Source organism: Schistocerca nitens, chromosome 2 (genome assembly GCF_023898315.1).
Source record: "Schistocerca nitens isolate TAMUIC-IGC-003100 chromosome 2, iqSchNite1.1, whole genome shotgun sequence".
NCBI classification, from domain to species: domain Eukaryota; kingdom Metazoa; phylum Arthropoda; class Insecta; order Orthoptera; family Acrididae; genus Schistocerca; species Schistocerca nitens.
In genome coordinates this window covers 66863934-67440649 of record NC_064615.1, presented here as the reverse complement: position 1 = coordinate 67440649, position 576716 = coordinate 66863934, and the positions used below count along the sequence as shown (strand labels likewise).

Below are 576716 nucleotides of genomic sequence, written 5' to 3'. Positions count from 1 at the left end.
CCAGACTTATAAAAGTAGACTAATTAGATGAGGACAAATCTGAGGGAGAGACATGTGACATTTGTAACGATGTCAACGTGCGTCTAGCAACAACCTCCACTCCAAACACAAACAAAGACAACATAACACATACAGTCAGTCCCATACAATTCACCACCATCGCCGACACCACGCCAGCAAGCACCACCAACATCAGTGAAAAACGTGTGAAGGCAAACAGCATTGAAGAGGCGTGTGACAAAACAAAAAGCAACCGTGTGACATCGCAAAGAGGTCTTAAAATGTCCCCCAATCAGCGGCCAACACCAAGCCACGATCCGTCCAGTACCACCTCAGAGACCGCAACAGAAACCAGCACCAACAGCAAGCCAGCTGCACCTAATTATGATAATTTAGAACTTAACTTACTTTTAAGTAGGCTAGAGAAAAAAGAGATACTGCAGACAGCGCAGCGGATGCTACTTAGATTGTGCCATCCAAAGGGAGATTCTCTGTGTTTTCCAGTAACTGAGCAAACAGACAGAATCATCCTAAAGATAGAAAATATTCCTACATCAGCAGAGCCGCTGCTCGATCTCATGCTCCAGGTCTGCCTGCGCAGGTCAGAATCTTTCGACTTGGACAAAATATATATAGATCATGTAAGAGCACACGGACGAACATATTTTGATTACTCACAGACTGGCAGTAAATGTTTTGTACACGTAAAACACCCAGAACACATAGACAAAAAATGAATATCTTACAACATAATACAAAAAAACAGTACGACAGTCAGCGCAGAAATCCCTAAAATAGCACTAGACCTGCAGGCAGACATCATGTGCTTACAAGAACCCTATAACAGAAACGGGCAACTGATATGTCTACCAAAACATGCTACCACAATAACAGGGAACAATGACTGTAAGGCTGCAATAGTAATTCTAAATAGAACTTATAACATAGTTAAGGTAACACAGTTATGCAATCAACACTTGGTTACCATAGAGATAACTAACGGGAACGTTACATGGGTTATTGCATCCATGTACGCCCAATACAGCCATCAAATACAGCCGTATGCAGACTACATCAGAGACCTAGTAATGTATGCCAGAGGCAAAAAATTAGTGATAAGTGCTGACATTAATTCCAGATCGACCCTCTGGAACTCAGACAGAACAGATGACAGAGGACGCATAATCACCGACCTAATACAAGAAACACAATTACATGTAATGAATACGGAAGGACTCATACCAACATATGCAGGGTTCGATGGTACGAGCAGTAATATCGACTTCACGCTAGCAAATAATGCAGCAATGGCATACGTAACAAACTGGACTGTACACGACAACATAACCAGTAGTGATCATAATGTCATAACATACACACTAACTCACACTCAGAACACAATGACCAAATCACACACCAGACACTTGCTGTTGCACAAAGCAGACTGGAACAAATTAACGGAAATTATCCAGCGACACGATCTACAAAACATCGATGGAAGTATCGATTATAGAGCACACAAGTTAACACAGGTGATACAACATGCACAAAACACATCAATACCGACAGCAAAGAACACAAATTGCTCACCAGTACCATGGACCAACGAACTTACGAGACTCAAACAAGACGCAAGACGCAAACGAAAATTATATCAAAGGGCGATAGCAGATAGGGACCGACGAATAAGACTTGAAGCATATAGGCATGCACAAGACTTATACAGACAGACCCTATACAACACGCGTAGACAACAATGGGAGCTATTTGTAACAACACAAACAGAGCAAAATATATGGGGGGAACCATACAAAATACTGACAGAGAAGATAAAAACCCCACTAGTTCTGGGAACGCTAAGGCAGGATGACGGCACGATGACGAGGGGATGGAGGAATACAGCGGAGTTTCTGCTGTATAGACTGCTCCCTGACGACGTTATCGATACAGACACACAATATCATGCAACACTAAGAGAAAACCTACACACACCATACAACACTGCAACTGTCACCTGTCCTTTCGCGCAAGAAGAGGTTGCGCTAGCAATCTCAGAGCTCAAAAACAAAAAAGCACCTGGGCCAGATGGTATCCACTCGGAAACACTGAAAAAACTAGCACCGCAGATCACCCCGTTCCTAACAACGTTACTGAACGATGCCTTACGGCTGGGCAGGGTACCTACAGTATGGAAAACCTCCAAAGCAGTCATTATTAAAAAATCAGCGGACAGGGATCCTTCAGATCCAAAGACTTACAGGCCAATATGCCTAATAAACATCCTAGCAAAGATTCAGGAGAAGCTACTGTGTAAGCGCCTGCAAACACACAGAGCTCTCAGGGGTATGAGCCAACACCAGTTCGGCTTCAGATCTGGCAGATCAATAGATGATGCCATCAACCAGGCCCTGCACATAGTTAACACCACAAAACAGAAATACGCCATGGCAATAATGATTGACATTGCCGGAGCATTTGATAATCTTTGGTGGCCAGCACTGTTTCAGAGGCTAAGACATCTGGAGGTACCGCAGTCACTGTACAACAGTTTTCTGGACTACTGTAAAGACCGAGTAGTCGAATGGCAGATGGACAGCCGGAAAGTAATTAAAAGAATTACCAAAGGCTGTCCTCAAGGGTCGATCTGCGGCCCCATCTTCTGGGACATAACAATCGATCCCCTCCTACAACTTCTGGATGGGGATGACAGGTCAGACGGGATTGTCTCCTACGCAGATGACCTATTAGTTGTAGTCACTGCAAACAACAGAGCCCAGTTAGAAGAGAAAGCCAGTGGATTACTACAAACAATTACTCAGTGGTGTCACAACAACAAACTCAGGATAGCCGAAACCAAAACAACATACACTTTACTGAAAGGATCACTCCAAAGCAATCCTTCGGTTAAAATTGGGGACACAAACATCAAACGAGCACGCATTACGCGCTATCTTGGGGTACACATAGATGAAAAATTGAATTTCCACGAACACATAAGGCTAACAACAGACAAAGCAGAAAAAATACTCCACAAACTGGTGAGGCTAAATTCAAAACAGTACAGACTACCTCTACCAGTCATACGTACATACCACTGTGCGCTCTTCGAATCAGTACTCAGCTTTGCAGCTAGCACGTGGGCACATAGACTGAACGTGGTCACCAACAAAGCATCCGACAGACGAGGGCAGAGAAGTGTCCTACTTAGGCTATCTGGAGCCTTGGGTACCACCTCAGCGGATGCACTGTGTGTGGTGCTCGGAATATGCCCCATAGATATCACGATCAAATACAGAGCTGCAAGGTACTGGTTAAAGGTGGGGAGACTAGATAAGGTACACACAATAACCGGTGTGCCCATAGAGACGATACGTCACCTTAAAAGTGGGCGTCTGGATACATGGCAAGGTGAGTGGGATGTAAGTGATAAGGGACGTAGACTGCACGACTTCCTCCCTGACATAAGGGAGCGGTTGAGAATGAGACATATCGATCCCAGCCGCGGTATGGTACATTTCTTAACCGGGCACGGACCTTATCCCACGCACTTAAACCGCGTGAGTCTGAGGCAGACACCTACATGCACATGCGGGGAAGAAGGTTCCCCAGAACACACTGTCTTTTTCTGCGGGCAATACGCGAACAATAGACATACACTACACTTAGATTACACAGATACAGACATAGATATATACACAGCAATAAGAGACGAAGAACACTGGGCACAATTAAACGCACTGACAAACAGTATTTCAAAAACAACACATGAAGAGTATATGCGGACACGACATCACAGACATGCCTATGTGCAGCGTAACAGCAATCTCCAGAGGATGGACAGCGATACCCACAGTGACAGTGAAAATAGTGACAATGAGGAGGAACAGGAGGAGGAAGCCGAGATGTGAATGTAAATAAGGAAATTGCTGGCAATCTAGCCAAGAAAACACCAGATGCTGTACATGGATGCGCACCTAATGTAGTTAATACATAGGATTAGTAACAAATAGGATAAGAAACATTATTTCTCTACTAATAACCATTTGTGTGTCTGTGTGACTTGCGGTCAACGGCTCGATGAAACCATTCCGAGGTATTCACCGCCAGTCACACTCGGTGATGGTACTAACAAATGTCTATCTATCCTATCTTCTTTTTAAATTCTTCTTAAAAACAACAAAATTTTATTTATATTTCAACCTCAAATTATTGTTATTTCGAATCATTCTTTGTAAATGTTGTAGATAAAACAAAAGGAAAGAAAACTGTAAAAAGATGAAAAACCAAAATTGTAAGATGTACGACCTGTTTTAAACATCAGGTAACAGGTCTATAATTTGGCAATAAATAAATAAATAAATAGCACCCCACACCATAAGGCCTTGAACTGGCGCTGTATCTCTTGTGCGAATGCAGTCACTGTGATGCCGATTTCCCTGTTTGTTCAAATGGTTCAAATGGCTCTGAGCACTATGGGACTTAACTTCTAAGGTCATCAGTCCCCTAGAACTTTAGAGCTAATTAAACCTAACTAACCTACGGACATCACACACATCCATGCCCAAGGCAGGATTCGAACCTGCGACCGTAGCGGTCACGCGGTTCCAGACTGTAGCGCCTAGAACCGCACGGCAACTTCGGCCGGCTTCCCTGTTTGTGGCGAACCAAAATGCGGCCATCATTTTCAGCAAACAGAACCTGGATTCGTCCACAAGCAGTATTTGGTTCCATTCCTGTCTCCAGCGACGTCGTTCCGTACATCACTGCCATCTAGCATGTTTCTGCACTTTCATCAAAGGTAGGTGGAGAAGTGGACGACGTTCATGTAACCCATTCTGTACTAAACAGCGACGGACTGTCACACCCGATAGTGTGCGATGTGGTACACTGTTCCAGTGTGGTACCACAGCCAGGAGGACGCAAATGTGTTCTGCAGTGCCATTCGTATGAGGTGTCATTTTTCTCAGGGGATGGTCTGGGTGGTGCGATTTGACTCATCTCGGCGTGTTCTGAGGCTTTCTGTGAACCATTCTGCACACACCAGTTGCACTGCCGAAATAGTTCATCCCACACGTGCATCAATTTTCCGGATGGGAGTATCACATTCTCTCATGCCAAATAATGCGCTCCCTTTCAGACTCACTGATTTAACGGTGCGATTTGCGCATACGTCTGTGAAGTATCCTGCATGTCTGCTCAAGTCGGTTTATAGCGACAACGAGAACTGCAGAGACAATTTGCCGATAGGCGGTGCTGCGCCGTGGTATCAATGGTGATCTCGAACCCGCGGCGCGACTTGGTTCAAATACTAGTCATTTCTTCAGAATATACTAATGTACATGTGCTGTGAATATGAACGTCCTATCTCTAGTCGTTCAAAGTGTTCTGTTTTTCTGAACATGTAAATCATTGTAAATTAAAACGGAATAGAACACTTTTGTATTGTCTATTGCCTTTCTTAATGTTGGTCGCAGATACAGATACTTGCTGCAGCAGGGAACCTGTACATCATGTAGAAAATTCTTGTAGAAAACTCTGTAAACTTGTTTGCCAACAAAGCTGTCACGTAATGGACGGGCAATCTCACAAGTTCTTCTGCACTGATGAGTGATGAGCGAGAACATTCGGACGATTGCACACCGCGACGATGCATGTCGCTTGGTGGCGTTGCGGGCAAGTGACGCAGTAGCAGAAGTATGTAAGCGGAGCGTATTCGGAGGGGAGATCGCCCTAGCTAAGATATGGCCTGAGAATGGAGAAATCCATTGAGATAAGCGACTTTGACAAATGGCAGATAATTATTCCGCAGAGCCTGTGAACGGTTACGTCGAAAACGGCGAAGCTGGTCGAATGCTCACGAGCTACTGCCGTGAGCATCTAGGGAAAGAGGCAGAAAGTGAAACTACCGCTAGGCGCTAAATGGTTGGACGTCCACAACTCTTCACAGAACGTGGGATTCGGATGCTAGCCTGTTCTGTAAAGTAGGATAGATGGTGATCTGTGGCATCTATGTCGAAAGAGCACAACGCTAGACCTCGCACTAGTGTTCCGGAGCACACCGTTCATTCTACATTGTTGAACATGGAGCTCCGCAGCAGACCACCCCTGTGTGTTCACATGTTGACCCAACGACGTGCTCGATTACGACTGCAGAGGGCAAGAGACTATCGGGATTCGACTGTCGATCAAGGGAAACCTGTCGGCCTTTCCGAAGAATCATATTTTTGCTACACTTCGCGACGGACGTCTACGCAAATGCAGTCATCGTGGTGAACGGTGGCTTGAAACATGGAGCGCGCCACGGACGCAGGCTGGTGGGAGCAGTATTATGCTTTGGGAGACATTCTCCTGCGTTTGCCTGGGACTTGTGGTAGCAATCGAATACACGCTGACAGCGGCGAGCCACGTGCATCCCTTTATCCTTAATGTCTACCCTCACAGTGATGTTGTGGTGTCACCGCCAGACACCACACTTTCTAGGTGGTAGCCTTTAAATCGGCCGCGGTCCGGTAGTATACGCCGGACCCGCGTGTCGCCACTGTCAGTGATCGCAGACCGAGCGCCACCACACGACAGGTCTAGAGAGACGTCCTGGCACTCGCCCCAGTTGTACAGCCGACGTAGCTAGCTACAGTTCACTGACAAATACGCTCTCATTTGCCGAGACGATAGTTAGCATAGCCTTCAGCTACTTTTGCTACGACCTAGCAAGGCGCCGTATTCAATTGATAATTAATATTGAAGCATGTATCCTCAAGAGCGATGTTCTACAAATGTGGATTAAAGTTAAGTATTTCAGAAGCTACGTACTTTTCTTTATAGCATTCATTACGTATCCTGTTTCAGACCTCACGCCAGCCTGCGTGAGTTTAAGCGCGTGCCTTTCGGCTTCCTCTCATTGTGTCTAGGGTGTCTTGTCTAGACACAACAGATGTCATCTTACAGAAGTACAATTGTCCGTGTCTCGGATCCAGATCGGTGCTACAATGGTTTAAGAAGCATTATAGTGAGCTGACATTGATGTCTCAGTGACCTGATGTAAATCCTATGGAATTAGTCTGAGCCGTTATAGGGCGCCATCACCGAATACGTAAATCAGCGGCCCGTTATTTACGCGAATTACATAGCCTGTGGGTAGACATCTAATGCCACATACCTCGACAAATCTACGAACAAACTGTCGGACCCTTGATACGTAGAATCAGTGTTTCATTTCATTCCGAAGATGGACAAACAAGATATAAAGCAGGTGGTCATGATGTTTTGTCTCATCAGCTTATAAGGATTTCAGTACTTCCTTATAGTTTGGAGCACCAAAAGAATAGGTGATCGGCGTCCCTTTTTTGTCCACAAATATGGGAAGATGTCTCTACGCTACGCGAGGTACGATGATGTTACGGAAATATCCGTGGTTTAATTTGAGTTCTGCTATTAGGAGGTAGGGTGTCCAGACATTGAACGTGTATGGGAAGTCGTAGAAAAGGGGAAACTACGGTTCAGTTATCTTGCAGTTCTGCTCTTTCCTCTCATTCCCTTTACGAGTCTTCTGTCATGCCTCAGTGTAGCACACATCGGTAACCGGTACTGGGAACTGCGGTTCAGCTAGTGCGTCCTGTCACAACAGCTCCTTTGGCTGAGTGATCGACAGCCTCGTTGCCAGTGACCTCAGAATTGTATTTCACCCAAGCGAAGTTAGTGGTGTGTCCTCCTTCACATATCGATAAGACCACTCCGATACACACAATCCCATTTTCAGTCAATCAAGTGCTAAAACTTCCAAGTACTGTTAGAGCCGATAATGAGTCACTGAATAGGAAATACAGAATTGCTGTCAACCGCGAGTAGAAACGTAATGCTCCTGTTGTTGTTGTTGTTGTGGTCTTCAGTCCTGAGACTGGTTTGATGCAGCTCTCCATGCTACTCTATCCTGTGCCAGCTTCTTCATCTCCCAGTACCTACTGCAACCTACATCCTTCTGAATCTGCTTAGTGTATTGATCTCTTGGTCTCCCTCTACGATTTTTACCCTCCACGCTGCCCTCCAATGCTAAATTTGTGATCCCTTGATGCCTCAAAACATGTCCTACCAACCGATCCCTTCTTCTAGTCAAGTTGTGCCACAAACTTCTCTTCTCCCCAATCCTATTCAATACCTCCTCATTAGTTACGTGATCTACCCACCTTATCTTCAGCATTCTTCTGTAGCACCACATTTCGAAAGCTTCTATTCTCTTCTTGTCCAAACTGGTTATCGTCCATGTTTCACTTCCATACATGGCTACACTCCATACAAACACTTTCAGAAACGACTTCCTGACACTTAAATCTATACTCGATGTTAACAAATTTCTCTTCTTCAGAAACGATTTCCTTGCCATTGCCAGTCTACATTTTATATCCTCTCTACTTCGACCATCATCAGTTATTTTACTCCCTAAATAGCAAAACTCCTTTACTACTTTAAGTGTCTCATTTCCTAATCTAATTCCCTCAGCATCACCCGATTTAATTTGACTACATTCCATTATCCTCGTTTTGCTTTTGTTGATGTTCATCTTATATCCTCCTTTTAAGACACATTACAATGTCATCGGCGAACCCCAAAGTTTTTACTTCTTCTCCATGAATTTTAATACCTACTCCGAATTTTTCTTTTGTTTCCTTTACTGCTTGCTCAATATACAGATTGAATAACATCGGGGAGAGGCTACAACCCTGTCTCACTCCTTTCCCAACCACTGCTTCCCTTTCATGCCCCTCGACTCTTATAATTGCCATCTGGTTTCTGTACAAATTGTAAATAGCCTTTCGCTCCCTGTATTTTACCTCTGCCACCTTCAGAATTTGAAAGAGTTAACGTCGTCAAAAGCTTTCTCTATGTCTACAAATGCTAGAAACGTAGGTTTGCCTTTTCTTAATCTTTCTTCTAAGATAAGTCGTAAGGTTAGTATTGCCTCACGTGTTCCAACATTTCTACGGAATCCAAACTGATCTTCCCCGAGATCCGCTTCTACCAGTCTTTCCATTCGTCTGTAAAGAATTCGCGTTAGTATTTTGCAGCTGTGACTTATTAAACTGATAGTTCGGTAATTTTCACATCTGTAAACACCTGCTTTCTTTGGTATTGGAATTATTATATTCTTCTTGAAGTCTGTGGGTATTTCGCCTGTCTCATACATCTTGCTCACCAGATGGTAGAGTTTTGTCATGACTGGCTCTCCCAAGGCCATCAGTAGTTCTAATGGAATGTTGTCTACTCCCGGGGCCTTGTTTCGACTCAGGTCTTTCAGTGCTCTGTCAAACTCTTCACGCAGTATCTTATCTCCCATTTCATCTTCATCTACATCCTCTTCCATTTCCATAATATTGTCCTCAAGTACATCGCCCTTGTATAAACGCTCTATATACTCCTTCCACCTTTCTGCCTTCCCTTCTTTGCTTAGAACTGGGTTGCTATCTGAGCTCTTGATATTCATACAAGTGGTTCTCTTCTCTCCAAAGATCTCTTTAATTTTCCTGTAGGCAGTATCTATCTTACCCCTAGTGAGACAAGCCTCTAAATCCTTACATTTGTCCTCTAGCCATCCCTGCTTAGCCATTTTGCACTTTCTGTCGATCTCATTTTTGAGACGTTTGTATTCCCTTTTGCCTGCTTCATTTACTGAATGTTTATATTTTCTCCTTTCATCAGTTAAATTCAATATTTCTTCTGTTACCCAAGGATTTCTATTAGCCCTCGTCTTTTTACCTACTTGATCCTCTGCTGCCTTCACTACTTCATCCCTCAGAGCTACCCATTCTTCTTCTACTGTATTTCTTTCCCCCATTCCTGTCAATTGTTCCCTTATGCTCTCCCTGAAACTCTCTACAACCTCTGGTTCTTTCAGTTTATTCAGGTCCCATCTCCTTAAATTCCCACCTTTTTGCAGTTTCTTCAGTTTCAATCTGCAGTTCATAACCAATAGATTGTGGTCAGAATCCACATCTGCCCCTGGAAATGTCTTACAATTTAAAACCTGGTTCCTAAATCTCTGTCTTACAATTATATAATCTATCTGATACCTTTCAGTATCTCCAGGATTCTTCCAGGTATACAACCTTCTTTTATGATTCTTGAACCAGGTGTTAGCTATGATTAAGTCATGCTCTGTGCAAAATTCTACAAAGCGGCTTCCTCTTTCATTTCTTCCCCCCAATCCATATTCACCTACTATGTTTCCTTCTCTCCCTTTTCCTACAGACGAATTCCAGTCACCCATGACTATTAAATTTTCGTCTCCCTTCACTACCTGAATAATTTCTTTTATCTCGTCATACATTTCATCAATTTCTTCATCATCTGCAGAGCTAGTTGGGATATAAACTTGTACTACTGTAGTAGGCATGGGCTTTGTGTCTATCTTGGCCACAATAATGCGTTCACTATGCTGTTTGTAGTAGCTAACCCGCACTCCTATTTTTTTATTCATTATTAAACCTACTCCTGCATTACCCCTATTTGATTTTGTATTTATAACCCTGTAATCACCTGACCAAAAGTCTTGTTCCTCCTGCCACCGAACTTCACTAATTCCCACTATATTTAACTTTAACCTATCCATTTCCCTTTTTAAATTTTCTAACCTACCTGCCCGATTAAGGGATCTGACATTCCACGCTCCGATCCGTAGAATGCCAGTTTTCTTTCTCCTGATAACGACGTCCTCTTGAGTAGTCCCCGCCCGGAGATCCGAATGGGGGACTATTTTACCTCCGGAATATTTTACCCAAGAGGACGCCATCATCATTTAATCATACAGTAAAGCTGCATGTCCTCGGGAAAAATTACGGCCGTAGTTTCCCCTTGCTTTCAGCCGTTCGCAGTACCAGCACAGCAAGGCCGTTAATGTTACAAGGCCAGATCAGTCAATCATCCAGACTGTTGCCCCTGCAACTACTGAAAAGGCTGCTGCCCCTCTTCAGGAACCACATGTTTGTCTGGCCTCTCAACAGATACCCCTCCGTTGTGGTTGCACCTACGGTACGGCCATCTGTATCGCTGAGGCCCGCAAGCCTCCCCACCAACGGCAAGGTCCATGGTTCATGGTGGAAGGTAATGCTCCTAGTTTATCTTTTTGGTCTGCAGCTCTTGTCTTTATTCCCGTGTTTGTAGTCGAATTATTGAATATAGTTCCACTTTTTATGCTAAAACACTGTTTTTTATTGTTAGCCAAAGATGATTTAGCACTCTGTGCCATCATCAGTTGGTTATGTTCATTGAAAACTGTAAAAAGTGAACATATTTTAGGTTGTAACTGAACTAACAATGTGAAGCTAACCATATAACGCAAAATCACAGTAAGAAGAAAAACGAACAAAAACTTTCTTTAGGCCTCACTTTGTTAGATCAGTTACAACCTAAAATATGTTCACTTTTCACTATTTTCAATAAACAAAACCAAATGAAGATGGAACAGCTGTACAGAAACATGTTTGGGTAACAATAAAACAATGTTTTTACATAAAAGGCGGACCTATATCCAATGATAGTACTTCCAGTATCACAGCAAGTTCCACTGTCTACTTGCCTGTGTTGGTAATATGAATAGCCGACACTTTGGTAAGCCCGTTGTGTAGTTCGCGCCTATGGATAGAGATACATGTTTCTCCGGACGGTGTTGTACAAAATTGGGCCAAAGCTTTGTTATTGGGGTGGACCTCAACTCAAAGGGAAACAACAACACAAACAGATCTTTTTGGTACAGTCCATTCTGAACAATACTACGAAATCTGACATTAAATTTTGGGACGACCTCTTTGACGTCTTTTTCCATTGCCACAGAAAAAAAGTATAAAGTTTAACTTACAGAACAACAAATCGGCATCATAATTTTGCAACTATAAACTTTCAAACTTACTTTAGTAAGTCAGAAAATTCTCCACATTGTACGCTGTATCTTATGACGTGGACTCGTTCAGGATGAATTTGGAGTGGCCTTCCTGCACTGCCTCACCTGCTCACAGATGTACGTACGGAGTCTGACGTAGAATGTCTGTCTGCGTTCACCTAAAGACATACCATCTCGTGCATAAATGACTCATTATTCTAAAGAATCATTCACTGAACTCTGACTGGCGACAAAGATTTACAACGTACCGAAAGAAATCTGCAGTGAAAGAAATAAAGCCATAATTCATTCTAGACTGGGAAACCAAGTCAGTGTACTGACTATAACGGTACGTTTTCACAAATTAAGCATAGGCCTAACTGTAAAATAGGTAATACATAAACAGTAAGAACATTTTTAAAGAGAATTAGCTTTGTACTTTAACCGAATAATATCTCAATTCCTGAACTCATCCCATAAACTGTCCATCAATAAAATATTATATATCAGATGAGAGCAAAGTATCCTGTTTCTGATCTCAACATTATCCTGCGTGTGAGCTCAAAATTTCACTCATTATGAAGAGTTGTTGATTCAGTTTTTCAGACAAGCAAATTGAGAGCTGCGGTGCACAAAATGAAAACCAAACATCGTCACCATGATCCTGATGCCATGTTATAGTGTGTGTCTAGTCTTATATTATATAATAAAGTGTATTTAGTGTATGTGATGATCGGTCCTGAGAAATAAATTAGCAATGTAACACTAGTCTTTTACATTTTAAAATTAAGTCTTTGCAAAATAGTATTGTACACTAGCAACAAACCGAATGAAGTTACGCTGTTTTAAACAGTCTGGTTTTGGCCAGTTGTTTGGGAACATGGAGAATACAATCTCCATCTAGCCATCCAGATTTACGTTTTCCGTGCTCGCCTGTAATTGCTTCAAGCAACTACCGTAATAGCCTACTTTAAGTACCCAATATAAGTATATATGATTCAATTTTCCGTCGTTCTTAAACCGTAATACCATGACAAGTCAAATATCTATGTAAAAATGATCGATGGATGAATAAAACTCTTCCTCCTCCTCCTCCTCCTCCTCCTCCTCATTATTCTTCTTCTTCTCTAGGTAGGTGGCTCAAATAAGACCAAGTTCTTAACTAGGCCAATGGCCGTCTGTGGAAACAGCAGGGTAAAGAACTTTTAGAAGATTATGAAGTAACTCTGGCCACTCCTGTTCCCTTAAACAGATTCCAGTGTCGCCATATGCTGCTTTGGGGGTTTGGTGTGCAGTGCGTTGTACGGGTAATTTGTGTAGCATTTTTTTTTTTTTTTTTGGTAAGGCACAGGTACAAGTTGTCATACTTAAATTGTTTATACATGCTATTTTGGTATTTAACTGTATAATGTATTAACATTTGGGCATTTGCACATGACTCAGTGATACCAATAAGTTCAAACATAGCGTTATCAGATACTCTGATGGCCTTATTTATTTTATCTCGAACTAACTGTCTTTAGAAAGTCAATTACTGGGTTATGTGGATGAATTACACTGTTCTGTTCTAATATCTCCTGGGCCTTTGTCAGTGGCCCCCTGTTAGATTCTCTACAGTTAGATTCCAGTCTCAGTACTGTTTTTGTAAAGGATATAGATTGACCTTGATTAATGGCATATAATATAAGAGTTCAGTAAAGAATTTTTTTGTATTTTCTAGCGCTTGGAATAGATCCATGACTGCTGTGAACTAGGCATCTGGATTCAAAGCCACAGGGATCCATATAATGCACACATTATTACTGAACTTTGTTTGAGACCCCGCCGAACATTTCTGAGAATAATTCTCCGGAATTGAAACCTGTTGCGCCGACACGTGAATTGCCGAATGCTTCTAATACTTCCTATCGTTTTCTAAATGCAATCCTGACGACGCCTAAAATGAGGCAGCAAAAGACATCCAGACGTCAAGCCTTGAATTCCAGGAGCCTGGTAGTTGTGAAGTCACTATTCAGAAACAACAGTAGCAAAAAGACATTGGTAGCAATCACGTCTACAAACAAATCTATGACGAGGAAAACATAGTATCTCCAACAACCTCTCAACCAAGCAACAGAATTCATTTGTGAGCTGGTATTGTTTAGTTTATGTAGAGTATCGAGTATCTGATATGCGATATGGTCTCATAAGCGCCTATACCATGGCACCTGCTGCTACACGGCCGCAGGTCTCCATGTCACATGTCGTACAGCGCAAGGCAAGCTATTCCCAGCCCATGTGCAGCGCCGCCCAGCTTTCTCCGCGGTAGCACAGTAATGTCCGGCCGGAGTGCCCACGTCAAATAGCTGCACGTCAGTGCTACAACAACCCGTGGTGCCTCACCGTCGTAGGCCTACCGACAGCGAGCATATCCCTAGGCCGCCGGGGTTTTATAAGCACACACGGCAGCTCCCGTGGGCAGTCTCGCCTTGCCCTTCACCGTTGCTGATACCTCGACGCCAAGACATTCGGTTCATCTTAATCTAACTACCGACTACCCATGGAACTGGGGGATTCAGGGACTACCACTACTCGGAACTCAAGCCATCGGATTCATCCATGGACTTTACAGATCGCCGTCCCAGTGGCGGTGCTAGCTGAGTTACTGCCGTGTTGTATATGATTCACGTTCTTTGTGATCACTTGCAGAGGAACACACCTCGTTGATTATTCACACCTTCTGTTACTGTTGTTTCATCATTCACGGATTAAACATGTATTCAGAGCAACAGTTACGTTCATGAAGAATGTGCTAGACTTACAAAAAACGATTCGGACTGCTTACCCAAAGTATGAAAACTAATTTATTTTCAAATCGCAATTTGATATTAGCAGATAAATGTGCCATTCAGTATCATAAGTACTATATCAATACATCATATAGTGGGTTGGGTTGTTTTGGGGGAGGAGACCAGTCAGCGAGGTCATCGGTCTCATCGAATTTGGGTAGGGCGAGAAAGGAAATCGGCCGTGCCCTTTCAAAGGAACCATCCCGGAATTTGCCTGGAGCGATTTAGGGAAATCACGGAACACCTAAATCAGGATGGCCGGACGCGGGATTGAACCGTCGTCTTCCCGAATGCGAGTCCAGTGTGCTAACCACTGCGCCACCTCGCTCGGTCATCGTGTAGTTCTCATGGAGTTTTAAATGAACTAAACAACCTCCAAATCGTTACAGGTAAATGATTATTTGAGGAACATGATATGGCATTACAGGATGCTCATTACCCCTAATATAGACTATGTGATCAAAAGTATTCGGACACACCCAAAAACATACGTTTTTCATATTAGGTGCACTGTGCTGCCGCCTACTGCCAGGTACTCAATATCAGTGACCTCAGTAGTTATTAGACATCGTGAAAGAGCGGAATAGGGGTCTTCTCGGGACTCACGGACTTCGAACGTGGTCAGGAGATTGGGTGTCACTTGTGTCACACGTCTATAGGCGAGATTTCAACTCTCACAAACATCCCTAGGTCCACTGTTTCCGATGTGATAGTGAAGTGGAAACGTGAAGGGATACGTACAGCACAAAAGCATACAGGCGGACCTCGTCTGCTGACTGACAGAGACCGCCGACAGTTGAAGAGGGTCGTAATTTGTAGGCAGACATCTATCCAGCCCGTCACACAGGAATTCCAAACTGCATCACGATCCACGGCAAGTAGTGTGACAGATAGGCGGGAGGTGAGAAAACTAGGATTTCGTGGTCAAACGGATTCTCATAAGCCACACATCACGCCGGTAAATGCCAAACGACGCCTCGCTTGGTGTAAGGAGCGTAAAAATTGGACGCCTGAACAGTGGAAAAACGCTTGCTTGCAAACCTTGTTGTTTCGCGTGGCATTATCACAGCACAAGCCTTCCCTGATGTTTTAAGCGCCTTCTTGCTTCCCACTGTCGAAGAGCAATTCGGTGATGGCTATTGCATCTTTCAACACTATCACGCACCTGTTCATAATGCACGGCCTGTGGCGAAGTGGTTACACGACAATAACTTCCCTTTGATGAGCTGGCCTGCACAGAGTCCTGATGTGAAACCTATAGAAGACGTTTGGGATGTTTTGGAACGCCGACTTCGTTCCAGGTCTCACCGACCGACATCGATACCTCTCCTCAGTGCAGCACTCTGTGAAGAATGGTCTGGCATTCCCCAAGAAACCTTCCAGCACGTAATCGAACGTCTGCCTGCGAAAGTGGAAGCTGTCATCAGGGCTAATGGTAGGTCAACACCATACTGAATTCTAGCATTACCGATGGAGGGCGCCATGGACTTGTAAGTCATTTTCAGTCAGGTGTCCGGATTCTTTTGATCAAATAGTGTACATAGTTGACATCACATCAAAATTACGTTATCTTTCCGCATAGGTTATGAGCCGTGGCGTTCGTTACTGGCGCGCCAGTCTCTTGGATGTCCATTATCGATCCTTCGATGTTTCTTACCTTTGCTTGCCTTGTTGTTTTCCACATTCGCGCGGCGAGTGGCAGTAGACGTTTTGCTCGGGCTACCTGCTGAGACGCCGCGAGGTACGAAGTGGAAGCAACCACGCATATGTGGAGTCGGTTGTACGCGGTCTGCCGGTTCAGCATGGAGGATATGTGTTAGCTGTTTGCCTGCGTGCTCTCCTGATTTTGCTCGCCGTGTCTTGCGACCGCCTAGCTTGGGTTGCTGCCTCGTGTATCCTGCACGAGCCATACCGGACGTCCAGCAGAAGCCAGCAGAAGTTAAGCAGCCTTGTGTTTCTTTGAAGAAAAGGAGCAAATGTATAAGACTCTTTGTAAACAATTTTCGTGGCCTCTTAAGTGTGGCCTTCGCGTTTACACTTCCTCTGGGGAGAGCTAATTCTTTTAAATTTAAATAGTTGGGGTTCCCTGTCCTTTATAATCTTTTGGGGTTTTATTTGAATTTTCTCTTTAGGGTTCCTTCCTTGTGCTTGGTTAAATTCTTACTTGCATAGCGGGAAGTGACTCCTGGTTAAAACTCGGAGAAGGTGTTTGATGTTACTGCCGCTTCCGGCATTTGTCTTTTCAATTAAGTGTTGTCATCTCTTCGAGCGACCTGGTGTCACTCCTCGTTAATTAATGCTGGTATATGTGCACCTAATTTTGAATTGGCCATTTGAATTAGTATTTTGGAGCGCAGTATAGCACTAAGGCAACCTCATTGTATACGACCCTGTGCCCCGGTCTAGTACCTTAGTTTGCAGTGGCACGAGTTAGCTCCACTACCGGTTTTACTGATGTGCTCCCTTCAAAACCTTGTCTTGTATAAGTTTGCCCCATGTGTGTCTGGGAACACAGAGATGAGCCTTAGTGTGACTTCAGTGCTAGTCAATTAATGGAATCTTCATTTTGGCTTGGCTTCCACTGCAGAATTTGAGTGGAGCATATTATGTTTGATTTGTAATTCATTTTATTACTGTATGCTTGTTTGTTTAATGGGGAGCAAGACATTTAAAGACTGTTGGTATTAACTCCCCTAGTTGCGGGGTGTTGCTAATTTGTTCCAAATGGCCTACTACTTATTCAATGGCAATGCTGTTGATTAGTTGGTTACTGTGACAACAAATTCACGCTATTTATTTGTTGCCGAAATTGTTGAAGTGTCTGTGTCGTGATTCAATCACTAGCTACGTGTATGAGCTAAATGGATATAAAACTTACGTTGCCTCCTTAAAACTTGTTGCCAGCAGAAACCCGTAAGACAACTAAGTTTTGTCACTGCTTATGTTAACCTTTACTGGGAGCAATATTTCATGTAGTTAAATTTTGTCTTAAAATGTGTATTTCTCTGATGTAATAAATGGGTGATAAAAGAAAAAAGCAAAAGGGCCTGGTCCTTCCCATTGTGTCCGGTTTGTAACACGTATCAGGTCAATTGTATGTTCAATGATTTAGTAATGAAAATCCACGTTGTAATATGAAACACTTACAGATATGTCCTCTAAAAGTAGTTGCAAACCCTACTAAGGCCTTACTTGGGCCATCTACCTTACTGTTACCATTTCGTTTCTGGAAATGGGGTAAGGTACCTTGTGTGTCCTTATCTAAAACATTTGACCCTGCAAGCAGAAAGGTACACATTCAAACAATACGTCAAAGAACGACCGGCGGATGGTGCTATTCAGCGGTAATGGCCGTCCAAGAAATGAGGCTGGAGCGCTATCAATGCTGCGTAGGCCGAGCCTGCTCTGCGGTCACTGGCGCCAGGGCCCGGCAGCAAGCCGCTTGGCGTCGCCTGGCTGGACTGACGTGCTGAGAGCGTTCCAATGGGCCTGCCGGTACTGTCACTAGCAGTCTCAAGGCTGCACCGACGACACTGTGTACAAGTGCTCACCCAGCCAGTGGGTCTTGGCCCACCATGTATCCGGGATCTCGAACCACTTGCTGTTTACCTTACGACTGACCTACACCACACCTACACCTACATCTGTACTACGCCCACTACCGCAATGTGTACAGCCGAGGGGGTCCCATGTACCACTTTCACATCCGTACATTCCTATAGCACTGGGGAATAGTGTAGGGAAAGAAAGTCTGCTGGTAAGTCACCGTGTGAACTCTCATCTCTCTAATTGTACCGTCGTGGTTCTTTCCAGAGATGTAGGTAAGATGAAGCAGTTTACTAGCTGAATCTTTTAACAATTTACTGTCTCGATTTTAAAAGTACATGACACCGTGGTAGCGTCTGATACTGGAGTTTAGTGAACATCTGCTTTCGCTTTTCCGCTTACTAAACAGACTCGTGATGAAACGCGCTTCTCTTCCTCGGGTCGTCCATTACACCTACCTGGTAGAAACCCACACTACCGAGCTAAAAGTACAGTTTTCATTCTGCATGTGTGAAAGTTGTACAGCGTGACTGGCACCGTCACAGCATGTCTTCAAGATGGTTGCTACTCTTGACGTTCGTCAGAAGCAACGTGCTGTCGTAGAATTCCTGTGCTGTGAAAACGAGACAGTGGGAAACATCCACAGGAGGTTCAAAGAGGTGTATGGAGATGCTGCTGTCGATCACAGTACAGTTAGTCGGTGGGCAAGGAGGTAACGTGATGAAAGCGGGCACGGCAATATTGAGGATTGTTCTCGCAGCGGCAGGCCTCGTACTGCACACTGGCAAGTGGAACCACAATAAATTCTAATGCATATGTAACGACACTGATAAAACGTCAAGCTTGACTAAGTCGTGTTCGACCACATCGGCAAATGCAGGTTGTTTTGCTGTTGCACGACAATGCACGGCCACATGTCAGTCAAAAAACCATGGAAGCTATCACAAAACTCGGATGGACAACACTGAAACACCCGCCTTACAGTCCTGACCTGGTTCCATGTGACTATTATCTCTTTGGGAACTGAAAGACCCTCTTCATGAACAAGGTTTGAAGATAATGACTCCCTTGTGCACGCTGCCAAACAGTGGCTCCAACAGGTTGGTCCAGAATTTTACCGTGCGGGTATATAGGCGCTGGTTCTAATACGGTATAAGGCAGTCCAGAGGGATGGATATTATGTGGAGAAATGAAAATATTGTTCCTAAAGGATGTATCTACACACTGTAAGACTTTCAAACATGTGAAATAAAAGATGGATTAAAAAAAAACAGTGTGCGTTTCTTTTGGAGTGACCCTCGTATTATTTTGTCCAAGCTATCGATCGCTGCGCCTCTGCTCGGCTATTGGAGAAACGAATACATAGTCTAGTTTATATTAATAGCCATTAGATGCCAGTTGTCCTCTGTTTTGCTTGGTAACTGTCGCATGTTTGAAATGGCTACTCCGCAGCAGAAATCATTTTGCGTTGTCGAATTTGTGAAGTACAATTCCGTGATTACAGTGCAAAGACGGTTCAGTTTGAAGTTCAAATTGATCCTCCGAATTAGTGGAACACCCGCAGATGGTATCTACAGTTTCCAGATACAGGACGTGTATGTAGAGGAAAGAGTCATGGCCGCCCTCGTGTTCCTGAAGAAAATGATGCACGATTTCAAACTGCTTTCCAACGTAGTCCTTCAAAATCAACTCCTCGTGCCAGTCGGGAGTTACAACAGCCTACAATAACAAGTTGGCGTGTTTCGAGACGTCGGTTGGTTATGAAGCCGTACAAGTTACAGCTGTTACAAGCTCTGCGTCCTGATGACAAACGCAAAAGTGTGGCATTTTGTAACGCGATTCTTGTTGATATTGACAATGATAGCACTTTCGTACAACGCATCGTGTTCAGTGATGAAGTGACTTTCCATGTTAGTGGTCAAGTAAACAAACACAGTGTTCGAATTTGGGGCCTACAGAACCACCATGCAGCCATTGAACATGTACGAGATTCGACCAAAGTGTTTCGGGCGATATCCCGATCATCTGTTTACGGCCCATTCTTCTTTGATGGAAACACGGTTAACGGTCAGCAATATCTCGCTGTGTTACAAAACTGGTTGTTTCCGAGGCTGTACGAAGACCATTTTTCAATAAGACGTGGCTACCCCTCACTGAGTCGCCAAGTGCGTGAATATCTGAATGAAACACTACGGAAACGTTGGACTAGTCGTCAAGGAGCTGGCGACTTAGCATGTCTCAGCTTGGCTCCACGGTCACCGGATTTGATACCCTCTGAATTCTTTCGTTAAAGACAACGTTTATGTACCACCAACCCCACAGAACCTGGGAGAGTTGAAGAACCGGATCCGAACTGCCGTAACATCAGTGACGAAGGACATGCTTGCCCGAGTATGGGAGGAATTTGAGTATCGATGCGATATTGTTCGTGTCGCAGATGGAGGACATATTGAACATCCGTAATCTGAACTTGAGAGGTTCGTAAATATGTGTGTAAAGTTTTATATTCGTTTGTCTTAAAGTTTAATAAATATATGCATTCGAAATATGTATATCCTTTTTGAAACACGCTGTACTTTTAGCGCTAATCAAATGGAATCTGCCTTTCCTAGTGTCATTTGTTCGTTCCACTTTAAATGCCTCCGTACTCATAACCAAGATATTTAACGGATGACAGTAACGACATTCAGCAACACTTGTTCAGCTTCCATTCACAATTCAGCAGATAGCTGGGAGAGGGAGAGAAGGGGGACGCTGGTAACCTCTTTCTAGTTGCTTTTGCAGTATTAATCTGCGCTTCATAACCAATAAATTGTGGTCAGAGTCCACATCTGGCGCTGGAAATATCTTACAATTTAGAATCTGGTCTCTAAATCTCTGTCTTATTATTAAACACGGTCCAGTCACATTAATATGCCCACCGCCTGCTTTCGACGTCAGTGTGCTATAACCAGTCAGCGACAGCAGGTAGTAGCAGCAGCAGTGGAGCGTGTAGAAAGCGTGGCGCGGGGACGCGGACAACAGTACAGTTGTTGCTGTAATGGCGAAACGAAGCGATTTACGTGATATCGAAAAGCTCATGACCATTGTGTAACACCGGAAATGCATATCCTCCTATTTCCATCTATTGTACTATAAACTTTTTCCTTATTTCGTTACCTGAAGATATGACATTTCTGTGTCTTTATTTATAGCAATTGTTTCACAATTTGTATATTATTTGTTTATTTATGTTGTTGTATAATTGGTTTGTTTTGTAAATATTATTTGTATTTTTACGCTGGACCTTGCCTTGGGAAAGCTATGCTATCGAACGATTACATCGATAGGTCGTGTGGGGAACCAAAGTGTTTAGGATCTTTGGTAGTGTTAGCTCTGCCGCGTGGAGCGCAGGCAGAGCGGGGTCTGGCTGGGGTAGGGCGGTGGAGCAGGTGTGTTGTGTGACGCTCCCGTGAGTTGCCGCGCTTTCGGGGTTTGGCAGCATGTAATTGCGCTCGACTTGCTACGATAGTCTCCGGCACGGTGTCGCGGACGGAAAACAATTAGCTGGCACACATCAAGAGCCCGATTCGCCTGGTGACCGTGTCGAGAAGAACGCCTTCAGCGCAGCATACTTTTATTCTAAAGGAGGTATTTAATCTGATGCAAACACCAATAAAATACTGAACTCAACTTGATTATGCTTCTGTACTATTATTCAATATTGATAGCTTGGTGTGCAGCATTTCAGCGTTTCATAATAAGATTCAGAATTTCGAAAGTTGTAATTTTCTGATATCATTAATTCATTTACAAAATAAATTTGTGAAGGTAAGTGTTAGTGTGATGCGACGTCTCTGTACTGTCGTATTCCAGGAAATTCCACTATAGTAATCTCAGTACGGTGTATCGTATTAAAAATGTTCTCCCATAATTATTGAGCTGAATGACTCGGATCTGACGAATTCTGGAGTCGTAGGTAATATCTGCATCATCAGGACTATAAAAAATAAGGTAACCGAGTTGTAGACGCAATCGTAGATTACTTTCGCCAGTGCTGCAAACGAAAGATTTTCAGTGAAAGTTGTTCGGCTGGACTAGTGACTGCAAAATTTTGAAATTATCGAAAATCATTTCAAGCACCTAAGTTATTCAGCCAGTGCAAATACGTATTTCAGTGTAGGGTCAGTACCAACTTTACTAAAAAATGGTTCAAATGGCTCTGAGCACTATGGGACTCAACTGCTGAGGTCATTAGTCCCCTAGAACTTAGAACTAGTTAAACCTAACTAACCTAAGGACATCACACACATCCATGCCCGAGGCAGGATTCGAACCTGCGACCGTAGCGGTCTCGCGGTTCAACTTTACTACTTTTGTTTGTTAGTATGCATATAAAAAAAAATGTTGCACCTGGATGAATTTTCGCTGTGTTTGAGCACGACCCGAACTGTTCGTACAGCTTACGTCACAGTTCGGGGAACCTCGGGTTCTGTTAAATCTTTTGATCGGCCCGCCATACAGTGACTTCTGTTGTTACTACGTCCACGACCTGTCTTAGGGTTTGTATGGCTCTGTGGATTTTAACAACAGAAATAGCTGTGAAATAAGGACTAAAATATCTTCTAGGCTATATGTAACACGTAATAGCGGTAACTAGTCAATGAATAAGCGTTTTCAATCATGTTTCTGTCAAATTCTCGAGCTCTCGCTTTGCTCGCGGTGTAGTGACGTCTGATGTTACTATGTCCAAGAGGGGTATAGCCGTTGTAATTTATTCTCCCGGTAGGAATTACAATCATATACTTCGTTTATTAGACTATTAATTTTTCATTAGTTTTCTTCATGGGAACTTTGAAGTAATCTGTCAAGTACGTTTCGAGATCTTTGGCAACAAAGTTTCTCCATTGAACACTAGCTGTCTTGTCTGGCGTAATGAGATCTGGTAAAGTTTCTAAAAGAACATAAATATGTGTGTAGATACTCCGGATGATGGTACAATGCACAACATATTTCGAAAACATAGGAAGACTGAATCTATCCGTTCATCTGCATATATTCAGTAGGCTCCTGTAACTGAATGACAGCAGGTGAGTTGGACACCCCATGTAACAAAACCGAGTGACCTGCGCTGTCTCACCGTCATACGGAAGTATAAGCTACTCAGAATATTTCTGCATACGAGCACAAGTATGGGTTAATTTCTCAGTGTAATATTGTATTGTCGTCTTCATTATCGTCATTCATCCCCATTACGGTCGGAGGAAGGCAATGGCAAACCATCTCCGCTAAGACGTTGCCTAGTCGGCGGTGCGGGTCTCCCGCATCGTCCGCGTCGTCCCCCTACACTCCCCGGAGTATGGGACCTCATTATCATCATCATCATCGTCATCATCATCACTACATGGAAAATATGTCTGTTGTGCCGACTATGTATATTCAACATCTTTTACCCTAAAATTAAACACGATGTTGATCAGAAACCTGTGTGTGCAATCGTAATCGGATCTAATTATACATAAGGATTGACAGCGTAGTATCTGTGACTGTCTCATTGCATTGTATGATACACTGTGGGAAATAGGTGCTGATGTCGACATCACATGTGGGGAAATGCTTTTTCTAATGGTCGAAAATACACTCCTGGAAATGGAAAAAAGAACACATTGACACCGGTGTGTCAGACCCACCATACTTGCTCCGGACACTGCGAGAGGGCTGTACAAGCAATGATCACACGCACGGCACAGCGGACACACCAGGAACCGCGGAGTTGGCCGTCGAATGGCGCTAGCTGCGCAGCTTTTGTGCACCGCCGCCGTCAGTGTCAGCCAGTTTGCCGTGGCATACGGAGCTCCATCGCAGTCTTTAACACTGGTAGCATGCCGCGACAGCGTGGACGTGAACCGTACGTGCAGTTGACGGACTTTGAGCGAGGGCGTATAGTGGGCATGCGGGAGGCCGGGTGGACGTACCGCCGAATTGCTCAACACGTGGGGCGTGAGGTCTCCACAGTACATCGATGTTGTCGCCAGTGGTCGGCGGAAGGTGCACGTTCCCGTCTACCTGGGACCGGACCGCAGCGACGCACGGATGCACGCCAAGACCGTAGGATCCTACGCAGTGCCGTAGGGGACCGCACCGCCACTTCCCAGCAAATTAGGGACACTGTTGCTCCTGGGGTATCGGCGAGGACCATTCGCAACCGTCTCCATGAAGCTGGGCTACGGTCCCGCACACCGTTAGGCCGTCTTCCGCTCACGCCCCAACATCGTGCAGCCCGCCTCCAGTGGTGTCGCGACAGGCGTGAATGGAGGGACGAATGGAGACGTGTCGTCTTCAGCGATGAGAGTCGCTTCTGCCTTGGTGCCAATGATGGCCGTATGCGTGTTTGGCGCCGTGCAGGTGAGCGCCACAATCAGGACTGCATACGACCGAGGCACACAGGGCCAACACCCGGCATCATGGTGTGGGGAGCGATCTCCTACACTGGCCGTACACCACTGGTGATCGTCGAGGGGACACTGAATAGTGCACGGTACATCCAAACCGTCATCGAACCCATCGTTCTAACATTCCTAGACCGGCAAGGGAACGTGCTGTTCCAACAGGACAATGCACGTCCGCATGTATCCCGTGCCACCCAACGTGCTCTAGAAGGTGTAAGTCAACTACCCTGGCCAGCAAGATCTCCGGATCTGTCCCCCATTGAGCATGTTTGGGACTGGATGAAGCGTCGTCTCACGCGGTCTGCACGTCCAGCACGAACGCTGGTCCAACTGAGGCGCCAGGTGGAAATGGCATGGCAAGCCGTTCCACAGGACTACATCCAGCATCTCTACGATCGTCTCCATGGGAGAATAGCAGCCTGCATTGCTGCGAAAGGTGGATATACACTGTACTAGTGCCGACATTGTGCATGCTCTGTTGCCTGTGTCTATGTGCCTGTGGTTCTGTCAGTGTGATCATGTGATGTATCTGACCCCAGGAATGTGTCAATCAAGTTTCCCCTTCCTGGGACAATGAATTCACGGTGTTCTTATTTCAATTTCCAGGAGTGTATATCTTCCGAAAATCTGGGTTTCTAAGTCTTTCCAAATATCGATAAACAACATTTTGTTGATTTCCGGCCATTAACAGCAGTTTGTCGTAGCTCTACGCAGAACAAGAAAAGGTTATATCAGTCATTATGTAAATAAGTCTATTGTATATTCACTTCCATTATAATTTATTTTAGTATGGTGTTCCCTTATAAATTATATTCCACAGAAACGGAATGTAACATTTCTGTAGCAGTTCTAAGAATTCAGTTGGAGACAAGCGCTTTCAATATTTTACATCAAGTACTGTATGTGTTTCCTAAAATTACTAGCACTCACCGACTTTTTCCAGCAACGATTCAGCGTAAGAAGCTACGGAATCGCACTTTAAATTGTTTCTAGATGTCACTGAAGATATTCCCATTTGCTATGTAGATGAAGAGATTGCAGAAATACTTTTAAAATTAAATTCCTTTCTACGACGTGAAACTGTTCTATAAGTTATGTGTATTCTTCTACAACGCAAGCTCTCAATGTCATTCCAGGAAGATGAAGCAATGCCTTAATTTTAGAAGTAAATGTTTGTAGCTGCTTCCAAGCGCTAATTTCTTGTTGTATCAGGTTTCTTTTTTTTGTCCTTGTTTTCTTTCGTGTCTAACGCCTCGTGAAACGCCGTATAATTTCTTAACAGTTCCAAACAGAAGGATGTTATCATACGAACCTACCACGTCTGTACCAACCCATTTGCTAAGATGAATGCAGATTATGTACAATTGAAAGTAATGTATTCACAAGAGCCTCTGAATGTGTTTAAAGTCTTAATTTAATTAATAAAGCTGCAAATAACAAGATACATGGTTGGATTTCTGATTAGTCCCAGATTTATATCTCAGTAATGGCAATGACCTCCAGCTGTAGAAGTGAAGGGTGCCCAGAAATGTTTACGCTGATTTCAAAGATTACATGTTAATTATGTTTATTATGGTAACATTTATTTCTTTGTCGTAGGTGTACAAGAGAACGCCTGAAATTTCTGTACAGCTGTGTCTCATTCAACACTTTCGCCACAAGGTGCGCTGTGCGAGATATGTTGTAAGAATGTCTTCCCTCGAGGAGAAAGCTCAGTGTTTTGTCTGATCAGCAGAATCCAAATTACCGATTACTGTGCAGTGAAAGTTTTTCCCCATTATGGACAGAATGCACCTGCTGTCGCGTTAATGGGAAGATGGATGCAAACTTTATTAGCAACTGGGTCAGTTCAGAAACAGACAAGCAGCGGCACACCATGTGTTTTCGGAGACTGTTCACGCAGTTCCAATTGCTTTCACGAGGTCGCCATAGAAGTCGATTAGAGAAGCTTCGCGGGAGCTTCGAGTGCCAGAGAGTGCAGTGCATAAAGTGGTTCGCAAAAGTTTTAAATTGTACTTGTACAAGGTCCAAATTATTCAGGCATTACAACCAGATGATCGCCCAAAAGTCGAATAATTTGCAGTGCACATGCCGAACCGTGTGGATAAAGAGCTCTATTTCATGTAGCGTGTGTGTTTTCCCAAAAAGGTTATATTCCATGTCTGTGACTCAGTTAACAACCATAATTTACGGATCTTAAGATCAGAAAATCTTCATGTCGTAACGAACACATTCGGACAGTCCAAAAGTTAGTCTATTAAGAGTGAAGAAATTCCTCCAGATGTATTTAAGGTGTCAATTTTATTTTGGGGCTACAGTCTGGAACCGCGAGACCGCTACGGTCGCAGGTTCGAATTCTGCCTCGGGCGTGGATGTGTGTGATGTCCTTAGGTTAGTTAGGTTTAAGTAGTTCTAAGTTATAGGGGACTGATGAGCTCAGAAGTTAAGTCCCATAGTGCTCAGAGCCATTTGAACCATTCTGTATTTTGGCAACTAGTTTCAACGTTGTAACAACGTCATCTTCAGACCCGTACACTTGTTAACGTCAACTGCGTGCGGCTGATACTAGAAGTCAGTGGTGAGATATAGACGTGCTCCGCACGCAGTTGACGTCAACAAGTGTATGGGCCTGAAGATGACGTTGTTACAACGTTGAAACTAGTTGCCAAAATAAAATCGACACCTTAAATACAGCTGGAGCAATTTCTTCATTCTTAATATAAATTTATACCAGCTGACGTCCCACTGTCCTCCATTTCAACTATGGATGTACGAAGATCAAAAGCTAATGTGTGGTCGAGATAGAGTGACTAGCCCGCTTTTCATCCTTGAAAGCAATGTAAGTGGATATGTTTGCCTAGACATAATGGTGACATATGCCGTACCCCCCCCCCCACCCCCGGTGCAGGATATGCAAGACACTATCATCTTACAGAAAGATGGCGTTTCCCTGATTTGTCTCTAGAACTCCGCGATTTTCTCAATGAAACCGTTCCCAACAGACGGATAGACATAGATGGCCCAATTCAGTGGCCCTCTAGATCACTTGCCATTACCCCTCACATTTCTTTCTTTTCGGGGTATGTGAAACATACTGCGTAGAAAACATTAGTTCCCAATACTGTGATATTGCAACAACGCATCAGAGGAGTCACTGGCACAATCACCCCAGACGTGTTACAGAACGTGTGGCAAGATACCGAATAACGGGTTAATATTTTGAGTATTACCAGGAGTGCAGTTGGCAATGTGGTTTTAATGTCTACGTAAGGTTCAAAACTTAATGAATAGAGGCATGTGTGGTATCATGCACGTTTCATTAACTGTATCCAATAAAGAGTTACAGTGTTTTGTTACCTGGGTAACCATTTATGGACACCCAGTACTAATTTTGGAAATTTGGCAGTACCACCGTATTTAAGGTTCTACTCTCTAATTTCTGTTGTTTGTTGACTGTATGGAAGCGTAATGGTGAATTACCTCTGCATGGCCATACTCAGTAAGACATTGTGCTGTTCGAAGAATTCTCAAGTTTTATGACAGTTTTACATTTTTCATCTTGCTTGAAGTACAATTCTTTTAGTAACAAAACACAGTAAATAATTGTATGGCTATTAATTATTGATCTGATATTTACCGAATTAACTGTTCTCATATTTCTTCTGGAGTTCCCAGTTTAAGCTTCTGTTTTCTCACAGTATGAGGTTCATTTTGTTATATTATATGGTGTACTACCATTTCCCTCTCCTGTTCTAGCTGCTCCTGTCTTCCTGAAACACGTATCGATTACGCCCCTGCGTAATGCGCTGCCTCGCTATTTGCATGTGAACTGATCTCATATGCAACAGAAAGGCAAGTCCAACGCTCCGTGCATACAGCTGCGATGGTACCAATGAACTGGTAATTCAAACAATGTAGCGCAAATGTAGCTACATTTCTGAAAGCACTCAGGTGTAACATCAGTAGAGAGAATGCTTAGTGCGATTGATTTATTCGTACCCAGTGAAATGAGAATGTATATAAAAAGAAACAATAGTAGGCTAAATAGTAATGTTGAAATTAGGTATCACGATTTCACCAATGAATACCTCCAAAATTACCATAATAAACACGTAACGGCCTCGCCTAGGTATGATCTATATATAACAACATTTCGAATGGAATAGTTTTGATTCTTCTTAAAGATTTTTCATTCTTTTAGAGAAAAAAAAGTTCAGCTAATGTTGCAGAACAAATTATCATAGAAGTATTTGTTTGGTTTCATATTTTCCCATATTATTTACAGGGTGACTACAATGTCGTCTGTGACGGAGTCCTTGCACAAACAGTTCTCGACCAGTTTGCGACATCAAATTCGGAAACACCAAGTTTTCGATGGCTGCCTCCATCGCCCTCGTCAGAAGTTACGTGTGACTGTCGTGAAGCTGGTAAGCTTTCACTTTTTATGCTCAGTAGACGGTACTTGATTGGTCACATTACGTCGTGACGACATCACGGAGATTGTACACGTTTAGATGTCAGCCTCTGTGTCGATAGATAAGTTTGTGCTTGCAAGGCCACCACTGAAATGAGGCGGTAAACTATATGAAACCTTACTCTGTGATCTTTCTTCATCAAGTGCCAAGTGCACCCATTCATGCATTGCTATGCACTGTCGGTGTCTCTATTGGAAGTGTTTTTACATTTTCACTTAGTGCAAATCAGATTATGTGATACCAGCTTCAACGGAGACACCGAATATGCACCTGGCAATGTGAGGAACTGTGCTATTGGCAAAGAAACATCACAGAAGAAGATTTCACAGGGCTTACCGCGTGATACCAACGATGGCGCTGCAAGCGACGACGACCGCGAGCACAAACGTATCAACGGACTTAGAGGGTGCCACCTCAGCATGCAGAACCTCCATGATGTCATAAAATAATGTAGCCAATCAGATGCCGTCATCTGAGCATTGAAGTGCACGGCATTGCCAGCCTCACGACAGTCAAACTAAGCTCCTGCCTCAGTCATCAAGAGCTCGGAATTTTATCCGAATTTGGGGTGGCGATTTAACAGAGAACTTTTTATCCTCAATTATAGGTTGTTTCAAGGGTTTCGTTGGATTTAACTACTCAGTGTATTAAAACTGACCCTAGTTTCCACCTTCATCCAAGTAAAATATATAGTCTTGTTGTAACGCCGGAAAAGCATATCCTCCTATTTCCATCTATTGTACTATAATTTTTTTCCTTTATTTGTTACCTGAAGATATGACATTTCTGTGTCTTTATGTATATTTATGTCGATGTATAATTGGTTCGTTTTGTAAATATTATTTGTATTTTTACGCTGGGTCTGGCCCAGGGAAAACTATGCTATCGAACGACTACATCGATAAGTCGTGTGGAGAACCAAAACGTTTAGGATCTTTGGTAGTGTTAACTCTGCCGTGTGGAGCGCAGGCAGAGGGAGTCTGGCTGGAGTAGGGCGGTGGAGCAGATGTGTTCTGTGGCGCTCCCGCGAGTTGCCGCGCTTTCGGGGTTTGGCAGCATGTAATTGCGCTCGACTTGCTATGGTAGTTTCTGACACGGTGTCGCGGAATGGAAGCATCAGCTGGCGCACATCAAGAGCCAGTTTCGCCTGGTGGCCGTGTCGAGAGGAAGGCGCGCCGACATCCAGCTTCTGCAACAGCGACAGCCGACAATGAGTGACTGTCGCCACCTCCTCGATCGACGACTTCAAACCTTCAATCAACCAACAAGGAAGACTGGAAGCACGTAAAGTTTTAGAACTGTATGGCAGACCTCAGCTTTTCAAACAGTTTCAAAATTACAGCAACGTAGCATGAACCTTTGTTGCTCGTTGTCCCAATTGCATTATCAAGCGGGGTCCCTTCCATTCCCAGAATGAACCCGAGTGTCATTGAAATTCAAAAGCCAGCATTAAAGTAATATCATTCCATTTCACTGCTTTAATTTCAAAATTCAGTTAAAGTATTCATAGCTGGCTACAATATTTAGATTACACAAGCACAAATTAAGAGTGCGAGTTTTGTTACCATATTTTAGCTTACCTGTAACTGCAGCCCAACTTGGTACGTACTAAATTTTACTATTGTTAATTGTTCAGAATAGTTTAATTCAAGTTCAAAGTTAAATCTCCTATTTATAAATTGCGTAGATTCAAGTAGCTTTTGAAATGATTGTTGAGGTAGCCCAAGATTAACCTTATTTTATTGAATTTCGTAGTGCTTCAGAAACAAAGTTCACTATTAATTTCAGTCACTAAATAAACCTTCAGTTTTCCGGTTTTATTAATTCTCTTGCTAAATTAAGTCAGAGTGTAGCGAAATTTATTACTTCTGACAAACATTCAGTTTTCACACAACACGTGTCAACCTTCAGTTGCCACGCTTTTAGTGCTAATTATAAGTGCATTAATCTTTCATTTTCCGTTATTATAGCAGTTGTCCATAGGACTGGCGACCGTAAGTTTCCCCAAATTCCAAATATCTAATTAACGCCAATTAATTGTTAACGTAACGACCACACATTTACTTTCTTTATTAATTTTACCCATTTCTCAAAATTAATTTTCACCAATTTCATTTGCATTTTTCCTTTCATTTAGATGTAACCCTTTCCTCCCTCTTTACCGACAAATTAACTTCGGTGACGATTGCTTTTCCCACATTTCCATTAGGTGCACGCGGTTTAATTTTTACTGTCATTAAGGTCGATAAGTGAGGGGGAGGTTACATTGTGATATCGGATGAATCATTCAGAAAAACCCTATGTTGGCTACAGTTGTGTCAGCACGAATCAGTAAGCATGACGTATTCGTTGCGTGTCGCTGGTATGCTGGTATACATATCTAAAGAGTAGTCTGTTAAGACAATGGTCTTCTATCATAACCGGAAACTGAACTGATTCCCTCGTCAGCCTGCATACAAGGTGGAAGATAGAGACACACTGCCACTTACCGCAAGCTGTTGTTGTTGTCAGAAACAACAACAACAATACCATCTACAAATTACGAGGATGTCCTGCAGCTACGCGTCACGCACTTGTCCTCCGCCCTCATATTGAAGTTCATTTTTTTCGGCTATGTCAGTCAGTAGCAGACCTGCAGCTGGCGAACATATTACGTCCCAAATTATAGCTACCAACTACGGTAGTACTGAGAATGTTGACTGTTGCACTGCCCACGAGATGCCACCGCTACCCTCTCTGGAAAATCATGCATCTCGAGAAAGTTGCTCACGTCGAACGAACTACACTGTAGTGCCAAAGGAACTGCTACACCTGCCTAATATCGTGTAGGGCCACGCGAACACGCAGAAGTGCCGCAAAACGACGTGACATGGGCTCGACTAATGTCTGAAGTAATGCTGGAGGGAATTGACGCTATCAATCCTGCAAGGCTGTCCATAAATCTGTAGGAGTACGGAGCGGTGGAGATCTCTTCTTAACAGCACGTTGCAAGGATCCCAGATATGCTCAATCATGTTCATGTCTGCCGAGTTTGGTGGTCAGCGGAAGTGTTTAAAGTAAGAAGAGTGTTCCTGGAGCTAGTATGTTACAATTCTGGGCGTGTGGGGTATCGCAATGTCCACCTCGAATTGCCAAAGTCCGTAGGAATCCACAATGGACATGAAAGGATACAGGTGATCAGACATGATGCTTACGTACGTATCAGCTCTAAGAGCCGTATCTAGACGTATCAGGGGCCTCATATCACCCCATCTGCACACGCCCGACACCGGTACAGAGCCTCCACCAGCTTGAACGGTCCCCTGCTGACATACTGGGTCAATGGATGGATTCATGAGGTTGTCTCCATACCCGTATACGTCCAGTCGCTCTATACAATTTGAAACGAGACTCGTCCGACTAGGCAACGTGTTTCCAGCCATCAACAGTCCAATGTCGATACTGACGGCCCGGGTGTCGTGCAGCCATCGAGAGTACACGAGTGGGCATTCGACTCCGAAAGCCCATATCGATTATGTTTTGTTGAATGGTTCGCATGCTGACACTTGTTGATGGCACAGCATTGAAATGTGCATCAGTTGCGGAAGGGTTGCACCTCTGTCGCGTTCAACGATTCCCTTCAGTCGTAGTTGGTCCCGTTCTTGCAGGATCTTTTTCCGGCTGCAATGATGTCGGAGATTTGAAATTTTGCCGGATTCCTGATATTCGCGGTACACTCGTGAAATGGTCGTATGGTCGTTCAAGCTGTTGGAGGCTCTGTAACGGTGTGGGGAGCGTGAAGGTGGAGTGATATGAGTCCACTGACACGTCTAGATTCGACTCTGAGAGGTGACTCGTACGTAAGCGTCCCGTCTGATCACTTGCATCCATTCATGTCCATTGTGGATTCCTACGGACCTGGACAATTCCGCTACCTCAAAGATGCTTTGTCCCATCGCTCGTGCACCGACTATGACACCACGTGCTGTGTCCCATCGCTCGTGCGCCGACTATAATACCAATTTCAAACTCACTTGAATCTTGATAACCCTCACTGTAGCAACAGTAACAGATCTAACAACTGCGCGAGACCCTTTTTGTCTTACATTGGCGTTGCCGACCTCAGCGCTGTTTACTACCCATTTACATATCTCTGTATTTGAATACGCAAGTCTATACAAGTTTCTTTGGCGCTCCATTGTATAAGGCGTACTAAGGCCGCTTGTGGTAACTATCCATCGACTGCAGTGGCCACTTTCTGAATTTCTGCACTTCTCCTGGTGCTATTAACTTGGCGTTAAGCACAACTTCTCGTAGGTTTCTATTGTCACTGCGCTACAAGTCATCTGCTCGACATTGGGATTGCGTTATGATTGTGCTTATACCCTGGGTTAAACCTGCAATAAATTTCACTGTGACATTAGCAAAGATTCATTCGTTTAAACCTCCTAGGCTTAATCTGTCCTTCAGAAGAAATGCAGAAACTAAATTAAATGCTTCGTGCTTGACATACTGTAATGAACTATCCTCCGCTGAAGACAGCACGTTCTAGCTATTAGGCAAATGTAGGCACTGGATCTGAAAGGAGCACAGATGCACATACACCGAGTACGTAATTTTCCACAATTTGTTCCCAAATACAGGTTACAATACACGCACGCGCGCGGCGCCACCTGTCTGTACCGCCTGTTCCTTTCTTTCTTTCTTTCTTTCAGTCATCAGTCTTCTGAATGGTTTGATGTGACCGGCCAGGAATTCCTCTCCTGTGCCAACCTCTTCGTCTCAGAGTAGCACTTGCAACCTACGTCGTCAGTCATTTGCTGGATGTATTCTAGTTTCTGGCTTTCCCCTCTACAGTTTAACGTTCCACAAATCCTTCTAATAGCATGGAAGTTATTTCGTGATGTCTCAACAGATGTTCTATCACCCTGTCCTTTATTCTTGTCTGTGTTTTCCACATATTCCTTTCCCCCTCGATTGTCCGGAGAGCATCCTCATCCCTTACCTGATCAGTCCACCTAATTTTCGATATTATTCTGTAGCACAACATCTCAAATGCTTCGATTCCCTTCTTTTCCGACTTTCCCACAGTCCATGCTTCACTACCATACAATGATGCGCACCAAACGTAGATTCTCAAAGACTTCTTTTTTTCAAATGAAGGTCCATATTTGATACTAGTAGGCTTCTCGCGTCTAGGAATGCTCTTTTTGACAGTGCTAGTCTGCTTTTTATGTCCTCCTTGCTTCTTCCGTCAAAGTTTATTTTACTGCCTACGTTCTTGACTTCTTCTAATTCGTGACACCCGATTCTGGTGTTAAGCTTCTCTCTGTTATTATTTGCCGGCCGGGGTGGCCGAGCGGTTCTAGGCGTTTCAGTGCGGAACCGCGTGCCTGCTAAGGTCACAGGTTCGAATCCTGCCTCGGGCATGTATGTGTGTGATGTCCTTAGGTTAGTTAGGTTCAAGTAGTTTCTAAGTCTAGGGGACTGATGGCCTCAGACGTTAAGTCCCATTGTGCTTAGAGCCATTTGAACCATTTTTACTGATGGTTCCTTGGGGCCATTAAAAAGAGCTTTATCGAAACTATACATAATTTCGGAGAGTAGCTACAACTGAACGGATTTAACATTTCATCTAGTAGCATAATTATACTTACGGCAAAGGTTCCAAACTATTGAAGCGACACAAGAATATCCTGCAGAGGCCTGTTTAGGGAACTAGGGATACTAACTACTTCTTCCCTATATATTTATTCCTTAATGAAATTTGTCATGAAAAATACATCACTTTTTCAAACTAACTGTTCAGTTCTTCGCACCGATACTAGAAATAAGAATAATCTTCACAAGGATTTACAGTCACTTGTTCAAAAAGGTGTGCATTATTCAGGATCACACATTTTCAATAACTTGCCAGCAGCCATAAAAAGCTCAACAACCCATGAAATTCAATTTAAGAGAAGTCTTAAGGATTTATTGGTGGCCAGTTCCTTCTCATTCATTGATGAATTTCTCATGTGTTCATTATAAATAAATATATTAGTACTTCTATTATGTGTTACTATCTTATAAGTAAAAAAAACCTTTTTTTAAATTTTAAATTCAGTTCGTTAATGCGATCTTAGAAAATGAGTGTTGTAAAATGATCCTTTCATATAGTGTTCATTAAAAAAAAAGGGACGATCATTCCACTTGGGACCTGTGGAAGGTACATTAGCTTAATTGTCTTAGTTGTAAATATTTGTCATATATTATTGTTTTTCTGACATGTTTTACATCCTGGAGGACCTCCTCACTACAGTTCAATTGGAATGAAAGTAAATCTAATCTAATTTAACGCCAAAGGAAGTTGTTACCTGTCGTGCCTAATCACTACTGTTGTATCAGAATCGCATAAAACCGATATAGAGGTATCATCTGTTCGTAACAAGAACGTAGTGGAATTCTGGAGATTGAGTAAGCTGACCACTTTGCTAATGACACAACGAAGAATGGCATACATGAGCGACGCACTGCAGCGGCTGACCTCATTGCAGTAGTTAAGACATGGCCAAAAGCGAATGGAACTAGGCGTGGTGGAGGGATGATTCGCATAAGGACCTTGGTGCAAAAATATTCATCAACATATACCGAAGGCCCGGTGGTATGCTGAAAAATGGGCTCTAAAATGCAACTCAACTGGCATAGGGAACGAGAGAGAGAGAGTTTGTAAAGACCACTGAAATGCAACCAAGGCTGCTACCGTCAACAACTCAACAGACTCCACATTGTATTATCGCCATATTTCGGGTGTGAGATCCAAGACGTCAAGCACTTCTATCTCGACTGCCCTCGACACAAGAGAATCGGGCTGCCTACTAACGGAGCTGTGTTCACACTACATCATCATAGACATATGGAAAAGTCTTGTGAAATTCGTGATATAAGTTGGAATTAAATTGTAACCGTTAAATCTGCAGGCGTGCGGTGTGTGTGTGTGTGTATGTGTGTGTGTGTGTGTGTGTGTGTGTGAGAGAGAGAGAGAGAGAGAGAGAGAGAGAGAGCTTATTTCGTTTTATTAGTAATCTGTTTGCTAATCTAAGAGGCCACTGTATTAATTTATGTGTTTTTTACCTTGTCATTGAAATTTATATTAAGTTTCCTATACTTTGGAGCAACGGCAGACGGATGTTTTGAGAGGATAGGCAGGGGTGTGTAAGTTTGGAGTTACTGTGCTAATGTGCCCAAGGGTCAAAAAACGATAAAAAAACAATGGTTTGGAGAAAGACAATGTAAGTCATTGCACGACACCTGCGACAGGTTATACTGTATTTGTGTGCATTTTGTTTGTGCAGCAGTCGCTTAACATAGCATGCGAGAAACAAATACCTGTCCCTGTTTTGAGGCACGTTTCTAAGATTTTAAGCCGCGTAGGATTAGCCGAGCGGTCTAGGGCGCTGCTAACATGGACTGTGCGGGTGTCCCGGTAGAGGTTCGATTCCTCCCTCGGGCATGGGTGTGTGTGTTTGTCCTTAGGATGCCATTTGAGCCATTTGAACCATTTTTTTGTCCTTAGGATAATTTAGGTTAAGTAGTGTATAAGCTTAGGGACTGATTACCTTAGCAGTTGAGTCCCATAGGATTTCACACACATTTGAACATTTTTTTAAAGATTTTAAAAGTCGAATGATGCACTGTTAACGACAGTATGGAAAATAGAAATAGGTGGGCGTAGTTTAAGGTAAGAGGCACTTAACGACTGTGGACTGAGATATCGATAGGGCTCTTAAGTAGATGCTCCGTAAAATTTTCTGTGACATGATCTCTAACTATTTATTTAGCCCAGGTCCATAGACACTACAAATCTTATCAACAGCAGTCACACTAGAGATAATTGTTGCCTGTAGATCTTGCCTATTTGCTACTGCAGCAATGTGTTTCATATCGCATTAAAAAAAAGCAAAAAATATATGCTTACAAAACGTACGAGACGGAATATATAAAGATGATATCTGCTTTGCTCCGATTTTCTTTGAAATTTTTTTGACGTATTCATGGCTGGAAAAAAGTTTTACTGTACACGGTTTTCAAAAAGAGGACGAGGATTGGGGCATAACATCCTTCGGAGACGAGGGATTACAGTCGGCGCAGAAGCAAGGACTTCGATATGCTCTGGGGAATTTGGCAGATTATTTTCGTAAGGAACCTTCTCCCCATTTATCTCAAATGATTTAGGGAAGCTGTGACAACTTGAAACTGTATAGATAGACACAGACTTGAAGTATCGGTCGTCTTAAAGTCCACTAGCTTAGCAATAGACGCACCTAGTTTGGTAAATTAACTACAATGTGCGCACTCCAGATATGCCAAGGAGACTTCGAAGTTTGTGTGCCAAGCATTCGCCTCAAAAGCAACCCACAGGCGACCGAAAAAGCTGAACTAAGCAGAATCGAGAAGAAATTGAAGCTGTGTTATTGTGCGAGAGTGTAAATGGTTCCCAACAGGCCCCTTCACTTTCCCTGACAGCGCGCTGTTGCCTCCTTTCTCCCTGTATTTTAAATCGAAGCCCGGCAAACTCAAACATTAGTCTGTTTCGCCGAAGGTTCAAGTTTCACGGCACGGCACGGCTCAGAGGTTTAAGATAAAGAAGAGGGTACACCGGGAGGCTTCCGAAAGATTGGAGGCACCTGCTTTGGGTAATGTGTCTCGGAGCGACTGCTCGCGACGCGGATCGCCGGAGTTTGACGAAGTCGCGCGGCGGGACCAAAGTTGGCAGCGGGCTGGCGCTGAGGGATGCGGCCGGGTCACGTCTGGAGGTCACCCCCACCCCTGCTTCCACTCCCACCCCTACCCACACCACCAGCCACAGCTACAGCGCTCTTATTATGCGAAGTTGGCAGGCCTGCGCCGTGGCACACGTGCTGCTCGCCTGCGCCGCCCCACCGACCGCTATTGGCAGTCCTGGCCTCAAACTCGCCGCACGGGGAACAAACTCCGATTTCTCAATACTTCTGCAGTCTGCCCTGCCCCTTAGTTTATTTTTTTCTTTTTTCTTCTGCTGCCCGACCCTCTTCTCTAGAAGGAACAACAGTTCCTGTCCAGGAGCCGAAAGTACATTTAACTTTAAATATTTTCAACATTTCGCGGCCCTATCAGCTCCTGTATAAATATTAATTTTAATTACCAACAGCCTCATTTGCAATGTTTACCTAGATTACCTATGTTTATGTCGAGATAACCCAACCTTCTTCAGAGTAAAAGTAACTACCGTTTGTCCATAGTGGACATCGTCAAGCTGAAACTACACATCTATAAATTATCGTCAGGGTGTAAAACCTTACCTGAAACAGCCACGGCCACACTTCGCGACCGCGATGCGGCAGCCACGAGTGCTGTACTGGAACTGGGCGTAGCGTCATGAGGCCCGCTTAGGTGGACACAATACCTTGCGCCTGCGCATAAACTGTGTGATAGTTACTTGTTGGGACGAGACGCGAACCTAACTCCTGACCTTGAATTTACTAGTAAAGTGAAATAAAAGGTACAGCTCAGGAAGGGGGCATATAAGTTATCCTGTGCAGAACGTACTTAGATCGACTGTCTTAACATCTATGACGGATTCGTTGGTCATGATATGAGGAAGACATCACGTGCTTACAAGGTACGGCCTGTCTAGGAAAATTTTGTGCTTAAGCACGAAGTTTAGTCACCTAAAATGAACTTAGGAGTGGGAAGGATAATATAAAGCCAACATCGTCATTATTATGACTACGTCTAAAATTTTTTGAGACGTAAGTGTTAAGCACTTGTTTAGCTATGGTTACAACGCATTGGTTTTTTATTCCTCATCCACATCCTACAGCCCCGACCTCACACCTTCCTACTTCCATCTGATTCACACAGTGAAGGATGCAGTACGTGAATGAGGGGGAGGCAACTGATGCAGCAACACGTTGGTTCCGACGTCGACCAGCAGAGTGGTACCATGCAGGCATAAAAGCCCTCCCAGTAAGGGCCGACGTGCTGGACAGCGGTTATGTTGAAAAATAGAGTTTTGTACCAAAGAGCGTGGAGAATAGTATGATGTGTTGGCATCTTGAATATAACGACCTGCTTTCAGAAAAACTATATTCCATTAGTTATTGAAGACTCCTCGTACAAAATAGAATTTAATAGCATTACATGGTGAGTGAGTAATTGATATTTGTAAGAACTGTGATCTTCTTTTAAAATCCACAGCCTTCAAGCGTCTACCTCGAAAAGCCAAAACTTGGAAACACCCTAACGCAATGTTTGGACAATTCCAACTGGACCAGGTAGCTATTTCTAAAAAAATCCACCAGGGAAATTTTCAATGTTAAAGTTTTGAGGAATGCAAACATTAATTCTGATCATTACTTGTCTCTGGTAAAAATGAATATCATCTCAGATAGCCGAAAGACCCTTTCCAATATTTCAAGAAAAAACAGACCTCCAAAATTTGATATAAGTGAACTGAAAGATGTCAGTAACAAATTTACTGAAACTCTACACAGCAAACCAAATAAGAGACTGGAACAGAATTAAAGAAGCTGTGGTACAATCAGCCACTAGAAACTATACTGACCAATAAAAAAAATAAACACCCTTGGTGGAACGAAGATTGTAATGAAGCAATTCAAAAGCGAAGACAGGCTTGGATAAAATGGAATAGCAAGAGAACCTCCGAAAATCACGAAAACTTCTTGAAGGTCAGGAAAGATACATCGAAATTATTGAGAACAACTAAGAGACTCTTCAACGAAAACCAGATCGATGAAATAGAAGCGAATTTTAGAAGACATCACACTCGGGAATTTTAGAATGCCTTCAAATCACAATTATCGAAGTTTAAACCTCCTACGTTACATATATGAGGACTCGTTGGAAAACTAAATTTGATTGACAAATCATGTGTTGCAGCTTTTGGAAATTACTTTTCATCCCTTCTGAATGCTGAAAATCAAAATGAAAAGCTTGATTTCTATCCTACTGTTCCTCCTGGAGGTAGCCCCCTGCCACATTAGATGAAATCATGAAAACTATACAAGGCTTGAAAAATATTAAGTTTGAGGTGAGGATCGCATCTTGGCTGAAATGTGGAAATACGCAGATCATGATACAATAAAACATATCTATGATATTATAATGAAGATTTGGGAAACTAAAACTCTACCTCCAGATTGGACCGTACCAAGTATTCACCCACTTCATAAAAAAGGCGATAAGAGTGATCTGAACAATTACCGAGGAATCTCTTTGCGATCAACGAAGTACAAGTTCAGAGCCGAACTATCAGAACCATTTGAAATCTGTACAGGGGTGAGACAAGGTGACCTGCTCTCTCCATTGCTTTTCAACTGTGTCCTGGAATAGATAGAGAGTGGAAAACGACCTTACCGCCAGGTTATGGGATTCAAATTGGCCTCAGTGGAAACTGTTTGGCTTTTGCTGATGATCTGGCACTCATTGCAAATAATATTGACGAAGTTAAGGTTCAGGTGTCCAGCCTACAATCAATTGCTGCTAAGACTGGCCTAAAAATAGCATTTAACAAAACTGAATTCATCACAAACATAAAACACGCTCCTCCTCTTACTGAAATACAAGAAGAGAAAATCAAGCAGTCGAAGAAATTTAAATATCTTGGAGAAATAATTACACCTGACGGTTCAGAAAATGCAGCTGTAGAAAGTAGGTGTTCCAAACTAGAGGATGCTTTTCAACTGTGCAAAGACTTATACAAAAGCAAAAGCCTGTCTTTAAACCTAAAACTTTGACATTATAACACCGTAATTAGACCGTCAGCTTTGTATGCATCACAATATTTAAACATGAAGATAGGACCACAACGAAAACTTGAAATAAAAGACCGGAAAATTTTGAGGAAAATTTTGGCCATATCAAAAAAAAAAAAAAAAAAAAAAAAAACGGAGAATTCCTACGAAGAGACAACTGTGAATTATACGAACATACAGAAGACATTGTTAGCAGCATGAAGAAGCGGAGAATGATTTTTTTGGTCATCTGGAAAGAATGAACCCGCAAAGACTTACTCACCGCAAAGATTCATCAACTTCAAAAACAAAATCGTATTCAAAATGGGCAAGCCAAGTTAAAAAGGATTTACAGGAAGGTGAAATTTCATTTGTTGACATTCAGAATCGAGAAGTGTTCAGAGAAAATGTGAAAATAACGAAAAACCTTCTTTCGCTTACTACGCCAGTTCCACGGCCTGCAAATGGTCAAAACAGAGTTAAGAAGCAGAGTCAGCCAAAATGAAAAGCTACTGGCAAAAGAGGAAGACACAATCAGGGGAGAGAGAAAAATCTGCGTGATCCATATCAGGCCGAAACGACAGCAAAGAAACTTAGTTTATCACGATGGGTTATAACAACCGTGCTGCCGTTATCAGGTGCACATCTATCAGTTAAACAGCATATTGCGTTGTTTATCAAATTCACAAGACAGGCGCAGAGACAACCAGATCCACGTAACGTGGCACGATTAGGGCGAAATTACACAAAACAGCAAGTGTCATCGGCAAATGTCGCCCAGTGAATTCAAACATTACTTCCCAGAATATAGCAAAACACACTAAACATAACCAAAAACTGTTCCTCAACCACTTAACACTAATTGTAAAGACGTTACAGAAGAAACCCAGGAAGAGCTCACTGAATTCCGAAATGACAAACTGTAAGGACGCATTTGATTCTAATTCTTCTAAGCAGTATTGGTGAAAAAATAAATTTCATGTTCTCAACTTCGAGGAATTTTATGCTGATAATTAAGAACAAATGCAGTAACTAGTAGAAGTAAGTGGTGATGTGTGTGTTGCTTTGAACTTGTACAGAAGATGTAAGGTCAAAAATCACAGCAACGTAAACCGAATTTAATTTTCTGCTAGAAATGTTCCGTTTTCTATTATAATAGTACTGTTAATGCATGTTACGTTTGATTTTGACGAATATGTTAGACGTTTTGATTAAATTTGTTTTTTACAGTGGGACACTTTTCTTGAATTTTATCGTCCGTGTTAACACAAAGAAAACGGAATTGTCCCTCGTCAAGAGAAAGGTTGCGAACCATTACGGTAAGCAGTGGCTGTGAGCTACCTCAACACCCAGTACTTAGTAGGCGGAGGCACTAGACAAGTGTTTCGTAAATCAGAATGAATTTTTCGCTACGTAGCGGAGTTTACGCTGATATGAAACTAGCTTCCTGGCAGATTAAAACTGTGTACCGGATCGGCAATCGAACCGAGCGCCTTTGCTTTTCGTTGGAAAGTGCTTCACCGAGCTGTGGCCAATACATCTCTTCGCAATACCATTTCTTCTAGGAGTTCTAGTCCTGTAAGTCCTGGAGGATAATTTCTATGAAGTGTGGAAGGCAGGATATGAGGTACTAGCGGAAGTAAAGCTATGAGGACGCATTGTGAGCTGTATTTGAGAATTTCATTCGGTAGACCAATTGATCGCGAAAAAACAGATATCCTGGGTTCGAGTTTCAAAAAACTGCTTTAATTTGATTCTTAAAGAAACACGTTAGCTCTCTGAATGTATCACGAGAAACTACCGATAAGTACATGTCTGTGCGTAGCAGATTCTTCCATAAGTAGAAATTTGATATTGCACGAACAGTAACATTGCTCAAATTATGTGAAAGAGGAAACATTGCAGATTACGACAGCCCCAAATCACTTCAAAAAATTAAGAGGTAATGAAGTTGTAAAATGTAGAATATAAGTAAATATTAAGATCGAAAGGAACGAACAATTCAGGCAGCAGAGCAGGAATTTGAATTATAGTAATTTGTTCAAGCCGTAGGAAAGTTTTGCATATTATACGAGGGTAGTTCGCGAAGTAAGTTCCGTTTGGTAATAAAAAAGGAATGGCGTACAGATAAGGAAAAAAATTTATTTCACAAAAATCTATAACACTTACACTGCTTTTCAGCATGGCCCTCATAATTTTCCAGGAATTTCTCACAGCGTGGTATAAGTTGATGCATTCCTTCACAACAGAATTTTGCCGCCTGTTTTTTCAACCATGTGGTGGCATGTTCTTTTACCTCTTCATCGTTGTTGAAGGACTTACCACCAGGAACGACTTCAGATGTCGATAGAAATGGCATAGGGGACTGAACGGAGGATGGATGAAAACGTCACAGCCACAGAAAGAGTTGTTTCGTCACATACGCAGGGTGTAATCGAGCATTGTCGTGAATGGAAACCACACCTTTTGAGAGCATTCCTCTGCGCTTGTTCTGTATTGTGTGGCAAAATTTCTTAAACATCCTTAATGGTTGTTTCACCTCGTGGTAAAACATCAGTCAGTAAAATGCCTTGTCTGTCGCAAAACATTGTGCACACAACTTTTCGTGGTGTCAAGTATTGCTTGGATTTAATCTTTCCTGGGAAAGAAGTGTGCCTGTATTCCATCGATTGCCGTTTCGTTTCAGGGGCGTTATAGGCAACCCAAGTTTCATCCCCCGTGACAATCAGGGATAAAAACTTCTCGCCATCGTCACTGTAACGTGTCAAAACATCAAGTGCGCTGCCAATTCGTTGGTGTTTGTGTTATTCACTAAGACGTTTAGGCACCCAACGTCACCAAAGTTTATTTCAGTAACAAGCTCGTAAATTACCCTTCGTGAAATTTGTGGAAGTTGGCGAGCAATAGCATCAACCGTAAACCTACAGTTTTTTTTTATTATTTTTTCGACTGCTGAAACCAATTAATCAGAAGCGACAGACGGACGTCCACTTCATTCTTCGTCATACACTTGATCACGCGGTTCGTTACACCGTCGGACCCATCTCCTCACCATTGAAACACTAATTGCATTTTCTCCGTAAACCTCGCACATTTGTCGATGAATGTCACTTGATTTAACCTTATTAGCATTCATAAAACGAAACACGGATCTCAATTCACACGATGCGGAATTTTCGAGCAACGATGTCATTACAAACAATCACCAACAATCACAATGAACGACTCACAGCACAGAGCGAGTTCGAAATGGCGTCATTTAGATCAGCTTGAACCAGAGATACTGCTGAGCCGCTGGGAAAAATGGAAACGGAACTTATTTTCCGAACTATCCTCGTATTAAGAAACAAGTTCTGGATCTCGGAAAATGATTACTGTATGGTCATAGAGGAAAGGAATTGTGATACAATGAAGATTTCTGCAAACAACAGTAATTTTGTGTGTGTGACGTGGTTAAAGGAAATAAAATATATCCATTAAATAGAAGAGGAGAGTTTCAGAATAAATGATATCAGGACCATATTAGAATATGTTTAACAGAAAAACGAATTGGCGGGATATATGAAAACATAGTGAAAATATGATAAAACAAACAACTGGAATATGATCGAAAGGGGAAGTCATGCTGACAATCTTCCACATCTTATGTGGTTAGCTACCACATACTGATGACCGATAAAATTTTACAAGATGCTTTGATATTCTTATAGTTCACAGGATGAATCAGGAACAATAATATTTAATACTGTAGATATAATGACTCTGCAGAGGTAATGCCAGATGAGCCTTGTGAAGTCATTAAATTTATTAAGAAAGAAAAGGAGCAACAAGGTTGAGTTGTATAATAAATGATTTAAACAAAATATAAAATAATACAAAAGAAATTTGTAAAACAATTTGCAGAAAGTCTACAATTAATGTTCGAACTTCGTCTAGATTTGATAGATTTTGGAAAGAAATAAGAGCACGTATGAATCAGTTTCATTTATGTGTCTTTTAACTGTCACGCGATCTGTATATTGTATACAAAAGCATATTTGCATCAACGCTGTAGCGACCAGTCTTTACTGGAATGGCTACAAATTCTTAAATGGAAGAAATCATCAACATATAATGGATTTAAGTAGAGCAAACTTGAAACCAAGCGTGGAAGTAAAGTAGATAAACATAAGAGAAAAAATAATAATGGCAATCTTTAGGTATGTAAACATAATTTGGTAAATAAAGCTTCTGATGTATATGAAAAGGAAAGTTTACATACAAACAATGGAGACTGTAGGTAGGAATATCTACAATGTAGGTAAAGACAGAATGCTACTTACTGTAAAGAAGATACAACAAGTAGCAGGCAGGCACAATTAAAAGACACTTACATAAATCTTTCCTACATCGTTGAAATTTACGTGAAGTTACGCTAATGCATGGGGAGGGGGCTGTATGTGTGATACATTGTATGTAAACTGAAGGTGGAGGGGGGAGAAAGGAAAGGGGAGGGAGGGAGCAGTGATGTCAGCTGCATCGAGGCTCGATGTGTAATCAGCGGTGAAGAGTGAAAATGTTTTGTCGAGCAGGACTCGAACGTGGGATCTCCTGCTTACTTGGCAGTTGCGTTAACCAAAGCGCCACCCGGATCACAGTGTGTATCGCATCTGCGCGGAGTATCTCGACACGTCGCTCGGTCGACACACTCTCTCTCCTAGCACGACCTATCGGCCATTCCTGACCGTGTCCTCCGTGCTCGCTACACACACAACGCATTCTTATAATTGTTTCGCCTATATGGGCAACGCATCCACCTGCTTCAGTGCGGATGCGCAGCTACGCCCGCGCAGATTCGGTAAACACTGTGTTCCGAGTAGTGCAGGCAACTGCCTAGTAATCAGAAGATCCCGGGTTCAAGACCTGGTTTGGTACACGTTTTCACTCGACGCCGCCGATTCCGCATCGACTGTCGAGGCAGCTAACATCGGTGGTCCCTTCCTTCCCTTTCCTTTTCCGGCCTCTCCACCTTCAGTTTACATTTATGTAAAGTGTCTGTTACCAGTTTTGACTTACGATAGTGAGATATGGGAGAACCGTCCAAAAGTTGACGCTTGCTCAGAGAACAGCTGACAGACGTATGTTCAGACGTATGTTTTCTAGAGACAAGAAATCTACTTTGTAGGAATCAGCATGGGTTTAGAAAAAGACGATCGCGTGAAACACAGCTCGCGCTATTCGTCCATAGACATGGGTTCCCAGGTAGATACCGTGTTTCTTGACTTCCGCAAGGTGTCTGATACAGTTCCCCACAGTCGTTTAATGAACAAAGTAAGAGCATATGGACTATCAGCCCAATTATGTGATTGGATTGAAGAGTTCATAGATACCAGAACGCAGCATTTCACTCTCAATGGATAGAAGTATTCAAAAGTAAGAGTGATTTCAGGTGTGCCGCAGGGGACTGTCGTAGGACAGTTGCTATTCACGATATATATAGAAATGACCTTGTCGGTAACATCGGAAGTTCACTGAGACTTTTCGCGGATGATGCTGTAGTATATCGAGAGGTTATAACAATGGAAAATTGTACTGAAATGCTGGAGGATCTGCAACGAATTGACGCATGGTGCAGGGAATGGAAATTGAAGCTCATTGTAAAGAAGTGTAATGTGCTGCGAATACATAGAAAGAAAGATCCCATATCATTTAGCTACAATATAGCAGGACAGCAACTGGAAGCAGTTAATTCCATAAATTATCTACGAGTAAGCATTGTTGTTGTTGTGGTCTTCAGTCCTGAGAGTGGTTTGATGAAGCTCCCCATGCTACTCAATCCTTTGCAACCTTCTTCATCTGCCAGTACCTACTACAGCCCACATCCTTCTGAATCTGCTTAGTGTATTCATCTCTTGGTCTCCCTCTACGATTTTTACCCTCCACGCTGCCCTACAATACTAAATTGGTGATCCCTCGATGTCTCAGAACATGTCCTACCAACCGATCCCTTCTTATAGTCAAGTTGTGCCACAAGCTCCTCTTCTCCCCAATTATATTCAATACCTCCTCATTAGTTATGTGATCTACCCATCTAATCTTCAGCATTCTTCTGTAGCACCACATTTCCAAATCTTCTATTCTCTTCTTGTCTAAACTATTTATCGTCCACGTTTCACTTCCAAACATGGCTACACTCCATACAAATACTTTCAGAAACGTCTTCCTGACATTTAAATCTATACTCCATATTAACAAATTTTTCTTCATCAGAAACGCTTTCCTTGCCATTGCCAGTCTACATTTTATATCTTCTCTACTTCGATCATCATCAGTTATTTTGCTCCCCAAATAGCAAAACTCCTTTACTACTTTAAGTGTCTCATTTCCTACTCTAATTCCCTCAGAATCACCCGAATTAATTCGACTACATTCCATTATCCTCGTTTTGCTTTTGTTGATGTTCATATTATACCATCCTTTCAAGACACTGTCAATACCGTTCAACTGCTCCTCCAAGTCCTTTGCTGTCTCTGACAGAATTATAATGTCATCGGCGAACCTCAAAGTTTTTATTTCTTCTCCATGGATTTTAATACCTACTCCGAACTTTTCTTTTGTTTTCTTTATTGCTTGCTCAATATACAGATTGAATAACATCGGGGATAGGCTACAACCCTGTCTCACTCCCTTCCAAACCTCTTCTTCCCTTTCATACCCCTCGACTCTTATAACTGCCATCTGCTTTATGTACAAATTGTTAATAGCCTTTCGCTCCCTGTATTTTACCCCTGCCACCTTCAGAATTTGAAAGAGTAAGCATTAGAGTGATTTAAAATGGAATGACCATATAAAATTAATCGTCGGTAAAGCAGATGCCAGACTGAGATTCATTGGAAGTAAGCAAATGCAGTCCGAAAACAAAGGAAGTAGGTTACAGTACACTTGTTCGCCCACTGCTTGAATACTTCTCACCGGTGTGGGATCCCTACCACATAGGGTTGATAGAAGAGATAGAGAAGATTCAACGTAGAGCAACGCGCTTCGTTACAGGATCATTTAGTAATCGCGAAAGCGTTACGGAGATGATAGATGAACTCCAGTGGAAGACTCTGCAGGAGAGACGCTCAGTAGCTCGGTACGGGCTTTTGTTGAAGTTTCGAGAACACACCTTCACCGAGGAGTCAGGCAGTATATTGCTCCCTACTATGTATATGTCGCGAAGGAACCATGAGGATAAAATCAGAGAGATTAGAGTCCACACAGAGGCATACCGACAATCTTTCATTCCACGAACAATACAAGACTGGAATAGAAGGGAGAACTGATAAAGTTGCTCAAGGTACCCTCCGCCACACACCGTCAGGTGGCTTGCGGAGTATGGATGTAGATGTAGAATGTAAAGAAATTCAGGAAACCGACTGTACTTGGATGACCAGTTGCGTACCTGTAATTGTAATCAAAACGCAATTTAGGTAGGCAGGACTTACAGCTAGGTCAATAAATTAAAGCTAGACCAACGAGTTTACATGGTAGATTCCAAAAGATAAGATCGATACGACGACTTAGGGGAAGGTCGTCAGACGACATCAAACATCGATCAGAAGTAACACTGATGCCTTCAGCAGAAATCCAGATGTGTCCGGAGGCGGCGTTTATCGAGTAGTAAATGTCAATTTCCGCGAGATGACGACGACAACAACAACATGAAAGTATACTCAAAAGCTGATAAATATTCATAAGAACACAAGTGTTTAGAAATCTTACACCAGTGCAGTAGTTTCATTTGGTAACGCGAGAAACTAAGAAAGCCAAATAAACAACATTTGCGGACTAGAGAATATTATAAATTAATTTAGGTGAGCAGCTCAAAAGTGGTTCAAGTGGCTCTAAGCACTATGGCACTTAACATCTGAGGTCATCAGTCCCCTAGACTTAGGACTATATAAACCTAACTAAGCTATGGGCATCACACACATCCATGACCGAGGCAGGATTCGAAGCTGCGACCGGAGCAGCCGCGTGGTTCCGGACTGAAGCGCCTAGAACCGCTCGGCCACAATGGCCGGCAGGTGAGCAGCGCATTGGCAACTTCTTACAGCTGTATCTGAGATTAAAAATACTCCTAGCAATGAGAATTACTTTCAATTTGTACCTGCCACCTGCCGTAGCTCTTATCTTCGCGCAACTACCCACATGAATGAGTTGGATCCATCACCGTTACTCATAAGACGACGCTATATTTCTTAAATATTATTAACTATATTTCTACCGGTAGTAGATAGCACTGTAAATTATTGAATAAATTTGATAAAAAGATAAACGATTACCTGGGAAAATATTTGCAAAAATAGTTCCGTTTTAGTCGAAAAAGAAATAAATAACCTTAAATTTTTTCCAATAGTTTTTCCGAGACCTGCGAACACACAAGAATGTCAGTTTGAAAGGGTGCCAATGAGAAGTAGCTAGCACGGAATGGTGCCTCCACACAAAATTCCGATACAGCGAATGACACAGCACTTGCTTTTATTACAGCCTCTTTTTTTCCTACAGATCCGCTTCCAAAGCGAAAAACACGAGAGAGGGGCCGGTGGCTGCGCCAACGCCAATAATTTGTTAATTAAATTGCCCGAATGCTTCAATCGAGCGTAATTACAGCGATAAAAAAAAGAAACGAGGAGAAGATCAAATAAACTGCGTCCCTCACAAGAAGAGTCGGAAACGAATGGCTGAAATGTTGGGTGGCTGGGGGTAGGGGGGTCGTAGCGTGAAGCAGACGGGGCAACGGATATCAAGCGATAAATCAAGGGCGCAGGGGAGGCGTCTGTCATGCTGCGGCTCCGATAAAGGCGCAAAAAATGTAGTTGCAGGTCCACAATTGCTTCTAACAGGACTATTTTGCGTTCGTTACATTAACGTTGCTTTTTGTACTCATCCACTAGCAACAGCATCGTCGTAGTCACCGTTACAATTGGAAAACTCACTCGCTCGATTGGGCTGGGCCTGTTTTAAATAGTCTAAGAAACAAAGATGGGTTACCTCTTTGGTACGACCATTTTTCTGTTCCATTTCCTCGATTTGCTGACACCACTTGATCAATTCTCCTGTTGTTGTCACATCCTCTACCGGAAGAACTTAGTCCATTTCTTGTGCCACCCTTTCATCAGGTGTGAGATTTTGTCAGCTTTTGTCTTATGCGGATTCACAATGTGGCATAGGGCTAAAACGTTACGTACGACTGTGTCTTTTTCCCATGACGTCCGGAAAGGTTGTTTAATTGTTCTTCCTCTAAGTGTTCTTGCAGCTAATTGTCACCAAACGTTTTCTTCAGTTCAGCTTGTAATTTGTCCAAGCTGCTGAGCGTCTCTTCGTCGTTCTCGACCGACTGCTGGGGTTGTTATGCCGTCCAAGACAATGTACACATTTTCCAAAGTCGTCATGTCAGCTGTTGTATTTCGCGATTCGGCCGAATTGTTTCATCAATTTTGTCGGGTCCTTGCCAGCATGTCAGCAGAACACTGATCGATGTCAGATATACAGCTGACTTACTGCTTTTTTGGAACCTGTCCACTGAATACACGTATCTTAGGAACGATGTGATGCTTGTTTTCGTATTCCTGTCAGCACAGGCGATGGGTTTTACGTTGCCTAATTAGAGCCACGATGATGTAAATCTTTTGAAGTACCCGGCGTCTCCACCAAAGAATTTCACGTCGTAACAACACTCAAGTTTATTACGAACACCTACATACAGCCAGAACGGAGCCGATCTCGACAGTATATATATATATATATATATATATATATATATATATATATATATATATATATAAACATCGAATACTTCAGAATGGTAGTACTTAAACATACGTCAAATATTTCAGAATATACAAAAATTACAAACGTAAGATAAAGAACTTTCCAGAAATGATAAACGTTAATTACGAAATAACTCTTGATGGTGGAGTTTGATCTGGTGACCCACCCCGCCCCCCCCCCCCCCCCCTCCAGAAGAACTTGAGAAACCTGTGAAACTAAACGATGTACCACACTGCATGCACCCAAGCTCATCGCAATATTCTGTACATGCTATCAGCGAATGCAAGGAATCTTAAAAGTGCTTCTATCCAATCTGCCTTGTTCTTAATGCGGCGTCTCACCTTCCTCAGGGAAAGTAACCACAAGGCTTGTATATGTATGCATCAGAGTTAAATATTCAATACTTGACCATTGTTAAAGCTACGTGTTCTTCAAATATTGACTGACCAACGTCAAGTCAGTTGGGATAGTTCCCTGATCAGTGTCATCAGGTCTGAACTTTAGCACTCTAAAGATGAAATTATAATGAATACAGAAATGATTATTACATAGCGATATTAGTATGTAGTGAACAATATACAAAAGGATTTTTCTTAATAGTATAAAAAGAAGATCCTTGGTTTTGCTCCTGTTCGAAAACAAGAAAGTGATTTAACAGCTCTACTAAAAGAATACGAAAAAGACGCTTAAAAGTGATACACTATCTTTTATAGGTATTTTGTCCAATTTATAGTTACTAGCGTTGCTAACTATGTTGCGTCCAGCATTGGTTTGGTCCATTTCTTCTGTTATCAAGTGTTAAACTATGATGTGTGGTACCGAAACATTGGAGACTCAACAGCTTATGTGTTATTGTGAAGTAGTGAATTTGATTTTAAAGTATCGCAGTGTTCTTAAACTTCTAATATTGACCGTCTGTGGAATATCCTATGTGCTTCTGTCTAGTAACAACAGTAAAAACTTGAAAGGTCCATGATCAATGCAAAGATAATTGTATTTATCAAGTACTTTTGAGGAAAGGAATGATAAAAGTAAATAAATGTCCTAATAGTACTGGCGACTGTTCTTACGTTAGTCACAATTAAGTATGGGATGTGTTCCTCGAGAGTAAAGTCACAAAGAAATCGCACTCTGTTGCACTTTATGATATTGAAGCTTCGTAATTACTATTTAATGCGTTCGTGGTTCATAGATAGCGTCTTTGAATAAAGTCATCAGCAATAGCAGCCGAAGACCGCCGGCATAAGACGTCACCTTCACTCTGCCAATGGTCTTGGCAAAGAGAGCGAAGGAGTGGACAGAGGTTCAGGACACTCGTCTGCCCTTGGGGTGGGAAACTTCCCCTAAAGGTGGAAGAATCACCAATGACAAACGACATGAGGCTGTAGAAGGCGATGGAAACTACTGCATTAAAGACATATCATGTGATCCATAGGAGATGTGGCCTGTAAATAAAAAAGTGTCACGATGAACTCTCCCTTGCTAGTAAATTTCGGACTAATTCGCCATTCGGATTTCCGGGAGGGCACTGCCAAGTGTGAAGTTATCATGAGAAACAGAACTGAATAACCAGCGACAGGGAAACATTCTAAGAGTCAGGGAGTGGAATTTCGGAATTTTTGAACTTGGTAGGGAAGCTAGAAAGTACGAAAAGGGAAATATTAATTGCTCAATAGATACTGTGGGTGTCAGTGATACGAAAAAAAAAACGGGGAGGAGGGGTTGATTTGGGGGGGGGGGGGGGGGCAAGAGACCAAACAGCGAGGTAATCGGTCTCATCGGATTAGGGAAGGATGGAGAGGAAGTCGGCCGTGCCCTGTCAGAGGAACCATCCCGGCATTTGCCTGAAACCATTTATGGAAATCACGAACAACCTAAATCAGGATGGTCGGACGCGGGGTTGAATCGTTATCATCCCGAATACGAGTCCAGTGTGCTAACCACTGCGCCACTTCGTTCAGCAGGAAACAAGGACTTCTGTTCTCAGATGAGTACAAGGTAGTATAAACAAACTTCCTGGCAGATTAAAACTGTGTACCCGACCGAGACTCGAACTCGGGACCTTTGCCTTTCGCGGGCAAGTGCTCTACCAACTAAGCTACCGATGCACGACTCACGCCCGGTACTCACAGCTTTACTTCTGCCAGTATCTCGTCTCCTACCTTCCAGGAAGTTTCATATCAGCGCACACTCCGCTGCAGAGTGAAAATCTCATTCTAGTATAAACAGCTGCAGAAAATGGTATAACGAAAGTAGGATTCGTTATGAATAGGCAGGTAGGGAAGAGAGTGAGTTGCTATAAACAGTTCAGTGATAGCGTTGTTCTCATGAGAATCGACAGCAAACCTACACCGCCAATTATAGTTCAGGTATACATGCCAACGTCGCAAGACGAGAGATGATAAGAGAACTTGTATGAGGATACTGAACGGGTAGTTCAATACGTAAAGGGAGAGGACAAGTTAATAGTCGTGGGGGAATGTGATGCGGCTGTAAGGCAAGGAGTAGAAGAAAACATAGACTTGGTACTATGAGAAAGGGAGAAAGGACAAGGACTAACTGAGTTCTACAATTGATTTCACCTAGTAATAGCCAATACGCTGTTCAAGAACCACAAGAAGAGGAGATATACTTGGAAAGGACCTGGAGATTTGGGTAGATTTCATTAGATTACATCGTGGTGAGTCACAGATTCCGAAATCAGCTACGGGTTTTAAGGCATTACAATTTAGTCGTGCTGAAGAGTAGACTGAAATTCCAGAGACTAGTCAAGAAGAATTAATGCACAAACAAGTTCGATACAGACGTAGGGAAGAATGAAGAGATACACTTCTCTGGAAATATAGATACTGCGATAAGGTATAGCTCCGTAGAGAGCTCAGTTAAAGAGGAATGAACATCTCTAAAGAAGACAATCACAGAAGCTCGAAGGAAAAAGCATAGGCATAAAGAAGGTGGCACCTATGAAACCGTGGATAACAGAAGACATACTTCAGTTGATCTACGAACGAATTAGAATTTAAAAGAACTTGTAAAGACTTAAGATCTAGCAAGGCAGTAGGAACAGATAACATTCCATAAGTATTTCTAAAATCAGTGTCTGCAGCTCGTGGTCGTGCGGTAGCGTTCTCGCTTCCCACGCCCGGGTTCCCGGGTTCGATTCCCGGCGGGGTCAGGGATTTTCTCTGCCTCGTGATGACTGGGTGTTGTGTGATGTCCTTAGGTTAGTTAGGTTTAAGTAGTTGTAAGTTCTAGGGGACTGATGACTACAGATGCTGTCCCATAGTGCTCAGAGCCATTTGAACCATTTTTTTGCAGGAGTTGACAAGTACGAGAATTATCGCACAATCAGCAAAAGAGCTCATACATCCAAGTTGATGGCAAGAATAATGTACATAAGAATGGAAAAGAAAACTGAGGATGTGTTAGATGACGATGAGTTTGGCCTCAGGAACGGGAAAGGCACCAGAGAGGCAATTCTGACGGTGCGGTTGATAATGGGAGCAAGACTAAAGAAAAATCCAGAAACGTTCACAGAATTTGTAGACCTGCAAAACGCGTTGGACAGTGTCAAATGGTGCAAGACGTTCGAAGTTTGAGAGCAACTGGTACAAGCTGCAGGGAAAGACGGGTAATATACAAAATGTAAAAGAACCAAGAGGGAACAACAAGAGTGGATGATCATGAAGGAAGTTCTCGGATTAAAAACAGTGTAAGTCAGGGATATACTCTTTCGCCCAATTGTTCAGTCTGTGCATCTAAGCAATAAATAAGGAACTAAAAGGAAGATTCAAGAGTGGAATTAAAATTCAAGGTGAAAGGATATCAATGATAAGATTCGCTGGTGACATTGCTACCCTCAGAGCAAGTGAAGAAGAATTACAGGATCTGCTGAATGGAACGAACATTCTAAAGATTACAGAATATGGATTGAGAATAAATCGAAGAAAGACGAAACCAATGACAAGTAGCGAAACTGAGAACAATGAGAAACTTAACAGGATTAGTGATCACGAAGTAGATGATATTAAGGCATTTTGTTGCCTATAAACCAATACGGACGGAGAAGACTAGCACTGGCACAAAGGACATTCCTGGCTAAGAGAAGTCTAATCAAGCATAGGCCTAAATTTGAGGAAGCAATTTCTGAGAATGTACGTTTAGACCACAGTATTGTGTGGTAGTGAAACGTGGACTATAGTTAAAACAGAAAGAAAGAGAATTGAAGCATCTGAGATGTCGTGCTACAGAAGAATGTGGAAAACGAGGTTGAGTCATAAGGTAAGAAATGAGAGGTTCTCCGGGGATTTTGACTAGGGAAAGAGTACATGGAAAACAATGACAGGATGGTAGGACATCTGTTAAAATGTCAAGAAATAACTTCTATGGTATTAGAGGGAGCTGTAGAGTGTAAAAAACGTAGAGGGAAACAGAGACTGGAATGTATATAGCAAATAATTGAGGACATAGTTTCCCAGTGCTACTCTGAGATGAAGAGGTTGGCATATGAGAGGAATTCGTGATGGGCCACCTAAAGCCATTCAGACGACCGATGACTCAAAAGAAAAAAAAATTACTATTAAAAGACTGAGAAATGTGGATCTGAATCACCATCATAATTGTCTGGCTTTTCTTATCCAAAATTCAAGGCAACACACAAGTCCTCGCAAACATTTTTAAATTTCGTAGATACAATGAATACGGTCATGGAATGATACAATGTGGTTAGTTCCAGGTTCTTTTTCCAATAATGATGTCAACAAAAAATAATTTCGCTGTCAGTATATATATATATATATATATATATATATATATATATATATATATATATATATATATATATATATATATAATTACAGCGAAATTTGACGTAAAAGTAATGAGAGTTTATTATACGCAAGTATTCCACGCTGACGTACCAACAACGAATTAAGTTTCAGTCATTTCAAAAACTAGCGTGATCTATTTAGTGTTTTATTGGGTAGGAAACTTAAAGCTATACAAACAAGAAGGATTGTGCCTCTCGCCAGCAGCTCTCAAAAGGAAACATATCCCCGTGACGAAAGGCTTCCGCATCGAAGCACCACAGCCGAGAAAAGAAGCAAGTGCAGCAACTACCTTTCCCGTCCAAAATATATAACAGAACATAAGAGAGCAAAACAAAGCTAACCCCGAAAGAGGAAGAGAAACCTTAGGAAGCCTGGAAAATATTCACAGAATTAATAAAGAGATTATTATGTAAATTGAAGATGGAGGACGGAAAATGGAAAGGAAAGGGAGGGAACTACTGACGTCAGCTGCATCGTGACTTTATGCGGAATCAGCGACAACGAGTGAAAATATGTGCCGGACAGGGATCCGAATCCGAGATGTCCAGCTTAATAGGCAGTTTCATTAACCACTGTGCCATCCGGACACAGTGTTGTCGCATGTGCTCGGATATGCGTTACGTATCCACAGCTCCCGTCTGTGTCCTCCTTGCTCGCTAATTTTAGATTCGCGCTGGAGGTCGGACGAAATTGTGCATCCGTACTGAAGGTTGTAAATTCATTGCGAAGCGATGCGGATCAATACCACGCATTCATATTAAAGAGATTATTGTTGATTGTTTTCCTCAGCTTCGATAAATCTTAGAAATGACGTACCGTAACACGTGAAACTGCTGTACGATTTATTTTCAATTGTACGACCAGATTCGCTCACAGACCATTTTTCAGTTACTGTTGTACAACGCTGTGGGTAGAGGACAAATAGCATGCAAAAAGCTTTGATAAATTATCCTAAAATAAAACAGTAATTACATTTTTCTAGTAGAAGGTGTGATAAATACAGGGTACATCATCAAACAAATCCCAAAATATAATATTTATGAATAATATTTTGCTGTGCGAAGGTAGATGCAGGGAGTGTCAATTACACAATATCCAAAGAATAAATTAAAATAAAACGACAAGCAGTTGTCATCATGACTGGTGTTATCATAGTAATGAAATACTACGAAAACGTTTCAGTATATTTTCGTTTTTCAAATGAATTAGTTCATTCAAAATTAAATTAGGATCTTTGGCATTATGTGAAAATATGAAATCTATAGTGTAAGTAGGAGAGCACTATCCTCCATAAATGAAGAGAAAAACCAGAGGCCAAATTATGTAGGTTTTCCATACATCGGATTCATATCTGACAAAAATAGCTACATATTTCGTAAAACAGAAATAATAACTGGTTTCAGAACTGGTTATGCTAGACAGCCCAATAGAGAACATAAATCTGACCCAACATCCTAATACCACCTATAAGCCATATTCAAAATACAGTGCAAAAACTGCAATAAATTTTTGCACTGGACAAGCCGGTGCAAAAATTCATTCACCACATTAAGAACATTGTACTCCTGGCTAAAGCAACCCATCGATATGTGGTACACTTTTAAGGAAGGAAAAGGGCACAGTGCACAAAACTCAAAAATAAGGTCATTATTCTACAAAAACATGAGAAAGGTAGATATGTGGAGCTCATGGAAGAGAGAGACATCTTTCCACATTATGCTTAATGATTAAAATTTCATTTCGGATGAAGATCTTGAACTGAACTAAAAAAAAAAGCGTTGACATTTTTCGTGGTACTTTATTACGAAGATAATGCAGGTCGTGAGGGCAACCCTTTGTCGTTTTGTTTTACATATTCTTTGGATAATTGTCTAATTGACAAATACATTGGCGTAGCAAAATATTTATCCAAAGTGACAATTATTTAACTGTATGGAATAAAACCGTCATAATTTCTGAACGGCTTGCGTTATGCCGTTCAAACTGCACGGTTGTCTGCGGGGCATGATGGGAATTAGTATACACATGCCTACGCGACTTGTTTTTGTCGGCCATTTGCACGTAAAAATGTAACGGTACGGCGTGTCTGAGCGTATAACGCTTGTGAAGTTCCACTGTGCGAGCAATAACAGCCCAACTGCGGCTCAAAGGAAGTTTTCGACCTAGTTAAAGCTGAAAACAGCTGGTTCAGGTGTGTTAACAATCAAGAATTTTATTCGCAATTTTCAGAGAACGAGTAGTGTTCGTGATGACAGTGTTCGGAATGTCGGTCGTCCAAAAAGGGTGAAAACGCATCGAAACATCGAGAAGACGCGCTCTGTGTTTCAAACCAGCCCCAGGAAATTGATCAGACTAGCTGCACAACAGGTGTAAATTAACCGAAAGACTGTGCGACAAATTGTTGTTGAAGACCTGCATCTCTTCTCATACAAGATTCAAACCCGCCAGTCATTAAGCCCTAGATTAATGGAACAGCGGTTGTGTTTCGCAAGCACCATTGTCCACAGAATTGATGAACAGGACTTTGATGTGAATATGGTTTGGTTTAGCGAAGAAGCCCACTTTCATTTGGATGGGTCTGTCAATTATCAAAATTGGCGTATTTGGGGGACTGAGAAAACGTATTTCGCGATCGAGAAGTCTCTTCACCCTCAAAGGGTGACTGTGTGGTATGCAATGTCCAGTCACAGAATAATCGGTTCGATATTCCTTGATGGCACGGCGACTGCCGAACGGTGCGTGAAGGATTTGGAAGGTGATTTCATCCGTATTGTCAAAAGTGACCCTGATTTCGACAAGATGTGGTTCATCAAGACGGAGATCGTCGCCGTCAAAGCAGGAGAGTGTTTGATGTCCTGGAGGAGCCCTTTGGGGACCGCATTCTGACTCTGGTATATCCATAGGCCACTGGCATGGGCTTAAAAAATGGTTCAAATGGCTCTGAGCACTATGGGACTTAACATCTGAGGTCATCAGTCCCCTAGAACTTAGAGCTACTTAAACCTAACTAACCTAAGGACATGACACACATCCATGCCCGACGCAGGATTCGAACCTGTGACCGTAGCGGTCGCGCGGTTCCAGACTGTAGCGCCTAGAACCGCTCGGTCACTCCGGCCCGCGGTGGTCTAGCGGTTCTGGCGCTGCAGTCCGGAACCGCGTGACTGCTACGGTCGCAGGTTCGAATCCTGCCTCGGGCATGGGTGTGTGTGATGTCCTTAGGTTAGTTAGGTTTAAGTAGTTCTAAGTTGTAGGGGACTTATGACCTAAGATGTTGAGTCCCATAGTGCTCAGAGCCATTTGAACCATTTTGAACTCCGGCCGGCGGCAAGGACCTCGATTCGCCGCTTTATTATCCGGATGGAAACACATGTAACTCATTTTTGCGAGGCTATAGTAAAGACAAAGCGTTCAGGAATGGAGAATCTGATGAAGAAATGCCTAAAGAGAAGAAAAGTCCACGAAATTAAGGAACGAAGAAAATAAAGATGCTGTACAAACGGAAACGAGATATATCATTCCCCGATTCGTCCAGAGGAGTGGCGCTAGAAAACACTTACTTCAAGGTATTTACGAAAATATTCACCAATGTCTCAACGTATGATGCAGTCGAAGGAAACATCCTGGAACGGGTATTTGGCTTTATGAGCGGGCAGTGAAATACTTAACGGACCATATAAAAGAGACAATGAGACGTCAAAGAGGGATGCTCTACGCTATCTTCGTAGATCTCCAAAACATTCGACTCAGGAAATAGAGGAAAACTAATTGGGGAAGTGAAAGAATTGACCGGAGAGGCAGACTCGCAAGTGAGGGCAGTCGAGGTCTGCCTTCAACGAAATCTGATACAAATATATACCAGCGTTGGAATCTCAAGAAATTATACAGATGAATTTAGTTCTCCAAGGAGACCTTATGAGTCCAAAACTTTTCGGCATCTATACGCAAGATGTGACAAACGTAGCACAGAAAAAATGAAAAAGAGAAGTAACTCTTCACGCAGATGACATGCTGATAGGACGAGCAATAAGAGGGGAGGTACAACATGTATTACGTAGACAAGAAACTTGGGCAAATGAAAATGACATAAAAGTAAAAAAAAAATGTGAAGATAGTTCAAATATTATTCAGGAAGGGAGGGAAAACATCACCCAAAGACAGTATACACTATTTTGTAATCAGATACTATTGGGTATTTTTTCTTCTTTGTTCCGGCGTAACGACAAGCACCGGCATGAAGATCAAGAACGGTACAGCAGAAAGGGCTGTGACACGACGTCAGCCAATAACACGCTGACTAGGTCGTGACCACTATAGGGGCGGCCTCTACACGGAGACAATAAAAGCGCCGCGCCTCCTAGCCTCGGCCGCACCAGAAGACAGGACTAGAAGAGTCGCAATAGAAGAGCCGCACTTGTGATCCATATCCATTACTTGCATACACTACTGGCCATTAAAATTGCTACACCACGAAGATGACGCGCTACAGACGCAAAATTTAACCGACAGCAAGAAGATGCTGTGATATGCAAATGATTAGCTTTTCAGAGCATTCACACAAGGTTGGCGCCGGTGGTGACATCTACAACGTGCTGACATGACGAAAGTTTCCAACCGATTTCTCATACACAAACAGCAGTTGACCGGCGTTGCCTGGTGAAACGTTGTTGTGATGCCACGTATAAGGAGGAGAAATGCGTACCATCACGTTTGAGACTTTGATAAAGGTCGGATTGTAGCCTATGGCGATTGCGGTTTATCGTATCACGACACTGCTGCTCGCGTTGGTCGAGAACCAATGACTGTTAGCAGAATATGGAATCGGTGGGTTCAGGAGGGTAATACGGAACGCCGTGCAGGATCCCAACGGCCTCGTATCACTAGCAATCGAGATGACAGCATCTTATCCGCATGCCTGTAACGGATCGTGCAGCCACGTCTCGATCCCTGAGTCAACAGATGGGGATGTTTGCAAGACAACAACCATCTGCACGAACAGTGCGACGACGTTTGCAGCAGCATGGACTATCAGCTTGGAGACCATGGCTGCGGTTACCCTTGACGCTGCATCACAGACAGGAGCGCCTGCGATGGTGTGCTCAACGACGAACCTGTGTGCACGAATGGGAAAACGTCATTTTTTTCGGATGAATCCAGTTCTGTTTACAGCATTATGATAGTCACATACGTGTCTGGCGACATCGCGGTGAACGCACATTGGAAGCGTGTATTCGTCATCGCCATACTGGCGTATCACCCGGCGTGATGGTATGGGGTGCCATTGGTCACACGTCTCGGTCACCTCCTGTACGCATTGACGGCACTTTGAACAGTGGACGTTACATTTCAATTGTCTTACGACCCGTGCCTCTACCCTTCATTCGATCCCTGCGAAACCTTACATTTCAGCCGGATAATACATGACCTCATGTTGCAGGTCCTGTACGGGCCTTTCTGGATGCAGAAAATGTTCTACTGCTGCCCTGGCCAGTACATTCTCCAGATCTCTCACCAATTGAAAATGTCTGGTCAATGGTGGCCGAGCAACCGGCTCGTCACAATACGCCAGTCACTACCCTTGATGAACTGTGGTATCGTGTTGAAGCTGCATGGGCAGCTGTACCTGTACACTCCATCCAAGCTCTGTTTGACTCAATGCCCAGGCGTATCGAGTCCGTTATTACAGCCAGAGGTGGTTGTTCTGGGTACTGATTTCTCAGGATCTATGCACCCAAATTCCGTGAAAATGTAATCACATGTCAGTTCTAGTATAATATATTAGTCCAATGAATACGCGTTTATCATCTGCATTTCGTCTTGGTGTAGCAATTTTAATGGGCAGTAGTGTGTTTCGAAGGACACTGGACATTTGCATTTCGCCAATTGCTTGCGACATCACCTTGTAGATACACAAGTTAAGTATTTTCAATTTAATTACTGTAATAATCTCCATTAATATGATTTGCTTGTATATAATATAGGTATCCTCAGAAAACAGCTTCCTATGCACCCTGTAAGAGGGGAGTGGTCAGGATACCACATTATTTATCGCCATTATATGTACATACACTTTAAGACACCAGCCGTTAATTACATCAAGTGCAAATAGTTCCTTACTGCCATCCAATGACGATACGTTCCTCTACACACCGGCATCGTCAGTGGAACATTCTGCAAGCATACTTCAGTGGACAAGCCCAGGACTTCATAAATTGAACGGTGTCGTATCATATGAAGTACACAATTGACTTATATGTATGGTATGTTTTACTGTTTCTCAGCTTACAGTCGTTTCTGAATAAAACGGCCATTGGCATTGATACGGTCGTAGGACCGTTGCTATTCACAATATACATAAATGACCTTGTGGATGACATCGGAAGTTCACTGAGGCTTTTTGCGGATGATGCTGTGGTATATCGAGAGGTTGTAACAATGGAAAATTGTACTTAAATGCAGGAGGATCTGCAGAGAATTGACGTATGGTGCAGGGATTAGCAATTGAATCTCAACGTAGACAGGTGTAATGTACTGCGAATACGTAGAAAGAAAGATCCCTTATCATTTAGCTACAATATAGAAGGTCAGCAACTGGAAGCAGTTAATTCAAAAAATGGTTCAAATGGCTCTGAGCACTATGGGACTTCACTGCTGAGGTCATCAGTCCCTTAGAACGTAGAACTACTTAGACCTAACTAACCTAAGGACATCACACACGACCATGCCCGAGGCAGGATTCGAAGCTGCGATCGTAGCGGTCGTGCGGTTCCAGACTGTAGCACCTAGAACCGCTCGGCCACTCAAGCCGGCGCAGTTAATTCCATAAATTATCTGGGAGTAGGCATTAGGAGTGATTTAAAATGGAATGATCATACAAACTTGATCGTCGGTAAAGCGGATGCCAGACTGAGATTCATTGGAAGGATCGTGGGGAAGTGCAATCCGAAAACAAAGGAAGTAGGTTACAGTACACTTGTTCGCCCACTGCTTGAATATTGCTCACCAATGTGGGATCCGTACCAGATAGGGTTGATAGAAGAGATGGAGAAGATCCAACGGAGAGCAGCGCGCTTCGTTACAGGATCATTTAGTAATTGCGAAAGCGTTACGGAGGTGATAGATAAACTCCAGTGGAAGTTTCTACAGGAGAGACGCTCAGTAGCTCGGAACGGGCTTTTGTTGAAGTTTCGACAACATACCTTTACCGAGGAGTCAAACAGTATGTATATCTCGCGAAGAGACCATGAGGATAAGATCAGAGAGATTAGAGCCCACTCAGAGGCATACCGACAATCTTTCTTTCCACGAAGAATACTAGACTGGAATAGAAGGGAGAACCGATAGAGGTACTCAAGGTACCCTCCGCCACACTTGCGGAGTATGGATGTAGATGTATGTACTTCAGAGATTAATAAATACCGAATTCACGCATCGTGCGGAAATAACTCTACTGCATTAGATTTCAGCATGAGATTTGATCCCACGAGGCCCAGATTACTGCTCTCTGAAGAGGCGGAATAGCGCGTTGCGGAGCACTTCCACCTGTGGCACGAAATTACGGCAGGAGTGCCGTCCGACTTTGTCTCTGGAGAGCTAAGTGCCGCGAGATAAAGTCGTACTTCGCAATTAAACATCTCTCCTGCAATACTTCGCTACATAAAGTAGGAGACCTGCATAATTTATTCTCGGGCATTAACATCAAAGTGGTATGAGTGCACAGAACTTGATACCAGCGTAATTAAGCCCGAATTAACGCTTATCTCAAGCACTTTGTGCAACATAAATCTCTTTCGCTCCTAAAAATATGGCGGTTCCGAAAGTTATTCTTGCATTTGTTTGAAATACGAAAGAAACGAATACTTCACGGCAATGAGATGCTATGAAATGTGTTTCAGTACAAAGCAATGAGCAAACATCAACAGTGTAAGTCAACCAATTACCAAAGAACGCAGATACATAGCAAAAATAAAATTTTGCTTTTTTCTATCTTTATGAATTTCGTAAAGTAAGTGACCAAGGGCCTCGTTACCAGCAAGAATATTGAAAACATGGACCATATCATAAATACACCGCCGGAAAAAAATAATTCCACCCTTTGAGTGGTCTCCAATCCCTCAAGATTTATTGTTGCAACACTGCATATGGAGTGGATGAAACAATTACACTACTGGCCATGAAAATTTGCTACACCACGAAGGTGACGTACCACAGACGCGAAATTCAACCGACAGGAAGAAGATGCTGCGATAAGCAAATGATTAGCTTTTCAGAGCATTCACACAAGGTTGGCAACGGTGGCGACACCTACAACGTGCTGAAATGAGGAAAGTTTCCAACCCATTTATCACACACAAACAGCAGTTGACCAGCGTTGCGTGGTGAAACGTTGTTGTGATGCCTCGTGTAAGGAGGAGAAATGTGTACCATCACGTTTCCGACTTTGTTAATGGTCGGATTGTATCCTATCGCGATTGCGGTTTATCGTAACGCGACATTGCTGCTCGCGTTGGTCGAGATCCAATGACTGTTAGCAGAATATGGAATCGGTGGGTACAGGAGGGTAATACGGAACGCCGTGCAGGATCCCAGCGGCCTCGTATCACTAGCAGTCGAGATGACAGCATCTGATCCGCATGGCTGTAACGGATCGTGCAGCCACGTCTCGATCCCTGAGTCAACAGATGGGACGTTTGAAGACAACAACCATCTGCACGAACAGTTCGACGACGTTCGCAGCAGCATGGACTATCAGCTCGGAGACCATGGCTGCAGTTACCCTTGACGCTGCATCACAGACAGGAGCGCCTGCGATGGTGTACTCAACGACGAACCTGGATGCACGAGTGGCAAAACGTCATTTTTTTCGGATGAATCCAGGTTCTGTTTACAGCATCATGATGGTCGCATCCGTGTTTGGAGACATTGCGGTGAACGCACATTGGAAGCTTGTATTCGTCATCGCCATACTGGCGTATCACACAGCGTGATGGTATGGGGTGCCATTGGTTACACGTCTCAGTCACCTCTTGTTCACATTGACGGCACCTTGAACAGTGGACGTTACATTTCAGATGTGTTATGATCCGTGGCTCTACCCATCATTCAATCCCTGCGACACCCCACATTTCAGCAGGATAATACACGACAGCATGTTGCAGGTCCTGTACAGGCCTTTCTGGATACAGAAAATGTTCGACTGCTGCCCTGGCTAGCACATTCTCCAGATCTCTCACCAATTGAAAACGTCTGGTCAATGGTGGCCGAGCAACCGGCTCGTCACAATACGTCAGTCACTATTCTTGACGAACTGTGGTATCGTGTTGAAGCTGCATGGGCAGCTATAACTGTACACGCCATTCAGGCTCTGTTTGACTCAATGCCCAGGCGTGTCAAGTCCGTTATTACGGCCAGAAGTGGTTGTTCTGGGTACTGATTTCCCAGGATCTATGCACCCAAATTGCGTGAAAATGTAATCACATGTCAGCTCTAGTATAATATATTTGTCCAATGAATACGCGTTTATCATCTGCATCTCTTCTTGATGTAGGAATTTTAATGGCCAGTAGTGTACATTTACAGATCAGTAGCAAAAGCGTTTCGGAGGTATCAGGTATCGTCCCATGGTGAAACAACGATACTAGTACGTGGTATAGTCTCCACAAGCGGCAGAGCAGGCGGTGACTCTGATGTTGAGACTATCGTACAGATGGTGAATTCTGTCTCGGGATACGTTACTCCACGCCTTCTCCACTTGTTCACGTAGTTCTGTAAGAGTTGTTGGTTGATAAGTAGCACGAGTAACTTTTCGTCTCATCATATCCTGCACTTTCTCGGTTGGAGACACATATGGAGGTCGTGTTGGCCAGGGAAGTTGCTGCACATCTTGCCGAGCATTATGAGGTTCACGGGCACTTTGTGGATGGGTTTATCCTGTTCGTACAAAAGATCACATTCCTTTTGCAAGAAGCCCAAAAGAATGGGTCTAACAACATTCTGGACGTACCGATTGCTGGTCAGCGTCCCCTGCAGAAACACAAATGGTGTACGAGAGTTGCAGCCTATCGCATCACAGACCACATTGCGTTGTGTGGGACCAGTGTGTGGCGGACTAATGCAGTCTAGGAGACAGCGCTCATCAGGTGTACTTCGTAAGCTCAAACGACCATCGCTGGATCAGGCAGAGTCTGTTTTCATCGCCGAAGGCAACGGCGCGCCATTCCATCTTCCAAGTTATGCTCTCACGGTATCAGTGGATCCGTGCACGTCGATGCTGTGGCTTGAGTGAAAGACGGGCTAGAGGTGTGCCTGGCTGTAGTCCCGCTACTAATACGAGGGTTGAATGAAAGGTAATGCCTCCACCTTCGTTAATTGTGTTTGGATGGGGATATTTTAATAAATCAAACGCAGACGTAATCCTGAGAACGTGATCTTTAATAACCAATACTCATTTTTTCACATAATCACCAGCCAATTGGATACATTTCTGCCAACGATGAACAAGTTTTCTGAAGCTGTCACGGAAGAAGTCGACTCTCTGTTTCCGCAAGCACAGTTCTCTCAACGTCTTGATCAGAAGCATAATGATGTCCCATCAGGTCGTCTTTCATTATAGGGAACAGATGGAAGTCGGACGGTGCTAAATCTGGACTCTATGGAGGATGCCGCACTGTTATGAGATCCAGTCTCTGAGGTTCTGCTGTGACGGCATCCGGGGTACCCATCGTGTACTGATCTTCCGATAGCCAAGCAAAGCAATAATGTGACCTACACGTTCTTGTGAAATGCCGGTTGTGCTTGCAGTTTCTCTCTGAGCGATACGTCGATCGTCCTGAATCAATCTGTCAACATTTTGCTCGTGAAACTCGGTGGTTGCTCTCACGGGCCGTCCAAATATTTGTTTGTCACGCATGTCAGATGTCCCCGCCTAAACATCTTTAAACTTAATCGCCCAACGACGTACAGTACTCACACCAACACAGTCACCATAAACTGTTTTCATTCTCTGATGAATCTCCTTTGGAGTGATACCTTCTGCTAGAATGACTGCACGTGGCTTAAGTCGCATTGAACGACCGTCTGCGCAGGGTTCCATGCTCTACACTGTAACAACACAACCGTTCAATGCTAAGGCTTCCCGCCAACTGCAGCTATAGAGAAGAGGCTACGGAACAAGCCAGTACCTACCGCATACAAGTGCTGCCAACTGTTGAAGAGTTACAAAGGTAGGGGCATTACTTTTGAGTCAAACCCCGTCATCGGTTCGCAACAGTTCGTGTTGACACGCCTGGGCTCACACGCTCTCTTATGTGTGCTGTGGTAGCTGTACGATCTGCCACCGTTGCCCTTACACTACGACGATGCTCGCTGGCGTCTGTGCTGCGTGGACGTTCAGAAACTCGTCTACGGGTGTGAGAATTTTCACGCCACCACTAATAGCAGCATCGTTGCACAACTCATGCAGCTCGTCATACTTGTGGCATTTGTCCGAAAGGACCATCCCGCCTCTCGGATGGCCACAATTTGACCCCTTTCGAAAGGGCTCACTTGGCTGTACGAAGCAAGAGTGCATATCCGGCTCATGGTTGCCTGTTCGCTTCACACGTTTGCACCACACTGCACCTTCTGGCCGCTGCTGCTGGTGTAAAACACGGGCGACATCTGCCAGGTGTGGGGGCAGTGTAAGGAGCGTAGCTGCTGTTCCTGCTTTGAAAAAAAAAAAAAAAAAAAAAAAAAAAAAGAATGGTTCAAATGGCTCTGAGCACTATGGGACATCTAAGGTCATCAGTCCCCTAGAACTTAGAACTTTAAACCTAACTAACCTAAGAACATCACACACATCCATGCCCGAGGCAGGATTCGAACCTACGACCGTAGCGGTCACGCGGTTCCAGACTGAAGCGCCTAGAACCGCACGGCCACTGGAGCCGGCTTCCTGCTTTGACCTCAGGGTTGAACTGAGTTGCCTATCGGGTTGAGCTACCCTCATGGAGCGTCTCTGACTATGGAGACGCTCTGAGTGGCGTGATCGATACCGCGAGGGTCTGGCTACTCCCGCAGGAGGTCGGGCCAACGTGTTGTCGGCCTGTGGTGGACCTGGCGGACCAGCCCACGAATCAGGTGGCTGCCAGAGTGTTCTGCAGTGTTGTAGAACACCCTGGAGACGTGCCGGAAGCGATCCTGCAGTAGCGGGACGCCTGCTTCCTCGTGAAGCAGCCTCGTTGGGTAGCGAGGCGGCTTGTGGAGGGCAAGGCGCAGCGCCCTGTTTTGGACGTGCTGGAGCGTTGCGATGTGCGTGTCGGCAGCGTTGCCTCACACCACGTGAGCGTACTCTAGTATCGGCCGAACCAGGGCTAGGTACAGATTGAGGCCGTGGCGTGGAGGGAGTGTGGAGGAAGGGTTAAGGAGTGTGTACAGCGCACTAAGGCGCCCCACTCATCGCCCTCTGACGTCACGGACGTGAGGCAGCCACGTCAGGTGCCGATCGAGCATCACCCCGAGGTATTTGCCAGTCCGCAACCGTGGGATGGGGCCTCCCATGATCGTGACCGGCTGTAGGTCCGGAAACAGCCTCTTTCTGTTGAAGGCGATGGCCTGGCTCTTCGCAGCGTTAAATTTTAAACGCCATTTAGTGGACCAGGCACCCAGGACGTCATACTTGGAGCGACGGCGCATCTCAGCCGCTTTCATGCTACGGGTGAACAACGCCGTGTCGTCAGCATAAAGTGCTAACTCCACGCGTGCCACCCGCGGAGCGTCGGCTGTGTAGAGGGAGTACAGCAGGGGGCCGAGAACCGACCCCTGCGGCACTCCTGCGTGGATCTGCCGATCGGTGGAGATGCCTCCGTCTTCTCGGACGTGGAGTGTTCGTCCTGAGAGATAGGAGCGCAGCAGGACCACGTGTGACGTCGGTACCCCGTGTACAAAAAGTTTGTACACGAGTCCGTCATGCCACACGCAGTCGAAGGCCTTCGAGACGTCGAGAGGCAACGCCCCTAGGTACTCCCGCGTCTCCAGCGCTCGCATCGCCTGCTCCACTAGGCGCAACAGCTGCTGGCTGGTCGAATGGCCGCTCTGGAACCCGAACTGCTCCTTAGGGATGAGCTGCTGGTCCGTGACGTGGCGTAGCAGCCGCCCCACGTAGCAGCCACGCCCACCTTTGAGAGGGACGGGAGCAAGCTGATCGGCCGGTAAATCGCTGCCTGGCGTGGGTCATTCCCGCTCTCAGGAATGGAAACCACTTCCGCGTGTTTCCACGCGGAAGGGAAGAGCCTTCTGGCTCTGAGCATTGCCTATTAAAGGCTAGATGCAGTTGGCGCACTGGTTGCTGTGCCACTACGCTACCTGTTGGCGGCCGATGTTGAAACCATTACCAGTACATTTCCTTTACCCAAGGCGGCACGTGCCCTCATCGGATCAAAATCGACGTCGACTTTCCTGGTGTACTGTTTTTTCGACAGTGTACGATCTGCGATTCCAATAGTAACTCGAGGTCTCATCTTCATTCACTAGGCCGTCTTCCATAGAAAGACTCTTTCTAAGGCTACAAGCTACAAGGACGGGAATATATAGTATCTTTCCTCATCGATAACGAATTTCTAAGCTTCAAGTTTGGAAATAACACTGTATTATTTTTGTCGTTATTCTTGTAACTGCTTTAATATGGCCAAACGCAACTTCCCCTCCTGTCCCAACTTCTTCATCTCAAAGCATGCTTACAGGCAGAGTCCTACTTATAGGATATTATCCAATTTCTGTCATCCCTTACAACTGTTGCCCCTTAGAGCTTCTTTTTGTACCACGGAAGCTGTTCACTGATAATTGTTAAATTCAAAATTGGAACGTCATCTATCTTGTATCGTAATAAAATGAAAAAGGACCAGTCCAGACCACAACCATTGTATTTTTATAGTATGGTAAATCGGTTTCAGTCGTACATAGTCCATGATCAGACTAGTAGTATATCCATTAATGAAGCACGGTGTCTATGCACGGAAGCGTTGTAATGCGAGAAGTAGCAAGTATTGATAGATGATGACAGATGGTACATGGACTTACAACGGCTTCTCGCATCGACTCCACCATCACCAGTGGAGAAATTACTGGTACGATGATGGTCTATGTGCAACTGAAACAGATTACCACATCATAAAAATAAACAGCATTTATACTCTGGACTGACTGTTTTCTGTTATATTCACTGATACCTGAATAGATGTCATATCATCCTTTACTTCCTTCTATTTAGCGTTTTCCGAGGACCTCTTCATTTTTTATCTCATCACTTCGATTAATTTTCAGAAGTCTTGTTAACGCCGCATCACAAACGCTTTGAGCCCTATTTTTTCAGTTTTCTTACGGCCTATGATTCATTTCCAAATAGTTCTCTACTTAGGACGTACAGTATCAGAAATTCATTCCTCACATTTATTCCTGTGTTCGTTAACAGTATATTTTTGTTAGAGTGGAATACTCTCTTTGCTTTATTTTCTTCCTCTGTTATGCGTTAGTTTCTTTCCATGGCACCAGAATTCCTTCTATGTCTAATACATGTTCCGCAGGTATCGATATCTTGTTACTGCTTCATTTATGGCATTCCTCTTATTTTGATTTACCCTCATTTACACTCTCTGAGTAAGACTCTCAATTCCTTTCAAAGAGTCACGTAATTCTTCCTCACTTTCACTAAGAACAACGATATCAGAAAATGTTACCATTAAAAAATTTCACCCAGAATTTTAGCCCCACTCTTGAAATTATCTTTTCTTTTCGCCTTACGGGTTCAGCAGTAATGGAGACAGAATGCATCCTTACTTTATACCTTTTTGATAGAGTACTTCTTTTTTGGTGTTTCACTCTTGTCGTTCCGTTTTCGTTCTTGTGTATATTGTATACTATCTGTACTATCAAGCCGACTCGTCTAATATAGGGTGCCTAAGAAGCTGTTTTCTCGGATCGCTAGACCAAAATCCAAGCAAATAGTATTAATGGAGTTTATTACAGTAAGTTAAATTGACAATACTTAACTTTGCGTATTCACAAAGGTGTGCCGCAAGCAAATGGTGCCAGGCACATAATCATTGTCCTTCAGTATATAATATTTCAATGCAAGCGAAACAAAACAGTTTCTTAAGTAGCAGCTACAGCGTTTGTATGACGGCTCTTCTTCCACTGCCCCTGAGGTTACGCGGCGCGGCGCGGCGCGGCGCGGCGCTTCTATTCTCTCCGTATAGATGCCGCTCCTGTCTTGGTGTCATCCTAGTCAGCGTGCTATTAGCTAAAGGTGTCTCACAGCCCTCTCTGTTGTCCCGTTTTTCCTTATCATGCCGGCGCTTGTTGTTACGCCGGAACGCTATCTGTCTGTCCGTATCGCATGAACCCATTTTTCAGAGATTTTCGAACAGTTTAAAGCATTTTATAATTTCGAAAGCTTTTTTATGTCATCTAATCCGCTGAAACTGGCCTCATTCTTCCAAGTCTTGTCTACATTATCAGATGAAATATCAGAACTGCACTTCCAGCACCTTTAATTTTCCTAATACTAAATTGCTTCTCATGTAACAGGTTATAGCTTTAACTTTCCTTGCCCATTCGTCTGAATGTTATCCGTCCCAGTAAACTATAGGGCATCCCCTACAGCTCGTTCAGTATATATATGTAGGGCCAGCAGAGCTTTCTCTTGTGTCTAAAGGCGAATTATGTGCATGAAAGCGTGTCCAAACCAAGCGAAACCATCGACCTCTCGAAAAAGATTTTTTTGTAGTGTGGCATTTGGTCTCATACACGGCGTATTGTTACGATATTTCTGCATGTGATAAAGCAGTAGTCGGAAATAAATCATGCGTGATGACAAATGGGTGTGATGAAAATAAGGAATTGCAAAATGCACTGCGCAGGAACCACAAGTACTTTGGACTGCAATGGACATGAGTACACTTCCAGAGTAATGCTGAAGAGTAAAATAGTATTCTGGACCAGTGCCGCTTCACTATTGCCTAAACGCATTTTAGAGTCTAACATGCGGCTGCGCTATTCTCTGAAACTGTCTAGTGGCAATGCAGCAAAACGAGTTGTAGGGAGACAGGTGCTGTTGCTACACACTAGTGAAATCAAGGACGCAGTAAAACTTCTGCTCACACACACCTTTGTTCTCACACGTCCATTTTACACTTACAGTTGAAATATATCCGCTGCAGAGGGCAGCACAGTGTACAGACTTAACAGAACACCAACAGATGGCGTAGGAGTCTTCATTCCCCGACATCCTCCCCACCCTGGTCCATCTCGAGGCGGATGACCAGCTGGACCGGTCGACAGATCTTCATACCATCTGGCTGGCGGAGGATGATGCACCGTATTTTACTGTCTCTGCCATGCCGCACTTCTTCTGCCACAGCCCTCTTCCACAAGTGCCGTGGTTTGCTGTCTTCTTGGAGCAGAACAACCTCTCCAATTCTCGGTTTCCTCTGCGAAGGGTATCCCTTCACCTCATGATACTGTCTTAGCAGCAGGAGGTATTCTGTCTTCCACCTGCGCCAGATGTCGTCAATGACCTTTTGTCTGAGTCGGAACTCCTTGGCAAGGTCCTTTCTAGTTGCTGGCTCTGGCCCACATGGAATTGTTACTAATTTCCCAGCATTTAGAAAATGGGCTGGCGTCAGTGCAGTGTCACTCTCTCCTTGAGTGATGGGTCGTGAGTTTCTTGCGGCTTCTATGCTGATCAAGGTGGTGTTTAAGCTCTCTTCATCCACCTGGGAGCGACCAAGAACTTTCCTCAGGCAGCGCTTGACTGAGCCTATCATGTGTTCCCACCAGCCTCCCCACCAAGCCGCACGTGGTGGTATGAATTTCCAAGTGATTCCATGGTGGGCACAGTAGAGCTGTACGTCAGTATGCTGCATGTTTTTGAAAAGCTCTGACAGTTCTGAGTTGGCTGCATGGAATGTTGTAGCATTGTCTGAGTAGACAGTGACTGGTAGGCTCCTACGTCCTGCAAAGCGTTGCACGGCCATCAAAAATCTGTCAGTGGACATGTCAGTTGCAAGTTCAATATGAATGGCCCGTGTTGTTGCACATGTGAATAGGACCATGTAGGACTTTTTTGTTTGATGTCCAGATTTGACATATAATGGTCCGGCAAAATCGATGCCTGTTACTGCAAATGGTCTTGAAGGCTGAACTCTGTCCAGTGGTAGTGGGGCCTCCATCTCTTCATACCGGCGACTGTGTATTATCTTGCATGGTAGGCAAGAGTGAAGAACTCTCCGAACAGCTTGTCGTCCTCGCAGAATCCAAAATTCTTCTAGCAGTTCCCCTAACACAATCCGCACACCGAGATGATGCAGTCTTACACGTGTGTGTCTGATGAGAAGCTCAGTGAAATGGTGACGTCCATCCAATATAACTGGATGCTTCTCTGAGTGTGACAGTGCAGCACATTGCAGCTTACCACCAAGACGATGGATGCCATCCGATATAAAGGGATTGTATCGAGCAATCTTTGATTCCTTGGGCAATTGTTCTCCCTTACGCAATGCAGACAGTTCACTAGTGAATGGTTCCTCTTGAACTCTTCTGATCCAGTAGGTGCGGGCATTTTGTAATTCCAAAGCACAAAGACTGTCGGAAACTGTATTTTTGTTTCTTATTGTGCTGATAAATCGAAATACAGAGGCAGTTATATACAGTACTCGCCAATATGAACTAAACCTTGCAATGTCCAGTAGTGGTTCAGTAACGCTGATCAGAGTGACATTTGCTCTCGTTTTGGCTTCTGGCATTGATGGAAGTGGGGATAAGATTTCCAGGGGCCAGAACTGCTTGTTTTCTGAAAGCCGTGGTGGACCACCCCACCAGATATCAAGAGTGGCTAGCAGATTTGCTTCTAGTCCCCGCGTGAGATGATCTGCAGGATTTTGGCTTCCCGGACAATGCCTCCATTGGCTGGGTGTGGTGTATGTCAATATCTCTGTCACGCGATTACAGATAAATGTTTTCCATTTGTTTGTATCACTCCGTACCCATTCCAAAGTGACTGTTGAGTCGCTCCACAAGGTAGCTCTGATGGCATCAAACCCTGTTTCCTGGAAAAAGTAATGAAGGAGTCGTGATCTGACCAATGCAGCAAGTAACTCCAACCTGGGTAGAGTTACCTTCTTGATAGGGGCCAGTCTGTTCTTGCTACAGACAAGGTGCACAGTGTATCCAGTTTCAGTAGATGTCCTTATATACAAAACAGCGCCGTAGGCTCTTTCAGATGCATCACAGAATACATGCACCTCCGCAGAGCCACCTGTGCCCAGCGTCCCTATCCATCTAGGAATATGTAGTGATGACAAGTGAAGAAGCTTTGAGACCCATGAGTGCCAACGACATGCAAGATCTGTGGGCAAAACTTCCTCCCTTGTAAGACCCCTCAGCCATGTGTCTTGGAAAATTATCTTTGAAACGAGCCCAACAGGAGTGAACACACCCAGGGGGCCATAATACTGAGCAGCTTCTCGAAGAACATTTCTCTTGGTAGCCAGTTTGTCCATTAGATTTTCACCTATCTTCTCGTAGTCACTGCAGATAGAGTCATCTTCTGTGTTCCAATTAATTCCTAAAACTTGGGTTGTGGTCTTTGTTTCAAGGCCTTTGACATACCATATTGCCTTCAGATCATTCGAATTAGTCGCCCATTTGGACAATGGAAGACTTATCTGCTGGAAAAGTTCTGTCAGTTCATGGTAAACAGTTGCAGTGGTGTCGCTGTCTCTAACACTCGCTACGAAATCGTCCATGAACACTGACTTGTTTACAAGTCCTGAAGATAGTGGATATTGTTCACTATTTAGTGCTGCTAGCTCCCTTACTGCAGCTGACAACAGGATGGGCTTGGTGCAAGTCCAAATGGCAAACGTTTGAAGCGATATGTAATCACGTCATTTGTGGTCATGTAGGCACCACTTCCAGCTTGCTCAACACGATACCAAAGGAACCCCGTGAGGTCTCTGTCTTCTTCTTTCAACGTTAACTGCAGGAAAGCTTGGTCCACATCACACACTAATCCCACTGGAAGTGTGCGGAATCGTAGTAAGATTGCTAGAATATCCGGAAGTAAATTTGGTTCCTTTTCGAGGGCATCATTCAGCGATAGAGACTCTGGCTCATGTGAGGATGCATCGAAGACTATTCTGTACTTCACACGTCCACTGATGCATTTCTTCACAATGTGGTGTGGCAGGTAGAATGTGTTTCCAGCAGTACAGTCCTCAGGTGCTACCTCTACCTGGTTCTTCTCAATATATTTCGACATGGTCTCGTGGTAAATGACCTTCAGCTCTTCATTCCCTCGCAACTTGTTTTGTAAGGAGCGAAGACGCGCTTCAGCAGTTGTGCGGTTGCAGGAGAGAGGCATATCCTTCTTTCGAGGCAGAGATACAGCTCTGCGGCCATATTCCACACAGTATGATTCTCGGAATTCCTGATAAATAGGGTGGTCCGTGGGTTTTAATGCTCGCTCTTGATGTCCTGTTATCCCGATTGTCTCCAGGTCCCCAAATCGGCGCACTGACTCATCAGATACATCACTGCAGCTGCCCAGAATAAAGTTGACAGTTGCTCTGTTGACGGTGGTGCTAGACCTGTTTCCACTGAGAACATATCCAAAGATTGTTGGGAGAAGAACCAATGATGGTGATACCTTGATTGGTTGTTCCAAAGTCACGATTCTCCAGTAATAATCAGCTCCAATCAGGATCTCAATAGGTAGATCTTCAGTGTCTCCTTTAGGATCTGCGAGTGGTGTACCAACCCTCAAGGCCATATCTCCTACATCTTTTGGCACTGTTGGTTGCTGTGAACAATTATTTGTGCTTGCAAAGGCTGTTACTGATATGTGGGAATTAGTGGAGCACCCCATCATATTAAACTGCACCTTCTTCCGTGAGAGTGATGAACTGTAACTGGATTCGAAAGTAGTTATCTCGGGAGTAGTGCTTCCAATGACACTTAGTTGGAGAGATTCGATCAGTGAATGGTGAATGAAACTCGATTGACTCCCTGTGTCCAGGATGGCACGCGTCTGTTTGCTCTTACCAGTGGGTCCTGTAATACTCACACGAGCAGTCTGCAGGTATATGAAGTTAGAAGTCATAGTTTCAATTTTATTTACTGTTGTGGTATGGCTACTACAGATAGAAATGTGATGCTCCCCCTTACATTTCGCACAGGACGCCTTTCCCCGTTTGAAACACTGACTTCTGTTGTGGCCACGTCTCAGGCACAGAAAGCAACGGTTCATTGTCTTGAGGGCGTCGATTCTTGCCTGGAAGCTTGCAATCTTTTGGCAGTCTTGGACCCAGTGCCCTCTTTCGCCGCAATACACACAGAAGGGCTCTGAATTCTGTTGTTTCTTCTTGTCCCACTTCGTTTTAACCTTTACATGGAAGGCAGATGCTGTTGGTACGTAATTTTCGTGTGGTACAGTATCTCCACGAATTTTGCGTGTGTTGATAGCTCCTTCCACCTCTTCATTTAAGAACTCCATAAGGTTGGTGAGGTTCCCTTCTTCAATCTTTTGCATTTGGGTATGAACAAGCCAATTTTTGCAAATTTCTTCAGGAAAGGCTCGAAGAAGTTTGGGTGCAAGCACTCTCCCATAAGAGTCCACATTTTCTCCTAGTGCTCGTAGTGCTTGGATGCGCTTATGGCACTCAATGTAGGTGGAATTGAGAGCCTCTGGACTGCCTGAAGTCGAAGTGTTAAGATTCTCCAAGAAATCCAGGTGACTTTGGATAATTCTGTTCCTATCCCCATATTTGGATTTCAAAATTTGCTTAGTCTGCTCATATGTATCGGCTGTAACAGCAATTCCATCGACCAAGTCCTTAGGTTCCCCATCAAGGTAACCATGGAGGAATACATGCTTGTTCGCCGTTGACACCATCGGATTCTCGTCTATGGAAGCTGTGAATTTCTCCCAAAATCGAGGCCAAGCTTCTTTATTCCCGGAGAATGCGTGCAGTTTGATAGTAGGCTATTTTATGTCCATACAGGCGTGTTGTTGAGCCGCTGACGTCGCGTTTCTGTCTCCTGAGCGCGCTCCTCCTAGAAGGCCTTTCGCCTTTCGGAGGGCGCGTTTGCATTTATCAGTATATTCCTCACAAGCTTCCGTGTCGGCTTCGTATTCAGAGTCATCCAGCAAGTCCTGTATTGTATCGTTGAGTCGGGTCAACTCTTCTAATGTTTCCTGTAGGCGTTCCTGGAAGTGTTCTACTTCTTCCGCAGCTGTAGAACCATCGAAGGCGTTTATTTGGCTGACTAAACGCGTCGCATTCTATCGCAAGGTCGTCCGCTTCCGGCGCAGCCTCCCCAAGTTCGTAGCTACTGTTTCTGCCATGGTGAGTTGGTGGTTTTGCTTTCTGTCGCGAGAGTGCGTTCAAGGTCAAGACACCCCGTCAGTTGGATGCTATCGCTAAGGGATGGCGCTGTCCTGGAGTGTGAACCGTTAGCAGCCCCTAGTGATGTTTGTAGTTCTCAAGAGATGGCGCGACCGTGCAGTTTTCAACTTCCGCGACCTTTAGTAGTGGTCGCTGTTGCTAACAGATGGCGCTGCAGTCTACCAATACTTTATCAAGTCCACTTTGTGCTTTGCAAATAATACACCAACTGCCCTCTATTGCTCTGCCACCAACAAACATGCACCAAGTAACATCACATACAAATCAATCGCCCCGTAGTGTCCTTTGCTACGGTTTCAGAGCAATGCTGCAACTTATCTGTGTGAGCTGAACGTGGCGTGACGTGACCGGATTTTGAGATTGAAGTCGCTCAAAACCTTCTCCGCCGGCGTCGAGTCCTCTTTAATGTGTAGTAGCACTCTATCTCTTCATGTTCTCCCGGGTTTCGGCACCAAAATGTTGCTACACACTAGTGAAATCAAGGACATAAAACTTCTGCTCACACACACCTTTATTCTCACACGTCCATTTTACAGTTACAGTTGAAATACATCCGCTGCAGAGGGCAGCACAATGTACAGACTTAACAGAACACCAACAGATGGCGTAGGAGTCTTCATTCCCCGACAGGTGCCGCTACTGTGATGACCATACAATATGAAATAATAAGACGTATTATAAAATAATTGCCTCTGGGTAATTCCTGCTTCATGGATTAGCTTTTATTTAAAAACTGGTTGTGTTCATAACTAAACTATTTTAATTAAAAATATTATTCATGCTGCCTAGCTATGACGTTATCTTCTAAAGCCCTGGTCTAAGCGTAACGAAAATCCAGACGTGATTACAATATTATGGATGTGTTGAACTGTTTACTGTTATGGCTGAATCATGTCCGCATCCTTCATTCGCGTCATCCTTCTTCCTATAATATTATATGTTACAAGTACTACTACTGCTGCTTCTAAGCCTGTTACTCAACGAGCGAGGTGGCGTAGTAGTTAGCACACTGGACTCGCATTCGGGAGGACGACGGTTCAATCCCGCGTCCGGCCATCCTGATTTAGGTTTTCCGTGATTTCCCTAAATCGCTTCAGGCAAATGTCGGGATGGTTCCTTTGAAAGGGCACTGCCGACTTCCTTCCCCATCCTTCCCTAATCCGATGAGACCGATGACCTCACAGTTTGGTCCCCTCCCCCCAAATCAACCAACCAACCTGTTACTCACAGTAGCTAATATAAAATATTTTTACGTTCTCTGGCTTGACACCACGGTGGTCTGCGTTGCGTCCTTCAAACTGAAAATGTCGAACAAGTGTCTTATCTCTGTATTGTGGATATGGACTATCGAGGTACGCCATATTTTTTTAAAGTGGAAATCTACCCAGCGTATCTGAAGTGTGAAGTTGGCCTCTCGTACTACAGCTCTGGCCAGACTCCTTCCGGAGCTGACTGAACAAGAAAAGCAGAATGAATTATGTCATCCACCTGATGACGACACCCAGCTGTTTTCTTTTCTTTGGTGGGAGCGCTGCTGTCGGATAAGTTATGGCCGGTATACTCTCGTACCTGTCTCAGATTCAGACTCTCACTCTCTGATTCACTCAGTTGTTGTCAGACGCTCACCAACGTTCTCTGTAGGCAACCGTATCGAGATGCATACGTGACACCAACCACTGCTGTCTCCATCAGCTGCCGACTTCGAAGCGGAGGCTACTGCAGTACCAGGTGAAGTATCCATTCATCTTCCAATGAGTTCGCCTCCAGTAGCAGTACACAAAAGTCTGTGCTGGAGATTTCACCCTTGTTGTGCTGGGTCTGTCTCTGAGTGATTACCTCTCGTTGATGGACACGTATCCAGTTGAGAACCAATTTGAGGCCTGGATTGGACCATGACGATCTCTCTGTCGCTGTGCTCCGATTCTTGAAGGCTTCCATGCATGTTGATTATCGCCAGAGCAGACATCGATCATGCTGGGGACTACAGTTTGAGTAACGACTTTCCCTGTGCTGTCTTCCTCGGCGTGAGGCAGGCCGGCAGACTGGACGTGATTATCATACGTGGTCTGCGGGGTGCGTTATCTGTTGGTGGCCTGCTACTGCACGCCACTGCCCGGGCATACCTGCTGACGACAGCTCGCTGAGCTCTGTGGCTCACTACATCATCCTGGTATCGAGGGATCTCTTCCAACGGCGACCACACCTCTGTCGTTAACATGAATAAAGGTCTAATTCTCTCAGGGACTTCTGATTAACAATCCTTCGCTAGCTTTCAGTTACCACTACCGCTCAGTAACTGTCGAAGGTGTCGACCACTTCAACAGGAACTACGATCCAGCATACCACATTGTTGAGGGATATAATGAACAAAAACCAGTCGTCAGGGGATGGGGTTCGATTCGATACACTCTGAGATCTTCATTGTTATGTACTGAGGGTAATCTGAACAACGGCTACTTTATGAAAGACATTTAAAAGCTGAGGCATGCTCCACTCAAGATATTTCACTCATCATGTTTGGTAGGACACAGCTTAACCACGTTCGGTGAGAAGTGTCCAAATATTCATAAAAGAACAGAGGGCGTCTCAGCTTCGAAGGCCTACATATTGACTTGAAACAATGGCGAATGGTTGGTCATCTATCAGATGTGGAAGTATGAAACCGGAATTTCCCTATAGATGGTGCTAGCTGTCAGTGTACGGTCCCTGAGACCGCGACTGCAGCTACCCAGGTTCCATACACGTGTTTTGTGCCTACGGACTACCATTTGCGGACAGCATTGGTTTTGAAACTTCCTGGCAGATTAAAACTGTGCGCCGGACCGAGACTCGAAATCGGGACCTCTGCCTTTCGCGGCAAGTGCGGAAGGTTCTCCGAAATGTGTCACTCCTCCCCCTTCCCTCCCCTTTTGTTGCCGAAAGCTAGTTCACATGGTTCAGTATTCTTTCCCCGAAGAGTCCCCAGTTAAACTTGTGTACTTATAGGTGAGTGTTGTTTCTATACGTCATTGTCTGAACATCTCTCTGTCAGTGGAGGCTGCTCTCGGTCAAGTGTACGTTGTTCTGTGCTAATTTCAGAATACATCTCTTTGCGTTAGTTTCTAAATGTTTTATTTTTGTTGCTATTTCCACCACCTTTCTCGCAGTATCCATTCAGATCAGTGGTTCCCTGCAAGTTGGGTCGTAGTCCAAGCCTACCCACGGTCTAATACAGCGTAGAATAACAGCCTAAGATCCTGATGGTCTATCGATATTTATCTCGCACGCTAACTGGGGCAAGATGGTTAACGCTGAAACAATCGGTTTGCTGTTATATCGGTATTTTTCAACGTCGGTTTAACCGCGCTGTTAAAACTGTTCATAATAACTGGTTTCTGGAAGTACTGATTTTCGGCTTTTTATTCCCGTTATTTCTTATAAATTAATTATAGTAGAAATGGAACAATGATTGAAAAATTTTGATTCACGGTTTCAAGATACACAGAATCAAAATATTAAATTTCATATTCAAGTTAAATAGACAGTTTCCTCGAAAAGTGAGAAATGGCTGCCTACTACAAAAAAATCACCACTACTCTCCTATTGATTATAATTTTTTGTAACTCTAATCAAAAATTATGTTGTTAGCGGGAGCCACAAAAGTATTTGGACTTTTCGAATAGAGTCAAGGGCTAAAGACTGAGGACAAGGAAATCTATTTTTCGTGTCACTTTGTCCGTTTTCAAGCGCTACAAGCAGATAAGGGAATGTTATGTAGACACAGGCAGCAGGTAAGCGCCCTTTTTTTTTTAAATTGCAACTATAAATGAACTTTGGTTACGTCACAAGGTTCTTCTGGCATCTCTCATTTTTAATCTTTTAAAGCAAATGGAGCATTGTACTTCATTGATATGGCACTTCGTTAAATACTTCAAGTCTATGGATCGTGCCTCTCTGTAATACAACTGATGTACAAAGACAATGATGAACTACTATACAGGGTGGTCCATTGATCCTGACTGGGCCAAATATCTCACAAAATAAGCGTCAAAAGCAGAAACTACGAAGTACGAAACTTGTCTAGCTTCAAGGGGGAAACCAAATGACGCTATGGTTGGCCGATAGATCGTGCTGCCATAGATAAAACGGATATCAACTGCGTTTTTTTAAATAGGAACCCCCATTTTTATTACATATTCGTGTAGTAAGTCAAGAAATATGAATGTTTTAGTTGGACCACTTTATTCGCTTTGTCATAGATGGCGCTGTAGTAGTCACAAACATATGGTTCACAATTTCAGACGAACAGTTGGTAAGTGGTAGGTTTTTTAAATTAAAATACAGAGCGTAGGTACATTTCAACATTTTATTTCGGTTGTTCCAATATGATACATGTACCCTTGTGAACTTATCATTTCTGAGAACGCATGCTGTTACAGCGTGATTACCTGTAAATACCACATTACTGCAATAAATGCCCAAAATGATGTCCGTCAGCCTCAATGCATTTGGCAATACGTGTGACGACATTCCTCTCAACAGCGAGTAGTTCGCCTTCCGTAACGTCCGCACATGCACTGACAATGCGCTGACGCATGTTGTCAGGGGTTGTCGGTGGATCACGATAGCAAATATCCTTCAACTTTCCCCACAGAAAGAAATTCTGTGAACGTGCGGGCCATGATAGGGTGCTTAGACGACCAATCCACCTGTCATGAAATATGCTATTTAATACCGCTTCAACAGCACGCGAGCTATGTGCCGGACATCCATCATGTTGAAAGTACATCGCCATTCTGTCATGCTGTGAAACATCTTGTAGTAACATCGGTAGAACATTACGTAGGAAATCAGCATACATACATTGCACCATTTAGATTGCCATCGATATAATGGGGGCCAATTATCCTTCCTCCCATCATGCTGCATCATACATTAACCAGCCAAGGTCGGTGATGTTGCACTTGTCGTGGATTTTCCGTTGCCCAATAGTGCTTATTATGCCAATTTACGTTACCGCTATTGACGCTTCGTTGCTAAATAGAACGCGTGCAAAAAATCTGTCATCGTCCCGTATTTTCCCTTGTGCCCAGTGGCAGAACTGTACACGACGTTCAAAGTCGTCGCCATGCAATTCCAGGTGCATAGAAATATGGTACGGGTGCAATCGATGTTGATGTATCATTATCAACACCGACGTTTTTGAGATCCCGATTCTCGCGCAATTTGTCTGCTACTGATGTGCGCATTAACCGCGAAAGCAGCTAAAACACCTACTTGGGCATCATCGTTTGTTGCAAGTCGTGGTTGACGTTTCACATGTGGCTGAACACTTCCTGTTTCCTTAAATAACGCAACTATCCGGCGAACGGTCTGTACACTTGGATGATGTCGTCCAGGATACCGAGCAGCATACAATAACCATACATCAACACGATACCGACCTTTTCCGCAATTGGTAAACGGTCCATTTTAACACGGGTAACGTATCACGAAGTAAATACCGTCCGCACTGGCGGAATGTTACGTGATACCTCGTACTTATTCGTTTGTGACTATTACAGCACCATCTAACACAAAGCGAAAAAAAGTGGTCCAACTAAAACATTCATATTTCTGTACGTACTAGACGAATATGTAATAATAAATGGGGGTTCCTCTTAAAAAACGCAGTTGATATCCGTTTGAGCTATGGTAACGCCATCTAGCGGGCCAACCATAGCGCCATCTGGTTTACCCCTTCAAGCTAGACGAGTTTCGTTCTTTGCATTTTTTTTGTTTGATGCGTATTTCGTGAGATATTTGGCCCGGTTGCTATCAATGGACCACCCTGTATACAGCAGATGGCAAGTTTGGCACATTGCATATACATCCGTACCATTGAACAGGTCAGGAATATTATTGTCCCAGCAATGCTATACCAGTTCTTATGCGATGCGCATGTTGCTCGTGTCTGTTGGCATTGTTATTAAAATGGCGCTGATCACATATCCCATTTTGTGTAATAACGCAATACTTCAAAGAAATACAAATGTATGAATAAAAATTACTCGTTCTCTAAAAATGTTCCTTTCGAAGCGACAAAACTTAGCACAGATGCTATAGCTAATTTATAGTTCGGTTCTTTTTCCCTGGTTTTTAGTAAAAAACAAACACACGTGTAATAACCTTGGCCAAATAAATACCAAAAAAATACCGGTTATTCAGAACTAAAATACCTATATCTTTTCTAACCGGTCGGATTCTCCCATCCCTGGGGCGAGATGTTCTCATTCAGGCCGCTTGGGCTACGTAAACTGTGGCACAGTTTAGGTGAGATAGCGCTTAGGGATAAGAACTACTGAATGGAGTATATTTGAGTTTCGGTTAAGTAATGAGCGAAGGAAAAATTGGATGCTTGCCCTCTAAAATGAAACTGACGAGATGGACAGAGGCGGGAAAGAAATGAATCTTCGCTTCCATATTTTGATTGCGCAGAGGGGCTTGCTGATTGCGATAGAGAGACCGTGAGCGTTTTCATTTGAGCCATTCAGCTGCTAGAGCAACTTTTCATCTGCTGATTTCCCGCAGCGATGTAAATGAAGGCGGTCCTCGTGCCGCAAGTGGTGCAGCGGCGCGCACGCTGCACGCTGCACGCCACGGCTCTCCCGCGCTGAATGGCAGCCGGCAGCTGCCGTCTGCCGACTGCAGCCACGCGGCGGCCAATACCACCCCCGCCGCCTCCGCCGCCGCCGCCGCCCCCGCGCCAGTGGCGACTAATGAGGCCCTACCGGACTGTTTTTGATGAACGGCCGACCGGAGGCCACGCCGCGCCGTAAATCGACGCCAAATGTCATTCGTCAGAGTGATTTGCACGGACCCGTAATTTTCTCCACTCGTGATTTGCCGCGGCGCGATCGCTCGTATTTATCAGCAAATGGCCGACCCTCCAAACGTTACTAGCACTCGAAACGCTTTAGCCATCGGCTTTCCGCGCACTACCGAAACATTCGTAATTAATCGAATAACAATTAATGGGCATCATATTATGGTCTAGAGCTGTAGTGAAAAACAGTGTAAAGAAAACAGTGTTTTATGTTGTTTCCTTTTTTATTTCAAAATACGTAAATACTGCGTGTTGCTATTCGATTTTCCAATGAAAGCTCTGAAAGGCAACAAGTCCATTTTCCAGTAAAATAATGGTACATCAACTTTTAGTAGTATGCAGTCCAATTTCTTTTCCATTTTAATCTACTTTTTGATTAAAGAGTAAATTTATGTCCTGTAGGCATAATGTAGTATCGCTGTCTATCGAGTATGCGGATATCGATAGTCGCGTCTCTGGCAAGCGCAGAGCAGGGGTCGTGGCTTCCCTTCCGAGATGTGCGTGCGTGTGTATTACGCAGTGCCGGTGCCCCGGCTGCAGAACGCTACTTACAGTTCGTTGTCCAAGAAATTAATATTTCATGCCATGGAACTTGTGCGTTTCATATGAGTACCTTCTCATGGTTGGGATTCACAGTCATATAATATTTCTTAAAAGACCCCATAGTCGCCATTGACTGTCTAAAATATTTATTATTACGATTGCTGTTTCGGCCTGATGGCCAACTAACACAGCAAAAATTACATTCTGTGAGAATATACGACTATCTTACATGACGTCATGTCGTCGTCAAAATGCAGCCTTTTGACTGTGAGAGTCCCATAAGATCCGATGAGTACGACACGTATTACATCGTAATATGTTCTTAAACTTTTGCAGTGTTATTTGAAAATGGCCATAAGGGCGAAATTGCAATCGTAATAATAAATATTTTAGACAGTCAACGGCGACTATGACGTCTTTTAAGAAATTTCATATGAGTGTTGGCGATTCACGATTGGTGATTTATTTGAGAACGACATTCACGAAATAGCGTTTCGTGTCGTGGAAACAACAGTCAATTTGATCACCAGACTATATTCGGATCCAGTGAGATAAACTTGGCTCTTTTTGTGTGTCTTCCCAAACTGTTACATAACTGTTACATACACTACTGGCCATTAAAATTGCTACACCACGAAGATGAGGTGCTACAGACTCGAAATTTAACCGACAGGAAGAAGATGCTGTGACATGGAAATGATTAGCGTTTCAGAGCATTCACACAAGGTTAGCGCCAGTGGCGACACCTACAACGTGCTGACACGAGGAATGTTTCCAACCGATTTCTCATACACAAACAGCAGTTGACCAGCGTTGCCTGGTGAAACGTTGTTGTGATGCCTCGTGTAATGAGGAGAAATGCATACCATCACATTTCCGACTTTGATAAAGGTCAGATTGTAGCCTATCGCGATTGCGGTTTATCGTATCACGACACTGCTGCTCGCGTTGGTCGAGATGTGTGTGTGTGAAATCTTATGGGACTTAACTGCTAAGTTCATGAGTCCCTAAGCTTACACACTACTTAACATAAATTATCCTAAGGACAAACACACACATCCATGCCCGAGGGAGGACTCGAACCTCCGCCGGGACCAGCCGCACAGTCCATGACTGCAGCGCCTTAGACTGCTCGGCTAGTCCCAAGCGGCTTGGTCGAAATCCAATGACTGTTAGCAGAATATGGAATCGGTGGGTTCAGGAGGGCAATACGGTACGCCGTGCTGGATACCAACGGCTTCGTATCACTAACAGTCGAGATGACAGGCATCTTATCCGCATGGCTGTAACGGATCGTGCAGCCACGTCAACAGATGGGGACGTTTTCAAGACAACAACCATCTGCACGAAAAGTTCGACGACGTTTGCAGCAGCATGTACTATCAGCTCGGCGACCGTGACTGCGGTTACCCTTGACGATGCATCACAGACAGGAGAACCTGCGATGGTGTACTCAACGACAAACCTGGGTGCACGAATGGCAAAACGTCATTTTTTCGGATGAATCCAGATTCTGTTTACGGCATCATGATGGTCGCATCTGTGTATGGAGACATCGCGGTTATCGCACATTGAAAGCGTGTATTCGTTATCGCCATACTGGCGATGGTATGGGGTGCCATTGGTTACACGTCTCGATCTCCTCTTGTTCGCATTGACGGCACTTTGTACAGTGGGCGTTACATTTCAGATGTGTTACGACCCGTGGCTCTACCCTTTATCCGATCCCTTCGCAACCCTACATTTCAGCAGGATAATGCACGACCGCTTGTTGCAGGTCCTGTGCGGGCCTTTCTGGATACAGAAAATGTTCGACTGCTGCCCTGGCCAGCACATTCTCCAGATCTCTCACCAATTGAAAACGTCTGGTCATTGGTAGCCGAGCAACTGGCTCGTAAACAATACGCCAGTCACTACTCTTGATGAACTGTGGTATCGTGTTGAAGCTGCATGGGCAGCTGTACCTGTACACGCCATCCAAGCTCTGTTTGACTCAATGCCCAGGCGTATCAAGGCAGTTATTAGGGGCAGAGGTGGTTGTTCTGGGTACTGATTTCTCAGGATCTATGCACCCAAATTTCGTGAAAATGTCATCACATGTCAGTTCTAGTATAATATATTTGTCCAATGAATACCCGTTTATCAACTGAATTTCTTCTTGGTGTAGCAATTTTAATGGTCAGTAGTATATTAAACGATACGGTATTTCGCTTCCAGCTGATGGTGGTAGAAGCAAGAATGCAGCCTCAGGGAAACCAGGCACGCTGTCGTTAAATATCCAGCCCCCATACACGTGTTTATGTGACTTGTCTAATGTACGAATTTAGAAATACCAGTACTTTTAACGTTGTTTTACCAGCGGACGTCTCACATGTTGTTTGAAAAAATTCCTGATCTGAAATGAGGAGCCAAGGCTGTATGTAAACGACACATTTTTAGGAAGCAAGGCAAAAGTGGTAGATTAATGAAACATTTAAGTACCTGTATGTTGTTGTTGTTGTGGTCTTCAGTCCTGAGACTGGTTTGATGCAGCTCTCCATGCTACTCTATCCTGTGCAAGCTTCTTCATCTCCCAGTACTTACTGCAACCTACATCCTTCTGAATCTGCTTAGTGTATTGATCTCTTGGTCTCCCTCTACGATTTTTACCCTCCACGCTGCCCTCCAATGCTAAATTTGTGATCCCTTGATGCCTGAAAACATGTCCTACCAACCGATCCCTTCTTCTAGTCAAGTTGTGCCACAAACTTCTCTTCTCCCCAATCCTATTCAATACCTCCTCATTAGTTACGTGATCTACCCACCTTATCTTCAGCATTCTTCTGTAGCACCACATTTCGAAAGCTTCTATTCTCTTCTTGTCCAAACTGGTTATCGTCCATGCTTCACTTCCATACATGGCTACACTCCATACAAATACTTTCAGAAACGACTTCCTGACACTTAAATCTATACTCGATGTTAACAAATTTCTCTTCTTCAGAAACGATTTCCTTACCATTGCCAGTCTACATTTTATATCCTCTCTACTTCGACCATCATCAGTTATTTTACTCCCTAAATAGCAAAACTCCTTTACTACTTTAAGTGTCTCATTTCCTAATCTAATCCCCTCAGCATCACCCGATTTAATTTGACTACATTCCATTATCCTCGTTTTGCTTTTGTTGATGTTCATCTTATATCCTCCTTTCAAGACACTGTCCATACCGTTCAACTGCTCTTCCAAGTCCTTTGCTGTCTCTGACAGAATTACAATGTCATCGGCGAACCTCAAAGTTTTTACTTCTTGTCCATGAATTTTAATACCTACTCCGAATTTTTCTTTTGTTTCGTTTACTGCTTGCTCAATATACAGATTGAATAACATCGGGGAGAGGCTACAACCCTGTCTTACTCCCTTCCCAACCACTGCTTCCCTTTCACGTCCCTCGACTCTTATAACTGCCATCTGGTTTCTGTACAAATTGTAAATAGCCTTTCGCTCCCTGTATTTTACCCCTGCCACCTTCAGAATTTGAAAGAGAGTATTCCAGTTAACATTGTCAAAAGCTTTCTCTAAGTCTACAAATGCTAGAAACGTAGGTTTGCCTTTTCTTAATCTTTCTTCTAAGATAAGTCGTAAGGTTAGTATTGCCTCACGTGTTCCAACATTTCTACGGAATCCAAACTGATCTTCCCCGAGGTCCGCTTCTACCAGTTTTTCCATTCGTCTGTAAAGAATTCGCGTTAGTATTTTGCAGCTGTGACTTATTAAACTGATAGTTCGGTAATTTTCACATCTGTCAACACCTGCTTTCTTTGGTATTGGAATTATTATATTCTTCTTGAAGTCTGTGGGTATTTCCCCTGTCTCATACATCTTGCTCACCAGATGGTAGAGTTTTGTCATGACTGGCTCTCCCAAGGCCATCAGTAGTTCTAATGGAATGTTGTCTACTCCCGGGGCCTTGTTTCGACTCAGGTCTTTCAGTGCTCTGTCAAACTCTTCACGCAGTATCTTATCTCCCATTTCATCTTCATCTACATCCTCTTCCATTTCCATAATATTGTCCTCAAGTACATCGCCCTTGTATAAACCCTCTATATACTCCTTCCACCTTTCTGCCTTCCCTTCTTTGCTTAGAACTGGGTTGCCATCTGAGCTCTTGATATTCATACAAGTGGTTCTCTTCTCTCCAAAGGTCTCTTTAATTTTCCTGTAGGCAGTATCTATCTTACCCCTAGTGAGACAAGCCTCTACGTCCTTACATTTGTCTTCTAGCCATCCCTGCTTAGCCATTTTGCACTTTCTGTCGATCTCATTTTTGAGACGTTTGTATTCCCTTTTGCCTGCTTCAATTACTGCATTTTTATATTTTCTCCTTTCATCAATTAAATTCAATATTTCTTCTGTTACCCAAGGATTTCTATTAGCCCTCGTCTTTTTACCTACTTGATCCTCTGCTGCCTTCACTACTTCATCCCTCAGAGCTACCCATTCTTCTTCTACTGTATTTCTTTCCCCCATTCCTGTCAATTGTTCCCTTATGCTCTCCCTGAAACTCTCTACAACCTCTGGTTCTTTCAGTTTATCCAGGTCCCATCTCCTTAAATTCCCACCTTTTTGCAGTTTCTTCAGTTTCAATCTGCAGTTCATAACCAATAGATTGTGGTCAGAATCCACATCTGCCCCTGGAAATGTCTTACAATTTAAAACCTGGTTCCTAAATCTCTGTCTTACCATTATATAATCTATCTGATACCTATTAGTATCTCCAGGATTCTTCCAGGTATACAACCTTCTTTTATGATTCTTGAACCAAGTGTTAGCTATGATTAAGTTATGCTCTGTGCAAAATTCTACAAGGCGGCTTCCTCTTTCATTTCTTCCCCCCAATCCATATTCACCTACATGTTTCCTTCTCTCCCTTTTCCTACTGACGAATTCCAGTCACCCATGACTATTAAATTTTCGTCTCCCTTCACTACCTGAATAATTTCTTTTATCTCGTCATACATTTCATCAATTTCTTCATCATCTGCAGAGCTAGTTGGCATATAAACTTGTACTACTGTAGTAGGCATGGGCTTTGTGTCTATCTTGGCAACAATAATGCGTTTACTATGCTGTTTGTAGTAGCTAACCCGCACTCCTATTTTTTTTATTCATTATTAAACCTACTCCTGCATTACCCCTATTTGATTTTGTTTTTATAACCCTGTAATCACGTGACCAAAAGTCTTGTTCCTCCTGCCACCGAACTTCACTAATTCCCACTATATCTAACTTTAACCTATCCATTTCCCTTTTTAAATTTTCTAACCTACCTGCCCGATTAAGGTATCTGACATTCCACGCTCCGATCCGTAGAATGCCAGTTTTCTTTCTCCTGATAACGACGTCCTCTTGAGTAGTCCCCGCCCGGAGATCCGAATGGGGGACTATTTTACCTCCGGAATATTTTACCCAAGAGGACGCCATCATCATTTAATCATACAGTAAAGCTGCATGTCCTCGGGAAAAATTACGGCTGTAGTTTCCCCTTGCTTTCAGCCGTTCGCAGTACCAGCAGAGCAAGGCCGTTTTGGTTAATGTTACAAGGCCAGATCAGTCAATCATCCAGACTGTTGCCCCTGCAACTACTGAAAAGGCTGCTGCCCCTCTTCAGGAACCACATGTTTGTCTGGCCTCTCAACAGATACCCCTCCGTTGTGGTTGCACCTACGGTACGGCCATCTGTATCGCTGAGGCACGCAAGCCTCCCCACCAACGGCAAGGTCCATGGTTCATGGGGGAAGAGTACCTGTATAGTGTCAACAAAATGAAGCGTACAGACTTACCTTTGGAAATTTAGGCTAAGGGGGCAGCCTAGTCTCTAAATACAAAGTCTGCAGCTCGTAGTCTATTGGTTAGCGGTTCTTTTTCTGGATCGTTGGGTCCCGGAATTGATTCGAGACCTGGTCGGGGACTGGGCGTTTGTGTTGTCTACATTTCTATGCGTACTCCGCAAAGCACTACACGATGCATGGCGGAGGGTACCTTGTACCAATATCAGTCATTTCCTCTACTATTCTTCTTGCAAATACAGCGAGGAGAAAACGATTGCCTAAACGGCTACGGAAGAGCCCAGTTTCCCGCATCTTGTCTTCGTGGTCCTTACGCGAAATGTATGTTGGCGGCTGCAGAATCGTTCTCCAGTCGGCCTCAAATGCCGGTTCTCTAAATTTGCGCAGCAGCGCCTTGTGCAAAGAGCATCGTCATCCCTCCAAGGATTCACATTTGAGTTCACCAAGCATCGCCGTAATACTTGCGTGCTGATCGAACCTACCAGTAAAAAACCTAGCAGTCCGGCTCTGAATTGCTTCGTTGTGTGCCTTGAATTCGACCTGGTGGGGATCACAAACAGTCGAACGGCACTCAAGAATGAGTCTCAGTAGCATTTTATAGGTGATCCGCTTTACACACCAGCCACGCTTCCCAGTAAACAGAAGTCGACAGTTTGCCTTCCCAGCTACAGTCCTTACATGCTCATTCCACTTCTTATTACTTTGCAACATTCCGCCTAGATATTTAATCGACGTGGCTGTGTCAAGCATCACAACTGTTAATACTGTATTGGAACATCAGGGGATTGTTTTTCCTACTCATCTGCATCAACTCAAATTTGTCTACATTTAGTGCAAGGTGCCGCTCATCACATCAACTAGAAATTTTGCATATTCATGCCGTCAATCAACGACGTCAGCTTCCCAAAAAGCACAGCATCAACCTGTCCGTCTGATCATTTATGTATATAGAGAATAAAAGCGATACTCTCACATTTCCCTGGAACACTCCTGACAATATACTTGACCTTGATGAGCTCCCGCCGTCGAAAATCACATACTTCGTATTCTATTACTTAAGAGGTCTTTGATCCACTCACATATCTGCGAACTTATATCGTATGCTCGGACCTCTCTCAACAATCTGGAGCACCGTGTCAAAGGCATTCGGAAATCTCGAAACATAAAATCTCCTTTTGTCCATCATCCATTTTTCGCAATACACCACGTGGGAAAAGGCCAAACTGAGTTTCGCCCAAGGGATGCCTTCCGAAGAAGTGCTGATTTGTGGACGGAAGCCTCTCTTTTTCAAGCACATCTATAATTTTCGAACTCAGAAAGTGTTCATGAATTCTGAAGAAAATCGATTTTAAAGATACTGGTCTGTAATTACGCGTGACAGTTCTTGTACTTTTCTTATGTACAGGAATCACATACGCTTTCTTCCGTTCGCTTCGGACTTTTCGCTGGGCGAGAGACTCGCGATAGATGCAGGCTAAGTAAGGGGCCAATGCCGCAGAGTAGTCTCTGTAACACCAAATTGGGATTCCAGCTGGACCTGGTGACTTATTTGTCTTGCTTCTCTAAGCCACGGATACCAATCTGTATGTCTTCCAAGCGGGAGTCTGTACGACAGTCAAACGAAGGTAGAATCCTCTTGCGTAAATGGTTTCTTAAACGTGAAAATTAAACTTCAGTTTTCCCTTTTCTGTCTTCTACTGCCATCCCAGACTGGTCGACGAGTGACGGCACAGAAGCCTTCGACCTGCTTAGTGAGTTTACACAAGACAATAATTTTGACGGGTCCCTGGCATGGTTTTTCGCGAAAGTATGACAGTGTAAGTTCTCATATGGTTTGCACATTGCTCTTCTACAGAATCGCGAATTTCTACTAACGTTTGCCTATCAACAATTGCGTGCTCTTTCTTGAACCGAGAGTGCGACAATCTCTGTTTCCTCACATTTTCAGAATTTTATTATTAAAGCACTTTCCTTAATGCATTTACTTGGCACATAGGTCTCATGACCGCAATTTACAATCAACTCGAACCTTGTCCATAATCCCTCTACGTCAGTCATATTGAAGCTACGTGATGTCCATTCGTTGTGTAAATGGACTGTTAACGAGAGCTTATCTGCTTTTTCTAGCATGAACTCTCTCCTTGCCTTTTTGACAGATTTATTAATTTCAGTAATTATCACAGCTATAATGACACCATGCTCGCTATTCCCTGTTTCTTTACTCACACTGTCGATAAGGTCACCCTCATTTGTTGCTACAAGGTCTAAAATACTTCCACTGCGTTACTCGTAGTTGTTCAAGGTAATTTTCGGTAAACGTGTTCAGCAATGCTGCACTAGACTGTCTTCCCTTAGCACCTGCAGAGAATTCATAGATGTTGCAGTCTATACTCGGTCTGTTAAAGTCACCTCCAACTAATATTGGGTGATTTGGGTGTTCCCGCGATACTGAACGTAGACTTTCCTTGAAAGTCCTCATCATTTCGTCTCATCTTCATTATGCACTGGTCTCTGAAATAGCGTCAAATAAAAGGACTTGCACTAGACTGCAGAAGAACCTGAGACGCGGTCTCCCGGCCAATAATACCATACGGTCATCTCATTCAGTGAATTCAAAAACGTAGAGAAACTAAAAAATGTTTACGCAGATAGTTACAGTCGGCGTAGTCTTATCAAAACCTTTGGCTCTGTCCTGTATTACTTGTCCATCGTCAGTGTGGAACGCTCCTACTTCCGTATCATACGACGTATCTGTCCCTGGCAGATTAAAATGTGTGCCGGACCGAAACTCGAGCTCGGGACCTTTGCCTTTCGCGGTCATCTGAGCTACCCAAGCGCGACACGCGGCCCGTCCTCACAGCTCCAATTCCGCCAGAACCTCGTCTCCTATCTTCCAAACTTCACAGGAGCTCTCCTGCACACCTTGCAGAACTAAGCCATGTCTCCGCAATATCCTTTCTTCCCGGAGCGCTAGTTCTGCTAGGTCGTGATGCAGAACTAAGCCATGTTTCCGCAATATCCTTTCTTCCCGGAACGCAAGTTCTGCTAGGTCTACAGGAGAGCTCCTTTGAAGTTTGGAATGTAGGACGCTAGGTACTGCCGGAATTGGAGATGGTAGAGCACTTGTCCGCAAAAGGCAATGGTCCCGAGTTTGAGTCTCGGTCCGGTACACAGTTTCACTCTGCCACAAAGTTTCGTATCAGCGCACACTCAGCTGCAGAGTGAAAATTTCGTTCTGGAAACATCCCCCACGCTGTTCTAAATGGTTCAAATGGCTCTGAGCTTTATGGGCCTTAACATCTGAGGTCGTCAGTCCCCTAGAACTTAGAACTACTTAAACCTAACTAACCTAAGGACATCACACACATCCATGCCCTAGGCAGGATTTGAACCTGCAACCGTAGCGATCTCGCGGTTCCAGACTGTAGCGCCTAGAACCGCACGGCCACTCTGGTCGGCCCCCACGCTGTGGCCAAGCCGTGTCTCCGCTATATCCTTTCTTCCAGGAGTGCTAGTTCTGCAAGGTCTGCAAGAGAGCACTTTATCTATCCGTGATGTTCCACGCTATATAGGAGAGTATGTTTCCCCCTGCAAATGATTATAAAGATATGTTAATTGTTCAGGGCATCAGTGTTTGAGCAAGAAAGTGAGGAAAATTCCAAGGCAATATGGCCTGGCCCCAATATGTATGCGGTACAGCTTACGACTTTCGAGAGTAACAGGGATTCGGATGACATTACTGTGAATGTCTTAACTGAAAATTACTTCGAGAAGATAGAGAGCCATCTCGTGAGGACAACGTCTTGCATCTCCTAGCAACAAACACAAATGAACCTTACGATTAAGTTAATGCAGACAAGTGCATCAGTGATCGTAATTTGATGATAACATCAATAACGGTGGTCAATACAACGAATTTTGATACGGTTGGGAAGATATCTTTTGCCAGGTAAGAGTTACAGAACACAAACTGCAGAATATCTGAGCCGTCAGCACGAAATATTCAGTTCTTAGGGCGAGGACGTGAAGCACAAATGGATGAAATTGAATAGCATCGTTCTTAAACAAGTGCGTTCGGAGCAAGGTTTTGACGGATCCACCGTAGTTTAATTACCGTGTTAAAAAGTTATTGAGAAGGCAAAGAAGGTTAATCACAAATTTAAGCGTAGCCAACTCCTAATTGACGAGCCAAAGCTCAACCAAAGGAAAATGAGCGTAAGGAGAGCGAAGAGAGAAGTGTTAAATGAGTTTGGAATTAATGACTTCAGGAAGGCATGTGAAACAGTTCAGCACTGCCGTTCGATGAACAGAATATGAGCGTACCGAGTCGACATAATGATTGCATGTTGTAGAGTCTGCTCATGTTTATTACCACTGCGACATGTAACTATAATGTCGACTGCTTACTTGACGTTCCAGGAAATCCGATGGTGGCAAACGCCGAAACGCGTAATATAGGGTTAGTAAAGACATTCTCCATTCAGTCAATGACTTTTTCATCAACGACTTACCCAGTATCTCGAAAACTACACATGTTTTTCAACATGGTCGCATACCTCGCTATGAGAGGCAAAGGTGATTTCTGGATTATCTTGCCGAAGGACCGGAACGTTCACAATATATATTCATAACAGTTACTTTTCATCAATTGTAATATATATTTCAGAATAAAATTCAGTTGTCAGTTGACAGGTTTTTATTTTCCTTTTACCGGTTTCGACCAATGAATTGGTCATCTTCAGAAGACTATAAAATTAGGGATATTATAAATCGTTAGACCTTGACCATGCATTTATGTAAAGTAGAAGAAATGTATTACAGAAACATGCTGAGCATTGTTTTAGCAGATATCAATATCTTCTTCAGAGAATCATTATGCCATGATATGTGCATAGATTAGATTAATTTACTGTAACTTATGAATCTGCCAATCTCTGCTTACAGTAATCACATACAGTTGTGCGTATTTGTATGTATCATGGCATTATGATTTTGTGAAGAAGATACTGACCTGCTGAACCAGTACTAATTTTTTGTTAGGCCTACTTTACATAAACGTATGGCCAAGGTTTAATGATTTATAACATCCCTAATTTTGTAGGCTTCTGAAGATGACAAATTAATTTCTCAGCAAAAGTAAAGAGAAATAAAAATATCTGCGAAACTGACTACTGAATTTCATTATATATATATATATATATATATATATATATATATATATATATATATATATATATATATATATATTCCTGGAAATTGAAATAAGAACACCGTGAATTCATTGTCCCAGGAATGGGAAACTTTATTAACACATTCCTGGGGTCAGATACATCACATGATCACACTGACAGAACCACAGGCACATAGACACAGGCAACAGAGCATGCACAATGTCGGCACTAGTACAGTGTATATCCACCTTTCGCAGCAATGCAGGCTGCTATTCTCCCATGGAGACGATCGTAGAGATGCTGGATGTAGTCCTGTGGAACGGCTTGCCATGCCATTTCCACCTGGCGCCTCAGTTGGACCAGCGTTCGTGCTGGACGTGCAGACCGCGTGAGACAACGCTTCATCCAGTCCCAAACATGCTCAATGGGGGACAGATCCGGAGATCTTGCTGGCCAGGGTAGTTGACTTACACCTTCTAGAGCACGTTGGGTGGCACGGGATACATGCGGACGTGCATTGTCCTGTTGGAACAGCAGGTGCCCTTGCCGGTCTAGGAATGGTAGAACGATGGGTTCGATGACGGTTTGGATGTACCGTGCACTATTCAGTGTCCCCTCGACGATCACCAGTGGTGTACGGCCAGTGTAGGAGATCGCTCCCCACACCATGATGCCGGGTGTTGGCCCTGTGTGCCTCGGTCGTATGCAGTCCTGATTGTGGCGCTCACCTGCACGGCGCCAAACACGCATACGACCATCATTGGCACCAAGGCAGAAGCGACTCTCATCGCTGAAGACGACACGTCTCCATTCGTCCCTCCATTCACGCCTGTCGCGACACCACTGGAGGCGGGCTGCACGATGTTGGGGCGTGAGCGGAAGACGGCCTAACGGTGTGCGGGACCGTAGCCCAGCTTCATGGAGACGGTTGCGAATGGTCCTCGCCGATACCCCAGGAGCAACAGTGTCCCTAATTTGCTGGGAAGTGGCGGTGCGGTCCCCTACGGCACTGCGTAGGATCCTACGGTCTTGGCGTGCATCCGTGCGTCGCTGCGGTCCGGTCCCAGGTCGACGGGCACGTGCACCTTCCGCCGACCACTGGCGACAACATCGATGTACTGTGGAGACCTCACGCCCCACGTGTTGAGCAATTCGGCGGTACGTCCACCCGGCCTTCCGCATGCCCACTATACGCCCTCGCTCAAAGTCCGTCAACTGCACATACGGTTCACGTCCACGCTGTCGCGGCATGCTACCAGTGTTAAAGACGGCGATGGAGCTCCGTATGCCACGGCAAACTGGCTGACACTGACGGCGGCGGTGCACAAATGCTGCGCAGCTAGCGCCATTCGACGGCCAACACCGCGGTTCCTGGTGTGTCCGCTGTGCCGTGCGTGTGATCATTGCTTGTACAGCCCTCTCGCAGTGTCCGGAGCAAGTATGGTGGGTCTAACACACCGGTGTCAATGTGTTCTTTTTTCCATTTCCAGGAGTATATATGTAACTAACACGTACAGGTATCTGTAGGTGCGTAAGCCGTTTTTTTTTCTCTCTGTGCCGAACAGTCTTCCCACAAACACGTCACAAACTTTACTACCTGATGTTTCCTGGACGGTAGCAACTTCATCACAAAGTGGAATACGCCTGTCAGTATAAACTAACCGTTTTTCATCCACACGACAAGTCGGCATCTGACCTGCTGCCCAGGGGGAAATAAGCATTAATGGTTCGCTCTTAACACACGTACTTGGAGGATCTAACCAAACTAAATACGTAATACTACTAGTAGCTGTAATTACCGTTGTCCCTGCGAACAATTCGCAACTGGAAGAGGACAATGGGGAAACGGCAGTGTTACACAAAACACTCTCCACCAAACGTTGGCCAAAAACGAGTTAATATTGCATGTAGCTCAGTTCTGAACTATGTTTAAAATTTCAAGTGTCTAGCTTTTCGTGGAGTAACTTTAAAATCAACTGAAAATTTTTTACCGAACAGACAGGCAGACAAGAAAGCTGCCAAATAAAAACCTGGTCAAGCAATTAAGTTAACCTGATTAAGACAATAAAATTTCTCTTTTAGATGAATTCCATTTGAGAAACTGTATGCATTGCGGTTTGTTCTGTGAAAGCCATGTGGCGATATTACTGACTAGCGTATTGTCTACACGATTTATATTAAGTTTCATGTCTTTGACGGTACCAGTTGTGTCGCCGGTAAGGACAACAACGTTTGTCATCTGTTACGTTTAGTGACAGACCATGGATATGTACCAAGAAAAGAAATGAATTAGAACAGAACCTTGCGGCACCCTCCACTTTACATGAAGCTAATCACATCAAATGTATTTCCTGATTGTTGACACTGGAGAATATTCTTGATTCTTACATGACACACATGATGTGAACCATTTTTAAAATCTCTACCTCATCGGGAAACGCCAGTAGTAAGTACTCCATACCACACCCCACAGTAGAATATCGGCCTCGATATCTGAGTGGTCAGCACAACGGAATGCTATGCCAAGGGGCCCGGGTTCGATTCTCGGCTGAGTCGGAGTTTTTCTCCGCTCAGGGACTGGGTGTTGTCTTCATCATCGTCATTTCATCCTCATCGACGCACAAGACTCCGAAGTGGCGTCACCTAAAAAGACTTGCACCAGGCGACCTGTCTACCCGAATGGGAGACCGTAGCCCCACGGCCACAAAAGAATGCGAGTTAGTAATGATGGTCATCCAGTTCTGAGCAATGTTGAAAGTTTTAATTGTTCAATTCCTCACAGGGAATTTAAAATCAGTTGCAGTATTTGTACCGAACAGCCAAACAGCCAAACAAGACAGCGAGGAATTTGACACGTCGTAAAATGAGTGACTTACGTACCAGATTTGCTCGAAATTACTCCAGGCGTCTCTTAGTTGTGGTTTGATATCACACAGCTTTAAGGGTGTGCGGCATTGAGTTTCAACTGATATGTGTGCACAATTCGGTAGAAATTTCTTCAACCGTTGCAAATGTGTACATGGATTAGTGGCCGAGCGGTTCTAGGCGCTACAGTCTGGAATCGCGCGACCACTACGGTCACAAGTTCGAATCCTGCCTCGGGCATGTATGTGTGTTATGTCGTTAGGTTCGTTAGGTTTAAGTAGTTCTAAGTTCTAGGGGTCTGATGACCTCAGAAGTTAAGTCCCATAGTGCTCAGAGCCATTTGAACCATTATGTAAATGGAATGAGTTATAACAGAGTTTTTAAATCAGGCAATTTACGGACATTGCACCTGCAGGGGTGTGACGCAATCTGCTAAGCACAGGCGTCGTGCAGGGACTACAGGTGGACAGGCAGTGGTCCGTGTCGTGCTCCATTTGTCATGACATTCAAACCCCCAGCCCCGTCAGTGTTGCAGGAACGAGGTTTTCACCCCATACTACAGCACTGTCACCCAGTTCTCAGCAATGTATAAAATTTCAAGTCTCTAGTTCATTGGAAAGTTCGTTTAAAATCAACTGAGAGATCTATACTCAACAGACAAACAAGAAAGTGACCTAATAAAAACGTGTTAAAAGGTACTGTCTCCGGATCCGATCAAGGTTTTCGGGATGTTTCCTTCGGTCGCTAGGCAAACACCGGAAACAGAAGACCCTCCCAACTATTCCCAACTGGAAGCCCCCTCTGCCCACTCACAGCCTACTCGGACGGTACATTGGAAACTACAAAGTTCTACAACAGCCCACCCAACTCTCAGGAGGAATACACAAAGTTTGTCCATTCTGGGAATGGAGAATCTCTAGCATTTTGCCTGTTATTGACGTTGATACTGGTATGATATCAGTCTCACGGATTCCAAGATTTTCGAGACTGTTTTAATTTCAGTAATTTACGTGTGAAAAAGTAATACAGGAGGCAGGCCATCATTATTTTAATAATCAGTAGTTCCCCATTGACGCTGACTGTGTCACAAAGGTAAAATTCAAAGATCAAGTAAGACATGACTTAATTGCTCCTATGAGGTGTTTCGGAATTTGTCAGATATTCAGGAGCGATTACTGCTCTTACATACGGCATTTCAAGTTGTATGTGACACAAAAATTCTACTTGCTGTAATCGCTCATGGATGTCTGATGATGGGTAAGTGACAAAACACGTCATATGAGCAACAAAGTCATTCCTTGCCTGATGTTTGACTTTTACCATTGCGTCTCAGTCAGCTGAATACAAAACAATTGCCGCGCGGGATTAGCCGAGCGGTCTAGGACGCAGCAGTCATGTACTGTGCGGCTGGTCCCGGCGGAGGTGCGAGTCCTCCCTCGGGCATGGGTGTGTGTGTTTGTCCTTAGGATAAGTTAGGTTAAGTAGAGTGAAAGCTTATGGACTTATGACCTTAGCATTTAAGTTCCATAAGATTTCACACACATTTGAACATTTTTACAAAACAATTGACTGTTTTAATTTCAATTTTGACGTGGGATAACTGATCACAAATGAAATATTTTTTCCGTGTGATATAATTACAGACTATCAACTTTCTGAATTTTCCTTTATTTGTACTATGACACCTTGCTCCTTGCAAAATTTCATGATCCTAGGTCAATGGGAAGTAATCTATGTTTTGAGGAGTGAGTTTGCGAGTATCAAAATATGTTACTCAAGTGACCGTATTGTTTGGTGTTATTGACTTAGAAGCTTACATTTATTATACCCCCAAGGAATCACAGACATGAATTTCATCGTGATACCCATTCCTGAGAAAAAGGTTTTTAACTGTCAGAGAGAGAGACAGACGGTCAACAACATGAACCCTAAGGGTTCCGTTTTTATCGACAGAGATACGGTACCTTAAAAAAGAGATATAAGCAAGGATATAAGTATCAGCTGTGAAACCTTGCGTCATAGATTTTCGGCCTGAATTTTGACTCATGGTATGTGGTGGTATTTCAAGTAATTTGTCCATTATGAGGAAGGCTAAGCCAACGAGTACTGTGATAAGACCTGGATGTACGAGACTCTAGAGAACTGACTTCTGCTCTTCTGGTGGATTAGCGAACTGCGTAGGCGCTGTTTCACCAGTTTAATCCTGACGAGAACGAGACCTCAAACAATACACGGCTACAGAAGTACCGCCACGTGTTATACGTCAGCTCTTCCTCCGACAGGGAGCCGGTGATAATCGGCTCAGTGATACATCGCGTGGGATTCGGGCGCTGGAGCGAGGAATTATCGGGGTTTTCGCTGTTTATTCGGCGGCAGCCGGGAGCCGTGTGGGAGCCTCCTCGAGGAGCTGGCTGTGAGCGCAGGAAGGTAATTAGACGGCGCGGCGGCGTGTCGCAGACAGTCCCAGAACAAGCCCGGGAATTAGGCGCTCTGCAGGCAGTAACGGGCTATCAGCGGAGCCGCCGACTGTGGCAGCGGGGCGGGCAAATTACGCCCCGTCTGCAGCGCTCATCTGCGCCCCTAATTCTGCCGTTTAGGAGGCGACGGCGGCCTCCCGTCCGCGCCTAATAGGATTTCGCGTTGTTGTGGCGGCGCGGAGGCGTCTCCAGACTCTGGGGGAGGCGGCTGCCGCACCTTCTGCTCAGCGAATTCTTCGGCGCCACTGGGCGCCGCTGCTAACCTGTCCATGTATTCCAGTAGTCACGGCTACATGCTACAACATTATATTCGTGAGCGTTCTTTCCTTGGAAGATCAGTTGAATGCAGTTTACAGTTTGAAACTATGTTATAAGGTCAGTAAATAACATCGAACAAGAGTAATAGAGATCAGTCGAATTTTATCAGGAGATGCTGAGGAAATGATTATTTTACTGAAACTTCCTGGTAGATTAAAACAGTGTGCCGGACCGAGCCTCGAACTCAGGTCCTTTGCCTTTCGCGGGCAAGTTCTCTACCAACTGAGCTACCCAAGCATGACTCACGCCCCGTCCTCACAGCTTTACTTCTGCCAGTACATCGTCTCCTACGTTCCAAAATTTACAGCTCTCCTGCGAACCTAGCTTAACTAGCACTCCTGAAAGAAAGGATATTGCGGAGACATGGCTTACCCACAGCCTGGGGGATGTTTCCAGAATGAGATTTTCACTCTGCAGCGGAGTTCCGCTGATAAGAGTTCGAGTCTCGGTCCGGCACACAGTTTTAATCTGCCAGGAAGTTTCATATCAGCGCACACTCTGCTGCAGAGTGAAAATCTCATTCTGGATTATTTTACTGTATAAGTACGTATCGTTTCCTTGTTTTCTTTTTTTTTGCGTGTAGTCCGGTTGCTGTTGTGTTATTCATCGATTGTCATTTTTTATTTGTAGTTCACTGTTGCTATTTGATACTACATATTGTCATTTTGTCATTTGGAGATAGTGTGTGGAGCTGTGGACTCTAGAAAATGCAGTGCCAAGTGGAGAAATAGAATTAATTTCCACGTTTTCTTCTGTCTGAGTTGAACAGAGGGATAACAACAACACAGGCATTGCCACTTTGTATGGGGATAAGGCCATTGGGTAGAGCACGGTGAGAAAATTGTTTTCTGGTTTTAAGAAGGATCGTTTTGACATTAACGATTTTCCACGTTCTGGAAGACCTTCAGAGTCTGAAGTTCGTTTAAGGAGGAAAGGCCGTCAAAAATTTTTAAAAAAATTAGATTTTTCAAAAATATGTCTATTTTTAGAGCACATCTTCCTCTATAGTTTGCTGTATAAAACATATACATTTGAGAGATTATAAGGCACGTTATTTTGGCTTAAATGTACGAAGATGCAGCGCCACACCGTTTTGCACAGCATTTTCGAGTGGTACGTAAGTGAAGAATTTCATCACAGGAATTCGCCACTAACTGCTGTAATGGAAGCCATCAAAACTATATTCAGGGGCCTTGCAAATGAGAACTTATTGAAGAGATGACTTCATGGTGGTACCCAATACCGAAATGAAAGTTTTAACCAATGTGGTTCAAATGGCTCTGAGCACTATGGGACTTAACATCTGAGGTCATCAGTCCCCTAGAACATAGAACTACTTAAACCTAACTAACCTTAAGGACATCATGCCCGAGGCAGGATTCGAACCTGCGACCGTAGCAGTCCCGCGGTTCCGGACTGAAGCGCCTAGAACCGCTCGGCCACCAGCAGCCGGCTTAACCAATGTGTATGGGAAAGATTGCCAAAAACCATTTGTGTGGGAAGAAATGCACTTGCTATTGGTGTTTATGATGCAGATTCATGTTTTACTGATAGTGTGCAAAGCAGGAAATATTTTTTAGATAGAATGGGAATTAAGCCCGGAGGGAAGTGCGTCAAAGCTTTGTATGCGATAGACAGACACCGTGTAGTGGAAGCAGATAAATCATTTTTGGAAAAATGGTTCAAATGGCTCTGAGCACTATGGGACTCAACTGCTGTGGTCATAAGTCCCCTAGAACTTAGAACTACTTAAACCTAACTAACCTAAGGACAGCACACAACACCCAGCCATCACGAGGCAGAGAAAATCCCTGACCCCGCCGGGAATCGAACCCGGGAACATTTTTGGAGGTGATAAAATCAAGAAGAGTGCATCATAGGAATGTGAAAAGGAAGAGGACTCATGTAGAAAATGGAAAAGAACCTGCTTATGGTGCTGGAAACTTCTAAAAGAATACCAAATAGAAGCGGAAATTTTAACGGCTATTTTCCACAGAACACAAATTTCTGTAACACCCAAAATAAATATCCTATTAGTTTCAAACATGGTATCCTTATGAGGCACAAACTCCTTAATGCAAAACCCTAGCATTTTCCAAATCTATAAAAATCTATGGTAAAAATTGAGATGATTAACTATAAAATTTGAGATTTTTCTAAACATTAAGTTTGAAATGTAACACCTCATTCATTTTTTCATTTATTAAATAAGTTCTGGAGTTTCATTCAGCTGTGAGTATGGTTTTCATGCTGTGCATCGAAGAATCTCTCTTACTTATGAAGAAAAGTGTACCTACAGCAACAAATGGAGCCAATAGTAAGTGAAAAAATGATGAAATTTCACATGTAAGAAACTTTATTTTGTTATGGTTTTGAACTTGCACTGCGATCAGTGTTGATCCTGAATCCTTCCTGGTCGTGGTGACAAAGTTTTATGAATTTATTTGTAGAAGTATAGACAGTGGAAATTAAAATGATCTGTGGTGCCTCTCCTGCTCCAAGTCACCCAGTTTGACGTACTATAACCGTTAAAGCATTAATCCACGATTATCCACGTCTCCGGCCGGGTTGGCCGAGCACTTCTAGGCGCTACAGTCTGGAACCGCGCGACCGCTAGAGTCGCAGGTTCGAATCCTGCCTCGGGCATGGGTGTGTGTGATGTCCTTAGGTTAATTAGGTTTCAGTAGTTCTATGTTCTGGGAGACTGATGACCTCAGAAGTTAAGTCCCATAGTGCTCAGAGCCATTTGAACCATTTTTGATCCACGTCAGTGTACTTGAGAATTGGTAAATGTGATGAACTGTGATAATTCCACGTAGTGATGGAGATAAAAAAATGGGGTGTTTGGCTATAGCATGCACAGTTTGTAGCGTCATAGATACCGAAACGGTACTCCACTTCTCGCGACATGTTTATAAGGACAAAGTTTAGTTTTCTAAACAATTTTCTTCATAAACTCCCTTGCATTGAAGTCCAGCAGAGGCAGACGAAGAGAACGAGACGACCAAGCAATGGGACCTCCTCTCTTCTATTCGGTGCAACGCTCAGGTTCCTGTCCTTGATAGAGGGGTGGGGTGGCATGCTGCTGAAAAATGACGTCGGGAGGCATCCTTGCAACTGCACAGTCCTCCAAAATGTCGAGAAATGTATGCTCTGTCACAGTGGACTCCGTAAAAATGGACTAACCACATCACGTTTATGTAATCCCAGCCGCACGTTAAATTTGGGGTTGTCCCTTTCGTAGTCAGTTACCTCTACTGTAGTCTCACTTCCCCATATTTGACAGCTGCATCGCTTGGCTTTGCCACAAACGTGGAAGGTACATTCATCACTGTACACCAGTGTCATTTTTTTCGTCTGTATGATGCAACATTTCAACAGCAAAATCACATCGTCAGAGGTGATCCTCGGGCTTAATCTGATGAGAAAGTTGTAATTTGTAAGCACAAAACAGGAGACGTTGGTGTGCAGCGTCATGCACCGCCGAACGGAGGACAGCTGGTTTCGTACTAGCTTGTCTAATGGATGTAAGTGGGCTACTATCGAATGGTTAGCGCACACGTACGGCGGTCTCTTCATTCAAATGCGTTTTAAGATGTTTTCCAGCACTTAAAATGAAACTTCGCCTTTCTCGAAGATTCTGTCACACTTATAAATGGATTTACTTATGGGGAGATCGACGTTCCAATCTCTTCTAGCACGCTGCTGAACAAGTGTTACAGATTTTAACTCTACTATCTGTAACATACATTCCTCTTTCCGTCGTAGCGTCCACAAGTTGACTGTCAGGAGTACATCTGCCTACTGCATGCGCCATTCGACTCAGCGCTGTTTATGAAATGGTAAAGATCACATGTTGGAGAATGTTTGTATCGATGGCTTATTCACGCAACATAAAATGTCGAGTCCTTTCGTTATAAGCATACAGGCCATACGGTGTATTCTTTTCTTGTCTGGACTGTTTGTTTCCCTTCTGTGAAAGGATTCGCTCCAGGAACCTTTGAGAAAAGACTTCCTAAGATTTAAATTTAAGATCGACGTGAACAAATGCATATTATTCAATTTTTTTGTAGCGTTCTGTTTCCGGTCTCCAATTTAAATCATTTCTACTACAGCCAACGGCACTTATTTTAACGGTGAAATAACGAAACACGTCTACTACTTTCAGTACCACATTGAGTAATTTATTGGACTGAAAGCAAGTTTTTTGAAGGTCGTTCGACAGAGAGACGAAATTATGAAACTCTGAGGACACAAGATCAGGTGAATAAGGTGGCTACGGAATGAATTCCCAACATGAGTCCTCTATAGTGTTTTTTGGTCAATCAAGCTGAATGCGGGAGGGCGTTGTTGTGGAGAAGTATCACTTCATTCAGTCTTCCTGGTCGTTGTTCTTGGACTGCGTCTGCAAGACGTCTCAGTTCCTGACAACAAATGTCAGCAGTGATGTTTGCATGTGACGGGAGCAATCCGTAGTACAACACGCCGTCACTGTTCCATCAGATGCGTAACATTTGCAACTCCCCGGTCTTTGACCGGGGAGTTGCTTATTTTTTTTGGGTTCAACAATTCCTTTCTTTTACTTATGTTACCATAAAGACACCAGGAAAGGAATGGTCGGCGTTGTTCATGAGTCAGTTGATGACGAGCAAGCAGAGCTGCACGTATTAAGACCACCCGGAACACACGGACGGCAGTTCTTATGAATTTCAACGCAAACAAGACTGGACTTCCAGAGCTAGAGGCGGTGGTACTGACTGAGTCATTTACCACAAGATAAGTCTCTCACGATGTATCAGCAGACACCGAAGTATTTCCCACGGATCGTGATAGCGAAGTGTTCCTCATGAAGCAAAGTATCATACGCTAGGGGGACCTCTCCTGTGATTTCTGCGGGTGATTTCGTATATCTTACGGACCAGTTTGAGTTCTTCATTGCGCCTATGAATTATTTGATATTTTTTTTTGTTACTTCGCAACGCCCCCTTTTTCCAACGCTATTAGGTACATTCATTCGTCAGGAAAGTTCCTCTCTCAAAACATTTCTGTAATATTAGATTTCCAGTATATGTACGAGACCTGTATGTGTTCCTTTGTCAATTTATATCAAGAAACTTTTATTACTATGAAAATATAAATTCCGCTGCACCCCAACTACACCGGATGGTTGGCCGGCCGAAGTGGCCGTGCGGTTAAAGGCGCTGCAGTCTGGAACCGCAAGACCGCTACGGTCGCGGGTTCGAATCCTGCCTCGGGCATGGTTGTTTGTGATGTCCTTAGGTTAGTTAGGTTTAACTAGTTCTAAGTTCTAGGGGACTAATGACCTCAGCAGTTGAGTCCCATAGTGCTCAGAGCCATTTGAACACCGGATGGTTGCTGTCTGGACATAAAACAGAGCTAGGGAACCCTGTGTGTGTCCTGGCGAAGGTTGCTGAAACATTACTACTTGGTTCCCACAGGTATGGCGTCAGGCCCTTTCTGTAATTACCTTCAGTTTGTTTCTTCAGTCTGAAGCTTGCGGAGGCTAATGTCGTTCACATATTTTTGGAAATTCCAATCTTACTAATTACTGTAACTTTTCTGAAGACTGAAACGTCAATAGAGATTTTTCCAAGTGGATGAAAATAAAACGAAGTCAGTACTTAAAGAAAGTGCTAATATTCCTTTGCAAAGTATTAGCCTGAATAAGCAGGACGAAGCGTGTGAATGGTCTACGGAAGATAATTTGTTTAGTTTACACAAATGGCTGGTAGTCAGTAGTATGCTTACAATCCTGATACGTACCAAGGACTTTCCGTCTGCAGATGACAGATTATCCGAGACCAGAATAAGTACAGGCCAAGTATAAATATGTTTTTTTTAAATAATCAATCGCTGTATTTTCGTAGACGCTATGTCTAAAATTATACGCAGTGACGATTCGAACAACTAGAGTACAGTTCTGGACTACGTTATTTTTCTTTTTTCGTTCGGACTTTGCTACGAGGCAGAAGACGTGAAACGGTAACTTACTAACTTAGAATCTCAGGGGCATGGAAACTATTCGAAAGTTATGAATTTTTTGCATCCTGAAATAAGCAATGATTTTAGTTTTTTACTTTCTTGGTATGTTGCAGAAGAAGTCCTTCCTGAGGCGAGAGCCCCACGGCTCCTCGTGTTATGACCGCGTGACCGCTATGGTCGCAGGTTAGAATCCTGCCACGGGCGTGGACGTATGTGATGTCCTTAGGTTAGTTAGGTTTCAGTAGTTCTAAGTTCTAGGGGACTGATGATCACAGATGTTAAGTCCCATAGTGCTCAGAGCCATTTGAACCTCGTGTTACGTTTTATTTGTGGTGTGAAACAATTGAGGAATGCAAGGGACGATGTTAGTATTTATAAAGATGCAATTTAAATTTCACGTAATAAAGAGGAGCTACTTTAATCAAGTTTCGTAACAGGGCGTGTCCTTACAACAAATTTCGAAGTCTTGACTCTTGGGTTGGGAATCGAACTTCTATGAGCGAAGACCGTGACTTTGCAATTCAACCACTGATTATTAATCGGTTGATATATATTTCATCGAATGAATATTCTTTCTGAATAAGTATAAAGGAAAATTATTTACAAAGCTCTGTTTCGTGCCTTATTGACCTTTTTTAATATAATTCCACATCATTGCTTCGATAACAGAAGAGACGAATTCAGATAGTAAGTCTGACGTATGCGGAAATACTATTCCAAGGCGAGCAATTTTTCCAAGTAATTGAACATCAGCCACAAGCCAGAGGAAATAAATATTAAACTACTAATATGGAATTAAGAGCTATTTTTAAAACTCCAAATCACTGGCTTTGTATCCATGTCAAAGTATAAGGTCATTTCGTTCCTCCCCCCCCCCCCCCCCCCCATCGAATTGACCTTTTATACTCGTATATAAAGCAATAACAACAACAGCCAGATAATACAGATTACTTCCCAGCATGAGAAACAAAAGGAGTCTCTTCTCCCATGAGGAAGTCTTGACTAGAGTGGGAATTGGGACTTACGACATCAGTTCTAGGTAATCATAACTATTCAGCACACTTTAGCTTTGGCGACATAGATGCTTTGTTAAGTCATTTCTCTGGTGAACAAGCAATAATGAGCAAAGTTTATAAGGAACCGAAATACATTAAGTCCTTTGTATTATTGTGATTTATACGAAAACTTACGGAGTATATTTTACCAGTAATTTAATAACACTCATCATATTGGGCTGCAATAAATTTCATCAATAGGAGATGGACACAAGACATGTTATGATTTACAGTACGCTGCGCAATATAACTAAAGGTCACTCTTTGAGACCCCGCTATTTTCGCCCATTGCGGCTCAGAAGTTTGAAATTTGTCTCAAAGGTCGCTCCAACATTCCTCTGTAACGATGCAAAACCATGGAGCACTGCAACCCACCCTCGGGATCGGCAACGTTTCGAACATTAAGGTGTCGACACATGCGACAAAATGGATAGAGCTCAGAAGTTGATTTGAGGCGTAAGAAGAGGTAATGACGTCACATTGACACCAAATTTCACCACACTTCTGGGCAACGCCATATAGCGCTAATGTGATACAATGGGAAACTCGTCCGCCCCGCCTCCCCCTTCCTCATAATTCACCCCCTCTCTTGACGCCTCTGCCATGGAGGTCAGAACTGCAACACCCTGCTTTGAAATCACGCTGTTTTCTTACGGGTGGCAGAGGAAAACGTTTTACACACACCGCCGCTCAGTATTGACACCAAAAAGCTTAATTTTCACACATTTTGTGGTCGAAAACGACAGTTTGCCATGCGACGTGCAATATCTACATCTACGTGATTACTCTGCTATTCACAATAAAGTGCCTGGAAGAGGGTTCAATGAACCACCTTCAAGCTGTCTCTCTACCGTTCTACTCTCGAACAGCGCGCGGGGAAATACTAGCACTTAAATTTTTCTGAGTGAGCCCTGATTTCTCTTATTTTATCGTGATGATCGTTTCTCCTTGTGTAAGTGGGTGCCAACAGAATGTTTTCGCAATCGGAGGACAAAACTGGTGACTGAAATTTCATGAGAAGATCCCGTCGCAACAATAAACGCCTTTGTTTTAATGATTGCCTCTCCAATTCACGTATCATGTCTGTGGCACTATCTCTCCTTATTTCGCGATAATACAAAACGAGCTGCCCTTCTTTGTAATTTTTCCATGTCATCCGTCAGTCCCATCTGATGCGGATCCCACACCGCACAGCAATACTCCAGAATAGGGCGGACAAGCGTGGTGTTGCACCTTGTAAGTGTTCGGCCAATGAAACGCAATCTTTGGTTACCTCTACCCACAACATTATCTATGGGAGCGTTCCAATTTAGGGTATTTGTAACTGTAATCCCTAAGTATTTAGCTGAATTTACAGCCTTCAGATTTGCGTGACCTATCACGTAATCGAAATTTAGCGGATTCCTTTTAGTACTCATGTGAATAACTTCAGATTTTTCTTTATTCAGGGTCACTTGCCTCTTCTCGCACCATACAGATGTCTTATCTACATCATTTTTCAATTCGTTTTGGTCATCTGATGTCTTTACAAGACGGTAAATGACAGTATCATCTGAAAACAATCTAAGACGTCTAGTGTGCTCTTCTCCTATGTCGTTAATAGAGGTCAGGAACAATAGAGGGCCCATAACACTTCGTGGGGAACGCCGGTTATTAGGTCTGTTTTACTCGATGACTTTCCGTCTATTGCGACGAACTATGACGTTTCTGACAGGAAATCACGAATCCAGTCGCACAACTGAGGCGATATTTCATAGGCACACGGTGTGGTTAGAAGGCGCTTGTGAGGAACGGTGTCATTTTCCAGTCTTTAGGTACGAGCGGTTGTATATAATGGCTAATTATGGAGCTCGTACGACGTTCTTGATCACCTCTGATACTGGTGACACGCCCCACACGACAGAATCTTTCTCTAAGGACATCGTGGGGCCACAACCGCACTGAACGTCATCTGATCCGTTTGCAGGGTAGTGCGACCGCACGTTTTGCTCCCGTATACCATGTGGGACTGAGAGGGACAGTCCAAAACAATTCGACGGAATTTGTACCTAATCTGAAGCCGCAAAGGGTGTTTACAAATTTTCGTCATTTTTTGAAGTTCTCGAGAAAGGTGCGCTGGCGGCATGACGGGGTGTTGTTTTATTCATGAACATAAGGGTGCGAAGCAGGAAGGCAGAAAAAGTATTAACACACTTTATTGCTTCGATCATATTCAAATTTATTCAACTGGTTTTCAACAGTCCCTCGTGGTTCCATCTTAGGAGAGCAAATATTGTGGTCGCGCTACGCTGTAAATGGGTGAGGACACGTTCAAGACAGCTGCAGCCTTACGATGCCCTCAGAGAATGTTGAATCGTTTGGAGGGGGAAAGCGGGAGTGTCAGTAGTTGTCAAGAACGTTATTCTGTTGCATATCACACAGTCGAATTATGTATAAATGAAGGCCCCAAAGGAAGGGATGATTTCATCGACGATCCTTATGCCAAGCCCTGAGGCCTTTCCGTGTCGACTTTTAGCGGCGGTGTATCTGAAATGTTTTGCTCGGCCACCAATTAGATTTCATTTCTAGGTTCTGATCTCCATCGCTGTGGTATCAGGAGAATTGGTGAGGTGTGTTTAAAGGAGAGTGTGACGACCTCGCCATTGAGGGGCACGTTCACCTGTAGCTTTAGACAGAATTATGTTGAAGTTTGTTGTCAAAGTGACTTCATTGAGCCATCTTTCACCCCACATCGACTTATGAGCTCTTCAGCTTCGCCGGCCGGCGTGGCCGAGCGGTTCTAGGCGCTTCAGTCTGGAACCGCGTGACCGCTACGGTCGCAGGTTCGAATCCTGCCTCGGGCATGGATGTGTATGATGTCCTTAGGTTAGTTAGGTTTAAGTAGTTCTAAGTTCTAGGGGACTGATGACCTCAGCTGTTAAGTCCCATAGTGCTCAGAGCCATTTGAACCATTTTTGAACTCTTGAGCTTCCCTCATGTGTTGACACCTTGCTGTTCGAAGCGTCGTCGAACCCGAGGTTGAAGTCGCGGGGCGCCATGCATTTGGACCATTACAGAGGAAGTTTGTACGCACCTGATCCGAATTTCGCATTTCTGCATCCCAATGAGGAAGATGGCGGTGTTTGACTGGTTTAGTCTTGAGACATTAGGTGACACATCCTTCCAAACTTGGTACTGTCAAGATTGAAAGCAAGGGGGCATTGCAGTCGTTATCATTTTCGAGAACCTGCAGCTCTACAAGATTGTTAAATGAAGCTATCACCCTATTTGATAAAATATTTTGGAGGTAAATAGTCTCGTGTTCTGATCCCCACGTAGGGAATTGTCAGGAGGAAGTTGTCCTGAGAAAATAGTGTTGGAAGTATGATGCAAAAGCTGTACAATTTCGCCATATTGCTTGTTGTACCTGCTGTGCCAAATTATGAGCAAGAGTTAAAACTCTGGTTCCATATATGCTTAGCATATAAGGAGTGCAGGTCGCAGCTACCCGCTACAGTCCCATGAGATCTACTTCGGAAACCAAGAGTCTTTGTTGAAAATCCTGGAAATCAACAAACAGCTTAATACTTCTTGTCAGCAACATTTAGTTCTCCTCGTTTATCCATTGGTCATACACCGTTTCTTCCATTCCTAGCATCCATGTCACCCATTATTTATTTTGTTTTGACAGTCAGAAAACTCCATATTGCTAAATATTCTGTCGATTTGTATTCTAGTGCACCTGTACGGAACTTACATTAATGTGATCGTGGTTATAAACAGGTGGTCGAGCTGTCATTACCTAACGGTTTCATCCAACCCACAAACTGTTAGTTCTACGGAAAAAATGAACAGGACCTCTTTGTAGGAAATTTAACATAGTTAAAATTTGTATTGGGATACGGGTTCGCTTGAGTCCGTAGTTTTCGAATTATTCAGGACAAACGTACAAAAGTAACCTTCAAACGGGTTTTTCTTGCATTACTCTAAAACCGCGACCTCCAGCGAAAACGAATCCCAATACATAATTTGGATACATTAAAAATCCTACAAAAAGGTCCATTTATTTTGTAGGACCAATACTCGTAGTTGGCACGTAGCAAACGAGAGAATATAGCAAACGAGAGAATATTGATATCTAGGACTTGATTTTTTGAAGGCGTTGTGGGTTGCGTAAGACCCATTGATAGTGCCAGCTGAAACACCTTGTATATACAGAATTTCTATATATTTTGTAGTTAACATTATAACATTAATATTGTCGCTCCTTACTCGCTCCCTCCCATTATTGCCCCTCCCCCAGTCCCACACACACATGCTTGCACGTACACACACATGTGTGAGAGCACAGTGCTTTCAGCGTTTAGTCTTAGCGTTTTTGCAAAGCTCTTATATTTATTTTTTGTTTAGATTACACAGTTCAATTTCAACATAATTAGAACATCAAATATAACGGTTACTCTATTTTACATTACTCAACTCTAACATCAGAGATGTTCACGAGTGGTTCAAATCCTGCCTCGGGCATGGATGTGTGTGATGTCCTTAGGTTAGTTAGGTTTAAGTAGTTCTAAGTTCTAGGGGACTTATGACCTAAGATGTTGAGTCCCATAGTGCTCAGAGCCATTTGTTCACGAGTGTTGTAACCTCTACAATGACAGTCATAGTCTTAAGACGGTCTCGGAAGCTGAAAACCAATTCAAAACATAAACCCGGATGTAGACTATGAATGTTGGGTTGCCTATCTTTAGGTACATGATATACGAGGCCTATTCGGAAAGTAACGTCCGATAGGCCGCAAAATGACAACCACAGTGAAAATCAAAAATGTTTTATTTGCAACAGTTAGCTATACCTTCCAGCTACTTCTCCACATAGTCGCCGCTCCAATTTAGACATCTGTCGTAGCGTTAGAACATTGTCCTCACAGCCAGCGGTTGAAGTGAGCATAGGTGAAACTCAGGGCGAGTCAATTACGGGGTCTACTGTGGGTGAACAAACCCATCGAAAACGCTGCAGGAGCTTCTTCATTGCCCCTGCAGAGCGCGGCCGAGAATTGTCGTGCAGAAGGAAACGCATGGCATCAGCCGAAATCTCACATCAGGCCCTCATACTTGCCGGGAGACTCTATCGCTGTAAGCATCTTTAAGTGCACACTGTGTGCTCACAACTGAAAAGAGCGACGTGACGCTATCGACAGGCGTACCAGAGGCACTGCCCAACGCATCTGTGCAAATCTTCATCAGATTTTCCCTGTGGTTTCCATTTCGCACCCCGCCGGACCTTACTTTCCGAATAGAGCTCGTATTTTCCTGGCCTGTTTTACAACGTGCAACACAATTAAATGATGATATTATCGAACTCAGTAATTATTGCACAGACGTCACCCTTGGGGTCGGCGAAGCTTAAAACTACAAGCTGTCGACACATGCGAGAAAGAGACCAGAGTCCGCATCTCGTGGTCGTGCGGTAGCGTTCTCGCTTCCCACGCCCGGGTTCCCGGGTTCGATTCCCGGCGGGGTCAGGGATTTTCTCTGCCTCGTGATGACTGGGTGTTGTGTGCTGTCCTTAGGTTAGTTAGGTTTAAGTAGTTCTAAGTTCTAGGGGACTGATGACCATAGATGTTAAGTCCCATAGTGCTCAGAGCCATTTGAACCATTTGAAAGAGGCCAGAGCTCAGTTCACGTGAGGTGTATGGTGGGTTAATAACGTTACATTGGCACCAAATTACACCAGAGTTCTGTCGAACGCCGCCGTGAACTTTTTACACCATGGTAAGAACGTCTCACCCACTCTGACCCACATTTAACCCCTTCTTTTAAAGTCTTCGCATGGAGGTTAGAACGGCGATGCCCAGAGATGAAATCACCCTGTTTTCTTATGCGTTCCCGGAAAACACATTTCAGAAACACCGCCTCCCAGAATAGACACGAAAAGGCGTCAGGGAGTGGCATGAAGGGAGTCAATGAAACCACGCCTACCCCTGAAGCGTTCAGTTCAACGCATTTTTTCGTCAGTAACAAGAGTTAGTTGTGCGATGGGCAACAGGTCGACGGTCTCGACAATCTTTGACATAGCCGACCTTCCAAAGGCGATTAAACCCTTCTCTAAGGACATTTTGTGGCTACATGCCCACTGAAGGTGACTACACAATTTAGGAGTGTAGTGCGATCGCAGCTGTTGTTCTCGTGTGTAGGGTGCAACCATTATGGACTGTCCAAACCATCTGACGGAATTTGACACCCAACTTCGGTAATACTGTCAGTGTCACCCGCCTTCGTTTTGTTGAACACTTTAAAAACATACCTGCATGGAGCAAACCTATGACAGAGTCCTGGCCGCCTGCTAACACGCATGCCGGAATGGAGAGTTTTCAAGTAGTTGCCTACCTGCAGGCACCTAGAACTTTCGTCGCAGGTTTTCTCTGTAAATGTACATTTTTAAAGTGCTTAACAAATGTGGACGGGTGGCACTGACTGCTTCGCCAAACTAGGATGAAGCGGACGGCTTAGGACCATTTGCTCTTTTATTCAGGCTTGTGTCAATGTCGCACCCTTCCGTCATCACGCCACAGGAGGGCGAATAATAAGTATCCATTGCTGCTTCGGACCGTCTTCAATTTTCTTCTAATGGTTTCAAACAGTTCCCTCGTGGTTCCACACTGTACATCAGCGCAATAACTGCGGTCGCACTGCACTCCACAGGGGTGTGATCAGGTTCAATGTGAATACTGGAGCTCGATGTCTTTAGAAAAGTATTGAGCGTACGTGGGATGTTAGTAGTGTCCAAGATTGTCAAGAATGTCGTAATGTTGCTCATTGCACAGCGAACTATCGTTTCCGACCGCAAAGCGTGCGGAACGCCTCAAGGAAAAGGGTGCCTCCCCCTAAGGAATTCTTGTCTCGATTCTGAGAGGCACTTTGTCTGAAATGTTTTCCTCGGCAAGACATATGAACACCACCTCATTTCAATGCTGGGCGTCGAGTTCTAACCTCCATTGAGGAGGCTTTAAAAGAAGGCGTGAAACGTGGGTGAGAGTGGGTGAGACGACATTCACACCGCGTGACAGGTCCACAGTGGCGATGGGCAGAATTATTGTGAAATTTGATGGCAGTCATCATTATCTACCTTTATCCTCATATGAACGTCTGAGCTCTGGCTTTTTTATTCATGTGTCGACATCTTGCTCTTCGAAGCGAAGCCGAGCCCGAAGGTGACGTTGCAAAGCGTCTCGCTTAAATATATCATTATACAGGAAGTCTGAAGACACTGTTAAGCCAAATTACAAACTTTTAAGTCGCAATGGAAAATAATTACGGGGTTTCGAGAACGCGTATTTTGCCCACTCTGTATAAATACGAAACTGTTCTACAAAGCAGCGACGGGAGAATCATTCAGTATGATAGGATACAGCAAACAGTCATAACAGGTGGGACTGGGGGTCGGGGTGGTGGAATATCAGCAAACAGCTTCGCAGACTCCGCCACTGCCACAGTAGCGCCACATTCATGCTCGGTATGCACGGCTGCTGTCGGTCCTTTAGCAAACGCAGCGAATCAGAGCCGCTTTCACGGCCTCCCCTATCGTTGGCCAGCTGCCAAAGACAATTCGTGATGTTTCCACTGCTCGCCGGCAATAACTCAGTGGATATCCCGCCTATTCTCTGGACAACGGCAGTCTGTGCCCGGCTGCAAACAGGCTGATTACGCTGGGTCAGATGTTGCAACTTGGCAAGAGAACGACAAACAATTAAGAAGAATAAAATGAATACAGAAAACGTTTGAAACACAGTTTCTGACCTTATGATACTCTTTACCCGAAAAATTGGGTATTTCGTCATTGCTGAAAAGCTAGTAAAATTAATATCGAAGTTTTCACATTTTATTTTACTACAAATTGTTAGTTGTCATATCCAAGTAAGCAACGATTCAAGATGCTTTGTGCATCGTGCATAAATTGTAGGGGTTTGTAGCTCTCCACGGTCCTTGCGGTCGTAAACAACCTGCTGCATTGCCTTGCCAATATGTGCTGAACGATTCGGTTAAGTTGAAGACAGAGATACACTGGAGCGTCTCCGCTGCGGTGTTGACTAAATATTACTGATATCGCAGTGGTTAGCCCTCTGGACTCGCATTCGGGTGGACGACGGTTCAAACCCGCATCATGGCCATTCAGATATAGGTTTTCCTTTATTTTCCTGAATCGCTCAGGCCAATCCCGGGATGGTTCCTTTCAAAGAGCACGTCCGATTTCCTTCCCCTTCCTTGATACAATTCGAGCTTGTGCTCGGTCTCTAATGACCTAGATGTCGACGGGACCTCGATGTCGACGGGACGCTTGACGCAATCTTCCCTCCCCTCTAGCGCTGATGATGTTATTAAGTTTTGTATATAGATTCAAATTACAAAAGAGCAATCATCAATAGTCCCATTAGACAAATATTTGGGTAAACAGCTACCGAAAACCACCAAAGATTATACATAACCCTCGATCTTGTATTTTAGTGTCAAAACTAGTAGAATAGCTATGAAACATTTATCCGCCGCTTGTTCTTTCTGAGCTAAATGTGTTGATACATGACGATGACTTCTAATTATCGTGGTAACAAAACATTTACTATAGCCCAAGTACCAAAATAATTTTTCTTTTGTACGACCTAGAACAAGAGTACCTAACCTTTTTTTAATACACAATATTATGAGAAAAGATTTTATTACTGCAGAAAGGCATGGTAGGAGGAAAGATTATGTAACCACAGCAGAATTTAAGGTTCAAAATCTAAGCCATGCAAATTAAAATACACTAATGAAGATATCATAAACCTGGAATATTAAATTCGTTAGCTTCGTGATATATAAGATGCGTCTGATTATTTAGTATCGGATTATACGTGGCTACTAAAGATTGTCAACTTGCTACAGTCTTTAGCTTCAGTTAATTTACGGAAAATGCATGTGTTATTTGTCCCTTAACACGAGATATGCAATGACTACACGCTTAGTACAGTACCTACTAATCCCCCTGTGTTGCGTATGCAGAACCACAACCTTTACAGGTGATCACGAATGTAGTAGTTTTATTCGTGAGACACTCGGCAAGTGCAGTTTATCTCTGTCCACTAGGACGATCCCGTTGTATCTCAGAGTTAAAGTGGGGACACGTGTACACTATTCTATTTACTTTGCAACGCAACCTGGATCCCTACACCGCCAAAAATTTTACCACCGCTTCTAATTACTAGAATTCCGTTAACTCCGCGTCCCCTTCCATATCCGCATTCCCTCATCTACACATATCCTCCATAGTTTGATAAAATTCCCCCCTTTACTCAAATTCGTCGATGCTCTTCACAAACCGTGTAGATACCACGAACTCGACGATAAGAACTCGACTGTCTACAGTGTAGCTTCCGCTAATATACACACATGAAGAAATGTTTTACATCACCCTGGTTCCAAGAACTCCTGAAGATAGACGTTGGCTGTGGATATTGTATCACAGACACAGTCCCTTTGACTGTTCAGAGATCTCACTTAACGCGCCCTAAGGTGTAAACAGCCGTGCATGAACAGTACCTATTACACGGTGAGGGTCCGACAGCCCATCAGTTCCAGACCTTCCACCAGGTAGGAGGTACACGGCTGGTGTCTGTAGTTCAGCCATGCCTAGACGGTCGATACCGTGGTTCGATCGCGTCCGCATTGTTGCTTTATGTCAAGAAGGGCTGTCAACAGGGCAAGTGTACAGGCGTCTCGGAGTGAACCAAATCAAAATTGCTCGGACATGAAGAAGATACAGAGAGAGACAGAAACTGTCGACGACAAGCCTCGCTCAGGCCGCCCAAGGGCTACTACTGCAGTGGGTGACCGCTACCTATGGATTGTGGCTCGGAGGAACCCTGACAGCATCGGCACCATGTTGAATAATGCTTTTTGTGCAGCCACAGGACGTCGTGTTACGACTCAAACTGAGCGCAATAGGCTACATGATGCGCAACTTCACTCTTGACGTCCATGGCGAGGTCCATCTTTGCAACCACGACACCATGCAGCGTGGTACAGATGGGCCGAACAACATGCCGAATAGACCGCTCAGGATTGGTATCACGTTCTCTTCACCGATGACTTTCGCATATGCCTTCAACCAGACAATCGTCGGGGACTTGTTTGGAGGCAACCCGGCCAGGCTGAACGCCTTAGACACACTGTCCAACGAGTGCAGGAAGGTGAAGTTTCCCTGCTGTTTTGGGGTGGTATTATGTGGGGCCAACGTACGCTTCTGGTGGTCATGGAAGGCACCGTAACGGCTGTACGATACGTTAATGCCATCCCCCGACCAATAGTACAACCACATCAGCAGCATACTGGCGCTGTATTCATCTTCGTGGACGACAACTCGCACCCCCCCTCGTGCACATCTTGTGAATGACTTGCTTCAGGATAACGACATCGCTCGACTAGAGTGGACAGCAAGTTCTCCAGACATGAACCCTATCCAACATGCCTGGGATAGATTGAAAAGGGCGGTTTATGGGTGACGTGACGCACCAACCACTCTGACGGATCTACGCCGAATCGACTTGTATGAGTGGGAGAATCTGTACCAACAGTGCCTTGATAAACTTACGGATAGTGTGCCACGACGAATACAGGCATGCATAAATGCAAGAGGACATGCTACTGGGTATTAGAGGTACCGGTGTGCACAGCAATCTGGACCGCCACCTCTGAAGGTCTCGCTGTATGGTGGTACAACATGCAATGTGTTGTTTTCATGAGCAATAGAAAGGCCGGAAATGAAGTTTATGTTGATCTCTATTCCAAATTTCTGTACAGGTTCCGGAACTCGCGGAACCGAGTTGATGCATAACTGTTTTTGATGTGTGTATCAACATGTGCCAGCTTCCTACTACCTCCACACAAGGCCCGATTCGAAGACAACTTCAACAGGATCCCTCATGGTGACACAGAATGCGTCGTACTGGCTGAAGCACTAGTTTCAATCAAACACATTATTTCCCACGTCAACATTCCTTTTCCTCAACACATGTTAATCGTACACGGATAAATGAGGTCTCACTATAAATATTTATTTAACAGGCTTCTGACACTGCGCAGCAATTTTGCGCTAAAACTTACCCTTAGCGGGAAATGTTAACATACAAGAGACTTTTAAATATCATAGGTGAAAGGGTTTCATGGATGCCTTCATGCATGTCAAGCTTCATATTTACATTGTACGAAACTGATTTCTTAATGACTAATAGGGACTCCCTTTTCATAATATCTTTTACAAGTACCGTTTTATTCGTTTTAAAATACTTATTAACTGGCTAATTTGTACACAGCGTTGTCATAGATAATAACCACGACCGCTGCGGTAGTCCATTAATTCTACCCATCGTAAAAGTTGACTTTTCTAAACTAATCCGAAACGACAAACATAGTTTTCATTGAGGCCTTGAATTGCTATTTACCTGTTGCTTACGTTCGTACTGTAATTGAAACTGTTTGTGGATTGAAGGTTATTGGTCATGTGTCCATACTGACAGTCCCTGATCCCTGCAGTCGTACGAGACGGGACAAACATTCCGAATACATAATATATTTTTGGACACATGGACATGTATGTGCAAGGATGTGTCAGAAATTCTTGATTACTATTTCACGTCATTCGGTTCTTTTTTGAACATGTTTTCTCTTCCTTCCCACCACGATCCTTATCGCAAAGACTACCCTTGTTCGCAATACCGTCGTTATTCAAAAATATAAATGTGCGGAAGTATCGCACGAATCCCCTGGTCTCCTATATGTAGACTAGGACTGCAGTACTTCTCCTATCTTTTTGACGCACTCTCTCACTCATCCCTCATTTTAAACATCCCATTCCCTACCATGATTTAGTCCCCCAAATCACAGACATTGCTAGCCATTTTCCTGTATTGCCCTACATCTCTACATCCTCTATTCCTTCCTGCCGGCACAGAACCTTCTCGGATGTGCCGAACGTGTCATCATCATCATCATCGTTACTGTCACCATCAATGTCGTCATCTCGGTACAAGCCATACTGTCTCCATCTCTGTTTTATACAATGTCACCAAATGAAATCATTTTTTTACTTTTTACCGCAGTGTGGCTGAAGACCGGCAACATGGTTGCAGATCGCCTCCCCACCCCCATCTCTACCCCGCCCCCCCTTTCATATCACAGGAATGAGATAATCAACAGAGAAATGCAAGACTTCGACAGAAGGCGCCGCGGGGTACTCACTGGTCATGGCGATCAGCTGAGGTAGGTACTTCTTCCAGAAGGCACACTGCTTGAGGCGCGGCCCGCGCCCCGTCTCGCTGGAGTTGATGGCCAGCGTGAGGAACTCGCGGCCGTACGCCGTGTGCACCGGCCAGTAGGTGGCCGTCCACGTGCCGTCCTCCGACTTGCTGGGGTTCCTGCGGGCACAAGCAGGCGCACCTCAGTCCCCGCGCCAACACGAGTCTCTTCAGCGGGTGAATCAAACGTAATAACAAGTGACCATTTATAGGCCAAAACTGTATTTGTGTGGATACTGATAACTCAAAAAACTTTACAGGACGCCATAAACTAAGAAAGAACTGCATCTCATATAATCGTTGACTGACGTTTCCGTAATAGTACTCCTCTTAAGCCGAATCGGGCCATCTTAACCTCGCCACATTATTTTAAGGAACATTTTCTCTTATACCACATGCGCTACACTGAAGGATCAAAGTATATATATATATATATATATATATATATATATATATATATATATATATATAAAGGTTTATTACAAATGATTGAAGCGATTTCACAGCTCTTCAATAACTTTATTATTTGAGATATTTTCACAATGCTTTGCACACACATACAAAAACTCAAAAAAATTTTTTAGGCATTCACAAATGTTCGATATGTGCCCCTTTAGTGATTCGGCAGACATCAAGCCGATAATCAAGTTCCTCCCACACTCGGCGCAGCATGTCCCCATCAATGAGTTCGAAAGCATCGTTGATGCGAGCTCGCAGTTCTGGCACGTTTCTTGGTAGAGGAGGTTTAAACACTGAATCTTTCACATAACCCCACAGAAAGAAATCGCATGGGGTTATGTCGGGAGAGCGTGGAGGCCATGACATGAATTGCTGATCATGATCTCCACCACGACCGATCCATCGGTTTTCCAATCTCCTGTTTAAGAAATGCCGAACATCATGATGGAAGTGCGGTGGAGCACCATCCTGTTGAAAGATGAAGTCGGCGCTGTCGGTCTCCAGTTGTGGCATGAGCCAATTTTCCAGCATGTCCAGATACACGTGTCCTGTAACGTTTTTTTCGCAGAAGAAAAAGGGGCCGTAAACTTTAAACCGTGAGATTGCACAAAACACGTTAACTTTTGGTGAATTGCGAATTTGCTGCACGAATGCGTGAGGATTCTCTACCGCCCAGATTCGCACATTGTGTCTGTTCACTTCACCATTAAGAAAAAATGTTGCTTCATCACTGAAAACAAGTTTCGCACTGAACGCATCCTCTTCCATGAGCTGTTGCAACCGCGCCGAAAATTCAAAGCGTTTGACTTTGTCATCGGTTGTCAGGGCTTGCAGCAATTGTAAACGGTAAGGCTTCTGCTTTAGCCTTTTCCGTAAGATTTTCCAAACCGTCGGCTGTGGTACGTTTAGCTCCCTGCTTGCTTTATTCGTCGACTTCCGCGGGCTACGCGTGAAACTTTCCCGCACGCGTTCAACCGTTTCTTCGCTCACTGCAGGCCGACCCGTTGATTTCCCCTTACAGAGGCATCCAAAAGCTTTAAACTGCGCATACCATCGCCGAATGGAGTTAGCAGTTGGTGGATCTTTGTTGAACTTCGTCCTGAAGTGTCGTTGCACTGTTATGACTGACTGACATGAGTGCATTTCAAGCGCGACATATGCTTTCTCGGCTCCTGTCGCCATTTTGTCTCACTGCACTCTCGAGCGCTCTGGCGGCAGAAACCTGAAGTGCGGCTTCAGCCGAACAAAACTTTATGAGTTTTTCTACGTATCTGTAGTGTGTCGTGACCATATGTCAATGAATGGAGCTACAGTGAACTTATGAAATCGCTTCAATCATTTGTAATAGCCTTGTATATATATGTTGGTACAAAAAGGTACGGCCAAACTTTCAGGAAACATTCCTCACACACAAAGAAAGAAAATATGTTATGTGGACATGTGTCCGGAAACGCTTACTTTCCATGTTAGAGCTCTTTTTATTACTTCTCTTCAAATCACGTTAATCATGGAATGGAAACACAGAACAACAGAACGTACCAGCGTGACTTCAAACTCTTTGTTACAGGAAATGTTCAAAATGTCCTCCGTTAGCGAGGATACATGCATCCACCCTCCGTCGTATGGAATCCCTGATGCGCTGATGCAGCCCTGGAGAATGGTGTATTGTATCACAGCCGTCCACAATACGAGCACGAAGATTCTCTACATTTGGTACCGGGGTTGCGTTGACAAGAGCTTTCAAATGCCCCCATAAATGAAAGTCAAGAGGGTTGAGGTCAGGAGAACGTAGAGGCCATGGCATTGGTCCGCCTCTACCAATCCATCGGTCACCGAATCTGTTGTTGAGAAGCGTACAAACACTTCGACTGAAATGTGCAGGGGCTCCATTGTGCATGAACCACATGTTGTGTCGTACTTGTAAAGGCACATGTTCTAGCAGCACAGGTAGATTATCCCGTATGAAATCATGATAACGTTCTCCACTGAGCGTAGGTGGACGAAACTAAAATGAGCTCTAACAAGGAAATTAAGCGTTTCCGCACACATGTCCACATAACATATTTTATTTATTTGTGTGTGAGGAATGTTTCCTGAAAGTTCGGCCGTACCTTTTTGTAACACCCTATATATATATATATATATATATATATATATATATATATATATATATTATATATATATAGTATAACCTCGTTGCGGTTAACGAAAAAAAAATATTGGTCTCACCAGGAATACATTAGTTCTTATGGTATGTTTTATCGGTTAAGACGAATTTCGGTTAAGGCGAATTACGAACTTTGGTTCAGTTCCTAGCGTGATTAAATTTCACTGTAACACAAACTTCCGACGCTAAAGTATTCTAAAGCGTAATTTTTCTCCGAAATGAATGTAGGAAAGGTAGCTACAGAGCTAATTATACTTATTGTTGACTCGTTTTTAACGTATTGTAGGTCGGTAGCCGCGATTATCACGTCAACAATCAGCTTATTGTAACACATTCAATAATGTGTGCAGCAGCATTTAGGAACGTACTCAGTGCCAATTTTGACAAGTGTTCTGTTAGTCGTAGCCGTATGGAGTTGGAATGCTGAATAAAAACTACAGTGACAGCCGGTACCGTAGCACGGGAAAATGGCAAAGAAGAAACAGACAGCTCTAAACGTACAGTTAAAGCTTAAGATTCTAGATGAAGTGGACCGTGGTACCAAGAAAACAGCAATTGCAGAGCAGTTTGGAATACCTAAATCTACTTTATCTATGATTATTAAGAATCGAGAAAAATTATTAATGCTGCGGCATCAGGTTCTGGAAACAAATCTAAACGACTTCGTACCGCCAAGTATGAAGACATCGAGACGGTACTGCTAGAATGGTTCAATAATATGCGTGCATTTAACATATCTTTAATTGGCCCTGTGATTCAGTCAAAAGCAAATGATATTGATAAAGATATGGGCATCGAAGACTTCCGCTGTTGTGCTGGTTGGTTGTATCGTTTCCAAAAAGAGACATTCAGTTTCATCTGTACAAATTTGTGGTGAAGCAAATAACGTTGATGAAGAAAGTGCGAACAGCTGTTTGCATGAATTCAACCGAGGGAGGGAAAAGTATGCTTCGTGTGATGTGTTTAACATGGATGAAACTGGTGTTTTCTACAATCTTTTTCCAAATAACACCCTGGGAATAAACGGTGATAAGTGTCACGGTGGAGCACGAAGCAAACAACGTGTGACTATTGTACTGTGCTGTAATGCTGACGGCAGTGAGAAATTTCGTTCCTGGGTTATCGGTAAATCCGAGAAACCACGTTGTTTTAAAAACATAAATATGGACACTTTACCTTGCATCTACTTTCACCACAAGAAAGCATGGATCAATGGCACATCATTTCGCAAGTGGCTTCTTCGTTTCAACAATCGAATGGTTGCTCAAAATATACATGTTCTTCTTACATTGGACATATGTACTGCCCATAACGTTCATGATCTGAACCTATCCAACATAAAGGTTCAGTTTTTTTTCCACCCAACGCCACAAGCAGCCTTCAGCCTTTGGACCAAGGCATAATCTCTCACATAAAGAGAGCTTATAGTAAGCGACCTGCTGAAAATAATACTGAAACGCCAAATTGGAATCTGCTTGACGCAATAGAAGCCATCGCAGCAGCCTGGAACTCAGTATCGCCACATCATATCATCATCATCAGTTATCTGCTATATTAGCAGGTCCTTTCCATCATGTCGTCCAGTATCTGGAATCTCTTGCTTCCTCGCTTCCTTTTCCCTTCTACATAACCTTCTAAAACTGTTTTTATCAGTCCATCATTCTTTCTTAATATATGCCCAATCCAATTTCTTTTTCTTCTCTTTATTACATCTAGTAACTGTCTTTTCTCTCCCACTCTTCTCAGTATTTCTTCAGTTTTTACTCTGTCCCTCCAACATATTCTTTCCATCTTCCGCCATGTCCAGATCTCAAAAGCCTCGAGCCTTTCTCTGTCTTTTTTCCTCATAGTCCATGTTTCAGCGCCATATAGAAGAACACTCCATACAAGACATTTTATGAGTCTCTTTCTGAGTTCTCTGTCCAGACCGCTGCAGAAGATTCTCCTTTTCTTATAAAATGCCTCTTTTTCCATTGCTATCCTTGTTTTAATTTCTGTGGTGCACTTCCAGTCGGTGTCCATCCTGCTTCCAAGATACTTACAATTTTGCACCTGTTCTAGTGTTTCTCCATTCAGCATAATTTTTATTTTATTATTTCCTCCTAGTGCCAATACTTTTGTTTTATTTGTGTTAATTTTCATTCCATATTTTTTTTCCGTTAGTTGCAATGGTGTCCACCAAATCCTGTAATTCTTTTTCCCCTGTGGCTAGAAGGACAATGTCATCAGCAAATCTGAAACACCCTACTCTTCTTCCTCCAATTTCTACTCCTTTTTCATCTAATGAGCATTGGTCAATCATATTTTCCAAGTAGAGGTTGAAAAGAGTAGGTGATACACAACATCCTTGTCTTACTCCTGTTCCTAGTTTGATCTAGTTTGTACTTTCTCCTCTCACTTTAACATAAACTTTTTGATTAAGATATAATGAGTTTATAAGTCTTCTGGTTTTCCAGTCCACTCTCTTTTCCCTCATAGTCGCTAGATTGTCCCAAACCACATTGTCAAATGCCTTTTCTAAATCGATGAAGCACATATATAGGTCTCTTCCTTTTTCAATAAACCTTTCTCCCAAGATTCAGAGGACGATGTTGCCGTATGTGCCTCTGTGGAGTCGGATGTGCGAAAAGCTGTGAACGAGGTGCAAGAAGGGCCATCAGAAGAAAGTGAAGAGGAAGAGAATACAGATACCATTCCACCTACCCGTCAGGAGATGTTTACAGCCTTGGACTGTTTAGAACGGTTCGCTTCTAGATCCGACGTCACTGCTGGGTTTACGGACGCTGTCATTACAATTGGTTGTGAAATTACAAAATATTATCGTTCCCATGAACGTCAGCGAACCATGACCGAATTTTTTGCAAGAAAGTAATGTACATAATTTGTACTTGCAATTTTACAATCACTTTATAGCGTTATAAGTCTACAATAACGTCATTGATAATGTAATGTATTACAGGTTAGTGTACTGGTGGACATGTATACTTATTAAAATCTGTGTTTTTCACGGACTGCTGATTTTTCGGTACCTTCGGATTCGTGTTAACGAAGTTTTTATATTTTATTTTTGAATTTGGCCAGCTATGGACCGCATACAACTTGAGACTTATGGTGTTTCTTTTTCTTCCGTTCTTCGCAGTATTTCTTCATTTTCTCGCCAACTGCTCGTCTCTGCTCATCTGTCCACACTCTCTTGGGTCGAGGTTTTGACTCATCTTCTTCATAGTTTGCGTTTTCTATAAGTAGCCTAAAGTTATTCCTGTCACGTATTATTTCTTCTGTAACGCCTATTTTGTTGGCGTCTTTCTTTACTGCTTCTATCCATCCTACAGTTTTTTCAGCTTACTAACGTAATTAAAAATTTTCTTTGTAATCCGTGTTTCTTCCATTCTTTTTAAATGTCCATAAAATTTTAGCCGTCTCTTCCTCATTCTATATGTGATCTTTTCTGTATTTTTGTATAGGTCTTCATTTCTCCTTTTAATCCCCCTATTTTCCTTGTTTTTCTCAGGACCTAGAATTTTTCTTAATATTTTTCTCTCTCTTTTTTCTAGTTCTCTTAATTCGCCTTTCTTATTCAATGTTAGGCACTCTGATCCATATGTTGCTTGTGTCCTAATAACTGAATTATAATGTTTAATCTTTGCTTGTATGGATATTGATTTCTTATTGTAGTAGTTTTGTGTTAATTTATATGTAAATTCCAACTTTTTAATTCTTTCTTTATTATATATACATACATATATATATATATATATATATATATATATATATATATATATATATATATATATATGATAGTATACACATGGTATAAAAGATCATTGCATTAGCGGAGCTGTCATTTGTACTCAGGTGATTATGGCCATATGCGTAATGCTAATTGGAGGCAGACGTATGGGATATTACATTTCGTAGTATTCTGCGATCGACAGTGTCAAGTGTGTGCCGAGAATACCAAAGTAAGGCATTACCTCTCACGACGGACAACGCAGTGGTCGAAAGCCTTCACTTAATGATCGAGAGCAGCGGTGTTAATGTAGAGTTGTTTGTTTGTTTGGTCGGTTGGTTGGTTTGGGGGGGGGGGGGGGGGGGGAAGGGACCAAACAGCGAGGTCATCGGTCCCATCGGGTCAGGGAAGAATGGGGAAGAAAATCAGCATTGCCATTTCAAAGAAACCATCCAGGCATTTTGCTGAAGCGATTTGGGGAAATCACGGCAAACCCAACTCATAATGGGCGGACGCGGTTTGAACCGCCGTCCTGCGATATGCGAGTCCAGTGTGCTAACCACTTAGCCAACGCGCTCGTTACAGTTGCCAGTGTTAGCAGACAAGCAGGACTGCGTGAAATAACAGCAGAAATCAATGTGGGACGTACAAAAAACGTATCCCTTAGGAGAGTGCGGCGAAATTTGGCGTCAATGGGCTATGGCAGCAGACGACCGACGCGAATGCCTTTGCTAACAGCACGACATCACCTGTCGCGCCTCTCCTCGGCTTGTGACCATATCGATTGGACCCTAGACGAGTGGAACACCGTGGCCTTGTCAGACGAGTCCCGATTTTAGTTGGAAAGAGCTGATGGTAGGGTTCGAGTGAGGTGCAGACCCCACGAAGCCTTCGGCTCAAATTGTCTACAAGGCACACTGCAAGCTGGTGGTGGCTCCATAATGGTGTGGACTGTGTTTACATGGGCTGGACTGGGTCCTCTGATCCAACTGAACGGGTCATTGACTGTAAAGATTAAGTTCGGCTACCTGGAGGCCATTTGCAGCCATTCATGGACTTTGTTTTCTCGAACAACGATGGTATTTTTATGGATGGCATTGCGCCATGTCACCGAACAATTGTCCGCGATTGGTTTGAAGAACACTGTGGACAGTTCGAGAGAATTATTTTGGCCACGTAGATCGCTCGACATGCATCCCATAGAACATATATGGGACGTAGTCTGGAGGTCATTTCGGGCACAAACTCCTGTACCGGGAACACTTTCGCAATTATGGACAGCTGTAGACGCAGTACGGCTCATTATTTCTGAATGAGACCTCCAACGACTTGTTGGGTCCATGTCACATCACGTTGGTCCAGTATACTGAGGAAACGAAAGTCCGACACGATATCAGGAGGTAGGCCATGACTTTCGTTACTTCAGAGTATATTTTCTTTAATTAGTATGGATGGTGTGTGTGGCTCTTGGATGGCTGCTAACTTATTTTTGGTATTCAATGAAAGTGTTGTGAGCTCCGTTTTTATTCGATGTTTCATACTATGTATCCACACACAGGATATTTTTAAAACGGAAGTCTTCAACTGTACGATATTGCAGTTCCTGTGTTATTCTCAATTACGATGTGAATGCATGTCCAAAGCAATTTTGCATTGCAATTGATGATAACACAGGCAGTGCAATGTCGTGTGTATCTGCCGACACAGAGCTAGCGACTTTCAAGGAAAATGTCTCACCTGTACGGGAATATACGTTACGGATTTACGTGTAAAGTTAGTAGTCGCATGTCTGAAATCATATAGAAATTTGGGTCTGGCCGTGGGTCGTGCACTGATAGCCATCTGGTACGGGGATTGCTCGAATCCCGGTTCGGCACGAATTCTCATTGCCGTCATTCCATTTTACGGCTGGTGGTTGTCCATAATTGCAATTACGAATACATTTAATGAGATCTTCAAAGGTGACGTATGACGCCACAGCTTTTCTCCATAATTTGTGATGAATTTTGAAAGAGGCAGACTCTTAGCATGATTTTTCTATGATAGTTCGGGTCAGTTAATTTGACTGTCGTGATGAGATGAAGCAAAATTACATGCTCACATGGTTTGCACTCAGACTTATAGATTCACTAGTCCTTTATCGCTTCAGTAACTAAGTACAAGGCAGAATTGTATTTTTATGAGATATTACTTCACTGTTGTAAAAAACTTGTCATGAAAATTGCACTCATGTGTCGCCGCATTTCACTTACAAGGGGACCGTACGAACTTTCCCTCACCGATTTCAGTTTTAACAGTTTGTCTAGAGAACGACTAGCACTTCCAGGAAGACGCAACTGTCAACTGTTTTCGACAAAATCGAGTTACAAAATTACAGGCCTATTAATATATTTTGTATAGTCGCAGACTGATAAAGAACTGGCCTAATAAGCGTTTACTTTGAGAAGCGCGAAGTCCTTGGATCGAATCTTTCTACCGGTCCTTTTTTTCCCCATTCTCACGTTTTTCTGGAAAATTGCAGTATTGAAAGAATCTCTCCCAAATGTATTCCACTGGTGCAGCCTTGCGACGTTTATTTTTACGTACCTGCAAGGAATCTTATGTAACGACTACAAAATTGCTCGTACATCAACGAACGGTGTAGAGAGATAGCTTCTAGAGAAGTTTAATAAAAATTTAATTAGTCGTATACCATGACTAGTACGTGATGCAACACACACACCGAAAAATCACGTACCTGCAAAAAATTCGGCGCTCATCACACGTGATCAGTATCGTCCTGATTCGTGCAACGCTTCATAGTTCATAAGTTATACTAGTCACAAATGTAGATGCAGTACTATAAATTACATGACTATACTGATTTGACCGTAAGTTCTCGTGATATCCTTTTTTCCAATCCCTTTAAGAAAAAAGTTTTATCTTTTTCTTTACTGCTATATATTATGTAAACAATGAATGAATGATTAAATATTGATCATTTTCACAGTCAAAGTAATTCTGTTGTTAGAATCAAGTGTTAATTAAAAGTACCTATAGGAAGATCAGTCCAGAGATCTTGCGCATAGGGAACTATGCGGTTACTCTCTCGGCTGGGCACTGCTTTAATATTTCCAACCATTGAAAGTATGTAATCAGATGTGAAATTTTCAAATTCGATCTTTTCGAAAACAGGAAGAGTTGCAGTTCCCCCTATTTACATATGTTGAAGTCCTAGTAGTGTCCTGTACGGCCTGTCAGTATCAATGAAAACGGTGAGCGGAAATTGATACCGTCTTTTTGTTAGTGGAACACAGTCATTCAAAGTAAAGCATGGTGTGCTTGTTAGTACATTCTTTGCTGGTTTACTGCTGCACTGCATGTTAATATCCATCACTTTAGAGCAGTATCCAGTTTCCGGCGCCACAAGTTAAGTCACCTAAGATTGTAACGGCCCAGTTTAATGTCACAGCCAGGACACAGTAAAATCATTCGCCGGCCAGTGTGGCCGAGCTGTTCTAGGCGCTTCAGTCTGGAACCGCGCGACCGCTACGGTCGCAGGTTCGAATCCTGCCTCGGACATGGATGTGTGTGATGTCCTTAGGTTAGTTAGGTTTAAGTAGTTCTAAGTTCTAGGGGACTGATGACCTCAGATGTTAAGTCCCATAGTGCTCAGAGCCATTTGATCCATTTGAAGTAAAATCATTCACAGTTAAACATTGCGTTACAAATTATTATTAGGTTCAGTTTGGTTGGGAAGTTCAGATTTCATTTGTTTCTGAGACATTCTAATCCTTACAATGCAGTGTTAGTGTTCGCTTATGTGCCATTTAAAGTTTAGTATTTTATTTAGTCACTTCTGGTACGTAAATTTACAGGCCAATTTTCAAGAAGCATTTCGGATATTTATTTGTAATTTTATGTAAAACTTTTATTTTTTTCTCTGTTGGAATCGTAAGACATGCACTTTGACGTCACTCATTGTTGCACAGTTTACTCCACTGCACAACACGGAATTTCGTAGGATAGCTTCTCTAGTATTCAGTTAGTTTTAAGTTTTCTAATTATTTCTAGAAACGTTGACTGCAATACAGTAATACAGTTTCAGATGGATTCGGGGATTCATTTCAATAGAAGCCTTCACGTAAGCAAATCGCTTGCATTGTTCAGGTTCACGTTACAGCACATACGTTCAAGAAAGTTATAGAATAAGAAACCAGTTTACATATGGAACAACAACAACTACCAAACAATAATAAAAATCAAAACAGTCACCCATGTTTTACCAAAGCCATTTCAATATATTCGTCATTATTCTTAAATAGTAGTTTTGTATACCTTGGCAAGATGAGGAACTACTGATGTTACTGCCTACATCAGTTACGTTACGTTCCACATATTTGTGTCATCTAAAGATAATAATTTGTGTGACATCCTGCATGTTTAATAATAGAACATCAGTATACAGTGTGATTTAGCTGCGCTACCTATGGATTTTTTTCAGCTCACGACGCTTTCAGATATCACACACAAGATTTTCATATTCTCACCCTCACTGAGTGCAAACTGTCAGGCCGACAGAAGAAATGAACAGAATCTCCTTGCAGGAAATTTAATATAGCTTAATTTTCTATTTGGATATCTCTTCGCTGGAGGCAATGGTTGTCATGTTCCTCCAATGTTCCTGCAGAACAACACCTTTGAAGATCACTTTGTACGTTGTATTTTTTTTTAACACGAAAACCACGTTCTCCAGCTGAAACAAATCTCAGTACAAAACTTAACTACACTACTGGCCATTAAAATTGCTAAACCAAGAAGAAATAGACATGATAAACGGGTACTCATTGGACAAATATATATTACTAGAACTGACATGTGATTACATTTTCCCCCTATTTGGGTGCATAGATCCTGAGAAATCAGTACCCATAACAAAGAGCTCTGGCCGTAATAACGGCCTTGATAAGACTGGGAATTGAGTCAAACAGAGCTTGGATGGCGTGTACAGGTACAGCTCCCCATGCAGCTTCAACACGATACCACAGTTCATCAAGAGTAGTGACTGGTGTATTGTGACGAGCCAGTTGGTCGGCCACCATTGACCAGACGTTTTGAATTGGTGAGAGATCTGGAGAATGTGCTGGCCAGGGTAGCACTCGAACATTTTCTGTACCCAGAAAGGCCCGTACAGGACCTGCAACAAGCGGTCGTGCATTATCCTGCTGAAATGTAGGGTTTCACAGGGATCGAATGAAGGGTAGAGCCACGGGTCGTAACAAATCTGAAATGTAACGTCCACTGTTGAAAGTACCGTCAATGCGAACGTGGGGTGACCGAGACATATAACCAATGGCACCCCATACCATCACGCCGGGTGATACACCAGTATGGCGATGACGAATACACGCTTCCAATGTGCGTTCACCACGATGTCGCCAAACACGGATGCGACCATCATGATGCTGTAAATAGTACGTGGATTCATCCGAAAAAATGACGTTTTGCCACTCGTGCACCCAGGTTCGTCGTTGAGTACACCATCGCAGGCGCTGCTGTCTGTGATGCAGTGTCAAGCGTAACCGCAGCCATGGTCTCCGAGCTGATAGTCCATGGTGCTGCAAACGTCGTCGAACTGTTCGTGCAGATGGTTGTTGTCCTGCAAACGTTCGCATCTGTTGACGTGGCTGCACGATCCGTTACAGCCATCCGGATAAGATGCCTGTCATCTTGACTGCTAGTGATACGAGGCCGTTGGGATCCAGCATGGCGTTCCGTATTACCCTCCTGAACCCACCGATTCCATATTCTGCTAACATTCATTGGGTCTCGACCAACGCGAGCAGCAATGTCGCGATACGATAAACCGCAATCGCGATAGGCTACAATGCGACCTTTATCAAAGTCGGAAACGTGATGGTACGCATTTCTCCTTCTTAAACGAGGCATCACAACAACGTTTCACCATGCAACGCCGGTCAACTGCTGTTTGCGTATGAGAAATCGGTTGGAAGCTTTCCTCATGTCAGCACGTTGTAGGTGTCGCCAACGGCGCCAACCTTGTGTGAATGTTCTGAAAAGCTAATCATTTGCATATCACAACATCTTCTTCCTGTCGGTTAAATTTCGCGTCTGTAGCACGTCATCTTCGTGGTGTAGCAATTTTAATGGCCAGTAGTGTATATTAAATTTCATACAAGGTCCTGTTCATTTTATTCATAGGTCTATAGGTCTGACAGTAGCGAGCGAGGGAATGTGAATGTCTCACACATGGTTTTTGAAAGGGTTGCGGGTTGCATAACACCCACAGGTACCGGCAGTTCAATCACCCGGCATATTAAGAAAAGAAACGGAACTAAGACCGTGGCCTGCGACACGCTCTCCATTATATGACCACATCCAAAAGTCTTCACTGTTTGCTGCGAGAGGAGGGCAACCTTCTGCTTCCAACTTTCGAGATAATGTCGAGCTTTCTTCGCTGATCGAATTAATCGTTAGAGAAAATGTTTCATAATTTTCGGACTTTTCAGCAGAGAGACCAGGTGACCTCGATGAAGGAGGACAACGCGCCGCGCACCAATTAAGAGGACCGCGACCGGCGGCCGGCCGCAGCGGGAAAACCGTCAAGAGGCGGTCCCGCGGGAAATCAGCATCAGCGCAGCGCGGCCGCTAATGACCGTCAGGCGGATCGCGACCCATCGCGAGGGCCAATACCTGCAGGACTGCTCTAGCCGGACGAACTGTACAGACTACACTCCTTCAACAACCCGCTAGCATTCTACCGTGTGGTCTGTATTCACAATCTGAACTACGCAGTGCACCTAACCTCCTCGGAACTTTCACACGTAAACCACTATTATCGATTCCGTATAAATTTTGGCCAGATTTCCGTTAATTTTGTTACACACATTATATGTTTCTCATCTGTAGACATGGTTACCAAAAAAACAATTTTTTATAGTACAGTATAACTTCGTTAGCGCGAACTCGCGTAAGACGAACTCGCGGTTAACGCGAAAAAAATATTTGTCCCGTCAGGAATACATTTGTTCTTACGGTATGTTCTATTGGTTAACACGAATTTCGGTTTAGGCGAATTACGAACCTGTTTCAGTTCCTAGCGTAATTAAATTTCACTGTAACTCAAACTTCCGACATTAGAGTATTCTAAAGCGTACTTTTTTTCCGAAATGAATGTAGGAAATGTAGCTACAAAGCTAATTATACTTACTGTTGACTGGTTTTTAACGTATTGTAGGTCGGTAGCCGCGGTTATGCTGCACATTGTAAGACATTCAATAATGTATGCAGCAGCATTTAGGAACGTACTGAGTGCCAGATTTGACAGGTGTTCTGTTAGTCGTAGCCGTAGCGAGATGGAATACTGAATAAAAACTACAGTTACAACCGGTACCGTAGCACGCGAAAATGGTAAAGAGGAAACAGACAGCTCTAAATGTACAGTTAAAGCTTAAGATTCTAGATGAAGTCGACCGTGGTACCAAGAAAACAGCAACTGCTGAGCAGTTTGGAATTTCTAAATCTACTTTATCTACGATTATTAAGAATCGAGAAGAAATTATTAATGCTGCGGCATCAGGTTCTGGAAACAAATCTAAACGACTTCGTACCGCCAAGTATGAAGACATCGAGACGGTACTGCTAGAAAGGTTCAATAATATGCGTGCATCTAACATACCTTTAACTGGCCCTGTGATTCAGTCAAAAGCAAATGATATTGATAAAGATATGGGCATCGAAGACTTCCGCTGTTGTGCTGGTTGGTTGTATCGGTTCCAAAAGAGACCTTCAATTTCATCTGTACAAATTTGTGGTGAAGCAAATAAAGTTGATGAAGAAAGTGCGAACAGCTGGTTGCATGAATTCAACCGAGTGAGGGAAAAGTATGCCTCGTGTGATGTCTTTAATATTGATGAAACTGGATTTTTCTACAATCTTTTTCCAAATCACACCCTGGGGATAAAAGGTGATAAGTGTCACGGTGGAGCACGAAGGAAACAACGTGTGACTGTTGTACTGTGCTGTAATGCTGACGACATTGAGATGTTTCGTTTCTGGGTTATCGGTAAATCCGAGAAACCACGTTGTTTTAAAAACATAAATATGGACACTTTACCTTGCATGTACTCTCAACTCAAAAAAAACTTGGATCGATGGCACATCATTTCGCAAGTGGCTTCTTCGTTTCAACAGTCGATAACGTTCATGATCTGAACCTATCCAACATAAAGGTTCAGTTTTTTCCACCCAACGCCACAAGCCGCCTTCAGCCTTTGGACCAAGGCATAAACTCTCTCATAAAGAGAGCTTATAATAAGCGACGTGTGATAGCTGCAGTTCGTGCTGCTGAAAATAATAGTGCAACGCCAAATTGGAATCTGCTTGACGCAATAAAAGCCATCGCAGCAGCCTGGGACTCAGTATCGCCACATCATATAGGGAAGTGCTTTAACAGAGCTTGGAGACATAGCAACGCTGAAGATGTCCACGAGTTAGAAGATGCCACTTCACCTGATGAATGGACAGTTCTGCAGGACGTTGTGAACCCTGGGATTAGTTTCGAACAATTCATTAGTGTAGACGACGATGTTGCCGTTTGTGCTTCTGTGGAATTGGATGTGCCAAAAGTTGTGAACGAGATGCAAGAACGGCCATCAGAAGAAAGTGAAGGGGAAGAGAATACAGATACCATTCCACCTACCCGTCAGGAGATGTTTACAGCCTTGGACTGTTTAGAACGGTTCGCTTCAACATCCGACGTCACTGCTGGGTTTACGGACGCTGTCATTACAATTGGTTGTGAAATTACAAACTATTATCGTTCCCATGAACGTCAGCGAACCATGACCGAATTTTTTCCATGAAAGTAACGTACATAATCACACAATCACTTTATAGTGTTACAAGTCTACAATAACGTGATTGATAGTGTAGTGTATAACATATTAGTGTACTGCTGGACATGTATACTTATTAAAATCTGTGTTTTTCACTTAACACGAATTTTTTTAACACGAACTCCTGATTTTTAGGTCCCTTCGGATTCGTGTTAATGAAGTTTTATTGTAATATATTTTTATATGCATATCGATCAATTTTGTAATATCGGTCTTGTACGGCAGAAATTATGACAATTGTCAACTTAAATGATCTCAAAGGAAATCTGTCATTTAAACGACCCTGGACGATATATTTTCAATAGGTTATACAGGAACAATGAAACCAACTCTTACACTGAGTTCGCCGTGGCAAGGTAAGTCCTACTTATTTGCGAGTATAATGCATTTGCTGTTACCATACTATATTTTAACGTTGTTTAAACCATGACATAATTATTACAACGAAATAATTGTCTTTCGTAATATATGGTCTATAAATAAGGGATTGTATTACACCTGTTACGTTTTTCAAATTCTTGACAGCGACTTCGCTGGAAAAAGAAACACATAAGAACACCGCATAAACTGTTGATCCCCCCTCTGAATGAGCATTCAGGTCACCCAAGAGCGCTGTATATGACGTAGAACTGGTACCAGATGGTATATGACCCTCCGTGACTGACGTAGGTCATGGCCGTGAAGTGGTGTGAATGTGTCGGTCGGTCTTATGGAGTCAGTGCTGTTGCGAATGTTGTAACTGAATGCTAGTGTTGACTCAGCGGAAACATCCGTAGTCGCAAAGAAATGCTATAATTTGCCGAAGGTAGCAAAGCCATTGCACGCTCGGTAATTACAGTCATTTCATAGGGTACACTCAAACGGAAATATGGCAACACAATAAGAAAAAATAAAATTAGTACGTTACAAAATGGTACTTCATTTCAGTAAAGCTTGATGCTTGGCAGTTAATGCCCTATACCTAATACAATGATATCTAAATAGCTTTATCGCCACTGAGGAGCCTAATATTTTGTCACTCTAACTCAAAGCAATATTGCAGCACCTGTGGGTTAATTCAAGGTCTCCACAAATACACTCCAAGACGCACGACGAACGAGTTCTCCAAATCGGTAGATGTAATGTCCCTCTATAGACAAACAAATGATTCAAAATTGTCAAGGCTATCGTGGCTACTTGTTGACGAATTGCCTGTTGGCTTCTGTCTCGCGTTCTTCGGCCGACGTTCGTATGATGATTTTGCTGACGTTTCGCCAGCACGAGTGGCTAGCATTGTCAGAGTTTCACCCTCCATTGCCGGTGGTAGACTGGAGCAGAGCTCGCGGCCGCAGACTATATGTAGCTGGCGCGCCAAGTCCAAGGGCTTCTCCGCGGTCATCCCCAGTGCGGTTCTCTTGCTACCTGCGACGGTCATTCGCTGCAGCACCGGAAGCGAGGATCCGTTTACCTTGAGGCTTTCTTCTTTCTTGCTGAAGCAGTTCTCGTGTTCTTGTATTTCTATAGATTCTCTGAAAAACCGGGCGTCATAGTTCTTCTCTACAGCCAAAACGTCCGTGGCGGCGAATTTTACTACGTGTTCAGTCTCACACAGCGCTTGCTCTGTCATGGCCGATTTCTCCGCCTCCCCCAACTGGCAATGTCGCGTATGTTCTTTGATCCTGGTGTTGATTGATAGTCCAGTCACTCCAACATAAAATTTTCCGCATGTGCATGATATGCGGTATATTCCCGACGTTGCAAGTGGGAGTCTTTTCTCCTTTGCCGATCTGAGACACATGACCTTCTTCGTCAGTTTGTAGATAGTCTTTGCGCCGTGTTTGCGCAATATATGGCCGATTCTGTCCATCACTCTGGGAATGTACAACAGAAAGGCCGTACCCTACATTTCTATTTCTGATTTGTCACTTCACCGAGTGTTTGGCCCTGTTGCACTTCTAATACAACTTGTGGAGTACCCATTGCTCCGCAGAACAATTTCCAAGTATTGTATTTCGCGTATGAGGTGCTACGGCTCACATATTCGTATTGCTCGCGTTTCGAGCGTATTAATCATGCCTCTTTTCTGGCACGGGTGTTGATTTGATAGCTCGTGCGGGTATCGGTCCGTGTTTGTCGGTTTTCGATACATGCTGTGTCCCAGGTTTTCACAATCCTTGTCACCAGCACACCTTGAAATGATAGTAGAAAAGGACAAGGAACTACCATATGACTTTCCAAAATCGCTCTGTAACGAGCAGTGCGTTCATTGAGGTTCTCGATGATGCGTTCATAAATATCTGGTGGGATGCCGTTAATAGCCGTTTTAATTTCATTCTTCAATTGAAGTACTGTTTATGGTTTGCTCTTGCTTACAAGGCATAAGATCGCATGATCTGGCAGGCTACTACTGGTTGCCACGCAAGGAGATAATTTTTTGAGGATACTTTTTAATTAGCAGAGCAATCGTTTCATGGGATGTGAGACATGTCACAACATCTTGTTGAAACTAAAAATCGTCATTTTCATCAATAAGAGGGATAAACCAATCAGAAAACATGGTTCGGGGACGGTCGCCGCTTACAGTGATAGCAGCTGCCTCATCATTTTCAAAAAAAGTACCGGCCGATCACTCCTCCTGCCCAGAATCCACACCACACAGTCGGGCTTTGTGTACGCATCTCATTTTCCACAGTCACTCGCGCATTTTCGTTACCCCAAATTCTGCAGTTGTGCTTATTGACGTGCCCACTGAGATGGAAGTGCGCCTCATATGAGAAAACTATCCTTTTTGTGAAGTTTTCGCACTCCGCTTGTCAAGCAAAGACAGATTGAGAAAATCGATGTCTCTCTCCATGATACGAAGGCTTCAACTCCTGCGTAAGCTGAATCTTGTACGCATGCGTTTCAGATCTTATGAAAGGATTTCACGCAGTGAAATTGTTGATAAGTACTGTTGTTGAGCTCGAAGACAAATCGCTTTTCTGGGGCTTACGGTCACACTGTCTTGTACGAGAGCAATGATTTCTAATGTTCGAAGAGAACGCGGTCGTCCTGTTTTCTTAACGTTTGAAACAGAATTTGTGGTTTCAAACTACCGGATCAACTCCGGAACTGATGATTTGGTTGAAGCAGCATTACTTCCGAGTGTCACACGCAAATCACGAACGGTTGCCGTAGGACTTTCATTGTCTGTGAAATAACTTTCTATCACTTGGATACGTTGCTCAGTTTCCATCTGCTCCATGACGAAAATAAACGTCAAACGACAATGCTCACCGCACAAGCGCTATCAGGCTACTAATGGGAAGGGTCGAAGAAAACAAACATGAAAAGTCATGGCTGCCAATGGTCATATGCGAAAACTGCGCAAAATTCAAATTCGTCCTTGCTTCTCGGACATTCTGTGTATGTGATTTTATAGGACTCAATAGGTTTGGAGATGAAGCAACGCTGATTTCCTTGAAGTCGGTTTGAGGGAACTCTGTTACTGGATTCTGTTTTTATACATAAATGTTTGCTACATAGTTAAAGAAAAACATAAATTGATAATAGTTAATTAAGAAGTCTATTGAAATTTAGCTTGTGGCGTACAAAACTCGTTTTTACACATGGTAGAAGCGGATGCTCTAATATGAGTTTTGATGCTGGTATTGACACGTGGTAGTTCTTGCTTCACCTTTTTTCATTACTTAAGGAAATACCCAGAGGTGCGCATATTTTTCATTCCATTGCACTCGCTGTGGAAATTGATGACTGGCGAACATCGCTCCCATATGAGTGAGAATATCCACTCAGACTTTTACGACCGGATCTTCTATATTCCGTACACAGTCGCTTACAGCTGGAAGCAAGTCAATTACAAATCTGAATATTTCTGTCGTTCAAGATGTTTTCCACTATTAAAAAATTGTTATTTGATATGAAATTTGAGGTTTTACCGGCCTCATGAGTTATTACATGAGATTTCGGCCTTGCTGCTGGATGACGTCGGCATCGGTTTGCGATATTTCCGCTGAAGGTGTAAAACTCACCTGAAGGCGGCTGAGTGATTGTCACGCGAAATATCGTGACAAAATTTCAGCGTCAGGCTACAAGCCTGAAATATCATGGAATAATGTTGCATTTCTTTGCGAAACTGAAGACCACGTGTGTGGACAGAGGATACTATTATTTCCGTGTCCCTTGTATTGATGTTTCGTGAATTACGTACTCTGTTATTTCTTAGTATCTCAATTGTTACAGGTATTTCACGTTCTCCTTGAGAACCAGCGAGTCTACCTTATATACCAGTTTTATTTTGTAAAATACAGGGAAGCTCAAACATACCTAATTCAAATGTGAGAAATTGTCCGCTAGATTTACTTGCGTCTTCTTCTCTTGCCGCCTATCCCATGCCATCACAAGCCTGCAACAGGGAGTGAAAAGGGTATATTACCATTGACTATATTTTCCTCGCCAGATATCTTGTATTAGCAGCTGAAAAGCTAAGTCGTTTAATCATCTTGATTTTCAGCACGACAAAGTAAGTCGACGAACAGCTTGTTTAATGACCGTGTGGTCCTTCACCAAATGCTGAATTATTATGCTTACATTCTGCAGGCAGTGGCGTGTTTTCATTTCTATTTGCTTCTAAATACATTCGTTAGAGTTTGCGTGTTGTACTGACAGCACCTGCATGACATTGCACGGGTGAGTCCTGGAAAGGAATGTTAAAGTTATCTGTTACACATTCCTATACGTAGAAATCTGAGGTTCACTTTATCTCTCACTATATAAGACGAAATAGTGTGATGGAAAGGCATTCAGGATACAATTACCATGAACCACGCAAAGTAAGAGGCTTAGAAACTGGGCTTCACCCCACACTGAAATGCATTCAGACAACGAGTTACGGCCTTGAAAACGGACTCAAACTTACCCAAGACTCTGTCTGAAATAACTACAGAAACTTTACATTGTATAATGGATTCCGTTTCCCAGTATTATAAGCCGAATCTGAAAATGAGCTGCGTTACTGGCTATAGTGTGAAACTTTGTACCTAAAAAAACTTCGATCACCAATCAGAATCCCATATGACAGTTCTTGAAACAAGATAAATTAGTGTCATAATTTTCAGTGGGAAGAATCGAGCTTTCAACTCACGGAGACACTGAATGGCTCTGGTTCAAATGGCTCTGAGCACTATGGGACTCAACATCCTAGGTCATAAGTCCCCTAGAACTTAGAACTACTTAAACCTAACTAACCTAAGGACAACACACACACCCATGCCCGAGGCAGGATTCGAACCTGCGACCGTAGCAGGAGACACTGAATCATTGCTCCAGTAGTCGTTATTGTCTACTCATTACAGGAACCGTAATGACAAATACATCGGCTTCATCAGCATTCCTTTCTCCACCGCCCTCCCTCCCTCCAGCTACCCAACCACCCCATCCCCCTAGTCGAACATAAAGCATGTACTGTCACTGAACTCACCATTTTAGCTGCTGACTCAGCGGTCATTTCCACTCTGTGGGAACAAAATTTATAATATGCAGTAGACTAGCAGGATAATTTATTCTAGTAACCTCAATTTATTAGGAGACAACCGTATTTCACTCAAATGAAGTGCAAACTGTGGAATGCATGAGTTTAATCATATGCAATAATTTATCGAATGGGCATTAATTTCACTTACGTGTGTCACGCTCAGCAATACGTTGGAATTGCGGCCATTGTATTCCTATAATACATTTTTCTGTCGTGAAATGCAATTTTTAATGTCATTACTCTTGAGCACTATCGCAAATGAACCACAGCGTATTATAACTGTTACGTGTGTAACGAAGGCACGTGAAGGGGCTTTAAATATACACTTATCACTTAAATGTTTCTCAGTATATTACTTTTGATGGATATTTCTCTGCATTAAACAAGCGATATTTTTCCACTGCAGCGTCCCAACGGCTTGTTTACATGGAGTCATAAATGAAAAGGTAGAAATATTAGATTTGTACGTCTTATTTGTCGATATCTGGCGTCACCTTTTCAGCGGAACTATACCGGTTTGCATCTTAACGGACTTTCGGAAATCATGGGAAAAACTCAATCTGTATTAAAACCAATTCGCTTCAGGTAAGTTCATTCTTATCTTTCTATTACCGCTACACGGCTATTAAAATGCATTACATGTCTGGTAACGAAATGTTAAAATATGAATGTGTTTTAGATTGTACACAGTGTTCTAGAACACATATTTGTCACAAGAAATTACGTTCTACAATGTATCAACTGTTAGTGTCATACCATGTGGATATTCCATGGATATTCGGGTGGTCAAATAAAGATCCACGATAACGGTTGTAGTACTAAACCACCGATTTTTTTTTCCTACCCACACCACGGCTTCTTTTCCACTACCGACCACTTCATTTTAACATCCGCGATTACTAATTAATTGTATTCTAGTCTCAGTCTTACAACATACTCCTTTCCTCGTCGGATTTGCTGTTAATCCTCTTATTTTTTGACTCATCAGCCCACTTACCTGTAGTTTTAAGTATCCTTCTCTAGCAATATATCTCTCAAACTCTTCGGATCTCTTCTTTACCGGGTGTCCGATAATTTGTGATTCACTTCGTACAATAGTGTTATCCAGAACTACGTTCACAGATATTTCTTCCTCAAATTAAGAAGATCGTTTGATTCTAGTACACTGCCGTTGCTTGGAATACCCTCATTCAATAAATCGTAAGTCACATCAACAACTGTTACATTAAGTAAATGAAATATCAAACTTCCCTCTGAAAGGTATACAGGACGAGTCACATAAGACGTAACGCCGCCTTTATTTTGCGAACGATTCCAGATGAGGTTTTCGCCAAAGGATTGTACGCTAAGGGGCACGTACTTCGGAATGTAATAAAGAATACTACTCTTTGATCGCTGGAGATACTAAGCAAATATTACTTTTTAAAATAGAAAGATATAATTTTTAACGGCATCCGAAAGCGCTTCACAAGACTACTAAACTGATATAATACTTGTTAAGTTTGAGGTTGAAACTCTTCGCAAAAGATCCCAAGAAATGTTCTGACATTGAAAAGCAAGTCGACCGAAATCGGCTTTTGCGCTGTAAACGTTCTTGCGCCAGATTACGCCGTTGTTTGAAGCCTAAGAAGAACTTTGTTGAACATAGACAGGTCCTTTCTGCTTCAGTATTTGATACATTCGGACGTATACACCAGCATTTCACATTTGTAACGTCTTATCTCGCGCTCCCATTCATCTGTGATCTTGCTATGTTAATCACTTAAATATGTTATCCAAACAAGCGTATTCCGGAAATATCATTACTCTGCGTTAATTATTTCTTGGTGTAAATGCAGAGTCAGTTATGATTTTTGTATATGGAATTATGTCATATGCTAGCTTCTGGGGCCTCAGATAAAGCTTAAAAAACGATTTCAAATGTGCGTACATTTTCCAGGTTTTTGCGGAAACAAATACAGTTTCGTCAGCCAGTTTTCCATTAACATTTCGACAGCATTTGTTTGACACTCGCAGTATAAAATTTGCATCTCTAACTTCAAAGAAGAAGTTAGAAATGTTGGAGTTATCATTTCCCATATGTGTTTGATTAGAGACAGATCTGGTGATCGAGCAGGCCAAGGGAACATGTCGACGCTCTGTAGAGCATGCTGGGCTACAACATCGGTATGTGAGCGTGTGCTATTCTCACGGAAATGCTGTTCATGAATAGCAGCACAACAAGTCGAATAACCATTATGACGTACGACTTTGCAGTTATGATGTATGGCACAATCACAAGACTGCTCCTGTTTTCACACGAAAACCTTGATTCCAGATGCAGGTCCAGTGTGTATAGCACTCAGACAGGCTGGCCGCAGGTCTTCAACTGGCCCCTTGCTAACCAACACACCGCCATCACTGGCCCTGCGGCAAAACCGGCTTTCATCAGAAATCACAAAAGATCTCCAACCAGCGCTCCAATGAGTTCATCTACATCTACATCTACATACATACTCCACAATGCAACATAGGGTGCTTGGCGGAGGGTACCTCATACCACAACTAGCATCTTCTCTCCCTGTTCCACTCCCACGCAGAACGAGGGAAAAATGACTGCCTATATGCCTCTGTATGAGCCCTAATCTCTCTTATCTTTGTGGTCTTTCCGCGAAATTTAAGTTGGCGGCAGTAAAATTGTACTGCAGTCAGCCTCAAATGCTGGTTCTCTAAATTTCCTCAGTAGCAATTTACGAAAAGAACGCCTCCTTTCCTCTAGAGACTTCTACCCGAGTTCCTGAAAAATTTCCGTAACACTCGCGTGATGATCAAACCTACCAGTGACAAATCTAGCAGCCCGCCTCTGAATTGCTTCTATGTCCTCCCTCAAGCAGACCTGACAGGGATCCCAAACGCTCGAGCAGTACTCAAGAATAGGTCGTATTAGTGTTTCATAAGCGGTCTCCTTTACAGATGAACCACATCTTCCCAAAATTCTACCAATGAACCGAAGACGACTATCCGCCTTCCCCACAACTGCCATTACATGCTTGTCCCACTTCATATCGCTCTGCAATATTACGCCCAAATATTTAATCGACGTGACTGTGTCAAGCGCTACACTACTAATGGAGTATTCAAACATTACGGGATTCTTTTTCCTATTATCTCCATTAATTTACATTTATCTATATTTAGAGTTAGCTGCCATTCTTTACACAAATCACAAATCCTGTCCAAGTCATCTTGTATCCTCCTACAGCCACTCAACGACGACACCTTCCCGTACACCACAGCATCATCAGCAAACCGCCGCACATTGCTATCCACCCTATCCAAAAGATCATTTATGTAGATAGAAAACAACAGCGGACCTACCACACTTCCCTGGGGCACTCCAGATGATACCCTCACCTCCGATGAATACTCACCATCGAGGATAACGTACTGGGTTCTATTACATAAGAAGTCTTCAAGCCACTCACATACTTGGGAACCACTCCCATATGCTCGTACATTAGTTAGGAGTCTGCAGTGGGGCACCGAGTCAAACGCTTTCCAGAAGTCAAGGAATATGGCATCCGTCTGATACCCTTCCTGCTTGACACAACTGAAGTCACAAATAGAGGTGGTTTGGGGTCAGTGCAATGCACGCTGCAAGGCGTCTGGTTCGGAGGTGTCCTTGAAGTAACCGATTTGTAACAGTTCGTTGTGTCACTGTGCCTCCAATTGCTGCTCAAATTCCAGCCGCTGATGCAGTTCGATGCGACGGAGCCATACGCCGAAGACAATGGTCTTCCCTCCTGGTAGTGTCGGTGGTCATCGGGCGCACCGCCTTCTTGCGACCTTACCTTTCAGTTGCTACGGCTGCCAGCAATCATGTACAGTGGCTACATTCCTGACGAATCTGTCTGCAGTATCTTAGAAGGAACAGTCAGGTTCTGGTAGCCCTATTCCACAACCCCCTTCTAGTTCAGTGAGGTGTCGATAATGGCGTCTTTGTAGCCTTAAAGGCATTCTTCACTAACATCAGTTCACCAAGTCGAGTCTCGAAGATAGCTAACGCTCACAACCGTTACCGTTTGTACTTAAGGCAACATTAATTTGCTACCTCATAGTGGTGCTACTAGCGCCACTGTCATGCGGCTAGCACGAAATTTGAATAGACATCGTTTACCAGACGTAGAAACCCACCTACCAACTTTCGTTTAAATGGCACAGCTCCTTGTTGGTGTTGTTTATTTTTTCCCCGTCAGTGTATGTCGTGTAGGAAATGAGATATTGTCTTATCAGCGCAGACCTATTTTGGTGCGTATAGCAGCGCGGGATTAGCCGAGCGGTCTAGGGCGCTGCAGTCATGGACTATGCGGCTGGTCCCGGCGGAGGTTCGAGTCCTCCCTCGGGCATGGCTGTGTGTGTTTGTCCTTACGATAGTTTACGTTAAATAATGTGTAAGCTTAGCAGTTAAGTCCCATAAGATTTCACAAACATTTTATGGTGCATGTAACGACGGAGCCTGGCATCTAAATCTTGTTTGGTGTTGTTTACACCGCAGTAGCCAGCCAGCTCTGGACGCATTGCTTTCCAATTTTAGTGCATTTCTCCATCTCTTTTGTGAAAGGTTTTAACGACAATACTAACAGGCGCTTTATGGCCTTACAGGGAGCCACTGAAAGCAGTGATGAAAATTATACGGTTTCATTTAAAAAAAGGCACTTGTTTCAGTATCTTGGCTGATATCAGAGTACAGGGCATTGTTCACGCAAAACATTACGTGCACCTCAGATTAGTATCAATTGCGAAAAACAACCTCGTTTCGATACCTGGAACCATTCATGAAGTAAAGCGCGTTATGGATCTTACGTGGCTGATCCTGTATGTAAAAAGAACCATAAAGCTACAGAGAATTCATCATCAAACCTCGGAAACATGCGTGTCTACGCTTCGTGGCAAATATTTTGGCATCCTTGGTGACAAAGAACGGTGGATGCATTGCTGGCGTGAACTTAGGCGCGGAAAATATTCGTTCTCTATTTCCCCTTTAATTTATAACTCAACTGTATTATTTAGATTTTCGGTGCCATCCCTACAAAGATATGGAAACCCATAACATCCGAAACATACATTAATTCCTAACACAGTGCGATTTTATAGTATATATCAGCAAGTCCGGATACACGTCTAGCGCAAGAGGGAGCCAATGAAAGAGACTACACTGGCATCCAAATCTCAGTCCAGTAATACTGATACAGACTTTCCGCAGCTTCTCAAAATTCCTTCCTCTTCTCTTCCATTCCTTGAATGTGTTCTATCTCCAAAAGCCTCGTCGCGATCGGAACGGTATGCCGCAATCTTCCCTCCTTCCCACCTTATTCCTTCAGTTTTTGGAAAAACAATGTTGGATCTTATCGGAGTCAACATACGTGAAAACTGCCGTCCTACGAAGGACAAAAAATAATTAAGTATTACGAAGTGTGCGTCCACAGTATAGTTCGGAGGACAGATGACTAAGTTTGTAGGTGATTCTGAGGATGTACAGGGCGAGGAATTCAGTACACTGAGCTGTTAGCTATTGCAGAACTAAGGGCCCTGACCCATCTGGCGTATGAGTCGAGCTGAGCTTCGGTGACAGATACGGGTACATCATCCACGCTGCTAGAACTCTTATGCCAGAGTTCATCCAACCTAACGCCCGGTAAGTGGTGGTGTGCCTGTCCCTTAGCAACCGTGACCCGACGTCTGAACTGGTGAGAAATCTGGAGAACAACGCCTTCTGTATCGAGGTATGTCACGGCAGTTAGGTCAACATACAATCTAGGATTATCTTATTGGAAGACAGTATACGCTACCAACCTTAAAACTTCAGAAATGTAGCAGACGATGTGGACCGAGTTACCGGAAATGCGCACCGGAGGTGAATGTGATGCGTCCAGGTGCTGTCCCTGTAGGACTATGACGAAAGCAATTTAACAACGTTCCTTCCTCATAAACGGATACATCTGTTATGGTGGCGTTAAATAATCTACTGCATATTTGCATAACAGTTGTGAGACCTCCACCATCACGAAGAGCAATTGGGGCCAGATAAATCGCCGTTGAGTTCCTACTTTCCCTCACCCCTCCCCCAAACTACCTCTTCCATGCCGTAGTAGGCGTTACTTCTTACACGAGGCAAATAACGAACTTCTTACAAACAGTCAACATCCAGATGCAATTTTTATATGAGAAATCAGGTGCATAATCCCTTCTCATATACAGAATCTAGATACTTTAGTGCTAAGATGTTAATCGTTTGAATATGAACACTTTAGCCATTTTACTTTTATTGCGTGCTGTCTTCAGTGCCACAGTATAGTAGAAGATTGGCTTCCAAAACTCAAATGTACAAGGGAGACTTACTGGATCACTATTTACGCATTTAAAATATAATATACGAAGTGTGTTCTGGAAGAGCAGTACGTAACTACCCACTTAACTACATAGGGAGTACATTTTCAGCCGCGCGGTATTAGCCGAGTGGTCTAAGGCGCTGCAGTCATGGACTGTGCGGCTGGTCCTGGCGGAGGTTCGAGTCCTCCCTCAGTCATGGGTGTGTGTGTTTGTCATTACGATAATTTAGGTTAAGTAGTGTGTAAGCTTAGGGACCGATGACCTTAGCAGCTAAGTCACATAAGATTTCATACAGATTTGACCTTTTTTTTTTTACAGTTACAGCAATTTATACTGTTGTGTACCTGTGTGTTTTCACGGTACGTCGACGCAACAAAGTCTTCTCAGCTTACTAAACGAACAAACTCACCGGCTGTCCACGACGTTTTGGGAAGCATATGCTTTCATTCAATCCTCTGTCAAACAGACTTCGAAGAGCCTCACCAGAAGATTGGAAGCAATATCGTACTAGACACACCAGAGGTACTACAGATACGAGGACTGCAGCTTCAGAGGAATCTGTAGCATGCTCACAGTTATTATCAGACTCCTGTCCAATGTTAATAATTGTCATTGTAGAAGGAGATGAGGCCGAGCAACAACAGAAGAAGCTAGATCTAGTAGGTCACAACGTGTCATGTGAAAATTATACTGTTCGTTCCTTAACATGATAGTTTGTTTATTATGGATATATCAGAGTCACAGAAAATGCTGTTGCTTTTACACCACGGAGGAGGAGGGTACTTTGACATAATCATTGATGTGATTCTTCTATCCGTCTCTAATGATAGAATGTTAGCCTTGGAGGCATTAAACCCTAATTATCCTATTTCTTTCTTACCTTCAGCACTAAACAATAATCTACCAGTCCTGATTTGCGCATCATATCAACAGTCCGTCTACCAAGTGCCTACTACAAGCTATCGACTGACTGGCTTAATGAAGCCAGCCACGGATTCCTCTCTTCTTCCAAACTTTTCGTCAGAAAACAGCAAAGTCTGAATAGAAATGGGAAAACACTTTGTAATGGGTTTAAAAGACCAGTAATATGTAGTTGTGAACCTATATACTCAGAGGAGGATAGATTATGAAGAAAATTCCCAAGTGATAAAAGTCCAGAATCTTTCATCCGAAACACATTTCCACCACGGTGTCAGAGCGGAAACATCCTTGCTGAGGCGCTCCAGAGATTATCTGCCATTTGCACCAAGCGGCGAAGAGCTTCCAAACTTTAGCGGCGGCTCACTTAGGCGATGCTATCAGGTTTCTCTCCCCTTACCCACACGCGACTGAAATCGTCTGCTACGCTCACCCACCCCGCGAGCAATGTAAAGTCTTTACCGGCTGCACTGCCTGAAACAACCTTCCTGAAAATCGTTTAGAATCTTGATCTATTTTCTTTCTTTCTTCATGGTATCCAGGTTGAATCTTCATATTTTCATCACATAAAACTGCTGAAATTTGTTATTTAACACATTCCTCAGCAACTCACTGAAAAATATGCCACATACGTGTTACGTGTTTTATCATTCTCTTATCGTAAACTATGGCAAAAAAGGAAAAAAATAAAACAACGCTTCTCTTTCGAAAGTAGTTAACAGGAATTTTTTAAATTGCTGCAAAAATGTATCAATAAATTTATCCGTGGCGATGAGATGAAATCCACAACTGTCTTGACAATGCAACCGATTCGGCAAGCCGCTTGTGCACAACCTAAAATGAAAGATTCTAAGGTGTTTAGGCTCAAAGCCCCCTCCCCTCCCCACTCCCCCCGTTTCGAGAAAACAACCCCTGGAGTTCATGACACGCAATCGACTCAGAATTCATGGGATCGATAGACAACTGAAAATTAGCATTATTCATTAATATATATGATCTCCGTAAAGGTTTGTTTTCCTAGAAACCAACGCAATAAACTTTTTCGACTGACTCTTACGTACCCATAAGATATGCGCTGTTAAACGGAAGCGCCGCTTGCGTAACGACCAAGGGACTTGGCTCAGAAGTAGAGAACCTAAGTTCGAGTCAGAGCTCCATTCTGCAGCTTTTTCATTTGTATTTTTTTCCGCAATAAACTGATACGAATAGTAGGGTTAATAAGGTAAGTAAATCGATAAGGAATAATGACAAAATAGGCAAATAAATTTCTCAAGGCAAATAAATTTCTCAAAGAACTAATGCCTCACTGTATGCAAACAATTCCGAGTAAGATTGTTGTGAAGGCGAGCATTTTGGCTCACGTTGTTGCATAAGGGAGAAAAACTACCCCTTGTCGCAGTTAGTAGTCTATATAAAATGACGCATTCGTAGACGAGACAATATTCCATCACAGTGTCTGGAAAATTGTTGCCTAAGGTTTTCCTGTGCTTATAAGAAACTAATGAATGATTTCGTCCATGGGGTGTAGAAGAGGTCAATCGCTTAACCGACTCGTTAACAATGTTTAATTTATTTGCTCATAATTCGGGAAGCAGAAGAATTTAATTTACAAAACATATCTTGAGTTTTATTTAACTTCGAATTTCTGGGGCGGACAGACTGACACAGTCAGGTATGTCAGCCTGTTAATAAATGACGAGGATCAGCTGACTTGCACATAGGAGTAATACTCCCAAACTGCAGACCTGTGTGCTACCTTTATGATTTTTATCTTCACTGCCAAGATAAAAGCTTTATTTCGAGGCTTCAAAATTACAGCCTGGTTCTGGAAACGCAGCAGGAATTGCACAATCGAGCGAATGCAATAACGAGTCACAACATACATGATCAATTTTCAGCACAGAAGTTTTGTTATTTTATGCGTGGTCTGCATCAAAATTAATTCCCGAAAAATAAACATTTTTAAAAGTGAACTTAGTTTCTTTTCCTCGGTTTCTTATGCAGGAACGATGCAGTTGCGCAAAGACTTTATAGGTTAGACATTCTTAGTGCCGCAAATATATTTACTTCGAATGCTTATATGAGAAATACCATCCATCTAGATGTTCTAAGGGAATTGAGGACATGTAACAGAGTGAATGAGAAGTCATTGTAATGCAACCAGGATTAATACAAATCGTCTGAGAAATTTATTTGCGTACGTTGTTATTACTCCATATTCCTTTCTTCCCTTATTAGCTCGCGTACACCTATTAATTGCGAAGCGGAAAAAAGAAAATCCTACAGAATGCAACTGGGAATCGAACACGGATTATCCGCTCGTTAGCCAGGTGCCTTGGACCCAACATTACCGGCACTTTTTTGAATAGCTCTTACTTTATGGGTACGTAAGCGGCAGCCGAATACGTTTCTTTCCTTAATTTACAGGAAAATATGCTTTTTCTGCCCCATATATGTTGATGAAAAATGCTCGATTTTCAATCATCTATCAATACCGTCAATTCTAATTCTGAGTCGATTTTGCATCATGAACTTTAGGGCTGCTTTTTGAATAACGGGTGATGGATGAGCCTTAATATCATAGGACTTTAATATTAGGTTGTACCCAAGCGTCCAGCCAAATATGAACTTAATCACTTGGTCATGTCTGAGATTTTCCTTTGTGAGATACATGATACACCGTTTACTTTTTTTTTCTTTGTGGTTTTAGTGCGCAAAACTGCTACGGTCATAAGCGCCCATTCTGTGTCTTAGTGAAGGGTAAAAAAAAAAAAAAAAAAAAAAAAAAACTGCGAAATTTAAATCAGCAGGAACGGGAACGAAACTCAAGAAGGAGGGAAACTAAAAACGGAAGGAAATCTTAGAAAATTGCTACTGATAAGGTGTTGTTTTCCCCGAAAAGAGCTTCAAATGACCGATGTCATCTCACTTACACTGATAAACTCAGGACGCGATCGGCTGAGAGCGCGTCATCTGCTAAAAGGGACACTGTTTGGAAAAATATTAGGGCATTGTGTCGGTCGTTGGCTGCTGGAGACAATATGATGCAGTTGTCTGCGTACACTGTTGGTGTAAAGAGTTCCTGACAGGCCTAATTCAAACCTGTGACGTTGTGTCTTAAAGTGGATCGTGAATCACCCTGTATGATTCTGGAGAGGGGGAGGGGACACAGGGGGGGGGGCACATGACGTATATTCGTCAGGCATTCGTGGTCGTTCCTTGCCGTGTTTATGCCCGTGGAACCAGTGCCTCCGAGATACTGAAGGTCCATCCTCCACACTGTTCGTATCATCAACCCGAATTCCCTTGTCATCTCCAGTTAACTGGCGAAGCGCTACCGTATTCACTACACAACTGTCTTTTTAACAGAGTCATCTGATACCTCGTATACGGCCGGCCGCTGTAACCGAGCGGTTCTAGGCGCTTCAGTTCGGAACCACGCTGCTGCTACGCTCGCAGGTTCGAATCCTGCCTCGGGCATGGATATGTGTTATGTCCTTGGATTAGTTAGGTTTAAGTAGTTCTACGTCTAGGGGACTGATGACCTCAGTTGTCAAGTCCCATAGTGCTTAGAGCCATATGAACTATTTGAACCGCGTATACGCATTATCTAGACGGAAAGTTCTGGCGTTACACACAGTTAGCGATCAATTAGAATAAAACCTCCCGTGTCCTTAGGCGCTAACTTTATTTCTAGAAACCATACCGGTTTCGAGCATTCCCTGTTCTTCTTCAGAGGATCTATAGTGATTATTTAATGTTCCATGCAGATGATACTGACTTTGTCAATGGTAGAAGCAAATACGTATATTTCCGTAAGTAAAACGCGATTAACTACGAAAAGGAGTTATATTCGAATTCAATTTGAATTTTACTGTAATTAGTGATCACTTTACATAATCCGGCTATTATTACTTGTTATATCATATTTGACATTAGCAGGTCATCCAACTAACTTCAAATGGTTGAAATTGCTCTAAGCACTTGGGACTTAACATCTGAGGTGATCAGTCCCCTAGACATAGAACTACCTAACCTAAGGACATCTCATACACCCATGCCCGAGGCAGTATTCGAAGCTGAGGCCGTGGCAGCAGCGCGGTTCCAGACTGAAGCGCCTAGAACCGCTCGGCCACAGCTGCCGGACAACTATGTTCCGGAGACGCAATCGACACCATCTGCACAGAACAGTAGGGGCAAATATCACCATTCATCGGAAGATAACTAATTTATTTATTTATTTATGTTGTGTGGCCCCACGTGAGCAGTAGCTACTGAGCCATGGAACGACTCAGTACATTCTTTAGAGTGGTCATTATAAACCCTATAAAAAAGAGATTAAAGAATTAACGAAACACCAAGAAACACAGATCATGCGAACAAACAACACATTACTGAGAAGCAAATGAAATGTGCTTATGGCATTTTTTACCGGCAATCCCCTTCTGGGGAGTTCATGGATGGTGATAAAATAATGATGAGAACAACGCACACGCCGATTTCAGTGCGAAGAGAGTCCTCGACCCCGCCAGGAATCAAACCAGGACCGCATGGTCGACAATCAGCAAAGCAGTCACAAAACCAGGAGCTACCTCTCTCTCTCTCTCGGTCTCTCTTTCTCTCTCTCTTTGTCTGTCAGTTCCCCTGTAAGAGCGGTTCTAGGCGGTACAGTCCGGAACCGTGCGACCGCTGCGGTCGCAGGTTCGAATCCTGCCTCGGGCATGGACGTGTGATGTCCTTAGGTTAGTTAGGTTTAAGTAGTTCTAAGTTCTAGGGGGCTGATGACCTCAGAAGTTGAGTCCCATAGTACTCAGAGCCATTTGAACCATGTAAGATACCGAAATTGAACCCTGCTGAATAGCTCACACCTTCGTGCACAGTGTTTAAGAAAATGGCATAGCGTGTGTGTGTGTGTGTTTTGGAGCTTACGGGTGCCAAACGGCGAGGTTGTCAGTACTGTTACGAATACGAGGGACGTTCAACAAGTACCGCAACATTTTTTTTCTCAAAGCCGGTTGCCTTTATTCCAATGCACCATACTATTCTCCACTCATTTGCCTACAAGACCCTATTTTTCAACATAATTTCCATTCGATACGACGGCCTTGTGCCACTTTATAGGCAGGGGCAGTATGCCCGCATGGTAACACTCTACTTGTCGACGTCGGAGCCAGTACTTGCTGCTGCAACAACCACCTCCCCATCATCCACTTACTGCTTTCCGCGGAATGCATCCTCCATTGGGCTAAACAGATGGAAGTCGCAAGGTGCGAGATACGGGCTGTAGGATCGATGAGGAAGAACAGCTCAGTGATGTTTTTAGAGCTTATCGCGGGTGCCCAGGTTTGCTTGACGCCTTGCATTGATAGGGAACTAGAAGTTTGTTTGCCTTTTTATAGTGACGAACACGCTGAAGTAGTGCATCCAATTTCCTGAGGGTAGCTCAGTTCTCTTTAGAGTTGATCGCTACACCACGAGGGAAGATATCAGACAGAACATCTCTCCAGAGTCCCAGAAGGCCGTCGCCATGACTTTACCGGCTGAGGGTGCTGCTTTTAAGTTTTTCTTCGGAGGAAAATAGTGTGGCGTCGCTCCATGGATTGCCTTTTGTTTCCGGTTCGAAAGGATGAACCCACGCTCCTTCGCCTGTGAAAATTTTCAACAAAAATTGTCACCATCAGCCTCGTAACGCGCAAGCAATTCCGCACACGTGGTTCTTCGTTGCTCCTTATCGTCTTCTGTTAGGCGGCGATGAACCCAGCGAGTACACACATTTCAGTACCCCAACAGGTAGACGACTGTGTCAGCACTACCAGCAGAGACGCCCAGCTTTTTTCCCTTTATTGTCATTTCCATTCCCCATCAGGGGCCAGGGGCGGGCTGGCAGCAGCATAAGCGCTGCTCTTCAGCCGAGAGACAAAAATAGACAGGAAGACATTTAAAACAATATACAGAAGAATACATAGCGTGGTATAGAAAACAAAAAAGGCGAAACAGAAGAAAAGAAAGCATTCAAAGTGGTGACTGTAAATCGGAGATAAAAATCTAGAAAACGTTATTTACACAAAACAACACACACTTGATAAAAAGGCACCAGGCAAAGTCTGGCCGGAGCAGAAAATTCGTAAAACTAAATAAAACAACCACTTGACGAACGGCGTAGCACGGAACACTCATGGACGATAAACAGGTGGAGCACACAGTTAAAACCACAGCTCTTGACGCACAGGAGAGCAGCTCCAAACACAACACTGTGGTATCACACTGATGATGAGCAAAACACAGGATCTGCCAGGGTCATGGGGATGAGGGAGATGGGAAGAAGGGAGAGGGGGGGGGGCAAGTAGAACGGGGAGTCGAAGAGGGCTGGGGAAGGAATGATGTGGGAGGGACACAGCTGAGGAAGAGGTGCAGGGCCACAGTGGGGGGGAGGGGGAAAATACACCCTGGGAGAAGGAGGGGAGAGGAAAAATGGGGCCCTGGGGAGGGGAGGGAACAAGGCCAGGCTACAGTTGGAAGGAAGGGTAGATGTCACGGGGAAGTTCAACATCCAGGAGGTTCTGGAAATTGCCCTGATGAAGGAGATGGAAGGTGTGGAGGTGGAGAGAGGGAGGGATACAGCGATAGAGGCGCAGCAACGTGTCGGGGGTGGAGAAGAAGGAGGAAACCAGGGGGTGGGGGGTCCAAGACTACAGACAGTGTAAAGGTTGCGGAGACTTTGGAGGAAAACGACGTGGTTGGGGAAGGGGATGAGGTCTTTCAGGAGTCATGTGGGGGAAGGAAGGCATATATGGAAGGCAAGGTGGAGCACATGGTGTTCGAGGATTTGGAGGGCCTTGTAAAAGCGGGTGGGTGCCAAAATCCAGGCAACACTTGCATAACAGACGATAGGACGGATGAGGGACTTGTAGGTGTGGAGGATGGTGGAAGGATGTAATCCCCATGTCCAGCCAGACAGGAGTTTCAGGAGGTGGAGGCGGAAATGGGCTTTCTGCTGGATGGTCAGGAGGTGAGGGGTCCAGGTGAGGTGCCGATTGGGAGTGAGGTCAACGTATCTCAGGTTGAGGGTGAGTTGGATGGGACGACCACAAAGGGTGAGGTAGAAGTCATGGAGATAGAAGGAGCGGGTGGTGCGGCCTATGATGATTCACCAAGCGGTGAACTGTTCAAGGTGGGTTTGGATTGTGCATTGGGACTGTTGGAGGATAGGATAGGGAGCCAGGAAGGCGGTGTCACAGCATATTGGAGAAGGTAGACAGTTGGGGGTGGCTTGGGCATATCAGCGGTGTACAGGAGATAGAGGAGAGGGAAGAGGACGGAGCCCTGGGGGACGCCAGCAGTGAGATAAAAGAGAGGGGAGTTGGTGTTGTGGAGGGTGAAGTAGGAAGGACGCTGTGAGAGAAAGGAAGCGACTAGACGGACAAAATTGATAGAGAGGGCGTAGGTTTGGAGTTTAAAGAGCAGACCAAGATGCCATACACGGTCATAGGTATTTTGGAGGTCGAGGGGATCAAAAATGGCGGAGCGACGGGAGTTAATCTGGAGGGAGAGAAAGTGAACGAGGTTAAGGAATTGGTCTTCGGCGCAGAAGGAGGGTCAGAAGCCACAATGGGTAAGGGAGAGGAGACGCCCAGTTCAGCAGCGAGGTCTTGGTTTGTCATCTATCGACCACTTCTAATGAAAGTGTCCGCACGCTCCAACAGCACTGCAGTCACATCTGTGAGTGGATGGTCGGCGAAGAGAAATCGGAGATATTTGCGAAACCTTGGCGACCTTGTTGCGATGCTCTGGTTTTCCGCCAAAAGAATCTCGATTAAAGCTCTCTGTTTGGACTGCACCCACGTTACACATGCCATTTTGAAGGCTACGTATAGCTCCGCCACCTATCGGAATTTCATAAAACTGTAGAGGTTGAAGCGGAAATACTCAAGACGTTCCATAGAAAATCCCGCAGTTTTTAACTGGAAATTACTGAGAAAAAGATGGTCCATTGCTTATTGAACGTTGCTGGTAGTAAAAGAAACGAATGTGAAGAAAATGGTTAGAAATGTTGTCACACATTAAGAAGTCGACCTACAAAATGACACTCATTCACACCCTCCTCGCAAGCATTGCCGAAAACAAGCAGTCTTTCTAATATGCCGTAAGACAATGGAGGATGAAAGGTGATAAACCTGAAACTGAAACATAAGTAACACGACACAGGAGGTTTTTAAAAAAAATCCACACAGGGAAAGAGGACCGGCTGACCACTTACAAAATTCACACATCAAAAAAAGTTTTGTATCACCTCGCCTCTGAGAGTTCCGGATCCTGTACGGAAAATTGGAATAGAGATCAACATAAACATTATTTCCTCCCCTTTCACTGCTCATCAAAACCACACATTGCATGTTGTATCACCATTCAGCGAGACCTTCAGAGATGGTGGTCCAGGTTGCTGTACACACTGATACCTCTAATACGCAGCAGCACGTCCTCTTGCATTGATGCCTGCCTGTATTCGTCGTGGCATACTATCCACATGTTCATCAACGCACTTCTGTTCCAGATTGTCCCACTCATCAACGCGATTCGACGTAGATGCCTCAGAGATGTTGGTGGGTCACGTCGTCCATAAATAGTCCATTTCAATCTACCCCAGGCGTGTTCGATAGGGTTCGTGTCTGGAGAACTTGCTGGCCACTATAGCTGAGCGATGTCGTTATCCTGAAGCAAGTCATTCACAAGATGTGCACGATGTGGGCACCAATTGTCGTCCATCTAGACGAATGCCTCACCAATATGCTGCCGATATGGTTGCACTATCGGTCGGAGGATGGCTTTCACGTATCGTACAGCAGTTACGGCGCCTTCCATGACCACCAGCGGCGTACGTCGGCCCCACATAATGCCACCCCAAAACAGCAGGGAGCATCCACCTTGCTGCACTCGCTGGACAGTGTGTCTAAGGCTTTCAGTCTGACCGGGCTTCCTCCAGACACGTCTCCGATGACTGCCTGGTTGAAGGCATATGCGACACTCATCGGCGAAGAGAACGTGATGGTTGCAAAGATGGACCTTGCCATGGATGTTGGGAGTGAAGTTGCGCATCATGTAGCCTATTGCGCAAAGTTTGTGTCGTGACACGACTTCCTGTGCTGCACGAAAGGCATTTTCAACACGGTGGCGTTGCTGTCAAGGTTCCTCCGAGCCATAATCCGTAAGTATCGGTCATCCACTGTAGTAGCCCTTGGGTGGCCTGAGCGAGGCACGTCATCGGAAGTTCCAGTCTCTCTGTATCTCCTCCATGTCCGAACAACATCGCTTTGGTTCACTCCGAGACGCCTGGACACTTCCCTTGCTGAGAGCCCTTCATTTCACGAAGTAACAATGCGAACGCGATCGAACCGCGGTAAGGATCGTCTAGGCATGGTTGAACTACAGACAATACGAGTCGTGTACGTCGTGCCTGGTGGAATGACTGGAACTGATCGGCTGTTGGATCCCTTCTTCAAATAGGCGCTGCTCATGCATTGTTGTTTACACCTTTCGGCGGGTTTAGTGACATCTCTCAACAGTCATCGGGACTTTGCCTGTGACACAATATACACAGTCAACGTCTATCTTGAGGTGTTTTGGGAAACGGGATGATGCAAAACATTTTTTGGTGTGTGTAGACGGGTGAGCCAGTCACCCTGTTTATATTTTAAGGACATCTTCCAAAAACGTTATTCAAGCGTATATAGTTCTTCCGTCTAGCATTCACAGAACGAATGTTGCAGTTTACTCCGAGTGAGACAATGTGGTTGACAACAAATTGCATTATGGAATAGGAGCACAGGACGGCAGAGTTAGAATTCCGAGACACCTAATCAGTGGTCTACATGGAAGTTCGTTAACTTACATCGCAGGACACTCGGACCGCGGACCGCTTGTGGGCTATGAATATTCTTGGTGACTTTACAGATTGCCCCAAATAGCACCATACAATAGGGTGCTGGTAAGCAAAGAGAACAAGCCATCTTGTTTCAGTGTCAGAGACAGTGGAACTCGTTCTTGTAGTGAAGGTCGCAGCGTTCAGTTTCTGCACGAGATCTTCACTGTGACATTTCAAAGAACTGTTTGATCACCTTCGGACAGTAAATTTCCGTTTCGCGAGAGGGCGTGTCAAAAACTTGAATGCACTGTAAACGCCGGCCGCGGTGGTCTAGCGGTTCTGGCGCTGCAGTCCGGAACCGCGGGACTGCTACGGTCGCAGGTTCGAATCCTGCCTCGGGCATGGGTGTGTGTGATGTCCTTAGGTTAGTTAGGTTTAAGTAGTTCTAAGTTCTAGGGGACTTACGACCTAAGATGTTGAGTCCAATAGTGCTCAGAGCCAATGCACTGTATTTTTTTGCAGATAAACGTTAATCATTTCTGTGAAATCCACGTGATCATGTTACTGACTACGATATTAGATACATAATTTGCAATACGTTCTGTGCCTCTCGCAATATGATTTGTAACAACTGCCAAGACAACTTTTGTGTGATCTGTCATGTTTTGTAGTATCTACAATTAGTGCTTGGTTTTTATGTATGTGCTAGTGTCTACAATTAGTGACAGCAATAAGGCAAACAACACGAAAATTGTGAACAAAAATGGTTCGTACCATGAAAACGTGCTTACGTTTCGTAAGTGAAGTTATAGTGCGACCTCCAGCATGTGATCAGATGAGAGGAATCGCAGATATCAACCGAAAAACGCGAATAACTGTAAGTAATCACTAATTTCCGTAAAAAACTAGACGTCAACTGTTTTATAATCTGCAAATACCGCATATCAAAACATGTATAATTTTAGATTCCACTGTAGATTCATTAAAGCAAAACGCGAAACGTGTCTGAAAGGAATAAAATACATTGTAGCAAGAAAACGCGGCTTTTATTTAGAAAAAGAATTTTCAAGGGCAGTCTACAGAGCAATACATCGCGTGATCTGTCACGCGCACCACACGCCGTTAAGAGTATATGGAGTATTGCCACGGCCTCGAAATGCCAATACTGCAGGAGCTAAGAGACGATGCACAAGCAGTAACGGTTCACCACGAAGGTTACAGTCTAAGGGATCAGGGCTGACTTGCGAATTTATTGAGTTAACGTATTCATAAAGCAGATGAGATGAAGTGGTTAGGACTTATTCATAGAACGCAAGAAGGCAGAATAACAAAGCAAGCACTGTAGTACAGACCTCTAGGAAAACGAGGTCCGATACCACCAGTCAACAGATGGCTAGGCTGAGGTAAGATCGCGTGAGAAGGGTATTCCCTAAGTGAAGAAGAAGGTGATGAAGAAGAAGAAGAAGAAGAAGAAGCTGTATTAGTTGTTTAATCTGTTATCCCTGTGAATTTTAATTATTTTCAAGTCGTCATTGTTTGCGATTATCTGTTCATCTGTGTGTAAGTACTAAACTGAACAGCTACTATGGGCAATTTCCAATATTCTGGTTTTCATCTGTCAGTACTATTTTCTCCTCTACTGGTCAGTGCAGTCTAGAGACAGTGTTTTTAATTACCTATCACAATGTGATAGATACGATGGTGTGATAAAAAAAACTCGGCGATTGAATTTTTTTTTTAGTAACAACTGCTGACGCTACAACTTTTCGATGTAATTTGTTCGGTAGCCTGATGTGTTAAGACAGGCAACGTCAAGCTGGAACACGTTATGGATTATCAATCAGCTAAAGTGACATTGTGTTTACTGTGCCTGTCTACCATCACGGATTTAGAACAACGCGTGAACTTTTTCTGTTTCAAGTCGCAAAAAAAAAGTTCCCAAGAAAGTGATGAAATGTTGAAACTAGTGTACAGCGATAATACTGTAAATATGAAGACTGACTTCAAGTGGTATCAGCGATTTAAATGCGGAAATGAGTCGGTAGAATACGACCAAAGTTCGGGACGTCCATTAACCTGAGAAACAGTTTCAACTTGCAAAAAGTGACAAAAACTGTTCGTTCAAACAGGTGAATAGCTATCCGAGAGATTACCGAAGAACTTAGCATCTCGTATGGGTCCGTGCAAAACACATTAACCGATAATTTGCAAATGAGAAAAGTGAGTGCAGAATTTGTTCCCAGACTTTTCAGTGATGAACACAATGAAATTCGTGTGTCAGTTTCCACGGAGTTGAAGACTCGCCTTCATTTAGATCCGGACTACATGTCCCAAATGAACTAGAGATCAAACTTTGGTCTACGGGTATGGCTCTGACAGGAAAATTCATGTTTCCCGAGGGAAAACCAGTAAATCTCTCAGCCCTAAAAGGCACGTCAATAAAAGTAAAATAGCATAGAAATGCTCGTAGTATAGTGCAATCAGAATTCGTTCCACGTCGAAAAACTGTAAACGGGTAATTTTACAAACGTATACTGCAACGTTTGCGGAACGATATACGAAGAAAGAGACCGAAAAATGGGCCATTGGTTTCCTTCTTATCATGACGATGCGCCGTGCTCTTAATTCACGAATCCACGAGGTTTCGACCGGAAAAAGTGTTCCTGTCTGTCCACATCCGCCTTACTCATCAGATTTAGCATTATGTGACTTCTGAATCCTCCCGGAAATTAAAACCATGTTTAAAGGAAAACGTTTTGACGCGATTCCTGCACTGAGAGGGCCACGACAAGACACAGCTGAACACCCTTTCAAAAGAAACCTTCTAGGATATCTTCCAAATGGCTCTGAGCACTATGGGACTTAACATTTGTGGTCATCAGTCACCTAGAACTTAGAACTACTTAAACCTAACTAACCTAAGGACATCACACACATCCATGCCCGAGGCAGGATTCGAACCTGCGACCGGATATCTTGCAGCTTTGGCTTCAACTTTGGGGTAAGTGCAATGTTAGCCTAGGATAGTACTTCGAAGACGATTAAATATAACTGCATGTAAGCTTCTTCATTTATTTATAATGAAATTATTCATCGTAACTTTTGATCAGCCCCCTTAGCAGCAACTGCTTCGATTTCGAATAAAAAACGCCGGCAGTGGCGAACGAAGACTTACGGTATGCGGTGTCACCCACATTCTGGCAACTCACTGTTAAAAAGGGCGCAGGAGAAAACAGGACTTCGGGTAGTGATGGGACAGTCGTTCGGTCGACTACTTTCTCGTTTAGCAGGTTTTTTCAATCGAATAAAACAACTGAATGAAACTAATCTCAGCGGTCAAGTCAGTTATGTGAATGTTTCCACTCACTCATAGGATTTGCGTGGTGTCACTCAATGAGTGACAATCGACTGACTCAAGCCTCCGTCGGTTTCGGCCATTGTATGTTTCCACTCACTCTCCGGGTTCCAGTGATTTTATTTACATACTTTTTCAGCCTTTTCGGTTATCCATGAAACATGACAAGGATTCAAAACGTTTCCAGAGACAAATAAAGTGTCTTATTTCAAGGAGATGTGAATAAAACGTATATTTCTAAAACTAAAGTACATTAAAATGTTTGTATTAACTTACTGAAATACGAATTTTCGTACTTGTGGCATAAAATATAAATTTTTGGTTAGTTTTAAAAATTTAATATCTAGTGCTGCATTGTAAATTTGTGTATGTATAAATGAACAATCAGTTTTTGCCACGTTTTTATTAAGTCGGTTTCTTGTCTTTTTTTCTGGTACAAATTTTGCAGTTGATTTTAAACTAGTTTCCCGATAAGCTAGAGACTTTAAACTTTCAACATAACTCAGGACTGGATGACAATGCAATATTAAGTGGCTTTCTTTCCAGGTGTGTAGCTGGGAGTAGATACTTAGCGTTAGGACTGGATGACATTGCAATACTAATTCGGTTTCAAGTCTGGTGTGTAGCGGAAGGTGCTTTGTTTTTCGGTCGGTCTGTCTGTTTGGTACAAATTTTGCAACTGATTGCCCGCCGGGGTGGCCGAACTGTTCTAGGCGCTACAGTCTGGAACCGCGCGACCGCTACGGTCGCAGGCTCGAATCCTGCCTCGGGCGTGGATGTGTGTGAGGTCCTTAGGTTAGTTAGGTTTAAGTAGCTCTAAGCTCTAGGGGACTGATGACCTCAGAAGTTAAGTACCATAGTGTTCAGAGCCATTTGAACCATTTTTTTGCAACTGATTTTAAACTAACTTCCCGATAAGCTACAGTTAGAACTGGATGACAATGCAATGTTAACTTGCTTCCTTTTCTGTGTTGTGACAGGGAGTAGGTACTTGGTGTAGCACAGCTATTTCCCTGTTTTCTTCTTCCAGTTGCCAATGTTTTGCAGTTAAGAATGATTGCTGCTAAGTTTCGCTGTCAGCTCGATTCTCTCTACTTTTTACGTTTGCGGTCTCCTCGCAAGATATGCCTATGAGTGACCAATATATTGGCTGACTCATTTGAAGAGAAACTGAAATAAAACTGAATTTTACCATGCCCTGCTGTAATCACGTCAAAATGTTTGAAGTCAACTGAAAAATTTCGCACACATAAGACTTAAAAGCAGAAAATAACTATTTAAATAGAAAAACTTTTTAATATAACACGGTTTTAATACGGACTAATAAATTAAAAAATATTAAATAGCCTCTCCTAACTGCGTACAGATTCCTAACGCCATACAGATAGTCCTGAAAGTTAGTGCTTGCGAAGTTTTTTTTTAGCTATGACACGACCTGCAAAACTGAAAACGTGAGGCTTACGTGTGTAGCTAGTGACGTAGTTTTCAGTAAAAAAATATTTACCTTCCACGCAAATAAATGGCTGAATAATCAAATGATTTTGCATTTGTGGGTATCATCACGCATTGTCTATGAAACGAAATGAAAACAGTCGCTAAAACGAGGCAATATTCCTTTCTTCTTCTTATAGCCTTAAGAGAACCATTGAGTTCACCTTTTCGTCCCCACTGGAGCTGCAATACGTCTGGATTTCCCCGGACTGGTCTTAGTACTAAGGGCGTACAGAGGCGAGCGCGAGGGATTTTTATACAACGGTCAGGGCTAAACCATGGCCCTTTTCATGCGTGTGGAAATTCGATTGACTGGAAATAGAGTGTAATAAACCTTAGTTAAAATTCATTGAAGGAGGACCTAACTACAGATGGTTTGTTCGTTTTAGACTATCAATAATGCAGTGGGAAGCACGCTTAGGCGCTCTCCAGTCACACACAAAATGTTCCCAAATTGTGTTTACAACTTTGATCACGTTTATTTTAGAAATGGGAATAGGTAGGAAGGTCCTGTTTGCGACATATGTTCACACGCACCTAAAGATGTTTTTTTTTTAAATTATTTCTTACTATCCCATGTTAGTTAATGACTGACCATTCTCTAGCAGTTGGACTGTGTGTGTAATGGTTTCTACAGACCAGTTGTGACACCCAGGTTCTGCGGAACCCATTAATTTTTTTTTTTTTTTTTTTTTTCTAGCGGGGCTTGCATGAACTGTGAGCTCGCACCAGAGCAGCAATAGCATTCTTTTATGAGAACATTCTAGGCTGGTCATGGAACTGTAATATCGCTCAGATGATCTGTGTGCTACAGACGACGCGTGCATTTAAAGAGACCATCCGTCACCCGCTCCACCTCATTTCGTGACAGTCACGATTTTTCTAGCTACGCCCCGAATTTGGTCAGAATAATTGTCCCGGATTTAACAATTATGAAACGATTCATCTCGAATTGTATGTTCATTTCACCTGTGTCGCTATGCTGTTACTGAAAGAATATTTTCCCAAATGAGTAGTGTATGGAGCAGTGACAAATCACAGATTGTTGTAGAAACTACGAAAGCAATGTTAGTGAATAGAGTGAATAATTATGAAACTTGAGTTGAAAGTTTTCATAAGGTGGTTGAAGAATACAGACAAAATGGTTCAAATGGCTCTGAGCACTATGCGACTTAACTTCTGAGGTCATCAGTCGCCTAGAACTTAGAACTAATTAAACTTAACTAACCTAAGGACATCACACACATCCATGCCCGAGGCAGGATTCGAACCTGCGACCGTAGCGGTCGCTCGGCTCCAGACTGCAGCGCCTAGAACCGCACGGCCACCACGGCCGGCAATACAGACACGCTGAAGAAAATTTACAGCACTGATGAATACTGTGTGCTAGCTCGCAGTCCTTCATCTTAGAAATTGCTAAGAAAATATAAAGTACTTCCTATAAAAAATTGAAGTGATAGTTTGCACTTATTACGCTCAATTTAGACTCTTTTTGTAAGAGGGTGAGTCAATTGAAAACCTTAAATATGTTTGTAAATATTATTAATTGTGCAGAAGTGGTACAAAGCTGTATCACTTTTCAACATAATCTCCCCCACGCTCAATGCAAGTCCTCCAGCGCTTACAAAGTGCATACAGTCCTTTAGAAAAAAAAATCTTTTGGTAGTCCGCGCAACCACTCATGCACCGCGTGGCGTACCTCTTCATCAGAACGGAACTTCTTTCCTCCCATTGCGTCTTTGAGTGGCCCAAACATATGGAAATCACTTGGGGCAAGGTCTGGTGAGTATGGTGGATGAGGAAGACACTCAAAATATAGGTCTCTGATTGTTGCAACTCTTGTACGGGCAGTGTGGGGCCTTGCATTGTCATGTTGCAAAAGGACACCTGCTAACAGCAATCCACGTCGCTTTGATTTGATTGCAGGCCACAGATGATTTTTAGGAGATCTGTGTATGATGCACTTGTGACAGTGGTCCTTCTAGGCATGTAATGCTCCAAAATGACGCCTTTTTCGTCCAAAAAGAGAGTCAACATAATTTTCCCTGCTGATGGTTCTGTTCAAAACTTCTTTGGTTTTGGTGATGAGGAATGGCGCCATTCCTTGCTCACACTCTTTGTTTCCGGTTGGTGGAAGTGAATCCAGGTTTCGTCCCCAGTAACGATTCTTGCAAGGAAGCCATCACCTTCTTGTTCAAAGCGCCGAAGAAGTTCTTCACAAGAATCAACATGTCGTTCTCTCATTTCAGGAGTCAGCTGCCGTGGGACCCATCTTTCAGACACTTTGTGAAACTGGAGCACATCATGCACAATGTGGTGTGCTGACCCAAGACTAATCTGTAAACATGCTGCAATGTCATTTAGTGTCACTCGGCGGTTTTCCTTCACTATGACTTCAACTGCTGCAATATTCTGTGGAGTCAAAACTCGTTGTGCCTCAGCTGAACGAGGAGCATCTTTCACTGAAGTCACACCATTTGCGAACTTCCTACTCCATTCGTAGACTTGCTGCTGTGACAAACATGCATCACCGTACTGAACCTTAATTCGTCGATGAATTTCAATAGGTTTCACACCTTCACTACGCAAAAACCGAATAACAGAACTCTGTTCTTCCCTGGTGCAAGTCGCAAGTTGTGCGGCCATCCATATATTGATACCGCTACTGCGACGGTATGTGCGCATCTGCGCTATGCTGCCTCCTACAGGCCATTCTGCACGCTGTTTGTAGCACACTTACCAACTTAGAGGATAACGGCGCGAAATTTCGATTTGTTATCACAAATTTAAGGTTTTCATTTGACTCACCCTCATAATATCAAAATTTATTAATGTGTCCCGAATTTGGCTCTGGAAAAAATGGTCACCTTAGCACACTCAACTCCGTTAAACGGCGACTAGAGCCTTAAGTGTATATGAACATTATGCCACAAATTGCGCTTTTCTTCCTACCGATATTTCTGAAATACATGCAATCAAAGCAGAAAATGTCACTTTGGAACACACTTAATTGAGAGAATGAGAAGCTGCCGACAATGGGCGATCGCATACACGGCCATGCCGTCCCTTCCGCCAGACAACTGAATTTCTTAAATGTCATTTGCCTTCTGCTAATTAAGCTGTATTAAACTGATTTCATTTACGTTCATGTTCCTTGCTGCAAATTAGTACTACGTCTCGTCTGAATGTGAATCTCTCTATGACGCCCTTTCACAAATCCTTGTTACTCCCACGCGTAATTTATATTTGCTGATCGGTAGGAGGCGCGCGCCCGCTGGCAATGTTGGCACTGAAACGAAAGCCAGGGAACATCCCCTCCCCTCCCCCTCCCCCTCATGTCACCGCTCCCGGAAGAACATCGTAGCCATTGGACAACTTATGGTCTGCAAATTGTTTGTGTCCAGGAAAATGATCCCATTTGTACCTAATGCCCGGGATTTTCGAAGATTTTGTCTGGGGTCGGCAGGTCTCCCCCCCAGTGATATGCCAGGTTAATTAGTTACATATTAGTGGCACCTGGAACAATTTATTCCACGGCAGTATGTTCATCAGTTTTAAGTGATGAACAGAAACGTTACTCCAATCAGTTCATAACTAAATGAACATGTATACTGATTGTATATGAAGATGGTATCTGTTCTTTCAGACATGTCCGAAAGAACAGATACCATCTTCATCTGTAGTTAAGGCTAACTGGCCATTGACCTTCTTCTTTTGTGCTGGATGCATACGCAATGCCCAAACTCTTACTGGACTCGGTATGATTGTCTGCCGCGAGTAATGAGTGTAATGGGCAGGGGCACTACGAATGCATTGTGTGAACATTAAGTTGGGAATGTGGGTCTCACGGGAGCGCGCAAGGGACAAATCCGTGCAGTCGCACAATCCTCTCTGCCCTTGGTGGCTCAGATGGATGTTCGGTCAGAGGGCTGCTCAGCCCTCTGTAATAAAAAACTGAGTAAAGGAATCAACGGTGAACTTGAACGAATGACTTCTGACGCCTGCCCAGACCAAACGCAACGAACAATACCGAACAAAATGGAAAAAAAAGATGGATAGTGCGTCTGCCAATAAGCGAGAGATCCCGTGTTCGAGTCCTGGTCTGGGCACACATTATCAACTGTCTCCGTTGATGTATATAAATGCCTGTCGACAGCTTAGGGTCTCGATTTAATTATCTTTTTATACTGATTATGTTAAATTTGGCATACCCCTGAGACACGTCTACGCGCTTCAGTCTGGAACCGCGCGACCGCTACGGTCGCGGGTTCGAATCCTGCCTCGGGTATGGATTAGTGTGATGTCCTTAGGTTAGTTAGGTATAAGTAGTTCTATGTTCTAGGGGACTGATGACCTCAGACGTTAAGTCCCATAGTGCTCAGAGCCATTTGAACCATTTGAGATACGTCTTCATTTGGCACCACCCTCTGTCAGTTTAATGTAGCGCAGCTTTAGTTCAGCTAACTAAAGTACTGAAGGCTGTTTTCATTTAGAAGAATGAACGGATAACAAGGTCTCCTTAACACTGAAGTACGGTTCCAGTTAAAAGATTGAGTACTCTGTTCAAGCGATAGAAAAACTATTCATTCGATTGCCCCCACAGACGTCTTACTCGAAACAATGAATGAGCAGTCCAACCACCTGAATCGATTGTTTTCATTTAGTTGCTCCAACAGACTAGTTGCACTCAAAAGATTGAAGGAATAATTTAACCGATTTGTGTAACTACAACCGAATTAGTCAGTTATTTTCCAAGAACCGAATGAATTGATTGTTCCCATCACCAGCTTCGAGGCACATTATGTCATTGTTCTGGTAGACCGGTCTCTATGGTCAAGAGATTTAGCAGGCAGGAAGCAGTGGAAACCACTCCTCTTACGACAGATAAAGTGTATCCACAGTAAATGTTACTTGTATTGGAAACAGCGATATGATTATCTATTTGCAAACTTAAGGACAAATATTTTCTTTGAATTTTTCTACATAAACTGAAGATATTCTATCTAACGTTGCGCCAGTCACCAGACGATTACCTAACTAACCGAAAATCGGTTAGGAAATAAATAAAAATTATTTCGTGGCTTCCAGAAAAATAATTTTTTATTTATAAGGCCGATGATGACGAAAAGTGAGACTAAACTCAAGGCTGAAACTCGAATACTTCTTTACACTGTAGTTTTAAAGACACCACAACACTGAATCTGAAACATGTTACACTCACCCCACAAGTGTAATTCTGTACTGCTTTCTGGAAACGCCTCGGCTCAAATAACGACGCAGCCCGTGTTACATTCGCTTTTCCGAGTAGCATCAGATGTCCTCTGAGGACAAACGGAATTCCATTACACGTACTACCGGTACATGGAAGTACGGGGTGGGAAAAGTTCGTAAACCATCTGGGAGTGCTGCCTTCTGTATAACTTCCACATCGATTTAAACAAGCAACAGACGCGAATCTCTGGGGAAAGCAAAGCCGATGAAGATTCCTGAGAAGAACTTTTTATCACCGGCCAACTTACTAGGGCTCTCCGGAATTACTTCTGCGCTCCGCCGCTGCGCTCTGCGACGGGATGCGATGGCAGCGCGGATCCCTGGGGACCTTACCACCCCTCTCTCTGTCCCCCTTGCCCCCTCCCCCTCCCGCCGTCCCTCTCGCCAGACCGCCCGCGCTGGCCCTGCAGCCGCGTTCGCCGACGTCATGGCGACGCCTTATCGAAGAAGCAATCCCAGCCGGCGCGGTGGAAGGCTAGCGCCTGAGTGGACGCTGGACGGTAGACGTCTGTTTGGATAGCCCGCCGCCTGCGACGCGTGGCGGCCCCTCGTCCCCAATCTCCAGGAGCTGGAGTCCAGGTCAGACGAGGAGACACGAGCCCCCACGACGCAGGCCGACAGGCGCCGCTCGCCGGATTCAATTAGCGAGTGGCGCAAACACCTGCGTCCCCGGGCGCCCCCTGAGGTCTGTTCGCTTACCTTCCCGGCAGTCGCAGAGATGATGGCGCAGCGGCACAATAGTGTCAAGTGTCTGCGGTACTTTAGTCCCCTTGGCCGTCGCGTAGAAAACGTGATTTTCTGCAGGTAGTGCAAAGTAAGGAAACAAGCCTTCCGTGGAACGCTATCATGACATTCGCAAGCACCGCCAAGTCCGGCTAGTTTACGTTTTAGTCATCAATCTTCTGCCATGTTTGATGCAACTCACCACAAATTTCTCCAACTGCAACATGGTCGCGTATACAAACAGTGATCCAATACTGTCAAATGTTTTTTATTCCAGTCTTTGATCACAATATGAATTCTTTGGACGATGATCGGTTTCAGTCCGTAATGACCATCCTCAGATCTACAATATACAAATATATACACCTAGTGAGCAGTGTGTCTTTCAACATAATACAGCAATACGTATCACAGTATACTATCATACAACCAAGGAGACGTACAGAAAATACGGTAAAACGTACCTTTTTTACACCATGTCCTAAAGTGATAAGGCCATAATGGCATCGTCAAAACATATAAATACAATCAGCATAGCATCGTCATATAGATCTAAAATAAGGTGTAGAATAGGCCGCATCGTCCACACAGTCATTATTGAAACTGGCTACCGAAGTACAGTACCTACCAGAAATCTGCGTATATCATCCCTACTTGTCGCTACTGTCGGCTTAGATTCACCATATAAAGGATCGGTCCTATTCTATTCATATATTTCCTTTTAATAATTTTATATGGGTAACTGTATTCGTCTTTTAATATATCACAGATTAGTTTCTATGATAGTTATCAATTTTAAAAGTTTGCTACGTGTATTTTACATAATGAGTTTTTATCAGATTATGTTCTTTGCGTAAATGATGACCACATCTAAGCCGACAACAGCGACATCTAGGGACGATGTAGGCAAACAGATTTCTGGTAGCTACTGTACTTCAGTAGCCAGTTGCAATAATGACTGTGTGGACGATGCGACCTATTCTACACCTTATTTTAGATATATATGACGATACTATGCTGATTATATTTATATGTTTTGACGATGCCATTATGGCCTTATCACTTTAGGACATGGTGTAAAAAAGGTACGTTTTACAGTATTTTCTGTACGTCTCCCTGGTTGTATGATAGTATATTGTCATACGTATTGCTGTATTATGTTGAAAGACACAGGGCTCACTAGTTGTATATATTTGTATATTATAGATCTGAGGATGGTCATTACGGACTGAAACCGGTCATCGTCCAACGAATTCATATTTGATCAAAGACTGGAATAAAAAACATTTCACCACAAATTCCTCTCATGTGCAAACTTTTTCATCTCGAAGTTGAAATTGCAACCTAACTCCTCAATTTGCTGGATGTATTCCAGTCTCTGTCTTCTTCTACACTTTTAACCCCCTACAGTATCCTCTAGTATTACGGAAGTCCTTCCCTGATGTTTTAAGAGATGTAATATCATGGTGTCCCTTCTCATTGTTAGTGATTTCCGTATGTTCCTTTGCTAGCCTATTCTCTAGAGAACCTCCTTACGTTATCTGTCCACCTAATGTTCTACATACTTTTGTAGAACCACATCTCAAATGCTTCGATTTTCTTCTGTTCCGGTTTTCCCACAATTGCATGCTTCACTACCCTACAACGCTGTGCTCCAAACGTACAATCTCAGACATTTCTTCCCCTAATTGTGGCCTTTGTTTGATACTAGCAGTGCATCTTTTGGCCAGTAATGCTTTCTTTCCCAGTGCTAAGTGTGCTTTTGGTGTCTTCCTTTCTCTGTCCAACGTGTGTGATTTTGTAGTCCAGGTAGCAGAACTCTTGAACTTCATCTACTTCGTGATCACCAGCACTGATATTAGCTTTAAGTCTGTTCTCATTTCTGCTATTTCTCATTACTTCGGTCTTTCTTCGATTTAAGTTCAATCCATATTCTATACTCATTAGACTGTTCATTCCACTCAACCCCTGTAATTTTTCTTCACTTTCGCAATGTCATTAGCGAATCTTATCACTGATATCCTTTCACCTTGAATTTTAATTCCACTCTTGAACGTTTCCTTTATTTCTGTGATTGTTTCTTCGATGTATAGATTGAACAATAGGGGCAAAAGGCTACATCCATGCTTTACATTTTTTTTCTTTTATCTGAGCACTACGTTCCTGTCCTTCCAGTCTAATTGTTCCCTCTTGGTTCTTGCACGTACTGTATGTTGCCTGCCTTTTCCCATAGCTTACCCCTATTTCTCTCAGAATTTCGAACATCAGGCAACTTTTTACATTATCGAATGCTTTTTCCAGGTCAGCAGACCCAATGAACCTGTGTCGAGTTCTTCAGTTTTGCTTTCATAATCAACCGCTACGTCAGAGCGGCCCCTCTGGTGTATTTACCTTTCCTAAAGTGAAACTGACAATCACCTAACGGATCCTCAATTTTCTTTTCCATTCTTCTGTATATTATTCTTGTCAGCGACTTGGATGCATGAGCTGTTGAACTGATAATGCGATAATTCTGACACTTGTCAGCTCTTGATATCTTCGGAGTTGTTTCGATGAGGTTTTCCCGAAAGTTTTATGGTATATCATCAGTCTCATACATTTTACACACCAACGTTAACGGTCGTCTTTTTGCTACCTATCCCAATGATTTTAGAATTTCCGTTGGTGTGGTCTCTAACCTTTGTGCTAATTTGATCTTAACTTGTCAAAAGCACTTTTAAATTGAGATTCTAATACTGAATCCCCTACCTCTTCCCTGTCGACTCCTGCTTTTTCTTCTATCACGTCATCAGACAAGTCATCTCCCCCCCCCCCCCCGGCTCCTCCCTGTCATAGAGGCCTTCAATGCACTCTTTCCACCTACCCGCTCTTTCTTAGCAGTGGAATTACTTCTGCACTCTCAGTGTCAATTACCGCTGCTCTCTCAATGTTACGGCCCTTACTTAAAAATTCCACCGAAGGTTGTTTTGACTTTTCTGTATGTTGAGTCTGACCTCCTGCCTAGTATTACAGGAAAATGACCACATGCTGTCCGTCACGCCGCCAGCGACACACTTGCACAGAGCGACATAATTTGGAGACGTGCATTGAGTTCCTCTCAGGCATGGTTTAATATGTTCGTATGCTGTTTCAAGTACGTAGCAGAGAGCGACGAACTGATGGTGTGACTGGAGACTGGTAACGAACGCTAGTTTTGAAGTACGTGGAATGTGAATGTGAGACACTCCCACAACATTTAGACGACAAATACCAAGGAGAATTTGCTGAAGTAATTGCGAAAGTAGAGGAAGAGACGATCTTAGTACAATCACGGGCAGAAATCATGGAAGCCAATAGTCACGACGCTAATCAAAGCCCAGTCTTACTTGTGGAATGGCAAGGGAAAACCAAGTTTTTATATGGACATGGAAAATAAGATATAAGGACGTTATGCGACAGCTCGTGGCCTCGATCAGTCTTCCATCGGGTAGTGACAGACACGCGCCTCGGAGCGGAATCACTGGGTTCAACCGACAGCAACCAAAGGCCACTCGCCAGAGGCCAGCGACCAATCTCGGCTGACAGCAGGTATAAAGTTTTCTTACTGATACACAGAACCCAATCGGTAGCTGCTGCAGCAACCGCAGTCGTCATGCAAGATAAAGAGCTTATCTACTTCCGATCTAGATCAACCGACCCAAAGAGCACCGGGCATTCTCACTCAATTATGTAATTAACTGTTATTAGAGTTATAACTCGCTCCAACACACTAACAAAAATGCTGATCTAGCTTTAAATCTAAGTCTGAGGCCGGTGGCAGCTGGCGATATGAGACGACAGATTTCATGGTAAGCGTGGGGCAATCTCCAAGTCTTTAGGTAACAGCTACCATTACAGTAGCTATCATTTTTTAACACAAACAAACGCTAGTACGATTTGAGTGCGTAGTCTTCTGCACCAGGGTCGGCTGACATAAAAGCTTTTGTTATAGCGCAGCCTCTATTAATCCACCGTTCTGGCTGCACTTTGTCGTGCTGGTGCAAGCCCAGAACTGTCAGATCAATACACACTCAAGGCGGCAGTCCCACGTTTCCTTCCAAGTTTCATACATTTAATTCATACAGAAGCGTCGATTACATTGTTTAAGGGGACCCGAACATGAAGAGGTACTATTCAAGTCCACACGCTTGATCAATAACATCCGATGACATCAGGTAAAGCAGTATTGGAAATTGTATTTATATATCTCTAAACGTTGAATTACGACTTAGACTCGTCTACAAGATGAACTTTGAACGAAAAACAGACATGGAATTGCCATTATCAATGGACACTGTATGGAGAGGTTAGCTGATACACGTGTGTGTTAACTAAACAAGAGATAAATATCATGATTACAACACAGGTTACATTTTAGACATTTCAGAAAAATCCATGAACTTCACTTCAGTCAACCATTACGCCAGAGAAAATTATACCACCAACAAAAATCAACAAGCCAGGCGTTATCTAGAAGGTGTTTTCCACATTATACAAACTAAAGCAATGACTCATTACAGAAATTTAGAACAATGTCCAAAGCATAATCTTATTCTGAACATAATTCACCAGCCATTAAAATTCCACGAAGCTCACTGGACGACACCGCATACCGATACTAACGCTGAGAAATGTAAGACCGAAGAAAACGAAATCGAAAACAACTTCTTCAGACATTGGTTTTGCAACACTATAAACAATGTGCAAAAACACGGGTAATGTGAAGCAAGTAACATGCTGGGAATGTACATGTGAAGCTGCTGCTCTAATTGCAAGGCCGAATTTCAATTTCAGTCTCGTATTTAACAAACATTGGACTTAACATTGTTTTTGACAAATCAGTAGTTGCAGTAACGGCTATTTTAGATATTTCTAAGATGCTTCTGGTAGAGTTCCATTACTGGTATATGTTGAAGGAATTTGAGACAAAAAATGTCAAAATGGGTTACACAGAGACGAATAGTTAAATAAATCAAGCAGCTACCTCGAATGTTTATGATGTTGTTAAAAATGATGTGTATAGGTGTTTCAGCTCTTCAGGTTACCTGGTAACAGAACTTATAACATCCTGTGTGACAGTAAAATTAATGTGCATTTCGTGACACATAAATTATTGGAGGACATTATTACATAGGACTGAAAGTAAACTCTCGAAGAAACACAACACATAAAGTTTAGGGCAAAAGCTGTGAATTGCTCATCACCTAAGGAATTAAGAATTGTTGGTTACTGAGGAGCTATATTAAATGATGTAGATAAATCGTCTGTTCATAACATCTGGATCCAAAGTTACATTCAGCTGAACCAGTTCAGCTGACAAAAGGTGATAGGTGATTCAAAGTTCACGATAAAGTGAGCATCCTAGCGCGCGGACATTTTCGAGAGGATATAACTACTCAGCAGATGTGAACCCAAGAGGATTCCATTTAAAACTGATTTAGCAGAAAAATTAGTTCTGAATTAAATGTATTGAAACTGTAATCAATGTTTTACGTACATGGAAGAGATGATGGTGAATACTGTAACTGACATGTGGTGATAATACGATGCGATGAAACTGTAACTAATTATTGTAAATATATATTATGATACTGAAACTGCACCACACTGGCTAGATGTGTATTGTTGTTGTTGTTGTGGTCTTCAGTCCTGAGACTGGTTTGATGCAGCTCTCCATGCTACTCTATCCTGTGCAACCTTCTTCATCTCCCAGTAGCTACTGCAACCTACATCCTTCTGAATCTGCTTAGTGTACTCATCTCTTGGTCTCCCTCTACGATTTTTACCCTCCGCGCTGCCCTCCAATACTAAATTGGTGATCCTTTGATGCCTCAGAATATGCCCTACCAACCTATCCCTTCTTCTAGTCAAGTAGTGCCACAAATTTCTCTTCTCCCCAATCCTATTCAATACCTCCTCATTAGTTATGTGATCCACCCATCTAATCTTCAGCATTCTTCTGTAGCACCACATTTCAAAAGCTTCTATTCTCTTCTTGTCCAAACTATTTATCGTCCATGTTTCACCTCCATACATGGCTACACTCCATACAAATACGTAATTGTAACACGCTTGTCATAGATGAAGAAAAGATGTGATTGATTTATTACCTAACGAAACACTACCACATTATATTACTCATATGATGCACATATCACTGTATTTTTATTATGATGTATACCAACCATGACAGTCTGAACGTAAGTAGCAGACAGAGTATTCCTCCACCTTCATTCATGTACACAATTGTCTAGATTGTGTAACGTGGCAGATTTCAGAAAACACATGTGTAAGGACTTGGCTGTCTGCAGACAAGCTAATTATGTGCCTGTTCCAATGTCCAGGCAGATAATTACAGAAATGCCATTACAAGTGGTCGAGAATTATGTCTTTCCTGACAATCCCAATTGTCGGCAGCTGATAGGCTCATCTTTCTAGCAGTAAAATACTGAACTCTGACGGGGAGTTTTAAATAAGTGTTAAAAATTGACTTAGAAATTGTCCAGTTGGTCTGTTTGTAAGAAAGGGGTTCGGTTTAAGGAGGATTCGAGAAATGTGATTTCTTGTTTCATTTTTATGGCAGTAAACTACTTATCTTTTACTGTAAAAGCTAAATATGTGTGACAAAATTGGATTAGAATATCTCTGATTGGCTTATTTCGAAGAATAATATGGAATAATTAGGAAATAAGAATTGAGAGTTAGGTGTTTGGGTTAGTAAGCTAGCAGGAAATGGAGAAACTTGGGGAGAGATGGTTCATGTGGTACAGGAGAAGGCAAGATGGAGCGAATGGGAAGCACAAGGGTAAGTGAGGAGTGGGCAAGAGAGGGAAGAGAGGGGGAAAAAGAATTCTGTGTCAAATTGTGGCCCAAAATGCCCTTTGCTCTCCTGCTGACATAACTGATTACTCAAAACTGATGAAAAACGTATAATAGAGGTAGAATGAAACTACTCTGACTATTTGATAAGAAAATTTTATTTCTAGTGTCTTCATTAACACACGGATTAACGCTTGACTAATAGTGTGGTTCAAATATTATGGATTGTTGTTAGAACAACAATAAGTATATCAAAAATAAGTAGCTGAAATTACGACCATTATTGAGAGTTATTTTCAAAATGTTCTTGCCTTCTGCATCAACGTTACGTATGCTTGAATGTCACAAACTAACGTAATTGCGAAAAGTTAAGAACGTGTCATCAGAGACATTGTAGTCAATACAACAGCTGACTCTGATACAAGAATTGTGGCTCGGAATAAAATTAAATCGCCGAAGGTGTATGTCAGTTGTGGCTCTCTGTACAAGGAGGACATTTTCTGCAACATACCAAGTACTGGTCTAGTTTTATAGGGTTATACTAAAGGGTACGCAGCCATAAATATTATAAACTGAAGGTTTATTCAGTCCAAATATTTGGAAGGGTCCCCTTACTCCAAAGAATTACTATGGCCCTCCTCTGTCTGCTGCTGTCCTATTACGCATAGGCTCCATTCCCTCCATGATACCTCTACCACGCATTACATTACGTGATGATCTATAAAAGCTTTGATTTTATTGGTGTCCTGAAATGGAAGGAGTGGGAATTTTTAATAGACTGCTCTCTTGTGGTAGAGGGAGTGAGGATCTGTTGTCCGTGTTTCCAAGGGATATCAACTATGATTCGCAGTCAACAGTGAATTTTTTGTAGATACCAGTTTCCGTCTTCTGGGTTATGTGTGGCACAGTAGCACTTTATCTCTCGTAATATTCGCATCTCATGTTGCTTGTGTGCATTGATAACTTTTGACGGCAGGCAGTCAGGATGGTGTAAGATTATAGGCGTCCTTTCTAATCATTTTGTTACAGCATTTTGCTCTTCACTATAACTGGCTGCTTGGCAAGTAAGGACGTTCCACTGAATTTTACCTTCTTGCCACAGTCTTCTATTGTTCGACCAACACCGATTGGCCGTGTTGCCCAAGTGAAATATTGAAATACACTCCTGGAAATGGAAAAAAGAACACATTGACACCGGTGTGTCAGATCCACCATACTTGCTCCGGACACTGCGAGAGGGCTGTACAAGCAATGATCACACGCACGGCACAGCGGACACACCAGGAACCGCGGTGTTGGCCGTCGAATGGCGCTAGCTGCGCAGCATTTGTGCACCGCCGCCGTCAGTGTCAGCCAGTTTGCCGTGGCATACGGAGCTCCATCGCAGTCTTTAACACTGGTAGCATGCCGCGACAGCGTGGACGTGAACCGTATGTGCAGTTGACGGACTTTGAGCGAGGGCGTATAGTGGGCATGCGGGAGGCCGGGTGGACGTACCGCCGAATTGCTCAACACGTGGGGCGTGAGGTCTCCACAGTACATCGATGTTGTCGCCAGTGGTCGGCGGAAGGTGCACGTGCCCGTCGACCTGGGACCGGACCGCAGCGACGCACGGATGCACGCCAAGACCGTAGGATCCTACGCAGTGCCGTAGGGGACCGCACCGCCACTTCCCAGCAAATTAGGGACACTGTTGCTCCTGGGGTATCGGCGAGGACCATTCGCAACCGTCTCCATGAAGCTGGGCTACGGTCCCGCACACCGTTAGGCCGTCTTCCGCTCACGCCCCAACATCCTGCAGCCCGCCTCCAGTGGTGTCGCGACAGGCGTGAATGGAGGGACGAATGGAGACGTGTCGTCTTCAGCGATGAGAGTCGCTTCTGCCTTGGTGCCAATGATGGTCGTATGCGTGTTTGGCGCCGTGCAGGTGAGCGCCACAATCAGGACTGCATACGACCGAGGCACACAGGGGCAACACCCGGCATCATGGTGTGGGGAGCGATCTCCTACACTGGCCGTACACCACTGGTGATCGTCGAGAGGACACTGAATAGTGCACGGTACATCCAAACCGTCATCGAACCCATCGTTCTACCATTCCTAGACCGGCGAGGGAACTTGCTGTTCCAACAGGACAATGCACGTCCGCATGTATCCCGTGCCACCCAACGTGCTCTAGAAGGTGTAAGTCAACTACCCTGGCCAGCAAGATCTCCGGATCTGTCCCCCATTGAGCATGTTTGGGACTGGATGAAGCGTCGTCTCACGCGGTCTGCACGTCCAGCACGAACGCTGGTCCAACTGAGGTGCCAGGTGGAAATGGCATGGCAAGCCGTTCCACAGGACTACATCCAGCATCTCTACGATCGTCTCCATGGGAGAATAGCAGCCTGCATTGCTGCGAAAGGTGGATATACACTGTACTAGTGCCGACATTGTGCATGCTCTGTTGCCTGTGTCTATGCGCCTGTGGTTCGGTCAGTGTGATCATGTGATGTATCTGACCCCAGGAATGTGTCAATAAAGTTTCCCCTTCCTGGGACAATGAATTCACGGTGTTCTTATTTCAATTTCCAGGAGTGTATAGATGATGTAGTTCTGGATGTATGTCGCTTCTACCCTGTTGCTTTCGTTGGTACATACTACTTCAATGACGAAGACAGCAAGACAGAAGCTACACACATACTCGTACTCTTTGTGCCTTGAATTTGAAATTCGTGGCACGTCATTCCTCCAGCCCTGCTTAGTGAGCCTCAGTAGCCATGCTCTGGGGCATGTCCTTAGCCAGATGGCACGCTCGGCGGATTTCGTGTTGTCCTTAGCGCCACGTAGAAGTGAGCTGGGGTGGCGCGAGGTGATGGATATTAGTTACCTGCTGTACTTGTTCCCAGGAACATCGCCCAGAAGCCAGCGCCTTGGCCCAATTACTCAAGGACTATGGCTAGGCAAGATTCTTCAGTTCACACTTGTTAATTTTGTATTTTTGTAAACTGTTGAAGAATTAATTTGTGTTTAATAAATGTTTATTGCTAAAATCAGCCCACCCCAGTACAACTCCTAGCCCTGACCCCTCTCCACTCAAATCCCACAATAGAACTGGCAGCTGAGAATGGTCGTGCTTTGTGCCACCATGGTGCCTGTAGGACGATAGAATTAGTTTGTAAGCTAAGAGATAGTGTCCTGCTTTCCAATTTGCTGTTATACATATCGCCAGTAGGAATGAACCTGGTGTAGCACGGCAGTGCAAGAGAGAATTAACTTATGAAGTGTCCATTTGTGTTCAGGTCCCAGCAAGTACAGTGTCAGCCTTATCACAGCGCCTTCAGCAGCACATGGGTGATCCGGTAATGTTACTAGTAAGAGAAGGGACAGATTCAAGTACTGAAATAAACACTATTCCGTTGCCCATCTCAGAGTATAATTCTGCACAGACAACCTCGTTTCTGAAGCCATGTGTATGGGATGAAAGCCATTCATTATGACAATAAAATTAATGATCTACTGGTGTTAATGAAAGACGTGGAGGCAGGGTTGATGCTGAATGAATTGCAGGAGACAGCAACAGGTACAGAAGTTTTAATTTGTGATGTATTAGCAGCACCATCTGGCCACAGTAGCCAAGTGGGTTTAAACAAGTGTTTGGCTTTAAGGACGAACCAGTTCCGAAGTTGTGTCATGCTCAAAGCTTGTTTGGTTGGTTTCTGGTAGGTTACAATCAGCACAGTTTTTGCTGCAGCTAGCACTGCATCGAGGTGAGCCAGGTGGGCAGGGTAGTGAATGTCAGTCACGTGATCTACTTCCTACCACGAACATATCACGAAAGCCTGTACCTTGGCCACAGGAAGTGGCTGGGAAGCCGGTGGAGTGTCGCGAACGGTCAAAATGGGTGTGGCGTGGCTGGAGTCAGCGACCGAGAATGTTGGAAGCAGGCTGCACTTGTAGGTGTGGATAGCAGAGCTTGGAATGTGGTGACATCTACGAGGGCTTCCGAGGATGCCCAGGGCCGATGAGGGGTTCTCTAGATGTGGTATGAGCGCATGTCTGAAGGACATTGCAATCTGGAGATACAGATACTGTACAAACAAGGCATTGTAACAATCAAGTATGTATCCATGCCTCGACAGGATAAAAGGACATAAGATATTTGCCTCTTACTGTGCCGCAATGACTCCATAACATATGCAAGTTTCAACCGGTCCTAGAAGCATGCTCGGATAACCGAAGTGGTCAAGGTGACTGCTCGCAATAAGCGGGAAATCCGGGTTTGAGTCCTAATACAGCAAAGATTTGCATGTGTCGCAGACAGATGATGTCAATGCAGATTCGCAAAGTACGACTCCGTTTCATAATGGAACCAAATGGCTCTGAGCACTACGGGACTTATCATCTGAGGTCATCAGTCCCCTAAAACTTAGAACTATTTAAACCTAACTAACCTAAGGACATCACACACATCTATGGCCGAGGCAGGATTCGAACCTGCGACCGTAGCGGTCGCGCGGTTCCAGACTGAAGCGCCTACAACTGCTCGGCCACACTGGCCGGCCATAATGGAACATTCTCCAATATTAAAACTCACATAGTGAGTGGCACAGAGGTATTCGGTAGAAAGATAGTTAAAATACCAATCCAGCTAGTTTGTGTATGTATTCGCCCTGCGCTATATTGACATTAATGACACTTTGCTGTCATCATCACTGAATTTGCGTACATTAGGATCAATTACAATATTTAATCCTCCAGCAAGGACAATAGAACGATAACTTTGTTGAATTTCTTAGTGTTTCTAATTGACACGGTTTAATACCAAAAAAGATTTTATTGATTTCCACACCTCAGGAACTAAACGTCGATAAAAGGAAGTTCTTTTATATCATTTGGGCAGTTACACGTCTGCTTGATTCTTGACTATTTCCCTGGATGTCCCTCCCTCGGGGATGCAGCATAACCATAGCCGGCCGGTGTGGCCGTGCGGTCTAGGCGCTTCAGTCTGGAACCGCGTGACCGCTCCGGTCGCAGGTTCGAATCCTGCCTCGGGCGTGGATGTGTGTGATGTCCTTAGGTTAGTTAGGTTTAAGTAGTTCTAAGTTCTAGGGGACTGATGACCATAGCAGTTGAGTCCCATAGTGCTCAGAGCCATAACCATACATCACAAATTTATCGCCAATTTCTTTCCTAATACCTTCCAAACAGCTCCATATGTGTGTGCACTATGTTTGAACGAAGTTTTAGACACAGTGAGAAATAAATGCAAATTAAATAGATTTGTGAACGTTTATAGTGAAGAGCAGGAAGTGGAAAGAAAAGAACTGTACCCGAGAAAGCGACACCAACATACGCGCGCAGTCAAGATTTTTCCAAGTAATTTTCCGCTTTTCTGCTCCTTGCTGGAACAGCGGAGGACTGGACAAAAGGGTGAAACCAAATCCCTCTTAATACTGCAGCTGCCACACAAGTTTGAATCATTGTCACAAAACGAAGAACGGCGGACTGAAGTAATCCTGCCGAACTTTCACACAGTTTTAGGACTATTTCTACATTATTCAATTACGCATAGCCAGATAGTTCGTTATCACCTCTTTCTAGATATGATACCGCAGTGCATGCATTTTGGAAGGAACAAGCACTGCGTCATGGACTGTGCGGCTGGTCCCGCGCGGAGGTTCGAGTGCTTCCTCGGGCATGGGTGTGTGAGTTTGTCCTTAGGATAATTTAGGTTAAGTAGTGTGTAAGCTTAGGGACTGATGACCTTAGCATTTAAGTCCCATAAGATTTCACACACACAGAACAAGCACTGCAGCGACTACAGCTGTTATGAAATACATGAAAATTATTTGCAGTTGCGAATATCGACAACCTTCAGCTGTACAATGGAATCACGACATGCATGCACCACAATATCGTATTTACCCATCGACAGCGCGAAAGCGACTTTCAATTAAATAATCTCCCCTGTACAGGAAGATACATAATGAATGGACAAGTGGAGGTTGCAGATATATGGGCGAAAACGTGGAAGTTTTGGCCCGACCGTGATGAGTGCTCGAATAGCCGAAATTGTTAAGGTGATACGCTGTAGTCCGGATTCAAGTCCTGGGGAGGCACAAAATTTCTTTATCATCCCATGTAGAGAGATGAAGGTTGCCCACATTCACAACTGTGAGTACATTTCATGTCGTTCATTCTAAGGTTATCATATTCCGTAATCTAAAATCTTAAGAATTTGTACTGTAGAAGCTGACCAAAACCTTTGGGTAGAAATCTTACAAGCAGTAGGGGATACTGAGTGGAGCGTTTTGAAAATGAGAACTAATGGCCATAAATGAATTTTTAAAAGCGTTACGTCGTCTTGACTGACCAAAGTGAGTGAGAGACTGGTGTTTGTACTCTGCTTAGACTGATGGCCAAACTACACTAAAACTAAAATTAATGTAGGGTAATGAAATTTCGGGAATACATTTGTCTAGGTAATATATTGACGTAATTGACACTGAAAGGTCACAGGTTAACGTAAGAGTGACATTGGCTATTGCAAAATGTGAAGTATTGGTAAATTAATAATCTGTGTAATCACCAGAATACTGAATGCAAGCATGCACATGTGCACGCATTGTGTTGTACAAGTGCTGGATGTCAGTTTGTGGGGTGGAGTTCGATGGCTCTTGCACGTGGTCGGTCAGTGCTCGTTGCGGATGACGCTGGAATTGTGGCTGGAAAAGCACCCTGGAACGCTGTTCATGAATGGCAGCACAGCAGGACGAATCACCAAACTGACGTACAGATATAAAGTGAGGATGTGTGGGATAACCACGAGAAAGTTCCTGCTGCCGTACTAAACCTCACCTTCGCCCATTAGGTCAGATGTAGATTCAGCGTGTCTAGCATGCAGACTGAATGGGTACATAACAAACAAGTGAGCTCACTGGCACCGAGGCAGAACCAGCTTTCATCAGAAAACACAACAGACCTCCACTGTGTCCTCCAATGAACTCTCACCTGACGCCACTGAAGTCGCACTTTTAGCTGGTATAGGGTCAGAGGAATGCACGCCAGCTCTGAACTGTCCTTGAAGTAACCGGTTTATAGCACATCGTTGTGTCACTGTGGTGCGAACTGCTGCTCAACCTGCTGCTGCAGGATGCTCGAGAGCCATACGCCGAACACGATGGCCTTCCCCCTCGGTAGTGGCATGTGACCACTTAGAGCCCACCCTTTTTGAGACTATACGTTCCCGTTCCCATCGCTGCCAGCAGTTGTGTCCAGTTGCTACATTCCTGTCGAGTCTTTCTGCAATATTGCAGAAGAAACACGCAGCTTCTTGTAGCCCAGTTGCACGACCTTGTTCAAACTCAGTGAGGTGTTGATAACGGTGTCTTTGTCGCTTGAGAGGCATTCTTGACTAACATCAACACACCACGTACAGTCTCAAAGCTAACTAACGCTCAAGATCGTTACAGTGCGTATTTAAAGCCATCCTGATTTGCATCCTGATAGTGCCGCTATAGTGCTACTCTTACGCGAGTGGTGCGAAATTTATATAGAAACAGACCTACCAACTTTCGTTTACGTCACACCACTCCTTGGTGTTTCGATTTTTTCCCGTCAATGTATTATGACCATCTGTGTAACAATGTGCTGGTCCAACTTTGGAACACAATACAGTAGCGATTCTGTGTGACATGGAATCGGAAACTATTTGGTGGGTTTCTCGAAGCATATGCAAGCAGATCTCCAAGCACAAGTTGCTCTGTTCCATTTAACTACTAGCTAGTGGTTTATGGGGACGAAGCTGGTGTCCCATTTTTTTTTTTGGTCATCAGTTTGATGCGGCCCGCCACGAATTCCTTTCCTGTGCTAACCTCTTCATCTCAGAGTAGCACTTGAAACTTACGTCCTCAATTATTTGCTTGACGTATTCCAATCTCTGTCTTCCTCTACAGTTTTTGCCCTCTACAGCTCCCTCTAGTTCCATGGAAGTCATTCCCTCATGTCTTAGCAGATGTCCTATCATCCTGTCCCTTCTCCTTATCAGTGTTTTCCACACATTCCTTTCCTCTCCGATTCTGCGTAGAACCTCCTCATTCCTTACCTTATCAGTCCGCCTAATTTTCAACATTCGTCTATAGCACCACATCTCAAATGCTTCGATTGTCTTCTGTTCCGGTTTTCCCACAGTCCATGTTTCACTACCATACAATGCTGTACTTCAGACGTACATCCTCAGAAATTTCTTCCTCAAGTTAAGGCCGGTATTTGATATTAGTAGACTTCTCTTGGCCAGAAATGCCTTTTTTGCCATAGCGAGTCTGCTTTTGATGTCCCCCTTGCTGCGTCCGTCATTGGTTATTTTACTGCCTAGGTAGCAGAATTCCTTAACTTCATTGACTTCGTGACCATCAATCCTAATGTTAAGTTTCTCGCTGTTCTCATTTCTACTACTTTCCATTACCTTCGTCTTTCTCCGATTTACTCTCAAACCATACTGTGTACTCATTAGACTGTTCACTCCGTTGAGCGGATCATTTAATTCTTCTTCACTTTCACTCAGGATAGCAATGTCATCAGCGAATCGTATCATTGATATCCTTTCACCTTGTATTTTAATTCCACTCCTGAACCTTTCTTTTATTTCCATCATTGCTTCCTCGATGTACAGATTGAAGAGTAGGGGCGAAAGGCTACTGCCTTGTCTTACACCCTTCTTAATACGAGCACTTCGTTCTTCATCGTCCACTCTTATTATTCCCTCTTGGTTGTTGTACATATTGTATATGACCCGTCTCTCCCTATAGCTTACCCCTACTTTTTTCAGAATCTCGAACAGCTTGCACCATTTCATATTGTCGAACGCTTTTTCCAGGTCGACAAATCCTATGAAAGTGTCTTGATTTTTCTTTAGCCTTGCTTCCATTATTAGCCGTAACGTCAGAATTGCCTCTCTCGTCCCTTTACTCTTCCTAAAGCCAAACTGATCGTCACCTAGCGCATTCTCAATTTTCTTTTCCATTCTTCTGTATATTATTCTTGTAAGCAGCTTCGATGCATGAGCTGTTAAGCTGATTGTGCGATAATTCTCGCACTTGTCAGCTCTTGCCGTCTTCGGATTTGTGTGGATAATGCTTTTCCGAAAGTCAGATGGTATATCGCCAGACTCATATATTCTACACACCAACGTGAATAGTCGTTTTGTTGCCACTTCCCCCAATGATTTTAGAAATTCTGATGGAATGTTATCTATCCCTTCTGCCTTATTTGACCGTAAGTCGTCCAAACCTCTTTTAAATTCCGATTCTAATACTGGATCCCCTATATCTTCTAAATCGACTCCTGTTTCTTCTTCTATCACATCAGACAAATCTTCACCCTCATAGAGGCTTTCGATGTATTCTTTCCACCTATCTGCTCTCTCCTCTGCATTTAACAGTGGAATTCCCGTTGCACTCTTAATGTTACCACCGTTGCTTTTAATGTCACCAAAGGTTGTTTTGCCTTTCCTGTATGCCGAGTCTGTCCTTCCGACAATCATATCTTTTTCGATGTCTTCACATTTTTCCTGCAGCCATTTCGTCTTAGCTTCCCTGCACTTCCTATTTATTTCATTCCTCAGCGACTTGTATTTCTGTGTTCCTGATTTTCCCGGAACATGTTTGTACTTCCTCCTTTCATGGTGTCCCATAGCGTCACAGAAGTGTTCCACTGGGTTCGTATCAGAAGAATTTCTTAGTCGAGACATGAACGTGATTTCCGTACCACGCTGCTGAAACTTACTTAGCACGATTCTGGTCTTGTGACGGGGACAGTTATTTTGCTCGAAGACGTCATCGCCGATGGGGTAGACATCAAGAACTAAGGTGTGCAGTTGTTCCGAAATAATGCTGCCGAAGTCCACAACCATCACGATGACTTCTGTTACCGACACACGCCCTTCGCACCCAAGTGAAATATCGCCAAGGTATAATACAGTTCCCACCGTCCTGTGTCCATGGGGAGGTGCTTTCTCTGGGCAGCGGTTCTCCTGGATAACGGTGTATCCGGAGACGGCCATCAACCTGGTGTACAAGAGACATGATCCATCCAACCAACCATGCGATATGTTTCCACTGACCAACGGTTTTATCTCGATGATACCGTGTCCACTATAAAACTAAGTTACGATGTCATAGTGTGAACAGGGGAAGCTTAAGAGCTGTCTATTGCGGAGTCCCCATGTTCAACAAGGTACACTGAACAGTGGGTTCAGAAAAACTTCGACCTGTCCCAGCAGGCAGAGTTCACCGGCTATCCTGCTTTACAAAGCGAGCAAACCTCCACGTTATTCACTGAGGCATGGAGGTCCAACTCTTCGCCGTTGGCTCGTGGTTTCAGCGTCCTTCAAGCACTTTCCACAGATGCTAACTACAGTTCAGTGTGAATACCCAACTAGCTTCGCCTTCCCCAAAGTTCCCTTTGATAAGGCGTTTCCAGTCTCGCTGCTGTGTGATATTAATTTTTATTTCTTCCCTTTCAGTACAGATCTGTTACGGCTAAATAGCCATTATCGACTGACGTTTATACTGTCTTGATGGACTGACATACATGCAACATCTTTGGCAGCTGTATTTTAACTGTCGTTCAATATTTGCAGAATTATGGTAGAAATTACTTTGTTATGACAGTAATTTGATAGTTTTGCAGCGATGGACATCCAGACAACATATAACTCACTCGATTATGGCAACTTAGCCCAAACAGACATGTAGTGGAAGACTAAAAATAAAAATTAATATCACACAGTAGCCAGTCTTTATAAATGTGTCACTTGTTGCAGGTCCTACAGAACATAATATGCCCTTTGTGTAAGTCGTTACATCTGAGGACATTCCCATTTGAGACTCGCATCGTAGCTAGAATGATACCCTATTCGTCCCTGCTCCACTTACGTATTTTGCTTATAGTATTACGCGCTTGGGCAATGCCACCAGGCGGTATTCACTCTCGCAGTGGACAGTGGACATAGTCTTTTGGTCATCATGGCACGTTTCACACGAGCTACCTACTGTATGAAGTTGTTTTGTCTCCACGACAATAGAATACGAGAAATGATGTTGAATCTTGTGGGAGAAGAATTAAAAATTAGCATCTGCAAACTTGCCCTGGAAATTCACGGATCAAAGAGAACAGCCCGAAAATTTAATTTTTATTAACTGGCTTGATCGAAAAGTTTTCTGAACGGAATTACCGATTGCGGCTAAGCAACAGACATCGTCAGAATCTACAATAAAAGTAAAAGAAAATAGATTAATAGCTTCTGAATTAAGAGATTAGAAACAAAGGATGTAGATTAAAATATAAACTTGATATATTTCTTATTCTGTTGCTCTGCAACAAGCCAAAAACATGTAAAAATAACTTGAGTCAAAACTGTTCAAAAATGTGTGTGAAATCTTATTGGACTTAACTGCTAAGGTCATCAGTCCCTAAGCTTACACACTACTTAACCTAAATTATGCTAAGGACAAACACACACACCCATGCCCGAGGGAGGACTCGAACCTCCGCCGGGACCAGCCACACAGTCCATGACGGCAGCGCCTTAGAACGCTCGGCTAATCCCGCGCGGCAGTCAAAATTGCAGTGCATATTTCAGCCAGTAGTATGTAGGGTACAAAGCTAGCTTAGAGGTCGTTCGTACATGAATAACGTACAAATAATTATACAAAGTAATTAAGTGGAGGTTAACTTAAAAGCACAGTCCTTGTAAATATTCTCGGTTGTATGTAAATAAGCAAAAATTCTTTTTAACATTTAACCATATGAAAAAACTGTTCTTTTAATCAGTTTGTATAATTACTTACACGTTATACATGCATAAACAACCTCTGGGATACTTTGCGTCCTATATATAACTGGTTGAAGCATGATAGGCGATTTTGACTCATATTATTTTTACTGAGTTATGAATTGTTGCAGTGCAGCAGAATGAGAGGTACGCCATGTTCACCTTATAATTTCTGCCCTTTATTTTTAGTCACCTAATGCAGTTGCTAGAAATGTATTTCTTTAGCATTTACAACTGCACTATATGCATCGTGTGATAGTAAGGGTACTTAATGGCTTGGAGTCCATGGTTTAGTACTGCTAATAGATTATCCAATGGAGTACGGCTGTGCCGAGCTTTCACTACTTCGTATTATTAATGAATAGCGGCTCCTTCGTCTGTGATGTTTTCAAACGTTGCAAAAATTTTGTGTGGACTAATGCGGATCCATACGCCGCTCTCAGGTATATCTAACATAAATGATTATATGTGCGCCTACGGGCTGGAATTATTCAAAATGAACTATTGGCGCATTATCAGCCTCCAGTATTCATTTGAGGGAAGAAAAGGGAACGTAAGGGCTAACATCACGTTGACCTCGAGAGTATTAGGGAAGAGCTGAATTGGAGAAAGATATCGACAGTAGCCTTTGCAACTGAAAAAGAAAATGCCTGAGTTTAGGGTTTCGGTGGAGTACCTATAACAGGATTTGACCGACATTCAAGTGTCTCACCACGGCGCCACTTCCTTTGACGTATGCACTCGATTTGTGTTGCCAGCATTAATAGACACAGTACCTCTTGTTGTCCGCAAGAGGACTTGGTTTCAACACATCAGTGTCATGTCCTCGAGCATCTGAACGACGGATTACATAGCAGTTGGAGAAGAAGGGTAATTGCTGTAGGGGACGTTATTGAAGAAAAGGTTTTGTAAATGATAAGGCAGTTACTATGTAAAAGTGGTAAACGATTTTTTAATATTATTGTGGAATACATTATCCGATTAAGGAGGGATTTTGGCTATACGAACAGTTATTGTGGCTAATGAAGGAAAAGCTAAAGAATGGGATTTGCATAAGAGTTCATAGATTTAATAATTAAAAATGTTACCTCTCTTCTTGAAATAACTTTTTATACCTCTTCAACGCTGCAATGACACGTTGATGTTTCCCTCCCTTACTACTGGTGTCCTTGCATGTCCTCACGATCGTCCAAATATTACGATGTACTTTTAACGACTAATAAATAAATATTCAAACAATTTTTAAAACTGTCCTCAATATGTTTTCACACACAATCTTTACGGAATACATTCTAAGGGTTAATAATACTTGGGGTGCTTACACATGTATCAAGTCTCTTTTAGATGTCTACACAGACAGACAGACGGCTACTAACTAATTAGTGCGCTCTGCATTGCTCATTAATAATCATCTCTGGTCTGGCACAGCGCGCCGCGGAATTTGAATTCCCGCCAGACGTCACTGACATCGAAGACCCATAGGGGTCTCTGCACCATCGCGCCGTAAGCTGTGGCGGCGCGCCCCTCCTGGCCCACATTTACAGTGAGGGCGCCACAGTGGAACACGTGGTTGCAGCGGCCAATGGTGGCGTCCCCGATATAGAGTACTTAAGCGCCTGCCTATCGCTGAGCCTACTGTTTTATTCCTCGTCGTGTGTGCTCCAAGTGGGTTTTAAGTGTGTTGTTACGGAGTGTTTTTACTACTGTGGCCGACTTTTAAAGTGTGCATGTTCATTCAGTGTCTTCTCTGAGTTTTGAAGACTCGTCAACTGTGTTTTTTAACTTTCTGGTGACTTTTAACTGTCCTCCATGAACGTCTCCTTGTTAGTCTATTTTTTACCTCCATTTTCTCCCATTATTCTCTTTCAAGTTCCCCTTTCTTGCCTTATGTATGTAACATTTTATTCTTATTTTAAGCTGTTATGTCACTCGGCTGAAGAGCGGCGGATTGTGCCGCTACAGCCCTCCTCTGCCCATATGGGGCAGGGGAATGAAATCACAATAAAGAAAAAAAAACAACAAGCTCAGCCTACCACCCCTTCCTTCCGCCTCCTCGATTTTTATTTAACCATCTATGGCCGTCCTATCGCCCTCACCCCCACCCTTAAGTACCTTGGCGTCACCCTCGACCGTCGCCTCTCCTGGCATCCCCCCCCCTCCCCATCACCAGACAATCCAAGCCGAGGCATGCTCCTGACTCCGTCTCCTCAAGCTCCTTTCCGGCCGTACATGGAGTCTGGACCCCTCCACCATACTCCACACCTACAGTATAAATCCCTCATCTGCCCTATCCTCTGTTACGCCCATCCGGCCTGGATCTCCGTCCCCCCTACCTTTTATAAATCCCTTCAGATCCTTGAACGCCATGCTCTCCACCTTGCATATCGCATCCGTCTCCCCTCCCCTATGCGGATCCTGTACGACCTAATTCCGTTCCCCTACCTCCTCCTTTTCCTCGAACGGATATGGATCCTCTACACCTCCCATAAACTCGATCCTCCTCACCCGCTTGTCTCACCCATCCTCTCCCACCGCCACCCGCTGCCGCGCCTGTATTCCCACCTCCCACCCGGTCTCCATCTCTCCACCCTCCTTACCCTCTCCCAAGGTGGCTTCCGCCAGCTCCCCCTACATGATGCCCTCCCCCCCTCCATCTACCCCTCCTATCAACTTTGGCCCTCCCCTCCCACTTCCTGTGTCTTTTCCTTTGGGCACCCTCCCTCCCTCCCCATCCCCCCTTCCTCCACCACTCTTCCCCCCGGGCTTCTCCTATCCCTTCCTCCCTTCCTCCCTCCCCCCTATCTCCCCTGCCCATGGTATCTCTGCTATCCCCTCTCCCTCTCCCACGCCCCCCCCCTTCTCCTCTCTTGGCAGGTCCCCAGACTCGTACACGCTCAGTGAACATACGCGCGCCGGAGATCATCGCCATCAGTGTCTAGTGTGTGTGCCATCGTGTTTGTTTTTAGTGTTCTTTCGCCGTCACGCCACCACCGTTCACCTGTGCCGTCGCAGTCGTCCGTGTTTTTTGCGCCGTGTCAACAGGTTTTAGTGTTTTTTCTTGTCCAGTATGAACGGCTTCATGTATCTTGTTTTTCGTGTCTACAGTTTCTACCCACAATTTTTATTGTATTATCTGTACCTACTTTCTGTCATTTATTGTACCACTCGCGGCTGAAGAGCAACGTACTATGCTGCTGACAGCCCACCTTTGTACAAGGTGTTTAAAATAACAATACAGAAAGAAAGAAGAGGAAGAAAAAAAAGCTCAGCCTGCCAGTCTTACCTTGCGTACGTCTCAGGACATATCGCCTCGCATTAGACAGCATATTTACTTTTGTGTTTTCTTTACGAGCTGACGTGGTTGTCTTGTTTGGTTTTCTTGACTCTGTTGTCCGTTCTTGTTGTTGTCCTTGGTCCTGTCCGTCCTCTCACGTTTTGTTGTTGTTCGCGGGCAGCGCCACGGGTCCCGCCGCTTTTTCCGCCACTTCTACCGCGCGACTGTTCCGGTCGCCGTTACAACATCTGGCTTCGCTATCTATCATCGTTTTTACACATGGTATCCCTATCTAGCGGACAGAGAGCGCGTCTTCTGACCAATTCAAAAATTACTGCCACATTTCTCTTCCACAACCAGAGCAGAATGTTCACTTTACTCCTATAAATATATATATTACGAGGGGCGTTTGAAAAGTCCGAGCAGAGTCTGAGAGATGGCACGACCGGCACGTATCGAGGTCATGTTTAGTTAGTAGCTTCTTTGGAAAGAACGCGCACCAAGTTTCAGCCATATTGGTCTATTTATTTGTGTTTGGCAATCGTGTGAATCAAGGAAGTTGAATGATGGTCAAAAATGGGCAAAAAGAATTTCGTGTGGTGATTAAACATTACTTTATGAAAGGCAAAACGCCTGAGGAGGTTAAAGAGAAGCTTGATAAACATTACGGTGACCCTGCACCTTCGATTAGAACATTTTATAAGTGGTTTCAAAATTTTCGGAGTGGCCATATGAGCATAAATGATGCTGAACATTCTGGACTCCCTGTGGAGGTTACGGTTACAGAAATCATTAATAAAATCCATGGTACGTTGACGGATGCCAGAACAGTTAAGATGCGTGAGATTGCTAGTGCTGTGGGCATCTAGAATGAATGGGTACACAATATTTTGCGTAATCATTTGGACATGAGAAACCTATCCGCAAGATGGGTTGCGCGATTGTTCACACTTGACCAAAAGCGGAATGGTGTGAAGTGTTGGAAAGATGGTTTGTAGCTGTTCAGGAAGAATCCGCAGGACTTTAAGCATCGTTTCGTCACTGTGGATGAAACATGGATGCGTTACTATAATCCTGAGACCAAATAGCAATCTAAATGATGGGTTACCAAGGAAGAATCTGCATCAAAAAGACGAAGACCATTCCTTCGGCTGGAAAGGTTATGGCGACTGTCTCTTGGGATTCGTAAGGGATTATCCTCATCGACTATCTGGAAAAGGGTAAAACTGTTACAGGTGCACATTATTCATCGTTATTGGACCGTTTGAAAACCGAGCTGCATGAAAAACGCCTGCGATTGGACCGCAAAAAGTCCTTTTCCATCATGACAATACACCAGCACACACCTCAGCAATTGTGGTCACAAAATTATTGGAAATAGGATTCCAACTCGTTTCACATCCCCCCTGTTCTCCACACTTGGCTAGCTCGGATTAGTATTTGTTCCCCAATTTTAAGAAATGGTTGCCGGGACAAATATTTTATCCAAACGAGGAAGTGATAGCAGCAACCAATAGTTATTTTGCAGAGTTGGACAATTCCTATTATTCGGAAGGGATCAACAAATTAGAGCAGCGTTGGATGAAGTATATAAGTCTAAAAGGAGACTATGTCGAAAAATAAAAAAGGTTTACACCAAACATGTAAGTGGTTTTTATTTTTGCACGGACTTTTCAAACGACCCTCATACCTACGGGGTTACACGAAGTAACCGATTTAAAAAATCCAAGTTGAAAGAGATGACAAACCTATTTGCAGGGGCGATGTTGCCTAAGATACTCTTTCTTATTTCATTGGATTGTAAGTTGGTTTATATCATATCAGGACTAGCTGGCTGTAAGACATACTGAACGCAAAAATGTTGCTTGTTTCATAAGCTTTCACCCAAAACCAATTTTATTCGGACACTGACGTTGAGAGACCCGAACACCAAACAATAAAAACATTTCGTATGTCATCGGGGTGGCTGTGAAACATGGTACGCTGTAAATTTTTGTGTCACTTAAAAACAATGAGCTCTGTCACACTCCGGCGAGCAGAGTAAGGAGCAAGCTGTCCCTTGTTAGCCGCATCGCTGGGTCAGCGATCCATCAACGAGAAACTTCTCGCGCACGCGAACGCTTCTGCATGTTGACGCACAGCCAACTTTCGCCTATAACGGAAGAAGTTTGACGTAGAAAAATTAACGCCATCTATCTACTCGCCGAGGCCTTGTCCGTCTGGCTGGCATAACGACCCCCTCCATCAGTGCAGTGTCGCTAAGAAGGTGGGGATATGCAGGACAGCAAGTTGGCGGGAACAATCGTTTCGCTCCCGGCTGTTGGCAGCTGCTGAGTTGCCAGGAGGAATAAAAAACGTGTATAATCCAACACATGGGGTAGCCTAGACACATACATCCAGAGAGTATTCATCACATTTTACAGACACCGCTGGAGTCTCAGCAGAAGCTACATAGCCCACTGTGAAATCATCTTGGAAAAAGCAACTTGATTTGCTAACCGATCATCTTTCTGTGATATAACCACGAAGCAACAAGATAAAATAAAGTAATGCAAACCATTCGAGATTGTATTACGTCGAATTAGAGAAGGCATTCCGATTCTTTAACTCTTTGAGTACCAGTACCAGTGTCTTTTGCGTAAAACCAGCGATGCTTTCGCAAGAGATATATATCTAGTGGTACACTGAACTACACTTATACTGTTTCTTTTTTTAGTATTCATACTGAGGAGTAAATATATTTCAAGTTATTGTAACCCGAGTTTGTACTACTGTTTTCATTAATCGTTTAGAAATGAAAACATTGGAACAGTATGTACTTTGATATAAATTTATTAAATTTTAGATCCGTTGTTATTTAGGACTATGAGTTCATAGATTTTTCGAGATGTGGGATTGTGTCTAGGTAAATGAGAAATTGCTTTCAAATCTCTCTCATGAAATGATGTGTGGCTGACAACTGTACACATATCTCCCAGTCGTTCCAAAGTGACACTACCTCCTTAACACAATTTATTGTTTACTTTTTGCCAATTTACTCTCGTTTTCAATGCTCACTACGAGAATAACGGTTAATTTTGTGAAAAATTTAAATTTTACATTCCAAAGTGAAACCATCTCCTTAAAATAATTGACCGCTTACTTTTTGCCAGTTTATTCTTGTATTAGTGACTTGATAGATGGTGAAGATCAAATTTGTGAAAATTTTTAAATGACGTTTTTTATGTTAGTGGTGTTAAAAGGGTTAACAGAGGAAACGAGAGCTGTTGCTCACATAAGTGACGAGGCCTGCTCTCCTTTTCGTATTAGTAACTGAGCGAAGGTATGCCTTAACGCCACCAGTCGAGCTCATCCAGGTCCGGAAAATGAAACATGCCCATGACTGAGCGGCCTTTCTTGAGAACCGACTGTGACCAAAAAGTAACATTACGATTAATTACACGGAAGATAAGCGATCGTGAAAAGCTGCAGTGCAGTTCTTACATGTTGAACTCGAAAGTTATGATTGGTACCACAGTTCAGTCTCGAAACTTGTAATAATTAACGCAGCAAGGGGAGAAAATAAGCTTGGTGGGGAAAACGAAGCCAGTTAGTCCGATCTCCCTTCCGATGCAGAGAAGAACAGTTTGTAACAGCAGGAACGGCGACCAACTGATCTGGAAGCAGAATGACGTATTTCAAACTAAAGAAAGCATTAAGCATAGCCTATGAGTAATTTTGGCAGTCCAAGTTTGCGTGTATGCAAAATGACATTTTTCATTGAGCTAATCAGTATGTTAATAACTTTAATAAAAGTTTGATTTTAATAAATGAATCAGCCAGTTTAAGAGTTTCTGGTTTATCCCGTTGCTTCTAACTGTTTTCAATAGTTATTTAATAAGCACCGAGAAAATAAATTTAAAAATATTTTCAGGTGATGTTCGTACTCTGATATATATCCTAGAGGCGATATTGGAAGAAATGTAAAACGAATATTTGAATTCATTAGTCTTATGTGGTTCTACACTATTTTTGTAATTCTTTGACAAGTCCATTTCCTAACAGCTACCACTGTCAAAAATTATATGCCATTTTATTTATTCCAATGCACATTACTCATCACAAATGCATCATAATAAATATATAATAAAATAATTTTAACAACACTGAGTTGCAAGGATTATGTCTTAAAAAACAAGCAAAATAGCAACGCCATCTTCATTAATCTTATAGCAGTTTGGATGTCAGAGATTCAAGTTCCACAGTAAGTTCCATACCTCATTAACCGTTTTGCACTCTACGATAACCGCCTAGTAAATGTTTTTGTGATGGATATTTCTTACGTTGTACCATTTTAATAGCGACATCGGAATCAACAGAATTTTTAAGTGTTCGTATTCCATTTAAGTAATATATATGAATTGAAATTGTCGTGGAACAAAATCACGCACAATAAGCTGCTGCGTGACTTCTGTATTCAACATAATTGTAGTTACAGGCAATACGTATATGTTTCGTCATGAATTATATAGACTGAAAAAGATGACTAATAACTGGATGGAGAGTCCTCAACAACATCTGACAAGGAAAGGATACACCAGATTGCTCAGCAATGTTGCACATCTTTCGCAGGACTGTACTACACACTTAGATATAGTAACTGCTGTCGTGCGATACTGTTTTCAAGCATCTTCGAGAAATCGCGGTACAGGATTTTATGACCTATTGAAAACAAAAATACAAACCATCCAGAAGCTGCGTAAGTGCAACTAGCTGTGGCGCCAGACCTGCAGTCTGTCCATATTGCATTCGGATCTCTTTTTTTGAATATTCCAACAAACATTTGTTTGTTTATGCAAACAAGTTTTGGAGCCTTTTGGGCTGAGTGTTTTGATTCTTGAACATAATGAAATTGGGATATTATGGACGTGGCAACCTGTATACAGTTTCGACAGCACAGAGGCACATAATTTCTTCAGTTAAACATATCAAAAGAAATTTCCAAATTAACAGCCCTCTATAAAAATTAACATCGCTTCCTGTCAGTTTCAGAAAGTTTGCGTTCTTAAAACGCCGCCATCTTCAAAACAGTATGTTTTTCCTCTTTGAATTTACCAAAACACGTTTCGACACCTATGTGTCACCATCAGTGGATCTCTACTTATTTCTGAAACTGCATGAAGTGTAAGTTTCAGAAATAAAACGAGACCAACTAAATATGATAAATGTACGTCGTAATATGTTTCGATAACGAATACATTCCGTTTTGGAAAAATGAGGAGTTGTTAAAAACCAAATTTAATTCGTGATCAGGAAACAGTAGCAGTAAGAGTTTCCAAACACAGCGAGATGATTAACTTTGGAGAGGTATCGGTGTCCCTATCATATCATTAAATATTACATGGAAAGAAGCGGGATAAGTACTCTATATACGTCCGATGATAATATTGTACTGTAATGAACACCTAAAAGCTCTGTCTCGTACCTGCCAGTACTTATAGTACACTGTTTGAAAGAATTACGGCAACACGTGAATCAATGTCCGATATGTTAGATCTACTCTGATATAGGCGGTACCTGTGATCTTATGGCTTGAGAACTTCTTTTTCAATGTCGGCAAGAATTACAGTCATTTTCCATCTGTTGGCTGTATCAAGCATTGCAGTGGCTGGCCACTGCTAAGAAGGAAGTGACTCCAAAACCCAGTGTTTCCTAGATTGGAAAAGAGCACAGGTAGTTCCAGTTTTCAAGAAGGGTTGTCGAGCAGATGCGCCAAACTATAGGCCTATATCTCTGACATCGATCTGTTGTAGAATTTTAGAACACGTTTTTTGCTTGCGTATCATGTCATTTCTGGAATCCCAGAATCTACTCTGTATGAATCAACATGGATTCCGGAAACAGCGATCGTGTGAGACAAGACTCGCTTTATTTGTTCATGAGACCAAAAAAATATTAGATACAGGCTCCCAGGTAGATGCCATTTTCCTTGACTTCCGGAAGGCGTTCGATACAGTTCCGCACTATCGCCTGATAAACAAAGTAAGAGCCTACGGAATATCACACCAGCTGTGTGGCTGTATTGAAGAGTTTTTAGTAAACAGAACACAGCATGTTGTTCTCAATGGAGAGACGTCTACAAATGTTAATGTAACCTCTGGCGTGCCACAGGGGAGTGTTATGGGACCATTGCTTTTCACAATATATATAAATGACCTAGTAGATAGTGTCGGAAGTTTCATGCGGATGATGATGTAGTATACAGAGAAGTTGCAGCATTAGAAAATTGCAGCGAAAAGCAGGAAGATCTGCAGAGGATAGGCACTTGGTGCAGGGAGTGGCAACTGACCCTTTAACATAGACAAATGTAATGTATTGCGAATACATAGAAAGAAGGATCCTTTATTGGTTCTAAGGTTCTGTGATCTGGAGAGGCATCGGTTTTTATAGCCATGCGGATGTTGTCGTTTTGTCCATGGTCTCCTGCCCGCCAGGCAGAACATCGAGCAGATTCTGTTGTACCATGTGGTGGGTGCTGCGTACGCTGAATTCCTTATCATGTCAGAAAATGCAGGACCCGTGTGTCGGGCGTCAGCAAGGGTGTCGTGTGAAGCCTGGATACTGAAGTAGTGGGATAGCCGGCGATGAGTCCCGAACTACATCCCGTCGTGCATATGTGAGACATGCATGATGGGCGTGTTCTGATCGTCCCGTTCCACCACGGACTCTCCAAGAGCTCTCATGGCCCCCGACTTCAGAAAGGGAACGGATAACACAGGGTATTCTCTATAGACCTACACGGACCATGTCACGTAGGGGCCAAGCGATGTTCCCCGCTAACGGGGGGCATACATGTTACTAAAGCTTTCGAAGTCTAATGAAAAGAAGCAGGCTGACGAGAAGAATGATTGTTTCCACTTTGCTCGGGACAAATGTCTCATATCGCAATTGTTGTTATGTAAATTAACGGAGATATCACTATGTTCTAAGGTATAATTTAGAAACATAGCGCCGCGCGGAATTAGCCGAGCGGTCTAGGGCGCTGCAGTCATGGACTGTGCGGCTGGTCCCGGCGGAGGTTCGAGTCCTCCCTCAGGCATGGGTGTGTGTGTTTGTCCTTAGGATAATTCAGGTTAAGTAGTGTGTAAGGTTGGGGACTGATGACCTTAGCAGTTAAGTCCCATAAGATTTCACACACATTTGAACATTTGAAGTAACACAGCCAGCACTCAATTATTGTTCAATATAGTATGGCAGACTCCCTTCGTCATGTTTCCCTAATTCGTCTGAGTAGTGTAAATCACTGTGTGTGTGTGTGTGTGTGTGTGTGTGTGTTTGTGTGTGTGTGTGTGTGTGTGTGTGTGTGTGTGTGTGTGTGTTTTGTAATGCCACTTCCTCGGACGAGAAATCGAGAATTGAACATCAAAAATTAGCTACAAAATTCCAAAACATTTCCCCAAAACAAGTTCCAAATTCCATGAAAAATGAACAAGCACACAAATTTCCAGTTAACAAATAGTTCAAATGGCTCTGAGCACTATGGGACTTAACACCTGCGGTCATCAGTCCCCTAGAACTTAGAACTACTTAAACCTAACTAACCTAAGGACACCACACACATCCATGCCCGAGGCAGGATTCGAACCTGCGACGTAGCAGTCGCGCCTAGAGCCGCGAGACCACCGCGGCCGGCTCCAGTTAACACTATTATTTGGATATTAACCAGTAATTGAATCAGGAATGTAATACTTAGTAATTTATTAACATACGAAAGAAAGATAGGATTACAGTAAAATCAAACTCAAAATTCAAAATCATAGTAAATCGCAAAATCATTATAATTAAAATTCGCGAAGTAGAACCAACGTTCCCAAAGAATACTACGTGGGAATACTCTTTGATATTCGTGAGTAATGGCTAAGGATAATTCAATCCATTGTCACCACGTTACGAGGGTTAGCCGAAGCAGGTCATACTTTTGAATGCTCGTGTATCTAGGCGCAGTTAGATTGTGTTTTCAGAATTGATTATTGCGATCTACTATGACGCAGTGAAACGATACTTTGACTTCAAATATTACGTTACTTAGAATTCAGATAGAGGACTTGCATATATTAGACAGAAGTGACTTTTAATTAGATAACCTGACGTTAACACTATTTAGAAAGTGAACACACAAGAGTCGAACGAAAACAAATTAAGTTAATTTTTAAAAACTTTTTTTTTCTGGAATTAATTTTGATGCAGACCACGCATAAGATAACAATATCCGAAAAGTCGGTGCTGAAAATTGATCACGTATGTTGTGACTCGTTATTGCATTCGCTCGGCCGGCCAGGATGGCCGAGCGGTTCTAGGCGCTACAGTCTGGAACCGCGCCACCGTTGCTGTCGCAGGTTCGAATCCTGCCTCGGGCATGGATGTGTGCGCTGTCCTTAGGTTAGTTAGGTTTAAGTAGTTCTAAGTTCTAGGGGACTGATGACCTTAGAAGTTAAGTCCTACAGTGCTAAGAGCCATTTGAAACGTTTTTTGAACACAGATAGACAATTTCATTCGTAATAACTAATGTACTATGGAACTTGGCGATAGTTACGAAGCATATAATTTATAATGCCCCCCAACACCTGGGAAAGCTTCTTCCTCATGGCTCTGTTAGGAAGTGACTAATATTGTGTAATAAACCAGCATATAGTGTCAATTCATGCATTTATCATTCAAGTTTTACAACGTTATTCATAGAGATAACGTGCTGCGATATTACGAGTATTTGACTGAAGCGCTCGGCGCTTATATAGGAACTCCTTGATGTTAGGAATTAATAACACTGTTACGACTGATTATAGATTTGAGATTATAACTAGTCTATAGAGAATTTGGTGTCGCTGGAACTAATTTGAACTTATCATTAATATTTAAATAGCAACTGATAAACCATCGATTATAAACGATTTAATTACGACATTTGGTGAAGTAAATATCTCGCACATGTCGCGAGTTCAGTTCATCAATGTTCTTTTTGTAACGTCGATACTGATACATAAGGAATAACAATCTCATTGCTGTGCCGCTGAGTGTTAGCCAAAACCGAAGATCCGAAGGACGTTACAGAGTGTGTGTGTGTGTGTGTGTGTGTGTGTGTGTGTGTGGTGTTTTAGCGGTCCTGGCACGGCCACGCCTCGACATTGCTGGTTCAGTCGTGATTCCGTATTTGTTTATGATTCTGATTTTGGAGACCCGGTAATTAGCGAGATCGCTACCCACAGGGGCAGCAGACGTCTCCTCCCAAGCCTAGCCTGCGGAAATTCCAGTTCTGGCTGCCGCCTCCTCTCTGCCGCTTAATTGGTTCTTTATCAACGGATTACAGCTAATGTTAATTCGGCCTTAACAAGCGCTGCCCTGATGAATGGCGCAGCCGCAGATGGTGGGGGATTACGCAACTGTGCCGCTCTTTCAGGACCTAAGCCTCTTCTCGACCGACGCTCTTGTTTGCACTGAAGATCGTTATTTTCCAGATACCATACGCTTTCCAAATGTTTCGACATTTATAACTGTATCTACTTCACCGGAGACACGGAAATTAAAATTTGTTTATAGATTAAAAACTGCTTATGTGTCTGTACGACACAGTCGAGTTCCAGTTCAATATGTCTTCGACATTAATTCTGTGGCAGTGATCGCAATACAATACTTTCACATTCGGCGACTAGTGCCATATCCCGAGATAGAAGATATACTACGGATAATTATGAACACAAGGAGTCCGCAACAGATCATACAGATAAACATTATTTTGTCCACAGCCGAAAAATACGAGGAGTGGCTAGAAAAAAACCGGACTAGTACTGGTGAAACAATAAAACGAATGCAATAAGGCTGAAAGTCGCGTGGCCTGTCACGTGACTTTCGCTCCGCCTACTGCTCGAGTTTCATCTGCCTCCTGCACTCAGTCTGCCCGTGGCGTCTGTTTTAAGTAGTTGACGTTTTGTCTGTGCGTCGGAAAATGTTGAGTGTACAGAAAGAACAGCGTGTTAACATCAAATTTTGTTTCAAACTAGGAAAATCTGCAAGTGAAACGTTTGTAATGTTACAACAAGTGTACGGCGATGATTGTTTATCGCGAACACAAGTGTTTGAGTGGTTTAAACGATTTAAAGATGGCCGCGAAGACACCAGTGATGACACTCGCACTGGCAGACCATTGTCAGCAAAAACTGATGCAAACATTGAAAAAATCGGTAAACTTGTTCGACACTTTCCTTGTCAACTCCTGTTAACTCAGACACTGCTCTGATTGTTAAACGGCGATGTTGTCGAACAAGTTTACCGATTTTTTCAATGTTTGCATCAGTTTTTGCTGACAATGGTCTGCCAGTGCGAGTGTCATCACTGGTGTCTTCGCGGCCATCTTCAAATCGTTTAAACCACTCAAAAACTTGTGTTCGCGATAAACAATCATCGCCGTACACTTGTTGTAACATTAAAAACGTTTCACTTGCAGATTTTCCTAGTTTGAAACAAAATTTGATGTTAACACGCTGTTCTTTCTGTACACTCAACATTTTCCGACGCACAGACGAAACGTCAACTTCTTAAAACAGACGCCACGGGCAGACTGAGTGCAGGAGGCAGATGAAACTCGAGCAGTAGGCGGAGCGAGAGTCACGTGACAGGCCACGCGACTTTCAGCCTTATTGCATTCGTTTTATTGTTTCACCAGTATTAGTCCGGTTTTTTTCTAGCCACACCTCGTACAACACAAAATATTCGTGATATGCTCTTATTCTTAACTAAAGTATAGCTACTGTCACTACAAGCAACTCGTAGCAGAACATTTGCAATAGAACAACAAATTCAGAACGCTGCTGTTTTTGATAGTACGCTCACGACGTGTCAGTAGAGGTAGTCGACACTGGACAGTGCAACTGAAAGCGGTATCATCGCTTATCAATAATCGAATCAGAAGTACTAATCGGACACACCGATTTTTACTGATATGCCGTCAATAGCTGACTTATTCGTGTACAAGGACCACCACTTTGACACCTGTTCGCCAATGGCGTCCTTTCAAGAAACATGTAACAGTCCCTAGCGTCTATTAGCTATTATTAATTGCTATCATTTTATGTACAATGCGCAAAGACGTAAGTAGAATTGTCCTCAGCTGGCATAATAATAATTTTCCAGAGTTATTTGCGATAATATTACTTAACTTGTTTAGGAACTAACAAGAGATTCTGACCAAAGTTTTTGTTTTCTCGCCTCTGTGACATGCCAGGGGTGAGACGTAATCACCTGTTCTCACACTAGGCTGCATATTAACATTATGCTGAGACACGTCTCTTAACAAAAGCAACTGATATATCAAAACCATTTATCCTTTATCTGTTTTAATCTTAGCACCATCGGGAGAGCAAAGCCTGTCCGTCTGTTTCCTGCTGCGAAGAATGAGGCGAAAGGCACAGATTTAAATAATTCCCAACAAAGTCCCATTACCTTCATGCAGGATAGAAATCCAGAGCCCAAATCAAAGAAGAACATGAGAATAACTATAGAGTTTACGGTTTACATCTCCGTTTCCATGTCCGAATCATTCAACCCAAGATGGCCCCACTGAGATCTTTTGTTCCTGCTACTGAAGTATTTCTGCGTTATGGACTCTGTGACTTTCAGAGAGCATCACGTCAACTGTCGGTCCCATAGCAGCAACACTCACATTGCTGTCAATGATTTAAGCGTTCCTTGTCAGAAAAATATTTTTCTTGTCCGTACATGAAAACAACCGTTCCTTACTCATCGCTAGCCACTAGCACCATTTGCAAAGTAGTATCACCTAACATTATGCTGATTATTCCTGAGCAAAGGAGCAGGTGGTGTGGGGAGAGGGACTGTGGAGGAAAAACAGCTATAAACAGACCCATGGAGGCGTGGACCAATCACAGAGGTATTTACGTTGTCAGTTAATATTTTGGTAGAGGCAAAATCGTTGTCTGAACTACAGCTTTGCCACCAATCTGCTTAGATACTCCTTGCTTCTCATAGTCTCGCTATCGATATACATTTTATTACTCTTAAAGTGCGTGAGTGGAACTGGTGCGTGCGTGTGTGTGTGTGTGTGTGTGTGTGTGTGTGTGTGGAGGGAAGAGGAGGCTGAATAGTTTCTCACTATCTTATGTGACTATTAAAGAGCGCTCAAATAATTATCCAACTTTTTTTCCATTTACTACCTAGCTGTCAAGATACATAGCTTCAGGCAATTATATTTAATGATATTTTTTATTGATTTGGAATTCACTCCTTCCATAGAAAATGGAGTTACTCTTTTCCGATGAGAAATTTTTCATTGAGGATACGATTTCTACAGACGTTCCTCCCGTTTCTGGGTTCTACACAACAGCTTTAACACAGAATGAATTTTAAGTCTGCTGCGAAGTATGCACAGTAAAAACTGTGTGCCGGATCGGGTTAGGTTCGAGCTCTGGTACGGTACACACTTTTAACCTGGCAGACAGGTTCAAACCAGTTACACCATTTCATCTCATGTTCATCTCGCCATAGATTAAATTGGTTAAAATTTTATCTATTTTATTCTATTCAAAAAGTCAAACTTGTAACATTTATTTTCTCTGGAATTCGAAAGTTCGGTTGCCAAAGGATCAGTAACTGTGTTCAGCGTTATAACTTCTTACTGCTCTGTCTCAGTTGCACTGACAATTTGGGTTAATGGTAAACAGTTTGGAGTGTGTCTGTTCATTATCGTCTACGTTAAAAGTGCATCTTAGGGAAAACGTAAAATACAAATACTGAACTGCTAGATAATCAGTTTTTTTGGTACTCTGTATGTTTAAACCATAATAGTACATTATAAAGGATAGAAGATGCCTGAGTTGTTCGTCGGCCGCTGTGGCCGAGCGGTTCTAGGCGCTTCAGTACGGAACCGCGCAGCTGCTACTGTCGCAGGTTCGAATCCTCCCTCGGGCACGGATGTGTGTGATGTCCTTAGTTTAGTTAGGTTTAAGTAGTTCTAAGGCTAGGGGACTGATGACCTCATAGTCGCATAGTGCTTAGAACCATTTTTGAACCTGAATTGTTCTGAAAGATTAACGAAAAATATTTGCGTGTTTTGAGCTGTTCAATACTGTTCAACCTCGAAAGTTCTATGTTCTTAATGCAAGTGCCTCCTATACACGATATCACCTCTTAGCGGAATACGCAGTAGCACTAACTGATGACATGCTTATAACTGAGCTGGAAAACTATTTATGTGCTCACATATTTGGATTATACATTTTGACTAACGTAGGTAATGTTTCCATATTGAACGGAGAAGTTCTAAATAAGTCAATCCAACCTGTCAGTGAAACTGTGACAATAGAATATGGAAACAATAAGATTAATTTATAGGTACTGAACTGATGATATATGTACGTAAAACCCTATTGCTTCACGATGGAAAGCCTGCCAGAAACCGACGATTAAAACACACAGGATTTTATTTTTGCCAGCCGCACTAAAGAGAGTGGTGGTGGTGTGAAATGAGTCGAGATACCTAAGCACAAAATCATAAAGGAACAAGACGAGGAGACAAATAGGGAGTGTAGAGCAGAAGTAGGAGAAATAAGGTAAATGTAAGAACGTGGAGAGATACACTATGTGATCAAAAGTATACGGACACATTGCTGAAAATGACTTACAAGTTCGTAATTGGTAATGCTGGAATTCAATTTGGTGTTGGTCCACTTAGCCTTCACGACAGCTTCCACTGTCGCAGGCATACGTTCAATCAGGTACTGGAAGGTTTCTTGGGGAATGGCAGCCCATTCTTCACTGAGTGCTCCACTGAGGAGAGGTATCGTTGTCGGTCAGTGAGGCCTGGAACGAAGTCGGAGTTCCAAAACATCCCAAAGGTGTTCTATAGGATTCATGTCAAGACTTTGTGCAGGGCAGTCCATTACAGGGATGTTATTGTCCTGTAACCACTCCGCCACAGACCGTGCATTAAGAACAGGTGCTCGATAGTGCTCAAAGATGCAATCGCCATCCCCGAATTGCTCTTCAACAGTGGGAAGCAAGAAGGGGCTTAAAACATCATGTGCTGTCATAGTGTCACGCAAAACAACAAGGGGTGCAAGTCCCTCCATGAAAAAACGATCACACCACCGCCTCCGAGTTTTACTGTTGGCACTATACACGCTGGCAGATGACGTTCACCGGTCATTCGCCATGCCCACACCCTGCCGTCGGATCGCCACATTGTGTACCGTGATTCGTCACTCCACATAACGTCTTTCCGCTGTTCAATCGTCCGATGTTTACACTCCATACACCAAGTGAGGCGTCGTTTGGCATTTACCGGCGTAATGTGTGGCTTATGAGCAGCCGCTCGATCGTGAAATCCAAGTTTTCTCACCTCCCGTCCAACTGTCATAGTATTTGCAGTGGATCCTGATGCAGTCTGGAATTCCTGTGTGATGGTCTGGATTGATGTCTGCCTATTACACATTACGACCCTCTTCAACTCTCGGCGGTCTCTGTCAGTCAACAGACGAAGTCAGCCTGTACGCTTTTGTGCTGTACGTGTCTCTTCACGTTTCCTCTTCACTATCACATCAGAAACAGTGGACCTAGGGATGTTTAGTAGTGTGAAAATGTGGCGTGCAGACGTATGACACAAGAGACACCCAACCACCTGACCACGTTCGATGTACATGAATTCATCGTAGCGCCCCATTATGCTCTCTCAAGATGCCTAATGACTACTGAGGTCGCTGATATGGAGTACCTGGCAGTAGGTGGCATTACAGTGCACCTAATATGAAAAACGTATGTTTTTTGGGGGTGTCCGGATAATTTTGATCACACAGCGCAGATGGTGAAGTCCTTCACCGTGGAGTTGTGCAAAATTCTCAGAATTAAGCATTCTTTTGATCATAGGCATTCTAAGAAGGTCTTTGGGAGGAAAGGTTTTTCTGCAGATATCTGCTAAATTTAAAATTTGTAGATCAGATTTTTACCTTTATTACGACCTTAGTTTCGCTATAGCTGCCTATTTCCCATTCTGCAACCGCAGGTAATTTCCTTCACACGTTCCTTTTAATCGGTCACTGTCAGGAAATATCGAAAATCACTGGTAAATAATTGTTTTTGATATTATTTCCTTACCAGTAAAAGAAGAATCCTTAATCAACACAAAAATAAAACCATCACTGATATTTAATCCACTGCAAATTTCCAACCTACCGTTAGTTAACACAAAACTCGTCGTTAGTTAATACAATACATAATAGATCACTCGAGGGATGTGTTTTCCACACCCTGTCTGAGCAACGGTTGTTCAGCGCACAACATCGTAATGTTCATGATGGTAATACTGTTAGTAAGTCTCTCTAAGCTAAACAGCACTATGACAGTTCAGATGCGACCTCTGTGGTACGTTCCCATTAAATGGTCTTTCGCCTTGACTTCTGATAATAAAAATAATTGCTCGCCACAAAAGTGGATAATGATTGTCAACACTTGCCACGCGGATTTGTTAACATTACGGGCGGTACTCTAACCTACCGCGAGGTGTAAGCGATCCAGGACGGCGTACAGTCCTCTCGAGTTCACTTTCTATTATTACTGAAAATATGCGTTTACAAACAGCCTATCTGTGACGTAATCTGAGGCAGTGCGTACTCCGGCGTTTGACACGCGGATTGTACGGTGGCTGGGTGTGAAGTGAAGTGTTCCCTCTCAGGCCGTATTTATATACGGGCGAAGCGGACGGCAAAGGGAACACTTGCTGTTATCCGCTCTATGCCCCCGGTAGTAGCCCGTAAACGGCCGCTTTCTCGGACACATAATATTTTATACCACTGTTGTGTATTAATTTAGTATCTTAATAATTTTTGTATGGTTGTTGTTAATTTGGATTAAATCAAAGAAAAATTTTTAGCTTTCCTACATATTAACTTTGGCGTCTAGAATTTTTAGAGCAGAACTGACGGTAAAACATGACCTCTGAACTACAACTTTAAGAGACCTCGTATTGGTTGTTATTAACACCAAGGTTTCGAAACTTGTCATAGCTCTATTATTTGATAGGTTTCATCTCGTGCTGTAATAAGAATTTTCTGGCATTAATATAGCAGATACTTAATCTACTACAAATAAGGACATTTTTCATTGCAAATTTAGTTTTCAGTAAATTACTCGAAAATTATTAGAGGTAGCTCAGCGGATTCACGTAGTTACTTTTTTAAGTTGAACCGAAGCTTAATACAAATTTTCATATTTGTAAGTGTAATATTTTAGCGCCTTCAATTTTTCTTAAAAATATAGATTCTGACCAAAATATTGCTTTAATCGTGTTGAGACTTTCACCAGTTAATTTGTACATACATCTGCACATTCCGAGCAATTTTTGGGTTCCTAGCTTTATTTTTTAGCACCACTTATTTTTTCTTAAAACCATTTATTTAGGGAAAGATATTCGTCAGATCAGTCTGAGATTTGACAGTTTAAACATTAATACACTAAAGCACAAAGTAGGGAAAAGCAACTTTAACTTTTAATTTCACTCTTAAATTATGGTGTAACACTTGTGTGCTACGCACATACGTATTGTGGTGACGTGGCGCTACTAACAGTGAACTGGGGTATGTCCTGGCACACTCGTTCCCCTCTGTATCTCTCAAATGACACAGCGCTTGTTTCTCCACAACGTGTCACTGTTAAAGCCATTTACCGAATTCATTGCAACACAAAGCAAACAAAATCAATAGGCAGTAAAGATGGTAAGTTGTGTTCTCCGAATAAAAGACGGAAATATCCAGTATAGTTTCAGTTCTTCGCAGGTAGAATAAGTGCATCCCAGTGCAATGAGAATTTCATTGTTCAATGCATAGGACAAAGCAGATAGATGGAAAGAATACATTAATGGCCTTCGTGGTGGGGAAGATGTTATCTGATGACGTGATACAAGGAGGACCAAGAGTCTATAGGGAACAGATAGGACATCCTGTATTAGATTCTGGATGTAGAAGAACTGTGCAGGACTTAAAATCAAATATGGCAAAAGGGGTACGTAGCATTCCATCGGAATTTTTAAAACCACTCTGGGGAATTGAAACAAAATGGTTATTCACGATGGTGAGTAGAATGTATGAGGCTGGCGATATACCATCAGGCTTGCGGAAAAATATAACCGACAGAATCCCCAAGATTACAAGAGCCCACAACTGCGAGGATTAATGCACCATCAGCTTAACAGCTCCTACATTCAAGTTGCTGACAAGAGTAATATACAGAAGAATGGAAATAAAAACTGAGGATTTGTTAGATGACGGATCAGTTTGACTTTAGGAAAGGTAAAGGCACCAGAGAGACAGTTCTAACGTTTCGGTTGTTAATGCAACCAAGACTGAAGAAAAATCAAGACACGTTAATACGATTTGTGGAACAGGAAAGAGTTTTCGACAATGTGAAATGGTGCAAGATGTTCGAAATCCTGAGAAAAATAGGGGTAAGCTACAGGGAAAGAGCCATAATATAATATCTGTACAAGAAACAAGGGTAAATAATAAGAGCGCAAGACCAAAAGTGAAGTACACGGATTAAGGGTATGAGATTGAGATGTAGTCTTTCGCCCCTACTATTCATCTATACGACAAAGAAGCAATGGTTCAAATGGCTCTGAGCACTATGGGACTTAACTTCTAATGTCATCAGTCCCCTAGAACTTAGAACTTCTTAAACCTAACACACATCCATGCCCGAGACAGGATTCACAGCTGCGACCCTAGCGTTCGCGAGGTTCCAGACTGTAGCGCCTAGAACCGCACGGCCACTCCGACAGGCAAAGAAGCAATGAAGTAAATAAAAGAAATGTTCAAGGTGAAAGGATACCATTGTTAAGATTCGCTGACGATATTGTTATCATCAGTAAAAGTCAAGAATTACAGGATCTGTTGAATGGAATCAGTAATCTAATTAGTACAAAATATGGACTGACAGTAAATCGAAGAACGACGAAAGTAATGAGTAGGCAGAGAGGAGAACAGGAAGAAACTTAATTTCGTAATTGGTTATCACAAAGTAGACAAAGTTACGGAATTCTTCTACCTAGACAGAAAAATAACTCATGATGGACGGAGCAAGGGGGACGTAAAAAGCAGACAAGCAGCACTGGCGAAACGGGCGTTCCTGGCCAAGAGAAGTTTACTAGTATCAAATGTAGGCCTTAATTTTGGGAAGAAACTTATGAGAATTTACGTTTGGAACACAGTATTGTATGGTAGCGAAACATGGAGTGTTTGAAAACCGGAACGGAAGACAATCGAAGCATTTGAGCTGTGGTGCTACAGAAGAGTGTTGAAAATTAGGTAGACTGATATGGTAGGGAATAAGGAGGTTCTCCGAAGAATTGGCTTGGAAAGCAACGTCCAAAAGACACTGACAAGAAGAAGGGACAAGAGGATATGTTATGTGTTAAGACGCCAGGGAATAACTTTCATGGTAGTAAATGGAGCTGTAGAGCAAAAAAACTGTAGAGGAAAGCAGATTGGAATACATCCAGCAAATAATTGAGGACGAGGGTTGCAAGGGCAACTGTGAGATGAGAAGAGTGGCACAAGAGAGGAATTAGTGGCAGCTCGCAACAGTCTAGCTAGAAAAGACAGAAGACTGAAAAAAATGTCTTTCCTACGTAAAGCAATTTAAACTTATCACCACACGAAATGGCTTCCCCAATTGGGTGTAATAAAAGTCAAATTCGCTCAGAAACGAAACGGTTCCTAGATTCCGAGCGGAAGTTATTCCGCACAGTGGATGGGAGCACTATTTGTTTGTTTGTTCCCCTGCTGTCCCCAGGACGCAGCCCGGCGCACACCTGCGAGCGGCGGGCGCTCGCTCTCTCTCGGAAAATAAGAGGGGCCGAGCTGGCGGCGAGAGGCCGGCCGCGAGATAACGAGGTGGCGCCGCGGCCAAGTCCCGGGTGGCCGGCGAGAGGATTAATAGAGTGGAACTAACGCGAGGGCGGCGAAATAAAGCCCGCAAACGAGCTCGCCTCTGCGTCGCCGTTCGGCAGCCGCCGCCTGCTGGTAGAGGGAGGTTTGCGGCAGCGGCGGCGGCGGCGCTGTTGTCGAACGATGGCGTCGCAGCCCCCTAACGAGGACGCGCCCGGAGCCGCCGGTAATGGCAGACGTGAGTGCCAGACAGCGCTCTGATGGCCGTCACAACGGACCGGCTGTCCGACGCGACACGTGAGGTGATAAGGCGACGTCCTCGACGGAAATATCCGTTATAGCCTGCTTTTTCAAAACCACACTCGCTTCTCGGCTCACACTCCCGGCAGTAGCGAAGTTTTCTTTTACCGATTTCTGCATTCTCACAACGATATAACACTACGTACTCCATCATCTGACGTCTAGAAATTATGTCTGCTTCTACTTATCTACGCTATTTGATCAAAAGATAAGGAAGACCCTATGCCACGAGAGCTGGCCCCGCTATTATATAAACTACTGGCCATTAAAATTGCTACACCACGAAGATGACGTGCTACAGAAGCGAAATTTAGCCGACAGGAAGAATATGCTGTGATATGCAAATGATTAGCTTTTCAGAGCATTCACACAAGGTTAGCGCTTGTGACGACACCTACAACGTTTTAAAATTTTTGTGGCATCTGAAATTTAAGAACCTCTCACACACCGGCCTAATTTAGCTTCACTGATCAGGATAGTAAAAAACATGCGTATATTAACGGAATTTCCATTCACAAAGCAGGCTTATCACATTCACACAGTTCAGTACTTTTCTATCCTGATTAAACTGAGCTTAACTTAAATTGCATAAGGCAGTGAAGCAATTTCGAAGTCTCGGTGCGACGAAAATTGTGAGTCGATCTCCTGAAAACATTTGTAATAATTATTAACTTTCGGTGATCACATGGGGAAGACCGGAGATCTGCTGGTAAGACCGTGTTAGCCCATTTATTGAAAGTAATAAACTGGATATCTTGAGCGTACAAAACGGTAGGTTCGTCCAGTGTAAATCAGACGTTCTCCACTGCTCCCGTGCAACACAGCGTAGTAAGCAGACACTGTCAATAATAATCAGTTAAATACTACGCGAACACACTTACTTTAGTTTAGTTCATGTATTAAATTCCTTCTCATACAGAATCTCATCAAGATGGCGACTAGCTCAACAATACATACATATACATCTTCGTTCTTTCACGGCTAATCGGCAAGATCTAAATCCTTCTTTTCATAAGAGGAAACATAGATAGCAGAGAAGCTATTCCATGGAGTAAATGCACGCTCCAAGGAATAATAGGGCTTGAAACTACTTTGCATTGATAATCATCGTATATTAAAGTTTAGGAATCGGTAAGATAAGAAGAGATATTTCTAGATACGTACTGAGCTATATAATTTATAAAAATTTCTGAAAATATTGTGGACAGACCGCTGCAAGAGACATTACAACGTGCTGACATGAGGAAAGTTTCCAACCGATTTCTCATACACAAATAGCAGTTGACCGGCGTTGCCTACTGAAACGTTGTTGTGATGCCTCGTGTAAGGAGGAGAAATGCGTACCATCACGTTTCCGACTTTGTCAAAGGTCGGATTGTAGCCTATCGCGATTCCGGTTCATCGTATCGCGATATTGCTGCTCGCGCCGGTCGAGATCCAATGACTGTTAGCAGAATATGGAATCGGTGGGTTTAGGAGGGTAATAAGGAACGCCGTGCTGGATCCCAACGGCCTCGTATCACTAGCGCTCGAGATAACAGGCATCTTATCCGCATGGCTGTAACGGATCGTGCAGCCACGTCTCGATCCCTGAGTCAACAGATGGGGACGTTTGCAAGGCAACAACCATCTGCACGAACAGTTCGACGACGTTTGCAGCAGCATGGCCTATCGGCTAGGAGACCATGGATGTGATTGCCCTTGACGCTGCATCACACACAGGAGCGCCTGCGATGGTGTACTCAACGACGAACCTGGGTGCACGAATGGTAAATCGTCATTTTTTTCGGACGAATACAGGTTCTGTTTAAAGCATCGTGATGGGCGCATCCGTGTTTGGCGTCATCGCGGTGAACGCACATTGGAATCGTGTATTCGTCATCGCCATACTGGCGTATTAGCCGGGGTGATGGTATGGGTTACACGTCTCGGTTCGCATTGACGGCACTTTGAACAGTGGACGTTACATTTCAGACGTGTTACGACCCGTTGATCTACCCTTCATTCGATCCCTGCGAAACCCTACATTTTAGCAGGATAATGTACGACCGCATGTTGCAGGGCCTGTACAGGCCTTTCTGGACACAGAAAATGTTCCAGCGCTGCCCTGGCCAGCACATTCTCCAGATCTCTCACTAATTGAAAATGTCTGGTCAATGGTGGCCGAGCAATTGGCTCGTCACAATACGCCAGTCACTACTCTTGATGAACTGTGGTATCGTGTTGAAGCTGCATGGGCAGCTGTACCTGTACACACCATCCAAGCTCTGCTTGACTCAATGCCCAGGCGTATCAAGGCCGTTATTACGGACAGAGGTGGTTGTTCTGGGTACTGATTTCTCAGGATCTATGCACCCGAATTGCGTAAAAATCGAATCACATGTCAGTTCTAGTATAACATATTTGTCCAATGAATACCCGTTTATCATCTGCATTTCTTCTTGGTGTAGTAATTTTAATGGCCAGTAGTGTAAGAATACGAGGTTTACCGTCAGTATGGAACCAGTAACCGCAGGATTGGTAGGACAGGATATGTCAGTGACTTCGATCTTGGCATCATGCTGTACGCTAGAGCACCGATGGCCAAGAATTCGGCTCGCTGGCTGATCCCTGGCACGAGTACCATAGCGCTCAGCCTCGTTAGTACGTTTTCCCCGCTTCCACGCCACGTTGTCTGGCCGTAACGGTGAAAGGTGGGGAGAATAATTGCAAACACGCCGCATTTAAATGGCAATTCAGTCACACTGCATTCGATTTGGTTTTATATTTCACATTTTTCAATAATGTAGATCAAAACCAAGATAAATATGCAATTTTATAAAATTATTTTTGGCACTCTGAAGACATAATATAACTTTTATCTCGTACAAACTGTTGTCATAAGGACACACACGGACAATCTCACGATTTTCCCACTCGCGTTGCCATGTTATCTTGACTTATTTAGTTTAATAGTCGAATAAACGTGTATAACACGCGTATGTTGCACTTTGGCAACTCCATTATGGAGATATGGAAACTATGCCTGAGGAAAGCACTGTAGATGTCCTGCATACTTTTAACGTTAAAGAAATTTGTCCTTAAAACGGGAATTACCTTGCACGTCAATCTTACACCTGCACATGCACCTGCACATGCTTTCAAGTGAAATGGCAAACGGTGTAGAAAACAGCTCGAAAACAGATGTAAGGGTGGCAGTGTCGTCATAACGTGTAGGAAACTATCCTTCTAGTTCTTTAAGAGCTACAATGAATTCTTGAAAATCTCACATTTTCATTAATGCCAGTGAGCTAAGGCAACTGGACTGTGCCACAATGTGTCCCTTCTACAACGGGATTTTCTTTTTAAAGGCATCCCCTTCAAACATGAAAGAAGTCTTTCCTCACCTTGCAATGTCTTACTGTGGGTAGTGTTCAGCGCAATTCACTTAAAACGCGATGTCTGCATCCCAGGTGTTCTAATTTTTTCCTGCTATTCTTTGTCCTAGATAAATTCAACAGAAGCGAGTTTCAAACCGAAAAATCGTTCTAGCCATGCACCTTGACTTAAGGACAGTACTTTGCAGAAATACAGAAGTCTCCACACTCTTTGTTTAGTTCTATGGAAAATGTTGCAGTATCCGTTGCTCATGCGACTGCGTAACGTATACTGAAAATTCTCATACCTCTCTTCTGTTCAAATGGTTCAAATGGCTCTGAGCACTATGGGACTTAACATCTGAGGTCATCTGTCCCCTAGAACTTAGAACTAATTAAACCTACCTAACCTAAGGACATCACACACATCCATGTCCGAGGCAGCATTCGAACCTGCGACCGTAGCAGCAACGCGGTTTCGGACTGAAGCGCCTAGAACCGCTTCTTCTGTCGTTCCTATTGATTTTAATAAGCTTGTGACGATAGATTACTAGACTAGCCCTCTCTGCACAAACAGCGGCTGGAACTGCGAACAAATAGTGAAAGGTAAACAGCGCTGACACCAGGGTTCTGCTAAACTGTGTAGAGTTCTCCCGACAACTAAATGCCTCACCGCGGGTCTCAATAAAATGTCGCACTGTTCCGGGTACTTTCGATAAGTACCAAGCTCAAGTACCAAGCTCGGGCCCGCACACCTTGCATACGTGAAGTGTGCCACCCCGTGGCCGGCCCTGCCCTCTAGCAACACAAAGGAGGTTAGAATCAGTCAATTAAGCACTTCAGTTGTAAACTGTTTTCTTAGTTCAAACTCATGAGCAGTTTTGGACAATTATAATCTTATCTCCAGATGTAGAAGGATTGTGTGGCTCGTGGCTTATAATTGACCGGAATCGGTCATGATTTCAACTCATAAAACTATTTACAAATGGTTCAAAGGGCTCTGAGCACTATGGGACTTTATATCTGTGGTCATCAGTCCCCTAGAACTTAGAACTACTTAAACCTAACTAACCTAAGGACATCACACACATTCATGCCCGAGGCAGGCTTCGAACCTGCGACCGTAGCGGTCACGCGGTTCCAGACTGAAGCGCCTAGAGCCCCACGGCCACACTGGCCGGCAACTATTTACAATTCAGGCAATTAATTATGTGATTTTACTATGAAATTCAGTTGCGGATGTCCTCACCAAATCCGATGGAAGGGTTTGTCTTTTCTAAATGTCTGGAGAACGTCACCTGTGTCATGAACAGTACCGGTTTAAGGCAGAAGCTACACAAGCTGACGCTTGGTGTGCCTAGCTCAGAGCTGCGCCAGATGGGCTACATGAGATTTGTATGGAAATCGTTTCACCATTAGTGTCGAAAGCTGACATGAGTGAAACTGTATGAGGGAAAAGGATAGCAGCAGAAGGGGTCAAATGACTGGGCATTTGTGTGGAAAAATGATCTCGAACCCGCCCTGATGATGTGTAGTGACATCAGTGAAGTATCGGGTAGGCATTGTACGGTATTGGGAAAGATGTGACAAACTTTACACGACTGTGTACTGTGTACAGTAGAGGAACGGTTCAAAGACAACTGTTTCTGTCAGCATGGTAATGCATCCTGTCAAAGTAGCATCTGTGAGACAGTCGTTTGTGGACAGTAACATTCCTAAAAAGGACTGGGCTGCCTAGAGTTCCGACCTTAACCCAAAGTAAAACCTCTGGGACGAGTTACAACGTCGACTTTGCTCCAGGTCCCAGCGTCAAACATCCGTACCTTCTCTGGTTTCGGTTTTTCAGGATCAACGGGCTGCCATTCCTTCACAAACATTCAGAATCTTCGTGGAAAGTGCACCCAGCAGAGTTCAAGGCGTCATAAACCCCAAGTGTAGACACACATAAAATTAATGTTCACTAATAGGTGTCTAAACACTTTTGATCATATAGGGTACTCGTGAAGCCAGCTTATGCAGAACCATACTGAGGTGTTCCCACGTCCGTGGGCAAACCAAGGAGGTACCCACTCTCCTCCTGGAAAACTACCTTCCTGCAGTTTTTATACGCATATTTAACAAAAGTGATGCTGGCAGCAGTGAACATTTACAGTTGCAGTCAGAGGGAAACTTGTCAGGCTGCAACACTTAGAGTATGTTACGATGGAGAAGGACTTCTGGTTTTATGTATGTGACATAAAAGAATATGATGAGTGAGGTGTCACCGCCAGACACCACACTTGCTAGGTGGTAGCTTAAATCGGCCGCGGTCCATTAGTACATGTCGGACCCGCGTGTCGCCACTGGCAGTGATCGCAGATAGAGCGCCACCACAAGGCAGGTCTCGAGAGACGGACTAGCACTCGCCCCAGTTGTACGACGACGTTGCTAGCGACTACACTGACGAAGCCTTTCTCTCATTTGCCGAGAGACAGTTAGAATAGCCTTCAGCTAAGTTAATGGCTACGACCTAGCAAGGTGCCATTAACCATTTGTAACGTTGCATGTACCTCAAGATAGAGTCTCACTTGTATCATCCAGAATGCTGTATACCAAAGGACAATATAAAAGTTAAGTGTTCTAGTAGCTACGTTCTTTTCTTTATCACATTCATTACGAATCCTGTTCCAGACTTAACGCCAGACGGCGTGAGTTGACGCGTGCCCTTTCGGCTACTTCACTGTGGACTGGCTGCCTTAACAGTCCACTACAATGAGGACGACATGTAATAAATGAAATAACAAATGAGCTTGTTAATGGCCCAACGCCGAAAGTAGGTAATAGTGCGACTGTAATAAAGCACAATACAACCTAAAACGGATAATGTATTCTTTTATTAACGTGGCTTTAGACGTTAAAATTTTCCGAGAATTCTACTCTTCCAACAGACAAATTGCTGTGACAAATGCTAAGACCGGACATGTGAATAACGTAAGTTCAACAATCACAAGAGGAGGAGGTATGCTAGGAAAAGGCCAGGTGATACGGGAAGATTTCAGTTAGATTACCATCATGGTCAGACAGAGATTACGAAATCAGACAATGGATTGTAAGGTGTACCCAGGAGCATATATAGACTCAGATCACAATATAGTAGTGATGAAGAGTAGGCTGGAGTGCAAGGCATTAGTCAGGAAGAATCAATGCGCAAAGAAGTGGGATACGGATGTACTAAGGAATGACGAGACACGGTTGAAGTTCTCTGAAACTGTAATACAGCAATAAGGAATAGATCTGTAGGCAGTACAGTTGAAGAGGAATGGAAATCTATAAAATGGGCCATCACAGAATTTGGGAAGGAAAACATAGGTATAAAGAAGGCAACTGTAAAGAAACCATGAGTAACAGAAGAAATACTTCAATTGATCGGTGAAAGGAGGAAGTACAAAAATGTTCCGGGGAACTCAGGAATACGGAAATACAAGTCGTTGAGGAATGAAATAAATAGGAACTGCAGGGTAGCTAAAACGAAATGGCTGCAGGAAAAATGCGAAGACATCGAAAAATAAAAAGTCAAGACAACCTTCGGCGACATTAAAAGCAAGGGTGACGACATTAAGAGTAAAACGGGAATTCCAATGTTAAATGCAGAGCAGAGAGCAGATAGGTGGAAAGAATACATTGAAAGCCTCTGTGAGGGTGAAGATTTGTCTGATGTGATAGAAGAAGAAACAGAAGTCGATTTAGAAGAGATAGGAGATCCAGTATTAGAATCAGAATATAAAAGAGTTTTGGAGAACTTAAGGTCAAATAAGGCAGAAGGGATGGATAACATTCCATCAGAATTTCTAAAATCATTGGGGGAAGTGGCAACAGAAGGAGTATTCACGTTGGTGTGTAGAATGCATGAGTCTGTCGACATACCATCTGACTTTTGCAAAAGCATCATCCACACAATTCCGATGACGGCAACAGCTGACAAATGCAAGAATTTTCGCACTATCAGCTTAACAACTCATGCACCCAAGTTTATTATTAGAATAATATATAGAAGAATCGAAAAGGAAATTGAGAATGCGCTAGGTGACCATCAGTTTCGCTTTAGGAAAAGTAAAGGGACGAGAGAGGCAATTCTGACGTTACGACTAATAATGGAAGCAAGGCTAAAGAAAAATCAAGACACTTTCATAGGATTTGTCGACCTGGAAAAAGTGTTCGACAGTATAAAATGGTGTAAGATGTTCGAAATTCTGAAAAAATCAGGGGTAAGTTATAGGGAGAGGTGGGTCACATACAATATGTACAATAGCCAAGAGGGAATAATAAAAGTGGACGACCAAGAACGAAGTGCTCGGATTAAAAAGGGTGTAAGACAAGGATGAAGCTTTTCGCCCCTACTCTTCAATCTGTACATCGAAGAAGGAATTATGGAAATAAAAGAAAGATTCAGGAGTGGAATTAAAATTCAAGGTGAAAGGATATCAATGATACGATTCGCAGATAACATTGCCATCTTAAGTGAAAGTGAAGAAGCATTACATGATCTGCTGAACGGAATGAACATCCTAATGAGTATAGAGTATAGATTGACAGTAAATCGATGAAAGACGAAGGTAATGAGAAATAGTAGAAATGAGAACAGCGAAAATCTTAAGATCAGGATTGATGGTCACGAAGTAGATGAAGTTAAAGAATTCGGCTACCTAGGAAGTAAAGTATCCAATGATGGACGGAGCAAGGAGGACACGAAAACAGACTAGCAATGGCAGAAAGGACATTACTGGCCTGGAGACGTTTACTAATATTTAATATCGGCCTTAATTTAAGAAAGAAATTTGTGAGATTGTACGCCTGCAGTACAGCATTGTATGGTAGTGAAACATGGACTGTGGGAAAACCGGAACGTAAGAGAATCGAAGCATTTGAGATGTGGTGCTACAGACGAATGTTGAAAATTAGGTGGACTGATAAGGTAAGGAATGAGGACGTTCTGTGCAGAATCAGAGAGGAAAGGAACATGTGCGAAACACTGATAAGCAGAAGGGATAGGATGATAGGACATCTGCTAAGACATGAGGAATGACTTCCATTGTATTAGAGGGAGCTATAGAGGGCAAAAACTGTAAAGGAAGACAGAGACTGGAATACAGTTGGCAAATAATTGTGACGTGGGTTGCAAGTGCTACTCTGAAATGAAGAGTTTGGCACAGGAGTGGAATTCGTGGCGGGCCCCATCAAACCAGTCAGAAGACTGATGCCAAAAATAGGGCGATACTGTGGTTTTTTCCTAGTATGGCCTGTTGCTGATTGAGATACTAATATTTATTTCGGGGAGCAGGTGAATTATGCTATGCGATGCAAATCATGAACTGCCACAAAAAGTGCAACATCCTGAAGGACTGTGTCCAGTGACACCAGGGTACAATATGTTCACACAGAGGGCGATCAAATGTCTGTGCGTTCTCTGTTTCGACTCTGCAGGCAGTGACCGTGCAGAGTTTAGATGTGAACAGTGGGTGCAATGCAGACAACCTTGTAGGTGGGGCAACCACAGCTATGAGTATTCATCTTGGGTATCAATAACCGCTTCAACGGTATTTGGTCATTTATTACTGTATGATTTCCGGTTTCGTGGCGCTACGGAAGCAAAGGAACAAGAAAGCTTCAGCACTGATTTAAAAGTGATCAAAGACTGGGTGAAGAACAAAAGCTGACCGAAGAAAAAATGACCGTAAGGATAGGTATTCAACGAACGTGAAAAAAAAATTGTCAACCGGTCCATCTATAAAGACAAAATTTCTGAAAGTTATTGAAGTCAGAAGCGCATCGGTCGCTCTGTGACCATACAGCCACTGAACAGATGATGACAGACTGATGAGAGACAGAAGACCGAAATATTGAATTAGGTCTTTCAAAACTGTACCTGTCTTAGGTCGTAGCACAGTTCCTTCTTTCAATCGTCGTAAGAACGCCGAAACGTCAGATACTGCAGAAGAAAAGCAACTACGTATGCTTAATAGTGGAAGAGCATCGGCGCCACGTGTGAAGCCTTTAAGATCTACATCTACATCTACATGGATACTCTGCAAATCACATTTAAGTGCCTGGCAGATGGTTCATCGAACCATCTTCATAATTATCTATTATTCCAACCTCGTATAGCGTGCGGAAAGAACAAACATCAATATATTTCCGTACGAGCTCTGATTTCCCTTACTTTTATCATGGAGATTGTTTATCCCTATGTAGGTCGGCGTCAACAAAATATTTTCGCGTTCGGAGCAGAAAGTTGGTGATCGGAATTTCGTGAGAAGATTCCTCCGCAACGAAAAACGCCTTTCTTCTAATGATGTACATCCCAAATATTGTATCATTTCACTGCCACTCTCTCTCCTATTTCCCGATAATACAAAACGCGTTGCCCTTCTTTGAACTTTTTCGATGTACTCCGTCACTCCTATCTGGTAAGGAGTCCATACCGCGCAGCACTATTCTAAAAAAGGACGGACAAGCGTAGTGTAGGAAGTCTCTTTAGTAGATCTGTTACATTTTCTGAGTATCTTGCCCTTCCACACAACATTATCTGTGTGTTCTTTACCAATTTAAGTTGTTCGTAATTGTAATTCCGAGGTATTTAGTTGAATTTAGAGCCTTTAGATTTGACTGATTTGTCGAGTAGCCGAAGTTTAACGAATTCCTTTTAGCATTCATGTGGATGACCCCACACTTATCGTCATTTAGGCTCTGAGCACTATGGGACTCAACAGCTATGGTCATCAGTCCCTATAACTTAGAACTACTTAAACCTAACTAACCTAAGGACATCACACAACACCAAGCCATCACGAGGCAGAGAAAATCCCTGACCCCGCCGGGAATCGAACCCGGGAACCCGGGCGTGGGTAGCGAGAACGCTACCGCACGACCACGAGCTGCGGGCTTCGTCATTTAGGTTCAACTCCCATTTTCACACCATACAAATATCTTTTCTAAACCGTTTTGCAATTTGTTTTGATCTTCTGATGACTTTACTAGTCTATAAACGACAGCGTCATCTGCAAACAATCTATGACGACTCTTCCGATTGTCTCCCAAATCGTTTATATATAGATAAGTAACAGCAAAGGGCCTACAGTACTACCTTGGGGAACGTCAGAAATCACTTCTACTGTTATTTCACTCGATGAATTTCCATCAGTTACTACGAACTGTGACGTCTCCGACAGGAAATCATGAATCCAATCACATAATTGAGACGACATTCCGCAAGCACGCAATTTCACTACAGTGTGTGGTACAGTGTCAAAAGACTATCGGAAATCCAGAAATACGGAATCAATTTGAAATCCCTTGTCAATAGCACTCAACACTTCGTGTGAGTAAAGAACTAGTTGTGTTTCACAAGAACGATGTTTTCTAAATCCGTGTTCACTGTGAGTCAACTGACCGTTTTCTTCGAGGTAATTCTTAATGTTCGAACAAAATATATGTTCCAAAACCCTGCTGCATATCGACATTAATGATACGATCTGTCGTTTAGAGGATTACTCTTACTACCTTTCTTGAATATTGGAGTGGCGTGTGCAACTATCCAGTCTTTGGGTACGGATCCTTCGTCGAGCATACGGTTGTATATGATTGTTAAGTATGGAGCTAATGCATCAGCACACTCCGAAAAGAACCTAATTGGTATACAATCTGAACCAGAAGACTTGCTTTTATTAATTGATTATAGTTGCTTAACTACTCCGAGGTTATCTTCTTCTATGTTCTTCATGTTGGCAGCTGTTCTTGATTCGAATTCTGGAATATTTACTTCGTCTTTTTTGTTGAAAGAATTTCGGAAGGCTGTTTTTATTCACTCCGCTTTGGCAGCACTGTCGTCGATAGTATCTCCTTTCCATCGCACAGAGAAGGCATGATTGTGTCTTACCGCTAGCATACTTCACTTATAACCAAAATCTCTTTGGATTTTCTGCCAGGTTTTCCAGACAAAGTTTCGTTGTGGAAAGCATCTCGTACTGAAGTTCAAGCTTAATTTCGAGCCTGCAAAACATCGCCAATCTATGGATTTTGCGTCTGTTTTTAGTTGTTTCTGCAACATTGCTGTGACCGGTTTTCTGTGACATGGGGGATCAACTCCGTCGTTTGTTAATTTATTTGGTATAAATTTCTCAATTGATACCGATACCATTTCTTTGAATTCACGCCACATCTTGTCTACACTTACATTTTAAATTTGGAAGGAGTGGAGATTGTCTCTCAGGAAGGCGTCAAGTGAATTTTTATCTGCTTTTTTGAATAGGTATAATTTTGGTTTATTTTTGGAGGATTTGCGGGTTACAATTTTCAGTCTCGCTATGACAACCCTCTGTTTACTAATCCACGTAATTGTGTTGATCCTCTTTATTAACTTAGGATTATTTGTTGCTAAGAGGACAAGTGTTTTTTCAAAACCTTCTAGTATTCCCGTGGGCTCATGAACTAACTGCTCGAAATAATTTTCAGGGAGGACGTTTAAGACAATTTCGAATGATGTTTTATGCATACCTACGGAATTAAACATGTATTTTCGCCAACGTATCGAGGGTAAGTTAAAGTCACGACCAACTATAATTGTTATAGTCGGGTACATAATTGAAGTCAAAGTAAAGTTTTCTTTGAACTTTTCAGCATTAGTATCACCTGAAGTGGGAAGTCGGTTAAAGAATCCATTTTTTTTTGTATTCCGGTTGCCACCAACGACCTCTGCCCACACTAACTCACAGGAACTATCTACTTCCATTTCGCGACACGATAAACTACTTCCAACAGCAACAAACACGCCACTGCCAACTGTGTTTACCTATCCTTTCAGAACACCGTTAGATTCTTCGCCAAAATTTCGGCTGATCTTGTCTCCGGCTTTAACCACTTGTCAGTGCCTATAACGATTCGAGCATCAGTGCTTTCTCTTAGCGCTTGGAGATCTGGTACTTTCCCAACATAGCTACGACAGTTTACAATGGTTCCTATATTTACGTTCCTCCTGCGTTCGGCCAGCACCCTTTGAGACTGAAGCCCTTTTTGTGTTTTCCCGAGAACCTATAACCTAAACAACCGCTCAGTCCACGCCACACAGCCCCTGCTACCCGCGTAGCCGCCTCCTGCGTGTAGTGGACTCCTGAACCTATTCAGCAGAACTCGAAACCCAACGACCCTATGGCGGAAGTTGAGGGATCTGCAGCCATCACTATCGCAGAACCGTCTGAGCCTCTGTTTCAGATCCTCCACTCGGCTCTGTACCAGAGCCCAGCAATCGGTCCTGTTGAGTATGCTGCAAATGGTCTGCAATGCTTTCATCTCGCAAGCAAGACTGGAAGCCTTTACCACTTCTGTTATCCGCTTGAAACCAGAGAGAATCTCTTCCAATCCAAAGTGACACACATCATTGGTACCGACGTGAGCCTCCACCTGCTGGTGGCTGCACCCTGAGCTCTTAACGACAACCGGAAGGCCCAGTTACACATCTGGAATGACTCCACCCAGTATGCACATGGAGTGCACATTGGGTTTCTTCCCCTTCTTGGCAGCCATGTCCCTATGAGGCCCCATAACGCACGTAACGTTGTAGCACCCAACTATCAATAATCCCATACTCTGTGACGGCCCAGATCTTGCCGGCTGAGAGGTTTCCTCTGAAATGGGACAGGCAACTGCATCTGGCTGATTGACAGTATCAGCTACAGACAGCACCTGGAAACTGTTTGTCAGACTAACTGGGGAGGCCCTACGTGCGGCTTTCGCTGTCTGCTACTCCCCAGGGCGGCATCCCTATCCTCTATGGGTCAACCTCAATGCGAGGAGTAGCTGGGCTGGGCACTGGTGATGACCAATCAGAGGACTCGGACGTGCTGGACGTCCGTTGTATCCCTACACAACATTGCTGCCCATCCACTGCAGCTTCAAGCTGTGTAAGTGAAGCCGTCACAGCCTGGAGCTGAGAGCGAAGTGTCACCAACTTGGCTCGCATCCGCAGACAACAATTGCAGTCCCTATCAATAATAAAGACCGTGGAAAACTAAACTACCAAGATAAGCGTACTATCGACACATGCTCCAGAATTCTACTGTACGCCCTGATGAAAACGTAGGAACTGTGTCTAATAAACTAGATTAATACACAGTGATTAGAAAACCTAACTACCGAAACACTGAGGTAAAAAAAAATAATTCGCCACTAATTAAGAATTTGTAATGTCACAAAATCGGTTTACTTTCCGACGCAAACGAATAGGCGAAAACTGTGGCTATTAGATATTGAATTAACATGCAGAAACTCAAGAAACAAAACTCTCAAAGCTCACAGATGAAGTAATACAATTCACTCTTTGTTGTTGTTGTTGTTGTTTTGTGATCTTCAGTCATGAGACTGGTTTCATGCAGGTCTCCATGCTACTCTATCCTGTGCAAGCTTCTTCATCCCGCAGTAACTACTACATCCTACATCTTTCTGAATCTGCTTAGTGTATTCATCTCTTGGTCTCTCTCTATGATTTTTACCCTCCACGCTGCCCTCCAATTCTAAATTGGTGATCCCTTTCCTCAGAACATGTCCTACCAACCGATCCCTTCTTCTAGTCAAGTTGTGCCATAAACTCCTTTTCTCCCCAATCCTATCCAATACCTCCTCATTAGTTATGAGATATACCCATCTAATCTTCAGCATCCTTCTGTAGCACCACATTTCAAAAGCTCCTATTCTCTTCTTGTCCCAACTACACTCCTGGAAATGGAAAAAAGAACACATTGACACCGGTGTGTAAGACCCACCATACTTGCTCCGGACACTGCGAGAGGGCTGTACAAGCAATGATCACACGCACGGCACAGCGGACACACCAGGAACCGCGGTGTTGGCCGTCGAATGGCGCTAGCTGCGCAGCATTTGTGCACCGCCGCCGTCAGTGTCAGCCAGTTTGCCATGGCATACGGAGCTCCATCGCAGTCTTGAACACTGGTAGCATGCCGCGACAGCGTGGACGTGAACCGTATGTGCAGTTGACGGACTTTGAGCGAGGGCGTATAGTGGGCATGCGGGAGGCCGGGTGGACGTACCGCCGAATTGCTCAACACGTGGGGCGTGAGGTCTCCACAGTACATCGATGTTGTCGCCAGTGGTCGGCGGAAGGTGTACGTGCCCGTCGACCTGGGACCGGACCGCAGCGACGCACGGATGCACGCCAAGACCGTAGGAACCTACGCAGTGCCGTAGGGGACCACACCGCCACTTCCCAGCAAATTAGGGACACTGTTGCTCCTGGGGTATCGGCGAGGACCATTCGCAACCGTCTCCATGAAGCTGGGCTATGGTTCCGCACACCGTTAGGCCGTCTTCCGCTCACGCCCCAACATCGTGCAGCCCGCCTCCAGTGGTGTCGCGACAGGCGTGAATGGAGGGACGAATGGAGACGTGTCGTCTTCAGCGATGAGAGTCGCTTCTGCCTTGGTGCCAATGATGGTCGTATGCGTGTTTGGCGCCGTGCTGGTGAGCGCCACAATCAGGACTGCATACGACCGAGGCACACAGGGCCAACACCCGGCATCATGGTGTGGGGAGCGATCTCCTACACTGGCCGTACACCACTGGTGATCGTCGAGGGGACACTGAATAGTGCACGGTACATCCAAACCGTCATCGAACCCATCGTTCTACCATTCCTAGACCGGCAAGGGAACTTGCTGTTCCAACAGGACAATGCACGTCCGCATGTATCCCGTGCCACCCAACGTGCTCTAGAAGGTGTAAGTCAACTACCCTTGCCAGCAAGATCTCCGGATCTGTCCCCCATTGAGTATGTTTGGGACTGGATGAAGCGTCGTCTCACGCGGTCTGCACGTCCAGCACGAACGCTGGTCCAACTAAGGCGCCAGGTGGAAATGGCATGGCAAGCCGTTCCACAGGACTACATCCAGCATCTCTACGATCGTCTCCATGGGAGAATAGCAGCCTGCATTGCTGCGAAAGGTGGATATACACTGTACTAGTGCCGACATTGTGCATGCTCTGTTGCCTGTGTCTATGTGCCTGTGGTTCTGTCAGTGTGATCATGTGATGTATCTGACCCCAGGAATGTGTCAATAAAGTTTCCCCTTCCTGGGACAGTGAATTCACGGTGTTCTTATTTCAATTTCCAGGAGTGTATTTATCGTCCATGTTTCAAATGGTTCGAATGGTTCTGAGCACTATGGGACTTAACATCTGAGGTCATCAGTCCCCTTGAACTCAGAACTACTTAAACCTAACTAACCTAAGGACATCACACACGTTCATGCCCGAGGCAGGATTCGAACCTGCAACCGTAGCAGTCGTGCGGTTCCGGACTGAAGCGCCTAGAACCGCTTGGCCACAACGGCCGGCGTCCATGTTTCACTTCCATACATGGCTACACTCCATACAAATATTTTCAGAAACGACTTCCTGACACAAATCTATACTCGATGTTAACAAATTTCTCTTCTTCAGAAACGCATTCCTTGCCAATGCCAGTCTACATTTTATATTCTCTCTACATCGACCACAATCAGTGAACTCGTAAAAATCACAATATCGGTTACTTCCCTGATGCTGCCTCTTTTTTCGGACGGTTGCTGCTGCGTGCCTGGATTATACGGATATTATGCTAAAGAAGTTGCTCCCCTTCTAATAGTAATTCATGAATGGTTCCTGTATCAACGTTCTTCCTACGTTCAGCCTGCAGCCTTTGTGACTGAAGCCCTTTTCGGGTTTTTCCAAGAACCTCTAACCTAAAAAACTGCCCAGTCCACGCCACAGAGCCCCTGATACCCGTGTAGATAAATGATCTGGTAGATAACATTTGAAGTGCAGGTCTATAAGAAGGCACCGACGCCAGTACACTGCAACGAACAGCAAGAAACCCTATAGGGATTGATTACTGGTGCAGGGACTTGTTACCTTGAACTAAATGCAGTATATTCTGCACGAATACGTGATGAAATCATCTGCTGTGTTGTTATTATGTCGGTGAAACAGTGAAATGTTGGGAAACAGCAACTGTCGTAAAATACCTAGGACTAACAATGCGGAGCGTCGCAAAGTGGAATGAGCACATGACATAAATTGTAGGACAACGAAGTAGCAGGCTGAGATTCATTGAAAGAAATTTAAGGAAATTTAATTCAGTCACTAAAGAAGTGGTTTGTGTAACACTTGTTCGACCGACTGCTCATGTGTGTGGGACCCATATGAAGTTGTATTGATAGAAGAGATAGACAACATCCAATGAGTGTGTCATAAAGGGATCATTGCAGGGATGCTGAACGAACTCCAGTGACACACGCTAAAGTAAATCTTTTGTTCACTACCGAGAGGTTAGCTGCTGGAATGAGAGAGAACATTCCAGAAAGAGGAGAGCAACATATTACTTCCTTCCACATCCGTCGTGGAAAAGTCGAAGAAATTTGGGTTAACAAGGAGGTTTACTGCCAATCAATCTCTTTCCCGCGCGATTCGCAAATGAAACAGAGAAGTGGCACCAGAAGTAAGATTCGCCATACATCGTAAGGCGACTTATGGAGTAGGTGTAGATGTAGACATCTTGTTGAAAAGTATCGTATGGGTGTACGAAGCTGGTCTGAAACAGATTTTCGTTCATACGATTAAATGATTAGAGGGATAGTGGGAGCATAAGAGTTATCTTTGGGGCAGATGTGGCGCATGGCCCCGCCCACCTGGCGCTAATAATTGGTGGGTGGGTGGGCGGCGCCCAGAATAAAACCGTCAGTCCGGCGGCGCAGCTCCGTCCTCCAATAAAAGAGAGGATGGGCAGCCAGGCCGTGCGAGGTTTTAATTAAAACGATGATCGACGCCGGGTCGCGCGCTGGGGCTGATGAAATTTTTACTTGACGCCTTGAAGATCAATGGGGGCACGTGAGTGCCAGCCGAGCGCCGGGGAGCGTCCGGCCCACGTGGCCGAGCCAGCGTCGGTAGCCACTGGATTAGGCCAGCAACTTTTAATACGTGGCATTCTGACAGCGGTAGGGAATGCTACTGCCGCCAGCACACAGCTAGGAAATTGACAGCATCGGCTTCCACTGTGTTGCCACTTCTGCAGCGAAAAGCATTGTGGCATTCAGGCCGGCCGCTATGACCGAGCGGTTCTAGGCTCTTCAATCCGGAACCGTGCTGTTTCTGTGGTCGCAGGTTCGAATCCTGCCTCAGGCATAGATGTGTGTTATGTCCTTATGTTAGGTTTAAGTAGTTCTAAGTCTAAGGGACTGATGACTTCAGATGTTAAGTCCCATAGTGCTTAGAGCCATTTTTGAACCATTTCTGGCTTTCAGTTCTCACGTTCGAAATTTTTTCGGATACTAAACTTTAGCCTACTACAATAAAAATACAATTCCGGGGCCGATTACAATGGAGAACTTATTTTTTACAATCTTAGACTTCAAGAAGATTGTAGTAATTCCAGTTCCAAATAAGGCAAGTGCTGGCATTTGTGATTTTGACGGGACTATCAGTTTAATAAGTAATGCTTTTAAAGCATTCACAAGAATTATTTACAGAAGAAAGGAGAAAATGGTATAAATCAAAATGTGGGAAGGACACGTGGACCCTACGGCTTACCATAGACGACAGTGTGAAGAAGACTAACCTGTTGTATCGGCACCACCGTTTAAAATGGGAAAAGGTTAGCTTCAGTGCAATATTTCTGAGTGCACAAGTTGCAGCCAGGCACAGGCCTGTTGACCGTAAGTTACGCTACCAGCGGTTGCAAAGTAGAATGGAGGCCATAGGGCCGTAGAACTGCTGAAAAGAGTAAACACAGCTGTTTGCATGGCGCAAGTTACAGGCAAAAGGGGCCCACTGGCCTACCTAGGTGTGAGTACATGACTTGGATCAGCGCATTAGCAAAACAGAGGTGCCCAGCCGCGTATAAATAGGCGCCGGTTTACTAACAAGGCATTCACTTTGACAGCTTTCCTGGACAGCGGGGTGTGTCACATCACCGGCTACACGCCAGCGTTCCAGTCCTCAGCAGGTCGCTGGTTCGACCCTCTGAGGCCAATGAGAGGGATTCAAGTGTGGCAGCTCTTGTAGATTCAGATAAAGCTTATGACAATGTTCACTGGAATACAACCTTTGAAATTCTGAAGGCAGCGGGGATACAATACAGGCAGTGAAAGGTTATTTACGATTTGTACATATACCATACTGAAAGCAGATGAGGCGAAGGACATGAAATGGAGCACTGCTCGAGAAGAGTGTGGTATAGTAGCCTATCCCAGATGTTATTCAGTGTGTACACTGAGCAACCACTAATGAAAATGGCGGGCGACAGTTGGTTTGGTACCCCATCACTGTCTCCAGACACGTCATTGCTGGTCATCGGGTCTCAGTTCGAAGCGGGACTCATCACTGAAGGCAATTCTATCCTAGTCAGAGAGATTCCATGGCGAAAACGTGTCTGGAGACTCCTCGGCCATCAGTGGGATACATACAAACCTGACGGTCGCCTCCCATACGGCCTGACAACCATGATGGATGCTCTCGGATGCCATTTTTTGAAATAGAAAGACCCATTTAGTTGTCATCTGTGATACGTTGACAACATTATACCCCCCTCCCCTTTTGGAAATTTGTGGTAAGAACTATGGGACCAAACTGCTGAGGTCATCGGCCCCTAGGCTTCGCAATACTTAATCTAACTTAAACTAACTTACGCTAAGGACAACACACACACACACACACACACGCACACACACACACACACACACACACACACACACACACACACATGCTTGAGGGAGGATTCTAACCTCCGACGGGGGCCCCCCTCTTTGCTGGCCTTCGTGACAAGCCATCAAGGGCTTACATTAAAGCACGATAATTCCCACACACACATGGCGAGAGTTTTTGCTGCTTGTCCCCGTAATTGCCAAACCCTACCCTGGCCAGAAGGATTTCGTGTGTCACGGGAGGTTGTAATGCTGGAAGGCGCCACTGCTAACTGTGTAAGCTTTGACACTCACACAGAGAAGTTGCGGGTATTTGCGAAAACTGCATACTGCATTTTCCGCTTCTGTCCCTTGTCCCGACATTGGATCTGTCTCCATTGTGGGCAGGGCCCTTCAACCGTCTCTAATGCACTAATTGGACAGAATTTGGCACAATATTCCTCAGAAGGACATACAACAACTCTATCAATCAATACCAAGCCTAATAAATGCTTCCATAAGGGTCAGATATGGAAGAAAGCATTAGTAGCTCGTTCAATTTGTGAAATTTCTTCTCTTGAATAAATCATGCATTTTCTCCCGCAACTGTAATTATTTGTTTGTCTGTACATCATAGTTAGCGATTTCCCTCCCATTCGGATAATTCCTTTGGAGTGTGTCATTTTCTTTATTTTGCTTTTCAGTCTTACAGTGTAATTTCGTGGAGGGCTGGTAACAGGCCAAGTCGGGATGTCTCAGCTGTAACTCGTCATGGGTTTATGGGGCTAGGTTGTAGCTCTCAAAGGGAATGGGTCTAAGGGGAGGGGGGGTAGCACGTGTTTCACAAGCCAGTAAGCAGGGACAAATAACATGTAACGTTTAGAAAGTGTTCGGAAACACCTCCGTGCGCGGGCCTGCTAATCGCCTCAGTTACTTGTCCAATGTCAAGGTGAGTCTTGCTGTTAATTAGTCTAAACCTATTTCTTCACCGGCCGGTGTGGCTGAGCGGTTCTAGGCGCTACAGTCTGGAACCGCGCGACCGCTACGGTCGCAGGTTCGAATCCTGCCTCGGGCATGGATGTGTCTGATGTCCTGAGGTTAGTTAGGTTTAAGTAGTTCTAAGTTGTAGGGGACTCATGACCTCAGAAGTTAAGTCACATAGTGCTTAGAACCATTTTGCATACTGATACTGGACCGTACGCCCTTCGAAAGGAAACTTTTTGACTGCCCTGTTAGATATATGACCACTACTGGCCATTAAAATTGCCACCACGAAGATGATGTGCTACAGACGCGAAATTTAACCGACAGGAAGAAGGTGTTGTGATATGCAAATGATTAGGTTTTCAGAGCATTCACCTGAAGTTGGCGCCGGTGGCGACACCTACAACGTGCTGACATTAAGAAGTTTCCAACCGATTTGTAATACACAGACAGCAGTTGACCGGCGTTGCCTGGTGAAACGTCGTTGTGATGACTCGTGTAAGGAGGAGAAATGCGTACCACCACGTTTCAGACTTTGATAAGGGTCGGATTGTAGCCTATCGCGATTGCGGTATATCGTATCGCGACATTGCTGCTCGCGTTGGTCGAGACCCAGTGACTGACAGCAGAATATGGAATCGATAGGTTCAGGAGGGTAATACGGAACTCCGTGCTGGATCCCAACGGCCTCGTATCACTAGCAGTCAAGATGACAGGCATATTATCCGCATGGCTGTAACGTATCGTGCAGCCACGTCTCGATCCCTGAGTCAACACATGGGGACGTTTGCAAGACAACAACCATCTGCACGAATAGTTCGAAGACGTTTGCAGCAGCATGGGCTATCAACTCGGAGACCACAGCTGCGGTTACCCTTGACGCTGCATCACAGACAGGAGCGCCTGCGATGGTGTACTCAACGACGAACCTGGGTGCTCGATTGGCAAAACGTAATTTTTTCGGATAATCCAGGGTCTGTTCACAGCATCATGATGGTCGCGTCCGTGTTTGACGACATCGTGGTCAACACACATTGGAAGCGTGTATTCGTCATCGCCATATAGGCGTTTCACCCGGCATGATGGTATGGGGTGCCATTGGTTACACGTCTCGTCACCCCTTGTTCGCATTGACGGCACTTTGAACAGTGGACGTTACGGGCCTTTCTGGATACAGAAAATGTTCGACTGCTGCCCTGGCCAACACATTCTCCAGATCTCTCACCAATGGAAAACGTCTAGTCAATGGTGGCCGAGCAACGGGTTCGTCACAATTCTTGATGAACTGTGGTATCGTGTTGAAGCTGCATGGGCAGCTGTACCTGTACACGCCATCCAAGCTCTGTTTGACTCAATGCCCAGGCGTATCAAGGCCGTTATTACGGCCAGAGGTGGTTGTTCTGGGTACTGATTTCTCAGGATCTATGCACCCAAATTGCGAGAAAATGTAATCACATGTCAGTTCTAGTATAATATATTTGTCCAATGAATACCCGTTTATCATCTGCATTTCTTCTTGCTGTAGCAGTTTTAACGGCCAGTAGTGTAGCTATGTACAGAGATTATGTATGAAACGGTTCCGAGGAAGCCTACGGAGCAATACGTACTGTCATTTGTCTCGTGCACACTATGGTGAGACGAGTTCATGTACTCCGCCCAAGAACACCAGAGGCTACAGAAGCTCCGTGGGCAGGACGAGAAGAAACGTTTCAGGCTAGCGCAGGATAGTCTTGTGTGGCGAGCTGCATAAAAGCAGTCTTCGGACTGAAGACAGCAACACTGTAGGGATCTATAACATACCTACATTTCAGGAAATTTACGTATATTTTAGATACGAAATTGAGACCTCATTCTTGTTACAGCTAGTGCAACATAATGCGCTCTCAGCGCAGAAACGTATTTTCGTCCTGACAACTGGGCGAGTTTGTGCGTAGACTGCAGCCGTTTAAGTGCATCTGCTCTAGTGCATGGTGATCGTTCTAAATGGATCGGCCACCACAACTGCTTTACTCTCCCCTATTGCGCTGCCTACAGAGGTATGGAACAATTTTTTGGCGTGCATTCTGCTTCTCAAATATAGACAAGATGGCAGAAAAGACGTAGTTTTCCGAAATTTTAACACAGGAAACGCAACGCGATACGCAATTTTAGAAAGATTCATTGACGAGCAAAATATTTTGTTTATTTATGTATTTGATGTGATCTGATTAGGGTCACCAGGCCCTCCTTTACATCGGGTGGGTATTTCATACATACAGTGCCTTTTTTACATTTTAGTTTCTCAAAAAATAACAATTTTAACTTGCCAAGAAGTATTAGAATGTTATAGGTGAAGTGCGAATATGAGTGAATAATATTGACTACGAACCAATAAAATTAATGCTGCCACTAATAATAATAGTAATAATAATGATAGTGGCAGATATAAAAAGAATTCAAAGGTGTACAAGATGGATGTTTCCTGATATAGCGAGTGCTGGGGAGAAAAAAATTAAGGAGACTGCATCATCTAAGAATACTGGGAAGACAGGAAATATCTTGTTGTGAAGAATATGAGGTTAACGAGTGCGTGTTGGGACAATAATAATCCTTATTGTTGCCTTAGAAGGCATAATGCAGGAGGCTATTCCAGAGTCCAGCTCCTGTTACTGAGAAGGCATTCGAGAAAGTAGCTGAAGGATGGAGTGTTACAGAAAGGATTTTACTCTGATGGGAACTGGCGTATGTGCCATGATCAGTTAAAAACCTTAACGTCAAGGAAACATATGAGGCACAGTGTTCATTAATAAGACAACAGAGAAGGCAGATGGTATGGAAATTATCAGCGCTTGTCCGCACGCAGCCAGGATAGCTGTGCATACGACGGTGAAACGTATTTTGTAAGGAGCGATCAAAAAATTTTCTTTGCATGGCTGTACAGTACAGAATCGGTATGCCAATCACGGAAAAACGCCTAGAGCATTGAGGCGATTATCCAATCGACGCACCGGGTTGAAGGTGCCCATTTAATAAAACACTGTGTACTGCTGCGTTAAGAAGTCCGTAACTGCCTGCAACACATCCTCGTCCGACACCAATCGTCGACCCTTCAAGGTCTTTGCTATGGGGTCGAATGTGTGATAATCGTATGGGGAGATACCAGGACTATAGGACTGGTGCTCGAGTGCCTCACATTTGAGTTGGCGTAACTTCTAAGTTACAACATTTGCCGTACGGGGGTGTGCTTTATCATGAATCAGCAGCACGGAATTTGGCTCACCATTTCACAACAAATGGTTTTCGACCGACATGCTGGCCCACACACAGTCTTCATTCCCTGCTGGATGCTTACCATGTGGATGCCTTCGGCAGCCAAGAAAAGCATAATGTCACGTTGATCCTGTATGGACGAATTTGGTAATAACGTCGCCATAGTTCACGTTTCCGCATTTAATACACGCACGTCGACAGACACGAATGCTACACTAACTCCTTATCTACATGTCGGTACTTATATACCACCATCGGAGACATGCCACGTTGATTACTGGCTGCACAAATGCCCTCAAACTGCCCTAAGTAAGAATAATAAAATATTTTTGACATGATTAGAGATGCTATAAAATTTATTTCATAAATAAGCTTCCAAAGTTTTCCATAATTTGTGTGGGATAAACGGACTTCACAGCATTTTCCTATTCCCGCGGAGAGCTGTGGTGGTTGTCGCTTATCGAGACAACTGCAGAACTCCGGATCTTAAAAGTCAGATGCCAAGTAATTTTAAATATACTGCAGTCTCTACCGGTGCTTAATTCGAGAATTATTTGAAGTCCAAACGAATTAGGCAGCGACGTCGGCGTCTAAATTTGGGGTTGCGGTGAAGTTTATTTCCTTGAATGACAACAAATTTCGTATTCTGTCCGTATACGTTGTTAGCGGTAATGCCCCTGGCCGGCACAATTTATAAATGAGCAGCACTTTCCGACAAGCTGTCACCTGCCACGTGCAGCACTAGCATTGCTAGAAAGAAATTGAAACTTAGGGCCAAACTATCCCAGAAAAGGAGCGGTAAAATACAGACAGCGAAAATTATCTGCAACCAGACTGTTGTTCTATGAATCGAAGAGAACAAAACTAGGCACTACTATGTAACGCAGTTACGCGGGCTTGAAGCCTATTCCCATGTTATTTAAACTATACTTTACTTCTACATCTACATCTACATCTACATTACTACTCTGCAATTCACATTTAAGTGCTTGGCAGAGGGTTCGTCGAACCACAATCATACTATCTCTCTACCATTCCACTCCCGAACAGCGCGCGGGAAAAACGAACACCTAAACCTTTCTGTTCAAGCTCTGATTTCTCTTATTTTATTTTGATGATCATTCCTACCTATGTAGGTTGGGCTCAACAAAATATTTTCGCATTCGGAAGAGAAATTTGGTGACTGAAATTTCGTAAATAGATCTCGCCGCGACGAATAACGTCTTTGCTGTAATGACTTCCATCCCAATTCGCGTATCATATCTGCCACACTCTCTCCCCTACTACGTAATAACACAAAACGAGCTGCCCTCTTTTGCACCCTTTAGATGTCCTCCGTCAATCCCACCTGGTAAGGATCCCACACCGCGCAGCAATATTCTAACAGAGGACGAACGAGTGTAGTGTAAGCTGTCTCTTTAGTGGACTTGTTGCATCTTCTAAATGTCCTGCCAATGAAACGCAACCTTTGGCTCGCCTTCCCCACAATATTATCTATGTGGTCTTTCCAACTGAAGTTGTTCGTAATTTTAACACCCAGGTACTTAGTTGAATTGACAGCCTTGAGAATTGTACATTTATCGAGTAATCGAATTCCAACGGATTTCGTTTGGAACTCATGTGGATCACCTCACACTTTTCGTTATTTAGCGTCAACTGCCACCTGCCACACCATACAGCAATCTTTTCTAAATCGCTTTGCAACTGATACTGGTCTTCGGATGACCTTACTAGACGGTAAATTACAGCATCATAAGTCATAAGTAGACAATAAAGAACATCAAGGATAAATTTTGAAAGGCAAAAAGAAACAATTATTTTCAAGTTCAAATAAAATGACACTACTTCAGAGACTTTATTGGTATCATACAAACATGATTTCATGTACATAGACCGAAGCAGCGGGTGAAAATTAGCGCCAACGCCCGCCAGGGTGGCTTAGTGGCTAACGGACCTGTCTAGTAATCAGGAGACCCGGGTTCGATTCCTGGCCGGGTACAAATTTTCATTCGCCGTTCTTGGTCTTTCACTCTTATTGTCCCCTCTAGGCTCTTGTACGAGTTATACATTACCCGTCTTACCCTATAGTCTACCCCAATTTTTCTTGTAATTTCGAATATTTCACATTTCACATTGTCGAACGCTTTTTCCAGGTCACCAAATCCTACAAACGTGTCTTTCATTTTTCTTTAGCCTTCTTCCATTATCAACCGCAACTTCAGAAATGCATCTTTGGTGCCTTCAAATTTTCTGAAACCAAACTTCCGTATATTGTTCTTGTCATCATATTGGATGTATGAGCTGTTAAGCTGATTGTACGATAATTATCACATTTGTCGGTTCTTGCAATCTTCGGACTTGTGTGGATGATATTCTTCCGAAAGTCAGATGGTGCACTCAACACATCGGTAGTTTGTTTCCTTAAAAAAACGTGGAGTTTAGTGTATTCATTCTGAGCGTAGAGATGGAAAATAATTTCCTTTCAAATTTAGAGTCCAGCGATGAATCACCACAATGTCGTTTACCGAGTAAAGACGTCCCTTTTTTTAAGAAGGAAAAGACGATTATATGAATCACGTACCTGGACGTGTAGATCTTGTTTTTTTTCACAATTACAGGAGCATACCGAAAATTTCATGTTTCAACAATACTAACTACATTTGTACTGGTACCCGCAAGGTATCGATTTAACAAAGATATATCCTGTACATGCATACAAACAACCATCCGACCGATCGGCCGCAAGCGATGTATGGGCTCACATTATAACATCGTCTCACAACTTTGGGTGAAATTTCCTGTCAGAAATTAGTTTCCTTCATCGGTTACTTTTATGTCAGTTTTGTTGTTATTTTGTGTACTTCAGTGTTTTAGTTGTGAAGCAATATTCAAGCAAAATGTTTAAATCGTAAAACACATATCTTTTGAGTTGCAGTCTTATTTCATGAACAGTCCGTGGTTGGCAGGGATTGAGAGCTGCATCCGTGATATGTCTCTGTGTAAATAGTAGCACACAGCCTAGGCATTTACTGGTGTGATGGATGAATATAAAAACAACGAAGGCAGGAAACTAATTTCTTTCAAGAAGTTTATAATAGCTGTGGACTCTGCTGTAATTAAAACTTTGGGTGAGCCGCGACGCCGTATGGCAACTGGAAGGTTAAATGTAAACATTGGTCGCAAAGATAATTATAAAAAGCAATTGAAGCCTGTGTGCACTCACGTAAAATATATTCTTTCGTTAAATCGGATGGTTCTTTTGAAAATACATACTATGTAATGCTAGTCATAGGTTAAAATTTACACATAGTTTATAGTGTCACTAAAATAGAGAAACAGTCTTCTCAAATTAGATGTTTTTCTTCAAAACACCTCGTATAATAGGTGCAAGTGAAAGGTATATCGCTGACGCTCTGTCTGTGCAGGTAGTTTCTAGCATACATTCATATTCTGGGTGTGAAGTCTCTGTAGATTATCACGACTGTCAACCTCTCCTGCGGCACGTGGGAAGTCACGGCGCGAATATAACAAAGGATACGGCGTAGATGTATCGAGAAGAGAGTCATATTGCAGGAAACGTCGACTGTCTTACAAAGAGCGACAATACTCTCAGTCGGCGCAGTAAATTTAAGCAGTTCGGGCGTGAAATAATAATGCTGTGTGACTAGGGCCTCCCGTCGGGTAGACCGTTCGGCGGGTGCAAGTCTTTCGATTTGACGCCAGTTCGGCGACTTGCGCGTCGATGGGGATGAAATAATGATGATTAGGAAAACACAACACCCAGTCCCTAAGTGTAGAAAATCTCCGACCCAGCCGGGAATCGAACCCGAGCCCTTAGGATTGACAGTCTGTCGCGCTGACCACTCAGCTACCGGGGGTGGACCGGGCGTGAGATGACAGCAGGCTACGTCATGCATAGGTCTGTTCTGTGTGTGTGTGTGTGTGTGTGTGTGTGTGTGTGTGTGTGTTTCGACGCAACATTTAGTCTAGCTACTTGGCCACAGTCGGAACTATACGTTTGGTAAATGAACAACAAACGTGGATCAGGGCTTTAAAATGAAGGTAACGCTACAATCATTCCTTATCTCTGATCTCTATCCAACGATAGGACCACCTGTTAGCCACAAGACTTTTTAAAAGGCATAGATTGTAAGTCAACCGAGAGCACATTTGCTGAAGATAACGTTTGCAATTGGAGGGAGCTAATACGTCTTCGTCTTGTTGCAGAACGACGTCTTCAACGTATCTTTTCCACCTTAGGCGCCTCTTTTAATTAAACTGAATACACTTCTCAACTTCACTCGATTACGCTCTGCTTCCGTCTAATTTATTGCAACTGTGATCACATAGCTATAGATCGCGTGTCTCACCTACTAACTGTGGATAAACTGAGAAATAATGTTTTAAATAACCTCTGGAACTCTGATCAATGCCTAACGGTCTGCTATATTACAGTTCTTTTCTTGCAGATCACAGAATACGATACAATAGCCAGGTTCACAACAATGGAAGGTGGTTGTTGAATACAATGGAAGGTTGTTGCTGAATACAACGAGATGACCTAATGAAATATTTCAAAAGAAAACAAATCAAATAACATTTTGCACTTAAATCATGTTTGTGGTGTAGTATCGATGTCGTGGAAGATTTATAATTATATTGTGTGTTGATTGATTTGATTTATTTTCATTTCGATAGACACGTATGTAATAGCATAAGTGATAGAACAACCGATCAGGTTCAGTACCTTAAGTTTATATAATTGTATTACTGCGCTCTATACAGCTTATAGGAATATAATAAGAGCTAATTTATCAACGCCAAACGAACTGGCATAGGCACGCGAATTCAAATACAGAGATATATAAACAGTCAGAATACTGGGCCGTTGTGGCCGTGCGGTTCTAGGCGCTTCAGTCCGGAACCACGCTACTGTTACGGTCGCAGGTTCGAAACCTGCCTCGGGCATGGGTGTGTGTGATGTCCTTAGGTTAGTTAGGTTTAAGTAGTTCTAAGTCTAGGGGACTGATGACCTCAGATGTTAAGTCCCATAGTGCTTAGAGCCATTTGAACCATCAGAATAATGCGCTGTGGTCGTCTACGCCTATATAGGACAAGTGTCTGGTGTAGTTTTTAAATAGGTTACTGCTGCTAAATTGGCAGATTATCAAGCTTTAACTGAGTTTGAACCTGGTATTATAGTCGGCGCACGAGCGATGGGACACAGTATCTCCGATGTAGCGATAAAGCGCGGATTTTCCAGTGCGACCATTTCGCGAGTGTACCGTGAATATCAGGAATCAGGTGAAACATCAAACCTTCGACATCGCTGCGGCCGGAAAAAACATTCTGCAACAACAGGACCAACGACGGCTGTAGAGAATCGTTCAACATGTCTGAAGTGCAACCCTTCCGCTAACTGCTGCAGATTTAAATCCTTTTGCAATCAAAAAGTGTGAGCGTGCGAACCATTCACGAAACACATCGATATGGTCTTTCGGTGCCTAAGACCCACTCGTGTATCCTTGATGACTGCACAACACAAAGATTTACGCCTCGCCTGACCAATCCAGAGCGACATTGGACTGTTGATGACTGGAAACATGTTGCCTGGTCGGACGAGTCACGTTTCAAATTGTATCGAGCGGATGGACGTGTATGTGTATGGAGACAACCTCATGAATCCATGGACACTGCATGTCAGCAGGGTACTGGTCAAGCTGATGGAGGCTCTGTAGGGATGTAGGGCGTGTGCAGATGGAGTGATATGGGACCCCTGATACGTCTAGATACGACTCTGATAGGTGACACGTATGTAAGCATCCTGTCTGATAACCTGCATCCGTTCATGTCCATTGCGCATTCCGAAGACCTTGGGCAGTTCCAGCAGGACAGTGCGATATCTCACGCGTTCAGAATTACTACAGGGTGGCTCCAGGAACGCTCTTCTGAGTTTGAACACTTCCGACGGCCACGTAACTCCTCAGTCATAAACATTATTGAAAATATCTGGGATGGCTTGCAAAGGTGCTGTTAAGAAGAGATCTCCACTCCCTCATACTCTTAAGGATTTGTGGACAGCCCTGCAGGATTCACGGTGTCAATTCCCTGCAGCACTACTTCAGACATTAGTGGAGTCCATGCCACGTTGTGGTGCAGCAGTTCTGTGTGCTTTCCGGGGCCCTGCACGATATTCGGCAGGTGTACCAGTTTCTTTGTACAACTTAAGGTAGACAGCGGATCGCGGTGCAACTCGGCATTTTTCACATAATTCATGTACACGAGTGAAAGAGCGATCCACCGCATCAAACTGTCATGTTCTTGGGAGCTTTTAAATTGTGACGGCTAAAATGCGTGTATTGAAGCAGTCAAATAATTATGTAAAACTAATTAACCTCTAGTTGCGTCTCACGAAACGAACTTCGTATCTTCTGCTTCATACAGTGTATGGAAGGACTTGGCAATTTCTCAACAATTTGAGGTCTCTACAACTGACACAAATCTGTGGCACTTTAATAGTCAAAACGCTGCTACCAAACGAGGAAGATACAACTATCCATTTTTACCTCAGAAGCGCCGCACTATTCATAGCAGACAACCCCTTGCAGTAACCTATATTCCACTCTTTGAGATTCATACAGTTTGTTTTACTACTAAAAACAACCCTCTTTGGGATGGTTAAAGAATACCAACAATATTTTCCGTAGATCCTGGGTCCACATTTTCTGTGTTTTTTTTTTTTAGCGATTCGAATGTCAGTTTCGTTTCACACTACGTGTCCCTCGGCATTTCCAAGAGAGTTATAAATATCAGTCAGATTTAATCATAGACTTAAGCTATCGCATTTAATTACTGTGTGACCGCCTCACCAGGATCGTTCTATCGGATGTAAGTGGTTTTCGTTTAACGTAGTGGTCATAGGGAGGACCCGCCACGTGACCTTTACCTTGCTCTCGGTAAGCAACACAGTGTTTCATATTGTAGTACGTAAAATTGCAGAACGAACGAGTACCGACGTATGACGAGTTACTCAACTTTTTTATTCGTAGAATTTAACGTATTTTTCACTCACTGGTGTCTGATTGGTGACATGCTTGTACTTATCCTGCATTTATACCAGGGCATTTAACTGTAACAGTTAAACAGCCACAAATCCCCAGTAGATCTACCACGGAAACCTACCACGTCGATTGTTGGGAGTTTGAATGAATTGTTTCCGTTGCCTTTGTTGATCACTACCTTCCCTGTCTATCGCGTATATAAAACAAACTACATCTTCAGTAACATCCATTTTGTGTGCGTTATCGATTATGTTAAGGGATCATTTAGTTAAGTTTATATTACGGTTCTTTCATCTTCTGTTTCATTGACCGAAGCTGTTCCTATTTGCCTTTTCCGAAAAATCGATGGCAATCGTATGCGTTAAGAACTAATAAATGGTCTTCTTTGTGATCACTGACCTATCATCCATTAGGAACACCTCGTACAGATGCAAACTGCTTCCCTCCTCGGAATTTAACCTTCTAGAAGAATGTAATGAATATTCAGAAAACGAGGTGAAATTAATTACTAGAATGAATTACTCCGTGCACTACCACGTATTCTTGAGCTCTTGCACTAATGAAAGTTTTCCATTAGGCAAAAATCGATGGTAAAGATATTAGCGAGCCTGTTTGATATTACACGCAAGCTAACTGATACGTAAATGATGTGGTGTGAAGATATGAGAATTAGAATATCCCCCTTTATTTTATATCACCCACTGGGTCCCTTACGGTCAGTCGGAGCCAAATTCGTTTTAAACACTCCCTTTTAATTGGCGTCCTGCTCAGGATATTTTCCGGTCACCAGTAGTAGAAATAAATTCAAATAATCACCAACCTTTTGCCTGACGACCCTGCTCAGAATTCATTTCAACACCCCCCGTTTCACCATGCTGCCTGCATACCGTTGACTTTTAATTTTGTACCTCTGTATCATTTCGCCCTTAGGTCATTTCTAATAACCTCTCAACAGTTTTTTGAATAAAAGGATGTACGTCCTTAGTACATCATTTTTAGTTACACTTTAGAACACTGAATAAACAGTGCACAAGTTACGCCAGCTACAAAAATGTGTTGTTACAATGTGGATTCTGCTCGTATATTCTCAAACATCATACAACGAACAACTGAACATTTTTGAATTTTTAAAATCTTGTACTTTAGTTTCGCAGTATATTGGCTATGGATGTTCAAGTCGCAACAGCTGGTTAAATGCTAAAGTAATTTGTTCCCGCTGATTATGTTTCAAGTACGACTATTACTGTTCTTATCATGCAATCGTGGGGCGTAATATTTGAATCAGAACCAGCTGGCCGACGCTCGAGAGCGCTCTTGAGATGCAAACGTATTGAGGTGTTTGTTTGAACACAACAGAGACGATATTGCAACAACATTGAGATTATGTTGAGTTTAATCAATCTCACTGTATTTAAAGCATGCCTGTAGTGTCAGTGAGAAGAAATTGCTTATGCTTACTGGCACATGAGATTCTTCTGACTCGAAGTTTGACTTGGGTTTTTTGAAAATCCCAACAATAAACAATAATTCATTCAACGCTTATAGTCTTACATGCACGGTATTAGATAGATATAGAATATAAATGGTGAAAGAATGTATTATTTTTGTAAATTAGCAATGTACTAGTGATAAAGTTATTCCGGGAAAGATGGACCTCTGTGTGAGATGGATCAGCTCTTTAGTTTCTAACTAAACCTCCTGAATCCAGCAACGGCGGTCTTGTAGCAACGTGGCAGATAAGAAAAAAAAATGGCTCTGAGCACTATGGGACTCAACTTCTGAGGTCATTAGTCCCCTAGAACTTAGAACTAGTTAAACCTAACTAACCTAAGGACATCACAAACATCCATGCCCGAGGCAGGATTCGAACCTGCGACCGTAGCGGTCTTGCGGTTCCAGACTGCAGCGCCTTTAACCGCACGGCCACTTCGGCCGGCTGGCAGATAAGATAAGAGAGCCTTGTGCTTTTAACAGTTTTTGTTGTTTTTTATTTTTTTTGCACATTTCCCGATAAACAGACCTGCAAGCAAGAATAAGGAAATATCAGAAAACTGTTTCATCATGCTGGAGAGTATCCTCTGGGACTACGATTTTGTCGGGAAGCCAAAAAAAAAAAAATGGCTCTCAGCACTATGGGACTTAAGTTCTGAGGTCATCAGCCCCCTAGAACTTAGAACTACTTAAAGCTAACTAACCTAAGCACATCACACACATCCATGCCCGAGGCAGGATTCGAACCTGCAACCGCAGCGGTCGCGCGGTTCCAGACTGCAGCGCCTAGAACCGCTCGGCCACTCCGGCCTCGGGAAGCCAGATGCCATTTTTAGTGTAGGTGAGATTCGTTTATAGCTGAATAATAAACCCGGGCAAGAAATAACGAAGAGGAACTCAAAAAATGTGAGCATTATTACTAGTGGTGAAAAAGGTGAAACCATATCAGTTGTCACTTGTTTCAGTATTGCATTTTCAAAGGGTAAAATAGGAAACAAGAGTTTACTAACGGAATGCCATCTGGATAACAAGTTGTGATGAATGAGAAGTCAGTCTGTGTCAGTTCTGACATAGTTTTTGCTTAGCTGAGAAATCGTTTTCTTCCGAGGAAATCAGCTGGAACCTCTGCGTGTTCGGTCAGGGATCTGGGTGGTCTCTGTAATAAAAAAACTGAGTGAAGGAATCAACAAAGAACTTCAACGGATGTCATGTTACGACCGCTACGACAAAAAAAATGTTTGAAACCATTTTGACTGTTTTTCGACCGTGACTGTCTCAAGAAATATGTGAAGGTTTTTTTTTTTTAAAAAAATTACCGCTACCAGTCACAAACTTTGTCAGCTATCGTATTACTTATTTATTTAGCGACATGTTTCGAGGTAAACCTCATCTTCAGGCTAAATGGCCTTATTTTAAAGTTGTTTTAGTAACGCTATTTAGCCTGAAGATGAGGTTTACCTCGAAACATGTCGCTAAATAAATAAGTAATACGATAACTGACAAAGTTTGTGACTGGTAGCGGTGATTTAAAACAAAAAACATTTACATAAAAAATGGCTAACGCATCAGGTAGTAAGCTGAAGACACGGTTTCGATTCCCGGCCTTGGTATAAATTTTCACCCGCAGTTTCAGTTTATATACATAAAATCAAATCTATAAGAGACCAGTAGAGCCTCTGACGTTGTGTCGTTTCATTACCTTCCCCTGATTGACGAAATTTGCCATCATTGCTATACTGACGATGAAACAGTTAGCAAAGACACTGCTTGATAAGAAAAGCCAAGCATTCAGGAGACCTGGTCGTGTGTTAAAGTAGCTTCATACACTACACACTGATCACATTGATGTTGGACTACATGGGGACGCAAGAGAAGGCATCGACGGAGGTTGCACAGTGGTTGTCACACTGACTGGCATTTGGGAGGACGACGGATCGAATCTGACCATATCTATAAGATTCTGTAAAGATTGTGCGATAGAACTTGCTCCCCTTGTAGCAGTAATTTATCGTAGATCGCTTGAGCAACGAAAGGTACGTACGGACTGGAGAATAGACCAGGTCATTTCCGTTCTTAAGAAAGGCTTTAAGACAGATAACACGTTTATAGACCTATGTAGTTGACGTCAACGTGTTGTACTCGTAGAATTAAGGAACATGTTTTCTGCTGAAGAATTATAATGCTTTTGGAAAATGAAGATCTACTTTTTAAAAATCAACATCGATTCCGCAAACAGAGGTCCTGCGAAATTAAGCTCACTCTATTCCTCCATGAGGTCCACAGCGCAGTGGACAACGGTGCCGTGTTTCTTGATTTCAGTAAAGCATTTTTGACACCGTCCCACATTGCCGTTTAATGAAAAAAATACGAACTTACGGAGTATCGGGACAGACTTGCGATTGCGTTCAAGTATTTCTTGCAGACGGAACTCAACACGTCGCTCTTAAGAGAACAAAATCGACAGATGTGAAGATACTGGCCGGAGTGCCACAGGGAAGTGTGATAGGATTGTTGCTGTTTACAATACATCTAAATGACCTAGCAAAAAGCGTCGAATGCTCTTTAAGGCTATTCGCATATGATGCAGTTATCTATACCAAATTAGCAACGCCAGAAGATAGCAAGAATTTGCAGAACGACTTGCAGAGAATTGATGAATGGTGCAGGCTCTGGCAGTTGACGCGCAACGTAAATAAAATGGTTCAAATGGCTCTGAGCACTATGGGACTTAACATCTCAGGTCATCAGTCCCCTAGAACTTAGAACTACTTAAACCTCACTAACCTAAGAACATCACACACATCCATGCCCGAGGCAGGATTCGTACAATACATCTAAATGACCTAGCAAAAAGCGTCGAATGCTCTTTAAGGCTATTCGCATATGATGCAGTTATCTATACCAAATTAGCAACGCCAGAAGATAGCAAGAATTTGCAGAACGACTTGCAGAGAATTGATGAATGGTGCAGGCTCTGGCAGTTGACGCGCAACGTAAATAAAATGGTTCAAATGGCTCTGAGCACTATGGGACTTAACATCTCAGGTCATCAGTCCCCTAGAACTTAGAACTACTTAAACCTCACTAACCTAAGAACATCACACACATCCATGCCCGAGGCAGGATTCGAACCTGCGACCGTAGCAGTCCCGCGGTTCCGGACTGTAGCGCCAGAACCGCACGGCCACCGCGGCCGGCGCAACGTAAATAAATGTAACATATTGCGCATACATGGGAAAATAAATCCACTACTGTTCAGCTACACTATTGATGACAAGCAGCTGGAGAAAGTAGGAAAAGCAGATACCAGACTCCGATTCATCGGAAGAATCTTAAGGAAATATAATTCATCCACGAAGGAATAGGTTTATAAGATGCCTGTTCGCCCACTTCTTATGTTCATTTATCTGGGATCCCTATCAGGTGGGACTGATAGAGAAGATCCAAGGAAGCGCAGCGCGTCTTGTCACGGGATCGTTTAGCTGGCGAGGGAGCGTTACGGAGACGCTAAACAAACTCCAATTGCAGACGTTACAAGAGAGTCGTTGTGCATCACGGACAGATTTACAATTGTAATTTCGGGACAGCACTTCTCAGGAGGAATTGGAGAACATATTACTTCCCGCCACATATACCTCGCATATTGACCACAAGGAGAAAATTCGAAAATTTACAACCAGTACCGAGGATTACCGACAGTCATTCTTCCCACGCACTATTCGCGAGTGAAACAGGGTTGTAGAGATCAGATAGTGGTACCGAAAGTACCCTCCGCCTCACACCGTTAGGTATCTTGCGGAGAATGATGTAGATGTAGATCTAGATTTAGGTTTTCCGTGATTTGCTTAAAACGCTCCAGGCGAACGGCGGCATGGTTCCTGTGCAAAGTGGAACGGTTGTGTTTACTTCCAAATTTGAGTTATGCCCCGTCTCTAAAGACCGCGCTGTCGACGAAACTTCGATCTCTGATCTTCCTTCCTTCCTTTCTGAAAGCAGTGACACCTGTCGTGAAGGTTTCGGTCGACCGCGTCTGCCCACCACAAGGGAGGAGCGCCATGTTATCCACCAAGCACATCGTAAGCGCTTCGTTGTGTGCCTGCCGTCAGACAACTACTGACGGACTGCGTGCCACAAACTGTGTCGCCCGAAATTGTAGGTCGGAGAGTAGCAACAGCCACACTAGGGAATAATCGCCCCACGTGCAGGAGCCGTTAACACCACGATACAAAGAACAGCGTTTGGAGCGGTGTCGGAACAGGGAAGCAAGGACTGCAGCTTGTAACACTACGCTCTGGCGCACGATACTCTTTAAACCCTGTACTATGGTAAGTTGACGGGCTTCACCTTATAAAAAAGGATTTTGATATATATGTTGACCGCGTGTACCTGAATGGAGACAAAATCAGACTTTCACCCACTCAGTAACAACAATGATACGTTAAGCAAGTCTGAAGTGCAACTACACGTTAGGACGGACAAGAAACAACACAGCAGATGCTACCAAATTGTTAATAATACGGTCACCAGCCTAATTAGGCATTAACTGAGTTTCTTCCCAGTACAAGTTGATGTACGTTCATACAAAACAACACGTAATGACACTGCATACTATGGTAAATTTTAGAACCCGAAAATCTACTGAACTTATGATTCCACTTTCTATACTAATGTGAACAAGCCATAAATACACAACAATACACTATAATGTTTACTACAAACTTCGTACTGTCTACTGATCTGATTAAAATCGGTCATAGGTTACCCTAGAAATAGTACTTTCGAAATGTACATACAATGTCAATTTTGAAGAAGGTAAAAAACTAATAAATTTTGGTTTTATATTGACTTAAGCTTTGCTGGTCAAATCAGTTCAGTACACTTCAGAATTTAAATGAATAGAAAAGAAAAAGCGGGGGGGGGGGGGGACCCTGAAACTGTTATGATCACTGTACTGAAATTTTTGATTATCGAAATCGTTAAGCACTCAAGATTTCCAATATATGAGTTACTACTGTTTTTGTCTTATTTCTTGCTCATTTAACTACCATTATTTTTGTCTCAAATTAACTAAACTTCATTACTAAACCAATTTCAACATTATCTTCCAACTTTGTCAGACCTTTGTTCTTTACTTATTGATTCATTAACAACAAAGTTCTTTAAACATCATTCTAACATAGATAGGTCTGCAGGTAATTATTATTAACATAAACTTTAAATCTTCATTTCTGGACAGTCGGATTGCACAACATGTGCAAAGGATCCTGTCTAGGTTAGTGATGAGGATAATTAAATGATAGGACAGTTCTGGTAAAAGTTAAGTTGTTATTGAACAATCAGAAACAAAAGTAACACTGGTCCACACGAATACAGTACTAAAAGTTTCAACCCGTTCGTATCGATGTGGCGGTTGGCGGGCGGCGAGATGGCGAGCCGCAGAGCACACATACAATTACAGCTATGGCTCTTGATGCATCGGCACTTTACTTCTTCATAGCGTCGCAATATTTTTCCATTTAGTGCCTATGGAATTTTGCCATGCTGTATAGTCGTCGGAAACGACACATCCGAGGCTCAACGAAACCACGTTTTCCAGGAGAGCCTCCTCGGTCCAGAACGTTGTTACTCAGACCAATGCCCAACTCCGACTACTACTGCTGAGCCTGTTATGCCATGCCGCGCCCGTGTGCATTTTCCCGCGCTCGCCTGCCATCCACCTTTTACCGCTCCCCTACAGACAGGGTATTCACCCGAGGTTTTGCATTCTTCATATCCTAATACATTGCCTACGTATGGACCAGGCGCACAATTACAACTTTAACATCTTACAACAGTTTCAACATTTTTTACATTTCAATTTTGTTATAATATTGTTTGCAATTTGACATAAACATTAATATTCACATCGAAAATTGTTTACAGTTTCTTTAACATAATGACATGAAACAAAAAAAGAAATGAAATCAGAACATTGATTACACTAATTTATCGAAAACCAGAAAAAAAATTATCATATGTACAATAGTACAGCGTTGTTGTTGTTACAAGCTGAGTGGTACCGCACTGTGTTCAGCGACGAATCGCGGTTCTGCACTACCCTCGGATGATGATCGTAGGTGAGTATGTCGGCCACTTGGGGAGAGATCCCATTTTTTCGATATCTTGGAGAGGAACAGTGGTGTTACACCTACAGTCATGGTGAACGGAGCCCTCGAGTATGACGTCAAGGGCCAGCCGGTACTGGTTGAGGGTTCCACGACGACGTAAAGCTACGTCACGGATATCGTAAGGCTTCCTGTTTTACGTCTCGTGCAGCAGCATCGTGGCGACATTTTTCAACAGGACAGTACTCACCCAGATATGGCGCGTGTGTATTTATGAACTGTCTCCACGATGCTGACGTACTCTCACGGCCAGCAAGATCCCCTGCAGATCATGTGTAACACAACACCGGATGTCAGCTCCGTCTCAGTGACGGAGCGATACTGAGGGATATCAGGGACCAGTTACAACAGTCGTAGACCAGCTTCTCTCAGGTTGGGGACACAATGACTTTATGATACTCTTCCCGAACGAATCAGTGCACGCATCCGGACCATAGGTAGTGCACTGTAATCACTGAAATAACACCATATACCCTCTCAACCCATGAAATCTTATTTCGTTTCCTCCTCTCGTTCTGGGCGCTTCACTTAGGATAACTTATGCACTGTTTAATCTCTGATTTTATCTTTAGGACTCGCGCACTGCGAGTTCCGTGGAAAGTTAATTGTGTATAGGCCTATAGATAGTTTAGCCATACCGGGAATCAAAGATATGGAGATTTTTGGGTACTATCGATGCTGCTTATACCGGCAAAATATAGGTCACAGGTGTACCAAGGCTTTCGAGAACGTTTTAATTTCAAGCTTGACGTTAGATAAGAAATGACAAAATAAATGTTTTTCTTATGATATAACTACAAACGAACAATTTCGGATTTTTCCCTTTACTTGTGTTGTGGAATCTTGCTTCCTTTCAAATTTCATAATTCTAGGTCAACGGGAAGTACCCTACAGGTTTTGATGAAAGAGCCGAGTATCAAAATGTGTGACATTAATGGCAGTGTCTTTTGACTGAATTGCCTTAGAGGGTTGCACTTTTTACACCGCCAGGGGCTATAGAGCTTAATGTGTCACATAAATATCCACTTTATTCGTCTACTCGTTCCTTACAAAGAGGTTTATTAACATTATGACAGATAGAGAGACGAACAGACGGACGAACAACGAAGCGATACTGTCCGTGTTCTGTTTTTACAAAATGAAGCACGAAACTGCAGAAAGTAATTGAACAGGCGACTATTAAATACCCTAAAGCCGAAACTGTACAGGCGTACTGAAATAAACTGTAACCGAACAGTTTGTCACACCTAAAATACAGGTAAAATACCTTCTGCACCATCCAAAATTTTTCGCAGTTTATATCCGTTGATAACTTGTACTATACTTCTGATTCTGAATCTTTAAGCTTTATCACAGAAACTATATCTAATACGTAATCGATGTAATACTGTATTTATTTCTGACTCTATATAATTGATTGTAATTATTAACATAATATTGTAACAAACTGCCTATTCGCTTCTGTCTCGGGTTCTTCGGCCGACGTTCATCTGATGATTTTACTGACGTTTCGCGAGCACGAGTTCCTGGCATTGTCAAAGCTTCACCCTCCATTGCCGGTGGTGAACTGGAGCCGAGCTCGCGGCCGCAGACTATATGTACCTGGCGCGCCAACGTTCGAGGGCTTCTCCGCGGTCATTTCCGGTGCGGTTCTCCTCTTGCTACCTGCGACGGTTGTTCGCTGCAGTACGGGAAGCCAGGATCCGTTTACCTTAAGGCTTTCCTATTTCTTGTTGAAGCTGTTCGCATGTTTTTGTGTTCCTACGGCTTCTCTGAACAAGCGGGTGTGTGAGTGCTTCTCTACAGCCAGAACTTGCGTCAGTAAAATCGTCAGGTAAACTTCGGCCGAAGAACCCTAGAAAGAAGCCAATAGGCAGTTTGTAAACAAGTGGCCACGAAAGCCTTAACAATTTTGTAAAATATTGTAAATTACTGGGTAATAACCAAGGGAACTTTACTTGAACGTATCGATAGCAACAACAAAATGACACTAGCGGTAACGTTGTTTATCTTTGCATATGGAGATTCTATGTCGCGTAGCGAGCAGAGAGGAGGCAGAGCAGCTTGTGTCATGAAAGAGAGCGGATGTGTTTGTTGGGCGCTCGGCTACATTCTTCGTCATCCACACAGCTACAACATCGTAAGGCTGTTAAGTCAAAAATTATGAGCTTATACAGTCATTAAGCAGAGGCACTTCTTTTACAAAGTGTGACTAACTTGAATAGTAACCTGCAAAATTTGAACTCGATAGGCACCTGCATTGTCATTGTCCTCAGACACTATTACCAAGCAGGGTTCGTTTCCTTTCCTTTCCAGGCAATCACCGAGTGTGGTAAAATTATGAAAACTGATTAACTATTTATTGACAATTTTGTATGTTTGGTAATGACCAGTTACATTCTAAATTTTCTGTCTCAGTAACTGTTCATTCTTGTACTGCATATCAGAGACTTTACTCAAAAAAAATGTGTGTGAAATCTTATGGGACTTAACTGCTAAGGTCATCAGTCCCTAAGCTTACACACTACTTAACCGAAATTCTCCTAAGGACAAACACACCAAACCATGCCCGAGGGAGGACTCGAACCTCCGCACAATCCAAGACTGCAGCGCCCAGACCGCTCGGCTAATCTCACGTGGCAGAGGCTTAACTAATTTGTAATTTTGAGTATGAACTTCATTCACTTAAAGTATTGTAAAATTTCACTGGCAAAACTAATAAGTTAAGATAGAGCGCAAATTAAGAGTGTGCAATTTCATTTACTCTGTATTTAGCTCAGCGAGCGACTTCTGCTGGCGTGGTATGTATTTAATTAATGTAGGTTATTTCTTACAAATAAGAAGACAGCAACTAGCCACTATTAATACTGCTATTTATTTTGGTAAAATAGCACCGTAACAGGTTTCGAACTGGCAAATTCATCATCAGACGGCTGTTCACATGATTTGCAAGATACACTTTACATAATAGAATAAAAATCGAAAGCTGACGATTATGTGAAGTGTATCTTGCAAATTATGTGAACAGCCAAATGAAGATGAACTTGCCAGTTCGAAACCGGTTACGACGCTGTTTACCTAAATAAATAGCAGTATTATTAGTGGCTATAGCTGTCTTCTTCTTTGAAAGAAATAACCTACTCCGATTGTACACATCCACAGTCTCACTATGTCAGTTTTAGACAAAATAGCATGTATTTTATTGTTATTACATTAAAAGTAAAATCAGCTGCTCATTTGCTTGAATGGAATTCAATTCGATCTCTCAATAATCAAAAGTAAATTGGTTGCCCTTTCCTAAATTATGCATTACGTTAGAGTGAGATGACTGACAGCTTTTTTTTAACGTAAGAAAGTTTTAGTTACATTTATTTAATCACTAAGTTCATTTAACTGTACTTCCAAAATTTAGCATTCCAGAATAAGTAACTGCAAACTCAGTGCTTTCTGATTCATTTGATTTCACGTGAACTGCTGTTCTGTGGAACGGGGTGACAACCTTCTGTTGCCACGCCAGTGATCATTTACTTAAATTTCTTTGCCATTTCGTTTGTTAATATACTGCACACTCATTGCCCTAGCGCACTGGCGACCGTTTAATTACCTCCTCTTTAGCTAACCAGTGTTTTCTTTGTATTATCAGTAATTTTTGTTTTGTAGTAAATATTACGTGGTAACCCCACCCCCCACCCCCCCACCCCTCTACACCGTCCCGTGTGGGTAGTGAGCGATTGCAGTTCATTCCACTCATTTCAAAATTCTCATCAGTGTTTAGATTAGGTTTAGAGTAGATTCTTCCTTCACAAGGGTCTGTTGTACACTTCCCTCCAACTAACCGGTGTTATTTTCCTTCGTTAACGGTAGCCTTATTCACTGTAAAATTTCATTAGGCATATGCGATCGTGATCAGTAATATAGCAATCCAATAGGCCGATTGGGGAGGGGGTGGTTACACGTTGCAGGAAGCATAGAATCATTCTAATACGGGGGTCACTCCAAAAGAAATGCACACTATTTTTTTAATCCATCTTTTATTCTACATGTTTGAAAGTTTTGCAGTGTGTAGATACATCCTTTAGCAACAAAATTTTCATTTCTCCACATAATTTCCATCGCTCTCAACTGCCTTACGCCATCTAGGAACCAGCGCCTGTATACCCACACGGTAAAATTCTGGAGCAACCTGTTGGAGCCACTGTTTGGCAGCGTTCACAAGGGAGTCATCATCTTCAAAACTTGTTCCACGAGGAGAGTCTTTCAGTTTCCCAAAGAGATCATAGTCACATGGAGCCAGGTCAGGACTGTAAGACGGATGTTTCAGTGTTGTCCATCCGAGTTTTGTGATCGCTTCCATGGTTTTTTGACTGATATGTGGCCGTGCATTGTCGTGCAACAGCAGAACATCCTTCTTTTGCCGATGTGGTCGAACACAGTCGAGCTTGAAGTTTCTTCAGTGTCGTCACATATGCATCAGAATTTATGGTGGTTCCACTTGGCATGATGTCCACAAGCAAGAATCCTTCGCAATCTTAAAACACCGTAGCCAGAACCTTTCCAGCAGAAGGTGTGGTTTTGAATTGTTTTTTTCTTCGGTGAATTTGCATGATGCCACTCCATTGATTGCCTCTTCGTCTCTGGTGAAAAATGATGGAGCCGTGTATCATCATCTGCCGAAATTATCCCAAGAAATTCAGCTCCACCATTCTGGTACTGTTGCTAAAGATCGCTGCATACCGCTTTTCTTGTTTCTTTGTGAGCCACTGTTGACATCCTGGGAACCCACCTGGCATAAACCTTTCTTAACGCCAATATTTTCAGTATTCTGCAAACAGTTCCTTCCCCTATCCCAACGTAGTGAGGCGGTTAAGTGGGAGATGTGTCTCAGAGCTGGATAGTGACAGATGGTGACGCGAGACTGGACGCGCACGTAGTTTATGTATCAGCCGATAGAAGACAATATTGGATAGGGGGGCTAATTTAGTTTCGATTGTGCCCAGTAGAGTGCACTAAAGTAATAAAATGTTTTTCGTAAACTGTTCTACTATTTTTATAAAGTGTTATTATGTATTTTTGTGTATGTAAAATGTTATAAATGTGTTTTAGCAATATGAATGATGCATGAGTGTAGATTAATGTTAATATGAAGATAACTGTTTAACGAGTTACGTAGTAGGATTTAGTGTGGGAACGTTTCAAATAAGTATGGATATGAACAAAGGGGATTTTTGTAGAATAGATTTGTAAAGTACGTTTATGGTAAAGGGAAAGTTAACTCAGGTATAAAGAACAATAGTAAATAACTTTATGCATAAACAAAACTTCAGCATATTAGATAATTACGTTGGTAAAAAGTGCAGTCGTTAGGTTTACTATTTTGCGATTTGTTACTGATAAAAAGCGAGGATTGACGCGGGAGAATGTTGTTGTGCTATTGGCTGTTGAGTAAACTGACCAATGGTAAAGCAATATTCTTCGCGCGCATTTCTCTGCTGGTAGAGAAGACTTAGAGTATTCTAGAGAAGAGTGGGAGCCTAGCCATGAAACAGTTCGGACGGGTGTAGTAGTAGTTCCGATGGAAACGATAAGTTGCCTGACCTAGCAGTGTTTCATGCATCAAAAGTGTGGTAAAGTGACGGCATAATTATTCCGATGGGCGTGTAGAAATTTCGGAATATTTAAGTGAATTTTGTGACGATAAAAGACATACATTCCGCATGGCGTATTGAGCAGGTCGGTGGCTAAAAACTGTGACTGCATTTGGTACCGACAGACTTAATATTTGGCGAGAATTCTCAATTAAAAACAATCAGTATTTTTGTAGCTATTACGTTTCCGGGAAATGCAACACCATAAACTTGCTAACGTGAGTGAAAGGGATTGTGAGTGACTGTGTTAAGATTAGAACGGGCTTGCCAGTGATACTTGTTCAGCTAAGTTTCAGAATATATTAATTTAGGACAAAATTTTCAACCTGTCATTTGGTGTTTCTCCCGAAACGTAGATTAGTGACTTTAATTGCAGCCTGGTTCACGTCGAAGTACAGTAGGTTTCACCCGGCTTACCTACTGATGATCTGCTGAGACAATGTTCACAGGTAGGTGCAGGTCCGTCGTAAAGGGACGGAAAGAACCGCGCCGCCGCAGTAGCGTGATAATTCGTTCACTGTGATGCGTCTGTCAGCAGTCACCGATTCGTTAAAACTCTGCACATTGTCTGGAGTGTGTGCAGCACGAGGCCTGCTGCTGCGAGGACAATCCTCAATGCTGCTGTGCCCTCTTTCATAAGGTATCCCGCTTGCCCATCGACTAACTGTACTGCGATCGACAGCAGCATCTCCATACACCTTTTTCAACCTCTTGTGGATGTTTACCACTGTCCCGTTTTCACAGCACAGGAATTCTATGGCAGCACGTTCCTTCTGACGAACGTCAAGTGTAGCAGCCAGCCTGAAGACTTGCTGTGACAGCGCCACTCACGGGAACAGGTTGAACTAAGTTTGAAAACAAGAGGGAAGGACGTATCTACACACTGTAAAACTTTCATACATGCAGAATGAAAACTGTATTTTTTACTAAAATAGTGTGCATTTCTTTTGGAGTGAGCCTCTTAAATTCACAGAGAAAAAGTAATCGGACGCTATTTTTGTTGTGGAACCGTTGTACTTTTCCGCTTGGGTGATACTGAGACGCGGAAGATACCAGCGAAAGAATCGCGAGAGCGTGATTCAAACTGCGATCTTCTCCAGCACTAGTCTGCCTCCGCCCGTGGGAGCATATACTGTATCTCTCGGTTTACTCTCTCTGAACGTGCGCGACTGCAAGGTAGAGTGGTCCACGAGGCAGACAAGGGCCGGAGTGTCGCCTCGGCGCTTGCAGCAGAAACAATATCCGCGACACTGCGAGGCGCCTCGGTATTTCTTTACTTTTTTGCCGGCGGCGCCGGCGAGGGCCCACGTGCGGCTTACGACCGCAGCGCGGCGCCACTGACCTGGAGCACAGCAGCGGGGGGTGGGGGCCGCGGGGGCGTCAGGCGACGGCGGCGCCGCGATGACTCCCAGGGGCCGCGTTCTGCCGGCTCTCCGGGGCGCCGCCGGCTCCCACGTGGCCACGTGTGGCCGCCACGCATTCAGCGGATGTAGGGCGAGCGCCAAGTGCCTGCCGCTCTTCTGCTTCGGAAACCGCCTTGCCGCACTCAAAAGCGATTCCGCTACAGGGCTGCTATCTGTCTGCACTGGCCGATATCTGAGGGCGGCGTCGCAATATTTTTCAGTTCAACACCGAGCGAACTCGGCTGAAGAAAAATTCGTTACGCCACAAGAGCTTCATACTGATGACGGTGTAGGACTTGTACCAAAAGGTCACCGCTTAAGTATAAGTCATAGCAATGAAGTGATGTGCCTATAGATTGTTTGGAATCAGGAATGCTCAACAGGCGAAGCACACTGATCAGAATGGTGTCGAGATCCATGTACAGTCGTGGACAAAACGAGCGGGACCCCTAGCCTTTGCGTTATGCTGATCCGCACAGCTTTGAAGTCTGCTACACAGCATAACAGGCAAGGTGACGAAGTGCTACCAACATACTATACACAGGCTTGAAATTGAAAAACTATCTGAACTAGGTCAGAGCCGGCCGAAGTGGCCGTGCGGTTCTAGGCGCTACAGTCTGGAGCTGAGCGACCGCTACGGTCGCAGATTCGAATCCTGCCTCGGGCATGGATGTGTGTGATGTCCTTAGGTTAGTTAGGTTTCATTAGTTCTAAGTTCTAGGCGACTGATGACCTCAGAAGTTAAGTCGCTTAGTGCTCAGAGCCATTTGAAACAACTTGGTCAGACTGTTTTTAATCATGTGTAAGACTATATTAACGCTGATTACTGTGTTAAACAAGTAAATATAAGATATAAATGAAAGAAGAAACGCTAACTAGTATGAACTGTACTAATAAAAATGAATTCCAGCTTATCGAGATAACATAACTGTTTTAGTAAGACAAAGTACCCCACATCGTTACGAATTAGCAAAATATTACGCGCATTCGGCCGCGAAACGGTCTGTGTCATCGTTCAGACCAGTCACACTGGATTACCGTTGCTGACCTACCATGAAAGTGTGCAAATATAGCAAAGCATAAAGATTCATAACGAAATTCTTTTAAAAGTCATTCGTTGCCACACTTAAGTCAATTCAGTTATTGACAGAAGCGGAAAAAGTAGGCAGTAACAAGTATGAAATTCTACAAGGGTTTCATATTAATATCCACAAGGCGCTGGTTCAGAATAAAGGTAGCAATAAAACGCATTGGGGGCGCGAGAATTTCTTAAAATGGCTTTACTGATACTCTATCTGCCTCCATCGAGATTAGAACCTAAAACAAACCAGACCTCCCTTTCACTACACTAGCAGACAACCCAGGCAAACAGCCCTCTATTATTGCTCCAGGCATGAATAAGCCGGCAATTTCGCAATGAAAATGGCAAAATTATCTGCGGTTTTTGTTGCATAGAGATTTCTGGACTCAAAAAATTAATTTTCTACCGTTATGTTATCTCTTATGTGACGATCATTCGGGATGTTTATGTAAATAACAAAACACTGTTATTAGCGAATAAATTTAGTAGGATAATTCTGCACCACCCCAGGAAATAAACGGCGACACAGCTGCCAAACATATTCTACAATGTTTCGAATTCTTCATTAGACTCACACCAGCTAGAAAACGTTCATTACAGGAAGTGTTTCTTAAGCTAGCTAACAATGGGAATGCTCTCAATTCTAAAACGCGGTGGCATTAATAATGAGAACTGAATTACCACGTGTATAGGCAAATGGATTTTATTTGCATTCCTGTAAACGTGATTTGGATCGAAAGCGTAACTACGATTAATATGCTGATGTATTGACTACAACTATAACATTTCTAATAAAGAGTAGGGTGAATTATTCATTCCTTGTTAGGATTTCGTCACCTACATCGGTAAAAATGGAACCCTACTAGACTCACTTTCTTGACCGTCTATCTGTCTACCCAACCCTTGAATCCCCGTTTACCTCGAGTATGGGTAGACATAATAAGCGGAAATTTGTCGTACTTCCTGCGGTATACGGTCCCTTGGTGCTATAAAAAAGGTGAGCTTCTATGTCAACGCAATCTAAAGATACGGCCGTTTATGTAAAGAAAATTTACGCGAAAGGTAAAAAAATGGCTCTAAGAACTATGTGACAAAATTGCTTAAGTCATCAGTCCCCTAGACCTATAACTACTTAAACCTAGCTAAGCTAAGGGCCTCACACACATCCATGCCCGAGATAGGATTCCAACTTGTGACTGAAGCGCCTAGAGCACTCGGCCACCGCACCCGCTAAAACCCTTCTCACCATTAACAGAATTTCGTTATGATTCTTCACGCATTGCTAAATCTGCACACTTTCATGGTAGGTCAGCAACGGTAATCCAGTGTGACTGGTCTGAACGATGACGCAGACCGTTTCGCGGCCGAATGCGCGTAATATTTTGCTAATTCGTAACGATGTGGGGTACTTTGTCTTACTAAAACAGTTATGTTATCTCGATAAGCTGGAATTCATTTTTATTAGTATAGTTCATACTAGTTAGCGTTTCTTCTTTCATTTATATCTTATATTTACGTGTTGTTTTTAACACACTATTCAGTATTAATATAGACTTACACATGATTGAAAACAGTCTGACAGTACGGATAGTTTTTCAATTACACGCCTGTGCATGGTATGTTGGTAGCACTTCGTCGCCTTGCCTGTTATGCTGTGTAGCAGACTTCAAAGCTAACGAAAAGCCGAAGGGTCTCGCTCGTTTTGTCCACGACTTTACATGACACTTATTCGACCCCTGATGACGTACGCAGCCCCTGTCCGGGGATATGCTGCGCCCACACGCCTGCGCCGTCTGCAGATCTTACAAAACTTAGTACTCAAAATCATAAGCAAATCTCCACGATACACACGCATCGCGGACCTTCACCGGGAATACCGGCTTGAGACTCTCACGGAGGTAATCCACATCTCACCACAGGGCTACACAGAAACTCCAGATATTCGCAGAACCCGTTTATTCTGAATCTGGGGAACTACGACCACAACCATAGATGGAAACATAAAAGACCAAAAGACATACTTCTAAGGACGTAACATCTATGGCCAAGTACACGCAAAAACACAACGGTACACGTGAGCCGCTGTTAATCAGCCACCATTACTGAATATCCAGTTGGAACACACTTGCCGAATAACTGGTACAACACAGGGAAGCCGTACCGTACACCACATGCAGACAAGCTCGACACAACCCCCCCCCCCCCCCCCCAGTAGGATGATCTACGGCCGATCTCCCACTAATATATAACGATCCTGAATGTTCCAGGAATGCAGCGGCTGCAGGAAACTCGGATGCATCGCCATCGCCTGCCACGGTAATGATACCCATACTAACAAACCCAACCTTGCATGAACTATCGCAGCTACTAAGCCACTACTGCTCTTACTACCCATCCCACTGTCACAGAGGTTTTTTGCCACGGCACGAGCCTTGGCACTTTTTTCCCTCTGCTTATAAGATCGCTACCCTCACTCGCGTTTCGTCCACTATCTATCACCTGATAGACCGTGTTAATGCGTAGTCTTACCCAGACGCAAAGATAACATCACAGCCCAGGATCCTGTGATCCACCTATTAGATAACAAAGATGTTGACGGAGGTGACAGTAGAACTTGGTCACCACGTTGGTGCGGGTGTGGAGGGCCCCATATCTATTTTAAAGAAACATACAGACGTGACAGAACGCAAAGAAATGAAACACCTGCAGCCGTCGGTTTGGCGTTATTTTATTATATTGCAACTAGTTTCGGTAGCTAAATACACCATCTTCAGGCCTTAATTGACGCTGAGAGGATGAATTCCAATCAAATGGTTCAAATGGCTCTGAGCACTATGGGACTTAAGTTCTGAGCTCATCAGTCCCCTAGAACTTAGAACTACTTATACCTAACTAACCTAAGGACATCACACACATCCATGCCCGAGGCAGGATTCGAAACTGCGACCGTAGCGGTCGCGCGGTTCCAGACTGTAGCGCCTAGAACCGCTCGGCCACTCCGAGCGGCGATTTCCTATCATATACACTATCCCGTCAGTGGCGAACATCTACGAATTGGCTTCCGCTGAATACTGTAAAAGCGATCTTGTGTCTGCTACCATCAACTACCCTCCATTTGGCCACGATGTGTTCATGTACCGGATCAGTAAGAAAATTTAACATTGACATTCCTCAAATAATCTTGCATATTTACGGCTTTGCCATATTATTCATATGACACTCTTTTGTTTCTGACTCTAAGATGTACTAAAGGACTGAAGGTCATATTGATGACGTTTACACAGCAGGTGAAATAAAATAAAATTACTGTATTCAGAGTAAATTACAACTATTTGCGTGTTTTATATGTACTGCAAATTACTTTTCATGCATATTGGTATACACTCATCACTCCGTCATCAGGCCACGAGTGGCCTACCGGGACCATCCGACCGCCGTGTCATCCTCATGGAAGATGCGGATAGAAGTGACATGGGGTCAGCACACCGCTCTCCCGGTCGTTATGATGGTATTCTCGACCTAAGCCGCTACTATTCGGTCGCGTAGCTCCTCAATTGGCATCACGAGGCTGAATGCACCCCGAAAAATGGCAACAGCGCATGTTGGCCTGGATGGTCACCCATCCAAATGCCGACCACGCCCGACAGCGCTTAAATTCGGTGATCTCTCGGGAAGTGGTGTATCCACTGCGGTAAGGCTGTTGTCTATATTAGTATACAGGGTGATTCTAATTTCTATCAACAATTTTGATACCTCTTAGCGTAAATGTGTCTATACATATTATAAATTACAATTCCCCGCCACGTTTTTCTATTTGCATGTGATGGATAATGTCAGGAACTACTGAAGCGATTTTCATATGGTTTTCGCTAATGCACATACTGATTCACGTGTGAGGTATCTGTATATAATTTACACTTACAGTAATGATAAGTGTGTGATACATGTATTGTTGTCTAATCCATATTTAATTGGCGTTAGGAGTGACATCTCATGGCAATGAAGGGAGCTACAAGCTGGTCAGCTACAGAGGAGGCGGTGTCTATTGGGGAAAGCAGTAAATTAAACTGTCGCCTCAACTCCAGAGAGCAGTGAAGTTTGATCAGAATCTATACATCTATATATACCTACCCTATATATTATAAATTAAGGTCCTCCACCGTGTTTTTCTGTCTGTATGTATGCGAAGGCTAATCTGAGCGTTGCTGGAAGGATTGTAACACGGTTTCCACTAATAGATTGACTGATTCACGGGGAAGGTTTGTTGGCCTGTTTGTAAGTTACGCACTAAGAGTAAGCATGAACCCGCCATGGTAGCCGAGATCGGTAACGCGCTGCTTCCTGGATTCGGGTAGGCGCGCCGGCCCCGGATCAAATCCGCCCAGAGGATTAACGACGACGGCCGGTGTGCCGGCCATCCCGGATGTGGTTTTTAGGCGGTTTTTCACATCCTACTAGGTGAATTCAGAGCTAATCCCCACGTCCCGCCTCAGTTACATGACTCGCAGACATTTGAAACACATTCACACTATTTCACGATTTACACTAGATGCAGACAGCTGGGGTATGGGGTATGGGCGTCCCGGGGGTATGGGGTGGCGGCAGGAAGGGCATCCGGCCACCCCTTAAAATTAACCATGCCAATTCCGTACTTAACCCTGCCGACCCTGCGGCCAATGAGGGATAAAGACAGTAGCGAAAGAAAGAATGTAAGCAAAACAAGTCATCTGGCGTAGTTATTTATAGTCACCCATGTGATGCCTGGGTGGGTCGGTAGTAATTTACACCTTCAGGTATTTATGAACCAAATAATACGATAGTATTTTCAATTGATGAAGAAAATGGAGTGAAATGGAATAGTTTTCGGAGAGAAATGACTCTTGTGTGCGATATTAGGTGGGGATGGGAAGTTCCGATAAGTGTAGATGCGGTGTGACTCGCAGGACGAGAGATAGTTACAACCAGCAAATAGTGTGGAAGTGGGGGTGAGCTCTGGGTATGAATGTCTATGGGAAGTTCCGATAAGTGTAGATGCGGTGTGACTCGCAGGACGAGAGATAGTTACAACCAGCAAATAGTGTGGAAGTGGGGGTGAGCTCGGGTATGAATGTCTAAACTTACCCCCCAATATTACAATTATTATCAAAAAATTCTTCTGAGTGGATTACAAGTTTCCCAAAATGAAATTTTTGCCGGCCGCGGTGGCCGTGCGGTTCTGGCGCTACAGTCCGGAACCGCGGGACTGCTACGGTCGCAGGTTCGAATCCTGCCTCGGGCATGGATGTGTGTGATGTTCTTAGGTTAGTGAGGTTTAAGTAGTTCTAAGTTCTACGGGACTGATGACCTAAGATGTTAAGTCCCATAGTGCTCAGAGCCATTTGAACCATTTTTTTGAATTTTTTGCTCTACAGCGTAGTGTACACCGACTTGAAATATCTTAGCACATTAAAGCTGTCTGTGTGACAGGAGTCAGACCTAGAACATGTGCCTCTGACAGATAAGTGCTCTACCTAGGAGCCATTCAGGCCTAGTTCACGACCCTCCCTCACAATTTTACTTCCACCAGTACCTCTATCTTTTCTTCCAAAGATCACAGATATTTACTAGCATCCCTTTCGGGACCAGCACACTTCGAAGAAAGGAAATTGCGGAGAAATGGCTTAGTAACAGACTAGCGAACTGTTTGCAAAATCAAATATTCACTGGTCAACCGAGTATGCGCTGCTTTGAAACTTTGTGGCAAAGTGGTGTCAGCCTGCTTAGCTGGCTGGTAACGTGCTCGCCTCCCATGCAAAGAGGCCCAGGTTCGATTCCAGGTCGGGTTACAGATTTTCTCCAGTCGGGGAGTGGGTGTTTTCTTGTCCTCATCATCATTTCATCCCCAACACCAGCGCACATGTCGCCCACTGTGGCGTCGACTGAAATAAGACTTGCACTTGGCAGCCAAACTTCGCCGGATGGGGTCTCCCCTGCCAACGATGCCATACGCTCATTTTCCTTTTATTTGTGTTCACTCTTACCTGTTCCACATTATCCTCATGCGATTAGGTATTAAACACCGAGATACGAAATAATCCTCCCTCGGTTGCACGTTCTACTGCGGTATTTGCTTAAACTCACCTCTCTCTTGCCGACTTTTGATACTGTCGCTTGGCTGAAGGAGAGCAGCAACGTATTCAGTCTTTTACACAGGGTGTAAACGATAACTGATTCCATCATGCCACAGTAATGTAGGGGAAGTCAAGACGAACAATTTGATACAGGACACTTGTGATCTATTACACCGGGAAATTACCAGAAAATTCCCTCCAGAAACCGCCTACGCTACAACGGATGCGCGCCGCGCCAAGTTTCGAAAGTCCACTCGCTTTCTTACGCCACTGCGTTAATCAGTTTTAACCGTTTCTTTTGGTCGTTAAAATCGTCCTAAAATATGAAACACATCTTGTTCTTGCAGTTACAAAACGAAAAATTGACGTTTGTGTTAAATATAACTCAAAATTTCGTGAATTTTAATAGCGGAAACGTACTGTGGGGCGGCGGGTGGAAAAAAAATAATTATTTCTATTATTTTTTGCTGTTCTCAACACAGGCTCTCTGACTACCATGTTGGCAACCAAAAAGTGATTAGCAAAAACGTGATGCCTGTAATTAGAGTTCACTGTGCCCACTCTGATGGAGAATAAAAGTTATTGATTATTGAAGTTCATTACTCTGAGGATTTAGGATGATGTCTGGGATTCATAGAAAATGCAGTTTACTATAACAACTACATTCTGAAAACGATAAAGCGTAAAATTCCAGACAAATGACTACCCATAATCGCTATTGTACTATCAGAGCTGTTCAGAGTCTATTGCGCGTATCCTATTATCCATAAATAACGGCCGGCCGGAGTGGCCGAGCGGTTAATGGCGCTACAGTCTGGAACCGCACGACCGCTACGGTCGCAGGTTCGAATCCTGCCTCGGGCATGGATGTGCGTGATGTCCTTAGGTTAGTTAGGTTTAAGTAGTTCTAAGTTCTAGGGGACTTATGACCACAGCAGTTGAGTCCCATAGTGCTCAGAGCCATTTGAACCATAAATAACGAAACTGTTCAATAACCGTTATCGATATAAATGTTCAAAGCGAATGCTCGCCAAAATTTGATGTTAATACTCATCAAACGCCACGCTAGTAATGGTAGAAAGTCTGTCCTGTAGCGACACGTGAAAATACGTCATACGCAAACTGAGAATAAACCACTGGAGTCGTTCCGTTATTACCTCTTCACCCTAATGCGATCTCATTGTTACGTGCATACCGAGTTAGATAACACGGCATCGAAGGCTATTCCTGGCAACTGCACAAACGCGACGCAGCTTCCGACACGGAGTGCGAGCTGATACGAATCTAGAAGAGAACTGGGGCCCTGCCTTAGCTCGCACGGTCTTATTTATATAGCCGCGGTGCGGACCGCCGAAGACGCAGCCGACAACATTTGCCTTACTGACTACCCACTGGGCTAGCAAAATACCACTTCAAGTTACTAAATAATTAATTGCATCATTCGCTGAAGGCCAATGAAGCTCTCGATTTAATTGTGCAATCAGCACACATGTAAGTATCTATAACAAAATTCTAATGTGGCTAGGTTAAATATATTTGGTGAGAGAATTATTTTAGTTGTACTGCACGCAATAGATGAGCTCTGAACTTGCCCTTTGGAGAGACGCAACAGGTATAGTTTTATAGCTACCTTTTTGCAAATTCTCACATCTTTGTTATTATAGCGTATCTCCATTCTACCTAAACCTAAACATCTTAGCGTTATCTAAGCACTTACTTAATCTATCTTGCTTCCGAACTTTTAGGACACGAAAACAGAAAATCATGAATTTCAACCAAAATATTACTTTTTGAGATCCAGCATGCTGTTTGCATTAAATTACAATGAAAAAGGAATCGGAATATAAATTTTGAAGTTTCTAGCTCCTTCCTGTCTCGCCGATGATTTTTACGTAAAACGTCCAAATTTCGAAAACTGTCAAAGTTACTAAACTGAAACTTAACACATAATCATTTTAGAATCATTCCTGACATGCTATCAACTTTTCAGATTATTTACTTTTTTTAAAGGTATTCCGCAACATTCATGACGTCATAGCTAGTTATAGCGGACTAGGCTGGCACACAATGGAAAGCATATGAATTATATATGGCGTGAGTAGGCTGCTTCCCTACAGTACCAATTAAAAGGTTTTGTTTTTATGGCACTGTTACTACGAGACTGCTGTGCTTGCAACCGTTAAGTTTCGATCCAATTATAAACGTAATACAAAACAATGAAAGACACTACTTGAAAATTCTGACAGACAAAGCCAGTGACGTAAGAGGCGGGCGAAAATTAAAAATCTCACGCGGCGCGTATCTGCTGCGACTCAGGCGTACTTTGAAGGCCAGTTTTCGATTCCCAGCTTGGTAGACCACAAGTGTCTCACATCAAATTCTTCCCTTCGACTTCTTCTACAACACTGTGTCACTTAGTAGACAGTTATCTTTTTATTTGGCTTGTAAATAAATCAATAGCAGTGAAATCGGTAAAAAATTCTCCGTAACAAAATGCAAGCTGTTTGAATGCATTGTATTGTAACAATAATTTTCTGCAAGTGACCTTCTCAGACGCTAATTAAAAAAAAAAAAACGCTCTAATAATTTCACTGCGGACTGGTAGTGCTGCAGTACGGGTGCCCCCGGCATACTGAAAATATGCGAGCCGCTGCCGGCCGCTTTGCGGCGAGAGGCTATTGAATTCCAGCCGGAACGATTGAAAGCGCGCGTGGTTTTATTTCTCGACCGCTGCGCTGCGAACGGCCACTCATATTGCGTTTGCCGCGGCGTATTACACTGGGGACGTCCGGTCCATACGCCGCAGCCAGCGGGGTGTAGTAGTAGCGACAGCGCCGCGGAATGCGAGCATAGCCCCGGCCAATGTAGCAAGCGCGGTAGCTCTGACCGACTGCTGGCGCGCTCGACTGCTGCGAAGAGGTACAGCGGCGTCAGAGGCAGTCGTAAAATTGTAATTATTACCTCGAAGAAATCAAGCTACGACCATGGAATCTGATGACGGCGTTGGTCCATCTCTACATACACTACTGGCCGTTAAAATTGCTACACCACGAAGATGACGTGCTACAGACGCGAAATTTAACCGACAGGAAGAAGATGCTGTGATATGCAAACGATTAGCTTTTCAGAGCATTCACACAAGGTTGGCGCCGGCGGCGACACCTACAACGTGCTGACATGAGGAAAGTTTCCAACCGATTGCTCATACACAAACAGCAGTTGACCGGCGTTGCCTGGTGAAAGGTTGTTGTGATGCCTCGTGTAAGGAGCACAAATGCGTTCCATCACGTTTCCGACTTTCATAAAGGTGGGATTGTAGCCTATCGCGATTGCGGTTTATCATATCGCGACATTGCTGCTCGCGTTGGTCGAGACCCAATCACCGTTAGCAGAATATTGAATCGGTGGGTTCAGGAGGGTACTACGGAACGCCGTGCTGGATCCCGACGGCCTCGTATCACTAGCAGTCGAGATGACAGGCATCTTATCCGCATGCCTGTAACGGATCAAGCAGCCACGTCTCGATCCCTGAGTCAACAGATGGGGACGTTTGCAAGACAACAACCATCTGCACGAACAGTTCGACGACGTTTGCAGCAGCATGGACTATCAGCTCGGAGACCATGGCTGCGGTTACCCTTGACGCTGCATCACAGACAGGAGCGCCTGCGATAGTGTACTCAACGACGAACCTGGGGGCACGAATGGCAAAACGTCATTTTTTTCGGATGAATCCAATTTCTGTTTATAGCATCATGATGGTCGCATCCGTGTTTGGTGACATCGCGGTGAACGCCCATCGGAAGCGTGTATTCGTCATCGCCATACTGGCGTATCACCTGTCGTGATGGTATGGGGTGCCATTGGTTACACGTCTCCGTCACCCCTTGTTCGCACTGACGGCTCTTTGAACAGTGGACGTTACATTTCAGATGCGTTACCACCCGTGGATCTATCCTTCATTTGATCCCTGCGAAACCCTACATTTCAGCAGGATAATGCACGACCGCATGTTGCACGTCCTGTACAGGCCTTTCTGGATACAGAAAATGTTCGACTGCTGACCTGGCCAGCACATTCTCCAGATCTCTTACCAATTGAAAACTTCTGGTCAATGGTGGCCGAGCAACTGACTCGTCACAATACACCAATCACTACTCTTGATGAACTGTGGTATCGTGTTGAAGCTGCATGGGCAGCTGTACCTGTACACGCCATCCAAGCTGTGTTTGACTCAATGCCCAGGCGTATCAAGGCCATTATTAAGGACACAGGTGTTTATTCTGTGTAGTGATATCTCATGATCTATGCACCCAAATTGCGTGAAAATGTAATCACATGTCAATTCTAGTATAATAAATTTGTCGAAAGAATACCCGTTTACATCTGTATTTCTTCTTGGTGCGGCAATTTTAATGGCCAGTAGTATATGTAACCTACAATACGACACAACGGTCCCATTCAAGAATGTACTTCGTGGCATTCCCTCTACGACTGTTAAAATTTTTCGAATTGCACGAACTATTCTCGAAACTCGAATTTTTTTTGTCTCCATTGACTGGGCTGTTACTCCACCAGAATAATCCGCTATTTCGTTAACATCGTTAATGTAAACCTGCCAAAGAGAGGGATTAAACAAAAACGATTTTGCAAACGTTACGCTAAAACTAGTTACGTTGACAATTCGATCCAAACTTAACCCTCGCAACCACAGCATCTTCGGAGTCTGAGAACCTGACGAATACAAAGATGTAGTAGTTTATTTTATACTGTTAAAATTAACAAAACTTTTTACGTAAAATTCAAAATAACGTTAATTTTACAATTAAGCTGGTGGTGTAATAAGACCAATCAACGAAGATAAAAAAAGTTGAAAGTTGACAACAATTCGTGCTGTCGTAAATTTTGGTACAGTTCTACGAGGGAGTGCTATGAGCAACATACTAGAAATCCTGACCGGTGGATACTGTGTGGGAGTATGGGAGCGTTGTTCAGTCTTTAGCGAAAACGCATCCTTGTGCAAAATTTAACTACATTAAATTTCCAACAGAAAACAGCCTGTTCATTTTTTTCTGTAGGACTGATAGTCTGATCGTCAGCCTGTTCATTTTTTTTCTGTAGGACTGATAGTCTGATCGTAGCGAGCGAGATTTGTGAATGTCAGATATATCATAGCGAGTTGCATAAAACGAGAGCGTTGGCGGCAGTTGAATCACCATCATAGATCCAAAGAGCATATCATTGCCCATGAGGTTGAATGTGGATTAGTGTCACAGACGTAATTTGTCGTCTGTCAACGTGTACCAGTTTTGATGATGGTGTACGGTGAAGTGGCGGAATATTGTCAGTATTTCTGCTATCTATTCCCAATTTGCTCGCAACATGTACACTTTACTGAAGGCCACAGACGTTTTCACGTAAGCGCTGCTGACGAGAAGAGAACTGTATCAGTAATAAGTATATTTGTTAGATATGGTGCGGCATGTGTGCCTTTATCTTCGTCCCCCGGAAACCGCGGCCGATTGTAAATAACAACACAGCCCCGACGTCACACTATCGCCATCATCCATCGCCACTTCAAGACAAGTCGCAGTTGCTTGTTGACGTATCAGCTGACGCCGACGCAGCAGCCTCAACATCCAAAATGCGGCAAATAACCGAATTATAAATGGCCCGGTTGAGGTTTGTCGGTATGACTTCCCCACACTTCTTGGCCATGTGCAGGGGGCACTTTCCTTTTGCCGTGCCCCTTGCTGGAGAACTTGTGACGCGAAGACCAAGCCACCATCCCTAGTTTTTGGAAATTTGTGGTAATTACCTATGGGAACAAACTGCTGAGGTCTTCGGTCCTAGCTGAAACTAACTTACGCTAAGGACAACACACACACACCCATGCCCGAGGGAGGACTCGAACCTCCGGCGGGGGTAGCCGCGTGAACCGTGGCAATGCGTTATAGACAATGCGGCTACCCCGCGCGACACCTCCCTTAGCGTTTGCCACTGTAAAACAAAGTTAACATCACAACCAAACGAGACACCTAATGTGTCATAAAAAACAAGCACGATGGCTAGGATCAGAAGTGGCTGAAGCCCATTCGGTTGCAACGGGTCTGGTCCGACGGATTGGTCACTTACGACGGCTGTAGCAACGGCACCACATCGCTGTTTCTACGTGGATTATTTATTAATTCCACTTATTTACGGATCATTTATCTTGTCAGTGAGGAATCACTTTCTCTTCTTTTGAAGTATACATATTAGGCCATTCGCGATCTGTTACGATTCCCACCTTTTTTTGGGCTGCCAAGATCTCTTTTCCCATTGGTTTTAAAGTCCTTTATCTGACGTGATAATGCCACTGAATTCAATCATGTCAGGATAGCTGCAGGGTTACTGGTCTTCTCCACGAGATGACGGCCTCTCCCACATTCCTGAAGCGTTTTTCTGCTATGAGCACATTTTAAAGGACAGTAAAGGTCCCGATAGACTGGTAACAATGAGCATTTGGCGGAGAAGGCGCCCGTCTGCCGATAGGGAAGCAGTATACCAGTGGACACTGTGCAGGTTCCGTGAAAGCTACAGGTATTTTTTGTTCTATGCTGTCACCAGAACACAGCAGTCGAGGTGTGAGGACTCTTATAAGTGTCAGACTGCAACTTTCTCGTCCCAAAAATACCTGTCGCTGCACCCTCACAAATATAAAGCAGATACGAATCTTAGGAGGGTCATAGGAAAGAACATTTTAACGCGCTCCTTTGAGGCACCTACAGGACAAAGCTAAGACTTATTCCTTTCTTTAGCTGTAAGCCCTTGGTCACTAAAATACGGGTATTTCATTGGCCAGTCTGGTTTGAGGTAGTAGTTTGGAAAATTATTGAGAGCTGGGAGGACACTCCAGAAGAACTAACTCTTGTCACTGGATGACTGCCCGTGAGAGGCTAGGATCGGCTTCCGAAGAAGGGGCGAATGCTACGAGGGAATACAGGAGGAACTAAGGTGACACTTAGTCTGCTGCTAATGAGAGAACCACTTCGAATTTAGCTCTCAGAATCCTTTGTGAGGCGTAGTCGTCTCGCCTTGGAGCTCCAACTGGAGCTTCACTTAAGGTTTGCGTCAAGTAGTTTTACGGGATTCACAGGCATCATCAAACATAGCCGACAGCAGCACTGGCGGACAACACAACGAGGCTATTACAAAAATGGTAATGTCTGCATTCGGCTTCGGCGAGTACACGTTACAATGCGCTCAATAAACATTAGAGTGTTAATGAGTAGAAGGAAGACACTGTTCTGGCACGTATAATTTTACGAACTTAAATTTTGGCAATCACTGTCGTCAAATCGCCGAAGCGGATAAGTGTGCTAATAATGTAGTAACCTACCTATAGTTTCCTTGTCATGAATCTCAGCCAACATTAGTTACAAGTAACTGTTTCATGTTGTTATGATAATTTGCCAGTGAATAGGATGTTATTAAACGTGCTCGTGTTACACTTCAGTGTAACTAATGCAGTCGCTTCGTGTGAGAATTTATAATAACAAAAAAAACTTATGGTAACTTTGACTTTCATTACACAAGGATTTTACCCGGTCACAAAATTAAATTACAGTGTCACTATTCTACTACACTTCTGAAGTCTGTGGGGCCATAATTTTGCGTTAGTGAAAGAGCCTTGGATATCAAATAATAAGTTACAGTCGTCATTGGGCCACTACATACCGATACAGGTAAATTATCCAAAGGCGTAGGTGATAAGGTAGTACCAATGCTAGTATCACGACAGTGAGTGGAAACTTTGTTATGTGGTCACGAATAACAACTTGCACTTTTAAATTTTCAGAAATATTTTTAAAACATTTTGCCTAACGTAATGCTCATAAAAGCAAAGAGAAGTAAAATTTTTAACAGTGAAAATTAGATTGGTTTATAATCATTTCTAGAGACAAATCTGCCTTAGATGTAGAACTTTTGTTGGCACGAATTAAATACTCTATGTAAGTGGTACTTCAGCTTTCTCGGGTTAATCTGTAACTGGTCTCTATCCTCTTCCGGTGAACAAACGTATGAACTCATATAAGATCATCTGACAGACTGCACCCAGCGACCACAGTACCCACGACTGCCACCGCCTTTAAGAAAATCACAGCTGAGTTACTACTGCGGCCAACCGTATCTGCCTGTCCGTTGGCGTCCTGACGTTCATAACATTTCCACTCGCCTCGCAACAATTTCTCTTCAGAATGAGATTTTCACACTGCAGCGGAGTGTGCGCTGATATGAAACTTCCTGGCAGATTAAAACTGTGTGCCCGACCGAGACTCGAACTCGGGACCTTTGCCTTTCGCGGGCAAGTGCTCTACCAACTGAACTACCGAAGCACGACTCACGCCCGGTACTCACACCTTTACTTCTGCCAGTATCTCGTCTCCTGCCTTCCAAACTTTACAGAAGCTGTTCTGCGAACCTTGCAGAACTAGCACTCCTGAAAGAAAGGATACTGCGGAGTCTCGGTCGGGCACACAGTTTTAATCTGCCAGGAAGTTTCATATCAGCGCACACTCCGCTTGCAGAGTGAAAATCTCATTCTGGAAACATCGCCCAGGCTGTCGCTAAGCCATGTCTCCGCAGTATCCTTTCTTTCAGGAGTGCTAGTTCTGCAAGTTTCGCAGAAGAGCTTCTGTAAAGTTTGGAAGGTAGGAGACGAGATACTGGCAGAAGTAAAGCTGTGAGTAGCGGGCGTGAGTCGTGCTTCGGTAGCTCAGTTGGTAGAGCACTTGCCCGCGAAAGGCAAAGGTCCCGAGTTCGAGTTTCGGTCGAGCACAGAGTTTTAATCTGCCAGGAAGTTTCAATTTCTCTTCAGTTCAGAACAACTGTCATTGTTTCAGTTGTAATCTAATTGGAGCTCAACGTCTCTTGGGTGACTGCCACTTGAACGGCAAAAACAATTGTACCTTAGATTTGAACAAAAATAATTTTTTTGACCAAACAACATAAAAGACAATAATGCGTGCCATAATAGCATTCATTAATACTGTGCGCGAGTATTTATCATCAATATTACGTTCATAAACGTGACAGCGTTAACAATTCTCTGCTATCGAGGCAGCAACCGCCCTCGTTTTTCACTGGCGCGTACACACCGCAGCCAGTGCTGTTGTACGCTATAAACAGGATCTACTGCTATTAGCGGTTATGAATTTCGATGGTGCGAGGTCTTTCTGTAATACAGGGTTATTACAAACGACTGAAGCGATTTCACAGCTCTACAATAACTTTATTATTTGAGATATTTTCAAAATGCTTTGCAAACACATACAAAAACTCAAAAAGTTTTTTTAGGCATTCACAAATATTCGATATGTGCCCCTTTAGTGATTCGGCAGACATCAAGCCGATAATCAAGTTCCTCCCACACTCGGCGCAGCATGTCCCCATCAATGAGTTCGAAAGCATCGTTGATGCGAGCTCGCAGTTCTGGCACGTTTCTTGGTAGAGGAGGTTTAAACACTGAATCTTTCACATAACCCCACAGAAAGAAATCGCATGAGGTTAAGTCGGGAGAGCGTGGAGGCCATGACATGAATTGCTGATCATGATCTCCACCACGACCGATCCATCGGTTTTCCCCTTACAGAGTCATCCAGAAGCTTTAAACTGCGCATACCATCGCCGAATAGAGTTAGCAGTTGGTGGATCTTTGTTGAACTTCGTCCTGAAGTGTCGTTGCACTGTTATGACTGAATGATGTGAGTGCATTTCAAGCACAACATACGCTTTCTCGGTTCCTGTCGCCATTTTGTCTCACTGCGCTCTCGAGCGCTCTGGCGGCAGAAACCTGAAGTGCGGCTTCAACCGAACAAAACTTTATGAGTTTTTCTACGTATCTGTAGTGTGTCGTGACCATATGTCAATGAATGGAGCTACAGTGAATTTATGAAATCGCTTCAATCATTTGTAATAGCCCTGTATTATGCCACCGCAATATTTACAACCGTGCAACAGTAAATACATAAACAAAGCAACAAGTATACGATACTCTGTGCGTGGAACCCTTCACACGTTCCATGGTCAAACAATTTGTTACAATAACGCAACAGTATCGAAGCTGACAGAAATTGAATTTAACCTAACTTGCATAAATGACCGACACTCTAACATTTCACTGAACCCTTGTCATTACGTTCATAGTTTCATTACGCATTTACCCGAAAGAATCAGGGTAGTGGCTAAGACACTGGAACAGCATCCGAAGAGCTACGTCCAAGTATCAGTCCCGACTAGAAATTTCCCAAATACATTAAGAATAACGTCGGAATTGTTCTTTTTCAAATGTACATGGCTGATTTTATTCCCTGTCTTTCTTGTATCTGATCTTTTGCTTCCGTTACTAACATCGTCATGTGCGAAATTTCAAAACCCTAATTTTCTCCAACATCGCCGACATGCGTTCTCTGGCAAAGCTCGTAAATGTACTGACACTCAGTCAGGATGAATTAAAATTACTTTTTGCGTTGCAGGCTTACACCGTTTTCTTAAATTTTTGACTGTTACCTTTAATGCTGCATTCGAAGCTGTCTTTCAGGAGAAACGAAGTAGACGGAGGGGAAAAAAAGAGATATTTTGATATATATACTAAGATGGTATCTGTTCTTTCGGACATGTCCGAAATCGGCAACGCGCCGCGCGTAATGAGTATAATGGACGGGGGCACTACGAATGTAGTGCGGGACAATACGTTGAGAATGTGGGTTTCGCGGGAGGCGTGCCAGAGATAAATCCCTGCAGTCGCGCTAACCTTTGTGTCTTTGGTGTCTCGGATGGATAGAGCGTCTACCATGTAAGCAGGAGATCCCGGGTTCGAGTTCCGGTCGGGGCACACACATTCATCTGTCACCGTTGACGTATGTCAACGCCTGTAAGCAGCTAAGGGTGTTCATTTAATTGTAAGATATTTTGATTCCTAGCTCTCGTTGCAAAGCCATCGATAAGGAGGGAAGCGATAGTCTATGAACAGAGCTGAGCTGCCTGTCTCTCCTGGACAACAGCTTTCAGGGACGCTGCCACACGGCATAGGGACCAAAGCACAGGCACAGCGAAGTTCTAACGAAGAGTTTCACGAACTGAAAAGTGGGTAATTTCAAGGATCGACACTGTCATGAGCTCCAACAGAAGACGTCGTCTTCGGGGGCAGAGAAATTTGGAAGTCATTGATCAGACTTAGAAACGTATAACTTCGTCATCAGCGTCCTGTGCCGGTGCTCTATATAAGCCTCGTGCCTGCCTTGCGTAGTACTTTCCTTGTTTATGAAATGTTCAGCTCCTTTAACTGCATGGGCCAGTCTAAAAGTAAAGAACGTTTTGAACTGATGGGTCACGCAATTTCAGCCCACCCCCGCCGTGGTGTCATAGAGCTTCCTAATCGTCGGCGCCGCTATGAAGCCAATAGAGAGCACGGACGGTAGTTTACTGTTTATTTGTGCGGGTTCAAGATGTGTGACAAAATTAACGACCCCACGAATTGTGATGCTCATAGGGTAATACTGTTTCTGAATGCAAGAAAGGTCCACCATATATCGAAATTTACTGACAACGGAGATTTTCGAAAATGTAACGAACCAAGATTCCGTTCCAAATGAAGCACTTTGTTTGATAGCGGCCGAACGAATATTCGTGTTGATGAACGATAAGTCCGGTCTTCAGTTGTGAGTGACGAACTCATAGTAAACATGAAGGATTACATTCAACGTGATGGGCCGCTTGATGGACTGGGCCAATGCTTTTCTGAAATTTCACCATCAGGTCTTCTACAGTTTGTTGGCGGGGATTTGGCGTACAAAAAACCGTATGGGAAGTGGGTTCTTCGAGTTTTGACAAATGAACACAAAACAAACCTAAGAATGGGAGCTCCACTGACTTCTCCCACTCTCTACGAGCACGATGGTGAGGAGTTTTTCAACCGCATACTCACTGACGACGAGCTCTAGGTTTCGCTCGGAAGTCTATAAAACTATCTCCATCCAGTGGAACTGTTTCACTCCCGATCCCCAACATAACCAAAAACAGCGAAACAAAACTGTTACGGCCACATTGGTTTGGGTTCTGAAGGGCATCGCGCTCATCGACTACATACCTAGAGGAGAAACCAGGAACGAAGCGTCACACTGTCATACTCTACACCGATCAGGCCGCGCCGGTCAATACAAATGGCGTCGACAGTTGTCCAACCGCATTGAGCTTCTTTACGGTAAGGTTAGCCTGCATTCTGCTGGGTTGACAAAGGATTTGCTTCGTAGTTAAAGTGATCGGTCTCTGAACAGCCGCCTTATACAGCCGAGAGATTATGACTTTTTTCCAACATTGAAGGATTTTTTTGTGGAGAATGCACTACGGAAATGAGAAAGAAGTGGAAATGGACATTAGTGACGTGTTCAACAACTTGGCGAAAAGTGAGTCTGCAGAAGGCATAGGAAAGCTTATGGTTCGCTCCGATAAACGTTAAATTTGAAAAGCAATTACGTAAAAAATAGCTAAATTATCAAAATATCTTGTAAAGTGAATTTTCTTTCATTGTCACGAACAAAAAAAAAGGGTAAATAAATTTATTTTTACCTTTAGGCTGACCCTCGTAATTATTGTTCAAGACTTCTTATTTCGTCTCATAAGTATTTGTGTGTTTTTGTTCATTTCTATAAAGCTTTTGACATTATTGATAGCAATAACCACTGAAAGCTTGATATATTATAAAAAATCACTTTATAGACAGGAGTCGTGTGATACACACTGCCGAGAGAGTTAACGGCTGCACGAGGTCTTCTGGCTGTCGCCCCATATCACAGAAAACAAGGGTCAGCTATGAGAATATTTTTTCGCTAGAAAACTGCGACTTCATCTTAAATATTCTGGATTAATAAACAAAAATGTACTAGTTTTCCTTTGTTCTACATTATTACTTTTATTGTGATAATCGGTTTTCACTTTTGAAGGCCATCTTAAGACATTAATTGACTATTGTCACCAAAGAAGTTACAATGTTTGTAAACGAAATTGGAGAAAAAGTTACACATCTAGATTGAAGCAGAAATGTACAGTAAATAACATTTTTGACAGTGTGGTGGGAATGCAATGTAGAAAGTTGAATAGTAAATAAACATAATGGGAGTAAACAGTAAAAAAACTAACACAAAACTCTCACAGCAAGCTACTGAACAATTTATATTAATAAACAAAGTCAGTGAAATAAAATAAAATTAGTGCTTGACAAGGCTACTTCAGGAGGTGAAAAACATGGAGAGTCATACACGAACCAATTTAAAGAAAGAATTATCACTGTAACTACAAGAAATATGAGGAACGTAAACAATATTCATAAGATAGAAAGAAATGAATAAATGCTGGGAAATGGAGGAGTGTGAGGAAACATACGGTAGATCCTATTTTTGAGAGTGTCGTGGTGCTGGATTATTTTCGTTCTGTGATTAGAGAAAGAAGCTGGATGTCTGTCTACATAGTATATTCACTATTATTTTTTTATGGGAAACGTTGTAGTTTATGTGATGAAAGGATTACATTATGAGATAAGAAGTTGCCACCAACGATGACTGCACACATTTCTAACTTTCAAAACATCTGAGTGAAGTGTTGTATAGAACATATGCAGTCTGTCGTATTCTGATGGTTTGTCTGCCATGAGTGAGCTATGTTCTTACCGGTTTCCGACACGATATGGTGCAAATCAGTGAAAGAACGTGTTCGTAGTAGATTATGTGTGTGTATTTGAAAAATCCTGTTGTGCTTACTGAGCGGCGAGTAACTACTGTTCTCAGCATTACTTTTTTCATGCAATTAAATTACGATGTGCCGCTTAGAAACAGGTCCTGAAATGTGAAAGCTCAATGTTGCAATATGTCTCATCAAAATACTAAAATACTGGAGGTAGTCGCAAGCTGAGACGGAGGTAGTCGCAAGCTCAAATGTCAGAATTTCTATGATGTGGAAACCACCGTCATTTTATTCTTTGATATAAATATAAGCGAAACCAACACGCGCATTTTTTCGCAGAGTTGGTGTTTAATGTGGCAGAAATTATATCTCTGTAAACTGCTTCATCGGCATGACGAAAGATGTCAGCGCTGTGCCTACCCGCATTCTGCGAGATTACAAATTGTCTTCCCGCTCTGCTCCATATTTACACAGGAATGAACGATAGCTGCTGCTTGTTACAGATTTTACGGAGCGATTTCCTCGGCCACTGTTAGAAGTACTGTGGTCTCCATACTTCCGGAAACTCCCGACACTTTTCTATGAGTAATATCTTGTTTCTTCCAGAACACAGGAGAATTTGGCAATAGTGGTTTTACAACGCGTAACCAGAAACTAGCCTCTTTCTTAACAAAACACGCGACTTTCATTTCGGGACTCTTCATGACTTATGTGACATTAGAATGTCAGTAGAACATTTTTATGCTAGGAATTCTCCATGAGAAAAGGTGATTGCTACCACGTACATTTTTCTTGAAAGGCAGCGATATGTAAAATAGCCGCTGACTTGTGAAAATTTTGAAAATTAAATAATTTTTTCAATCTTCCATGCTGGAACATGATGGAAAAAAGGCTCGTAGTACTTTCACTTCAGTTGTATTTGTTGACGAACAAATATTATATGCAGTTATTTCGAATTTAATATGTTTCACAAGCCAGACGTGTAATTCGTAGCTACTTAATATCAAAGAAAAATTTGATTCTAAAATTCCGTTCCTGTTCACACGCCTGATTATCTACATGAAATACAGTCAGTCTTTCCATCAGTTGCAGTCCATATGTTTCAGTCTGGAACTATTATTAAAGTCGAATGCATCTTGATGCTCAATTGTCTGTGTAAAATGACATTTTAAGTAAACTACTTGTCCTTTTTTTTCGGTTAGGGCGAAGTAACACTAGGGGCTGCCTATTAATGAGGGTGATCACAGGAGCATAGTGATACCCACTGTTTAATGAAATGACTCTTATTGTACTTTATTCTGTACACGACAGAGATTTTGCAAATATGTTGACGAGAAGAAACATAAAAGCATTCTCCCATAGCAGTATCACCAGTGTAATAGTATCGCAGAGCATTACTTTCGTCTATAGACAGAAAGAGCAAATTGAATCATGTATCACTACTTGAACGAATGAAAATGTGTTACTTTAAGACGCTTTTCTTTCATCTCCTCTTCGTCTTTCCTGTGTGCATTCAATAGAAAGTTGACATTAGGGCATTTTGCATCGCGGAGGATTTTATTCTGAACATTCACAGAGCTCACGTTCAAATACTGAGTCAAGAAACACTATTTCCTTCTACACAAGTGTCACGTAATGGTTACTATCATAAAGCTAGAGACAATAGGGGTACTGAAAACTTCGCTAATGACCGTCTTTTTTACCGTCTACCATCAGCGAAGAAACAGGGAGGGAACATAAATGTCACATGTCTCCCATGCTCGGGAAAATCTTTGCACGTGCAACTTCGGTTAGTTACGTGTTAATTCCGCTACTTACTTGTTCAAGCAGTATCTTGTTCAAGCACGCGAGGGTGATTTTTTATGGAACCCACTGTATACCTTTACCCCACAGAAAATAATAGAAATATCAGCGGGAACAAAAGGGAAGGAAAAAAGAAAACTTTGCTGCTCCACGGTATTAGTAAATATAGCAAATGATTAGAGCACGAGAGTGACCTAGAAGAGATAAAGATTCTTTAGGTCTTATATTACGTATTCTCCGCCATACTTCGTCAACTTGAGCCTTCGATACCGTCCACCGTCCACCGTCCACCGTCCACGGTCCTTTAGCACTAACGTAGTACTAATATGAGAAAAGACGCCATACGCTAACGAACGTACGCTTCTAAACAGATATTAAACACTACCTTCAGCTGCATTAATAACTAGCGAAAACAGTAACTGCAACTTAAATGAACTTGGAATCATTGCTGAATACATTTTCTTCCTCGGCGTGATAATTGGTTTCAGAGATCGAGCCTCAGTCAGTTTGTTATTATTCTTATTCTTATCTTTCTTTTATTTGTTCCCACTGTCGCGCTGGACTTCTTGCTAAGGGGCTACTGGTATAGTTTTTGCCTTTTGTTTCACTATTTTGTATAGTTAACAACCCTCGTAGTTTAGTAGATGTCATGTTAGATTTTACTTTGCCACTGTGCCAAAACCCCATTTCCTGTGCCTTTTCCGTAAGCTCCTATAATTATTATTACGAGTTTGTTCGAGCCTGTATTTGATGTTCGTATTATCGCGCAATGAAAACGGGTGACATCATTCGTAGTCAATTTTAAATTTATCTTTCTCTTCCATTTCCGGGCTTGTCATGACCTCATTGGTCAAAGTAGATGGACTGTATCGAAGACTGTGGCTTATTAGCCACACTTGGTACAGAGGACTGTAGATTCCAAATGCACATTGTTAACATAAGAATAATCAAATTTCTCATGATACAAAACAAGAAAACGGTAGTCGTGAAAGTCGAAGTACTGTGAAAAAGGGCTTTGTTCATGTGATTAATAAAATTAACAACAAATTTATTACGTAGTTCTCAGAATCGTTCTATTTGCTCCTGTTTCATGAATTGGTCTAAGATCCGGTAAGAAACCTACCTACTTCCGACAAATCGGGATCTGTTCCATCTTAAGACTGAACGAAATTCAAAAGCATAGGCGGCATTAATAGCTTTACTATCGGTATCAGTTTTACTGGTAAGGAAGTTACGTGTAACCCGTCAGCCATAATTAAATGAGGGTGTGGTTGATGGGGCGACTCCTACAAGGCTGGGAAGCTATAATGTAACTATTGCTGAAAGCAACTAACCAACAGACTCTAATACTCCTTGCAGTTAGACGATACTGGGCAGCGACTTAATGCTAGAAGTCATTAAGAGAATATATTTTACGAAATTAGCAGCAGCGCTTTAATGCTGCGCCTTAATAGCATTACAATAAAATAACGTTAAGTCACTGTGAAAGAATGCAAAAGCGGTAGAAGTAAATGGTTCATCCGTGTCACGCCACTAAAATCCTACGCTGGCACGAGAAGGAATACTACGTCATGGTGCGTGTGTACAAGAAAGAAGATACAAAACGGATGCCTCTAACACATCCTGTAAGTAAAACAACGAACCGAAGATGGACAACAACCAACAACAGACGGAAAATATAAATGTCCGAGTATTCCCCAGAAAGTAATGCACCACATTCCTTTTCTCATCCGAAAATAATGCTTAAAATACGAAACGTTATGTATGTACTATTTTCAGACTCCTGAGTGAGAGCGCCAAATTTCCGTCACTTCTGACTGATAGCGTAGGTGCAGGACTGTTTCAAAATGGCGTCTACAGCTTATGTACGTTACAAGCAATTTGCCGTCATTGAATATCTCACTGCAGAAAGAGCAACTGTGCGGAATATTCACAAATGCTTGTGCCAAGTCTATGGAGCATCTGTTGTCGACAGTAGTGCAGTTAGTCGCTGGGCACGGAGGGTGAAGTCATTAGAAAGCGGTTCGGCGGAGCTCAACGATTTGCAGCGTTTTGGGAGACCATCCACGGCAGTCACACCTGACGTGTTGCAGCGAGCTGATTTTCTCATTCGCCATTAAAGGATGACATTCGTGGAACACATTTTGAGGACGATGAGGAAGTGATTCGCACATTGAACCACTGGCTCCGCCACCAGGACAAGGATTGGTATCAAATGGTTCAAATGGCTCTGAGCACTATGGGACTTAACATCTGAGGTCATCAGTCCCCTAGAACTTAGAACTACTTAAACCTAACTAACCTAAAGACATCACACACATACACGCCCGATGCAGGATTTAAATCTGCGACCGTAGCGGGCGCGCGGTCCCAGACTGAAGCGCCTAGAACTGCTCGGCCTCTGCGGCCGACAAGGAATGGTATCGACAGGGCATATACGCTCTTGTTTCGCGCTGGAGGAAGGTCATAGAACGGGATGGAGATTACGTGGAAAAATAGTGTGTGTAGATAAAACACTATTCTTTCGTGTGTGTAATTCTCATTATGTTCAATAAAGAATCTTGAAGAACAAAATACAGTGCATTTCTTTCTGGACAACCCTCGTACTACGAGGTGCATTCAAGTTATAAGGCCTCCGATTTTTTTTCTAATTAACTACTCACCCGAAATCGATGAAACTGGCGTTACTTCTCGACGTAATCGCCCTGCAGACGTACACATTTTTCACTACGCTGACGCCATGATTCCATGGCAGCGGCGAAGGCTTCTTTAGGAGTCTTGTTTTGACCACTGAAAAATCGCTGAGGCAATAGCAGCACGGCTGGTGAATGTGCTGCCATGGAGAGTGTCTTTCATTGTTGGAAAAAGCCAAAAGTCACTAGAAGCCAGGTCAGGTGAGTAGGGAGCATGAGGAATCAACTCAAAGTTGTTATCACAAAGAAACTTGCGTAACGTTAGCTCGATGTGTGGGTGCGTTGTCTTGGTGAAACAGCACACGCGCAGCCCTTCCCAGACGTTTTTGTTGCAGTGCAGGAAGGAATTTGTTCTTCAAAACATTTTCGTAGGATGCACCTGTTACCGTGGTGCCCTTTGGAACGCAATGAGTAAGGATTACGCCCTCGCTGTCCCAGAACATGGACACCATCATTTTTTCAGCACTAACGGTTACCCGAAATTTTTTTGGTGGCGTTGAATCTGTGTGCTTCCATTGAGCTGACTGGCGCTTTGTTTCTGCATTGAAAAATGGCATCCACGTCTCATCCATTGTCACAACCGACGAAAAGAAAGTCCCATTCGTGCTGTCGTTGCGCGTCAACATTGCTTGGCAACATGCCACACGGCCAGCCGTGTGGTCGTCCGTCAGCATTCGTGGCACCCACCTGGATGACACTTTTCGCAATTTCAGGTCATCATGCAGGATTGTGTGCACAGAACCCACAGAAATGCCACCTCTGGAGGCAATCTGTTCAACAGTCATTCGGCGATCCCCAAAACAGTTCTCTCCACTTTCTCGATCATGTCGTCAGACCGGCTTGCGCGAGCCCGAGGTTGTTTCGGTTTGTTGTCACATGATGTTCTGCCTTCATTAAACTGTCGCACCCACGAACGCACTTTCGACACATCCATAACTCCATCACCACATGTCTCCTTCAACTGTCGATGAATTTCAATTGGTTTCACACCACGCAAATTGAGAAAACGAATGATTGCACGCTGTTCAAGTAAGGAAAACGTCGCCATTTTATGTATTTAAAACAGTTCTCATTCTCGCCGCTGGAGGTAAAATTCCATCTGCCGTATGGTGCTGCCATCTCTGGGACATATTGACAATGAACGCGGCCTCATTTTAAAACAATGTGCATGTTTCTATCTCTTTCCAGTCCGGAGAAAAAAAATCGGAGGCCTTAGAACTTGAATGCACCTCGTATATATGTTGTACTACTATGACAAACGGGAAGCATTTAAAATGATTAATAACGCAGTAGGATGGAGGTGAACGTTTAGAAGCAGTTTATAATGCATTTCTAAATTTTTGGTCACTTTTTGTTCCTTTTTTCAAGTGAACTGTGGGAAACATTTTAGCAATATGGAACTTCAGCTTTTGATTCGATTCTTTTCAGCTACTGTCTTGCGTGTAGAGAATGGGATGAGCATTTTCTGAACTTATATTATTGCAGAATGGATTCCTGTTCCAGCATGAGTCATGCAAAAAAGGTACCTGACTGAAGTTGTGGTTGCAATAGAGAGGAAGAGGTTGAAGGGGAAGGGGTAGGTAGTGAGTGATCTCAGTATACAGGTGGTACTATGTAGTCTGTGTACAGAATATTTAAGCGCTAAGATTGCACAGCAGAACAATGAAGCACCCAGAGGACATGGTCGTATGTCAATGTAAATTCGTGAGAGCGCGCGCGCGCGCGTACACACACACACACACACACACACACACACACACACACACACACACACACCCTAGGCCAGAATGTAAATGATTAGAGTTGGAATATTCTCTGTGAAAGTAGAAAGGCCAGGAAATCGCATTAGTCTTGTTCCCGTTGTTAGCAGGCCTTATAGCGTAGATAAGAAGAGTGAAGAGCGTCATACACTCCTGGAAATGGAAAAAAGAACACATTGACACCGGTGTGTCAGACCCACCATACTTGCTCCGGACACTGCGAGAGGGCTGTACAAGCAATGATCACACGCACGGCACAGCGGACACACCAGGAACCGCGGTGTTGGCCGTCGAATGGCGCTAGCTGCGCAGCATTTGTGCACCGCCGCCGTCAGTGTCAGCCAGTTTGCCGTGGCATACGGAGCTCCATCGCAGTCTTTAACACTGGTAGCATGCCGCGACAGCGTGGACGTGAACCGTATGTGCAGTTGACGGACTTTGAGCGAGGGCGTATAGTGGGCATGCGGGAGGCCGGGTGGACGTTCCGCCGAATTGCTCAACACGTGGGGCGTGAGGTCTCCACAGTACATCGATGTTGTCGCCAGTGGTCGGCGGAAGGTGCACGTGCCCGTCGACCTGGGACCGGACCGCAGCGACGCACGGATGCACGCCAAGACCGTAGGATCCTACGCAGTGCCGTAGGGGACCGCACCGCCACCTCCCCGCAAATTAGGGACACTGTTGCTCCTGGGGTATCGGCGAGGACCATTCGCAACCGTCTCCATGAAGCTGGGCTACGGTCCCGCACACCGTTAGGCCGTCTTCCGCTCACGCCCCAACATCGTGCAGCCCGCCTCCAGTGGTGTCGCGACAGGCGTGAATTGAGGGACGAATGGAGACGTGTCGTCTTCAGCGATGAGAGTCGCTTCTGCCTTGGTGGCAATGATGGTCGTATGCGTGTTTGGCGCCGTGCAGGTGAGCGCCACAATCAGGACTGCATACGACCGAGGCACACAGGGCCAACACCCGGCATCATGGTGTGGGGAGCGATCTCCTACACTGGCCGTACACCACTGGTGATCGTCGAGGGGACACTGAATAGTGCACGGTACATCCAAACCGTCATCGAACCCATCGTTCTACCATTCCTAGACCGGCAAGGGAACTTGCTGTTCCAACAGGACAATGCACGTCCGCATGTATCCCGTGCCACCCAACGTGCTCTAGAAGGTGTAAGTCAACTACCCTGGCCAGCAAGATCTCCGGATCTGTCCCCCATTGAGCATGTTTGGGACTGGATGAAGCGTCGTCTCACGCGGTCTGCACGTCCAGCACGAACGCTGGTCCAACTGAGGCGCCAGGTGGAAATGGCATGGCAAGCCGTTCCACAGGACTACATCCAGCATCTCTACGATCGTCTCCATGGGAGAATAGCAGCCTGCATTGCTGCGAAAGGTGGATATACACTGTACTAGTGCCGACATTGTGCATGCTCTGTTGCCTTTGTCTATGTGCCTGTGGTTCTGTCAGTGTGATCATGTGATGTATCTGACCCCAGGAATGTGTCAATAAAGTTTCCCCTTCCTGGGACAATGAATTCACGGTGTTCTTATTTCAATTTCCAGGAGTGTATGTCGATTCATCACTGTCGACATGGATATGCCACATACTCGTGTGGAAACACGTTGTCAAAATCTGACAATTTGAAAGCTGCCTCACTGTAGGTCTCCATCTTGCTGGCTGCTCGAATCATACCATATTTAGATTTGTGGGGTACTCTGATATCACAGTGGCCCAATGTCGGGTTGCATGGGAACGTGACGACGGATGTGATCGTCCTCAAGGTTTCGATCGACCACGTCTGTACCCCATTAGGGACGAGCGCAATATAGCACCCCAAGCACATCGTCACCCCTTTGCATGTGCCCCTGCCATCCGAGAGTAAGTAATGGAGTCTCTGCAACATTCTGAGTCATCCCGTACATTTGGTCAGATACTTGCAGCAACAGGACTAGTGAATTGCTGTTACACAGCAGACGGTCGTTAACATAACAAAACAAACGTCAGCACGTAGAGTGGTGCCGTTTACCGTTATGCGTGGACTACAAATGAATGGCATACCATTGTGTTCAGCGATGAGTAACCGTTCTGCACTAACCTGGATTCCCATCTTCGGCGGGTATGGCGACGATATGACGATTTTTTCCGTTCTTCCAGTGCTTAACGATGTTACTCATGGCATCATGATCTGGGGAACCATCGGATATGACTTCACGGATGGTAGTAACTGAAGGAACGCTGATGGCGCAATGGAACATTACGGAAATCCTGCGTCCTCACTGGTTATCTCTCACACGATAGTACCACGGTGCCCTTTTTCAATAAGACAATGCTCGTCCACGCTCACACGTCTCTCTGTGTATAGTCTGCATGATACTGGGGTGCGCATGTGGCTCGCTAGATCCCCAGATCTTTCCAGCTGGACTGTCAACACTGTCCCTGTGCCAGATCGTGGGTATTAAGGGCATGTTACAACAGTTGTGGCAGTTGGGGGCCAACGTGATCCTGGATAGGATGCAATGTCTTTATGGAAACTTTCTCACTCACTGCCTGCATCCAGGTCAGAGAGGCAGCAATTTCATACTGACAAATGGGTTCATACTGTCACGTTAACTGTAAATTTGCCTCGATACTGTTATCATTAAAGTAACATCTGTGCAGTCCTAAAGCAACGACTACACACCGATCAGCGCAACGTCGCGAAACGGCATTAGGAAGGTGCTGACCCGTGCACGACTGGAAAGAGTGGGCAGCGCCACACTTCCAGGAAGACAGAGTTCTGCGCCGGACAGTGTAGCCGAGCGGTTCTAGGCGCTTCAGTCTGCAAACGCGCGACCACGGTCGTAAGATCGAATCCTGCCTCGGGCATGGATGTGTGTGATGTCCTTAGGTTAGTTAGGTTTAAGTACTTCTAAATCTTGGGTCTGATGACCTCAGATGTTAAGTCCCATAGTGGTCGGAGCCATTTGAACCATTTTCAGAGTTCTGCACCCCCTGTCGACGCTGATTTAACCAGCCGCCCATCGCTGGTCGGGCCCAGTTCGATCGCAGACTTCGAGAACACCGGACTGAGAATTAGGAAGCCGATACTTAACCAACGATCTGCGAGTAGCAACAGTGAACAGTACTTGTATGTAGGAGTCACGGGACGCACAGGAATCAAGAGAAGTTAATTTTCTTTTCTTTTTGGAAACAAAGAGTTCAATTAGTATTGAAGTGTTATGTACAGATCACTTTGGATACATGCCAGCGGCCATCGCAATTTCTGTCCTTCCTTGTCTGTGTCGGTGCTGACAGCCCACAGTAGCCGACAACAACAACATCACACATTCTCAATTGCTGAAGTTTCATTTCGTTTCCTCTCCCATTTTCAAACCTTCACTTTTTTGTCAGGCAGAGAATATAAGCCAATACTTTACTCGACACATGGCACTGGTCCAACTTGAGCGTGTCGCATTAGCTAGGACAGACCCACACAGAAGTTTTGCGCAGCTTTCGAGACTCGTTTTGTTAGCACGTTTGTACCTACGAAAGAAATACTGCGTCTTTGTGAATCGAACTGAAAGGTAATCAAAGAGGGGGAGGGGCGGGAGAGAGAAGGAAAGGAAGAGGGAGGCACGATAATTTATGTTTTCTTCCTACGTATGTACATATTCAGGGAAATTCAGGAATACAGACATACAAGTCACTTAGGACTGAAGTAAATAGGAAATGCAGGGAAGCTAAGGCGTAATGGCTGCATGAAGTGTGTGAAGAAATAGAATAAGAAATGATTGTCGGAAGGCCTGACTCAGCATACAGAAAAGTCAGAGCAACATTCCGTGAAATTAAAATGAAGGGCGGTAACATTCAGAGTGCAACGGGCACCCCACAGTTAATTGCAGATGAGAGAGCGGATAGGTACAAAGAGTACGCTGAAGGCCCGTATGAGGGCGAAGACTTATCTGATGACTTGATAGAATACGAAACAGGACTCTATTTAGAAGAGATAAGGAATCCAGTATTAGAAACATAACTTAAAAGAGCCTTGGAAGACGTTAGATCGAATAATGCAGTCGTATAGACAACATTCTATCAGAATTCCTAAAATCGTAGAGGGAAAAAGCAACAAAACGACTATTCACGTTGGTGTGAGGATTGTGTGAGTCTGACGACATACCATCAGACTTTCGGAAAAATAACATTCACACAATTCCGAAGACTGCAAAAGCTGACAAGTGCGAGAAATATCGCACAAACAGCTTACCATCTCATGCATCCCAGTTGCTGGCAAGGATAATATACAGAAGAATGGAAAATAAAATTGAGAATGAGCTAGATGACGATCAGTATGGCTTTAGGAAAGGTAAAGACACCAGAGAGGCAATTCTGACTTTGCAGTTGATAATAAAAGCAAGACTAATGAAAAACCAATACACGTTTGTAGGAACTGTCGACCTACAAAAAGCGTTCGACAGTGTCAAATGGCAACATGTTTGAAATTCTGACAAAAATAGGGGTAAGCTCTAGTGAAAGAGGGGTAACATACAATGTGTACAAGAGCCGAGAGGGAATAATAAGAATGGAAGACCAAGGACGAAGTGCTCGGATTAAAAAGTGTGTAGGACAGGGATGTAGTCTCTCGCTCATAACGTTCAATTCATACATCGAAGAAAGATAGCAATGACATGATTAGCTGATGATGTTGCTATCCTTAGTGAAAATGAAGGAGAATTACAGAATCTGCTGACTACAATGAACAATCTAGTAAGTAGAGTATATGGATTTAGAGTAAATCGAAGAAAGACGAAAATAATGAGAGATAGCAGAAATGAGACCAACGAGAAACCTAACAAAGAGATTTGTGATCTACAACCTAGGCAGCAAAATAGCCCATAACGGACGGAGCACGGAAGACACAAAAAGCAGATTAGCACTGTCAAAAAGAGCCTTTCTGGCTAAGAGAAGTATACTAGTATCAAACATAGGCCTTAATTTTAGGAAGAAATTTCTGAGAATCTACATTTTGAGCAAAAAAATGTATAGTAGTGAAACATGGACTGTGGGAAAACCGGAAAAAAGAGAATCGAAGCATTTGAGAAGTGGTGCTTTGGAAGAATGTTGAAAATTAGGTGGACGGATAAGGTAAGGTTCTTCGCAGGGCGAGAAAGGAATGTATGGTAAACACTGACAAGAATATGATAGGGCATGCGTTGAGACATCAAGGAACAACCTCCATAGTACTAGAGGGAGCTGTAGAGGATGAAAATTGAAGAGGATGACAGAGGTTGGAATAAATCCAGCAAATAACTGAGGACGTAGGTTGGAAGTGCTACTCTGAGTTGAAAAGGTTAGCACAGCAAAGGAATTCGTGGCCTGCCACATCAAACCAATATCAAACTAGTCAGAAGACTGGAAAAAAAAAACCCTTGCATTTCTTTGTAAATCGAATGGGGAGAGAATTTGTAGGGGCAGTATTTGCGTATGTGTTTCAGTCTCGGTTCTGATGTGACGCCTTGTCTTATAATGCTTTACTTGTGATGCAAAATAAATACATCGCAGAATGGCGTGATGATTTCCGCGTTTTCTCCCATTCGTAGCGCAAACTGGTAATTTCTGAGAAATAGCGTAACAGAGAGCTTCGGACATCTATCGAGTCGCTGTACCTGGTGACAGATGTCACGGGGAAAGGAGGGGAGGGGTGGGGGGGGGGCTGTTGGACGGGACGCGGGTCACTGCTCCTGAATTCTCTTTCTGCCCGCGGCGCTGTTTTTATTTCCGAGGTCGCCTCTTATTGAATTCCGCCAGCCTGGCACCCACGTGGATATCCCCTGAGGGCCTGCACGTACCACGCACGTGTGCCTCCCCCTGTCTCACCTACAGCTGTGAACTGCCGCACACATGTGGTCTGTGGTGACGCACGTGGGCTGGGTGCGCAACGTTGGACCACGCATTCAGCTTGCCACATTGCGCGCAGCTATTAATTCCGGAAAGAACATACGGGACAACAGCTATGGGTAGAACAAGTAGATCTTGTTTGTCTTCAGTAAGGCATTGGCTCCAGTTTTGCAGTATCGTTCAACAAAGAAAATACGAGTGTAAGAAGTTTTAGACTAGACGTGAGATTGGATGAAGGATTTGCTTGTAGATAAATCGCAACTCATAATCAATAACGGAAGAAAAACCGAAAATTGTATAGGTATAAAATGAAACTTCGTATGGCAGTGTTGGCTGGAAAATCCTATTGGATGAGGTCACCTCCAAGGGCACCATACGATAGTTTGTAGGAAGGGGGGGGGGATTCGAACGCCTCTAAACACGGGTGCATTAGAGACCTCGGCCGAAGAGATGGGTGGTATTTTTAATAATTTCGAAGATAAATGGTAGCTCACAAGCAGCCATAAAATGTTACGGTTCTCATCCTGTTATAAACATGCATAATACGACTTTTAAATGATTTTCTTTAAAGAAAAGCACCTAACCACACCATAATTTTTTCTTTCCCGGAAAGCAAGGGTCCAGGTGGGAGGGGGGCGCCCCCCCTTGCCCCCGCCTGTAGGGAATAGTGTTCTTCTTCATTTCTTCGTGCGCGTAATGACCCTTCTTTTGAGGGCATGTGATAATTGTGTCGTGTGTGTAGTTGTGTTGTATAGATGACTATATGAGTGTTATATTTGTGTTACACGATAATGATGAGAGAGGGTAGAAGTTGAAATCCGATGTTCTTTGCAAAGAGCTCCAAGTAGGACGCCGAGTTTTAACAAATCACTATCCACAGTGTCACGTGTCGTCACTTCCTGAGACACGCACACACACACACACACACACATATATATATATATATATATATATATATATATATATATATATATATATAATTCTTGGTAAAGCATTGTATGAATATTTTCTCATATTTTATCGTTGCAGACATTTCGTGAGACGCAAGATCCGTAAAAAAAAAAAGGTTGAGCAGTAAGCGTTCTGTCCTGCCATTGGCTGAGGCTGTGACGTCACGAAGGAACAGCCGCTGCCTCTGCAACAGCGCTACAAGACGCAGCCCGCGCATTTAAGCGATGTATTTGTGAAATGTTTCAGTTTCTACAGAAATGGTAAAAGGTAAATTGTTATTCGGCTATTACTAGAAAGTTACTGCTATATTCTGTAACTTGTCCAGCTTTTAAACAGACACTGCTGAGTGCTGACTTTATAAAATCAAGCGTCAATAGATCAAACTATACAAAAATAAGTGCAAAGTACAGTCTGTTTTGCAGTTCTCTACGAAGTAAACGTTCGAAATGAGCATTCAGTTTTCTAGCTTTGGCTCTGGGAAAAGTGTTAACTGGTAGACAAGCTCTATGTAACGCTCATTTATATTCTGTTTATATCATGTCTACAAAAACACTGTCGTTTTCACTCAAGAAATTATGTAATTGCCTTATTTGTAGGAAGCATTTGAATTACGTACCTGAACTGCCACAAACACACACACACACACACACACACATCCTTAATTTTCTCACACCTCAAACCTTTGGCTTATATTTTTATCAAGGTTGATGTATAATGTTTGCCCTAGTTGTTAAAATTCACTTATATAAAAGGGCATTGAATCAAAAAAAGTGCTGCAAAATACGATTTACAGGAAATAGTGGTAAATTAACTTACCGAGCCCGCCGTTCAGCAAAGTTGGTATGTAGTGTGGGAAACAATAAGCCAATCCTTGACACTGTCAGTGTAGAGTCTTGCTAGTTGTGAAACAAACACAGTCAGAGGACCTTCACTTCTATCACTAAGTTTATATATTATTTAACTTTCACAAATATTGTTTATTTACATTCTAAAGTGATACAAATACCACTTCCTTGCTTTCCGTTGCTGAGCGGCAACTGCTTTCTTCGACTTGTCCTTTGCAGACAGCCAACGCAGTCGGATAAATGTTCTCGTCCTAGCGTAAATCTTAATGATTTCTGGGTGAATAGTGGGGAATCGCTCGGTAAGTATAGCGCACAGGTTCTTGATGACACCAGTTTCCCTGGACAAGCTGTCGTGTCCATGGATCTGGGCAAAAATTAATTCAAATTTGCTAACTGTTTCGAGCTACGTTTCTGAAGGCACAAGTAAACCCCCACGAGCAACCATGCCCAGCCATCCTCTCGATGTCTCCTCAGGCAGTGTCAGTAACTCTCCAGTGGGTGTGGCCAGTGATCTGTCATACTGTCTGCATCGATAAGCTACATATCCAGCAAGATATTTAAATCCTTCAGTGCTACAATCAGAAGCCAGTGACATTGGAGGCACATCGGATTCTCCTACTCCAAAATCTAAATCTTCTATCTCCTTCTCTCCTTCAACCAATGCCAACGCCTCAGATATATCAGGCAGGATATTGCCAAAATCTTCCTTCTTCATCTGGCTCAACAGATGATGCATTTGAAAGTGGAATATCATGAGCGTTTGCTCCCAACAACAACAGTCTTATCCGGCTCTTTACCTCGACTGGCGATGGATGATCATAAAAACGTCCAAGGCCTCTTATAAGAGAAAAAAAGTTCTCCAAGCAGTCTTGATTTAATCTTGCTGTAAGAATATATTCAATATTATAAACAGCTAAGTCACTGAACAGGCCCAAAATTGACCAAACAGTTTTTAAAAATCCTTTCTGGAAGAGTAGGAGATGTTTTGAGTTGCCAACACGCATCTTCTCACAACACTTAGAAAATTTACGTAGGCACTGTTCTTGGGCTTGAAAATTGACACCAAATCCACAGGCTCGTGATTTATTACTTTCTATTGACCTTGAATTAAGTACATCGACAGTCTCATCCACCATCTGTATGAAATCACTGGCGTGTCCTTCTTCAGGCGTCAAATACCGAATCGCCTGTGCAGTTCTATTTGATAGCAGCTGAGCTGCTGAGCGTACTCGCTGTCGCTCTCTGCCCTTCACTGTAATGTGTTGCTGAGATAACTTAGGACATATTTTCATCTCGCCACTGTCCAAAACTAACAGTTTCTCGAACACAGTTTTTGTCACAGCCTTGTTTTCCAACATTATTCCTTGATCCAGCAAGTGGTTCCGTAAGAGTTTGAGCAAATGGGGAACATCAGCAAACACCCACACACGTCTCAGAGAATCACACGGGTGTGGAAAAGAAGTATTTTCATGAGTAATGCCAAGCTCCTTCCAGACAGAACTATTCTTTGCACCCATGTCTGCTACTGCAGCCACAACATTGTAGCAAATGCTGGCCAGGGAAACAATTGCTTCGTTCAAGAGTGCTGCTGTCATCTGAACGTCAAAATTGAAATAGATAGGGTGCTTCCACATTGCAAACAAGCCTCGGACCATGACAAGAAGGACACTACTGTGAGGTCCAAGAATCCTGTCATCTTGCTGATCGTAACAAATTCTACTGTCAATGTTCATTTCATCAAATGACAAAACACAAATACGTTCCCTGTCAGTCAGTGTTGCAGCCTGCATTTTCATCATCACTAAAACATCCTTCAAAATTCCTGGTTGGCAACTGAAACTGCGATTAATCCAAGAACGCAAGGTTGACACTGCAGGTAGAGGATATCAGAGTTTCTCTCTGAGGAAATTGTAACTGTTCTGCGAAAGAGCACGTAAAGTAATAGACTTGCAAATATCCTCTTTGCCCCATCGAACTCGTTTTGAACCATGCAACAAACTTCTAATTTGATTGGGTGAAAATATTTTGCCCAGTATTCGATTAGTTTCACGAGACACAAATTCCTTTTTATTAAATTCTTCTTCGTGCAGACGTCGTTTCATTGAGGACAGCTGACCTCTAAGATCTTTATTACGTGATCGCAACTTCATGCACATGTTCCTTAGATGAGCATTTCTCCTCTGTAGTGACGCTACAGAATTCTGTAAAGTGACTTTATGTGGATCACTACAAAGAACTTCATCTGTAAATGTATACTTGTCAACATTCCTCTTCAATGGTGAGAGCTTCTTTAAAGTCTCTAGGCTTCTTCTACGAATTTCACGTTTGTTAAAATGTTCTTTCCTTTATTCTATTGCAATCGGTGTGTTATCACTGGCGCTACTACCACAAGGAAAATTGCAAGACGGATACGCATCACTTTTAAGGATTAGTTTCCGCGGTAAATTTAACAGTTCTGAACGTACGTCCCGGATATAATCCGTTTCCTTGAAATGACGAGAGCATATTCTAGCGTTCCCTACGTTCACAGGATCTTTCTTAAAGCATTTTGAAAGCCAAACCTTTTGCAGACTTTCATCACGTGGGAAACAATGCAACACTATTTCAGTCCCTTTTGTATTGCGTTTGTGAGAGTTACAGCCAACAACAGCACAACCTGGCATTGCTTCCACACACTCAAATACTTCGGACAAACACTCACTGCACGAAGATAACCAAACGGAAGCGACAACACGCACGAAACACAACACGGACGAACCTCGACAACACAAAGCTCAGACATACACTTCGCGCGCGCCAAGAGCTGTTCCTCAGTGACGTAATGCGCAGAACGTCAGAAATGGGTTTGCTTCTGCGCAGCAGTTATTGCTCCCTCGTGGTGAGACGTATGTGCGAGAAGGTAATATGTTGCCTGACTCTGCCCGGAAAGTACGCTCTTGAAATTTCAATAGAAAATCTTTCCCTGACGCACAGTGCTTCTCCTTCATTGCCGACGACTGGAATTTGTTGTGCATCTTTGTAATGTTCTCGCGGCCAATGAACGATCGCTTGATTGAACGCGACGCTGTTCATTGAGTGAGCCGGAAGCTAAAGCGTAATGACTAGATAAAATTGTATGATTAATAGATTCCAGGCTGAGATTCAAGCAAATAATTTTAAATAATATAGTTCAGCCGGCCGCAGTGGCCGTGCGGTTCTAGGCGCTACAGTCCGGAACCGAGCGACCGCTACGGTCGCAGGTTCGAATCCTGCCTCAGTCATGGATGTGTGTGATGTCCTTAGGTTAGTTAGGTTTAATTAGTTCTAAGTTCTAGGCGACTGATGACCTCAGCAGTTAATTCGCATAGTGCTCGGAGCCATTTGAACCAATATAGTTCATACACGAAAGATGTGGCTTACAAAACATTTGTAAGTTCGATTGTTGAATATTGCTCATCATACCTGGACATTTAACAAGCACTTTCGTTCTTAAATTCTGCACACCCGCGTATTTTGTCTCATGCATTTTAAAATCGTGGCACATTCTCACATACACTTATTTCCCGCAAATCAGTTAATTGCCAACAGGATATTTTCCAGCTGTCATTAACAGCAGCCGGAAATAACATCGAAAGTAATTAAAATTCTGAAGACCAATTAACCACAGACTCATATCTCTTAAAATCCTGTCCTTTTTCTGCATTTATTGAAGTGTATTACTTCCAGGGATCGAAGATAGCAGTTGAAAATGAACGATTCGTAGGATTATTATACACAATTTATTATGGTTACACCTGTACTCCTTAAAAATCGGAATTGCCTCATTTCTCATTTCATCAATATTGCCGCAGTTAAGTGTCCGTCGTTAGTACGGTACAATTGAAATCATAGCAGCTGCTGTAAACCCACAGGACATAATCCGCTCTACAAGTGCCTACTGTTCTATGAGCAATTGGCAGAAATAGTTAGAGCCCACTGCTGCTCTAAACAAATACTGGTTGTGTTGATAGAAACATTTACCATATGGTGAAATGATTCGCTGAATTTGACATGCTGGGAATGTTAAAACTTGCGATTAATGATGCAAGAGACAAAAACCACGAGTTAGCACACCGTTTAGACCCTCACGAGACACCATGACGTACTCTATAACTTCTTCAGCCAATATTTTCATACAAGTGGAACACAACCAAACTTTTAAAGCCGCTCCCATTGGTGTAAAATATAAATTATCCAGGGTGGGGCAAATATAAGTGGTCGGAGAATTTTCAAACCATTAGTGCAAGCATTATCGGAGGAGCAAAAGACCTATAGTTTATTTCCGACAGGATGGAGCAGCTGCACACGCAGCTGGGCGAAACTTGGAGAACATGAAGTTTCTTGAAGATTGGCTCAAATGGCTCTGAGCATTATCGGACTCAACTTCAGAGGTCATCACTCCCCTAGAACTTAGAACTACTTAAACCGAACTAACCTAAGGACATCACACACCACATGCCCGAGGCAGTATTCCAACCTGCGTCCGTAGCGTCTGGAACCGCGCGACCGCTACGATCGCAGGTTCGAATCCTGCCTCGGGCATGGATGTGTGTGATGTCCCTAGGTCAGTTAGGTTTAAGTAGGTCTAAGTTCTAGGAGACTGATGACCTCAGGCGTTAAGTCCCATAGTGCGCAGAGCCATTTTGAAGGAAATTATCACAAAAAATAGAAGAAGTAAGTAGGCAACTTTATTTACCAACAACGAAATTCCCTTTTCTGAAATATACATGATGATATCGAAGTGGAGGTCAGCAAATGTTTTATTTAGCCGTTAAAATAACGACTGTTAAATCGTCATAGCCCATAACCCACTTTCCATTAGCCACAAACAATTTGGAACGTTTACAAAGCTGAAAGTTGTCGGAGACGACTTCTTTGGCTGTTTGTCATAATTTGATAGAGGCAGCTGTACAGTGCTATTAAAACCTATCCTACTTGGAGACGAACAGGCGAAATGAGACAAGACAGATATCAGTTGATATCAATCAGCTGCCATCCATGTAGCGATGTGCTCATTAGTAACTTGACCGGCAAAAATCGCTAAGGAATCCTATGAGTACCCAAATCTTTGAGGATGACAGCGTTAACAGGTCGTTGTTAATAACTATTCCACTGAAACGGTTGGCAGTCTTTTACCTACAGTTCACGAATTTGCTATATTTCACAGTTGATCCAAACGAAATGCACTACCACTACTTCTCTTCCCATCTAAGAACACTAACACTTTTTTTTGCTTGCTGGTGCAGTTGCTTACTATTTGATCATTGTTATCGGAGAGTCCGTCCCCGGTTTTCTCTATGTAAAGAAAATTAGATTTAGGCATAGTTCGATTGCATTTTAACAAGATCCCCTATGCTGGAATATCTGCAGCGACGAAACTAGATTCAATTCCACGTAGTGTGTCTTGTAGTGCTTCTCGGTGCGTCCCTCTATGCGCTTGCACATTAATATGATGCATTTTTATTCCATCTGGAAACCAAGCAATTGGTTCATTTCCTAGTCTAATGCATCCTTTCCATAATGAAAGTACGATATTTTGTTATCTTTACTGTTTTGCCGGCCTTGTGTAAGCTATTGTTCGAAATCCCTTGATTTTCATCTTTTCTCTTTGGAAAATTACAAGAAAAGTCCACTATGTTCACCTGCTGTCCAGAAAACAACGGCCTCGGGCTGCAGTCCATCTTCACCATTAGAGCGATGCAGTGAATTTCAACATCCCACAGTTCCTTCACGCATACATAGGTCTTCGTTATTAAGATCGTATGGGCAGATCAGCGTGAAAGGTGGTAATTTGTGATAAGCTCTTATGGGACCAAACTGCTAAGGTCATCGGTCCCTAAGGTTACACACTACTTAACCTAACTTAAACTAACTTGCGCTAAGGACAACACACACACACACCCACGGCCGAGGGAGTACTGAAACCTCCGACGGGGCGAGCCCCACGAATCGTGGCAAGGCTCCAGAAACCCCGCGGCTGCCCCGCGCGGTAGCGTGAAAGGTCCCTAGTTCTCTACCGCTGACTGTTATAGCTGACGATAACCCAAAATACCCCTCCACTGCTGGTTGCGTTGAACATCACAATCAGTTTTTCTTTGGCCATCTCCAGGTATTCCATCGTGCCTTCTTGTGATCCATTGCTATTTGTAAGTCCGCCCTTGAGCCCTAAAATCATTCAGTCGTGCTCTGCGGCTGATGTGCGAGAAAAAGACTGTCGTCTTGCATCAATAAAACTAGTGACGTATTGCCTGTTGGCTTCTACGTCTGTATCTTCGGGCGACCGGTGTAAACTGTCAAAGTTTCACCCTGCATTACTTGTGGCAGATTAAAGTCCACTAGTCGGACATCACATGTACCTCTCACGTTAACGTCTGACAAGTGACGACCTTTCCTTGGTTATTACTGCTGATTCTTGTTACCTGTACTATGGGAGACCAGGATACGTATACACAGAGGTTTTCCTTTGGTTCAAATGGCTCTGAGCACTATGGGACTCAACTGCTGAGGTCATTAGTCCCCTAGAACTTAGAACTAGTTAAACCTAACTAACCTAAGGACATCACAAACATCCATGCCCGAGGCAGGATTCGAACCTGCGACGGTAGCGGTCTTGCGGTTCCAGACTGCAGCGCCTTTAACCGCACGGCCACTTCGGCCGGCTGGTTTTCCTTTTCTTGTTGAAAATAGCGCCATGTTTGCGAACTTCTATGGCTTCCCTGAAGCCGATTTATCCACTGTGCAAACCGTAATACCATCTATGTTCGATGACCCTGGTACTGATGAATCTTCCGGTCATTCCGACTTTGACTTTTCCACATGAACAAGATGCGCCATATAGTACATACATTGCGAATGGGTCCTTTTTATCCTTTTATGTTCTAGGAGACTCACTGATCTCCTTGACCAGTTTGTAAATAGTAGTTGCACCGTGTTTGGGCAATATACGGCTGATTCTCCACGTCACCATGGATAAGCGTCGCACAGAAGTCGTATCCGACACTTGCTCTTCACGTGCTTTATTTCACCGGGTTTTGGGTTTCGCGACACTACATATGTAACTGATGGAGTACCCACTGCTCCCCAGAAAGCATTCCACAAATTGCATCTTGCTTCCGAGGTGCTGCAGCTCTCATATTCGCCTTGTGCACGTCACAAGCGTAGTAACCGTACCTGTTTTCTGATACGTGTCATGACTTAGAAGTTTATGGAGGTATCGGCCTGTGTGCGTCACTTTTTATTCACGCTGTAGCCATCACCATTCCTTGTGACAAGAGAAGAACCACAGAGATAATAAGGGAAGGCACACTCAGCCTCCGGCCGCGGGCTCGACTACAATTTGCCAACTGCAACTCGTGCTGGCGAAACATCAGAAATGTAAGTGCTGTTCGAAACTGATTGTTTTCAACCTCACACTAAATGTACTAAATAGAAATTAACTTCAATCACAGTTCAATAAAACTAGAAACATAATAAATTTCTGAAAGAGATAGGGTAATAAATAAATTAATAGAAAAATCTTTTTCCAAAGGAAGAGAATTGACGTGTTTCACAAATTATGGAAATAAAACTGAGAAAAAGAAAAGTAGTTTACGCTCTTATCCTCAACATCTTAGGAGTAAGACGTGAATTCAGGCCGAAATTTATAAAGTCCCTGGCAACGTTGCTGTAATCACCCAAAATAATGAGCTTGTTCGACCACTGTTTTGTAATGTGGTGATATGGTGTCCAGCAAGGATATGGTAGCGGAGACTTGGATACGCTACTCTGTTCTGTTATCATTTCACGGACATAGCTAAGCTTAGGTCCAATGCTGTCCTTAATGGAACTAGAGGACCATTGTGTTCGCTTGATGACTAAATTGTGCGGAATCGATGAAAGGTGTTACTCGCAGATTGTCTGTAGTTCCAGGTGCGGATGGGGAACGAATCAGGTATGCGTCTAAAGCGGTTTGAGAAACCAAGGATATTTAACGCTAGACTTATGAGCCCAGTGGTTTGTTAATTCATATGTAATTTCATTGCTCCCGTATCTCGCAGGTTCACGCTTAATGAGTTACGCTAAAGCATTTCGTAATTACTTTAACTGGTAAACAAATTAGTTCTCCACATCAGGGTACATTTTTTGTGGACTATGCAGGTAGACAAGAGACGCCCGATTAATTATTTTATTAATTAAGTAATTGTGATCCGTATATGGGATGGCCTGTAGCGATGTGGAGTGGATCAAGGTAAACTTGAAACAAAGTGTGGGAACTCGCTGAAACTTGAACTTTATCCCATTCTTTCCTTACTTGTATTTAAAAAACTGCAGTTTTTACATGAAAGTTGTACTAAATTAATGAGGGTCCATTGTACGGTTTGAGGGATGGAAGTACAGATCAATCAAACGTTGCTTTCGAGATCAATAGAAATGGACGAACACAACATATAACGCATAATACTTCATTAATTTATCAAGATGAAATATTCCTGTCATGTATTTCAAGGTAGTGCACAAGTTTCTTTTAATCAGAGGAAACTCATACCCCCGTTTCTGTGTCATATGATCTACACTTGTTCTTGTGTGTGGTATGATATGTATACTGAAAACCCACCAGCTATCATGTAATGTACAATTGAACATCCTGTAGAGGTATTGCGATGCGATACTTAATTCAGGTACTCAGGAATTCTTCATCGCCCTTTTCTGACACATGAATAAAGGCGTTGACCGGATATCCTCTGCAGCATCCACTCCCTACAGCATTATTGCTGTGCAATAGGAACATCATAAATTCAGAATTTAACATATCAAAACGTTTCCCGCCATTGTGCTCTCACACTCTCCACAAGAATTTAAAAAATCTCTTTCTCGCACGAGGCTGCGGCCAGAAATTTGAATATTTAGTCCACTTTTATTGTGCAGTGATATGAAATGCAGGTTCAACGTATCATACTACGGTGCCACGCGAAAGTGGGCAGCTTATTAACGGCAATTACTCTGAAATGCGTGGCATCTGATCGCAACTGTCATCATGTGAGTCGTAAATGTTGGCTAAATGGTGCGGAACGATGTGGTAATTGGTGGTTTGGGCGATTAGCGTTCCGGTATCAGATTAATGGCATGCAGTTGCAGGCTTGTGGCTTGATGACGTATGTAGGACGTCAGGTTGTCAGATTTCTCTATCAAATACGGGACCGCACATTGCAAACCGCGTATTAAATACGCACTGCGTGCTTTGCAGTTTAGAGCGAAATGCTCTTTGAAATGCCTACATGGTAAACAAGTGCAAAAATCGATAATATTTATTTATAAATTCCCCACAAATACCTCCTGCTCTTTGGTTGAACAGTTAAGCTCATGGAGAGCTGGTTCGCGATATGGGCATGGGATGAACGTGATAGATTCCGCGAGTTATCTATTGTTGTTCCTGAGTGAGATATTAGGCAGTTTTTCACAACTGTCTAGAAAAAATGTTGGTTACCCTCGTCAGAAGCAATTGGCACATATAACATTCCTCCCTTTGCGAAACCGACATTTATGACGGGACGAAATGCACTGTCACAGAATTAAAAAGTTAGGAAACAGCCAGACACTGGGTGGAAGAGATCGGGCATTCTATCCCATCCTTCTCTAGACGAGACAGTCGCTGAAAATTATCTATTAGGTATTTATTTGCATGTTGGTATGCCGGTTGCTATGCGTTTATTTATCGCTTGCATTTTATTTGTAGTTCCCTGTCGCTATTTGAGTTTACATGGTGTGATATTGTCATTTGGAGATAGTGAATGGAGCTGTGGACCCTAGAAAACAGAGTGGAGAAATCGGAACAGTTCCGACATACCCTTCTGTTCGAGTTCAATAAAGGGGTGATAGCAGCGGAGGCAGCCAAAAATATCTGCGCTGTGTTTGAGGTTAACGAAATTGGACACAGCACTGTAAGAAGAAATGTTTCCTCGTTTTAAGGAGGACCGTTTTGACATTACTGAGTCTCCACAAACCTTTCCGGTTTGATGAAGATCTTTTAAACTATTAATAAAAAATAATCCATATCAGTGTGCTCGAAAACTGGGAAATGTGATGATCTGTGATCGTTCCACCATCGTGCAACATTTGCATGCAACTAGGAAGGTTAAAAATCTGGTGTAAGGGTACCGCAAGCTCCTAGTCAAAATCACAAAAATCAGCGGTTGTGTAAAAGCGCATTTCTGCTTGCTCATCATCAGCTGGTGAATGTATCGTTACTGGTGACGAGAAATGGTGTCTTATGCTAATATAACGAAAAGATACGAATGACTGAGCCCATACGAAGCAACATCTCCCCATAGAAAGATCTGCGCGCAGCAAAAAAATAATATTGCGCATCTGTCTGGACATAGACAGTGTCATGTACTTCGAATTGCTTAACCAAGGTGTAACCACCATTGCTGCCATTTACTGTCAACAACTGAGAAGTCTTGCAGACGAAATCGACGAGTAACGACCAGAAACACTGCAATGGGAGTTGGAAAACGACAACGACAACGATGATGATGTTGATTAACACTACGTAATTTACTTTACTATTACGCCCGCCTGCATTTTGCTAGACTGTACAGGATTTGGGCTGGGAAGTCATTTCCAATCCACCTTATTGAACTGATCTCACGCCCTCAGATGTTCACCTTTTCCACTATCTATCAAACAATCTTCAAGAGCCGGCTGGAGTGGCCACGCGGTTCTAGGCGCTACAGTCTGGAACCGCGAGACCGCTACGGTCGCAGGTTCGAATCCTGTCTCGGGCATGGATGTGTGTGATGTCCTTAGGTTAGTTAGGTTTAAGTGGTTCTAAGTTCTAGGGGACTGATGACCTCAGAAGTTGAGTCCCATAGTGCTCAGAGCCATTTGAGCCAATCTTAGAGAAACTTCATTTCCGGATGAAAATGCGATCCGAACATCGCCTCAAAACCACGCAGTCGTGGAACCGAAAGTTACCCCACCGTAGGAAGTCTGTTTCAAATGCGAACGTGCCGCCGTTGGATAACCAGCTGCAGCAGCATGTCGTATACTCCTAGCTCACTCATTTGTTACGTAGTTTAATTCTTAATTTCTTTGCGTGTTCTTGGTACTTGCATTGTTTAATTCATACATTTCGGGCGGATTATAGTATGTGATAGTTGTAGCATCGCGTTTTAGTACCTGAATAGTGTAAAATCGCGTAGTCACCTTCCGCCGCCAAACAGTGTGTCAGCAGTGCGCAAGTAGCAGCATTACTGCATTTACTAGGCAATCTTGTATTTTAATAACCGTTTAAATTTTGTGTCGATTTGTTTGCGCTCTCTGTAGATTAGTTCAGACGTTCTTTGCACAACAGTTTTTAGCTTGGATAGGGACTGCAACCGCTGTGTTCGGATGCAGGCTGAGTTGGCATCCCTTCGCTCCCAGCTTCAGGCAGTGTTGGCTTCGGTCACACAGCTTGAGGCTGTTGCCAATGGGCATCACTGTGGGGGTCCGGATGGGAGTTTGTCGGGGACGGCCAGCTCGTCCCACGCACCCCCCGATCGGACTACGACTGTTGTTGCCTGGGATACTGCCCGCATTGAGGCTGATCCCTCACCTGTGGTAGAGTGGGAGCTCGTCTCAAGGTGTGGCAGGGGGCGAAAGACATTCCGGAGGGCTGAACGGAAGGCCTCTCCAGTTTGTCTGACGAACCGGTTTCAGGCTCTGTCTCAGGCTGACACTGATCTTCGGCCTGACATGGCTGCTTGTCCTGTTCCAGAGGTTGCCCCTCAGTCTGCAAGATCCGGGCGGTCGCAGAGGGTGGGCTTACTGGTAGTTGGGAGCTCCAACGTCAGGCGCGTAATGGGGCCCCTTAGGGATATGGCAGCAAGAGAGGGGAAGAAAACCAATGTGCACTCCGTGTGCATACCGGGGGGAGTCATTCCAGATGTGGAAAGGGTCCGTTCGGATGCCATGAAGGGTACGGGGTGCACCCATCTGCAGGTGGTCGCTCATGTCGGCACTAATGATGTGTGTCGCTATGGATCGGAGGAAATCCTCTCTGTCTTCCGGCGGCTATCTGATTTGGTGAAGACTGCCAGTCTCGCTAGCTGGATGAAAGCAGAGCTCACCATCTGCAGCATCGTCGAAAGGACTGACTGCGGACCTTTGGTACAGAGCCGAGTGGAGGGTCTGAATCAGAGGCTGAGACGGTTCTGCGACCGTGTGGGCTGCAGATTCCTCGATTTGCGCCATAGGGTGGTGGGGTTTCGGGTTCCGCTGGATAGGTCAGGAGTCCACTACACGCAGCAAGCGGCTACACGGGTAGCAGGGGTTGTGTGGCGTGGAATGGGCGGTTTTTAAGGTTATATGGCCTTGGGCAAGTACAGAAAGGGCAACAGCCTCAACGGGTGCGGGGAAAAGTCAGGACATGCGGGGACCAAGCAGCAATCGGTATTGTAATTGTAAACTGTCGAAGCTGCGTTGGTAAAGTACCGGATCTTCAAGCACTGATAGAAAGCACCGAAGCTGAAATCGTTATAGGTACAGAAAGCTGGCTGAAGGCAGAGATAAATTCTGCCGAAATTTTTACAAAGGTACAGACGGTGTTTAGAAAGGATAGATTGCATGCAACCGGTGGTGGAGTGTTCGTCGCTGTTAGTAGTAGTTTATCCTGTAGTGAAGTAGAAGTGGATAGTTCCTGTGAATTATTATGGGTGGGGGTTACACTCAACAACAGAGCTAGGTTAATAATTAGCTCCTTTTGCCGACCTCTCGACTCAGCAGCATTAGTGGCAGAACAACTGAGAGAAAATTTGGAATACATTTCACATAAATTTTCTCAGCATGTTATAGTCTTAGGTGGAGATTTCAATTTACCAGATATAGACTGGGACACTCAGATGTTTAGGACGGGTGGTAGAGACAGAGCATCGAGTGACATTATACTGAGTGCACTATCCGAAAATTACCTCGAGCAATTAAACAGAGAACCGACTCGTGGAAATAACATCTTGGACCTACTGATAACAAACAGACCCGAACTTTTCGACTCTGTAAGTGCAGAACAGGGAATCAGTGACCATAAGGCCGTTGCAGCATCCATGAATATGGAAGTTAATAGGGATATAAAAAAAGGGAGGAAGGTTTATCTGTTTAGCAAGAGTAATAGAAGGCAGATTTCAGACTACCTAACAGATCAAAACGAAAATTTCTATTCCGACACAGACAATGTTGAGTGTTTATGGAAAAAGTTCAAGGCAATCGTAAAATGCGTTTTAGACACGTACGTGCCGAGTAAAACTGTAAGGGACGGGAAAAACCCATCGTGGTACAACAACAAAGTTAGGAAACTACTGCGAAAGCAAAGAGAGCTTCACTCCAAGTTTAAACGCAGCCAAAACTTCTCAGACAAACAGAAGCTAAACGATGTCAAAGTTAGCGTAAGGAGGGCTATGCGTGAAGCGTTCAATGAATTCGAAAGTAAAATTCTATGTACCGACTTGACAGAAAATCCAAGGAAGTTCTGGTCTTACGTTAAATCAGTAAGTGGCTCGAAACAGCATATCCAGACACTCCGGGATGATGATGGCATTGAAACAGAGGATGACACGCGTAAAGCTGAAATACTAAACACCTTTTTCCAAAGCTGTTTCACAGAGGAAGACCGCACTGCAGTTCCTTCTCTAAATCCTCGCACAAACGAAAAAATGGCTGACATCGAAATAAGTGTCCAACGAATAAAAAAGCAACTGGAATCACTCAACAGAGGAAAGTCCACTGGACCTGACGGGATACCAATTCGATTCTACACAGAATACGCGAAAGAACTTGCCCCCCTTCTAACAGCCGTGTACCGCAAGTCTCTAGAGGAACGGAAGGTTCCAAATGATTGGAAAAGAGCACAGGTAGTCCCAGTCTTCAAGAAGGGTCGTCGAGCAGATGTGCAAAACTATAGACCTATATCTATGACGTCGATCTTTCGTAGAATTTTAGAACATGTCGTTTTTGGAAACCCAGAATCTACTCTGTAGGAATTAACACGGATTCCGGAAACAGCGATCGTATGAGACCCAACTCGCTTTATTTGTTCATGAGACCCAGAAAATATTAGATACAGGCCCCCAGGTAGATGCTATTTTTCTTGACTTCCGGAAGGCGTTCGATACAGTTCCGCACTGTCGCCTGATAAACAAAGTAAGAGCCTACGGAATATCAGACCAGCTGTGTGGCTGGATTGAAGAGTTTTTAGCAAACAGAACACAGCATGTTGTTCTCAATGGAGAGACGTCTACAGACGTTAAAGTAACTTCTGGCGTGCCACAGGGGAGTGTTATGGGACCATTGATTTTCACAATATATATAAATGACCTAGTAGATAGTGTCGGAAGTTCCATGCGGCTTTTCGCGGATGATGCTGTAGTATAAAGAGAAGTTGCAGCATTAGAAAATTGTAGCGAAATGCAGGAAGGTCTGCAGCGGATAGGCACTTGGTCCAGGGAGTGGCAACTGACCCTTAACATAGACAAATGTTATGTATTGCGAATACATAGAAAGAAGGATTCTTTGTTGTATGATTATATGATAGCGGAACAAACACTGGTAGCAGTTACTTCTGTAAAATATCTGGGAGTATGCGTGCGGAACTATTTGAAGTGGAATGATCATTTAAAATTAATTGTTGGTAAGGCGGGTACCAGGTTGAGATTCATTGGGAGAGTCCTTAGAAAATGTAGTCCATCAACAAAGGAGGTGGCTTACAAAACATTCGTTCGACCTATATATTGCTCATCAGTCTGGGATCCGTACCAGATCGGGTTGACGGAGGAGATAGAGAAGATCCAAAGAAGAGCGGCACGTTTCGTCACAGGGTTATTTGGTAAGAGTGATAGCGTTACGGAGATGTTTAACAAACTCAAGTGGCAGACTCTGCAAGAGAGGCGCTCTGCATCGCGGTGTAGCTTGCTCGCCAGGTTTCGAGAGGGTGCGTTTCTGGATGAGGTATCGAATATATTGCTTCCCCCTACTTATACCTCCCGAGGAGATTACGAATGTAAAATTAGAGAGATTAGAGCGCGCACGGAGGCTTTCAGACAGTCGTTCTTCCTGCGAACCATACGCGACTGGAACAGGAAAGGGAGGTAATGACAGTGGCACGTAAAGTGCCCTCCGCCACAGACCGTTGGGTGGCTTGCGGAGTATAAATGTAGATGTAGATGTGGATATATTATTGATTACTAAAGTTTGTATTTTATGTATCCTATGTGCTTACTAAACTTATGGAAAACGCTACGAACTTATGCATCAACCTAGTATAAATTTAGAAAAGAAATTTTATAGCTGATATAGTGTAATATATTTGAGTATAAAATAGAGTAGTTGTAAGGGCAAAGTTTAGTAACAGTAACGATTTATACGATTATGTGCAACAATAATTTACACTTGAAGAACAGCATTCTGTACCATTACTAGAGAACTATGAGAAACAATGAATCTAAGAATTTACGCAATTTTACTTACTACAGTCTTTTAATTTATTAATTATTAACTAGTAGTGAGAGTACACTTGTTTACTTTATCCCAACGCTATTTATTATAAGTTATATTGTTATGTCATTATTTACACAATTATTCATTGAAGAAGATGTCAAAATCGCAAGATATGGAGGACGCTACAAAACATTTGCGCTATCTCTCAGTAGCAACTGTACCTGTAGCAACGTATAACTTGTCTCATGAGTGCGTTATAACACTTAGTCGTGAACTGATACAAGCTGACAGTGAGACGGCTTGAGGAATACCACTACACTGTTCCATGTACTGTTTGACACTGGATCAAAAACGAGCATAGATGTTGTTTGATATTATATCGCTAGCATCCATGTATTATTTATTTAACTATTCTTACTTAACACGATATATAGCATTTTGTTGATATTAAATGATAATTGTGTAAAAACCGGTAAGTCAGGCGCGACGCATTGAACCACACAATACACAGCCAAAGGTAACGTCGTATATTCGTAATCTGGAGGATTTCGACTGATTCTTCTGTCAGCTAACTGGTAAGCAATGTGTTCCTCGGGCACAATGGAACTGTAGCTTGCGAATTTTGAATATTATGTTTTAAGCGTGACTTTCTGCTACTAGTTACAGGGCACATTTACCGCGGATACACATTATATGTAATTAATGCCGTGGGTCTCACCGGCTTGTGTATCCTAACCTCGCTAGTCATTGCGGAGCCTTCTACCTTTAGCCACAGTTTCCAATCACGCGGGCAATAGGCTGCCCTGTAACTGTATCCGCTCCTTCACGATATTTTACAGTGTCACTGGCAGAATAAGAGTGGCTCAGTCTATCGGAAGACGTCGGCCGCCTTTGTTTGCGTTTTTCATTAAAAATCTAAGCAGTGGCTGGAATAGAAACGGGAAACATGGAATTCCAAATAGAAGTCAAAGATGCTACTCTTAGATTACTCTGAACATCATGCATGGGAATTTCGAAAGGGAGTGTTTGAAGACGGAGTATTTCAAGAAAGGTACCTTTTACTTCGTCAAAATGTCTGATGGTGACACTGTGCCGTAGACAATAGCATCTTCACTGAGGACGGCGATTCGAATCCCTGTCCCGCCATCCCGTTTTAGGTTTCCCGTGAGTTCCGGGACAGTCTGTTTCCCTCCACAACCCTTAGAAATCGGGACTTGTGCTCCGTCTGTAATGAGAGCACAGTCGTCAGGACGTTAAACTCCAATCATCCTCCCTTCTTTTTTCATCTTGTGTGAACAATATCATACTGCTGATGACACTAATAATTGTTCACAAACATTTAGAACATCAGTAATCCAGTTAGGCTTCCCTGATGCACAACCGACGTTAATTTCGTCAGGGCAGAAGTACAGCCATAAGGGCCCTGCGGCAAGTACAAATAGTGAAGTTCACCCCATTCTCAATCAAACAAAATGTCACCCACACGCCCCCCCCCCCCCCCCCCTCTCTCTCTCTCTCTCTTGAATCAAAAAGTGATATACTCTCAAGACTGCAAGGCCTTAGTTGCTGTATTAATTCCTTCTAATGAATTATATATAGAATATAAAAAGAGTAAGATTGTATTGGTATGACGTACTGCTACATTTCGATCGTTACATTTGTCACACTTATACATTATGTTTTTAAGAAAGTAAATGAATTTTACTTTAACTGTATAAACGGTTTCTTTTCTGACAGTCCGACGGGTTGCATTTTTCGCCTTTAATGTTATCCTTGAAACATTCATGGAACAAGTTTGTAAATAATACCATCGTAGTATGGAGTCGCCAAAAAATTTATAGATGTTCTCAGCTATTGCTCCATCACAACACTGGTCGATATATTTGCTCACTTCTAGACTCTTTCGTTTTGTATAGTCAATTAACTGATATTCCTATCCTAATTCAGATTGAACTTTGACCTGGTTAAATGAGGCAAATGATTCTGGTATCTTTGTCAGAATATTTTCCAAAATAGACTTTCATTATTTTAACATACCGAAAGACTTTACTTGATCGATTTTACAAATTTCCTCACTTTTCATTCCCTTTTTCATTTTTCCTCATTATATCGATTTTTTTCCAGTTGAACGTTACTGTCGGGGACATTTCTCCGTTCCTCTTAGCCTATTCACCGACGCAGGACCCAAGACTCTCGTAAACAAGTAGGATTCACAGGCAGCAGGACTTACGCCTGCCGAACAAGTGTAAGTACCACCAAGTAATAGCTCCCAGTCTTTGTGCTTCCTCAGGATGGCAGTTTGTGGGCTCAGGTTTTGTCTACTGCAGATAGCTTCATAGTGAACATGCCCTCCGGCGCTGTTGAAGTTACTCTCAGTAGAATGGGAGAGGGAATACCACTTTAGAAAGGATACGCTTTCAGAGTCTAAAAATTTTTGAAATGTGGTATACCGAAATAGATTACAACATTTAGAATTGGAAAGCTTTATTAAAACTGCCTTCATCCAAGATACCGATGTTCTCGAGTCTCAAAACGACCACAAGCACGCAGAAGTAGCTGGTGATCATGCTGAGGCAGAAAATAGTTTACGATGTCAAGAGGAAAACTAAAGAATACATATGTGATAGACCATCAGAACTTACATACAGGGTGAATCACCTAAAACTTGCACCGCAAATATTGCGGTAACAGAAAGTGCTACTGATGTGCTGTTTTCACAGAGTGGATTGTTAGCAAAAGGCTTGCACTGTCAGCCAATAAACAGATTGTGATAATACTTATAAAGCGTATTTTTTTGTAAACACACACTTTTTTAAATGAAACAATGCATATTAACGCTAACAAGCAAAATGTAGCGTAAATAAGAATGTCGGTGGTATCTGTTGCCTGATTCTAGTGCGAGTCGTTGACGAGGTATCGTATTTTGAAAAGTTTATACACCGGCTCTTGTTTGTGCCAGTCAACCTTCGTAGTCGCTAGGTACGCCAACGGTCTTGCTGTAGTGGTAACACCGGTTCCCGTGAGGACACCGAAGTTAAGCGCTGTCGGGCTTGGCTACCACTTGGATGGGTGACCGTTCGGTCAGCTGAGCGCTGTTGGCAAGCGGGATGCACCAGCTCTTGTGAGGCAAACTGAGGAGCTCCTTGATTGAGGAGTAGCGGCTCCGGTTACGAAAACTGACAACGGCCGCTAGAGGAGTGCGCTGACCTCACGCCCCTCTGTATCTGCATCCAGTGACGCCTATAGGCTAGGGATGACACGGCGGTCGGTCAGTACCGTTAGGGTCTTTCGAGGCCTGTTCGGACGGAGAGAGAGTGGGAGTTGCTAGGTATGGTGCTCTTATGATTGGTTACAATGTGCTTGTGTGTTCCTTGAATGCACAGCGACTTGCTAGTTAATTAGTGTGTGACAGTCCAAGCAGTGGATCGTGAATGTACGACAGGATTTACCAAGGCAGGAAAAGCCGACATGCGCATGGTGTATGGGGAATGTAGGAAGAATGCAGCTTGTTCTTGTACGGTGTATGCGGTAAGACATGCCAATAGACGACAACCATCTCGGCAAATAATTATCAATATCTTCAAACAATAACGCGAAAGTTGTTGTGTAACAACGTGACACAATGAAAAAAGATGACATAAGAGGGGGAAATTAATTTTCATGGTATTGTTGCATGTTAGATCCTTTGCAATCGCACGTGGAAGTGGCATGAGTCGGGTAAGTGGTCTACGCATTCTCCATCGACATAGCTTGCGTCCGCAGCTCGTGTCTCGCGGTAGCGTTCTCGCTTCCCGAGCACGGGGTCCCGGGTTCGATTCCCGGCGGGGTCAGGGATTTTCTCTGCCTCGTGATGACTGGGTGTTGTGTGATGTCCTTAGGTTAGTTAGGTTTAAGTAGTTCTAAGTTCTAGGGGACTGATGACCATAGCTGTTAAGTCCCATAGTGCTCAGAGCCATTTGAACCATTTTGACATAGCTTGCAATCCTATCACATCTCTCTCCATGGAAACGGTTATGCCCCTCGTGTTAACTTCTGTACACGGGTTTTAAGACGGGATACTCCACAACGGCATTAAGACATGATACTCCAGATGTATAATGTAACTTGTTTAGTGATGAAGTCACATTTGCAAATCATGGCCAGATAAACCGCAGAAATACGCGCTGTTGGTTTGTTGACAATCCCCGTTTGTTTCGTCAGCTGGAACGTCAGCTTCCATGGTGTGTAAACATGTGATGTGGGATAGTGAACCATTAGGCCACAGGCCCGTTTTCAATAGACGGAACACCGAACGCGCACAAGTATCGCATCCTCATAGCAGACCATCTTACGCGGATGTTAGAAGAGGTTGCTCTGCAGTCTAGGACAGGGGTCTCCAAACTACGGCCCGCGGGCCGAAACCGGCAAACCGGCCCGCGTTAGCTGGCCGGACATCCCCGGTATCCGGCCCGCCAAATATTTGAGGTGGTACCTACACTGCCAACAATTGAGTTTCGAGGCCTATCGCGACCAACACACCGCGTCATTGGCTCTGCTACTCGCCACAAGACTGCATAACTAAACTTAATGTTGCGCCGCTTGAAATAACAATGCGTTGTCATACTCTACCTCTGTTACGTCTTGCAGTAATAGTGTTGCAAGCAATGATATTGTGATTTCGTTAACTTTGCAGGACGCTTTCGTGAAGAATGTGCAGTGACATACTTTTTTGTCGGTGAAATTCGCCAGAATAAAATACGCCAGGATTTCGGTCAGGTACGTCCACCAATCAAAATTATGTAATTAAATGAAAATCGTAGTTCGTTTCCCACAACCTTAGATTTTTGGGATTTTATCTTTCCTTTAGCCTTACATTACGGTGATCATGGAGTGCTAGGGTGCTTTAATCCCTCTAAGTAGATCTTGGCCCTTTTGACTTCGTGGAGAAGCCAATGTGGCCCGCGGACTAAAAAGTTTGGAGACCCTGGTCTAGGAGAACCAAGATGATGGCTGTCCCGCCCATAGTGCACATAGTACTACAGCATCTCTTTACGAATTGTTTCCACATGACTGAAATGCACACAAACGACCTGTGCCTTGCGATGCCGTTCTCCGCATTTGACACCTGTAGACATTTTTCTGCGGGGAAAGGCGAAAGACACCGTCTACAAGGACATACCAACTATATCCGATGATATGAAACGACGTATTACTGCAGTCTGCTATGACATCTCCACTGAAATGCCAGCACCAATACAGCAGTCGTTCCATACCAGATTGGAAGCATGTATTGCCACTACTAGTGGTTACTTTGAAAACAGCATGTGATGGTCAGTTGTCTCATTACTGGTCAGAATCAACGTAATTAATACATGGGGTCGTGTTATTCTTTAATGTGTTCTACCACATGTACTGGAGAAGGGTCGATGTGGGAACCTTTCAAAATACAATATCTCATAAAGACTCGCACTAGAACCTTGCAAGAAACACCACTAACATCCTAATTATCCCTACTTTTACTTTGTTGGTGTCAGTAGGCATTGTTCCATTTAAAAAAAAGTGCATGTCTGCACAAAAGTACACTTTCTAAGAATTATCACAATATGCTGATTGGCTAACAGTACGATCCCCTGACTACTAGTCCATTCTGTGAAAACCACTGATCGATGGCACTTTCCATTTCCGCAATATTCGCGGTGCAAGTTGTAGGTGATTAGGTGATTCACCCTGTATAATGAACTGAAAGAAAGGTGAACACACAGAACAGTAACCACTAAAGATGTCGACAGCTTTCATAAATCCGTTTACAAAGTTAAATGCAAAATTCTCGAAAATACCTGCAAGTTCTCAGGCTATTCCTGTTGTTCTGATCGCATTAAGTGTGAAACGTACAGATGGGGTGGATTTGTTGTTACGTAATAATGCTGTCAAGAACACTGTAGTATTCTGTGGAGCTTCAAACCGCAAAATATTTAGTGTGACACAATATATGTTGATGCAACTTTTAAGTATTGCACCAGTTCTCTGTTAGCCATTTAAGATCCATGGCCCTGTTAACGGATACTGTATGCCAAAGGTTTTTTTTTCTTTATGTAACGATAAGAAAACTTCACCTTACCAGCATGCCTTTTCAACATATTTTTGTTAATGTGATAATCGAGGTCTGAAATTATCTCCGTCAATAGTTTTTTCAGACTTTGAACTAACCATAATGATTACTAGAAGTGAAGCGTGACTAATGTAAGAATTCTAGGATGTAACTTTAATGTAACATAGAACTGGTGGTAAAAAATTTAAAAAATGTGACTTGCACATGACCGGTACTCCAGAAATGAAATCGGGAAGTTTCAGTGTTACATATTTGGTATGCCAATGGTGGATTCTGATACGTTTGGTGACAGTTTTGTTGAGGATTTAATGTAGGCGAGGCCTGTCTGTGTTAAATTACAAAACGTTCCGCTACTACTTAGAAGATACTTATACAGACAAAAACATACTCTTTCCTCCATACATATGGGCAGAAATAAGCTGCAACAGATAGAAACCAATGATGGTTGCGCAAGTACCCACAGCAAGTAGAATAGTCCTTTCTACTCTTGCAGCCCAGATACACAATACGTAAATTTCTTGAGATAAAGAAGAAAACTGAATGTAAGCTCTTGTCTGCATTTAAAATTCACGAAGCAACAGATGGCAAACGTCAAAGATGCAAAATTCACAAGAATGCAAAAAGTTAAATTAGTTTCCTATGAAGCAAAAACTAAAACAGTTCACACCTCGTGGCGCAACCTGGATAACACCAAATGAACTGGTACAAAAACCACTAATTCATGTTTCAGCAATAGCAGGATGATCAGAGTCATTTTTTTATTATTACTTATGACAAAAATTGTCTACGGCTTCAACTAGAAGTATGCGCGTGTTGCTACCTGCTTTGAACAGCAGGACTGAAGTCCTTCCTTGACCGCGGGAAACTCGGATTCTGTGTCCCAATCGCACACTTTAAGGGTACGAGACATGAGTCCTATTTTTCTGACCGCGACAGGCTTGGGTCCTCCGCGCCTATTTATGTCCGCGCTATTATCGCTCGACTGTTTTCTCAATAGAGCGGCGATTATTTTCGGCAAATCCTTTTAGAGTAGAACAAGATATCGCGACGTGACGCACTTCTCAACAATGCAGGGCTTCTTTACAGCGGCCAACGCCGTTGCTGAGCATCAGTTTTGAGACGAGGCGGCTGGGAATCAACATGACCGTGTCCTTCTACAGTAAACGAAATCTTACGGAAACCGGAAATGCATTAAGAGCGTGGGGCGACAATAGTGGTCAGAAGGTAAGCCATCTAGAAGCATCTGAACTCAACCAATTAGTGGCACTCAAACACAGGCCTCAAATCGATTACACCGTTCTGTGAATCCAAAAAATAAATTCTCACAGGCGTGTATATTTCATGAATAAGGGAACCCTCGTCACTATAGTTATACACACAGTAATTTTGTGTTGGGAATCAGTCATCCAGTTTGTTTATCAGTGTTTCATTGAGGGAGTTTGTGTTAGAAACGTCTGTAATTCATAAATATTGTAATTAAAGGAACAATGGAAAATTACAAATTATTCTTTCTCACACAAATATTTGGTAACTTCCAAGAATGATTGCTTATCGAAGTTGCTGGGTCGAAACGATACATATCGAACCTGCGATTGGAAATCGATCATGCGACCCCGGTAGCGCGCGTTGTGATCAATTGTTTGTGATCGCCATTTTTACTTGTTTTCCATCGATCTCTTACTTGCTGCAAATTACATACCTCCGCGAATTATTTTCGAGTTGCTAGGGAAACCCAGACGATTTATGTCGTTAGTGAGTGGGATATCTGGTGTTCTTGACGTTTCTTCGGCGGATTCTCTCACAAGGAAGGATCTAATTCCATGTTTATCCAGATTAGAAAATTGTTCGACTTTTATGGAGTACTACGAGACGAGGGAAGAAGGGACTGTGTAGACTGTGGTGGTTCAAAGTGTGTAAAACTTCGTACGAACAGTTTGGATGCTGAAATACCGTTACAATTTCATTGCGGACATTGTGAAAAACGCACATGTATCAGGAAGAATACATGGTTCGACTCTTCCAAATCATCCATTCAGACGACCGTAATGGACTTTCACATGAGGACAACACCGACGACGAGTAAGGTAAGTCCTCTCCTTTGCAATTACAAGCATTTTTGTAACGCTCTTTTTTGTCGTTGCTGTAGTGACCAACGTACACATTCTCATTATGCCCGCCACCAGAGTCGCATGATCGATTTACAATCGCACGTTCGATATGTATCGTTTGGACCCAGCGACTTCGATAGCCAATCATTCTTGGAAATTACCCAAATTTTCAGTGGTAAATGATATCTGTATATCCTCGTATAGAAATTGTTCGATAAACCGAGTGGTGTCACTGTGATGACCACATCACAAGTTTTCCATGCACATATTAGAAATAATACATTTTGATTGGAATTATTTCAAACATCAAGTTGTATTTTTGTCAGAAAAGCAATCTGTCTGTTGAATCACAGGTGTGTTATAAACAGAATGAGATGCGAACTGAAACTTTTTTTGCGTACGTGTAATTAAATAAGGTGTGTCTGCTTCTGTCTTTATGCTAGTGCAGGTCGTATCCTCAAACCCAGCAAAGTACGCTCTTCTTTTTTTTTGTTTTAGGTCACTAGTACTGAATAGGTAGAAACCGCTCGAATTTGGGCTGCTAATATTTCGATGCCTCTCGCTGCTAGCTTTGGCGATCCAAGGATACTGCACTCAGTAGACCTGATAGCACAATTATTCGCCATTGCTTAATGCTGTGTTTCAGTCGGTGATAAGTAATTAATAACAGTGAGTATCATTTGTTCATGAGCTGTTACGCCATTGTGTGCCTCCTGATATGACACTGCTCTGGGAGCAGTCGTTGACGGGGTAACTAATTCGGTAGTAAGTCGAAGGACTGTGTAAGACTTTACAGCCTGATTTCACTTGATCGATTGTATCAGCATAAAACTGCCCTTTGTCATAAACCAGAATTTATGAAGCAATGGTTTGTGGACAATAACATTAGTGAAGTAGACTAGCCTGCTGAGAGTCCCGACCTGGACTCTGTGCAACACCTCTGGGACGAGCCAGAGTGTCGACTTCGATCAAGACCCGATGGTACATTATCTCTACCGTTGCAGGTTCCTGAGGAAGAATGGGCAGTCATTCCTCCAAAGAAAAATTGGAGTAGGAATTAAAGATCAGCAGAAGAAATAAAAATTTTAAGGTGGGCCGATGACATTCTAATTCTATCAGAGACAGCAAAGGACTTGGAAGAGCAGTGGAGCGGAATGAACAGTGCCTTGAAAGGAAAATATAAAACGGACATCAACAAAATCAAAACAAAGGTAATGTAATGTAGTCGAATAAAACCAGTAGATGCTAAGGGAATTATATTAGGAAACGAATCGCTTAAAGTAGTAGGTGAGTTTTGCTATTTGGGCATCAAAATAACTGATGATGGCCTAGGTACAGACGATATAAAATGTAGACTGATAACGGCAAGAAACGCGCTTCTAAAAGACAGAAATTTCTTAACATCAAATATAGATTTAAGTGTTTGGAAATCTTTTCTGAAGCTATTTGTCTGGAGTGAAGCCATATACGAAAGTGAAGCATGGACGATAAACAGTTTATAGAAATAGAGGACAGAAGCATTCCAAATGTGGTGATACAAAAGAATGTTGAAGATCAGATGGGTTGATTACGTAACTAATGAGGAGGTACTGAATAGAATTGGAGGAAGAAGAAATTTGTGGCACAGTTTGAGCTATTTGAGCAGATGAATAGAGTAACCAGACTGAGAAGTATGTGGGTTGCAGTAGTTATTCGGAAGTGAAGAGGCTTCCACAGGACACAGTAGCACGAAGACCTGCATCACCCAGTCTTCGGACTTAAAGCCACACCACCACCACCACCACCACCACCAATCCTCCTCAGAAATTGACACATCGTTGATATAATCCACAACATACTGTAGTTCAAGGCGTCATAATGGGGAAGCCTGGACGCACCCCATATTAATGTCAACTAATAAGTGGCCGGATTCTTTTGATCAGCTACGTGTACGTGGTAACTCCCTCGACAAAATGTACAGTGGCTAACTACCTGTGTACATGTGTAAATGAACTTCACTATCATTTAAATCTGTGCATCTTATTCCCTTTAGGGTAATCAGTTTTCGTTTACAATAAATCTTGCAGAACTAGAATTTAAATTACGTGAAGTTCCGCGCGGTAAAAAAAACTTTGTAAAATTCAGATGGAAATATCTTTCTACTTAGCTTCGTGAACTCTTAGGCCTTTGATGGAATATCCTATTATGTTTCATATGTCCGCCGAAATTACTGGTAAACTGCCATGCTTCCCAATTTTAACATTATGTGATAATCAGGATTGTTACTCCTGAACAATGGGTGCTTGTTTACCCACATTGGATTGCTGCGAAACCGTATACAATTCCATTTAGCAGTCCATCAGTTATCAAATTCCAGATTCATTTGCCGTCCGCAACCCGATGCCACAATAAAGTGAGATAATCCCGCAGCTCGGTTCTGCAGTTATTCGGTTACTGCCGCTGTATGTAACCAAAGCAGCGTGCTGCTAATGCTTGTAATACGATATTGTTGAATTGGAAAAGTGAACAGTATTCAGAGAGTGACAGAAGTTCAGATATTGGATTATCGAGGCCCTTCCCTCTCTCTGTTAACACGAATAGGACAGGATATTGTTTCTTTGTTTTGTTGGAAAGACTTGTGAATGTCGGTGAAAAATCTTGTCGTTATTAAACCTAGATCATCGATATATTTTGTTTTCTTCTTTGTAAATGGACCTTAGAATGATTTGAAATAGTGATTTGTTTCCATAGTTTTCATGCGTAGTGACCTGCTAAATACAACGTCCTCAGTAATGTGTGTTAGGTATAGAAAAATTTTAAAGTCTGAGATTTGTATTGTCCACTACTTCCTCCCGCGCTAATTCTAAATATCTTCACGCGAGTTTTACTGTGGTACCCTTACTCCGAAAATTCTCAGTTCCTATTCCCCGCGTCTCCTTTATTCCATTTCATGTTCCCCTATAGTTCTGGTTTCATATCGTGTTGAAAATTATACTAACAAATTTTGACTGTTGGTGAAACACGTAGTGTACCTATTATGTTTATGCAGTCTTTATTTACGAGTGTGTGGACTAAAGATGACATTTTTTTAACAGTAAAAAGAAAACTATCAAACGTGTAGCTCGACAAGGAAAGGACTATTGGAAGTGTGCTGGTTCTGAGAATATAGAATTTTGATGAGTGAAGCGACATCTCTGAGGACGCTAAATGTTTCTTCCGGTTATTATGTGCCGCACGTATGAAAGTACTTGGCAAATGAAAGATTCACGACCAGTCTCAGATGTTTCACTTTTAGCTTGAGTAAAAGAATTATCATCGAAAACCTTATATTATGTGTATAGCAACTACGTAATTTACAACTGAATGGCTCTGAAAACAATGCGTTAAAAAAGTCGTCGATCAGTTTTCCAACAGCAAAGAATTAAGTGCGATGGGCGTTCTTTTTGAGTGTGTGTTTCGCGCATTAACATTCGAAACGACATTTTTTGTATTTTGATTTTAATCCATCGCTAATAATTAGGAAACCCCCAACATTTACAGCATAACATGTTCAGTGCGCAAAAGGAGCTATGACTATCACCAAGTGATTAGTTTCCCAAGTAGTTTTGCAGTCACCAAGAATATTCATCGAACTAATCCCAACGAGTGGGATTTATAATGGGAGTAAACAGCAACAAAAGAATACAGCTGCTCCCATTCTGACATGTCTGTGTTGTGTTTTTGTTTTATTTGATAGCAGAGAGCAGTATCTTGGTGAAGATTAAAACGTAATCACTCAAAGTACACACATGGGCCTGACCATTGTAGTCAGCGTATATGATTCCTACAGTGACTGTCTGGTATGCGTTAAAAAGATGGACTACAGTCCGTTAGCTGTCACCAATGTCGCTTATTCTCCTCAGACAAGAGATAAGAACGCAGTTAATCTCTGTTTGGAAGAGATTTTCAGTTTGTGTTATTTTTTTCGTATGTAAATTTTAACTGCATGAATGCTTCTGTAGGATGCTTAATATCTTATGCTAAGGTTTACGTCTTTCTGTACTCCTCCAGGTACGCTCTTCAAGAAAATATGCAACACACATGTCTATAAAACTGAGTCAACATGCCGAGTCAACGTGCCCTCACAATGAAGGCAGCTTTGAGCTCAGTAAGATGAGAAGAAATTAGCATTTCCAGTAACACACATTATAGTCTTAAAGGATATTTTAGAATTACGGATATGTTTATTTTTTTATTTTTACTAACCTGTACTCTGTGCTGTTTAAATAATCCTTTACAGTTCAGCATGTAATACGTAAGAGGTAAGCTTTAACTGCAATTTCAGTCATGGTTTTAGTTATCGTTGGAAGTCTCAGGGCAGTTTATAGTACCTCTGTATTTGATGGTAGAAACATATTTCATTTCAATTTTTTCATCACACGAAAATTGAAGTCTGGCTCCTGTTCCATTATCAAGAACACAGTTCCAGTGGAAAAAAGCACTAATATTAAAATTTTATGACATTAAAACTGTGGGGTAGCTCAGGACTCGAGAATGGCAAGATTCTGGGTTTTATTAACGGTCTGGCTGACAAATTTGATTTGCCAGAAAGTCTCTTAAGAGATCTACGCTATAGAGCTCTACGCTGTAGAGCGAAACATTGGTTCTGCAGTACTAATTTTCTTCTCATCGAGAACAATGCGTTGCTAGATGTAACCAGATGATGGAGTTGGGATCCTGAATTCTTTAAACAGGCTCTTACTATGAGTCTGATTATTCGTTTTAGCTGTTATTGTTGTGGTTCTCTTGTACAGTTAGAGCATTAGTCGTTTTGTTGTGTCGTTGTTCCAAAAAGACATCTCAGATTAGTACTGGGTATACACCGAAACTTTATATATATATATATATATATATATATATATATATATATATATATATATATATATATATATATATATATATGAGAGTGAAGTAAATGTTATACGTATTAACTCATTTGTAAACTAATCAGACGTTTGAAGTTGATGTAAGCGAGAAAAAGTGTGGTAAAAATTCGAAGTTATGTTTAAACTCTGTTGCAAACCGCTAAGTGCTCTCATATCAAATACTGGGTGAATAAAGTCCAGGTATTATCGCTTCGTCAAGACAAACACATAGGTTCTAACTATAGTACTCGTCTTGTTGCGTTGAACTTTTAACACAGGTTTAACCTCTTAATGAGTCGATTAGGACAGCAATTTAAATTTTTAAAGTAGGCCAGTTACAACGTGTGGACACCTGGTTACTTACAGGCCACAGAAATCTATCCACAGATCAGCCCGACCGTGCTATCATTTATAGTGAATGGGCCCATATTTAACGTCGTCTCTTGCAATGAATTATTCTGTATATTTTGCAGGTGTGTATTTTCAAGAAGCACAAACGAGCACTAATAGCTTTTACTCTTGTAAAGATTCATGTTGCAAATATCAATTTCAAGATACTTTTTGTATTCGGATATATTGCATTTAGTTTCTGTTGTCAAAACAGAGATGTAGGCGTGTATTACTGAACAGTCAAGCGCGCAATAGCGTTAAGCATATCTCTGATTTGTGTAACGTAACCGCCGGCCGCTGTGACCGAGCGGGTCTAGGCGCTTCAGTCCGGAACCGCGCTGATGCAACGATTGCAGGTTCTAATCCTGCCTCGGGCATGGATGTGTGTGATGTCCTTGGGTTAGTTAGGTTTAAGTAGTTGTGAGTTCTAGGGGACTGATGACCTCAGCTGTTAAGTCCCATAGTGCTGAGAGCCATTTGAACCATTTGTAACGTAACCGTCAAAATGTTTCACTTTTCAGTATTAACTTTCAATAAACTTCCAAAACGGCCAAGAGCCTTCAGATTAACTTTAATTATTCCCACTGTAAACGAGAAGAAATTAATCAAGTTTTTAAGCAAAGAAACGGAGAAGTCATATGATTGTCGTGTTTCTTTTCTTCATGGTTCAGTTTTGATAACCAGCTTCAAGCACGCACACTTCCGAAATAAAAACAAAAAATCTTCGACAGCAGGTTCTACTTTTCAAAAAATGCTTCAAATGGCTCTGAGCACTATGGGACTCAACTGCTGAGGTCATAAGGCCCCTAGAACTTAGAACTACTTAAACCTAACTAACCTAAGGACAACACACACATCCATGCCCGAGGCAGGATTCGAACCTGCGACCGTAGCTGTCGCGCGGTTCCAGACTGTAGCGCCAGAACCGCTCGGCCACCAGCGGCCGGCGGTTCTACTTTTCACAATAATTATCTTCTCCGTTGGTTTATTGACAGTTCTTCACAATATACGTACTATGGTGTATATCTCCATACAACGACTGACTTCAATGAAATACAGCAATTTTTTGGTTACCCCTTATAACAACCCTACCACAATAAAGGTCAAAAATTAATTATGATTGTAGTGTTGCTCACGCTACTAAATATTGCATTGTCTGGCAACAACAAAGTTATATTATGTGGCAGGTGTCATTAGAGCACAGTTAATAAAGTCATTTCTTGAAATAATGGATAAACTAGGCACTCTTCTTTTCGTGTTTCCCACGCTGGTCTCGTTGTGAACTCATGGCTCAATCGTCGAAAATCTAGGTAGTGATGATTTCAAGCTCGGATGCAAAGAGACCTAGGTGTTATTATACGATATTCAAAAGTTTTATAGGTGTGTTTCATAAACCAGTCTTGAAGATTAAACTTTTGCAAGTTAGGACAATGGTGATGTAAAAAAGTAATCAGCACTCCGAATTTAAGTTACACTTCTTTTTTATTACATTTGTTGCAATATCACGTATCTCGTTCCAAAACATCACTTCACAATATAAAACATACTTGAAAATATCTTCCTCACTGTTAAAGTTCACATTTCATACACTGACTACAATTTGCGTCTTTTTAACATAACGACCAAACCTTGACTCTCCAATAACCGCTTACGCGCCGAAAAATCAGAGTTACAAGTACGTCAATGATCACAGTGACAAAAGAAAGAATTCCCATAAGAATAATATCATTGCAATATATACGTATCGATGTATCGAAGTATCTCTACATTAATGAAATCAAATCTGAATGTTGTCACAGAAATAAGTTAACTATTTTACAGAAACACAGTAGAATATTGCTGGTATCGAGAGATTGAGGTGAGGTGCCGTAATGGTTATGTAATTCAAGTACCAGTACACCCTGGAAGCATCTTGCTACTGGTATTGGGTAGCGGGATAGCGGCTTACTGTAATGATATACACTCCTGGAAATGGAAAAAGGAACACATTGATACCGGTGTGTCAGACCCACCATATTTGCTCCGGACACGGCGAGAGGGCTGTACAAGCAATGATCACACGCACGGCACAGCGGACACACCAGGAACCGCGGTGTTGGCCGTCGAATGGCGCTAGCTGCGCAGCACTTGTGCACCGCCGCCGTCAGTGTCAGCCAGTTTGCCGTGGCATACGGAGCTCCATCGCAGTCTTTAACACTGGTAGCATGCCGCGACAGCGTGGACGTGAACCGTATGTGCAGTTGACGGACTTTGAGCGAGGGCGTATAGTGGGCATGCGGGAGGCCGGGTGGACGTACCGCCGAATTACTCAACACGTGGGGCGTGAAGTCTCCACAGTACATCGATGTTGTCGCCAGTGGTCGGCGGAAGGTGCACGTGCCCGTCGACCTGGGACCGGACCGCAGCGACGCACGGATGCACGCCAAGACCGTAGAATCCTACGCAGTGCCGTAGGGGACCGCACCGCCACTTCCCAGCAAATTAGGGACACTGTTGCTCCTGGGGTATCGGCGAGGACCATTCGCAACCGTCTCCATGAAGCTGGGCTACGGTCCCGCACACCGTTAGGCCGTCTTCCGCTCACGCCCCAACATCGTGCAGCCCGCCTCCAGTGGTGTCGCGACAGGCGTGAATGGAGGGACGAATGGAGACGTGTCGTCTTCAGCGATGAGAGTCGCTTCTGCCTTGGTGCCAATGATGGTCGTATGCGTGTTTGGCGCCGTGCAGGTGAGCGCCACAATCAGGACTGCATACGACCGAGGCACACAGGGCCAACACCCGGCATCATGGTGTGGGGAGCGATCTCCTACACTGGCCGTACACCACTGGTGATCGTCGAGGGGACACTGAATAGTGCACGGTACATCCAAACCGTCATCGAACCCATCGTTCTACTATTCCTAGACCGGCAAGGGAACTTGCTGTTCCAACAGGACAATACACGTCCGCATGTATCCCGTGCCACCCAACGTGCTCTAGAAGGTGTAAGTCAACTACCCTGGCCAGCAAGATCTCCGGATCTGTCCCCCATTGAGCATGTTTGGGACTGGATGAAGCGTCGTCTCACGCGGTCTGCACGTCCAGCACGAACGCTGGTCCAACTGAGGCGCCAGGTGGAAATGGCATGGCAAGCCGTTCCACAGGACTACATCCAGCATCTCTACGATCGTCTCCATGGGAGAATAGCAGCCTGCATTGCTGCGAAAGGTGGATATACACTGTACTAGTGCCGACATTGTGCATGCTCTGTTGCCTGTGTCTATGTGCCTGTGGTTCTGTCAGTGTGATCATGTGATGTATCTGACCCCAGGAATGTGTCAATAAAGTTTCCCCTTCCTGGGACAATGAATTCACGGTGTTCTTATTTCAATTTCCAGGAGTGTAGATGACTCGACTTTATGGTTCTAACATGCTAATGAGCGTGTGAATGCTTGTGTAATGAGTTCCAAGAACAGAGTATTTTACACGAAATAATTTTCTTGGAGGAGCAAATAAGGAGGTGACGGAGCAAGAATGTAGACGTGAGTCCTGGATCGCGGCGCCGCTCCCTTCGCATAGCGGCCGGAGCCCCCTGCCTGAGGGCTCTGTTTTATATGCGCCTTCCCCCGGCAATAAGGCCGGAATAAGCGCGCCGCCGATATTGCGTGAAGCCTACTGGAGGTTCCCAGCACCTTCTCACCTCGGCCGCTATCCGCATTCTTCAGAGCTCCTACGAAAGTCTTACGTCACTTACTTCAGGCAGCAGAAACTTTTACTCGTCTTCTTGAAGCTCCCGTAAAAGCATATCTTTAATTCGTTTCACAGTCAGAAAATACCTTACGGGACAACTGTGGCCGAGGACTGGTTGGTGAACACACGGGAAAATGTTAAATATTTATCAGTTTCCTGTACAGCGTAGCTCAAAGAATAACAATTATAAGACTGTTTTTTTACCAGATCCTCTGGGAACATTTCGATGCTTTAGGTGTCACGCTTTTTTCTTAATTTTATTTTGTGTCGCAAGAGGAGTAAAGGACGTTAATTGTTTATGTGCAGCATAGGTACAAGTATCTCAAAATGAAAATAAACTAGAAGATTCATTTTCTTCTGGAGCTTTTTTCCACTTATCTTCAAAGCAGACGGTTCCAAATTTTTTAAACAATTGTTATAAAAAGTACAGTACTTAACTAATTTTATTCCTTTAAGAAGTCATTAATTTTAAAATTTAAGTCAAGGGAATAGTCTGCATTTAACGTTAAGTACGTTTTAAGATGGTACGCCAAATTTTAGCCCTCTACCTTTAATAAATTTTAATCTTTGTGTACCAGAACATAAAATAGTTAACTTTCGAGAAATTTATGTTAAAGTTAAAACTCGTATCTCTATCTGGCTTGCGTAACACCAATGCAGCGCAGGTCAATATTTATTTTGTTTATACTGTTGTTCTTCCTCTCTTTTCTTTTTCAGACTTCTTGTTATTCTTGCTTATTTGGTGGCTTCCCACACTGATTTCTCTGCTTCGAAGGCTCTCCTGCAGCCATTGGAAGTTAAAGTTCTTTGCATATGTAGTCCACCAAGCACTCCCATCAATTCCACAACGTTAACTCTTGACACTCAATCGTCATTAAAACATAGCACAGCATCTAGTACAGCTATATTCAAACTATTTAGTACTACCAGAAGAGCTTACGTTGTCCGTTCCTTATACACCGTTGCTAAAATCCTAATTTGGGGTTTGTGTCACTGAGATCCCTTTATGTAGGTTTTACAACTTCATTATAGGAAATGGTAAATAATACTTATTACGAGAACGTAATTCTGTTTTTAATAGCGCTGTTTGCGTGACGCATCTTCTTCGGTACAATTTGCATGAAGTAAACTTTTTCTTGTTCAGAAAACTTGAGAGAAGTTGTAAGATAGACAAAAAAAATCTATTTTTGGCACTTATTGGTCTATTAATCCCCTTATCTTAAAATCTGACGTCCGCAGCAAGATCATTTGAAAGCCGATTTTTATGTAGGATCTCGTTTCATTGGAACTGCCTGACGCCGCTGAACGTTACATTGCCGGCGTTTCAGTAAAAACTGTAAGTGTTTTTACATATGTATCGGTACACTCATCTACGAAATATTAATTATAGCTGTCATTCTCAGTCTATCCAGGAGATTATAACGAAAACATGACAGAATATACAAACCAAAGGTAATCACCTGTCAGCAGTATAGTCAAGAAGCAGGGTTACATGATTTTTCCTAACGAAACTCTGAATTATTTTTTCGAACCTGACTCTTCGAAACTGAAAAAATACTGGATTTCTTCGGAACTGACAGTTCTAAAGCTAGGTTCAACATACACATTTCTAAAATTGAAGACACAGCCTAACAATACTGATTTATGGTTTTCGAGATCGAATCGTGAACTGAGGTTCTCTCTCTTGCAGATCTTGCCTCCTTTTTTTGTCAGTTTCTCCTCCCTGACAAACTCAAATATGAGAGGCATAGAGTACAGCGAACATTATAAGCTTCATCTTTCCTTCTGCCATTACTAAAGCTTACATAACTCATTACTAAAGTTGATTTTTAATTTCAGATTTGTTTCTTTTCTGGCTTAGGAATTTTATTTGTGTTGCTGTCTGACGATGAGTTCACTTGTTAAAATGTTCAAAAACGACAACCAACAGGTTTCATCAACTTCTGACACGCTAGGGAATGAGAATATGTTTGATGTAACAGCTGTTGCTTGCAGTTTTGCCAGCACAGCTCTCTCCGGGCTAAAAACTAAATTTTTAATTTCAGTTTCGTTTAGAAGATTGATATTAATTCCTGGCCAGACTATGTCCGTATCAATTGATTTCAGTTCACTTTCAGTAAATAATCGTCCAGTTTATTATGTTCCTATTTTAATTCAGTTTTTCCTGACGACGGTTTCCGTATTGTGTAGAGTTCGAAGATCGGCACAGTCAAACAAATTTTATCCTGAATACCCTGACGACAGATCAACGCATTTCAATGCCTCGAGGTGTGTGATAAGGAGCTCTTCGACCTCCTCGTCTTCATTTTATTCCTCTAGACACCATGTTTACAGTATCTGCATCACTAACCTACTGAAATACCAGGCCACCGCATCGGCATTTATCTACCAGCGGATATTTTCGTCATGTCCGTTTCACAATCAGAAATTTGTTTCACAAAATTGGTCACATGTATAGCAGTATCACACACGTAATAGCGTTTTCCACACGAAATTAATTGTTGGAGTTATAACAGAATACTGCAACCTTCTATTTCAGTTGTTTGATTTTCACCAATCTTCGCCTAACTATACGCGGATAATCTACAAACAGGGGAATGAGCACGCTGATAATCGGAAGTTACGTGTTTATCAAAAATGACCTTCCTTCAGCAAGAAGTGGCTATTAAAATTATCATGCAACTGACACATCGTCCATTATAAATAACGTGTAATAAATAATTCGTACATACGATAAAAATGTGTGTATGATCCACATTTCCTCCTAAACCAGTGGATCGATTTTAACCAAACTTGGTACATGTCTTACTTGTTGTCTGGAAAGAACCACTACGGGGGTAAGAACCAGATACCTGTCAAAGGGGTGAGGGTTCTGATGGGGTGGGAAAGGAGCGTTGCACACAACGCGCAAATAGCCATACTATATCCATCCAGTATTTGAGACGGAAAGGAATTACTGACTTGCAACCAACTTTAAACACCATCTGAAATCTGTACGAGAGTTTTTCTTGCCGATATCCCTCAAAGTGATGAAAGGAAAACTGTTTTCAGTGTGTTTAGAAGACGGAATTCACATACGCTATTGAATGTAATTGCAACAATATACACAGAATGAGATTTTCACTCTGCAGTGGAGTGTGCGCTGATATGAAACTTCCTGGCAGATTAAAACTGTGTGCCCGACCGAGACTCGAACTCGGGTCCCTTGCCTTTCGCGGGCAAGTGCTCTACCATCTGAGCTACCGAAGCACGACTCACGCCCGGTACTCACAGCTTTACTTCTGCCAGTATCTGGGTGAGTCGTGCTTCGGTAGCTCAGATGGTAGAGCACTTGCCCGCGAAAGGCAAAGGTCCCGAGTTCGAGTCTCGGTCGGGCACACAGTTTTAATCTGCCAGGAAGTTTCAATATACACAGAGCAATACCCAGTTCAGGAGATATGGCATCATAAACATCGAGCCGCGTAGAAACAAAATTATAGGGCGGAAGTTTTTTTTCAGATTTTCGACCTTCTGTTCGATATTACCCATCGCTTTTTCGCCATTCCAATGCAGAGTGTAATGGTTGCCGTACTTTTAATCTTTTGATATCTTGAAGATCACCAAAATATCTTCGCTTGTCGTAATCACCACAATATACATATGGTCATCTTCATAATCGTTATCATAGATTATAACTAATTCATCCTGTGATGACTGTTGACCTCAGAAGTTAAGTCCCATAGTGGTCAGAGCCATCCTGTGATACTGTAGGGCAGTCTAATAATGTAAGAACTTGGTTCAGTTTGAACATCAGTGCATCTTTGAGATGCCAATAAAGTAGGTACTTCGGGAACTTGCGCAAGGCGAAAAAAAATCCCCCGTCGTCTTTGGCTTCACCAACTTCCATGCGGAAGGTCACAATTGTCACTTATGTTTGTAATGAACTATAGGAGAAATCTTCTTTTTCTTCAGTTGTTGGAATATACAAAGCACGTCTGAATATTTTAAAAATCGCTGGGATGAGGCCCCCTCGTTTAGCCGTTGAGAGAAATGTCAACACTCGCTCCCTCGTGTAAATCACCGACGCGAAGCAGTGGTGTACGCTGAGACCAGACTCATGGATTGCGTAAGAACTCGTATCATGGCAAAAATGGAGCAATACGTTAACACTAAATTTAGCTTAATATTACGGGAAATGGCGACTGAGACTCATGGATTTTAGTGGCTGTGTAAGGTGTTGAAGCAGTAAGTAAAAAGTTTGTGTTTGAGAGACTCAACCGCACTGGAGACGGAAAGGGAAGTGTCAAGTGTGAGCCGCACTCTTGATAACCGTCAATACTCACAACTCCAGACAATCTCTAACGAGTGCGACGGATACTTGTCGAAGATCGTCGGTTGTCTTTGATAATGATACCTGAAGAGTTTGAGAGAAGCAGTGACAGTGGAAGCACTATTGTTCACTGACATATGAAAAAGTGGAATATCGGTGCCCGGCTTGTACCGCACATGCTGAACATGAACAGAAGGGAACTCTGATGGAAACTTCTGGAGGTTTTACCCACATGTGTGACCGCAATTCGCAGCTTTTGAAAATAATCATTACAGGAAATGAAGCGTTGTGTTACAAATGGAATCAGAAGACCAGTCGTCAATCAGTGGCATGGAATCGTCTGACACCCAAGATTAAGACAACGTTGATCCTTTTTCCAGCAGCAAGGGCTTGATAGATCTTGAGTTTTTAATTGAAAATCGAACTGTCAACCTGGAAGTTTACCAAGAAGTTTAAAACGGCTGCTCCAACGCATCCGGCTAATTCGACCAGAACTGCACTGGAGTGGACTATTACATAATACATGCGCTCAACCTTCTCGCTCATCATGAGGTGACTGTCCATCACATTCCTTATTCTCCAGAGTTGGCGCCGGCAAACTTCGTTTTGTTTTACCGCCTTAAATTAGTCCCGAAGAGCTTGCGCTTCGCAGACGTTGGGGATATCCAAGAATGCACGACCACGGTGCTTCGAGCGTTTCCACAAGAAGTGACTGCTGAGAGTTTTCCAACAGCTTTACAACCGATGTCAGAAGGGCTTTGTTGCTAATGGTGTTTTGTTTGAAGGTCAGTAAAGGTATTTTGTCTGTAACTCTAGCCTCCTCTATTTTATGAGACCATGCACCAAATTTTTCAGACTCATCTTGAATTTTCGGAAAATTGCTGTACGCAGTGAAAGTTTAATTTTTATACGAAGCCTTGATCCGACTGTTGTTAAACAGTTGTGGTGTTTTGAGACAAAAAATTAAGTTTTATAGTTTTTCGGTTAATGTCGAGGTATGCTGGACAACCGTTGATAATAACAGCGACTATACCATTCTCTTAAAATATATCTCTTACCCCAGCCGAGAACCCAATCAGTGAACATGACGATCACCATTCACACTCCATGTTCGCCCTTTAATCGACTGGTAACGTTGTTATATTTTTAGAATAACGTCGTTTTGATGATTTCTCTATGATAAGTAAGGATGTTATTTAGAGTATCTTTTTTTTTTGGGGTCATCTATTTTTGGCTGGTTTGAAGCAGCCCGTCACAACTTTCTCTGGTGTTCCAACCTCTGCATCCAAGGTAAGCACTTTGCACATTCCGTCCCCAATTACTTGTTGGTTATATTTTCCTGTCTAGGTATTCCCCTACATCCCCCCCCCCCCCCCCCCCACCGCCACTTCCTTCTAGTACCATGATGGTTATTCCCTGATGTCTTAGCACTTTACCTACCATCCTGCCATCCTGTCACTTCTTCTTGTATGTTTCCACATATTTCTGTCTTCTCCTCCTTCCTCATTTCTCCACCAAATTTTCGGCATGCTTCTATGACCCACACCTCAAGCGCCCCGCTTGCCTTTTTCTCAACTTCCCCCACAGTCCATAACTTACTTCCACGTAATGCTGTGCTCCATGAGTCCGTTTTCAGAAACATTGTCCTCAGATTAAAGCCCCCGTTTGATGCTAATTGGTGTCATTTGCCCCGAAGAGCTCTCTTTCCTTGTGCTAGTCAGCGTTGTACGTCCATCTTGCTTCCTCCATCATATTTTTTTTTTTTTTTTTTACAATGTGGCAGAATTACTTCACTCTGACTACTTCGTGGTCCCCAGTTTTGATGTTAATTTTGTCACTAATCTTGTTTCTGTTACTGCTCACCTTCACCTTTCTTCAGTTTACTCGCAGTTCACATTCTGCGTCCAGAAGACTACATTTCGTTCAGTATTTCGTGTAACCGTATTCTACCACTGCCGCTATTCTTAATTTAGAGGTTTTCTTCCACTGAACGCGATTTGCCATTGAACGATTAAATTTCATTAGATATGCATCGATAAAAAAAAGTGGCATTGTCGTCTACAGAGAAGATATAGTTCGGGTAATATTGTTAATGTGTCAAAAGCAAAGTAGACTACAACTATTCTGGAATGATGGTCGGCAAAACATAGAAAACTTCATCACGAAAATTTTAACACTACGCCGTGCTTTTTCTTGCAATGTTACAACCAGCCTTTACTTGCTAGATAGCTGAGTACTCATCTGTTCTGCAATTTAAAAACTTTTTCTAATAGTTAATTTTCTCATACGGGAGCAGTCTGAAAGCTACGCTCTTTGAACAGAGCATACAATTACTGTACTGTAAAATTTGACGAGATTTAAAATACAGTATTTTCTTGGAATGCTTCGTTTAATACGAAATCTTGTAACAGTTTAAAAATGTTTGGGTCCCTCACTGTCCTCAAAAGGGTTTCTACGTCTTAAAATCGAAATCTTTTCGCGTTAAACCATTTTAGTTGTGTTGCAAAATTTAAAAAAAGTTTTGTGAAATTACATAGTAGTTTGTCGGGACATCGCTACTGCTTGATGTTAACCGGTTGTGTGTTTTGCCGTGAATTTTATAATTGTTAGTTGTTAACACTCGACCACTGTACGCCTTTTTCGTTATACTGTACGTTAACGAAAGATGTTTCTAAACTATTCTCTGAAGACAGGCCCATCTTCTTTATAAAGCCTTTCGCTGTGGACCCTATTGTTACCGATTGCGTTGCCGACTTGCTAATCCAGTTACCGTTAGATTACTAGTTCTGTTGTTCCTTCGATTTTGTTTGGGCAGTTGCTATGCTCGCTACACCACATCGCGCTCTGCAGGATTTGCGCGCACGTCCGAAACTGTGCAGTCAGCGCAATGCTGCGGACGAACTGCTTATGGTAATAACTGGGACGTGGGGCGAAACTGGACTGTGATAATTGTTACATGCTCGGTCCGCAGGCCGAATTCAATTAAAACGAGTAATTTCAACTAGCAGCACGCAGGGGCCAGGGGAGCCAACCTCAGTAAACGAGAAAGCCCCGAGGGCAGCGTAGCTTGTTATTACGCTAGCCTGGGCAACCTCACGCCTGCCATTCGTGCGTCGTCTGGACACAAGCGGCTGCTGCTGGAGCGATGCTTGGTAGCACAAACTTTTATCTTTTCTCAACGAGAAATAGTTAAGTGTCATCTATATCACTTAGCGACTAACCCAGTTGACGGTTCATGGTTTACAGTCACAGTTGAATTTGTCTAAGACTCCGAGAGTCAACAAAAATTTGTTTATCGATATTTCATTTCATTTCTGACCGAATAAAAAAATTTAAATTATATCATAATTTACTCATTAAGAGGTGGAATATTACGCTGAAAGTACAACACAACTCGAGTATTACAGTGGGAACTTTGTATATGTCTTCAACATCTACAGCCGGCCGAAGTGGCCGAGAGGTTCTAGGCGCTTCAGTCTGGAACCGTGCGACCACTAAGGTCGCAGGTTCGAATTCTGCCTCGAGCATGGATGTGTATGGTGTCCTTAGGATAGTTAGGTTTAACTAGTTCTAAGTCTAGGGGACTGATGACCTCAGATGTTAAGTCCCATAGTGCTTAGAGCCATTTGAACCATTTTTCAACATCTACATCATACTTCGAAAGCCACCTAGGGTACTTCTGGCACCACTATTACCCAAGTAATATGTGCACTTAATACCCGATGTAAGGCGTAAATGTAGCTTTAACTGATGTCGTGACTATATGGCGAGGATTCACGGGTCATCGCAACGGATTTGAAGTCATCAAAGTACGTTTTTATCCAGCAATTTTCCCTAAACAAAAGTTTATGATGCGCTGTCTCTGTATAATGCGCTCTTCACGCCTATACAGGCTGTCTTGACTTGGAAATTATCCGATGGTCCACCTGACAGGTTAAGCAGCTAGTAAATAATTGCTTTTTCACAAGAAAATCTTTTTATTTGCAAATCAAACATCGCATTTTTTTGTTTATGGTAGACGTAGCCTAAAAATATGGTCCGAAGTTAAGAAAATTAGACACTCTCAAAAATAAAATTTCACCTGGTTTTGATGGCGTTTCCAACAGAAATCTAAACATTTATTCCTATGTAGGAAATCCAGTCTTATCTGAACTACGTAATACATCACTAACTCAGGGTATTTTTCCAGAGAGACTGAAATATACAGTTTTCAAACCCCTTGTTAATGAAGGTTATAGGGAAGATTTCAAAAACTACCGACATGTTTCACTGCTGACACCATTTTCCAAAATTTTTTGGGAAGGTTATGTATTATAGGAGAGTATCTCACCTTAGCAGCAGTAATATCCTCAGCAAATCATAGTTTCGGTTTCAGAAGAGATGCTCTATGAGTATGCCGTTTACACGCTCACTTACCAAATTTTACGAACATTAAATAATAAAATGGCACCGGTTGCTATTTTTGCAACCTGTCTTAGGCATTTGACTGTGTTATTCACAGTATCGTCCTAGATGTTTTATGACATTGATGGTGTGGCCAACGAACGGATAACGCTATATCCCCAAGGGTCAATTTTTAGCTCCACTATTGTTTCTCATATATTTGAACGATCTTCCGTCTAATATGTAAGAAGCAGAATTAGTTCTGTTTACAGATGACAACAGTATTGTAATCAGTTCTAGCAAACATTTAGAAACACAAGAAATTGTAAACAACGTTTTTTGTAAAGTGTCATAGACTGGTTTCCTGTGAAGTGTCTCACCCCTAATTTTCAAGACAAATTCAGTCCTGCGCGTCTACGGGTACTACATCACTAAGTGTAAAACATGGTGAGGAAATAAGAAACAGGTTGGAAACTACAAAATTCTTAGGTGTCTATAGTGATGAGAAATTAAATTAGATAAAGCATATTTGGAACTCTTACAACAACTTAGTTCAGCCACGTTATCACTTAGAACGTTTGCAGATCTTTGGGAGAGACTAATCAGTAAGATGACATATTTTGGATATTTACATTGAATAATGTTCTGGGGTAACTCATATTTTGGATATTTTCATTCAATACTGTCATAAGGAATAATGTTCTGGGGTAACTCATCTTTAAAAAAGTCTTCGCTCTCCGAAACGTGCTTTGAGAGAAATATGTGGTGGCCTCCCATGATCATCTTTTAGACAACTGTTTAAGGAGTTTAGCATTCTGACTACTACTTCACAGTATATTTATTCCCTCGTGATATTGGTTGTAATTAATCCATTTCAGTTCAAAAGAACAATGACGTACGTAATTACAATACCAAAGCGAAAAATGGCATTCATTTCACCACATTACGGTTGTCGTTAGCAAAGGGGTGCACGATACAGACAGATGTCACTTCCCAGCAGATTAAAACGGTGTGCGGTGGCGGGACTACAACCGGGAACCCTGACTGTCGAGGACAACGCTTTTAGCGACAGAGCTACGCAGGCACGACTCGCGAACAAACGTCACCGATTCCCTTCTGCCAACGTCTCTCTCTTACTTCTCAGAATACCCATCTTCCTAGACTAGCACTTCAGGAAAAGAAAGTATGGTTCTGGTTTCGAGTCGTCGTTAAACAGTCCACTAAAACGTACTTTTTTAAAAAGACAGTAAAAAAGTACCAATTAGGCAATTCATTCTACACAGTGAAGGGGGTTTAGTTAAAAATGTAGCATCATTAAATACTACGTATCAGTCACCTTTCTCCCAGAGTAGACTGGTACAGTAGCTCCACATTTAAAATCATATGCAACCAATCGCTCGCTGGAAGATCCGTACCTAAAGACTAAAATGTTTCACAAAGCACACCAGTACGCAAAAAAGGAATTAGGAGTAATCAACTGAAATACAGATCCATATCACTAACGCTGATTTGCCGTAGGAACATATTCTGTAATAGGAATATATACTGTGTTCGAACATTATGAGTTATCTCGAAGAAATGATTTATTGACAAACAACCTACACATATTCAGAAAATATAGTTATTGTCAAAAGCAACTAGTTTTTCGTTCTTACGAAGTAATGAGTGATACTGACAGAGGATGTCACTGCGGTAGACATCCTCTTAGGTTAAGCGGCGAACTGCAAAGAGAACTGGAGGAAGCGCTGATTATATAGGCAGTACCACTGTCCATCACGTGGCGTCGGCTATGAGATTGTCTCTGGTAATGTAAACATTCTCGATTGAAAGTAGTCGATTGTCACTCTTGCAGTGCAACGCTGACATCCAAATTTTATCCAGTTTAACACCTTCGTCTTTCCTGTTAAAATTATTACGGTGTTTATCAATCTCGATAGCCTCTCTATAAATGCGTGCCTAATAATGCAAGGTTTTAGATATGAGGCTCGTCTCGCTGAATTTTATTACATGATCACCTTCCTCGTAAACATGTTCCGCTACGGCCGATTTATCCGTGTGACCCAGGCGGTAATTCCTCTTATGTTCAACAAGACGGGTGTTCACACTTCTCTTTGTGTTACCGATATAAACCTGCCCACAACTACAAGGAATTTTATATACCCCCGGTGTAGCCAGAGGGTGTCGTGCATCTTTTGCCGATCTAAAATATTCTTTTATTTTCCTGGTGGGTCTGAAAATAGTTTCCGCCAAATACCTGCTTGAAACATTCCCAGCGCATTCTGTGACGTTACAAATTAACGGAAGAAGATCCTTGCCCTTGGGCGACTGTTGTTCTTCGTTCCTCCTGATCCTGTGCCTAGAGCGAAGTGATCGATCTATATCCTTGCTAGAATAGCCATTCTTCAGGGAAGTTGACCGTAGATGTTCAATCACATCTTTTAAACAAACAGGTTCACATATTTTGTACGCCCTGTCTACCAAGGGTTTCATTACACCTCTTTTTGTCTTGGGTGGTGGTTTGAATCTTTGTGCAGATAATTGTCAGTATGTGTGGCCTTTCTACACAACTTATGGCCCAGCGTTCCGTCCCGTCGTTTAATTACAGACACATCCAGGAAATGCAATTTCTCATTATTCTCTATTCCCATATTAAAATTGGATTTTCGGTTTAATACTGTTTGAATGTGTCAGGAAGGCATCCAACTCCTCTGTTCCGTGTGTCCACACTACGAACGTGTCATCGACATAGCGACACCATCTGTCTGGTCTCTTACTGGCAGTCTGCAACGCCCGTTGTTCAAAAGTCTTCATAAACAAGTTAGCCACAGCAGGACTAAGAGGACTGCTCATAGCCACCCCGTCGATCTGTTCATAAAGGTCACTATTGCACAGAAAGTAGGTTGTGGTGAGGTAGTGTCGGAATAATACCACAATATCGGCAGGAAAAATATCCGCTTTGCAAAAGATAGCTTCGTTTACCGGAATCATGGTAAATAACGACAGAATATCAAAACTGACGAGGATATCATCCGGGCCCACGCTCACTTCCTTTAACTTGTCAATGAAAGAAGCTGAATTTTTAATATGACTGTTCGTCCTACCAATAAGTTTGCAGCAGTGAGGCAAGGTGTCTAGCTAACTCGTGTGTTGGTCCGCCTATAGCTCTGACAATTGGCCTCAACGCAACCTCAGATTTATGCACTTTGGGTAATCCATAAAGTCTAGGTGGATACGCTTCTGTTTCAGAAAGTAGCTTCTTATCATCGGAGGCGAATGAAGACGCTTTCACCACTCGATTGATCATTCTTAAAATCTTCATATTCGTAACCTTCTGGAGTTTCTTATTGTAATTTGAGGGAAGCAAAATATCATTGATCTTTCCATGATAGAGCTCACTGTTCATTAAGACGGTGGAATTACTCTTATCTGCATTAAGGACAATAATGCTTTTATCTGCATTTATATCCCTCAGCGCCTTCCTTTGTGCCTGCGACAAATTACTATTAGGTGGCACACATGTAGGTAAAACCCTAGCCGTTTCCATCCTAATTACGTCAACGGACTGATGTGGAAGCCTGCCTAAATATTTGCTACAATATCCTTTGTGGGTACGTTTTGGGGCGTCACTGCGAAATTGCCTCCCTTCGTTAGTACAGAAATTTCAACTTTTGACAAATCTTTATCAGACAGGTTAATAACAGCTCGAGAATTGTCCTCAAATGAACCTCCCGAAATGTTCTGTAAGTTATCGAACTTCTTCTTCTGTCTATTTACTGGTATTTCTGCAATAACTTCCATAGTTTTGAATGTTAGACCGTCAATCTTATTCCAATCACCACACTGCATAGCATTACTAATCACCAAGTGGAGATGAAAAAGCTTACTGCTGGTTTGCACCAGTGCTCGCCGCGTCTGATGACTCCTCTCACGTAGCACTGCAAATTCCATACGGTTGTAAATACGATGAGCTCGAGCCGAGCGAAACATCCTCTTCACCTTCAGAAATTTCGGAAGCGTCAAAGTGTCCCTGCAGCGTAACAGGAAGGTGAGGGTACAAAGTCGTTGTGCTTTCTTCTTGCGCATTCCTTCAAATCGTCGAACCGTTGCTGACATATCCTCCCGGTAGAGGTGTTTGATCAAACAATGTAGACTTTCACGGCCGATATTTTCTTCAATTAAAACTTCCGGGCTGATAGGCTGTGGTCGATGTATAAAACTCTCCCCTGACGTTTTGCCTGCGACTGCTGGAGACATCCTCCGAGGTAAAGCGACGAACTGCGAAGAGAACTCCAGGAAGCGCTGATTATATAGGCAGTACAGAGGGCGCCACTGTCCATCACGTGGCGTCGGCTATGAGACTCTCTCTGGTAATGCCAACATTCTCGATTGAAAGTAATCGATCGTCACGCTTGCCGTGCAACCCTGACATCCAAATTTTATCCAGTTTAACACCTTCGTATTTCCTGTTAAAATTATTACGGTGTTTATCAGTCTCGATAGCCAATCTATACATGCGTGCATAATGATGCGAGGTTTTAGGTATGACGTTCGTCTCGCTGAATTTTATTTCATGATCACCTTCACGCAGTCGGAGACGAAACGTCATGGGAGAGTTTATACGTCGACCACGGCCTATCAGCCCGGAAGTTTTAAGTGAAGACAATACCGGCCGTGAAAGGCAACACTGTATGAACAAAGTTTACAGTTCGTAAAAGCTGTATAAATTCTATTAAATACTTAGGGACTACAATTACGGATTACTTAAGTTGGAACGATCACGTAGGTAATGTTGTGGGTAAAGCAAACGAAAGACTGCGATTTATTAGTAGAACACTGAGAAAATCCAACCGGTATGCTGCAGACACTGCCGAGACTACGCTTGTACTCCATCTTCTGGAGTATTGCTGAGTGGTGTGAGACTCGCAACAGATAACATCGACGGAGAACTTTGAAAAAGTGCAAAATAGGGGAGAGAGGTGGTGCCAATCATTGAAACAATAACATTTTCCTTTGCTGCAGGAATTTCACATGGAATTCAATCATAACCTTCCTCTTCAGAGTATGAAAATATTTTGTTGGCGCCCAACCACACAGGGAAGAAAGATCATCCTAGTAAAATAAGAGAAATCAGAGCGCGTACAGAACGATTTAAGTGTTCGTTTTACCCACCCGCTCTAGAGAGAGTGGTACGATAAATAGCTTGAAGGTGGGTCGATGTGCCTTCTGCGAGGCACTTAATCGTCAATTACAGAGTAATCATGTAGATGTGGATAGCATACACTCTGCTCCAGATTTAAATGTCCATTCCGAAAATAAATAACTGCGTAATGCCTGTAGCGTAGGGCGACAACAGTTTTATTGGTCCTGTAGTACGCCTGAGAAATGTTATCCCTTCACCCGAAGTTACTCATAACCTAGATCAAGATATGTGCACATATGAGGAAAAAAGTAACGCTCAGCTTTCTGGTTCAGGCTGGCTAACCGGGACCAACCGACCGCCGTGTCGTCCTCTGCCAATGGCGTCTATTGGATGCGGTATGAAGAGGGATGGGGTCGGCACAGTGCTATCCTGGCCGCTGTCGGTTCAAAAAATCAATTGTGTGTGAAATCTTATGAGACTTAACTGCTAAGGTCATCAGTCCCTAAGCTTACACACTACATCACCTAAATTATCCTAAGGACAAACACACACACCCATGCCCGAGGGCGGACTCGAACCTCCGCCGGGACCAGCCGGTTGTCGGTTCTCTTGACATTGGAGGCGCTGCTTCTTAACAAAGCAGCTCTCCAGTTGGCTTCAGGAAGCTGAGTGGACACCGTTAAAGCCGTCCAACCAAGGAGAAACTCTTGGCAGTACCAGGAATCGATCCTGCGCCTTCTGCTTAGCACCCGGCACGCTAACTGCTGAGATAAAGAGGCGGACACACATACAAGCGTGATTTGTTGTTTTTTTTTTTTTTTTTTTTTTTTTTTTTTTTTTTTTTTTTTTTTTTTTTTTGCAAACGAGTTACTGTTAATGAAAACTGTCCAAGGAGAAGCACCTCCGCTCACGCTGCAGGGGTGAATGGTTGTAGAGGCGACCAGTCTCTCAGTCAATAAAATAAAGCAGGATTTATTTTAAAAATTAATTTTTACTGCCGAGCCAGGTCTATAGGAGTAGCCGGGAGCGAGGTGTGGGTCAGCGCGCAGCTAATGCGATAATTAATGCGACAGGTAAGCTCTTAATCGCATTGCATTAGCGGCTCAAACGGAATATCGCCTTTTTCCAAAACTGCGCTGGTTAAGTCCTCATCAATCACCACTCCATGCTTTTTATATTTTATTTTCTCTCGGCGTCAGCACTCTCAAATACGCACACGGGGCAGTATTTATATTTTATTTCCCGAGATTTTCCAATCACCACATTCCCGTTTTACCCTTTACTGCGCTTTAAAATAGAGTTCTCTACTGGGGGGAGTTTACTGGAATACAGAACTGCGCTAAACTGCTGTTCCTGGAGAGAGACTATGACTGTCACAGGCAATGCAATTAGTTCTAGAATATGTCGCTAAAAAAGGTATTGGCGTTACCGTTCTTAACAGCCCACATCTGCTGACAATCAGCTCATTCCTGTAGAAAAATTTATCACAAATATCTGTAAAACAGTTTCACAATCAGCTCATTCCTGTAGAAACATTTCTGACAAATATCTGTAAAACATAGGTTGTAGAAACATTTCCGCTGCCAGTCACAATAAAAGGTTATTTATTATTGACACAGGACCGGTTTCGGGCTTGCGCCCATCCTCAGGTGTTTATACGTTCATGTACATGTTTGCTGGAGATCACTGTATAAATACAAAAAAGTCATTTTCTGGTGACTCTGGTGACTAAACAGATACAAGTGCGACAATTGTAAGTGACAAGGCATAATCTATCGAAAATATATCTGTACTTACATAAAGATGAAGCATCATTATTATAGTTATGCTGTGGTGACACTTTTTCCACTTAGTTGCACAAATACTGCCTTGCCAGTTACAATTGTCCCACTTGTATCTGTTTAGTCACTAGCAAATAACTTTTTTGTATTTATACAGTGATCTCCAACAAACATGTACATGAATGTATAAACACCTGAGGATGGGCGCAAGCCCGAAACCGGTCGTGTGACTAATAAATAACCTTTTATTGTGACTGATAGCGGGAATTTTTCTACAACCTATAAAGGAACAATCACGGAGTTCAACAGTATCCACTATGGATAAAATTCATATCTGCAAAACAGTTTCTGAAAGAATGGAAAAGTAGCAATTTCTTGTCGATATATGAATCTGATCGCATTAGTAATACGCTTTGAAAACTTTGAAATTTGTAACCATCTTCGCATTACAACTGGGATATAAAAATTTGTATTGTTACAAATATTCCACTTGAAACTAAAGGCACTGCAGGTGGAGCGTAATCAGATTGGTATAGGCGGAAAGTAGGACTTTTTAAATGAAATTGTGGACAGTACCAGTCGTCACATCTAGAGAACAGTCTGGGTGGCACTAATGTAAAATACTAGCATCCAAATGCAGTCACTCATTTTGAACAATAGATGCCGTTAGATGTAGAAACAAGCTTCTGAAAAATTAGGACGATCTAGCCCATATATTTCTTCAGAAGTGGTATAAAACATTCCGTCTGATGATGTAGGTGTATTTTGCTAATACGTATAGTAACTCGTTATAAATATTTTCATATTCCTGTTGGCCCGCATCTCGTGGTCGTGCGGTAGCGTTCTCGCTTCCCACGCCCGGGTTCCCGGGTTCGATTCCCGGCGGGGTCAGGGATTTTCTCTGCCTCGTGATGGCTGGGTGTTGTGTGCTGTCCTTAGGTTAGTTAGGTTTAAGTAGTTCTAAGTTCTAGGGGACTTATGACCACAGCAGTTGAGTCCCATAGTGCTCAGAGCCATTTGAACCATTTGAACCATATTCCTGTTGATACTACGATATGAGTCTGGAAATTTTAGATTTATTGATGTTATCTACCTTTGGAGAGAAGAGAACCACTTGTATGAATATCAAGAGCTCAGATGGCAACCCAGTTCTAAGCAAAGAAGGGAAGGCAGAAAGGTGGAAGGAGTATATAGAGGGTTTATACAAGGGCGATGTACTTGAGGACAATATTATGGAAATGGAAGAGGATGTAGATGAAGATGAAATGGGAGATAAGATACTGAGTGAAGAGTTTGACAGAGCACTGAAAGACCTGAGTCGAAACAAGGCCCCGGGCGTAGAAAACATTCCATTAGAACTACTGATGGCCTTGGGAGAGCCAGTCATGACAAAACTCTACCATCTGGTGAGCAAGATGTATGAGACAGGCGATCTATCCTGATTAAATTGAGTTTAACTTAAATTCCATAAGGCAATGAAGCAATTTCGAAGTCTCGGTGCGACGAAAATTGTCAGTCGATCTCCTGAAAACATTTTTAATAATTATTAACTTTCGGTGATCACATGGGGAAGACCGGAGATCTGCTGGTAAGACCATGTTAGCCTATTTATTTGAAGTAATAAACTGGATATCTTGAGCATACAAAACGGCAGGTTCGTCCAGTGTAAATCAGACGTTCTCCACTGCTCCCGTGCAACACAGCGTAGTAAGCAGACACTGTCAATAATAATCAGTTAAATACTACGCGAATACACATACTTTAGTTTAATTCATGTATTGAATTCCTTCTCATACAGAATCTCATCAAGATGGCGACTAGCTCAACAATACATACATATACTTCCTCCTTCTTTCACAGCTAATCGGCAAGCACTCAATCGTTCTTTTCATAAGAGAAAACATAGATAGCAGAGAAGCTATTCCATGGAGTAAGTGGACGCTCCAAGGAATAATAGGGCTTGGAACTACTTTGCATTGATAATTATCGTATATTAAAGTTTAGGAGTCGGTATGATAAGAAGAGATATTTCGAGATACAGCTGCAAAATACTAACGCGAATTCTTTACAGACGAATGGAAAAACTGGTAGAAGCGGACCTCGGGGAAGATCAGTTTGGATTCCGTAGAAATGTTGGAACACGTGAGGCAATACTAACCTTACGACTTATCTTAGAAGAAAGATTAAGAAAAGGCAAACCTACGTTTCTAGCATTTGTAGACTTAGAGAAAGCGTTTGACAACGTTAACTGGAATACTCTCTTTCAAATTCTGAAGGTGGCAGGGGTAAAACACAGGGAGCGAAAGGCAGTTTGCAATTTGTACAGAAACCAGATGGCAGTTATAAGAGTCGAGGGGCATGAAAGGGAAGCAGTGGTTGGGAAAGGAGTGAGACAGGGTTGTAGCCTCTCCCCGATGTTATTCAATCTGTATATTGAGCAAGCAGTAAAGGAAACAAAAGAAAAATTCGGAGTAGGTATTAAAATTCATGGAGAAGAAGTAAAAACTTTGAGGTTCGCCGATGACAGCAAAGGACTTGGAAGAGCAGTTGAACGGAATGGACAGTGTCTTGAAAGGAGGATATAAGATGAAAATCAACAAAAGCAAAACGAGGATAATGGAATGTAGTCAAATTAAATCGGGTGATGCTGAGGGGATTAGATTAGGAAATGAGACACTTAAAGGAGTTTTGCTATTTAAGGAGAAAAATAACTGATGATGGTCGAAGTAGAGAGGATATAAAATGTAGACTGGCAATGGCAAGGAAAGCGTTTCTCAAGAAGAGAAATTTGTTAACATCGAGTATAGATTTAAGTGTCAGGAAGTCGTTTCTGAAAGTATTTGTATGGAGTGTAGCCATGAATGGAAGTGAAGCATGGACGATAACCAGTTTGGACAAGAAGAGAATAGAAGCTTTCGAAATGTGGTGCTACAGAAGAATGCTGAAGATAAGGTGGGTAGATCACGTCACTAATGAGGAGGTATTGAATAGGATTGGGGAAAAGAGACGTTTGTGGCACAACTTGACTAGAAGAAGGGATCGGTTGGTAGGACATGTTTTGAGGCATCAAGGGATCACAAATTTAGCATTGGGGGGCAGCGTGGAGGGTAAAAATCGTAGATGGAGACCAAGAGATCAATACACTAAGCAGATTCAGAAGGATGTAGGTTGCAGTAGGTACTGGGAGATGAAGAAGCTTGCACAGGATAGAGTAGCATGGAGAGCTGCATCAAACCAGTCTCAGGACTGAAGACCACAACCACAACAACAACAACATCTACCCTCTGTGAATATCTTATTCTTAAGGTTTTTGCATTAAGATAATATCGTCCAAGAAGTGTTATGTTTCAATTGGAACACATTATACATGAAAAATGATCTTCGTACTTATAATTACAATGTAATTATTTTGTTTTTGGATCAATGGTCACAAGAAGTTTCATCCACTAAATGTAATATTTCCCCCCCCCCCTCCCCCTTATGATCCAGGCACCTTGAAACGGTGGGTGACTTGCGTGTCTCAAAGACATAGATAGCCGTACCGTAGGTGCAACGACAACGGGCGCGTCATCTGTTGAGAGGACAGACAGACGCGTGCTTCTCTAAAAGGGGCAGTAGCCTTTTCAGTAGCTGCGGGGGCAGCAGTCCGCATGACTGACTGATCTTGCCTTCTAGTATCAGCCAACATAGCCTCGCAGTGCTGGTACTGCGAAGATCAGAAAACAAGGGAAAACTAAAGCCGCAATTTTTCCCGAGGATATGCAGCACTATTGTACGATGGCCTCCTCTTGGGTAAAATATTTCGGAGGTAAAATAGTCCCCCACTCTGATCTCCAGGCAGGGACTACTCAGTATCTCATCAGCAAAAACGAAATTGGCAATCTACGTGTCGGAAGGTTGGATCACTTAATCGGGCAGGTAAGTTAGAAAATTTAAAACGGCAAACGGAGAGGTTGATGTTAGATATAGGGCTAATTAGCGAAGTTCTGTAGCAAGATGAACAAAACTTATGGTTGTGTATGAATAAGGTTAGAAAAACAAAATCAAACAGAAGTGATGCAGGAGTAGGTATAATAATTAAATAATAAAACAGGAATTCAGGTAAGCAGATGTTGTTGTTGTGGTCCTCAGTCCTGAGACTGGTTTGATGCAGCTCTCCATGCTACTCTATCCTGTACAAGCTTCTTCATCTCCCAGTACCTACTGCAACCTACATCCTTCTGAATCTGCTTAGTCTATTGATCTCTTGGTCTCCCTCTACGATTTTTACCCTCCACGCTGCCCTCCAATGCTAAATTTGTGATCCCTTGATGCCTCAAAACATGTCCTACCAACCGATCCCTTCTTCTAGTCAAGTTGTGCCACAAACTTCTCTTCTCCCCATATCCTATTCAATACCTCCTCATTAGTTACGTGATCTACCCACCTTATCTTCAGCATTCTTCTGTAGCACCACATTTCGAAAGCTTCTATTCTCTTCTTGTCCAAACTGGTTATCGTCCATGTTTCACTTCCATACATGGCTACACTCCATACAAATACTTTCAGAAACGACTTCCTGACACTTAAATCTATACTCGATGTTAACAAATTTGTCTTCTTCAGAAACGATTTCCTTGCCATTGCCAGTCTACATTTTATATCCTCTCTACTTCGACCATCATCAGTTATTTTACTCCCTAAATAGCAAAACTCCTTTACTACTTTAAGTGTCTCGTTTCCTAATCTAATCCCCTCAGCATCACCCGATTTAATTTGACTACATTCCATTATCCTCGTTTTGCTTTTGTTGATGTTCATCTTATATCCTCCTTTCAAGACACTGTCCATTCTGTTCAACTGCTCTTCCAAGTCCTTTGCTGTCTCTGACAGAATTACAATGTCATCGGCGAACCTCAAAGTTTTTACTTCTTCTCCATGAATTTTAATACCTACTCCGAATTTTTCTTTTGTTTCCTTTACTGCTTGCTCAATATACAGATTGAATAACATCGGGGAGAGGCTACAACCCTGTCTCACTCCTTTCCCAACCACTGCTTCCCTTTCATGCCCCTCGATTCTTATAACTGCCATCTGGTTTCTGTACAAATTGTAAATAGCCTTTCGCTCCTTGTATTTTACCCCTGCCACCTTGGTAAGCAGATAAGAACGCCTTATTATGGACAACACAGACATGAAACAGACACTCAAAACTGTAGTACAAGTCCGTATGCCAACTAGCTTCGCAGATAAAAAGGGTAGTGAAACGATGTATGATGAGATAAAAGAAATTAAGATAGTTAACGGAGAGGTAAATTTATGGGTTGGAGGCCCTGAGTTCGAAAGAAAGGAAAGGAAAAAGAGGAAAAATAGGAAGTGAATGTAGACTGGGGGAAGGTATGAAAGAAGCCGCCTGGTACAATTTTGCGCAAACCATGATTTAATCATCCTTAACACCTGTTTTAAGAACTATGAAAGAAGGTTGTATATCTGGAGACATCGGAAGGTGTCAAACATATTACATAACGGTAAGACAGAGATTTCGGAACCACATTTTGAACTGTAAGACAGTTCCAGGGGCAGATGTGAACACTTACCACAGTCCTTGGTTATAAACTGGTAGAATAAAAGTGAATAATTTCAGAAAGGTGGGAAATCACGGAGATGGGACCTGGATAAGTTGAAAGAATTAGAGGTTGTTCGGAGTTTCAGAGGGCGGATAAGGCACCAATTGACTGAAATAGAGGAAAGGAATACAGTAGAAGAAAACAGATCGGAACACTGTTTGAGAAGCTACGAAAAATGCGTGCTAAATTTAAAACAACGCATAATCCCAAACGTTGGCTAAGTTTTACAGAAGATCATAACATAGCGCGGCAATGGGTAATGGCTTTAGTATTTTCCAAAATGAAAGTCTGTCGTGAAATGTGGCTGAAAACTCAACATATTCCAGTCGTACGTGAAGTACAATAGCGACAAGTCGCATTCAATGCTTTCACTGCGCGGTAGCAATGGAAATGTTGCTGTTGTCAGTGCCACTAAAGCAGACTTACTAAACACGATTTCCCGTAATTCCTTCACCAAAGAAGACGAAGAAAGTATTCAACAACAACTGCCAACACGAGTAACACAGACGTAGTTATCGTCGGTGTAACGAAGCAGCTGAAATCACTTATTAAAGACAAGGCTTCAGATCCAGTTACGTTCTTCCGATCCAGTTACGTTCCTTTCGGAGTATGCCCATACAGTAGCCTCATACTTAGCCATCACTTACAACCGATCGTTCGCCGAAAGATCCATACCTAAGTTTCACAGATTACACCAATACTCAAGAAAGGAAACAAAACTAATCCGCCCAATTAGAGATCCATAACCAACACTGATTTGCAGAAGGATTTTGGAACACATATTTTGTTCGAACATTATGAATTACCTCTAAGAAAACGATTTACTGACAAATAGCCGAAAGGAATTCAGAAAACATCGTTCTTGTGAAACACAACTAGCTCTTTATTCTGACGAAGTACTGAGTGCTGTCGACATGTGATCTCAAAATGATTTCATATTTTTTAGATTTCTAGAAGGCTTTTAACACCGTTCGTGACAAGCGACTTCTAATCAGCTTTCGTGCCTGTGGACTATCAATTATGCGACTAGATTCGTGATTTACTGTCAAAATGATCACAGTTTGTAGTAACTGACGGAAAGTCATTGAGTAAAACAGAAGTGATATATGATGGTTCCTAAGGAAGTTATAGGCTCTCTGCTGTTGTTTATGTGCAGTAACGTTTTAGATAGCGACCTCGGCAGGTCTCAGATTGTAAGCAGATGGTGCTGTCATTTACAGTCTTGTTAAGTCGTCAGATGATCAAAACCAGCTGCAAAATGATTTAGACATGACATCTGTACGATGTGGAAACTGGTAATTGGCTCTAAATAATGAAAAGTATGAAGTCATCCACGTGAGCACTAAAACGTATCCTTTAAATTTCAGTTAAACGAGTTTTGCTGAATGTATGTAAAATGTAGACTGACAATGCTACGAAAAACATTTCCAAAGAAGGTAAATTCGTTAACATTGAATATAGCTATAAGTTTTAGATAGTCCTTTCTGAAGATATTTGTTGGAGTTTAGCCTTGTAGGAAGTGCAACGTGGGAGATAAACAGTTCAGACAAGAAGCGAACAGAAGCTTTTGAAATTCATTTCTGTAGAAGAAACGTAAAGGTAAGGTAGGCATATCACGTAAGCAATGGGGAGGTACTAGACAGAATTGGAATGAACAGAAATTTGTGGTAACTTTACTAAAAGAAGAGATGGTTGAAAAGACACATTCTGAGACATCAAGGCATCAACTATTATTAGGTCTACAACTTTGCTTCCGCCGTTTTGCAAAAGACGGCAGTAGCGGCAAGTGCGGTTTAGGTGGTTGGTCATAGATGTAATACAATAAGCTTAGGCATCCATAAACATGGTACCATAAAAATATAAGTCGATTTGTGATTGCATCATAAGGTTATTCTCGATTAAGTACGTCAACTTACGTACCCATTTCTCGCAATTTGCGGAAGTTTTAATTTTCTGCTTTAACATGAAGACATCTGCGGCTGTGGCTCTTAAAACGCTGGGTGAGACCAATGGTGAGGGAACTATTGGTGGAAGAACGAGCAGAGAATGTTTTCAACGCCTTAAGAACGGTGATTTTGATATCGAAGACCGGCATGGCGATGAAGACACGATGTTTTCGAAGCTACTGAAACAGACGAAGACAGTCACAGGACATCATTATCGAAAGCAGTTGAAGCGTTCGAGCCCAGCACTGAAACACAAACGGCCACAATACAGCGATAGTCTCGTAAAGGCAATTTTGCAGCAGGTCGGTGTTCGACCCCATTTCGCAAAACCCGTCAAAATATAAATGGAAACGTTGAAATGAGAAGTCCTATCCCTCCCGCCGTATTCTCCCTACGTTGCTCTCTCTGAGTACCACATTATTCGATCAGTGGCATACAGTCTGGTTGACCAGCATTTCCGCTCACATGAACAAGTGCAAAATTTAATCGATGCATGGATCCCCACAAAAGACACACAGTTTTTCCGCCACGGGATTCGTACACTATCCGAAAGATGGGAGAATGTAGTTGCCAGCGATGGGGCAATACTATGAATCATAATTTTTTTGTGATGTTTTCACAATAAATCCCCAAACTTCGAGAAAAAACGGTGGAAGAAAAATTGTAGACTTAGTGGAACTGCAGAGGAGTCTAGGGAGCAAAATTTGTAGAGGTAGACCAAGGGATGAATACAGTAAGCAGATTCGTAAGAATGAAGGCTGCAGTGGTTGTTCTGAGATGAAGAGGCTTGCACAGGATACAGTCGCTTGAAGAGTTGCATCAAACAAACCTTCGGACTGAGGTCCAAAATAACAACAACGCATTTAGTACGATGTATTTGTTCATATAGTATAACATAAATCTTTAAAACAAGTTCACAACACAATTAATATGTAATATTTGTTACAAACTATGAATATCCCGTAATTACTAGTAACAGGATTCCAGCTTCCACAGCCGGTGACAGCCCTACGCCATTCCCATAGAGTGAGCTTCGCTGTAACTTCGAGGAGCGTTACTGGATGCCTACGTCGTGTTGTCGAACGCACAGTAATGACCCAGAGCGCGATCTCTCAACCTAGGAACGAAGGTTGTGCGCAGGCAAGTGGTACAGGAAAGATGAAAAACAGACTGGCGAAATCATATTCTGAAGGTCAATCCGAGATCCTGAATCCACTGTTCGTAATTTTTCCAGTAGTCTCCAGCGCCACGTAGGACACAGTTATTCGTTCTACACCTGTTTTTTTAAATTGTCGTATGGTAAACACTATCTACAAACTTGACGAAAACGGTAACGTCGCCCGTATTATTACGGGAAGTGCTGCGCCGTCCTCAATTAGTTATTCTACATATCCCCAGTGTTTGACTTTCTCTCTTTCTTTCTCTGTGTTTCGCTTTCTACGCCCTTCCGTAGTACCACCTAAGATATACCCGATGTATGAACGTATGTCGGATCTTCATCTAATTCAACTTTTCCATACCTACGTTGTTTTTGATTCTGAACCGAAAGTACTTGTGTTATGAGTTCACCTAACACTGGGAATACTTGATTAACACCACATATCAGGCGTTTCGATGCTCTTCTATTCTGGGTTTCGCACTGCCCATGATTGCCTCAATAGTATGTTGTGAAATTTATTTCTAGGCAATATAGTTAAATGACAGTCACAATCCCATTATTTATTTCGCCGCCAACCGGTTTCAACTTGCGATGAGGTCATCTTCAGGGTAATTTACACCATTTGGTCTCTCGCTGGAGTCGTCACCCTGTCTGTGCCCTGTTGGTAACAATGTATGTTGTACAACCGAATTCTTCTCGGAATTGTCTTTTTCACTTTAACGCATATATCGAATACTAGTAGACTTTAAGCCAGGAATTTCTTGCTGCTGTGCTTCTTATATCCTATTTAAACCGTCTGTCATGCGTTGCCTTTAATGTCACTTCCCCTGCTCCTTAATAAATTTGTTTTTTTTTACTTTCTTTTCATCCATATTCTTTGCCCATTTAAATGTTCTTTTCATACAACATGACCAGTAACTTTTCCTCCCGTTCACAGAGAACTACTACACTCCTGGAAATTGAAATAAGAACACCGTGAATTCATTGTCCCAGGAAGGGGAAACTTTATTGACACATTCCTGGGGTCAGATACATCACATGATCACACTGACAGAACCACAGGCACATAGACACAGGCAACAGAGCATGCACAATGTCGGCACTAGTACAGTGTATATCCACCTTTCGCAGCAATGCAGGCTGCTATTCTCCCATGGAGACGATCGTACAGATGCTGGATGTAGTCCTGTGGAACGGCTTGCCATGCCATTTCCACCTGGCGCCTCAGTTGGACCAGCGTTCGTGCTGGACGTGCAGACCGCGTGAGACGACGCCTCATCCAGTCCCAAACATGCTCAATGGGGGACAGATCCGGAGATCTTGCTGGCCAGGGTAGTTGACTTACACCTTCTAGAGCACGTTGGGTGGCACGGGATACATGCGGACGTGCATTGTCCTGTTGGAACAGGAAGTTCCCTTGCCTGTCTAGGAATGGTAGAACGATGGGTTCGATGACGGTTTGGATGTACCGTGCACTATTCAGTGTCCCCTCGACGATCACCAGTGGTGTACGGCCAGTGTAGGGGATCACTCCCCACACCATGATGCCGGGTGTTGGCCCTGTGTGCCTCGGTCGTATGCAGTCCTGATTGTGGCGCTCACCTGCACGGCGCCAAACACGCATACGACCATCATTGGCACCAAGGCAGAAGCGACTCTCATCGCTGAAGACGACACGTCTCCATTCGTCCCTCCATTCACGCCTGTCGCGACACCACTGGAGGCGGGCTGCACGATGTTGGGGCGTGAGCGGAAGACGGCCTAACGGTGTGCGGGACCGTAGCCCAGCTTCATGGAGACGGTTGCGAATGGTCCTCGCCGATACCCCAGGAGCAACAGTGTCCCTAATTTGCTAGGAAGTGGCGGTGCGGTCCCCTACGGCACTGCGTAGGATCCTACGGTCTTGGCGTGCATCCGTGCGTCGCTGCGGTCCGGTCCCAGGTCGACGGGCACGTGCACCTTCCGCCGACCACTGGCGACAACATCGATGTACTGTGGAGACCTCACGCCCCACGTGTTGAGCAATTGGGCGGTACGTCCACCCGGCCTCCCGCATGCCCACTATACGCCCTCGCTCAAAGTCCGTCAACTGCACATACGGTTCACGTCCACGCTGTCGCGGCATGCTACCAGTGTTAAAGACTGCGATGGAGCTCCGTATGCCACGGCAAACTGGCTGACACTGACGGCGGCGGTGCACAAATGCTGCGCAGCTAGCGCCATTCGACGGCCAACACCGCGGTTCCTGGTGTGTCCGCTGTGCTGTGCGTGTGATCATTGCTTGTACAGCCCTCTCGCAGTGTCCGGAGCAAGTATGGTGGGTCTGACACACCGGTGTCAATGTGTTCTTTTTTCCATTTCCAGGAGTGTATGTCGCGAGGAGATCTTAATATACATATAACTGACACTGATTTATAATCGCACTTGAATTCCTCATTTTTTGAAGATGGGATGTGCAGACTGAACAATAGGGGGGAACACAGTATACCTATCGCTCTTTTTAATTCCAGCATATCTCTTCTGGCTTTTCGTTGTTTCTTCCGTCTCGATTGTAGTATATATCATACATTACCCGCCTTTCCCTATGACTTATAGGATTTTAACCACCGTGCAGCACTTTACATTGCCGAAAATTGTTTTGAGTTCGACAAGTCCTATGTGACTAGATATTTTCACAAGTCTTGCTTCCAAAATTAAAAGTGACTTCAGAACTGTCTCCCTGGTGCCTTCACTTTTCCTGAAGCCAAATCGATCTTCTAATTTTCGTTTGCATTACATTTTCGTTTCCATTCATCCGTATAGTATTGCGATCAGAAAATTCCAGTCTTTAGGACAAAATTTGTCAAACTATATCGATGACTCGACGGAAAATGAAAACCGACCTCAGTAACTAAGTGAATGAAAATCGGAAACAGAAAAATGAGACATTATTTTCCTAAGGTGAACTGAGTGAAACTGATACGACATACTGAGTTTTTTACGTGAAATTTTGTATATAAAGGTGACAATTATTGAACTATATGCGATAAAATCGTTATAGCTTCTGAATAGTTTGCATTAGGAAGTTCAAACTGTACGGTTGAGTGTGAGGCAAAATAAGAATTAGTATGTGAACTGTTGTTTGGTTTAGTGACGAAATCCACTTTCATTTGGATGGGTTCGGCAATAAGCAAAACTTGTGCATTTGGGGTACTGAGAATCCGCATTTCGCGATCTAAAAGTCTCTTTACCCCTCAACGAGTGACTGCATGGTGTGAAATGTCCTGTCACGGAATAATCGGTGCGATATTCCTTGATGGCACGATGACTACCGAACGGTACGTGAAGGTTTTGGAAGATGATTTCATCTCCATAGTCAAAAGCGACCCTGATTTCGACAGGGTATGGTTCATGGAAGACGGAGCTCGATCCCAACGAAGCAGGAGCGTGTTTGATGTCTCGGAGGAGCACTTTGTGGACCGCATTCGGCCCTAGCGTACCCAGAGGCCACTGTCATAGGCCTCGATTGAACACCATATTCTCCGGATCTAAACCCATGTGACAGTTTTGTGGGGCTATATTAAAGACAAGGTGTGCGGCAATAACTCCGAAACCGTTACTGAACTGTAAACAGTCATTCAGGAGGCCATCGATAACATCGATGTTCCGACACTTCAGAGGGTCATGCAAAATTTCGCTATTCGTCTGCGCCACATCGTCGCTAATGATGGCAGGCGTATCGAACATGTCATAACCTTAATCCGAATACCTGTAGTGACGTTTACAATTTAAATAAAGTGAGTGCCCGGCGTAGTTTGTAACTAATTTACTTTTTTTTGATGTACACTACTGGCCATTAAAATTGCTACACCACGAAGGTGACGTGCTACAGACGCGAAAATTAACCGACAGGAAGAAGATGCTCTGATATGCAAGTGATTAGCTTTTCAGAGCATTCACACAAGGTTGGTGCCGGTGGCGACAACTACAACTGGCTGACATGAGGAAAGTTTTCAAACGATTTCTCATACTCAAACAGCAGTTGACCGGCGTTGCCTGGTGAAATGTTGTTGTGATAACTCGTGTAAGGAGGAGAAATGCGTACCATCACGTTTCCGACTTTGATAAAGGTCGGATTGTAGCCTATCGCGATTGCGGTTTATCGTATCGCGACATTGCTGCACGCGTTGGTCGAGATCTAATGACTGTTAGCAGAATGTGGAATTGGTGGGTTCAGGAGGGTAATACGGGACGCCGTGCTGGATCCCAACGGCATCGTATCACTAGCAGTCGAGATGACAGGCATCTTATCCGCATGGCTGTAACGAATCGTGCAGCGACGTCTCGATCCCTGAGTCAACAGATGGGGACGTTTGCAAGACAACAACCATCTGCACTAACAGTTCGACGATGTTAGCAGCAGCAAGGACTATCAGCTCGGAGACCATGACTGCGGTTACCCTTGACGCTGCATCACAGACAGGAGCGCCTGCGATTGTGTACTTGACGACGAACCTGGGTGCACGAATGGCAAACGTGATTTTTTCGGATGAATCCAGGTTCTGTTTACAGCATCATGACGGTCGCATCCGTGTTTGGCGACGTTGCGGTGAACGCACATTGGGAGCGTGTATTCGTCATCGCCATACTGGCGTATCACCCGGCGTGATCGTATGGAGTGCTATTGGCTACATGTCTCGGTCACCTGTTGTTGGCTTTGACGGCACTTTGAACAGTGGACACTACATTTCAGATGTGTTATGACCCGTGGCTCTACGCTTTATTCTTTCCCTGCGAAAACCTACATTTCAGCAGGATAATGCACGACCGCCTGTAGCAGGTCCTGTACGGGCCTTTCTGGATACAGAAAATGTTCGACTGCTCCCATGATCAGCACATTCTCCAGATCTCTCACCAATTGAAAACGTCTGGTGAATGGTGGCCGAGCAACTGGCTCGTCACAATACACCAGTCATTACTCTTGATGAACTGTGGTATGGTGTTGAAGCTGCATGGGAAACTGTACCTATACACGTCATCCAAGCTCTGTTTGATCAATGCCGAGGCGTATCAAGGCTGCTATTATGGCCAGACGTGGTTGTTCTGGGAACTGATATCTCAGGATCTATTCACGCAAATTGCGTGTAAATGTAATCACATGTCAGTTCTAGTAAAATATATTTGTCCAATGAATACCCGTTTATCATCTGCATTTCTTCTTTGTATAGCAATTTTAATGGCCAGTAGTGTAGTTCAATATTGTCACATTGAATGCTATCAATTTCTCGCTACTAACGCGTAAGTAATGCAGTGGCCTTTCAGATGTGACGTGCGGCCTGTTTAGTAAATAATGTAAATTGCTGTTTCCTGTGAAAACACGTGCTTCGGTTAACCGCACAGTCTCTGGTCCGCATTACCCAGGATAATCGGATGCTTCTTCAATTTAGGAAACATGACTGAATGAGCCATTTGTTAAACGAATCAACAAATAAATAAGAAGGAAGACTGAATGAGAGAGAGCTTCTTGTAGCAGCAACAGTATCCCCCCCCCTCCACACAGACACAGCGGGAGAGGAGAGTGAGAGAGAGAGAGAGAGAGAGAGAGAGAGAGAGAGAGAGAGCGCTATCTCAGCTACAAAACCAAGTAATCGAATCGCAGACTTCAGAACGCCACTCGAAGCACAATTTACGTCCATGCAACGACAGCAAAGCAGAGCTTGGCCGTGTTTCGAATGATTAATGTTGTATCTGCTGCAAGAAGTGAAGAGCGTCCACGAGTAGCAAGAAGACCCATTAACATTCCGACCGGAGTAATAATTCAATCCCTTTTGTGCGAACACGCATCACCGACGTCTATTACCCCCTTATTAAATGGGGTGTAATAAATTGCCGAGGCGTTGGCAGCCCATTCTACGCGCGCTATCAAAGGGGTTCAGGTGTCTGCATAGTGATCGGTCCGCCCGCCGGCACATTTCCGCTGTTCTCGTTACGCAGCGCAGCGCAGCGCTTGAGGAAGCGTCGACGGGAAGTTGGCCCGGGCGGCCGCCTCGACAGGTGTTCAGCGGAGGCGCGTCTAAGCGGGGGCGTCGCCGGCGAAGCTCGTTATAAACGCCCCGCGCCGCCCCGCTCTCCAAGTTCTCTCACGGCTCTGTGGATGCGAGTCTCAAGTGCGCTCACTCTCGCGTCGGAGCAATCTGGCGGCCGAATCGCCAGCTGAAAGTTTCTCCTCTCGATTTTTGTGCTCGTCTGGAGCACACTAAAATGTCGTTAAAAAGTCTCCTGTCTCGCTCGCTGAGATGTGTTTTGATGTGTGGCGGGTCCCGAGGCGTGCTAAAGGTTGGAGGTGAGGGATGGGGTTTAAGTTGTGTAGTTGTTTCGAATGCATATGCGTTTTTCCGCTAACACCATGGAGCGGTTATGGATGGAACATGTTGTGCAACCTTTGTTGGTTGCTCAAGTTCGGTTGCAGTACACTGCATGGCTCTTTGAAGTACGAAGAAAAGGAAATGCTAAGGCAGACCTCGTCATTTTGGGACTGAGTTCTGAAGGAGGCTATTGAAATGCGAGTGGCTGACAAACTGATCAACAGAGACACTGGGTCACGACACTCAGCCAATTAAAATCGCAGCGTCGGCCGAGTGCGTCTTCCGGGGCCGATGCAGACCAAAGGTGTACTGAGAGACCAGGATCCGCTCCCAGAATCCGGCAGTGCCGCCCCCGCCCCCTCCCCCTCCAGGCAGTGGAGGAAGGCCACGGGGGCGAGAAGAGTATAAAGGAGGTGGGATGTAGCTAAGTTTTTCATTCTACCGGTATCACCTAAGGATGATGGCCAGCCGCACTGTTGAAGTATCGTGTTAGGAAAACGGCTGCACCCGTCCGGACACCCGGTAACAGTACAGACAGTTGATTCTACTGGAAAACCTAGGATCACACACCAAATATACCCTTTAGACTTCCGCATTGACAACCAAAAAAAATCGCTACCACAGAACTGCCACCCTAAACAGGCGCCTCGATAGCCATAGCCAAGAAACGCCACTGGATAACTCCGAATCTAGACTAGAACGTGCACGTCACTAACCGACGACGCTAAGGAGTAAAGCTTTTCTGATTATACAGGGTGATTCAAAAAGAATACCACAACTTTAGGAATTTAAAACTCTGCAACGACAAAAGGCAGAGCTAAGCACTATCTGTCGGCGAATTAAGGGAGCTATAAAGTTTTATTTAGTTGTACATTTGTTCGCTTGAGGCGCTGTTGACTAGGCGTCAGCGTCAGTTGATGCTAAGATGGCGACCGCTCAACAGAAAGCTTTTTGTGTTATTGAGTACGGCAGAAGTGAATCGACGACAGTTGTTCAGCGTGCATTTCGAACGAAGTATGGTGTTAAACCTCCTGATAGGTGGTGTATTAAACGTTGGTATAAACAGTTTACAGAGAATGGGTGTTTGTGCAAAGGGAAAAGTTCTGGACGGCCGAGGACGAGTGATGAAAATGTAGCACGCATCCAGCAAGCATTTGTTCGCAGCCCAGGAAAATCGACTCGCAGAGCTAGCAGAGAGCTGCAGATTCCACAATCAACTGTATGGAGAGTCCTACGAAAAAGGTTAGTTATGAAACCTTATCGTCTGAAATTGGTTCAAGCACTGTCTGCAGCTGATAAGATTAAAAGAATCGATTTCTGTGATTTTATCCTTGCTCAAATGGAAACAGATGAATCTTTCGTTTCAAAGATTGTGTTTAGTGATGAAGCAACTTTCCACACTAACGGGAAAGTCAACCGTCACAATGTCTGTATATGGGGCACTGAGAATCCGCGGGAAACAACTCAGTATGAACGTGACTCGCCTAAGGTGAACGTTTTCTGTGCCATTTCAGCCAATAAAGTTTTTGGTCCCTTTTTCTTCGAAGGTGCTACTGTAACTGGACTACAGTATCTGGAGATGTTAGAGAATTGGCTGTTCCCTCGGCTCGAACAAGAAGCACAACAATTCATATTTCAGCAGGATGGAGCGCCACCACATTGGCACTTATCCGTCCGTAACTACCTGAACGTCAACTACCCGAGGTGATGGATCGGCCGCCAGGCAGCCCGTGACAGAGCACTTCATCACTGGCCTCCAAGAAGCCCTGATCTTACCCCATACGATTTTTTCTTATGGGGGTATGTTAAGGATATGGTGTTTCGGCCACCTCTCCCAGCCACCATTGATGATTTGAAACGAGAAATAACAGCAGCTATCCAAGCTGTTACGCCTGATATGCTACAGAGTGTGTGGAACGAGTTGGAGTATCGGGTTGATATTGCTCGTGTGTCTCGAGGGGGCCATATTGAACATCTCTGAACTTGTTTTTTACTGAAAAAAAACTTTTTAAATACTCTTTGTAATGATGTATAACAGAAGGTTATATTATGTTTCTTTCATTAAATACACATTTTTAAAGTTGTGGTATTCTTTTTGAATCACCCTGTATTTCTTCTCGTTGTCCTCATTTTATTCGGTGGCTACCTCTCCTGCGATGGGGCCCGCTTGTGATAAGGCTATCACGCACCCATGATTTGACATTTCCTCTTTTTCTGTTAGTAACTCTACACTCTTCATGTACCCATAATCATCAGTTGCCTTAAGAGGAGTAATCCGTATGTGCCACCTCTACGCCAGTCGTGTTTCTCTACTGTCTGTGTATTCCTGCTTTGCCACTTTGTTTGTTGATTGCTAAGGTGTTGTCCCCATTATCCTCCATGTGCGTGGAGAAACCACTTAACATCGTACGTAGGCTGGTCAGTGGAGCGGAGCAATGGTAGCCATTCTGACATTTCAATCGCGTCAGGGTATATTCTGCCTCTTTGTCTCCCAAGCCAGCGCCCTTCACGCTGAACTATAAGAGGTGAGCACAATATTTTCTGACTGTTTCAGCACAATGTCTCACGTCGCAAAAAGATACTCCTTGACTGACGATTGAGTATATCTGAAATGTTTGGTAGTTCCGTTTTTGTATTTCAGTTAGTGTCACTGTGCTCTCGAACATTTTAATCGCATATCGCAGAATGAGACTGGCCTGTCATTCAAATAGCAGAAGGAATACAGTCGAATTTACGTTGTACTAATCTGAGAGAAAAATGAAGCAATTAGCTTCTTAATGCAAACGTTTTGTATTTGTATACAATGTTTAACAAATATTTTGGTCAGCGTATTATTCCATTCAACGTCAAAGTAAAACATTACATTATTTTCTTGATTTGCGTGAATGATAATCGTAGCTATTGCTCAATTACTTAAGGTATTTTAAATATGTCTTTTAAATTATTAAAAACGCATATATTTACCAGGAGATGAGTGTCGTTTTATTCATTTACAATGCAAATGTTAACAAAGCAACATTTATTAGTGTTTCGCTGTGACGTGCAACAGTACAGGAGAAAAACAGGTCGATTATAGTAGTGACATACCGAAGAAAAAAAAATGTAGGTTTATGCACAATCTTCCTGATGTAAACAGGAATCATCGGAAAATGAAACCACTGACGATGTTTTAATGAGCAAAACAAGCATCCATTTTTGCAGAATATACGCGTTTTTAGTAAATGCAAAGACGAATTTGAAATACTAGTCACATTATTTCTTTCCTATATCTCAATAAACAATTATCTAAATGTAATTATTATTAGCTAGGGCTATCAATAGAGGGCAGTTCTTGGCACGAATGGCACACGGCGCTTTTAAGTAAAAATATCGTGTTAATGCAATTTTATCGGTGCACTTTGACAAAAGGATATCAGCAGAGTGTAGGACTCTACAGAGCAGTATAAAAATGGTTCAAATGGCTCTGAGCACTATGGGACTTAACATCAGTCCCCTAGAACTTAGAACTACTTAAACCTAACTAACCTAAGGACATCACACACATCCATGCCCGAGGCAGGATTCGAACCTGCGACCGTAGCAGTCCCGTGGTTCCGGACTGCAGCGCCTAGAACCGCACGGCCACCACGGCCGTCACAGAGCAGTATAAGAATAATTTATCCACTGTAGTCAGTAACGCTCTACTCTCATGTCTGTTGACAACATAATTACGATACTCACCATATGTTTTAATTCAATTTGTTAATTTTTATCAACATATAACTGACTTTAATTCATATTCAGTTTTTCTGTGTCAATACAGCCCTGTTGAAATACGTTTTCTTTCATTTTGGATCACAAATTCGAGTGTCATGGTGACATTTACACGGCGGTGACAAAAGTCATGGTACACCTCCTAATATCGTATAGAACCTCCTTTTGCCCGGCGTAGTGTAGCAGCTCGACGTGGCGTGGACCTGACATATCGTTGGAAGTCCCCTGCAGAAATATTGAGTCATACTGCCTCTACAGCCGTCAATAATTGCGAAAGTGTTGATGGTACAGAATTACGCGCACGACCTAACCTCTCGACTATGTCCATGAATGATCGATGGCATTCATGTCAGGTGATTTTGGTGGCTAAACATTTGCTCTAATTGTCCAGAATGTTCTTCAAACCAATCGTGAACAATTGTGGACCGATGACATGGCGTATTGTCATCCATAAAAATTTCATCGTTGTTTGGGAGCATGAAGTCCATGAATGGCTGCGAATGGTCACCAAGTAGCCGAACATAACCATTTCCTGTCACTGATAGGTTCAGTTTGATCAGAGTACCCAGTCAATTGTCTGTAAACACAACCCACGCCATTGTGGAGTGCCGCCGGCCGAAGTGGCCGTGCGGTTCTGGGCGCTGCAGTCTAGAACCGCGCTGCTGCTGCGGTCGCAGGTTCGAATACTGCCTCGGGCATGGATGTGTGTGATGTCCTTAGGTTAGTTAGGTTTAATTAGTTCTAAGTTCTAGGCGACTGATGATCTCAGAAGTTAAGTCGCATAGTGCTCAGAGCCATTTGAACCATTTGTGGAGTGCCGGCCGCTGTGACCGAGCGGTTCTAAACGCTTCAGTCTAGAACCGCGCTGCTGCTGCGGTCGCAGGTTCGAATCCTGCCTCGGGCATGGATGTGTGTGATGTCCTAAGGTTAGTTAGGTTTAAGTAGTTGTAAGTCTAGGAGACTGATGACCTCAGAGATTAAGTCCCATAATGCTCAGAGCCATTGGAACCATTGTGGAGCCACCACCAACTTCCACATTGTCTTGTTAACAACCTGGATCCATGGCTTCAGTCGGCCTGAGCCACTTCTGAACTCTACCATGAGCCCTTACCAACTGAAATCAGGACTCATCTGAAGAGGATGCGGTTTTACGGTCGTCTAGGATTCAACAGATCTGGGCTTGAGCCCTTGAGAGGCGCTACAGGCTATGTCGTGCTGTTAGCATAGGCACCAATGTCGGTCGTCTGCTGCCAGAGCCAGTAAACGCCAGATATCGCTGCAGTATCCTCACTGATACGTACATCGTATATCTCGTTTCTGCGGTTATTTCACTTCGTGTTGCTTGTCTGTCAGCAGTGACAACTCTACTGAAATTCCGCCGCCCTCGGTGGTTAATGATCGTCAGCCACTGTGTTGCCCGTGGTGGGGGATAATGCTTGAAAGTAGATACGAAGGCTATTCGGAAAGTAAGGGACGATAGGTCGCGAAATGGAAACCACAGTGAAAATCAAAACTGTTTTATTTGCAACAGTTAGCCGCAACTTCCAGCTACTTATCTCCATAGTCGCCGATCCGACTTAGACATTTGTCGTAGCGTTGTACCAACCTTCCCATACCCTCATTATAGAAGGCAGCCCCATCGCTTTCCGCCAATTCTCTAGGCTGACCTACAGCTCGTTGCCTGTGCCAAAATCTTGTCTTCATAGCCAGCGGTTCACGTGAGCAGAGATGAAGCTTAGAGGGAGACAATTACGGGCTGCATTTTGGGTAATCAAACATTTACAATACAAAACGGCGCACAAGCATCTTCATTGCCCGTGAAGAATGCGGCTGAGAATTGTCTTGAAGAAGAAAACGCATGACAGTTATGTAATGTTGGATGCATAGCTTCAGGTGAAACTTCTCACCAGGCTCTCGTACTAGGCGGGGAACACTATTGTTCTACATCTACATGTACATCGATACTCTGCAAATCACTTTTAAGAGCCTGGCAGAGGATTCATCGAACAACGTTCTCAATTCTCTATTATTTCAATCTCGTATAGCGCACGGAAAGAACGAACACCTATATGTTTCCGTACGATCCATGGTTTCCCTTAATTTATCGTGGTGGTCGTTTCTCCGTATGTTGGTCGGTGTCAACAAAATATTTTCGCATTCTGAGGAGAAAGTAGGTGATTGGATTTTCGTGAGAAGATTCCTCCGCAACGAAAAACTCCTTTGTTTTAATGATGTCCATCCCAAATACTGTATCATTTCAGTGATACTATCTCCCCTATTTCGCCATAATACAAAACATGTTGCCCCCCTTTCTGAACTTTTTCGATGTACTCCGTCAGTGTTATCTGGTAAGAATCCCACACCGCGCAGCAGTATTCTAAAAGAGGACGGACGCGCGTAGTGTAGGCAGTCTCCTTCGTAGATCTGTTACATTTTCTATTGTCCTGCCAATAAAACGCAGTCTTTGGTTAGCCTTCCCCACAACATTTTCTATGTGTCCCTTCCAATTTAAGTAGTTCGGAATTGTAATACCTAGGTATTTAGTTGAATTTACGGCTTTTAGACTATCGTGTAACCGAAGTTTAACGAATTTATTTTAGCACTCATGTGGATTACCTCACACTTGTCGTTTTTTATGGTCAACTGCCAATTTTCGCACCATTCAGATATCTTTTCTAAATAGTTTTGCAATTTGTTTTGATCTTCTGATGACTTTATTAGTCGATAAACGACAGCGTCATCTGCAGACAACCTAAGACGGCTGCTCAGATTGTCTCCCAAATCATTTATATACACTCCTGGAAATTGAAATAAGAACACCGTGAATTCATTGTCCCAGGAAGGGGAAACTTTTTTAACACATTCCTGGGGTCAGATACATCATATGATGACACTGACAGAACCACAGGCACATAGACACAGGCAACAGAGCATGCACAATGTCGGCACTAGTATAGTGTATATCCACCTTTCGCAGCAATGCAGGCTGCTATTCTCCCATGGAGACGATCGTAGAGATGCTGGATGTAGTCCTGTGGAACGGCTTGCCATGCCATTTCCACCTGGCGCCTCAGTTGGACCAGCGTTCGTGCTGGACGTGCAGACCGCGTGAGACGACGCTTCATCCAGTCCCAAACATGCTCAATGGGGGACAGATCCGGAGATCTTGCTGGCCAGGGTAGTTGACTTACACCTTCTAGAGCACGTTGGGTGGCACGGGATACATGCGGACGTGCATTGTCCTGTTGGAACACCAAGTTCCCTTGCCGGTCTAGGAATGATAGAACGATGGGTTCGATGACGGTTTGGATGTACCGTGCACTATTGAGTGTCCCCTCGACGATCACCAGTGGTGTACGGCCAGTGTAGGAGATCGCTCCCCACACCATGATGCCGGGTGTTGGCCCTGTGTGCCTCGGTCGTATGCAGTCCTGATTGTGGCGCTCACCTGCACGCCGCCAAACACGCATACGACCATCATTGGCACCAAGACAGAAGCGACTCTCATCGCTGAAGACGACACGTCTCCATTCGTCCCTCCATTCACGCCTGTCGCGACACCACTGGAGGCGGGCTGCACGATGTTGGGGCGTGAGCGGAAGACGGCCTAACGGTGTGCGGGACCGTAGCCCAGCTTCATGGAGACGGTTGCGAATGGTCCTCGCCGATACCCCAGGAGCAACAGTGTCCCTAATTTGCTGGGAAGTGGCGGTGCGGTCCCCTACGGCACTGCGTAGGATCCTACGGTCTTGGCGTGCATCCGTGCGTCGCTGCGGTCCGGTCCCAGGTCGACGGGCACGTGCACCTTCCGCCGACCACTGGCGACAACATCGATGTACTGTGGAGACATCACGCCCCACGTGTTGAGCAATTCGGCGGTACGTCCACCCGGCCTCCTGCATGCCCACTATACGCTCTCGCTCAAAGTCCGTCAACTGCACATACGGTTCACGTCCACGCTGTCGTGGCATGCTACCAGTGTTAAAGACTGCGATGGAGCTCCGTATGCCACGGCAAACTGGCTGACACTGACGGCGGCGGTGCACAAATGCTGCGCAGCTAGCGCCATTCGACGGCCAACACCGCGGGTCCTGGTGTGTCCGCTGTGCCGTGCGTGTGATCATTGCTTGTACAGCCCTCTCGCAGTGTCCGGAGCAAGTATGGTGGGTCTGACACACCGGTGTCAATGTGTTCTTTTTTCCATTTCCAGGAGTGTAGATAAGGAACTGCAACGGGTCTATGACACTACCTTGGTGGACGCCAGAAATCACTTCTGTTTTACTCGATGACTCTCCATCACTTACTATTGTTCCAGGTATCTTTATGTGCTCCCCGTGTGCTTAGAACTAAAAAGAACGACGTACCGCGATCGACGGTCGTACTGGAAACACTACCCAACACATCATCCGTGCAAAACTTCATCGGATTTTCACTGTGGTTTCCATTTGGCGACCGATAGTTCCTTACTTTCCGAAAAACGCTCGTATTTTCGGCACACTCTTGACCCCTTAACTCTGTGGTTCTCGGTATACTGAATTCGCTAATGATTTCCGAAATGGAATATTCCATACGTCTAGCTATAACTACCATTCCGCGTTCGAAGTCTGTTAAACCCCGTCATGCGGCGATGAATAGGTCTGAAACCTTTCCACATCAACCACACGACTACAAATCACAGCTTCGCTTTTTTTTTTCTTTATTGAATTTCAATTCCCCCTGAAGGGGAAGGGCTGGCAGCAGCTTAGTATGCCGCTCTTCAGCCTACAGACTTTGTGAGAAAGATGAAGAGAATAAATAATAAAAACAGGCGATAAAATCGGAGACGTAAAGAGTAACATGGCGAAAAGAAATCGTGGAACTTAAAACAAAGAACAGAGGGATGATGATGCTAAGAAAATACATACGAAGCAGACAGGTGAAACAATAGACAGACAATTAAAAAACACGGCGACAGTCTGGTTTCTGTTCGCAAGAGATAAAAGGCACACCGAGCGACAGTATGATGGCCGTTCGCAACGAGTCCCAAAAAACACAACACGGAACACTCACTGTAAAACACTCACTGTAAAACACGCACTGTAGAACACTGCGCGAAAGTGGCAGCACAAAGACGACACTCCCGAGCCAAAGGCAGATGGGGGGGGGGGGCTGCAGGAGGGGGGAAAACAAGGAGGGAGGAGAGGAAAAAACGAAAAGGTTGGGGGAACCAAGGAGGGAGAGGACTAATAAAGGGGGAGAAGGGCAGATGCGAGAGGGAATGAGAGGAGGCAGAGGAGGGAAATGTAAAAGGACGCGGGGGAGAGAAGGGGGCAAAGAGAGGGGAGGTGGGGAAGAAAGAGGATGGGAGGGGGGGGGAGAGGGAGCCCGGGAAAAGGACAGAGGAAAGGAGAGGGAGGGAGGATCAGAGTTGATAGGAGGGATAAATGGAGGGAGAGAGGGCATCATCCAGGAGGGGGAGTTGGTGGAAGCCACCTTGGGAAAGGAGATGAAGGGTGTAGAGTTGGAGGGTAGGGGGGACACAACGGTGAAGACGTGACAGGGGGCGGGGATCGGAGAGGAGAGGAGCAACCAGGGGGTGAGGGGGTTCAAGGCGGCGGGAGGTGTAGAGGATGCGGATATGTCCGAGGGATAGGAGCAGATGGGGGAAAGGAATGAGATCATAGAGGATCCGTGTGGAGGACGGGAGGCGTACACGGAAGGCGAGGCGGAGTGCATGACGCTCAAGGATCTGGAGGGACTTATAGAATTTGGGGGGGGGGGCAGATATCCAGGCAGGACTGGCATAACACAGGATGGGACGGATTAAGGATTTGTAGGTGTGGAGGATGGTAGAGGGGTGCAACCCACCCGTCCGGCCAGAGAGGAGTTTGAGGAGTCGGAGGCGGTTGTGGGCTTTGGATTGGATGGAGCGGAGATGAGGGATCCAGGTGAGGTGGCGGTCAATGGTGAGGTCAAGGTAGGTGAGGGTGGGGGTGAGGCGGACAGGACGGGCGCAGACAGTAAGGGAGAAATCCAGGAGCCGGAAGGAGCGAGTGGTACGACCTACGATGATTGCCTGACAGCTTCGCCCGTGCACTGCCCTTTTATACCTTGTGTACACGATACTACAGCCATCTGTATTATGCTATCCCACGACTTTTATCACCTTCGTGTAAAGTGATTGCAGCTCAAAGGAAGACACCGCAAATATTGCGAGAAACATCTTTGCAAACTTTTAGAACATTGTTTCAGAGCAGAATCTACGAATAACCTTCAGCCTTTGCAGTACATACAGACTATTTCAAGGTCTTTGAGACGATCGTTTAGGGGTGATAGCTCACGTCATGGGGAACAACTTTAGCAACCTGCACCACGCAAGTAACGAGCAGCCCTTAGTGGCTCACCATCACAGTTTTCTTTATCTTAAGCATCTTTGTGACTAATGCCCTTTTGGCATATTTATTACTTTATAAATGACATAAGTACTGCCAGTCTTTCACGATGATTCCGTACTCATACTCTATCATACGTTTTTAGTCATAATTCTGTGACCATGTTATCGAATATAGACCATTCTTTGATTTAAATTCTGAGGAAGACACTCCTAGCAGTGTTGAAACACGGTTAATTCGTTACAAATAGTGACCGAGGGCTGTTTTTCTTTCAATGGTAACTGTTCACGGTCCCTCAATGTGCAGCCACGTACAAAATTTTGCGTTTTGGTTACTCCAAAAATGACATACACTTTACATTGTACTCGTGTCACTAGAAACGTTTCAGGTTTCCCCTACTTTAATATGTTTCTTCAGCTCTCACACTATTCAAGAGATCAATTATTTTGTTACAAACAAGGGAACCTCCCCATCGCACCCCCCTCAGATTTAGTTATAAGTTGGCACAGGGATAGGCCTTGAAAAACTGAACACAGATCAATCGAGAAAACAGGAAGAAGTTGTGTGGAACTATGAAAAAAATAAGCAAAATATACAAACTGAGTAGTCCATGCGCAAGGTAGGCAACATCAAGGAGTGTGTTAGCTTACGAGCGCCGTGGACCCGTGGTTAGCGTGAGCAGCTGTGAAACGACAGGTCCTTGGTTCAAATCTTCTTTCGGATGAAAATTTTAATTTTTTATTTTCAGATAACTATCAAAGTTCAGGCACTCACACATAATCAACTTCGCTTTCCAAAATTCCAGGACATGTTCAGATTTGCTTGGACATATACAGAATTTGACGGTCTACGCACGGAAACATTTGAAAACGTAAAAAACATATGTTTTGACAGAGCACAGGGAAAACTGTGCGACTCTGAAACTGTTGCATTCATTTGATGCAGTTTATGTGACAAACTCTTATGTTTTCATCACTTTTTTGGGAGTGATTATCACATCCACAAGAAAACCTAAATCGGGCAAGGTAGAATAATCTTTTTACCCATTCGCCAAGTGTGCAAGTTAGGTGGGTCGACAACATATTCCTGTCATGTGACGCACATGCCGTCACCAGTGTCGTAAAGAATATATCAGACGTGTTTTCCTGTGGAGGAATCGGTTGACCTATGACCTTGCGATCAAATGTTTTTGGTTCCTATTGGAGAGGCACGTCCTTTCGTCTACTAATCGCACGGTTTTGCGGTGCGGTCGCAAAACACAGACACTACACTTATTACAGTGAACAGAGACGTCAATGAATGAACGGACAGATCGTAACTTTGCGAAAATAAAGAAAGTAAAATTTTCACGCGACGGAGGACTCAAACCAAGGACCTTTCCTTCCGCAGTCGCTCACTCTAACCACGAGACCACGGCACTCATCAGCTAATATTGTCCTTTATGTTGCCTATCTTGCACATGGGCTACTCAGTTTGTATATTTTGCTTATGTTTTCATAGTTCCACACAACTTCTTCCTGTTTTCTCGATTGATCTGTGTTCAGTTTTTCAAGGCCTATCCACTGTGTCAATTTATAACTAAATCTGAGGGGGGTGCGATGGGGAGGTTCCCTTGTAAGTTGTTCAACAAACACCTTCGTTTCAAGTCGAAATAGTATTACGTATCTTTCTGTTTCGTTACAAGATGTTGGAACAAAAAATGATCTTAACGTCTGAAGGTGGTGCAATTTTTGGGGTGTGTTGCATTCACACATCTGTGATTGGGGATCCCGTTTCTCGTGAAGCTTTCGTGTTCGTAGGTCTCGGCAGTTCTGTAGCATACATCACTGCCATTCTTTTAGTCTCTCACAGAATTACGGAGCTATTTTGAGGTCAATGTGTCAGTAATCGTGTACACAACGAACCTAATATACTGTAGTGCTGCTGTATGTTAAAAACAGAGTTCACAGAGGAAGTGTAGCCACGACATTAATTTCAACACGTAGCGACGACGTGCGTCACACACACCTAACATTGAAGATAAGAAAATCGATATCCAAGAACTAAAGTTGGCACAGAATTGGTTGTTCATGCAAAAATAAGTTCGACCGTACTGATGATGATTCGTATATGACCAGTATCACAAGTAAAGACTTGGAATAAACAAGCAGACATCAACGGCTATGCTGAATACGTTGTGGAGTCCTTTTTGGCATATGCGCATAGAATTACAATAAGGTTAAGAGCCAGGAAAAATATATAATAAAAACCTGCGGAGAACACAGGAAGCTCACATTGGCACTGAACAGAATTCTCAGAACGGAGCATTTCGTGTTGGCTAGAGCGCATGTCCGTGTCGTAGATTTACGCATTGTTTTATTCTGCGGCACGTAATCGGATCAGTGAAATTTTCCGAGTCCTCTGCAGATTGCTGCAGAGAATAAAAGCATTAAGGGCACGACGCGGCGTGGCCGTTCGCCGCAACAATCGGAGCTCTAAATCACGGCTCTCACAATTTTTGCTCCTTCAATTATGCAGCGTAATACTGCCAAGTGCTCCCTTTTTTTGTCTCTGGCAGCAGACTGTAAATAAAACACAGCTGGCTCCCCAGTACAAGGACTTTTTGTCGTGCCTCGCCACAAACGTAAACCTCATTGCCCGTCTGCTTGTAAATTAAAAAAGTTGCGGAAGAGCCAGTAATTGTGTTACTCAAATTTTTAATTTCTGTTGTTATTATTATTTCCATGCGTCTCCGCCCGCTGGCCTCTCGAGAAACAGCGTTGCGTTATTACCGCGATGGCCAACTATACCCTCCGCCAGATGTCACCGATGTCGCTTTTTATTCGAGGAAGAGGTATGTGTGTATGTGATATAAACCGTAGACACTCCTGTTCTGACCCAAATGTACGGATGAAACGTACTATTTCTCTGCTCTTCACGTTGATTCTTTCGCAGTATCGGAGAACAACTACTGTTTCTGTCGTAATATACACCATGTGATAAAAAGTATCCGGGCATTCCCGAAAACATACATTTTCCATATTAGGGGCATTGTGCTGCCATCTACTGCCAGGTACTCCATATCAGCGACCTCAGTAGTCATTAGGCATCGTGAGACAGCAGAATGGGGCGCTCCGCCTCACTCCAAGATATTCGTATTTTACTGTATTCGCTAGATTTACCTCTCCAAGACTTCTCCATTTTGTCCATATTGAAGGATAGTTTTGCAGCGCGGAGTGGCCATGCGGTCTGAGGCGCCATGTAATGGATTGCGTGGCCCCTCTCGCCGGCGGTTCGAGTCCTCCCTCGAGCATGTGTGTGTGTGTGTGTGTGTGTGTGTGTGTGTGTGTGTGTGTGTGTGTGTTGTTCTTAGCATAACTTAGTTTAAGGTAATTGAAGTAGTGTGTAAGTCTATGGACCGATGGCCTCAGCACTTTAGTCCCTTAAGAATTCACACATTTTTTTAAAGGTTAGCTCAGAGCTTTCTACAGCGGAACAATTATCTCGTCGTTAAATCAAACTCGGAAGTCGTATCCCTTACTGGCATCATGACGTTTTGCAGACTGAAATTTGCTTTTGCTTTAATTTTTCCTTGTCGAAATTTCCTCTTTGATCCCCTGTTTCCCTCACTGACATTGCGTCTGGTAATTGTTAAAACAGGAGCTTAGGCCAGCCGTGGATGTGATTTTGGGGTCTTAGTCACATCTGAAGATGACGAACAGCTGATTCCTGGAAAATTGTGCAGTTTATGTGGTACCATCCTACGCAACGCCCAGTAAATTATCTTTATGGAAGCGTCCAAATCCACCCTGTCTGTTTGATTAAAGCAGATAGCTGCTTCTCACAGAATACTTGAAAAACAACACTTCTGCTTTTCCAACGCCCTTGTTACGATAATCTGTTTAGTCTTTGAGAAAGACCTGCGAGGAATCAGTACCATTGTTAACGTCTTCTTTTATATTTAATTATGTTTCATTACTCATTATAGAGGGGTGTACGGTACATTTATACCTCGAATTTGTCCTATTGTATTAACTAGAATATCCTACAAAACCCTCAAGGTTCCACTTGCCCTTTATTGTCGCATCCAGTAAGATTCAGTTCCCACTTATTACATTTATTCCTTGTTGTCGTTGCTGAAATACTGTTTGTGTGGCAAACTGTTTATAAACGTATGGAAGTAGTTCTACAGGACGACAACGAATTGATGACAGATGGAACCAGAACAAGTTCACTAAGTACGATGCCAAAGGCACTGCGGCGGCGGTGGGGTGGGTGGACTGCTTGTGAGGTTCCTGTGACATCTACAGTGAATACTAAGCTTTTATTAGGGTGTAGGTTCGAACAGTTTTCAGTGACTGATACTTCTCAAGCTAAAAGTTGTCGTGGGAACTTCTGCAATAATGCAAGAAGAAAAAAACAGTTACTGAGCAGGGTAGTCTGCTGCAGCACGTCGGCGTGAATGGTCTTGGCGTGCTGGGACACTCGTTACAGCTGGTTTCTGAAGTCGCCTCGTCCGATGCTTCATGTGGACCCCTATCACACCGGGGAAAAATCAGTCAGGACACTCATCTACAAATCGACTCAGTCTAAATACACTACGGGCCATTAAAATTGCTACACCACGAAGATGACGTGCTGCAAACGCGAAATTTGACCGACAGGAAGAACGTGCTATGATATACAAATGACTAGCTTTTCAGAGCATTCACAAAAGATTGGCGCCGGTGGCGACACCTAAAACGTGCTGAAATGAGGAAAGTTTCCCATCGATTTCTCATACTCAAACAGCAGTTAACGGGCGTTGCCTACCGAGCGAGGTGGCGCAGTGGTTAGCACACTGGACTCGCATTCGGGAGGATGACGGTTCAATCCCGCTTCCGGCCATCCTGATTTTAAGTTTTCCGTGATTTCCCTAAATCGCTCCAGGTAAATGCCGGGAAGGTTCCTCTGAAAGGGCATTGCCGACTTCCTTCCCCGTGCTTCCCCGATCCGACGAGACCGATGACCTCGCAGTTTGGTCTCTTCCCACAAACAACCCAACCCAACCCGGCGTTGCCTGGTGAAACGTTGTTGTGATGTCTCGTGTAAGTAGGAGAAATGCGTACCATCACGTTTCCGACTTTGATAAAGGTCGTATTGTAGCCTATCGTGATTGCGGTTTATCGTATCGCACAATTGCAGCTCGCGTTGGTCGAAATTCAATGACTGTTAGCAGAATACGGAATCGATGGGTTCAGGAGGGTAATACGGAACGCCGTCCTGGATCCCAACGGCCTCGCATCGCTAGCAGTCGAGATGACAGGCATCTTATCCGCATGGCTGTAACGGATCGTGCAGCCACGTCTTGATCCCTGAGTCAACAGATGGGGACGTTTGCAACCATCTGCACGAACAGTTCGACGACGTTTGCAGGAGTTTGGACTTTCAGCTCGGAGACCATGGCTGCGGTTACCCTTGTCGCTGTGTCGAAGACAGGAGCGCCTGCGATGGTGTACTCCACGACGAACCTGGGTGCACGAATGGCAAAACGTCATTTTTTTCGGATCAATCCAGGTTCTGTTTACAGCATCATGATGGTCGCATACGTGTCTGGCGACATCGCGGTGAAGGCACATTGAAAGTGTGGTGTCACCGCCAGACACCATACTTGCTAGGTGGTAGCTTTTAAATCGGCCGCGGTCCGGTAGTATACGTCGGACCCGCGTGTCGCCACTGTCAGTAATTGCAGACCGAGCGCCACCACACTGCAGGTCTAGAGAGACGTCCTGGCACTCGCCCCAGTTGTACAGCCGACGTTCATAGCAATGGTTCACTGACAAATACGCTCTCATTTGCCGAGACGATAGTTAGTATAGCCTTCAGCTACATTTGCTACGACCTAGCAAGGCGCCGTATTCAATTGATATTGAGATTCTATTAATGTATCATCAAGAGCGATGTTCTACAAATGTGGATTAAAGTTAAGTATTCCAGAAGATACATACTTTTCTTTATAGCATTCATTACGTATCCTGTTTCAGACCTCACGCCAGCCTGCGTGAGTTTAAGCGTGTGCCTTTCGGCTTCCTCTCATTGTGTCTAGGCTGTCTGGTCTAGACACAACAGAAAGCGTGTATTCGTCATCGCCATACTGGCGTATCACCCGGCGTGGTGGTATGGGGTGCCATTGGTTACACGTCGCGGTCACCTCTTGTTCGCATTGACGGCACTTTGAACAGTGGACGTTACATTTAAGATGTGATACGAGCCGTGGCTCTACGCTTCATTCGATGCCTGCGAAACCCTACGTTTCAGCAGGATAATGCACGACCGCATGATGCAGGTCCTGTACGGGCCTGTCTGGATACAGAATATGTTCAACTGCTGCCCTGCCCAGAACATTCTCCTGATCTCTCACCAATTGAAAACGTCTGGTCAATGATGGCAGAGCAACTGGCTCGTCACAATACGCCAGTCAGTACTCTTGATGAACTGTGGTATCGTGTTGAAGCTGCATGAGCAGCTGCACCTGTACATGCTATCCAAGCTCTGTTTGACTCAATGCCCAGGCGTATCGAGGCCGTTATTACGGCCAGAGGTGGTTGTTCAGGGTACTGATTTCTCAGGATCTATGCAACCAAACTGCGTGAAAATGTAATCACAAGTCAGTTCTAGTATAATATACTTGTCCAATGGATGTCCGTTTATCATCTGCATTTCTTCTTGGTGTAGCAATTTTAATGGCCAGTAGTGCACCACCACAGTCACACATACTTTGAGTGCAAAAGCCCCGGCTATCCATGGTGTATATCTACAAACCTTCTCCAGTCTGCTGCACCCACACCTGACGAGAATAATGAAAACCTTGAACTGTAACTATTGGGTCATCAATAAATACGTAGATCCTCGTTTTCATGGTTTAGCTGTAAATTCTTCATTCAGCGTTCCATATGAATACCGTGGAGAGAGTTTTTATTTCTGCTTAATGTTCTGCTCATCTGGATTTAAGGCGCTTGCTTTGCCAGTGGAAATAAATCTTAGTGAAGAGTAAATGACTCATTTCTTGAAACTTGCTGGCGAATGTTGTAGAGAGCCACCTTCCGAAGGAGATGAGCTGGACGTGTTCGATGGTGTCGGGAGACGGCATGTACGTGTAGATTTGACAGCGCAATATTCTACTGCAGAATATACCAACGCAAGAGCGCTAAAAGGAAAACTGATGTATTTGCTTAGAGGTATACTACCTGCCAACTTCCTCAACAGGTTCATGAAGTGACCAATGTAGAATGGAACTATGAACAGAATCAGTGGCTCTTATCAAGCCGTAGGAAAAATTATACAGACCTCACAAGCCGGTTGTAGAAGCTATGGTTTTTTAATTTATATTAAGGCCGAAACAAAATGCGAAATAATAAAGGGAAATGCAAAAAGCGACAGGTCTGAAAGTGAGCTCTTGTTCTTATTCCCGGAAGACATTACACTGATGTGACATTGTGGTACCTCGGTAAGGCGTACTGGCTAAATTGGGTCAGTGTTCAATTAAGGAGCGAGCAGGAACTTCCCTTCCCTCCCCTCCCCTCCCCTCCCCTCCCCTCTCCACCACGCCTACCCCTCCTATGGACAGAGGACGCGGCGCATCTACTTGGCAGGCGGCTGGCCCGTAACGCCCAGCGGTCACGCCACGGCGTTGTCCACGTGTAATGGGGCCACCAGTCTTCATCATAACTACAGCTTCTGATAACGAACTGATTTTGCGCCGCAGCATCCTTCTTCCGCGATGTCGTTAAATGCAAGACTAGCCCAAGTTTGCCACTGGTAATTTTAGTTAGTTATTTTAATAGTCCATGTGTCGTAGTTTTGATCTCTCACAACGATGGGGATCGAGTTAGTTTTCTGATTATAGTTGACTTCCTCAGTGAAAAATATTACACATTCTGACCATACGTATGTGTGACTGTCTAGGGCTATTTATTAAAAATTATACTTACAAAAAATCGAAAAAATCATCGGTCAAACACGGTTTGAAACGACTTGTCCAAAAGTAAGAAATAAAATAGCTTAGAATAACATTTGATGCACATCATTTGTCGTACAAGATTTCGGGCATCATTCAAAGGCGCATCAAACGTTCCTATAATCTGCAGAGTACCTCATACCTTTTGGCTCAAATTGAAACAGGTGATAGTGAGTCCAGAACTGATTGTGCTGAGATGACGAAACAGTGGGCGGAAACGCTTATTTAATGTGTTATGGGCATATGTAGCGCATACTGCATGTCAACAATGTAGCTCATAGTAATTGTTGGAAGTGACAATCGACAGTCTCAGTGCATGCATGGCCACGGCGCATGAAGATCTGCCACACACTCTCAAACATTTCTGGTGTCTACTGGGCCAGGAGACAGGCAGCTTGGACCGCAAGCAGGCAAGCTTCATCCGTTTCTCCGGCATTTCGTACATCAAAGTCTTGGTATAATCGCAGAGAAAAACTCCACAGGTTGAGATCCGGTGCTGGCGCTGGCCATGGGACAGGACGTCCCTTCCAGTCGAACGATGAGGGTATGTGTTGTTCAGGTGCTCGTGGACATTAATATAGAAGTGGGCTGGCGCACTGTCGTGTTGAAACCATATCCTTTTGGGGACAAAAAGAGCTAAAGTCCTCAAGAACTGTGGCAGAAAATCATGCAGGTAACGTGGACCAGTCAAACGGGAAGGCAACAAATAGAGCCCTATTGGGTCATCTTGGACAATGACAGCCCATAGGTTGACAAAGAATTGTTACTAGTGGCCATCGGTGTGGGCTGCGTGTGGATTGTAGTCTGACCAGTCATGCAATACATGCAATGAGAATGGCGGTCCTCGATTTAAACTATTATTATGAGCTACTTTGTTGTTATGCGGTGTACGCAGTGTATGTCCACAATACAATAAAATTGCGTTTCCGCCCATTGGTTCCCTATCTCATACAATCGGTTGCGTTATCTTTATTACCTATTTCAACTTGACCCAAAATGTTTCAGACATCCTGTATCTCACTTCTTATTTTAAAACAAACAATTTCACAAAACATTTGCGCAAATTCGAAAGTATAAGGCGTTAATAGCTTGCTAGAGATAACAGCATCCAAGAGAAGCGACAGCCCTCATTGCAGATGTTCTCCGCAAATGGCGAAGAAACGTCGGATTTCTGGAAAAATGCACCCGATCACAGCACAATGCCCCGGAATAATTTAGTGAGTATGATTCTAAGAATATTATCAATAGAGTGGTCATAGCATTTCCTTCATATTGATGGTATATCTAACGTGGCAGAAATCTGGCACTGTCATCGAATTTTATCGTTACCAGACCACGCGTGAGCGACGCAGACGATTCATCATCTCCCATATGGTGAAAGCACTATACTTCTCTTGTGTCACAATGTTAAGGGTGCACCGTTAGCCTCTCCCTCGAGGAAAAATAGCTGCCATCAAAATGAGCTTTCGCCTGCAACAACGTAACCACGACGCGTACTGTTGTCGATTGTCATTCATTGTAACAGCGGATGGATGAGCTAGTGTGAAAAGCATTTTGTTAGTTCAATGGATGAGAACCGCATTTCAGGCTTACTAGTCAAAATAACCTTCTCTCTATGGGGTAGATAAGCCACTATCAGATGTGTTTTCTTCTACGCACAGTACGCTGCTGGGCGCGAAAAGGTGCAGGATGTCTCCTTGAATGGCGAAGTCTTGGTGAACATGGTCCATGTTGTAGATCACATGAGGCAACGTATGGCCCATCATTCAGGTAGACGCTATAGATCTTCTTTTGTAACGCTATAGATCTTCTTTTGTAAGGTTTACATAGAACGAAATGATGTTCCGGATTTTTCCGAATTCCTTTCTCGCCAGGTACAGGTGGTTAATGTAACTAAAAATATTCATTGTTTTTGCCTACAGATCGCAGCCTAAGACTTGCTCGCTCAACTAGATAACGCATCACCCCATAAATCCTGAATTATGCCGGAGTGATTTGGGGAATACTACACGGACATTGCGATACATCAGAGGCAATCTCTCTGCCTCTCTCTATCTATGTTCTATTGGTCTAAACTCCAGTAAGCACATTCTACAACCAACAACGTGTGTCCACCTGGGACCAGTTTCCGTGAGTTGCGTGCAGTAGTTAGAACAGGATGGTGTTCGTCCTCTTTGACATTTCTTGGAGTACGTGGTATTATGCGTCGCCGCAGTTGCATCACACAGGTTCCACTTCAATAGCTTACGAATATTCTTAGTACCGTGCTACTAAGAATTTCAGCACACTGAGCGTTGATACAACATTATGTGATGATGATGATGACAGTAACAACAACAACACGTACTACTACTACTACTACTACTACTACTGCAAGTCTCTCAATGGTCGAGTGCAAGTATTTCAAGAAGGGTCGTTACAGTTTGACGTGAAATTCCAATCACATCGCATTCCTGGCAGCTGCCCACACCCTTGAAAAGTGAAACTAGACTGAAAACATCCGTGGCCGACTACGATTCGATCCCACGACCTCTCTGTCTTCAGGCAAGCACTTTATCGCTATATCACCGAGCCCGATAGTAAATTGCATATATAGACATGCGATAGGAAAGGTGGATACTGCCTCATGAAGGTTGTCTCCCGGCGATGTGACGACTGAAGGGACAGTCCCTTCCCCTATGCGGATACGAATGAAATTTTCGTATCGAGTCCCTGTATCGAAATTAAAATGAAGTTCACACAGCTGTATTATTGGCAGAGAGTAATTGATTCTTGGTACGTGATGTATGTGCGGCGAGGTTCGTTAGTTGTCTTTTCCCTTCCAATTACAACCGCTCCTACCCCAATCTCAACATCTCTCCCTTCTCCCCTTACTCTCTCTCTCTCTCTCTCTCTCCCTCCCTCCCTCCACACCCCTCTGTGATCGGCAACATTAAATTACAGTTTGCTGTTAATGGAATTTCGAAAAGCAAGGAAGGTGCGCTTTGTTATGGAATGACTCTTGTAAATTATCTAGGACGTTTTTAAAGCTATTGTTCTCCTATGGGGAAACGTAAATTAAAGGAATTGCGTTCGCACACATACTTTACCTTGTACGGTGTATAGTAGTAGAAAACAGCTGGAGACTTTAGCAGCAGCTTATTTGTAAAATTCAGACCTCGTAAAACTAACACAGCAAATTAAAATTTGATACTAGTACATTCTTGAGTAAGTATTTGCTTATTTATTTGTAATTTCTGCTACCAGTCACTCTTTTATCTATTGTTTTATGTTTAATCTATTATAATACGACGCGTTTCGAACATGTTCTGTCCATCTTCAGGCGCTTATACATACATACATACATACAGAGACATGTTACTCAAAAATAAACCGTCTTAAACTAGATTAACCTTGAGCGCTTTGTCCATTGTTCGTTACTGTGGTCGCTGGTGTGCATTTGGGGAATGGGGAGGGGGAGAGGGGGACCGTGGATGGCCAGAAATCGCTGTCAGTGACGTCTTCTGCTGGTTTTCTTACTTGTGGTTGATTATGTATGATAACACAGCCTGTATAGGAGGCAGATAGTTTTGCATCAGTTGGGTGTAGCGAAAATAGCGTGAAAGGCTTTTATATGACAATTGATCACTTACGATTTCATCACCTTGCAGCACTGCTGTAATGACGGAGCTCTTGCCTAACATTACACTATTTCACACTGCATTCTGACACTGATTTCCGACGTAATTGACTGCACAAATTGCTTCGACACACATGTAAACATCAAGCACGTAATACAAGATGACGGACTTGTAGCATGTGAGTCAGTAACGATTATCGAGGTTTTGTATCGATATTCTTGGTACTGACAGTTTTGTAGTCATATATTTACATTGACACATCTTGAATCTATTGAATTAGAACAGACTTACGACTGATGAAGAATTTTGAGTTTTTGAATTCGGTTATCTCATTAAGAATGTTATCTCCATGTTTTGTATTACATATGAAAATTTTCATGTCTTCCACACTTTTAATTTTTCATATTGTGTGTAAAATTTCGAGGTTTTCTTCGATTTGCAAAGGGTGGCCTGTGACTTTAATGTTGCACTGCTGATTTGTTACATTTATTACGTCTGTAGCAGTCTAAATGTTCTTTGAATCGACTTCTGAGATTTCTGCCTGTTTGGCCGATATAATATTTATTACATTGGATGCATGTAATTTTGTAAATGCCAGATGCAGCAAGACCTGTATCTGGTGGTAGTAAAAGAATGTATATCATAGAACAAATGAAAATTTTCATAAATTGTACAAGAACAGTAACCCCCACAAATTTTTCCCAAGAGTTGTAAATTCATCAAACATTCAATTCAATCAGATAGAAATGACACCACTAAATAAGGGTTTGAAGCGAAATATAAATCCAACCATCAATCACAACAACATAAAAGACACCATATGCTTACTAAAGATAGCCAGTGACTTTGCAGAACTTAACGACACTGTACAAACAGCACTAGGCCACAAGGCCAATAAAATTACACAAAAACATATAACCACTAAAGCAACAAGACAACTAACTTTGAAATAAATGTACTTCAATCAATAAATAAGAAACTTCAAAACCATAATGCCCTGGCAGTAAAATCTGATAAAGGTTCCACGACATTGTGTTCAAAGATGATTATATACTTAAAACATTCGAATTCTTTGCAAACACTCACATACATGAAGTCCACGTTTACCTCACACCAAAGTTTCAAGATAAAATAAGAAAATGCCTTAACATCAGTAACTTTCTTTTTGCTAAGAACATAGTACGAGATCTTACTGAGATGTGCCCAATAGCCCCTAAACTCAGAGCACAACCAAAAGTCCATAAAATCAACACACCTGTCAGGCCTATTGTGAACGCAATTAACAGTCCAGCCTACAAATTAATGAGAAAACTAAATGACATACTTGTAGAAAAATACACATTCGAAAAATCATATTCCCTAAAGAACAGCTATGAACTTATTAACAGTTTGAAAGATTTGACGGTAACAGCTCAATCTAAACTTCTATCCCTCGATATTGTAAACCTCTACAGCAGTATACCTGTAGATGAAACAATTGAGATAGTAAGAATGACCTTACTGAGAAATAAGACAATTAGCGAACCAGAAATCATATAATTCATATATGTACGTATTTAAGTTCTCTCACATAACTACTTCTCCTTTAACGATAAAATTTACAAGCAGGATCGAGGATTAGAAATGGGAAGCCCTCTTAGAGGCCTAATAGTTGCAATATTTATCAACTATAACGAAAATAAAATACTGATACTAAATGATAACATCACAAGCAAAGTTAAATTCTATAAGAGATATGTAGATGACACCCACATTCTTCATTCAATTTTACGGCACAGAGGATGAAGTGACAAATCTTTTTAACAAATTCGATAACCTACTCGAAAATATTCAATTCACCCTTGAGCAGAAATAGCCCGAAACCATACCTTTTCTTGACATAAGAATATCAAAACAGAACCAAAAGATAGCTTCCAGTGTTTACAGAAAACATTCTGGCACTAACACCACTATACCAAACTCCTTACACATCCATCCTCACACAAAAGAGCTGCTTATAGATGAACGCTGTACACAAATTTCCACTTCAACATACAGAACTCCAAAAAGAAATAGAAACCATAACATATACTGCAATAAATAATGGATATGATCCTTTTCTAATTAATACAATGTCGCTACAGATAAAAATAATAAACACAACAAACAACATCAAACTCCACTCACAACTGACAGTGCCCCAGCAGTCAAATATGTAAAAATTCTATATCTTGAAATATTATCCGGCAAATTAACAAGACTATTCAAAAACAAAGAAGTAAAAATCAGCTTCAGCGCCAACAACAACCTAAAAAGAAAGCTTATTGACAATATAAAACCACCAGAGACAAGTCTTGATGCATCTCGCATTTACAAAATTACATGCAGCCAATGTAATAAATATTATATCGGCCAAACTGGAAGAAATCTCAGAAGTCGATTCAAAGAACATTTAGAATGGTACAGACGTAATAAATTTAACAAATCAGCTATGCCACTCACATTAAAGACACAGGCCACCCTTTGAAAATCGAAGACAACCTCGAAATTTTACACAAAGTAGGAAAAATTAAAAGTATGGAAGACATGAAAATTCTCATACATAATACAAAGCATGGAGATAACCGAATTAAAAAACTCAAAATTCTCCAACTGTCTTAAGCCAGTTCTAACTCAATAGATTCAAGATGTGTCAATGTAAATATATGACTATAAATCCGTCAGTATCAAGAATATCGATGCAAAACCACAATAATCGTTACTGACTCACATGCTACAAGTCCGTCATCTTGCGTTACGTGCATGATGTTTACATGTATGTCGAAGCAATGTGTTCAGTGAATTACGTTGGAAATCAGTGAGAAAATACAGTTTGAAATAGTGTAATGTTAGTCAAGAGCTCCTCCATTACACAATGTGCTGCATAGTGATGAAATCGTAAGTGATCAACTATCATATAAAACCCTTCCACGCTATTTTCGCAACACACAATTCATGCAAAACTATTTCCACCGTCCCCCAAATGCCACACCAGCCACTACAGTAAGAAACATTGGACAAAGAGTTCTAGGTTAATCAAGCTTAAAACGGTTTATTTTTAAGCAACATTTCTCTGTGTGTGTGTATAAACGCCTGAAGTTGAACAGAACATTTCCGTAAAGCATTGTCTTATGTTAGAGTAAACATAAAACAAGATATGAAAGAGTGACTGGTAGCAGAAATTACAAATAAATAATTATCCCACACAGTCACGGCTCACAAACCTAGGAATAATGGCCGAAAATAAGTATGTCCTTGATACAGACAACACGACATATAGTTTTCGTGAGGAACTAAGCTCTTGTATTGTAATACAGTAAATATTCGTGCATGAACATTCTCGCTGCCTGAATATTTACCGTTTTGATGAAAATATAGGCGAGTGACAGAGGGCTTGAGACAGTGTGAAACCATGAAGAGCAATCAGTAATATACTTACAGAAACAAGAGGGATGCAACACCACCCTTTCTGTTTTTGTCGCTCAGACACCACTTTCAGTAGGCGATCATAACTGATAAAAGATGTCGAGACTGAATACATATTCTGTATCGGTTCATCAGTATCTAGGAACACATGACATCTTTAAACGTTAAAGTAGGTGTTCGAAATGTTGTCCAGGGTCTGAAAGCTAAATTGAATTCGTCTCTGAAATGAGTTGCGAATCCTCTCAGGCAGTCCTGGCGAATTCCGTAAACGCTGGAGGGCTGCTCCAATCCGCAAGCGTAATTCCTCATGAGAGTTGACTTCGGTAGCGTAGACCAGGATTTTGACATGACTCCGCACACAGAAATCCATGGAATTTAAATCCGGAGAACTAGGGGGCTATGGCACAGGAGCTCCTCTACCTATCCAATGTTGACCATACGTCCGAGTTGCAAGTCGGCGCATTCGTAAATGAAAATGTCCTGGAGCACCGTCATGCATGAACCACCGTGGCACATCATCATGTACATCTGGAAGTACAGTCCGCAGAAACCGCATGTACTGCTGTCTGGTTAGTCTCTGTGGTAGTAAGTGTGGTCCAAAAATATGGTCTCTGAGTAGCCCTGTGCAGACGTTCAACGATGTAGTGATGGGGTCTGTTGCATTAGGACTGACATAGGCCCAAATGTGACAGTTATGGTAGTCAAAAATACCCACACGGGCAAATCCAGCCTCATCCGTGAACAGAATACTGCTTTCAGACAGGGGATTCAGGGTAGGTTGTTGATGCACCCACTGGCAGAAATTCTCTCTTTAGCAGGGAGGTCTGCATTGTTGAGGGCTTGCACTAGCGGGTAATGATATGGATAGAGTACTTGCCGATGCAAAATCCGCCACACATTCCAATGACTCCGGCCACGCTCTCGGGTAGTAATCCTCCTTGCTGACGTTCGTGTGCAATGTGTAACACCCTTTCCTCAACGCCGGCCGGGGTGGCCAAGCGGTTAAAGGCGCTACAGGTTCGAATCCTGCCTCGGGCATGGATGTGTGTGATGTCCTTAGGTTAGTTAGGTTTAAGTAGTTCTAGGTTCTAGGGGACTGATGACCTTAGAAGTTAAGTCCCATAGTGCTCAGAGCCAGAGCCTTTCCTCAACAACGGGTGTTATGCATCTGGGTCGACCTTTTTACAATCGTGCCGCCTCAAGAGCACTGCCATTCGCTTTGCCATACATGAAGTGCATGTGAGCGTACTCTTAGTTGGTGTAACCTCTGTCCGTGGTACCTTCACGTTCGTAACTGATTGTGAGGCTGCTACGTCACGATGCACGGAGGGGGAAAGCAGTAGTTGCGCATGTGTAAGCAAATTGATAGGCCATCCCAAACCTTCAGATACCAACGTAAATACGTCGATATCCAGATGCGTTTACAGTTGGTTCCCAACTCGAATTAATGCGATACCTCGGCAACGGTTGATTTGAGGACTCAAGTTTATTGCAGCCTGTTAGCTACTTTTCGCCTGTCCCCTTTGTATTTTCCATGTATGAATCATTGACCATCACTTCTGAAACACCCTCCATATCGATAAACGACGCGTGAACCACTGTTTGTCGATAGTTATTTCGAAACTGTGTACAGAAAGACAATCCTCTTCGTAACTGTGGATGGCTTGTGATTTATACAGGGTGTTCATTAATTATCTTTACAAAGTAATAATGTAACTCAGAGCTTTTTTTACCTTCAAATTGACACTGAGTTGAGCTTGAAAACCTGATAAAATGTGGGCTCAAAATGGTTCAAATGGCTCTGTGCACTATGGGACTTAACATAAAATGTGGGCGTCAGAGGAGAAACCGCTGTGTGCCCTGGTTCACACAGATGACGTCCGAAATCCAAGTGCATCGAAACGTTCGAACACTGTATGGAAGGCAACCATCGTCTCTACCACCTATTCGGGCTTAGCAAACATCATTTATGGAAACAGGGAGTGTTCTCCATAACAACGGGACGGATGGCCCATCTGTCTCAGATGCCAACGTGGACAATCAACGGCAGGCATTTTCAAAGAGTCCGGCGAAATCGGTGAGGATGGCGGACAGAGAGCTGGAAATGAGATTATTGACAGTGCATAATGTCTTGCATAAGAGGTTAGGGCTATATCCCTACAAGGTCCATCTGCTTCAAACATTAAAGGCTACGGACAAACCTCAGCGTGAAAAGTTTGCTGTCGATATGCCAGAGAGACTGACCCAAACAGTAACTTTTGGAAACGATTTGTTTCTCAGATGAGGCGACGTTTCGTGTGTCCGGAAAACGGAATCGTCATATCGTTCGTGTATGGCGATCACAGCAAACTCATGTTACCGTGAAATGGGAAGAGGCAGTCCCAACAGCAATGCTTGGCGCTTACTTATTTTTCATCGAGTCTGCCGTCAGCAGTGGTGTTTATATGGACATGTTGGAAGCGTTTGGTGTGCCACAATTGGAAAACCTGATATCTGATATCAAATTCCAGCAAAATGGGCACAAATTTCCAGATAGATGGATTGGACGAGATGGTCCAAATCGATGGCCGCCACGATTTCCTGACCTGACACCACTAGACTTCTTCCTGAGGGGTTTTGTGAAGGATCTGCTGTACCAGACCAAGGTTAGAGACCTACAAGGCTTGAAAGTACTCATTCTTCATGCATCTGAAAATGTCACAGTCGAGACTTGGACTCGCACTTGGAGTGAAACGGAATTCAGACTAGACACTATCCGTGCCATTAAGGGTGAAAACATAGATCTGTATGAATGAGTTACTTTATCACATGTTGAAAACCATTTGTTAATAACTAGTATAGTTTTAAAGGTATTAAAATTTATGGAACCCTGTGTAAATAGGCTGTTTAGGTTTTTATGTTGGTAATGTCGGCTAGCGCTCTGTATGAAAATAACTGGCTGTGCTGTGTGCAGTCTGTGGCTGGTCGGCATTGTTGGAATATTCGCCATTGTAGTGTTGGGCAGTTCGATTTGAACAACGCGTAGCGTTGCGCAGTTGGAGGTGAGCCGCCAGCAGTGGTGGATGTGGGGAGAGAAATGGCAGAATTTTGAGAGCGCACGATCTGGACGTGTGTCCATCAGAAAGAGTAAATTTGCAATATTGGATATCGTGAACTGATATATATATATATATATATATATATATATATATAATATATATATACTCCTGGAAATTGAAATAAGAACACCGTGAATTCATTGTCCCAGGAAGGGGAAACTTTATTGACACATTCCTGGGGTCAGATACATCACATGATCACACTGACAGAACCACAGGCACATAGACACAGGCAACAGAGCATGCACAATGTCGGCACTAGTACAGTGTATATCCACCTTTCGCAGCAATGCAGGCTGCTATTCTCCCATGGAGACGATCGTTGAGATGCTGGATGTAGTCCTGTGGAACGGCTTGCCATGCCATTTCCACCTGGCGCCTCAGTTGGACCAGCGTTCGTGCTGGACGTGCAGACCGCGTGAGACGACGCTTCATCCAGTCCCAAACATGCTCAATGGGGGACAGATCCGGAGATCTTGCTGGCCAGGGTAGTTGACTTACACCTTCTAGAGCACGTTGGGTGGCACGGGATACATGCGGACGTGCATTGTCCTGTTGGAACAGCAAGTTCCCTTGCCGGTCTAGGAATGGTAGAACGATGGGTTCGATGACGGTTTGGATGTACCGTGCACTATTCAGTGTCCCCTCGACGATCACCAGTGGTGTACGGCCAGTGTAGGAGATCGCTCCCCACACCATGATGCCGGGTGTTGGCCCTTTGTGCCTCGGTCGTATGCAGTCCTGATTGTGGCGCTCACCTGCACGGCGCCAAACACGCATACGACCATCATTGGCACCAAGGCAGAAGCGACTCTCATCGCTGAAGACGACACGTCTCCATTCGTCCCTCCATTCACGCCTGTCGCGACACCACTGGAGGCGGGCTGCACGATGTTGGGGCGTGAGCGGAAGACGGCCTAACGGTGTGCGGGACCGTAGCCCAGCTTCATGGAGACGGTTGCGAATGGTCCTCGCCGATACCCCAGGAGCAACAGTGTCCCTAATTTGCTGGGAAGTTGCGGTGCGGTCCCCTACGGCACTGCGTAGGATCCTACGGTCTTGGCGTGCATCCGTGCGTCGCTGCGGTCCGGTCCCAGGTCGACGGGCACGTGCACCTTCCGCCGACCACTGGCGACAACATCGATGTACTGTGGAGACCTCACGCCCCACGTGTTGAGCAATTCGGCGGTACGTCCACCCGGCCTCCCGCATGCCCACTATACGCCCTCGCTCAAAGTCCGTCAACTGCACATACGGTTCACGTCCACGCTGTCGCGGCATGCTACCAGTGTTAAAGACTGCGATGGAGCTCCGTATGCCACGGCAAACTGGCTGACACTGACGGCGGCGGTGCACAAATGCTGCGCAGCTAGCGCCATTCGACGGCCAACACCGCGGTTCCTGGTGTGTCCGCTGTGCCGTGCGTGTGATCATTGCTTGTACAGCCCTCTCGCAGTGTCCGGAGCAAGTATGGTGGGTCTGACACACCGGTGTCAATGTGTTCTTTTTTCCATTTCCAGGAGTATATATATGATGACTTTGGAACATTATTAAGGTAAATATATTGTTTGTTCTGTATCAAAATCTTTCATTTGCTGACTGTGACTGTCAGTAGTTAGTGCCTTCACTAGTTAGAATCTTTTATTTAGCTGCCAGTAGTGGCGCTCGCTGTATTGCAGTAGTTCGAGTAACGAAGATTTTTGTGAGGTAAGTGATTCATGAAAGTTATAGGTTATTGTTATTTAATATTTTTTTGGTGGTATTCAAAAATTTAAAAACCTCTCTCACACCGGCCTGATTTAGCTTCACTGATCAGGATAGTAAAAACATGCGTATGTTAAGGGAATTTTCATTCACAAAGCAGGCTTATCACATTCACACAGTTCAATACTGTTCTATCCTGATTAAATTGAGTTTAACTTAAATTCCATAAGGCAATGAAGCAATTTCGAAGTCTCAGTGCGACGAAAATTGTCAGTCGATCTCCTGAAAACATTTGTAATAATTATTAACTTTCGGTGATCACATGGGGAAGACCGGAGATCTGCTGGTAAGACCGTGTTAGCCTATTTATTTGAAGTAATAAACTGGATATCTTGAGCATACAAAACGGCAGGTTCGTCCAGTGTAAATCAGACGTTCCCCACTGATCCCGTGCAACACAGCGTAGTAAGCAGACACTGTCAATAATAATCAGTTAAATACTACGCGAATACACTTACTTTAGTTTAATTCATGTATTGAATTCCTTCTCATACAGAATCTCATCAAGATGGCGACTAGCTCAACAATACATACATATACTTCCTCCTTCTTTCACAGCTAATCGGCAAGCACTCAGTCATTCTTTTCATAAGAGAAAATATAGATAGCAGAGAAGCTATTCCATGGAGTAAGTGGACGCTCCAAGGAATAATAGGGCTTGGAACTACTTTGCATTGATAATTATCGTATATTAAAGTTTAGGAATCGCTAAGATAAGAAGAGATATTTCGAGATATGTACTGAGTTATATGATTTATAAAATTTCTGAAAATATCGCGGAGAGACCGCTGCAAGAGAAATTACAGTTAGTCAGGGCCATTCTTTTGTCGGGATTATCGAAAGTCAGATTGTGTTGCGCTAAAAATATTGTGTGTGAGTTTAGTGTTGATCAGAACAGGTAAAGAGCGAAATGTCTGAGTACGTTCAGTTCTGCTCAGCTGTTTGGGTGTCAAATAATGTAAGAGGTTTATCAGCACAGTCATTCATAAATTTTTCTAAGGGGACGTTTCATACCTATATTTTGCTCTATGTACGAGGATGGTTTATCCACATACGGTACTGCTCAGGCCGGCCGCGGTGGTCTCGCGGTTCTAGGCGCGCAGTCCGGAACCGTGCGACTGCTACGGTCGCAGGATCGAATCCTGCCTCGGGCATGGATGTGTGTGATGTCCTTAGGTTAGTTAGGTTTAAGTAGTTCTAAGTTCTAGGGGACTTATGACCACAGCAGTTGAGTCCCATAGTGCTCAGAGCCATTTGAACCATTTTTTGGTACTGCTCACTTGAAACTGAGCATACGCTCGAAACAAGCGGGTAGAGCAAGGTATAGAACTGGTTTGGAATAAAATCTCAGTGGAAACGACGAAGATCCTTAAGAAATATAGCGACGCTCTTGTATCTGTGAAATGAAGGATTAATGTTATAATTAGGACGACTTTAATTCCATCTACATCATATTTACAATGATTTTCCTTCAATAAAAATGGACAACAGTGGTGAAGTTTAGCTACTGGGAGAAAGTCTGAAAGGCAGAAGCCACCAGAAAGTTACATATGTGTGGTCAACTGTTTTCACAAACAACTCTCACGATTACGGCACAGCCCGCGGAATACCTGAGCTAGTCTTGATTTGAGCTCTCTCGTGAAGTTACGTCACCGTACCGTTACTGTTAATGCTGCCCGCGGTACTCTTCTCTTTTCCCTCGCAAAAAACTGGCAGAATGAGCTGAGAAGACGCCAATGGCGGGCTAGTTAGGCAGCGGCGGGGGTATTTAGCAGGAGCCGCCATGACTGGCCCAACCCCGTTATTTTTAACGAAGCTGCGCGGGAGAGGGTCAGAGCGGCCGTTCGTGATAAGGCGGAGTAATGAAATGGTTGCAGGGGCGGCGGCGACGCCCTATCAGCGCGCAGCCGGCTAAGGAAGATAAGTGGATCCAATTAGAGGCGAACAGCGAGGCGGCGGGCCAGGTGGACGGCCAACCTCCTGGGGCTGACCCGGAGGACCGAGCAGCGTGGGGTGACCTGCGGGCCCGTCTGCATCCCTCCCATCGCCGTCGTTTCCGTACATCACTAGCAGTGGCTACCACCCAACTACTCAGTGGACTGATGTATAGCTACGATCCACACTACGAAATAAGAGCCCTGCAAGGTGAAGAGGGCTTCGCGCGGCTGTCAAACCCAGTCACGTAACGTGACGTTGTAATTTCTCTGTGACAACGCCTCAGTGTTGGGGCGCATCTATAGACGAATATATACTTACATGGATATGGCGACACCATATCCATATAAGCATATAGTTCTGGCAATACTGGCCATGACCTTCCTCTTCTGTGCGGATGCCCACATATTACCCGAACTCTCACGGGACTTGGTAAGAATGTCTTCCACGAGTAATGAGTGTGTTGGGTAGGGACACGACGAATGTGGTGTGTGGACATATAAGGTGAGAATGTGGGTCTCGCGGGAGAAGTGCGTGAGATAGTCCCTGAAGTCGCACTATCCTCTGGAATAGAGGGTCTGCCATGTAATCAGGAGACCCTGGGTTCGTGTCCCGGTAGGGCCACACATTTTCACCTGTCCCAGTTGATATATATCAACGCCCGTCAGCAGCTGAAGGTATTAATATACAATTCAAATTTCATAGACGAATATTGTTTTCAGAATTCCGCAGATTTGCAATGTGCCATCCACTTCAGTTAAGAAAAACATATTGTACTGTGTAATGCAAGAGCTGTATGCACCTTAGAGCCACTGCATCAGTGAAGCAGCTCGTTGTTAACAAAATCACGTTGCACACTTTTAACCAAACTGTGGCTGTTGAAGTAGAGGAAGTAAAATCCTTATTTTTGCTGAGTACTGGCTGTCTAGGTACGATGTACCCTAGGTAATGAACGAATGAATGGAGAAATGAGCGAGTGAGCTAGCAATACCAGGGAGGCCCCAGCCAACACTAGCCTCAACTTACCTCGTGCCCCGAGATTCAGAGGCGTCAGTCCATCTCAAGCCTGACACATCCCAATTTTATAACGCTAATTCATCACTATTACGAGTCATACATCGAGCAATCCATTTAATTTCATAATTTAAGTAATGTTATCAGTGATTATAAGGGTCACGCCATCTTCTTCCACTTATTAGCCATACTTATTCTGAATGGGTATACGTGCATATGTACCGTTAGTTTTTGAGGTCTACAGCTGAGGTCCGGCAAACCAGCAGTTAACTGCATCTGGGACGACTGAACGAGATACCCATAGTGAGACACTCAAGGGCTCCCAAACTTATGATCCTACCGAGAAGGGACAGGTGATATCTCTGGACCTTTGGTCTAGCTAATCTGCAGATTCTTAAACGCCCCGATACACAGGGTGAGCCACTGACCAACCCCTTGCCGAGTGGATCTACTCCAACGCATTTATTTGAGTTTGGGCAATTTTATAGTGGTCAGGTCCGTGCTCTGGGTGCTTTGGTTTGCCCGAGGACCTCTGCCTGCTAGATACGAACGCTACCTGCCATCCCATATTCCGTCAGTGAAGACATGTACTGTCCGCCAAGCAGTTGCTGTTGCTGACACAAAGTCAGATGGGCCAATGAGCGGGTTGGTGCATCGATTGGGCTGTGAATGGGTGGCTTTATTGACCGATTGTGGACTGACAGGTACCGGTTGGGGGTAGCAGGTAGAGATCTGCAAGCAAACCGACATACGCCACCTATGGACCTGACCACTACAGAATCGCCCACACACAGATGAACAAGTTGGGGCAGACATGCTCAGCATGAGTGGTCGTAGGACTGGTCAGCCGTTGTATGGACGCCTTTACTGTTCAGTTTGGTGCCCGTCTGTCAACCGCCACAAACTTGTTCTATGAGCTATAGAAACTCAATGCAAAATGCACAAGACCAATCAAAACGTTAACACGATGACCCATGGAGACATGCCTTTAGTAAATAAATGGCCAGTTTTACAACTACATCCAGGTGCACCAAAGCGTTCTGCAGTTGTAACTGTGCATAGTTTGGTGACTCCGACTCCTTGGAAGGCAGAGTGGTTGAAGAAACTACGTGAACAGCTTCTTATTTCCCTGCCAGACACAAAAAGCCACGCTATTTTCCATTGTTTCCAGTGTTTCTTAGCCAGTGGGTGAAAGCGCTATGTGTCCATTTGAGGCCAAGCGATGGTCAGATGAGGGATTCTACCACTGACGTGCTACAAAGGAGCTTATAGGACATTCTTAAATAACACTGTTGAGAGTGGGAGATTTGGTGCCATCTTTCTGCAAGTTGAATGTATGAAGGCCTTTCTTTTTGTGGTGTTTCCAAAGTACTACCATCCACGTGGCTGGAATTCTGGGGTGTGAAGGTAAATGGCTCGTTCATCTTTATTAGTCTGAAGCACGATCTTGGGCTCTGGGTCCACAGTACCTTGACCCTGTACCACTGTGCAGGTTCCACAAAGCTGACATACTCAAGGTGCCTGCATGTCAGATTCAGTGCTTCAAACTTGTTGAGGAGTTTCATAGAGCATATCCGAAACTGTTCCCTCAGGAGTGGCATGTCAAACACACGGTCAAAGTCCTAGATCCGGGCCCAATGAGGTGCACGGAGTATGGACCATAAGCCTCAATTCTGGACTGCCTGGAGGAGATCTAAGGATGAGGGACAAACTGTGTCCCTTGTCGAGCAGCCATACACAAGTGCTGAGAGGATTGTTGCAGAATAAAGGCCAAGATTGGAACTGGTCCCTAGACCTGTGCTGCTTAGTATAGGGTAGACCTGGTGTGGAAGGTGTAACAGCTTGAGTTTTTCTCTCGTACATATGTGTTAAAAAGTAACTTCCTGTCCAGGGTAATACTAAGATATTTACCTATGTCTGTCCAGTTGAGTGACCGACTGTGCAGAATCCGGCGATCACGGACATTGGGGCATCGTCGTGTATGCATCACAGCCTTTGTCTTTTTTGCTTTGAGTTTAATACAGTTTTGCACCGCCCATTGTTCAGTTAACGTCAGCTGTCGCTGGAGGCGGTTGATAACGGCAGTGACTCGTCGGCTACTGGTCAACAAAGCCGTGTCATCAGCAACTTGACTAAGCACCATTCCCAGCAGAACTGAACAGTCTTTCAACATAGATGACAAAGATAATTGGTGACAAAACCGATCCCTGTGGAATGCCTTCCAGAAGGTGTTTGAGACTCATGCATTGTTCTTATATCTTAACTAATATCTTCCTGTCCTGAAGAAAGCTGACGGTCGACTTGATACATTAGTCAGGAAGGACGTGAAGGTCATACAATTTGGTGATCAGTTTGTCACACCAGACAAAAAAATGACGGCGGTATAATGAAATTCATTCATATTACAAGCTACATATTCTGAGAGACGCAGAAGTTGTAATTCTGCCGAAAGCCGATAGTGTAAGGCGAACGAATCCGGTTTCATCATATCCTGCAGAGTATCAACCGTTCAAGTATTTTGGACATTGTCTACCAGAGACTTATTGGCTGATTATTCGAGGGCTGGCTTATATCTTTTGAGCAATCTTCCAAGGTTGTTGGAAGTACCCCAACGACATGCAGCTGTGGTAGATGTGTGTGAGCACAGCAAGTGGCTTCCGGGGGATGTACTTAAGTTGGTTATGCGTAACGCCATCTGGTCCCGGAGCGGAGTGAACCCCAAGGTTGCTAATTATCCGTCGGATTTCCTACGGGGGCGTGAGAAGTGGTTCTGCCTTGCTGGACAGTCTCTCTGATTATTTGTGCTCTCTTCCTGATCCCATACCCTTTGGAGGGCTTCGTAAATCGAAGCGAAAAGTTCTGCTTTGGCGAGTGGATCGTACGACGGTCCCACAGGACACTGAATCGCTCGGTTCAGTGGTCGTGGATTCCGTAGGATGTGGACGAGACTCCATTCATTTTGGAAGTGGAGCAGGAGGGTTGAAATTTTCTCTTCCCACACCTCAATTCGATGTTCTAAGACACGTCGGTGAAATTCGCGTGGGAGGCGTTTCATCTCCCTCCGATTTCTAGGTTTCGATAGCCCCTGATCCTATCATTGAGAGTTTCAAAATTGTGCATGAGCGGGCAGAGGTACTCTCGATAAGGCATAAGGCAGTTCGTGGTGAGTGATGCCTGTTTGTATGCTCTTTAAATTTGGGAGTTAGTTTGTCAATGGCGTCATCAATAGGGGCAGCAGATGAAACGTCTGCAGTAGGTTGGACATTATTTTGAGCCACCGCTCAAACAGGTTCCAATTCGTGGACGTTTGTGATGGATATCGCATCGTGTGTCAAACCTCTGTGATTACGCCCAAGACAGGTTGGTGGTTGGAAGTCAAGTCGTGATCGTCTGCAATTGCAAGTCCAACCTCAGGCTCTATAACATTTCCACGTCGAGAACATCCGTTCTATGATGGGCGTTCGACGGAATGTGCGTTGGAACGTGATAGTGCCAAGACTTTCTTCCATAGCATAGTGTTCGACCCCTCTGGTTGTTGCGTTGAGAGTGCAATGCGGAGTGCTTTGCACTGAGGTCACCTCACATCAAGATTTTCTCAAACTGGTCAAATATCGCTAGTAAATCCTCTCCAAAAGATTGAAATTTGGGCTGAGGTACTTAGAGATAAGCGTGATATGGCCTTAGACAGTAGAAACTGTGATGGACGTGCCCCATGAAGACCGCTGATTGGTGGGGTATGAAGTGAGGTAATATATGTTTACAATCCAGAATATTCTGGAATCAACATATGTGGGAAGCTGGCTGACTGGAGAGCGTTATTTGCAGTTTTTCGGTGGCAGAATTACAGCTGCTTGACAGTTATATCATTGGTTAATGTTGTGCAAAACTATTTTACATTGGTGTAAAAATACGAGGGGCGTTCAGAAAGTAAGCTCCGATCGGTCGCGAAATGGAAACGACTATGAAAATCCGATAAAGCTTTGCACAGATGTGTTGGGTAGTGTCTCTAGTATAACCCCAGTTAGCATCACGTCGCTCTTCTCATTTCTGAGCTCGCAGTGAGTGCGTAAAGATGTCTAGAAAATAGTGTCTGCCGCCAAGTACGAGGGCCTGGTGAGAAATTTCGCCTGAAGCTATGCAGCTAACATTACATAACTGTCGTGCTGTTTCTTCTTCAAGACAATTCTCAGCCGCATTCTGCAGGGGCAATGAAGATGCTCCTGCATCGTTTTCAAATGGAAATGTGAGATTACCCACAATACAGTCAGCAATTGTCTCCCCCTGAGTTTCATCTCTGGTCACATGAACCGCTGTCTTTGAAGACAACATTTTGACACAGACAACGAGGTGTAGGCCAGCGTGGAGAATTGGCGGAAAGCACTGGCGACTGCCTTCTATGATGAGGCTATTGAAAAGTTGGTACAACGCTATGACAAAAGTCTAAGTCAGAACGGCGACTACGTAGAGAAGTAGCTGAAAGGTGTAGCTAATTGTTACAAGTAAAACATTTCTGATGTTCACTGTGGTTTCAATTTGGCAATCAATCGGAGCTTACTTTCTGAACAGGCCTCGTATTTTGGCATACAGTCGTTGCTGAGCAGGGACAGAAGACACAGTTTTCAGTCGTCACTTCTTTCTCAGGTTTAGTGCATTTCATTTCGATTCCAGATTAGAGCAGATTTTTCCCTTGGGGACAAGGAGGGATGTCTGCCGAGTTCCAGCGGCAGCCATTTACACCAACTACAATCAACATTTCAACACAAAAACTACGGTGAGGATGTTGAGTGGCATCGACTGTTACGGAAGGAGTGAGCTTGGAAGTTGTCTGTTCTTTAAGTCCGAGTGAGCAGAGGTAGTTGCATGTTATTTTCTCGTAATTTTTGGCACAGTGTTACAATTACTGCATGTTTACTATGACTTCTTTTCATAAAGTTAATATTCTAAGATGCTGATTGCTTTTGATCCCCGTCTCCCTTTTTTAAAACTCAGCCAAGATAGCTAATGCTATTGCACCTACGTAATATTTTCTTATTAGATGTTTCTTACATTATGTGCGGATTTAAATACTACGTATGTTGTTAATGGTTCAAATGGCTCTGAGCACTATGGGACTTAACATCTGAGGTCATCAGTCCCCTTTTACTCAGAACTACTTAAACCCAACTAACCTAAGGACATCACACACATCCATGCCCGAGGCAGGATTCGAACCTGCGACCGTAGCGGTCGCGCGGTTCTAGACTGAATGGCCTAGAACCACTCGGCCACACCGGCCGGCTGACTTAGTAGTTAGTGAAACTCTTTTTCATTCAGTGTATTTCACTGATTTTGTAAAGGCCAATACAGTTACAAGGGCCACCGGATGTTACTATCAAATCTGTTGCGCAACATCTGTTAATTTAGTGGTAGACTTCATAGGAAGCACTCAGTCTCAATAGGCCCAGCCAACGCAAGTCCAATATAGCTTTCTGATAGTAAAGGAAAACATACCGCAAATTTCTATCTTTATTCACGTGTAAGATACATGGAAGTGGATAACTTTTTTTGAAATAGCACGTGCTGTCATCGAGAGAGATAGCGTACTGGTCAAGTGGCGAATTTGTTCGAGGGGTAGTCAATAAATAAGTCGCAGATTGAGATAGAGACAACACAGCCACATTTTCGAGCCTGTAATATATTTCAACATACACCTTTTTTCATAGTTCCACACAACTTCTTCCTGTTCTCTCGATTGATCTGTGTTCAGTTTTTCAAGGCCTATCCACTGTGCCAACTTATAACTAAATCTGAGGGGGGTGCGATGGGGAGGTTCCCTTGTGAGTACCGGCTACCTTCCACGTGACATCTGCTGCCACTTTTAGAACTCGTATAACCACGAAATTTAAAATGATATGCGGTATTCTGGCGTTTGGGACTTACTTATTGACTCATCCTCGTACGTTGTGAGGAAAAAGACCCAAATTCGCTACAGCAACAAATGATTTAGGTCTTCAACAGCGTCCCAGAGATATCTGAAACTGTTTGCCAGCATGTCCCCTTAACAGTCTTCTATCGTCCAATCCTAGGCCTGCTGCGATAGTTTGTCATTCTACAATGACGTACATTGTGACAGTATGACGTTTGTTTCCATCTAAAGAAGAACGATTAGCTTGGTAAGCGATATGCGGCAGTACGTCTTTAGGAGAAGAAACATCAGTTACTTTCGTGGTTCGTATAAAGTGCTCAAGATAAATGCTATAATGTGGAACGTGACAATTCAACAAAAGGAAGGAAAGAAAATTTCATTTTAACGCCCCTTCGACAACGAGATCATTAGCGACGGGACATAGGCTCGGGGGAAAGCTGAAAAGAGAATCATTAGAGCCCTTTTGAAAAGGAGCCACGCCGGCAATTTCCTCAGATGATTTACAGAAATCACGGAAAAGCTAGATCATAATGACTGGACAGCCATTTGAGCCGCCTTTCTCCGAATACGTGTCTAGTGCCACATAGCTTTGTAATTGGGCAAAAGACCTAAATAATCACGTGTTTGCCTATGAATAGTTTGTAATATACTACTTATTTCTTTCTCAAGAATTCCTTTGCGTTAGAGAACGAGTTGCTAAGAAATATCAACATTACAAACACAGTATTCTCCGAACAGCCACAGAGTGGAAATACACAGAGTGGATACATGAAGAACAACAACAGCTGTTAAACGATCTTTTGTTGAAACGGCCGGTTTCACAGCATATATCGGCATTCACAGGTAGAAAAATGAGTAAGAAAATAAAATGAACAATGCTCTATATTCCCCAAATTAATAAGGATGTAGTAAATAACGGGTAAAATGGTTCAAATGGCTCTGAGCACTATGGGACTTAACATCTATGGTCATCAGTCCCCTAGAACTTAGAACTACTTAAGCCTAACTAACCTAAGGACAGCACACAACACCCAGTCATCACGAAATAACGGGTAAGAGCAATCACAATTACTTCATATAAAATCCAGATTAGGGTTAACTGGACCACCCATCATTATGATCCAAATCAAAATAAGACTTCTGTAGAAGGTACAGTAGTCAGATTATTTACTACTCGAGGAATAGGCAATAATGTTTATTTTTTATTTTTCCTCGTTTTTTTTTCTTTTTTTTCCCCTACTCAGATGTTTGCCTGATGATGCAGCTGCCGAAGGAAAGGTAGTCAGGTTGTTTATTACCTCCTTTTTAACTAGGCAAATAGACAATACTGTTTATTATATATTTTACGCGTTTTTTCTACTCAGATGTACACCTGAGAATGCAGCTACACTCCTGGAAATTGAAATAAGAACACCGTGAATTCATTGTCCCAGGAAGGGGAAACTTTATTGACACATTCCTGGGGTCAGATACATCACATGATCACACTGACAGAACCACAGGCACATAGACACAGGCAATAGAGCATGCACAATGTCGGCACTAGTACAGTGTATATCCACCTTTCGCAGCAATGCAGGCTGCTATTCTCCCATGGAGACGATCGTAGAGATGCTGGATGTAGTCCTGTGGAACGGCTTGCCATGCCATTTCCACCTGGCGCCTCAGCTGGACCAGCGTTCGTGCTGGACGTGCAGACAGCGCGAGACGACGCTTCATCCAGTCCCAAACATGCTCAATGGGGGACATATCCGGAGATCTTGCTAGCCAGAGTAGTTGACTTACACCTTCTAGAGCACGTTGGGTGGCACGGGATACATGCGGACGTACATTGTCCTGTTGGAACAGCAAGTTCCCTTGCCGGTCTAGCAATGGTAGAACGATGGGTTCGATGACGGTTTGGATGTACCGTGCACTATTCAGTGTCCCCTCGACGATCACCAGTGGTGTACGGCCAGTGTAGGAGATCACTCCCTACACCATGATGCCGGGTGTTGGCCCTGTGTGCCTCGGTCGTATGCAGTCCTGATTGTGGCGCTCACCTGCACGGCGCCAAACACGCATACGACCATCATTGGCACCAAGGCAGAAGCGACTCTCATCGCTGAAGACGACACGTCTCCATTCGTCCCTCCATTCACGCCTGTCGCGACACCACTGGAGGCAGGCTGCACGATGTTGGGGCGTGAGCGGAAGACGACCTAACGGTGTGCGGGACCGTAGCCCAGCTTCACGGAGACGGTTGCGAATGGTCCTCGCCGATACCCCAGGAGCAACAGTGTCCCTAATTTGCTGGGAAGTGGCGGTGCGGTCCCCTACGGCACTGCGTAGGATCCCACGGTCTTGGCGTGCATCCGTGCGTCGCTGCGGTTCGGTCCCAGGTCGACGGGCACGTGCACCTTCCGCCGACCACTGGCGGCAACATCGATGTACTGTGGAGACCTCACGCCCCACGTGTTGAGCAATTCGGCGGTACGTCCACCCGGCCTCCCGCATGCCCACTATACGCCCTCGCTCAAAGTCCGTCAACTGCACATACGGTTCACGTCCACGCTGTCGCGGCATGCTACCAGTGTTAAAGACTGCGATGGAGCTCCGTATGCCACGGCAAACTGGCTGACACTGACGGCGGCGGTGCACAAATGCTGCGCAGCTAGCGCCATTCGACGGGCAACACCGCGGTTCCTGGTGTGTCCGCTGTGCCGTGCGTGTGATCATTGCTTGTACAGCCCTCTCGCAGTGTCCGGAGCAAGTATGGTGGGTCTGACACACCGGTGTCAATGTGTTCTTTTTTCCATTTCCAGGTGTGTATAATCTATGAAACCGATCGTTTCAACAAAGGATCATTAACAGCAGTTGCGGTTCTTTATTTATCAAGATATATCGACATTAATTAAATTTGCAAATACTTGTGTTCTTTGGCAGACGTTTTATTTACAATAGCAGATTGTCAGAGATTATCAGCTTTCTTTTTCTCTCCTCTATGTGACATATATTCACTGGAGGAAACTACAGATAATTTTCCCTGTTATTGTCGTGTTTGAGGATACTTCTATCATTTTCAAACTGTAAAGCATTGTTCACAACAAATTTCATGACTATATGAATGTCCGGGGAAGTGTGATTAATATTCACCATTTCTTGAACTGCGACACCTGCAAGATGTGCGTATGTCACTCCCACTGATGCTTATAATTACTTTGCATTTTACTATCGATATTTTCGTCTAAATGAGGAGCTACACAGGAACATTATCTCGTACGACATAAGTGGCTGAAAATGTGCAAAGTATGTAAAATACGAGGGCAGTTCAATAAGTAATGCAAAACATTTTTTTTCTCGGCCAATTTTGGTTGAAAAAACCGGAAATTTCTTGTGGAATATTTTCAAACATTCCCGCTTTGTCTCTTATAGTTTCATTGACTTCCGACAGGTGGCAGCGCTGTACGGAGCTGTTAAAATGGCGTCTGTAACGGATGTGCGTTGCAAACAACGGGCAGTGATCGAGTTTCTTTTGGCGGGAAACCAGGGCATCTCAGATATTCATAGGCGCTTGCAGAATGTCTACGGTGATCTAGCAGTGGACAAAAGCACGGTGAGTCGTTGGGCAAAGCGTGTGTCATCATCGCCGCAAGGTCAAGCAAGACTGTCTGATCTCCCGCGTGCGGGCCGGCCGTGCACAGCTGTGACTCCTGCAATGGCGGAGCGTGCGAACACACTCGTTCGAGATGATCGACGGATCACCATCAAACTACTCAGTGCTCAACTTGACATCTCTGTTGGTAGTGCTGTCACAATTGTTCACCAGTTGGGATATTCAAAGGTTTGTTCCCGCTGGGTCCCTCGCTGTCTAACCGAACACCATAAAGAGCAAAGGAGAAGCATCTGTGCGGAATCGCTTGCTCGTCATGTGGCTGAGGGTGACAATTTCTTGTCAAATATTGTTACAGGCGATGAAACATGGGTTCATCACTTCGAACCTGAAACAAAACGGCAATCAATGGAGTGGCGCCACACCCACTCCCCTGCCAAGAAAAAGTTTAAAGCCATACCCTCAGCCGGTAAAGTCATGGTTACAGTCTTTTGGGACGCTGAAGGGTTTATTCTGTTCGATGTCCTTCCCCATGGTCAAACGATCAACTCTGAAGTGTATTGTGCTACTCTTCAGAAATTGAAGAAACGACTTCAGCGTATTCATAGGCACAAAAATCTGAACGAACTTCTCCTTCTTCATGACAATGCAAGACCTCACACAAGTCTTCGCACCCGAGAGGAGCTCACAAAACTTCAGTGGACTGTTCTTCCTCATGCACCCTACAGCCCCGATCTCGCACCGTCGGATTTCCATATGTTTGGCCCAATGAAGGACGCAATCCGTGGGAGGCACTACGCGGATGATGAAGAAGTTATTGATGCAGTACGACGTTGGCTCTGACATCGACCAGTGGAATGGTACCGTGCAGGCATACAGGCCCTCATTTCAAGGTGGCGTAAGGCCGTAGCATTGAATGGAGATTACGTTGAAAAATAGTGTTGTGTAGCTAAAAGATTGGGGAATAACCTGGTGTATTTCAATGCTGAATAAAACAACCCCTGTTTCAGAAAAAAAAATGTGTTGCATTACTTATTGAGCTGCCCTCGTATATCAACTTGCAGACTTCTCGTCCGCGAAGTTTGCAATTATTTTAAGTGGACAAAACTGCCGGCTTCAGGAGCTGGTTTTAGCAGATTAACATTTTATCAATACGCATACCGAGTATCGTAGAAGTTTTTCATACTGGGGAGGGGACTGAAGTTAGCCCACGACATAGGAGCAGAGCTTGGCGCCACCACCTCTACAAAATACTAACGGTATCATCGCGATTCGAACCAGTTACCTCCGAACCAGCACCACTGCACAGTCCTGCGTTATGCATATACGCCACAGTGGAAGGTAGATCGTTCTAGTCTCTCCATTACTTCACGCTGGTCCCCTAGATTAACAGAACGGCAAGTATTTCTGATAGTAAAAAGCTGGACACAGCTACGTTTCTTCAAAATTTAAGGCAAAGCTAATTAGAGACTCTATAAAAACAAAGTTTAGTATTTTCTTCTTGATGATTCTATGTTCTGCTTTACAATAACACTTGTCTTATCTCGAAAAGTATAACTAATTCTGCCTCCTGAGCCCAGTAACAGGGTAGATCATTAATATAGGCTAATGGTTTTATTGGTTTTATCTAGTTGGTGTCCCACAACTTTCAGATATTTGTCGACAATTAAGTTGAACACTGTCTCTTATTATCGAATTCCTTGTTACTCCTACCAGTCTCCATTGTTATGTATTTTCGCCAGACACAAGATGTTTTTCAGCTACAGCTCTGTGTCGGTACAAACATTACGTTCCATCTCATTGTGACAACTTCCAAAATATTAAATGAACAATAGAACTCAATGCAAGACTTTAAATATTCTTCAAACGATCCAATATGTGTTTAATATAATAATATACTCCCTAAAATGTGGAGAGTTTTTCAAATGTGGAGAGTTTTTCCGGTGAAATGTACTCTGCAATTAAGTTCTCCGATTGTCCTGAAAGTCTCTTTACCCGTATTATTCTTCCATTCCTTCGACCGCCTATAGGAGAGAAGGTCTGCTGCCTTGTTAACCCCCGGAGTTAGCTTCTGTATTCTGTCACGGAAGCTTCAGCTCATGTTCCCTGCTGCGTTTCTGAGGTCTTGACAATCTTTGGCTCCCTTAGCTCCATGCACAAGTCAGTGCCCAATTTAGACTTATTTAGTTTCCTAGGAACACTACTCCGGCTTCGATGATTCGCTCTACATTTCTGGTACTTCGCATGCGGTTTGAGCGAACGCCTTCATTTACATCGGTGGCTGCAAAGGATGACCATGGCATAGGATGCGCATTTGTGGTGGTTGAAGAGCTATTTAGACATCGGTTTTTAGAGCAACACCCTACTTTTATTGTAGAGCTTTTTGCCCTTCTTCGGCCCACCTTGTACAGCCGGTAACAAGCAATCTCTAAATCTATTGTACGTTCTGATTCCCAAAGTTTTCTCCAGAGGTCTCTGTGAAATGTACACGTAACACGCTTTAGAACAGGGGTTACAGAAACGCCTGTAACTAGGTCGCTGACGCTGGGACCAATGTGCTGTTCATATGGGTTGCTGGACTTTCCGGCAGGACGGGGAAAATGAGGCTGAAACTCTGTTACCTAGTACTTTTAGCAGTTCTATCCCATCGAAAGGACTCAGCGTCTCTAGACGTAGAGGCACACAGTCGCTCTGGTACGAACATTGGTCGTGTCTCCGCGGGAACAAGATCAGGGAGTGAAAGCAGTTCCTGCGGATTGGGCGACTACCTATCGTCCGTCCCTTCGCAAGGAGATACACTTAACCCCCCGAACGTGCTCGACGAACTGAGTTCGGGCTGCCTGGCGGCATTGCGCCGAGTCCTCGACGAAAAGATCTCGGCCCGCAGTTGGCAACATTCGGGAGGGTCTAGAAAGTATATTTAGAATTTTACACCAGCTGCTAGGGCCCACTTGATATTTTCGCATTCAGTTTTGACGCTAGCTTGTTAAAAATAATGGTTAATCAGACGAACAAATATGCTGAACATTTTGTGAAGTTCACATGTGGGTAGACTGAGACAACAATCGCATTTACACAGATGGGTACAAATCAACAACTGAGTTTTCTACTTTTTGTTCGAAATGTTGTTCCTACAAGGTATAATTCAGAAATCGGATTTTGAAATGTGTTATTCAAGGAAAGAAATTCTTAATTTTTTTTAACTATGGGACTTAACATCTACGGTCATCAGTCCCCTAGAACTTAGAACTACTTAAACCTAACTAACCTAAGGACATCACACACATCCATGCCCGAGACAGGATTCGAACCTGCGACCGTAGCGATCACGCGGTTCCTGCTTGAAGCGCCTAGAACCGCTCGGCCACCACGGCCGGCTTATTTTGCGAGAAGTATTCTGTATGCAATCGCTATTCCAGTAAAAACCTTCACGAGATTGTCAAAATGAATCAATTGTAACTTGCTTATTTTCGCAGTATAGATTCCTGCTGCCGAAAGCTTCGAATTGCTGACACCGTACGATTTAACAATCACTCTACTTGGAAAAAATGCACCGAAACGTGCCAGAGTACGCCGAGCTGCAAGAAAGCACCACGTGATACGGGATTACGGATGTGAGCAGACAGCCGCACAACGAACATCCCTGTCTAGGGGTTAACTGTTATACGTGCAGAGCAATGTCTTTTCAGCCATCATCAGCTGTTAAGTGGCAAAACCACACCACCATGTTATCACTATCAGGAATCACTAGCAGCGCGCCACTTTCTAAGCCGGTGTCAGTTTATTAACCCTTTGCGCTTTAATGCGGATTCGTCGTCTGAGCTATCCCAGGTTTTAGCAGATATAGCACGAGCTGTGGAACCCGATCTACTCTTTTCTCGCCGTAGCAGCGTCGTGAAGGAGAATTAAGTTTCATCCGTGTACACTGATTGTCCTAGAAACTGTTAAGGAACGGATTCTTTAAAAAAAATACCGACTAGTAATGAGTAGATGTTTGTGGCGTAAATTGATTAAAAGAAGGAATCAGATGACAAGGAAATGTTTGGAGACATCAAGAAATCGTCAGTTGAGTATTGGAGGGACGTGTGGGTTTAAAAAACTGTAGAGGAAGACCATTACACGAGTACAGTAAGCAGGTCTGAAATGGTTGTGAATTGTAGCAGTAATTTGGAGACGAACAGTCTCGCACAAGAGAGACTATCGTGGAGAGCTGCACCAAAACACTCTTTAAACTGAAGACCATAATAACACTAATGAATCAGCCACCAGTGAAACACACCTAGGTAAAATACGCTTAAAACTTTATTAAACTAAAACAGTCAGCTCCAACAGGAAGGATTTTCAAACACACAGACATGACTAAGGTTAAGTTTTGAATATTTATCGAACACAGAAAACACCATGACTTTGATTTTTTAAGACTTGAATATTGCAAGCCCTCCTTACATATCTGCTCTTTGTTGAAACTAAAATTTGTTTGAACTGGCCATGAGCAGTTTCCATTTAACAGATAAAATCATGAATTTCCGTTTTAAAGTAGAGAAAATGAAATAAGAGGCTGATAAGAACCAACGGAGCAGAGTATTAAATGCAAGGGAGCAATGGGATTTATTCAAAGGGTTGCTAACGAACGTCCCTTTTGTTTTATAACCACTATATAAACCCAGTCCGCAGCTCTTGGCTTCACGGTAGCGTTCTCGTTTCCCTAGCACGAGGTCCTGGGTTAGATTCCCGGCGGGGTCAGGGATATTCACCTGCCTCGAGATGACCGGGTGTTGTTGTGTCGTCTTCATCATCATCATCATCATTCATCCCCATTACGGTCGGAGGGAGGCAACGGCAAATCACATTCATTAGGACCTTGCCTAGTACGGCGGTGTGGGTCTCGCATCGTTCCTCTAAGCTCTGTCAAGTAGCATGGGACTTCATTTTCATATAAACGCAACACACGTATTGTTGACGTCTGTGGCATTTGGGAATCTTTTGCGTTAGGGAGTGTTTGAGTTCGAGATTTTAGTGTCCGAGATCCTAGCGTTTGAGTCCTGAGTATCCTCATATCTTATGTTGGGTGGTACTTAAGATAGGTAAATAAATTAGTGAAATCAATGTGAAGTGAAGTAGAAATTAGAAAATAAATAAAAAAACTTAGTTAAGTTTAGAAGAATTACACACTGGGAAACAGCGGACAAAGCAGCAGTGGCAACGGCCGGCGCTTGAAGTCAGCACGTTCAGGAGAGAAGCGGAAACTGTCGATTCAGCCGTCATGGCATCGCCCGACCGGCTCACGTGTTTCTCAGTTGTCACATGTGATCAAAAGTCCCTCGCCTACGTTCCAAGAGCCAATGACCGACGTTAAGAAGATTCTTCGAGAAGCTTTTCAAAGTGACAGAAGAGGCAATGACCGTGAAGTCGTTCACCTCCAGTGAACTGAAGTGAATAAATACGCGAGACGCAGTGGGCCCGACAAGAGAAGAGTAGCAGTAGTTTTCAGTCAGTTTCGGTGCTGAAGACCGTCATGCAAGAAGAGACTACATCATACACACACGCACCAAGTCCGCCGCTGTAGTGGAATAGCAAGCAGCAGCCTCGGCGCCAGAAGACAGAAGTTAAAAGGTATTTGAAGTCTGATTTTTACGTACCCGTGTGACTCGTGAGGACGGGAAGGAGACTGCCTCACATCAGCAGTCACCTGTGAGCTGGGATGAAGATCTGACAGCCGAAGACTGGCAAGCGGGAGTCCGTTCCTCGAGTCCGGGACACTGGCGTTCCCCCGCCGCGCCGCTCCGCTGGCCGACGCACAAAACACGCGGCCGCTTAGAGAAGAGAAACATTGGGACGCCACATCCAGGGTATCACCATCCGATGCACGATTTCGCTCTCAATAATTAAACGGGCCACCGCACGAGGCGCGTCTCCAGTCAACTGGGCGAGACGGCGACACGAGACACACACCGCCAGGTGTAATCAGACGCCGCCGCTGCCGCAGCAGAGGCTTCGCAAACGACACAGCTGCCGCTCTCCCAGCAAGAACAATTGAGTAAGGGAACAGTTGTACAAAACTTTCATTAAAAGTTATCTTATGTAAACGTGCTGTTTCATTCTACCTCATACCCGAGCCAAGGAAGAACCCACCCTGCCCACATATTGTTAAGATCATCATCATCATCATCATCATCATCATTTAAGACTGATTATGCCTTTCAGCGTTCAGTCTGGAGCATAGTCCCCCTTATAAAATTCCTCCATGATCCCCTATTCAGTGCTAACATTGGTGCCTCTTCTGATGTTAAGCCTATTACTTCAAAATCATTCTTAACCGAATCCAGGTACCTTCTCCTTGGTCTGCCCCGACTCCTCCTACCCTCTACTGCTGAACCCATGAGTCTCTTGGGTAACCTTGCTTCTCCCATGCGTGTAACATGACCCCACCATCTAAGCCTGTTCGCCCTGACTGCTACATCTATAGAGTTTATTCCCAGTTTTTCTTTGATTTCCTCATTGTGCACACCCTCCTGCCATTGTTCCCATCTACTAGTACCTGCAATCATCCTAGCTACTTTCATATCCGTAACCCCAACCTTATTGATAAGGTAACCTTAATCCACCCAGCATTCGCTCCCATATAACAAAGTTGGTCGAAAGATTGAACGGTGCACAGATAACTTAGTCTTAGTACTGACTTCCTTCTTGCAGAAGAGAGTAGATCGTACTGAGCGCTCACTGCATTAGCTTTGCTACACCTCGCTTCCAGTTCTTTCACTATGTTGCCATCCTGTGAGAATATGCATCCTAAGTACTTGAAACCGTCCACCTGTTCTAACTTTGTTCCTCCTATTTGGCACTCAATCCGTTTATATCTCTTTCCCACTGACATTACTTTCGTTTTGGAGATGCTAATCTTCATACCATAGTCCTTACATTTCTGATCTAGCTCTGAAACATTACTTTGCAAACTTTCAATAGATTCTGTCATCACAACTAAGTCATCCGCATATGCGAGACATTTTGTGTTCACCTATCTTGATCTCACCCAGCCAGTCTATTGTTTTCATCATATGATCCATAAATAATATGAACAACAGTGGAGACAGGTTGCAGCCTTGTCTTACCCCTGAAACTACTCTGAACCATGGACTCAATTTACCTTCAACTTCAACTGCTGCCTGACTATCTATGTAAAGACCTTTAATTGCTTGCAACTTTGCCTCCTATTCCATAATCACGTAGAACAGACAATAACTTCCTCCTAGGAACCCGGTCATATGCCTTTCTAGATCTACAAACATAGATACAATTCACTGTTCCACTCGTAACACTTCTCCATTATTTGCCGTAAGCTAAAGATCTGGTCCTGACAACCTCTAAGAGGGCTAAACTCACATTGATTTTCATCCAATTTGTCCTCAACTAATACTCGCACTTTCCTTTCAACAATATCTGAGAAGATTTTACCCACAACGGTGATGAAAGAGATACCTCTGTAGTTGTTACAATCTTTTCTGTTTCCATGTTTAAAGATTTGTGTGATTACTGCTTTCTTCCAGTCTGATGGAACCTGTCCCGACTCCCACGCCATTTCAATTATCCTGTGTAGCCATTTAAGACCTGACATTCCACTGTATTTGATGAGTTCCGACTTAATTTCATCCACCCCAGACGCTTTATTGCACTGCAATCTATTGACCATTTTCTCCACTTCCTCAAATGTGATCCCATTTCCATCATCATTCCTATCCCATTGTACATCGAAATCTGAAACATTACTGATCGTATTTTCACCTACATTGAGCAACTCTTCAAAATATTCCCTTGTAAGTAGGCTGTTTTTGTTTTCTTATTGGCAACGTTACGTAGCGCTCTGTATGAAAATCACTGGCTGTGCTGTGTGCAGTCTGTGGCTAGTTTGCATTGTTGTCTGCCATTGTAGTGTTGGGCAGCGGCAGCTGGATGTGAACAGCGCGTAGCGTTGTGCAGTTGGAGGTGAGCCGCCAGCAGTGGTGGATGTGGGGAGAGAAATGGCGGAGTTTTGATATTTGTAAGAATGGATGTTATGAACTCCTATATATATTATGACTTTTGATGACTATTAAGGTAAATACATTGTTTGTTCTCTATCAAAATCTTTCATTTGCTAACTATGCCTATCAGTAGTTAGTGCCTGGGGACGTTTTATACGTCGACCCTTAGCCTGATACCTCACTGGAATCTTCTGATTTTTTTCTTGTAGTTTGTGTAATTAGTGTAGCTATTGTTTATTGCTAGCGCGTAATTGTAGAGAGAATCTCCTTTGTAGTTGCAGTCTTTCATTGTTGTACAGTAAAACAGTTGTGGCATGCATGTAGATTTGCAGCAAGTATTTCGCAGCTGCGCTTGCAATTAACTAAATATTATTTTCAGTGCTATGTTAATGTGTTCTCTTATTTTTGCTCTTCAAATTGTGCTTTTCTGTGTTATCGTGTGAAATAGTGTGACAATAATGGCGTGTGAAAAACGTAACACTAGGTTTCAAAGTAAACTGAGAAATAATAGTGACGACGAGCGTAGCTTATCAGCACCTCTGTGTAGTGAATTAACAGACATTCGAAGTAGTAATTTGGTAATTATGCATAGGGAAATGGAGCGGGCGGCAAATAATGGTGTAGACAGTGAAACAGGTAGTGAACAAGGAAGCATTATCGATCGGTCGGTCGGCAACAGCTCGCCTCAGGAATCCGAAATGACAGAACACAATATTGCAAATACTGTAGACTTAGGTTTTGGGTCCTCACCGTTTTCTCAAATGAGTCAAGACACATTTTCTGCTTGTCAAAATGTGAATGTTGCCGGTGAAAATGCACTGCCAAAAAGCGTAGAGAAACAGATTCCAGACACTAATACATTATTATTGCAATTAATGCAACAAATGTAACAAAATCAGAGACAAATGGGACAAAGGCTTCAAAAGTTAGACACAATGGAACAACACCAGAGACAAACACAGCAACAGTTAGACACAATGGAACAAAATCTTCAAAAGCTAGACACAGTGGAACAAAATCTTAAAAAGTTAGACACAATGGAACAAAATCTTCAAAAGTTAGACACCACACTTGAACAAACACGTGAAGATTTAACTACTGAGTTACATAACATCGAATCGAAATGTCAAAAAGTCTGTAATGACGTAAAAACACAAATTTGTGAGCATTTCAGACCTACTTTTTCGCGTCATGAAAATGCATTACAGAATCACGAAGCAGCCATAAAAAACTGCAAACTATTGTTCATGAAAATCACGACACCTTGCAAGCTAAAATTGACTCAGTTGCATCTACCGATTCGGTTACGCAACTTGCAAAAATTCAAGAAAACTTAAAGGTCACAGTAGATACGATTTCAACACAAATGGACGCTCTGAAACTTGGTTCAGAAAAACACACTGAGGAAATAAGTACACTATCGGAGAAAGTAGCCGAACTTTCGGATCAGTTCACTAACTTATCTGCAAAGGTAGATGATGATCTGAATGACACAAGACCTGTAGCCATCACTGACACAGAAGAGTATGAACAAATTAAGAAATTCAAACAAAATCAGAATCAAATTAATACGCAATACAAAAGAGAAATCCGGGAAGTACAAGATCAGTTGGCACAAGTTATTCATATTTCAGAGGACACTCGCGCTCTAACACGGGAAGAGGAACTTAGAAATACGGAAAAGCCACAAAATAATAACACAGGGCATTTCGGAAATTATGAAAGAAATCGGCAAGGTGCACCGAATCTTGAGATGGAATCGCCGACACGACGTAACAATGACCGATATGCTACTCGCCGACACGATGATTTTGACTATAAGCTGTTCATTACTACACGTAAATTCAAAACGTTTAAGAATTCTGCCAACGACATTCATCCACAAGCGTGGCTCCATCAATTCTCTCATTGTCTTCCTCCCAACTGGTCATTGGAGCACAGGTTAGAATTTATGTGTGGCTACTTGGAGAATGAACCAGCTGTAAGAATGCGATCGGTCATTCACGATTGTCACAGTGAAGGAGATTTTTATCATGCCTTCCTCTCAGCATATTGGTCTCAAGTTGCACAAGACCGAGTAAAACATAGCATCATAATGATGAAACATTTCGAACAATCTGAATTTTCCAGTCTTGTGAAATATTTTGAAGACATGTTGCACAAGAATCAGTACCTGTCAAACCCATACAGCACCTCAGAACTCATCCGCATTTGCTTAATCAAACTGCCTGAACATTTACGACATATTATTTTAGCAGGACGTTGCAAAGAAGACGTTGAAGCTTTTCAGGGACTGTTACAAGAACTGGAAATTGACACTAACAATCGCGGAACGCGAAAACAGGAGCACAACAATTACAGGTGACATCTGTCACAATTCCGCGATGACAGAAATAATACACGACAAGGCTATTCTTACAACGTAAATCGTGACCAATACAGACACCACCCGTATGACAACCGTTGGCAGAATAATAGTTACAGAGAAAGATCGCATTTCCGTAGTAATGAATATGACAGAGACAATCACAGAAACAGACAATATGGCAACCAGAACTATTATTATCACGGGAGACAGAATAACTTCAGACGCAACGGTCCACCGCGCAGTGATAATTCAGGGAGAAATTCTCCACCACCTAACCAACAAGAATGAAACTACAGGAACTACCGACATGACAACAGACGATATAATCGTAACGACAGATCTGAATTTCATCAGAACTGGCGGGATTTAAAAAGGGCTGGGCCCTCTGGGCAAGGTGAATTGGTAGAAGTTAGGTCTCCTAATCCCTATAACGACGCACGCCAACAAAGAGATAGCAGGCAATGACTCGCACCCCAGGCAGCCACGTGCATTTCACATGTAAAACCGTTTATTGAGAGATAATCTGCTTTTTAACTTAGTATTTGCTATAAAATTTTTCCACTTCATGTTACTAGTACTCTTTGTCACACTTAGAAACTTCACATGCAACTATGTTTTAAAATTAAATATCCAGTCAAGAACCAAGAGAACTTATTTCAACAGAAATTATGAATGCATTGTTATAGTGAACAGACGACACAATGTTGTTATTTGTACATTCTTGCTTGTTAGTTGCACGATTACGTAATGACTATAAGGCTCACATACTTAGAACATTTACCAGTACTGCTAATGAGATTTTAATGCAACATTTTGGTTTACTTGAAAATACATTCTGGATCTAAAGTACTTTCTGTGAGATACCAGATGACACAGAGGTTAGTTTATGTGACAGCTACACGATTTTATGACGACGCTACTAATGAGAAGCAATTGACAATGTTGCTTTTGCGGTGTAGCTGTTTTATATCTGCACAGTTTTTCTGAATTCTTCTGTAAAGTAAAACATGTTTTACTTTTGTGGTATAGCTACAAGGAGACAGCCTTTCCCGTAGGACAACAATACGTTACAGCACAGTACTTTCTTCATCATGGCAATAAGCGTAATAACTAAGATATCTATACGCAAAGCATTTCACTTTTGTTTATCATGAGGTAAGTACATTGACTTCTGCAGAACTTAGCTTTCGGAGGACGATAACTACGACACTTCCACAGAGATTATCTTACAACAAGACGCACAGTTTAGCGCTACAGTACACGTATTTGAGTGATTAATTTCGTACTTAAATCATTTATTTTTAAAGATATTTGAAGTACAATGATACAAAGGTTTTCCGTGATACATTTCATTTCATTGCTGCAATCTGTAACACCTGAGGATATAATTATATCCTCAGGGGGGTACACGCTTACTTTGTGTACCATGTGTTTGGCAAGCACAAGGAGCCCTAGCTAATATGGTATTTGCTTATACAACTTTACACATCGGTACCATATTTCTCTAACACAGAATTACACGGCCATTTGATTATGTAACAGAGAAACAAACTTTTCTTTACTACATCAGTGATAGATATTTATGTAACTACTTATGAAATTGTACTTTGTCTGTACTTTGTGAACTGTCCATATTTTTTGAAAACCATTGTGATACTATGCGAGGTTTAAATGATGTACACTCCTGGAAATTGAAATAAGAACACCGTGAATTCATTGTCCCAGGAAGGGGAAACTTTATTGACACATTCCTGGGGTCAGATACATCACATGATCACACTGACAGAACGACAGGCACATAGACACAGGCAATAGAGCATGTACAATGTCGGCACTAGTACAGTGTATATCCACCTTTCGCAGCAATGCAGGCTGCTATTCTCCCATGGAGACGATCGTAGAGATGCTGAATGTAGTCCTGTGGAACGGCTTGCCATGCCATTTCCACCTGGCGCCTCAGTTGGACCAGCGTTCGTGCTGGACGTGCAGACCGCATGAGACGACGCTTCATCCAGTCCCAAACATGCTCAATGGGGGACAGATCCGGAGATCTTGCTGGCCAGGGTAGTTGACTTACACCTTCTAGAGCACGTTGGGTGGCACGGGATACATGCGGACGTGCATTGTCCTGTTGGAACAGCAAGTTCCCTTGCCGGTCTAGGAATGGTAGAACGATGGGTTCGATGACGGTTTGGATGTACCGTGCACTATTCAGTGTCCCCTCGACGATCACCAGTGGTGTACGGCCAGTGTAGGAGATCGCTCCCCACACCATGATGCCGGGTGTTGGCCCTGTGTGCCTCGGTCGTATGCAGTCCTGATTGTGGCGCTCACCTGCACGGCGCCAAACACGCATACGACCATCATTGGCACCAAGGCAGAAGCGACTCTCATCGCTGAAGACGACACGTCTCCATTCGTCCCTCCATTCACGCCTGTCGCGACACCACTGGAGGCGGGCTGCACGATGTTGGGGCGTGAGCGGAAGACGGCCTAACGGTGTGCGGGACCGTAGCCCAGCTTCATGGAGACGGTTGCGAATGGTCCTCGCCGATACCCCAGGAGCAACAGTGTCCCTAATTTGCTGGGAAGTGGCGGTGCGGTCCCCTACGGCACTGCGTAGGATCCTACGGTCTTGGCGTGCATCCGTGCGTCGCTGCGGTTCGGTCCCAGGTCGACGGGCACGTGCACCTTCCGCCGACCACTGGCGACCACATCGATGTACTGTGGAGACCTCACGCCCCACGTGTTGAGCAATTCGGCGGTACGTCCACCCGGCCTCCCGCATGCCCACTATACGCCCTCGCTCAAAGTCCGTCAACTGCACCTACGGTTCACGTCCACACTGTCGCGGCATGCTACCAGTGTTAAAGACTGCGATGGAGCTCCGTATGCCACGGCAAACTGGCTGACACTGACGGCGGCGGTGCACAAATGCTGCGCAGCTAGCGCCATTCGACGGCCAACACCGCGGTTCCTGGTGTGTCTGCTGTGCCGTGCGTGTGATCATTGCTTGTACAGCCCTCTTGCAGTGTCCGGAGCAAGTATGGTGGGTCTGACACACCGGTGTCAATGTGTTCTTTTTTCCATTTTCAGGAGTGTATTTGGTATGAGATCATGATTTTTAAAGTACGTCTGAGGTAGATAACACTATTGAAATTACCAGAGAATTTTTTTTAGGTTTTGAAATTATTGCAGAAAGCTACGAAGATTTTGAAATTTGACTGAGGTGTTATGATGTTATTTTTATGACGACGATGTGTATTATGCTGTTGAGGTATGTTTATGATCAATAAGCTGATGCTATATGAGGAATCTGATTATGCTATATATTTATTATGATGAAATATTGAAGTGTCGTCGCAAGATTGACGTGTCGACGAATATATATATATATATGTGTAATAATGTAAGGAGTAATGAATAGTGGTTAGGGACTCTTACTTGTGAAAAAGGATGTTGGAAACAGAGAATCGTACTTTAAGAGTTATGAAATGTGTGTATGTGCGTGAATGTATCACAATGCCGACGAAAACTTTTTGAACACTGTTATATTAATAGGATTTTGTTTCTACACATTTGTAACGCAAATTTTCGACCTGTAAAATTTTTTATATGAGACTGTCACTGTAGCGGAAGCTTCTGTCGTAAATATTTCGGTAAGAAAGTTAAGTGACCTTGATGTAATGAGTTGTGGCGCCCAGCTGGGCCAGCCGCCTGGAGAAAAAGCCATTAGGTGTAGAAAAAACAGAGGCCCATTAACCTCGCTTCTTACATTCCTTTGTAGAAAGCATCGCAAATACGACACTTGGAAACATATCGTACTCTCTGATATTTACTGAAATGCCTAATGAAATGACAAGAAATAGTTTGTCTACACACCTGATTATGACTACTGTCTTTCTAGATGAGAGATTTTTTTACTACTTATGAAATGCCACATGGCTATTGAACGATGTTCTTATGCTTTGCTTTGTACATAGTTGCTTATTTCATTTGATATCTAGTTTCTAGCTGCACTGCAGCATTGGTTAAAATAAAATTTTATAGATGTACTAATATAAATATTTTCTGTCTACAGATCGAGTAAATAATAATTTTTTTCAAAAAAATGAGGGAGCACAAATAGACATTTACCTTCACAGGAACTGCATTCATAATTTTCTTTTCAAGTACTTGGTAATTTATTTTGTAGAATAAGGTGTGGTGCACCACTTTAATTACATAGACATTAAGATATGAATATACATTTCCCTTATCTGAATTGTTATCTTTAGAGTAATATTTTTTCTGCTTGAGCTTTGTCATGTTTAGGTATAAGTTATTTCATTTGCTGCTGCTGCTTGCGAGGCATAGTGCTACTGAATTTCACTTTGTATTATTCTGTTAAGCTAGTTTTACTACTGATTCATTTTTCTTGTTTGCTGCACAGTTCCTTATATTAGTTGTAATATTGCAATTGCTTTGCCAATTTGAATTTTTTATCATTGATGTTTGTGTTAATTGTTTAGTGCTGCTGCATTGCCTCGTCCCTTAGTTTAGCATCTGAGCTCAGTAGATTTAAGTTAGCTCAAGAGGGGGTAGACTATATAAGAGAATGAGTTGTGATGAATTGGAAGAAATGCATTGAGAAGCTATAAGAATATGGTTTGGCCAAAAAAAAAGTATTTTGAAAGAGGAGATGAACAAAAAAGTAGGGTTTAGAGACAACAAGTTTAGGTAGGATTTTCTTGGAAATAAATGATGTAAGATAATGGAAAATAAATAATGAGGTAAGAAATATGTGAACATATACAGAAAGCATGCTTGGATAGGATGTTTTGGTGAAAACAAATGTTGAAATAAGACGAAAGATATGGAATGAAGTTTTGGGTTGGACTGCAGTACCAAATGTTATGCTGAAAACGAAACCTGTCCTTTCCATTGTCTTATCCCCCTATGTGTTTGTGTACTCTTGTATATTTCTGTTTCCCTGTCTTTATGTGTTTAGCTAATAAGAGTTATGTTGTAGAATTTTTCTAATAATATGTTATTTACTTTCTAAAGATGTTTAGACATTATTTATTCTGTTTTGTTTTAATGCTCATGTGTAAAGTTGATGTTTCAAAAGTTATTCTGATCTTTTATGTATGTAATTATGTCATAATTCTTGTAACACTGATGTATATGTTTATTTCTATTCTTTTGTAAAGCCTGTTTTACTACAAATCTTATCTGTATTGTTATGTTCTTTAATGATGTATTTTGTACCTTTGTTATTGTATTCTTATGTTATAAAATTGTAATTGACACCAGTTCAACAAATTAAGTAACTTGTAAGTTACATTTCACTGCACACGTTTCTGTTGGTCATAGTATATGGACAATATGTGAGAAGTAGGGACTGATAGTGTTTGCATGTGTGTTAATAATTCATCAAGGGACTGGATAACAGCATTGCTAGTTCTAAGGACAATTGCAAAAACTTTGTGAGTGCACAAGTGGTGGTTATGGACTTGCTATATTATCCGCAAGACTCTTCAATGGTGATTGTGCACCTGCACAGTCACAAAAGATGGCTGCTGGCCGTCTCTACAAGGACTACAGTTGGTCTAAGTCTTTGATGACCCACCAATACCATTATTTCTACAAGGACTACAGTGGGTCTGCGTCTTTGCTGACTCACCAGTACCATTATTTCTACAAGGACTGCAGTAGGTCTGCGCCTCTGGTGGCCCACCAATACCGTAATCTCTACCAGGACTACAGTGGGTCTGCTCTGTGATGACCTACCTGCCAATACTCTTCAAAATTTCGACTAACTCTGCTGTGGGTTTGCTCTGTTGTGGACCAATACCTGTCTGCATGTCAAGAGACAGCACTGTCTTTCCGTTGGAAGGACATCACTACTTCTTCTGTGTGCATTTTCTTTTACTGCTCAGACTTTGAGAAAAAAAAATCTGCAATTTTACTGTGATGAATGATCAGGACTGTCTTTATGAACTGTGAGAGAATTTTAGCTTTTGACCGACATTGTATCAATAAGTGTGTGCATTTGATTTCTTTGTTATTGTAATTACAATTATGAAAAATTTTTTCAAATCTGTATTGGCCAGTGCCCAAAACAATTTGTAAAAATTTTTGTGGGGAGCATGGGGGCTATGTAAGTAGGCTGTTTATGTTTTCTTATTGGCAACGTTACGTAGCGCTCTGTATGAAAATCACTGGCTGTGCTGTGTGCAGTCTGTGGCTAGTTTGCATTGTTGTCTGCCATTGTAGTGTTGAGCAGCGGCAGCTGGATGTGAACAGCGCGTAGCGTTGCGCAGTTGGAGGTGAGCCGCCAGGAGTGGTGGATGTGGGGAGAGAAATGGCGGAGTTTTGATATTTGTAAGAATGGATGTTATGAACTTCTATATATAGTATGACTTTTGATGACTATTAAGGTAAATACATTGTTTGTTCTCTATCAAAATCTTTCATTTGCTAACTATGCCTATCAGTAGTTAGTGCCTTCCGTAGTTTGAATCTTTTATTTAGCTGGCAGTAGTGGCGCTCGCTGTATTGCCGTGGCAATCATCTTGCAGACACTTTGTGAAAGTGGAGCACACCATGCACAATGTGGTGTGCTGACCCATGACTAATCTGTAAACATCCTGCAATGTCATTTAGTGTCACTCGGCGGTTTTCCTTCACTATGGCTTCAACTGCAGCAATGTTCTGTGGAGTCACAACTCGTTGTGCCTGACCGGGACGAGGAGCATCTTCCATTGAAGTCACACCATCTGCAAACTCCTTACTCCATTCGTAGACTTGCTGCTGGGACAAACATGCGTCACCGTACTGAACCTTCATTCGTCGATAAATTTCAATTGATTTCACACCTTCACTGCGCGAAAAGCGAATAACAGAACGCTGTTCTTCCCTCTTGCTAGTAGCAAGTGGGGCGGCCATCTTTATGCTGATACTGCGACCGTATATGTGAATCTGCACTATGCTGCCACCTACAGGCCATTCTGACGCTTTTTCTAGCACGCTTACGAACTTAAAGGTTAACAGCGCGAAATTTCGATTTGTTATTACAAAGTTAAGGTTTTCTTTTTTCTCATCCTCGTATGATTAAATAATGCATTTTCACTCTCTGTAGTTCTTTTATTGTATCCCACAACCTGATTGTTGCACTATTAGAAAATGTGATCCTATACCACTGAGTTACGGAGTCAGGGCCATAGGCACTCCATTTATGTAAATGCCGATATGCTCCGCTGTCCCATCTCCCGTACCCGTGCCAGGCTGTGCAGTGCGCGGGGGCGGCCAATCACGGAGATTGCCCGGCGAGAGTCCTCTTTCACAGCGCGATGCGCGTGCGCGTTTCCGGCCGACGGGAGCGCGACGCAGTTTGCACTGCACTCCATCTGGCGGAAGGTACAGCGCGTGGCTGCAGCTTCCAAATGCCAGCGCGCCCGTCCCGTAGCCGTCAAAGCCAGTGCGTGGTTACCTGCCTTGTAAATAAGGCGACTCGCTCGCGTGGCTGCCGGCTGTCTAACCCGGCGGCGCAGAAAAGAGGGCACCGGCCGCGCGAGCGCCAGCAGGTGATTTAGTGCGTGGCGAGTGCGACGCCGCGGGCGCTAATGACGTATACGGCGGCGCCCGCGCCTCGGGGGGCATTAATCACCCCAGCAGCAGCAGCAGTCGCTGTAAATACTGCCGCAGCCGCTCGCGTCCTCAATAGTTCCCGGCCGCTGCCTCTCGTCGTGAACGCTGCTGCTTCTTAATAAAGCCCGTGCACTATGTAGTTAAAGAGTTCGATTTGAGCTTTCAGTTTTCCTTCAGACATCACGTAGTGACAGTACAATCGTTTATATCAACTGATTGGTAACGCTGCACACTGTTGAGTGTAATAATACGAGGCCTGTTCAGAAAGTAAGCTCCGATTGATTGCCAAATTGAAACCACAGTGAACATCAGAAATGTTTTACTTGTAACAATTAGCTACACCTTTCAGCTACTTCTCTACGTAGTCGCCGTTCTGACTTAGACTTTTGTCATAGCGTTGTACCAACTTTTCAATAGCCTCATCATAGAAGGCAGCCGCCAGTGCTTTCCGCCAATTCTCCACGCTGGCCTACACCTCGTTGTCTGTGTCAAAATGTTGTCTTCAAAGACAGAGGTTCATGTGACCAGAGATGAAACTCAGGGGGAGACAATTGCGGACTGTATTGTGGGTAATCTCACATTTCCATTTGAAAACGATGCAGGAGCATCTTCATTGCCCCTGCAGAATGCGGCTGAGAATTGTCTTGAAGAAGAAACAGCACGATAGTTATGTAATGTTAGCTGCATAGCTTCAGGCGAAATTTCTCACCAGGCCCTCGTACTTGGCGGCAGACACTATTTTCTAGACATCTTTACGCACTCACTGCGAGCTCAGAAATGAAAAGAGCGACGTGATGCTAACTGGGGTTATACTAGAGACACTACCCAACACATCTGTGCAAAGCTTTATCGGATTTGCATAGTCGTTTCCATTTCGCGACCGATCGGAGCTTACTTTCTGAACGCCCCTCGTACATACTCGCATATGATTCAACTGTCATGAAATACACTACTGGTGCCGGAATGAGTGGCCAAGCGGTTCTAGGTGCTTCAGTTTGGAACCGCGTGATCGCTACGGCCGCAGGTTCGAATCTTGCCTCGGGCATGGATGTATGTGATGTCCTTAGGTTAGTTGGGTTTAAGTAGTTCTAAGTTCTACGGGACTGATGACCACAGATGTTAAGTCCCATAGTGCTCAGAGCCATTTGAACCATTTACACTACTGGCCATTAAAATTGCTACACCACGAAGGTGACGTGCTACATATGCGAAATTTAAGCGACAGGAAGAGGATGCTGTGATATGCAAATGCTTAGCTTTTCAGAGCATTCACACAAGGTCGGCGCCGGTGGCGACACCTACAACGTGCTGACGTGAGGAAAGTTTCCAACCGATTTCTCATACACAAACAGCAGTTGACCGGCGTTACATGGTGAAACGTTGTTGTGATGCCAAGTGTAAGGAGGAGGAGAAATGCGTACCATCACGTTTCCGACTTCGATAAAGGTCGGATTGTAGCCTGTCGCCATGGCGGTTTATCGTATCGCGACATTGCTGCTCGCGTTGGCCGAGATCCAATGACTGTTAGCAGAATATGGAATCGGTGGGTTCAGGAGGGTAATACAGAACGCCGTGCCGGATCCCAACGGCCTCGTATCACTAGCAGTCGAGATGACAGGCATCTGATCCGCATGGCTGTAACGGATTGTGCAGCCACGTCTCGATCCCCGAGTCAACAGATGGGGACATTTGCAAGACAACAAATATCTGCACGAACAGTTCGAAGACGTTTGCGGCAGCATGGACTATCAGCTCGGAGACCATGGCTGCGGTTACCTTGACGCTGCATCACAGACAGGAGCGCCTGCGACGGTGTACTCAACGACGAATCTGAGTGCACGAATGGCAAAACGTCATTTTTTCGGATGAATCCAGGTTCTGTTTACAGCATCATGATGGTCGCATCCGTGTTTGGCGACGTCGCGGTGAACGCACATTGGACGTTACATTTCAGATATGTTACGACCCGTGGCTCTACCCTTCATTCGATCCCTGCGAAACCCTACATTTCAGCAGGATAATGGACGAACGCAAATTGCAGGTCCTGTACGGGCCTTTCTGGAAACGGAGAATGTTAGACTCCTGCCCTGGCCAGCACATTCTCCAGATGTCTGACCAACTGAAAACGTCTGGTCAATGGTGGCCGAGAAACAACAATACACCCGTCACTACTCTTGATGAACTGTGGTATCGTGTTGAAGCTGCATTAGCAGCTGTACCTGTACACGCCATCCAAGCTCTGTTTGATTCAATGCCCAGGCGTACGAAGGCCGTTATTACGGCCAGAGGTGGTTGTTCTCGGTACTGATTTCTCAGGATCTATGCACCCAAATTACGTGAAAATGTAATCACATGTCAGTTCTGATGTAATATATTTGTCCAATGAATACCCGTTTATGATCTGCATTTCTTCTTGGTGTAGCAACTTTAATGGCCAGCAGTGTATAATTGTTTGAATTTTATTAAATAGAACTATATACAGGATGGCCAACTGCCCTGCCGCAGTGGTAGCACCGGTTCCTGTCAGATCGCCGAAGTTAAGTGCTGCCGGGCTGAGATAGCACTTGGACGGGATCATCCGGTTTACCGAGCGCTTTTGGCAAGCGGGCTGCATTCAGCCCTTGTGAGGCAAAGTGAGGAGCTACTTGATTGAGAAGTAGCGGCTCCCTTCTCATAAACTGATATACGGCCGGGAGGGCGGTGTGCTGACCATTTGCCCCTCCGTATCCTCATCCAGTGATCCGTGTAGTCTGAGGATGACACGGCGGCTGCTCGGTGCCGTTGGGCAGCATGGTCTGTTCGGCCGGAGTTTAGTTTATAGACAGGATGAGGCAAAAGGCTGGATACACCCCTATAAATGTCGAACGCTGTGACGAATCATAATGGCGTCTGGCATGGTGTGTCTGTAGAAGGGAACGCAACTTACGGGAGTTATGACGACATCAACAACCATCTTGAAATCCACCATTTAGGAATCGTGTTGCGTGTTTCAGATGGAAAGGCGGTCATGTAGCGCATTGTTTTGAACTCCCTCTTTCTTGGGAATATGCATGTGAAACCTGTGCTAAGTTATTTTTATTTGTGGTGGAGTTATGGCCTTTTAAATCCTGAGATTCCAAGGAGGTGATCAACTCTGCTTATTGTTGCAGATGATCCATAGTGGCACTTACACAGCAGGAACGCAATGAGGCTGTGTTGATGAGTAGTGGACAAAGTACCAGAGTGATTGCTGCTGACTGGCATCCAGTGTGAGTCAGCTTTCAATCCTGTGTGTGGCTGTTGATATACTTTCCGGGATGTGAGGTCGTGGTCCAAGAACTTTTCTGCTCCTTACGTTTCGTCCAGGACTACGCTGGACTTCCTCAGAGGGGCTGTTCCGCTGAGTCTTGCCGACTGACTGGTCGGGTGTCTGAGAGCGACTTATATATTGTGAGAAAGGGGGGCGTGGTTCAGGTGACACGTGATGAGCAGTGATAATCCATAGCAAAGATAAGGTTGACTATCGATTACCACCTTGTCAAAGATAAAAATTGTTACCAATTTTGTAGAGCCACTGTCCATATATCGCTAACTTTCATAGCCTCCTCTTTCCTATTAAAATTATCTTGATGTTTAGAAATTTCAATAGCTTCTCTATATAGCCGTGGATAGTAATTTAACGTTGTAGATAAAACTTCGGTATCCGAAAACTTCACTTGGTGGTTGCCTGGTTGAAGAGCATGTTCCGCTACAGCTGATTTTTCTATTTTTCCAAGTCGACAAAGACTTTTATGCTCTTTCAGTCGCGTGTTTACGCTTCTTTTGGTAGTACCAATATAAACATTACCACAGGTACATGGAATTTTATGCACACCACATGTCTTTAAACCAACAAAGAAAATAAGTCAAGTACTACGATCTGTGAAGGATAAACGCCCTCCCCTGTCGACATGTGGTGTGTATAAAATTCCATGTACCTGTGGTAAAGTTTATATTGGTACTACCAAAAGAAGCGTAAACACGCGACTGAAAGAGCATAAAAGTCTTTGTCGACTTGGAAAAATAGAAAAATCAGCTGTAGCGGAACATGCTCTTCAACCAGGCAACCACCAAGTGAAGTTTTCGGATACCGAAGTTTTATCTACAACGTTAAATTACTATCCACGGCTATATAGAGAAGCTATTGAAATTTCTAAACATCAAGATAATTTTAATAGGAAAGAGGAGGCTATGAAACGTAGCGATATATGGACAGTGGCTCTACAAAATTGCTAACAATTTTTATCTTTCACAAGGTGGTAATCGATAGTCAACCTTATCTTTGCTATGGATTATCACTGCTCATCACGTGTCACCTGAACCACGCCCACCTTTCTCACAATACATAAGTTGCTCTGAGACACCCGACCAGTCAGTCGGCAAGACTCAGCGGAACAGCCCCTCTGAGGAAGTCCAGCGTAGTCCTGGACGAAACGTAAGGAGCAGAAAAGTTCTTGGACCACGACCTCACATCCCGGAAAGTATATCAACAGCCATGTCACCCGGTCGTGAAAGCCTTCATTCTACAATCCTGTGTGTGTTTCAGGCTCACCGAAGTCACCTGTACAACTTACAGTTGCAACATCATCTCTTGGAAGATGATTCCGATCGACGGATGCGGTTTGCAGAATGGGCTTTGGGTCAGTGTAACAGAAAAGCAAACTTCGTACGACAGGCGTTGTTCAGTGGCGATGTTAATATTTATGTGCAAGAAGAAGTAAACAAACAGAATCATCGTCACTGGGCAGATGTAACACCCTCGTAGGTGCATCCCTTTATGTGGAATTTGGGACACGAGAGTCATAGGTCGGCTGTTTATTGATGTAACCTTTAGTGGGGAGAGTTATCTTAATATGCTCCGTGATTATGTGCTTCCAAAGCAGGGTGATTTCCCAATCTTCTGCCAACGAGCGGTGCACCTCCCATTATTATACTTAAGTCATACAGTTTCTCAGTGAACAAATTTGGAGGTCACTATAAAGGAGGAGGGGTCCTATCTAATGGCCACCAAGGTCCCCTTATCTTACACCTCTTGACTTCTGTCTCTGGGGTCATTTGAAACCAACAGCGTATGAGGTAAAAAATTCTTAATGTACTCCATCTTTGCCGACGTACTGACGAGGCGTATACCTGTGTTGATCCATTGATCCTGCGACGTGTGCATCAGGACTGGCAAAAAAGAATCCGATTGTGTGTCCAGCACAACAGAGGTCATATTCAGCATATGATGTAATGCCAATTCTGACAAGTGTCCTAATCTTTAACAGGTCATAACTCGTACACAAATAAAGATATCTTGAAACATCTTTCACGTTTCTATTCGCGAGAGAAAGGCAATTCAAAATGACGCGCTTCCCAGTTGAAATATGTAAACTAAATTCAAGATGGCGGATTGCAAGGTGGCCGCCGTTGTCGCCATAGCTCCTACAAGCTGCAACCCCACCTACAGACACCTCATACCAGACGCCATTACGATTTTTCACACCGATTTTCATAGGAGTGTATCCAACCTTGTGCCCCACCTTGCAGACAAACGAATTAAGCGCTGAGTGCGTGGACAAAGATTAGCGTTACTGTCAGACAAAAAATGGTTCAAATGGCTCTGAGCACTATGGGACTTAACATCTGAGGTCATCAGTCCCCTACAACTTAGAACTAATTAAACCTAAGGACATCACACACATCCATGCCCGAGGCAGGATTCGAACCTGCGACTGTAGCGGTCGCGCGGTTCCAGACTGAAGCGCCTAGAACCGCTCGGCCACATCAATCGGCTCTATCGATTTCGAAAGTGGAATGTATCCTGTGTCTAACTCCATCTACCATTCCTCGTTCAAATTCTGCTAATACCCGTCTTGCACCCATAATCACGTCGGACACCTTTTCAAATCAGTCACCTTTTATTATGGGCTTAGTCCCGTCTACAGGCCCTAGAAGTATTTCCGAACACCCTGCACACTCTGATCAGACCTATTATGCCATGCGCAGCTGGTTCCGTGTTCATAATTTTGTAAGTGTGCTCCTATGGTGTCCTGCTGTGGCCTGTTTACTAGTGTACTTAAGGACCATGGCTTATTCTTTATGACTATCACAGATTAGTCTTATATTCAGTTACTTTTATATAACCTGATGAGGGCCCCAAAAGGGCCAACCTTTTTTTGTAATTAAATAACTTCGCAACGTAGACTTTTTAAATTTGAAACCTGCCACTTTTGGTACTGTCCTTTTTATACTTTCAAAATCTCGTAATACTCCTGTTTTGTATGGGTTCCACACACTGAGCAGTGTTTCAACAGAAACCAGCACAAAAATCTACATGTGGCAGGTGCAGTACACGGAGTAATGTCGAGAAAAACTGATGAAATATTACCTTAGTGTGAATAGGCCTACGGGTCAAATGGCTCTGAGCACTATGGGACTCAACATCTATGGTCATCAGTCCCCTAGAACTTAGAACTACTTAAACCTAACTAACCTAAGGAATCACACAACACCCAGCCATCACGAGGCAGAGAAAATCCCTGACCCCGCCGGGAATCGAACCCGGGAACCCGGGCGTGGGAAGCGAGAACGCTACCGCACGACCACGAGCTGCGGGCCCTACGGGTCACTATTCACATTGATCACGTTAGTAGTGCTCGGTCGAATCCTCATATATACCACTATTCTGGTCCAATAACATTTAATATAAGCATTCGTAACTGCCTGAGTGAGTGCTCTGGATAATTTATGAGTTGTCGTTGGAACTGGTGAAAGTATCTACGGTGGTGGACGTTCCAAGGGTGCATGCGTATATCTTCTTCTTTCCTGTTGCCAATTAAGACTTTTTTTGACATGAAGAAACCACTATTACTGTCGTCAGTCATTGCCGAGAATATCGTTTCAGCTTCGCAATGTACGTAATCCGCTCAACAAGTGATGTGAACGGATGGATTGTAAAGACACCCGGCAAGAAGCGCGATACCTGCACGACCAGAGATGTGCCAACAACCAGGCTGCAGCTTAAACGTAACAAGGCCCCCAGCGAGCAACGAGATGCGATGTCCCAGCAGCGAATAACGAGGTGCCAGCAGGTAGTGTGCGGCATAAACGTGCCCTTAACGTACTTTTATGCTGGAACTGCCCGCTGTACGGCTAGCGGTAACAACTTGCAGACGACGACCGTTATCTGGAAAAGTTGTAAACCAATTGTCGCTTGAACTGCTCAGCAGCTTACGGCCGAGACGTTATCGATTGACTCTGGCAACTGCTGCAGCTCGACCGCTGAAGGAGCAGTCTGACGGTTATGCTGCTATTGCCGGGTGTACTAAATACTGTGCGCATCATGTACTGTCGCAAAGGTCGGCAGTCACCGTGTAATTTTACAACACAGTATATTCTGTCACTTTGTATGTTTGTATTATATTAACTGGATCATACATAAAATAGTTTGTAAGCAAATACTTAACTGATGTTGTGTATGTCATTAAAATTGCTACACCAAGAAGAAATACAGATGATAAACGGGTATTCATTGGACAAATATATTATACTAGAACTGATATGTGATTACATTTTCACGCAATTTGGGTGCGTAGATTCTGAGAAATCAGCACCCAGAACAACCACCTCTGGCCGTAATAACGCCTTGATACGCCTGGGCATTGAGTCAAACAGAGCTTGGATGGCGTGTACAGGTACAGCTGCTCATGCAGCTTCAACACGATACCACAACCGAGTGAGGTGGCGCAGTGGTTAGCAAACTGGACTCGCATTCGGGAGGACGACGGTTCAATCCCGTCTGCAGCCATCCTGATTTAGGTTTTCCGTGATTTCCCTAAATCGTTTCAGGCAAATGCCGGGATGGTTCCTTTGAAAGGGCACGGCCGATTTCCTTCCCAATCCTTCCCTAACCCGAGCTTGCGCTCCGTCTCTAATGACCTCGTTGTCGACGGGACGTTAAACACTAACCACCACCACCACGATACCACATTTCATCAAGAGTAGTGACGGGCGTATTGTTGTTTCTCGGCCACCATTAACCAGACGTTATCAATTGGTGAGAGATCTGGAGAATGTGCTGGTCAGGGCAGGAGTCGAACATTCTCTGTTCCCAGAAAGGCCCGTACAGGACCTGCAATTTGCGTTCGTGCATTATCCTGCTGAAATGTAGGGTTAAGTCCCATAGCGCTTAGAGCCATTTGAACCTAGTACAGGTTCCAGGTAAGTGGCTCGCCAACTTGGCGTAAGCCTAAGTACGGTTTTGTGTATGCTGCATGAAAACCGCTGCTATTGCTATCACCTGCAACGAGTGTAAGGATTATCGGCAGACGGTCAATTTCCCTCTACGTGAAGGATTTTGTCGACGGTTTTTGTAGCAGACCACCACAATTACTGGATTTCTGTCATCAGTACTCTTTATCGATGAAGCAACCTTTACCGGAACTGGCATCATCAGTCTGCATAATCGTCATCTGTGGGTTACATAGACGGCACATGATCATAGGAACTTTTATTTGTCAGTGCCATCCACCGTGGCAACGATGCATTTCCGTACAAATGTCCATAGGGCCTTTTTCCTCCATTTTGAGTCAGGAACCCGTCTCTGCAGTTTGTCAGTTTTATTCATCTTCACCCTGTATAAAAGCCAGTTGAGCTTCAAAAACCGGACGAATCAAATTACACAGGTAAACGTACTATAACTCACGTTAATATTCTGTCAAAAAGCATCCGTCAACAACGCATGATACCAAATCAAACGTACCAGAAGACAATCTACACGGAAAAAACTATTGAAAAATTAATGAAATAAAATCACAGGGATCAGGCATCAGCAGAGAACGAAGGAGGAACAGAAAATGTGTATTATCTCATGGAGACGAAGCCAGGCATAGCAGCGCAGAACAGGACCCCTCTCGCACTATGTAAACACAGCTGTACGCTACAACGGCCACAGAGGCCCGCCCGTATTCACCTAGTGCAAGCTTATGAGTGACAGAAGTTCACGCAAAATATTGGGCTAGTAGTAATGTCACTACTCTCTGAATTTTACGCCCGCCGTTATCACACAGCACACCCGACGGCAACACCGCAGGGCCTCTGTCATTACTACTGGTCCAATATTTTGCATGACTTCCTATCGCTCATGTGTACGTACTATATGGATACGGACGGCACTCTGGGGATGTTGTAGTGAACGACTGTGTTTACAGTTTGCTTGCGAGGCCCTGTTATGCGCCGCTACGCCTGTCGTCGTCTCCATGAGGTAACCCGCATTTTTCGGTTTATCTCCAGACCCCAGCGTCCAACATCTCTGGTTTCGACTCCTGAGGAATAATAGGCTACCATTCCTCCACAGATAATGGCGCGTCTCATTGAGTGTGTCCGTACCACCGTTCAAGCCGCTATTAAAGCGTAGGGCGGACATATCCAGCATTAATGACCATTAGAATGTGACCAAATGCTTACGCATACATTCACGTATACCACAATAAGATCACACAAATCAGTTACAAGATGCGGAAGCATGCAGAAATCAAAATTACCATCTGTGTACCTTTATAACTTGTTTTCTTACTCTTAATCAAAATAAGCCTAAGTGCTCTTTTCGTTCAACTTAGATAGCGCTTTTTATATCTCTGACTTCATCGCCTATGTAGTACACGAAGTGGGAATAATAGATGACCTGCATTGTGGTACTTCCGAGGGACTGAATGGTGGTGCTCTATCAGTGTAAGCTTCCGAGAATGGCTCACGGAACGACTGATAGGGGAACCTAAGTTATTTGGAAGAAACGGAAGAGAACTACGTATATGTTGAAGCGTAGAGACGGCCTTCTCGTGGTGTTAAGAGTACACTCTTAGCTAATGCTAGCTATCCGCGTACGAGTATCGGGCCGGGACGGAGATTTAAGTTGTCACATATAATAAGCATGCTTTATTGCATATTAGCTTGAAGTTTCAAAGAATTTTTTGCGTTGTACGCCATCCGTATCTTCCTAATGTTCACTTACTGGTCGTTACGGCCTCCCTCATCCAATAGGCAATATATCTGTTTCAGTGACACCTAGTTAAGCCAGTAACACAAACTTCTGGAGTCACGAACCCAGCTGCGGCAGTTCCCCAGCTGGCTGTCGCCATGCCCTGAGTTACGGCTTCCCGCTGACATTAGTGAGGTTGGTCACGCAAGCCAGTTAACACAAAAAGGCGGCAGCCAGGGGCCGGATATTCTGAGTGGCGGAAAAAGCCAAGCCACGTGCAAGACACTGGGCATGAAAACAGCCCATGTTTCGTCACAGTAAGTTGGTCGTGGTTTTCCTTTTCCGAGTATCTATCTGAGAACAGGTATCCGATAAATGATTCCCACTTTGCTTTTCACTGAGTCTCTTCGATAATCCGATGGCTACTTCGCACATTTTTAATGTCACGCAGCATTGAAAATCGCCGTTTTCCTATTTCTCTCTCGAAAATGGCTCCAAACACTATGGGACTTAACATCTGAGGTCATCAGTCCCCTAGAATTAGAACTACTTAAACCTAACTAACCTAAGGACATCACACACATACACGCCCGAGGCATGATTCGAACCTGTGACCGTAGCAACAGCGCGGTTCGGGACTGAAGCGCCTAGAACCGCTCGACCACAGCGGCCGGCCCCTTTCTCTTTTTATCTGCCATTTTCCTTGAATGACTCTTTATTACTGGTAACTTCTTCGCAATGCATGTCCCAACTAAGATGTTTTGCTCATTTTTATGACTTCCACTGTTTTTCCTTTCTTCCCCTGTTTATAGAAATACTATTTCGTCATTCATGCAGCGCATTCCACTTTTACAATTCTTCTCCTCAACAATATTTTCCTAATTGTTTTTGGTTGCCTATAATTCCTTGCCGGCCGAAGTGGTCGTGCGGTTAAAGGCGCTGCAGTCTGGAACCGCGAGACCGCTACGGTCGCAGGTTCGAATCCTGCCTCGGGCATGGATGTGTGTGATGTCCTTAGGTTAGTTAGGTTTAACTAGTTCTAAGTTCTAGGGGACTAATGACCTGAGACGTTGAGTCCCATAGTGCTCAGAGCCATTTGAACCATTTTTTAGCCTATAATTCCTTACCGGCTAAAACACTTAGCGAATCTCAATTTTTAATTTATCGAAACCACTTTAGCCGTCAACAATCCTCTCACCTGGTCAAAAGATTTTTACATATAGATGGCCGGCCGGAGTGGCCAAGCGGTTCTAGGCGCTTCAGTTTGGAACCGCGAGACCGCTATGGTCGCAGGTTCGAATCCTGCCTCGGGCATGGATGTGTGTGATGTCCTTAGCTTGGTTAGGTTTAAGTAGTTCTAAGTTCTAGGGGACTGATGACCTCAGATGTTAAGTCCCATAGTGCTCAGAGCGATTTGAACCATGTAGATATACTAGTGCTAATTTTCTCCACACGGCTTCAATTTTCAACCGACATTTTAAGTATGTGAAACATTTTGCTTCTTACTACACCGCCTGACTGACAGGTGAAGCACGCAAAAGGGAGGAAAAACGAAATGAAATTTGATGGGTTGAAAGAGGATGTGTCCTTTAGGGGACAGATCTGAGGATCTTGCTGGCCACAGTAGTAACTCAACATCAAGGACACCATGGATGCAAAAACCATGTCTTGTTGAAAAATGGCACCAATAGACTATCTCATGGGAGGTAATGCATGAGGATGTAAGATGTCCGTGATGTGTCACTGCGGTATCAGAGTTTCCTTAATCACTACCAACTGTAACCTGAAGTAATACTTGCGGTTGTCCACATCGTGGTCGCTGCGCCTCTTCAAAGGACTGGAAGAATGGGACCTCTCCCGAGGTCGCCACAATACTCGCTGACGATGGTTTTCCGAGGTAGTGCAGAGACGCAGTTCATGCCTTTCGGTCACTGCACCGCTCTAACTGCTGCCGTTTGTGTTGTTTTGTGTTGACGCCAGCATACAGATAGGACGATATTTCCCTGGTAGGGCTGCTGCTAGTACTCGAATAATGGTGCGGGGTCCACAATGTTCCAGGCAGTCTATTTCTTGTTCTCGGATGGCAGGTGCAGAGGTGAAGGACATATACTGAGCTTGGTGCGCCACAAGACGAGCCTTCCTTAATGTAGTCGGACGTGGTCGATTGGAACCTTGACGACGAGTAAGCCTCATGTTCCCATGGGGTCCAACATCGGACCAATGTCACAACATCCGAATGACCCACAAATATGGATGTTGTACGATTCGACTAGCTAGACAAATGGAACAAATGGAAGTCCACCAAGAGACTCCTTATAAACTCTGTCAGGTGCTCATAACGCCATCTAACACGACTTCAAAGTGATCAGTAAGACTTGGCGCCCCTTATACACACTGCCAGGCTAGTAACAACATAAACGCATCCTGGTGGGCACTCTAACACAAAAGCATCTATCTGCCTCATAGAATTGCAACGCTACTCTCTTACAGATCCGCCAGTGGTGTGTACATGTACGAAGTTACACTGACATTTTCCCATGTCTTCTGGGTGCTCCACTTTTTTTTTTTGCCAGACAGGTTAGATCATTCCTCCGACTGAAATTTTATTTAATCTACATGTTTGACGATTCTCAGCATTTTGGTCTCCCTTACATATAACTTAAGTCCATTCCGTTTTCCCTTTTTTACGTTACTCTCGATTATAAACTGTAGTTTTTTCAGATTCGGCCAACACTGCTTGATCATCCGCATAATTAATTTCCCTTATTCTTGTTTCTTCCATGGCTAGCCTCTTCCTTCCTAGAACGCTTGGTCCACTGGTTTCTAAGCATAGATGTTGAAATGTGTTAATGTCTACCAATAGAGGTCTTGTCCTCTTCCTAGTCCCCACTCCCCTTGTTACCACTTTTTTGTATACAGTTCCCTTGTCAATTTTCTGTCGTTTCACTCTGGTCGTGGTAAGAACTACGTTTCCTGTTTTTTTGTGTAGAAAGAATACAGGAGGATGTACTGAAAAGTAAAGGCTCCGAATTTTTTATTCTGTTCAAAATATTGACTGGGGTTTTGCATGTCATCCATATTACTGTGTCGACTTTTCCGCTTCGTTCACCCAGGTTGGAACTCCTGCCGCTAGAGGTCTCCGAATTGTAGACGATAACATAAAGCCGTGTAACGTAACTGTGGCGGTGCGTGAGGAACTGTAATCGAGTTCGAATTCGAAGAGTTCGTCCATACAAAGCATCCACAAAGCATCCTCCACTTCAGCTCGACGATACCAGACCACACACGAATGTTGAGACACCTGCAACAATGCCTTCGGTTCACTACCATCGATCATAATTCATACAGTCCCGACTTGGTCCCATCCGATTTTTATCTGTCTGCAGAATTTAAAGAACACCAGCGAGGACTTCATTTGCATTGCCATGAAGCGGTGGAAGCAGAAGTGAGTCGTGGCTCCACCAATAAAGTCAAAAATGCTATAGTGACAAACTGGTCTTTCATGTGGGGAAATGTAATCGTCGCCATGGTGCCTAAACTTAGAAATAACTATGCAGATATGAAGATTAAGATGTAGAATGTTTATAAAGTTTGTTTTATTTAAAAAACTTTAAGAGCTCTCAATTAAAAATGCATGGGCTTTACTTTTCAACACTTCTTTGTATAACATCGGTAGTCGAGATGAAATTAATCTTTCCTACAATTTTTGCAAGTTTCTTCTGCGTGCCTCAGCACCACGAATAATCTACATTTACGACTGTGTTATGAGGGAAACTACGAGCAGTGTACCTCGTAATTACACACTGCTACAATCGCGCCCTCGTCTTAGTTTCACTGTGTGATAGTTGATACAGCCATCTACCCAACAGGTCCATGATATTGTGCGTGGAAGAACAGTGACGGAGGATATGATATGAAATTACAATAATTACCTTTTCTTCTTCGCGTTTAAAAACTTTTTATTTTATTTTTCTAACAAATAAAACAAAACAAAGATGTAACTGCCATTAACTGTGCCAGAAAGGAACATAATTAATTGTCTTATACGCAAATAGCAATCTCTTAATTTACATAAAAACCACCGTTCCTGCCAGTTTTCTAGATATATTGCTATTTCATAGTGTTACGCAAGTTTGTTCTGGCCCATATCGCGTCAAATAAAATAAAAAAGCAATCTGTCACTGGAACGGATATTTGAAAAACGGTGCAAAATCTTGTTAATCGGAAAGTATGTCCGATCATGAAGCATATAAAGCATGCAATAGCTTTATTCTGCATAATATGTGACATTACAGCTTATTTTATATCGGAGAAATACGTTCAGAGCTCACGACCATTATTAAATTTATTATCTATCTGCATCGACTGACACTTAACAGTGAAGCTCAGCTTTCATGGTATCCTTTAAAATGCTTAATGCTGTATTTTGTACTGTTGAAAATAAAGATTTCTTATATGAAGATAATAACAATGGCGCGTTCGTACTATACAGAATGGAAGAAATATGTCATCTGGGAAGAAAATCAATTAATAAAAATGTAATTAGCAAATTAAACAATATTTTTCAGTAGGATGATTTGGTATCACCGACTAAATTTATAGGATTTTCTTTACGGGATTCAGAGAGAAAGAAAAATTCTGAGATAACTAGATAAGGAAAGGTGAGTAGATGATATTAGGAAAAATTAAAGATAAACTTGGCTACGTAATAGTTTAACGTTGCGTAGACAAGTAACTCACGAATATACCTCAAGGAGGCCTTTAATCAACAGTGCATGACAAATATTGTACGTTTGATTTTCACAAAAGTCATTTTGTTCGACTTGAAATATGTGTAATATAAAGTGAAGATGTCCGTCAGTTGTCGACGTGTATATTCAGTAGTGCATATAGTTATTAAGACGAATTAAACTCCAGGCGAGGTTACAGCATTCGATTTTGTGTAACGAAGGTCACTGTTTATTACTGCCATCCTCTCCCCGACACCCCACCACTCCACTACCACCAATGTAATTTTCAGTCACCCCCACTTTCATGAGTCACAGATGCATAAGATTTTGACAACAATCTGTGTAATAATAATGTGTTTCCTACAATTCAGAGAAATACACTGTCCCATCGCTATTGTGTGACCACCTGTCGAAAGCCTAAATAACCAGCTTTTCCAGCGCGATCCGTTGCGAGACATGCAGGAAGAGTTAATGAGGTTCTGGAAGACTCCAGTGGCAAAATCAGCTGCGCTATGTTTCTCGGTTGAGGTTCCATGGCACCAACAGCCCAATCGAGGTTGCCCCACAGGTTCTCGATTGAGTTTAAAGCAAGGCAAGTTTGTGGCCAGGGGAGTACAGTGAACCCATCCTGGTACCCTTTGAACCATGCGCGTACACTGCGTGCTGTGTGACACGTTACACAGTCCCGCTGGTAGATGCCATCGTGCCGAGGAAAACAGACAGCATGCAGGTTGGATATGGTCTCGAAGGATAGATTCATACTTATGCTGATCCATTTTGCCGTTCAGGATGATGTGATTATCCAGGGAATGCCACGAAAATATTCCGCAGACCATAACTGTTGCAGGGTGTTTGCACTGGCTGTATACGCCAGTGGCCATCTGTGCAATGGAGCATGAAACGTCGTTTATGTGAAACGGCCACCTGTCGATACTCAGTGGACATCCAGTAGTGGTGCTGGCGCGCCAACTCCAGCCTTCGTCGCCGATGAACACCTGTCAGCGTGGGTGCACGAACTTGTCGCCTGCTGCGCAGACACATACGCAGCAAGATTTGCTGAACGGTCGTGGAGGAGACGCTATTGCAGCCACTTGCTTCATCAGGGCGGTCAGCTGCTCAACACCTGCACGACTATTCGCCCTTTCACATCTCCGTAGTCGTCTTTCACACGTGTTATCTACAGCCCGTTCCTGATCGCAGTGGCCTCGGCGCCGTTTCCGGATAGCGCCATTTTGGCATGCACGGTGTCCTTTAACCATTACGGCACGCGAACAGTTTACAGACTTAAACGTTGCGGTAATGCTTCCACTGTTGGTCAGAAAGCCACAATCATCGTGCTCTTTTGGACGTGGGATAAATGGCTCCTTTTCCGCATTGCGGCGACGACTGTACTATTTCCGCATCCACCGACATGCTTTATGTAGCGTCCACTGCCATTGCTGCTTCCTACCGTCTGTGAGTGGTTACTGCACGTAGAGTGGTCACATTGACGTGACTGCGTCGTGTACACTGGACGTGTGACGCAAGTGATTTAAGGGCTGTAAATGCTACATCATAGTTTACTCGACACAATTTTTCTGAACACATGTCTGGAAACTACGCTAATGCAAGCGAGTAACTGGAAGGGGGATGGAATGAGACCTCCTTCTGTCGTTACTGCCTACATTCGGGAAAAATTAGTCTTTCTTTTCGTTAGGTAAGCAGCTTTTCCTCTCTCTCTTTCCTTTCTCGATTTTCTGTGGGTTGCTGGTATCACCTTTGCGTTCACGAATGGAATCGGACTTCTTGTTGACAATATGGACAACACGTGACTGGTCACCTTTACCAGCGTGAAATGTTGACAAGGGTGCAAGCCGATTCACAATGGCTAGCTCTCAGTCCAACAACTATTAAATATCCCATGTTAAACATAGCACATTATCTAGAAATTTCGAGAGCCTTAGCTTTCACGCTACTTTAGTCTCCGAAAACTAACTGAAAAACGTGGAAATAAATGTATGTAAATAATGTCCTTAGGGGTGGGGGAAGGGAGTCATGATCTCCGTTACCTCCTCCACTCCGCCGCCCCCCTCACGTTTCATCCGCGCTTTTGAGAGTTAAGGGAGATGATGGGATGCAGTTCGACGTCCATACATCATCAACCGAGGGTGTTGTGACGATCCGTGTACCTGTGCAACAATCAGTGAGTGGCAGCGGAATGCAGCGGTAAGAGGTACAAGCATTTCCGGGCAACGCTTTATTCCTACTTTTTCTTATATACACCTATACGTGTACAATTGTTGTTTCGCTCACGTAGTAAACGGCGACTGCTGTGGCCAGGATGCTTCGTAGTCAGGAGCGTTAGCATAAAATGTCCCGTCGTTGGTCTCAATAGGTTTGGCGCATGTAGGAGATAACGCAAACAGGAAAGGTTCAAATGGCTCTAAGCACTATGGGAAATAACATCTGAGGTCATCAGGCCCCTAGACTTAGAACTACTTAAACCTAACTAACCTAACGACATCACACACATCCATGCCCGAGGCAGGATTCGAACCTGCGACCGTAGCAGAAGTGCGGTTCTGGACTGAAGCGCCTAGAACCGCTCGGCCACAACGGCCGGCAACAGAAAAGGTAACAGACTGTGTCTTTGATTAAGAAAATACTGTATCACTGGCATGCAGACGCACATTATATATATATATATATGCTGTATATTCGTAACTTCTGGCAGATTTCATGGTAGTACAGTGTAATTCTGCGACGATGGTACAAACTTGCCGGAAGAATGGAGCAGAAGATTTTGGAAATTTTACCTCTCAATTCTTCTGTGTTAAGAAAAGGAGGTTATTTCGCTTTTGGACGTGGACATGTGTATATTTTTCCAAATCTTTCTTTGTATTTTAGGTAGGTTTATTCGTTTAGAATATTACTCCGATCTTTGTTTGATGTGACTACTAATTTCCATTTCTTTGAGGTAGATTTGATATCTGCCTTTATCAGCTATGTGTAAAACTGACATTCACTGTGATGTGTCTGTCGCTTCATGATTTTGTTCTGTAATATATCTACAGAACTCTGAGGGATTATTTTCATCATTATCTGCTCACGGAATCTCGTATTAATATTCCTCACTGTTTAAGTTTTACTTTATAATCTCCACCTCAAGAAAATTTTCTGGGTTGTTCTAGTAAATACCATATGTGTGTGTTGGACATTGTAATCCAAAATTATGAACATGATCCAAGCCCAATAGCATATAACATTATGTATTGTACTGTTGCTTATCTTCTGTGTATATATTGTCGTTCATCAAATTCTCCAAAATCTTCATGAAGACTATGATTGTTTAAAAACGGGGCATGAAAACTGTAGCTTGTGTAGTACTATGTAGACCTTTGGCCACTAAATAGCAATTGTTCCTACGAACTGTATAATTTACAGAATCACTGAATCGTAATACGGTATTTTCAGAGACATATTTGTGAAACTGTGAAGTTACTTTCTACTCGAAGGCTTCTTTACTGTCGTTCACTGCACTGTATGATTCCTTGGGGTGTTACGTTTTAGGGAGAGTACAGAGATCCACAAAGAATAAAGATATTTCTTGTTTCGGAAAGGGCGGTCAGAATTGTCATATTACATCGCAGTATTCGTGAAAGACGTTGTTTAAAGGTGTAGGAGCTCTTAACATACACACACCCCTGTACTGTAAATATATTTCATCTTGGTCTTTGTGCCCAATGACACGGATCGATTCAAATACATCTGCAGCATTCACACGATGATCACTGGCCAGCAAAACAAACTGGACATTCCTAACGTTGTCGTGCAGCACGTGTACAAAGACTGTGTACCATTTTTCAGGTTCTCCAAGGCAAAACACAGAGTTTAAAACCTAATTGCTAGTTGCGAGGCGTCAAATGTGTTGCTCTCAATCTGTTGTTTATTTGTACACATTATCGCATGTCCTTTGTCTTTTGCTGTTTATTAAGTAGAAATTAATTAGCATGCCACGAATTACGCAAGTATTTAAAAAAAGTTTCAACAATAGTGTAGCCTCAACTGGCATAGTCCCATGTATCCATGAAGTACGAAAGGTAAAAAACAATTAATATCAAATCGCCATATACTAAAGGCTACAGATCTTAAACGTTTATTAATAAAGGCAATAAATTCCTTGTGTGAGTCTGCGGTCATTTTTGATTTCTTGCGGAGGAAAAGTCTAATTGGAGTACTTGTTTGGATGTTTGGCATTCTGGCTGGTGTGGAATAAAGTAGTGAAAATAAGTGTGAAAAAAATAATTTCAACGGATCTACACCAAAGTATTATGCAAAGCGGCACCACAACTAAAGAGTTATAATGAATGTTGCATCAAATATTTAATAAAAAAATGACGCTGATGGCAGATGACAATTGTTCCTTACACGCTGTAGATGTGTACGTAGTGAACGCAACAAATATTCGTAACCAACAACGTGTAATAATTAGAATTTCGTCATAGTGAGGAACAGTGCTGGAAGAACACTAGATTCCTGCGATAATTAGTACGTGAAGCATCTGCACGCGCAGAAGTGTGAGTGAATCAGGTCGATCGTTGGCCATCCGCAATTTTGCAATTGCGTGTGTAATGAACTTCGCGCGTAGTGAGATAACAAAGAGGGGTACTTTATAACTCCTAGCACGTTGTTTCTTACACAGAGAAAATTCTGTTGAACCACTCTAAGTGTCTGGAGAAGTCCTCTTCCAGAGGTGAAATGAAATCTTCAAAACCTTCAAGGCAATTTGTGGTGTGCCCCTACTCTTAAACTCGATAAGTAACCCTTCTATTTTCATCAGATATTCCATGTGATAACGCAAATTGCTACCTATCAACGTACGATGTCGCTGACATTTACTTTACAGAACTGAAGTGAAACTACTGTAAATTTTTCAAGGTGCCACACCACGCTCTATCGTGAACTTAGCACAGCATGGCAGTTCACGTCGTTCTCAAGCAAGCCGACTCGGTTCGTGGTGACAAACCTCTGCCACGGTTTAAAATGTCTATTATTTTTTGCTAAGTTACGTTGCTTGAGTTACGTTGGTAGACGACCACCTCTCACTTTACTTCTCACCTGTTCTGTTATTACTATGATAATTGCAATGTTGTAACAAGAGATGGTGCATTTGAATTGTGTACCATAAATTAAGAAGAGATGCTATCTGAAATTCCTATTTACCAATAACTGTATTCAGTATATGACACAACCAGTCTGCTCGGCTCCCACAGTTAACAATTGGTACGTGACGTAGCCTTGATTACCAAATTATTTGCAGCGTCCTCTAGCTTAAAATAATAATGCCGCTGGTGCTCTGCTGGTTGTGATAGTGAAATACTACGTACCAAATCACTTGCATGTCTTTCCTCTTGTATCTCGCTGCAGAAAATGATCTGCACGAAATTAATCGCAATATCAAGGACACTAGCAATATATAATACAGTGTGATGTTGTCCGAAGATCAAGGTTACTAATTCTCCGTCATGGTAAAGACTTCTGGCCTTTCCCTATATCTCTGCCACCGTACGGCAGTTCAAACCAACACATCCCTTTCACGGCCGTCCTGGAAAATCATAAAAGAAAGATATTCAACTAAGGAGTCCTAGGGTGTGTAGCTGTTGTTTTGGAAGTACTACAGAAACGAAAATTTCAATAATGGAGCAAACTTCACAGCTTGTCTCTCCAGTAAACTCTCTTTCCACACACATTTACGATTAAAAAGGATCTTGGTGATTAGTAGAATACAAGATAATTCCTCCACCTAAAGCCGCTTCGACAGGTCTGAATGACTCACTGCAGTTCGTTTTATTTGCCTTAGCTCAGTGTCACATTCCCTCACTCCACGAGACACTGTGAAGAGTGTCTTATAATCAGACTCAGGATCTTAGTATACTGTTTGATATGAAAATGCCTCTAGTCTCCTTGCGAGCCAAATACTGGCAATAATAATCCTTTCACCAAGTGTATCCGAACGGGCTTCTTCCAAATCTAGAGACAATGTACGAGGGAGACTGAAAAATTCTCGGAACAGAATAGAAACAAACGAATATTCAGTGTAGACCCTCTGAACACTAATGCACTTGGTCAAGCGATGCTCCGATGCATGGATTCCACATCGCAAATTAGATTCCTCCAGGCTTCCAAAGCACTTGTCTTTTGGTGTTAGTTCTTCGTTTGAACGAAATGTCTGTCCACCGAGGAAAATTTCGAACTTGGGGACGAGATGTAAAGTTGATGGAACCAAATCAGTCGAAGTAGGCGGGATAAGATGGGTCTGGCAACAATTCGTGTCTTAGATCACGTATTTTTGCCACAGAAACAAGAGTTGTGTATGTGGGTGAGCACTGTTTCGATGAAAGATGATTTTATTCCTTGCCAAACCTTACCTTTGTTCGCGTATATTTTGCTACAGTTGGTCCACGCTGGTCTCGTAACTGTTTGACCAATGGAAAGACACACCACTGACCATTAAAATTGCTACACCAAGAGGAAATGCAGATGATAAACGGGTATTCATTGGACAAATATATTACACTAAAACTGACATGTGATTACATTTTCACCCAATTTGGGTGCATAGATCCTGAGAAATCAGTACCCAGAACAACCACCTCTGGCAGTAATAACGGCTTTGATACGCATGTGCATTGAGTCAAACAGAGCTTGGATGGTGTGTACAGGTACAGCTGCCCATGCAGCTTCAAGACGATACCACAGTTCATCAAGAGTAGTGACTGGCGTATTGTGACGAGCCAGTTGCTCGGCCACCATTGACCAGACGTTTTCAACTGGGGAGAGATCTGGAGAATGTGCTGGCCAGGGCAGCAGTCGAACATTTTCTGTATACAGAAAGGCCCGTACAGGACCTGCAACATGCGGTCGTGCATTATTCTGCTGAAATGTAGGATGTTGCAGAGATCGAATGAAGGGTAGAGCCACGGGTCGTAACACATCTGAAATGTAACGTACACTGTTCAAAGTGCCGCCAATGCAAACAAGAGGTGACCGAAACGTGTAACCAATGGCACCCCATACCATCACGCCGGGTGATACGCCAGTATGGCGATGAATACACGCTTCCAAAGTGAGTTCAACGCGATGTCGCCAAACACGGATGCAACCATCAGGATGCTGTAAACAGAACTTGGATTCAACCGAAAAAATGACGTTTTGCGATTCGTGCGTCCAGGTTCGTCGTTGAGTATACCATCGCAGGCGCTCCTGTCTGTGATGCAGCCATGGTCTCCGAGCTTATAGTCCATGCTGCTGCATACGTCGTAGAACTGTTCGTGCATATGGTTGTTATCTTGCAAACGTCCCTGTCAGCTGACTCAGGGATCGAGACGTGGCTGCACGATCCGTTACAGCCATGCGGATCAGATGCCTGTCATCTCGACTGCTAGTGATACGAGCCCGTTGGCATCCAGCGCGGCGTTCCGTATTACCCTCCTGAACCCACCGATTCCATATTCTGCTAACAGTCATTGGATCTCGACCAATACGAGCAGCAATGTCGCGATACGATAAACCGCAATCGCGATGGGGTACAACCCGACCTTCATCAAAGTTGTAAACGTGATGGTACTCATTTTTCCTGCTTACTCGAGGCATCACAACGTTTGACCAGGCAACGCCGGTCAACTGCTGTTTGTGTATGAGAAATCGGTTGGAAACTTTTCTCATGTCAGCACGTTGTAGGTGTCGTCACCGGCGCCAACCTTGTGTGAATGCTCTGAAAAGCTAATCATTTGAATATCACAGAATCTTCTTCCTGTTGGTTAAATTTCGCATCTGTAGCGCGTCATCTTCGTGGTGTGGCAATTTTAATGGCCAGTAGTGTAGTTTACGAGATTCCTTTTCGCATCTCAGGAAATCGCATAATTATTCGTTAGCGAGCCCAGTATAACAGTTCAACTAATACACCAGGATAAAAATAAAAATCGTAATATGTTCATATATCATTTTCTTTCTTTGGGCGGTGTTAGGATTCCACAACGTGCGGCTATGGCCGGCGATAAAGGGTCAGCATACTATTTTATCAGTCGATTCGCTGATTGGCGTGCATTACTTGATACTATTAGACTGCTAAATACCACTACGCCGGGTACTCACCCCGTCTTGGCGAAGTTGGCCCAGTAGCGCATCATGCGGCGGCTCAGCTCGACCTCGTGCGGCGTGTAGCCCTTGCGCGGGTCGAGCGGCTCGCCGAACACGTAGTTGATCTCGTCGCCGTGCATCACGCCCGTCCACGACGGCCACGGGTTGCCGGCGGAGCGGTGCTTGAAGTAGTACATGTACACGTTGTTGCCCGTCTCCGCGTAGCGGTGCGCGAACTCGTTCACGTTGCACGTGAAGTGGTAGTCGCCCACCATCTTGTCCAGGGCGTCGCGGTTGCCGATCGGGTCGTCCGGGTTGGCCCAGTCGGTGTACTCGAAGACGATCGCCTGGCGCGCCACGTTGTTGACGTACGGGTTGAGCTCCCGCACCGCCTTGAGGTACTCGTCGCGGCTCACGTACACGTCCTCCTCCTTGCGGAACAGCTCCGTCAAGTAGTAGATGATGAAGTAGTACCTGCGGGAGCGTCGGGGTATATTCAACTCGTACCGATGCCTGGCTGCAGTTACTAGTGAAAAAGAACAAGAAAGGAAAGATTTGTTCGGGACAGGAGTGAGAGTTGACTGTAACATATTCCCGTTGCCACACTGCGTTAGCAGTAAACGAAATCGAAGCGAACTGGATGTTAAGTTCACGGCAAGAAATAATAATAAAAAAAAAAAAGACTGAGGCATGCCGCTGATGCTGTAATACTGTCAGGAATGGCAAAGACGCTGTAATACTGTCAGAAACTGCAAAGTCTGCAACATTAGTTGAACGGAATGTAGTGTCTTGAAAAAAAGTTGTAAGTTGACTATCAACAGAAATAACTACAAGTCTCTAGAAGAACGGAAGGTTCCAATTGATTAGAAAAGAGCACAGGTAGCTCCAGTCTTCAAGAAGGGTCGTCGAGCTGATGCGCAGAACTATAGACCTATATCTCTGACGTCGATCAGTTGTAGAATTTTAGAACATGTTTCTTGCTCGCGTATCTTGTCGCTTCTGGAAACCCAGAATCTACTCTGTAGGAATCAACAGGGATTCCGGAGACAGCGAACGTGTGCGACCCAACTCGCTTTACTTGTTCATGAGACAAAGAAAATATTAGATACAGGCTCCCAAGTAGATGCCATTTTCCTTGACTTCCGGAAGGCGTTCGATACAGTTCCGCACTGTCGCCTGATAAACAAAGTAAGAGCCTACGGAATATCAGACCAGCTGTGTGGCTGGATTGAAAAGTTTTTAGCAAACAGAACACAGCATGTTGTTCTCAATGGAGAGACGTCTACAGACGTTAAAGTAACCTCTGGCGTGTCACAGGGGAGTGTTATGGGACCATTGCTTTTCACAATATATATAAATGACCTAGTAGATAGTATCGGAAATTCCATGCGGCTTTTCGCGGATGATGTTGTAGTATACAGAGAAGTTGCAGCATTAGGAAATTGCAGCGAAATGCAGGAAGTGGTGCAGGGAGTGGCAACTGACCCTTAACACAGACAAATGTAATGTATTGCGAATACATAGAAAGAAGGATCCCTTATTGTATCATTATATGATAGCGGAACAAACACTGCTAGCAGTTACTTCTGTAAAATATCTGGGAGTATGCGTACGGAACGATTTGAAGTGGAATGATCATTTAAAATTAATTGTTGGTAAGGCGAGTGCCAGGTTGAGATTCATTGGGAGAGTCCTTAGAAAACGTAGTCCATCAACAATGGAGGTGGCTTACAAAAGACTCGTTCGACCTATACTTGAAAATTGCTCATCAGTGTGGGATCCGTACCAGATCGGGTTGACGGAGAAGATAAGAGAAGATCCAAACAAGAGCGGCGCGTTTCGTCACAGGGTTATTTGGTAAGAGTGATAGCGTTACGGAGATGTTTAGCAAACTCAAGTGGCAGACTCTTCAAGAGAGGCGCTCTGTGCATCGCGGTGTAGCTTGCTGTCCAGGTTTCGAGAGGGTGCGTTTCTGGATGAGGTATCGAATATATTGCTTCCCCCACTTATACCTCCCGAGGAAATCACGAATGTAAAATTAGAGAGATTCGAGCGAGCACGGAGGCTTTCCGGCAGTCGTTCTTCCCGCGAACCATACGCGAATGGAACAGGAAAGGGAGGTAATGACAGTGGCACAAAGAGCCCTCCGCCACACACCGTTGGGTGGCTTGCGGAGTAGAAATGTAGATGTAGATGTAGAAGTAGTACACGAATATCGCTACTAGTGTACAACGTATAGGAGGATGTAAAACGCAGATTAGGAAGAGTTTTGAAAAAGACAAATAGTATAATGTGCTGCATAAATTTAGAGTTAAAAGTCTTTTCTGAAGGTATCTGCCTGGATTGCAGCCTTCTAGAGTAGTGCGATGTGGACCAAGAAGGGAATACACATTTTCGATACTGGGAGCTACAGACATATGTTGAAGATAAGTTGGGTAGATCGAATGCTCAATGAGGAGACACTGAATGGCATTGTGTAGAAATGAAGTTTACGGTAAAACGTAATTAAAAGAAGGTATCGCTTGCTAGAACACATCCTGAGGCATCAAGGAATCGTCAGTTGGTAGTAGAGGCAAGTGGTTGGGGGGGGGGGGGTGAAAATTTGAGAGGTAGAACAAGCCTTGGACACAGTCAGCAAGTTCAAATCGTTGTACGAGGGCAGTTCAATAAGTAATGCAACCCTTTTTTTTCTGAAACAGGGGTTATTTTATGCAGCATTGAAATACACCAGGTTATTCCCCAATCTTTTAGATACACAACACTATTTTTTAACGTAATCTCCATTCAATGCTACGGCCTTACGCCACCTTGAAATGAGAGCCTGTATGCCTGCACGGTACCATTCCACTGGTCGATGTCGGAGCCAACGTCGTACTGCATCAATAACTTCTTCATCATCCGCGTAGTGCGTCCCACCGATTGCGTCCTTCATTGGGCCAAACATATGGAAATCCGACGGTGCGAGATCGGTGCTGTAGGGTGCATGAGGAAGAACAGTCCACTGAAGTTTTGTGGGCTCCTCTCGGGTGCGAAGACTTGTGTGAGGTCTTGCGTTGTCATGAAGAAGGAGAAGTTCGTTCTGATTTTTGTGCCTACGAACACGCTGAAGTCGTTTCTTCAATTTCTGAAGAGTAGCACAGTACACTTCAGAGTTGATCGTTTGATCATGGGGAAGGACATCGAACAGAATAACCCCTTCAGCGTCCCAGAAGACTGTAACTATGACTATACCGGCTGAGGGTATGGCTTTAAACTTTTTCTTGGTAGGGGAGTGGGTGTGGCGCCATTCCATTGATTGCCGTTTTGTTTCAGGTTCGAAGTGATGAACCCATGTTTCATCGCCTGTAACAATCTTTGACAAGAAATTGTCACCCTCAGCCACATGACGAGCAAGCAATTCCGCGCAGATGGTTCTCCTTTGCTCTTTATGGTGTTCGGTTAGACAACGAGGGACCCAGCGGGAACAAACCTTTGAATATCCCAACTGGTGAACAATTGTGACAGCACAACCAACAGAGATGTCAAGTTGAGCACTGAGTTGTTTGATGGTGATCCGTCGATCATCTCGAACGAGTGTGTTCCCACGCTCCGCCATTGCAGAAGTCACAGCTGTGCACGGCCGGCCCGCACGCGGGAGGTCAGACAGTCTTGCTTGACCTTGCGGCGATGATGACACACGCTTTGCCCAACGACTCACCGTGCTTTTGTCCACTGCCAGATCACCGTACACATTCTGCAAGCGCCTATGAATATCTGAGATTCCCTGGTTTTCCGCCAAAAGAAACTCGATCACTGCCTGTTGTTTGCAACGCACATCCGTTACAGACGCCATTTTAACAGCTCGGTACAGCGCTACCACCTGTCGGAAGTCAATGAAACTATACGAGACGAAGCGGGAATGTTTGAAAATATTCCACAAATATTCCACGGTTTTTTCAACCAAAATTGGCCGAGAAAAAAGATGTGTTGCATTACTTATTGAACTGCCTTCGTATGTTGTAGAATAGGCCACGATGAAAATGCTTTCAGAGGAAAGGCTACAGTGGAGAGATGCATAAATCTAATCTTCGGACAATAATCTGTGGCGGATAATGAACACAAAAACAGGTAACTCAAATTACACGGTTACTCTAAAGAGACATTAAAGTAGGTTTGATTTGATTGGCTGTTGCCTGTAGTTGTATAGTTTATTACCTTATTTATTATGAACGTGATGGAATCATGGCACTCAGCAGCTCCCGTATACTTCATGAGCGAAAGTTTTCGGTCAACACATTTAGGCAGCGTACAAGTGGTGTATAATTTGACCGGCTATTCTTTCTAAAGACATCATCGCATCATCGTCACATTTTTACTATTAAAAAAAGTTATCATCATTGCACTGGCTGCCGGTTAGCCATTTTGAAGTGGTAGACAAGGAAAGTTTTGTGCTCCAGTTCACGCAAAAGTATGAAAATTTCTATATGAAGCTGGTATCTGTACATATACCGTTGGTGATCTTGCAACTCTCGATGAATGAAATTACAATGCCGCGAGTAATGACTGTACTGGGCAGGGGCGCTACAAATGTAGTGTGTGGACAGAAAGTCGGAAATGTAGGTCTCACGGTGAGCGTGATATAGAGCGTCTGCCATGTAAGCAGGAGGTCCCGGGCTCGAGTCCCGGTCGGGGTATACGTTTTTCAACTGTACCCGTTGATATTTATCAACGCCTGTAACCAGCTAAAGGTCTGGATTTCATTATAATTTCATGAAAAGTTCTTTCCTGTATATATGTCATCAGATCCATCGGTTGAGAAACTAACGTTCTTGGCAGCTCTTTCAGAAGTGCCAACAACGTCAAATAAACAATTAATGGATATGATGATGTTACTTTGTCATTCCTTACATATACTACATCGTGTTCCGCTGAAGTCAAGTTCAAAATTGTTAAACATTGAAAACTGTGATTGTGGATTTAACATTAACTTTGAACCTGAGCCACTAAAATTAACAATCAACTGATGTTTGGGTCTATTCCCTTACATTGGGAACGTTATGTGGGCACCTCCACGTTGGCATTAAAGGGACGTTTACAGTGGTGCGACTTTCCGTGCGCACTAGGTATGCGCAACTGTTGCACGTAGAGGCGGAGGCGCATCCACAGGTGTAAAGTTGCGCAGGCCTCTGAATTGTGCGCTCGGATGTGCAGGGGTCTCCCCGCCACCAGACGGGGAGATACGTGTCCCTCCTTGCGCGTGGGGAAAGCACAGCCGCACTACGAAAAGCCGCAAGGAACACACGTGTAAGCGCACCTTCGAATACCTGTTAGATTTGCTTTTGGCAGGAAGATACCTTGGAAAGTACAGGGTGTTTCAAAAATGACCGGTATATTTGAAACGGCAATAAAAACTAAACGAGCAGCGATAGAAATACACCGTTTGTTGCAATATGCTTGGGACAACAGTACATTTTCAGGCAGACAAACTTTCGAAATTACAGTAGTTACAATTGTCAACAACAGATGGCGCTGCGGTCTGGGAAACTCCATAGTACGATATTTTCCACATATCCACCATGCGTAGCAATAATATGGCGTAGTCTCTGAATGAAATTACCCGAAACATTTGACAACGTGTCTGGCGGAATGGCTTCACATGCAGATGAGATGTACTGCTTCAGCTGTTCAATTGTTTCTGGATTCTGGCGGTACACCTGGTCTTTCAAGTGTCCCCACAGAAAGAAGTCACAGGGGTTCATGTCTGGCGAATAGGGAGGCCAATCCACGCCGCCTCCTGTATGTTTCGGATAGCCCAAAGCAATCACACGATCATCGAAATATTCATTCAGGAAATTAAAGACGTCGCCCGTGCGATGTGGCCGGGCACCATCTTGCATAAACCACGAGGTGTTCGCAGTGGCGTCTAAGGCAGTTTGTACCGCCACAAATTCACGAAGAATGTCCAGATAGCGTGATGCAGTAATCGTTTCGGATCTGAAAAATGGGCCAATGATTCCTTTGGAAGACATGGCGGCCCAGACCAGTACTTTTTGAGGATGCAGGGACGATGGGACTGCAACATGGGGCTTTTCGGTTCCCCATGTGCGCCAGTTCTGTTTATTGACGAAGCCGTCCAGGTAAAAATAAGCTTCGTCAGTAAACCAAATGCTGCCCACATGCATATCGCCGTCATCAATCCTGTGCACTATATCGTTAGCGAATGTCTCTCGTGCAGCAATGGTAGCGGCGCTGAGGGGTTGCCGCGTTTGAATTTTGTATGGATAGAGGTGTAAACTCTGGCGCATGAGACGATACGTGGACGTTGGCGTCATTTGGACCGCAGCTGCAACACGGCGAACGGAAACCCGAGGCCGCTGTTGGATCACCTGCTGCACTAGCTGCGCGTTGCCCTCTGTGGTTGCCGTACGCGGTCGCCCTACCTTTCCAGCACGTTCATTCGTCACGTTCCCAGTCCGTTGAAATTTTTCAAACAGATCCTTTATTGTATCGCTTTTCGGTCCTTTGGTTACATTAAACCTCCGTTGAAAACTTCGTCTTGTTGCAACAACACTGTGTTCTAGGCGGTGGAATTCCAACACCAGAAAAATCCTCTGTTCTAAGGAATAAACCATGTTGTCTACAGCACACTTGCACGTTGTGAACAGCACACGCTTACAGCAGAAAGACGACGTACAGAATGGCGCACCCACAGACTGCGTTGTCTTCTATATCTTTCACATCACTTGCAGCGCCATCTGTTGTTGAAAATTGTAACTACTGTAATTTCGAAAGTTTGTCCGCCTGAAAATGTACTGTTGTCCCAAGCATATTGCAACAAACGGTGTATTTCTATCGCTGCTCGTTTAGTTTTTATTGCCGTTTCAAATATACCGGTCATTTTTGAAACACCCTGTATATTGCCATTCACATGTATTATAGCTTCAAATTTCTAAGTATACTAGAAACGCATGCTTACTTCAGTGAAAGACAATTTGTATCTAAGCCTTGCGAGCTGAAGCTGACTGCGTACGTTTTATACAGTTCAAGCGACCAATTAGTAAACACGCTCCTTGGCTTTACCATGGATCATATACAGTGACATTGTTTCGAATCTCGCCCCCTGACCTAAGTAACGCTGACCGCTGCAGGTTGGTATATTTGATGCCAACCGTTACACACTTCTGAGACTCTCAGCAGCTATACCACTGTCTTGTGGAATAATAACGGACATGGCCACGCGCCTCTCCCCTTACGTTGTAGCTACGACAGGAACGCAATTGAGGCATATGGTTTATCACCAAGGTTACCTTGAAATACTGTGAAGTTAACACTTAATTACTGTAAACAGACTATGTAATAACGAATGGACTGTCGGTATTTCTTCTGTAGCTCCAGTGGCGTACGTCGGGTAACTGTCACCCAGTGAAACTGCGACTCTGAGAGCCGCTACCCCTCCGAGCGGAAAACAACCCCATCCCCCCATCCACGACCGTTTTGGTTAACTCCACATTGATGTTTAGCCTGTTTTTTTCGTTTATTTAGATCAATATCACTTTACATTTCAGCGAAAGATAGACATTTCAGTAAATCTATAGTGTATGTTGTTATTCCAAATACAGTAAACACGTAATCAAAACCGGCATTGCTTGCAGCAATGTCATTCTATGCACATTTCTTTTATATTAGATGTATGAAAAGGCGCTATAAACTACAAACATAAAATATAGTACATACGCTTCAATTGCGTTAGCTCATTTCCCTTAACCTAGTAGCCCTAAACAAGTCTTAAGTGTTTCGTACCACAGAGAAGCAGAGCTTGCGGAACTGTTGCTCAATACATTCCAGTCCTGATTTTCTAATTTCCCTTCACACATCTCCGACCCTTCCCGATTTAGTGACCTGTAACTCTTCTTGCTTTACTTTTCACTCTCTCATCAACCTCCTAACTCTTTCTCTCTCTTACCTACTTCTGCAACCATTCCCCACAGTTTTCGCCTACCACAAATGTAAGAACTCCGCCCCTATGGAGACGGTGCCCAGAGTAAAGTCCCAGATGTCCCACTCACTGAGACATTGCGATCTGATGGTAGAAGCATAGGCAGTAATAGCTGGTTGTTACCCCTCCTCGGTGTTGCTGCCCATCATGATGTTGGTCTTCTTGAAGTTCTTGGCGGCCAGCGAGCGCTGAGGAGTCTCGTCGAGGATGGCGCCGTCGATGATGGGCACGAAGGGGAACTCGCAGATGCCGAGCGTGCCCCACTCGTTGTTGACGAGCTCGGTGGCGTTCTTGCGGCGCAGGCAGTCGATGACGGACGGCATCTCCGCCTTGGTGTGCGGGCAGCCTACCGCCTCGGCCAGCCGCAGCCCGCGCAGGATCGACTCCTCGCGGTCGATTATGGCCCACGGCGCGGTCGGCGAGCCGGACTGCATTATGGCCTGCAAATGGGTCGCTACCATTACTGCTCATTCGCTCCCAGTGGCGTACCACGCAAAAAATCTGGCGCAGCTTACGTTTGCCTATTACTATCAAGTTCTGATGGCATTCGTAAGTGTATGGTCATACCTGTGTTTGCTCCCCTCATCAATACCGTTCTTCGTCTGAAAGCGCGAATTGTAATTGTCGAGGACACGAGCTATGGCTCTAAAGTAGTGAGAGTTGAGATATGCTCGCGTCTGAATACTGAAGACATAATCATGCTAAAAGACGTTATTGAGATGTCAGATGTACATGTTCGATCGGGAATTTTGTATGCTAAATGTTACATAAATAATGTAGCCTTTCGAATATGCGTGTCGTGTCCTGTCGATTAATAATTACGACAGTGAGTAAATAAATAAGTCACAAACTGGGATCGAGACACCAGAACCGCGGGTACCAGTCTGAAATTTACCTTTCTTTTCAGCATACTCCCTTTGTAAACTTAGCACTCATCATTCGACAAGGCCTTAAAATATTGCAGTATAGAAATCTTCTGGCAGTGTTTTCGTAAAACGAGTGACCTCCCGGAAAATAACAAGTTTATTTGGTTCCTTAACTTACTGCAACGGGAAAAGAGTGTGCCATCACTGCATAAGCAAGGCGGCTACGACGCTCCTTATTTGTGAGTCTCTTGTACTTTGCTGAATTCCGGTATCCAGCTGAACAAAAATTTTCACGAAATAAGAGTTCTAGATGATCTGACTGCAGATGAGGAATTCTCGACTTTCTCGACTTTCGAAAGGCGTTCGACTCAGTTCCGCACTGTCGCTTGCTTCAAAAAGTGCTCTCTTACGGCCTATCCCGTGACATATTCGGTTGGATAGATAGTTTTCTAACAGACAGGGAGCAGTATGTCGTCCTGAACGGGGTGACTTCAACAGAAAGAAGCGTAACTTCAAGTGTGCCCCAGTATGCCGATGATGCTGTAGTATACAGGAAAATAGTCTCACACGAAAGTTGTGAACAAATCAGTGAGCATTTGCAGAAAATAAATGCGTGGCATAATGAATGGCAGTTATCTCTCAATATTAGTAAGTGCAACCTACATCGTATAACAAGGCGAAAATCCCCATTAATGTACAAAATAAATGCCCAGTCTTTGGAAGCGGTAACATCCGTAAGTATCTGGGTGTGACTATTCGAAATTATCTCAAATGTAATGATCAGATTACACAAATAACGGGCAAGGCGAACTCCAAATTGCGGTTTATTGGTAGAATCCTGAAGCGATGCAGTCCTTCAACAAAGGAAATAGCTTACAATACGTTAGTTAGTACAGTCTTAGAGTATTGTTCTTCTGTATGGGACCCCTACCAGCTGGATCTGATTCAAGAGATTGAGAAGGTCCAAAGAAGAGCGGCAAGATCGTGACTGGTACATTTAGCCACCGCGAGAGTGTTACAGATCTCATAGAAAGTTTGAAGTGGGACACACTTGCAGATAGACGGCGTGCTAAGCGGAAGGGGCTGTTCACTAAATTCCGAAATCAGATTTTTGCCGAGGATGTAGAGCATATATTATTGTTCAAACAATTATTATTATTATCACCAACTTCCAACTCGCCCAGTGATCACCATTCAAAGATAAAGGAAATTGGAGCTAGTACTGGGGCGTTCAGACAGCGTTTTTTTCCCTCGCGCGATCCGCGAGTGGAACAGACGGGGGGAAATATGACTTTGGTGCGTATTGTGCCATACGCCACACACCGCTTGGTGCCTAGCGTAGTATATATGTAGATGTAGAGGAATCATTGGCCGCGGAACAATGTGTATCGGCTACGTTCCACGCGACATAAGCTGCATCCTTCAAGATACGTATAGGTGCGAAATTTAAAATTATGCCGGCCTGTGTGGCCTAGCGGTTCTAGGCGCTTCAGTCTGGAACCGATCGACCGCTACTGTCGCAGGTTCGAATCCTGCCTCGAACATTAATGTGTGCGATGTCCTTCGGTTAGTTAGTTTCAAGTAGTTCTAAGTCTAGGGGACTGATGACCTCAGATGTTAAGCCCCATAGTGCTCAGAGCCATTTGAACCATTTAAAACTATATGCGGGGTTCTGATGATTGCGACTTGCGGCATTCTGATGTTTGCGACTTATTTACTGACTCATATTCGTACCTGTATCATGGCGATTTTTGGGAGATGTGAACACGCGTAGACTTGGTGCTTTAATACGAAACAGTAATGCAAGAAAAAGTATAGGCTAAATAAAAATATTTCACTAGTGGCTAAACATTCACTTTTTTAATCGTGTCGTCGAGACTACGTACATCCGCGTCTCGACGTTACGCTCGTACACGTGGACAGGAACTGAGTGTCATGCAATCATGTACAATGGGACGAAAAGCATTAAACTATTGCAAAACTGTGTCAGTCAACAATTAAAGTACGAGTTCGGATAATAATAGACTAATTGGAGTGCAGCCCACATTTTAAGAACATTTTTACCGTATGAATATATAAATTCTACGAGATTCTCGTGTGAGTGGTTCAAGCGTGTCCTTCTCCAGCATTGTAGACATTAACTGAAGAGTGGAAATGTCACACACTCCGCCTTTCACAAAATTCGTTTTCTGTGCTATTGTGTTTTTGGCACTCAGTTTCATGCCCCTAGACTTGTTCCAAATCCTAAATCGTGGAGAAAATGTTTAAAACATTCATCACTAGATGGTGTATGACGTTTGTGTCAAGCGGTTCTTCCCTCTGAATTTTATTTATTTATTTATTTATTTATTGTTCCGTGGGACCAAATTAAGGAGAAGTCTCCATGGTCATGGAACGAGTCAATACATGAAATTATAACACGACAGTAGAAAAAGATGAAATGAAATACAAGAAACGTATTCAGGCGACAATTCGTAAGTTTAAATGAAGAAAATCAACAATGTAACACTGGAATTTGCTTAATTTTTCAGTTCTTCCAGGAGCTCCTCGACAGAATAGAAGGAGTGTGCCATGAGGAAACTCTTCAGTTTAGACGTAAAAGCGTTTGGGCTACTGCTAAGATTTTTGAGTTCTTGTGGTAGCTTATTGAAAATGGATGCAGCAGAATAGTGCACTCCTTTCCGCGCAAGAGTCAAGGAAGTGCATTCCACATGCAGATTTGATTTCTGCCTAGTATTAACTGAGTGAAAGTTGCTAACTCTTGGGAATAAGTTAATATTGCTAACAACAAACGACATTAAAGAAAATATATACTATGAGGGCAATGTCAGAATTCCCAGTCTATTGAATAGGGGTCGACAAGACGTTCTCGCACTTACACCACATATAGCTCGAACTGCCCGTTTTTGAGCCAAAAATACCCTTTTTGACTCAGAAGAATTGCCCCAAAAAATAATACCAAACGACATAAGCGCATGAAAATTGCGAAGTAAACTACTTTTCGTGTTGAAATGTCACTTACTTCAGATACTGCTCTAATGGTAAATAAAGCAGCATTTAGTTTCTGAACAAGATCCTGAACATGGGCTTTCCACAAAAGCCTATTATCTATCCGAACGCCTAGGAACTTGAACTGTTCCGCCTCGCTTATAATATGCCCATTCTGTCTGATCAAAATATCACGTCGCGTGCGTCAAAACCTCCTCCATTTAGTTGATGCACTAGTTGGATGGTAGGCAGAGATCATGTAATGCTTTGATTGTGTCAGTGAAACATAATAGGAATGGAAGAAGATGAAGTGTTTTTCAAAAATTGTAAAAAGAAGTGGAAGAAGTGTGCAGACGAAAGACATATTTCTGGGAAATATTATGGAAAATCTTTTCTTCCTCAATAGCACACGGAGCTCTGCAGTGAAACTTGCAACATCTGATCCCGAAAAGGGAGTTGTACTAAGAACAGAAGTCAACAGCGAAAGATGTTTCTATTGAATTTAGTGTTATTATACTCCTTTAAAAAATTTAAGGGGACAGAAAACGTATTTGAGGACCACAGTTTCACCATTTAAAACATTATTGCTGTATCTCTTGATTTGTATAATCACAAATCAAATGTAGACCTTCAGAATTAATGGCAGCTGAAACAAAAACTTCCTAACCGTCACTTACAATCAGTCAGTAAAGAGGTACCGCTGCTGCTAGTGATTATGTGTTTAAGGACACTAAACGTCTAAGGTCATCAGCCTCCTGTTCACTCCTTAGGACTGAAATAGTGAACACCATCTGTCTGCTCTTTGAGTTAATTCTACTGATAAGTGTAAGAAAGTTTTCTAAACATTTACGTGTCGTGCAACTGAGGAGGAACGTGGGTAGAACTCCGGTATTGACCCAGTGAGATTGGGAAACCGCCTAAAAATCACGTCCAATCCGGTTGGCATTCCGGGTCTCCCGGTTATTCCGCCAGGCGGATTCGAACCGGGGCCGGCCGCCTCGCCGTTCGGAAAGCGGGTGTTTCAACACGCAGTAGTATCCGGGTGGGCTTTCCCTGGTTTAGTGCCTAGATCGTTCACAATGCCTTACTTATTTTCTAATGTGCCTCATTATTTTTTGCAGTGATGAGGCTGGCGGTATATTCTATGGAATCAGAATACCTTCTGAGTCTCTTGGATACAAATAAGTTACGTGGAAATCATAAATTGTATTTGATTCCCTTGGAAAATTTGTGATTTTGCACTTAGAACGTTTGAAATTTCCAAACTCAAATTTATTACAGGGACAAACGCTAATGGTCAATTACGAGCCTGCGGCTGAGCGTACTGCGAAAACCTATGTACCTGAACATTAACATGCACGGCGAATAGCTATCAGCAAATAGTGAAGCGGGAGACGGGAAGGGAGTACAAGTCAGGGATTTTATTCAATTTGTTCAATGAGCAAGCTGTGAGGGAAACCAATGAGAAATCTGGAAACTGAATTAACGATCGGGGAACAGAAATAAGAAATTTTTCGGAGGTGGCGAGAGTTTTGGAGAAGCAGTTGAACGTAATAGGTACGTTTCTTTTTTCCCGTCTCCCGCTACAACGTCTTCATTCTAGAGTATCACTTGCACGAGACGTCCTCAATTATCTGTTGGATGTATTCAAACCCCTGTATTCCCTACAATTTTCACTGTCCATAGTTCCCTCTAGTAATGAGAAGGTTATGTCTTGATGCCTTAACACATGTCCTGTCATTCAGTTGGTTCTTCTTGTCAGTGTTCTTCCAATTTTCCTTTCTTCGCCGATTCTGCGGAGAACGTCTTCATTCCTTGCCAGTCCACCAAATTTTCAACATTCTTCCGCAGCTCTACATCGCAGTAGATTCGATTCTCTTCCGCTTCGGTTTTCACACTGACTATGATCCACTAGTATACAACCCTGTCCTCCAAACTTACATTCTCAGAAACTTTTTGCTGAAGTTCATGCCTATGTTTCATACCAGCAGACTTCTCTTGGCCAGAAATGCTTTCTTTGCATGTCATTGCCTGATTTTTATGCCGTCCTTTGTTCGTCCGTCATGGTTATTTTGCTCCGAAGGTAGCTGAATTGTTTAATTTCGTCTACTTTGTGACCACCAAATATGATTGTAGGTTTCTAGCTATTTTCATTTCTGCTACTTCTCATTACTTTTGTCTCCTTCCGGTTTACTTGCAATCCACATTCTGTATTGATTACACTGAATATTAGATTCATCGGCTCCTCTAATTTTTCTTAACTTTCACTGAGGATAGCAATGTCATCAGCGAATCTTATCTCAGATTGCATTTCAACCTGAATTTTAGTTGCACTATTGAACTCTTTAATTTACGTCGTTCCATCATCGACGTATGGACTAAAGAGATAGGGCGAAAGGCTGGATCTCTGTCTTCCACCCTTTTTAATACGAGCACTTCGGTCCTGGGCTTCTAATCCCATTGTTCCCACCCGGAGCTTGTACAAATATTATCCATCTTTCCTCGTATGTTACTCCGCTTTTTATGAACATTTAGAACATTTGCATCATTTCACATTGTCGAATGCATTTTCTAAATCGACAAATCCAATGAAAGTATCTTAATCTTTCTTTATTACTACTTCCATTATCAAATGAAAGTCAGGACTGCCTCTCTGGTGTCTTTACGTGTCCTACAGTGAATCTGATCGTCATCTAACAGATCATCAGTTTTCCTTTCGATTCTTCTCTAGGTTTTTCTTGTCAGCGGCTTGGTTCAAAAATGGTTCAAATGGCTCTGAGCACTATGGGACTTAACATCTGTGGTCATCAGTCCCCTAGAACTTAGAACTACTTAAACCTCACTAACCTAAGGACATCACACACATCCATGCCCGAGGCAGGATTCGAACCTGCGACCGTAGCGGTCAAGCGGTTCCAGACTGAAGCGCCTAGAACCGCACGGCCACACTGGCCGGCTCAGCAGCTTCGATGAATGACATATTAAGCTGATGGTGCGATATTTTCGCACCTGTCTATGCTGTCTATCTTCGGAATTGTGTGCATGATAATTTTCCGAAAAGCTGATGCTATGTTGCCAGTTTCATAGAGTGTAGAATAATAATTGCTACCAGGCGAGTGATACCGATGATTATTCTGTGCCCTATAAAGAAACAGTCATGAAGTTCAGCCAATGATTTGATAAATTCAGATGGAATGTTATCTATCCATTCTGCTTCATTTGATCACAAGCCTACAAGAGCTATCAACTGAAGACATAAAATCTGTAAATGAGTCTGCGATCATTTTGTGGCACTTTATTTGTAAAGACCGTCTTGTCACACACAACTTTTACATTTCACTATTACCGATATCCGCTTCTGACATCCTCAGGTCTGTCACAAATAAAAAAGAGTGGTGTAGGCAACTAAGTTCAGATAGCTGAAGAAATATCCATATAAGGCCTCGTGATACACGAGAAAAATAAAAAAAATATATTTAAATGATTACCCGTGATGCATATCAGACATACATACCGTAGAATATTCTGATTGAGGTATCAGCGTCATAATTATACATGTGGCACAAAGTAAGCGCTGGTGACAGCCTGGATGCGTCTGATGTTTATACAAATAACTGAGACCAGCAGAGGACTACAGTTAGGGTACATGAGTAATCAGTAAGGTCAATTTAATAGTCAAAATGCAGAATGCGTAGTCATTAATTAAAAATTCCTTCACACAGGAAAATGAGCAGATGGCAACAAAACATGTGCTTAGATACAATAGGTGGAATTAGACACATACTTAAAATCGACATATAAGCCGCTGCCTCGTGGCTTCTCTGCACGAATTTCTTGTTTTCCTGTAGCAGATCTTGCAGAAGAACGTCCAGTCTCTCGTCGCTCGTGGCCGGCCCACGCAACCGCACGCCAAGCTGCTGCGGGTATCGATGTTGCTCTAACTAGTAGGTTTCGGAATGCATCAAAATATGAATTCAGGTTAATCTCATTCGGTTCACTCAGCAGTCCAGGTTGCCGTTTTCTGTGTACATAAATCTCCATTTCTACGAGTAGGTTCAGTAATTGCCCCTTTGGTACCTTATGCAACACTTCCACATTATCCTCTATGTTTTCCGCGGTACGTTTTTCTTTATCCAAAAAATCTTATTTTGACTATATGTATGCACTCTAAAATGAGTCTTGAATTCCTTCCTGTCTGACTCATAAAACTTGTCACTTTCTTGGCAGTTGATCCTGTACACACAAAAACTTTTTGTGCAATGCCTTTGGTCAGTGCACCACTGTATTATATAGCAAAAAACATATTTCCCGTTGGGTCTGTTGTTTCCTCCTCGTCAGTATTTTGTGACTGCAGTTTATTATAAAGTTTCATTACATCACGGTCCTTACACCCGTTTCCCCGGCTGCTTGTCTAATCATATTTGATTCTTCCACTTCGTCGTTAGGGGTGAGTGGTAATTTTAGCATTCTGCTGATCATGGTTCTGAGTATGCCCATTTAGGCTCCTTAGGGTGGCAGGATTTCACATTTATAATCGACAGAATTGCACAAGCTTGCAGAAAAATAAAGGCAGAAATTTGATTCCGAATGGAAGGCACACTTGGTTCTAGGCTACGCCACGAAGGTGTCAACAACAATAAGAAATATTTAGTATCTGGTGTTTATAAGATAAACTGTCGGTACTGCGACAAAGTCTATCTAGGCCGGAAGGGAAGTAATTTCAAGGTTCCCTTTAGAGAGAATAAATGTAGCCGGAATAACAGCGTTTTCAGTACACTTTTGGATAAAGAGAAACATGCGGCAGGAAACATAGAGGATAAGATGAAACCTACTCAAAGATACGAAAACTAATGTAAACAGAAAACGGCAACCGGAGTTATTGCTGAAAGAACATAATGTTTTTAAACTGAATGCTGATTTTGATGTATGCAGAAACCTACTAGTTTGAACAGCGTCGAGCTCCTAGCAGCTTGGCTTGCGGTTCTGTGCGCCGTCCACCGGCAGTGAGGAGACTGGGCCTTCTGACCCACGTTCAGACACAAGAACTTCGTACAGAAAATTGGAAATTTGTGGTAAGGTTCTATGGGACCAAACTGCTGAGGTCATCGTTCCCCAGGCTTACACACTAATTAAACTAACTTAAACTAACTTACGCTAAGGACAACACACGCACTCATGCCCGAGGGAGGACTCGAAGCTCCAATGGGGGAGAGCCGCGCGAACCGTGACAAGGCGCCCCTGACCGCACGGCTAACCCGCACGGCCTTCGTACACAGAAGCCATTGAAACTCTTCTACAGGTGTGTTACCAACTATCGACTTTTTAACCAACTCTCACTATTTCGTTAATTACCTACACTTGCGGTTATTATTTAATAGCTTTGTCATGCTGGAAGGTTTCGATTTATAAATGTGATGTTATTTTTAAACTTTTTATACTTGCTTTTACACAACTGTGTGGTTTACTTTGCCAGGAGAGAAGCTTCCAATTATTATTATTAGCACCTTCTATGTGGATCTTAAGGGTGGATCTAATCCCGCCGATTGTATGTCACCACATTTTTTAAATGTTTTTTATTCCAGTCTTTGATCACAATATCAATTCTTTTGACGATGACCGGTTTCAGTCAGTAATGACCATCCTCAGATCTACAATATAAAAATATATGCATGTAGCAGACTTTTAAATATAGATAACTATTATAGAAACCAATTGTGATACAGTAAAAGACGAATACAGTTACCCATACTGTATCGCAGTTGGTTTCTATAATAGTTATCTGTATTTAAAAGTCTGCTACATGTATTTGACCTAATGGGTTTTTATCAAATTATGTTTCTTACGTTAATGATGACTACATCTAACCCCACAGTAGCGACATCTATGTACGATGTAAGCAAATTTATTTCTGGTAGCTACTGTACTTTAGTAGTCAGTTGCAAAAATTACCGTGTGGACGATGTGACCTATTCTACACCTTATTTCAGATCTATGTGACAATTCTGTGCTGAGTATATTTATATGTTTTGACGATGCCATTACGGGTCTTATTCACTTTAGGACGTGGTGTAGAAAAGGTAAGTTTCACCGTATTTTATCTGAACATTTCCCTGGTTATATGATAGTATATTGTGATACGTAATGCTGTATTGTGTTGAAAGACACGCTGCTCACTAGTTGTATATATTTTTATATTGGAGATCTGAGGATGGTCATTAATGACTGAAATCGGTCATAGTCAAAAGAATTGATATTGTGATCAAAGACTGGAATAAAAAACATTTGACAGTATTGGATCACTGTTCATATACGCTACTATGTTGCAGCTGGTGTGTACATGTTTCATTGTCAGACACTCACTATCCTATCTGAAGTTATTTTAATCAATAACTACGTATACTGCATTTTAACTATTAAACTGACTATACAGATTACTCATATATCCTAACTACAGTGCCCTCTGCTGACCTCAGTTATTTGAATAAATATCAGACTTTTCAGGCCATCACCAGCGCTTACTCTGTAACACATGTATAATATTGACGTTGATACCTCATTCAGATTATTTTATTGTATGTATCGCTGATGAGCGTGTCTGTTAATCATGTAAATATTTTTTTTGATTGTTCGTATGTATCATCACACCCGTTACAGATTTTCCTTCAGATAACTGAACTTAGTTGGTTACACCACCATGCTTTGTTTGTAACAGACCTGAATACGGCAGTTGCCGAAATCGGTAATAGAGAATTGTGAAAGTTTTGTGTGATCAACAGCGCCCTTTACAAATAATCTACCAGACTGTTTAAAATTCCAACACTGGTGGCGTGTTTCCGGGGGCCGGCCGAAGTTGCCGTGCGGTTAAAGGCGCTGCAGTCTGGAACCGCAAGACCGCTACGGTCACAGGTTCGACTCCTGCCTCCGGCATGGATGTTTGTGATGTCCTTAGGTTAGTTAGGTTTAACTAGTTCTAAGTTCTAGGGGACTAATGACCTCAGCAGTTGAGTCCCATAGTGCTCAGAGCCATTTGAACTATTTTGTTTCCGGGGTCTCCCACGAAGCCGACAACCCGCAACGTAGCACCGCTATGCGGGTTGTCGCTCCAGTTCCGCAGGCGCACCGACCGAAGTCAGCCGAACTACGCCTGACCTGCATCAAGCAGGTTAGTTCAGAGTGCGCGCGCAAAAGCTGTAGAAGCCGCCACATCTCTGGACAATTTGCTGCATCCGTCAATCTAATTTCCTCAGACAGTCCGAGGGCACATAGCTAGACCAATAGCCACCTGGTAGTCATCCGCCATGCGGGTATAGCTGCCCACGCCCGGCGAGCAGCAGGCAGTTTAATTTTCTGCCTGCTACTGACGTCTAAGAAGACAAACTGTTTCGTTTGCAAGAGAACTTTTCAGAAGACAGTGTCAGGCAGTGATTTACTTCTGTTGTTTTCGAACAACTTTAAGTTGTCAAAGAAGTCATTCCTTTATTTTCAAGGTCTTTTTTTATTTGTTTTGGACTGTTAACGGACCCAGAACTTATATATGTGAACATAAACTGAGGGTTCAATAAACTGATTTTTGAGCGTAATTAACTGAACTGTGAAAGTGCTCCAAGCCGGGAAACTTCAACTGGAACCTTCATGTCTTCCATACCGAGTCCACTTTCATATCCTATAGCGTTATCAGGCAAGTCCTCCGCTCACAGAGACCTTCAGTATACTCTTTCCACGTATCCGCTCTCTCCTCTGCGTTAGCAGGGGCTTTCCCATTGCAATCTTAATACCACCGGTGCTTATAATTTCACCCAAGGTTCGTTTGACTTTTCTATATGCTGAGTCAGTCTTTCCGAAGATCATTTCTGTTCCGATTTCTTCACACCTTTCCTGTAGCCATTTCCCCTTGACTGATTCCACTTCTTATTAATTTCATTTCTAATGGATTTCTATTGCTGTATTACTATATTTATTTGAACATTTTTGTACCACCTACTTTCGTCTATCAGTTATAGTAATTCCTCTCTTATTATAGATTTCTTGGCAGTTACATTCCCTGGATCTATAATAGTCTGTTCAACACATGTGACTACCATTTTTACAGATGTCATCTCCTCTTCAATTGAAAAGCTTACCGTGATATTCCTTACCATCGCAGTATCCACCTTCTTAGCGAACATCAAACGCCTCTCGTCATTCCTCATTGCTTCAGTATCCCACTTCCCTCCAAATTGATTCCTCTGGGCGATTGTTTACTCTTCATCATTACTAAATTGTGATCTGAGTCTGTATGTGCTTCTGGGTAAACCTTACAATCGAAATCTGATTTCGGAATCTCTGTCTGACCGAGATGTAACCCAGCTGGAATCTTCTCGCGTCTCCGCGTCTTTTCGAAGTATATCTCCTCCTCTTGTGATTTTGAACATAGTATTCGCTATTACCATTTCAATTTTATTGCAGAACCCAATTAGTGTTTCTCCTCTCTTATCGCTAGTGCCTAGCCCGTATTCCCCAATAATATATTCCTTCCCCTACAAATGCTTTCCAGTCCTACACGATTAACAGATTATAATTTCCCCTCGCATACTGAATTACTCGTTCAGTATCCTCATATACTTTCTCTCTCCTTTCATCTTCTGATTGTGACTTTGACATCTATAGCTGAACAACCGCTTTTGGTGCTGATTTGCTGTCGACTCTCATGAGTATAACCCTATCTCTGAACTCTTCACGGTAACTCACTCTCTGCCTTACTTTCCTGTTCATGACGAATCCTCCTCCTATTATATTGTTTTCCATAGCTGTTGATATATTCGTCGGTTCCGAAATCCTTATTTTCTTTCCATTTCACTTGTTTGACTCCAACTTTATCTAGACTGAGCCTTAGTATTTCACTTTTCAGATTTTCTAGCCTCCCTACCACGTTCGAATTTCTGACATTCCATGCCACGACTCGAAGCACGTTATCCTTTCCCTAGTTATTGGATGTTTCTCTCATCGTCACCTTGGCAGTCCCCTCCTGGAGATCCGGGTGGCGACTAGTCCGGAATCTTCTGCCAATGGAGAAATCATCAGGACACTTTGCGAATCACAGGCCACACTTCCTGTTAATATACATGATGTGTGCTAAATGCAGTGGTCAGCATTGCATCCTGCATCCTCATCCAGCATCATCATTGTTGATTCTTCAGCCTTGTTGGGCAGTTACCCACCCCAAGTGCAAGATTGTGCCCTGAACACTATTCGTTCGTCCGCCCTCTTTGACAAGGCCAATGGCAAGCGATGGTGACTTTTTACGCCGTAAATTTACGACCGCTACTGCTGATAAATTTTATTCAGAATTTAAGCTATGGCTGGTTATGAACCCGGGACCCATGAGGTTTTGATTACTAATCAAGGGCAGTACCCATATATCACCGGTTCGAGATAAAAATCAACAAAAGAGAAACAAGGGAAGCTGTATATGATCGAACTAAATCAGCTGATGCTAGGTGAATTGAATTAGGAAGTGAGACACTAAATTTAGTGGATGTGGCTTTTATTTTTGTTAGCCAGTTGACTGTCGACGGTCGAAGCAGACGAGGTGTACAGTACAAACTGGAAATATGAAGCTAAACGTTTCTAAAGAAGCAAAGTTGTTAATACTGACAAAAAATTTAAATTCACAAAGACTTTTCTGAAGTTTTTTGCAGTGTATCTTTGTTTGGAAGTGAAACGTGGTCGAGAAACTGTTCAGAGAAGAGAGAGTCGAAGATTTCGAAATACGTTGCGATAGAAGAGTGCTTCAGATTTGATCTGCAGATCAGACAACTAATGGAGAGATATCATATAAAATTATGGGAAGAATATTTATTTATATCACTACTTTATTAAATAAACAGATCAGATGATGGAGGAACATACTGTATAGAACGAGAAGTGCATGCGTTTGTAATATTACACTGATATCGAAATGCGAAACAACAAGTAGACGTAGATGAAGATGAACGTTGGTTGGGATCTCCTTGCAACTCACTAAAAATATCGTACAGGTCACGTTGCCATTTATTCTATTAAAAAAATTATGTAATCTTACTCTTTGCAATGATACATATATTGACTGTTTTGTTTGATTATGTTGTTTGGTCAAAATTAGTAGGAGATAAACAGCATAAAAATACAGCTAAGGTAAACTGCATTTTGACGTTAGTGTGAGAAGTATTCTGCCCAGTGCAACGTGCGATTGAATATCAAGTAACTCCATGAAAGAAAAATGTCTTTCAAATGATTAAAAGAGAGAACCTCGCTTTAGGTATGTATAAAGTGATCTACCCTGTGGAGCCATATCAACGTTGTTACACATATTACAAAGACTGGACTATGTCTTTGCTGTCCGTGCGAGTCAACGCATACAATTTCATGTCTCATCGAAGCTTCAGTTATCGTATTCCAGTCTACGAGATGTTTGCGAAAGATTTATTGGATTTGAGAAGACTATGTTTTCTGCATCGACGCTGATAGAAACTAGGGGCAAACAGTAAATTACTCGTTGCAACTTAGAGGATTACTTTGGCATCAGTTTGTTGGATCGCGTATTTGGCCTTAGGGATCGCCGTGGTGCAAATTGCTCGGTCTCTCATACCCGAAGGTGCGTCGAGTAGAGGTAACACAGAAAGGAAGGTGTTTCGCGTTCTTCGTTTAAACAGGTGTGATTAAGTTACAAATGTTCAGAGTTATTTCTGGCCGGCACTGAATCATCTACACGGCAAAGTATTCGACTATGGCGCCAGCAGTATCTTGACACTCGTCATTTATGTACGATTCAACTACGTTCTTCACGTAGTTCGTAGACGTCTAACCCGGCTCTGTGGCGAGGTCGCTAATGCTCGCTCCAGCGATGGCACTCGAATTGGAGCTACACGTCTTGGACTCCTAGTGGTGGGAGATTTTCACTTTGGCCAGCAGGTGGAGGAGAAGTGGTGGTGTGAAGTTCCTGTCCGCCAGTCACTGCGCCAATGTCCTGGGTTCAACTTCAGACCTCTACGCAGTGTCTCATGAAGCGAAGGCATGTCACACTGTTAATGGTGATCTGTCCGTCGGAGGAGGACGTAGATTTCGGCGGACCCCTCGGTACTCTTCGAGAGGAGTAAGCTGAAAATATGTGCTGGCACTGGGTTTCACCCTCTCTCTTCCCTACGCCCATAGCAACACGAACACAACACTATACTCAAGGCACAGTTATATGTATTACACTTCATAACAGGTCGGAGGAAAGCATAGGGAAAGTACCTCCACTAGGACCTTGAGGAGAGCGGTGATGCAGGATTCTCCATCTGCACCCGTCTGACCATTTCCTGAATATGGGATTAGTCTGACTTTGAATTGAGTCCACGCGTTATGTTAGCCGAGAGTTAGTCGCAAAGCAACAATAGTGAACGGATTAACTTCAGACGTGCTCGCAAATGAAGGAGAGGAGTTTGAATGCCATCTGGATCTTATTTTTGCATACGGTGGAGGACAGCTTGATCATCTGTGGAAGGTAAAAGAAAACTGTCTCCCTATACGTAATAATGAAGGCACCCCAAGGCTGCACGTCAAAGTATGTAAAAGTCATACTTTTTTTAAAATCGGATGCTTCTTTTGAGAATAAGATCTCTGCATTCCTATTTGTAAGCTACAATCCACCAGAGGTCGGTATCAACAAGTGAACTGGACATGACTGAGGCAAGACATTCATCAGATGTTCCTGTCGTCACGGATTTGTTCACGACGATATCTGATTGTCAGTGATAAAATTCCTACGAACAGCAAACTGCACAGAATGCATCTCAGTGTAACAGCTGCCCGCCACAATGAGGAAACGTTGGCTCGCTCACGCACAGATTTGTTTGTGGAGCAACGGAAGAAACGTATTATTCTGTCTGTCACCTACTAGCCATCACTGATAGAACGATCGTACGCTACCTACACGTTAGGGAACGGACGTGGCCTGACAGCACGCGATACCCGATATCTAAACAGCTCTATGGGTGATCGGACATACGATACAGCCACCTACATTATTGAGAACCGAGGTGCTAAATTCTCGGAATAGTTCTCCCTGTAAATTACTGACGGCCAATATTATCGAATCGTCCAACATGTCTATCACAGGGAAACATTTCACAACAAGCTACTAATCACGATCAAGAAACCGGCGCAAGTGGTCTATCACGCCTGTCACTAGATAATACATAATCGATACAATGGGATGGCAGAAACCACAGAAGAGTCTCTTAAATTAATATAGCTGTTGCATCTAAATAATATACAGGGTGGAGAAAAATTGTGACACGAAATTTTAACCCTGGATAGCTGACGCCAACAGGAACCAAACTTACTAATGATGTGCATGTCGACAACGAACCATTTTTAAACTACGGAAACATGGCGCCAGGCGCTCCGATTGGCCGTGTGATTGCCCCGTTGTCGTTCTTCGGTTGACGGGCAGCGCTATGGGTGTCGGTTCACACATACAAACGATACAAACGTCCCTCACCCCATCACTGCCCAAAGTGATACGTAAATGCGTCGAATAGATCTTGCTTTTTGTTTGCACCTCAAGTCAGAGGCATTCACACGTAAGATTCGCTTCGGAGTACACACGTCACCTGCGATTTAGTCATACAGTAAGCATGGCGTCATAGGATTCGTTTGAAGAACAACGAGATGTTGTTTTTGTTTATGGACTAGCCGACAGTAATGCGCATGAAGCTCGACGATTGTTTGAGAAAGCAAGACGCCACCCACACCGGCAAACGTTTACAGCAGTTCACCGGCGACTTGGCGAAACAGGCTCGTCAGCGGGATGTCACGGTGATGCTGGGAGACTTCGAACACGACGGGATGCTGCATTTGAACAGACAGTTCTCGAGCTCTTCGAGGAAGCACCTACGACAAGTACTCGAGCGGTTCGACACGACATGGGCGTCACTTGTCGGTTAGCCTGGGAGGTTTTGAGAGATGACGGCCAGCATCCATTTAGTTTCCACTCTGTCCAAGACCTGAATCCTGTGGCGGACTATGAGCATAGGCTAGGGTTTTGCTGGTGGTTTCTGCGACGTGTTGCACGAGATCCCAACTTCCCAGCTATTGTGTTGTTTGTCGAGGAGTGCACCTTCCATCGGAATGGCCTTTACAACAATCGAAAGGTTCATTTTTGGGCAATGGGAAACCCTCACGTCACATACGTCCATGGACACAAGGAACGATTTTCGCTCAACATTTGGGCAGGCCTTGTGGGTGACCATATAATTCGGCCGGTGCGTCTACCTCCTCGACTTACCGGAGCAAATTACATTCACTTTTTGCAAGAAACTCTACCCGGTCTGCTGGAAGATGATCCCCTGGATATACGGCTATGCATGTGGTTGCAGCATGATGGGGCGTCCGCACATAACAGTCGTGCTGCGCGCGGATATTTAAATGAACACTTCGACGGCCGGGCAAGTGGCAGAGGTGCTCGTAGGACATGGCCCCCGCGATCACCAGACTTCACGCCAACGGACTTTTCCCTGTGGGGATTCTTCAAGGTTATAGTTCGCCCACCCGGACGTGAACCACCTAGAAACGAAGGGGAATTAATGGATCGCATTCAACGTGCCACCAGTTACATCACGGCAATGCCAGGAATCTTTGAAAGAGTACAGCAAACCACCGTTCGACGTTACCGAGCTTGTGTCGCGTTAGAGGGTCGCCAGTTCGAGCACCTGCTTTAAATAAACAGTGTCCTAGCTACAAAAGAGGCCGTTTTCAGGGCCGACAGAGTTCGTAAAATACTTTATGTACGCGAACTAAGAGCTGTTGACGGGTTTGTTCCAGGTACGTCTCATCGTGAAACTACAATGGATGTGTCGGGACCCATGAGGATTCGCCCCCAGGCCCCCAGAGTGGAAGGTAGGCAGCCTACCACCGAGCGTGGGGGCCGCCTTGGGTACATCTCTATCTGCGGCAGGCAGAGCATTCGCGGTCGTGCGTTTTCCAGAGCATCCGGCATCAGGGCAATCCCGCGGCCAATCGGAGCGCGTAGCGCCAAATTTTCGTAGTTTAAAAATTGTGCATTGTCGACCTAACGAACATTAGATATTTAGGTTCCTACTATAGATGAGAAAAGTCGTTCATCCTTGGGAACTAGTGCACTGGTGATCGCTCTTTTTTGGGAAACGTTAATTTTTACTCGTTCACCGTTCATTGCGCTTGCTATATGGTTCTTATGAAAAATTGAAAATTAGTAGCATAGGTGACTGAAGGATGGAAGGAGCCGAGAGGGGGCATTTGCCTCCCCCCTGGAGTTCAGAATTTTTATTCACAACAGAATTCTCACACCCCTGTAATTTTCATGATTCTGCAAAACATCTCGTTTAGCCAACTTCAGCTTTACGTGGCTGACCGAAGTAAAATAATGTACGGTGGCGCATGAAAAACCGGCCCCGAGTACGGACTGCTCGCCAATTTCGCACCATTCGTTGACTGATACGATCAGAATAGATGCACATGTAATAATTAGGCAGTGGAGAAATAAGAAGCCAATGCAAACAACTTCGAAACAAGAGATGACGATTGGCAAGCGACAATGAGTAGTCTAGTACTCGGGGCCGATTTTTCGTGCGCCACCCTGTACCACTGAAATAACATTGTAGGCGTTATCATATTCTCTTTACAAAATGTGACACCAGACACTGGATTACGAAGCATGGGTTTGATACGGTTGTAAGTCGATCTGCCTTCCATTCAATGAACGTGCTGTTTTACCTTGGATAAAAAAAAAAGACGGAAAATGGCCACTCGTGTGTGCCGTGCTGACGTCCTTTGCATATGTAATAACCAAAAAACTTGCCTTTTTACAAGTATTTCTTCTGCTGTTTATCGAAATAGTGAAGTAAGCTGATACGCAGTTTTGTTAACTGAAAAGGTGTATGTATTACATACCACGTAATTTTTTCGTAGTTTACGTAGTTATAAAATACATTTTTATTAGCGTTAGTGGACGCTGAATAGAGTACAAAAAGAACCAGAAGTTCAGAGCTCAAAAAAGGTTTCAAACATATCTAGAATGGACGTGCGAAGCGAACGAAATGAACAACAACAACTTGATACTGAACTAACTAGGAGCAGTCGTCAGTGGAACTGCGACGAGTGGCCACGCGATGAAGGACGAGTCCGGCTGAGCGAGACCGAGACCGAGACAGACGGGAACGGGACCGAGGCTGGAACGAGACCGGCCGACGTGCCGTTGCGGGAACGAGACCGAACGGAAGGGTTAAAATTTCGTGACACAATTTTCTTCCACCCTGTATACAGGATGTTACAAAAAGGTACGGCCAAACTTTCAGGAAACATTCCTCACACACAAATAAAGAGAAGATGTTATGTGGACATGTGTCCAGAAACGCTTAATTTCCATGTTAGAGCTCATTTTAGTTTCGCCAGTATGTACTGTACTTCCTCCATTCACCGCCAGTTGGAACAATTGAAGGAAGGTAATGTTGACTTCGGTGCTTGTGCTGACATGCGACTCATTGCTCTACAGCACTAGCATCAAGCACATCAGTACGTAGCATCAACAGGTTAGCATTCATCACGAACGTGGTTTTGCAGTCAGTGCAATGTTTACAAATGCGGAGTTGGCAGATGCCCATTTGATGTATTGATTAGCACGGGGCAATAGCCGTGGCGCGGTACGTTTGTATCGAGACAGATTTCCAGAACGAAGGTGTCCCGACAGGAAGACGTTCGAAGCAATTTATCGGCGTCTTATGGAGCACGGAACATTGCAGCCTATGACTCGCGACTGGGGAAGACCAAGAACGGCGAGGACACCTGCAATGGACGAGGCAATTCTTCGTGCAGTTGATGGTAACCCTCATGTCAGCGTCAGAGAAGTTGCTGCTGTACAAGGTAACGTTGACCACGTCACTGTATGGAGAGTGCTACGGGAGAACCAGTTGTTTCCGTACCATGTACAGCGTGTGCAGGCACTATCAGCAGCTGATTGGCCTCCACGGGTACACTTCTGCGAATGGTTCATCCAACAATGTGTCAATCCTCATTTCAGTGCAAATGTTCTCTTTACTGATGAGGCCTTTTTTCCAACGTGATCTAATTGTAAATTTTCACAATCAACGTGTGTGGACTGACGAGAATCCGCACGTAATTGTGCAATCACATCAACACAGATTTTCTGTGAACGTTTGGGCAGGCATTGTTGGTGATGTCTTGTTTGGGCCCCATGTTCTTCCACCATGTTCTCTACCTGTGCTGCTAGGACATGTGCCTTTACCAGTACGACACAACATGTGGTTCATGCACGATGGAGCTCCTGCACATTTCAGTCAAAGTGTTCGTACGCTTCTCAACAACAGATTCGGTGACTGATGGATTGGTACAGGCGGACCAATTCCATGGCCTCCACGCTCTCCTGACCTCAACCCCCTTGACTTTCATTTATGGGGGCATTTGAAAGCTCTTGTCTACGCAAACCCGGTAACAAATGTAGAGACTCTTCGTGCTCGTATTGTGGACGGCTGTGATACAATACGCCATTCTCCAGGGCTGCATCAGTGCATCAGGGATTCCATTCGACGGAGGATGGATGCATGTGTCCTCGATAAAAGAGGACATTTTGAACATTTCCTGTAACAAAGTGAGTGAAGTCACGCTGGTACGTTCTGTTACTGTGTGTTTCCATTCCATGATTAATGTGATTTTAAGAGAAGTAGTAAAATGAGCTCTAACATGGAAAGTAAGCGTTTCCGGACACAAGTCCACATAACATATTTTCTTTCTTTGTGTGTGAGGAATGTTTCCTGAAAGTTTGGCCGTACCTTTTTGTAACACCCCGTATAGACTTACATAAAATGCACAGAAAAGAAATATGTGGCTAATGTTTCCTTGTCTTAAGCTCATGGGGCCTTGTTAATTGTTCCTTGGAGAAATAAATTACTGATTTAGAAGAACGAGCTGCGCTGTGCTGAGGACTGGGTGCGCACCTGTGAGAAGAGGTTTCTGCTGAGGGGGCTCAGCAGGTGGATGCTGACGGAAACAGCGCCGGCCGACTCGCCGAACAGCGTCACGTTGTGCGGGTTGCCGCCGAAGTAGTGGATGTTGTCGTGCACCCACTGGAGCGCCATCAGCTGGTCGAAGAGCCCCGCGTTGCCCGGCACGTCGCTCGTGTCGAAGAAGAGGAAGCCCAGCGACGCGACGCGGTACTGCATCGACACGAGGATCACATTCTCCTCGGACACGAGCGTCTTGTGGTCGTACACGTCGAGCGTGGCCGTGCCCGAGTAGAAGCCGCCGCCGAAGATCCACACCATGACGGCGGCGTTGCGCGGCCGCGGCTTGGGCGCCACCACGTTGATGTAGAGACAGTCCTCCGACAGCTGCGTGTTGGGGTTCCAGATGACCGAGCCCGGGAAGTCACCGAACACCTGCGGAGCACAAAGTTCGTACAGCGGAAGCGGAGCGAGAGCGATATTTAACTGACGTCGGTTTACTTTAACAGGATGTAGCACATCGTTTTACTGCCCTCCAGGAAGCGTGTGGCGCGCAAATTATTCTCGGGACTGAGACCTGGCTGAACCCTGAGATAGGAAGTTCTGAAATATTTAGCGAGGGTAGGAACGTGTATCGGAAAGACAGATTAGACACCGTAGGAGGTGGTGTTCAAAAATGGTTCGAATGGCTCTGAGTACTATGGGACTCAACTGCTGTGGTCATACGTCCCCTAGAACTTAGAACTACTTAAACCTAACTAACCTAAGGACATCACACACATCCATGCCCGAGGCAGGATTCGAACCTGCGGCCGTAGCGGTCGTGCGGTTCCAGACTGTAGTGCCTATAAGCGCTCGGCCACTCCGGCCGGCTAGGAGGTGGAGTCTTCATTGCAGTTGACAAAAATATTGTGTCTACTTAGTTGGAAGTAGAGTGTGAATGTGAAGTTATCTGGACACGTTTAACAGGGCTAGGGGAAGTAAAGTTAACTGTTGGGTGTTATTACCGGCCACCAGGTTCCACCGTGACACTTCTAGACTCATTCAAAGGGAGTCTACACTCTGCATTGCAGATGTACCCGGATCATGCTATATTAGTCGGAGGCGACTTCCACCTACCTAGTATAGACTTGGATGACTATGGATTCATTGCAGGTGGTACAGACAAGCCGTCGTGTGAATTACTTTTGAACACATTATCCGAAAACTGTCTTTAGCAGCTAAATCCACAGCCAACGCGTAATGGAAATACTTTAGATCTGGTAGCCACGAACAGACCAGACCTCATCGACGGTTTCAGTGTTGAGACAGGGATTAGTGATCATGATGTTGTCATTACGACTATGGTTACGAAAGTTAAAAAGTCGGTCAAGGAGGCTAGGAGGTATTCTTACTAGAAAGAGCAGATAAGGAGTTGTTAGCATCCCACTTAGTAAATGAATCGACTTCATTTACTTCCGGTGCGACGGACGTGGAAGAATTATGGGCAAATTTTAAAACACATTGTAAATCAGGCATTGGACAAGTATGTGCCGAAAAAGTGGGTTACGGACGGAAAAGACCCACCGTGGTTTAACAGCGAAATTCGGAGAATGATCAGGAAGCAAAGGCAGTTGCACTCGCGGTACAATGAGGCCAGGCAAAAGTTAGTAGAGATTCGCGCTGCTGTAAAAAGAGCGGTCCGCGAAGCATACAACCACTACCACCGTCATACCTTAGCAAAGGATCTTGCTGAAAACCCAAGGAAATTCTGATCTTACCGTAAAATCGGTAAGCGGGTCGAGGGCTTCCATCCAGTCACTCACTGAACAGTCTGCCCTGGCAACGGAAGACAGCAAAACGAAAGCTGAAATTTTAAATTTAGCATTTGAGAAATCCTTCACGTCGTTTGAGTCTCGTACAGATTGCTGTATAGAGGACATAGCGATGGACATCCCTTGGGTTGTGAAGCAGCTGAATGGGTTGAAAATAAATAAATCGCCAGGTCCTGATGGGATTCCAATTCGGTTTTACAGAGAGTACTCTACTGCATTGGATTCATACTTAGCTTGCATTTATCCCGAATCTCTTGCCCAACGTAAAGTCCCGAGCGACTGGATAAAAGCGCTGGTGACGCCTGTATATAAGAACGGTAGAAGGACGGATCCTCAAAATTACAGACCAATATCCTTAACATCGGTTTGGTGCAGGATACTCGAACATATTCTCAGTTCGAATATAATGAATTTCCTTGAGACCGAGAAGTTGGTGTCCATGCATCAGCACGGCTTTAGAAAGCATCGCACCTGCGAAACGCAACTCACCCTTTTTTCACATGATATCTTCCGAACCATGGATGAAGGGTATCAGACGGATGCCATATTCCTTGACTTCCGGAAAGCGTTTGACTCGGTGCCCCACTGTAGACTCCTAACTAAGGTACGAGCATATGGGATTGGTTCCCAAGTATGTGAGTGGCTCGAAGACTTCTTAAGTAATACAATCCAGTACGTTGTCCTCGATGGTGAGTGTTCATCGGAGGTGAGGGTATCATCTGGAGTGCCCCAGGGAAGTGTGGTAGGTCCGCTGTTGTTTTCTATTTACATAAATGATCTTCTGGATAGGATGGATAGCAATGTGCAGCTGTCTGCTGATGATGCTGTGGTGTACGGGAAGGTGTCGTCGTCGACTGACTGTAGGAGGATACAAGATTACTTGGACAGGATTTGTGATTGGTGTAAAGAATGGCAGCTAACTCTAAATATAGATAAATGTAAATTAATGCAGATGAATAGGAAAAAGAATCCCGTAATGTTTGAATACTCCATTAGTAGTGTAGCGCTTGACACAGTCACGTCGATTAAATATTTGGGCGTAACACTGCAGAGCGATTTGAAGTGGACAAGCATGTAATGGCAGTTGGGGGGAAGGCGGATAGTCGTCTTCGGTTCATTGGAAGAATTCTGGGAAGATGTGGTTCATCTGCAAAGGAGATCGCTTATAAAACTCTAATACGGCCTATTCTTGACAACTGCTCGAGCGTTTTGGATCCCTATCAGGTCGGATTAAGGGAGGACATAGAAGCAATTCAGAGGCGGGCTGCTAGATTTGTTACTGGTAGGTTTGATCATCACGCGAATGTGACGGAAGTGCTTCAGGAACTCGGGTGGAAGTCTATGGAGGAAAGAAGGCGTTCTTTTCGTGAATCGCTACTGAGGAAATTTAGAGAACCAGCATTTGAGGGTGACTGCAGTACAATTTTACTGCCGCCAACTTATATTTCGTGGAAAGACCACGAAGATAAGATAAGAGAGATTATGGCTCGTACAGAGGCATATCGGCTGCCACTTTTCCCTCATTCTGTTTGGGTGTGGAACAGGGAGAGAAGATGCTAGTTGTGGTACGAGGTACCCTCCGCTACGCACCGTATGGTGGATTGCGGAGTATTTATGTAGATGTAGATGTAGATGTGTGTTGTGGGACTGGAGCTGCCTTCCTATCAAGAATACGGCACAACCTCTGCATGCTATGTGGTAGTATGATGAAACAAAGAGGAATGAATGGGTATTGAGTGAAGGATCTTTTAATATGAGTACATGTTTCGTTGTGACTTCAGAGAGCAAATTACACGTGTCGTTCACCGCTAAGAACATTGCGCACATGAGTGGCACACTGTCAGAAGAGAGTAGGTCTACGTGTTCCGGGTTTGCCGCAGACAGAATTCTGAGTCGGTACGGGTAACAAGTGCATTACAGCGTACGACTGAAGTGGAACTGGAAACGTCCACCTGAACTGAAGTATGAGAAATGTACGATTCTTGAGGACGGCTCGTCTGAATTACCACACGGAGCCAAATTGAGTTTCTGGCGGTATGTTGAGCACATGCTACGTCACGTCGAGCCGTAGTGAATTGATGTCAACAATTTGGACAAAGCCGCACAGACGTGCGTGATGCCGACGGGGAAGTTAAGTTCTTCTTCTACCATGTTATTTGCATCTTTTCGGCAAGCTGAAAGAACGTCTGGAGGATATTTTCCAACGATGAGAACGTTAACACAGCAGTTCTCGCATGGCTCCGTGAAGAAAGTGTGGATTTCTATCGTGAGGAATTAAACGATTGGTAGAAAGTTTCCACGACTGTCCGCAAAGACTAAGGTGACTATGTTTAAAAATAATGTGATATATTTATGCAACTTTGAAATAAACTGCACCGTTCAATAAAAAAATTGCTTGGCTTGCCGTAATAATGTGTACCCTACTTTTTGAAGATCAGTTTAGATATTATCTTAGTAATCAAACACTCAACTACAATCAATTAATTATTTATCGCAGCGGTGCGTAGCCAGGAATCCAGTAAACTCACTAGATAGTCCACTACATCAACTGGTATCCCCTGAGTTTTGAGAAGATATTTACGATAAAATCTGTGACAGTTACTTGTGGATACGACCGACTGTGCTCGAAGCTTAACTCAACGACAGATTTTGAATGGCGAGGTTCGCTCCCATTCAGTAATTCAGTCAGTTATTTGAATTCGTTGAGAGGGCTCGAACAGTAACTCCATGTGATCCGCGGCTCCAAGTGAAGATGAGCCACACTCATTACATTCAGCCTTGAAGCACGCTCCAGCACCAAAGTCCACGGTCGCCCTGTTAGAGAGAGTAGAGAGAACGGATAAAACTCCGAGGCAGTGCTACCTCTGTAAATTAAATTAGAGCACGCTTTTCCCACTGCTAGAAGCCCATCGTACATGGTGTTGATATGCACGTTTTCTCATTCAAAATGCTCGTATTTAATTTGCTTAACATACAAATATTACTTGTATGTTTTTGAAAGAAACGAAATCAATTTTACCAACGGTTGCAATGATAATTACCGTGATCATTTGCACAGAATCACATAACAGTTGCCGGCAACTAGGAGCTGGCATAATCTGAAACTGGAAACTCTTGAGAATGTAAATGTATGGAGCGTTCTATAGCTAATGCAAACTATTTTCCTCTATACTTTATTAGTTTAAGTAACTCTTCTAGTTTGCAGCGTCATAACGTACACTAATACGTCTACGTTATTCTCCAAAATAATTCAACATATGTAATGAATTTATGTAGACCGGTACATTCTTATTTATGCATTTAATTCACCTGCCAAGGCACTCTCTTATATTTAAAGACAAATTTTTAGAGAGATAGACTGAGGAGACAAAAAGTCATGGGATAGCGATATGCACAACCCAAGTGGTGGTAGTATCGTGTAAACAGGGTAGAAAAGGGCAGTGCATCGGCGGAGCTGTCGTTAGCATGCAGGTGATTCATGTGAAAAGGTTTCCGACGTGATTATGGCCGCACGACCGGAATTAAGGCTTTGAACGTCCAATGGTAGCTGGACCTAGACGCATTGGGCATTCCATTTTTGAAACTGTTAGGGAATTCAGTATTCCGCGATCCACAGGGTCAAAAGTGTGCCGGGTATACCAAATTTCTGGCATTGCCTTTCACCTTGAACAACGCAGCGACCGAAGGCCTTCACTTAACGACAGAGAGGAGCCGCGTTTGCGTTGAGTTGTCAATGCTAACAGACAAACACCACTGAGTGAACTCACCGCAGAAATCAATGTGGGGCGTACACCGAAGGCATACGTTAGGACAGAGAGGCGAAATTTTCGACTTTCATGGGCTATGACAGCAGACGACCGACGTCCGTGCCGTAGCTAATAGCCACGACATCGCCTGAAGAGCCTGTTTTAGGTTCGTGATCATGTCGGTTGGGCCCTAGATGAATGAAAAGCCGTGACCTGGACATTGAGTCCCGATTCCAGTTGGTAAGGGCTAATGGTAGGGTCCGAGCGTGGCGCACCCCCATGAAACATTGGGCCCATGTTGTCAAAAAGGCACTGTACAAGCTGGTTGTGGCTCCATAATGTGTGGACTGTGTTTACGTGGAATGTACTGGGTCCCTGGTCCAGATGAACCGATCATTGACTGGAAATGATTATGTTCGGCTACTTGAAGTCCATTTTCAGCCGTGTTCCAAAACAACGATGGAATTTTTATGGATTGACGTGTGCCATATCACCAGGCCACAATCGTTCGCGATGAGTTTGAAGAACATTTCGTAGAGTTCGAGCGAATGGTTTGGCCACCAACTGAACACTTATGGGACATAATCGGGAGGTCAGTTCGTACATAAACCCTGCACCAGCAATAATTTCGCTGCTATGTACGGATAAGGAGGCAGCATGGCTCAATATTTCTGCAGGGGGTTTCCAACGACTTTTTGAGTCCATGACACTATGACGAGCAGCACGATCGACACGATATTAGCATGTATCCTTCGACTTTTGTCACCTCATGGTAGAGCTGAAATGCTTGAAGTAAATGGACTGTACATAATAGTACTGGTAGACATTAGTTAATGTAGAAGTTTCAAATAACTGATAACTTTATTTCAATTTGAACTCAGTGGAAACATTAGAAAAATGCTGAAAGAGCCTTTTTCTTTATAATTAGAACCATTTTTCTACTTGATATTCAGTTTTGTTGTATGTAGACTTTCGCAGTATGAAAAGTATTGAAAATTAATGACATCTGTACGTAGAGAGTAAGAAGCACTGACCGTGTCGATGATCTGGACGCAGCTGTTCGGAGGAGTGGTGGTGTTGAGGATCTCGCCGTTGGTGTCCCAGCGGTCCACGGGCCTAGGATGGCGGAACCTGAGTGGCCCCACGGGTTTCTGCGCGTATGGGATTCCCATCCACACGTCCACCAGCTTTCCCGTCGTCGCAGCCAGCGTTACGCCGCGAACCTGTAATCAGAATACTGCAGTCGCATGTCATCGTGCCTCGCAGGCCATTGGTGGTGTTCAAGGGTGTAAGTGCAAGTATTTTCTTGTGACGCGCACTTTAGCACCTTCTCTTTGTGTAGTATTATTGTATAAGTGTAACTGCTATGTGTGGCCGAGTAATTCATGGGATTAAAGTACAGTACTAGAGAATTTATTGATGGCAGAAATGAGAGGGGGAACCCTGAACCGCTTCTTGCTTACGTTCTCAGATACCACAAAGCGGAGTTTCTTGTTTAGTCTTTTCATCCGAGTAGATATTTCGAGACGCATTCTTAAAGAATTTTGTTTTCTCTGTGACCCACTCTGAGACCCATTTACTTGTTGGAAACTGTTGATGCCAGAAACGTGTCCAGATGTTAAATAAATAATGATATATAGCTTCACAATATTTGAGTTAACTAGTCACTTCCAAAGTAGGCCTATGTTCTTGCTGAACTTGGAGTGGAAATCAAAAAGTTTCAGGAGTAAAATCTGTTGAGAAAATTCTAATGTTTGGAAGGGAAGCTCCAGTGACGTACATTAAGAAGGAATCATTAGATCATGTAATTTGTTTGTAAATGACATAAACAAAAGCAGTTCACTCCTATGGCTTCCAACTTGCGAAACTTTGGAATTTAATCCTGGTGTAGTACTAAAGGACCGATCGTACAGGTGTTCAGTACGTATTTTGCTTTATAAGTGAGCTATAGTTTCCCAGACTGCTCCCAATGAACTGAAGTGTCTTCTGAGGAAATTTGTGTTTGTGAGCTGTGGCTCTAAATTTTGTTCCATGCTGAATGATTTTTTCGTGGCTGCCCATTTCTTTCAGGTGCTCATTAACGTCTATCTGTCAGTTGTGGTTTTTCCACTAATGAGGCTAAGTTCAGAATTATATTTATGAGCCTGACGTTGTCCACTCTATATAGATAACCATAATACTAATGTCATATGTGATTCTATACTGTAGCTACTAGATCTTGTATGATTTCTTTTTCATCCAAGTTTCATTTACGCATTTTGGTCCAAAGAACGTTGTGAAAATTTTATTTCTTCTTTTTTTAACGTTTCTTTTTTGCGATCTACTACTAGATATAACGGTTCCATAAGCTTAATGAGCATTTCCTGCAGTAACCGTATTATGTAATTCTCCCTTTTGTGGTATAGATCTCTTTGTTGTATCTGTTCAATGTGGGCTTTCATGATCTTTGCTGTTTTCCAGTTCTTTCTTTGTAAGCTACCCGATTTCCCTATATCGCCCTGTCGGTTCAATAGTTTCCTATAAATGCATTTAATCTTTTACACAGCTGATGCAGTAACTTTAGAACTTGACTTACTTGTACCATGTTTTAATTTTCTGCTTGGAAGACACTTGTAAGGTGTTTCTCCGATACTAGTTGCATACGTTTTATACTGGAAACTTGATACTGTTAAATAGTGTTTTAGAAGGAATATCGTGACACGTCATCTTACTCTGTAACTGAAACCGAACTAGGTTCCCAGATATGTGAGTGTCTATATAACTTCTTAAACGTAATAGAACCCAATACGTTGTCGTCAACGGTGAGTGTTCATCAGAGACATGGGGACCGTCAGGAGTGCTGAAGGACGTTTGATCCGGTTGTCCTTACTCTATACGGGGGGTTCCCGCAAGAGCGTGCAAAAATTAACTAGGGCACAGAAGATGCTCCACTGAACAATTTGAGGGAGAGAACCTGGGGTTGGAATAAGCAGCTTAAGGAGATAACAGGAATAAAATTACATTATTGTGCGCTTCTTTATTTCCGTTAGTTATAGTTAACTTTTAATACCGTCACTGACACAATGAACGTATCATGTGTACCGTATTTTACAAAATTCGCAGAAACTGACGGCCATCGACGCCAATGCAAGCATGACATTGGCGAAAATGATTCTGACGCACCCTGCCAAATATCCCTGGTGTGTTTCGAATCACATCGCAGGCAGCTACAATTCTGGCAAGTAATTCCAACTCCGTATCCACTGGCGTCTCAAGTGACTTTAGATATCCCTTTAGGAAACAACCAAGACTATGCAAGTCAGGTGACCTCGCAGCCTATGGAACAGAGCCTCCCCTTTGAATCCAGGAACCAGGAAATACAGGACTGAGGTGGTTGCGGACATCCACACTGAAGTGAGACGGGGTACCGTCATGTTGTATCCATGTCCTCTCAGGAACAGCCAGGGCTATGTTCTCCAAAAACTCTGGTAAAACTCTTTGCAAGAAACTCAATTACGGATGGTCATTCAGCCGGCCAGGTAGAAGATATGCCTTGTCCTCCTTTTTTTCTTTGGAGAAAATCAAGAATATGCATGTAAAAGAACATCACAGTACGTGTAACTTGTATGCATGATAGTTGCAAATAAGCTGGAAAACAATAATGCTAGACAGTTCGGTAGACACGTTTATTTCCATGTCTCCTTAAGCTTGCCCTACCAACCCAAGGTTCCCCACCTCAAATTGTTCAGTGGAGCATCCTCTATGTCCCGTTAAAATATTTGCACACTCTTACGGAAACACCCTGTATACACACAAATATTCCGAGTAAAGGATGAGTTGCGATCTGCGGATATTTCCTGATGTTGCTGTAGCGTACGGGAATGTATCATCGTTGAGTGACTGTAGGAGGATACAAGCTGACTTGGACTAAATTTTTAACTGGTATGATGAATGGCAGCTCGCTATAAATGTAGAAAAATGTAGGTTACTGCCGATGAGCAGGAAAAGACCATCCCGTAATGTTCTAACATAGCATTAGTAGTGTGCAGCTTGGCACAGTTATGGCGATTAAATATGTAGGTGTAAAATTGGAAAGTGATATGAAATGGAAGGAGTACGTAAGGTGAGTAGTAGGGAAGGCGAGCGATCGACTTCAGTTTATTAGAAGAATTTTAGGAAAGTGTCCGTCATCGATAAATGTGACTGCACATACAACACTAGTGCGGCCAATTCCTATTTCGCGAATGTTTGGAATCCCCATCAGGTGGGATTAAAGGATAACATCGAAGCGATTGATAGGCAGGGGTCTAGCTTTGTTACTGGTAGGTTCAATCAGCACTCGAGTATTACGACGATGCTTAGGGAAATCAAGCGGGAATCCGCAGGAGGGAAGACGTTCTTTTCATGGATTACTATTTGGGAGATATGATACTGCGTGAAGAGTTTGACAGAGCACTGAAAGACCTAAGTCGAAAAAAGGCCCCGGGAGCAGACAACATTCCATTAGAACTACTGACAGCCTTGGAAGAGCCAGTCATGACAAAACTCTACCATCTGGTGAGCAAGATGTATGAGACAGGCTAAATACCCTCAGAGTTCAAGAAGAATATAATAATTCCAATCCCAAAGAAAGCAGGTTTTTACAGATGTGAAAATTACCGAACTATCAGTTTAATACGTCACGGCTCCAAAACACTAACATGAATTCATTACAGACGAATGGAAAAACTGGTAGAAGCAGACCTCGGGGAAGATCAGTTTGGATTCTGCAGAAATGTTGGAACACGTGAGGCAATACTGACCTTACGACTTATCTTAGAAGAAAGATTAAGGAGAGGCAAACCTACGTTTCTAGCATTTGTAGACTTAGAGAAAGCTTTTGACAATGTTGACTGGAATAAACTCTTTGAAATGGCAGGGGTAAAATACAGGGAGCGAAAGACTATTTACAGTTTGTACAGAAACAAGATGGCAATTATAAGAGTCGAGGGGCATGAAAGGGAAGTAATGGTTGGGAAGGGAGTGAGACAGGGTTGTATCCTCTCCCCGATGTTATTCAATTTGTATATTGAGCTAGCAGTAAAGGAGACAAAAGAAAAATTCGGAGTAGGTATTAAAATCCATGGAGAAGGAATAAAAACTTTCAGGTTCGCCGATGACATTGTGATTCTGTCAGAGGCAGCAAAGGACGTGGAAGAGCAGTTGAACGGAATGGACAGTGTCTTGAAAGGAGGATATAAGACGAACATCAACAAAAGCAAAACGAAGATAATGGAATGTAGTCGAATTAAGTCGGGTGATGCTGACGGAATTAGATTAGGAAATGAGACACTTAAAGCAGCAAAGGAGTTTTTCTATTTGGAGAGCAAAATAACTGATGATGGTCGAAGTAGAGTGGATATAAAATGTAGACTAGCAATGGCAAGGAAAGCGTTTCTGATGAAAAAGAAATTTGTTAACATCGAGTATAGATTAAGTGTCAGGAAGTCGTTTCTGAAAGTATTTGTATGGAGTGTAGCCATGTATGGAAGTGAAACATGGACGATAAGTAGTTGGGACAAGAAGAGAATGGAAGCTTTCGAAATGTGATGCTACAGAAGAATGCTGAAGATTAGATGGGTAGTTCGCGTAACTAATGAGGAGGTACTGAATAGAATTGAGGAGAAGAGAAATTGACTAGAAGAAGGGATCGGTTGGTAGGAAATGTTCTGAGGCACCAAGGGATCACCAATTCAGTATTGGAGGGCAGCGTGGAGTGTAAAAATCGTAGTGGGACACCAAGAGATGAATACACTAAGCACATTCAGAAGGATGCAGGCTGCAGTAGGTACTGCGAAATGAAGCTGCTTGCACTGGATAGAGTAACATGGAGAGCTGCATCAAACCAGTCTTAGGACTGAAGACCAGCAACAACAACTATTGAGCAAAATCTTGGAGAACCGTCATTTGAAGCTGACGGCAGAACGATTCTAACGCTGCCAATATAAACTTCGCGTAACGACCACGAAGATGACAGAAATTATTGATCGAAAAATTAGGGCTCTTATGGAGGACAGAGAGTCATTTGTCCCTCGTTTTGTTTGGGAGTGGCACAGCATGGTGAAATGAAATGGTCGTATGGGATCGATGGCCCCGAGTCCCCACCTGAGGAAGCTCGACTGCCTAGTTGCAGGTCTTTTCAGCTGACGCCACGCTGAGTGACCTGCGTGTCGATGATGATGATGATGATGAAATGATGATGAGGACAACACAAGACGCATTCCCCGAGTGGCGAAAATCTCCAACCCATCCGTGAGTAAAACTGGGCCTGCTGCATGGCAGTCACATCCGCTGACAGTCAAGTAAGGGGGCTGACACTAGTGTTGGTGCAGGGCACCTTCCGGCATGAACCACACGGTGGCATGTATGTAAGTACGTCTGATGAAATGTTGGCAAAGCCTGCGGCTTAGAGGATGTGGAGCGGCGCACCTTGCCCTTGGTGGTCTGCACGACGAGAGGGTCGTCCTCGGGGTGTCGGCGCGCGCTGCCCGACAGCGGCTGCTGCGGCGCCTGCGGCGGCTGCGGGTCGAGGTCAAGGTCGAGGTGCAGGTCCTCGCCGCTGGCGCTGGCGTCGCGCTGCCGCAGCGCCGACAGGTGGTGGCGGCCGCGAGCGCTGCCGCCGCCCGCCACCAGCCACGCCACCAGCGCCACGCTCACGCGCCACCGCCACATCCCCATCCTGCGCCTCACGGGCTCTGTGCGGGCCACAACGTCCGCCGTCAGGGAGAGCCGCTGGCAACTTAAGAGTAGCTACGTACACTAAAATATGGCGCGCTGCAAAACTTAAGATACAGTAACATAATATATTAAAAATTCGCTGGGAATGAATCAAAGTGTGAGGACATGCTGGAAGTCACATGGCGTGACGTCAGTGTGGCTAAGATGCCAAATGGGGCTAGGCCACAAAACGAGGAAGAAGAAGATACAGGGGAAACTCAGTGCGTCAGCCAGCAGTTACGATATAGTTTGGTGGCCTGTAGACATCATTTGGATCGCTTCACACTGGGACTAATCATCGAAGAACTACACTACTGGCCATTAAATTTGCTACACCAAGAAGAAATGCAAATGATTAACGGGTATTCATTGCACAAATATACTAGAACTAACATGGCATTACATTTTCACGCAATTTCGGTGCATAGATCCTGAGAAATAAGTACCCAGAACAACCACCTCTGGACGTAATAATGGCCTTCATACGCCTGGGCATTGAGTCAAACAGAGCTTGGATGGCGTGTACAGGTACAGCTGCCTATGCAGCTTCAACACGATAGCACAGTTCATCAAGAGTAGTGACTGGTGTATTGTGACGAGCCAGTTGCTCGGCCACCATTGACCAGCCATTTCCGGTTGGTGAGTGATCTGGAGAATGCGTTTGCCAGGGCAGCAGTCCAATATTTTCTGTATCCAGGAAGGCCCGTACAGAACCTGCAACATGCCGTCGTGCATTATCCTGCTGAAATGTAGGGTTTTGCAGGGATCGAATGAAGGGTAGAGCCACGGGTCGTAACATACCTGCAATGTAACGTCCACTGTTCAAAGTGCCGTCAATGCGAACAAGATGTGACCGAGACGTGTAACCAATGGCAGACCATACCATCACGCCGGGTGATACGCCAGTATGGCGGTGACGAATACACGCTTCCAATGTGCGTTCACCGCGATGTCGCCAAACACGGATGCGACCATCATGATGCAATAAACATAACCTGGATTCATCTGAAAAAATGACGTTTTGCCATTCGTGCACCCAGGTTCGTCGTTGAGTACACCATCGAAGGCGCTCCTATCTGTGATGCAGCGTCAAGGGTAACCGCAACCATGGTCTCCGAGCTGATAGTCCATGCTGCTGCAAACGTCGTCGAACTGTTCGTGCAGATGGTTGTTGTCTTGCAAACGTCCCCATCTGTTGACTCGGGGATCGAGACGTGGCTGCACGATCCGTTACAGCCATGCGGATAAGATGCCTGTCATATAGTCATACGAGGCCGTTGGGATCCAGCACGGCGTTCCGTATTACCCTTTTGAACCCACAGATTTAATTTTCTTCTAACAGTCATTGGATCTCGAGCAATGCGAGCAGCAATGTCGCGATACCATAAACCGCAATCGCGATAGGCTAGAATCCGACCTTCATCAAAGTCGGAATCGTGATGGTACGCATTTCTCCTCCTTACACGAGGCATCACAACAACGTTTCACCAGACAACGCCGGTCAACTGCTGTTTGTGTATGAGAAATCTGTTGGAAACTTTCCTCATGTCAGCACGTCGTAGATGTCGCCACCGGCGCCATCCTTGTGTGAATGCTCTGAAAAGCTAATCATTTGCATTTCATAGCATCTTCTTCCTGTTGGTTAAATTTCGCGCCTGTAGCACGTCATCTTCGTAGTGTAACAATTTTAATGGTCAGTAGTGTATAAGAAGGTCGAAGTGACGAGTGTAGCCCGTGAGTATGTCACTGCTCACAGCATTCTTTCTCGGGCCTGTGGGGAGTTCCAAAGTACAGCCACTGCTGCCTGAAGGACAGAAAGTGGCGGACAACGGTCAACTACAAAAGCAGATGACCGCTAAATTATTCAGCAGGGAAGAAAACACTCAAGTCACACAGCGGGCTCAAATGCAACCACAGGACTCAAGAGGCATGAAATCTCACTACTGCCCTTGGGTGGTGTCTGGTGCGACGTCAAATACTTCGTGCTCCGTTGAACCACGCACTTCGACGACACTGTTTTCGAAAAATGGCTCTGAGCACTATGGGACTCAACTGCTGAGGTCATTAGTCCCCTAGAACTTAGAACTAGTTAAACCTAACGAACCTAAGAACATCACACACATCCATGCCCGAGGCAGGATTCGAACCTGCGACCGTAGCGGTCTCGCGGTTCTAGACTGCAGCGCCAGAACCGCGCGGCCACTTCGGCCGGCACACTGTTTTCGATGCTGCCAAGAGTGTAGGGACTGGAATAATGACGAATATGGTCGCTCTCCTACAATGAGAGCGGGTTCGATCTGAGTAGCGATTCTGAACGTACCGTCACATGATGAGAGTTGGGGACACGAAAAGCACCCAGGAGCATTGTCGAACATGATCGATTTGGTGTTTCAACTGTTGTCGGGTGGAGACGCATTGCGTTGTATGGGTTTAGTGCCCTCCAAATCTTTGAACTCGATGCACATAACTGTCGCCGTTATTCTAACCCTAACTCCTTCCCTGTTCACGGGTAAATTCGACCCATTTGTACGAATCAAAATCCGCGACCGCTTCGAACAGCGCAGGATGATGGTTCAAATGGCTCTGAGCACTATGGGACTTAACATCTGAGGTCATCAGTCCCCTATAAATTAGAACTACTTAAACCTAACTAACCTAAGGACAACACAGACATCCATGCCCGAGGCACGATTCGAACCTGCGACCGTAGCGGTCGCGCGGTTCCAGACTGTAGCGCCTAGAACCGCTCGTCCAACGCAGGATGATGCTGATGCTGATGTTTGGTTTGTGGGGCGCTCAACTGCGCGGTTATCAGCGCCCGTACAAAGTCCGAAACTTTGCTCAGCCCAATCTCGCCACTTTCACGAATGATGATGAAATGATGAGGACAACACAACTCCCAGTCATCTCGAGGCAGGTGAAAATCCCTGACCCCGCCGGGAATCGAACCCGGGACCCTGTGCTCTGGAAGCAAGAACGCGACCGCGAGACCACGAGCTAAGGACGACCAGCACAGGTGGAGGAACTCTTGGAACGTGGAGATAATCGGCGAATAGAGCGGCCTCTCCGTTCCCCGACTTCAGCCCCCAAGCACACGTGTGGGATGCGTTGAGGAAACGTATTGTAGCGCGTCCACATGCACCAAAGACTGTCCAGAAGTTGTGGACCACGCTGGTGGAGGAATGCAACGTCCTGCCAGCAGAGCTCCTCATGAAGCTGATGGCCAACACGGGAGCGCGCTGGAGAGTATGGACTGTGTAACACCTCGGTTCATGATAAAAGCTATAGAAAGAATAATTTAAAATTAAGAATAGAATTTTTAGAGGGGAAAATAGTGTAGGATCAGAGTTCGGTAATTGCAGACCAAAATTATAGTATAACAGCAAGTAGTTTAACGTCTAAGTACAGCAAAGCCACCGAAGCTCCGTCATGGAGAAGGCAGTGACGTTAAACTCTTGTGATGAAAAACCTACAAAAAAGCCTGATCGCCATTATTGCCGCATTTTTACCTTGATTGTTTCGTTAACGGGTGGGGAACCCGTGTCAGTCAGCGAGACAACAATTATATTGGGTTTTATCGTGTTAAGATTCATGATAAACTGTTAGAATATTAGTGTATGACTCTTGACTGTTGGTAGCAACGGAGTATTAAGGGGATTTTAGGACTTTAGTGCTAGTTTGGAACTTTACGGACATATAGACGACAGAAACTCAAATTATCTGCTGATACGAGTGAATTCGGTGGTACCGGTATTCAGATATTAACGTGTGGACTTTTGAAAGTGTCGTGTGCCGTTAGTTGCGAATCTGGACGTAGAGGGCGTGCATATCGGCATTTGCGGTCTATTTAAATTCCTCCAGGGTAGAAACCTGAATATAGATTGAACGTGAAATACAAGAGTTTTGTACTTATTTCATTTATCTAGTACTAATCAGTGAAGGTTTTACGGAACCAAAGCTATTCAGCAGTAAGTCAGCACCATCTAGCGGAAAGCGTGGGCACCAACTAACACGCTAACTGAAGTGAACGTTTACGTGTTTTACGGACTGCTGAATATGAACTTTTGTGACTCTTTGACGTCCCAACTCCCTCCGAAAGGTGGCGCAGGCTGTCTTAATCAAAAAGGGGGAGAGTTTTAGCCGGGCAAATTACTAAACAAAATCGATATTTACAAGACTCGCAGTAATAGCAAAACACAAGGCCCGCACCCCATCGGAGAGTCGTCGCTGTCTCGTCGGGAAGTAAAGCCGGAAAACCCACCGACGATACGTATCTACGAGTAGACGTCGACGTGGAGTACCTAAAAAGGGAACAAAAAGAGAGTTGGGGATGCTTCAACTGCCGTCTGCGGTGATCACAGACAATGTTTAGAACCACGTCCCGCCGTTTCTAATTTCCAGGTAACCATCATGAATCGCGCCCACTTGAGTGTAATTGTTGTCTTTGAATTTTTGTCCTTTAGTCGCCTTCAGTATAATACTGCAACATCTCTTTCTCTGTATCTTTCAAGTTTCATCGAGTTATTTTACGTGGCACTCCCCCAGCTAGCAGCGTGCTCTAACGCGCTGCTTCCCAAGCGGGAAAGCGTGCCGGTCCCCGGCACGAAGCCGCCCGGCGGATTAGTGTCGAGGTCCGGTGTGCCGGCCAGCGTGTGGATGGTTTTTAAGGCGGTTTTCCATCTACCTCGGCGAATGCGGGCTGGTTCCTCTTATTCCGCCGCAGCTACACTGTGTCGGCGACTGCTGCGCAAAGACGGTTTCCACGAATGCGTACACCATAATTGTTCTTCCACGCAAACATCTGGGGTTACACTCGTCTGGTATGGGAGAAGAGACATTCCCGGGGGGGGGGGGGGGGCTGGTGGCTGGAGGTTCCACTGGAGGCCGAACCGCACAATAACCCTGGGTTCGGTGTGGGGCGGCGGTGGGGTGGGTGGACTGCTGTAGCCTGTTGTGGGGTTGTGAACCACTTAGGGCTCCGGCAGGACGAAGCCTCTACGTCGTTTCTAGGTCCCCGGTTTAATACATGCACACATACGTTACTTGGTAGTGGCACATTATGCAAGAGTTACATCTCTCCTAAAGTTTCGCACAGTAGTGTAGTTGCCACGCTGCATATACATTTGCGAGTCGAACTTCTCATGAGCAATTCGGGTGCATGTTGCTCGCAAGTGACAAGCTGTCTTTAGAATTACTAAAGTGCACATGCTCCTCGACTTCAATATGGTGTAAAGTTCTCACCAGCTCTACTCCGAGCCCCAATACGTCGTCCACTGTATTCGTGCTATTTCCCTACAGGTGGCATAACTACTGGGCAACAGCTGCGGTTGCAGGAGTTCTGGACGTAACGGTTGTCGAAAAGTTGCATCTATCAAGAAAAAGCATCAACTTTGGCTTCGTATTGCACACCAATAAAAGCACACTTTGTAGATACCAGCTCCAGCAATCGATCCAGGGTGAAAATTAGGGCCGTAATTCTGGCAGTACGCAGTTATGCCTTCCGAACATGCACCTTATAAATATCTGCACCCACATGTTACCACGCGCTCTGTTCCGTATCTCTGCAGCCTCCTAATATCCGAGCGCGAGTATTGTATAAGGGACTGAGTACGTGTTTCTACTGTCAATGAACTAAGAAGATATACCGCTTTGTCCATCGTGTCAAACTGCGCGGCTTCTAACATGTAGCTGGTACCAGAGATCTCTCCGCTTAGAACACGTGTATTTTGCGATTCACAAATGCAGTGTAAATCAATGAAATGGATGAGTTTGTTGTTATAGAAGTACCGTAACGCTGTTTCATAAGTAACATCGCTATTTGGCGTTATTTTATTTGCATAGGAATGCTGACACTGTTGACGTGAAGCACATATGCAGGAGCTGCGCTATACTTCTGTGTGATTCGCATGATTAAACTTGCTGTGTCTAGACAAGACAGTCTAGACACAAGGGAGGTAGCCGAAAGGGCACGCGTCAACTCAAGCCGTCTTGCGTTAAGTCTGAAACAGGATACGTGATGAAAGCTATAAAGAAAAGAACGGAGCTTCTCGTATACTTAACTTTAATTCTTTGTGGTACATTTCTCTTGATAATACAAGTGAGACTCTCTCCAGATATGGTTAATGGCGCCTTGCTAGGTCGTAGCCATTGACTTAGCTGAAGGCTATTCTAACTGTCTCTCGGCAATTGAGAGAAAGGCTTCGTATGTGTAGTCACTAGCAATGTCGTCCGTACAACTGGGGCGAGTGCTAGTACGTCTCTCGAGACCTGCCTTGTGGTGGCGCTCGGTCTGCGATCCTGACAGTGGCGACACGCGGGTCCGACATGTACTAATGGAACGCGGCCGATTTAAGCTACCACCTAGCAAGTGTGGTGTCTGGCGGTGACACCACAAAACTGAAAACAGAAAATCATTATGTTCATTTCATAGCAATGTTTCAGTTGGTTAGGTTTGTTTATTTAGAATATATATTGAACTTATATGTACATAAGGTAAGCACATTACGTACTTCTCTTTCGCTTAAAACAACATGTCGGAACGCGTCGGGCAATCGTAACTCTCTGCCAATTCCTCTTCCATTCCTTCAACATACTGCGAATAGGAGGACGCTGGTTGTCACTCCATTGCACAGTACTTCGCGCTCGAGCATTAGCTGTCTGCTGTGAGGCGGAGCAAATGATAAACAACCGGTGCGTGCGTTTGAGTGCTGTGCACCCAGAAGGTCACTACGCTATACCATCAGATTTATGACCAAATTTGCGCGGGGGATTGATTGCTGCTGTTGATTTCTTGGTCTTGTGATTTTCTTCTCCTTGAAGTATGAGGTCAAGTTGGTGACGTTTCCTCGTACGATATGAAGGGTGACATGTCACGCTGAAGTACGGACTAGGGAACAGTGCTAGATGTTGCATTTCTGAGATGACTTTGTAGTAACTGTTGTGTTTTAGTAGGGCATCACGTTTACCAGACTATTGAACATTTTTCTTCATCATCGTCATCGTCATCATCATCATCTTCTTCTTCTTCATTTTCCTCCTCCCTTTCTGAGGTCATTACCCCTACATGGAATCAGATATTACCTAGTGCCACCCACCACTAACGTCATCATCATGAGTGCCTAACTAAACTTAACTATAAAAGAATTCTATATAAACGCTTATTTTTGAAATGACGAAAGATAGTTTTTGTAGGTATTTTATTATAGTATGAACTAATGATTTTGCTTATTTCTAACAACCTTCTTTATTTAATGATGAAAGCCTTAGCAGTGCGTCACGAGTGCTATCTATAGCTCCTCTTCAGAAAAGAAAGCTAACTATCCACATTGAGGAAAGACACTTGTTATAAAATATGCTTCCTCTTCATCACTCCTCCCCATAGCGACTCGTGCTTCACCCACACCCTACAACCCCTCCCCAATTAAAAGCAACCGAATTAAAATGCGTGTGTTAGACATACTGTTTGTAAATTACTTGATTGCTGGACTCCTTACCTCTGAACTGGCAGAAATTTAAAGACGTTAGGTTGCCAAAGCTTTATGTCTGACAACCACTACTAATAATAATTGCACTGTGAAAGCCCTGTAGCAATTTCGTAACAACTACGTAGTTATTGTTCTGTCGTTCCGTCAGTTAGATGGATTATCTTTTGACAAATGAATAATGAAGCAATTTGTGATCCATTGCAGGAGCTACTTACAACTTAGAGCAGGCATTTTGACGAGATATTAAAGCATATGTGATCTATACATTTCAGTTTTACTGTCAGGATACGCATGGAAAAAGTAAAATGTTTGTGTATATAAACTGGACTATGTGCGTGGAAGATGTTCATGCATTACTTTCATAAGATTTAACCTCAACCAAACTGTCACGGTTTCATGCTCGTGTATGAAAAAAAAGATAAGGACTGGCAACTTAGTAATCAGTATTACAGTCTTACGAAATAGTAACAATAATGGTGATATTTAATAAAATACTTTAGTTTCGTAACCGTAACACAATCGAATTCTTTTGTTTTTACCCCTTAGAAAATTTCGTTCTACCCCTCAGAGGGTGATTACCGACAGGTTGGGAATCACTGCTGTGCGGAGTCGGCGTGGGTTGTGGCTATGCTACTGACGATGACGCCACACTACCTCCGGGATGACACCTGTGTACCTGAACTGTGTGTCTCGACTAAATCTCATCTTCAGCCATGAGAAAATTTCTAAATGTCTGTGTAACATGAATCTGAAGCGTGACGTGGGTATCAGTCTGGCATTTATCTAGTTGGGTCTGGGGACGCTGCCAAAAAGCCACATCCACACTGGCCAGTCCAACAGGCCTCGCTGTTAAACCACGAGGCGCATTCGACTCGCGACAAGCTCGCCTCCCCCAATTCGGGAAGCGGCTCGTTAAGGCGTTCGGATATCTGCATCGATTAATGTTAATTACACTGCTTAATTATAGTGTAATATAATTTGAATGTGACAGTAGCAGTTACATTATTAATCAATGGGATTAGATGTGACACCTGCAGGAATGCCGAAACACGATACGTAACACAAAACTGTTGAGACGTTTGTTGCCACAACTTACTTGTTGCTCTTTGGCCCTCGCTTTAGGATATTCATCCGACGACAGTTTTATGGTTTTTCTGGCGTTTCGCCAGCACTAGTAAATAACATAGTCAACGATTCACGCTCCCCTGCTTGTGGAACTGTTGCTTCCTAAACATGTATGTACAGAATATACTCTGAAGAGCCAAAGACACTGGTACACCTACCTAATATGGTGTAGGGCGTCCGCGACCACTCAGAAGTGCGCAACAAGACGTGGCATGGACTCGTCTAAACTACTGCTGGAGGTAACTGACACCATGAATCGTGCAGGGCTGTCCATAAGTCAGTAAGAGTACAGGCGAGGGGAGTGGATATCTCTCCTGAACAGCACGTTGCAACTTAAACTAACTTACGCTAAGGACAACACACACGCACCCATGCCCGAAGGAAGACTCCAGCCTCAGACGGAGGAAGCTGCGCGAACCGTGGCGAGGCTCCCAAGACGGAGCGGCTACCCCGCGCGGCCCGTGTCTGGGGAGTATGATGGCCAGCGCAAGTGTTTAAACTGAGAAGAGTGTTTATGGAGTCACACTGTAGCAATTCTGGACGTCTTGGTGTCGCATTGTCCTGCTGGAATTGCCGAAGTCCGTCGGAATGAAAAGTGCACGTGAAAGGGTGCAGGTGATCAGACATGATGTTTACAGGATGTTTACGTACGTGTCACCTATCAGAGTCGTATCTAGACGTATCAGGGGTCCCATATCACTCCAACTGCACACTCCCCACATCATTACAGAGCTTCCACCAGCATGAACAGTTCCTTGCTGACATGCAGGGTCCATGGATTTGAAACGAGACTCGTCCGACTAGGCAACATGTTTCCAGTCATCAACAGTCCACAGTCGGTGTTAACGGGCTCAGGTGAGGCGTAAGGCTTTGTGTCGTGCATTCAGCAAGGGTACATGAGTGGGCCTTCGGCTCCGAAAGCCCATATCGATGATGTTTCGTTGAATGGTTCGCACGCTGGCACTCGTTGACGGCCCAGCATTGAAATCTGCAGCAATTTGAGGATGAATTGAACTTCCGTCACGCTGAACGATTCTATTCAGTCATCGTTGGTTCCGTTCTTGCACGATCTTTTCCGGCCGCAGCGATGCCGGAGATTTGATGCTTTACCGTTTCCTGATATTCATGGTACACTCGTGAAATGGCCTTAAGGGAAAATTCCCACTTCGTAGCTACCTCTGAGATGACGTGTCCCATCGCTCGCGTGCCGACTGTAACACTACGTTGAAACTTACTTGAATTTTGATAATCTGCCATTGTAACAACAGTAATCGATCTAACAATTGCTATAGATTCTTGTTGTCTCATATAGGCGTCGCCGAATGCAGCGTCGTATTCTGCCTGTTTACGTACCTATGTATTTGAATACGCATGCTTGTATCACTTTCTTTCGCGGTTCAGTGTATCATACCATATGTGGTTGTGTCGGCTACTGTGGGAGTCACCACCGACCCAAAAAAAAGGACCAGAGACCTTGCGATGGCCGTCGGTAGGAATCCCAAATGATGTGTACATTAAACATTAGAAGTATTTCCAAAAAGGAAAGAAATATAATTCAACTTCTTGTCATGAAGTGGCTTCCTGTGTCTCCTACATGCAATTACTTTGACATACTATTGCTACTCGCAGAACGCGGACTAAGAATCGCTCCCTATTGCCGAGTATCGATGCTCTCTAAGACTGCGACCAAACTGAATCGACCAGCGATGGGCGGCTGGTTAAGTCAGCGCTGAAACAGGGCGATGAACTCTGTCTTAATCGAGGAGTGGCGCTTCCCGCTCTTTCCATTGGTGAGCGGGTCAGCGCCTTCTTAATGCCGTCTCGTGGCGCTGCTCTGGTCTGTGTGCAGTCGATATGTTGGGACTGCACAATATGCTTAGAACTTTTTACCGTGAAGTTGCTTGACGATGCCGAAGTGGGTGGAGGCCGAAATTATCTAATAACTAAATCATGAAATAATGTGGTGATTCAAAGAACAAAACAGCCTACGCAGGAAAATTACTTCCCTCTAGGAACTCACAGTGATCGTACACCCCTCTACTCAGCAGATTAATTTGTGAATAATATGGATACGACTATATCAATTTTTTAAAAAAACCTTTTATTTATAAGTTAGAACAAACTAATGTCTTCCGTGATACTGGTAGTTTCATAAAAATCGTAATGAATAGGTTTTCTTGGTGTAATACACGCTACAAAATATGTATAGAAAAGTTCTGTGAAACACGAGTCAAAATTCTTCTGACGTTAGTTGGAAGGCATTAGTGGTGTATGGAAATATCATTCCTTAACAGTCTCCCGACATTTATCTTTTGTACAGATACTCTGCGTTAATTATGTGAAACGACAAAGAACTTTTTGTAGACTGGGACCATAGATGTGTTTTTTGTCGCCCACCAGAATTGCATCTTAAAGAATTGTATCTGAGGCACTTCGCTCTACAGGCTGTTTAAGAAGTACAGTTGAAGAACATTTATTCGATGGCATTTTTAATAACTGGTTACAGAGACCGATAGAATCACATGGATGTAACCTGTGTATACAGGGTGGTCCATTGATCGTGACCGGGCCAAATATCTCACGAAATAAGTATCAAACCAAAAAACTACAAAGAACGAAACTCGTCTAGCTTGAAGGAGGAAACAAGATGGCGCTATGGTTGGCGCGCTAGATGGCTCTGCCATAGGTCAAACGGATATCAACAGCGTTTTTTTTTAAAAGAGGAACCTCCATTTTTTATTACATATTCGTGGAGTACGTAAAGAAATATGAATGTTTTAGTTGGACCACTTTTTTCGCTTTGTGATATATGGCGCAGTAATTGTCACAAACTTATAAGTACGTGGTATCACGTGACATTCCGCCACTGCGGACGGAATTTGCTTCGTGATACATTACCCGGTGTTGAGAATGCTATATCAACATCGATTGCAGCCGTACCATATTTCTATGCACCAGGAATTGCATGGCGACGGCTTTGAACGTCGTGTACAGCTCTGCCACTGGGCACAAGAGAAATTACGGGACAATGACAGAATTTTTGCACGCGTTCTACTTAGCGACGAGGCGTCATTCAGTAACAGCGGTAACGTAAACCGGCATAATATGCACTATTGGGCAACGGAAAATCCACGATGGCTGCGACATGTGGAACGTCAGCGATCTTGACGGGTTAATGTATGGTGCGGCATTATGGGGGGAAGGATAATTGGCCCCCATTTTATCGATGGCAATCTAAATAGTGCAATGTATGCTGATTTTCTACATAATGTTCTACCGATGTTACTACAAGATGTTTTACTGCATGCCAAAATTTCGAGGCACTTTCAACATGATGCATGTCCGGCACATAGCTCGCGTGCGGTTGAAGCGGTATTGATTAGCACATTTCATGTCAGGTGGATGGGTCGTCGAAGCACCATACCGTGGCCCACTCGTTCACCTTATCTGACGTCCCCGGATTTCTTTCTGTGGGGGAAGTTGAAGGATATTTGCTATCGTGATCCACCGACAACACCTGACAACATGCGTCAGCGCATTGTCGACGCATGTGCGAACATTACGGAAGGCGAAATACTCGCTGTTGAGGGGAATGCCGTTACACGTATTGCCACATGGATTGAGGTTGACGGACATCATTTTGAGCATTTATTGCATTAATGTGGCATTTACAGGTAATCACGCTGTAACAGCATGCGTTCTCAGAAATGATAAGTTCACAAAGGTACATGTATCACATTGGAACAACCGAAATAAAATGTTTACACGTACCTTGAATTTAAAAAAAACCTACCTGTTACCAACTGTTCGTCTAAAATTGTGAGCCATATGTTTGTGATTATTACAGCGCCATCTATCACAAAGCAAAAAAAGTGATACAACTAAAACATTCCTATTTCTTTACGTACTACACGAATACGCAATAAAAAATGGGGGTTCCTATTTAAAAAAAAAAAACGCAGTTGATATCCGTTTGACGTCTAGCAGTGCCATCTAGCGGGCCAGCTATAGCGCCACCTGGTTTACCCCTTCAAGCTAGACAAGCATCGTTCTTTGTAGTTTTTTCGTCTGACGCTTATTTCGTCAGATATTTGGCCCAGTCACGTTCAATGGACCACCCTGTATAATGATACGCCCCTTTATTACGACAATGCCGGGCAAATACTCCAGTCTAAGAACATAATTGTGTTTCAGTTTTTAGATTGTTTTAGGATGGCGGCAAGAGAAAGTTACGAGTGCCAACTTTAAGAGGCGAGATCTTGTTTCTAGCTAAAAGCAGCACTTCGCAAAGTAATTTTATCACAGAGCTAACTTCAGCAAAGAGGTCTATGAAACATGAGCTTATCATGGCGCCATCGTATATTGTCTAAAGCAGATTCATTAACTGCACTCGGGAAGACAAGCAATCAGTCTTAGCAGCGTTTACGAAAAACAGAGAAAGTTACAAAATCAATGTTGCTAAACGTTTACACAATCTGGGAAACCACGCCACAAAGTTCTGTTTCAACTTTATTGGCAAGGGTTTTGAAACTGTTCTCTTACTTCGGTTCACACTTATGATACAGCCAGCACTACAGAAAAACAGTTGATTTTAAGCCACCAAGTACAAAGCATCATGTGTACATACGGTGGCGACACGGTTGTGGTGTGGCCACATCGGACTAAAAAGTTCCTCTAACATTTGAACTCCGTCTATCCTAATATAAAATTCACGATAGAAACTAGAAAAAGAGGGACAGCTACATTTAATCGGTTTTTTAGCAGCAGGAAGAGTAGACGTATACCTGCATCACAGTAAATATAAAAACCCGCACACACCGGCATCAGTCTCCACGCCTCGAGCCATGAGCTTCTGTCACAACGACATTCGGTGACAAGCACTTTAGTCCACAGAGCCCTAACACTTTCAGACAAGCACCATGCCATGGAATTGCAAACAAACCTACGAATATTGTTCCGAAGGAATGAGGCCTCAGATCATCAAAATTGGTGGAAGATGTGGTCAAAATACAGAATGCCTGAGAAATGAAATGAGCGTTGGCATATTTGGCCGGGAGTCCCCTTTTGGAGAGTTCGTCCACCCGACCCAAGCCTCTATATTTTCGTGTCGATGATGATGAAATGATAATGAGGACAACTCATAAGCCAGTCTCCGAACAATGTCCCAAGCGGGAAATCAAATTAGGGCCCCCTCTCATGGCATTCAACCACACTCACCGCTCAGCTATAGAGGCGGGCAGAGAACGCCAGAGAAAGAATTTGAGGCTGAGAGAAAGGGAAGCCAAGAAGGGCTTATCTTATTTTTGTATCAATATCCAGAACGACTGGTAGACACGTATGGAAATCGTGAATGTAGCATGTTTTACGTGAGGGTGACTATTAGAACATTCGAGGAGAGATGTAGGGAACTTCATGGACACACACGGCTGAAACCAAGCAAACCAGCTGTCGCCGATCACTACCTCGAACAGGAACATCAAATGAAACATGATAAGACCAGTATCGTGCTCCAAACTCCATGATTCTGGGACGGGATAATTACACTGAAGAGCCAAAAGAAACTGGTACGACAGCCTAATAACGAGTCGGGCCCCCGTGGACACGCAGAAGTGCCACAACATGACATGGCATGGGCTCGACTAATGCCTGAAGTATTGCTGCGGGGAACTGAAACCATGAATGCTGCAGGGCTGTCAATAAATCCGTAAGATTACTAGGAGGTGGAGGTTGTAACACCATAGCTCTAATGCTGTGCTGATTTATTTTGCTTTTGTTTCATTTAATGTTACATTGCTGTGCTTCTGTAAATGTGTTTGTTTGAAAAGATAACACAAAACTGTATACTCCTTTCATTGTTAAAACTTTGATGTCATGATTTGATTGTATGCTGTGTAGCATATCTCTCGTTTAAATGCTTTGTCCCATTTGGAGGGAACAAAACTTACTTTATATAATTGTAATTTTGTGTGAATAATTTTTTTGTAGAGATGTCAATAGGTGTAAATGTTTTGTTTTATTTAATGCATTTGGTTGCTGTTATGTAAATTGCTGATCCTCGCTTAGGGTTCTTAGTTAGTTTGTATGTAAATGGTGTAGTGGTTCCCCTCGGGAACGGAACTGTGTAGCGCGCGCAAATTGTGGTTGGCCTCTGTAAAAAAGGTGGAACTGATAGTCAGTCTGGTACGAGCTACCAGTCGGGGACGAGCTACGAGTCGGGGACGAGCTACGAGTCGGGGACGAGATACCAAACTGTGCACTGTCATGTAAATGTTGCATATTGTGCTGGTTCCGAGAGAGGCTTTTCTGCTTCTTTCCAAGGCCTCGGATGGATGGATAAATAGCTGGAACTATTCTGGAATTTGTATCTATCATCGCCACCAAGAAATGACAAGAGTCCAGCAATTCTGGCTGCAATTCCACCTACCAACATGCAGTTGCCACCACAATTGCGCAATCATTGCAACGTAATACTATAATGATGTACAGTGAAGGATCAGCTTAATGGATGTGCTAATGTGCTGAAATATAAGGTAATTTATATCTGAATTTATGTACCTACCTTGACTTTTCTCCTCATCATAACACCTCTCAGGGTCCTCTCCGTTTGAACTAAAGTGATTACCGAGTGTCCTTACTGAAAGTACATTAAAACCAAGTTTTATAATTAATGCCCCCTTTGAACATAGTAAAGAGAAAGTTAAAGTTAATGTGGCAAGAGAGTGAGTTAAAGTTAATGATACTTGCTGAAATAATTTTTCTAGTAAAACTGCTTATTAATGTGTTGTTGCCAACTTCAAATTAAAATTTCTCAAGACTGAGGCTTATAGAGTTTTGCTTAGTAAATGATCACATTACTGCCTGTTGTTAATCGCAGAAAGTGGGTCAGTATCTTACATAAATGTTAATTTTATGTCTCACGGTAGTAAAAGTGGAAAACTGCATAGTAGGAAATTATATGTTCATGATTACTAAGTGTTTGTCTCTCTTGTGTATTATAAGTGCTTATTAACAGTATAACAGGATCCACAGTTTGTCTAGTGTGCTAATGCGAGATAACAAATAACGGAAAGATCTTTATTTATGAAAATCATAATCTATTTATTAGAAAAACAGTGATAAGTAACCTGTCAGTGAATTTCAACTAACTCACATTTTAAATAGTAAAGCATTTAACTGAGAGAGACTTAACCTAAACCTATGTCCAATTTATGATCCTAGAAGGAATGTTAATGGTAGTGTTATAAAGACCACTGAGTTTGTGTAAGCCCTGAAAGTGATAGTGTTTTTCTGTACCTGTTATAATTTTGCAAATAGTTTGTGCTGCTCCAACTGTTAGTTTCAATCTTACCGTAAACATATGAGTGTGTTAGAGTTCATTGCACTCGCGTGTGGCCAAGTATAGGTTGTGTTTATCCATTAAAGTTACTAATAACTATTTTCTTGAACGAGAATGTTAATCATTCTCTTGCCTAGTTCAGCTGGCGACGGTTTTCGTTATCCGTTAAACAGTGCAGATAGGCAATATTTTGTTTGACACTGTTTAATTATTTACGTAATTCTGACTTTCATTTCCGATAAGCCACCTCCGTTAGGAATAACACGGTCAACATAACAAAATTCCTCTCAGAGGGTAACACTGCTCTGTTGCTTTATACCATAATTGCTATAACAAAATAGTTTTATTCCAAAACCTGTTTCCAGCTTTAAGGTTATGGTGTAGCGGTAGCAGACAGGGAGTGTTATACGTGGCTTTTCCGTGACAGGACTATTTGTTCTGTTGGGGCATAATAAGTAATAAACCAAATTTGGTATCTGATTACGTAAGCTATGTAAATGCTGTTGCAGTGTTATAAGGTCTCTTCTGAACAGCGCGTTAGAAGGCATGCCAGATATGTTCGATAATGTTCATGCCAGGGGAGTTTCTTTGCCAGCGGAAGTGTTTAAACTCCGAAGAGTGTTTCTGGAGCCACTCTGTAGCAATTCTGGACGTGTGGGGTGTCTCATTGTCCTGCTGGAATTGCCCAAGTCCGTCGGAATGCACAATGTACATGAACGGATGCAGGAGATCAGACAAGATCCTTACGTACGTGTCACCCAGCTGAGTCGTATCTAGACGCATCAAGGGTCCCATGTAACTCCAACTGCACACGCCCCGCACCATTAAAGACCCTCCACCATCTTGAACTGTCCGCTGCTGACGTGCAGCGTCTATGGATTCATGAGACTGTCTCCATACCCGTTCATGTCCACACGCTTGATACAATTTGAAATGAGACCCAACCAGGCGACATGAGTCCGGTCATCAACAGTCCAAAGTCGATGTTGACGCGCCTAGGTGAGGCGGAAGGCTTTGTGTCGGGCTGTTATCATGCGTACATGAGTGGACCTTCGCTTCCCAAAGCCCATATTGATGATGTCTCGCTGAATGGTTCGCACGCTGACACTTATTGGTGGCCCAGCACTGAAATCTGCAGCAATTTGCGGAAACGTTGCTTTTCTGTAGCTCTGAACGATTATCTCCATTCATCGTTGCAGGATCTATTCCCGGCCGCAGCAATGTCGGAGATTCACTACCTCTGAAATGCTGTGTCTCATTGCTCATGCGCCTACTTTAACACCATGTTCAAACACACTTAAATCTTGATAACCTGCCACTGTAGCAGCAGAACCGATCTAACAACTGCGCCAGGCACTTCTTGTCTTATACAGGCGTTGTCGACCTCCGCGCCGTATTCTGCTTGTTTATATATCACTGTATTTGAATATGCATACCTATACCACTTTCTTTGGCGCTCCAGCGTATTTTCTGATTTGCATAGGTACTTCATATTCCAGAAAAGATCAGCCTTTGACTAAGATACGTAAAGCGCCACAAAAACGCTTCTTACAATGTCATCTAGCTTTCAACATATACTAAATTAGCAGATAGTAATTTGGAAACCGACACTTACCGAGACAGCGTAACGTCAAGAAAATACCGAGCTCTCTTGATTCTAGAAGTCTCTGGTAAGAAGCATCTTGCTCAGCATTTGCTTTCCATGCATTACTGTAAGGCCGATGTTTATGATACTGAGATAGGTTCAAGTATCGTTATGTGTTACACAGTGTGGTAAAAAACTGTCTCAAAATTTTGTAACGGTATTGCAGGGTAGGTTGTGCTGAGAAATAGCTGTTAAGGAAAAAAGATACGTTGCGCCATTTCCTATTTCATTAAAATGAAACTTAGCAAATCAGGCTAATGCGAGCGCAATTCAAGCGCAACGCCAGAGACGGTGAGCAGTCTCGTCCGCCACCATTTACGCGGAGAACGTTCAAATGGTTCAAATGGCTCTGAGCACTATTGGACTTAACATCTGAGGTCATCAGTTCCCATGACTAGAACTACTTAAATCTAACTAACTTAAGAACATCACACACATCCATGCCCGAGGCAGGATTCGAACCTGCGACCGTAGCAGTAGTGCAGTTCCGGACTGAAGCGCCTAGAACCGCTCGGCCACAGCGGCCGCCGGCTGAGAACGACTGACACTAGTCGTATCTGGCGGGCCCTTAAATTCGCGAGTGTAACGACCTGATTGGTTAACTTCTACGCTAATTAACTTGGATACGGTGCAACGCATCGAATTTTTTTCTTATCAATTATGTCTCAGCTCATCCTACCCTCTAACACCTTGAACAGCTCTTCAGACTGCTTCTGACCTCCCTGTTATTAGTGGATGGATCAAATGCATGGAGAGAATTTAGCTACGCGTTGTATCTCATTTTCAAACCAACAGCTAAGTTAATGGAATCAACGCTAAAAACAAGAACAATGTACATAAAGATCTGAAGTCGCTTACTTTGACTCAGGAAAGTCTACATTACTCAGGAACACTTATTTTCAATAACTTGCCAGCAGCCATAAAACGTTGACCTCAGTAAAGTACAGCCGGCCGATGTGGCCGTGAGGTTCTAGGCGCTGCAGTCTGGAACCGCGTGACCGCTACGGTCGCAGGTTCGCATCCTGACTCGGGCATGGATGTGTGTGATGTCCTTAGGTTAGTTAGGTTTAATTAGTTCTAAGTTCTAGGCGACTGCTGACCTCAGAAGTTAAGTCGCATAGTGCTCAGAGCCATTTGAACCATATTTTTTCAGTAATGTACAGCGTGCTGTACAGGTAGTGGTAGGACTGGTTTGAGCTGTGAGTGACGTATTTGATGAAATATCCAAAAGAATTTTGTAATGAATACCAAAAAAATTGTTTTTAAAATTGTGACATTCAGTGATTCAGTTCAAAATTCCAAAGGGGTACAATAAATAAACAAAATTTTAAACCCTGTAAAAGACCCAAAGAATTTCCATATAACGTTAAAACCACTGGGATAATAATTTTGTCACCAAATAAGTACAAATAGCCAGAAAGCATATTAAAATGCAAAACAGATCCAAAATAAAATATTGGACCTAGGCTAGAGCACTACACACACAACTTACTATAAATGTGAGACACTCCCTTGTACTCTTGCTCTAAATAATCATACACACAGTCTGCCCAGTAAGGCAGCTGTAATTTACCGACAACATTATCACATACGAGCAGACCCTACAGGACAGCCGAGAGCGTCAACGCGCTGCTTCTTGGGCTCGGGTAGGCGCGCCGGCCCCGGATCAAATCCGCCCGGCGGATTAACGACGACGGCCAGCCTGGATGTGGTTTTTAGGCGGTTTCCCATATCGTACTAGCTGAATACCGGGCTGGTCCCCACGACAGGCAGACATTTGTAACACATTTACACTATTTCACGATTTACACTAGACGCAGACAGCTGGGGTACACTAATTCCGTGCCGGGGGGTATGGGGTGGCGGCAGGAAGGGCATCCAGCCACCCCTTATAATTAACCATGCCAAATCCGTACTTAACCCTGCCGGCCCTGCACACAATGCGGGATAAAGGCAGTAGCGAAAGAAAGAAATTATCAGATATCGAAATAGTCTGAAAATACAACAAAATGACCAAATGATTTCACATGTTCTCAAAGTAATTTTGATCTTGTGCCCCGAATGGATTTATAACAATAACACTAATCAGAAGAAGCAAGGCTTCAAGTACTATCATTGCAAAAGAAAACCAGATAGAGACAAGCACTGTTGCAGAAAATACGCCAACGGTTAGTTGCCATTATACGTGCTCACATGACCTAGCAACAGGTACAATAACATACGCTATTCACTGTGCACTACAGCACAAATGTACTGAATAAACAGCAGCTATTCTCAGAAACAGCCGCAATTTCACAAAATGACTTAGCGTGCATGCAATATCAGTAGTCACCCAAGCATTGACTAGAAACGCATGGACACAGAAATAACTCCTGTCTATCCTACGAGCACACTACCAACTACATCGGGGAAGTAGTTTTTCAAACTACATGATGCAAAAGTTTAGGAAAACGCTCTGTGACAACACACTCATACAGCCCAATATGCCGTCCGAAATCGTGCATCCCATGCAGGAACATGCAGGCAAACAGCAACGGTCTAGTACACTCTTAATAAACGGCTTCCGGCTCAACCACGGCTGTCCAAGCATGCGGTGCCGCCAGTTTCGATGTGGAGTTATACACTGCTGGCCACCGTAAATGCAACACCCTGAAGGAAGCATCCGAATCAAGTGAAATTTACACCATGGGTTTGCAGCGATGAGATATGCAACTGATTAGAATATCAGCGCAGACGCACATCACGCGCGCCTGTGGCGCCACCTCATAGCGCCATTTAAGGCTTGGCGATTTCGACGAGTGTACGTTCGGCACGTGTGTTTACCTTGTGGTTGTTTCACAAGACGATCAGTTATGCCTCGTAGACAACAGCGAACATCTTTTGATCAAGTATCCGAGTTCGACAGAGGAAGTATAGTGGCTTACCGAGATTGTGGATTATCATACAGAGAAATCGCTAGTCGTGTTGGACGAAACCAAACAACTGTAATGCGGATATGTGTCCGTTGGATGCAGGAGGGTACGACGGACCGACGTGGTCGATCGCATTCACCTCGGTGCGCCACTGCACGTGCTGATAGGCAAATTGTGCGCCTGGCAGTGACGGATCGCTCAGTGACATCCCGAACCATAGCACAGCACATTGCGTCTATAAAGCATCATCCAGTGTCTGCGCGTAACATTCGACGCCGTTTACAGCAGAGTGGTCTGTCCGCAAGACGTCCATTGCTTCGTCTACCATTGACGCAGAACCACAGACGTCTCCGTCGCCAATGGTGTGATGACAGACGGATGTGGACGGCAGAATGGAATGATGTTGTCTTTACTGACGAGGCACGCTTCTGTCTGCAGCACCACGATGGTCGGATTCGAGTGTGTAGACACCGTGGAGAGAGGATGCTGGACAGCTGCATTATGCACCGCCACATTGGTCTTGCACTGGGTATTATGGTATGGGGCGGTATTGGATATTACTCTCGCAAGCCTCTAGTACGCATTGCCGGTACTTTAAATAGCCGGCGCTACATATCCGAGGTGCTGGAGCCAGTTGTCCTTCCTTAACTTCAGGGCTCGGCCACAGCCATATTTCAACAGGATAATGCGCGACCACACGTGGCACGCATTGTCCACAGGTTCTTCGTCAATAACCAGATTGAATTGCTTCCCTGGCCGGCTCGCTCTCCGGATCTTTCGCCGATAGAAAACATGTGGTCCATGGTTGCTCAACGAGTGACCCAGATTACATCCCCAGCTGCCACACCAGATGATCTTTGGCAACGTGTGGAAGCTGCTTGGGCTGCTGTACCCCAGGAACACATCCAACGTCAATTTGACTCAATGCCGAGACGTGTGGCAGCGGTGATCTCCAACAATGGCGGCTACTCTGGCTACTGATTCTGGCAGGAACCACATGTCACAGACGTCTGTAAACGTAATCATTTGATACTTGGTCAACATGTTATCTACAAAATAAATTTTGTTGTGCTACGTCTTTTCTTTCTTAGTGTTGCATTTACGGTGGCCAGCAGTGTAGTTCGCTCAGGATACGATGACCGATGCCTAGTGACCAGTTTTCGTCCAAAGCGCTGGGCAAGTTCATTCGTTTATTCGGAAAGGGGAGGCCTATAAGTGTTTCCACCTTTCGGCCGGTCAGCGATGTTTTCGTTAACGGTCATTTTTGCTGTGACGTTTACGCTAAAGTAGGACACTGGGGGAAATTCGGAAAAGTGTGCAATGAAAAACAGGGGTTGCTCTGATTCTGCGTTTGATGCATACTACATAATATGTTGTTGCGTATGAAATTTAGCTCACGTATTGACTTTTTCATTAGACATGGGTAGAGGTATCTGTCACCAATCTCAAGAAAACTGATCTGATGTGGCACACTCGTTTGGGATTGCGCCGCGCCAGCGATAAGGCCAAAGTGAAATATCGACAACATTCCTCATATTTCAGAAACGGTTTAAGAAATCGAAATGAGATTTTGTCAAATGATAGCACGCAAATAGGAGAGTGTTTTACCACATCGTTGCAATATAAAACTTCATTATCTACTGTGTTATTCCAATAACTACAGACTTTTTTGGTGAAAGAATATAGTTTTTAAGGGCCTTCGATGGCTGGTGAAATGAGAAATACTCTGGTTTTGCAGCAACATATATGCAGACATTACAGATTTTCTGTACACAGGATGTGCTTACTTATAAGCTACTGACTTTACTTTTCCTCTTCAAAATGTCATCAACGTATCGGCAGTAAAATAAGATAGCTAATGCTGAAGCTGAAAAATTTTTAAAGATTTTTCTTCTAAGGAATTTATGAAGGTATCGGCTAAGACACTTGCTAACGGATTGCCCATAGCGAGTTCGTCATGTTGTTGGCATAACTGTCCATTAAATTCGAAATAATTATATTTCAACGCGATATGTAGTAAATTCATGACATCGGTAATTTGCTCGTCGGTAATGTCTTTTTTTTTTAAAAAAAAACGGTAAATTTTTTTCCGCAATATCTAATGTCGTGAGTACAGGTTTTGAATAGCCAGAACATAGTGCATAAAATCAAAAATTTGGGATGTGAGCAAAACACCAAGATTGTTTCGTCTGATATTAAGAATTTATACACGAATGTACCTGTACTCACGACATTAGGTACTTCATTTTATTGCCTATACGCTGGCGACATTTTGATTATTTACAAAGGCCTTCAATCTGGTATTGACCATTTGTTTAAAATCTTCAATAAACTGCACGAAAAAATTACGTTCACATGTGACGGCGAAAATGAACATCGTCAGTTAAACTACTTGGATAACTGACGATAGAATATCCTTTAAGAATTTTTCTCAAAGAAACATACACGTACCAGATTGTACCAGCCTCTTCAACGCATCCTGAATCCCATAAACGCCTTTTTCACTCAGCCATCCATAGAGCTGTTTCCACAACACAGTTCACCGAAAATTTTGCAACTGAGATAAATCTGCTAAAAACCATTACAGTTAATAACGAATATAAGCCGACTACAGTAGATAAAATCTTCAGAAATAAGACCAAAGCCAGAATTACTAATTTTAACACTACTTTTAATAATGAAATTGACGTAAAGAAAAAATATTTTTCCATTCCGTATACAGAGTCAGTATCTTACAGGATTCAGCGATTACTCAGGAACAAATGTAACTGCAACGTCGCCTTTTCTACTAACATCATCTTGCACAGAAACCTTATACATAATTTAAAATCAGAACTGTCTTCCCTTCAGAACTCAGGAATCTATAAAATCAGTTGTGACACATGTAAGGCCTATTACATAGGCCAAACAGGTCGTGCTTTCTCTGCTAGATACAAGAAGCATCTTTTAGGGAAAAATGGTTCTAACATACATAACTCAACCTTTGCTGACCACCTGTTGATCACAGGCCACAACCATATGGAAATTCATGACATTGGAATTTAGCACTGTGAAAGAAAAGGTCTTAGACCAAACATTTTGGAAGAGTTACAGATCTTCAAAAATGTTCCTCTGAATGATGGCCTCATATTAAATGACCAACTGCAGTTGCGCAATAAAAATTTTTTCAGTGGCTTATAGCCATTACTTAAAGATGTCTGATAGCTAATGTTGGTTATCCGCTTCCCTGTTAGGTCCTTAAATATTGTTTCCCGCTCCCTTGCTTTTATGATTTACATCCTGTTCATTTGTCAATCACTATTATATTAATTTCGTATAGATGTTTGCAAATTCTGCAACTACATGTCGCGAGCTGTATCATGTTCAGGTCGTCATTTGCTACGGCCCGCTCGCGCAGTCTCTGTTACTCTCTCGTGTCCTATACCACTGTAGTGCCCGTAGTTGTTTTAAAATTTTGACTATAACCGTTATGTATTCAGGTGGAAAATGTTTTAATGGTGATTTTAATATTTTGACTAGAGCGATTTTCTTTTAACCACATTTGAGTATTTTTATGCAATTTAATTTGTAAAAATTAAGTGTTTGTTTTCATGCCTACCTGCTATTAATGTACCTTCCTGTGATATTGTTAGGTAAGGTAACAGTTTCTTCTGAAGAAGGCGCCCTTAGCTGACGTTGAAAACTAGTTAAAGAATTTTAAATTCTATTTGCAGCCGGTTGGCTGGAAATGTGTGACACTGTAATTAATTACGGTTGCTGATCACAGCCATGTTCAAAACATCCTGTTAATAATATTTGTTTTATTTAAAAAGACGCAAGTGTTCACATAACAAATTCGGAGGCCTTACTTTTCAGCATGCATTCGTGCTATAGATCTCAATGTATACACTTTTAATTGTTTGGAACAAGTTTGGTATTATCTCTGAATTTTATAGTACTTCACATACATGTGTACCACTTCACTCAGGAACTGTAGAAGAAGAATATTGTGTCCATTTTTTTTGTTAATGTGCATTATGTATTCATGTTTCAAGGCATTAGAACATTTCCTCACTATGGGAGGAATGAAAAGTATATCATATCTAATCTAATCCAACCCAGTCGCGAAGACTGACACAAAGTATTTCATTAGCATGTAAAATTATCAATCAACCGCATAACCCGACATAGTGACCACTTCTGATCTTTCAGTTTGTGTGCTTTTCTTACATACCAGCTTTAAATTTAGGCATAGGCGTGCACAAAAATTTCGCCGAGATTCACTACGCATTTGGATGATTTTTCTAAAACGCTGTTTCCGAAATAAGGAAGAATAATCTTGAAAAGCAGGAGAACAGAACTGGGACGGCGGCAAGGAAGATGTCACTGGATGGCATGGACGACACAATTTGCACGGCTTAGGTTTCGAGTTCGAGTCTAGTACATAGTTTTAATCTCCACCGGAGTGAAATGTACATTCTGGTTTGTTTCAAATTTTTCAAATGATGTTTTGTAAGAACTGCGCTACAAGTCTGTAAAGTACGGTACACAATATGGTTAAGAGCGCAAAATGGACGTCGTTTGTTGACAGCTACGAAGAGCATCAGGACAATCCGTCTGCGGAGATGGTGACTGACTTATTGTAAGCTGTTATTATAGTTCTTTTTTGGCACTATCACTTTCTATGATACAATCATAGCCGGTTTCGGCATTCGAAGGCCATGGCTTCAGATACTACGATAGAGAATAGAACGGCTTAGATTATGACCTCCAATTGCTTTCAAATTTTATGAGCAGCTGATTGATATATTATTGTAATAATTATAATATTTTATGGTTTTTACGATTGAAGATTGCCTCATAGAGCATGCTCGTATCCATTGAGTAGGAACGGAAAACTAAAATCAGCTGTACGCATATAATTCCTTGATGTCTGATTTTGTGTTTAGTTGACAACGCATTAACATTTGTTGATCAGATGCCGCCCTTAGATGCGAACCATATGCATGTTAATAACGTTTTACTAGGCTCACAAGTAGACCTAGTGAAAATAATTGCACTTGTTTCCGTTCTTAATTTAAGCTTTTATGTTCTCTAGTATGGTATATGAAGATGGCATTTGAAGTTCGAAACCGGTTATGATTGTATCATAAAAAAGTGTTTGTCTTATAGTATCAACCCCTTTTGCAACAAGCTATTCTCATGGTAAATAAAACAATTGTGCTCAGAAAGTTAGTAATTACTTGTAGATAATGACTGATCACTCTCAGTGATTGGGTGAGAGGATAAATCTTAAGCAAAAGCAAATGCTAAAGTGACCGCTCAAATAGGCTGCTTCTAAATGTAGTATAACTATGGTGGGCCATCCACATGAGAAAGAGGAACTTTAGCAATTTACGCGGTTTAAAAGTTTCTCTGACCACAGCCATATTCACAACATGACGTTCTAATGTTATTAGAGTTCGACCACAAGAGGGATGTATCTGTAGATCATACTACCTTTTATAACGTAATAAATTAATATAAATTCAGCACTAGTCAATGCTGTTATGAGATAGTGATTGTCGCATTCTTCATAACATTTTTGCAAGTGTGATACACAAAACTTAATGGTTGGTTGAAAAGTTATTATTATTATTATCATTATTACATGTGTAACAGAAGTTAGGTGTAAAGCATTTGGAACATTAATTATTCGTGTACTTGCTGTTCAGATGAATAACGCACATATATAGAACTGCCCAGTTATCAAAGGTCAGAATAGTAAAATGTTGGTACAATAAAGTGACCAGAAACGCTCTTGACTTTAATGGTAGAGAGCACATATTTTTTTTTTTAAATCCTGGTGGCAATATTCGTCTTTATAAATCCTACAATGATTGCAAAAAGGTTTTTGATGACAAAAAGCTAAGAAGATCATCAAGCTAGCCAATATCCCAAATAAATTAATATATTTAACATTATTTACTCATGGTGAGAAAAGATCTTTTAAAGGCATCTTTCAGCAGAGCGGGTGGAGGCTGTTCTTTAAACCTTTATATGGAGCATTTATCTTCACATTTACACGTAACTACTACTACTATGAAGTCTCTTTCATACGTTATAACCTTTATCTGCTCCGAGAAGTTTTACTGTTTACTGACCCTTTCAGTGCTAATTCTGAAAGACTTAGCAAGCTTCAACGTTTCCAGGACAAATGAGCGAAAGAGCTCCTTAAGAGAATATACTGATGCACTTCATTGGTACACTGCTCATTGTATCCTTGACTACGAAACTTGTTTCCCAGTATTCGGATATTTCAAGAGCGAACCATAGCAAGTTGATTATCGTGGCAAATGTACAAAAAATGGGACACCAAAACTATCACGAAAATGGAGAAAATTTTGTAGAAAACTAGTGAAAGGTACAGACAATTTTTTGCTCTTGCAGTGTGAGTTTGTTGTAATTTTTTCATTTGGAGTCAACTGGGAACTTCCCTCACAGCTACCTGTTTAGAGCCACAGATACGTTTCATCTCTAACACCCTTCATAGGTTCTTCTCATAGTGTTGAAATAGCCTCAGAGTCAGTCTGTATTTGAATGAATGTGAGTGGTAAATAAAGCCTTTTTCTCATGCTAACATTCTAGGAGATTTCGTCTTTTAGAATACAGATTTGGTAAACTGCGGTTTCCTCCCCGCGAGCAACGCCACTATTTGACCTCTGATCAGATCTGAAATTATGATGAGAATGGACGACACTGATTGGAGCTGAAACACACTGGGGAGATCTTAGTCTAACCGCCTGCCGCCGCTACGCCCACATAACTCGCCTCCTGTCGCCTGTGAACAAGCGAAACCTCTCAGGGCCCGTCTGCTTCTCAATTATTCCGCAGCATCCAGCTCTGCGCACGGCAGCCAGTCGAGTGGATTGGTAACGGCTCGCTGGGTGACTAGCATCGCAAATCGGCAGACAGGGCAGTCAGTCAAGATAATGGACAGGTATGGAGGCCCCACTGTGTGCCACCGCCCCAACCACCAGAGGTTGCACTACAGCAGCTCAACTACGTTTATCATATTTTATCGTTTTACAACTGTACTACTACCATCTGGTGAGCAAGATGTATGAGACAGGCGAAATACCCTCAGACTTCAAGAAGAGTATAATAAGTCCAACCCCAAAGAAAGCAGGTGTTGACAGATGTGAAAATTACCGAATATCAGTTTAATAAGTCACGGCTGCAAAATACTAACGCGAATTCTTTACAGACGAATGGAGAAACTGGTAGAAGCCGACCTCGGGGAAGATCAGCTCTGATTCCGTAAAAATGTTGGAACACGTGAGGTAATACTGACCTTACGGCTTATCTTAGAAGAAAGATTAAGGAAAGGCAAACCTACGTTTCTAGCATTTGTAGGCTTAGAGAAAGCTTTTGACAATTTTGACTGGAATACTCTCTTTCAAATTCTGAAGGTGGCAGGGGTAAAATACAGGGAGCGAAAGGCTATTTACAATTTGTATAGAACCCGGATGGCAGTTATTAGAGTCTAGGGGCATGAAAGGGAAGCAGTGGTTGGGAAAGGAGTGAGACAGGGCTTTGCCTCTCCCCGATGTTATTAAATCTGTTTACGGAGCAAGAAGTAAAGGAAACAAAAGAAAAATTGGGAGTAAGTATTAAAATCCATGGAGAAGAAATAAAAACTTTGAGGTTCGCCGATGACATTGTAATTCTGTCAGAGACAGCAAAGGACATGGAAGAGCAGTTGAACGGAATGGACAGTGTCTTGAAAGGATGATATAAGAAGAACATCAACAAAAGCAAAACGAAGATAATGGAATGTAGTCAAATTAAATCGGGTGATGCTGAGGGAATTAGATTAGGAAATTAGACACTTGAAGTAGTAGAGGAGTTTTGCTATTTGGGGAGCAAAGTAACTGATGATGGTCGAAGTAGAGGGGATAAAAAATGTAGACTGGCAATGGCAAGGAAAGCGTTTCTGAAGAAGAGAAATTTGTTAACATCGAGTGTGTCAGGAAGTAGTTTCTGAAAGTATTTGTATGGAGTGTAGCCATGTATGGAAGTGAAACATGGACGATCAATAGTTTGGACAAGAAGGGAATAGAAGCTTTCGAAGTGTGGAGCTACAGGAGAATGCTGAAGATTACATGGGTACATCACATAAATAATGAGGAGGTATTGAATAGAATTGGGGAGAAGAGTTTGTGGCACAACTTGAGAAGAGGAAGGGACCGGTTGATAGGACATGTTCTGAGGAATCAAGGGATCACCAATTTAGTACTGGAGGGCAGCGCGGAGGGTAAAAATCGTAGAGGGAGACCAATAGATGAATACACTAAGCAGATTCAGAAGGATGTAGGTTGCAGTAAGTACTGGGAGATGAAGACGCTTGCACAGGATAGAGTAGCATGGAGAGCTGCATCAAACCAGTCTCAGTACTGAAGACCACAACAAAAACAACAACATTCGTATTTTTAACAACGATCAGTAGTAAGAACACGAAAAGTGCAATCTGAGTCCAGAAAAGGTAATCTCTGGAGGGAAACCATGGCCTCTCAGGGTGGGAGGCAAGAAATTGTTGTTGAAATAGCTAATTGGTCTTGGAGCTCTTAGTAACTCTGTAAACTAGTAACTAATTATTACATAGGTGATTCCGATATAGCGATACGAACTCTGAGGGATGATTCCCAAGGGGTATGTTCCTATTTGAGAAAGGTAATCAGCTCAGCTAAAGAAGAAAGTGTTATAGAGTGTTGCGTCATACGTAACACCCCTATTTTCATGAGAAACTGAAGACATCGAAACGAGGTTTTAACTTAAAAATTTTGTGCGATGTGGATGTCAGTGATAAGAGTCCATGGTAACACTGGCTTATGTATTAAAAGTGATTAAGGATTGCAGGGCCTGTAGACAGAGAGGCACAGTTAAAGAAGCATCGATTGTAGACTGGTAATATTCCTAAATAAAATACCTAAGAAAGACGAAATTATTGAGGAGTAGCATGAACGGAACTAGCGTCAAAATTAACATCAAAACCGGGGACCAAGTAGTAGATAAGGCGCAGCAATTATTCTTCGTTGGAAGTAAAATAATGGGGGACGGACGATTCGAGCAGACATTAGGAAGAAGACCACCAAAGGCGAAGAGGGCATTCCCTGGGATAACTTCCATGGCACAAGAGGAGAAGAAGTGTAGGGATCAGAGTGACTGGAAAATATCAAACACGGTACAGAGGGCGATGGATGTGAGAGCTACTCACTGCAGAACAGGTTGGGGGAGGTTTTAAATTTCACCTTTAAGAAATCGTTCACGCAGGAGAGTCGTACAAACGTACCGTCATTTGACCATCAAATAGGGCGACACAGTAATAAGCGTCCCTGACCTAGAGAAGCAACTGTAAGAATTAAAAAGAAATATATCGCCAGGTCCGGATGGAATAGCAGTTAGGTTTTACAAAGAATACTCTACGGCATTGGCCCCTTGCCGAGTTTTAATTTATGGCGAACCTCTCGACCAGCGCAACGTCCCAGGCGACTGGAAAACAGCGCAGGTGACTCCTGTAAACAAAAAGGGTAAAAGATCATACCTGCTAAATTACAGACCAATATCCTTAACATCAGTTTTCTGCAGAATCCGAGAACATTTTCTCCATTCGAATAGAATAGATTTTCTTGAGATCGAGAAGCTTAAGTCCACAAACCAACACGTTTTAGAAAGCATCGTTCGTGCGAAACTCAGCTTGCCCTTTTCTCAAATGATATGCTGAGAACTATGGATGAAGGGCAACAGGCCGATTCGGTATTTGTTGATTTCCGGAAAGCATTTGACATGGTGCCCACCGCAAAGTGTTAACGAAGCTAGGAGCATGTGGAATACGTTCCCAACTATGTCAGTGGTTCGAAGACTTCTTAAGTAACAGAACCCAGTATGTTGTCCTCTACGGTGAGTGTTCATCAGAGACAAAAGTATAGTCAGGAGTGTCCCAGTGAAGTGTGATAGGACCGCTATTGTTCTCTATATACATAAATGATCCGACGGACGGGGTGGGGAGCAATCTGCGGTTGTTTACAGACGATGCTGTGGTTCACGGTAAGGTGTCGAAGTTGAGCGACGGTAGGAGGGTACAACAATAGCTGGCTTAGACAAAATTTCTATTTGGTGTGATGAAAGGCAGCTAGCTCTAGTTGTAGAAAAATGTTACTTGATGTGGATAAGTAGGAAAAGCAAACCCATAATGTACGGATACAGCATTAGTAAGGTCCGGCTTGACACAGTCACGTCGTTTAAATATCTGGGCTTAACGTTCGAAAGCGATATGAAATGGAAGGAACATGTGAGAAATGTGACAGGCAAGAGAAATGGTCGACTTCGGTTTATCGGGGCGACCTATTCTTGTTTACTGTTCGAGTGTCTGGGATCCACATAAGGTCAGATTAAAGGAAGACATCGAAGCAATTTGGAGACGGGCTGTTAGATTACTTACCGGTAGCTTCGAACAACAGGCAAATGTGACGGAAATACTTCTGGTGCTCAAATGGGAATCCCTCGATGGAAGCGACGTTCTTTTCTAGGAACACTGTTGATAAGATTTGGAATATCGACATTTAAAGCTGACTGCAGAACAATTCTACTTCCGTCAACATACGTTTCGCGTAAGGACCAGGAAAATAAGGTAAGGTAAATTAGGCCTCCTACGGATGCGTATAGCCAGTCATTTTTCCCTCACTTTATTTGCGAGTGGAACAATAAAGGAAGTTACTAGTAGTGGTGTAGGGTACGCTCCGCCACGGACCGTACTGTGGTAGTATGTATGTAGATGTAGAACAGATGTAGAGGAAACCATGGCGGCTACATAATACCATTCAGAAAACAGATCACTCAAGAAAAAAATGAATGTAAGCACACTGTATGCCCTTGGAGAAATAATTTGCCAAAGTAGCGCATGCTGTCGACGAATTGTGTGAGAGTTGGCTGCCCTGGCCGGCTAGCCAAATCTGTCCCTGGAATATGCAAATGACAGACAGCCTGTATAAAATACACATTAACCAAAAGCTCGGAGATACTAGTGATTGCAGAGGCAGTGTTAACCATCTATGCATGTTCTTTATTTAACGGACTCTGGAGGTAAAAAAAGATGAACAGTCTAGTAATTCGGGGCACTGCTAGCTAGGGCATAACCACCTATGGCAAGATAACAAACACCAGCAAGTGACAAACGTTGGCAAGCCCCTGCATATCACAACGTTGACTGGAAATACCACCTGCTACTGAAGCCGACCAACAGGCTACAGCAGGGAAACCGACGAGCTCGCCCACTGACGCACAAACAAATCGCCAACATAACTCTATACTGTGCATCTGATATATGACCTATCGGACACAGAACGATGATGAATCTAACTGTTACAGGTATGCTGACGCTGACCGAGAGATCAGCATCGGCACCCAGCTGCAGCCGCCGAGTAACGACACCGCACAACGTCAAAAGGTATCAACATGCATCATACCCACTACTAAGAAAGCCTACCCTTGCACGACCTATCGCAGGCAGCAAGACATCCGCTACAACTCTTACCACCCGACCTAACTATCGGAGAGGTTTTTTTTCCCCTTGGCTCTTGCCTTGGCACTTTTTTTCATCTGCCCTTCAAACCACTGCCCTTCGGTCGACTTTCGACCCAATCTATCTCCAGATGAGCCCGTATTAATGGTTGACCTTAACCAGACGTACGCAAACATCGCAGTACCCGCAACCTGCTTAAGTGTGGAACCGCGCGACCGATACGGTTGCAGGTTCGAATCCTACCTCGGGCATATACGTGTGTGATGTCCTTAGGTTAGTTGGGTTTAAGTAGTTCTAAGTTCTAGCGGACTGATGACCTCAGCAGTTAAGTCCCATAGTGCTCAGAGCCATTTGAACCACAACCTGCGATACCTCACTTTAGTGAAAACTAACCATTATAAACAGATGGGAGTAGACCTTTTGAATTGGCCATCATGCCGGTGTGGGCGTGGAGGGGCTCCACCTCTTGTTTTTCTCGTTGGGGGCAGATGATTACGACTCAGGACGGTGCCACTGTAACGGGCGCTCCCTCGAGACCCTTGTGGGCAACGGTGTCTTCCACAGCACGGCTGTGCTCCACAGTTCTCTGAGGGTGTCTGGACTCACGCTGGATACACCGCCAGATATAGGTCAACGCGTCAAGACGGGGCTACCGTGATAACACATACGAACGCCCGCCGTTTCCACCAGCTCTGCACGCACACAACGCAGGCATTTGCAAGTGGACGACAAAATGTACGGCAGTTGCGTAAATATATTCCTCTGCGTCAAAGGAATATACGCTGTGAGAGGAGATAACATCTTACAAGGGAACCTCCCCATCGCACCCCCCTCAGATTTAGTTATAAGCTGGCACAGGGATAGGCCATGAAAAACTGAACACAGATCAATCGAGAAAACAGGAAGAAGTTGTATGGAACTATGAAAAAAATAAGCAAAATATACAAACTGAGTAGTCCGTGTCCAAGATAAGCCACATCAAGGTACGTGTAAACTGATGAGCACCGTGGTCCCGTGGTTACCGCGAGCAGCTACGGATCGGAAGGTCCCTGGTTCAATCCTCCCTTGAGTGAAAAGGTTTAATTTTTTATTTTCAGACAATTATCAAAGTTCATGCACTCAGACATGATCAACTTCGCTCTCCAAAATTCCAGGACATGTTCAGATTTGCTTGGACACATGCAGGATTTGACGGTCTACACACGGAAAAACTTGAAAACGTTAAAAACGTATGTTTTGACAGAGCACAGGGAAAACTGTGCGACTGTGAAACTTGCATTCATTTGTTGCCGCTTTTGTGACAAACTCTTACGTTTTCTCACTTTTTTGGGAGTGATTATCACATCCACAAGAAAACCTAAATCGGGCAAGGTAGAAGAAACTTTTTACCCATTCGCCAAGTGTGCAAGTTAGGTGGGTCGACAACATATTCCTGTAATGTGAAGCACATGCCGTCACCAGTGTCGTATAGAATATTTCAGACATGTTTTCCTGTGGAGGAATCGGTTGACCTATGAATTTGCGATCAAATGTTTTCGGTTCCTATTGGAGAGGCACGTCCTTTCGTCTACTAATCGCACGGTTTTGCGGTGCGGTCGCAAAACACAGACACTAAACTTATTACAGTGAACAGAGACGTCAATGAATGAACGGTCAGATCGTAACTTTGCGAAAATAAAGTAAGTAAAATTTTTATTCGAGGGGGGACTCGAACCAAGGACCTCTTGTTCCGCAGTTACTCACTCTAACCACAGGACCACGGCGCTCCTCAGCTTACACAGTTCTTGATGTTGCATATCTTACACTTGGACTACTCAGTTTGTATGATTTGCTTATTTTTTCGTAGTTCCACACAACTTCTTCCTGTTTTCTCGATTGATCTGTGTTCAGTTTTTCAAGGCCTATCCACTGTGTCAATTTATAACTAAATCTGAGGGGGGTGCGATGGGGAGGTTCCCTTGTTAGAAAGCTGACCACAGAACACTGCGACCACAGAAGAGCCCTGCACAGAGGTCGAAACGTCGATCGTTTGAAGAAGTCTGACGCGGCCTAACAACCCAGGAGATTTCAACTGCAGCATATATTGATTAAGGCACTTAACACAAAGTCGTGTTACCCAAAACTCCACTAAAATCAACTGTTCAAATCTTATGGGACTTAACTGCTATGGTCATCAGTCTCTAAGCTTACACACTACTTAACGTAATTTATGCTACGGACAAACACACACACACACACACACACACACACACACATGCCCGAGGGAGGACTCGAACCTCGGCCAGGACCAGCCGCACAGTCCATGACTGCAGCGCCTCAGACCGCTCTCCTAATCCCGCGCGGCAAAAGCTCCACTGCAAAACTTTATTAATTAAGATCGTGCCCTGAGGAGAAATCTGTTACGGGGTCACTTCCATTACATCCGACTGTAGAAGGCCGTCTAAGGTGGAAGTTTTTGTAGCAACTGATGAGGTCTCATCTACGGAGCACTTTCATCCATCACAAATTTGAAAATGGTCATGCAGGACTGTAACCAGAAGGTATTATAACAATTATGTCGCAATCGTTGGTTGCTTTCGGAACTGTACTTATTGTATCAGGAAACCTTGCACATATCGTCTTCAGTGTGTACTGTAGCTACTGAGCTATGATGTGAGGAAGCATATCTGTCATCTTCTTTGGGGTGCCATAGGCTAATGGTGTAACGCATCCTCTTATATAAGCGGGTGGTCTACGAATCCCTCATAGCTCATTGTAAATAGTTAGAAATAGATATTCATAAAAATAAGAAACTGGTGCTGTAAGAAAGAGAAAGGACGGGAAAAAAGAAACTGGTGCTGTAAGGAAGGGAAAGAAACGGAAAACGTTAGTCAATAACGGACTTGAAGCTTCATAAAAATCTGCTATTAAGTTACAGAAAATTAATGAGAATGATTTAGTAACCGTCATGATATCATATTCTAGCTTCGGACGTCAGACATAACATTGGTTTCATGGATTTCTCCACTCCTGCCGTTTCGCAGCTCTCCATTCCCGTGACAGCGTCTGCACCATATCTATTTCTCTGATATTTAGGCAAGTCCCGGTGGTTCTTTTAGCCCACCATACCGTCAGCTATAATTTCCAGCAACGGCTCTTGTTGTTCTAGGCATTTTTCGCCTACATTTGTCGTAGGAGCTCTTCATTCCATACTCGATGAAAACGACATTGTCTTCGAGAGAATACTATAACAGCTTTTTCCAGCGCTCCTGCTTGTGTCACTTCCCTGTACTCCTCACTATGATTCACATCCATAAAGAGCTCTGCTTGAAATATAATTTTTCATGAATCGTGTTCTGATTTTATGTAGCATGTTCTTGGATGTTACAAGCTAATTCCCTTAACAGACAGTTCCTGAACGATCCTCAATAATGTAACTTTCCTGTGTCTTCCTTCCTTACCATAATATAGCAAGGATATACTGTTAGTTGCAGTATTGGCCATGTATGGCTCCGAAACTTATATAGTCTGTATGTATTTTTAAGCACAGTCCAGCGTAACAGCTGGACGTGATGGAGGAATGAACTATGTATAACAACCTTAATCTCTTGTATACTAATTTGTGAAAGTTTGTGATACGAATTGCTTCGTCTCAGAACTAAAGAAGCACAAAACCACAAAGTCTTCTCAGTACACATATATTTCAACACGTAAACTACCGATCACAGGTTGCTGTGAATGTGTAATCCTATTGCATATGATCTTGACTGCCGGTTGGCTTCTCGTTGCGTTATTCACGAATGTGCTTTAGAAAGATTTTTGTCAATTCAGTCATTTTTTTGTTCTAGGAATCAGAAACAGTGGACTGTATACTTTGATTCAAAACAGTTGAGGATGCAGTGCCAAAGAAACACTTCAAACGCTGCTCTCACTAATCGTATTCAAGAGAAGAAAATCGTAATGCAGTCGGAAATATACTACTGGTTTGTGTAAACTCATGTGCAACAGAAAATAACAGAAACATTATTAATAAACGTATTTACATTGTAGAGGAGTTTGATATCCGGAGTACTGGAACGCTGCTGCGATGCATGCTAACTTCGAACAGAAAGTGAAATACTGAAGCAAAATGGCCACGAACATGGATATTAGCAGATGTAGTAGTGCCATTTACGACAAGTTACGGATAGAATATTTAATAGAATGTGTGCTTAAGGCTTCCAGTAAGTTATAATTACATTCAGATTCTTCATGGAGTACTTTATAAGGAATTTGAAATCAACAAGTTGCTCCACAAACCCGTTACTCCCTGGAGCCACGTAGCTGCATTGTACATTCTTTTTCTTGTTGTCAACGGCTAGCGTCAGAGATAGAAAGGACAGAAATATTCATTTCCGCAGAAAGACGAACCGACGTTTTGAGGCGAAACAAGCACTGTACCATTGTAAGAGGTACAGGCGCTTACCCCGGTTCACTAATACAAGCGCCACGTCATCATAACGCGCCTGTGATAAACATACTAAGAATTACACCATAATCTAAGAGTGAAATTTAAAATCAAAATAACTTTTCTAAACTTCATCAGCGAATCCTTAAGTACATTAATATTATATTATATTGACCAGAACAATATTTTGATCAAAATCGGCGTTTTTAGCCAAAACTGAACGTGCTAAATATTTTACTCAGGAAGGTAAAAATTGGCGTGTAACCTTAGTTACATGCGAAAACCTTATATATGTGACACCTACAAGCTACTTCTACCAGTTTTCAAGATATTTACTAAAAACTAAAGTGTAACGAAAATATACTTATTCATGATAGATTAAGAATAATTTGTATTTTTGTACAGCGGTACCAAGTTTCCAAAATGTATTGTAAATAACTATAAATACAAGGACTCTTAAAGAGGCAGTCATATTGTACTGTCGATTCATTCTACAAATTTTATCTGGTAATGTATAAACGGAGTACACCTAAAACTTTTTCAGTAACTAAAACACATTTAACTATATTTACATAAAAATTAAAAAGATTGTAAACTGTTAAACGACAGAGATATTAAATCACATGTGTCCGTGAAAGGGGCCATTTATATGTTGCTAACTGTACCTAAGGCGGTTGATATAGGATGTTCAGTTTGGCACTCGCAAGAGATACCAATCTGTCCGCGTCAGTGAAACGCCCGTTACACTACGCCTCTGATGACGTCAAAGCCGTGCAACTACCAAAAGTATTTTCAGCACAAGAAGGATTGAACTCACGAGGACTGTACACCGTCCTGGATCACTTAGATTGCACGGAAGTACCTTTGAGTGCTGTCCAAAATGTTGACAAAACTGCGTGGAAAGTGGCGAGATTATTTTCCACATGGCGAGCAGTTAACTCTGGTGATTAAAAGTCAGGGTGATAGACCATCTCGCTTCGAACTTCCCATAAAGATGATCTCTGAACTGCTGATAATGCAGTTTTTGATAGGGATGCTATAATTATTATTAAGGATAGCATTACATTTTGTGCAAATGAAATTTTAAACAATATACCGATCAGAACTCAAAACTTTTAGTTAGTTCCTGTTCCTGCTGAGTAAATAGCAAAGAGGAACATTTTATTTCAGTGAGTAAAAAGAGTAATGTGGAGTTTCAGACTCGAAATTACGGCCACTATAATTTTTGGCTGACTGCAAAAAGAGTTTTCAGGCTCTCGTAAACGGCGAAGGTAGGTGCAAAGCATGCACAGGAAATTTAAGTGCGTATTATAACGAAAATAACGACTATTTTGATTATTTACCCGGCTCTCCACAGTTTGTTTCATGTGTGGGAAGTGGCAGCAAAAAAGTGGGGTGGCTGCACATTTCGCAATAGGTATGATGGGATGGGTACCTGACTGGTGTGTTCAGACACGGACTGGCGGCATGTCATCAATGCATCATGGCTTCCCTGATATCCCAAGCTGACACGGTATGGTAATGTATTATGGGGAAATCAAACAGAAAGTCGTCTGCAATAGTTCTCCTGCAACAGAAATTCATTGAGATTCATGTTCTTCCATGACGCTGCTGCGACGAATTTTAACATTACCTCCGGAAACAAATAATACTGTGCAATGAGCATGGCGTTGTCCACACAACTCGTATGGAATAAATCATGGGTATCTGTTGCACTAACCTATGCATCCATTTCTCATCGCATACGTGACACTGAAAGAACACTTTACAAGATTGTGTAAACCGTAGCGATTTCATGGGAGTTTCGCTACGTACTGTGTTACTAGTGGAAGCCCAGATATGTTCCAAAATTTTCACTTTGTCGTAGCTACGGAAAATTGTTAGTTAAGAAGTAATATTTCATACTCATGTGACAGTACACACAAAATCGTCATTTAATCAAATTGAGCTTTACAATCGTCCAAACTCTTTAGCTGCTTCGAACTCAAATCGTCTGTTAATAAAGAAGGTGACATGTTCCCACAATAGCAGTTGCATTTCATGGCTCTCTTAGGTTATCTAGTACAACGAAATTTTTTTTACATATGATTTACAGTAGTCTCACTTCCGATGCTGCGTCCATTTTACAACTATTCTGCGGGACCTGTTTCCGTAAGGGGAGGTAGACTTGATTTGACTCTGCGAAACTGTAACGAACTAAGATCATTTTCGTCGACGGGACAACACCCGTTAAATTAGTTTTCCCTCGCATTAATACTTAATAACCACAGGCGATGCTTCTGCAAAACGTTTCTGCACTGTAAACTCTTCTAATTAGCCTCAATTCTGCAGCTAATTACGAGCAGCAAAGTTAAAACAAACGCGTAGTGGACTGGAACGTTATAATGAATATATTCCAAAGTGAGCCACCGACGAAATTAAAATTAAAATTGTTCGCTGCGTAATGTAATTATAATTGAGCCACAGAATGCTGGCAGAGCCCGCGCGATTTAGTCAACTTTTAACGGACTTTCCTGCTCAAAATTCGGAGATCGGAGAACTAGTATACTGTAGCTAACCAACGTGTCATAGAGGTATCCTTTTTTTAGGCCATATCCTAAAAATAGTTGGAACTAGTAACTTAGAGGAACTAAGAATGCTTATTCACAATATTTTATTAAATATTTTCTTGACACTCGTCGCTGTGTAGCTATTGGTCTGTCAATAATAGGTCTGATTAGTAATTACTATATTGTGAATAAACAGCTTATAAATATTTTACTGACGATCTATATTTATTTTTTGCAGTTTCCCTAAATTTCTTCCGGCTAGTTAATGGCTTCATTCTCACTGATGATTCGCACCTTCGGTATTCTCTACCTTAATTTGCGTTGCTTCTTTTCCTGCAACGACTTGCATTTGAAGTACGTCATGCCGGTTAGAAATAAGTCAGTAAATAAATAATTATACAAACAGCGAAAGCTGATCTGATCTTTGCTGGTGCGTAGGATACTGTCTTGAATAGTAGCATAAAAATTTTGCTGAACATACAGAAAGACGAAATCCGGAATAAACGAACTTCAGTCTGCAAGCACCCAAACAGAAGGTAACAGTACCTACCCCAGATACAACTAGTGATAGATTTGAGAAAGTAACTAACATGTGGGGAACATAACAGAGGGTTCTTAGAAACCCAACATTATTACCTCATCCCTGCTGTACAGTAACATATGAAAGGCGGAACTTCATTTATGCGCTGGTGTACGTCGATTAACATATTAAAAAGCCGTTTGGCTGCGAAAGTTTTTCTACAAGTGAATTTGCTAATTATGCTAAGGCTAAAACTTTTTATCTTTTTCTTTTCCTTCGTCAGGAATACCTTCTGTTTCAAGCACTCCTTTATGCTTTCCCTGGCCTGCTTTCTTTTGTTCAAGTTTGTCCACTTCTCTCAGGTCTTCCTACAGCCTTAAATACGTCACATCTGTAATTAATTCCTAAATGCGCTTAAAGGTAATATCTGGGACTTTCTTATGTTTGTATGTGCTTATTCCATGATGAAGTGATTGCCTTTCTTCCAGAGATATTTGAGTATAATTTTAGTTAATCAATTTTCCTCTCAGTATATGTAAGTGTAAAAGAAACCTACGGTTCCCCTCCGGATACTCTTCGAAATTCTGTCCCAAGTTCTAGTAGGCTTCTCTAACGTTTCCATCCTTCTTCAGTCCGATCTGCATCCATCATTTTTCTTATAATGCTCCTTTTCAAGACCTCTAGATTTTATAGGCTGCTCATTGGGACGTATTCTTTTGCATATAGAAGAGATTTTTCTGTGACGTTGTTACAGTGCTTTACTTTCGAATTTCATGAGATTTTCCTCTTGTTGTCGATACTTTTAGTCACTCCGGACTGGCTCTCTAGCAGTTAGTCCACTCTCCTGTATACTTTAATCTCGGTAAGTGAACTTTTTGACCTTATCAGTTCGTCCTACCTTTGTCTCAATGAGTATTAGACAACTTCTAAGAGTGCCATAGATTCTGTGCTTTCAACTATATCTTTACTAAACCTGTTATCCAAGAGTCTTTAAGTTGGGGATGATTCGCATAGATATGTTAAACGATTTATAGTTTATATATCGACGATCTTCCGCTAAACATGACTCAATTACTTTTTCCTTTCCGGATACCATTAGTGTTATTGTAAAAACCATGGAAGATTATATTGTGGTATGGCTAAAAGAGCAGCGAGTATCATAAACACGTGGCTTTCAGAGAACATACTAACGCTTAACCGCACAAAACTCAATGAATACAGTTTCTTATTTGTTCTTTCGCATATGTTCGAAAGAACAGACACTACTAATTCATTCGCCTAATTGGGCAATGAATCCACAACCTCCAGAGTGGATGCAAATTTACGTTAGACCTCCAGCGGGAACCTAAAATTAGCGAGGAAGGACCTGGACGGGGACTGCGAATAGGAGGGAATAGGTGTGAGGCGACCCGCGAGCCTGCCGAGATAGTCGGCGAATTAGTGATAAACACTGTTTCCCGAGGTGCATTAGTTAAGGCAACTGCCTAGAGTCCTGAGTTTGAATCACATTTTCACTCGTAGCCACTGATTTCGCATTACGTCCAAATGCAGTTGGTATCATTAATTCCTTGCCTTTCCTTCCTCTCCACTCCATCTTCAATTTACAAAATACAGTTTCTGACACAGAACTCCTCTAAAAGCGAAATTTTATTGTGTCAAACAGCCAGTGAATTTGACCATTTGAAATTCTTGTGACAGAGGGAAAGTTTTGTTGGAGGTTTACGTTGAAGCTCTCATGCTGAAACTGAATGCTGCCATTTTCGCTGAAAGTCTAACCTCCACTATTTCTGACAAACCTCCACTGTTACTAACATTGAAGCGGTAACGCTTGTTTACTTTCCTTACCTTCAGTCCATTTCCTGGTATAGTGTTATATTTTGGAGCACATCTGTGCAATCCCAAAGAGTAATCTTAGCGCGGAACAGAGCGATTAGACCGAGTTGCGGTGTTAGTTCGCATACTTCGCGTAGTCGGCTATTCAGATGTCTCTGAATCCTTACTCTGGCATCCATGTACACTTACAGGATATTTCAACACAGTGGTTACGAACTTTCAGGAGAGATAGAATACACCAAGTCGATGGAAAATTACGTAGCAGTCGGGAATGCTTTCCTGGCATCGTAGTGACGATGCAAAACACAAGAAAGGAAGGACAAGAACAGGATTGAAAATACTTGTTTATTACATTTAGTACAGAGAAACCAAGAAATAAGTGCAGCAGAGAGACGAGGAGAGGAGAGGTCGTAATTTCGAACACCTTCTTTGATGAACATCCATGTCTGTATTTGTTCTTATTTTCTTGACTTCTGCTGTAATGAAAACAATAAACATGTTTTCTCACCCTGTTCGTGTTCTCCTTTTTGTCGTCTTTTGTGTCGCCACAACCTACCAGAAAAGTGTTTCCGACAACGCACTACATGCATTCATTACCGTGGTGGGCTGTGGATATAATGTTCTGGCCCCGAAGTGTAGAGAAACGTGTATATTCCAGGGTCTGAACAACAATTATTTGCTATCAATGTTTATGTATTACTAAGATTGAGGCAACACAAGATATTTGTACCCAGATGTGTATCTCGTAATATGGCAACTTTTGGCAGTGCTATTTATCAATTCTACAGTTATTTTTCCTATATACTTGTACTAAACAAACCAACTGACTACTATATTTGTAGCATACATGATATATTCCACGCATGAAGAATGGTCGATTTGGCATTTACTGCCTAATGCTATAACCAAAGATTCCTTGCACTGGGAACATCTTTAGCTCTTACGGCATTGTTTCTTGCACAACAGAGCTTCTTGTAGATGTTAGCCACTTGTTACAAAATATAGCCTAATAAGTTGTGGATGTTAGCCAGTTGTTACCAAATATGGCGTAATAAGTCGAAAGCCAATTCGTAAAAAACAAATATTAGTGGACAAAAATGTACTTTGTTTGCGTTTCTATCTTGGATGCTGTTAAACAATTTCTTTGCAAATGAAGCTATGCGCATTACTGCGAAAATTTCCTCAGGAGATAAGCGGTAATATTGTGCACCAAGAGGATTGTATTGGCTTAACGTACCTACAAAGTAAGCAACTGCCGGCCGGAGTGGCCGAGCGGTTCTAGGCGCTACGGACTGGAACCGCGCTACCGCTACGGTCGCAGGTTCGAATCCTGCCTCGGGCATGGATGTGTGTGATGTCCATAGGTTAGTTAGGTTTAAGTAGTTCTAAGTTCTATGGGACTGATGACCGCAGATGTTAAGTCCCATAGTGCTCAGAGCCATTTGAACCATTTTTGAACTAAACAACTGGCCGCCTTACATTGGGTTTTACGAAATGAGATTTTAAGTGTGTGAAACTTTACTTCGCGATCAGGTCCAGAGTACCTCACGATGCCGACCGGCCGTGTCGTCTTATTCTGCCATATGGCACCATACAGTAAGGAGCAGCCGTGGATTCAGGGCATCGCCTCCGGCAGTTATCGGCTTTCCACACTTGGAGGCACTATTTCTGATTAATCTAGTACACTTGTTGGCATCACGAGACGTTGTGGATCCCGTTTACACTCCTCTTGCCGAGGAAAAGTCCATAAATGTACTCGAAATTGAACCCGGGACTGCCACATAGCAGTCAGAGGTACTGACCACAATGTTACGGACTCGGATATATGATGTGGAATATTTACTGTGAAGTCACATCAGTCTTTCAGACGCACCCTGTATTTCACACAATCAGTCTACGAAATAATTTCACTAACATATTGCTACACTGCTGGCCATTAAAATTGCTACAGCAAGAAGAAATGCAGATAATAAACGGGTATTCATTGGACAAATATATTATACTAGAACTGACATGTAAATACATTTACACGCAATTTTGGTGCATAGATCCTGAGAAATCAGTGCCAGGAACAACCTCCTCGGGCCGTAATAACGGCCTTGATACGCCTGGGCATTGAGTGAAACAGAGCTTGGATGGCGTGTACTGGTACAGCTGCCCATGCAGCTTCAACGCGATACCACAGTTCATCAGGAGTAGTGACTGGAGTATTGTGACGAGCCAGTTGCTCGGCCACCGTTGACCAGACGTTTTCAGTTGGTGAGAGGTCTGGAGAATGTGCTGGACAGGGCAACAGTCGAACATTTTCTGTATCCAGAAAGGCCCGTACAGGACCTGCAACATGCGATAGTGCATTATCCTGCTGAAATGTAGGGTTTCGCAGGGATCGAATGAAGGGTAGAGCCAAGGGTCGTAACACATCTCAAATGTAACGTCCACTGTTCAAAGTGCCGTCAGTGCTAACAAGAGGTGACCGAGACGTGTAACCAATGGCACCCCTATACCATCACGTCGGGTGATACGCCAGTATGGCGATGACGAATACACGATTCCAATGTGCTTTCACCACGATGTCGCCAAACACGGATGCGACCATCATGATGCTGTAAACAGAACCTGGATTCATCCGAAAAAATGATTTTGTCATTCGAGCACCCAGGTTTGTCGTTGAGTACACCATCGCAGGCGCTCCTGTATGTGATGCTGCGTCAAGGGTAACCACAGCCATGGTCTTCGAGCTGATAGTCCATGCTGCTGCAAACGTCGTCGAACTGTTCGTGCAGATGGTTGTTGTCTTGCAAACGTCCCCATCTGTTGACTCAGGGATCGAGATGTGGCTGCACGATGCGTTACAGCCATGTGGATAAGATGCCTGTCATCTCGACTGCTAGTGATACGAGGCCGTTGGGTCCAGCACGGCGTTTCGTATTACCCTCCCGAACCCACCGATTCCATATTCTGCTAACAGTCATTGGATCTCGATCAACCCGAGCAGCAATGTCGCGATACGATAAACCGCATTCGCGATAGGCTGCAATACGACCTTTATCAAAGTCGGAAACGTAATGGTACGCATTTCTCCTCCTTACACGAGGCATGACAACAATGTTTCACCAGGCAACGCCGGTCAACTGCTGTTTGTGTATGAGAAATCGGTTGGAAACTTTCCCCATGTCAGCACGTAGTACGTGTCGCCAATCTTGCGTGAATGAAAAGCTAATCATTTGCATATCACAGCATCTTCTTCCTGTCGGTTAAATTATGCGTCTGTAGCACGTCATCTTCGTGGTGTAGCAATTTTAATGGCCAATAGTGTATGTATACCGCCTAACAATAAAAATGAATCGCCCAGAAGAGGAGAAGAACGAAACAAAAACTTTACGGACTGAGACGCTATGTGATGTTATTTCAGTTTACTAAGAATTTGGCACTATGGGCTCATTTATCAGTAAGATGTTACGCGCCCTCTAGCCTGGATGCATCGGTTGAGAAGGGTGCCGAGGTCGTATCTTCTCCTGAGGCAAGCTGGCCCACAGTTGTTGTATGTGGTCCTTGGTATCTTGGATAATGGCACTGGGTTGGAGTGGACGTCCGATCCAGTCTGCACCCATTTTCTGTTAGGGACAGATGATGTTATCTTGCTGGTTACGGGAGTACTTCAGCATCATGCAGGCAGTTTATAAACACAAGTACAGGTACCATGTGTGGACGAACACTATCCTGTTGGAAAATGACACTACAAATCTGTCGCATTAGGAGTAACAAATGAGATGGAGACGGTCCGTTACGTAGAAGCTGTACTGTCAGACCACCCTCAAAGAGTACTAGCTGTGAACTGAAGGTATGCCAAGTGGCTCACTACACAATGACGCCAGGAGTTAGAATGATGTGCCTCTCCAAACCAGTGGAAGAGTAAGGTCATTCCGGAGGTCGAGCATCGCTCCCCGACGATGGTCATCCGGGCCAGTGCAGAGTCGCTATTCATCACGGTACGGCAGCACCCCAAACGCCGCCGTTTGTGTTGTAGGGTTGTTCGTGTTTCGTGTAGCTGCCAAGTCTGATGCGATGCATGAGGGGCCCAAATAGCGTCAGATGTTGAGTAATCACTATGTAGGATGTCGAGTACGCGTGTGTGACAGTGTTATCAGCAGCAGCAGCAGCAGCTTAGTGTTTAAGGTCCCGTCGACAACGAGGTCATTAGAGACGGAGCGCAGGCTCGGGTGAGGGAAGGATGGGGAAGTAAATCGGCCGTGCCCTTTCAAAGGAACCATCCCGGCATTTGCCTGAAGCGATTTAGGAGCCGGCCGAAGTGGCCGTGCGGTTAAAGGCGCTGCAGTCTGGAACCGCAAGACCGCTACGGTCGCGGGTTCGAATCCTGCCTCGGGCATGGATGTTTGTGATGTCCTTAGGTTAGTTAGGTTTAACTAGTTCTAAGTTCTAGGGGACTAATGACCTCAGCAGTTGAGTCCCATAGCGCTCAGAGCCCAAGCGATTTAGGGAAATCACGGAAAACCTAAATCAGGATGGCCGGAGACGGGATTGAACCGTCGTCCTCCCGAATGCGAGTCCAGTGTGCTAACCGCTGCGCCACCTCGCTCGGTCAGTGTTATCAGCAACTGACAGAGTTTGAAAGCTGACTCCTAGTGGGTGTACGTTTGACCAGCTGGTCATAGGACGGTACTTATCTAGCCCGGCTGCTGCTAATCTGCGTCCAGTGGTGCGAAATATCATGTAATGCTGCAGGTAGTCCATTACTAGTTCTGAGATGGCAGGCGTTGATATAAAGGATTTACGATAATCTGATGACGAAAACATATTAAGTGCCGTAACCTGATTACCCAGAAACTTCGTTCAGTGGAACAGAGGTCAAAATAAGGGAAAAGGACTCTTCGTCAATCCGTAGATATTCAATCATTTCTGAGAAAAAGACGGTCAAAGTTTTCGAGGTAAATATGTGCCTTGTGGCGAATAAATGGTTCAGCTAAAAATGTGGCACAACAACTAAAATCGCGCAATAACACTTAGCGCCTCTTGTTCGAAACCCTAGTATTATTTTAATCTTCGTTTATCTACTGATGGCCGTGGAAAATTACTAAGCGATTGTATTCCAGTACGTATTGAAATAATTTTGTCACTATTCGTCTACTAATTGTCTACTAATTGTACGTCTGGTGAATCAAGCTAAAAAAACAATAAATGGATGAAAAAGATATCTGAAATAGTTTTCTGTGGTATTCCTGTAGTGAGACTTGATTTACAATCAATTACAAGAGCCGGGTTTCGGAAAAGTGAGCCGTTACGTGTTTTCCACGAAATCATTGCCAACGCGTGAAATCTTCCGCAATATTAACGACATTTCTCTCCTGACGGAGAAATGTCATTGTGGCATGCCAGCCTTCGTGTGATGCTAATTGTGTTCGGAATTTTTACCTTTCGAATGTTTCTACGATCGATATCATCCAAGAGTATGCACTAGATCTTCCTGAACAATAAACATAAGAATAAAATATCAGAACGGGTATCAGGATTAATAATATAAGAATGACATATAAGAAAGTGAGAATAAATTATAACACCAGAAAATACAGTGCACACTTGTATACGAAGTCTATGTCCCTTCCAGTCGAGCCCGTTTTTAATTTTACAATTAACATAATGCCCTTGTATCCCCTAATTTGATAAGAAACATTCGTGGATTAACATTCAGCGGACAGGGGTCGATAAATGAATAAAGTAAAATAAAATGAAACAAAAAACAATAAACAGGTTTCGAAAACGATGTGCAAAGTTGAAAAACCACAACGCCAACCACCGGTCTAGCACATCGTCTGCGAATACCATGCGGTAAAAGGCGCCTAAAGTAACTAGAAAATACCTCAAAAACTTTGACCGTTGTTCTCTCAAAAACGTTCGAATATCCACGGTTAAGCCGAGACATATGTTACCTTATTTTCACACATCTTCCACTGAGCGAAGTTTCTGGGAAATCGGCCTCTTCTTCAGTTAGGGCACAATATGGCGATTCTTCTTTGTGGTGGTCGGACGCGGTCGACGCGAACCTAGGCGACGGGTACGCTTGCTCGCACGTTCCCATGGAGTTCCACTGTCACATCTGAATGACCCACAAATCTGGATATTGCACGGGTCGACAGGCTGGTGAAATGTAGGCCCACTAAGAGTCAGCTTACAAACTCTGTCAGGTGCTGATAACACTGTCACACATGGTTACCGGACATCGCCGTATCCCACACAGTGATCACTCAACATCTAGCGCTGATCTTACTTGACAACAACACAAAACACCAACAGCATCAACGAACTCTGGTGGTCTTTCTGCCTTGCACAGAGCATTGCCCTTCATTTCTTTTGTCAGGTTGTGTAGTATTCCGTAGGCATGTGTTCGAAGAAGAGTCGTGAACAAGGTACTTCTTGAAACGCTGTTATTAAGTTCGTGGATATGTTCGTAGAGTTTTTGTATGGCAGTCTAGTATTCCGTTTGCTGTGGGTGTATCTATCGATTGGCATTTTTTATTTGTAGTTCACTGTTGCTATTTGACTTTACATGTTGTCATTTTATCATTTCAACACAGTGGGTGGAGATGTGGACGCTAACAAATGGTGCGCCAAATGGAGAATTCGGAAACTTTCCGACGTATTCTTCTGTTTCAGTTCAGTAGAGGAGAGACAACAGCGGAGGTAGGTAGAAAGATTTGCGCTGTGTATGGGGATAATGCCAATTCGACAGAGCACTCGAAGAAAATAGTTTTGTCGTTGTAAGGAGGGTAATTTTGAATATAGCGACCCTCCACGTTCAGACAGGCCTTCGCGGTTTTGTGAAGATCGTTTAAACGCATTAATCCACAATGATTCACGTTAGTCTACTAGAGAAATGGCATTTTGAGGAACCGGCATCATTCCACCAATGGGTGACATTTTCATGCTGTGAGTAAGGTTCAAACATCGGTTGTAAGGGTGCTGCACGTTCTAAGTCAAATTAAAAAACTCTAAAAAGTTAGCGGGTCTGCACATATACATCTCTACTTGCTCGTGATCAATTGGCTCGTGAGCCTACTTATCATGCGCATCGATACTGGTCACGAGAAACTATGTCTTTATACTAACACAAAAAAAGATCGGAATGGTTGAGCCTAACCAAAGCAGCTGTTCCCCGTACAGAGACCTGTGCGCATCCACAAATGATAACGTTATGCATCTGGTGGAACAGCGACGGTGTAATATACACTCATGCTCATAAATTAAGGATGGTGGTGTTACATGGTGAAACAAAGCTCTGGTGGGAGGTTTGCGGGTTTAAATAACCTCGGGGTATGAACATGCGGTGTATTTGACCTGTGGTCGTCGCACGGTGGCGCTGGCAGCAGTCCACATACGCAGAGGTGCGTTGGTGCATGTCAGAGTACTGTGCAACGAGTAAGTGTGCAGACGTTTCCGGACTTGCTAATGGTGACTGTGCGTTGAAAATGGCTCAAAGAACACATACTGATGACGTTATGAGGGGTAGAATACTAGGGCGACTGGAGGCTGGTCAAATACAGCAGGTCGTAGCACGGGCCCTCTGTGTGCCACAAAGTGTGATCTCAAGCTTATGGCAATTATTCCAGCAGACGAGAAACGTGTCCAGGCGCTACAGCACGGGACGTCCACAGCTTACAACACCACAATAACACCGATATCTCACTATCAGTGCCCGCAGACGGCCACGGAGTACTGCAGGTAGCCTTGCTCGGGACCTTACCGCTGCCACTGGAACAGTTGTCTCCAGACATACAGTCTACATCCGACTGAACAGACATAGTTTATTCGCCGGGAGACCTGCAAGGTGCATTCCACTGACCCCTGGTCACAGAAGAACCTGTGAAGCCTGGTGTCAGGAGCACAGTACATGGTCATTAGAACTGTGCTCTCAGGTTATGTTCAAGGATGAGTCCAGGTATAGTCTGAACAGTGATCCTCGCCGGTTTTCATCTGGTGTGAACCAGGAATCAGATACCAACCACTTATTGTCCTTGAAAGTGACCTGTATGGAGGGCGTGTTTTGATGGGGTGGGGTGGGATCATGATTGGTGCACATAGACCCCTGCATATCTTTGACAGAGGAACTGTAACAGGTCAGGTGTATCGGGACGTCATTTTGCAGCAGTATGTCTGCCTTTTCATGGGTGTAGTGAGTCCCACCTTCCTCCTGATGGATGATAACGCACGGCCCCACCGATCCGCCATCGTGGAGGAGTACCTTGAAACAGAAAATATCAGGCGAATGGAGTGGCCTGCCTGTTCTCCAGACCTAAACCCCATCGAGCACGTCTGTGATGCTCTCGGTCGACGTATCGCTGCACGTCTTCAAACCCCTAGGACACTTCAGGAACTCCGAAAGGCACTGGTGCAGGAAGGGGAGGTTATACCACAGCAGCTGCTCGACCACCTAATCCAGTGCATGCCTACCCGTTGTGCCGCCTGTGTACGTGTGCATGGTGATTATATCCCATACTGATGTCGGGGTACATGCGCAGGAAACAGTGGCGTTTCGTAGCACATGTGTTTCGGGGCGGATTTCTCTACTTATCACCAATACTGTGGACTTACAGATCTGTGTCGTGTGTTTTTTCTATGTGCCTATACTATTAGCTCCAGTATTGTGTAGTGCCACGTTGCGTGCCACCAGATTCTGCAATTATCCTTAATTTATGAGCATGAGTGTACTACGAATTGCTTCCGCGAGATGTAACCATCACTGCTGACATTTATTGTCAACAACTGATATGTCTTGCCGACTCAATCCAAGAACAACCACCAGGAAGACTGCGTGACGTTGCTACTCCACAATAACGAACTCCCCAGCGGCTCCCCGCATTCTGTTAGAATGACAGAAAACGCTATACAGGAGTCATACCGCACCGACCTAATACGAGGTGTGCCTAGAAAAAAACCGGACTAGTACTGGTGAAACAATAAAACGAATGCAATAAGGCTGAAAGTCGCGTGGCCTGTCACGTGACTCTCCCTCCGCCTACTGCTCGAGTTTCATCTGCCTCCTGCACTCAGTCTGCCCGTGGCGTCTGTTTTAAGTAGTTGACGTTTTGTCTGTGCGTCGGAAAATGTTGAGTGTACAGAAAGAACAGCGTGTTAACATCAAATTTTGTTTCAAACTAGGAAAATCTGCAAGTGAAACGTTTGTAATGTTACAACAAGTGTACGGCGATGATTGTTTATCGCGAACACAAGTGTTTGAGTGGTTTAAACGATTTAAAGATGGCCGCGAAGACACCAGTGATGACACTCGCACTGGCAGACCATTGTCAGCAAAAACTGATGCAAACATTGAAAAAATCGGTAAACTTGTTCGACAAGACCGCCGTTTAACAATCAGAGCAGTGTCTGAGTTAACAGGAGTTGACAAGGAAAGTGTTAGGCAGATTCTTCATAAAAGTTTCAACATGAACAAAGTGTGTTCAAAAATGGTTCCAAAGTGTCTCACAATTGAACAGAAGGAACGCCGAAGAATGATTTGTTCTGACATCCTGGAAAACATTGAAAGTGATCCCACCTTGTTACAAAATATTATTACTTGCGATGAATCGTGTTTTTTTTTTACTTACGATCCCGAAACTAAACGCCAATCGATGCATTGGAAAACTCCTGGTTCTCCACGACAAAAAAAAAAAAAAGCACGAATGTCAAAATCGAAATTCAAGACAATGATGATTGTTTTTTTGACATCAAAGGGATTGTGCACATTGATTGGGTACCAGAGGGACAAACAGTGAATCAGCATTACTACATTAGCGTCCTGGCTACCCTACGTGAGCGAGTACGGACAAAACGGAACGATTTGTGGAGAAAAAAGTCATGGATCCTTCACCAAGACAATGCCCCAGCTCACAGTGCGTTGTCAGTGAAGACGTTTTCGGCAAAACACAACATTCCCATCTTAGATCATCCACCCTACTCACCTGATTTGGCCCCCTGTGACTTTTTTCTTTTCCCTAAAGTCAAGTAAGCTTTGAAAGGAACTAGATTTGAGACTGTTGAAGCAATAAAAGAAAAAGCGACGGAAGTAATGTATGGACTTACCGAAAATGATCTGCAGCATTGCTATGAACAGTGGAAAATTCGTATGGAGCGGTGTAGAGACCGAGGAGGAGAGTACATTGAAGGAGATAACATGAAATTGTAAATAATTGTAAATAAATGTTTTTTCCAGCATCAGTCCGGTTTTTTTCTAGCCGCACCTCGTACATCTGATCTTCCGGCCTCAGATTTTCACCTCTTCCGCTAGCTGTGGAACACCACAGTCAACGGCGACTATGATGTCTTTTAAGAAACCTTGAAGGAACTTCGCGTTTCGTTCATGGTTCTCCGCCTCAAAACCTTGTGATTTGTATAGTTGTGAAATCGAGAAGTTACTCCAGCGCTGGCACATTGTTGTAAATTGTGAAGGAGAAAATATATTGATCACTAAAGTCACTGTTATGTGTAACTTGCGACTGTACGCCACTGTTTACTAATTCTACGTGCACTGGCGTACTTTAGAATGTAAACGTAAAACTGCAGTACTGAACTGAACAAATGTCACTTGAAAGTCAATATCCAATACGTCGGTGAAACAGCTCTGAGCTCCCAGCGCTACTGTACAAAGTAGCTATTTGTTAAAGGTTTAGTCAGTAGCACGATATCAGGGCCATTTTTCTAAAGTCTGGCTTCATTAACTTCTAGAGACTATCTCTCGTCGTATTTGTTCCAATTATTCAACAGTATGCAGGCAGGCATATGCGTGACATAGTTCACAACCCACAAGAGTCTGAGTTTCATGAAATTAGATTTTTCCTTATGACGCGCAGCAACAATTTTACTCGGCTTTCTACGCGAGAATGTAAATAAGCTTGCAGCATCTTACCTAGGTCGACAACTCGGCACGTAGAAAAGTCTTAATACTTTCACGAGACTACCCCCTCGCTGACCATCCAACTCATACAGAGGCCGCTCGCGAATACTATCTAAACCAGCCTTTCTGAACCTACATAGCGGCCGGGGATTTATACCGCCGCTTAGATCACGTGATTCAAATAAAGTATATTTGCTTCTTCATCATGTAAAAATACATATCTATCGATGTATAGAAGTATTATATACGAAATCAATTCCAAATTCTAACAGCTTTTCAGTGCTGAGATTAGACTTTTAGTGCACACACTGGTTTTCACATAAATTACACTTTTATCATGATAAACGCTACTTTTGTGATATTATTGTTAACAAATACAAACAATTAATTGAGAAACTATTTCTATAACTACTGTTATTTCTTAATGCTGCCACTACTTTCACAATATAAACTAATCTTGTGGTTAAATTTGTCGATTTTGCACCATTGAATACCTGTTCTACCCTAAAGTACAAAAATATTAATATTTATCAAAATTTTGGTTTTATTCTCTCTTCGTTTGTGAAAATTGGTGTAGTTCTCACCGGGTTAAAATTTTTAAAAGTTTGTACAGTCTGTAAGTTCTTCAATACCGAATAACTTAAAAACTATTCATCGCACCGAGGGCGCACTTATAGCCCTGTACTCGCTATAATTTTCACTTTATCTCTGTGGTATTGGCTTTCCAGTATCTTTTCAGTCTTTAACAAGATCCTTTAGTCTCTCACGGCGGTCATTTCAACTATTTCTCTCCCCAACGGCTTTCGAACACTTTAAATACCGGTCACCTGCTTTCACAATCCCACCATAATAATTCCTCATACATGATGTCCGCTCAATAGCAGAGCTGTAAGAGCGCCGCCGGCCGCGGTGGTCTCGCGGTTCTAGGCGCGCAGTCCGGAACCGTGCGACTGCTACGGTCGCAGGTTCGAATCCTGCCTCGGGCATGGATGTGTGTGATGTCCTTAGGTTAGTTAGGTTTAAGTAGTTCTAAGTTCTAGGGGACTTATGACCACAGCAGTTGAGTCCCATAGTGCTCAGAGCCATTTTTTTGTAAGAGCGCCGACATCTAGAGGACGAACTACAAACCTGTTGACGCTGTGAGCAGCCACGCTCGACAACCACGTAGGTAGCTAGAGCCGCAAGACCTGCAACCTTCCGCAAACAATTTTACAGAAACTATTTGGAAAAAAAGTTCATTTTTGCGTTGCTTGTAGCCTTATACGTCAGTTTCATGATGATGTGGCCATCCTTTCGTTAACAGCCATAGTTATTGCGATATTTACATGGAAGTAATACACTGCGCGAACTCCGAAAAGTTTCCAATGGGAAATATAGGTCGCTATTATTTGCGTTAGAAGACTATTAAATAAAATGTTACTGCGTATGAAATTTAGTTATCTTATCGAATTTTTCTTTAGACCTGGGTAGAAGTCTGTATCTGTCAATAATCTCGAGAAAATTGATCTGATGTAGTACACTCATTTGGGATCGCGCAGCGCCAGTGATGAAGTCAGAGTGAAGTATTCACATCATTCCTCATATTTCATAAACGGTTTGAGATATCCAAATGAGATTTGTAAAATGATAGCGCGCAAAGAGGAGAGTATGTTGCTATATGGTTATCAGGCAAACATTCATTATCAACAGTGTTGCTCCATCAACCACAGACTGTTCCAGCCGGCCGGAGTGGCCGAGCGGTTCTAGGCACTTTAGTCTGGAATCGCGCGACCGCTACGGTCGCAGGTTCGAATCCTGCCTTGGGCATGGATGTGTGTGATGTCCTTAGGTTAGTTAGGTTAAGTAGTTCTAAGTTCTAGGGGACTGATGACCTCAGCAGTTAAGTCCCATAGTGCTCAGAGCCATTTGAACCATTTAGACTGTTCCAATGAAAGAATGTAAATTTTAGTGGCCATAAACGAGAACTGATATTGGTTTTGGGACAACATGAGTGAATATGCTTTTTCATAAACTACTGACCTTACTTTCCCTCAGTTCCTCACTCAATAAACTTAACAAACCACTGTTTTAAAAATCTCTCGCAGTTGCATTTACATAACATGTTAGTGAGGTGACACTGTACAAACTCTGCTGTGTTCTGGCAAAAGAAGCGCATTTTAATTTGGCAACAAGAGAATTATGTAGACTCATGATCATAAATTAAGGATAATTGCAGAATGTGGTGCCACACAATGTGGCATTACACGAAACTGGCGCTAATAGCATACGCACATAGGGAACACACGACACTGATCTGTAAGTCCACGGTATTGGTGATAAGTTGAGAAAACCGTCCCGAAACACATGTGCTGCAAAACGCCACTGCTTCCTGCGCCTGTAACTACATCAATATGGGATATGATCACCATGCACACGTACAAGAGGCCGCACAACGGGTAGGCATACTCTGGATTACATGGTCGAGCAGCTGCTGTGGTCTATCCTCCCATTCCTGCACCAATCCCTGTCGGAGCTCCTGAATTGTCGTAGGGTTGTGAAGACGTGCAGCGATACGTCGACCGAGAGCATCCCAGACGTGCTCGATGGGGTTTAGGTCTGGAGAGCAGGGAAGCCACTCCATTCACCTGATATCTTCTATTTCAAGGAACTCCTCCACGATGGCAGCTGCGTGGGGCCAAGCATTACCATCCATCAGCAGGAAGGTGGGACACGCTGCATCCTTGAAAAGGGTGACCTGTTACAGTTCCTCTGTCAAAGGCATGCAGGGGTGTACGTGCACCAATCATAATCCCACCCAACACCATCAAATCACGACCTCCATACAGGTCCGTTTCAAGGACATTAAAGGACTGGTATCTGGTTCCTGGTTCACGCCAGATGAAAAACCGGCGAGAATCACTGTTTAGACTATACCTGGACTCCTCCGTGAACATAACCTGGGACCACTGTTCCAATGACCATGTACTGTGTTCCTGACACTCGGCTTTACGGGCTCTCCTATGACCAGGGGTCAGTGAAATGCACCTTGCAGGTGTCCAGGCGAATAAACCATGTCTATTCAGTCGTCTGTAGACTGTGTGTCTGGAGACAACTGTTCCAGCGGCTGCGGTAAGGTCCCGAGCTGGGCTCCCTGCGGGCACTGATGGTGAGATATCGGTCTTCTTGTGGTGTTGTACACTGTAGACGTCCCGTACTGTAGCTCTTGGACCCGTTTCCTGTCTGCTGGAATCGTTGCCATAATCTTGAGATCACACTTTGTGGCACACAGAGGGCCCGTGCTACGACCTGCTGTGTTTGACCAGCCTCCAGTCGCCCTAGTGTTCTACCCCTCATAACGTCATCAGTATGTGTTCTTTGAGTCATTTTCAACGCACAGTCACCATTAGCAAGTCCGAAAACGTCTGCACACTTACTCGTTGCACAGTATTCTGACATGCACCAACGCACCTCTGCGTATGTGGACTGCTGCCAGCGCCACCGTGCGACGACCACAGGTCAAATACACCGCATGTTCATACCCTTAGGTTATTTATACCCGCAAACCGTCCACCAGAGCTTTGTTTCACCATGTATCAGCATTATCCTTAATTTATGAGCATGAGTGTAGGTTTTACTCAAGATTCGGTATTCATATCGCTTCTCTGAATGCTACAATTCGCTAACAAGCCAAGCACATATAAATCGCTACATTTCCAGCAGAATTCCTTTTAGATACTAACCAAACCAGATGTGACAGATCTTTTTGAATGATCACCGTGCAAGTCCGGACAAGGCGGAGCTCCAGTAAATATTTACAAAAATTTTAACATAGGCTTCGTTTTGTAACCACACCTCCCCTCCAGCGCTCGGCATTTTCCCTAAAGCGCCTGCCCATAACCCTCACAACTACCGTTCTCCAGACGCGCTTCCTGCCGATTGCGCATCTCCCTGGCACGGTATTCTGCGCGGACTTGACCTCTTATGTCAAACGTGAGCTCGTGCGCCGATAACTGTCACGCAGAGCATAACAAACTGAGCGCTAAAGGCTGCGTCCACTCCCAAAGTAAGGCGCCTTCATGTGGGCTGTGCTTGTCATAATCTGGTATGTTTATTACACTTAATGGAAGGCGCTATGAATTTACGCACCAATCCAATAGCATATCCAGACACTCTGGTGTGCTGATGACATTGAAACACAGGATGACACGCGTAAAGCTGAAATACTAAACACCTATTTCCAAAGCTGTTTCACAGAGGAAGACCGCACTCCAGTTCCTTCTCTAAATCCTCGCACAAACGAAAACAGGGCTGACATCGAAATAAGTCCAAGGAATAGAAAAGCAACTGAAGTCACTAAACAGAGGAAAGTCCACTGGACCTGACGGGATACCAATTCGATTCTACACAGAGTGCCCGAAAGAACCACTTCTAACAGCTGTGTACCGCAAGTCTCTAGAGGAGCGGAAGGTTCCAAATGATTGGAAAAGAGCACAGGTAGTCCCAGTCTTCAGGAAGGGCCGTCGAGCAGATGCGCAAAACTATAGACCTATATCTCTGACAACGATCTGTTGTAGAATTTTAGAACATGTTTTTTGCTCGCGTATCATATCATTTCTGGAAACCCAGAATCTACTCTGTAGGAATCAACATGGTTTCCGGAGACAGCGATCGTGTCAGACCCAACTCGCTTTATTTGTTCATGAGACCCACAAAATACACTCCTGGAAATGGAAAAAAGAACACATTGACACCGGTGTGTTAGACCCACCATACTTGCTCCGGTCACAGCGTGAGGGCTGTACAAGCAATGATCACACGCACGGCACAGCGGACACACCAGGAACCGCGGTGTTGGCCGTCGAATGGCGCTAGCTGCGCAGCATTTGTGCACCGCCGCCGTCAGTGTCAGCCAGTTTGCCGTGGCATACGGAGCTCCATCGCAGTCTTTAACACTGGTAGCATGCCGCGACAGCGTGGACGTGAACCGTATGTGCAGTTGACGGACTTTGAGCGAGGGCGTATAGTGTTCATGCGGGAGGCCGGGTGGACGTACCGCCGAATTGCTCCACAGTACATCGATGCCCGTCGACCTGGGACCGGACCGCAGCGACGCACGGATGCACGCCAAGACCGTAGGATCCTACGCAGTGCCGTAGGGGACCGCACCGCCACTTCCCAGCAAATTAGGGACATTGTTGCTCCTGGGGTATCGGCGAGGACCATTCGCAACCGTCTGCATGAAGCTGGGCTACGGTCCCGCACACCGTTAGGCCGTCTTCCGCTCACGCCCCAACATCGTGCAGCCCGCCTCCAGTGGTGTCGCGACAGGCGTGAATGGAGGGACGAATGGAGACGTGTCGTCTTCAGCGATGAGAGTCGCTTCTGCCTTGGTGCCAATGATGGTCGTATGCGTGTTTGGCGCCGTGCAGGTGAGCGCCACAATCAGGACTGCATACGACCGAGGCACACAGGGCCAACACCCGGCATCATGGTGTGGGGAGCGATCTCCTACACTGGCCGTACACCACTGGTGATCGTCGAGGGGACACTGAATAGTGCACGGTACATCCAAACCGTCATCGAACCCATCGTTCTACCATTCCTAGACCGGCAAGGGAACTTGCTGTTCCAACAGGACAATGCACGTCCGCATGTATCCCGTGCCACCCAACGTGCTCTAGAAGGTGTAAGTCAACTACCCTGGCCAGCAAGATCTCCGGATCTGTCCCCCATTGAGCATGTTTGGGACTGGATGAAGCGTCGTCTCACGCGGTCTGCACGTCCAGCACGAACACTGGTCCAACTGAGGCGCCAGGTGGAAATGGCATGGCAAGCCGTTCCACAGGACTACATCCAGCATCTCTACGATCGTCTCCATGGGAGAATAGCAGCCTGCATTGCTGCGAAAGGTGGATATACACTGTACTAGTGCCGACATTGTGCATGCTCTGTTGCCTGTGTCTATGTGCCTGTGGTTCTGTCTGTGTGATCATGTGATGTATCTGACCCCAGGAATGTGTCAATAAAGTTTCCCCTTCCTGGGACAATGAATTCACGGTGTTCTTATTTCAATTTCCAGGAGTGTATTAGATACAGACTCCCAGGTAGATGCCATTTTCCATGACTCCCGGAAGGCGTTCAATACAGTTCCGCACTGATAAACAAAGTAAGAGCCTACGGAATATCAGACCAGCTGTGTGGCTGGATTGAAGAGTGTTTAGCAAACAGAACACAGCATGTTGTTCACAACGGAGAGACGTCTACAGAAGTTAAAGTAACCTCTGGCGTGCCACAAGGGAGTGTTATGGGACCATTGCTTTTCACAATATATATAAATGACCTAGTAGATAGTGTCGGAAGTTCCATGCGGCTTTTCGCGGATGATGCTGTAGTGTAAAGAGAAGTTGCAACATTAGAAAATTACAGCGAAATGCAGGAAGATCTGCAGCGGATAGGCACTTGGTGCAGGGAGTGGGCCGGCCGCGGTGGTCTCGCGGTTCTAGGCGGGCAGTCCGGAACCGTGCGACTGCTACGGTCGCAGGTTCGAATCCTGCCTCGGGCATGGATGTGTGTGATGTCCTTAGGTTAGTTAGGTGTTAGTTGTTCTAAGTTCTAGGGGACTGATAACCACAGCAGTTGAGTCCCATAGTGCTCAGAGCCATTTTTTGCAGGGAGTGGCAACTGACCCTTAACATAGACAAATGTAATGTATTGTAAATACATAGAAAGAAGCATCCTTTATTGTATGATTATATGATAGCGGAACAAACACTGGTAGCAGTTACTTCTGTAAAATATCTGGGAGTATGCGTACGGAACGATTTGAAGTGGAAGATCATATAAAATTAATTGTTGGTAAGGCGGGTACCAGGTTGAGATTCATTGGGAGAGTTCTTAGAAAATGTAGTCCATCAACAAAGGAGGTGGCTTACAAAACACTCATTCGACCTATACTTGACTATTGCTGATCAGTGTGGGATCCGTACCAGGTCGGGTTGAAAGAGGAGACAGAGAAGATCCAAAGAAGAGCGGCGCGTTTCGTCACAGGGTTATTTGGTAAGCGTGATAGCGTTACGGAGATGTTTAGCAAACTCAGGTGGCAGACTCTGCAAGAGAGGCGCTCTGCATCGCGGTGTAACTTGCTGTCCAGGTTTCGAGAGGGTGCGTTCCTGGATGAAGCATCGAATATATTGCTTCCCCTTACTTATACCTCCCGAGGAGATCACGAATGTAAAATTAGAGAGATTCGAGCGCGCACGGAGGCTTTATCGGCAGTCGTTCTTCCCGCGAACCATACGCGACTGGATCAGGAAAGGGAGGTAATGACAGTGGCGCGTAAAGAGCCCTTCACCACACAATGGAAATGGAGATGTCGTGTGACGAGGGCCTCCCGTCGGGTAGACCGTCCGCCTGGTGCAAGTCTTTCGATTTCACGCCACTTCGGCGACTTGCGCGTCGATGGGGATGAAATGATGATGATTAGGACAACACAACACCCAGTCCCTGAGCGGAGAAAATCTCCGACCCAGCCGGGAATCGAACCCGGGCCCTTTGGATTGACAGTCTGTCGCGCTGACCACTCAGCTACCGGGGGCGGACACCACACAATGTTGGGTGGCTTGCGGAGTATAAATGTAGATGTAGACCAGCGCTGATTTCAGCTACCCTGGGCCTCCAAATCAGTGGAGCAGAGTCCAGGGCTGTGGGCCAGCCACGTGGCACTCCGGTGGCGGGCGTGCAGCTGGCATAAGGCCGGAACCGGGCCGGACGATGCGATGAATACTTGATGGCGCGCCGCGCCGCCACCGCCAGCTGCCGCTCTCCTGTGCCGCGTTTGCACTCGGCTGGACTTTCTCCCAGTGTGTGGCCGATCGAAGAGAAACACTCCCCCGTTAAAGAACGCCACTTGTTTTGTGAAAGCAAATATCAACAAAACTTCCTCTGGCAGCAGCTCGTTTAGAAACTTTGGATGTTTTAATATTGAAAACACTCTGAATGTTGTTCAAACAAATTTCGGGCTTGCAGCCGCTGTCGTCCAATTCATCCCAACGATAGTTCGACTTGGCACCTGTCAGTCATCCGCAGGTGAGCGGTTGAGGTCTTCTATGTCTCACCTGATGGATCACTGGCAGGTGCTCAGTTGAAACATTGTGAGTTGTATTGAACGACTACCGTCTGCAAGACCCGCATTTTTCTAGATGTTTTGATGGCTCACCTGACGGTGGCTGGCAGGTGACCAGCTAAAATATCATGGAATCTATTCAACGGCGGACGACTGCAAGCATGAAATTTGTTTGAACATCCAGTTCGCCGGGGAAATTTTGAAATTCATTCTGAATATTCCTTGTTGGCACTAGTCTATTGTGTGCAGGCCTCTTTATCTTTGTTCAGCTACTGCAACCCAGATCCACTTGAACACGCCTGCCATAGTGAAGCCTTGGTCTTCCTCTGCAATTCTTACCCCGCACACTTCATTCTCTTACAGAACTGGCCATTCCTTGATGTATCAGGGCATGTCATCAGAATCGGCTCTTTCTGTTGGTCAAGTGGTGCCATAAATTTATTTTCCCTCAGTTCGATTCGGTACCTCTCCATTGGCTATAAGATTGACCCAGAAGTCTTCTGTAACGCCGCGTCTGTTTACCAAGTTTTAATTCTCAGTCCGGTACATATTTTGAGACTGATTTGAAACAAACTTCTCGAAGATCTAAAGAATTCAAATTTTTAATATACATTACTGGCCATTAAAATTGCTACACCAAGAAGATGACGTGTTACAGACGCGAAATTTAAACGACAGGAAGAAGATGGCGACACCTACAACGTGCTAACATGAGGAAAGTTTCCAACCGATTTCTCATACACAAACAGCAGTTCGCCGAAGTTGCCTGGTGAAACGTTGTTGTGATGCCACGTGTAAGGAGGAGAAATACGTACCATCACGTTTCCGACTTTCAGAATGGTCTGATTGTAGCCTATCGCGATTGCGGTTTATCGTATCGCGACATTGCTGCTCGTGTTGGTCGAGTTCCAATGACTGATAGCAAAATATGGAATTGGTGGTTTCAGGAGGGTAATACGGAACGCCGTGCTGGATCCCAACATACTCGTATCACTAGCAGTCGAGATGACGGGCATCTTATCCGCATGGCTGTAAGGGATCGTGCAGTCACGTCTCGATCCACGAGTCAACAGATGGGGACGTTCGCAACACAACAACCATCTGCACGAACAGTTCGACGACGTTTGCAGCAGCACGGACTGTCAGCTCGGAGACCATGGCTGCGGTTACCCTTGACGCTGCATCACAGACAGGAGCGCCTGCGATGGTGTAGTCAACGACTAACCTGGGTGCACGAATAGCAAAACGTCATATCTTAGAATGAACCCAGGTTATGTTTACAGCATCATGATGGTCGCATCCCTGTTTGGCGACATCGCGGTGAACGCACATTGGAAGCGTGTATTCGTCATCGCCATACTGGCGTATCACCCGGCCTGTTGGTATGGGATGCCATTGGCTACTCGTCTCGGTCACCTCTTGCTCGCATTGACGGCACTTTGAATAGTGGACGTTACATTTCAGATGTTTTACGACTCGTGACTCTACCCTTCATTGCATTCCTGCTGAACCCTACATTTCAGCAGGATAATGCACGACCGCATTTTGCAGGTCCTGTACGGGACTTTCTGGATACAGAAAATGTTCGTCTGCTGCCCTGGCCAGCACATTTTCCAGATCTCTCACCAACTGAAAACGTCTATGGAGTCCGAGCAACTTGCTCTTCACAATACGCCAGTCACTACTCTTCATGAACTGTGGTATCGTGTTGGAGCTGCATTGACAGCTCTACCTGTACATGCCATCCAAGCTCTGTTTGACTCAACGCCCAGGCGTATCAAGGCCGTTATTACGGCCAGAGATGGTTTCTGGGTACTGATTTCTGAGGATCTATGCACCCAAATTGCGTGAAAATCTAATCACGTGTTAGTTCTAGTATAATATATTTGTCAAATGAATACCCGTTTATCATGTGCATTTCTTCAATTTTAAGGGCCAGTAGTGTAGCTCCGAACTGGGCGGCAATGCCATATCAACTTGCTTTCTTGTCTACTCCACACACAAGATTAACAAGCAAAATATAATTATTTAAATAAAAATGTCTTTTTCATAAACCATCTTTTTAATGGGACTAAAAAGTATACAGTATTTTCTCTTACCCCAAACAGATTCTGTCGCCACACAAATAGTCCTGAAAACTGTGATTGTGAAATTTTAATAGTTATGGATATTCTTTTGAGATTTAAAACGAAAAACGTGGGACGCATGATATCCATAATTTTCGCGTGACTAGTTCACCGCCTTACTGTTAGACTATTTACTAACATATGCATAAATACTTCACCTCCTAACTATTATCAAGTTTTTCAATTTAAATCTTGTAACTATTTTATAGCCTTTAAAAATTCACTATCATACATTTTCAGGATTATGCAAGTGAGATCAGAAATCTGTATGAAGATAGGAGAAATTATTTTATGCTTTTTAGTCTGCTGTAAAAACTCGGTATATTTGAATTTAGTTTTTATTCAAATAATTGTTAAGCACAACTGTTCTCTCCTTGGAAGAGCTGTTTATCGTCCACATTTTACTTTCATGCAAGGTCACACTTTAGACAAACGCCGACGGATAAAGACTTCGTAACAAATTTATACTCGATGTTATCAAACTTTTCTGTTTCAAGAAATGTTTCTCGTGTTATTGGAATTCTGCATTTTGTATACTCTCGGATTCTGACATCGTCAATCATTTTACTTGCCGCATGTCAAAAATTTATTTTGTACTTTTAATGTCTCATTTTCTAGTCTAATACTCTCAGCATCGTTCAATTTAATTTTACTATATTTCATTATCACTGTTTTGTATTTCTCATATTCATCTTCTATTCAATACACTTCCATTCCATTCAAGTTATCTTCCGAGACTTTGGCCACCGCTGACATAATTACGATTTTAGTGGCATACTTCAAACTTTGTTCTGCTTCTCGTTGAATTTTCATTCCCTTTCTAAATACTATGAGTTAAGTATCACTTCTCTGTCCATTCTCGTATGTTACACCCCGACTTCTCCCTCCAGTGCGAAGTTAACTATGTCTTCTTGTCCTTGCACGGATGCCAATAAACAGCGACCTCTCATCTTAAAATGCAGCGCCTTCCTCTTTAGATCTATGACCCTTCATTTTTACCATTCGCCTGTGTCACCAAATTTTAAATGCTTGAAATATCTTTCACCTTTTACATTACCATACCATGCTGTAGTCAAACATAATATTTCGGTGGTGTCTACATCATGTACGTGCCGCTGCCTTTTGTGAAAAACGAAATCTTCGACTGCGTGACCTTGCTAGCGACTTCTCCCTTGGTTCAGTCGTCATATCTACTCTTGTTTGATGGATAAAAGTTTCATTTACAACGATTCTTCTCTCTTCCACCATTTCTGACTTTTACCAGATCGCTATTTTCGTTGCCGCTGCAATGCATCTCTCTCATCATTACTGTGTTTCCCGTCAGGACGAATTCTGTGCTGAATAGACTGAACTGACTTCTTAGTCTCTTCAACAATGAGGCTCTATTTTTCATCTTCCTCTCTTTCAGCTAGTGGGTCTATGTCGACATTCAATCATAACATTTCTGATTTATCCCCTAACAGTTGGTTAATATACCAGTGCATTTTTGTACTGAGCAATTTCATTATTAAAATTCTAAAATTCACCTTCAAGAGTTGTTCTGAAATACCATTAAATTGTAGCAGATGATCTTTCGTCTTCTGGATACATGGCGTTCCTATTATGTACATTTTGACGATTCGACAGATTTTTTTAGAGTTCCGTAAGTAAATCGGCAAAAACGGAAACCTTAGACGACTATTTTGTCGTTCGTCTGCCTGTCCATCAACTATGACCCTTTTTACTCAGGATGGGGTAGAGGTATCAAGCTCAATTGTATGTCAAATACTAAGAAATACGGTACCTTGGCAGTGTATAAATGCCACATATTTTGATACACGCAAACTCACTTATCAAAACCGACAGATGAACTAGAAGCCGAGAGTTCGAATCACGGTCGAGCCAAAGGTTTTTCAGTCCTCATTTAGAGAAGCCTTCAGCTCTGAGCTTTGTGAGGAGTCACCAGAATGATATGTCGTTCGGATTCCACGCTAAACTGAAAGGTTTGCACCAGGTAACTGAGCCACACAAAATCATTATTATTATTATTATTGTTATTATTATATTATTATTATTATTGTTTTCATCAATACACATAACTATGTTTGCACGGAACCCTCAAAGCGCGAGTTCTACTAGCATTTGTCCGGTTTATTCACAATGATCTTTGTTTCCTCCATTGCAGATTATGCCAAGTAGTGGTAATGTACGAACATTCAGTGGGTGTAAATCTCTACAACTGAGATTTTTCTAGGCACGTACGAGACAAGGAGAGGCGCGTACAAAATTACAAATTCCAGGCTATACGACAGCGTGCCGGCTAAAATTCGAAATCTGTGTACTGCATCGTACACACTACAGGTACATGTTAACAATCAATGACGAAGAGTCCAGTTCTTGCGCAAGTTCCTTGGTGTGTGGTTTACACCCACTATTGCTTTGGACTGTCGGGCCTAGTGTTCTAGTGGTAAAACGAGTGCATGGAAACCAAGGTATCACGGGGTTGAAACCTCGTAAGACGAGAAAATTTTCAGCCTCCCTATAACCTAACTCTCGTCTCAAAACAATATGGCAGCAAGGCAAGAATGACACATACTTTGGACTCCACATTAACCTGCACGTTCCCTTTCCCCGGTGAGACATGCAAGGCTCCGAACTGGCGTCCAATAAAATCTGTTGCACTCAGCCATCGATCCACACGATTTTTTTATTGCTCTTCCTTCAGAATTTGTTGTCTTTGAGTACATCCGCTCTAGGTTTGTCTTAAGTCACGTAGACCGGACAGTTATGTTACTGTTAGGTTTTAGTGCACCAGTTGCCCTTATGTGGGTGCCATAAATGTAGTGGCATTTGTGAAGAATGTTGTTTATGAGTTTTACTGTATTAATTTTGATGTGTTTCCTCCGCAAGCAGGTTTTTATAGGCAAGGTTAATTAACATCCTACACGACTACCATTACGCTATTATGATTTGAGAAGCTCAAATAATTAATCTCGTCAAAGCCAACGACCTGTTCTGGAACGCCACAGAGCACCTGCTGCGTGTTCAAAAGCCACTTCGTTGTAAACTACTGCAAAATCGTTTAAAAAATTATTGCCGCCCTCTACCGCCAAAACCATTTGTTTAGGAAAACCACAATTATGACGTCAGCCATGACCTCAAGCGGAATAGAGTAAATAAATAAATAAAAGAGAGACTGAGGTGAGTGAGAAAGAAGAGTATACTAAAGACTGATATACTTAGTGTCATACAGATTGTAACTACACTCCTGGAAATTGAAATAAGAACACCGTGAATTCATTGTCCCAGGAAGGGGAAACTGTATTGACACATTCCTGGGGTCAGTTACATCACATGATCACACTGACAGAACCACAGGCACATAGACACAGGCAACAGAGCATGCACAATGTCGGCACTAGTACAGTGTATATCCACCTTTCGCAGCAATGCAGGCTGCTATTCTCCCATGGAGACGATCGTAGAGATGCTGGATGTAGTCCTGTGGAACGGCTTGCCATGCCATTTCCACCTGGCGCCTCAGTTGGACCAGTGTTCGTGCTGGACGTGCAGACCGCGTGAGACGACGCTTCATCCAGTCCCAAACGTGCTCAATGGGGGACAGATCCGGAGGTCTTGCTGGCCAGGGTAGTTGACTTACACCTTCTAGAGCACGTTGGGTGGCACGGGATACATGCGGACGTGCATTGTCCTGTTGGAACAGCAAGTTCCCCTGCCGGTCTAGGAATGGTAGAACGATGGGTTCGATGACGGTTTGGATGTACCGTGCACTATTCAGTGTCCCCTCGACGATCACCAGTGGTGTACGGCCAGTGTAGGAGATCGCTCCCCACATCATGATGCCGGGTGTTGGCCCTGTGTGCCTCGGTCGTATGCAGTCCTGATTGTGGCGCTCACCTGCACGGCGCCAAACACGCATACGACCATCATTGGCACCAAGGCAGAAGCGACTCTCATCGCTGAAGACGACACGTCTCCATTCGTCCCTCCATTCACGCCTGTCGCGACACCACTGGAGGCGGGCTGCACGATGTTGGGGCGTGAGCGGAAGACGGCCTAACGGTGTGCGGGACCGTAGCCCAGCTTCATGGAGACGGTTGCGAATGGTCCTCGCCGATACCCCAGGAGCAACAGTGTCCCTAATTTGCTGGGAAGTGGCGGTGCGGTCCCCTACGGCACTGCGTAGGATCCTACGGTCTTGGCGTGCATCCGTGCGTCGCTGCGGTCCGGTCCCAGGTCGACGGGCACGTACAACTTCCGCCGACCGCTGGCGACAACATCGATGTACTGTGGAGACCTCACGCCCCACGTGTTGAGCAATTCGGCGGTACGTCCACCGGGCCTCCCGCATACCCACTATACGCTCTCGCTCAAAGTCCGTCAACTGCACATACGGTTCACGTCCACGCTGTCGCGGCATGCTACCAGTGTTAAAGACTGCGATGGAGCTCCGTATGCCACGGCACACTGGCTGACACTGACGGCGGCGGTGCACAAATGCTGCGCAGCTAGCGCCATTCGACGGCCAACACCGCGGTTCCTGGTGTGTCCGCTGTGCCGTGCGTGTGATCATTGCTTGTACAGCCCTCTCGCAGTGTCCGGAGCAAGTATGGTGGGTCTGACACACCGGTGTCAATGTGTTCTTTTTTCCATTTCCAGGAGTGTAGATTGTAAAACACGATATCACACACAGATCTTTCTTTAGCACAAATCAAACTTGTCTACATGTCTACAGTGGCTACATATCATTATCACACATTTAACATTATGTGTTGCTAACACTTCTCAAGAATTTTAGCACCAGTGGTAAAGAAAAGAAGAAAAAATACTATTAATAACAATAATAATTTAAACTGAATTACAAAAATATAGCAGATTTTGAGACAGCAGTTTGCATGAGAAAAACATTGTTAATAATAAGAATAAAATAATAATACTAATAACAAAAACAGTAATAGAGACAAGCCACGGCGTAACCGCTTGGTCTATGGCGCCTTGCTACGGTTTGCGAAGCTCTCCCCGTCCCGTCGGAGATTGTAGTTCTCCCCGCGGGCATGGGTGCCGATGTTGTCCATAGCTTATCTTAGTTTAATTTAGATTAAGTAGTGTGTATGCCTAGGGACCGCTCACCTCTGGAGTTTGGTCCCATAGGAACTTACCACCAGCACCAATAGTGACAGTGTTAATAGAATAGGTGGGATTTTGATTATGGCGTACAAAGCGGAAAATCATGAAGAAGACAAAAGTAACAATTTAAGAAAGCAAGCTACAGTGATTCGAAATGATACAGAAAAATCAATCGGACTGCAGAGAGAAAGGATACAGCGTAGCAGAGGCGGAACGGAAGTCGGAAATTTTGTTGAGGATGTTCTTCTCTGACCAAACGTGAAAAAAGTTGTTTTCATCAATAGTGAGACGAAGTTAGGACCATATAGCATCGAATTGGTGTGGCTTTGTGTTAAAAGCAATATCGTGCTACGTTATATATATGAAACACGGTAATGGAGCCCCCTTGTACGAGAACATGGTACGATAACACAATTTCTAGTAGTCGAGTGTACTGTCCGGTAACATTCAACTTAATTAAGCGAGTTAGGTGGTGACACTGTGAATCAGCCAAATGTGGCAGATATTCAGTCGTGGTTACTACGAGTCGACCGGCGCTTGAACTGCAGTTTGACGTTTTACTACATCAACTGGATTGTCACAGTATTGTAGAAATCTCTGTGTTTTGTGGAAAGATACTTCAAGATAACTGCAGGTCTGGAGTGCAGCAGAATCGCATTAAAGGGAAAGATTTATACATAATTTACAAATAACGATTTTGGATTGTTTTGGTAATGTGTTTAAAAAACACCTAGAGACACGAAATCGCAGAATTATTCATCATCACCACCAGTGCTGAACTCAAACAATTCATTTTCTTATGGTTGTAGTACAGTAATCGAGAGGCCTTCTTATACTTTAGTGAAATATTTTTAATGTTTTGGTGAAACACAACAGCAACCTACGCAAAGCAATGTAAGTTGGAAATGAAAATGAACCTCAGTACAGTGTGAAACATGTAAATGTAGGGCTCTTATACTGTAATCCAAACGTACCTATATTTTCTGAATTATTTGTGAAATACTTATGCACAAATAGTTATGGCCGTCATTATCCTTTTCAATTTAGGTAATTTAAATTTAGTTTTCGCTGTAGGTCACAACAGCACTTGAAAAAAAGGCCACAAAAGTATCAGTTACAGAAGTGTACATCAGCTGTTAGAAGATGAACTGTCTTAATTAGGTTCCATTCCCGGCGGGGTCAGGGATTTACTCTGCCTCGTGATGACTGGGTGTTGTGTGATGTCCTTAGGTTAGTTAGGTTTAAGAAGCTCTAAGTTCAAGGGGACTGATGACAATAGATGTTAAGTCCCATAGTACTCAGAGCCATTTGAACCATTTTTGTCTTAATTAGAATGTTATGTAGAGTAAAAAATAAAATGAACTAAATACTTCATAAGTTTAGTGGCTGTTATAATATTAATGAAAACTTATATTACTATACTGGGTGTTAGGGGTACAGGTACAGATATTTCGATCGTTGGTATCTTACTACTTCAGGGTATCACGCTTTTTTTTCTGTGTCCAAATGTCTTCCCATAAACACGTCACATAATTCACTACCTGGTGTTTTCTGTATCGTCGTAACTGCACTGTGAAGTGTCCTACGCCTGTCAGTATAGACTTTCTGTACTGATCCATGCATCCTTGAACATCTGACTGGGATCCCAGGGGAAAGTAAATATCAATTGCTTACTTGTACCATACCTACCAGGAGGCACTAACGAACATAAAAACGCACAATTTCTAATGCCTATAATTTTTACTCTGTAAATTAAGTAAATACTGACGTAGTGTTCTGAACATTGTCCTCAGGCATCAATAAAAATATCTGCACGCGTACCCCTAACACCCCTACCATAGTTGCATCAATATGTCACGTGTGTGGTTGCAGTTTTCCTCGACACGTTTTAACGGAATCGCCGGCCGCGGTGGCCGAGGTGTTCAAGGCGCTTCAGTCCGGAACCGCGCGACTGCAAAGGTCGCTGGTTCGAATCCTGCCTCGGGCATGGATGTGTGTGATGTCCTTAGGTTAGTTAGGTTTAATTGGTTCTGAATTCTAGTGGAATGATGACCTCAGAAGTTAAGTCCCATAGTGCTCAGAGCCATCTGAACCATTTTTTTAACGGAATCCCCTAAAAAGTTTCAAACGGAATATCATCTACTGGCTAAACAGATTGCAAATAATTTCTGGAATTTAAACTTGCAGTGTGCCCATATATTTAGACTTTAGTTTGTGGTGTTGCTTAAATTATCATGTTGTTCTAGTCTTCGGTCGGAAGTCTGATCTGATACACCATACTAGTCTATCCTGCGCAAGTCTTTTCATTTAAAAATAGATATCGCAAACCACCTCCATTAGAACATGATTATTGTGATGATGTCTTGGTCCTCTCTCTAACTTTTTGCCTCTCACGTTTCCACCCATTTCCAATTTATCCTTTCATTTAGTGAAGTAGTACAATAAGGCTCTTATCCTCTATTCGATTCATTATACCGTTGTTAGTTACACAATCTACCCATCCATTCTGCAGCATTTTTTCAAACATCGCGATTTTCATCTTGTTTGATCTGCTCATCGTCCACGTTTTACTTCCTTAAGACTACATTGCAGACACTTTCCGAAAACACTGAAATTTACAATTATCCCTAGAATTTGGTGTTTTTCATAAAAACTTCCTTAAGACTACATTGTAGACACTTTCTGAGAACACTGAAATGTACAATCAGCGCTAACATTTGTGTGTTTTTCGTGAAAACTTTTCTTCCTGTGTTCATAAGCACAGAGGTTTGATTACATACGAGGTGTAACTGAAATGTAACAGATATTTAATTCTGCGGGATTTACAAAGCGATTTCGAAACTATTTTCTATCTTGTTGGTGCACTTGTTCCTGATGTATGTTTACATTCTCAGCTGTTTTGAATATTTAGTTTACTGTTGAAGAGTCAAAGAAGCTGCATAACATTTTGTTTGAAAACTGCAATAAAGTGTAGCACCACATTCGAAATGTCGACAGTGGCTTTTGACGAATATACTACGAGTAAGACAAGACTCTGGGAGTGACATTATCATTTCAAAGAGGGTTGAGAAGTCATTGAAGAGTACGACCACCTTGGTCACCCTAGCACGTAAATTACTGACAACAATGTGGAAGAAGTAAAGAAAATTCTTCTGGGGAATAGCCGAATCACCATCAGAGAGATTTCTGTCGAGTCTTCATGTCCTTTGGCGCATGCCAAGCAATATTTTTGTGATTTTTTGAGCATGAAATGCTTACCAGCAAAGTTTGTTTTGAAATTGTTGTATTTCGACCAAAAACGACGTCTCGTACCCATCACTTACGAATTTCTGAATGAAGCCGACAACGATCCAAAACTTCTAAAGAAGGCTGTAACAGGTGGCAAAACATGGATACACAGGCACTACGTCAAAACCAAGGCCTAATCGTTTCAATGGAATCTTCCTGAAGATGCAAGAACGAAAAAAGTTCGACAATTTCTTTCTATTAACCTCATTGATTTCTTAGATTGCAATGGGATAGTGCATCATGTATTGATGGCTTACGATCAATAAGGTATATGCCTGGAAGTTAGCGCAGTTTGCGTGAAGCACTCCGAAGAAACAAACGACCAGCATTATGGAAAAACCACTCGTGGAACTTGCATCACGATAATGCTACGGTTCACAGTTCAATGACTGTTCGTGATTTTCTGAGAAAAAAACAAACAAACAAACAAAACCGTTATGTTGCTTCAGCCACCGTATTCATCGATTAATTTCCATACACCAGACGGAAGAGAACCATGAAAGGACGTCGTTTTGCCAGAATTGATGAGATTAAATCAGAATTGCTGAAGAAGCCGAACACCATAAGGAGATATGAAATCCAGAAGGGCTTCCTAGATTTGAAAAAGCGCGGGCACAAGTTTGTTGTATCTGAGGGGGTTACTTTCTGAAAGGGAGTAAGTTGTTGATGATGAATAAATAAATTTAAAAAAGTTTCCCTTACAGTAATATCACAAATTGAGTCCGCCTTGGTGCAAAACACCTTGTTATTCGTTTATTTCTTTATTATCACCATTATCGGTGGTCTTTTTACCTAAAACATGCAGAAAATGGTATGGTTGTAGAAACACAGTAAAACATTATTACATTTTTACAAATAGTCATTTTGAAATATAGTTTTATATTGATACTTTCATACTACCTTATTTATTGTAGGCTACAGCATGTTTTAAGCAATTATTGGCGCTGTTTGTGACAGTTTCTGTGCTCTTTTTTTCTGTTGTCGTCTTTTTTCTTAGCGAACATCATGTCGTCTGCATCCATGTCAAATGTGGCACAGAACACAAAGCACACACATGCAAAAGAACCACTTCCCCATCACACACAGAGACAAAATAATGAACAGAAGTCGTCGTAATTCGCGCTACAGTTTTTTCACAGCCTTTCTCGCCACTTGCGATACACCTCTCGCGACACACGCTAACAGCAAGATGGCGCAATATTCAGAATCAGAAACGAAGTGGAAAAGTTTTGTTGTTCTGTGTAAAAAGCAGCCACACACCATCCAACGAACGTGACTACACGAGTAGCTAAGAATTAGCTAAATACACACCAAAATAACTGGTTTCCACAACACTACCACAATCCCAAGTATATACTGCTGATATATGAAGTTCACATTTGAGTATTTGTTTACTAACAGCCCCTCACATGGTTGCAGATGACATGATGTTCGCTAAGTAAAAAGACGGCAACAAAGAAAAAAGCACAGAAAATATGTCACAAAAGCGCCAATAATTGCTTAAAACATGCTGTAGCATACAATAAATAAGGTAGTATGAAAGTATCAATATAAAACTATACTTCAAAAGACGATTTGTAAAAATGTAATAATGTTTTACTGTGCTTGTACAACCATACCATTTTCTGCATCTATTGGATAGAAAAAAACCCACTGATGATGGTGATATTTGTCGCCGAAACTAGTTTGGGATAATAAAGAAATAAACGAATAACAAGGTGTTTTGCATCAAGGCGGACTCAGTTTGTGATATTACTGTTATTGTATGCAAACACGGACCAAATGGAAGATTTCCAAGATAATATGAGAGTTGCCCTTACTTTTTGATCACAAGTCGTATGCGGAAACACGAAATAGTGGCGAGTGCTGTAAATATCATAAACTTTCCTAAGAGAAATGAATTGTTAGTTCATGGAAGGATTTTACTGGCGAATTTTTTCTATGAGCTACTGGAAACACAGCATTTTCTTCGAAAATAAGATATTGAGAACATATTTCACAATGGAAAGCGTGTGTTAGCAGTACATCTGAAATTAAATACCTAAGATTTTCTTCGGCCCGACAGCGGAGGCAGCGTGGAATTTGAACGAGATAAAGAATGACCGAACTTTACCTCCAATCAAAGAGGGCCCGGCATTGTCGTGGCGCAGAACAATGGCAGGGAGGCGGGGTGGATGGCGGCGAGGCGCCCACCCTGCCGCGTGGCGACGCCGCTATAATTAGATCGGCTCATTGTTCCCGACACGCCGGTTTGATTTACAGTTCCGCGAGGCGAACTAACTCGTTAGGACTACAAAGCGGCACTTTAATTGACTTGGCAGCGCCCGCAGCCCGCAACCCGCAGCGCCTCCTGCGTGGTCGACGCCGCGCTCCGGATTGGCGCGTCACGCCGCGACGTGGCCCAAGCGCCGGCGCCGCCATTTTTCAGGCTGGAGAGGCGCGCTGGAGCGCAGGCGACAGTGACAGAAGGGCGACGGCGGGGGATGGGGGGATGGGGGGTTGCGACAGCCGCCTAACGAACGCTCAGTGAACCAGGATCTAAGAGGTCAGCTTTTCCGTCTCAGGTCCTTGTCAACAGTAAGTTCACCGGTCCAATTATTAGCAACCCCTCACAAGAGCACTCTGAGTTCCTCCTTTTTGTGGCCGTAGCATCCATAATTATTCAAAGAATTTCAATTCTTTCTCTCCCCTTGTCCACCCCTGCCTCTATTTTGCATTCATTACCTTTGTTCGGTTTTGTCGCTCTCGATCACAGATATTACATTCGAATATTAATTCCCACACCACTATTTTATTTCACTAACATATTAAATACGTACATATTAAGACAATTAAGCCTAGCAATGAAACTTCCTGGCAGATTAAAACTGTGTGCCGAACAGAGACTCGAACTCGGGACCTTTGCCTTTCGCGGGCATGTGCACTTGCCCGCGAAAGGCAAAGGTCCCGAGTTCGAGTCTCGGTCAGGCACACATTTTTCATCTTCCAGGAAGTTTCATATCAGCGCACACTCAGCTGCCGAGTGTAAATCTCATTCAAGCCTAGCAATATTAACGCATTTTCCATAACGGAGCCGAGGGAGTGGTCCTTTGTGCCCATTCTAAAGAATTTAAAACAGAGCAAAATTCTTTAATGGTTTAATTATAATAACAACATACTTTTTGAAGTGATGGTGTGTTAGTAGGGTCCAGATCATGAAAGTATCTTTTAACGCACTCTTAGGATCGTCAACGCACTGTCAATCATTTCCACTACAGAGGAAGTGAGGGTATCTGATGCCCACTCTAAAAAATTTAAAAACGCAAATTTCGTTAACTGTTGTTGACTTTTACTCACAAAATACGTTTTAAACGAATACTGATTTGTAATTAAGGCCCTGAATTTGGAAATGTTGTGTATAACTCTCCTTGGCGAAATTGACCGCTACTACTACTGGGTTCATTTCAACTGAAAATTTTTTCACTAAATCAGGCAGAAGAATTCATTATAAATAATTAATATTTTTTCATAATTTTAAAATGTAAAGGAATTGACTAGATTACAACACTTTCAAAATGCGGGCATAAAGTAGTTGTTGGTTGATTTGGGGGAGGCAACTAAACAGCGAGGTCATCAGTCCCACCAGATTAGGGAAGGATGTGGAAGGAGGTCGGCCGTCTATTAAAAAGACATTCCCGGCACTGACCAGAAGGGATTTAGGCAAAGCACCGAAAACCAAAATCGAGATGGCCGGACGCGGTTTCAACCGTTGTCCTCCTGAAAGCGAGTCCAATGTGCTAACCACTGCGCCACCTCGCTCGGTTTGGGTATAAAGCAAGCATCCTCCCCCCTTTTCCCCCATGGTACTGCGAGGGTTAAAACGAAGTAATACATAAATGACGAACCACAGAATATAAGAATATATTTAAATCCAGTGAAAGCGAAAACTGGCGGTTAAGATGGCAATACTACATACTCTAGCAATCACGGGGATTCACAATGAGATTTTCACTCTGCAGCGGAGTGTGCGCTGATATGAAACTTCCTGGCAGATTATAACTGTGTGCCGCACCGAGACTCGAACTCGGGACCTTTGCCTTTCGCGGGCAAGTGCTCTACCAACTGAGCTACCCAAGCACGACTCAAGCCCCGTCCTCACAGCTTTACTTCCGCCAGTACATCGTCTCCTATCTTCCAAACTTTACAGAAGCTCTCCTGCGAACCATGCAGGACTAGCACTCCTGAAAGAAAGGATATTGCGGAGACATGGCTTAATCTGCCAGGAAGTTTCATATCAGCGCACACTCCGCTGCAGAGTAAAAATCTCATTCTGGAAACATCCCCCAGGCTGTGGCTAAGCCATGTCTCCGCAATATCCTTTCTTTCAGGAGTGCTAGTCCTGCATGGTTCGCAGAAGAGCTTCTGTAAAGTTTGGAAGGTAGGAGACGGGGTACTGGCGGAAGTAAAGCTGTGAGGACGGGGCGTGAGTCGTACTTGGGTAGCTCAGTTGGTAGAGCACTTGCCCGCGAAAGGCAAAGTTCCCGAGTTCGAGTCTCGGTCCGGCACTCAGTTTTAATCAATCACGGGGATACTTTTATTCATGAGCATGCTAACAAACGCCAGTGGTTCTACATCGTGTAGTACTTCACATTAAAATTTGTGAGAGTAGCCAAAAAAGCATCAGTGTCAACTGAAACACAACTGACGTTTCCAGGAGCACCACATACCAATACGTGCGTTTGAGTGGACTCACATGACTGGAAACAAAGACAGAGTCTAATATGAAGTAATAAGCGATCCATCGTGGCACGAATTCAAGTCCCTTTCGTGATGAAGGAACCTCCAAAATACCCATAATTTCCCAACACATTTTGTTTCCAGTTGTTTCAAAATTAAATCACTACTTATTCCATTAACGAAATCTCCAAGAGGAAAGAAACTTCGTGATGATAATTCGTAACGTAGAGGGGAAAATAAATCTGTCGTCGTATGAAGAGGTATCCATAATTTACACAAAATTGTGGCTACCGTTAAAAAACTTCTTAAGTTTTAAACGGGTGTCTTCTTCCTCCTGGGAGACGTACTGATACAGTGGAAAACTCGTTTCTGATAGATGGGACTGGGCCAGTATAGCAAACGCATGTCGGAAGAAAGACGTGGTGAGTAAGTGTCTCAGAAGGCAGGCTTCGGACCTTTGGGCTCACGCACAGTTGGTTGTGGGTCTATTTTTTGAAGTCAGGAATCTATAAAAAAGCGGCACGAGTGAGGGCATAACGTGTCTGGTTGTCGCCACGTCCTCCCCATTCAGTTTGAGCTTCTAGACGGACCACCACCAGCACCAGTGGCATCGTCAACATTAGTGGACGAGACTTGTGTTAGGCATTTACCGCCGTCCAGTAGTAGAAGTTTAGCTGTTCATCCCGATGAACACAACACAGCAACTTCGGTCGAGTTCGCTGGCCGTATCGATCGCTCAGAAAACTGGACTGCAACCTAAGGTCGCCGTGTTGTGAAATTCAGCGAAGTCTCTCCCTTTGTCACTATGATCTGCTTCTCATGGTTTAGCATTCTCAATCCTATTTGATCGTAGTTCTGTGTGCTCATCTAAGTTTTTAACACATGTTCTCTGTAGTATTACCACAGCTTAGCGTCAAGGAATGCTGCCGTCGGCGTAATATTGTAGGTTGCTCAATTCTGATTTCAGAATATATCTGTTTTCGTTACTCCTTCTTACTTATACTGCTTGACAATCGAACATAAACTTCAGTAAGTGAAAATCACACCTCAGAATCTTTCATAAGGAACGGTTTTTTTATCTAGGAATCATATCAAAATTTTAAAATGTTTCATGGCAGACCACTGACGATGTTTTGTATCTATAAAATGAAACTTGTATAGTAATAAAAACATCTAATTTCTGGTAGTTTCGTAGATAGTACTCAAACATTGTTAATAACGCCTTAGTGATCGCTTGGGAACACGGTAGGTGAAGGGAAACTGTTTCCATGTGGTCATGTGACCCTACATCGCTAAAGGGAGCAGCAGTGAAGCGCTGTGTGTTTTCCAGACGATTTTATGGAATCAGCAAAATATGATAGTTCGATGTTTAGGCGTCACGGGTTGACAAAGGTCCATCATGTTTCGACGTGCCAACGAGCACACTGTGAATGAAACTGCCCGATTTCTTAATATATTATCTCGAGCTACCCAACCTGTCTACAAGGAATGGTGTTCTACTTACAGCCATGTAACACGGCTTCCGAACAGCGGTTGTGAAATGACGCTAACCAGTAAGGATCGGAGAAGAGCGTCACGCATTGTCAATCACAGCTGGTTCAAACCCGACAGGAACTGCTGCTGCTAGTGAAGACAGGTCCTTCTCAACCAGTCTACAAGCGAAAACTCCGAACGAAACTGCATGTGATGGGCACTTGGAGCTGGGTAGTGTGGACGGCCAAGTCGCACTTTTGTTCTCTTCAAGTGATGAGACTGCACCGACTGCTCAATGGGTCCTTGAATCCGCAGTGTGTGCGAAGTGTTCATTGTGGAGTTTTTGGTTCAGCGTCTTGCGCTGATTCACATTCGTTACCGTGAGCAAGCACATGGTTTTTTATTTAAACGTTGTCAGTGATGAAATACGACCCCTTCTTCAACTTTTTCCTGTGAGTATTTTGTGGATAATTCCGTCTTCCAAGATGACGACAGCTTTCACAGGGCTGGGTTGACACCGTATGCCGCCTAAATCACCACATCGTATTCCTATATAAAGTGTCTGGGACTAAAAGGAACAATGGGTGGAAGGTAGCAATTAATATCCACGGAATTTTGTTGCTCTAGGAGATATGATTGTCGAGTGTCTCCAGCTGTGTACTGCAGACATGAAGAAACATGTTGACTGCCCTTCCAGCCTAAATGAGCCATTGCCAATACTAAAGGTGATGTCACTTGGTTACAGCGTGATGTCTCCTAGCGTTGACTATTGTTCCTTTCTGTGTGCTTGAAATTAGCTGTCGTGATCCACATACTGTCGCTAAAACCGGCTATATACGTGCCTGAGTGGAGTCACGCAAACTTTTGCAATTTAATACCGTACCAGAATCTATTTACATTGCCGCCAGTTAAATTTATTCATACATATGTGTTCTTTTCTTTATTTCAGGTGCGTGTAACTCACAAACATTTCGTTTGCAGGTCCAGCACGTGGCGTAAACACAAAGACTGCCTTCTCCACGTCCAGAAACAGACAGTGTGAGAGAAAACCATTTTGGATAATCTGATTAGTTACTACACTGTTGGCGAGATAAAGAGTTGATTGGTACTGAGCAAGAGCCCGTTAGCCGGTTAATTTCAAAATTCGTTAATTAAAACGTATGAAGCCTAATTTTCTACGACCATGCACAACACCGAAGTCGGGTGCAGAGAGCTAAATAATTTTACAGTTCGACCATTAATTAACATTTAGTTCACCAGTGTGGGGGTTGATCGAATTTGTAGTTGTTAGTTTCAAACACGTCCAGCAGGGACGCGATCGCACAGCAACATCAACAAGGTGTGACCTGGGACGAGCTGGCATCCATACGGCTCCGGTAACCTAAACTTCAGGCTGCTGAGCCACGTTTCCACCCCGAACCACAAGGACCGGTAACTTTTCCCCGTCCGGTTAAGTTGCTACGGGGCACCTTTCCGCGTACCACAGAAATGCAATGTGTGGAGTTGCTCGTGTTAACAAAACTACTCCGAGGACGCGAAATCTCACCCAAGTTGTAGCCAGATGTTCGGAGGCGCAAGACGTGCCGCATATCGTTAAGTCGGCAGTAAGGCGGAAGTGGACACCATTTCAGTCCAGACTGTCGCTTCAACACGTGGAAGCAGTTTCGCATACCGTTCGGATGTTATGGCGTACAGTAAATACCATTCGGTATATTTTAGCGATTAACTGGGTCGCTTATGCGCCTTTACGTGAATTTCCGTTCTCGTCCCCAGGTTCACGAAACCTCGGCGGTAGAGGCGGCAGCTGCACCTTGCCGCCTCTGACACTGTTTCATCTCAGCTTTCGTATTAGGGCGTTAATACCATCCAGATAAAATTCCCACTAGCGTTCTCTCTCTCTCTCTCTCTCTCTCGAGGGGCCAAATCTCAATTTTATGGCTTCTTGGAATTTCATGCTTTTGTCGTTTTTATCTCTTGACCTACAGCTAGATACAAGCTCGCCATTTACGTTAACATCCATGTTGATACTATCATCTTTGTTTGTAACAAGGTTGCCACTTTTTGCGTTATGATGCATATACATATATTTGCAATTTAACTTCTATAAGGGCCAATCATTTTCTGTCGCTTCCCACTGCCCGTTTTCAACTAACCTATTAGCAACTAGACAAATACACCTCCTGCAGGCAGATGAAGAATCCAACAGCTTACGCGGTCAACGGGCAGTGTGTCAGCAGGTGAGTGAAAACCTCTCTGGCGGATACGGAAACGATGTGAAGTACTTTCACCAAATTTGATCCCAGTCCCCGCATGCGCATCGACTGTGATAATACGGGTAGTTCTTCTTCGTAATCAAGTGAAAGGCACAAACTCTAGTTGCTACACTGTGTTTACCAGATCCTGACAAAGTGGTGCATTTATTCTCAGTTCATGCAGGATTCCCCACGTGACGCACTACTGGAACAACTGAATTACATTCTCCACTAGGGTGTCGACTACCTCTCGTCGTACCCACTATTCTTCCCATTCCTCCCACAGAGGTATTCCGCCGCTCACCGAACCTACACAATATTTTTGTGTATCCCTCCGCAACTCCTGCTTCTAACCCCTTGCCTCATGGCTCATATCCCTGTAATAGACCGAGATGCAAGACCTGTCCCCATAAATCCTCCCACCACTACCTTCTCCAGTCCTGTCACAAACAGCACCTATCCCATCAAATTCAGGACTGCCCATAAAACCAGTCATTTGATCTAAAAGCTAAGCTGCAACCACAGCGCTGCATTCTACATGTGCATGTATGCCCGCATGAATGGCCACCGACAAACTGTGGCCAGGAAACAACTGGATCAGTGTGTTGCTGAGCACGCAGTCCAACACGACATCCTTGATATCAATGACTGGTTCAAAGCCTGTGCCATGTGGATTCTTCTTCTAAACTGCGCAGGTCCGAAATCTTGCTGCTATATATCCTACGTTCCTGTAACCCTTCTGGCCACAACCTTCGTTAATCATTGTCCTTACCTATCTACCCCTTCCCTGTACCCATTCCAGCATCACACGGCGTTCTATCCCATCTACATGCCCAGTCTTTATACTTCTCTCCTTATCCGCCGACCCTCCCCCACCCCCCACCCTCAACCCCACCCTCTACTCCGCCCTGTATGTAACCTCCCGTAGCGTCCAGCTGCCCAACTCTCCATCCTGTCTCTGCATTCTCCCAGCAGCACTTTACCGTCCCCTCACCCCTACACTGCTATCCCTTCCCCTCTCCGCACCAACCTCCTTCTTATCCCCGCACAGTTGCCTCTCGCATGAAGCCCTGTTGCTCGCAGTCTGGCTCCAACTGCCAGAGACTGTGTTCATGTATGTGTGAGTTGAGTTCGCAGAAGTGCATGCGTGTGTTTACGTTGTCTATTTTTGGCAAAGACCTTGTTGGCCAAAGGTAACTTTCCGACAGTCTTTTGTTATGCCTTTTTGTGACTCAGCATCTCCGCTATATGGTGAGTAGCAACTACCCTTTTCATTATATTGTTACACTTAAATACAAATGATGTGTATTGAAATGAGTTAGATGCTATCACAGCGAACTGCTGATTAGTGCGGAGTCATTGATATACAGTAATCTTGATGATAGGATAATCTGTAATGAAAGACGAATAAATGGCTGGTACAGACGAATTATTAGAAACTAACTTTCCAGTTGAGCGGTTTCTATCATCATCATCATCATCATCATCATCATCATCATTTAAGATTGATTATGCCTTTCAGCGTTCAGTCTGGAGCATAGCCCCCCTTATAAAATTCCTCCATGATCCCCTATTCAGTGCTAACATTGGTGCCTCTTCTGATGTTAAACCTATTACTTCAAAATCATTCTTAACCGAATCCAGGTACCTTCTCCTTGGTCTGCCCCGACTCCTCCAGCCCTCTACTGCTGAACCCATGAGTCTCTTGGGAAACCTTGCTTCTCCCATGCGTGTAACATGACCCCACCATCTAAGCCTGTTCGCCCTGACTGCTACATGTATAGAGTTCATTCCTAGTTTTTCTTTGATTTCCTCATTGTGGACACCCTCCTGCCATTGTTCCCATCTACTAGTACTGCAATCATCCTAGCTACTTTCATATCCGTAACCTCAACCTTGTTGATAATGTAACCCGAATCCACCCAGCTTTCGCTCCCATACAACAAAGTTGGTCGAAAGATTGAACGGTGCACAGATGGTGCGGTTTCTATTAATGAACGATTTTGTTTATTTTGTGAAGGAATAGGTGATGTATATACAAGCGAATAAATAAACAAAAATTTGTCCCAACGAATGATTGGAACTGCGGCATTCAGGGAGTGTAATACGATCTTTCTGATACATCCATACCTAGTATCCCAAACCGGTATGGCTGAATGGACTTAAAAGGCAGGTTGGCGCCAGTGGTGCGTGTGAAGGGCTGCAGTCGCGAAGATAGCGCCACCCATTATTCCTTAAGTCAGTGGTCCGACCACGGGCTCTCGCAATGGCCGAAGTAAGTACAGCCTGCCGGCTTGCAGTTCATCAGTCTGATATTTACAAAATACACGATGGTACTCTGGCACATTGCGCTATCCGGAAACCGAGACACAGCGATCGATATATGCACGCAGAGAGTTGCCACCCACAGTGGCGTGCTTAAGACTGTGGTACGAAGAGCATACAGTATTTACGACGCGGACAGTGTACCGAAGAAACTTCCACGAAAGACGAATGTTAATGGATATTCCGAGAGTCAGATTCATCCGGCTTCCATTCACCTGCCAAGATTAGGCCACTACTCGGCATCGTCAAGGCTGATTTTGGAATAGTATATAGCAAAATCCTTGTCAAGGGGGGAAGAATTACACCAGCCAGTAGATTCGCGCAAATCAGCATAGGTGTGTGGAACGTCGCCGTCATACAAGGTTACAACAAGTTGAAAAATCGGCGGTAATGGAACAATGTTTAAATGAAGGATAATGGATGAAACTTGATGGGACCCTTCTAGTTGTCTGTACTTTCGGTTTTTGGGACAGTGTGTATAAGGAGGCAACTGAAGTTAGATTGACAGTCCGATTAATAGAGACAAGACTTATCCTCTTAACAGAACGTGAAACCATGCAGACCCACTATCTGGCATCAAAACACAATGTTCCTTGGCGGGGCCAGCCTGAGCTTTTTAGAATACTCTCTGAGTGCGATATATTGCTGGTGTTGTACTACGGGCGCCCCTACAAGTTCAGTCTATCGGGCAGGACTTGTGGGCGGCGTATGCGCAGTGTTCAGTATGAGGCCATGCTTAGGATGTTTACAGCAGTTGTATCAGCTCCCTGTGGGGCTCAGCAGGGAAAAAGCAACTATGATCGAGGTAGACGACGGGTGGACTTCCGAAAAATGGAACGTTAATTTTAGGATCCGGCAGCAAAGCCCAGATCACTGTCATTGCTTCTGATGACGTCGTTGCCCCAGCGTCCGTGTCATCTGAGTCAACGGAAGCGTTTGGACGTGCCCACAGCACTACTCGACAGCGATGTGGAGATGGAAGTCAGCAGTCAAACCACGCAATCTACACTACTGGCCATTAAAATTGTTCCACCACGAAGATGACGTGCTACAGATGCGAAATTTAACGGCCAGGAAGAAAATGCTGTGACATGCAAATAATTAGCTTTTCAGAGCATTCACACAAGGTTGGCCCCGGTGGTGACACCTACGACGTGCTGACATGAGGAAAGTTTCCAATCGATTTCTCATGCACAAACAGCAGTTGACCGCCGTTACCTGGTGATACGTTGTTGTGCTGCCTCGTGTAAGTACGAGAAATGCGTACCATCACGTTTGGTTCAAAATGGTTCAAATGGCTCTGAGCACTATGGGACTCAACTGCTGAGGTCATAAGTCCCTTAGAACTCAGAACTACTTAAACCTAACTAACCTAAGGACATCACACACATCCATGCCCGAGACAGGATTCGAACCTGCGACCGTAGCGGTCGCGCAGTTCCACACTGAAGCGCCTAGAACCGCTCGGCCACTCCGGCCACTCATCACGTTTCCGACTTTGATAAAGGTCGGATTGTAGCCTTTCGCGATTACGGTTTATCTTATCGCGACATTGCTGCTCGCGTTAGTCGAGACCCAATGACTGTCACCAGAATATGCAATCGGTGGGTTCAGGAGGGTAATACGGAACGCCCAGGATCCCAACGGCCTCGTATTGCTAGCAGTCGATAATACAGGCATCTTATCCACATGACTGTAACGGATCGTGCAGCCACGGCTCGATCCCTGAGTCAACAGTTGGATACGTTTGGAAGGCAACAACCATCTGCACGAACAGTTCGACGACGTTTGCAGCAGGAGGGACTATCAGCTCGGAGACCATGGCTGCGGTTACCCTTGACGCTGCATCACAGACAGGAGCGCCTGCGATTGTGTACTCAACGAGGAACCTGGGTGCACGAATGGCAAAACGTCATTTTTTCGGATGAATCCAGGTTCTGTTCACAGCATCGAGATGGTCGCATCCGTGTTTGGCGACATCGCGGTGAACGCACATTGGAAGCGTGTATTCGTCATCGCCATACTGGCGTGGCATTGGTTACACGTCTCGGTCACCTCTGATTCGCATTGACGGCACTTTGAACAGTGGACGTTACATTTCAGATGTGTTACGACCGGTGGCTCTACCCTCCATTCTATGCCTGCGAAATCCTACATTTCAACAGGATAATGCACGACCGCATGTTGCAGGTCCTGTTCGGGCCTCTCTGGATACAGAAAATGTTCGACTGCTGCCCTGGCCAGAACATTCTACAGATCTCTCACCAATAGAAAACGTTTGGTCAATGGTGGCCGAGCAACTGGCTCGTCACAATACACCAGTCACTACTCTTGATGCACTGTGGTATCGCGTTGAAGCTCCATGGGCAGCTGTACCTGTACACGCCATCCAAGCTCTGTTTGATTTAATGCCCAGGCGTATCAAGGTTCGTTATTACGTCCAGACGTGGTTGTCCCGGGTACTGATTTCTCAGGATCTATACACCCGAATTGCGTGAAAATGTAATCACATTTCAGTTCTAGTATAATATTTTGTCCAATGAATACCCGTTTATCATGTTCATTTCTTGTTGGTGCAGCAATTTTAATGGTCAGAAGTGTATATCGTCACATCTCCGGAGGGCACCAGGCTACTCGGGCACAGGCCTACAGACGGGAACTCTAAGAGGCGGGGTCACCACAGCCACCTACTATCTACCTCCTGAAGCACTCTCCAGGACACTTCCGCACTTAGGCGCCCGTTTATGTGTAAGGGGGCGGGTGGAGGGTAGGGAACTTGTATCCTGATAAAATGGAATACCCTCCAAAGAAACGGACACACACGGCAGTTAGGTGGCGGCAGTACCTGCGCAGCATCGCTGTCGCTAAAATAGCGTCACCCCTAATTCCTCGCGTTTGCGTTTCGGCCAGTAGCTCTCGCCGTGGCCAAGAAAATACGGCAGCGAGGCCGGGGATCCGTCTGTTTTGTATACCTGATCACGGACTATCTCAGATACGTTGTCCCATTGTTTTTATTTCTCGTTTACGCACTCTTGGGAATATGCTTGTCGTTCACTTGTCCATTTTTTATTGTCTTTGTGAACGTTTCGTCCAGGGCACTTGTACTTTCCGACGACATCCGGCTCTCCTCGGGACTTCACTCACTTCGATTTGGAGTTGGTTCTTTTCACTTCGTCTGAGATTCTGCTGCCTTGCGGCAACAGCAAAATATGTTATGTTTTCTGTGCCATAGTTACGAAATTTTTAGTAAGTTCAAGGATAATTTCTCTTAAAACGGCCTTTTAATTTCTGCACTGAGATGTGAAAACGAACCAGCAAAAATAAACTAAGAAAATATTAGAAGACACTACTTCGCCGGCTGGGGTGGCCGAGCGGTTCTAGGCGCTACAGTCTGAAACCACGCGACGGCTACGGTCGCAGGTTCGAATCCTGCCTCCGACGTGGATGTGTGTGATGTCCTTAGGTTAGTTAGGTTTAAGTAGATCCAAGTTCTAGGGGACTGATCGAAGCAAACCAAGTGCTGTATCATGGGTGAGATACAGAGGCGACCGAGTGCGCCGGGACTTACCCCAGTTCACTGCTGCTAGCGCCACACGTCACCTTAACGCGTCTGCATGTAGCGCACAAGTATTGCACCACAATTTAGTATGAAATTAAAAATCAAAATTTATGTTTAAAAAAAAACTTTGTTAAATTATGGTTTAGTGTAATAATGTTCCAAATACCAAGTCTTGATGTTCTAAACTTAATAGTTTACAGAAAAATGTCGTTTTAACAGAAAAATCTGAGGCGCTAAATAATGACGCTACGAAGCTAGAATTTGGTCAGAAGGTGCAGTTAGAAGTTATAAATAAGTGATGCTGGTTTCCAAAACCATAAAACAAAATTTAACGCCAGAATCTACGTTTTTCGGAAATATTAGAGGCGCTAAATAATGGACTTAGAAACTTGAAAATTTGTTTTATGCTTCAGTACACCCCAAAAATAATAACAGAGAGTCCACGTTAATCTACCTCTTATAGTTTTTGAGTAATTAAATAAAAACTAATTTTGTAACTATAATGTACCTAAGTGTTGTAGATTAAATGATTGAAATTTTAATGATACAGAATTTTGGTTAAACTAGATGATCAAATACATCAAATAATAGAGCTACACCAAGTTTAAGACTTGTAACATAAATAGCAACTGATGCAAGTCTTAGCAAAGGTATGGTTCAGAGGTAACAATCTACCGTTAGTTCCACTAAACAGTCTATTAAGCAAAGTTTTCATTTTAGCGAGTTGAAACTTTCTACGTGCTTTCAAACTGCGTATCTGCATACCATCAAAAATTAAGAAGTTTTTGAAGTAATTGGTAACTATATTATTGAAGATTATGTGCCCGAGATAGCGGTCGTTTGTAGACTGCCACCGTATGCAAATAGATGGAGACAACAGATGTTTTCTCGGCAGTCCGCACTGGCACCATATAAATACAGCCCCTGAAGCAGTAGGAAAGTTCACTTTGCTCTCAGACACGGTGAGGTTAAAACGTCTGGTCGCACTCTGCCTCGAATGACGTCAGAGCCGAGCTGTGTCAAGCGCGTATTTGGCAGTGAAAACGGATAGTGAAATCGCGAGGACTGTACACCGTCCTGGATCGTTTAGAATTCGGTAAAATAACTGTTAGTCTGCCGTCCGTGTGACATTCAATTCCGCGTGGCAGGTGGTGAATTTTTTCCACTTTTATGGCGAGCATTAATTTTTGAACATTTGCGAACTTCCATTTGAGTGATGTTAGACAGGACGAAAAACAATCTGGGCAGGAAGTTACCGTAGAGGTTGCCTCTGAACTGCTAAAGGTGCTGTTAGATTGGAAAGACTTGTTTTCAATTGAACATAACGCAATTTTAAGTGTTGTTTTTGAAAACTTTGATTAAATTAAATCTTGATTGGAACTTTAAACTTTTACTGGAGTTATAGTCCTGATCCCGCAAAGAAATGGGAAATAGACAGCGGAATGTGGCCGTGCAGACTGCAAACTAAGGTTAGTATGTTTCCCTTCGCTTTCTCGCTGACCACCAAATTAGTTGCCAGGCTCACATGCTTAAAGGCGGCATCAAAACTTTAAACCAACATGATGACCTTAGAAGTTAAGTCCCATAGTGATCAGAGCCATTTGAACCATTTTTGACACTACTTCCTCCGAAAAGGGTAATCAGATTTGTGGACTTCCTTTGCATTCCTACGGTATGTGACATGGTTCCTTGCATAATCCTTAGATAGTGGATAACCTTAACTAATGTTCAACTTTAGTCAGAGTAAAGAATAATAATGAAAAAAAAGAGATATACTGCTACGTAGCACATACATCACAATCTCCGTTTTAGCCTTGCCAGTGCTTCTACATCAATGTATTTCAGATTAATTTATCTAAAGTCAACCTCTTTTGGCGGATAACGAGTAAGAAAATGTTTGGGAGCTAGTCTCTACTTAGTGTATAGAAAACAGAAAGCAGAAACTTAGAAACAGAAATAAAACGTTTTAGAAACACTTAAATACAAAATGAATAGCACGTTAGACGGCAATATTAGAAATTACTTCGAGAAACTCTTTTGCATATTAAAAATGGGTACAGTATGGAAGAAATTGGACTTAAATAACTTCCGTAAATGCAGCCGCGTTACGTCGGCGACAAGCGCCGATATTTCGACAAGAGCACACACTGCCATTTTCAAGGTAAAACTGCAGCAATTGAGCGAATTTAAAGCCCAAATTTTCGGAGAAACTCAAGAGAGATTAACACACACACTGTAAACACTAGCGCCATCACAAACCAAAGACGACCGACATCAGAAATTATCGATAGTGAAATTAATAATCGACGAGTGAGGTAACACAAATTCTGTCCCTCTCCTTTGATGAGGAAGAGAGCAGGATTCAATGCAGAATTTAAACATGAACCACCGTATCTATTTATAAGGTTACTTGCTGATTTAATTTGAACAGCTTCCTTAATAACACAATTCCAATAGCTGGAGGTGCATGCCAGAATATTCGTGTTGTTATATAGGAAAGGGTAACCGGTGCCAGGACAATGTTCTGCAACGGCGGATTTTCTCGGCTGTTGTTTTCGCGTTCGCCACTTTTGCTCAGTACAGTGGTCGTCCACAGTACTGACGGTCTGACCAATATATGACATGCCACAACTACAACAGTAGACACCCGCCTTCCGTAAACCAAGATCATCCTTTACGGAACTTGAAAGAACGCTGATCTTAGATGACGGTCGAAAAACACACTTTACATTACTTTTCCACAAAATGCGACAAATCCTGTTCGAAATGCCCCCTGCGTATGTCAAAAAGGCCTTGGGCTTTGGTGCCATCTCGGTATTATCGTCACTCACCCCCTGCGCAGTTGGTCGATAGCGCAACGCACGTCAGATCTGTCTTTCACGATAACCACTCCAACCCAAGGCAAGGTGACTTCGAGGCTAGCTAACTCAGCAGGCAAACTATCAGGGCCCGAGGTGACGTGGACCATGTCAATCGAGGTGTAAATTACCCCTTCACGTTGAGCCAGATGGTGACAAGTATCAGCCTGCAGATACAAATCAGTGTGAGTAGGCTTCCTATAAACGGCATGTCACTACGTACCACAATACTTCTGACCAACACATCAAGGAATGTAAGACAACCATCGTTTTTCACCCATCGTGAAATATATATTCGGGCGAACTAAATATAGCTGTTCTAAATTCTTACTGATATGAGGCCAAGCAACAAAAGTTTCGTCTACATATCTGAAAACAGAGGGACAGAGTTTATGCTGCCTCACTCGTCGGTTATTAACTTCACTATTAAAAACTTATGACATTGGTCATCCTTGGTATGTGATGACGCTAGTTTGTGTGTGTGTGTGTGTGTGTGTGTGTGTGTGTGTGTGTGTGTTTGATATCTTTACGGAGTTTCCGTGGAAACCGAGGTTTTCAATTCGATTACACAGCGCTTGCTTCCTGCAGTTTTTCCTTGAAAATGGCAGAGTGTAAGCCAGTCGAAATATCGCTGCTTGTCGACGACATCACGCGGCTGCATTTCCGTATTGAACATCGTATACCCCGGAAAAATACTAAGCTCTCACAATGCACTTCACCCTTTCCATTGAGTCCATTCGTATAGTGATGGACGATGTTCGCCAGCTGACACCGTACGTTGCTCCGGATGGCCCCTTATGGTATAACACAGATGTATGTGAATGCACGGGGTTGCTCCAAGATTTATCATGGATATAAAAGAGTGACATTATGTAAATTAAACAAATTTTTGCGGTTCAGTGTCAGAGAGAGTGCTGATTATTTTTATAATAAATGTAGATACATTTACTCTCTATATAAGGTCTTGAATGTGATGCTTCCAAAAGAACATTTTCCTCCACCCGCGCAGTAAAGACTTCAATACACTGGACTTCACTTATTTATTGATCATCTTGCGAAAATAAAATTTCGATTCTACACGAACTGTAGCATACTTTATAAACTAGTACGAAATTTGTGTCAGATAGTACAGAGAGAAATAACATAAAACTCGTCAAATTTGCTTCCTCATAAATTATTTTCTTAGAAATAAGTTATGAAAAAACCGTCACTGAAAAGCTGTCAGAAAACATCTAATAATTACGAGACTGAAAATTTCACTAAATATTAAAGTCAGATTTTATTTATGCGTGCCCAACGCTTACACCGGCAGAAACGACCAGTAAATGATCAACAAAAAGTGTGTGCAAAAAATGTACCACTCACGAATGAATAATAACGAAATATAAAGGTGTGCATCTTATGAGCTAGCAGCACTGTCGACGTCATAAATAATTTGAGATTGGATCTGTATACTTTGGCGAATAGCACAACCTGCGGACTCGTCTCCGTAAATTTTGTTTTCTTAAAACTTTGTGAACAAGCAAGAAAACGACGTTAAAACTCTCGATAAAGGTGTGCACTGGTAGACAAATAAGCAAAAAGTGGATGAATGAAGTGACTTTCCGTGTAGGATGGTAAGATACAATGCATGATTTTTGACGGTACGCAGCTATGACGAGAAAGAAAATCAGAAACGCAGGTTTTGAGTTGTAGTATGATAGAACAGTGCTGGCTCAGAAAAGCGTTAAAATAAAGTTTTAAGACTTCTAATTTTTAAAAACTCCCCTGTAAGGTCGTAGCACCTGAACCTGCTCTTTTCTTCTTTTTTATATTTTTTACACATCAAGCTCTGGTAAGATCTATTGTTCTTTTGCTTCGTTCATTGCTCAACTCGACATATTTCTCGAATTCGACATATTTCTTAGTCATATTCACTGCGCTTACAACAGAATCCAACTATTTTGCTTATAAAGACAACAAAACTAACCAAAGACTAAAACGATTATACAAGGAAGGAAGATCAGTGATTAACGTCTAGTTGGCAGCTAGAATTGCTTATGATGTTATTAAAACTGCCACACAAATAATTTTCAATCGTATATTCGCATTTATCCAGGAAGTTGGATACTGAAAGTAAGACTCCATCACGCAAAAGCGGAAAGGCTATCTAGTAATAAATAAGCAGTAACACCATGGTTGTAGGAGCGCGGTAAATTCTCAGCCAGCATAATAACCATGTCACTGTGACGGGCCGTCGAAAGAAATTTCCGCCGGCAGATAGATAAAATCTCTATGTGGGGCCCCTAAAGCTGCTTCTTGCGTGTGTTGCCTGGGCAACGGCGCGCCCTTCGGTATGTAGGCGTTAGAGATACATTGCATAGGCCACCGTGGTTTAGCGCAGGGCCACTTCGAGTACGTCAGCCCTTTGGTATTTTGGTCTGATACAAACAACAGAGGCCATCTATGGAATCTCAGCCAGCCAGAACGCTCGAATTCCGCCGATAACTGCTGTAATTATCCCAGAGCTTTAGCATCCCGATGCATGAGAATACTTGACCACAGCAGGACTGGAATTTATAGACATTTCTGACAAAAGCAGCCAACCTGCTTTTTTTTCCAATACTTCCTAAAACTAATGCCGATGAGTAAAACAAAAACAAGAGGAAAACTGGTGGATAAGTCCTGAAAATGAACTACATTCTGCTTTTAAGGACAAACTAATACAGAGTCCACTAGGGACTGTGAATCTGTAAGTCGAAAACAATTAAAAAATAGTTTCATAAATTATCTTACTGTAATTGAGATGATTTTGACTATAAATATTCGTCACAAACTAAACTGCATGGTTGATGAACACAGTTGAGATATTTACATGAAATGCCACCTTACCAATATTGTCTTTTCAACGTACTATTAATTAGCAGGCAGAATATTAAAAGTGAGTAAATTCTGCCATTATGTGCTTATTTACTAGTTCCTAGCGGACCTAACGGCCGTGAAAAGCTTCGTAAATTCATTCAGGTACAAAGCTCACAAACCATTATCTTTGTACATAGCCAATGTGTGGAACACGTTAAGAAAATCAATTTCCTTGAATGACATTAAAGGGCGTGATAGCTGTTTATTGACCTATGTTTTACCACCATTATCTTTGTACATAGCCAATGTGTGGAACACGTTAAGAAAATCAATTTTCTTGAATGACATTAAAGGGCGTGATAGCTGTTTATTGACCTATGTTTTACTACCGTGATTCTGTCCGTGACCTGTAATTTTCGGTAGTTCGGTAGTTAAGCGCTAGACTATGAATATAGAAGTCTTGGATTCGATCCTCTGACCAACAATATGTTTTTGACTTGTCGCTTATTAATCCTTTCAGCTCTGGCAATATTTCTTAATGCGAAAAGTGCCAAACTGCACCGTGGTTCGGAATCAACATAAAACTGGAGATCCCACTATAACTCGCTGGGTAAGTCATTTAAAGGTCACAGGGAAGCAATTCCATGCCACATCAACTGGGCCTTGCCTAGTAAAGAATTGTGGTGTTCAAACCAAATTTCAGATTGATGAAAGCTATACGTTACTGTGTAAGCTCCCGGTGTTGAATAATTGTTTGCAGTTTTCTGGCACAGACGTGTTATCTTTGGCTACTTAAAAGAAATAATTGATCCTGATTACTAACGTTCGTTACTTTTATCTTTGTCGCCCTGACTAAATCGTCCTCGTCTAATGAATGGACACATTCTGGTCTTACGCTGGTAAGAGTAATCTGCGAGCATTATTGAGCGTGATGCGCACTGAAACTTCGCTCCTATTATACTTCGTTAAACTGAATAGGAAATAACTAAGGCCAATTCTTACTAACATTGTTATGGTAAAGTCAGTGCCAGAGATAGTGACCGCTGCGTACAGACATCTAATAATGTACGAATTCACCTAATCATGTGCGGCGTATGTTGAGGGGCTTTCAGACACTCAGTATTTACTGCGCTATAATATTTTGTCAAAATACTGCGCGAAAGTACGAGGCCAAGAATCGCTCATTGGTATTTCGATGCAGGGCCTGTCAATCAGAACTCTGCCTTCGTAGCGGACATGTCTGCACTCGATGATCTAGTATTCGCGCGTATTGCGATTGCGATCGCTACATATTGCAAAAAGGGAAAGGAGAGGAAACTGCTAATGCCGAAAAAGTCGCATTGAAGGCGTTTTAGGCATGGCCGTACTAACATGCTAACACAACTTCTAGCAGAGCCATATGACTGTCGGAATTTTTTAAGCATGAACCATGAATTTTCCAACGAATTGCTTAACTTCGTTAAATCTTATTTACACAGGAAATATGCTATTCATATGTTCATTGGGTCTCACTTTTCACAATATTAGAGCGACCTATAAACCTAAGAAGAGTAAGATCCATTACTGCAGAGGATCTGTAGGTAGTGCTGTTATGCATTTCTGAAATAAATCATTCAATCTTTGAAACGAACGAATGAGAAGTTGTAGTGTTATTTTCCTGCACTTAAATACTTTTGTCGAAAGTTTCTACAGCTAATTACTTAATAATACTAAATATGAAATCAAACAACTCTCCTGAATGCACTTCAAAGAATGAGTGCCTTCATCTGTCTTCCCTAATATATCCATATTTACATGATGTCACTGTACCAGCTGACTGTATGTGCGTAACTCACGGGTACTTGGCAGTAGCTTCTGCTTACTGAACAATTTCGGCCTCACGCGGTACGGTATATTGCCCAATATACTGAGCCAGGGAGTCGTAAGACAAGTCATTATTATGATGTGGGCTTGTCTCACCCCCTTGCCTGCTGTGAGCAATATAACTCGTCATATGCTGCCATTCTCCGGGTAATGAAACGAGTTTAAATGCAGTCTATAGCTTTTCCTTTAAGCGCTATTTACGTTTCTAAGTGTCCTGTTCTGCTGACCTCTCATGCTACGAACGAGTCACTTACATATCTCGGTGAGTAAAACAATTTCTAGTACATCTGGCTCTTTGCGTGCTAACATTTTCAAAAAACCTCGTTTCGAGGTCTTGAACAATTTATGAATCATGGCGATTGTTATGACTACATGATACCCCATGCGTCCGGACAGTAATGGGCATGTCACATGCGACCTCCTGACACACACACACACATACACACACACATTATATATACAGGGTGTTACAAAAAGGTACGGCCAAACTTTCAGGAAACATTCCTCACACACGAATAAAGAAAAGATGTTATGTGGACATGTGTCCGGAAACGCTTAATTTCCATGTTAGAGCTCATTTTAGTTTCGTCCTCCACCTACGCTCAATGGAGCACGTTATCATGATTTCATACGGAATACTCTATCTGTGCTGCTAGAGCATGTGCCTTTACAAGTACGACACAACATGTGGTTCATGCACGATGGAGCTCCTGCACATTTCAGTCGAAGTGTTCGTACGCTTCTCAACAACAGATTCGGTGACCGATGGATTGGTAGAGGCGGACCAATTCCATGGCCTCCACGCTCTCCTGACCTCAACCTTCTTGACTTTCATTTATGGGGGCATTTGAAAGCTCTTGTCTACGCAACCCCGGTACCAAATGTAGAGCCTCTTCGTGCTCGTATTGTAGACGGCTGTGATACAATACGCCATTCTCCAGGACTGCATCAGCGCATCAGGGATTCCATGCGACGGAGGGTGGATGCATGTATCCTCGCTAACGGAGGACATTTTGAACATTTCCTGTAACAAAGTGTTTGAAGTCATGCTGGTACGTTATGTTGCTGTGTGTTTCCATTCCATGATTAATGTGATTTGAAGAGAAGTAATAAAATGAGCTCTAACAATGAAAGTAAGCGTTTCCGGACACATGTCCACATAACATATTTTCTTTCTTTGTGTTTGAGGAATGTTGCCTGAAAGTTTGGCCGTACCTTTTTGTAACACCCTGTATATACACGTCAGGAACGAAATGAGCTATTGTTCTGCTCTTAATTTTTAATAAAACTTCGATATCTCATCTACATTTAATACACAGCAACGAAGGTTATGTAATGTGCTTTTTAACTCTGCAAATTACTTAATATTTCGTGCAGTGTTTTACTTTATTTTATAGAGCGGAGTAGCTACGATGAATAACGGAAAGAAAGTCAGTCTTTTATCGAGCGAAGATGTCGGATTGTAAGATATGCAAAAATCAATATTTTTCGTCAGATGGTTTTCCTAAAATCGTATGATAAGTACACGAGGGTAAGTCAAATATTATCCGCAAAGTAGTTATAAAATTTTATTTTAATCAAATAGGAAACTTACAAGAACATCATTTTTCGACATAGCCTCCTTACGTTTCAACGCACTTGGTCCATCGTTGTACAAGCTTCCTGATGCGCTCATAAAAGAAGGTTCTGGCTGAGCTAGCAGCCAGGAATGCACCGCTTCTTTCACTGCTTCGTCCGAGGCAAATCGACGGCCCCTTAATGCTTGTTTGAGTGGACCAAACAAGTGGTTGTCAGAAGAAGCAAGATCGGGACTATATGGAAGATGATCCGGTACTTCACATTTGAGTTTCTGGAGCGTTTCAGCAGTGGGGGCAGCAGTATGCAGACGGGCATTGCCGTGCAACATCACAACACCTTTTGACAGCAATCCTCGGCGTTTGCTTCAAATTGCAGGCTGTAGCCTGGCAGGACGCATCTCACTGTAACGAACACTGTTTACTGTTGTGCCCCTTTCCCCATTATGTTCCAGTACTAGACCTTGTGCGTCCCAAAAATCCGTAACCACCAGTTCTCCTGTGGACGGTTGGGTCTTGGACTTTTACTTGCACAGCGAATTTGGATGTTTCCGTTCCATACTCTGCCGTTTGCTCTCCGGCTCGTAATGATGGATCGATGTTACGTCACCAATAATGATCCTATCTAATATGTTGTCCCCTTCGTTACCATAGCGATCCAAATGTTTTTTGCAGATGTCCGAGCGCGTTTGTTTTTGCAACTGTGTGAGTTGCTTTGAGATCCATCTTGCACAAACTTTATGAAGCCCAAATCTGTTGTGGATGATTTCGTAGGCAGAACCGTGACTAATTTGCAGACGATGTGCCACTTCATCAATAGTTTATCATCTGTCTAAGAGAATCGTGTCACGTGAACGCTCAATGGTTTCTTCATTTGTGGCGGTAAACGGTTGTCCGACTCCTTAATCGTGCGTAACACCTGTGCGACCATTTCCGAATTTTTGAATCCATTCGTAGACACTACGTTGTGGCAAAACACTGTTCTCGTACTGTACCGAAAGTCTTCGATGAATTTTGGCCCCTGATACTCCTTTCGACCACAAAAAACGGATCACTGGACGTTGTTCCTCTTTGGTGCAAATAGACAGAGGAGCAGCCGTGATTAACAGCACGTCATCGGTAACGAAACTAACCTAGCAGCTTGAAAATTGCAAAAATATAACAACAAATAAACAAAACATGCGTCATCAACGTAAAACAGCAGTACTACCAAAATAAACAAAAATATAGCTAAATTGCAGATAATAATTGGCTTACCCTTGTATTATAGTGGCCGGAAAGCCACCTCTCAGTACAGGTAGCAGTATTTGGTGAGCAGTACAGTCAGAAAAAAATTCGCGTTTATCACGAAATGTAAAGAGATCATCTCTTGCAGCGAAAGTGTTATGCCGTGGGGTTGATGTCACTAGTGACTAGAACAAAGACAGCAGCCTCAGACGAAGGGTTCACCTTTTGGGAGTAGCAGTGTTTGTGGGAGATTGTTAACATCTTTGCAGGTATTTAAGCAGACGACATCTGTGCGTATCTTTTGCAGACGGTGGTGTGCTGGTTTTTCAAAAATGGTTCAAATGGCTCTGAGCACTACAGGACTTAACTGCTGTGGTCATCAGTCCCCTAGAACTTAGAACTACTTAAACCTAACTAACCTAAGGATATCACACACATTCATGCCCAAGGCAGGATTCGAACCTGCGACCGTAGCGGTCGCACGGTTCCGGACTGTAGCGCCTAGAACCGTTCGGCCACTCTGGCCGGCTGTGCTGGTTTTGCTTAGCGTGCTGGTTGCATTGCTATCTGCCTGACTGAGGCAGCAAGATGTTTCAGTGCTTTGGTCTCATGTTATTATTCATGTACAGAAGAACAATATAGATTATTCAAAGTTCTTTTTGTCTGTGAAATAAAACGATCTCCTCAAATACACTTATGAACCCGTGAACCTGTAATCTTTCACGACAAACGAGTAGCAAATAAATACATTACACACATGAGAGTTGTAAATTTGGGAATCTACGTTATAAGTGGCACTCTAACTTAAGCCATTAAAAAAAAAAAAAATCTAAGTACACCTCATTTAGACCGAGTAAACTTGTAATGCCTTAATATTGCATTCTTTTACTACCTGTGTCCTGTATATTCTTCATCAAGACTATGCTGATGGAATTTTGGTAGTACAGGATATTTCACGTCGGTAAGGGCTATACTTCCCTTGTGAGACAAACTGAGGAGCTACGTGATTGACAAGTAGCGGCTCCGGTCTCGTAAACTGACATAAGGCCGTTAGAGCGGTGTGTTGACGACATGACCCTCAATATCTGCATCCAGCGACGCCTGTGGTCCGAGGATGACACGGTGTCCGGTCGGTACCGTTGGGCCTTCCAAGTTTACTGGTTTAAGGGCTATACTTTTGGCCGCTGCAACACTACCTTCGTGTGTAGCCCTCATAGCTGAATATCATCAGCAGGTGATCATAGGCAATGAGCCTACTTCTGCTGATCACCTTACTCTGATCTCTGTACACTTATGATCCAAACAATTACGACTTAGTAATTAATAGAGTGTTGGTCCGCCTTTGGAACGGAATATAATAGCGCTTAAGGATGGCCGGGACATATCCTTATCGGATTTTCCGAGGTATACGCCAACCGATTTATTTATACAGGTCACGCAATTCCCATATATAACGGGTCAGTGGTTTGTAGGCACTGCGCTGGAATCCGATACCGTCCGACATGCCTCCTATCAAGCCAGTTTGGAACTGAAAGCATCAATTTCAATTCACCAAAGTTCTCCTCAGACCACTGTAGCACGGTTCTGGCCTATCCCGGTGAAAGACACCATCACCGTTGGGGAAGACGTCAAGCATAAAGCAGGTGATCCGCAACAGTATTCACGTGATCCACAGCTGTGAAATTGCCTTGAATTACTACACAAATACCGCTGAAGTCCTGGTGAATTTCCCCGCATGGCATAATACTGCCCCTAGTAATGACCATGTACCAGGGATCGGTTTCCACTGATCCACAGCCCAACCTCGATGATCCTGTGCCCGCTGCTATCATTACTGACGGTGTCACTGGGTCAGTGTAATAACACGGAAAGGTCATCTACTGCAGAGCCTCATGTTCAGTAATATGTGGCGAATGGTGTACCCCGAAAGAATTGTGTCTGCACCAGGACTGCACTCTATCGTCACATCTCCCTATCCTTCCATGCAGTCTCCCACCTCCAAGTGGATATCAAAACCTTGTCGCCTACTCGTGCTTTCACATACTTCAACAACTTTCCGAAGATGCTCACGACAGTGGAACGATAGTAGCCCAATCTACTTTGCTGTCTCCCAGATTGCCCTTCCCAGGCCCCGGCTCATAACAATATGCTGCTTATCGAAACCGTCTGTGTCACTGTATATCCCTGTTTGACTCTAGAGTAACGGCAGAAGACCAGAGACATAATTAGGGCGTCAGTTGCAGCATTTCGCCATATCGGCAGCGTCGTCAATAGCGACCCTGTTCTCCGAGCAGTAATCAAATGGTTCAAATGGCTCTGAGCACTAGGGGACTTAACATCTTAGGTCATCAGTCCCCTAGAACTTAGAACTACTTAAACCTAACTAACCTAAGGACATCACACACATCCATGCCCGAGGCAGGATTCGAACCTGCGACCGTAGCAGCAGCGCGGTTCCGGGCTGAAGCACCTATAACCGCTCGGCCACCACGGCCGGCGAGCAGTAATCAGTCTTGAAGGACATTCAACGGCACTGAAGCATGAGGCAGTACTTGTCTTTCACTTTAGTTTCATTTATGGTTAACAATAAAGAAATTTTATAAGATCGGGCTGCCGACATTGTCTACGCCCACCTCAACAATGCCAAATCATTTACAATACCTTTCTGATTGCGTTAAACGCCCGCATAGCCACGAAATGGGATTGAATATGACGGTGGGTAAAAGAGAACAACTTGTATGAATATCAAGAGCGCACATGGAAACCCAGTTCTAAGCAAAGAGGGGAAAGCAGAAAGGTGGAAGGAGTATATAGAGGGTCTATACAAGGGCGATGTACATGAGGACAATATTATGAAAATGGAAGAGGATGTACATGAAGATGAAATGGGAGATATGATATTGCGTGAAGGGTTTGACGTAGCACTGAAAGACCTAAGTCGAAACAAGGCCCAGGGAGAAGAGAACATTGCATTAGAACTACTGACAGCCTTGGGAGAGTCAGTCCTGACAAAACTCTACCGTCTGGTGAGCAAAATGTATGAGACGGGCGAAATAACTTCAGACTTCAAGAAGAATATAATAATTCCAATTCCAAAGAAAGCAGGTGTTGACAGATGTGAAAGTTACCGGACTATCAGTTTACTAAGTCACGGCTGCAAAATACTAACGCGAATTCTTTAGAG

General features: G+C 43.5%; 2 protein-coding genes across 2 annotated transcripts; both read right to left on the bottom strand.

Moving 5' to 3' along the window:
- Nucleotides 1–71767: 71767 nt before the first annotated feature.
- Nucleotides 71768–72550, bottom strand: LOC126234838 (uncharacterized). Its single transcript, XM_049943580.1, has one exon. The coding sequence runs from the start codon at nt 72548–72550 to the stop codon at nt 71768–71770; it is 783 nt and encodes a 260-aa protein (XP_049799537.1).
- Nucleotides 72551–119990: 47440 nt separating this feature from the next.
- On the bottom strand, nt 119991–477705 carry LOC126234837 (acetylcholinesterase-like; the record flags this gene model as incomplete). Its single annotated transcript, XM_049943579.1, has 7 exons — nt 119991–120125; nt 120255–120492; nt 436825–437283; nt 444908–445224; nt 465630–466070; nt 472230–472418; nt 477643–477705. Coding segments are annotated over 7 exons (1842 nt in total), but the record flags the coding sequence as incomplete, so codon positions are not given.
- Nucleotides 477706–576716: the final 99011 nt, after the last annotated feature.

What these genes read in the sequence shown, in the direction of transcription:
- LOC126234838 (XM_049943580.1), bottom strand. Translation starts at nt 72,550, where the DNA reads ATGTCCACTGACAGATTTTTGATGGCCGTGCAACGCTTTGCAGGACGT.